Below are 524,254 nucleotides of genomic sequence, written 5' to 3' on the forward strand. Positions count from 1 at the left end.
GCAATATTCAAGACAAATCAGAGATGACGTAGGAACAGGCTCTTATGTGGAAATGAAGAGATTAGCGGATTACAGAGAAGAGTGGAGAAGACGAATTGCTGCCAACCAATCTTAGGATTGAGAATTGAGAAGAAGATTAATCTAAGCCTTCATTCGCTCTCTTTATTTACAGCTTCAGAAGTTGTAGCGATTAAACGTTTTGGACTAACGATCTTCGCAGTTCACCTTTGTAATGACACCACATCTAATAATATTCATATTGCGACACTATTTGTGTGAAGAACTTTGTTTGTTACGTTAGCATCTGATGCAGTCGAATGGAGCTGTTTATCGTAACGCTGCTAGAGTCAATGTGAGAAGCATGTTTTAAATGACGTTCTTCGATAACACTCTGTTTCCAAGAAGGGAAATGACGAATTTATCAGAAAATAGAGAGAAGAGTGGATGGTAATCAAGATTATCTGCTTGACCTTATTAAAGCTCACTCTTGAGGAAATCCTGCGGGACAAAATTTCGGCATCTCGACATCTCCGAAAACCATAAAAGTAGTTAGAGGGTTGTTAAACCAATAACAGAATTTTTGATATATATATATATATATATATATATATATAATGATATTATCATTATACAAATATATCATAGAATGATAGAAAACACAAACATAGTTTGTGTGCTCTTTGTACCCCTAACATCACATTATTATTTTCTAACCTGTTGTTATTTCTTCATAGACGCACTATTTATATTTTTGTCAATATCTTGGCAAAGGCCAGAGCGAAATGTAGCTTTAGTCTCTTTTACGACTGTGTAGAAATATAGGTGGCGCTGAGGAGCACGACTACGTTCGGGATACTAAAAGGTCAGATTATATTGTAATAGAACTTTCTGGCTCTGTGAGGATAGCAAAGGCAAACTCCCTCACTCTTCTTTTTGCCTTGAACGCCTTCATTATGGTACCATCATTGGTTTCACAATAACCGCATAACGTTTCGGGAATTCAACCATTCTCCGGGTTGAATCGTTTTAACAGGCATTTTTCTTCACTGTTATGTTTCGACGTAATGTACTGAAGAGGGGTTTGTCTGATGACAACTTAGTCTATACCTACTTCAAATAGAAGGAAATGCAAACCATTCTCCTACTTTTATTGTGTTTTAAATAACGATTACAGATCTCTTCACATGGTTGTGAGGGTATTGAGGCCTTGTAATAAGGATGTGAAGAGAGAGCGAATAAGTCTGTGGTAAGACCACAACTGGAGTATGGTTTCAGTGTATGAGACCCTCACCAGGACTACTTGAAACGAGAAGTAGAAAAGATCCAAAGGAAGAGACTTGGGAGTAAGGAGACGAGTTGATCAACTAAGCGGTATGTTTCGAGCTGTCAGTGGGGAGATGGCGTCAAATGACATTAGTAGAAGTATAAGCTTGAGCGGGACTTTTAAAAGTAGGAAAGTTCATAATAATTATGAAGATAAAGTTGGAATTCAAGAGGACAAAATGGGGCAAATAATAATTTAAATAACGAGGAGTAAGGGATTGGAATAAATTATGAGGGGAAATGTTCGGTAAATGTCCAACTTCTTTAAAATCATTTAAGAAAAAGGCCGATAAGGAATCTGCCACCTGGGCGACAGCCCTAAATGCAATTGATTGATTGATTGATTGATTGATTGATTGATTGATTGATTGATTGATTGATTGATTGATTGATTGATTCGCAAGGACATTTCTATTGAAGTTGGGAGTCCGGTGCCTTGGGGTCTGCCCGAGACTTGTTCTCGCACGAAACTTCGATGACATCTACCATACCGATGAAATGCGAGAGTAGATAAAGAAACCCACCTAAGTGGCAAATCCACCGCATTATTGCGGTCTCATTTGCATTCAAGGTGTTAATTTCAACTTTATTGCCCTTCCTTTCTCCCGTGTGTTGTTCCCACATGGTTCGAGCAGTATTCCTAGTTTTCTCTTCATGATATGCCACAGTTCAATCACCTTTTGACTGCTAACAGACTGATATGAGGTTAAGTTGGTCTGCAAACTTACTTCCTGAATGCAAAATACTCTCACTTCAAAGTATACATGGATCATATACTGAAGGAAGGGATTCCGACGTGCGGTAATTCAATAAGCAGTTTGGCCATTGCCTACGACTTGGTGTTAATTGTGTTGAAAACCTATCATCATCACTAGTCAGTCACCTCTGTAGGGCTAGTATATCGTGCGGAATCGAATCCAGATGTAGCAAAGCTTATGTCGTTTTGAACAACGGTACTGTATGAAGAAGTGAGCATCGATATGTTTCCAGACGGGCTTTGCTGTACGACAGTGAAACCTGGGTGGAATCACGATATCTTATTCATAAATTAGAAGTAACATACATAAAGGTAGCGAGCTTGATTGCTATTACGAGCTGTTGAGAACAATGACAGATAACATTTAGTCTTTACCATCTCGCCTTATAATTTTATACCTTGACAGATCTCAAAATCAATTATATAATGACTTGTTTCAAAGATTTCCACTGTAATGAATAATCCACAGGAACTGTCCACAGGCCAGTATTATTGGGCCTTTATGTTTTCTTATATATAAGCATTATATGAGTAAAGAAGTGGAAACACAGGTAAGGCTATTTTCGAATGATGATGTACTGTATAGAGTAGTAAATAAGTTACAGGATTGTGAACGACTGCAAAAAGACCTCGACAACGTTGTCAGACGGACAGTTGGAAATGGTATTATGGTACATGGGACGAAAAAGGCAGGTTGTGAATTTCACTAGGAAGAAAAGTCCTCTCAGGTTTAATTTAAGGCATGATAGTACCTCATGGAGAACACTGTAAGTAACGAGGTGTTAATATAAGAAATGACCCCCATTGGGATAATCATATTAACGAGGTTGTTAGGAAAGGTTACAGATATCTTCACTTTGTTATATTTAAGGGTTGGTGTAAGGATGTAAATAAGAGGGCGTATTAGTCTCCAGCAAGACCCCAGTTAGACTATGGTTCCGGTGGATGGGACCATCACCACGATTAGTTAATACGATAACTGGAAAGGATCCAAAGACCGGGCGAGTTGGCCGTGCGGTTAGGAGCGCGCAGCTGTGAGCTTGCATATGGGAGATAGTGGGTTCGAACCCCAATGTCGGCAGCCCTGAAGATGGTTTTCCATGGTTTCCCATTTTCACACCAGGCAAATGCTGGGGCTGTTCCTTAATTAAGGCCACGGCCGATTCCTTCCCACTCCTAGGCCTTTCCTGTCCGATCGTCGCCATAAGACCTATCTGTGTCGGTGCGACGTAAAGCAACTAGCAAAAAAAAAAAAAAAAAGATCCAAAGGACAGCAGCATAATTTGTTCTTGGCACTGATTGATTGTGAAACAACGATGATTCAGGTGAGGTATTTCAATAAGTATAACGACATGCGGCAGTAATACAGCTAGAATTAGAAAATCTTGAATTCAAAACACGATCATACTTTCTGAGTGAATTAGGTATGACACTTCAACGTTCAGCTTCAGGAAACCCAATATTTGTAATGGTTTCCAAGCTATTATCGTAACACTAATAATTGTTGTTTCGATAGCTCGGTAAATTTCTTACAGGCAATGTTTGCTTACGTGAGTAACAGAACATCCATAGCACGAGATGATTTAATCACGGATACGGCAAAAGGATTAAATACATCATTTAGCAAAGGAGAAATAGTGGTACTCACACATGACGATGTCAGAGCACGACCGGTTTTCACAGAACACAAGCTGTAAGTCACTTGCGAGCGAACCAAACACTTCAACACTCACTCCACCACAACTCGCCGCCTACTACACGCTTTCGCTAGTGGCCGCCAGGTGGCAGACTGCGTCATTGATCAATGTACAAAAGAGCAGCATACTGTACAGTGCACCCACCTTACGTAGCTCTTCAATTCGTACAGAATTGCTAATGTTCCGTACTTTTCACTAAGTTTGTTTTCTTTCCCTTACGGTAGGGCTAATATCACATCACAATTGCACTGCAAAATACAATATTAATGAAAGGGAAAATAAATAGGTATTAATAATACTGTATAAGGAAATATCTTCATTGGCGCAATCACATAAATGAGGAGTGTCTGTTTGTTTAGTAATTCGTCCACATTCATTGCGGTAGTTGATTACTCTCGAATGACTCATGAACAATGCAGACCAGAAAGAAGTAATTCTTTAAAAGCAGTACCGTACCATATTATACGCTTCCTTGCGTTCTCCCACAACTTTCTTGGGGTAGATATTGCATCTTTTGATCAGACACTCCTCAAATGGGATTGTAAATAAAAGGTACAGATATCTACACGCAGTTATGAGGGTATTTAGGGGTTGTAGTAAGGATGTAAACGAAAGGGCATGTAAGTCTCTCGTAAGACCCCAACTAGAGTATGGTTCTAGTGTATGGGACCCTCATCAGGATTACTTGATTCGAGAACTGGAAAGTAACCAAAGAAAAAAAACAACTCGATTTGTTCTGGGTGATTTCGCACAAAACAGTAGCGTTACGAAAATGTTGCAAAGTTTGGGCTGGGAAGACTAGGGAGAAAGGGGACGAACTGGTCGACTAAGTGGTATGTTTCGAGCTGTGAGTGGAGAGATGGCATGGAATGACATTAATAGACGAATAGGTTTGAGTAATGTTTTTAAAAGTAAGAAAGATCACCATGGAAATTCACAGCCTGGTTTCCAGTCATTCGACCGGGACAAGAATGGAATGAATGAAGCCTCCATCTAGCGGCGAGGATAGGAATTCTGCCGGCTGCCGAAGCCTGTCGCACTGCTCTGGGGCAATGATTAATGCATGACAGATGAAATAAAATTATATTGGAGAGTGTTGATGGAATGAAATATCACCGGGAAAACTGGAGTACCCGGAGAAAAACCAGTCCCGCCTCCGGTTTGTCCAGCACAAATCTCTCATGGAGTGACCGGGATTTGAACCACGCATCGCAGCTATGAGAGGCCGGCGCACTGCCGCCTGAGCCACGGAGGCTAAGAAAGATCACAATGTGAAGCTAAAATTGGAATTCAAGAGGACAAATTGGGGCCAAAATTCGTTTATAGGAAGGGGAGTTAGTGATTGGAATAATCTACCACGGGAGATGTGCTGTTAATTTCTAAATTCTTTGCAATTGTTTAAGAAAAGACTGCCCTAAATGCAGATCAGTGGTGATTGATTGATTGATTGATTGATTGATTGATTGATTGATTGATTGATTGATTGATTGATTGATTGATTGATTGATTGATTGATTGATTGATTGATTGATTGATTGATTGATTGATTGATTGATTGATTGATTGATTGATTGATTGATTGATTGATTGATTGATTGATTGAATAAGTTCCTTAACTAATCCTATAGATGACCATCAAAGGAAGAGAAGAATGGTGTCAAATGTCCCTTTTTGGGAAGTCAAATGTTCATAAATATGTCTTTCAATAAATTAAACTCAAACTGATAACTGCTAATTTATTTGGATCTAACGAATCGTTTCCGAGAGATATCTGTACGGAAATTGCAGTCGAGGAAGTGTAGAATTCAGTTCATCGAGAGGGGAAATCTGACTGACAGTGTATGAAACTACCACCAATTAAATAATCAGTTCTCTAGAGAACGATGAGGTGAGGCTTTTTTTCATAAAATAGCCTTCTATATGTCTCTCAGTCATGGTCATCCATCAAAACGTCACATCACAGCCTGCAACATCACATCGATCATCTGTACCGTAACGCCCCTCTTTGATAATATGTCTCTCAGTCATAGTCATCCGTCAATACTTCACATCACAGTCTCCACGGTTGCTAGGTAACATCGCGTCACGCATTTCGTATCACTAATTCCATGACGCAAATTTTCAGGTGACCTCCAGCCATAAGAAATGTTTGTCAAAATATTATACTCCACTGTAAATGAACATCACAGGAAATGAAAAAAAATCTTAACTAATTATTAACTTTATTGGCCACATTAGAAGCCTCCGTGGCTCAGGCGACAGTACGCCAGCCTCTCACCACTGGGTTCCGTGGTTCAAATCCCGGTCACTCCATGTGACATTTGTGCTGGACAAAGCGGAGGCGGCATAGATTTTTCCCCGGTTACTCCGGTTTTCCCTGTCATCTCTCATTCCAGCAACACCATCCAATATAATTTCATTTCATCTGTCATTCATTAATCATTGCCCCAGAGCAGTGCGACAGGCTTCGACAGCCGGCACAGTTCCTATCCTCGCCGCTAGATGGGGACTTCATTCATTCCATTCCTGACCCGCTCAATGACTGGAAACAGGCTGTGGATTTTCACTGACCACATTGGACCACCTGAGTCGTTCCACGTTCAATTTGTCTTTGAATGTTGTACTGTTTAGTTCTTGTGATCTGCCCAGTACTTTTTCAAGAGGCGACTAAAAGGGACCCTGGGCAACCACGGGACCCTTAGCTGAGTCCTGGCATTGTTTCCTCTTACTTGTGCCAGGCTCCACACTTTTGTCTATACTATTCGACCTCCCTTGGTCTACTCTTGTTCTTTTCTGATCCCGACGGTTTTGGCCGATACCTTCACTTTTCGGAGTGTCGGAGCTCTTCTATTTTTTCCCTCTGATTAGTGTTAATAGAGAACGGTTGCCCAGTTGTACTGCCTCTTAAAACAGAAATCACCGCTACCAGTACTTTTTCATTCGTTCCGATCGTAATTTTTCTCAGTTCGTCTGAAATCGCTGTAGCCCTTCTATGCGTCATTTCTGCTGAATGTTAATCTTAAGAAGGGTGTTGATATTTATTTTTGTTTTCTGCTAACCCGAGTGCAACTGCTTTGAGATCTTGCTGAAATTCATGGATCCATTGTCCTCCTGCCTTCTTTCCGAGATTTTTCATCGCTAGTTGTCGTAAATTCCAGTTTCTTGGCAGTCACAATATGTGATAAGAATACGAGATGTGCCGTTGATTGGGTCAGATAGTGTCTTTAGGTAGGATTCTCCAGGCTACTTCGACCTGGTATTTTTGTATTTATGCAAGTTCTGACCTTACAAGGGAAAGGCGCGTACCAGGGAATCGCCGATCTTACGTAAATTTTGCACACACGTTACATAAGCCAATAATAACATAAGGCCAGAAAACTTCGTTTGGAAATTAACTGGTAGGACCTACAGAAAGCGTTAAAGTTCGTGTGTTTGAATTAGCGCGCTCGGCTACGCAGAACTGCACCGGGTGCTGAGTTCACACGGCGAGAGGCCGCTACTCCATAACCTACCCGCAACTCGCACTGTCCAGCAGCTGAGTTGAGGTCTATCTAGTTGGCCTTCTTGAGGCCACGCTGATATTGTATGGGACTAGTGGTTGGTTGTATAATGGTAGTTGACATAGGATAGCCTCCATGGCTCAGGCGGCAGCGCGCCGGCCTCTCGCCGCTGGATTCCGTGGTTCAAATTTCAGTCACTGCATGTGAAATTTGTGCTGGGCGAAGAGGACGCGGGGCAGCTTTTTCTCCGGATACTCCGGTTTGCCCTTCCATCTTTCATTCCAGCAACACTCTCCAATATCATTGCATTTCATCTGTCAGCCATTAACCATTGCCCCAGAGGAGTGCGACAGGGTTCGGCAGCTGGCACATTCCCTATCCTGGCCGCTAGATGGGAGCTTCATTCATTCCAATCCTGACCCGGACTGAAAACAGGCTGTGGATATTCAATTAACATAGGCAAAGTTTCTTATTTTATTTTTATCTTTTTAGCGTGTGGAAGAGCGTTCTAGAACTTGATGTTGTTGAGTCTGTTTATCTGCTGCTTTGCATCTGTTTCAGAGCTTCTGTTTATTTCTTTACTTACTCATATTTACAGATGTCATCAGAAGCTGTGACAAAAATGATGACGTTTACATAGACAGCATGCCATGACTCACTTCTACCTCAAATGACATGTCACGTGATCCTGAAGCAAACGATTCCGATCACGAATATTTGGTAAAATGTTATAGCCAAGCAGGGAACGCTAAAAACGAACTTACAGGTATTGACTAAAAGGAAGGTTGCTCAGTACTGGAGAAGTGGTAAGCGGGTCCCGCTTTCGTTTTCGTCGGTGGAAAAAAGAGTTTCACCATGACAAAAGAAAGATTTATCATCATCATCATCATCATCATCATCATCATCATCTGTTTACCCTCCAGGTTCGGTTTTTCCCTCGGACTTCGCGAGGGATCCCACCTCTACCGCCTCGAGGGCAGTGTCCTGGAGCTTCAGACTCTTGGTCGGGGGATACAACTGGGGGGTATGACCAGTACCTCGCCCAGGCGAGCCTCACCTGCTATGCAGAACAGGGCCCTTGTGGAGGGATGGGGATATTGGAAGGGATAGACAAGGAAGAGGGAAGGAAGCGGCCGTGGCCTTAAGTTAGGTACCATCCCGGCATTCGCCTGGAGGAGAAGTGGGAAACCACGGAAAACCACTTCCAGTCCTCGTACCACTTTTCAACTTTCGTGGCAGAGCCGGGAATCGAACCCGGGCCTCCGGGGGTGGCAGCTAATCACGCTAACCACTACACCACAGAGGCAGCAGATAGATTTATATTTGTGGTAAAAACATGTAAAGAACAAAGGGACACACCGCGACAAATTGAGGGCAATAGCCCGTACTGTCAGAAAAAAAAAATCGATTTTGCTCATCAAAACGAAATAATTCACAATGTGACCATTCAGCAGTGGGGTATCCAAGTTGCTCATGAAGAATAATGCTGGGGGCTTTAAAGCATGCCACACGTGGGTTCGTAACCTTAAGAAGCGCAATTGTATTCTGTCGCGAAAACTAGTATCTGTAACGACGAAAAAGGAGCAACAAAATAGTAGAAACCATGGGAGCAGCAGAAATATTCATGTTCTAGAGTCCTACGGCCTCGCAGACAGTGATCAAAGTGGGTTCAGCCTTGAAAAATGGGATCTATACAAGTGAACAAATGGTTTAATGGCGTATTAAAGCAAAATTCACCGTCAGGTAAAATAACGCTCATTCTGGATTCCTTTTCTGGACATAAACCTACACAAAGTGCGGCTACGTGGCTAAATGGATAACGAGCTGGTCTTTAGTCACAGGGGTCCCGGGTTCGATTACCGGCAGGGTCGGGAATTTTAACCATCACTGGTTAATTTCGCTGGCACGGGGGCTGGGTGTATGTGTCGTCTTCATCATCATTTCGTCCTCATCATGACACGCAATTCGCGTCAAATAAAAAAATCTGCTCCTGGCAAGCCGAACATGTCCTCGGGCACTCCCGGCACTAAAAGCCATAGGCCATTTCATTTTCACCTACACAAAATAAAGATACCGTAGAGTTAATGAAAATCCCTCTTGGTGCCACAGCTTACTGTCAACCACTAAATGTATACGGGTTTAGAGCATGGAAAGGCTTTGTACGTAGATTATCTGACACTCTTCGATTATTGAATTTGGATATCGCTTCGGCGCAGAGAAACACCATCTTTAAACGTGAATCTCTGACATACCACCGACAGTCGTCTCCTCGTTTTCGTCCCATGTGGAAATCCGCCTGGTACGAAAGCCAGTACTTCTCCAAAACCCCGCGAGCCTTTGAGCATCCTGTACAATATCGCCCTTATCCTCACTTCGTTACGTGTGGTTGGTGCAGATCTGCTTTATGCTTTCAACAACATTTCTACCACGTGCATCACTGCTGTGGAAATTATAAAGAGTAACTTGCTTTAGTTTCTGGGGCCTCCGTGGCTCAGGTGGAAGCGCATCGGCCTCTCACCGCTGGGTTGCGTGGTTCAAATCCCGGTCACTCCATATGAGATTTGTGCTGGATGAAGCGAAGGTGGGACAGGTTTTTTCCGGTTACTACGGTTTTCCCTGTCATCTTTCATTCCAGCAACACTCTCCAATATCATTTCATTTCATCTCTCATTCAATCACTGCCCCAGAGGAGTGTGACAGGCTTCGGCAGCCGGCACGATTCCTATCCTCGCCGCTAGATAGGGGCTTCATTCATTGCATTCCTGACCCGGTAAAATGACTGGAAACAGGCTGTGGACTTTTTCAACTTTTTTTCTCGTTTCTATCGTCCTTTAGTATACTGATTAACCTTTATTTTCACCATAACAATCTTATTCTATTGCCTTTATTGACCCACAATCAATGCAGGAATGAAATTATTTATCTTAATGCCACAACATAATTTTCGCGATGTGCTACTCAATTATTAACGGAACAGAAAAGATCAGTGGCGCGGTCCCTCGACGAGTCAACCCAGCACGCGCCGTGGTCCTGTGAAGCTAAGCATGCGAATTCAAATTGAGAAATTAAATGCTCTCTGTAGGTTGCATGAGTTAACTTCGGAAATAAATGTTTTGGCCATTGTGTTATTCTTGGCTCATTTAACATGTATGCAAAATTTACGTAAGATCCGATATTCGCCGGTACGCGCCCTTCCCTTGTTAGTGTCTATTGATAGGCTTTTCTTATTATACGTTAATTGGGATGATCTCATTTTGTTAGTTTTATTTATCCATGTTTCTCTCTCGTTTAAGTTGTGTGATGATTTTTCCTAGATATTTAATTTGCAGAACTATGGTCATTTTTGGATCATTTATGTTTTTTTTACAATCAGCTTCATGTCGCACCGACACAGATAGGTCTTATGGCGGCGGTGGAATAGCAAAGGTTTAGGAGTGGGAAGGAAGTGGCCGTGATCTTAATTAAGATACAGCTCCACCACTTGCCTGGTGTGAAAATAGGAAACCACGGAAAGCCATCTTCAGGGCTGTCGACAGTGGAGTTCGAACCCACTCTCTCCCGGATACAAGCTCATAGCTGCGCGCCCCTAACCGCACTGCCAACTCGCCCGGTGGTCATTTATGAAGACTTCATTTACGTTCACGGGTTTCATGGGCATGATCTCAGTTTTCTATTTTTAGGGCATTTTGTTTACACTGGTGACCTTGACATGACCTTCTTCCAAGTTTAGGGCCAAGAGAGCTAAATCGTCCGCAAATACCAAGTAGTTTGTACTTATTCGAGTGTTTTGCTCCATTTTTGATGGCAGGTACCAGAATTTCATGATGTAATTGAAAGCCACATTGAAAAGCAGTGGAGATCATCCATCACCTTGTCTGAGGCCAGCTTTTATAAGTAAAAGTTTTTGACGCTTTTTCCCTTAATTAATACTATAAATAATATTTACAATCTGAAGAGAAAGTGGTCACAGGCTAATCTTAAATTTTGAATGTAGACACTTACTCTCGTAGAAACCAACAGGAGCTCATCTGGGTCTCTGCCCTCGCGATGTCCTCCATCCCGGCTATTTGCGCAAGGAGGAATTAATTTATGAATTAACTATTAGAAATGTTCAATCTGGAGGCACGGTTGCGGCCGATACCACCAAGCTTAAAGATTCTCTTGATTTGCCGATTAGTATCCCCATCTTGGGGGAGAAAGATATTGACGACGCTCTCTCCACGATCACTGATAATGCTACTGAGCTAGCATCAGTAGTTGGTTTTTTTGAAGGGGGTGATCCATCATCTAATCAACTTAAACGTGTGCAAGCTAGATTGTTCCATTTTTACAATAGGGTTACTGATCTATTGTCTCGTAAGTTAAATGACATTCAAGGGAAGGAGGCTAGTGCTGTCCTCGAAAACCTTTCTAAATTGTCCAGTAAGGTTAGCCTCTTGTTAACTGGGGCAGTACCCCCCAAAACCGACCAACCCACTCTGGTAAACGTAGTTAGCGAGGAGCATTCTCCCGCGGAGGAAGAAAGTAGGAAATCTGTAGGAGTCCAACAAACATCTGCCCCATTAGAAACTGAGTCCGGTCGTCGCACATCCATTCCACCCATTGTGTTGAATAATGCACCCTCTGAAACAGCCTCTCCGCCCCTTAGGCCTTTACCAACTATGTCACCCGGGTTCAGTAGTTTGCCTCATCCTTTAGCGATGTTGTTTAGGGGTACTTCTAAGTTTTCCGTTAATTCTACGAATGACGTCATCGCATTCTTAAGGTTTTTAGTTGAATTCCAAGATCACGCTCTTGTATTTTCTCTCTCTCCGTGTCAAATCCTACAGATTATTTACCCCTATTCCATTGGTGTTCTATCAGACAAAATAGTAAGAGCCATTGCTGAACAATCATCTATTGAAGACTTCCGTGCCCACCTGCTAGCTAACTTCATCCCGGCTAGGGCAAGGTCCTCTCTAATACAGAAATACTATTACAGAGTACAGCGATTGGATGAAAACCTGGCAGACTTCATCCAAGTTCTATACTAGGCTATTTGCTCTACATCCTCCTGAAGATCAAATTGTACAAGCTATTATGGAAGGAATTTCACCATCTTGCAGGTCATACTTGTGTTTTGCGTCGCGTCCGCAAACTTTTGCCGAATTAGAAGCTATGGCTGTCTCAGCCGAGAGAGTTAGATATGCGGACACATTACGTGTCGTGAAAGAGCCCCCTCCATTTTCTGGTAAGGTTTGACCTCCACCTCGCCGAACCCTCACACCCCGCAAACGTTATGCTTGTGGGTCGCCTGACCATTTCCGGAACAAGTTCCCTTTGATCAGATCCAACGGGACAAATAATGGAGCAGGGTCATCTCGAGGCTGTTTTAAATGCGGCGCCTTTTCCCATATTGCCAAGAATTGCCCAAATTCTAATAGCACTCCCATCTGCTCAACTTCGGGTGCAACCTCCACCAATAATCAAAAGTGACTAGTGGCATCGGCTGAGTCGGCGTGCCCACCTTCTTCAGGCTCAGCCCCGGTTAAATCCGACGAAATCTCAGGGAAAACTCAGTCTTCTAATTTATCTTTTGAAGGTCCCAAAGAATGTCTTAGGATTGCGGCGGATTCCCCCGCACCTGTACCATTTCTCAAAATTGAATTGAATAATGAACCGGTAACAGCTCTATTAGATTCTGGCAGTGTGTGTTCTATCATTTCGGCTGAATGGTATTCCAAATTAAAATCTGTTTGTAAATTTTCTGATTTTTTTTTCGTCTTCGGTTCAATGCATTTCGGCTAACACTTCTCCATTTAGGTTTTCTGTATGCCAAAATTCGAATTGCTAAATTTACCTGGAAAGTTAAACTGTTTGTGGCGAAGCATTTGTCTTGCCCCATTATATTAGGAGCGGATTTCATGTCGCACACCGGTCTAGTGCTCGACATTCAGAGCAAGTCGTGGACTTTCAAATTTACTAGTAATTTCAAAATCCCCTTACTTAAATGTAGTTCTGTGTCATGTTCATCTGTTTCGCCTACCCAGGATGAGATGTTGTTAGACCTTAGACATCTACCTGAGGAGCAGGCCGATAGTATTCATAAGTTGTGTCAGTCGTTTCCAGAAGTTTTCTCCGATACTCTTGGTGTTACTGACCTTATCGAATACAAGATTGAGATTACTGATGCGATCCCTGTTAGGTTTCCACCTTATAGGTAATCTCCACCTAAAATGAAGGCTCTGAAAGAGATCATAGATCAGATGTTGAAAGATGGTATAATTCGGCCCTCTAAGTCGGCGTATTCATCGCCTATTTTCCTAGTTCCGAAACCCCAAGGTGGCTTCAGGCCTGTGATTGATTATAGAGCTCTCAATCGGAAGGTGGTGTTACAATCTGTGCCCCTTCCCGACCTTCACTCTTGCTTTTCATGGTTTCGAAAAGCTAAGTTCTTCACCATCTTAGACCTCAATCAGGCGTATAATCAGATCCCTCTAGCTGAAGAATCCAAATATTTTACAGCGTTTGCCACGGATTGGAACGTGTACGAATACAACCGCGTGCTTTTCGGGCTCCCCACGGGAGCAGCTGTACTTACGAGACTGCTAGACAGGGTCTTCTCCGACATCAAATTTGAGTATCTATACCATTATCTTGATGATGTCGTCGTATTTTCTGAGACCTTTGAAGAACATCTAGATCATCTGAAAGAGGTCCTGAGTCGCCTTCGTAAGGCAGGGTTAACGGTGAAGTTGTCCAAGGTTGCCTTCGCTAAGCCTTCTATGTCATTTCTAGGGCATACTGTGTCGCCCGATGGTGTCGCTGTGGATCATTCTCGAACACAGGCCATCCGTGATTTCAAACCTCCTAACGACATCAAAGGAATTGCCAGATTCATTGGCATGGTGAATTTCTTCAGGAAATTTATTCCTAACTTCGCTAATAGAGCGGCGCCCTTGAACTTACTTCGTAGGAAAGGCGTCAAATTTGAGTGGGGGCCTTCTCAACAAGCCGCTTTCGAAGATCTCAAATTAGCTCTGTGTAATGCCCCTGTTTATGCCATGCCTGATTTCTCGAAGAAATTCATCGTCCAAACCGATGCGTCGTCGTTGGTGGTGGCTGCAGTCCTTCTTCAAGAGACTGAACTAGGGAGGCGACCCATCGCCTACGCCTCTAGAACTTTATCGGCTCAAGAAGCCAAGTGTTCAGTTTATGAACTTGAAGGTTTGGCAGTCTTATTTGCTCTAGAAAAGTTCCGCCTCTATCTGGAACATGTCAAGTTCGACTTGGAGACAGATAACCAAACCTCAAGTTGGGTCTTAGGTAGGCCGCGTCGCACTGATCACATAGCCCGCTGGGCCATCAGAGTTTCTGCCTTCCAATTTATTGTTAGGCATATAAGAGGAACTAAAAATGTTGTGGCTGACGGACTAAGCCGTATGTTTTCCAATGATGTAGAGCCCCTTGAACAGGAAGACAGTTCTTCACTTCACGAGTCCATATCTCCTGGGGTAAATGCCATACTAACGGATGCTCCCATGTTGTTTAGGGATCTTGAAAAATATCAGCGTGAAGATCCGACGCTGGCCCCTATTATGGAAACCCTTTCTTCTGGGGAACATGTTGTCCCTTATGTATTGAGGAACGGTGTTTTATGTTGCCCGTCGAGGCATGATCAGAAGATGAAAGTTGTGGTTCCAGCTGTTCTTGTACCTATGATCTTCAAGTACTACTATGAGACCCCATTAGGGGGGCATTTAGGCATCCTCAAAACTCGAGAAAAGATCCCAGAAATGTTCATTTGGAAAGGTATGGACGGTGAAATTCGTGAATTGGTAAAAGCTTGTAAAACTTGTTGGCTGAGTAAACCTACCATGTCCACTAAGCTAGGTTTATTTTCCTCCCATCAAGCGTCGCGCCCCATGGAACGCCTCTATATCGACTACGTAGGGCCCTTCCCCCAATCAAAGGGGAACGCCAATAAATTCATTCTTGTGTGTGTAGATGGTTTCACAAGATTTTCATGGTTTTTTTCGACTAAGCTGGCTACCGCTCAGTCCACCATTTCGTGTTTAAATTCCATATTCGCTTCTTTTGGTCCGTGTCAATATATTGTTTCTGACCATGCTAAAGCTTTCACCTCCAATCTCTTCCGTAAATTCTGTTTTGATCTGTCCATCTCTCATGTGACTACTTCTGCATACTATCCTCAACCATCTCTAGCTGAACGGGTCAATCGTAATCTTAGGTCGGCTCTAATTGCCTATCATCATGATGATCATTCCAGGTGGGACACGTCCTTGCATTGGGTAGCTTTCGCTTTGAATTCGGCGGTTCATGAATGTAATAAGTTTACTCCAGCTTCCTTGATGTTTAAGTTTGTACCCAACACGCCGCTCTCTAACCTTTGGTCTCTTAGTGATATTCTACCTGAGACAATAGATCCAGATAATATTAGAGCTCTATGGAAGAAGGCTAAGGCCAACCTTAAAATTTCTCATGAAAAGGTTAGGGAAAGATATGATCGTAGACGGAGGCCCACCAATTTAAAGGTAGGAGACCAAGCTTGCCCCCAGATTTCATGGGCCGTGCACCGTTTTGGATTGCTTAACCCCGGTGACATTATTAGTAAGCAATCCACCCACTGAGAGGATCTTTAGGGTTCGCCTGTCTCAGGTGAAACCTGTATAATGTAATTGCTAACTTGCCATCTGTGTCTTCCAACGGTGTAAAGGTTATATCTTCTATTAATGTTAGTCCTTCTGCCCTTTGTTCCCTCATCTACCTTGTATATGTATGTAAAAACTTACCCGCCGGTTATTCTGCTGTCCTTTCCCGTACGGCCATTACCAAGCTCCCCGTTTCCTTCTAAACCATACCAGTGGTTTAAAGAAAAAAATTCTAAGCCGCTGGCCCCTCAGCCTCTCCTCCAAGCACTAGTTCCAACAACAATTCTGCCGCCGAGATTTTATTGTTTCAGCGCCCCGCAGCCGTTCGGCGCCTTACCGCCACAGTGGTGGGGTAAGGGCCCACTCCACTACCGTGATGACCTTCTGTGTACGGCGCGCCGGAGTCTATCTCCCGGCACAGGCTGAAGTGCGGCGCACCACCCGCAAGCTTATCTGGGGACTGTAAACAAACTTCACATCTGCGGCGTCCTTCACCACGACTACCCCTCTCATAGTGCGGGAGAGAGGTTTCTCAGGGTACTTGAGGGGTCCGGGCGTCCTCGACTGGACTTTGGCAGCGGCGGCTGGTCTTGCCGTTAAACGTAACAACATGTACCTGGTATTCTACGACAAACAAGACACTCTAAATCTGGAGTCTAACAAGTTATCAACGAAAAGACTTCGATTTTTTTCTTTCTTCAAAATTCTTCTTCTATTCAACATTAAGTAACTATTTCATCTATTTATGTTTCTTCCATGTACTTCAACAAATCTATCACCAGGGAAGCAAAAAATTTTCTTCAAGTTGGGTTAAACAAACTTGGACCTTTGTTTTGGAAAATAATTTTATTCAACATTCTTCTGTGTCACACCTTAGAAGGACTTTTGGGGGGAGGGGAAGGTCTGTACCGGTTGGTACACCTATACGCCGCACATTTGAATTTTCCGCCTTAAAGTACTCCTCTACAGCTGAAACTCTGAACTTTAAAACTGAATTAATTCAGCCATTTATCAGAAGATGTCACTGTGTTAATTTCGAATTGTGTTTGTTTACTAATTATCAAGTAGTGTGGACATTCTCTCACAGATGTCTCTACCAAAAACTGTGATCATGCACCCTGGTGCGAAGTGATGGAACTTTTCTTGAAGATATTTTATACTCATAAGTTTTCCTATATCTAAATTTCGTTCTTTCATTTGTAGGTTGGCAATATAAATCTTTCTTTCCGCCAGTTTTGAACTTAGCCAATCCCGAATTTCTTTAATTAATTTTGGACCAATCGTGTCCTTCTTCTTCACATTTGATGTGTAAATTTTAGTCGACCAATAAACGACTGTGGGTGTGTCTTGATCATTCATGAAAAGTCTCGAATCTTCCACGAGGGTATAAAAACTGCTGATTTTCCTGGCTCTCCGCCACTCGTATAACATCTAGCTTAGTGTATAGCAGGAGGCGGGAAGCGCCTCTTTCATCCGCCAGCAGCTCTTCATCAAGGTAATAGCCGTTTAACATCTTTCTTTCTTCCTTGCTAGCTCAGTAGTTTAACCCGCAGGGCAGGTTCGAAACCTTTAATATGTAACCTATAACTTAAAATATGTAAATTTTCCATCTTTGTAAGACTTCATATATCTTTAAATTTAAATGTAAATCGGGGATAGAGAGTGCTTTACACCCTCGAGCTCCCCTTCATTTTGATTTGAGGTAACTACGTTTTCATAACCGATTTTCTTCTCTCCCCTAATGTGTTAAAATTTTTCTTATACGAGTCACCTCTATAATATGGGAATAGCCCCTGTGTATCGGCTTAACGCCACTTAGGTTTTAACAAGCTGGTATTTTGAAAGGTGCCTCTAGGAGGCTTGATATTACTAGGCGGGAGCAAGTGCTCAATGTAATTAGGGGTTTTCTGCCCTTTGGTATTTTGTGGTTGTGAGCTGAGAGCTCAGAGATTGTAAAAGGTGGAGCTTGAAGCCCAGATCATTCATTTGTCTCTAAATCCTTGCTTTTCTGGTCTTGTGCCTGATTATTGGATAGCTGTTGACTTGTTAAGCTTTCAAATTCTATGTAAAAATTTGTTGAATTTTGTTGTCTATTGAAAATATAACCTTTATTGAAATTTTAATTCATCTTTCGGCATTGTAGTTAGACCCATTCCAGCCCGCACATTCTTTCACCTCTGCTGACCCACCAAAACACGGTAACGTATTTAATCACTGATAGGTCATGTTTAAATTAATATGTATATATGGGGTTTTAATCATCCATTTCGCATCATTTCATTTCTTTGTATCGCGGCTATAACGTATTCTGAACGAATCACATATTGGGTAAAGTATTTAAACATCATTCATATTAATAGCTTGCAGTAAATTTTCCAATAGCCGTTGTGAGGTGAACGGAGTCAGCAGGCTAATTTCAGCCCATTTCCAGGAAAAGTACGTCATCAAGGTTACGAGAGACCTTACCCTCTCCACTTTCTGAAGAGACAGTTGGAACATTATGAACGCCGACTTTTCGAACTTCGCTACCTGACGCTATATTTCAGCGGGAAAGTTCAGCCTATTTGAATGGCTGTAATGAAGTAACGTGGTGGATTCACAGCAATACATAGGAGAAGGGATGAGACCTCGAATCTTACTGGACCATGTGATATGGCTGATGGAGGGAGACTTTTGACGGCTATATACCCGCCGACAAGAGCTGGAGAGGACACTCGTATTCGGACATTCTTATTCTTACTCTGAGACACAGAGACACTCTTGGAAGACATTCTTACTACGATTCTACGTCTGCACATCGGAGAAGATTTTAACTTAGTTCACTTCGCATCTGAGTATATACTACTCAAAAGTTACTCTCTCATTGGGACCTGTTTTCTCAATGACGAGAGGTAGTCAACAGGAGACCGGTTTTGACTAGTATAGGGGAGAAGAGCTTTTATTATGAATTTAATTACGCTACTGTTCCGTAATACGGAAGAATACCAGTGTATTCTCTCCATGAACATAACCCATGGTGGTTTTGCTTTTAAAATTAGGACTCATTACGACTTTATGTAAGGAGTACAGTAGGAGGTGTTAAAGGCAGGAAAGTCATATTACAGCTAGTGTATTATGCATGAAGCAGACGTAGGACTGGAATCCGACAACAGATGAGGCAGCCGGTACGAGAGATCCATCGATCATCAGCTTCAATACAACAGAGTCTACAAATGGTGAGCTTATGGCATAAGTTACTGCAAGTCTTCGCGCAACAGTTCATTTTCTTAGGGTTAATTTCATTCAATTTTTCTTTTGCTTCCGTAAGTTCAGATTTCGTTAATACGCCGTTACGTCACGTTTTTCATCCTTATAAATAGCTGTTTTAATTTGTATTTTATGAAATGATTATTGATGATCCTTAAATTCCAAGTTAGTGTACTTAATGGTTAGTGTCCCGTCACCCTACCCCTGGGAGTTTTTTGAGTCTCATGACGTATTATTATTATTATTATTATTATTATTATTATTATTATTATTATTATTATTATTATTATTATTAATTATCAACTATCGTTTTCAAGCCATAAGCTTGAAGGCTGGCGCCCATGGGATATTGTTTATTGAGAAACAATGAGATATCATTTATTTATATTACTATTAAAGTGACCCGCCACGTTATAATACTGTCGCACATCTGTGGGCTGAGTGGGTACGTCACAATGTCAGAAACTGATAATAGTAGAGTATTACACTTATTTGTCAAAATGAATATAACTAATACAAATTTTCTATGTCCTTCACCTCCGAAATAAATCTATTTCTCTAAGCCATTTTGTTCTATGTCCATCACCATCACCTCCCTGTGGCCTATTAACTTCCAATGTTTGGAATGGTATGTTCGTTAATACGTCTTATAATTACAAAGGAACCTAATAAAGCCACAAGGTCGGCCTCCGATAATAAATAAGGTATAAATTGACTGCCCTAAAATGAAATCACTTGTATTGTAAAATGACATAAATGGGACTTGGAACAACATAGTTCTAGAAATCTAGATCATCAGTTTGTATGACTGTATGCCTACTTGTTAGGAATGATTAATTTTTGCAATATAAAAGAATGAATTAATGACTGTGATTATATTAACTTGCAAAATCGGATCAGCTCAACAGAAACTTAAAAAATGTTAATTTGGATCTTTCATTATTTACCAGAAAAAGTATCCTTGATATATTTTTCAAAAAAGATGGACAAAGAATTCCTGTTGTATTTCAGGACTGATGATTGTGAAATTTGGTGAAAAGGCTAATTATATGCTCAGATTTAAAGGAAAATGCTAATAAAAAATAGTTTTCAAAATGCATTGAGACTGATGATTGAAACAGTTAAAAGATTTAAAACGTAAAACTGCTTCCTTACCTTAGTTAAATGCATTCAAAATTGTTTGTAAGTAATCCTAGAACTACATTGTCATCTGCTTATTGAGTTCAATAACTGAAGTCTACTAAGGCTAAATAATCTCTCTGTAGTTCCACACCCGGAGAAAGTCTTCCTCAACAAAATACAGTATAGTCTCCAGGAGAGGAGAGGATCTAATGAGGTGGTGGGGTTGAGGCTATGAACATGGGCATGCGGGTAGAGCATGCAGAGGCAAGGGAAGAAGGCAAGAATGTTACCAGGGTGAAAAATCAGAAAATAACAGTGGGGGGAGAAGGATCATAGGGCTTAACTACTAGTGTTTATTTCAGGCAGTTCTCGGCGGGGGAGGGCTCCCATTTAATTTCCTGTAAGTAAATTACCCCCTCTCCCAGGAAAATGTACCTTTTAAATCTGTTTTACTTGAATATTGTTGTTATAATAAGAATGATAATTATTGGAAACTTATTCCTTGTAGGCAATTACATTTTTTTTCTGTTAGTCATTACAAAGTTCAATAAAATTACTAGTAACAAGTAGGCACTGCGAACTAGGTGCAATTTCACTGAAACCCTATGCGTATTCATTGGAAAAAGTCAACGTGAATTTCGGAAGTCTAGGCACTCATCTCTGTCTCTCCCTCTCCTTTGAGCACAGCTGGTGGCAGACCTTATGAGTTGCAATGTTGAGCAATAATTTATCTACAACAGATACTGGGTCGTTGCACATTGTGACCATGGAATCCCATAGCGGCAAGGGGAGTAGAACTGTAAACAAAATGTAATTTAATAAACTAAATAAAAGATACAATTTATAAACATTGTATAGTCCATCATTTTTGTCCTATCTTTGTACCCCATCCCCAAGGTACGAAATATGCCCCCAGAAGATTTTTTCTGAAAGAAATCCTGCGAACAGTGCATTCATTTGGAAGATCATAAGTGAAGAAATAAAAAAGTGAATGAATGAAGCACGTAACTGATGCTGAGGAAATAAAATGTCCTCTGGACAATGATTAATGAATGAAAAATGAAGAGATTGTGGAAAGTGTTGTTGAGATGAGAGATGACAGGAGAAACCTGAATAAAGTTGTTCCAGCTCCGCTTTGTCCAGCACCAATCTCACATGGAGTGATAAGTGTTTCAACCACCGGAGCAATGGTGGGAGGGCAATGTTCTACCAACTGTGTCATGGAGGTACCTTGGAAAATCTTAAGTAGGCTAATTTAAAATCTTTAAAATGAAAATGCAGATCCATTTTAAATAAAAGGAAATTATTACAGGATAACAAAGATAATAAAACAAAACTCACCTCAAAGAAAAATTCTGAGGTTGTGTTTCTCCTCGCTGCTCTTCTTCAGTGAGTAGCGTTGATCTGCCAAATGATGCCCAGAGGTGACCCATTTATCAGCAATGGTAACTGCATCCTACAATCTTAAAGGATCCATTGATTCTAATAGCCATCAGAGCCTGCAAAGTGTTTACCAACAAGCGATTTCTTTCGGTTGTTTTGATGCGATGAGCAACGCTGGAACCTCGTTCACAAGCGGTGGTTGACATAGGCACTGAACGAATTTTTTTCATATTAATCCTTTCAAATGAAACAAATCATTTACTTAGGGTTTTAATAACATGATAAACTAGCAAGATACCCGTGCTTCGCTACGGTATTATGCTGAAATTTAGAGTTGAATGCTTATTGTTTTATATATAATCCGCCGAAATTCGCAATCTGACTTGTTTTCTGAGAGAATCCGCCAAAATTCATGATCTGACTCGTTTTCTAATAGATTACGGCAAGTTTCCTCCCATTTTTCAATCTTTTTTTCCAGCAATCGATTTCGTACTTCCCGGGCTAGGTCCAGGTATTCCAGCCGGTCAGTTGGGTCCCTAAATCTTTGTCATCTTTTCCTAAAAGCACTTTAATGTGGATCAAATCCTTTAGGAGATCCAGCGTGGTGTCGTCTTGGGTGCCTTGGCGATACTGAACCCGCCGCCGGGCTGCATTCTTAGTCATTACCCGTCCAGGACCCGTTTCCAGCGCGGTCCGCACATTTGACGATGGTCCAGAACATTATTATTATTATTATTATTATTATTATTATTATTATTATTATTATTATTATTATTATTATTATTATTATTATTATTATTATTGTTACCGTGTTTTGGTGGTAGGTAGAGGTGTAAGAAGGTGCGGGCGTGAATGGGTCTCAAACTACGGAATCAAAGTTAATGTAAAAGTTAACAAGGTTATATTTCCTTTTCAATATTAAGTAATAACAAAGAACAGATACTTAGTAGCCGAAACACAATTTGAAATGTACAATTACAGGGATTACAGAGTTTGGGCTTCGAGCCCTGAGTTCACAATTTTTGAGCAACTAACCCAACTTTCCGATATACAAATTTTAACAAAGGGGCAGAAGACCCCAATCAAACCCTGGAGCACTTGCTCCAAATTACACAGTAAAGCCTCCTTGAGGCATACAACACTCCGTTTCCAAAAGAGCCACACGCTCTTTAATTTAAGCCTCTCCTAGGCCACACCAAACTCCACCTTCAAGTTGTCCTCAACGGACATAAACACAGGGGTAAAATACCCAATCTACTGAGGTCTATTAAATGAAAAGCAGGTTAATTGAATGACCTCTAAAACAATTTGAGAGGAGGCGAACTTGCACTCCTAATACACTTTGATTTTAAAACCTACTTTGACACTAGGCCGTTATTACAAGGGCTAATCCCATACTACAGAGGTGACTTAATAGCAATTTACATTACATTACGGAAGAATTGGTTGAGAGAATAAGTTCACCTCAAGACGATGTGAGTGGGAGCTCGAGAGGGTTAAGCACTCTCTATCCCGATATGTCGTTTTAAAATAGAATAGATACCAGTTGTTTTTACATTTTAGGAAAAGGTTACATGGTTGAACGCTTAGAACCCGCCCCGAAAGTTAAACTGCTGAGCAAGAAAAGAAAGAATTTATTAATCGGCCATTACCTTATTGTTGACCGCCGCCGAGGAAAGAGGCGCTTCCCGCCTCCTGCTATGTACTTAATACACTGAAAGATGGAACAGAAGTGGCCCGGAGACCCTAAAATCAGCAGTTTATATACTCTCGCGGAAGTTTCTAGGCGTTAGGGGAATGAAAACACCCGCCCACAATGTTTTATTGGATAGGACCCCGCAACAGATACAAGTTGGGGGAAGATACACCAGATTGGTCAGAAATTACTAAAAGAAATTCGGGATTGGATAAATCTAAAACAAGGGGAAAAAGAGGGGTATACAGCCAACTTAAACAATAACAGAAAGAAATTTAACAAGAAACAAACTTTTGAAATAAAAATTTCTCCAACAAAATAGTTCTTTGACTCCGCACTAGGGTGCGCTATTGTTGATCTTCAGTAGTGTCCTCTAGAAGAGAAAGTTCACACTTCTTACTTCAAGCGAAACAAAAACACATCAAAAGTGACACAGTTCAAAAACTCAAAATTTTCCACGTGGTGACATCTTCTGAGAAAGTAGAGAATTAATAGAGTAGATAAAGTTCAACCTTCCTCCAGAAGAGGAGTTTCAACTGGCGCAACTTTTAAATAAACGGTGTAGAGGTGTACCGCCCGGTACAGACCTCCCCCCCAAAAGTTCCTCCAGGGGTGACACATGAAATCAGTTTGAAACAAAGTCCAAGTAATGATGTTGATACGAAGATAGATAGCAGAAGCATTTACAAGATTTCTTAATTCAGTTTCAAAATGTTGTTGTTGCAGGTGAATGAAAGTCTTTAAGTTTGTAGAATTTGAATTTCTGAAGATAAACTTTTAATACTTAGAAGTGAAGAAAATTTTTTTGCACGGTCCACCAAATATTGCTGTTGAATTCCCAAATGTAGTTATCTCTTATAGTAACTGTCCATGTAGTTGATGTTGATGAAGTTGGATGGCCGGACCGGCCGTTGCAGCTTGCGTCCAAAAGGAGGCCGCTCGGACCCCTCAAGTACCCTGAGATACCGCTCGCCCGCACTATGAGGGGAGCAGAGGTGTTGAAGCACGCCGCGCCCGCGGTGAACATATACAGGCTGCGGGCAAGTAGCAGGTCGTGCGCCGCACGTCAGCCTTGGCCGGGAGGAGAGCTCCGGCTCGCCGTGCACATGTCGTCCTCGCTGGAGAGGAGGGGGCCCATCCCCCTCCCCAGTCGCTGCACGGCGCTGCGCGGCTGCGGGGGCGCTGAAACATTAAAGCTAGGCGGCAGAATAGTGTTGGACTATCATCTTCTTTGAGGGTACAGGCTTGTGGAGAGGTTGAGGGGCCAGCGGCGTGTAGATATCCATGGCATTTACTATTATGAAGCCACAGTGTAAGGTGGAGCAGGAGACGGGAGCGTGGTAATGGCTGTGGCAAGAACAGGATGGCAGTTTAACGGGTCGGGGCAGATTTTACACAAGGCTTACATCTAAAACCAAAATATTACAGAAGGGGCAGAATGCCTTAAAAGTGAAACTCAAAAAAAAAATATAACCTTCATATCCTTTCAAATTATATGAAGCAAGTTGAAACTAAATTTACACCGGTTTCACCTGTGACAGGTGAACTCTAAATATCCTCTCGGTGGCTGGATTACTTAGCAATAAGGTAACCGGCGTAAGAAAATCGAGAATGATACAAGGCCCATGAAATCTGGGGGCAAGCTTGCCCGCGGGAACAAAATTTTTGACCATAACCTGGTCACCTACCTTCAAAGGGGTTGGTCTCCGTCCACGATCATACCTTTCCCTAACCTTTTCATGAGACACTTTAAGATTGGCTTTAGCCTTCTTCCAAAGATCTTTAATATTGTCCGGATCTATTGTCTCGGGTAGAATGTCACTCAGAGACCAGAGGTTAGAGATCGGCGTGTTGGGAACGAACTTAAACATCAAAGAAGCTGGAGTGAACTTATGAGATTCATGAATCGCCGAATTCAAAGCAAAAGCTAACCAATGCAGGGACGTGTCCCACCTGGAAGGATCTTCATGATGATAGGCGATAAGTGCGGACCTGAGATTACGATTAACCCGTTCAGCCAGAGATGGTTGAGGGTAATAAGCAGAAGTGGTTACATGAGAGATGGACAAGTCAAAACAGAATTTACGAAAAAGATTTGATGTGAACGCCTTAGCATTGTCAGATACGATATATTGGCACGGACCAAAAGAAGCAAAAATAGAATTTAGACAGGTAATGGTGGACTGAGCGGTAGCCAGCTTAGTCGGAAATAACCAAGAAAATCTGGTAAAACCATCTACACATACAAAGATGAATTTGTTGGCATTTCCCTTCGACTGGGGGAAGGGTCCTACATAATCAATATACAGGCGTTCCATGGGGCGCGACGCTTGATGAGAAGACAAAAGGCCTACTTTAGTGGACATGGTGGGTTTACTGATCAAACAAGATTTACAAGCTTTTACAAGTTCCCGAATTTCACCGTCCATACCTTTCCATATGAACATTTCACGAATCTTTTCACGAGTTTTAAAGATTCCAAGATGCCCCCCCAATGGGGTCTCATGATAGTATTTGAAGATCATAGGTACAAGAACCGCTGGAACAACAACTTTCATCAACTTATCATGCCTCGAAGGGCAACATAGAACACCATTCCTCAGAACATAAGGGACAGCATGTTCCCCAGAAGAAAGGGTTTCCATTATCGGAGCCAGCGTCGTATCTTCACGTTGGTATTTCTCAATATCCCTAAAAAGCATGGGAGCATCTGTTAAGATGGCATTAACACCAGATAGTATGGACTCGGAAGGTGATGAACTGTCGACCGGTTCGTGGGTCTCTACGTCGTTATGAAACATACGGCTGAGTCCATCAGCAACAACATTTTCGGTACCTCTGATATGTCTAACATCAAACTGGAAGGCGGAAATACGAATAGCCCAGCGGGCTATACGACCAGTACGACGCGGCCTACCTAAGACCCAGCTTAAGGCTTGATTATCTGTCTCCAGGTCGAATTTAACGTGTTCCAGATAGAGACGGAACTTTTCTAAGGCAAATAAGACTGCCAAACCTTCGAGCTCATAGATGGAATACTTGGCTTCTTGAGCCGACAATGTCCTAGACGCATAGGCGATGGGTCGCCTCCCTAGTTCAGTCTCTTGAAGAAGGACTGCAGCTACTGCTGACGACGACGCGTCGGTTTGGACGATGAATTTCTTCGAGAAATCAGGCATAGCAAGTACAGGGGCATTACAAAGAGCTAATTTAAGGTCTTCAAAAGCGGCTTGTTGAGAAGGTCCCCACTCGAATTTGATGCCTTTCCTACGAAGAAGGTTTAAGGGCGCCGCTCTATTAGCAAAGTTAGGAATGAACTTTCTGAAGAAATTCGCCATACCAATGAACCTGGCGATACCTTTAATGTCCTTGGGAGGTTTAAAATCACGGATGGCCTGTGTTCTAGAATGATCAACTGCTACACCATCGGGTGACACAATATGCCCTAGGAAAGACATAGAGGGCTTAGCGAAGGCAACCTTGGACAACTTAACAGTTAACCCAGCCTTACGAAGGCGATCGAGAACTTCTCGCAGATGATCTAGGTGTTCTTCAAAAGTCTCTGAAAATACTACGACATCATCTAAGTAGTGATATAAGTACTCGAATTTGATGTCGGAGAAGACCCTATCTAGTAGCCTAGTGAGCACAGCTGCCCCCGTGGGGAGCCCGAAAGGCACGCGGTTGTATTCGTATAAATTCCAGTCCGTGGCAAACGCTGTAAGGTGTTTAGACTCTTCGGCAAGGGGAATTTGATTATAGGCCTGATTTAAGTCCAAGATGGTGAAGAACTTGGCCTTACGAAACCATGAAAAACAAGAATGAAGGTCGGGAAGGGGCACAGATTGTAACACCACCTTCCGATTGAGAGCCCTGTAATCAATGACAGGCCTGAAACCTCCTTGGGGTTTCGGTACTAAAAAAAATAGGCGAAGAATACGCTGACTTAGAGGGCCTAATAATACCGTCCTTCAACATCTGATCGATGATTTCTTTCAGAGCCTTCATTTTAGGTGGAGATAGCCTATACGGTGGAAAACGGACAGGAATCGAATCCGTAACCTCAATTTTGTATTCAATAAGGTCAGTAACACCAAGAGTATCAGAGAACACCTCGGGAAACGACTGACACAGTTTGCGAATACTATCAGCCTGCTTCTCAGGTAGATGTCTAAGGTCTAACAACATCTCATCCTGGATAGGCGACATAGAAGAACATGACACAGAATTACACTTTAATAGTGGGATTTTACAACTAGAAGCAAATTTGAATGTGCACGACCTAGACTGCAGATCGAGCACAAGACCAGTGTGAGAAATAAAGTCAGCTCCCAATATAATGGGGCAAGACAATTGCTTGGCCACAAACAATTTAACTTTCCATGTAAACTTAAAAACACGAATTTTGACCAGTAAGGAACCTAGAATTTCTAATGGAGATGAATTAGCCGAAACGTATTGAACAGGAGAAGAGACATAGTCAGGAAGTTTACAAACCGTTTTCAATTTAGAATACCATTCAGCCGCAATAATCGAACAAACACTACCTGAATCTAAGAGAGCTGTTATAGGCTCGTTATTTACCTCAATCTTAAGAAAAGGAACAGGTGCGGGGGTATCCGCCGCAATCCTAAGACATTCTTTAGGGCATTCAAAAGATGAACTTGAAGGCTGATCGTTCTCTGCATTTACAATCTGTTTACTAGGGGCTGAGTCTCGGGAAGATGGATTAGTCGACTCAGCCGAAGCCACTAGTCACTTTTTATTATTGGCATAGGTGAAATTTGCACCAGAAGTTGAGCAGGAGGGGGTGCTATTTGAGTTTGGGCAATTTTTGGCGATATGTGAGAAGGCCCCACACTTAAAACAGCCTTGTGATGAACCAGCTCCATTATTTGCCCTACTAGACTTGATCAGAGGACACTTATTGCGCAGATGGTCAGGCGACCCGCAAGCATAACATTTACGAGGGGTAACTGATCGGCGAGGTGGAGGCCGAGTATTACTAAAAGAAGGCGGGGGTTCTTTTGCTACACGCAAAGAATCGGCGTATCTAACTCCTTCCGCTGAGACGGCCAACGCTTCAAGTTCAGAGAAAGTTTGCGGGCACGCCGCAAAACACAAGTATGACCTATAAGATGGTGAAATGCCTTCCACAATAGCTTGTACAATTTGATCCTCAGGGAAGTGAAGAGCAAACACCCTGGTATAAAACTTAATATCTTGGATGAAGTCTGCCAGGTTTTCATCCAAGCGCTGTACCCGATAATAGTATTTCTGAATAAGAGATGACCTCGCGCGGGCAGGAATAAAATTTGCAAGCAGATGTGCATGGAAATCTTCGATAGATGACTGTTCAGCTATGGCTCTTACTATTTTATCTGAGAGAACACCAATAGCATAAGGATAGATTATTTGCAAGATTTGACATGGAGACAGAGAAAAAACAAGGGCATGATCCTGAAATTCCACTAGAAATCTTAAAAATGAAATTACGTCACTGGTGGTATTAACAGAAAACTTGGATATACCTCTGAGCAACATTGCCAATGGATGAGGAAAGCTGCTAAACCCGGGTGACATAGTAGGTAAAGGTTTCAATGGCAAGGAAGTCAATTCAGAACGGATGTTACTCAATGATGCACGACGTTCAGATTCGTTGTCCAATGGGGCAGGGATAGTTTGAGCAGCAACGGTTATCCTATTAACTTCTCCCTTGGGAGGCGCTTCCTCACTACCTGGATTCACTATGGTGGGTTGATCAGATTTGGGAGGAACTTCCCCAGTTAACAATTGAGTGACCTTATTAGATAATTCGGAAATATTTTCCAGGAGCGTACTAGCTTCCTTCCTCTGAACATCATTCAGTTTTAGAGACAACAGATCGTTAACCCTATTCGAAAAATGATATAGCCTGCCTTGCACACGCTTAATTTGATTAGGAGACGGATCATTTTCATCAAAAAAACTAACTACAGAAGCTAGCCCAGTAATATTCTCCGTGATCGTGGAAAGAGAGTCGTCAATTTCTTTCTCTCCCAAATTGGGGATGGAAATGGGCAAATCAAGGGACTCTCTAAGCTTGTTAGTGTCTATTGCAACTGTGCCTCCAGATTGAACGTTTCTGATAGTTAACTCATATATCAACTCCTCTTTGCGCAAATAGTTAAGGAGGAGAACATCGCGAGGGCCAGGCATGATGACAGAACAATTTTGGAAAACTCAAAAATGCCAGCAACTGAGAAAATGGTTAGAGTTCGGATCAAAACAATGTCTCGCCGTCAAAAGGGGCTAAATTGAGACCCATTCAACCACGCTCTGCTACCACTTGTTACCGTGTTTTGGTGGTAGGTAGAGGTGTAAGAAGGTGCGGGCGTGAATGGGTCTCAAACTACGGAATCAAAGTTAATGTAAAAGTTAACAAGGTTATATTTCCTTTTCAATATTAAGTAATAACAAAGAACAGATACTTAGTAGCCGAAACACAATTTGAAATGTACAATTACAGGGATTACAGAGTTTGGGCTTCGAGCCCTGAGTTCACAATTTTTGAGCAACTAGCCCAACTTTCCGATATACAAATTTTAACAAAGGGGCAGAAGACCCCAATCAAACCCTGGAGCACTTGCTCCAAATTACACAGTAAAGCCTCCTTGAGGCATACAACACTCCGTTTCCAAAAGAGCCACACGCTCTTTAATTTAAGCCTCTCCTAGGCCACACCAAACTCCACCTTCAAGTTGTCCTCAACGGACATAAACACAGGGGTAAAATACCCAATCTACTGAGGTCTATTAAATGAAAAGCAGGTTAATTGAATGACCTCTAAAACAATTTGAGAGGAGGCGAACTTGCACTCCTAATACACTTTGATTTTAAAACCTACTTTGACACTAGGCCGTTATTACAAGGGCTAATCCCATACTACAGAGGTGACTTAATAGCAATTTACATTACATTACGGAAGAATTGGTTGAGAGAATAAGTTCACCTCAAGACGATGTGAGTGGGAGCTCGAGAGGGTTAAGCACTCTCTATCCCGATATGTCGTTTTAAAATAGAATAGATACCAGTTGTTTTTACATTTTAGGAAAAGGTTACATGGTTGAACGCTTAGAACCCGCCCCGAAAGTTAAACTGCTGAGCAAGAAAAGAAAGAATTTATTAATCGGCCATTACCTTATTGTTGACCGCCGCCGAGGAAAGAGGCGCTTCCCGCCTCCTGCTATGTACTTAATACACTGAAAGATGGAACAGAAGTGGCCCGGAGACCCTAAAATCAGCAGTTTATATACTCTCGCGGAAGTTTCTAGGCGTTAGGGGAATGAAAACACCCGCCCACAATGTTTTATTGGATAGGACCCCGCAACAGATACAAGTTGGGGGAAGATACACCAGATTGGTCAGAAATTACTAAAAGAAATTCGGGATTGGATAAATCTAAAACAAGGGGAAAAAGAGGGGTATACAGCCAACTTAAACAATAACAGAAAGAAATTTAACAAGAAACAAACTTTTGAAATAAAAATTTCTCCAACAAAATAGTTCTTTGACTCCGCACTAGGGTGCGCTATTGTTGATCTTCAGTAGTGTCCTCTAGAAGAGAAAGTTCACACTTCTTACTTCAAGCGAAACAAAAACACATCAAAAGTGACACAGTTCAAAAACTCAAAATTTTCCACGTGGTGACATCTTCTGAGAAAGTAGAGAATTAATAGAGTAGATAAAGTTCAACCTTCCTCCAGAAGAGGAGTTTCAACTGGCGCAACTTTTAAATAAACGGTGTAGAGGTGTACCGCCCGGTACAATTATTATTATTATTATAGATGTTCTGGACCCCATAGCAAGATGCAAGACCGCTACTTGGCGCTAAATTACATCTGCTGCCATTGTCATTGTTGAGAATGTAACCAGCACCATTGTCGCGCGTAGGCAAGTGTGCGGGATTTCTGGCGATACGAATGACATAATTCCGTGCATTATTGACCTTATTATAGAGGTGAAAAATTGGACGGTCAATCTCATTCCTATCGTTTATTTCAAATGTGTTTAAATTTTTATGTATATACCAGGAGAATCTACTATAATCTAAGAACATTCTCCGAAGGAAAAGATGGCTCTTGAAAACGAACCCAGGTTTATGATCAAAATAAGTACATCGAAAATCTACAGCCTGTTTCCAGTCATTCGACAGGGTCAGGAATGGAATGAATAAAGCCCCCATCTAGCGGCGACAATAGGAATTGTGCCGGCTGCCGAAACCGGTCGCACTCCTCTGGGGCAATGATTAATGAATAACAAATGAAATGAAATTATGTATATTGGACAGTGTTGCTGGAATGAATGATGACAGGGAAAACCGGAGTATACGGAGAAAAACCTGTCCCGCCACCGTTTCGTCCAGCACGAATGTCACATGGAGAGACCGGGATTTGAACCACGGAACGCAGCTGTGAGAGGCCGGCGCGCTGCCGCCTGAGCAACGGAGGCTCCTTATAAATACATTATGAACAATAAAATCAATTGGTCTCACCTCCTTTTACACCCCACCGCCGTTAAGTTAATTTACCCCCCCACCCCCCAAAAAAAGAACTAAAAGAAGGCGTGTTTCTTTATGTTTAAAGGAGATTCCAAACACCAATGTTCACGTCTATTACCTTCAGTTTTGTGATTAAAATAAATAACTTTTTTCACTTTCACACTCCTCCGTCTCCCCCCCCCAAGTGAATTTTCCGGCAAAAAATACTTGTTTCTTTAATAGTAAAGGATCTTCTAAATACCAATTATCTCGACTGTAACTTCTTCAGTTTTTTATTTATGTGTCCTCATGAAAGGAATTCAACTCCTTTTCACTCCCGCCCCCCAAAATTATTCCCCCAAAACGGGTTTTTTGTTTTTAAAGGAAATCCAAATACCAATTTTCACGTCTGTAGGCCCTAACAACTTTAGTTTTTATTAGATATAAGTATTCTCATACAATTAAGTCAATTAATTTTTCAATTCTTTCACCCCACCCATTAATTGGATTTTCCGAGAATACGTGTTCGTTTACTTTTAAAGCAGATTACAAATATCAAATTTCATGTCTGTATCATCTTCATTTTTGAGATAACAGTAACCTAATTAAAAGAATTCAACATTTTCAGTCACTTTTGCCCCCCTCCCTTCCACCCAAGTGGTATTTCCGGAAACTAAAAATACACGTTTCTTAATTTTTATTTGAGATTAAAAATACCATTTTTCACTTCTGTAACATGTTAAGTTTTTGAGATATACTGTATAAATTCTCATTTTAAAATTTCACCCCCTTTATAGTTCCCCTTAAGAGGAGTTTGCAAAAACAAACCACCTATGTTTCTTTACATTTACAGGAGATTCCAAATACCACTTTTTACGTCTGTGACATTCTACGTTTCTCAGATATTCTGTAGATACACTCTTTCAAAAAATTCAGCCCAATTTGTCACTCCTGTTTAACTGCCATTAATTGGATTTTCCAAAAACAAAAAATACGTGTTTCTTTATTTTTAAAGGAGATTCCATATACACACTTTCAGTTCTGTAATATCTTCAGTTTCCGAGATATATGTATCCTCATTAAAGGCATTCAACCCATTATTCACCCTTTTACACCCCTCCTATTGGGATTTACAGAAAAAATACGTGTTCCTTTATTTTTAAAGGATATTCTAAATATCAATTTTTACATGTGCAAAGTTTTAAAGTTTCGAGATATAGATACACTCATTTTAAAAATCTACCCCCTTTTCACCCCCCCCCCACTATTTGTATTTTCCAAAAGCAAAAAGAATGTTTCTTTATTTTTAAAGGAGATCCCAAATACCAATTTTCAGGTCTGTAATATCTTCAGTTTCTGAGATTTAAGTATCCTCATTAAAGGCACTCAACCCCTTTTTCACCCCTCCGATTGGGATTTTCCGAAAACAAAAAATACATGTGTCTTTATTTTTAAAGGAGATTCAAAATACCAATTTTTACACCTGTAAACTTTTAAAATTTTAAGATGTAGATACACTCATTTTAAAAATTCACTCCCCTTTCACCCCACATTATTTGGATTTTACAAAAACAAAAAAATACCTGTATCTTTATTTTTAAAATAGATCCCAAATACCAAATTTCAGGCCTGTAATATCTTCAGGTCCTGAAATACAAGTAGCCTCGTTAAAGGCATTCAACATATTTTCACCCTTTTCCACCCTTCCTATTGGAATTTTCTGAAAACAAAAATATACATGTTTCTTTATTTCTAAAGGAGATTCTAAATACCAATTTTTAGATCTATAAACTTTAAAAGTTTTGAGATATAGATTCACTCATTTTAAAAATTCACCCCCTTTTCACCCCCCATTGATTGGATTTTCCAAAAACAAAAAATACGTGTTTCTTTATTTTTAAAGGAGATCCAAAACACCAATTTTCAGGTCTGTAATATCTTCAGTTTCTGAGATATAAGTATCCTCATTAAATGCATTCAACCCCTTTTTCACCCCTTTTCACCCCTCCTATTGGGATTTTCCAAAAATAAAAAATACGTGTTTCTTTATTTTTAATGAAGATTCTAAATACCAATTTTTTCATCAGTAAACTTTCAAAGTTTTGAGATGTAGATACACTCATTTTAAAAATTCACCCCCCTTTTCACCCTCCTGTGCCGGGCTGAGTGGCTCAGACAGTTAAGGCGCTGGCTTTCTAACCCCAACTTGGCAGGTTCGATCCTGGCTCAGTCCGGTGGTATTTGAAGGTGCTCAAATACGACAGCCCCGTGTCGGTAGCTTTACTGGCACGTAAAAGAACTCCTGCGGGACTAAATTCCGGCACCTCGGCGTCTCCGAAGACCTTAAAAAGTAGTTAGTGGGACGTAAAGCAAATAACATTATTATTATTATTATTATTATTCACCCTCCTATTAATTGAAATTTCCAAAAAGAAAAAATACGTGTTTCTTTATTTTTAAAAGAGATCAAAAGTACCAATTTTCAGGTCTGTAATATCTTCAGTTTCTGAGATATAAGTACCGGTATGCTGATTAAAGGCATTCAACCCCTTTTTCACCCTTTTTCACCCGTCCTATTGGGATTTTCTGAAAACAAAAAAATACGTGTTTCCTTATTTTTAAAGAAGATTCTAAATACCAATTTTTACATCTGTAAACCTTTAAAGTTTTGAGATATAGATACACTCATTTTAAAATTTCACCCCCCTTTTCTCCCCCTTAGTGAAGGAATATCCAAAAATCCTCTCTTAGCGAGCACCTACATCTTAATATGAATGTATCCCCAAAATTTCATTTCTTTATGTCCAATAGTTTTGGCTTGGCGATGATGAATCAGTCAGTCAGTCAGTCAGTCAGTCAGTCAGTCAGTCAGTCCGGACATGTTATTTTATATATATAGATTTTGCACAATGTGCATTTAGTTCTTATTTAGGGTTTAAGAGCCTATCTTATGCTCCCTCCATTGTGATACCACAGTATCACCATCCAAACCAAACAACTCAGCTGCTTTATATACATCAGAATTGCCATACAAACAACTCATATCACTACTTGTTTCTTTTTCAAACACTGCAAAGCACTTCAGTACCTCACTTGAAGGAAATCTTCTTTCTACTTCACCTACTAAACCCTGAATTATTTGTCCTCTTACTCTGTCAAACTCTCTCTGTTCAGAATCGCATTTGCAATACGTTAAATCCTTTTCCTTGGAAAGAGTCAAATAAATGTTGTCTTTCACGCGTATTTATTTAAGGGTCTGCATTGTAGAATTAAGCTTGTTTTCGATTTCACCATAAGAAATCGATTCCTTTTGAACTGTTGTACTTAGGAGGGACAGTATACAAGATACATCTAACAGAAAACCCAACAATAGAATATTTTTTCTCTGCGACAAATTTCTGTACAGCCCTGCAAATTTACAATGATCTTTACTCAACACTTCACGGTTTTCAGATTCACGGATTAGGTACTCCATTAAGCAAAGAAAGTCTTTGAAATCTGCCAATAAACAGTCCTCACTTGAAATCCAACAAACTTAGAAGAGTTTTTTGACTTTCAAGAACTCTGAAACACCTGTGACGCCACAATATGTTTCAATTCAGCAGCTGCAGAAGGTCTACTGAAAGGTTTATAAAGTTTGTCTAGTACGCATTCAAAATTATGAGCAGCATTCACAACACTAAAAACTTGTTCTGAAACAAGGTCCATTCTATAATCCATACAATGCACACTGATCAAGTGCGGAGATATGTTCCTCCTTATTCTAGCAGCAACACCTTCATTTCGGCCAGTAAACCTCCGTCCGAACCAAACTCCACAACTTCATCTGTGAGCATTTCTACATCTAAATTATCTTCTGAAAAGGCTTGGACAATTTTTTCTTCCAGTGACTTAGCATCAGCATTTTGAACAGGTACTAGCTTATAGAAACAGCAGCAAACGTCATTCTGTTTGTCAACGTACGTAATGTACAAAATCAAATGATTTTCAGAAAACCTATCCATAGACTCGTCCACAGAAATTGAAAAACAGTCAGTCACTTCGATGAAATTCACTAATTTTTAATGTAATTGTTCTGCAATAAAATTGTTCATTGCTCCTGCAGTTTTGTCTGTATTAAGATGTGTCTCCATATCTAAGCCATTTGCAATCTGAAGATTTATAAGCTCCGGATGATCATGGAAAATCCACTCTCTTTTCACTGCTACATAAACTGACCTTAACACTTCATCAGTTGTATCTAACTTTTCCTTTTGACTTTTCATGAACAAATCATGAGCACTCTCTCCACACGCTTCTGGGACCTGTTTCTTACACATTTCATTCTGCTGCACACAGTGAGAATGAATTACACTATTTTAGTGTTTATAAACAGCGTCCAGATTCTTCCTTTTATTTTTCCTCATTACACCGTCTTTTGCTCAAGGCAAATCATTAGATGAAGTTCCTACAATTTTACACACATGTTGCAAATGTTTAACATACACACTACATATCATTACTAGACAGTCTTTCTCATTGGTAGTAAACAGCAACCAGGCTCAATTTTTCTGCCAAGACGTTGAAAACTTCTTGGTTGCCACCAGCATTGATGATCCTGGATTAACTTAATTGCTGCATTCCACATTGTGCTCGGTGTGTAAAGGACATTCCGCAGTCACCCTATGTAACACTTCATCATATTTAGAATTTTTATTGGATTTTTCCTGCACATCATCTTCATATGTCACTGGTTAAACTTGTGCCATGACTGGTAGTGACTATATATTGTCATTACTAGTTTTAAAGAAGTTATTAATTAAATTATTCTTACTTTTTACGGCACGTTTTATTTCTAGATTCTCAACCTCGACTGTTCGTTACCATGCACAAGCTTACAGATTGCAGACTGGTGCCAATGGTGGGCTTGGCAGCAGTAACGTCAGAGAAGTTAATCTAAAATCCAGACGGAAGGGCTGATCTACGGATTAAGAGAGAAGTTGATGCAGCAAAGGAGAAAGAAAGAAAATCGGCTGAGAGGTATATGAGAGACTGTCTCTTTCCTAAGAAAGGCCAGGCAAGGCAAGGTTTGTCCTGATTTATTGCTTTATAAGTGGAATCTTCCTCTACCAGGGTTAAATACTGCCTGAAGAAATTTGTCAGTTGTATGCTCCTTAAGTGAATATTGTCCCATTGGCTAACTATCGGAAACACACCCTCTCCAAGAAGTACAGGAGCTACTTATTTTTGGCTGAGTTTCAGATGGTCTTGCCAGATTGAAACAGAAACAATAGGCTGCAGGTGCGGATTTGCTACTGCTACATTGCTTTATTGCTCAAGGTCTGGCAGTCATTCTATTATTTGTATATTATGCGTATTATTGCCGATGTTTTTAGGAAAATATGTACAGCAAGAATATTAATTTCAGTAATATATATATATATGTGTTATACATCTTCCTCATAATTTTATAATGACACATTCTCTCCCCCCCCCTCTCCCCGCCGAGCAATTTTAGTGGGGGGGGGGGGGCCCACATCCTCCTGTGATTTCGCACCCTGAATGTTACCCATAACTAGGTTAAGACAGATGTTGAGGAAAGTAGAAGGGAAGGAGGAGGTGATAATTTTTCACACAAATTAGATACCAACAAGGTAAGCCAAGCAAGAACAGGTACTAATAGAGCTGGGTATGAATGGGATCTTATTATGGCAGCAAAGGAGAAGTTTAAAAGAAGCAGAGATTGTTATGAGTGGGATACTGACTGGAGAGTGATTGGGGATTTATAAATGAAACTGTGAAGTGGGAGAGAGATTGGTAGATCCTAGTGGGTGGGTAGGAGATAGGGCTCTATGCCCAGATGGCCTTCACTTGAATCGCAGTGCTATGCATAAGCTTGGGGGTTTGTTTAGAAGAGTTAAGTTATATGGAAATACTTTCAGTGAAATGGGCTAGGGATAAGTGTTGGGAGTATAGGGAGATGGAAGCCCAGTAAGGATGACAAAGTTGTTAGTGTTAAACTGTAGACATATTGTTAAGTTGTTTGATATATATTTACCGATATGGTAACAGGAGTTGAACCATGGCTATGAAGCACCATTATGAATGCAGAGATTTTCTCACAGAACAGAAGTGCTTATCACAGAGGCAGGATTGGTACAGCAGGAGGGGTAGTATTCGTACTGTTGAAAGAGGAATTTATAAGCTACAAAAAATTAAGGATGAAAAACGTGAAATTCCATGAGGCTCATCTCTAAAGACAAACATTAACTTGATGTTTTTGGTGTGCATAGACCTGGAAAGGATGCTGAATTATTTGATAAGATAATCAGCTGTGTGGAGAATGGCACAAAAGGAACATTATTATCATGGGTGATCTCAAATTAGCAAATGTTAACTCGGAAGGAAATGGGAATGACAGAAAGCATGACAAGCAAATGGCAAATAAGTTAATCTGGGAAAGACAGCTGAATCAGAAAGTGAAAAAACCAACTAGAGGAAAAAATATTCTACATGTGGTGCTCATAAAACCAGACAAGCTGTATAGAAAACTGAAGTGACAGATGGTGTAAGTAACCATGAAGCTGTTTTTTGTTGAGTGAAAATAAATGTGATAGAAAGGAAGGTTTTAAAAGTAGGACTATTAGACAGTACCATACGACTGATAAGAGAGCCATGGCAGAGTTTCTAAAAAGTAATTATCGTAAGTGGAAAATGATAAATAAAAATATGTAACAGCCTATGGGATGGGTTTAAAGCAATTGTTGAGGAGTGTGAAAATAGGTATGTACCATTAAAGGTGGTATAGACCCCACTATAATATAACAGTGAAATAAAGAGATTAAGAAGGAGGTGCAGGTTAGAAAGAGGAATTGTTATGGAAGGAAGAGAAACTGAAGGAACTTAATAGAAGATTGAATTTAGCAAAACATTCAGATAAGAATAAAATGATGGCAAACATAATTGACAGTCATATATGAATTTTAGGGAAAAATGGAAGTGTGTGTTTAGGCACTTTCAGGCAGAAACATGTTCCAGGAAAGACATTCTACAGATAATTAATGAACGACAGGAGTGTATATGTGAGGACATACAGAAGGCAGCATATTCAATTAGTACCTATGCAAATATTGTTGGAGTTATGGATATTGTCCAGACGGATGAAGAAGGTGACTAACATTAATGAAGTATTGAAATTTACCTATGATAAAGAAATTTACACTAGGATACAAAAATTGAAAACTAAAAAACTGCTGGAATTTATAAAATTTCTGGTTATATACTAAATGCATGGGTTGGGACATATTACCTTATCTGAAATACTTTCCTGAATTAGTTATACAAAATGAATGGGAAGTTGCTATAATAACCACAGTGTACTAGAGAAATGGTGATAAACATAAAGGAGATAATTAGAGGCCAGTCAGCTTGCCATGTGTTGCATGTAAGCTCTGGGAAAGGGATATTTCTGATTATGTTAGACATCTTTGTGAAATTATTAACTGGTTTTATAGAAGGCAGTTCTGTTTAGGAAAGATTATTCAAGTGAGGTTCAACTTGTAGGATTCCAGAAAAATATAGCATATATTTTAGATTCAGGAGGTCAAGTTGACTGCAACACTATTGACCTATCCAAGGATGATTAAGATGGTCCCTGCAAGTCTTTGTAATTGGACATATATTTTCTTATGTATGTATACGCTTTAAAAGACATGAGTGAAGAAGTGGAATCAGAGACAAGGCTTTTTTCAGATGATTTTGGGTATACTATAGAATAGTAAATATGTTACAGAGTTGTGAGATGGACAGAGGAAAATGGTATGATGGAAAATGAGTTAAAAGGTCAGGTTGCAAATTTCACTGAGAGGAAAAGTCCTCTCTGTTTTAATTATCATGTTGATGGGGTGAAGGGTGCTGAAAGTACCTAGGTGTTAATATAAGGAAATATCTTCATTCGGGTAATCACATTAACGAGGTTGTAAATAAAATTACGGATCTCTATATGGTTATGAGAGTATTTAGGTGTTGTAGTAAGGATGAAAAGGGGGCCAAATACCTTCAATGTTAGGCCCCTTAAAACAACAAGCATGAAGCAGCATTAAGGATGCAAAGGGCCTGCCTGGTGGCCATGATCATTAATACTATACGGTCTGATACTGTGGTTAACTAGTTTGAGTCCCGTTCATTGAATTGCAAAAATTGTCACCATCAGAATGTTCACCAGCTGGGTAGGAGAGGTGGTGGTATACAATTTCTAATCCCTAGACTGCATGTCAAAAGCCTGGATTCAATTCCAAACCTCTCCGCAGTGCTCATATGGAGCAAGGACACATGATATTCTTGATGGTGATTCATCCATCGGATGGAGACATTAAGCTTTGAGCAGAACCGTTGGTCCTATTTGACAGGAGTAAGCTATGAGCCAGCACTGGGAATCACGCTCTCCCTCCCTACTATCATATTCATTTCATCTCATTAACTCCTCTGCTGAAGTTGAAATCAGGAAGGGCATCCAATCGTAAACACTTGCAATGAAGATTTATCTCACTTCATACCTGACCCCGTAGAGAAACGAGATAAGCATTGGACATACCTACATACATAGTAGGGATGTAAAAGAGAGGGCATATAAATCTGTGGTAGGACTCCAATTAAAGTACTGTTCCAGTGCATGGGACCCACACAAGGACTACTTGATATGAGAACTGGAGAAGATCGAATGGAAAGCAGCATGATTTGTTCTGGGTGATTTCCAAAAAGGAGTAATGTTTCAAAAATGTTGCAAACTTTGTGCTGGTGAGACTTGGGAGAAAGGAGACGAGTTGCTCGACTGAGCAGAATGCTCTGAGCTGTCAGTGGAGAGATGGCGGTGGAATGACATTAGTAGACGAATAAAGTTGAGCAGAATTTCAAAGATAGGAAAGATTTTATGATGATAAAGATGGAATTCAAGAGGACAAATTGGGCCAAGCATTCAATTACAGCAAGAGGAATTAGGGAATGGAATCATTTATCATTTTCTTAAAACTTGAAACATCTTCAAAATCATTTAAGAAAAGGTTAGATAAGCAACTGATATGGAATCTGTCACCTGAGTGACAGTCGTAAATGCAGATCACTGAAGACATTGAATATAGTGAAGTGATCACACATCCCTGTTTATGATCCCGAAAAGCTTACAAGACCTCCCTTTTATGTCAGACATATCTGTGAAGAACATGGCCTTCTTGCGATACAGTGAAAGAAAACTAACATTCGAAGTCCCATAAGTCTGTATTATATGAAAAACAAAACAATCACCCTACTGGAGCTATGTGAGCTACTTGGCGAGTTCCTCAAGTGTAGCAGGTGACCTCATTTGCAGGACTCATCCTGCATCCTTGACATGCTGCAGTAATTTGATCAAGTCTGTAGGCCGATTGTTTCAGAGTCCAGTCAGAGTGGAATGAAAATGAGAAAATGACACTTCTGCCAGTAACCAACTGGATGTCCTGAATATGGCTCTACTGTTGGTCCTCGTCACATTCTACCTTTCTTCAGTAGTCCAATATGGTCCTTGTAGATATGAACCCTTAACTGTGGATAGGTGGCGCTCGTCAGTGGCGTGGGGTACTTTCTGACCACTATGATTGAACAAAATTACTCATTTTTATGCATCGTATATTAATGTATTAGGTTTATTAACTCAATATCATGATATTTTATGGAAAATTAATGTATGTATATAAAAGCATATAAAAATAAAAACTCGTCATGCACAGGAATAATCTTTATTAAACATATTGTGTTGCTAAATTCAGGTGACAGGCTTAGATTCTGCAAACTACATAATGCTATTTCTGCAGTATACCCCTGGATGGTGGGGAGGGGTTCTTCCAAAATAATTATGTTACTGAAAATAGTGATCCTCTTCATGATAATCCATACTGTGAAAAGTTATTTGTTTGCAAGCATAATTTTCTCTGAGTCTTTCAATTTCTAGGTTTGTACACTTTAAAATGAGTTGTCAGATATTATCACTCATGAAAAAAATGCTCAAAGATTCTTCAGGCAATGATCCACTCCTGCTAAGAGTTTCACTTCAGGTAAATGAGTGACAATGTTGTGGGTTTGAGTGTGTGAGTTTCTAGAATGAGGAATTTTTCTCCAGTCTGTAATATCATCCTTTTCTGTTATGGTCCAAAACCATTGAGAAAGAGGTAAATCATCATAATATATGTTTACTATTTCTTCATTGCCATTCTGTCCCGTATCACTGTTAGAGTCTACTACTTGTAATTCATCCTCACTCTCACTAAAACTTCTTCCTCTTCCACAGACTGTAAAGGAGATAACACCCTTGCCTTGTACTCTTCATAACTCATTCCAGCAATAAGAGATTGATTGAATGAATTCCTCACATGATTACACAAGTAACTCCAAGGGTGCACTCAACACTCCTGCTGGTGTACTTCTGACAAACAGGACTGGTGGTGGGGGGTATAACAAGACACTTCATTGCACCACTAGACAATATTCCCTCTTTCTAAGAATGAACACCCTTCACTACAATGCCACTGACCTCAGACAAAAGGCAAGAAATGTGGGGAGAGGTAAGTGGCAGCCAAAGTCTCTAAGTTTAAATGTAAGCGCAATCAAACAAAATAAATTTGCAGCAGGTCGTGAAAGACCCCGTGCCACCTTTCCTGAGTTAAGAGATTTTAGAAACTTGTAACATCACATCAAGCTCCTCGGCTTGATTATGGCATGTCCATGCTTAACATTGCTCACAGTGATTGAGGTATAGTCATGAATGGGACATGAACACAAAGCATGCAAGTCTAAACTTGCTGAGGGCCGAATATACTTTTGTTGAGGTGTACATGTTAAGGAGTAAATTTCACACATATTTTCTTATAAAGTTCTTTATTAATATAATAATTTACCATTATTTTAATGTAGGAATGGAGAGAATAACTGGGTACTTCACTTTTGAATGAGGGCTAATTTGAAATCTTCAGTCACATAACCTAACTTAACATAAAACTAAGAATGAATGTGCAGATAGAGGCAGTGAATGAAATGTGGGTGATAATGGAATAAGGTGACATCACATTGTGTGTTTGCTTCACAACATCGCAACCATCCGTCTCGCGTCTCATGTCTTTACCGTCCTTCTCCTTTGGCTTCGTCAGGGGTGCCCTAGCATTCGTTTGGTCAATGGTTAGTACAGGAACAGCAACGCAAATCAACATTGCATGAGACCGATCACCAGAGACAGAATGGAGAAAGGGAAAGCCACAATCCATGGAATGTCTTACATTATCATTACATTTTATGTACCAGTACATAAATCTTGAGGTTGAAAGGGCAGAGAAAGAAGAATATGTTATGATTCCACTTCAATCTTTCCATTTCTGACTTTCACTTGGTGTAATAATTTAAAAACTAAATTATAAGAACATAACTAAAGGCTTGAGGGCATGAAGGTTACTTGCTTGTGAACACTGTACTGATGAGAAGGGTTAGGGAAAGAGAATAACCGTTGTTGCTGCTCCTGACCTCACACTATATCTACAGACAGGCAAGCTGGGCACCCCTGGGCCAAACAACCAAAGCTCCCTGAGCCTACCGCAGTGCTAGCTCATGCACACAAATTTTCACGCTTGCTTGATGTGTGGTCTGAAGCAAGACACCAGCCATGCTGTGTAGATGAAGAATGTTACAGTAATTGCAATCACACCATACATGAAGATATTGAGCTCTGGTTGACGGAATCTGTTCTTGCGCAACCAGTCCAACACTTCCTCTTCTGCTGTCAACTCCCCTGAAAAGCAAGAAAAAATCACTGTAACACAAGAGAGTTATCCACACATCTTCATCATAACAGACCTCTGTGAATTTCCTAAGAGCTCTGGGACCTCATTTAATTCCACTCCTGACTGTCATCACCATGGTCTTCCTCTATTTCTCTTACCCTTCACCTAGTAACGTAACAAGATTCCACCTCCATAGCTAGTTTGAGCATACAGCTTCATTGATCAAGTTTATCTGCTCATTCCAAATACTCTTTTGCCAATGTTACCACCTGTTTGTCCCAATTATCATTCTCGCTACTTTAATGTCTGTTACTTCCAACTTATAAATAAGTTATCCTCAGTGCACCCAGCTTTCACTCCCATACAGAAAGTCCATCTGAAAACAAATCAGTGTAAAGAGAGCACTTCCTTCTTACAGAACACGGTTGATCACAACTGTGAGCTTCATTGATTCACTCACTTTACTATCATCCTGGAAGAATAAACCTGTTCCACCTGGCATTCAATCCTATTATGTTTTGTCCCAACTGGCATTCAGACTTTCACCAGAGTCTGCCATACAAACTGGTTACATTTCAACCCAACTGAATTCTTCCCTGCCACTTTATAGCTTTCAGCAAATGATCCATGTAAGCTATGAACAACAAAGGTGAAAGATTACAGCCTCGTCTAACTCATGTAACTGTTCTGAACAAATAACTTAATGCATCTTCAATTGTCACCGAAGCCTGCTTGTTGATTTAAATGCTCTTGATTGTCTGTAATAATAGAGTTCTGATCCCATAAGCCCTCAGTATGGCCAACATATTTTCCCTTGGTACTTTATTATATATATCGTCGCCATAAGACCTATCTGTGTCGGTGCGACGTAAAGCCCCTAGCAAAAAAAAAAAACTTTATTATATGCCTTCTCTAGATCTATAAAACATAAGCATAACTGTCTATTCCTCTTCTAACATTTTTCAATTACTTGATGCATACTATAAATCTGATCCTGGAAGCCCCACTGTAGTTTGAAACCACACTGGTTTTCATCCACCTTCCTCTCAACCATTGATCACACCCTCTCTTCCAAAATACCAGCGAACACCTTGCCTGGTACTGATCAATGAAATCCCTCTATAGTTGTTGCAATCCTTCCTGTTCTGTTGCTTATAAGTGCAATCACTGCTTTTCTCCAATCAGAAGGTACCTTACTATCATTACATGCTAATCTTATGAAACTGCCTTCCCACAGGTCTTCATCATAACTGACCTCTGTGCCTCCCTAATCCTGTGCACTGTGACCTCATTTAGTTCCACTCCTAACCGTCATCACCATGGTCTCCCTCTACTTCTCTTACCTTCCATGGCAAGTTCGTTTTTCACCTAATAATATTTTCCACCATTTGCCTAAAGAGATCCTATCACCACAGCTAGTTCATGCATACAGCTTCATCGATCAAGTTTATTCATAGCTTAGCTTTTATCTCCTCATTCCAAGTACCTGCTTGCCATTGTTACCACCTGTTTCTCCCAACGATCATTCTTGCTACTTTAATGTCTGTTACTTCTGACTAATAAACAAGTTATCCTCAGTGCACCCAGCGTTTACTCCCATACAGAAAGTACATCTGAAAACAGATCAGTGTAAAGAGACTTTAATCCAAGAACTCACTTCCTTCTTACAGAACACTGCTGCTTTATGAGAATTTATTTACCATCCCCTTCACTATTTCAATTATCAACATCCTTATTCTTCCACCCATGAACTGTATGCTTCAGGACTTCAACAGAAAGATTTCCTGTTACAATGAGAATATTTTCAAAATATTCCTTCCAATTGTCCAATGGTATACACAATGATATATAATTTATTCACTCCCATACAGAAAGTCCATCTGAAAACAAATCAATGTAAAGAGAGCACTTCCTTCTTACAGAACACGGTTGATCACAACTGTGAGCTTCATTGATTCACTCACTTTACTATCATCCTGGAAGAATAAACCTGTTCCACCTGGCATTCAATCCTATTATGTACATCAATATGAACAATAAATATTTTAACAATGAATGGAAAGGAAAATGAATTGATTAACCTAATCAAGAGATGAAAACTCGACATCCTGGGATTAAGTGAAGTGAAATGGAAAGGGAAAGGAATGAAGAAACTAAGAAAGGGGTACGCTTTGTACTGGAGTGTTTCCAGCCACACTAAAACTCTTTATTGCAGTCCAGAAAGGTTTTCCTGCTGCTCGACCAAGCCTTTCCAGGTTATCCCATTATTTCTACCTGGACTATACAATTAACTGTTTTGCTCTATGCCTTTCATCTGTGTACATTTTATGTTTACAAGTTGCCCTGAGATCATCATTCCACCAAGACATTTGCTTCTTCCCATCTTTACACAGAGTTTTTAAATTAAGTTACAACATACTTGACAACAGTAAGACTTTACAAAGTAAAAGTGTATCCTCCTAATCCTCCTAATTCAATCATGAATTAGGATGATACACTTAATTTTTCCTTTGTAAAGTGAAAACCGCCTATACAGAATGATTCTAATATCTTATAATAGTAAGACTAACAGATATGACAGTCTACACTGTAAATGAGTTGTGCTACATGTCGGTAAGTAGTTTTGTCATTATACAATAACTGTGGATATAGAACGTGTGTGCAGACAAGTGGGGATAGGAAATCTGCAAGACAAGGAAATTAGACAAAAGTATTTGGATAGTTCCAAAGAATAGTTTCAGCATATACAATGGTTATGGGTGATGTACATAGATGCTGTAATAGAAATGGCTAGGGAATAGCTAGCAAAGCTAGTGTTCATCAAGCCATTGGTTGTGGCATCACACACAACCATTAACCAGGCACAAGGGAGATAGGGTCACCTTACCTATCCTTCACTTGAGTAATTCTTGTGCAATAACAGACCAACTATATTGGTATTATAATTCTTGTCTGGTGCATCCACATTGTGGGGGTGGGTATCCTCTACATTAGTAGGCCGGTGTGAAGGAGAGCTAAGTTCAGGCAGGGAACCAGTCTCACAGGGTATAACGTGGAACCCATGCCCAGAGTTACAGGTGAAGACCTTAACAGCATCTTAGGAAGAGAAAGACCTACGGAATGGCAAAGATGGTGGATGAGGCAACCCATTCCCTCTGGGGAACATCAGAAGAGGAAACCACTGCCCTGTGGAGAAGAGGGATCTTCAAAGGCTAAGGAAGTAAACTCCAAAAGAAAATCCTCAGATGCGTTAGGCTTAGCAGGTCAGCAGATGAGTAAATTTGTACTTGCTTTCAACTGCAGTACAAGCCTCGGATGGAAGTTTAAAAATGGAAAGTCTCTGACTACAGTTGCACAGCATGATGGTAATGCTGATGTTCGTGCAAGTGTTAGATCAGAGAACAAAACCCGATTTGGAACAATAAATATTTTAACAATGAATGGAAAGGAAAATGAATTGATTGACCTAATCAAGAGATGAAAACTCGACATCCTGGGATTAAGTGAAGTGAAATGGAAAGGGAAAGGAATGAAGAAACTAAGAAAGGGGTACGCTTTGTACTGGATGGGTAACAGTAAAAAGAAAAGAAATGGAGTGGGATTTGTAGTGAATCAGAATGTTGAACCAATAGCTGAAGTTGATTATGTAAATGTAAGAATTATAATAATGCACATACATGTAAACAAGGAACTACTGAAGATAATACAGGTTATGTTCCACAGGCAGGATGTAGCGTGGAAGAAAAAGAAGAGTTCCTCAATGAACTGCAAACACATATTGTTGGAGATGGGATCATGGTAATGGGAGATCTGATTGGCCATGTGGGAACTGATAGAATGGGATATGAGAATGTTCTGGGCCCAAACGGATATGGCGATAGAAACAAAGATGGAGAGAAACTGTTGGAATTTTGTATCAGAAATAACCTGATAATAAAGAACACATGGTTTATGAAGAGGAATAGCCATAAGATCAGCCGATATAGTTGGAATGGACAATAAGGAACACTCATCGATTTTATAATAGCAGACCGAGAACGGGGTAGATATGCCATGAATACGAAGATAATCCCCAATGAAAGTATGGAAGGTTATCATAGATTATTAATTGTGGAATTAAAACAAATAAAAATCGCCAATATTGTATTGAAGAAGAAACCAAAGATCAGGATTTGGGAATTGGAGGAGAAGGATAAAAGAATGGAATTCCAAGATTGTATAAAAAAAATTTGCTTAACACAAAAATATGAAGTGGAGAAGAAGAGTAGGACAATTTAAGACAGACATTTGTGGAAGAAGCAATTGAGGTATGTAGGAAAACAAAAGCAAAGGTTAAGGGAAAGGAGACATGGTGATTGACAGACAAAATAAAAAAAGAAATAAAGGAAAGGAACTAGGTGAAGAAAGAAATGGATAAGGAAAAGCATAAAACATATCAGAGTGATGAGAATAAGATAGAAAGGTTACATGTGCAATACAAAAGATTGAAACTACAAGTAAAGAGGAGTATCGAGGAAAACAGGAGAAATGTTGGGGAGAGTTTACCAACAAAATTGAGCAAGATAGTCAAGGAAATCAGGAACTATTATACAGCGTAATAAAATTGAAAAGAATAAATCAAGAAAAATCAAGGGATTAGAGAGAGAGAAGATAGATCCATAGTACATGATGAAAAGGGTCTTTGGAATTAGGATGACTGCTCGGAGGAAGAAGGAGATAAGAAAATGGAAATAATAGATGGAGAAAAAGAAGAGAATCCAATAACATGGTTGGAACTTGAAAGGGCAGTGAAGGCAATGACCAAAGGTAAAGGAAGTGAAAAAGATGAATTCAATGCTGATATGATTAAGGCAGCAGGAAACATCAGACTACAGTGGCTATACAGAGCCCTCAATGCTATATGGAAGGATGAAGGGATACCTGAGGATTGGAAACAAGGAAGCATTGTACTGCTGTTCAAAAAAGGAAGGAAAGAAACAAGGAAATCATATTCGTATTTTTGGATTTGGAAAAAGCTTATGATATAGTTAAGAGAAAACCTGTATGGGAATGCTTACTGAAAAGGAATGTGCCAAAATCATTAATTAAGAAGATAATAATGTTGCATCATGAAAGTAAAAGCAGTGTACAAGTGGGGAGAGGTGATTCTGAAACATTTTATACAAAAAAGGTCTCAAGCAAAGAAGAGCACTGTTGCTATTACTATTATATTGATGGATGAAATCATAAAACATGTAAAACAGAGTATCGGTAGTGATGAAGTGAATGTTTTGGTAAGTCATTTGCAGATGATGTGGTGATTTAAGGAAAGGGAGAAAAGGAAGTACAAAGGAGACTGGACATTTGGTATGAAAATCTGAAGGAGTTTGGAATGATAATTAGTAAAAAGAAAACTGTAGTCATGCACTGTGGAAAAGAGAAAAAGAGAAGCCAAGTGAACATAGATGGAGAACAGTTAGAGAATGTAGAACAGTTTACATATCTGGGTAGCATTATTAATGGAAGTAATGAAATCACCGCCGTCTCGATCCTCTTTTACTGCCTGCACTATGTCCTAGTTTAACACAGGAAGGCGCAACTACCAATATTTCTCCAAGTCGCCATAAGAGTGCAGCAGTAGACACACAATCTTTGCTGTCAGTGTGGGTGTAGCACTGCGTTATTGGTGCATGAATGTGTGTGAAAACCTGAATTATTTCGTACAATGAGTAAACGTGTCTGGTCACTTCCGTTTGTACAAGAGATATTTTGTGTAGAACTGTGAAATGAATAAATCATGTTATGCTTATAGATATTTCAAAAGTGATTTTAAGATGTTGGTTCTTGTTTCTTTCCATTTGTGCAAGGTATATTTTTCGTAGAAGTGAAATTTCAGATTCTTTCCCCGAAATATTCAACTGTTATGTACCATTTTGCCAATCTCGACAAGATGGTTTGCAGCCAGAAAAGATACGACTCCACGAAATACCGTCTAGAAGGGAATTAAGAGAAAAGCGGCTGTCGGCTTTATCTAGGCAAGGACCTAATAAAGGAAGTAATTGGATATCCTCAGATTACTCTCGCATCTGTGCCTTTACATCTTATTTCAGAAGGTGATGGAGCCTCCGCGGCTCAGGCGGCAGCGCGCCGGCCTCTCACCGCTGGGTTTTGTGGTTCAAATCCCGGTCACTCCATGTGAGATTTGTGCTGGACAAAGTGGAGGCGGGACAGGTTTTTCTCTGGATACTCCGGTTTTCCCTGTCATATTTCATTCCAGCAACACTCTCAAATATCATTTCATTTCATCTGTCATTTATTAATCATTGCCCCGGAGGAGTGCAACAGGCTTTGGCAGCCGGCACAATTCCTATCCTCGCTGCTAGATTTAGGCTTCATTCATTCCATTCCTTACCTGGTCGAATGACTGGAAACAGGCTGCGGAATTTTTTCAGAAGGTAATTAAAGCCGTGGAGGATAGTTAATTCCTTGTGATAAAAATTGTAATGGACAATCACAAAATAAACATCTTCATGTTTAGACATTTTGGACAACCTCAGATATCCAGACGATAATATTCCAATCAAACTAGAAACAGGAAATCAAATCCTAATTTGCGGGTACAAGGTTCGTGTTGTTGAAGATAGGATGGAGTGTCACATTTGCGTCAGGAACATCTCACTGCCTAGAGCTTCGACACCGCTAAATGGAACTGATTATGCATCAGGACAGAGGAGGAGTTCGATACCAAAACCTTGTTTTGTTGCTCTGGTGAAGCATCTGCAGGAGTTCGTTTAAGCTGCTGTGCCCTATTGTCGAAGTCCTTCAAACGTACGAGCGTAATACGACGACTTGCAACGTCTTCCCTTTCAGAATACCGGGTGAGTTGGCTATGCGGTTAGGAGCATGCAGCTGTGAGCTTGCATCCGGGAGATAGTGGGTTTGAACCTCACTGTTGGAAGCCCTAAAGATGGTTTTCTGTGGTTTCTCATTTTTACACCAGGCTGTATCTTAATTAAGGCCACAGCCACTTCCTTCCCATTCCTATCCCACCATCACCATAAGACCTATCTGTGTCGGTGCTACATAAAACAAATAGCAAAAAGAAACCCCTTTCAGAATGGGTTTTGTTACAGTGTAAGGTCAAGGAACATAAGCAAACTGTTAGTGATATTATCCTAACCAAGTTTGTAAGACCTCTATTATTTGATATTGCGTTGGCAAAAACACAAAAAGTATGGTACCACTCCAAGCCTTCATCCAGGAAAATCTTTAAATTGTGCATGAAGAGGCCAACTGTGACTTCATACAGGTAATATTGCCGATATTTAATATTACTGATGTAATTTACGAGCTTCAGTGAACATATGACCATACTGCATAGTGTTTTGTAGGCTGTCGTCATTAGAATAAATTTAGAACATTGTGCGTCTATGTCTGCCATCTAGTGAAGAAATTTTGCCGCAGCGTAATTGCAAAAAGGCTCCAATAGAGCAGGCAGTATAGGAGGATCGAGACGGCAGTGAATGAAATCAACCCTGAAATTAATAACAGACTAAGTAAAGGTACAACATTTTATCAAGTCAGAGAGCTTTTATGGGATTGCAAAGTACCCAAGAGAATGAAATTGACATTATATGAACAATATTTTGTACCAATTGTAACATACGGACTAGAAATGCTGGTAACTAATAAGAGACAAGATAGTAAGATCCAAGCAGTAGAAATGAAATTTTTAAGAACATTGGTTAAAAAGAAAAGAAGAGGCAGAATTCAAAATATTAAAATCAGAGAAGAGCTAAATATAGAACCGTTAGTGCAGAACATACAGAAAGCAAGACTGAGTTATTTTGGACATGTAAAAAGAATGGGAAAGGAACGGATAGCGAGAAGGGAATTGGAAGAGAAGTTAAGGGAAAGAGACCAGTTGGAAGACCAAGAAGGTGGATGGATCATATTTGGAAGGACATCAGAGAAGCTGGATTGGATGTGGCAGAAGTAATGGAGCAGGAAAAGTGGAAGGACAGAAAGGAGCGGAGGAGGCTTTTTAACCACACCTGGGCAACTGGAGTGGGACATTGATGATGATGATGATGATGATGATGATGATGATGATGATGATGATGATGATGATGAGTGTTCATCAAGTTTTAAATGTAAATATCAAGCATTTTACTGATGATGGAATTTAGTTTCCAAAAACTGGTTATAACAAAATATTTTAATTTGTGTTGGTGCAGACTGTGTTTTTTTTCTTTTTTTCTTTACAATTTGTATTACGTTGCACTGACACAGATAGGCCTTATGGCAACACTGGGATAGGAAAGCCCTTGGAGTGGGAAGGAAGCGGCCATGGCCTTAATAAAAGTACAGCCCCAGCATTCGCTTGGTGTGAAAATGGGAAACCACGGAAAACCATATTCAGGCCTGCCGACACTGGGGTTCGAACCCACCATCTCCCAGATGCAAGCTCACAGCTGCGTGCCCCTAACCACATGGTCAACTCATCCAGTATTTGTTTATTGTATTAGGTCTAGTGATACTTAGTTCACTACAGATCAAATATTCATTTGTATTATTGAAAATTCCTCAAAATTTGTAATAAATTTTGTGAATTGAAAGTCAGTTATAAAATACAGTAGTCTATTATAGATTTAATGCCCCTGTCCTCCTAACAATGCATAGCCTTATGCTTGAAGAATTTATTTTCGATTCGATTACAATTTGCTTTATGTCGCACCGACACAGATACGTCTTTTAACGACTATGGGATAAGAAAGAGCTAGGAGTGGGAAGGAAGTAATGTGGCCTTAATTAAGGCCTGGAGTGAAAATAGGAAACCACAGAAAACCATCTTCAGGGCTGCCAACGGTGGGGTTCGAAGAATTTATTAGCATCTGCTAAACACTTCTTGTTACTGTAAGCTTTCATATCTTCTACCCATCATCTTCTCACATCCTTCACTTCTATTTCCAATTCTTGCATTGAAATCACCAATTACTCTATCTTGTCCTTGATCATGACTGCAATATGACTCTTATAAAACTTGTCCACTTTGTCTTCATGAGCTCCCTCAAACAGTGAATGCAGCAAGAAAAGATACATCCTAATTCCTGCAACTGCTAAATCCATGCACATCATATGCTAATGTATCTGTCTGTTACATAATATGGTGTTCCTGATGAACAATCCTACCCAACACTCTTCCCTTTCTCTTTTAGCGCCTGTTAAGGACATATTAAGAATGTTATCTCCCCTTACCCAAATATCTTTAACTACAAAAAAATTCAGTGACTCAATCTGCTAGGAAAGTGCTTGTGACAGTGTTCAGGGACATGTTTGGTGTGTTACTGGTGGACTATGCTGAACACAGGACCCCTTTCAATGCTGCAGCCTACATTAAAACTTTGGTTAAATTGCGTCGTGCCTTTCGTGACAAATGCCGCAACATTAATGCTACCGGGCGAGTTTGCCATGCACGTAGAGGCGCGCGGCCGTAAGCTTGCATCCGGGAGATAGTAGGTTCGAATCCCACTATCGGCAGCCCTGAAAATGGTTTTCCGTGCTTTCCCATTTTCACACCAGGCAAATGCTGGGGCTGTACCTTAATTAAGGCCACGGCCGCTTCCTTCCAATTCCTAGGCCTTTCCTATCCCATAGTCGCCATAAGACCTATCTGTGTCGGTGTGACGTAAAGCCCATAGCAAAAAAAAAGAACATTAATGCTGACGGTGTTAAACTTCTTCATGACAATGCCCATCCCCATGTTGATGCTCCTGTTCATGACTAACTTGCCAGATTTGAAATCAGCAGTCCACAGATGGCTATACTCCAACCAAATGGACTTCCATGAAGAGGGCATATTGAAACTGATACCATGATGGGAGAAATGTGTTGAAAACCTTGGTGACCATGTAGAAAAGTACGTCAAGATGTAAGTTCATTTGTAATTGTTTGGTTTTGGCACTTATTAAACCTTTTGGAGAAAAAAATTATTGTGCGTTACTTTCCGATCTGCCCCCATAATAACACATGCAGACACATCCTCATTGCTGACTCAGTCAGTTCAACTTTCTTTCTTCAATAGAGCTCTAATTAATATTGATCGGAACTGACTGAATTCCATTTTGTTTGCCGAGTCATTTCCAAAGAGTCCCTGGTCTGTCGAATGAATGTGGGACTCCGTCACTCCCACAGATCAGAAGCTGGCTAAGACCATACTGAGCATGCTCCATGAAAGAGGGTGGCTAGTCTTACTTGCATATAGTTCCAGTGAGAATTTCCCTTCTAAAGGTTTAGGAACCACCAGTGGATTGTATACTCTTAGCTGCCTGAGCACAAGTTGGGATAGGACTTGGAATATGTTTGAAACATGCACTCCTGTTCCATTTCAACTGGATCCTCAGGACTATGGTAACCCTCACCATGAACTACACTAAGTAATGCATTTGAAAATGCTGGAGAAACTTGCATCTCTGGTGAAACCATGCATATTTTTTAAAATCAGTGAAAATTTTTCCTCATCTAAAAACAATGTCATTATAAGTTTGGACCATCACATGACGAACAATGACACTAGTAAAGTTTAACTAAATCATTGAATGCCTTTGTCCATTATCAAAATAAATATTAAACAGTAGAGTCTTGGCACTTGCATATGGATTTAGTTTTGAACTCGTCCATCACAACTGCTTGATGGGTGCATAACTTCAAACATCATTTGTCTATACTTGCTAAACTCAAAGCACAGTTTCTCTTGTCTCACCCTCTACATTGTTTTGCCTAGTTAAGGAATTTTATTTATTAGTTATAAATTGGTATCGAGCATTAACATACTATTATAATAAAACATACAAATATTGTAGACTGTACTTTTTAATGTGTTAATGAGTATCTTGTGTGGAATATTTCTGAGTCGTCTTCAGAGACAACAAAACAGAAGTGAAAATCCAACTAGAGTCTTTAAGTGACAATATTGAGAAATACAGTGTGAAAATCAGAGTGGAGAAGAGCAAACCAATGGTGACAAGAGAAGAAAGAGAAGGAAAAGGAATCATTAGTATCAGGTGACAAAACCTTGAGGTTGTGGAATGTTTCAAAAATTTGGGAAGTGAAATAATGCAAGATGCAAAGCTGGATAGGAAGATCAGCAGAAAGATACACACGGTAATGTAAGAAACTTGGTGTGGAACAGAGAAGTTCGTATGAAATGTAAAGAGATAATGTACCTCTATATTAAAATATTCATCAGAGACCTGGACATTGACAGCAAGAGATGAGAGTAAAATTCAGGCCAGTGAGATAAAGTTCCTGAGGAATATGATAGGGAAGACAAGGAGACACAGAGTAAGAAATGTTGAGGTTAGAAAAAATAGAGGTAGAAAAACTGAGTGATAGGATGGAGAAGAATAAATTGAGGTGGTTTAGACAAGTTATAATGATAGAGGAGAGAAGGATACTAAAACAAGTGTTCAAGACTAAGACAGAAGGAAAGAGAGCAAAAGAGAGTCCCGGAGCAAGATGGATAGACAGTCAAGAACAGTATAAGATAAAGAAGACTGGAATGGAATACAATATTACTGAAGAGTGGTGGAAGGAGAGGCAATAGTGGAGGAGTATTATCAACATCCCAACCTGGCAGGAGCTGGACAAGGGGAAATGATGATGATGATGATGATGATGATGATGATAATTATGATGTTTTTGAGTCCTTTTTTAAATTTTTAATATTTCATTTTCTGTAAACAAATTGTTAAAATTTTTGTGTAGTGTGTTTTTCTAAATTTCCCTTTGTTTCCTAATTATTTTCTTTAGCTTTTATGTAGATATTTCTATTAAATTGTTATTTACAGCGAGCCTGCTGGACTTGATTCATTTGTGGAAATCCATTTGCATTAGATGACAAATGTCCATCAACAGCCTGCAAGCTGGGATTGACCATTTCATCACTCAATGGGATAAAAACAGTCTTAACAGTTCTGATGATTACCTTTGAGGTACAAAATGTTCCACTATACTCTTTCACAGATGAACTCTGAAGAGTGGAGGATGAAGTTCGCTTCTACATTAAGAGAAGCAATAATACCAAGCCCATATTACTGAAACGGGAGTTCAAGGCCGAGTTGGTTGTCTCACTAGTTCTCACTCTATCCGTCAACAATATGGTGTACATCCACACACCTTTTCTTCTTACTAGGCTGATTCGCTTCACACCATTTGGATGCCATGACTTCCCACCTATTTTAAAACTTAAATGCTTCTTTGTTAAGTGCTGCTGCCAAACTTTGTCCCCAAATAAGAGCAATCTGAATAAATATTTTTTCTTTCCCACTGTATAATTTCTATATTACAGTAAGTTTCTCATACTTCAACAGTGTAGCAGATTCTCCATGAAATGTTTACCTAGCCTGTTCTTAAATATTTTCAAAGAACTTGGAAATGTATCGAACATTTTCCTTGATAAATTATTCCTATATTTCCTTACTCCCAAGTCTTCCCAGTCAAAATTTTGCAACATTTTCATAACACTACTCCTTTATAGATGCTAAAAATTCTTGTGTGAGAGTGAAAATATCTGCTGGTCAAGTACAGCAATGCAGTTATGTAAGAAAGTACAACTATAATAAAGTAATGAATATAGTTAAAACATGTTTGTTCCCTCTAACCAAGAGGAGCTAGAGTTCTTAACAAGGAAACACAATCCAGAGCTGTTGGCCATTTTTGTCTCAACATCTCTTTGACATGTACTCATACTTAAAGTACCGCGCTGTCATAAAAGCTAACAGAGTTAGATGTGTCTGTATCAGTAGAATGATTGGGAAGCAATTTCATTACTAAGAAGGGAGTCTTCGGTAAGTTTATATCTGAAGTATTCAGAAGTGGGGGTGGGGGGGTTTTATATGACTGAAGTATGAGGATGGTAAATCATGGGTGCCTACTGATGAAAATGAGGGCCACTGGACTAGACAAAAGTGTGACTGAATGCACGGCTAAATTTGTAGGAAACAGATCTCAAAGAATTAGAATAGGTGAAGTGTTTTCTGATCCTGTAATGATTAAAATGAGGGGGTTCAGAGGACTTCTGCAAGACAATACTATTTTGTTAAGAAACCATGTATGTAATTTTTACAGGTATGCTTATAGTGTTTTAATTTGCATTTGAAATTGCTGTGTGTCTGACAGACTGGAAAGTTTTTATTACATTTACGGACAGTATTATTGGAAGTTTATGCTTTATTCCATATATATAAATGATATGAATACAGGACTGGAATCACAGATAGGGCTTTTTGTGGATGATGTTATACTGTATAGAGTAATAAATAATATACAGGGTTGTGAGCAACTTTAGGGACACCTCGATAATGTTGTGAGATGGAGAGTGGACAATACAAATTCAAATGGTGATCCTGATTCTCTGAGGGTACTGAGGCAATAAAATTGCTCTAATGTGTGAAGTAAAAAAACTTCTACTAAATGTTTCAATTATACCATACCTCTATAAATGCTAGGGAATCGTTTGCGAAAGTATACTATTGCTGGTAATTTTGTGACTCCCCATTTCCTTGCATACCGTGGATCAGCCATCTTCACAAATGTGATATCCAGGTTATCTGTTTCTCCGTCTATTTTTTCTAGCTCTTCCAGTGCCTTCTCACATTCTTCAGAATCTCTCTCATCTGAAAAAATGAATTAGTAATTCATAACATATACATAACATACAACATCACTGACACAACTGAACCAAAGGTTATATTGGAATGTTGTTGTTTGAGCCATCAATCCATAGATTGGCTTGATGCAGAAATATCCATGCCACCCTATCCTGTGCTAACCTTTCCATTTCTACGTAACTACTACATTCTACATCTGTTCTAATCTGCTTGTCATATTCACACCTTGGTCTACCTCTACTGTTGTTACCGCCTACACTTCCCTCAAAAACCAACCGCTCAAGTCCGGAGTGTCTTAAAATGTGTCCTATCATTCTATCTCTTCTTCTGGTAAGATTTCACTACATTGTTATCTTGTCACCAATTTGATTCAGACCAAGCTCGATAGCTGCAGCTGCTTAAGTGCGGCCAGTATCCAGTATTCGGGAGATACTGGGTTTGAACCCCACTGTCAGCAGCCCTGGTTTTTCGTGGTTTCCCATTTTCACACCAGGCACGTTATTAAGGCCATGGCCACTTCCTTCCCACTTCTAGCCCTTTCCTGTCCTATTGTCACCGTAGGACCTATCAGTGTCAGTGCAACATAAAACGACTTGTAAAAAAAAAAAAAAAAAAAGATTCAGTACCTCTTCATTCGTAATTCAATCTACCCACCTCACCCTGAGCATTCTCCTGTAACACCACATTTCAAAATGCCTCTATTCTTTTTCTTTCTGAGCTAGTTAACATCGATGTTTCACTTTCATACAATGCCAAACTCCAGACAGTAATTTCTAAAACCATCTTTCTAATTCATATATCAATGTTTGAAGTGAGCAAATTTCTTTTCTTAAGAAAGGCCTTTTCCACCTCTGTGGTGTAGTGGTTAGTGTGACTAGCTGCCACCCCGAGAGGTCCGGGTTTGATTCCCGGCTCTGCCATGAAATTTGAAAAGTGGTATGAGGGCTGGAACGGGGTCCACTCAGCCTCGGGAGGACAACTGAGTAGAGGTGGGTTTGATTCCCACCTCAGCCATCCTGGCAGTGTTTTTCCGTGGTTTCCCACTTCTCCTCCAGGCAAATGCCAGGTTGGTACCTAACTTAAGGCCACGGCCGCTTCCTTCCCACTTCCTTGTCTATCCCTTCCAATCTTCCCATCCCCCCTCGAGACCCCTGTTCAGCATAGCAGGTGAGGCTGCCTGAGTGAGGTTGTATCCCCCAGTTGCATCCCCCACCCAATGTCTCACGCTCCAGGGCACTGCCCTTGAGGTGGTAGAGGTAGGATCCCTCGCTGAGTCCAAGGGAGAAACCAACCCTGGAGGGTAAGTAGATTAAGAAAGAAAGAAAGAAAGAAAAAAAGAAAGAAAGAAAGAAAGAAAGAAAGAAAGGCCTTTCCTGCCTGTTGTAGACTGCATTTTATGTCTTCCTTACTTTTGCCATTGTTATTCATTCTACTATCCAAGTAAGAATATCTACCTACTTCCTTTAAAACTTAATTTTCTGATCTAATATTTCCTGGATCACCCGACTTCAAATCCCAGTCAATTCAGAGTGGAGACCTTCATCTCAAGAATCAGGTTGTGTCAGGAAGGGTATCTGGTCTTAAAACCCCGGATAAATGGTGGGTGGCTCCAGAAATTATTATAATTAATGAAATAAATAAAGAAATAATATATTTTAAGAACACCAACATACTAAAACAACAAGGAAAACATTCTTAGAAACTCAAACTATACATGTCGCTTACAATTATGTTTAAAGTTGGTACAGAAAAGCCCAACATCTGGGACATTTGCACACATTACACGTGTGGATTAGCATCCACTTAAACTTTCATTTTTCATCTATAAACTGTCTAGCTTTCTTCTTCTCCATAACTGAATGTCCTGCAAACCACTATGTGTAAGTACAGTACACTTATGAATTTAAAATTAAGAACCAGCTAAGGGAACCAATAGCTATGGGCAGAGGAGTTCACCCTTAGCAGGCTCGTTGAGGCCATTGTTAGGAAATGACACATAAATTCAACTGGAAGCTGCTGCCTTGCAGATGTGGCAGGGGACTCCTAAAGGCTAAGGGAAATAACTCTGACAGAAAATCTTCTCTAACGTTAGGCCTAGCAAGTCAGTTGGAGAGTAACTGCAATCGTTTTCAACACTTATACGAGCCTCGGATGCAAAGAAAGAACTCAGAGTAGACAACAGCACCCGCAGACCCACGCCAGGTATGATGGCTTAAGCGTGATGATAGGCCAAGCCTTGCGATTGTGCAACAACCCCGGAGAAGACAACACACTCAAATAGGAACAACCAATGTACTGAGTTTGACTGGGAAATGTGAAGAGTTAGTGAACATCATGGAGAGAAGGAAAATATCAATCCTAGGACTGAGTGAAACTAAATGGAAAGGTAAAGGGAAGAAAGAGTTGAGGAAAATCTATACCATCTACTGGAATGGTAACAACAGAGAGATGAGAAATGGAGTATGGATATTGTCTAAAGAGTTATATGGTATTACAGAGATCCAGTACATCAGTGAGAGGATTATAAAGGCAAGAGAAGCTGACACTGCTGCAAGTGTAATAGCCCTCAGACGGGTTGCAGTCAAGATAAAAAGAACAAGTTTCTCAAAGACCTAGAAGAAACCATCAGTGAAGAGAGGGCAATCGTCATTGGGGACCTCAACCCACAGCTTGGGACAGACAGGAATGGCTATGAGAAGGTGATGGGTGTTGGCTATGGGAGAAGGAATTCAGAAGGGGAACATCTCCTAGACTTCTACATAAGAAACTGTTTGGTAGTAAAAAGCAGTTGGTTCAACAAAAGACTCAGTCACAAGATTACCCGTTAACAGCTGGGATGCAAAAAGAGCAAGACGGTCATTGACTATGTCATTACAGATAAAGAAAGAAGTAGACTTGTGACTGGTGTCAAGGTGATTCCAAGTGAGAACCTCAATAGCGACCACCAGTTATTAGTAGCAGATTTGAAAGACATTAATGCACCAAAGATAACAACCAGGAAATTACCTAAGATTAAGGTGTGGGAACTATAACAAATTGAAAAAAGGACCAACTATCAGGACCGTATAAGAGGACAACTGTCTGCAGAATAAGTGTAGAAGGGTGAGGTAGAGTGGACAAGATTTAAAAACACCTTGATAAAAGAAGCAATAGAGGTTTGCAGGAAGACAAGTGTGAGAGTAAGGGAAACAGAGACACCCTGGTGGAATGAAAGAGTAAGATCCTCAATAAAGCTAAGGAACATAGCACAAAAAGAATGAGACAGAGAGGAATCCAAGCCAAAACAGGTAAGAGATGAGGGGAAGGTCAGAGACCTTGAGCAAGTTTACCAGGACAAGAAATTGAGAGTTAAAAGAGTAGTAGAAGAGGAGAAGATAAAATGTTGGGAGAAATTTACTCAAAAATTGAAGGAAGATAGCAGAGGCAGTATGAAACTATTGTTCAGAGTTATCAAAAACAAGAATAATTCAGTTGAAACCATCAAAGCAATTGAGGATCCTAATGGAAAACTGGTCAAGAAAGAAGAGGACATCAGAGAGATTCTGAGGAATCATTTTGATCACCTATTGAACAGGACAGAAGCAGATCAGAGAAGAAAAGAACCAGCTGTGGAAACCTGCACAGAGGAACCTCCCATTACATGGGCAGAAGCAGACCTTAAGAAGATGCCATAAGGGAAATCCCCAGGAATCGATGAAGTCAGCACGGACATGATTAAAGCAGCAGGATTCCAGGGTTTGCAGTGGTTATGCAGAGTGCTCAATGCAGTTTGGAAAGATGGCTGATTGGAGCAAGGGTGTCATTATCCCCCTGTTTGCCGAAAATGCTCCAACTACCAGGGAATAACACTCCTTTCTCATAGGCTTAAGATTCTTGAGAAAATCTTAGAGAGCAGATTGCAAGTCATCTTAGAGCCACAGTTTGAAGAGGAACAGTATGGCTTCAGGCCTAATAGGTCCACAACAGACCTAATCTTCAGTGGCCTTATGTTAATGGAAAAGTATTGGGAAAAAGGCAAAGATCTGTTTACGTTTTTCCTTGACATTGAAAAAGCATATGACAACATTGCAAGAGAGAAGATATAGGAATGCCTCAGAAAAAGGAATGTGCTAGAGGGACTGGTGAGGAAAGTTCAGATACTGTACGAGAACTGGTGATGGACATTCATCCTGGTTCAAGACCGAAAGTGGAGTCTAGCAAGGCAGTGCACTATTATTGTTTATCACCATCATGGATGACATAATGAAAAACATAAAGAAAACCTCTGGTGAACTAAATGCAGACCTTAAGAAGATGCCATAAGGGATGATGCTGATGATGTTATGATCTGGGGAAAAACTGGAGAAGAAGTACTGTTGAGACTCAATGAATGGAAGGTTAAGTTCCAGTAATTCACTCTCAAGATAAGTGAACTCAAAACAATAGTGATGGCAATAAACAGAGAGGGATGACCAACAAACACCATGCTAGGAGACCATCCACTCGAAAGTGTGGAAATCTTTACATACCTCGGCAGTGTAATATCTCGAGATACACTAGCCACAAAGGAGGTGGCAAACAGAGTGCAGAATAGCTCTCACTTTTACCAGCAAGTACGAACACTCCTCTGGGATCCCAAAGTACCAACAAAATCAAAGCTGGTGATGTTCAATCAATACTTCATACCAATCTTAACCTATGGTATTGAAACCTGCACCCACACTAAGAAAGACTCATCAAGGTTGCAGGCATGCGAGATGAAGTTCCTTAGGTCCACAATTCAAAAAACCAAACTGGACAAGTTAAGGAATGATGTAGTTAGGAAGGAAACTGGGATTGAGACATCATTGTTAGATTGGGTCAGCATGTCCAGACTGAGGTGGTATGGGTATGTAATGAGGATGGAGCCAACAAGGACAGCATATGTTAACTTGCAGACATATGGCAGGGAAATGGTTGGTGGGAAGACCAAAAACACACTGGATGGGGATTGTAAAGATGGACATTGCAGATTGAGGAAGGACTCTGGAGGATGTCATTAACAACAGAACATATCTCAATAAGACAGAATGGAAGAGGCTCACCAACAGTACCTGGGAAACTGGAACTGTAAAATGATGATGATGATGATGATGATGATGTCAGCTGTATACATAAGTACAGTTGGAGTAATTTACGTACTTTGTTACACAAGTCAGACCTCTTTCAAACTGCACGGGAGTAAAACGCGTCCGTGTGCATGCGTGAGTTCACCTGCTTCTGCTGACTCTTACACACACAGCAGGTCGAGCGGTGCAAAACTCTCCGTGCTTTCCAGCGAATCCTTTCCAACACTCTTTTCAGTGTAGTTAATAAATATGGACCAACGTCATCTTTGTTTATCTTCTATACTTAAGAGAATACAAAAATAGTTCAAGCATGCTTTGTCCTTCACATTTCATTAGAGAAGGAGTTGGATACAATTTTGAGGATACTCTCTCAATAATGGGTCTAAATGATATCATACTTTCCCAAAGACAATGAGACCACTGGTATTTCTGACATTATAGTTATTAAGTTCTCAATGTCTACTTTGGGTTCCATAACAACCACTGAAAATCACAGAGGAAAAGAAAATACATGAAAAACTTTTAAATTGAAAATGAGAAATAAATGTGTCGAGTGGGTGAGAGCGAGCCAATTTTTTTAATCGTCTAAATCCATTTCTACTTTCTTATAGGTACACTAATACAGGTCACAGTACTGATGTCGCGAGCATGGTCAATCCGCTGTGTATGATGACATGCATAAAAACTAATGTCCAATAACAAGTAACTGCAGGCGCAGGACCGCGACTCACCATGGACTACCCACTTAAACATTTCTCACCCGCGCGGTTACTCTCCACAGAAGCGGGTCGAAACTGCACTATCTGAAAGAGGCCTCACAAATGTAAAATTAAGTACCAACACATCAGACACAAAGAGAACAAGACAGACTTGGGACTGACGCTCTCTGCAGCTGTAGGCCGACACACAACCATGCTCTGGGGCCATGAAATCAAGTTCTCTACCAAATCCTTACCCAGGCCAGTTGTTGCTGGCCTGTCGAGCATGCAACGTGGCCAGGAATGCTAATTTAAATTTCTTATGGTGGGAGTTACGAATGTACTAAAGAGTGGCATAAATGTGGGGGATGTCTTGACCAGTTTCAACTGTACTAGAATTATTCCTAATAATGAACAAGATGTACGTACAGAAATATACAGTGAGGAACTCATTTTCATCCAGCAGCTTGTCCAGCATCTTGCGGTTCACTTCTTCAATTTCATTCTTTATTTCAAAGACATCTTGAGAAGTTAGCCATGCAAGGATCCTCTCCTCATCCTGCAGGTCTCCTAGGAAAGAAATGAACAAGATTGTAAATGCCAAGTCAAATATTTCCTTGATTTAGTTTTATGTACTGTCAGACTTACCATCATAGAGAAGAGGTGTTTGCTTTCGAAAATAGACCAAAGATGGTAAATTGATTACGTTGTATTTGGCTGCTGCATCAGGGTTGCTGATTTTAACCATGTCAATTCCTATTCAAAAATTAAATATTAAGTCATTAGAATCTTAGATGTATAGACAGGAACTAAAGAACTAACTAGAGTGGATCTTATGAAAATGGCAATAAGATGATCTGTTAAGTGAGTTATTCAAGAGGGAGCAGCTGATTATAGGAAACAGGTCTTGTTAGACAGAGATCAGAGGGAATGGACAAGAAAAATAAATAGCAACTGGAAGATTTTGATAGGAATCAGAAAAAAAGCTGACAGAAGATATGATGACACATTTAAAAGAAATAAAGAGTGTGGATACTGAAACATTGCTGATCCAAGAAGAATTCATGGAGAAACTGAATGGATGGAGATTGGGAATGTTGAAGAGGAAAGGAAAAAAATGTAAAACTTGATATAAGTATGTGGAAGAAGATCAGAATATCATGATGGACAGAGTGTTATAGTAATGAATATACTGTGGGGGAATGAAAAAGCTGAGAACTATTCTCTGAGATGATTCAGGTCCTGAGCTGGTGAGTGGTCAACATTTCCCCATCCTTACAATCAAGGATGAAAACAACAGTATTTATGATAAGGCTAAGACTTCATGGGATTATATGAGGCTCTTCTTTCATTGTAAGCTCTCATGTTTGTTGGACAGCCCTGCTGGTGATCATGATTGTTAAGGCATCAAGTCTTTATTGTGTGACTACGTGGTTAACCGATTTGAGTCCCATTGGTCAAAAAGCATTACCATTAGAATTTCTAATCACTAGGTTGAGTGCCAAAAGCCAGGATTCAATTCCAAACCTTTCACAGTGTCCATATGGAGTAACATTGTTGATGGTGATTAATCTGTCGGATGGAGAAATTAAGCCACGAGTAGACTCCTTGGTGTTACTCAACAGGAATAGGCTTTGTGCTGATACTCAGTTTCATCCTCTCCCTATCTCATTCTCATCTTCATCACCACACACCCAGACATGCAGGTCACCCATGGGCTTCAACTAGAAAGACTGCACCAGGTCTGACTGGAGACAACATGGCAGCAGTAAATCTTTGTTAATGTTATTTGGGTGCTTTTGAATTTCTATGGCTTCTCTGATTTTTCTTTGGTGGAAGAGACAGAGGCTAGAGGCTTGCTTTCATCAAACAGGACGCAGTCTAATGAATGCTTAGTTTAAAGGCTCTTGGAGGTGAGTGGGTATCCACTCTTCATGGCTGTAAACCAAGCTAGAAACTTACACGATAACTCCGGCCGTGCCACTTGGAAGGTAAAATATTATTTAATCTATGAAAAATTATTAAAGAGTTTTATCGGAAAAGTTAACACAAGTTGTGTGAAGAAGAAGGATGGAGGAATATTTTCTTAACTTGTTAGATATTAGAATAAAACAGGTGTTGGAAAGTCTAAGGACAACCTAGTGAAATGGGGATACTATTTGGATGTATCACCACTATGTGAATGTGGAGAGGTGCAGACTACCAAGCATCTGTGTCAGAGCTCATGTTGCCCTGATTCTTGCAGTGAGGAGGATTTGCTCAAGCCACAAGGGAATACAGTTGCAGTTGCTTGCTTCCGGGCAAAGACAATTTAACACCCCTTTGATATATATGTGTATAAATTCCTTCTGCTTCATTGTTACTAAACTGTATTGTAAAAACCAAAACAAAAAGGTTCTATTGTATGCTTCTGACTCAAGTAAATAAATAAATAGAATAAAACAGGAATATATCCAACTAAATTGAGAAGTTGAAGGACTTGGAAGTGGCAGTTGTAAAGTTTGGGAATATAAGAAGTTGAAAGCTTTGAGATCAAGAGTGTATGAAAAGAGGAGAAGATTCCAGAAAATCAGAGAAACAGAAATATAATATCTATTTTCAAGAGAGGAAATAAATAGCTAGTAATCACTATAGAAGAATGGCACTTACATCGTCTGTTGCCAAAATAATGGAAAGAGTAATAGGTAGAAGATTTAGAGAAGAGGTGAAGTTGTAAATTTAAGAAAACGTTTGGTTTCAGAAGTAAATTGATAGAGAAACCAACTGCAGTATGAAAAACTTTATGGAATACCACTGGGAGTAGAAGAAGGATTTGCTAATTACATTTATGATTTAGAAAAAGGCCCATGGTAATGTCTCGGAGAAAAAACAAAAGCATTGAAAAATAAGGGAAGAAAGAAAGAAAGAAAGAAAGAAAGAAAGAAAGAAAGAAAGAAAGAAAGAAATGATAGAAGCCATATATTTTTAACATGGAAGATGTGTCAGAACATATGGGGCACAAAAATGATACCAGTCTCAGACAAGACATTCTAGTGTCGATGATGGTACCGGTAATTACTTTCTGGTTTGAAGGCAGTTGAGGTTAAGGAAAGATTATTCAAGTGAATCTCAACTTGTAGAATTCCAGCAGGTATTACAGATATTTTAGATTCAGGAGTTCAGGTGGAGTGTGTCATTATTGTCCTACCCAAGGCTTCTGATACAGTAGATCATGGAAGATAACTGGCAAACTTTAGTGCAATTGGACTAGACAAAAGAGTGACTGAATAGGTGGCTAAATTTCTAGTCGATGATGGGTACTACAGGTAGTACAGTATATAAGAGCTGCTCTCTATACACTGCTGACTTAACCATGATAACACAACATTGTACTTACCAAATTGATCAGCATCGCCATCAATCTTTTCTAAGGACTCAAGAATCTCGTCACATTCTGGACAGTCATTATCATCTGCAACAAGCGATTACAAATGAGAGATATTCCCTTTTAAAAAAGAACAGAATTTGTATGATGTTACTCACAAAAGAAGACAGCTAGAAAAGGTGACTCGTGTAATAGTCGCTCTAGCATACGATCGTTGACTTCTTCAATCTCGTCTGCTAATTCGCGGTTGTCGTCATCAATGAGCCATTCTAGGACAGAGTCTTCATTCTGCATGTCTCCTGTAATGAACAAAACAAATGCTGAAGAAAAGTGAACATAAAAAGAAAGATGATAACAGACGCAGACAATAACGATGACATACCTTCAAAGAGAAGAGGATTACCATTGCGGAAGTAAACCAAGGCAGGGAATGTTTTGATCGAGTAGCGTTTGGCCAATTGCGGGTCCAGGATCTTTACCATGTGTATGCCAAATACGTCACATTCATCATCTATACGCTCGAGACCTTCTAGGATTTCATCACAGATGTGACAGTTGAGTTTATCTGGAAAAAAGTAGGCGTTATCAACAAAAGGTTAGTGCTTACGTCATCAAACATCAGGGTATTCTTGAACCACTGAAATACTCATGTTAAATATGAGGCAACATTTTTAAAAACTTACACTCTTCCATCTGTTGCTACTAAGTGAGAAATGGATGCTCCATATAATGTAGGAAACATCTTCACATTGAACATTTATCAGCCAGAAATCTTGTTTTAGTTATTTTAAATTTGAAAATGATGATGAACAGTATAACTACATTTTAAGATACTTTAACAAATATTTATATACACATACATGAATGAACTGACTCAATTCCAGTATTACAACCAAAGGCAAAAAGCAATTAAATCAGTAATCAGTTCTAATACACCAGATTGTTTTACAGTAATAATGAGATATCTTATATTGTGGATTTGAGAAAGATGTAGTTTAAGATAGTTGGACTTGATTAAGAATTCCATAAGTCAATGAAACCTGGAATGGAATATACAGTAATAGATAGGCCTGGTGGAGTCATATTTCTCTAATCCTACTGACTATGTTTCAAGTCACTAACTTAAGTGCAAACAGAGCTATAACCTATTACTTACAGAAGTAGACTGCCAAGTACTGTATATCATCGACCATGGACTCCAACATGACACGTGTGATGAGCTCAATCCGGTCCTCTGTCTTCTGTGTGATGAGCCATTGGAGTACCTCCTCCTCCACTGACAAGTCACCTGCAAGTACAATTTGTGCTGGTGATAATTTCATGAATGTTTTCCATTTCTAAATGAGATATGACAATGACAGGAATATCAGTATTGGAGAGGGAGATCAAGTGTCAAATCAAGTCATGTCTCTGTATATACAGTAAAATACCAGTATAACAAAATTTTGGGGACCTCAAAACTTTGAGTTACAGTGAAATTTTGTTATAGTGAAATAAGTCAATTCTAAAGAACTGGCCTCTTGATATATATGTGTTGCAGGATCTACATTATTTAAACTTAAAAAAAAAAAATAGTTGTTATATGATAGGAAAATTATATATATACACGTGAAGTAGATGATAGTGTTCTGGAACAAGAAGAGGCTGTTGATGCTGATGCTGATGACATAAGAGACCCAATTTTGAGGTCAGAATTCGACAGAGCTTTCAGAGACCTAAGTAGGAACAAGGCACCGGGAATTAATGACATACCCTCAGAATTACTGACTGCCTTAGGAGAAACGAGCATGGAAAGGTTGGTCCGTTTAGTGTGTAAGGTATATGATACAGAAGAAGTGCCATCTGATTTTCGGCAGAATGTTGTTAACCTATTCCTAAGAAAGCCAGTGCTGACATGTATGAAAACTACCGCACCATTAGTTTAGTATCTCATGCCTGCAAAATTTTAACACGTATTATTTACAGAAGAATGGAAAGGCAAGTTGAAACTGAGTTGGGAGAAGATCAATTTGGCTTCAGAAGAAATGTGGGAACACGTGAAGCAATCCTGACTTTACGTCTGATCTTAGAGAACCGAATTCGTAGGTCTAGAAAAGGCATTCAATAATGTTGATTCGGACCAAGCAGTTAGAGGTTCTGAAGGTGATTGGGATCAGAAACCAAGAAAGGAGAATTATCTATAATAAAAACAAATGTCAGTCTGCAGTGATAAGAATCGAGGGCTTTGAAAAAAAAGGCAGCAATCCAGAAAGGAGTGAGGCAAAGCTGCAGTTTGTGCCCTCTCCTTTTCAGTGTTTACAAAGAACAGGCATTAAAGGAAATCAAAGAGGATTTTCGATAGGGTATCAAAGTTCAAGGAGAGGAAATCAAAACCCTGAGGTTTGCTGATGATATTGTTATTTTATCTGAGTCTGCAAAGGTCTGGAGAAGTGCTGAATGATATGGACAGAGTCTTGGGGAAGGAATACAAGATGAAAATAAATAAGTCCAAAACAAAAGTAATGGAGTGTGGTCAAACAAAGTCAAGTGATGCGGGAAATATTAGATTAGGAAATGAAGTCTTACAGGAAGTAGATGACTATTGTTACTTGAGTAATGGTGGCAGAAATAAAGACATAAAGTGCAGACTAGCACATGCAAGGAAGGCCTTTCTTAAGAAAAGAAATTTGCTCACCTCGAATATTGATATAGGAATTAGATGTTTTTGAGTCAGACTCGTTGGCCGAATGGTCAGCATACTGGTCTTCGGTTCAGAGGGTCCCGGGTTTGATTCCCGGTCGGGTTAGGGATTTTAATCGCTTCTGATTAATTCTTTTGGCTCGTGAACTGGGTGTATATGTCTGTTCCAACATTCTCCTCATCATATTCAGACAACATACCACACTGCCAACCACCACAGAAACACTCAATAGTGATTACATCCATCCATACGGGGGGGGGGGGTTGGCGTCAGGAAGGGCATCCGGCCGTAAAATATGGCCAAATCCACATGTGCAACACAGTTTGCACCTGCGACCTCACAGGTGTGGGAAAAACGGTAGGAAAAGAAGAAGAAGTATGTTTTTGAAGACTTTAGTCTGAAGAGTGGCACTGTATGAAAGTGAAACATGGGTGATAACTAGCTCAGAAAGGAACAAAATAGAAGCTTTTGAAATGTGGTGTTACAGAAGAATGCTGAAGGTGAGATGGGTAGATAGAATCAGGAATGAAGAGATACTGAATCAAATTGGTGAGAGGAGATTGTTGTGGCTAAATTTGACCAGAAGAAGAGATGAATGATAGGGCACAAGGGCACTTGTTCAGTTGGTTTTTGAGTGAAGTGTAGGTGGTAAGAATGGTAGGGGTAAACCAAGGTACAAATATGACAAGCAGATTAGAGCAGATATAGGATGTAATGGTTATGTAGGAATGAAGAGGTTAGCACAGGATAGGGTGGCATGGAGAACTGTATCAAACCAGTGTATGGACTGATGACTCAAACAACAACATGTACATTAAGTTATGATATACAGAATTGCAAGAGGGTTTTCTGTAAATTTTCAGCATATCAAATTTTACATTGTTCTGATACACTATGTTCTGGACTTTATTATTTGAAAAATGCTGTGATTTTCTTCTGAATACTCTGAGACACAAGAGAATATTCAAGATAGTCATCAACAATTGTAAATGAATTAAGACAGATTCTGGTAATTCACTTCATGACAGAAAAAAATCTTGAAGGCTACATCGCCATGAAACTTATCTGTGTTGGTGCGATATAAAGCAAATTTTAAGAAAGAAAAGCTACAACTGTCACTCACTTTGAGGCATTAGACCAAACAAGAATTTGTGGTGCCATAGCTTCAGTATATCAAGGTCCTTGGATTGAGGAACTAAGTACCGGTAGTCAAGATGTTGTTTTGAGTGACATCGAATCTTATGGACCAATACAGGTATTAATTGGACCTGATGTTGCCAGGAAATTGTTTACAGGAGGCCACAAGATACTAAGTACTGGACTAATGGCCATGGAAACTCATTTGGGATGGATTTTGATTGTTAAATTTCCTTCAGGACATGTTAATGAGAAAGTTATGGCTATGGTGGTGTCAGCTATACTAACAAGAGAAGCCCATATATCAAGTTTGTGGACTCCAGGTGCCCTTGGCATAATGGACCCTGCTGAGATGAAAAGTAAACTGAAACTTCATGAGGCTGCTCATCAACAAGTATAGTGTTGTTTCCTCCATGCTCTCAGCTACAGTCGAATCTGATGTTTTTTTTTGTGTTCTGCTTTCTACCTTTAGTCAATGCGTATATTTAATTGGTTGATAATATATATCATTTTGTGAAGAAATATCAAACCAAAGACCATGTGGTAACTTTGGGAACAGAAGAATTGGTGATGGCTGAGCTTAAAGTTATAAATATGGTTCTGAAATGGGCTTTCTTTGGAGTGAATGACCTAAAGTAATCTACCTTGATCTCATTTATTGATTGATAGTAATGGAATTCTATGCCTAATGACAAAGATCTCACATAGAAAGGATCTAAATTGTTTTTGTCAACTAGCTGTTCTGCCTTGTTCTGAGCCTGTTCTGTTGTGTTTCACCTGATAATGGATTTACACAAAGAATCATGTCATGCAGGTCAACAGATGATGACGGTTCTCCATATAGAAAGAGTTTGGATCCTCCATTGAAAACTAACTGTTTGATCAGTTGTGGACAGGTGTCTTCAATGTAAGAAGCAAACAGTCAAACATTTAGAAGTTAAACCAGTACCTCTTCTGCAAAGATAGAGTGTGAAATGTTAAGATATTGGAAGTTATTGGTGTAGATTTAGCAGGTCCACTATACCTCAATATGGAGAAGTGCAGTAAGAAGGTATGGGTGTTTGTATATTTGCGGAGTGTATCAAGCAGTACCTTTGGAGCTTACATCTTCCCTCTCAACTGACATCTTCATTCAGCTGATAACCTAGATGTTACAACCCTTTTAACAATAACCATTATCATCATTCAGCTGTATACAGCAACAATAGTACCAATTTTTATGGCACTGATAACACATTTAAGAAGGTGGACTGGGATGCTATTAGCCTGTACAACAGAGGCAGAAAAGTTAAATAGAAATTTAATCCCCAAACTGCATCCCAGTGGGATGGTTGGTGGGATGATGATGGGAGTGGCTTTTCAGAATACTGAAGAGACTTTGGGTAATTATTGTGGGGGGAAGGACATGATTAACATGAACACAGGAATGTGAAATGAGTAACAACAATTAATGCAAACAGTCCTAGACAATGACAAACTCACAAACAAATAGAAAACAATAATAAAGCTTGTTTTTCAATATATATTTTTGAACGAGTCTTATGTATGGAGTTTTCAATAATATTCACAAGTAAACAGAAAAATAGAACTTGCTTCATAAATACATTTTCTTAATAAATGTCCTTTTACTGTATATTATGCATTCCATGTTACGAAATGTGAAAAGATCTACCACCAGATGTGTCGCCTGAACAGTCTCCATTGGGAAATGTAGTTTTCTGAAGGAATGCCCGTTTTCTAATCTTATTTCTTGATATAAAACCATCTACCACATTCTCCAGATTTAATTCATTAGCAGCCTCCAACAACTACCAAACTCCATGTTTTAAGGGGACTTAACATCTAGGAGGAGATTTTGGGGAAGGGGACAAAATGGTACTCTGTAGAGGAGGGAGAAAACGTTAGCACCACTGGAAGAGACTGCTGCGCCATGTCCTGGACTGAATATCAGTTCACTATGAGGACATGCAGACAATTTTGTGTTGCCGATGTCATCATCAATGCTCGTCCCCTAACTTATGTGATATGACTCCTCTAAAACCTAACATGTTTCTACAGGAAGGTAGGAGTTCACATTTTGATTTAATTGAATCCCCTGTTCTTAATGAGAGGCTTTGCTAGTAAAAGCGGCGAGAAGACCTCCGATGGAGATTTTGTTATGAATTCTTGGGACAATTGATGTTGTAGCCAATAAACATCAACATAGACTGATTTCAGTTGGTGAAACAGTGTTGGTTGGAAATGACAACACAAATTGTGTAGATGGCTTTTGGCAAGAGTTGTTGAACTCCTAAAGGGAAATGACAGTGAAACTTGTGAGACCAGTGCAGAGAATCTGCCTGTTGCAACTGGAATTTGGGCAACAGAGTGAAAGTGCAGACTTCAAGAGGAAGCTGCTGAACTACCACAAAAATCACCCTAGAGATTCCCAGTGAACTGGTGGAGAAACAGAAACAGAAACAGAGAAAACAGAACCTTCGGTTGTGTTGTGCAGGAATCGTTGGATTGACCACCGTAACCATTAACTTTAATGGGAGAAGGTGTAAAAATTAGCCTAAGATTTGAATAGTATCAATTATTGTCAACTGTGTTATGTGAGTAAAATTTCATTGCATTGAGTTCTTTTGTTGTTTTTTACAAGATGTCTTCCATGGTAGAATAAATGTATTCAACTACTGAGGAATTATATCTGTGTTTTAACATTTTCTGAAGTGCATTTGCAACAGCATACTTCTTTCCTCCTTTCTCCACTTCCAGAAGTATTTCCTGATTTCCCTTTAAAGGAATCTTCTGTTGCTACTTTTGATCCATATTGGTGATGATAGAAAGTTTATAGGGACATTATACATAAGTTGCTTTACAAATGAAAGCGCCATGAGATGTAAATTTAAAAAAAATATAGTAGTGAGTAGGGATGGGAAATTGTAACATTCGATGATGGATCATAAACTTTGAGCTCTACCCAGCTAATATTGTTACTTCTTACATTGGAACATGTGCAAGGCTTATTTGTTGCTTTTAAATATATATCATGCTTGACCAATCACATACATGTATGGGAAATATACGCGAATATTCCAATAATCTATGCAACATAATTTTTGGAGAGAATTTTTTTTTTAAATAGAAAATTTGCCATAAGTTGTGTTTTATTTACAAGAAATTAATCCTACATAATGAAGCACTTCAAAATTGAATAAAATAAAATTTGTTTTAAGAAAGTCATAATTTTCACATTCAGTCACTTTGCAGTAGAAGTTCATCCCTTATTTACTATCATCTCGAATTGTTCTAACACGAATATGTGTTTGGTCTCTTCAATTTCCTGACACCATTGTAACCATAGCAACCTGTGCTTGTCTGTGATGATGGTGGTGTTGTTGAATGATAAGAATTTCATTTGGTCTGTATTGAACTGAGATTACAATTAAATTAAAAATACACTGTGATTCCACCTATTCAGTACAAGAAAACTTATTAATGCAAGGTTACATCATAAGTCAATCACAAACGTGATGCCCTAAATGCAAACTGATTGACTAATATTTGATTGAAGTCAGAAAAATTGGGGGAGAATCTAAATGCTGTTGGGTAGGCAACCTACAGGCTGTTCAATATGAAAATAAAGTTGGAATTCAAGAGGAAAAATTGGGGCAATTATTTGTTTATAGGAAGGGGAGTTACGGATAGGAATAACTTATCAAGGGAGATGTTCAATAAATTTCCAATTTCTTTAAAATCATTCAAGAAAAGGCTAGGAAAACAACAGATAGGGAATCTGCTACCTAGGAATCTGCCCTAAATGCAGATCAGTAATGAATGACTGATCAGAACTGTCATGTGATTTGCTTACCTACCCCTGATATTTGAAATCTGTTAGTTTTGACTATTAGTTTGTGCATTTTATGTTTTGACTTGATGTGTGAGTGCTGCAGACTGGTGAAAAAAATGCAGATTAACAATTGATCAATCGCAGACAGCCATTTGCATGTGTGGAGGAAGTTATCTACCCAGTGTTGCATGGTTGTTGCCAGCTGTTGTTTTCAGTCACCAGGTGCTACTAGCTGTGTTTATTGTAGTCTGTTCTTTTGGAGGTCTTTGTGTTCTTATTTTATAGTGTTTTATTATTGTTTATGATAATGTAGTGTATGTAATGCATTATACTGTTGTGTAATATATATTAGTGATCAATTTAAATACTGTACATAATATGCAACTTTAGATTAGTATTTATTTTATTGTCTTTAGGTTACCTTTTGGAACCTTCATGTGCAATCATTTTGTCATGTTGATACCCGATACTAAGAGTGCAGTTCCCTAGGAAAAGAAGATTCTTTCAGGAGCCAATCTCGTGAAATATCAGGGAATAATTTTAGAGGGAAACAAATAATGGAACACCCTTCATACCTGTTGCTCAAGCGGTTCAGAGAACAGCTGAAGCCATCAAAGTCAACAGCAGTACAATAATTAGCATAAGGAAACAAAACTACTTTGCTGATAAACAAGCAGTGGGATCAACCAGACTTAAAACTCCTGCGAAGAATAAAAATAGGTCTAACAGTTACGGAATTGGATTCTCTTCAACAAGTCGCTATCCATAGACACATTTATTCCTATTACCGCAGAAGAAAACACCTTATATTGGAGGAATTCCTTTGCACACTTGATAAAGAGGTCTCTTTCATGGACTTCACTGATATTTTATTTGCTTGAGTGCTTATTATTTTATTCTGTATCTCACAATTTGATTTATTATTCATGTTAGAATTCACCTTTTAGTGTTGTTTTATATTGTTCATTACTATTATTCTTGTCCTATGTGCATAATTTATTTCTAAATTTAAATTTTGCTATTTGCTTTATGTCTCACCGACACAGATAGGTCTTATGGCAACAATAGGACAGTAACGGCCTAGGAATGGGAAGGAAGTGTCCGTGGCCTTAATTAAGGTACAGCCCCAGCATTTGCCTGGTGTGAAAATGGGAAACCACAGAAAACCAACTTCAGGTCTGCCAACAGTGAGATTTAATCCCATTATCTTCCAGATTCGAGCTCATAGCTGCGTGCCACAAACCGCACGGCCAGCTCGCCCGATGTGTGCATAATTATATTCAATAACTGTAAGGGTGGGATGAGCAAATACCCATGAAAACAAAAATGACATTGTACAAGTCCTATTATATACCAATTCTTACATACAGTCTCGAAACCACAACACTCACCAATAAGGATAATTCCAAACTTCAGGCAGCTGAAATGAAATTCGTACGCACTATGATCCAGAAGGCCAGGAAAGACAAGATTAGGAATGAGAAAATTAGAGAAGAAGTAGGAATAGATGATTCTCTCCTCAATAAGACTCAGATATCAAGACTGAAGTGGTTTGGTCACATGAAAAGGATGCCAGTAAACAGAACTGCAAGGAAGGAATTTGACAGAAAAGTAGAAGAAGGCCACGAAGGAAATGGATAGATTTAGTTAAGAACGATGTACTGCTGAGAGGTCATGATTGGGACAAGTTGGTGGAGGAAATATGGTAAAAGGACAGGGTGAGATGGAGGAGGCTCATATACCACACCCGGGAAACTGGAGATGGTTTAGGATGATGATGTTGATAAACTGTAAGGGTAACAGGTAGGGACCCTCTTAGAGGCAGCCCAGCCTAGGGAGTGGTGCCCCTGCCTATCTGAGTCCCAGAGCACACTGACCCAGTGTGTAACATCTGGTAAAGAGTCCCAGCTCAGGGTAACGAGTGAAGACCTCTATGGCAGCAAAAGCAGAGATTATGATCCTGTACAGTGGAACTGACAGAGGAGGCAACCCATTCCTTTTGGGGTAGTACAGATGGAACCCACTGCTGTGTGGGATGAGGAGGGATGCTCAAAGGCTAAGGGAGTAAACCCCAAAAGAAAATCCTCAACTACGTTAGGCCTAGCAAGCCAGTAAAAGAGTTTATTTGTAGTTGCTTTCAAAACACATAAGAGCGTTGGAATGCATTTATTAACTGAATTAAGACGTCAGCATGAGCAGACTCATGTCAGGGATGATGGTTTATGGACTAATGATAGACAGGGTCTTGCAAAAATACAAAAATCCTGGAGGAGACTAGCACGGATTGGGACCATCAACTTACTCAGTCTCACAGAAAAATGTGAAGAACTAGTGAACCTCATGGAAAGGAAGAAATTAATGATACTGGGGCTTAGTGAAACTGAATGGAAAGGGAAAGTAATGAAGAAATTAAGAAAACAATATACACTGCATTGGCATGGAAATGACAAGGAGATGAGGAATAGTGTTGGTTTCGTCATAAGAAAAGTCTAGAAGGAGTCGCTGACATTCAGTATGTTAGTGAGAGAATAATAGAGAATAATAAAGGTACTGTGCATTAAGGGAAAGAAAAACTAACTTTGGTACTCATACTGATTGTTGTCAAGAGGATAAGAACCAGTTTCTTGATGATTTGGAAGAATGTATTAGTAAAGAGAAAGTAATCATTATAGGAGATCTAAATGCACAGTTTGGGACAGATAGAACAGTATATGTAACATAATGGGACCTCATGGATATGGTGGAAGAAATATAGAAGGTGAACATCTCCTTGACTTCTGTATGAGGAATGGGTTGGTGGTGAAAAATAGTTTGTTCAAGAAGAGACAGAGCCATAAGATAACATGATACTGTTCGGATGGACTACAAAAGACTGTAATTGATTATGCCATTTCAGATGAAGAAAGGAGCAGAAAGGTAACAGATATCAGAGTAATACCCAGTGAGAGCCTTGATAGTGACCACTGTCTATTAGTAGTGGACCTAAGAAACTTCTATGTGCCAAAAGTACAGAACAAGAAAATACCAAAAAATCGAAGTACGAGAACTCCAGAAAACATATAAGAGAACTGAGAATCAGAAAGGGATAAAAGCCCTGTTACCAAGAGATGAAAGGAAAAATGGAAAGGCAGAATGGACCAGACTAAGGGACACATTGGTTAAGGAAGCAACTGATGTTTATGGAAAGACAAGTATGAAAACAAGGGAGAAGGAAACACCATGGTGGAATGAAGGAGTGAGAGCAGCAATCAGGGAAAGAAATCTCTTGCAGGAAGAAAGAGATTGGGAGAAAAATAAACTGGATCTTACTAGAGATGAGGAAAAGATCAGAAACCTCAAACAATTATACCAAAACAATAAACCAGACGTTAAAAGAATAGCTACAGAAGAAAATACCAAGGCATGGAATACATTCACTCAGAAAATGGAGGAAGACAGCAGAGGCAATAAGAAGCTACTGTATAGTATTATCAGAGGTAAAAGGAAACCAATGAATACCATAAAGGCACTTGAAGATGAAAATGGAAATCTGGTTAGGATAGAAAGTGATATGAGAGAAGTCCTGAAGAACCATTTCGACCCCCTGCTGAATAGACCAGTTCAAGAACAAAAGACAGAACTGGAAATCCAAGCCTACAATGAGGAACCTCCCATCAACTGGACAGAATCAGAGACAGCCTTAAAATCTATACCTAAAGGAAAATCTTCAGGTGCAGATGAAGTGAATGTGGGTATGATAAAGGCAGCAGCCAACCAGGGTATACTGGTACATTTTCTGCACAGAGTACTAAATGCCATATGGACAGACAACAGAATACCTGCAGATTGGAGCAAGGGCATTATAATTCCCCTGTTTGAGAAAGGCAGAAGACAGAAACCCACCAACCCTGCTCTCCCATGGGCTAAAAATTCTAGAGAAGATCATAGAAAGGAGATTGAGAACCATAATTGAACCACAGTTAGAGGAGATGCAATATGGATTCAAAAGTAACAGATCAACAATAGATCTAATTTTTAACACCCGCATGCTGATGGAAAAGTATTGGGAGAGCCATAAGACCTATCTGTGTCGGTGCGACATAAAGCCACTATTTAAAAAAAAGTATTGGAAGAAAGGCAAGAACCTGGTCATTGTATTTCTGGATGTAGAAAAGGCCTATGATAGTGTTATAAGAGATAAGATCTGGGAGTGCTTGAGGAAAAGAAATGTGCCTGAAGGACTGATAAGGAAAATTCAGATGTTGTACAAAGGCTGTACTAGCTGAGTACAAATTGGGGAAGGTCAATCATCATGGTTTGAGACCAAGAGTGAAGTTCAGCAAGGAAGTGCACTGTCCCCACTACCATTCATCACTGTTATGGACAATATGATGAAAAACGTCAAGGAAAAGTTAGGTGAACTGAATGCAGTGGCCTTTGTTGATGATACCATGATTTGGGGTGAAACAGAAGAGGAAGTACAGACCAGATTCAATGTATGGAAATCCCAGTGCCAGGATTATAACCTCAACATCAGCGAGACCAAGACAGTGGTGATGGCAGTCAACAGAGAAGGGTGTCCAGCAAGTGCAAAACTAGGAGACCTCCAGCTAAAGTGTCCGGCTCCATAGCTAAATGGTTAGCTTGCTGGCCTTTGGTCATAGGGATCCCGGGTTCGATTCCTGGCAGAGTTGGGATGTTAACCATAATTGGTTAATTTTGCTGACACGGGGCCTGGGTATGTTGTTTTCATCATCATTTCATCCTCATCAAGACATGCAGGTCGCCTACGGGCGTCAACTCAAAATACCTGCACCATGCGAGCCGGCAATAAAAGCCAACACCATTTCATTTCACCAGCTAGAGTGTGTGGATAGTTTTCCTCACCTCGGAAGTATAATCTTCAGTAATAATTTGGTCAGAAAGGAAATTACAAACAAAGTGCAAAAGGGATCAGAATTCTACCAACAAGTAAGAACACTTTTATGGGATGACATGATTCCAAAACTGGTCAAACTGATGATGTTTAACAGCTATTTCACACTAATATTGACCTATGGTGTTGAAGCGTGCACCCTCACAAAAAGAGATTCATCAAGGCTGCAAGCATCAGAGATTAAATTTCTTAGATCCACCATCCAGAAGACCAAGATGCACAAGTTGAGGTGAGGAAAGAAGCCGGAATAAAGACATCCCTATTACACCGAATCGGCACATCCAGACTACGGTGGTACGGGCATGTGATGAGGATGGAGCCTATAAGAACAGCCAGAATAAATTTGGAAAGACAGGTGGAGGGGAAAAGACCTGCAGGAAGACCTAAAACCCAATGGATGGACATGATCAAGGCTGATCTAGTTACCTGAGGATGGACAGTGGATGAAGTTCTCCATGATAAGTTGTACATGGAGAGGAAGAGGTGGAAGAGGCTCATTAACAGTAGGTACCCAGGAAACTGGAACTGTACAATGATGATAATGATGAACTGTATTATTCAGGTTTTTAAAATATGAATTTTATTCTCTGGGTATTTCACTTCTTTATAACTGTGTGTTTATGTTTTATCTCACATTCTCATCCAAAGTGTGTGATTATTCGTGTTAAGTATTATTTCGGATTTGATTTATTCTGAACATGAGGATGGTTTAGTGCAGTTCTGTATCAGCTGATTGTTCTCATTAACAGCTTGGTACCATCGCTCTGACTTCCGGTGACATGTCAAGTTGAATCTGATGGTCCCCCAACTGTATGTGTTATATTGTGTGTGCTTTCTGGTATTATCTGTGTAGGAATGTGTTGAACAAAATTCCTAGCATTTAAAACAGGATGAATTTTACTTTACAAAGGAAAGTGAATATGTCTTCCTATTCAATACACACACATCTCCATCACTGGATGAAGTAATAATAGTCAAACATGTTTCAACTCATTCGAACCATCTTCGGTGAAAAAAGGCATTAAAGTTTAATAGATGTTAAAAAATGTGTTAAAACATAATGAAGAAAAGAATGAAAAACAAGAGACATGACAGAATTAAAACAATTCAATATATACAGCATCTCCATCATTAGATGAAGTAATAATCAACCCGCTTGAGCCGTCTTCAATTAAAATAGGTTAAAGTTTTTTACATGACTCATGCTAAAAAATGTGTCAAAACATAATGAAAAAAATGAAAACAAATGAGACATGACAGAAACAAACAATAAGTGATTATGGCGAGGTTGTGGATCTTTTAGTCTAAAACTTGCAGTGTGTTATAATTAAAAATGAGGACGAAATCACTGTGCTAAAATTCAAAATGACAGTCTGTCTCCATTGAGTCACCATGACAAATAGTTAAAAGGGGAGCAAAAAACTTGAGAAACTAAGTTTGAGAGGGAACAAGTGCCAGGTAAAATGTATGTGACACATAGTGGAAACCTCCAATAATGTTCAAATTTATTAAATAGTTGCACTCTCGAAAGGCCTGACCTTCTCAAATTTAGTGGACCCATTCTCAATGATCATGTCCAATGTTGGCTTAGCTGTGTTTGCCTTATTTTTAAATAGTCAGAAGGGCAGCAAAAAATTGAGAAACTATGTTAGAGAAGATAATAGGTAGTTTCTCAATTTTTTGCTGCCCTTCTGACTATTTAAAAATAAGGCAAACACAGCTAAGCCAACATTGGACATGATCATTGAGAATGGGTCCACTAAATTTGAGAAGGTCAGGCCTTTCGAGAGTGCAACTATTTAATAAATTTGAACATTATTGGAGGTTTCCACTATGTGTCACATACATTTTACCTGGCACTTGTTTCCTCTCAAACTTAGTTTCACAAGTTTTTCACTCCCCTTTTAACTATTTTTGATGGTGACTCAATGGAGACAGACTGTCATTTTGAATTTTAGCACAGTGATTTCGTCCTTGTTTTTAATTATAACACACTGCAAGTTTTAGACTAAGAGGTCCACAACCTTGCCATAATCACTTATTGTTTGTTTCCGTCATGTCTCATTTGTTTTCATTCTTTTCTTCATTATGTTTTAACACATTTTTTAGCATCAGTTATGTAAAAAAAACTTTAACCTTTTTTATTGAAGACGGCTGAAACGGGTTGATTATTACTCCATCTAATGATGGAGATGCTGTATATATTGAATTGTTTTAATTCTGTCATGTCTCTTTTGTTTTTCATTCTTTTCTTCATTATGTTTTAATATATTTTTTAACATCTATTAAACTTTAACCCCTTTTTTCACTGAAGATGTCTCGAACGAGTTGAAACGTGTTTGACTATTATTACTCCATCTAATGATGGAGACGTATATGTATTGAATAGGAGGACATATTAAATTTCCAATGTAAAGTGAAAACTGTCAATACGGAATGATTCTAATATCTTGTAACAGGATGAATTTCAAATATATTTGGAAAAAATAAAATTAAATATAGAGGCAAAAGGGCTAAATTAATTTGTTATTCTAAAAGTTCACAGTTTATTAAAATAAAGTATTGTAACACACATTAAATAAGGAAAAGGGAAGGGCCTAAATATAATTTTGCAATTCTGAATATTTTGTTATATTGGCATTCATTATAACAACATTTTACTCAGTGGCGGCGCGTTCTATATGTTCAGTGGTTCAGTGAACCCCCTAGAAATAGATAAGTCTAGGTAAAATGGTTTATCAGAGCCTATACCTTAAATTTGCTCTGTATATCAGCGCGGGTAGCAGTGTTTTTGACATCAACACTTGGTTGCTCTCAGGAACCAGTGAATAGGTTCAATTTCAGGACTTAAGGCGCGGAGCCGTGAGATGTAAGGAGGGTGCGCAAGGCAAGGGGTTATGGGAAGCAGGGACAACATAGCCCAGGAATCGCTGGCAACTGGACCAGCGATAGATACGAGTTACGTCGAGCAGTTCCGAAATTAGCCGAAGCATTGTCAGAGCGCACGGTTAAAATTTGCCGTATGTGGTAGGTTTTGAAGGGATTTTAATTTGGCGATTTTGCCATTCTGGTGTAATTAACCGGATTGTATAGCATCAGTAGGCGTATGTAGCCTAAGTTTATGTAATTAAATGAAACTTTTCATTAGTAATACGTGTTTTATGAAAAGTAAACAGCAATCTACGTCAGCACATAAATAACAGTAGTCTGCCTAACACGTTCTTGAAGAAGTTATTTCTACGCAAGCAACGTCTTCAAAATGAGGGGAAATTGGATTAGCTTAAATTAATTGCACCTCATATTCTCTGTCTTTTATTCTTCATTGTTTTGGTAACTTCTTCGAGCTGTAGCTATGTCTCTGCAAAGCAAAGTCGCATTTTTAATCAAGCAATGCCACTATTTTACAGCTATGTAAACATCAAGTAACAATAATAATCTGAACACGTTATTTTCCACAGCAGTGAACCCCCAGACGTTTTATCCACGCGCCGCCACTGATTTTACTGTATATGAGTCAGAGGAATATTTGAATGATCAGTTTAACAATAATTTCCCCCAAATCTCCCAAGAGTGACATGGTCAACTTACTTATGCTGTTAGCAATTGAGCAAATAACTTCTAGGATAAGATACTCAGAATCATGGGAAGTTTACTGCTGTGTTTAGGTCAAATACACCACTTAACAATATTATTCACTGAGAAGTGCTTCTGCTCTCTCTAGTCCTATTGTCAAATAAACTGCAACTTATCCTGGAAGTCAATTGTCCTGTGTTATAATATCTGTAATATAACCTTCAAACACATTTGGTATTTCGTCTTCAAAATATACCAAGGATGGAAACTCAGACACTCCATAATGATCAGCAACCTTCATGTCCTGAAAAACAGCAAAAAGGATAGAATTAATGTTATTAATTATGTCTAGAGGAACATAAAATACAGGCCTATCAGGGAAAAAAAGAAGTCAGTTCTTTGCTATAGACATCTTCATCAGCCTAGGTGTCAAGTTACTCTCAATGGAGGTTATTTTAGAAGCAATATACAGTACATGATATTTTTAAGTTAGACTCAGATTTATACACAGTATACACTGAGTGGCCAAAAGGCACAGGAGGGGGCGTCCAATTAGAAAATGTGCCATGTATGACCCTGAGTGTTGTGGCTAGCTGTGGCATAGCTGAGCAGTCTATCACAGACACCAGCATTGTGAAGATGGCAACACATCACGAGTGAACCGACTTTGAACCTGGGATGATCATCGGAACATGACACATGGGTCATAGCATTGCACAGATTACACGTAAATTCAGGTTTCCGAGATCAACAGTGTCGAGGGTGTATCTTTAATATCGCAGAGAGAAAGTTACCACCTGTGTAAATCGCCGCACAGGAAGACTGTTAATAAACTTAACCATAATAGGTATTATGTTTGATCCTGTATTGACTTGTCTGAATCTATTACAGAACTATTTAAAGTAGTTTTACTTAAGTCTGCCTTGTCAATACACCTTATAATGATAGAAAACTATTTATTTTACCATATATATTTTGGGGAAATCATCCATTCCCTTCATCAGTGATGTCAGTTCAAAGAATAAATATACCCAGTGTAGCCTATATAAAAAATCATTTAGCTCAGAAATGAGTCAAATGGACTTTAACTGACATCACTGATGAAGTGAATGGATGATTTTTTCTGAAAGATGTATGGTATAATAAATAGTTTTCTATCATTATAAGCTGTACTGACAAGGCGGACTCAAGTAAAACTGTTTTAAATAGTTCTGTAATAGGCACAGGAAGACTGCGAGTGTTTAACAAATGGAAATCACGCCACCTCCGCAGAACCATACTGGGTGCTCGATGGGCTACTATGAATCAGAACACCGCCCAGTTGAATTATGGGAGTCAGGAACCCATTTCTACTGGAACAGTAAGGAGGCAACTGCACCGCATAGGCTTCACTGGCCGACGATCAACTCGTGTCCCTTTGCTGACACCTCGACACAGAGCTCAATGACATGCATGGGTCCGCAAACATCGACAATGGACCATGGAACGGTGGCAGCATGTGGTATGGTTCGATGAATTCTGGATCCAGTTGTATTGAGCTGATGGGCACGTGAGAGTGTGGCGTATGCCCTATGAAGCTATGGATCCTGCGTATCAACGCGGTTGTGTCCAGGTGGGAGGTGGCTCAGTTCTGGTCTGGGCGGCGTTCCCATGGTCACACTTAGGCCCCAGTGTCCAGCTGCAGGGAGCATGGACATTCTTTCAGATCATCTGCATCCTTTTCTGGCCTTAGAGTACCCTGATGGAGATGCCATGTTTCAACAGGATAATGCGCCATGTCACTGCTCTGTGGTGGCATGCAGGTGGTTAGAGGAGTACTCCAGTGAAGTTACAACCATGAGTTGGCTTCCCAGATCCCCCGATCTTAATCCAATTGAGGATTTATGGGATGATGTCGATGATGGTGTACGCTCGATGAACCCTGCACCAATCATACAAGACCAATTGTGGGTGGGAGTGCAAGATACATGGGTCCAGATCCCTCCAGAACGATTCTGAAACCTTGTAGAGTCAATGTCTCATCATATTGCTGCTGTTTTAAGGGCTTGCGGAGGACAAACTCATTATTAACATCACATTCAGTGTCTTTCCATGATTTTCAGCCACTCAGTGTATATACACCAATCATTTAGTTCAGAAATAACTCAAGTGGAATGTTTCCTTCTCTGCTAAACAGAGCCCCAAATTTTGCAGTTAGTTCAGAAATAAAATACAGTGGCTCCAAGAAGCATTTGTCTGTGAACCTACCTTAGTACTAAAACTAGGTAACTTAACAATAGCATTACTGTGGAAAACAGACTTTAAAATTTCCTTGAAACCTAATGCTCTCCTGCAGAACTGAAACAATTTCAGAAGAAATGCATTGAATTGTTGTAGAATATGCTACATTTTGTGGTATTATCAGAATGCACAAATTATTTTTTGAAATTAAAATATATTATCTATTTGTTGCATTGGTCTGAAATTTTTGAGAATTTTTAAATAAATACACAGTATCAAACATATTTTATGTTCCACAAAATTAAGAACTTACTTGACACTTGTAGAAAAATGCAATCTTTCATACTTGATTCCCTTAAGGGCATTTCATTAAATTTTACAAAATTGTTATCATAAGAAATTCATAAAAAGGTCACTTTATTTACTCACTTGGTCTCTATAACCTCAATGCTTTGGCCCTTCCTTAGGTGGAGGTTTTCACAAAACGGCTGATACTCTGGAGCTACAGCTGGAGGAGCTGACTTGAGCAGAGATATAAGCTAGGCAGATGTGAAGAAAGGTTTGATATTTGACCTTTATGGCCTGCTGATGTTTCTTGTTTTGTTTTGTTACCGTCTAGACATTATACCACTGAGAAAAATATATCTGCTCTCTTAAACTTCTCCTATGCTGCATTTACCAGATCCCATACATTCAGAACTATGTTGGTATCTATTACTGTTTGTACTGTTTGCCTTACATAATTGGTACCAACAAGATAAACTACCACCTTCACTTTACCCTCCTCATTCCCTTCTACCTTCCTCAATATCTGCCTTAACCTAATTCCTGGATAACACTCTACCCTGACTGCCATTCCACCACATGCCTAACAACAGAGTCCCCCATAACCTGTGCTCAATCCCACCCACATCATTTAATGCCATTCCCTCATAATCACCCCCTACCTTTCTGGTTGGCTGCAGAACCTATTTCCTCCTCCCTTTTCTCCCTCTCATGAACATCTTCCCCCTACCTTTTCTTATCCTCTACTTTGTATTTCCCTTTCCGACCTTTTCCTTTCCTTCTACCTATCCCCTCTTCTTCTTCTTCTTTTATGACCACATAGGATCACTTTAGTCAGTCCGTCGTTCAGGTCTCTTTGAAGGGATTGTTCGGGCTTTGCGGTTCTCCCAGTACTTCTTCAGACGCTCCGATCTTCGTGCCCTTTCCTCAGTTGAAAATGTGCGTGTTGTTGGTTTGTTTTGTGTAAGGGTAAAGCGGAGGTTTGTATTCTTGAGTTTTGTATTCAATTTTATCTTATTTTTGGTGTCTTCTGTTGTAAGGCCTATTTCCTTCAGATCCTCTCTTACTTCTCTGATCCATTTACATCCTGTTGTGGTATTTTTTGAGACGAGATTGTGTTGTACTAGTTGTTTCAGAAGTCTCGAGTCCTGCATCCTCATGATATGTCCAAAGAATCCCAGTCTCCTCTTACGCATAGTATCTGTAATGGGTTCTAGCTCTTTGTACACGACTTTGTTAGGTATTAACCGCCACTGTCCATCTTTCTGATATTTTTTGTTGATACAGGTTCTTCCAATCCTCCTTTCAATTTTCTGAAGTCTGTCAGTCTTTGATTGTTTATTCTACAACACTAATAATCATAATTTTATTTGCTTTATGTCCCACTAACTACTTTTACCATTTTTGGAGACACCGATGTGCTGGAGGTTAGTCCTGCAGGAGTTCTTTTATGTGCCAGTAAATCTACCAACATAAGGCTGACATATTTGAGCACTTTCAAATACCACCAGACTGAGCCAGGATCGAACCTGTGAAGTTGGGGTCAGAAGGCCAGCACCTTAACTGTCTGAGCCACTCAGCCTGGCTTCATCTACAACACTTCCCTGTTCCTAATCTTCCCTCTTCTGTTCTATCTGCAGTGACTTAAACCAATTTCTCAAAAATACCTGTCCCAAATTCTGCCCCTGAAATGAAATGTCGTATGGCTTTTAGTGCCGGAATATCCCAGGAAGGGTTCGGCTCGCCAGGTGCAGGTCTTTCTATTTGACGCCCGTAAGTGACCTGTGCGTCGTGATGAGGATGAAATGATGATGAAGACAACACATACACCCAGCCCCCGTGCCATTGGAATTAACCAATTAAGGTTAAAAATCACTGACCCGGCCGGGAGTCGAACCCGGGACCCTCTGAACCGAAGGCCAGTACGCTGACCGTTCAGCCAACGAGTCGGACATTCTGCCCCTAAATAAACCTCTTAGCCCTCAATTTCCATCCCATTAAAATATTAGCCCACTTGTCTTCTACAACCTTCCTCTTGTATACTTACCATATCCTGTACATTATTTGAGAGAGATCTACCTTCCTTCCTGTCCTCCACAAGAATCCTAATTATCTTCCTCAAACTCTGCAACTCTTCCCTCATACTTCTTAATGCCAGTTCATACCCATTAACCCATATATCTGTCTCCCTAAGCCATTCTTTTATCTTCTTCACGAAAGTATCTACTCTGTCTAGGCTACTGGCTTGCCTATGGTATACATGTCACTGCACTGAGTTGTGTCATGTGATCCTTGTGTAGTAACCTAGACAGTATTTCTTTACAATTATATTTTTTTATTCACAGAATAAGTTAATTTATTTTTGTGGATTTTTCCTTGAAGAAGATTAAAGAATGGCTCAGGAAATGTAGATGCAGAGACTGTGAGTGTCACAGTTGTATGTGGAACAATGACCCTAGGCATATGGTGGTCATGATGGTTAACCTCTCAAGCCAGTACCTAAATGGTGTGACTACTAGACTACAGGCAATTGCCTAGCTGAGCAGCATTTTGCACGTCATCAGAAAAGAACGTATATTCCTAAAACTACACAAATGAGTGATTTGAATTTGTCACAGTGACTCCCCATAGTGATTGATGGCCTCAGGTTGCACTTTCCACTTCACTGCTTGACAGTCAACATTAAGGCTGATGATACTTCGCCTAACAAATATAACATTAATCTTGAGCTTTGATATCTCACACATGAATTTTAAATTTCTTCCTAGACATGGTAGAAAAGAACAAGGAATTCAGAATCCCTTACAAGAAGTTTAAATTATTTCCTGCGGATGGCATTCAGAATCCAGAATCCTCAATAGATGGTACAAAACATAAGTTCACAACTACTTCGGCAAAGCACAATTCTCAGAAATCGTCATAGTTCATTGCTTCAGGTCTTGTGGCCCATGTGCTCACAGATTTAAATCACCTCAACACGAGTAAGCCACCCAGTCCGAATTACTGTGCACCTCTCTCAAATAAATGCCATAAATGGAACTGCAACCAGAATTTTCATGAACAGTTTTCAGTGAAGCATTCAAAATAATTTTACTCAACAACAATGATATTAGAACCAGAGTCCTACAGAGAGGCCCAGCCAATAAGCTGCTTCAGCAGTAGACTGCAATGGGCTTTGAAAGGCTGGAACAAATGAAGCCCGTGACGTCATCGCACGGGCTGGTCTGGGCCGGTGCTCTGTCATTTGTATGCGGTGAGCCAAGGGCAGCGCTGTGGTAGTTCTATGGGCTGACTGCTTCAATGTGTATGGTGTACTGCATTGTCAGTGGAGTTCATTGCATTACGGTCGAGTGGAGCCGTTCAAATTTGCTGTGGTTTTCAGTTTGACTTCTCCGTCTATCCTGTTAACGGAAACGAATGTGGACTGTAGTTCCAAAAGAAAAGAAACCGTGGCAAAAATTGTTAATTAAAAAAGAAGCAACAAACGAACTAAAATCTGCACTATACTTCTGAACCGGATCCTAAACTTAAAAGTCGTATTGGGTTGGTATTCAAGCCTGCATTTGGATGGTGATGGGAAAGACGTTAATTTTGTGTGCTGTACAATCTGCGGTGAACTTTATGTACACACTAGCAGTTACCCACGGCTTCTCGTGTGGATTTCGTAATTTGATAAAAGTAATCGTTCCTCAGTACTGTACTAAGACATTATCTGAAAATCCCTGAAGTATAAAACCTCACTGAAAAACTGAGTTTCATTTACCCCAGATACTCTTTGTAAACCAAGTGTGTTGTATTGCCTTTTGGGGCTGAGATGACCATGTGACATAGAACTGTACACGTGAGAACGTCTTCTCTCAAGTAAAAAAAAAAAATTCTTTATTTTTAAAGGAGATTACAAATACGTATTTCCACATCTGTAACATCTTCAGGTTTTGCGATATAAGTATCCGCATAAAAATAATTCAACCCCTTTATCACCCCTTCCTCCACCCCCACCTACGTGGATTTTCCGAAAACAAAAAAGAGAGACAAGTCTCTTTATTTTTAAAAGAGATTATAAATACCACTTCACGTCTGTAACATGTTAAGTTTTTGAGATATATTGTAGATATGCTCAGCGATTATGTGTACAAATTTTGGTTGGCAGCTATGCCCAAACGTACACGCATAATCGTGCTGCTGTAGAACTCTGGAGCTGGCGTTGCCATGGTTACGGCAGTTCATTTCCTTATCCGATTCTGAGAGCAGGGGGAGTGTGGTGCGAATATCTCCGTAACGGTTGGTTTTAGGGCCTTAAAACATGGTTTTTGGGCCCATAGGGCTTACCGATATTTTTTCTTTGGGTCAAGGGGCTTAAAACGAGCTTAGTCTCATCCTTGCACGACAAATTCGATATTTCGCCTATATTAGCCTATTATTTTTACATTTCCCCATCGCCCCCACCTTGAATTGTTTTGAAAATAAAATACAGCCCATGTCCCTCACGGATAATGTATATTTACATTAGTAAAAGGATTTTCAGAATCGGTCCGGTAGTTTCTGAGATTACGCTCCAGATGTACACAAACTAACAAAATTCGCACTCTCTCTTTATTATATTAGTGTAGATTAAAGGAGTCGGACTGATTTTGTCATTTTATGATTAGATAAAAAACTTACGATGAACGAGGTGTGCATGAATGACGAGCATTCTAATGTTTCCATGTCATCACTCTCCATGTCCGGCTCCATGGCTAAATGGTTAGCGTGCTGGCCTTTGGTCACAGGGATCCTGGGTTCGATTCCCGGCAGGGTCGGAAATTTTAACTTAATTGGTTAATTTCGCTGGCATGGGGGCTGGGTGTATGTGTCGTCTCCATCATCATTTCATCCTCATCACGACACGCAGGTCGCCTACGGGAGTCAAATCGAAAGGCCTGCATCTGGCGAGCCGAACATGTCCTCGGACACTCCCGGTTCTAACAGCCATACATCATTTCATAAGACTCCACAACTATGCCACAACCCGCCAAAGTAATGAAAGTTTCTTCGTGGACTGACGTTCATGATGCTCCTATTCCAATAGATGAGCTGGAAAGATATTTAAAGCAAAATTGTGGAATGGAAGAAGATAGATATAGTGTCCTATTGGAGAACAAATGGACAAAACTATCCAAAATTTCACCAGATCACTAAGAAAGTAATATGTATGAAGGCATCAAGTTCAGCTTCAGAGAGAAATTTCAGTTCAGCGGGCTTCAATCTCAACGCATGGCGGTCTCTTCTACAACCAGACAATGCTGATGCTCTTCTTTTTATTCACAGTAATTCCATTCCACCACATTAACAATGGCCAATAAACTACGCATACTAAGTAAAAGTTATGTTCAGGTTTGTTTTTGTTGTTGGCATATTGCACATCATTTCTGTTTATATTTTATTTTGAGGTAAACGCGAATGAAGTCCTATGAATATGCTTCGTGTTATTTAGATTCATTTTCAGTTAACTTGATGTCAATTGCAAATGAATATTAGTTTATATTAAAGTTTCTGTTTGTTGTCAATTATTATTATTATTATTATTATTATTATTAACATTACTATTACAGTGCAGAAGAAATCTCTACTCTTTAATTTCAAAATGCGATTAGCCTACTTTAAAATGTGTTATTAGCGTACGGGAATTCGTAGAGGAATGATCCGAATAGTAGTGTGACGTGAACATTTCGTTGTGCACGGCGCACATGTTATTGTGGAGAAATACTCAAGGTTATTCTACTGAGCCCGCCCAGTGCGGTGGACTGTGGTGGGCTCTATGAGCCCAGTGCTGTGGGCCAGTACGCTGCCACGTAAGAAGAGAACGGCACTGCACGGGCTGGGCTGCCGGAGCCCGTGGGTTTGAAGTGTTGTGCGGTGGGCCTGGCTGCAGGACTCTGATTAGAACAACAATTTTGTGTGGTAAATCTTGAAACATTTGGGATGATTTTGTGTGGTAAATATTAAAACATTCGGATATATCTAGAGGCATTTCACACTACACATTATCTCTCAAAAAATTGGGGTATCAATACATTTATCTTTGCTCCTATATAATTGGATGCAAGACTTACAAAACTGTGATATCAGAATGGAGAGAGCAAGGTGGACCTTAATTTCATCCTTATTAGTGTCATACCACTTGCCACCATCTTTTTCCATTGTTCCATAGCGTAAATATTTGTTTTCCGTTCAATGTAGGAAAGGACAGGTCCATAAACTCCAAGAACACAGACAACTCCGATATAGAATTATCTAAATATTTGTCTCTCAGTTCTTCTGATATTCTTGGAGAGCCTGTAAAGTGATAAATGATTGGTTGGTTATCACTATTGCTAACCCACATCCAGTCACTATGTTTTGCTTTCACAAGCGGGGCCTTACACACGATTTGACAGTCACTTGTATCAGATGAACTGTAATTTTCACTTAAGATCTCTTATTCAGTATTATCTTAATCTCCATCACTGTCCTCCAAATCATTGTCTAATACACTTTCAATTAACTCAGCAACAGCATTGCTGTCACTTGTCTATACTACGCCCGGCGCCATGGCTTGGTGAATGACCGACACCTGATGAAATGTTTGTGCTTTCAGAGGCTACAATTAAGCAATAAATAATGGTAAAAGCTATTAAACAGAGAGCTGTAAACAAGCCACATTCCTGTTCAATTCACAGAAGTTCACAAAAGGGAAGCCCTTGCAGGGGTGATCAAAATATAAGCTAGTACATAGACTTGCTGCGGCGCATGAATGTCTCATCATTTGAGCTGAAGGCCTGGCCAATGCTGCAGGCTTGAACGTTACGTCAAATGAATAAAATGGGTTAAATATGGCTTGTAGAACACACTGATTGAAGAAACCTCCATTACATCTCAATAGATGATGAATATGAACAGCATTGCACCTTGGGTACCTCTGTAAGGTGTGCCACAGTAAGGAAAGCGAGATGGTTGCATACCCATGTACAGAAGTTAAATGCAGTGAGAATGAATTAAAAGATTTTTAGTAAGTGCATTTATGAAATTATCCAACATATTTGGTGAAAAATGTTAGCAGTGGTAATGAAAACTAATATTTACACATTCCAGGAAGTGACTATAATATAATGCTGCACATTATATGCAGACCAATCACTGGACATCAATCCAATTGACCACTTGCCGGATGTCCTGAAAAAAACATAAGAAAAAGATCCATTTCCAACAAGAAGACTGGAAAAGGTTATTAACAGAAGAGGTGGTCCATGAAGGACTGAACTCCAAAACTGGTGTTGGAATAGCAAGAAGGTGGCACAGACGAATACTTCTTGGATGCCCGATTAACAACTGTTATGTTGTTTTGTCAATAAACACAGAAAAATGTGCAGTTTTTTGTTTCCATTGTAACAATTATGATTTACAGATTTGCACAATAATGCCTGAACCAATATTTTCTTCTCAATAAATAATTTTACCTTGTGTAGCTATAGTGAATTTGGAAAACAAAATATGTGCAAGCAATGTCCAGATATATGTGGGGAGAATAGAGAGGTTTAGGGATGAAACTGAACTATGACAAGGAAGTGTGCTGTCACAACTGTTATTCATACTGGTTATCGATGAAGGAGACAAAGCTAAAATATGGGGACAGGGAGCTATTTGCAGATGGTATTGTGGTGAGGTTAATGAAAGTAACACATTTATTCTAGCCTATAGTGCAACAACAACGACATGCAAATCTAAGGTAGGGGTAGCATTTTGGACTGAACAAGGGAAATTATATCAACTTTTCAACAACCTATTATGATTATTATTACTCAGCTCATAAAATATGTTCACAAATATTAAAGAAAGGACAGAAACAACTAGGAGTCCTACTTTCCTCCCATTATTTCAATGAATTACCAAACAAAAAATGTTGGTACTAGTAAAATTGAATGTGTTTGTATCCTTCCTTATTTTGATATTAAAGAATGCATTGGTGATGGAGAAGTATGGTCTGTATATAGATGCTATCATGTATTTTAAGAACTACAATGTGTCCAGAAATTAAAATACAGAAACTGTCATTTTTGTATTTGAATTAACTTCAGATGAAGTATCCACAAATACTAGAAGAAAATGGCACAGATGTAAGGGAACCCATAGATGTTTGTATATTCCAGCTAAGATTCTGCAGAGGAGGATGAATGTGGTTCACAAGGCAATCTTCTAGGGTGACAATCAGCAGATTTGTTCACAACCAAGAAGGTGATGTTTGTGATCTATAATTTAAGTGTATGATGAAATTAGATATGCCATAGAGAGGGGGAGTATGATAAAATAGACGGATAATTGCAGGAATACTCTAAAGAAAGGAAGCATGTAAGTATTTATAGGGCCGTTTGATATCAGAGGGGATCCATGAATGTACAAAGGAATGAAAGAAATGTTTCAACGATATTTAAATTTAATTAATAACAATCATGAGTGTTTTTTATAACATGGAACAATATTCTTTTCTTTTAACAGAAAATAAGGACATTAAGAACAGTTTGAACTGTTAATATACATACGACTGAAAAATTACCTCACCAGGAGATATGGTTTGTTCTGCCATACTTCATGATCAGTTAATACAAATTATGAAATACGTTCACTTTGTGGGTAACAAAAATATAAATGCACATAATAATCTGCAGAAATTTGTTCAGCTGCACGGAAAAGGGAGTCTATTTTTCATCCAAATTTATTTGGAAAGTACAATCAATGTATGGAAGGGACAGGCCATATGGATGTGAACATTGCCCTTTGTAGAACTGGCATTAGAGTCAAGAAATGATGGTACAGTAGAATTCCATTAGTCTGGCATCCAACAGTCCAGAATGCCCCACGGTCCGGCACCATTTCAGGATTTTTTTTTGTTTTTTTTTTTTTTTTGTTTTTTTTTTTACGTTTGTGACAGTTAACGCGCACGGCATGGTTCAAAACCACCTGGAAGTGTCCACTATGGCATCTGCTATTGTTAGACACAATCGGCATTGTTGGCTGTCACCACACACAGGTTCAGTTCATTGTTTTGATTGCGAGCACTTTTCACTACAGTATTTTTTCTTGCGATCTAGGATTCATATTACAGTAGTGCAGTAGTGTAGTGAACATACATATCAAAGTGCCCTGTGGAAGTTTTCTTGGTTTTTAAGCAGTGACAATGTTCTCGAAACCGAAACCTTCTTCAAGTTCCAAATCAGGAGAGAAACGTGAGCATATAACTCTGACCATCAACCAGAAACTGGAAATCATCAAATGCCTGGAGAAAGACGAAAATAGAAATATTTTGTTGAATGAATTTAACCATTTATGACTTAAAAAGAACAAAAAGATGTACTAATGAAATTTGCTTCTCAATCGGTAACAACTGAAAAATTGGCTTCCAGACAAACTTTAAAAAAACCAAAACTGGAACAATTAGATAGCTTATTGTATAAATGATTCAGTGCAGTATGCTCCAAAGGAAAGCCAGTAACGGGGCCAATGGTTGTTGAAAAGGCAAAGAAATTTGGACAAGACTTAGGTGTTGCAGAAAGTGAATGCAATTCTTCTGATGGTTGGCTCAGAAACTTTAAGTTTCGGCATGGAATTCGAAGACTTGATGTAACCGGAGGGACACTTTCAGCAAACCAAGATTCAGCAGAAAAATACAGCGACAAGTTTGAAGAAATAATTGCAGTTAATAATCTAACAGCTGATCAGATTTACAATACTGATGAAACAGGCCTACTTTGGTGGTGCTTACCAACATCTACTCTTGTTGCAGAAGGTGAAAAGGCGGCTATAGGGTTTAAAAAAATGAAGACAGATTGACAGTTTTGCTATGTGCTAATGCATCTGGAAGCCTCTGAATAACTCCTTTTGTAATTGGTAAATGTAAAAAACGTCGGGCATTTCAAAATGTTATGAAGTTGCCTGTTCATTATGACACTCAACCAAATGTGTGGATGACTGCCACCCTATTCAAAGACTAGTTCTTTCCTCGTTTTGTGCCACAAGTCAAAGAAAGCTTCAAAAACCTTGGTTTATCAGAAGACAGCAAAGCCATCCTTCTTTTGGACAACTGTAAAGCACATCCACCAGTAGCTGAGTTAGTTTCTGGATATATATTTGCTGCACTTCTGCCACCTAATGTTACATCACTGATTCAGCCAATGGATCAAGGGGTAATCCAGAACTTTAAAAGTTTTTATAGAAGTTTTTTCGTTCGCAGCCTGTTAAATGCTGAGGGTGATGCAACTGAATTTCAAAAAGAGTTTACTGTACAAGATGCCGTATAGGGCTCAAGTAAAAAAAAGTTACTTTACAACGGTGCTGGAGAAAACTTTGGCGAACTGCGGATCCAACATTTGATTCGATACCACAGACAGTTGAGGAGGAACAACATCTCAAATCAGTGTCTGAAGTTTTGGATGTTTTAAGAAGTGTAACCAAAAACAATCCTTTGGATAACGTATCAGAAGAGGAACTCGCAGAGTGGATTCAAATGGATAACAATGAACCTACCGAGCAGGAACTAACCGATGAGGATATTATCCAAAGTGTATTAAACCCTCAACCTATATACACAATCTTGAAAAGAGTGACTCAGATGAGGAAACCGAAGAAAAGGAGAGAATCAGCTGGGCAGAAGCCAGAGTGTCCCTACATAAATTCATCACTTTTGCTGAGTGTAATACTAATTATAATGCCACTGAACTTATTGATTGACATATCATCAGAAATAACTTTTATGCCAAGCGACAACGATCTCAAAAGATATTCACGATTCTTTTAAGTACAGTACAGTGCATGTATGAATGAATGAAAATTTGGTGCTGCCCTAATTTTGAGTTAAATTTATTAAACTAATGATTCTGCTGATCAACATTTTACTGCAAAATGCTGTGTTACAGCTGTTTTCTCTATACGTCTTAACCTATATCGTAGTAAGAGGTACCGCCCGATAGTCTGGCATTTTTGATAATCTGGCACCGGGCCGGTCCCGAACGTGCCGGACTGTTGAACTTCTACTGTAGTCCATTTTCACTTGACTTACTGATATGGTGCACAACACTTGGGGACTTCTTCAAAAGTCAGAAAGATTCTCCTCAATTGGAGTTCCATAGAGATGAAGTGACTTCATACCTCATGTGGTACATGAATCCTCCCCGAACGAGAGGACGCTCGCCAACTTCATGAGGCAGTGCAGTCAATGCCAGTTACATTTACTAGGACTGGAGAATTCACTCTCAGAAAACTTGAATCTATGTAACTTTATTTCCTTACAGGAGTTCTGATGGCATAAGACTGGATGAGCTTCATCACCTGATTACTCCAATAAGCCAGTGTTGATGGTGTCACAAGTAAATCTATAAAGTGCAAGGCTTGTGTACGAACTATTCACCAAACCATTACCATAATCATATCACTTATCTTTGTCATTACCTCATGTCAAAATGTTATAAATATATATTTCTTAGAATTATGATTTTGTGTTATTATTCAAACTTGTACCATGCCCAAAAGGAGTGAAATGTATTAATAATGCCATTTTACTGTATTGCCACATAAGACATGGAGTAACATATGGTACTAGGCAACTTATACAACTGATTTTTAAGAAAATGACTTTGTTTTCGTTCAATATGTCTTCAGATAGGCCTATCAATGATGTCCAAAACAAAACTGTCCTTCCCAGGATGACACTGTATGCAGAGTTCAAAAATGTGGGGTTAAAAATTAGCAGAAATAACTAAATCATGAGCAGAAACAGGTTCCAAGAAGGACATTTCAGGAATAATTAATGAACAAGGGGAGTGTGTATGTGAGGATCTTCAAAAGGCAGAAGTATTCAGTCAGCAGTATGTAAAAATTGTTGGTTACAAGGATAATGTCAAGATAGAGGAGGAGACTAAGGCCAAAGAAGTAATAAAATTTACATATGATAACAATGACATTTACAATAAATATTGAATTTTCACGATCGCATTGTAATCGAAACAGACTTTCAACGTATTCGGTCGTAACACGAAGTACTTATTTGATTATTGTTTGGTTGGAGGAGCTATACCACATGAATGGAGAGTTGCCATAGTAGCCCCTGTGTATAAACGAAAGGGTGATAGACATAAAGCTGAAAATTACAGGCCAGTAAGTTTGACATGCATTGTATGTAAGCTTTGGGAAGGCATTCTTTCTGATTATATTAGACATGTTTGTGAAATTAAAAACTGGTTCGATAGAAGGCAATTCGGTTTTAGGAAAGGTTATTCCACTGAAGCTCAACTTGTAGGATTCCAGCAAGATATAGCAGATATCTTGGATTCTGGAGGTCAAATGGACTGTATCGCGATTGACCTGTCTAAAGCATTTGATACGGTGGATCATGGGAGACTACTGGCAAAAATGAGTGCAATTGGAATAGACAAAAGAGTGACTGAATGGGTTGCTATATTTCTAGAAAATACATCTCAGATAATAAGAGTAGGTGAAGCTTTATCTGACCCTGTAATAATTAAGAGGGGAATTCCTCAAGGCAGTATTATCGGACCTTTATGTTTTCTTATATATATGAATGATATGAGTAAAGGAGTGGAATCGGAGGTAAGACTTTTTGCAGATGATGTTATTCTCCATAGAGTGACAAATAAGTTACAAGATTGTGAGCAACTGCAACGTGACCTCGAAAATGTTGTGAGATGGACAGCAGGCAATGGTATGTTGATAAACGGGGTTAAAAGTCAGGTTGTGAGTTTCACAAATAGGAAAAGTCCTCTCAGTTTTAATTACTGCGTTGATGGGGTGAAAGTTCCTTTTGGGGATCATTGTAAGTATCTAGGTGTTAATATAAGGAAAGATCTTCATTGGGGTAATCACATAAATATGATTGTAAATAAAGAGTACAGATCTCTGCACATGGTTATGAGGGTGTTTAGGGGTTGTAGTAAGGATGTAAAGGAGAGGGCATATAAGTCTCTGGTAAGACCCCAACTAGAGTATGGTTCCAGTATATGGGACCCTCACCAGGATTACCTGATTCAAGAACTGGAAAAAATCTAAAGAAAAGCAGATCGATTTGTTCTGGGTGATTTCCGAAAAAAAGAGTAGTGTTACAAAAATGTTGCAGAGTTTGGGTTGGGAAGAATTGAGAGAAAGAAGAAGAGCTGCTCTACTAAGTGGTATGTTCCGAGCTGTCAGCAGAGAGATGGCGTGGAATGACATTAGTAGACGAATAAGTTTGAATGGCGTTTATAAAAGTAGGAAAGATCACAATATGAAGATAAAGTTGGAATTCAAGAGGACAAAGTGGGGCAAATATTCATTTATAGGAAGGGGCGTTAGGGATTGGAATAACTTACCAAGGGAGACATTCAATAAATTTCCAATTTCTTTGAAATCATTTAGGAAAAGGCCAGGAAAGCAACAGATAGAGAATCTGCCACCTGGGTGACTGCCCTAAATGCAGATCAGTATTGATTGATTGATTGATTGAGCAGAAAAACTGGAACAGCCCTCCTTAAAATCAGTTGTGATGCCACAGACATCAGACATTAAACATGAACATAAACTGCCTCACAATACTACTGCTCTAGATATCACCTTCGCTGGGATGGATCTCCTCTCCAATTCTTGGATATCACTCTCTATTAAAATGTGTGGTGCTAATGCTCTTGAAACAGCCTTCCTATACAGGAAACAAAGTTCTACCAGTCATGTCTCCATAAAAGAAGGAGAGATAAAAGAAAAATGAGGAAATTTGCCAGCAGATTGGTTTGGAAAGGACCTTTCTAGTACCATTAGAATTAATATAGTCATTGTCTGCTCATACTCATATCCAAGTATCCTTAACTATCCTGTGATTTGTCCAATACAGTATTTGAATTCGTGGGTGCAGATGCCTTTGATGACTAAGGAGCCAAATCCTAGCATGAAACATATGAGCATATTGGTTGCACCTTATAGAGGGTGGAGGTTGTGGTTGAGCCTGGCATTGTTTGAGCCTCTGACATTTATCTGCTCCCTGTCTATGATGTTCATGCTCAGTAGTTGTGTGACAGTGAGTGCAAACTTCTGCAATGATATACCAAGTACTGTACTTGGATCAATGTCAGTGCTCCTGAAGGTCTTCTTAATCTGATTTTTATAGCACCTCAGAGAGGCACCATGGGGTCTCTGCCTGTACTGATTTCACTGCTCAGAATTTTCTGAGGAATTCTGTCATCTTTCATGCAGTGGACATGCCCAATCCATCTGAGTTGGTATCTAATGATGGTGGCTCTGTACTGTTCAACTTTTTGCCCTCATCAGAACTGCTTTTTCCTTTTTACACTCTGATTTATGTTGCACCAACACAGATATGATGACGATGGGCTAGGAGTGGGAAGGAAACAACCATGGCCTTAATTAAGGTACAGCCTGGTGAGAAAATTGGAAACCATGGAAAATCAACTTCAGGACTACCGACAGTGGGGTTCGAACCCACAATTTCCCAAATGGTGATGATGATGATGATGATGCTTGTTGTTTAAATGGGCCTAACATCTAGTTCATCAGACCCTAATGGTATGAAATTAGACAAAATGTAATGACAATTAAAAATTCCAAATTCTTCCACTGATCAGAATTCAAAATGTGAGAACGAAGAATGAATGGATGGATATGAATTTAAAACAATCAGTGGATCCGACCCAGAATGCCCCACATTCCCAGTAACTAAAGTTAAACAATAGTATTATTGACCAAGGGACTGCTTCTAAAGCACAATACTGAATCGATGATGCTTGTAGCCTAAAGGGGTCCAAAATCCAAGTCATCGGCCCCTCATAATGGTACTTATCACCAGGAAAGTAGAACCATGATATTTGACATGTTGCGGTACTAATCAATGTAGACTTGTGGTATTCCACACATTATGGTACTATTCACAGGTAATGTAATACGCACATGTAACACAGACCTATGGTGTTTCTCACATTGCGGCACCATTTTCAGGCAACGCGAACCTATGGCATTCATCATATGAGTGTACTATCCACAGGGACTCATACTATTTCGTGATGTTCCTCACATAGTGGGTACTAATCATAGGCAAATCAGAACTATGGTGTCGCTCATATAGTGGTACTAATCACAGATACTGTAAAAGCCGAAAGCACACAATGTCGCTAGTAACCATAAACCTATTGTGTACCTAACATAGTGGTACTACGCGCAAGTGAAGGCAACCCATGGTGTTCCCTGCATGGTGGTACTACTTACAAGTAGTCTCATGGTTCTAATTTGATCATCCCTTGGTCGCCACTTTTAGTCACCTCTTACAACAGGCAGGGGATACTGTGGGTGTATTCTTTGTCTGTGTCCCCCATCCACAAGGGGTTTTGTGTTTGGTCCGCGAGAGCTATTTTATTTCTCTCAAGTCCACCAGCAAGCCGGTTAGGACCCCCCTATCCGCCATCTGGGAGTATCACCTTTCCCCGTGCTACGCCAGTGTAGTAAGTACATGGTCCCCCAAATGGAAGCTGATACGTAGTTAGTTGAACCAAACCACATAGCCACTTGCTCATCCTAGAACTGCTGTCATCCCATTTGAGCTTCTGTTGATGGAAGCTATACACATCCAAAGAGCAGAGTGGAGATGACAACTGCATGATACACCATCAGTTTTGTATATATTCTTAATTGTTATTCAGAAAGACCCGATGTGTACGATATCCTAAAGCTATAGGGAGCATGCATGGCCGCTCTTAGCGCCTCTAGCGGAAAAAATCGGTAATGTTTTGGTGATCTTGTCTTGAGCAGTCAGTCCAGGCTGTGTAACTGTGGGTGTGAAATTGTGGTAGTAGTAGTGTATCAAAGTGCCTAAATCAAATAGAAATGGTTGTGCAGTGAACTGCCACAGCACACAAAGAAACAGGCATGGAAAAGGAATTACATTTCACACATTTCCTGGTCACCCATGGGAATCGAACTGACATAGGAAACGGATTTCGGCTGTGGGGAGAATAAAGTAAGTACAGAACCTTATTTCATTTGTGACGTAAATCACCCATTTCATTACCACACAATTCAAACATACCAGGTATGCCAAGTCATGAACACGTTCATTTAAGTACACTTTGAAATAGTACATTTCATTTCAAGTATGCATTGCAGCAGGTTCGTATGTTTACATCCATGTCCTTCCATGTGCACATGTCTTCACTACGCCGAATATTTATAATAATAATAATAATAATAATAATAATAATAATAATAATAATAATAATAATAATAATAATAATAATAATAATAATAATAATAATAATAATAAATGTTTTCCTGCATTTCAGTGCAGATGGAACTCCATGGGAACCCACCAAATGCTCCGTCATTTGCAGTGAACATGTTTTTGGAGGAAAGCCAAGTAATATTGAAAATCATCCATCATATATACCAACTGTGTTTCATGAGAGCTGTAAGAAGAAACCAAAAAGAGAATGTGATGTATCCCAGTTTGAAAGAGTGAGTAAATGAAAATGAAATGCTCAAATATGAATACGTCTTCTAATCAGGAAACTCATGAATTTATTGGGAAAGATGAATGTGTAAAATAACATAAGTCGGTGCAAGCAGCATTTGAGATTGAAGCAACGACTTTCAAATTCACTTGTGTTTTAGTGGGATTGATGTAGGCACATAGTGCAACTCAAGTACAGTACCTCCAAGTATTTCGGAGAAGGTGGATAAAAGTTGTGGTCCCAACACCCCCATGGACATATGCAGAGGATTTCATGGATACCAGAGCATAAAAAGTGAGGCACAGTTGAAGGATTTAACAAGTGTTTCATTTAAAACATTCAATTTTTTTACTTTCTTTCTTTGTTTCTAAAGTGTCTATAAATATAAGTTAATGATGTTTGTTTACTCTTTTTAATGAAAATGAAATTGGGTATAGCCTTTGCTGCCTAGACAGTCACATTTGATGTACATTGGACTACTGCTGCGCGGAGTAGTCAAGAAACACACTTCTAATTTTATTTTCTAGCCTAGCAAACTATCCGTGCAAAACACTTTGCCTCGTGCTTTTAAAACATTTTATCCTGACGCACGAGTTATAATAGATTGCACATAAATGAAATCAGAAACGCCAGTAAGAATAGTTGAGAGATGTTACATGTATTCTTTGTACAAATCATGTTATACATTTAAGTGGCCCCAAACAGAACTATTGTTTTTGTTTTCCCTTGTTATGGTGGAAGAACTAGTGATACTTTTATTGTTAACAATTCAGGCTTCCTAAATCTTTTGAGTGAAGGGGATGTTATATTAGCCGACAAAGGATTCCCAGGTATTAAAACACAGTCACCTCATTCTTTACTTGTTATGCTGCCTTTTCTTCACATTGGGAGATTTACAGAAGATGAAGTGTTACAAACTCAGAGTGTAGCAAGTGTGCAAATTCATGTTGAAAGATGCATACAGAGGGTGAACATTTTCAAAATCTTGAAAAATATTACTAAAGATCTGTTTCCGTATATCAGTGACATTGTTTACGTAGCTTGTGTGCTAGCAAATTTCTTGCCATCAATAATAAAGAACATAGAATTGTAACACATGGCCACTGTCAACTAGTTTCTGCGCTTTATTCACTGTTGACTTGCGACTATTTTGGAAGTGTATGTACTCAAACCCATATTGTTTTACAACTTCCATAGCACTACTTCATATCTTGACGACAAGATGCAACAATATTTTTTGCCGTAGCTATGACGCAAGTCTTCACTTCAGCGGAATGCACTCTCACTGTATTAATTCTAGGAACTCCGCCAGAGCGCTCTGTTACTAGTGCCGTGCATATCCACATCCTTCTCCATTGAGCAGTTGCTTCCTACATAGCGGAAATGATCCACCCTTTCTGGAGGCACACTGGAGATAGAAATATTGAAATCTGGAAAGGCAGTTCCAGGTACCGGCTGTGCGAGTATCTTTGTTTTAGAAATGTTGATGGTTAGGAAAAATCGTTTATGTGTGTTAGTGAAACAGTTAACTATCATTTGCAGCTCATTAGGTGTATAAGCTGAGAAGCGTTGTCATCCACATATTGCAGTTCAGTTACATGGGTGAGACTAGTAAGTCTTTCTGATTGGAGTCTGGCCTGATTGAATAGCCCTCCATCATGCCTATACTCATATGGTTTATCCGTATGAAAAGAATAACTCCTAATAAGAACTTCAAGACTGCAGACTCTCTCTGGCAAATGACCACCAAGAAGGCCTTGAAATATCTGGGAAAAAACAAGTCTGGAGAGATTTGGCAAAGAAAGGTGCAAAATGGCAAACAAAAACTGGAACAGTAAACTACGATTGCACAGAACAAATTGGAAGAGGATAATTTATAATTGTACCCAGCTTTCTGGAGTGGAGAAACAATGATGAGTAGAGAATTATGGAGCTAGTGGCTCAGCAGGTTGGATAGTAATTCTACTAATATGAGAGACATTTCTGTTCTTTATTAAGCAATGAACCATTTAGTGACTTCCAAGTCCTTTATTTTCAGTATTTAGAAGGGTTAATTTCTCATAATAGAGCATGTCTGATATTAGTGAACTGTGTGCTGGTTTACATGCTAATATAATGAAGAGATCATTACCGGTGTCTTAACAAACTTTATACCGTGGCGATCACAGTCATCATCGATATTCTCCAGCTCTTCCAGGATCTCCTTGCACTGGTCGCACTCGTGGGGATGATCTGAAATCATTCCTTTAACTTCAATATTGTAGTCTGTAAATACAAAGTGAGGACACACCAAGCACAACTGTCTACTGAGGTTAGCACTCCATGCCAAAGCTACTCTACTTCCCATGTTGTTATAACACACATAATAGTGGATATTAGTCAAGACATTTACTGCTGCTCTAAGCTATTCACACACACACATGCAGATGGCTCCCATGCTAGGGACATTCTAAATAAGAGATAACCTCTGTACCATCCAGATCATTATAAAAATTCAAGCATGTTTTCTGTTTTACAATACAGGCTACCACACATTTACACAACCATCCTCTGACAGAAACTACATCTACTGAATATCTTCACTAATAAACCATGTAGTCTGTTTGTGCAGGAAAAGAGTAACTACGTTTAATGTTTTCTTAAAACATGCACAGAATCACAGTTCTGGCAACAGTGACTACAAGAACAAAACATGAATGAACCAAGATCAGATCCAATGGTGAGGTCATCTCAGTCCACTAACGAAGGGTGTCAAGGCCAGATATACCGTCAGAGCTCCCCTCAGAGCCGGTATGGTTGCCTTCCTCCCCTTCTGTGCCCTTCAGGTGCTCAGCATGATGATTTCTGTCTTTCTTAACTTGAAGTTTGCGATAATGCTTTGTTTTGCAAAGCTCACACTGTGTCTGGTTCCCTACGACAATTGCACAAAAGCACTCAGTAACGGCACAGTCATTTTTGTGCCATATCCTGTTATATATACAAGAGCTTGGTGAAGTTATTAAGCATTCTTTGAAATTTTGTACTGAAAGTAATTGCACATTCAATTAGGAAGCAAATATCTATTTACAAGTTAATATTTGAAAAGAAACAGCTGAAGAGAGTTGGATGCAAGCAGTGAAACCAGAGAATAGAAAGGACTCTCTGAAAGCTTGTTGTGGCAATGTTATCAAGCATAGGGGAGGGGAAGAAAGAATTGAATTAGCAAAATCAAAAATACTCTAATTCCAATAAACTAAATGTCACAGAAGAGAGAAAAACTGTTCATGTCTTTGACTAGTCTGAAATATTATCACTTTGTATTCATATTGTCTAAAAGTACTTTTTGTATCAAGGAAATACAACCAAACCTAAATATCTGCTGTATTGCTAAACATTTAATTAGACATTGATGGAGTTAGGGGTTTATTGACTTTCAGGATGTAAAAAATAACAAAACTAGTCTGTGTCAAACGTAAGCGGTTACTGTTACACTTATAGTTATGAAACAGAAACACTGTGGCCTGGTGGAAGTAATACTGCATTTAATGCAGTGAATTATTTTGAGCAGCACAGCACATTGAGTGAGTGGGAGAGTGCAATGATGTAACAGCAACTTGGTTGGACAATTTTCAGGCCAAAATGCTTCCCTTTTGACACAGACTATAAATATATACAAGATATATAAAGAAATAATAAAGGTCAAATATTCTGTTGTCCTTCAATATACACAGTATTGCAAGCCCTATCGCTTTTACTTTTTTGAGGGACAAGGGTGAGTTGTACTTCAGTTCACTGCAGGTATATTTAGTTTCTGGAAGTTAAAATGGCTCACTCACAAGAACAATTCTGTGAGATACCAAATATTGTATCACTCTACTTTCTGATAGGCCTATATAAAGAATTTTTCAGTTGGACCATCCTTACATTTTTTTTTTTTTTGCTTGGATTTCTCTTGAATATTTTGGAGAAATGTTGGGGATAGTCTGTTTGATCTCCACAGCCTCATACTCAGCCATACATTTTACAATATCAAACATCTGCAGTGCCTTGTTTATTCATTTATTTTCAGTTTGGCCAAAGTTACAGTCATTTGGTAAGAAACTGTGTCTTCTTGTAGGATAATATTACTCTGTACAATCAAAACTTCTGAATCTCACAATCAGATGCTTGGGCAAAAGAACAGGGAAAAAGACATGATGAAAAGGAAAGGAATACCTGGCAAGGACTTGAGTGGGATCTCAGCATTCACTGTACAGGATAAAAGGATCACTTATATGTAAGTTAAATCTGTACATTCACTCGGGGATCTGCTTTTACATAGGACTACCGCATATTGCTTACAATCTCAGAGGTGATATGAATTCTTCAACAAAAATAAAATATATAATATACATATATACTGTATGATGCCACATTTTAATGATGAAACAGGGATAGGCGAGGGTCTTTGACATCAGTAACTTGGAAGGACTAGGGTAGGTAATAAAGAAATTTACAAAGGGTGAGAAACTGGAAATGTGGGTCTTCTTTTTTTTTCTGATGAGCTCATTGCAGATCCCAGGATATTGCTGCTTAAATGGAATGAATATTTTGAAAACCTCCCCAGTAGACAATAATTTCTAATAAATTGTAAAAACAATTATAATAGTAATGAAATTACGCTTGAGGTATCTTTTGACTGGATGAAAATAGTAGTTGTACCAAAGCATAAGCAAGGAAAGAATGAGAGCAATGGCTATCAAGATATTTTTAGTCCATATGCCATGCAAAGATTTACAGGCATTCTGAAAAGGAGAGTGCAGTCACCAGTGGAGGAAGGAATAGAGGGGAACCAGTGCTGTTGGCAAAGTGAAGTAATGAATAAACATGCAATCAATCAATCAATCAATCAATCAATCAATCAATCAATCAATCAATCAATCAATCAATCAATCAATCAATCAATCAATCAATCAATCAATCAATCAATCAATCAATCAATCAATCAATCAATCAATCAATCAATCAATCAATCAATCAATCAATCAATCAATCAATCAATCAATCAGAATAATTAGTTGTTAGTGAAGCATTTTCCCTGATGGCAAAATCATTAGGAATTAAAAAAGCAATAAAGGAAATGGAAAAACATATACACATTTACATAATCCACGATATAAAATTTAACATTACTCATTCTCTGGTTTCCTGCTGAGCTCTTACATTTTCTTGTCATATCCTCATTCTATCTTTGAAAGCATGAGGAGGGCCTGAAGTTGTCCTCTGATAAACAGTCCCATTTTATTTCCTCCTTCCCACAAATAAATATTTCCCTCATTGATTTATGATTTACCATGATCAAGCCTACCTCTATGAACCCCTTCAGTCTTTGCTCTTCCCAGTATCCTCCCAAGCCCCTTCCTCTGTACATGTGTCCTTTACTGACACTGGTAGTGGTTCAGTGGTCTTTTGTTACATACCTAGCTGTACTCCTTCCCGTTCTCTTATCAACAAATCTTGATATGAGTTCTGCACTCCTGATATTTACTGCAGTTCAGCTCTAACAAATGTTAAGTATGTAATTTCTTTTATTCCCCTCCTTACTCATTTAAGTTTTTCATTATTGTGTGCAGTTTCCTAATGTGACCCCTAAATATCTAAATTTATGTTCAAATTTGATCTGTTCCTAAGCCTACTGTACACATGTCTTGTTCCCCAAACCACTTGTTCAACTCTTTTCAACATTGTCATCCCATTCCGGATTTCTGTTTTAACACATATTTATACATTGTTTACTTCTATGTACTGTACAAGATTAAATCATCTATAAAAGTCTGATTTGTAAAGTCATTAAAGGGGAAAGGCAACAGTGTGCAATCACTGACAGAGTGAGTGATTGCTCTGAATACCATCTGGCATGTGTTGGATTAGGAAAGAGGAAAACTGGAGCTGTTGAGACTATTTGAATTCTAACCACATTGGAGAGCAGCTGGATACAATGATTGTGGTGCACATGTAAGTCTAGGATGCAGATGGAGAGCAGTGACTTACCATCTAGGATGGTGTAATAGAGTACAATAAAAGAAAAACATGGTTCCAAAATTTTCAGCTGCAGCCGTCACCAGTGGAGGATAGAATAATGATGCAGATGCTATGTGAGGTGAGGGAGAGTGGGCTGAGGGGAGGGGCTGGGGAGAGACAGACAAGGGAATGGGAAAAAGGAGCAGTTATCTAATCTTAAGATTGAGTGTTTCCCTGGATCTGAGCACCAATTGAATCTCTAAGAATGACAGGAGGGAGAGAGGGTGCTGGGTGTGCATGTGGGCAGGAGGATGTAAGATACTGCAGTGGCCACATATATGTTTAGCTACTGTAGAAAGCTGCACTGAAGCTGGTAGATTATGTTAAAGTACAGTCATGACGACCTTGTTTAGGGAAAAGTTTGTTGATGATGATGCTGATAAAAGTGGTACTATGTGCATGTGAATAGGAGCTTGTTCACAGGGAAAAGAGCCAGAAGGTTGGTATGGTTTATACTGAGTGAGTTTATAGAGTGTTTACAGTGAGGTTAGACGCATGCCTGATAATGACTTTGGGGCTTTCTGGAAAAAGATCTTGAAAGTAACCTAAAGCTATTCAGAAGAACGTGCTGGAAATTTTACACCTACATTGAGAATAATTACACTAAGAAGCACCTTCAAATGTTAATTATTAAATAAGTAAAATGTAAATGTAAGATTAGTAACATTATAGTTTAAATTTTTTGAGATTTATTTTTAATAATAGTAAATACTGTACATTCATTTAATAATTTTAAAATTATTTTTATGATAATTTAAATTTCAGTTAAATTACATTTTATGTTTACTTTAAATTATATTAAATTGACTTTTAATGTGAATTACTTATAAAGCTCAGTATATTATGTTTATGCAGGTGTATAATTATATGATTTGGCATAATAGTCTAGGAAGCAAGTGGAGAGCAATGACTTACCATGTAAGACCGCATAATAGAGTACACATTACCATTCATAGCCTGAGCCCTGCCATGTAAATGAATGAATGAATGTTGGGTGAGGATAAGAGGAGATCCCAATTCTTTTACATCCATTTCTTGTCCTGTGTTTCTAGTCTTTTATGATTTGTATTCGTCTTTGTCTTTTGTCTCCTTATTCTACAGTCGCCACATCAAGACTGAAGATCTGAGCACTGATGGGCACCCTTGTGGTGAAGATGGGATTCAGAAACAAGGTTATCAGGGGCTGACAAGGAAGACAGCTGTGTACAAGGATGATACTCACTCTTCCCACTCTGACCTATAACTCTGTTACAGTTTATGTACATTATTTACAAAGATACTCACAGAAATAGACTGCCAAGGAGCGAGCATTATCAATCATTTCAAAGAGTTCATCTCCCTCAACATCCTCAATGACATCTCCTGAAGGATCCTTCTGTGTCAATAACCAACTCAGAATCTGGTCCTCATTGTACAAATCTCCTGCAATCAAAGAACATAGAAAATAATTTAACTTCCTCTTCAGTATCATCAAATAGTCACCACTGATCTCCCCAAGTTGCAGATTGCCTATCTACTGTTTACCAAGTCTTAAATAATTGCAAAGAATTTGGAAATATATTGAACATCTCCATTGGTACATTATTCCAGTTCCTAACTGCTCTTCCTCTAACTGAATATTTGACCCAATTTATCCTCTTGAATCACAATTTTATCTTCATATAATGATCTTTCATACTTTTAAAAACACCATTCAATCTTATTCATCTACTAATGTCATTCCATGTCTCCACTGAAAGCTTGCAACATTTTTGTAACACTACTCTTTTCTCGAAAATAACACAGAACATACTGGGCTGCTTTTCTTTGGTTATTTTCCAGTTCTCGATCAAGTAAACCTGGTGCGGGTCCCATACACTGGAACCAGACTCTAATTGTGGTCTTACCAGAGACCGAGCAAGTACCTACACAGTTTGGGTCATGTAACTATCAGCTTAGATTCAGGAGATAGTAGGTTCAAACCCTACTGTTGGCAGCCCTGAAGATTATTTTCAGTGGTTTCCTATTTTCACACCATGCAAATGCTCGGGCTGTATCTTAATTAAGTCCACGGTCACTCCTTTCCCACTCCTGGCCATTTCCTACCCCATCACAAGCCTATCTGTGTCAGTGGGACGTAAAGTAAATTTTCATCGTCGTCGTCATCATCATCATCATCATCATCATCAACAACAATGGTTGGTAGACATTGTTCTCTGTCCGCTGCTCCTTGTTTCATTTTATAATGAGAACAATAATGAAGATTGTGTGTCAAGTCTTGGAGGAAATTTTTCCTCTGCCTTTCTTCCCCATGATTTTCCTTCCAGCTAATTGGGAAGAAAAGTATTGTGTCACAAGATGTGGCCAGTGAATTTAACTCTTCTTCTCTGTATAGTTAGCATCAGTTCTCTCTTCCCTTGAATTTCTTGCAGATGGCTTTTGTTTGTTCTCTTTTCTTTCCATTTAATCCACAGCATTCATCATCAGATGCACATCTCAAATGCTTCCAATCATTTCCAATCCTGATCTCTGATTTTTCAAGATTCACATCCATACAACAACACACTCCACACAAATGACATCACAAATTTTTTCCTAGTTCCAAAATCTAAATTTATACACTGATCAAAAGATTTCTCTTATTACTAAGCACCTGAGAAACACTGGGAAATAGGAAATGACCTGGTGTTTATGGACCTTGAAAAGGTGTATGATAATGTTCCTAAATCAACTATTTGGAAAAGTCTTAGAAAACTTGGTGTACCGAAGAACCTTATTAGGAAGATCTGAATGCTATATACTAATTGCAAAAGCTGTTTCAGTATTGGAAATGGTCACTCTGAATGGTTCAATGCAACCAAAGGAGTGTAGCAGGGAAATGCCTTATCACCTCTCCTATTCATAGCAGTTATGGATACCATTTTAAAGGAACTAAAAGGAAAGGGTAATAAAGATCTTCAGGCTCTGGTGTTTGCAGGCAATGTGGCAATATGGGATGAAATGGAGGAGGGAGTGCAAAATAATCTGAATGCATGGTGTAAGAAGTTTGATGGTTATGGAATGAAATAGAACCCATCAAAAATAGTAGCAGTGAAAATCAGCAGATATAATACCGAATGCAACATAAAACTACAGTACCACCAAGCTGAAGTAGTACACCAATTCAGATATTTAGAAAGCATAATGGCTAGTAATAATAGAGCTGAGATAGAAATAACAAACATAGTAACCAAAGGCTCTTTCGTTAGACACTTGCTATGGGATGAGGAGGTCCCACAAAAAACAAAAATGATCCTGTACAAGTCATATTTCATTCCCATCATTACATATTATCAGGAAACCTGCACACATCAAAGGATTGTAGTAGGATTCAACCCTGTGAAATGAAATTTATTAGAACTGCCCTCCAAAAAACACGAATTGATCACATGAAAAATGATGAGATCCAATCTAACCTAGGTCTAAATTAATCAATTGAGGAAAGACCATTTAGACTTAAATGGTTTCTGAACTTCTTCATTGAAGACATTGGTAGTTTTATTGGTAATACTAGCTGATGTACCCATGCTTCACTACGGAATTCCACATTGTATACAGAATTCTAGGTTAGGTAGTGTACACGTTGTGAGCAAGATTGTATGAAATTGCATAGCTCTTAACGTTACCCTAGAAAAGTGCCGGGGAAGTCACCAAACATCTTTTCTCATATGAAGACAAAGTTAAGGAATTTTCACTGTAATGGTAGACCCGCTTGCATACCATCAGTCACAATCAGATTGGGGAGCTTTCATTATAATGGTAGACATGCACTGTCCACCTGCCTTTTTACATCCACAAAAAGACTGTCTTAGTTGTTTTCCCAACTGAAATGAACATACATTACAATGATGTCAGTAGGAATGGAGTGATTAAAAGCAATGCTTTCATATGAAATATTTGATCAAATGAAAAACCACACATTTTCTCACTTTTAACAAACAGGACTAAGCTGCCAATCTAACAGTCCAAAGTTCCAAAACTGGAATGACCAGGCCGCAGGCTGCCATGAGCCGTGAACACTCTTCGTCCCTTTTCTGCATGGAGGGGGTCGAATAGTGGTGACTCCCAGGGCGAAAACTATGCCCTCTTACTAATCCGTTTCCTAGGAGTACCCCGATGAGTCTGAAAGTATCAATTCACTACACTGGCAGCGGAAGAATCTATCTAACTTAGAGGCAAATGTTTCCTCCAAGCCAGAGGAGAAATCCCCTCTTCACTGCTAATTTGGAATTAAATGAATGTAGAGTTTAATTAAAAAAGAAGAGGAAGAAGCTTTTCTTAAGAAACAGCTCTTTTCAGGGTTGAATTTTGAGTTATTTAATGAATTATGGTGCTATAATTTGGAATAGCCCTAATTGTTATTCTAGACCAGACTATACTACTACTACTCTACTAAGTGAGCCTCTGCCTTAAGTATGCCTACTGCTCATTCAAAACAGCGCGTCAGAGTAGAGATCGAATAGCTGGAATACGATGACAAATCAGTGTCTTATGGACCAGCTGTATCAGAAAATGTATGAACCAGAGGAATGGCATGCTAAAGAAGAAAGTTTTCTAACTCCCCGGCTATTTCCCTCCAATATTCAGTCAGACTGTTATACTTGGTACACAGCAGTAATCCCATCTACCGGAGTTGAGAGGCAGCATAAGAGACAAAGAACATCACAACAAACAATGTTCAATGTAATGTTATTGTTGATCAATGTTATGCGCTTTTGATATTGTAGGCCTTCACATTTAGTTTTCCTTCCACTCTGAAATACACTATTATTATAGTCAGTACATGAAAACTGAATAAAACATAAATGACCAGAAATTGTATTCTCTATAACTTTTGTTATGTAGTACTTTTAGATAGGATCAAAAACATAGGTATTTAAAAATTATATTTTAGGCGCCTTCCCCTAGCTTAGACTGTAGTTTCTTATTCCCCGACTCTATATACCAATTTTCATTAAATTCTGTTAACCCATTTTCTCGTGGCTCAGCGTTGATATGGACTTAGCAACAAAAATACAAATTCATAAATATCTGTGTTATCATAGCCAGTACGGTAAAAATGTATAAGATATAAATGGGCAGAAATTTAATTCTATATAACTTTGGTTATGTAGTATTTATCAGTACGACCACTAATAATATAAATATTCGAGAATTAAATTTTACGCCTTCCACTAAACTATCATTTTATTCAGCGTCAATTAAATGATTTGTAGCATAGATTGTAGTGGCTCATTCTCCAACTTTGCATACCAATTTTCAATGAGATAGGACCACTAATAATGTAAATATTTAAGAATTAAGTTTTAGGCCTTCCCCTAAACTACCATATCACTCAGCATGAATAAAATTATTTATAGCCTAGATTGTGGTGTTTTATTCCCCAACTTTGTATACCAATTTTTATTAAGATAGAACCACTAATAATATAAATATTTGAAAATTAAGTTTTAGGTCTTCCCCTAAACTACCATTTCACTCAGTGTGAATAAAATTATTTATGTCCTAGATTGTAGCAACTTATTCCCCAACTTTGCATACCAATTTTCATTAAGTTTTCTTTAGCCGTTTTCTAGTGATGCGTGTACAGACAGACAGACAGACAGACAGACAGACAGACAGACAGACAGACAGACAGACAGACAGACAGACAGACAGACAGACAGACAGACAGACAGACAGACAGACAGACAGACAGACAGACAGAAATTACGGAAAAGTAAAAAGTGCATTTACTTGTTACTGTGGACATGATCGATACAGAAATACCATTCTTTTCAAATTCTGAGCAATGTACAGACAAAACTCTGATTTTATATATATATATATATATATATATATATATATATATATATATATATATATATAGATTTCCTGCACAAATGTAAAGATTCATGCTCACTCTCGCATCAGCTGTGGTATTGTCAGCAAGAAACCATCAGATGAACTGGGTGAGGTACTGGTTGCCTGCGAGGCAACTGTTTGCTGTTCACTGGCCGAGAGGTGGTATTCTCAAGGTTAAGAACATTATCAGTTCCTATGAAATGGAGTGAGATAGTCGATCAGTTACCACTGATCTGAATTTAAGCTGTCACCCAGGTGGTAGATTCCATCAATTGTTTGCCCGGTCTCTTCTTAAATGATATCAAAGGTCTTGTAAATTTATTGACATCTCCCTTGGTAAATTACTCCAATCCCTAACTCTTCTTATAAACAAGTATTTGCCCTAATTTGTCCTCTTGAATTCCAGCTTCATCATCATATTGTGATGCCACCTACTTTTAAAACCAAGCTTATTCGTCTACTAATGTTACTCCATGCCATCTCTCCACTGACAGTTCAGAACATACCACTTAGTCAAGCAGCTCGCCTTCTTACTCCCAAGTCTTTCCAGCCCTAAGTTTGCAACATTCTCATAACATTTCTCTTTTGTTGGAAATCATCCAGAACAAATCGTGCTGCTTTCCTTTGAAAATTTTCCAGTTCTCGTATCAAGTAATCCTGGTGTGGATCCCATACACTGGGACTATACTCTAGTGGGGATCTTACCAGAGATTTGTATGCCTTCTCTTTTATATACTTACAAGCTCTAAATACCCTTATAACCTTATGAAGAGATAAGTAAACTTTATTTACAACCTCATTATTGGGATTACCTCACTGAAGATCATTCCTTATACTAACACCTAGATAATTAGAGTGATCTCCATTTAATTTATCTGATCTGATCCTGTATTGATTATTCGAACTCTTACAACAAAATGATTTATCACAATCCTCTTATTCAACACAATTGTATTCCTACTTTGTAAGAGTTCAACTGCCAATATAGAATGAAGTTCATAGCCTGTAATGTAATTGATGGTAATTAAAAGTGAGAGGACTTTTCCTCTTAGTAAAACTTACAACCTGACTTTTCACTCTGTTTACTATCATACCAGTACTGCTTTCTAGTGTCCAGCATACAAGATCATCAAGGTTTTAATGCAGTTGCTCACAAGCTCTAAATTATTTATTACTCTGTACATCTGCAAAAAAGGCTTATCTGTGACTGCAGTTCTTTACTCATATAATTTATTTATATATGTGTAGGAAAATATAAAGGACCAATAGTACTGCCTTGTGTACCATCCCTCTTAATCATTGCAGGATCAGGTAATCAATTACATTACAGGTTATGAACTTCATTCCATATTGATGGTTCTACTCTTACAAGATAGGAATACAATTGTATTGAATAAGAGGATTGCAATAAATTATCTTGTTGTAAGAGTTCAGATAATCAATAGGCCTACAGGATCAGGTCAAATAAATCAAATGAGAGAAAATTCTGATGTTTTCACTTTAATACTGGAAAATTTCAATATAAACTAATTACTGCTTTTTGTGTTTATTCGATTTGAACAGAATGACAGACGGACAGACAGACAGACAGAACTTTCAAAAATGATAGATATCATCTCTTCATTGTCTACAGGATTGCCCAAGCAATTATCTTCTGACTAACTGAAGGGGCATAAAGAATGTGCTTCAGTAAGCACTGAAGTAGTGATACTAAGTATTTAAATTTTAGTGAAACAATACCGGTACCCACTTCTGCTGCATGCACACTCGGTTGTAGGCAGTCTGACATGAGACAATGCACATTTTCAAATGTGGCACAGTCAAGAAGTAGTAGCCAGAGGGCAAAATGACAAGGCAACTCATACCTCATGTTGATGTAAACATACATAACTCCTCCCCATACATTCAACATTAAGAATATTAGCAACACATTTGAAAACACGCACACGTCAAGACTCCTTCTCACCAGTGCTACATGGATGACAATAATGTGACTGCCTACAACCAACAATGTATACAACAGAAACCAACTTGGTATCACTGTCTTATGACACACATTGCACATTCTTTCATGTGTTCCCTATTATTATTTACCCACTCGAAACTCCATATTAGTATGTTTAACCCTCCAAGTGATATGAGTCTTTAATAACGACTCATTTATGCCTTTGTGAAATGATAAAGTCGTTATTAACGACTCATTTCTTCAGAGCCGTGTTGCTGGGCAACCATTTAATGAATATCGTCGAACTTTGCACTAATCAATAGTTAAGTTCATTGGCTATTTCGATTCATCTAGCTGAATTATCGAATAGGTTTTTTTGTTTTATGTACTGTCTAAAACAAATCTTAGCAACGGTCGCTCGAAGCGCCACACCGCATGGCAGTGTTCTAATGTTGTTCTACTTGATTGGTTAGTGTTTCAATAAACTAAAATGTGCGATCCATGTTGTTCTGACAATATTCGGGATATGTTAGAGAAAGATTATGAAAATTATGTTTTCAGTGATGATAGTGATTTGCCAGGTGATGAAATACCAAAAGCAGTTTCTTTGAGTGGCGACTCGTCGGAAAACGAGGATGATAAAAAGAAAGCGAAGCAAATTCTGGTGCCCTAAGTGTAATTGTGGCAGTCATCCTACTTGCTACCATAAGTTGAAACACTTCTACAGGCCCATAGTAAAGGGGAGGAAAAGAAAAACTCTTGCAAGTGACTCGAAGTAAAGAATTATGCCCGAAGAGAAGATGTACATAGTTTGGGTTTTTTTGTACATAACTTTCTCTTCTTTAGTTTTACTGTAAATATGTACCCTAATTCTTTTGTTGCTAACTAAATGGTGAACATTTTATACATTTACCTTTTGTTTCGGTCTTTTATAGTTTTAAAGCTACGTACAGTGAAAATTGAAACATTGTTTTTTTCAAAAGTGAAAAATTGTAATTCACCACCCCCCAAAAAAAGGAATCAAGGTGTGTACCCAATATTATTACATAATCACATGCTCTAGTTTATACTGAACAAAAAGATATGTAATATGATATATTTTACTGTCATTTTGTATTTTTTATGAATTTTTAAAAGAAACATGTACTAAGAGGTTACAGTCGCTTATCACTTAAGAGGTTTTTACGTATCACTTGGAGGGTTATCCAGTCCAGACATATCTGTATGCTACAAATGCTCTCAAAATAGTGACAAGAAAACAAGTGCATGGGGGACAAACACTCCATTCTTATTTCAATGATTCTTAAAGGTTAGAATCATAAAGATAAGAAGCAGTATCCATCTCCTGCTAGCAATTACTAACACACAAGAGAACTAAGAAAATATTTCAATATACATAAAATATACATCAATAATATGTCTAGACCTATGTGACTATCAAACTGACCTGCATAAATAACTGGTTCCTTTGAGGTCATCTTAAAAAAGAGGACTGCAGGCAAGGCAAATACTCCAAGCTCCTTTGCAAACTGTTTGTCATCAATTTTGACAAAGTTGATGCCTGCTCCATCAGCTTCATCGTCGATGTGTTCCAGTTCGGCCAACACTCGTCCGCACTGCTTACAGTCGTTGCTATCTGGAGAAGAGTCGCAAGACTAACATCAAAGGGTACTAATTCTCTTTCATGACAACCTGGACTCTTAATCTCAGGCAAAGAACTTTTCGGAATGGGTTTCCCCTGGAAAAAGTCATGTTGACCAAACTAACAGTAACTTATTATAGGAAACCAGACAGCAGTGAGAATTGATGGAAAAGTTCTTTGTTTAATGTAAATGTGTTCCTCTTCTGCTGTTCATCATTTTCTGGAAATTTGACTGGAGAAATTTAGTTAGGTGGAAATGTAGAAAGCAGCCAGCCGATGCTGATGACTTGGTCCTAATGGCAAATTGTTGAAAACTTACTATCTAATATTTTTCAAGCTTGAAAAGAAAATAAGTAAGTACAATCCTTTTTCTGAAAATTGCAACACCATGAAGGGAAAGCAGGGTATGACAAACAAATGCAGATTGAGTAGGATTCTAAGGCCTGGCAATGCCTTCTGAACTCTCATGTTAGGTGTATAAATAAAGGGCTATAAAGTAGCCAAGCAACCACAAGCTGTAAACCTTTCTCCAAGAGTCACTATGCCTCAGAGTGTTAATGTCAATAGGGACAGATGATAAGAAGATAGATTTCCTAACCGCAGCACTGCTGCTCATACAGGAAGACCACAAAAGTGATGTGAGTGTGAAAGCAGCAGATTCACGAGAACCATAAACATAAAAAGATCTGGCAGTGAGCCATGACCTGAGATGGCAGACATCTCATCTGCATAGTAGTGGCAGGTCACACAACTTCACCACAAGCAGTCCATAGATAAATGTGCCATATAATGGATACAATCAATGTTTTTAAACTACAGTGTGCTTATTCAGGTGATGGATCATTCAATGACTTGCAAAAAAAAAAAAAGCCTCTCTTTGTTATATGATCAGATGTTAACCTTTTCACTGTAGTTGACTGCTGTAGTAGTCGTGCTGGAGCCGTGCCTCATAGCTGGTCGACTTCTGTAGAAGTCGCATGGTTTTTGGCTAATACCAATATACTGTAGTTGGTCCATTATTGTCTTTTGGCTGTTTTCCGTTTCACTGCGATAGACTGCTGGGGAAGTTTGGGCTATCTTGGGAGTCTATAGATACGGTTATGATTATTAGATGACAGGAGTAACCAGTTCAATGATAAAGCAAAGTGTCCAGTATGCTACTCATTATGCGCCTAGTTGCTCCCCTGTGCTGACGTACTTGTGCTTCTCAACTTAGCTCTCAATCACTTTAACTTGTGAAAGGCCTGATGACAGAAGAAAGATACACTGCGGTGGAACTGATTCTGGTGACAGAATGACTTCAGTAACACCTTCTACTTCAGGGATGTTTCCTACTCTAGTTACCGCTTTGTTGTCTAAAAGGTCGGCCTACTTTGATGATTTGATTGAAGATGAAGATAGTGAGGATGAAGCTCAGGTGCCTGAAACACCAAGCAGAAAACTAAATTGGAAAAAGGAGAACCTGAATCCAATTAAGTTTCTTCCCCTGAAAAAGACAGCAGGACCTTATCTTCCTGACAAGTGGAGTATGTACAAAACTTGCATTGTCTGCAAAACACAGATAAAAAGGAAGCAGATGGAAATGTGTTGTAAGGAATGCAATGTAACCTTACGTGCTCTTACCCTACTTCAAAACTTATCACATGCAGAAGAACTTCTAAAAACAATGATTAACTTTGACATGCAAATTAATATAGGTAAACAATTTGTAATCTGAAATTAATGTTTATGTAAATTTAAGATAATAATGTAATTGATGAAACTGAAAAACAGGTAACTTGAAGATAAAATTTACAATAAAAAAGACATATTTCTAACTCCCTTCTAAACAAAATTGTTAAATGATGTATGCAAGTTAATGTAGGTGAAAAATTGTAATTTAAAGTTAATATTTATGTAAAAGTATAATATGTTATTTAAAAAATTGAAATAAAGGGAATTAAAGGTAAAATTTACAATAAGAAACAAAGCAAGCTTTTGACTCTGCCAGTGCCGTGACCAAAACCATGGATCTAAAAGGAGGATGGGAAGATTTACCTCAATGAAAAGTGCTAAAAATACAGTCATAAGCATTTGACCGAATATGCATTAAAAATAAAATGGTACTTTAAAACTCTATCCGTCTTCTTCTCACGTCATGAGGCAACTGCGGATGGTAGAGCGGAGTGAGACAAGTATCCTGTACAGCGGGCTTGGTGAACCAGCCACTGCTCGTGTCCAGACGGTCACGCCATCATACTCGCTACGCCGGAGCGGAATACAATGTTCATTGACATATGAGGTGGCAGGTGCCTAAATGTTATAATACTCACAAAAGAAGACGGCAACATAATCAGATGTCTGTCTTATCTTCTGGAACATCTTCCTATTGACACGTTCTATGTGGTCAGTAAGTTCCATATTCTCTGGGCTGGTTAACCAATCCAAAATTTCTTCATCATCATCAATGTCACCTGCAGGACAAGACAAGATGAATGACATAAATGAAGGATTCATGTTATATAAAGAATTATGTAACAGTGTGTTTGATGCTCTAACAAGAAGGGGATAAAGCAGCTCATTCCAATCAGCACTACAATAGTTATTTAAGCAATCTGTGTGACAGTGACCTTTTCTGCATGAAAGCAATAAAGTTCATACTGCATGAGTTGCATAAATAATTTCATCTATTAGCATAACTATAATATCATTTCTACGAAAGAAACATATTAAAGGAAGTAAAGTTCTGTATTCATATGATAATTGTTGGGATTTCTAAGAATGTAAGCTACTCTTTGGTATTATGTACTCTCCTTTGGAACATACATGACCCTTTGAGTGGAAAGGGACCCAAAGTCAGCAAAGGAAATTTTACAGCAGAGCTGAACAAAAGTGTCTGGCATGAAAAAATTGCATTTGTATGTTTTGACTTCTTTGACTATGGCAAACTAGCAAAAATGACGAACTAGGGAACCTGTACTTCTAAAGTTTTGGTCTAGATTTTATTATTTATATAATGTCTACCCTCTGACAAATTCTCACATCTGCAGCTTGTTTTGTATGGCTAACACATTAAACTAACCATTAAATATAAAAATTGATTTGACATGAGTTGTCACAACTTCTTTCAGCTCTCCTAATATTTTGACAGTTTGCACATTCCTTAGTTTGCCAGAGTGGGGATGATGTGTCTTCTTAACAAACTACGTTTTTCTTAATAGCAAAAATCAATACCGGTACTGTAATTCATATCTTCTAAAGCATTGCACCTAGAAGCATGCACTTTTTTTAAAAATGCTCAGTATCTTACACCAATTTTAGGACCACAAAAATCTCAAAAATAAAAAAATTAACTTTAGGTCCCTTTCTCCATAACGGGTCACATATAGAGAAGGCTAAGATTTATCGTATGCGGCAAATGTACCACACTGAAATGTTATTTAAATAATGGAAAGGAATAAACAAGAGTGGTGTGGTGATGATTACTGGTTTAAGAGGAAGTACAACTAGGCAACCATCCTCTATTAACGCTAATAAGAGAAAAAAAGTGGAAGGGATCCGATACTTCAAAAAATAAAGATATCAGCAAAATAAAGACAATGGTCATGAACGGTGTGAAAATGAAAAATTCTGTAGCCCTCGAATTCTCTAATAGTGTTGGAGTCAGAAAAAGAACAAGCGCTGACCAAGGAAGGTCAGATAGGATAGATGGAAGTGAGGAGCATGACACAAGTAAGCAGAAGCAATGCCACGACTCAGCCCCATGGTTGCCAACGCACGCTCCCAAGTTCAGAGCCCGCGGGGTCCCTTTTAGTCACCTCTTAGGACAGGCAGGGTATACTGTGCATGTTATTCTACCATCCCCAAAAGAAGAGCAAGTTAAGACAGTGACAGGCCAATGTGGGAGACGAGAACATCTTCATATACTGCTGTGTTTCATCATGAGGCCAGGCTTCAACACTCACATCTTCATCTGTAGGATAACAAAGAGACAAAAAGAACAAGTTGAGAAGAAGTGAGGAGATGTGGAGATTGTCCTCATCGTGTTTACTTTGCAATTGTGGGACTTAAGAAGATATACTGCAATGTATGCCAACTCTCTGTGAACTTACTTCGCACCACTCACCGCTCACTAGTACATACAGCATGATATTTGTTTAGATTTCCAAGGACTAATTTTATAAGATCAAAATTGCCCACATAATACCAAGTCCAGCAAAGTAACACACCTGGTGCATACCGGTTTTGAAGATGGTGGCCTTTTTAATAAACTCATATGACACACTTTCTTCATGGATGCTATTTCCTCCATTCAGATTTGGAAAATATGGAATGAAGTTCTCAGCACAAAAGAGTGAAATGCTCGTGATGACACGAAACAAGAACTGAGCATATAATGGATTGACATTAGGAAGGGAGCAGTTGAAAAGAAATACCTGGGAAGTGAAACTGAAGACAATGGAGGATATAGGATGGAAATCAATGAAAGAGGAAGGTGTGCAAATGGATTCTTTAAGGGTGTGGGAGGATTGATACAGAACAGGGATGTACCACAGAGATGTAAAGGAGTGCCAATTTTGACATATGGATCAGAAACGGGGGTGATGAAGGAGAGGGATACAAGTAGAATACAAGTAGTGGAAATGAAGTTTCAAAGGTGTTGAGTAGGTTTAACCACTCAAGGTGGAGTGCGGTACACTGCACGCAGATTCCCCAACGCTTTCTGTCGCGGAGTGACGTACATTGCACGCATATACCAGCTTCTGTTTTATGCTCTACATCATATGCGGGCGCACGGTATGCTATTTCCGTTCTGATCGAGGGTAAATGAATGTGTTCCTGTTACTGTGGAGGAAATGTATATAGTTTATGCATTGTGTATGTTACTGAGCATAGTACAGAAACATGAACTGAGGTCTTATTACCAAAAAAGAAAAAAAACGATGAAACAAGCAGGTTCTAGCTACTTGGTTCAGACATATCTCTTGTTCGATTTGAAAGCATCAGAAGATTCCTCCACTTCACTTACCTTAGGTAATTCCAGTAAATTATGCTGTTTGTGTGTTTATGCACTAATAAGAAAGTTAACATTTTGGTAAAATTAATTGAACTGCTTGTCATTTATGCCCGATTAAATAAAAGCCTGCACTCGTAGTACGCTTGGAGCTATACTCCTCCCGCAGCACATGGTAGCCAGGTAGTGGAAGTCGTCCCACGCTGAGAGGTTAACAAGAATGGATAGAGTAAGAAATGAGAGAGTTCGGGAAATGGTAAATGAGGTACCCCTACAGGAAAAGATAGAAAAATCAAGGCTGAAGTTAAGAGAATGGGAAAAGAGAGGATACCAAGAAAGATGTTAGAAATGGAGTTGAAGGGAAGGAAACCTAGAGGAAGACTGAGAGAAAGATGGCTGAAAGGTGTAAAGAAGAGCATCAAGGCAAAAGGAAAGAACTGGACAACAGTGAGAGAAGAGAAGTGGTGGATGGACAGAAAACAGTGGAGAGGCTTATGTTCCAAGCAGACCCAGCCTGTGGTTGAAAACTGCTGCAGATGATCATGATGATGATGACATTTGGAAAAATACTCCTATTTAGCAACACGGTGCATACCACGCACTAAACAAGTTACACAAATGATCTTGGTGTAGGGAACTCTCAACCCTTTAACCATAAAAGGTACTCTATCATGTTGGATGCCATCAGGCCACAGAAACACCACAGCTAGTGTATGATTGTGATGGATCACATTTCAATGTTGGTTACATAATGGCCAGTAGCATCTGTCATCTTTTCTATTATAATTCATACTGTGCTGGAAGGACGACAAGAAGAGAAAATTGGCTTTCAAAATTGACAGTCAACACTAGACCCCATCTACAATATGAGACAGTTAATAATTTGGAGTAGTGAAGAGATATAGTGATGACATTCCTTGATTTAGAAAAAGTTTATGATAGTGTACCCAGAGCAAAGATATGGAAAGTAATGCAACTGAAAGGATTTGAAAAACAAATGGTAGAGTGTGTACAAGCAATGTACAAAAATTGCTGCAGCAGTGTCCAGACATATGAGGGGAGGACTGAGTGATTTGGAATGAAACTGGACTATGACAAGGAAGTGTGCTGTAACCACTGTTTTACATAACTGTTATGGATGAAGGAAACAAAGCTAAAATATGAGAACAGAGAGCTAAAGTTAATGCTGTTCACAGATGATATTTTGGTGTAGTAATCAAAGAAAGAGGAAGTACAAGGGCATTTTGACATGTTGAGTGAAATAATTAGCATGCAAAATAGTAAGACAATGATATTGACTGGAGGAGAAAGGGAAGGGCAAGGAATTATAAATTTTAAGGGACAAAACCTTGAAAATGTGGAGAGCTTCAAGTACTTGGGAAGCAAACATGCTGAACTTGGAGATGAGTAAAAGGATTCAACAGGGAAATGCATTGTGCCAGAGTGTAAGGAATCTGGTGTGGAGGAAGGAAGTATGATATATGCAGCTGAGAACTGAACACTGATAAAAATTCAGGAGATTAAAATCAAGGCCAGTGAAGTGACATTCTTAAGAATGGTGATGGGAAAGACGAGACAGGACAAAGTAGAAATGAGGACGTCATGAAGAAAATCGGAGTGGTAAAGCTTTACAATAGAATGGAGAGAGACAAACTTGGATGCTTTAGACATGTTAAGAGGATGGAAGAGGGAAGGATGCTGAAGTGGATGGAAGAAGGATGGAGGGGAAGAGGGAAACTCAGACTAAGATAGCTGAAAAAATCAAGAATAGTATAATTAGAAAAAGCTGGAGTGGAAGACAGTTAAGGAGAAACAGTCACAGTCGGATAGAGGAAGAAGAAAAGGTGTCATGAAAATCCCAACCTGACAGGAGCTGAATGATGATGTATTTAATTATACAAAAACAAAAACCTACAACCTGTTTTCCAGTCATTGACTGGGTCAAGAATGTAATGAATGAATCATATATAGGCTATTAGTACAATGGGGTCGCCACTCCCAAAGTGGTATTTAATTATAAAAGTGGCAAAATTATGTAAATAAAGAAAACATATTTAGCTATATAAAATAATATTTGCCGGGCACTTCTCCACCTTTCTCTCTCCTTCCACCATTCTGTCCCTGTCCACGTTTCTTCTTCTTCTTGTACTCCTCTTTATCCACCTTGTTCTAGTTATCCCTCTCACTCTCTTTCCCTCAGCACAAAGAAAAGTGAGACCATGGTGATATCAAGAGGAGAAAGACAGGGGGAAGGTGTTGTAAAACATTGGCTGTTAAAGTCTTCAAATTGTTGACAGGGGTGTAAATTAATTCAGAATACCACAACATTAGTGTCTTGGCAAATGCAAACTCTGTGGCAGTGCAGATAATTTTCTTGATAATTTCTAAATTATGATGTTTATTGATTTTCACTCAGGTATACTCTAGAAATCTGAGTATTTGACATTGATTGATTGATTGATTGATTCATTCATTCATTCATTCATTCATTCATTCATTCATTCATTCATTCATTCATTCATTCATTCATTGATGTATTCACCACACACCTTTGTTACATCAAGTGTTTTGACTTTCTTTTTGGGAAGTACAGTGGAACACATTTGGATTCCTATTTAACATCAGTCACATTTTGAACTATAGTATTCCTTCAACAAGTGCATGTCATATATTCTTGTATATTACATTTCAACACTAATAACCATGTCATCCTTAACTCGACTTCCAGCTCCCTATACTCTCATCACCACTTCCTAGTCCACCCCATTTCTCTGAATGTACCTCCCTATACCTCCTATAAACGAAATCCCTACATACCACTGCAGTTCATGTGAAGGTCATCTGAATGTAGATCCCTATTTCCTTCCCATCTGTTAGGATCTAAACATCTCATTCCCAATTTCCCACATACTCATATTCTCAGTTAAAACCCGAATCACTCTCCAGTAAGCATCCCTGCTACTCAGTATCCTACTGATAATAATCTCTGCAACAATCCTGTGAAATGGACAGCAGATGAAAAGTCAGGTTGTAAGTTTCATCAAGTCAAAAAGTTCTTGAGGCTCAACTTACCATGTTGATAGGGTTAAAGTACCTCATGGGTTTTGCCGTAAGTACCTAGGTGTTTATACATGGAAAGATTCCTGATAAACAGACTATCTAGCTGTAACTATTAAAGCACAAATTCAAAAACTTAACAAAATCAGCCATTAAGGCAAAATATCACCGGCTGTAAATAACGGTTACAGATCTTTCCATATGGTTATGAGAGTATAGTTCCAGTCATAAGAGGTGACTAAATGAGGCACCATGGGCTCTTAACTTGGGAGTGTGGGTTGGTGACCACAGGGCTCTTAGCTAAGTCTTGGTGCATTGCTTCCACTTACTTCTTCCAGGCTCCTCTCTTTCATTTATCTTATCCAACTTCTCTTGGTCAACTCTTGTTCTTTTCTGACCCTAATGGTATTAGGTATTGATGCCTAGGGAGTCTTTCATTTTCATTCCCTTCATGGCCCTTGTCTTTCTTTGGCTGATATCTTCATTTTTTAAGTGTTGGGCCCATTCCATTTTTCCTATACCAGGATTACTTGATACGAGAACTAGAAATTATTCACAGGTAAGCAGCACAGTTTGTTCTTAGTGATTTTTGACAAACGAGTAGGGTTACAAAAATGTTGGAAACTTCGAACTGGGAAGACTTGGGAGTAAGGAGATGAGCTGCTCAACTATGTGGGACGTTCTGAGCTGTCAGTGGAGAAATCGTGTCATTAATAGATAAATAAGCTTGAGTGGACCTTTTAAAGATAAAGTTGGAATTCAAGAGGACAAATAGGGGCAAATGTTCATGTATAGGAAAAAACCTGCCCGGTGGTTTAAAAAAAAAAAAAAAAAAAAAAAAACCTTCAGAATGTTGGCCAGTAGGGTAGGAGATAGAATAACTGAATAACTGATTATAAAAATTAACCCGATAAACAGACTATCTAGCTGTAACTATTAAAGTACAAATTCAAAAACTTAACAAAATCAGCCATTAAGGCAAAATATCACAACCAAAATAATAATTCAAGTTACTATAATCGGCATACAATGCTAAAAGCCTGGGTTCAGTCTGAAACCTCTCTGCAGTGCTCATATAGAATGAGGGCATATGATGCTGTTGATGATGATTTATCCATCAGATGGAGACGTTAAGCCTTGAGCAGACCACTTGCTATTCAACTGGAACAGGATGCATGCCATCTCCCTTCCTACTTCATATATCACAAGATTCATTTCATCTCATTAACACTTCTGTTGAGGCTGACATCAGGAAGGGCATCCGCTTGTAAAATCTTGCTATGAAGATTTACCTCACTTCATACCCAACCCCAGAGAAGTGAGGTAAGGGTTAAATTAAATTAAATTTTGTGTGGCTATTTCTAGCCGGGTGCAGCCCTTGTAAGGCAGACCCTCCGATGAGGGTGGGTGGCATCTTCCATGTGTAGGAAACTGCATGTTATTGTGGTGGAGGATAGTGTTACGTGTGGTGTGTGAGTTGCAGGGATGTTGGGGACAGGACAAACACCCAGCCCCCGAGCCACTGGAATTAACCAATGAAAGTTAAAATCCCCGACCCGGCTGGGAATCGAACCCGAGACCCTCTGAACCGAAGGCCAGTATGCTGACCATTCAACCAACAAGTCAGACGAGGTAAGGGTTGGAAATACAATACATTCATTTATAGAAAGAGGAATTAGGGAATGGAAATGTTTGAAAAATGTCCAAGTTTTTTGAAATCATTTAAGAAAGCACTAATTAAACAACTGATAGAGCATCTGGCACTGGGACATCAGTCTTAAATGACTGATCAATATCTGCTCCCTTAAACTCCTCCTGTGCTTTTATAACCAGATCCCATTCATTTCCAACTATGTTAGTATCTATTCCTGCTTGCTTTACGTTGTTGGTGCCAATGTGGAAAATTTTCACTTTCTACTTACCCTCTCCCTTCCCCTCCTCCTTCTCTTGTACTTTCCTCAACATCTGCCTTAACCTAATTTCTGGATAACACTCTACTCTGGTTCCCTTTTCTCCACAGACTTTCTCTCATGTCTAAGAACAGTGTCACCCATGACCAGAGCCTCAACCTCAACCACCTCCCCTAACTTCCCTGATGGCTGCAGAATGTACTCCCTCTCATGATCCTGTTCCACCTCCCACTTCCTGTCCTCTAGTCCACATTTCCCCTTCATACTGCTCCTTCCCTTCTTGTCTCACCCCTCCTCTCTAACTCTTAAATATCATCAGGATTAAAGGGAAAAGAGACCTGACTTTTTTAAGCAAAGTGCTAACCTTCATGAATATAACATGAGACAGTGGGAAAATACAAAATCAGATTTTCTGTCACTATCACAACACTTAAGTTATATTACAGTCACAATTAAAAGTATTTTTGTCAGGAAATTGTTTAAACAGATGAAGGGTAACTAACACACAATCTGTTTATTATTTTATGACATTTTCACTGTTTTTATATTCTGAACTGAAGGTGCTTAGTGCTTACTTAGAGAGTGAGGAGACATTAATTTATATATGTATATACTGTATATATATATATATATATATATATATATAAAATAAGAGTTTTGTCTGTACATTGCTCAGAATTTGGAAAGAATGGTATTTCTGTATCGATCATGTCTACAGTAACAAGGAAATGCATTTTTACTTTTCCGTAATTTCTGTCTGTCTGTCTGTCTGTCTGTATGTATGTACACGCATCACGAGAAAACGGCTGAAGAGAATTTAATGAAAATCGGTATGTAAAGTTGAGAGATGAGCCACTACAATCAAAGCTATAAATTATTTTATTCACACTGAGTGAAATGGTAGTGTAGGGGAAGACCTAACATTTAATTCTCAAATATTTATATTATTAGTGGCCCTATCGATAAATACTACATAACTAAAGTTATATAGAATTAAATTTCCGATCATTTGTGTCTTATACATTTTTACTGTACCGGCAATGATAACACAGATATTCATGAATTTGTATTTTTGTTGCTAAGTTCATATCAATGCCAAGCCTTGAGAAAATGGGTAAACAGAATTTGATGAAAACTGGTATATAGAGTCGGGGAATAAGAAACTATAGTCCAAGATATGAACAATTTTATTCACCCTGTAAGAAATGGTAGTTTGGGGGAAGGGATCTAAAATGTAAGTTTTTAATAGGCCTACCTAGATTATTGGTCCTATTGAAAACTACTACATAACAAAATTTATAGAAAATAAACTTTCCGATCATTTATGTTTTATTCAGTTTTATCGTACCGACTATAATGAGAGTGGTATTTCAGACTCGGAAGAAAATTAAACGTGAAGGCATATAATATCGAAAGCACATAACATTGAGCAACAATAACATATTGAGCATTGTTTGTTGTGATGTTCTTTGCCTCTTATGCTGCCACTGAACTCCGATAGATGGGATTACTGCTGTGTACCGAGTATAACAGCCTGACTGAATATTGGTGGGAAATGGCTGGGGAGCTAGAAAACTTTCCAGAGGCTCAGTTAGTAGTATTATGATCTAGTCTAGAATTACAATTTAGGCCTATTGCAAATTATAGCACCACAATTCACTTATAACTCAAAATTCGACCCTGAAAAGAGCCGTTTCTTAAGAAAAGCTTCTTCCTCTCCACTTTTATTAAATTCTATATTCGCAGTGCAGAGGGGGTTTCTGCTCTGGCTTGGAGGAATAATTTGCCTCCAAGTCAGATAGATTTTTCTGCCGTCAGTGTAGTGAATAGAGATTTTCCAACTCATCGGATACTCCTACGAAACAGGTTAGTGAAAGGGCATAGTTTTTGCCCTGGGACTCTCCACTATTTGACTCCCCTCCCTGCCGAAAAATACGAACAGTGTTCATGGATCACGGCTGTCTGCGGGTTGGTCATTCCAGCTCTGGAACTTTGGACTGTTAGATCATCAGAGTAATAGGCTACTGTTCGTTAAAAGTGAGAAAATGTGTGGTTTTTCATTTGATTGAGTATTTCATATGAAAGCATTGCTTTTAATCACGCGATTTCTACTGACGCCATTATAATAACCTATGTTCATTAGTTGGGAAAACCACTAAGACTGTCTTTCTGAGGATGTAAAAAGGCAGGTGGAAAGTGAGTGTCTGCCATTATACATTATAATGAAAACTCCCCAACCTGATTGTGACTGATGGTAGTCAATGAAAATTCCCTAATCCAGTCTTCATATGAGAAAAGAGATTTGGTAACGTTAAGAGCTATGCAGAATTCTGTATAAAATGTAGAATTCCGTAGCGAAGCATGGGTACATCAGCTAGTAAGATATATTCTCAAACTATCTTGTACCACCTTGTACCTAGATAGTTAATATGGAAGGAAAAAAGATGGAAAGTACCAGTGCTTATGAGAAACTGAACTATCATATACAGAACCATTTCTTTTACTTTTCAGCATCTAACATGATAGTGAGATGTTATAATGAGAGCAGGTTGTCACGATGGCACTAGAACAAAATAGACAGCCATTTCTTGTGATATCTAACTGAGAATAACTAATGAAGATGTATATCTCATTTGCAATTTTTTTTGGCATCATATGCTGAGCATTGACAGTATATACGTAAATAGAAAGGGGGTATGTATATCACACAAGTTTCAATATAGAAATGATCTTCACTTTAGGCACATGAATAGAGAGCAAGTTGATAATCGAGTTACTATGACCTGCAACTTTGTTAATAATTCTTCAGTTTTTAAGACCATGCACTTCTACAACCAAGACATGATGTGATCTTAGCAGTTGCTGGCTCTAAAGCAAGGTCTTTTGAGACAATTACTTCTAATCCAATCAGCTTTGCTTATGTTCATAATCAACAAGGAGATGTATCTATTATTTCAAACAAAATCAAATGGTCATAAACAAATCAAGTTTGGTGAACCTCCTCCTGCAAAATGTGGGAGTATAATGTGGATATTATTAGAATGTGAAGTGTGTTCTGAGGATTGTCCAGAAATGCTGCATAGCCAAAGCCTTTCAGGGAACGTTATGTTGTACAAGCCATGTTTGTTGTGAACAGGTGACAAGTACGGTAGATATTTCATTTGATTGTTGTAAACCAATATTTCCATCTAACAGTCCATAAAATATATAAAAGACAAAAAATTTGACAATAACCATCATAGTTGATGTACTTCCCCTTGCGGAAGTAAGTGATGCCTGGTGGATTGCGGTAACCATACTTCTTTGCCATAAATCGATCCTGACATTTAACAATCTTGATTCCATATTCTGCAGCTTCATCATCGATCAGTTCAATATGTCGAAGCACTCTTGGAGATTCAGGATTTTCATCAGAATCTGTAAATATTTCACACAGATATTCTATCAAGGACAGTTTTAAGACATTAGAAATATCATATATAATTCTGTAACTTGTTGTTTTATAGCATTAACAAGCATGATATTTATTTAATTTATCTTAAGTAAAACATTTATTAATACTTAAACTTAGGCTATGAAATGTTGCACCTCTTTGCAACAGAAGCACCATGAAACCTCTATGTCTTAAACACTTGGAGAACTAATGACAAAAGCAAGGCATGTTTATGACAACTTACAATACCATCATCCAAGGTCCTTTTAAACAAGAAGAATTATGATACAAAGAGGAAGGAGTGATCTTGTATAAGGAATATATGTTTGTGAAAAAGAAAATAGATTTGGTGCCACAAAGGACTCTCCAGTTCTGAGTGGAGAAACACATTGCAATTGGTGTAATATCACCCGTCATGATTTCAGGATCTCAAGCACAGGCATAAAGAACATTTCCATTGAAGCTCTCAAAGGATCGATCATCATCTTGTGGAATGTCCTATAAATTCTAGACTGTTCCATTCTCCATTCTTGTGAATATACCTCCATGTACATTTGTCTTACAAGACAAACTTGGAATGAAGGAATCATTGAAATAATGATAAATAAAGTAGACTGCAGTCTAAACGTGGGTAAAACATAGTCACTACATTACATTAGTTAGAGGATCACCAGTACACTGCTGACATTGTGAACATCCCATTTCGTCCATTGGTCATTCCTTGCTGTGTGAATTCCTACCTACTTATCACAATCCACTCTGACTATTACTAAGCTATAGAAAGGCTTTGAAATACTGACTTCTAGTAGAAAATCCTATACTTCAATATTCTTTGTTCAATATGTAGCCTCTCCCATTTCCAAGTTCTCACAAATATCATTGTAGGAGAAATAACACTGTCTTAAATGACATCAAAAGATTCTTCTGTAACTAAATAAGGATTCATTAGACATCATATATAAAATTAATTGTCAAAATGGTAAACAAATACATTTCTGGTCATTCAGGGGATCAGCTAGTTAATATTTCTAACTGTTTGTTAACAATTTGCTGATCAATCAAAGTACTTGCCATGGGGACAGGAGGAATGTAGGCAAGCAAATGCTGGGGTTATGGGCTGTACAGCAATCGCAAGGAGGTGCAACATTTCACATATAAACAGTATGAGTTGAAAAATATAATGAGAACACTTACAGAATACTACGGCAAGGAATTCCTTAGTTTCGATGTACTTGAAGAGCTTCTCACGGTCTATTTCTTCGATACTCACATCGTTCTTTTGGTCAATCATCCAATCGAGGACATCAGACTCGTCCAGAAGGTTGCCTAATAGTGACATGTAGTAATTCAGTTGATACTCATTGAATCAATGGAACAATCCTTGGGGTCATGAAGACTTGTGCAATTCTTCTTTTTAAATATGTTGTGGAAGTGTTAATTCAGCAAAAAATTAGATTTGTGAAGTGTAAAATGCATGTTGTGTGAGATATAACTTGATGGACAACATGTTCAGTTATCATTCTCATGCAGTACTTCAAGAAGCAAAACTGGATAAGCATTAACATTCCAGGCTTTGGAATATAAGACGATTTAACTTTCAGTTACAAGAAGAGAATGTTCACTTCGGTGATATGTGTCTTCAGCTGGTTCCTAGTGAAAAATGCACTGTAGTGTAGCACTGTATAGATTTTTATCTGAAACTACAATTAGATTCCAATTTAAGTTTGTTTCTATATGAGAATGTGGTCAAACACAGGTTTACCAATAATGTACCGTAACTATTTGTGTAGATTATAAAATGTATCCAAACTAGTCAGCACTGTAAAGCATGGTTTAAACTATGGTTTACTTTTTATACAGGGTGTATACTTGATGATGTTACAAACTTTCAGGGATGATGGAGGATGGAAAATGGATCAATTTGGGATAAGAAACCGTAGTCCAGAAACGTTTGAGTCAAAAGTTATTAATAATCCAAGCTGTTTCGTGGCCTGCTTGTTCACCTGATCTCACTCCATTTGATTTCTTTCTATGGGGCCGTATAAGCCTTGTGTATGAGACACCTGTTGAGACTGCAGAGGATCTTTTGGCAAGAATTCTCACTGCCTGGGACACCGTTCAAACGACACTGGGGATGTTCAAACGGGTTTGACAGAACTTTGTGTGAGGATGCCGTGCCTGCAGTGACACAGAGGAATGCCATGTCAAACATTTGTTATAAATGGAGCAGCTTGTGAAACATGTGCAGGTAATGGACTTAAATGAGTAGAATTTTGTTTAACTTTTGACTCAGTCGTTTCCAGAATATGGTTCCTTATCTCAAATTAATTAATTTGCCATCCTCCATCATTCCTGAAAGAGTGTAACTTCATCACAGGTACACCCTGTATATAGAGGATCAAATGACTGCCATATAAGGAATGTGCTTTCAGCAGATCCCCAAGGATAGTTCCAATTTCCTTTCAAAAAATTTCCAAAGAAAATGTATAACATTCTTATGTTCTGGAATGGCTATTTGACAGAGCTTTGTTTTTCTTCTCAGTCCGAATTTCTGCAGCGAGTAAATCATGAATCATAAACATGCTGAAGTTTTACAATGAACAGAAGACAGTCTAGTTTTTTTACAAAAGAGGGAACATTGTAATGTTTTGCTATTTGTTGAATGTTCAGCTTCTATTACAGCTTGTTCTAAGATGTTGTTTGTTTATAACCAACAGCACAATTCAGCTGAGCCCCATGTTCCAGCAGACTGGATCAAATCTGACTGGAGGGAGATATATAACAGTCATATGTTCCCTCCTGAGTTTACAATAATATTTACAGAAGTTCAATTCTAAATCTAGTGATCACACATATCTCACTGACAAGGCAGGTTTCTCATTCTACTTTCTTCTCAAAGTCAAGTTATTTCTTTGGTCAAATGTACTGCTACTTCTCCTTGGCATGGTCTGAACATCAAAACCTCTGGTACTCTATCTTATATAACCATTTACGACCATTTCCACTCTTGCTCAAAGTAAATTCTTCTCGTTGCATGACTCTAACATGTTCAATGTTCATATATAGTTCATATCTCTCTCTTTCATGTTTGTTATACCCAGTTTAGAAAATATCCATTTAGCAAAATTGGCTTGACTCTTTCTGGACTGTCTGTGTCCATTCCTTACCTTCAGGTTGCTCAGATGCAGCTATTAAAACAGAAAAATATCAATGATTTTCTAATGGTGAACTCAGTGTATTCCTCGACCAATCAAACCTGGAGCTTTTGTTTTTTATCTTAAAATTTCTGCTAACAACGCATTTCATTATATTGTAACATTCAATGTTTCTTTAAGGTACCGTATGGTTATATTTCCTGTATCTGATAAAGTTTTGAAAATCCTTTTAACTTCTACATCAAAATATCTCACTACTGTATTCTAATGGTGAATAAATTACCTTGTTGTTGTGCTTGCTTACAACTGCATGGGTACTGTACATATGTGTCTCATATTGTTCAGTATAAAACCTTTAGCTTGATATAGAGAATTTCCATGCTTCTGTTGATGTCCAAAAGTCTGCTGTTCTGTGTTATGCTTGGCACTTTGATGGTCAACTGGTCAGTGTATTCATTGGATTTGAGATAGTAAAGATACCGTATGTTGAATGTTCATATTGTTAAGTGATCTTTCTCTGTTCTAAATATCATCTTGAAGTCTGACTTCCTGAATTTTCAGCCAAGATTTTATGTGTATATATTGAAATTATATGGTCCAAGCCTTTAAAGTTGCCTGCATGTCAACTTCGAGTCCCATTTTACACTATCAGATGGCAAAGAAACCAAACCTCTCTGTTGGGCCACCTATGGATGGGTTTTAATTTACTCTGTCAGGTAAACACCAAATGTGTCACCAGGGATGTTTATATATGCTGACATTGCACAACACAGTGTGTCAAATAGACCTCTATCTGCTCTTCAAAAATTTGGTTCTGTCTGTGATCTTTGGGAGGGGGGGGGGAGGGTGACACTCTACCGCTGAACTCTGTATATAGCATGATACATGGTTCTTGAGCAAGTTGTATTTTTGTCCAAGAAGCTTTAAATTCCACATTGGAGGTACACACAACACATCAGAACAATCAAACGTAACATAGACACATGCATTGATACAAACATGGACACGCTCTTAACATTCTAGTGTACGTGTCCACATGAGGAAGTACAAGCATTCTCAATCAACACCATCACACACAATGCAAGACATGAGTTGTTCCAGTCTGTTACCAAGGACAGCCATTCCAAAATGAGGTAACTTATTCACCATTAAAATACAATGTTAAATAATAATAATAATAATAATAATAATAATAATAATAATAATAATAATAATAATAATAATAATAATAATAATAACAACAACAGCACCACCAATACATATGGCTGCTGAACAGTCTGCATCAGGATGTTATTATAAATGGTAGATTCAGTGACTCACAGCACTTTTTTTCTGATGACGCTACTTTCCAGCTCGACCTTCCTTCCAAGTTACTTCAGAAGAACATGTACAATATAGAGGAGATGGTTATCCTGTCATTATTCTATATCTCCTTAACACCTGGACAAAGATAAAGGAAGATATACAGGATGTATCAGATCTATACTGAACAAAAATCAGGGATTCTCTTCATGTTATGCCAAGATGGTTCAATTGGATTGACAGAGAAAATGTTTCTTTTCAAGAAAATAAGGTTACTTTGTTAATTCCAGGCATGCGATGCAAATTTATGAACTTGCCATATTTGCTATGCCAGAGATTGAGCCTGTTGATATGTGTCAGAGGGGGGAAGGGGAGGGAAGAGAGGGGAAGTGGGAAGTGTGAGGTAGAGGTAATGCTTGGTGCAAATGCACAAGTTTCTCGTTTGTTTTGTGTAGTCGCTTCCCAGCCCCAGTAGGCAGCATACAGTTCATTCTGCACAAATTGACTACTGTGCGAACACTGTAGAAAGAGAAGATGAACTGGTGCTTTTCAGGTCTTTTATGATGCGACACACCACATATCCTGAATAGAGTCCAAAGGTGACTACTACACTGTAGTGAACTGTGCATCGATGTAGGATGGGGGCATATTGAACATCTACTGTAATCAAACCATTGGGCATATTGTTTCCTTCGTTCAGTATTTAATTCTGTTTACAATGTTGTGAGTGAAGGAATACACAATCCTGCGGTGGCAGCGTTGCATCTTCAAGCAAGTTAAATAATAAAGAACGTTACTGCAACCAACAGACAAGAGAAGAAGCGATCTGGTGCATTCCTTGACTGATAAGTGTTTCTTACTTACAGTTTGTTCTTATACTGTGTGTGCAGTTACGGCTGTTTGATAAACGAACTGTGGATATTGCCCATAAGAGAAGATTCTGTGCGAGTCGAATGAGGAAATTAGTGCATACACATGGAGCATTACCTCTGTCTCCATCATACACCCCCTTCCCCTCCCTCCCCTTCTATTCCCTGAAGCAGGACAGCAGGTTATGCTCTGGCATAGCAAATAAGGTAAGTTAGTCAATTTGGATCATGCACCCGGAAGTAACAAAGTAACCTAATTTTCTCGGAAATAAAAAGCTTCTCCACCAATCTGAGTGTACCATCATTCTTAACATAACACGAAGAGCATCCCTGATTGTCTGTCAGTATAGTATTGATACCACCCTGTAACTATGGGAATGGGTTTCATTGACCAAGATAGAACCAGTGAATAAAGAACAAAGATCCGTACTGCTTATTATTTTCAAGAATGTCTTTATATCATGAATACATCCATACTTGTACAGTAGATGTAACCAGGAAAACATCCCATTCTTAGATTCTAATGAAGTGAAGCTCAAAATGATTGAGTGAGAACATTTTTCTGTTACCAGTCCCTTTAAGTTTGAGTACTCCTTGTGTTATATGAATGCTCACCTAGTGCACACTTTTTCTTTTTTTTTTCTTCTTTACAATTTTCTTTAAGTTGCACCAACACAGATACATCTTTCAGTAACGATGGGATAGGAAAGGCCTAGGAGTGGGAAGGAAGCAGTCATAGCCTTAATTAAGGTACAGCCTGCTGATGAAAATGGAAAACCACAGAAAACCGTCTTCAGGAATGTCAACAGTGGGGTTCGAACCCACTGTCTCCTGGATAAAAGCTCACTGGGCCCTTTTCTGTCTATCACAACTGATGGAGAACCTCACAAGATTAATGTCAGGAATGTCAACAGTGGGGTTCAAACCCTCTGTCTCCTGGATGCAAGTTCACTGGGCCCTTCTCTGTCTATCACAATGGATTGAGAACCTATAAAAATACATCACTTTTGGGTGTAAAGATCATCCTGTTCACTAAACTACAGAAGGTATATGGATTCTTGATTTTTTTCTAAATAACTACCGGTATCCAATAAAGTCATTCAGTCAGCTGATGACATAAGGGAAGAAGTAAACATAGCGATACACACTCAGAAGTAAACATAGTGGGGCAGGCCAGGAGACTGGATTCAACATCTTAAGACTTTATAACAAAAACTTAACCTCAACTTTAGTTATTCTTAAGGAGTTTCCCCCTGATCATGGTATTTTAAATTTTACATTAAAAACTTTTTAAGTCTATCCTCAAGATATTTAAAGTACACCTATTTGAAGAAAGAAGATCCCATACATACAGATGTTGTGTGTTAGATTTAGATGTATACACCTGAGATGAATATGTTCAAGGCCAAGATCCAAACAAACATACGGTACATGTATTATTCCAACTGTGCTATTTCCTATGAATTCAGTCACCTGTTCACCAGTCCTTATACTGATGGCCTTGATGTTAGTACCCTTACAACAACAATCATCATGACAAGTCCTTATTGACTTGTTGAGTGTTTTTAGCTCAACATGAAGGAACATATCATCATCATCATCATCATCATCATCATCATCATCATCATCATCATCATCATCATCATCATCATCATCATCGTCATCATCATCATCATCATTTTATTTAATTTATGCCAATTTTTGCATCCTTTTGTTTTAGCTGAAGATGTTCCACATTAGGAATGAAGCATGTACTTTTTAAAATAAGTTAACTAGAGTTTAAGCTGGAATATGTTTTATATTTACGTAGACTAGCAGTAAAAAACAAATAAATATTGGAAGGTGGGATTCTACCTTCACCCTAACCTTAGTTGAGGAAAATTGAGTCGAATATTCTCTTATAGGAACAGGAATTATGGATTGGAATAATTAATCAAACAAAATGTGTTAGATAAATTTCAAAGTTCTTTCAAATCATTTAAGAAAGAACTAGGTAAACTATTGATGTGGAATCAGCTCTAAAGCCATATCCACGATGATTGACAGATATAACATAGGTGTGGTTGTCTAAGATGGCCAAGATCTAAACAAACATACATGTATTATTCCAACTGCGCTATTTGCTATGAATTCAGTCACCTGTTCACATGGGCGCCCGCAGGATCTTTTCCAGGGGGGGGCACATTAACAATTTTCTTGAATATAAAAACCAATATAACATCAGCAACATTAAATTGTTTACAGAAACTTCCAGTTACAACATATGCTAGATGACTGTCAGTAATTTCAGTTTATGAAATAATCTGGTATGATATTAAACAATTGAACATCAACATCTTTAGAATTCCAGAGGGGGGCAAGTGCCCCCGCTTGGCCCCCCTTGCGGGCGCCCATGCCTGTTCACCAGTCCTTATACTGATGGCCTTGATGTTAGTACCCTTACAACAACAATCATCATGACAAGTCCTTATTGGTTCAAATGTGGTTCATAAGGCTGGACACTTATTGATTTGTCTGCTTTAGATAGGGACAAAATAGACATTGGTACTGGTACTTTCTTTGTGGTAGATGCCTGAGACGACTGGACCAGACAATGACTAGCTGATGACTAGATGTTAGTACCAGGGGTGTAGCCAAGTGGGGATTACTGTACTGGGGGTTAGAACCCCCCATGGAATTATTACAAAAGAAAATAAACATAATATAATGTGTTTTACGTGCCACTAACTACCTACTTTTACGGGTTTTGTTTTTGGAGATGCCGAGGTGCCATAATTTTATCCCACAGGAGTTCTTTTACGTGCTAGTAAATCTGCCAACACAGGGCTGACGTATTTGTACACCTTCAAATACCACTGGACTGAGCCAGGATTAAACCTGCCAACTTTGGCTCAGAAAGCCAGCTCCTCAACCGTCTGAGCCACTCAGCCTGGCAGAAAATAAACAGAAAATAAGAATAAACAAGTGAAAGTTGATTCAATGGGTTGGTTCTTTTGAACCAAAAACTTTTATCTGAGTAATTTACGAAGTTAAACCGTTCAGCCGTTCTCTCAAACTCAGCCTAGTGTTTTAAATACATAGATGCTTTTTATGCTTAGCAGTGCACCATTCTCTTCTTTGGTTATTTTTTATTTATTGCTTTTAGTGCTGAAAGTGTTCGAGGATATTTGCCACCTGCTCGTCTGGATGTGAGATGATGGTAATAATGAGATAGGGGGAGGCTGCAACCCGGCGTCGGCACATAGAATAACATGAAGGAGTCTGCTCAAGGCTTAAAGTTCCCATGTAAAGGACGAATCACCATCAACAGCGTCATATGCCCTCACTTCATATGAACACGGTGGACAGATTTCGAATTTAATCCAGGCTTTTGACACACAATCTACCGCTACCACCTCTCCTACCCTGCCAGCCAATATTCTGATGGTGACATTTTTTTACACCAACAGGGACTGGACATTGACACCTTATCTATCATGGATACCAGGCAGGCTTCTGCTTTTGGTAATAAAACAGGTACCACTTATAATTGATTTTACCCAGTTATTAATTTGGCTTGTAGTTGTAATGTAAGACAAAGCAGAAGCCTTTTAATTTTCAGAATCAACTTAATTATTGTGTACTTTCCTGGTCTGTCAAAACTAATGCAAGATTAATTAAATTTTAAAAATATCAGAGAAAGACAACATTTAATCTTTCAGATTATATATATATAAAAGGTATTTTCTAGTTTTCTTAATCTTGCATTATTTTTGAAAGGCTGGAAAAGTTAAAGTTCTATATTATGTAATACAAAGATGAGAGGCCATCTCTTACTATCGTGTTTGTACTTGATGTATAACTTAATAGCAGATACTAGCGACAATGTGGCATTTAGTGCTGTGTGCTTTCAGGATCAGTTACAAAGAATGAAGATGTCTGTGTTCACAGTCAGAGTTTGGACCATATAAAGAAACTTGTTTTTCCCACCAAATGCCAGAAGCAACTTCCCATTTGGTGATATTGTAAATAAATATAAGCAAGAAAATATAAAAATATGAAAATCTATTAGTGGATTTAAATTGTGGTCCACTCTCAATCATCTTAAAAGACATGATTTAGGAGGTAAATCTTTTCAAAGTATGATACTGTTGTGCCCCATGGGTCAAAATTTGACAAAGTTGTCAAAATATTATCAGCAAGGCTTGATTCTTTGTCTATTGGCATTTCTTTACCAAATAATTTTAGAGTGATGGGAATACATCACATCCTAGTCTTGGCAGGTTTGGCCTCCTGGATGAAGTATGAAAGGTAAACAATAGATAGGGAATCTGCCACCTGGGTGACTTGATTGATTGATTGATTGACTGATTGATTGATTGATTGATTGATTGATTGATTGATTGATTGATTGATTGATTGATTGATTGATTGATTGATTGATTGAAGGTATGTCAGGCCAACAAGTTGTGTTCAGTCTCAAAAGCAGACACCTACTGTACACTGATGAGTCTATTGGACTTAACTCGTGTTAAACTGATAGTTGGATGAATGCTCCTCATATCACTGGTTCTAACTCTTGTTCCATACCGAAGAAAAAGAAGAGATAGAATTAGGAAAAATACATTGTATTGAGCCTCTTGGTAGATCACAGTTTTTCTATCATTGGCAGTTAAAGATACCTGGTGCAAGATTCACAGAGATTAACAGCCAACCAACACTGAAGAGTGGAGAAATGCAATTGTGCACTGGCCACTGGATTGTTCTCCTCCTTTTCACTCACTGTATACTGAATGAATCCTGCACCAGATTAAAACAAAACATTTAACATAAATTGAAACAATATATGTAGTCAAATAAAATAACAGTACAGACTTGACAAGTACAAGACTTAGTAACTTCAAAACGGCCTAAGGCACAATGACAATGGTGTAAAGGTTGTAATCAAGACTGAAAGAATTTAAATTTACAAAGAAGAATTTTGTCATAAGAAGGCACTTATTTTAATGCAGTGGCCAAAATTATATTGTGAATACACGAGCATTAAAAAGGAGTGTGCGAGTATAAGAGTTGTTTGTTGGTCTCTGTCTCTCCAGTCACAGTGCAAAGAGATCAAGGGGGTCAGACCGCAGACCCACAGACTGATCATGTTTCACTATGATCATTTAATGATGTTAATTATTTAAGTTGCATTTAATTTACCACCACCAGACATATTTACCACTTTCGTCAAGGACCTTCTTCCCTTTCTTAGGTTTCTCTGCTGGGGACGAAGTGCTCTTGCTTGGTTTGTTGTCTTTGGGGCTTGCCTTAACGGGAGCATCACGTTTGGTGCTCGTGGGATTTGCAAATTTACTGGTCGCAGCGGATGGTTTGCTGGGTGTAGAGGACGGTTTGCTGGTCGGGTTGGTCAGTTTGTTGGCTGCCAGCTTTTTTCCAGAGGCTGAAGAAGACGATGAAGTAGAAGACTTAGCACCCTTGGAGGCCTGCTTGATGGGCTTAGTCGGGCAGCACTGATAGGGCTGGTAGGAAGGGGTAGGGAGTTCGCTTTTCCCTCCAACTCCAATGTAGAAACAGCCATCGCCTGCAGCAAATTAAGTAAACAGTGTCAGTGTCTTCAAATAGAAATGTAAATGTTTTAGGGAATGCACTGTTTTATTTGCAGTCTCAAAAAAAGAAGAAATAGTGAAAACAAATTATGGTTACAATTTTGTCTATAATATTGAAGTTTCAAAAAATCAGAACTCATTAAAAAACATCAAAGGTTAGTAAACCTCATATTTACAGATTAATTTCACACAATGCATCTTTATAAAACTAAAGAAAATATGTAAAAATGACTGCAAACTGTGAAAGAGTGTGTTTGTTTCTTTTAACCTGCTGCAGACGACAACTGTTAGAGGAATGCATGCAGGATGGGCTCTGTAAGTCTCCCCACAATTACAGCTGGTAAGAAAAAAAACATCAAGATTGTTAACATGCAAAGCACTGAGTGTTTGAAAGCTCCTTTGTACAATGAAGTGGTTTGCAGTATTTGCTTTCCTCCTTTGGTTTTGACAATCGTTATCTCAGTTTCACTTCCACATCACCTGTGTTCAAGTGCATGCAAGAGTGTGACATGCTCTGTCAAACAATAAAAAATATTTCCATAGCCTGCTGACTCTTGGATAGACAAGTTCCTCATAAGTTAAGTTACTGGAATGAGTCTGAACAAAGGATGTAACTAAATGACTAACTTCAAAGTCAAGATCAGAGGTTGTTGTCTCTCCTGACATTCTGAGATATTCTATTTCTTGAAGAAAACTGTCTAATAATTTTAGAAATCCATTTCCTTTCACAAAATAGACCCCCAGTGATTTTGAACAAATTACATATTGATGAGTTTATAAATCATCAAAGAAACTCTGAATATTTACACAAAATACAAACACAATAGACTAAATAGAACATTGGTAATATCCTACTACATAAATTCACACAATCCAAATTTTGATAATTTGATTTGTTGTGATTTGATATCATTTTTTCAGGTAAGCTGGAGTGAGTTTAAGATATTTAAAATTAATTTACTTCACTCTTATATTCATGGAAATGAAAATTAACATTGTAAAATCATAGAACTAATCTAAAGAAAATAAGTCATTTACACAGCTGTTGACTTACATATTCACCCAGTTATTGGTGAAACAACTTAAAGAATACTGCCCTTAAATAAAAACATACCATTTAAAAAAAGTTACAGTTCTGATTGATTTTATGACCAATAAGCTTCATGAGAATTTTCATGTCAATTCTTCCTTATCTAGAGGGCTCGTAAGCAATAATAATATTTAGGTTGATGTTTTCACAGCAAACTGTAAAGAATTTTGCCATGTTTTCTGACACAGCAAAAGCTAAAGAGCTTATTATCATGTCAATAATAATAATAATAATAATAATAATAATAATAATAATAATAATAATAATAATAATAATAATAATAATAATAATAATAATAATAAAATGAAATGTCGTATGGCTTTTATTGCCGGGATATCCCAGGACGGGTTCGGCTCGCCAGGTGCAGGTCTTTCTATTTGACTCCCTTAGGCGACCTGCGCATCGTGATGAGGATGAAATGATGATGAAGACAACACATACACCCAGCCCCTGTGCCATTGGAATTAACCAATTAAGGTTAAAATCCCTGACCCGGCCAAGAATCGAACCCGGGACTCTCTGAACCGAAGGCCAGTACGCTGACCGTTCAGCCAACGAGTCGGACAATAATAATAATAATAATAATAATAATAATAATAATAATAATAATAATAATAATAATAATAATAATAATAATAATCTTAGAAAGATTTGAAGAATAGCCAGCTGAAGTATTATCAGTTCAAGTTTACATGAAAGAAGGTAAATACTTTGGGTTCACTCACAAGTTCCAAACATGAATTTCATGTGAACTGATTGTCAATAGTTTACTTTTCCATGAAAAATGATTAAAGGAAATGGATTTTCAACAACAGTTCTTCTTTCAAACACACACACTGTTTAGTTAAGATCCTCTTCTTTGACAATCAGTATATCAGAGACAGAATGAAGAAACACTAGGTACTTGTCTCACTAGATGAGAAGAATAACATGAGAACTACCCTGGAACTTGTACTGTTGGCAGTGGTGTCATGATGAGAGAATGATGTTGCTTTGTTACATCATTTAACCCCAAATATTTCAAAGAAGTTCACTAATGTATTGTTTGGAAAAACTTCATTTACAAATACCTCATTCTTATAGAACTTTGTCTGAATAACTTATGTGCTGAGATATCATGACAAAACACAAAATAAAAACCAGATAGTTAAAAAGCATATATTAACAGAAGCTGGAGTGTAAACAAGAATGAAGATGTTGACGATGTTTGGACAATGCATCATACTTGACATTCACCCATAAGGAAGAAGTAAGCCTTTGACTACTCGTGAAAGCAAAATTTTGACTTTATTGTTGATACTGCTGGCAAGTTCATTTGTCATCTGTTTCTTTCCATTTTCATGTGCGTTAAGAGACAGAGAAGGACCACCTTTGTGTTTTGTCACTGATCTCTTCAACTGTTGTGGATGAGACTCACAACGCAGGCTTATAGGATTCAGCATTTCAGAGAGGTGTGGGATTTGGGACTGTTACTTGGCTTTATGTCGCCCAAACTTCTCAAGTGACTTCTTCCAATGCAATCAATACTTTTCATCACTTACTGCAATTACCTCTTTTAATATCAATACTCCTATTATCATCGTCGTCATCATCATCGTCGTCGTCATTGTCGTCATCATCGTCGTCATCATCGTCGTCATCATCATCGTCATCTGTATAAATTAGTCATAAGCAAATACATGCATTATATCAACAGACTAATAATTGAATGCTCAATCATGATAAGCATGAGGTGGGCATACGAATGGCATTTCATATGAGCTGTTCCACACCTCACATTTGTATTCTTCAAATGTTTCATTTCTGCAGAAGGAATGTAGTAAGTGTGCTTTACTGGGTCATATCCTGTTATTTCATCAAGTGTTTATGAGCGTTAATTTAGTTACAATAGTGTTACAGAATGGAGCAGTTCTTATTAGATCATAAGAGATCTCACAAAAGAAGACATGAATTGCCCATGGCAGCTCGAGTTAATGTGAATGTATTTGAACATTTTCTCTCTGCACGCAACATCTTATGCAACTAAATAGATCATCTTATCTGTTGTGTTAGACTTTAGCAACATATTATCTAGGTCAGAATAGTGAGATATAACACAAGATTTTTCTCTCTTGTAAACAAACTTTACATATATCTTATAAAGGGACGAAATGCTCTCAGCTCCTGAGTGGTTGTATCCTTCTGTCTGACTGGTGGTAGAATTGGAAAGTGAAACTAGCACCTCAAAGTAGCTTGCTCAGCCCGTTATACAGAACTCTGCTGTTTGTTACATCAGCAGCTGAGTGGCCTAAAATCAGAATGGCTACAGTTGTTTACCACTGATTTCCTTATTAAGTCAGAAAGTGCCATTGCAGTACCAGTGACCCACCCATACTGTCCATACCCTGAATACTATTACTTGACACCTCGCATACAAAACAAAAGTGAAAGCTCTGTTTTGTTCTAGTCAGTGCCAAAGTACAAGATAATATCAAGAATTAAATGTAAATTTTATCATAATAGTGAAAGTTTTACAAGTATGAACATGTTTATCAACTTTCCTAGATAGGGCAGGTTTTAAGTTTAGTGCCGCTCATAGGCAGTCTTAAAAGTCACTGCTCTCCACTTCCAGAAAGAAAAGAATAAAATTCATAAGCAGGTATATTTAGGTCCTTATAAAAATACTTCAAAATTAAATGTTATAATTTAGAAAACATTAAATTACTTGAATCACACTACATTTCCAACTTCTTAAAAATCATTTAAGAGAAGACTAGGTAAACAACTGACAGGGAATCTGCCACCTCAGCAAAGGCCTTAAATGCATATCAGTGGTGACTGATGCACATGCATTTTGTGACGTGGTGCTCAAGTTCACTACCAAAATGTAAGGAATATTATCTATGAGCTTATCAACTGTAAAGGAAATAGCTTAAAAATATATTCAAATTTATTCATTCTTGAAACAATATTCCTTTGGGTAAGGGTATGGATGAGTTTTAAGCATTTTGTTGATATAATTACTACTGTATTTCTTACTTCAGTAGAAAGTATAAAGTAAATTGTTAAATAAACTCCAAGTCTTTGGCTGGACTGATTAGCTCAGATGGTAGAGCCTTCTGAGCCCAACTTGGCAAGTTTGATCCTGGCTTAGTACAGTGGTATTTGAAAGTGCTCCAACATGTTACCCTCATGTTGGTAGATTTACTGTCATGTAAAAGAATTCGTGCGGAACAAATGCCTGGCACCTCGGCATCTCCAGAAAATGAAAATTAGTCAGTGGGATGCAAAAATAATAACATTGTTATCCAAGTCTTTGTGCAATAAACTTGTCATCTGTTGAAAAGTGGTCAAATTGTTGATGTTACATTTTCAAAATTGAACTGAGAATTTAATGTACTTTCATACTGCAATAATATAAGCTGCATGTTCTCCTTTTATTCTTGCTATGGTGATGCAACAACAAAACCACTTCCTTCACAAATTGTTCAAGAACAAACCAATTGTTCTCAAAACTAATTTCACTGTAAAGTGAAAAGTTAAAAATGAGAGGAAAAGGAGGCCCCCTTGAAACTGCTGCTCAGACACTGTTCCTATGTATGTTCCACTCTCTCACACAGCAAATGGTACTGACTTCAGCTCTAATGAATCATTCAGTATGCCACCTTCAAGTATATGTACAATAACATTTTGGCATTTATTCTATTGTATCATAACACAACATGATTTCTTCTTCAACTACAGCATGTTTAGTACAGTTTAATAGCATCATATCAAATCAGTTTAGTAAGGTAATGATTTCTTTACTGTATTCATTTCACACATATACAATGCTATAGCTAATAAATGTTCGAGAAATGTTCTTACTTTTCTGCTGTATTAGCCATTCCAGAACTCTATCTTCATTCTTAAGATTACCTAAAAAATATGAACACAAATATAAATTATTGAGAGTAAATACAATGTGTAAAATAAGTTGACAGGATCTGAAAATGGAAAGAAGAAACTGCCAAGTGCCTCATTATGGAGTAAGTAGACATCTTATCTCAGTAATGAATCAAAGATAGAACAGAACTTCAATTTTAGCCATATTTAGTAGTCTGTTGAATACATTTCTCTACTTTAAGTTGTTCTTTCATTTTATTTGCTTGAAGCTGTTGATATCTTGTGGTTCATTGTGTTCGTTACTGTAGTCATGTCCTAGTTGGTGAACCATGGACAATGGCTGAGTGGCTTAGTAAGTGGTCCTGAGTGTCGGGATACTGGTTGCTATCTCAGACATATTCTGAGTCATGGCGCTCCTTGTGATAAGGCAGCTAGGACTATGCAATCTACCAGTGGTCCTAACCTGTTAGAGGATAGATCCTCACTCAGACTATGTATAAGTAAGGTAGTGTCCTGTTTTACAGAATTTACAAAGATCAGAACACTTTAAGCAAGCTTTGGACCTATGAAAGTAACAGAGCCCTCTTCTATTTGACAGATGAGGGACTCCTTGGAAACAACTTGGCAAACAGAATGTAATTCATTGGGGAGTTATCAATCTTAATCAGGGTTATGGAAGAAAGGAAGTATTTATTTATTTATTTATTTATTTATTTATTTATTTATTTATTCAATAAATATTTACAGAGTTATCCTCCTTTTTTAAGACTCTAAACTATAAGGAAAGAACGAATTAAAACCAGGATGAGTGTCTAATGAAACAAAATAAGACTCAGGACCGTTGACTTGGTCTTTAACACAAACTAAATAGAAACTCTAGAATCATGGCAATCGGCACTGTTGGCAAATGGTAAAATTTGGTACGACACCTGTTAATTAGGTTACATAACCAAATAACTTAAAATAAGGCAATCTCATTATATTTGCAAGCTAATGCCTGGTGTTGACTCACTTTTTTCCTGCAAGAGCCAGCTGGTCTAGTATTATGATATACCACTACCCGCTGGCTCTGACAAAACATGACATTCTGCTGATTGCGCTAACCTTCTTTCTGCTGAATCTAGACTGTCCTCATTACCATTTAAATTCTGGACCGCTTGATCACTTACATAATCACTACTTCCATCTAAGCAACATTCTATTCCTCCTAGCACTTGCTCCTTACTATTTTGTTTCTTTCTTGCCTTGTATTTAACAGTGAACCCTCCCCACCCCAAGTTATCTCCGAACCCATTTGTATCCAAGTCTCCAATAGTGTTACAATATCAAAACTTTCAACCACCTTTATCACCTAAGTATTGTCCAACTCGTTGGCTGAATGGTGAAAGTAATTAAAGAAGGAGTTGAATTCTGTTTAAGAGGATATTTATATCTCAGAAGCTGAAGATGTTACAGACGTGAAAGTTGGTATTTTGAATCTCCTTTAAAAATAAAAAAAACCCCAGATATTTTTGTTTTCAGAAAGTTCACTTAAAGGGAGAGGGGTGTAAAAAGGAAAAGGAAAAAAGAATTCTTTTTATGGGGATTCTTATAGTCTATCTCAAAAACTGAAAAGTTACGACTTGGAGATAGATATTAGGAATCTCCTTTAAAAATAAACATTTATTTTTTCAATTTGAGAGAAGACTGTTTCTCATATGTACAGTTCTATGTTGCATGATCATCTTAGCCCCAAAAGGCAACAACACAAACGTGGTTTACAGAGAGTTTCCGGGGTAAATGAAACTCAATTTGTCGGTGAATATTTACACTTTAGGGATTTTCAGATAATGTCTTAGTACAGTACCGAGGAACGATCACTTTCATTATTTAACGAAATTCACACGAGCAAAGCCGCGGGTAACTGCTAGTTAACTCATAGAAATGTTTCTGTACTTATCTAAGCTGCTAATCAATCGTCCATTACCTTAAGCAACTGTTCCAGACTGCAGTTGTGGCCTTGCCCACTCTTGATAGCTAAGCAGAGGGGTGATAGGAAAGTTCTGTGGGCAATGAAGTCTGTTCTGTAGTGAGGGAAGGGGAAGTAGGAGAGTGTTGTGGACCGTGATTCTGTCCATTGAAGAGGGGAGGAGAATGTTGCTTCTCCATGTTATAATGTATTTTTGTGTATTAGGGAGTAAATGCAAATTAATGATTATGATGAAATGAACTAATTGAATTGAATTAAGGAGTATCTTAAGGGATCTGCGCTGAGATGGCCTTCACTTAAACCGCAGTGGTACGTATCAGTTAGGAAATTTGTTTAGAAGGGTTAGAGGGAGGTATATTCAGGGAAACAGGGTGGTCTAGGCAGCAGTGATAAGGGTACAGGGATCTGGAAGTCAAGTAGGGATGTCATTAAAATGTGTGTGGAGTGTGTATCATAGAGATAGGATAGGAATGGTAGAAGGGGGAATATTAATTCTGGTGAAAGAAGAATTTGTGAAAAAGTTAAAGATGACAAACATGAAATTCTAGGTGTAAGACTCATCTCTAAAGATAATAGGCAACTTGAACAGACCAGAAAAGGGTAGCGCTGACACTGATTCAGAATATATATATATAAATGAATGTGTGTATGTATGTGTGTGTAAATGACACATCTACTCTTAAACCACTGGAGTTTTTTCAATCAAATTTTGAACAATTATTATTTGCTATCTGGAGACGAGCACTGTGGGGATAAGCCATCTCTAGCCCTCTTAGGCGAGGGGGTTTTGGGGGGCAAGTATAAAAATAATAGAAAAGAGTGTTGAATTCATAGTTTTCGGGGTCACTGAGGTGAATAGTGACACTTCGAATTTTTTAAAAGTCAAATTTTGGCAGTGGGGGGCAAGGAGGCAGTGAGATTTAAAAATCATTGAAAATAGTGTCGAATCCCTAGTGTTTGGGGTAGCTGAGATGAATAGTAACACTCCAAATTTTTTAAAGTCAAAGTTCAGTGGGGGGCGATGGGGCAGTGAGATATAAAAATCTATCTATCTATATCTATTCTATGCTATTCTATATATATATATATATATATATAAACACGTATGTATGTGTGTAAATGACACATCTCCTTCTAAACCACTGGAGTAATTTCAATCAAATTTTGAACACTTATAATTTGTTACCTGGAGATGAGCACTGTGGGGATAAGCCATCTCTAGCCCCCTTAGCAGTGGGGGGTCAGGAGGGTTAGGTATAAAAGTAATCAAAAATAGTGTTGAATCCATAGTTTTCAGGATCGCTGAAGTGAATAGTGACACTCCAAAATTTTTATAAGCCCAAGTTCAGCCCCTTTGTGTGTGTGGGGGGGGGGGGGGGGCGAAGGGGAGTGAGTTATAAAAATAATCAAAAGTAGTGTCAAATAAATCTATAGTTTTTGGTGTCGCTGTGATGAATGGTAACACTCAGAACTTTTAAAAGACAAAGTTCAGCCCCCTTTGTGGTGGTGGGGGGGGGAGGGGGGCATTGGGCGAGGTGGGAGTGAGATATATAAATAGTCAAATATAGTATCAAATCCATAGTGTTCAGGATTGCTGAGGTGAATAGTAACACTCTGAATTTTTTAAAGCCAATGTTGAGCCCTCTTTGCGGTGGGGGGCAAGGTGGGAGTGAGATATAAAAATAGTCAAAAATAGTGTTGATTCCATAGTTTTAGGGTTGCCGAGATGAATAGTAACACGCCAAACTTTTTAAAGACAAAGTTCAGCCCCCTTTGTGGTGGCGGGGGGGGGGGGGGGGGGGGGAGGTGGGAATGAGATATATAAATAATCAAAAATAGTATCAAATCCATAGTGTTCGGGATTGCTGAGATGAATAGTAACACTCCGGATTTTTTAAAGTCAATGTTGAGCCCTCTTTGCGGTGGGGGGGGGGGGGGGGGGCGAGGTGGGAATGAGATATAAAAATAATCGAAAATAGTATCAAATCCATAGTTTTTGGGGTCGCAGAGATGAATAGTGACACTCTAGAATTCTGAAATGTCCAAGTTCAGCCTCCTTTTGGGAAGGGGGCGAAGGGGGAGTGAGATACAAGAAAATCAAAAATAGTGTCGAATCCATAGTTTTTGGAGTCATTTAGATGAATAGTAACACTGCAGAATTTTTTAAATTCCAAGTTCTGCCCCATTTTGGGTGGGAGGTGAGGGACGAGTGAGATAAAAAAGTAATTGAAAATAGTGTTGAATCCATAGTTTTCGTAGTCTCTGAGATGAATAGTAACACTCCAGATCTTTTATCAAGTTCAAGTTCAGCTCTCTTTTGGGTGGGGGTGAAGGAGGAGTGAGGTATAAACATAAAAAGTAGTCAAAAATAGTATGGAATCCATAGCTTTTGGGGTCGCTGACAAGAACAATACCACTCTGGATTTTTAAGTCCAAGTTTTGCCCGCTTTTTGGTGGGGAGCAAGGGGGAAGTGAGATATAAAAGTTCACACCCCTTTGGTATAGAAGGAGAGAAAGAGTGAGAAAATAAAATGACCCAAATGTTGGAGATTATGGATGTATGCGTGTATTTTCCAGCATAGCTGTCAACTAAATTTGGTACAAATATTTCTTACTATCTGTGAAAAATGTTGTTGGGGCAAGACACCCCTGGAACCTCCAAGGAAGGAGCTGAAATATAAATAGAGCTGAAAACGACCAATATTAGTGTCGAATCCATAGTTTTGAGGATACTGGACCGATTTAAACCAAGCTTGTTACAAATGACTTACTATCAGAAGATTAACCGCGTAGGGGTAAGACATCGCTGGCACCATTATTGGCTGGGAGTGAGGGGTGAGAAAAAGAGTAATCGAAAATAGTGTGGAATCCATAGTTTTTGGGCTCGCTGCGATGGTAGTGACACACCGGATGTTTTAAAGTCCAAGTTCAGCCTCTTTTGGCATCGTGGGTGAGTAAAGGTAAAAAAGAATATTTCCAAAATGGGTGAGTAAAGGTAAAAAAGAATATTTCCAAAATGACTGAGATAATGAACGTATGTTTATGTTCCAGCATAGCTCTCTATCAATATTGATACAAGTATGACTTACTATCTGGAAAAAATAATGTGGTGAAATGTAAATATAATAAAAAAACAACCAATATTTGAGTCGAATGCACAGTTTTCGGGGTTTCTGAGATGAAATGTGACACTCTGGATGCCGTTTAAGACAAAGTTCAGTCCCACTCTGCAGAGGGGGTGAGAACGAGTGAAGAAAAGAAAATGTCCACAGTGACCGAATTTACGGACACATGTGTATATGTTCTAGCATACCTCTCAACCATACCTGGTACATATATATGAATTACCTGAAGAAATTACTACAGGGGCACGATTCAGCTAGAACCGCTAGCGGCGGTGTTGAATTATAAAAAAAATAGGGAAAGAGCGGTGAAATATTAAAATAATAAACAACGACAAATATTAATGTACAGTCCATAGTTTTCAGGGTTCCTCAGGTGAATAATGACACTCCAGATGTCTTTGAAGTCCATGTTCAGTTGCCATCAGCATGTGGATGAGAAGGGGAGAGAAGGAAAATATAAAAAATTATGGAAATTATGCATGTATGTATGATTCTTCCAGCAAAGAACTCATACAGTGTTGATACACATATGACTTTCTATCAGAAAAAAATACTGTTGAAGGAAAACACCCCTAACACTCCTAGGACAGGATGTGAAATATAAAATAAATAAAAATGACTGACATCAAAGTTGAATCCATTGTTTACCAGGTTGCTGAGTTGAACTGTGACATTTTGGATGCTGGTTAAGTCATACTTCAGCCGAAATCAGAATGGAGTTTGAGAAGGGGTGAAAAATAATGTAAAAATAACCAAGATTATGGATGTATGTGGGTATGTTCCAGAAGAGCTCTCAATGAAAGTGCATACACATATGACTTACTATCTGAAAAATATACTGTTGGTGGGAAAATACTCCTAGCACTCCTAGGAATGGGGGGGTAAAATATAGGAATAAACAAAAACGACTGATATTAATGTCGAATCCATTTTTACGAGGTCGCTGAGTTGAACTGACACTCTGGATGCTGTTTAACCCTCTTGGAGCCAAGAGCCGATCTGGTCGGCCGCTCCCCATCAGCTGGAAGAGGCCAGAGCTCCGCCTCCACTCTATTACTGTAAAGTGCCAGGCCGTTTTCAGTGGAAATACATGTATTTTAAAATTCGCGTATATCTACCGCTGTATAGCAAATACCGGCATGAAATTTTGTACATATCGACTACGTAGAATAAGAAACTGGTTTGGAGTGATATAAAGAGTCAAAGACGTTTTATTGTTGATTTATAGTTGTCAAAAACGTTTATTTTTAGGAAGAGAAAAATATTTTCGCACTTTCTCTCTCAATATCTACTTTGAGAAAATAATTTACGATACAAAAGAATATACATAATTATGTATAATGTATTTCTAAATAAAATTCTATAGAATAACTAATTTAAACGAGAAAAATAAAAACGTAAAAAATAAAAAATTGAACATATGTCACTAGTAAAAACAAGACAATTTACTCACCGATAAAATTTGCATATGTGTATCGATGTTTGGCAAATACTGACAACAAATTTTCTACGTGCGGACAACACAGTATTAAAATAATTCTGAAATATTAAATAAGTAAAAAATAGTAGTTGATATTATAGTTTTTTGTTTTCAGAAAAAGAATTTCTCGTTTTTTCTGTTGCAGTATACATTAGAAAAATAATTTTACATTACAACAGAATTTACGAAATTAAGAAATGTATGGCATTAAAGCCGTGATTTGCTTTGACCTACTAAGCCACCGCTGCTCATTTCGGTACCTGCAGTTTACGAGGTGAATCATGGTCAGTGAAACGGATCCTCTCAGTAATTATTCTTGGTTTTCCAGACCAGGATTGCCCTCTCACCCTCAGATATATCCTCAATTGCAATCACTTAGGGTCACGTAGATTGAGTGGACCTCGAACCAACCCTCAGGACCAGGCGAGAATTCTTGGCCTGGGCGGGAATCGAACACATGACCTCCGGGTGAGAGGCAGGCACACTACACTTGGCCCGCGGAGACCGGCATTTACGTAATGATAGAGGACTATATGTGACTATAAGGTTTAGCATAGAGTAAGTGAAAAGTAAATTGAAGTACGATATGGACGGAGAATCAGGCGGTAGGGCATGTTTAGGTCCAAGAACTTCCTTGAAGGAGACAGGAGGTTGAGGAATGTTGTTGGGTTCATTGGGACAAATTTCCACAAAATGTTCTCCAGAGACATCATCATCATTTTCGTTATCACTAGTTTCATCTCCCACCATATTCAGAGTAGCTTTAATGCTGTTAGACACAATTAAACGTCTCTTCTTTAGCTGCGGTGATTCCGCAGACGTGTCCGGTGTAATTTCGTCGCTACTCTGTGAACTAAATTCCCTATCACTATCCGATAAATCATCCGCATTAACTTCGCACTGTTCCAAATACTGCATTAATTTATTGTCATCAATACCTGCTGAAAAAATATCACGTGAACGACATGCCATTTTCCTGTCACAAATCCACTCACTGCAAGGAGCAATCTCTTACTGACCGGTTAGCGGTATTTGTAAACACAGGAAACGACTCATGTGAAAGGTATAACACCCTCTTAGAACTGCCAAAGCAAGGCCAGGCACACAATAAAGTGTTACAGGTTGTAACAAAAGTATGCACGTCACTATAGGTTGCCTCAAAATTACGTATACCACAGAATTTTAAGCCGGCCGATGTAATCGGCTCTGGCAACTTCCGACTGGATTCTTAACGGCCGACCAGATCGGCTCTGGCAATTTAAAGGCCGGGTGCTCGCACTACGGCCTGGCACCAAGAGAGTTAAGTCCTACTTCAGCCACAATCAAGTTGTAGGTTGAGAAGGGATGAAAATGAATGTAAAAATGACCGAGATTGTGGATGTATGTGAGTATGTTCCAGAATAGCTCTCAACAAACCTTGGTATACATATGACCATCAGGAGAAAAAGAAGACCTGTGCAGATGGAATATACCAACCCCCGCTAAGGTTGGGGAATGGGAGGGGATGACATGTAAAAAATAATGGAAAAATGATTTTTCAAGGTGTCAAGACTTGCTTGGCTTTAGTCTTTACTGGTGATGAAGTGTGCCTCGATTCCATCTATTGTTATTTTGATTCAGGGGTTTCAAATGTGATCCAAATCTCATCCCCTGTCACTATCTGGCTTAGAAAATCATCCCCATCTTTGCTCTAATGTGTCAAAAAGTCAAGTGCACTGCCTCGACGCTGTTGTTTTTTGTTGCTCTGTACGATTGTCTGGCTCCCAACAAGAAAATAGTTTTCAAAATTCTACTTTTTCAGAAACAATTTCATGAAGAAGTGATCTTGAAATTTGCAGAAAGTGCATAGAACGATCAGATAGTGCAAACCTATGGTTTTCCTAATGTGTTCTTCAACTGCACAAACCTAGTCTTCATTAACCCACTTTCTTTGCCATCATGCACTTGATCACATCTTTCATTGAACTGTGGGATCTATCTCCTTAACACTGAATCACTCATCGCATTTTTCTCGTACACCTTGCAAATCTGTCGATGAATGACAAATCTAATCTCACACACAGTGGGATTTTCAATGAACTTCGCCATTCCAACCAAGCCTATAAAGTATAAACAACAGACAGCAATTTCAAAATGTCATCATCTCCTCCTTGACTAAAAGCAACTACAACAGATGTGCCAAACTGCAATGGCAGTGACGCCGGGGCAATGGATAAAAGCAGAACTTACTTTCTGGATGTGTCACTCATTATGGTATGTGTTATATCTCTGCTGAGTGTAATACATCACAGTGCCATTCATGCCAACTTTTTGTACGTCCTGTATTCATGATTTTTATGTCAAGCTCCATGAGTAAATGGTTACCGTGCTGGCCTTTGGACTAGAGGTCCCAGGTTTGATTCCCGCCCAGACTGGGGATTTTAACCTTCATTGGTTAATTCTGATGGCTCAGAGGCTGGGTGTGTGTGCCATCTTCATCATCAGAAGTCATCACAGGTAAGGCCCCATCCTCACAGACGTGCAGGTCGCCTATACAGCGTCAACTCACAAGACATGCACCAGGCCTCTTTGGAGGCAGATTATTATTATTATTATTATTATTATTATTATTATTATTATTATTATTATTATTATTATTATTATTATTATTATTATTATTATTATTATTATTATTATTATTATTATTATTATAGTACTGGAAGTACACGCACTCTGTACATTTAAATTAAGCGCCTTTTAGAAGGCCATCTGCAACTTTTACTTTAAACTATGTGGTAGAAGAAGTTTGAACGTTTTTCGACAAAGGTCTCTACTGTCAATCTAGGTGCTCCCTCTGATGAGAAGATGGACAATTAAATTTGGTAAAATTGAATTGTTTGTTAATTGCTTTTGGTGTTCTGAAGTTATCAAGAGTTCTATCTTTTCCCGCCAACTTAATATTGTAGCCAATAGGGAATTTTGTACAGTTATTTAATTCACCAATGAGAAAATTTTGATATTTATTTGATTGTCCAATGGAAATTGGGGGTGTGTCGAGGCTCCAACCCAGAGAAATCTGGAATCTTCCTCTCCACTATAAAAGCTGGGACATTTCGGGCCATGTTGTCTTTTGATTGCTCCAGTCAAGAGGTTTAGAATGTGTTTGTAGTGGAGGCAGGGGAAGGGCTGCCTCATCCATCTCCAGGAGGTCCACCAGCTCAAGGTAATGGCAGACTCCATGTAATCATGTAATAGTCTCTGAAAGATAGCTCGAGGGAAAGGTTTCAAATTCTTTTGTAATGTAACTTCTATTTCTCAATGTAAATTCTCAAACAAGTCTAAAGAACTTAATGTAACTTAAGGAATAGAGTAGGAACTCTTTTGTATTTCCCTTCAACTTGGCATTGAGGTGACTATGATTTTGTAACTTTTAAAATCTATCTTGTAACTTTAAAAAAAATTTCTTTCATCTAGTCACCTCCTTAGTATAGGCTTAGCCTCTGTAATGTTGGGCCATAAGCCCACATAGGGTTTTAAGTATTTTGCATGTGAATTTCAAGGAGTGCCTGAGTTTGCCTATTAACATTTTGATTTTTGGCCAGTAACTTTACCCTTTTCTTTTCTAACTAAGGCCAGGCAGAATGGGCACCTGTTTTTCATTCTATTTTCCTATGTAATTTTGACTGTTGAGCAAATATTGGTTTTTGTTAAATTTCGGTTGTGGCTTTAATACGTATGGAACTTGTAATGTTGGGGAATAGTCTCCTAAATTGTGTGGAGCAAAGATGTTCTTTTTCTACTATTGTAAATTCTGGAATTTAGTCTCCTAGAGAAGTTGTTGAATGGAACAGTGATTGCTCTTGTTACATTTGCAAAGTGGGAGCTTTAAGCTCAGTCCGTAAAACTGTTGTCGTATGATTATCCTAGACTTTTCTAATATTGCTGCTCAAGCTCTCAAGCTAAAATTTTGTACCTGATTTTTGGTTATGGTTTAACCATGTATAAAATTTGAAAAGGAACAAAAAATCTAAGAAAGAGATATAATCGCAAATTTCAAAGTTTTAAATTACTATTTAATTTGTGGAAGCAGCAATTGAGGTATGTGGGAAAACAAAAGCAAAGTTTAAGGAAAAGGAGACATGGTGATGGACAGACAAAATTAAAAAAAATAAAGGAAAGGAACTAGGTGAAGAAAAATGGATAAGGAAAAGCATAAAACGTATCAGAGCGATGAGAATACGATAGAAAGGTTACATGTGGAATACAAAAGATTGAAACTACAAGTAAAGAGGAGTATCAAGGAAGAAAAGGAGAAATGTTGGGGAGAGTTTACCAACAAAACTGAGTAAGATAGTCAAGGAAATCAGAAACTATTATACAGAGTAATAAAATTGAAAAGAATAAATCAAGAAAAAATCAAGGCATTAGAGAGGGAAGATGGATCCATAGTACATGACGAAAAAGATCTTCAAAAGGTGATGGCAAAGTATTTTGAAAAACTTTACAATGAGGATGACTGCTTGCAGGAAGAAAGAGATAAAAAAAGGAAATAATACATGGAGAAAAAGAACATGGCTGGAACTTGAAAGGGCAGTGAAAGCAATGACCAAAGGTCAAGCAAGTGGAAAAGACGAATTCAATGCTGATATGATTAAGGCAGCAGGAAGCATTGGACTACAGTGGCTATACAGAGTCCTCAATGCCATATGGAAGGATGAAAGGATACCTGAAGATTGGCAGCAAGGAAGCATCGTACCACTGTTCAAAAAAGGAAATAGGAAGAAATGTGAAAATTATAGAGGTAAAACTCTATTATCACACGGGCTAAAAATAATGGAGAAAGTCATAGACAAAAGACTGAGGTATATAATAGAAACACAGTTAGAAGAAGAACAATATGGCTTTAGACCGAAGAGATCAACAATAGACTTGATATTTATGGTACGAACGATAATGGAAAAACACCTGGAAAGGAACAATTAAATCATCTTTGTATTTGGATTTGGAAAAAGCTTATGATACAGTTAAGAGAAAACATGTAAGGGAATGCCTACTGAAAAGGAATGTACTTCAAAATCATTAATTAACAAGATAAAAATGTTGTATCATGAGAGTAAAAGCAGTGTACAAGTGGAAGTGGTGATTCTGAAACATTTTATACAAAAAAAGTCTCAAGCAAGGAAGTGCACTGTCACCATTATTGTTTATTATATTGATGGATGAAATCATAAAACGTGTAAAACAGAGTATCAGTAGTGATGAAGTGATTGCTTTGGTAAGATATTTGCAGATGATGAACTGTCGTCATGCACTGTGGAAAAGAGAAAAAGAGAAGCCAATTGAACATAGATGGAGAACGGTTAGAGAATGTAGAACTGTTTACATATCTGGGTAGCATTATAAATGGAAGTAATGAAATCAATCCTGAAATTAATAGCAGACTAGGTAAAGGTACAATGTTTTATCATCAAGTCAGAGAGCTTTTATGGGATGACAAAGTACCCAAGAGAATGAAATTAACATTATATAAACAGTATTTCATACCAATTGTAACATAGGACTAGAAACGCTGGTAACTAATAACAAGAGACAAGATAGTAAGATCCAAGCAGTAGAAATGAAATTTTTAAGAACATCGGTTAAAAAGACAAGAAGAGAGAGAATTCAAAACATAAAAATCAGAGGAAGAGCTAAATATAGAACCGTTAGTACAGAAGATATGGAAAGCAACACTGAGATGGTTCGGACATGTAAAAAGAATAGGAAATGAACGGGTAGCAAGAAGGGAATTGAAAAGAGAAGTTAAGGGAAAGAGACCAGTTGGAAGACCGAGAAGGAGGTGGATGGATCAGATTTGGAAGGACATTAGAAAGGCTGGATTGGATGTGGCAGAAGTAATGGAGCAGGAAAAGTGGAAGGACAGAAAGGAGTGGAGGAGGCTTGTTAACCACACCTGGGCAACTGGAGTGGGACATTGATGATGATGATGAATCTTTTATCTATCCACCGATTAATACCCACACCTTCTTACACCTCTGGCCACCACAGTATCCCTGTAACAATTATTATTATTATTATTATTATTATTATTATTATTATTATTATTATTATTATTATTATTATTATTATTATTATTCATACACTTCTCCACAGGAAATATGGGTAGTAATGGGGCACGGGATGCACCAAGTGCCTTACATAATTCAATTATTTGTACATTATAATACAAATGTTGATGTACAGGTATATACAAAACTGTAGATCACGGGATCTTCATTCTTGTGAGAGGAACGATTGCACAATGTTGCATGTTGACAGGAGGACAGAATGATGCATAATTTTGTAGTTGTTCGGTGGAAGACCCAGTTCTCGCAGACTCTTATGAAGTGTGTGTGGAATGAGGCCGTTGACTGACAGAATCACAGGAACTATTCGTACCAGTTTCATCTTCCAGATCCTCTTTATCTCTTCTGCAAGTTCTTTGTACTTGGAGATTTTTTCACTGTACTTCCTGTCAATGTTGGTGTCATTGGGGATAGCGATGTCAATAATGAAAGTCGTCCCAGTTTTCTTGTTTACCAGTATGATGTCTGGCCTGTTATGGTTGACTGTTTTGTCTGTCACTACAGCAGTGTCCCAATAAAACTTAATCGACTCGTTCTCCAGGAATGGTGTTGGATGGTACTTGTAATAAGGGATACGCTCCTGAATTAATTGGATTTCCTGAGCAAGTGCCTGGTGTATGATTCCCGAGACATGATTGTGTCGTCTCGTGTATTCTACAGGGGCAAGAACTGGGCAGCCCGCAGTGATATGGTCGATGGTCTCAAGATGAACGGAGCATCGCCTGCATTTGTCGGAGAGTACGCTGGTGTCTTTGATGATGTACTTTTTGTAATTGTTTGTAGCTATTACTTGGTCTTGTATAGCAACTGCAAATCCCCCTGTCTCCCCAAATAAGCGCCCACTTTGTAAGCACATACACGACGCATTCTTGTCTATGCTCTGTTGGTTTAAATTGCTGTAGTATTTTCCGTGGAGGGTCTTCTCTCGCCATGTCATTTCTTTCTCCTGCAGGGATACTTGGTGATTTGTATGTAGGTCAGAGGCATTGTAAGGATACAGAACAGTGTACTTGTCAGCAAGTACTACAGCTTTATGGAGAAGGCTGATTTCTTGCTTTTTATGGACATATCTCCGTAGGTTCTTTATCTGATTCAGGAGCATGACTTGAAGATCCAGTACTCCTCGGCCTCCCGATTTTCGTGGGAGAGTGACCCTTTTCATGCATGAATTGGGATGATGTAATCTATAGGTGGTGAGCAAAGTTCTCGTTTTTCTTTGTATGCTGTCTATTTCTGTAGTGGACCATTTCAGAATTCCAAATGAATAAACAAGGGTTGGAATAGCGTACGTGTTTATTGCTTTAATTTTGTTATTGGCATTTAGGTAGCTGCGCAAAATCTGATGCAACCTCGATGTATATTTATCAGTGAGTTCCTGTTTGATTTTCTTGTGCTCCAGAGTTGTATTCTGAGCAAATCCAAGGTACTTGTATGTCTCTGTTTGTGTCATTCCCTCAATTAAAGATCGTATGGAGCTCATATGGTTGGGAGTTTGTGTACCAACCACGTTCAATTGTTAGCAGCTTGCATTTCTTTACTCCCAACGTCATTCCCACATCAGATGAGTAAGAGTCTATTATATTCAGCAGGGCGTTCATTTGTGTTTCGTTGTGGGCATACACTTTCAGATCATCCATATAAAACAAATTATTCTGTGTTTCCCATTGTTATATTTAATATCAAATCCGAAACCAGTAGCTTTTAGAAGATTGGCTAGGGGATTCATTGCAAGGCAAAACCACAGAGGACTTAATGAATCTCCTTGAAATATACCACGTTCAATTTTAATTGTGTCGGACATGATGCATTTATTTTCTGTCTTAGTGCAGAGCATTGTCTTCCAATTGTTCATAGTAACTTCAAGAAAATGAATTATGGCAGGACTGATCTTGTACAAATGAAGTACTTCTTTTAACCATGAGTGGGGAACTGAGTCAAATGCTTTCTGATAATCTATATATGCTGTGTACAGGTTCCTTTGTGAGTGTATTGCCTATTGTGTTACAACGGAGTCTATGATTATCTGTTCTTTGCACCCTAGTGATGACTTTTTGCATCCTTTCTGCTCCTCAGTCAAAATGTTATGGTTGCTGATATTTTTATACATTTCTTCTGTGAGTATGGATGTAAAAAGTTTGTAGATCGTTTGTAGACAAGTTATTGGTCTGTAAGCTGATGGATCTTTAGCATTTCCACCTTCCTTAGGTAGGAGGTATGTAATTCCTGATGTAAGAAATTCAGGACACTCTTCAGGATGATGCATGAGATAAGTGAATTGTTGGGCTATTTTCTTGTGGACGCAAGTGAAATGTTTATACCAAAAATTTTGTATTTTGTCTGTACCTGGTGCTTTCCAACTTTGAGTTCGCCTGACAGCATTACTCACATGGCTTTCTTCTATGGTATCAAAACTCATTTCTGCATAACCATTGTTGTTTTTCTCTTCCTTAATCCATGTTTTGTTTGTATTGTGGACTGTGTTGGTACACCAAATACGTTTCCAAAAGTCTTCCGTGTCCTGTGTACTTGGAGGTTCTTCTGCCTTAGTTTGCCGATTTTGCTTGAGCGTTCTGTAGAATTGGCCCTCATTCTTGGAGAAAAAGTTGTTTTGAATTTTCCTAGCTCGAGACTCTTTGTACCTCCTGAGCCTTGCTGCTTTTGCACACAACTTTTGTTTTTGGGTGTCAATGTATTCTTTGACCTTTTCTCTGTGCTTGGGTTCATTTGTGTGGGTGTTGATTTTCCTGAACACATTCCTCAAGTTTCTGTTAGTTTTCGTTTTCGTTTTGTTACAGAGGTATGTGGAAAGTTGACCAATGGTTTTTCTTAGCTCTTGGATATCACTTTGTAATCGACGTTGCCATGGTGGAATGTATTCTGAATCTACATTCTTACAAGAGCTTCTGGAGATGGGTATTAGATTTTGGTTGTTCATCCTAACCACAGTTACTCCTGCGCAATAAACGAGGCTGTTTGTTTCCTCTATGCTACTGGATTCTTCTATACACTGCTGTAGGATGTTATTTACAGTACTTAAAAGGTTTTTGCTCATTGGTGTTCCTCGAATTTTGGACAGTTTTGGTCTATAGTTCACTTTGAGACCCACGAACTCTGCCATCGCCTCTTTAAACATGTCTTCAGCACGACGTGCTTCATCAGCACCTGAGAAATCACCAGTTTCTCTTATTTCCACAGATTTGTCTCCCTGTGGTTCTTTACTTCCAGAATCATCCTGACGAATTTGAGGCATTGAGATGGAGTTGCCTTTACTGCTTGGCCTCGTAGCTAGAATTTTAGCAGCTTCTTCCTTAAGGTTTTGAATTATTGTGGCAGGAAGTCTGTTGTTGGTTACTATTGCACGCCTTTGGTCTGCAACTCTTTGTTCTGTGACAAAGGAGTACTGGGGGAGTTTGTCCTGTGCATATCTTTCCTGTATGTTGTAAGGTCTTTCTCTAAGTTAGTAGTTATAAAGTAGGAGCGCATTATGAATTTATTCATATCATCTGTCCATTTCAAGCGCTGCCTCGGTTTACCTGCCTTGGTGGTCAGCTGAACTTCTGAAACATCTTCGGCAGGAGGAGTAGGTAGCTGTTGAGTTCTCCTAGCTGAATTGTCAGCTGTAGAATTTTCGGGTGACCCGACATGTTCCCGCCTGATCAGCATCATGTCACCGGTGGCTTGCCTGCTGTCACACTCAGCACCAGCTCCAAGTGTGTCCCGACGACCCTTGGGTAGCGTCCTTTTCCGAGGCTCATTTCTATTATTCATTTCCTCCATCAATGATGGGTTGCATTTTACTGTATACCTACTGCCAGGATTTTAATGAGGTCGCCCCTAACATGGGGTACAGACGCCTTTCACAGCCGCCTCTAACATGAGGTACCGACGCTGCTAGATGGTTTGTGTTCAGTAAGTTAATCCGCCCTCTCTGCCATTGGGATATATTATTATATTATTATTATTATTATTATTATTATTATTATTATTATTATTATTATTATTATTATTATTATTATTATCATTATTATTATTATTATTATTATTATTATTATTATTATTATTATTATTATTATATGACCTTTATGATGGTGGTATCTATTCATAATAAATATGTGTTGAAACAGAACTAGACAGCATCTTGATAGTAAACTATCTCTATTTCTCTATTTATGATATCATTTGCATTCTATTTTTTGACACAGATAAAACATATTTTCAACCGATATAATTGATAGGTGGAAAAAAGGGCTTGAGGCACTTGACAATTTACTACTCATCAACATTTGAAGATTCTAATGACATGCGAGAAAATTATATTTAGAGCTGGCCATCCACTAAAAATAGAGTGATATTTCTCTCTAGTTTCTCAGAAATTTAGAGTATTGAAACTTTTTTTTTTTTGAGTGTTGTGAGGTGGGTAGTCTTCCAATGAAAATGATATGCAATTTAAACTAAATCTGTTTCTGGCACAGAAAAAGCATAAACTTCAGCTGAGCAATCATCTGGAATGTACATTCATTTATAAACATGCATAACTCAGAGTTTAATCTCAGGAATTGTTTCATATATGATTTGCACCATTAAATAAATATACTTACTTATTATCAAGTTACTGAGTTACGCTTACCATTGTACATGATTGGAACACCAGTTTCATAATAAACTAAAGCTGGAAAACTGAAGATGCCAATATCAGCTGCTAATTTAGCATCCTTGGACTTAACAAACTGGATTCCTTCCTTGTCTGTGTCATCATCAATAGTCTCCAACTCTTCAAGGACGGCAGGACAAGACTCACACTTATCGTCATCTGTAAAGCAAAATATGTTTTCATTATTTTGATAATAGTCTGAGTGTTAAATATATATGTATTTACAGAGTTGCATGGCACTCATAATCAGTGGTGTCAACTTATATGTGCTCATAGGGCCTGAACACACCTAGTAATTTGCCATGTATATCTGTTTTTTAAAAGCAGCTAAGTTAATCAGCCCGTCAACACTTTTCATAGCATTTAAGGATTTACCCCCAGTGATCAGTGGTTCAAGGACAATATCAAAATATGAAGCCAATGAAATGACATGCTTGTTGCTATTCAGTTAGTTTTGAGGCCCAAAGTTGAAACTGAATAAAGGTGATGATGATGATGATTGTTGTTTAAAGGGGCCTAACATCTAGGTCATCGGCCCCAACTGAATAAAGGAAGGTTTATTTAAGATTGAAAAATATCACTGTAAAAATTCATAAGATATACTGTCTTGTGGTTTAACAAAATTGTTGCCCTGTTAGAGTTAAAACTCACCAAGCAGGAAACACTAAAACTCTGAACCAACTCAAAAATGTGACTTTTAACTCCACATGATTATGCATTAATAGGTGTGAAAAACATGAGAGAACATATATGAAAACCTTTTTCACAGGGGCTAATAAAATAACAGTGCACTGAAAGGTGTGAAAAACACCAAACAAATATGAAAACATGTGCATGGGGGCCAATAAAAATATTGAAGTATTATTGCAGATCACACTCTTTATAAAACAAATGTTAGTAGAAGCCTTTTATTTCAGAGCAGTGGGTTATTAAACATTATTTTCTGGTAACACTTTTACACAATGAATTGGAGGTTACACTCGACCGTGTGTGACCAGGAGGAATGACTTTGGCCACCATTTTGAATAAACTTTGACCAATTCGCTTGATCGAGTCAAAACTCAAAGGTGCGAGTTCAACATGCGCGACCTCTGCACGCTTTATGATGCGATCGTCAGTCAACTTCCTGACAGATTTTAATTTTGCCTTCATCAGTAAGGAATTTCACAACTTCTTTTTATATCCATAACTAGGCTATCTTAAGACAAATATGCACCATGCTAGTCAATTTCACACGATGATGTTCCTAATCCAGATATAGGTTGCCATATCACGTGACAAACATTCGCTACACTTCACTGTACCACTCAACACAAAATAAATTTCTGACATCTGAGTGGAATATGAAATACAAGGACAAATAGGCTCACTGTGTTATTCAGCAATCTCCATGCTAACCGGCAAGCAAAACTGAACATTCCTGAGGCTAATGGTTTGCTCCACAAAGGTGCAACTTATCCTGTGAAGTTGAGGAATTGAAGGCCTTTTTCCATAATTATACAACTGTGACGACGGCTCTTACTCGAGTTGGAAATTATGTTTCTTTCATCACGAGGGATGATAAATAACATTTTCAGGGCTAGGAAGAATGTGATTGTATTAAGTGGTAATAGCAAAAATTTGTGATTACAAGATATTAGAATCATTCCGTATTGACGGTTTTCACTTTACAATGGTGAAAAATGAAAGTATCCTCCTATTCAATACATCATATATTCCGTCATTAGACGGAGTAAACAAGTTCAGACATGTTTCGGCTCGTTTGAGCCATCTTCAGTGAAAAAATTAGTGGGGGTTGGAATAATTTACATAATATGAGTTGAAAAAATGCTAAAAAACATAATGAAAGCGCAAATGAAAAAACAAACAAAAGAGAGCCTAGACGGAAACAAAATAGCACAAATATACAATATTTACATCAATATGCAGAGCAAAAAACAACTCATTGTGACAAAATTCAGTGAAACAGGTGTTAATTTGAAATAATAATTGATACTAAAAACTGTGTTAACCTAAGAAACAAGGGAATGAGAAAACAAATGATGCAGATGGAAATGAATAATAGTAGCACATGGTGAGGTTGTGGACCTCATAGTTTACAAATTATTAGTTTATAGAAACGACAAAACAGTTTCAAATCACTGTCAAAATCCTAGTGGAAACCCATCACATAAAATTGGTCAGGAGGAGAGCGGGAGCAAACATTTTGAGAGAAACCAAACCTGAATTAACCTGCAGGCGAAAAGCCTGTGATAAGGAGAAAAAACACCTTAAATTTAAGGCTTCAGAAATAGCAGCATTCTTAATATCTTCTCAATCTAGCGGTCCCTTTCTTCATTATTGTTTCATAATGTTGGCTGGTGTTTTGCCTTATTATAGAGGGGTCGGAAGGGCCGCATATAAAAATATGAGAAGCTGTGTTAGGTAGAAGACAGATGCATAGTAAATTGTAGTAATCTAGTGGAAACCGTCAATGAAGTTCTAATGGTGTGCAGTAGGTGGTTGTCCTCTCTAGTGGCCTTAAATTTAAGGTGTTTTTTCTCCTTATCACAGGCTTTTCACCTGCAGGTTAACTCAGGTTTGGTTTCTCTCAAAATGTTTGCTCCCGCTCTCCTCCTGACCAATTTTATGTGATGGGTTTCCACTAGGATTTTGACAGCGATTTCAAACTGTTTTGTCGTTTTTATAAACTAATAATTTGTAAACTATGAGGTCCACAACCTCACCATGTGCTACTATTATTCATTTCCATCTGCATCATTTGTTTTCTCATTCCCTTGTTTCTTAGGTTAACGCAGTTTTTAGTATCAATTATTATTTCAAATTAACACCTGTTTCACTGAATTTTGTCACAATAAGTTGTTTTTTGCTCTGCATATTGATGTAAATATTGTATATTTGTGCTATTTTGTTTCCGTCTAGGCTCTCTTTTGTTTGTTTTTTCATTTGCGCTTTCATTATGATTTTTAGCATTTTTTCAACTCATATTATGTAAATTATTCCAACCCCCCCTAATTTTTTCACTGAAGATGGCTCAAACGAGCCGAAACATGTCTGAACTTGTTTACTCCGTCTAATGACGGAATATATGATGTATTGAATAGGAGGATACTTTCATTTTTCGCCATTGTAAAGTGAAAACTTTGTGATGCGATAAGTGAGGTATTTTTATATAGATTTAATACGACAAGAATCGGGACTTCGAATTTACGATGTGCTAAGTGGGAAAACATGTTAAGGAAGAATGTACTAACGAGATTTCTCTGTATTTTGTTAATAATTAAGCTGAATATTCTTCAAGATGATATTGAACAGTACATTATCTATAAAAATACAAGTCGGGGAGAATGAGATAAAATAGGAGCACTTTAGTAACTTACAGAAGAATACAGCCAGATGTTCCACCTCGTTGATGAGCAGCTGGAGAGTTTTGCGGTCAACACTCTCGATCACATCAGGAGTTGCTTCATGTAGGTCCAGTACCCACACCAGAATGTTTTCTTCATGCATAAGGTCACCTAAAAACATTTAGCATAAGATAAAGGACTTATTAGTTATCTTCATTTGTTATGACATCATTTCAATTCTATGTTAAGAATAATAAATATTATAATTAAAGCTGAAAAATTCCACCCTAGAAATGTAAAGGGAAAAAATTTTATATCCTGGGTACATCTGAGATCCACTGGAGATGTAATGGGAACTGAACATGATTGCAATGATTAAAAAGACAGAGCCAACTTAGAAACTGGTCAAACTAGTGAGCTCTTTTGCTCTCACTCCCAACTGGGAGTCATTTCAAGAGTCAGTTCATTCATGCACTGCCTGAGCTCCCAGAACAAACTATTTGACATGTTAGATGTCATGAGAATATCCATGCCAACAGAATTAGTCGACTCTTGGGATGGAACGAATAGCTCTTATCAAATAATACGCACTGTTGGCAAGCATTACTAATTAATTTAGACAAAGTCTGCACAGATATTCCCAAAGTAATGCACGACATCTAATATTATTGTCTTAAAATGTTGTCTTTCAAGACTAAATTTGCTGTACAAAATGTACATGTACACTGCCTGACAAAAAGATTGAAGCACCCAGAAGGTGAGGAGGAATGAAATGTGATTTCACAGGTTGAGAGGATATGTGATGTTATTTCAGTGATTAACAATCTAGTCAAATTTACAAAGAACTTGGCAGTACGAGCCCATTTATCAGTTTAATGGTACATCCCCTCTGAAAACAGATCAGATGTAAGGCTTTTCAGGTGTTTGCTCTATTAACCAGTGTTTTGTCTTAGGTCTGACACTAAATTCATCAGAGTGGGATATGTCAGACCCTACCCACTGATGCTGGGGTGTATGCAGGTGAACGTGCGTGCGAAAAGTTTTCATTCTCCACCCTGAAGGGGTGGAGCGGGCCACCTAGAGGGTTACGCCTTCTCTTTGGCCAGGAGAGCTGACGGGGATGAGAAGAAGTGTTCAGGGAAGGAGAGAGGTGAAGCTGTTTTGAAATAAGGAGAAGTGGGGGGGGGGGGAATGCGACCTCTGGGCTAATTAATATGAAATGCTTTATTAAGAATAACAAGACATAACTACAAATAGCAATGACAATAAGCGTAATGGTTTTAGCCTAAGTTAGAGGGAAAGAGGTGAAGGGCTATGGTATGGTAGAAGGAGGAGAAGTGAACCAGGGAGGTAAGAATGAGGTGAAGGATGTCAAAGGATGGTGGGGGTGTGAAGAAGCTAGGGGGAGGTGGAAAATGTGGAAATGAAAAACTAGGTGGGGAGGCAGGTGGAGCAGGCCGGGGACGACTACGATGTGGTGGGGGATGGGGAGAAGTGCGAGGAGGTGAGCGGGAGGGTTCGATTCTATGGTGTCAGCCATGGAGGTTGATTCCGTTGGCAATGAGGCGTTCTGTATCTTCCAGCGTAGGGAGATGAATCCGTATGAGATAGGTTGGACCATCCTCGTTGAATATCCGGAAGACGCGTTGCACGGAAATCCCTGTCCGGCGAAGGTCCTGGATGATGGTAGTGGTGTTAAGCTGGGGTCCACACCACAGACTACGCAGCTGTAGGTAGAAGTGCCGTTAGATGGTGGTGTGTCCAAGTTCTCAACCGGAGCTGGAGATGTACGTCCCTCGGTGGATAATGGAAGTGCAGTATTCAAAGTTGCGGTAAGATGAGTGGAGGGAAGGAAAGGAAGAGATGATGTCATGAGAGAGGAGGGATGAGACATAGTCGTAGTAACTAGGGACGGGGAGGAGGTATGGGCAAAGGTGGTGATGGCAGTGGTAGGAGTAGTAGTAGTAGTAGTAGTAGTAGTAGTAATAGTAGGTGTGCAGGACACATTTGGCAGGGGTGAAGGGTAGGAAAGTGGTGACGTCGCGGTATGGCTGGGGGTGGTGATAGGTAAAGGCGATTCGTCATCCAGAAGCTATGCACGAAGACTCTCCGAAGTGGGTTCTACGTTGTAGTCGAAATCACCGATATGGGTGCCATGTTGCAGAAGAGTAGAGACATCAAAAGATGTGCGGCAGAAAAGCAGGACATCGGCAGACGGTTGGAAGTTGGAGCTGTTGAGAAGCCGAAGAGCAGAAGAGACTCCGGATCGACTGATGGCCGTGGCGATGTTGTCGTCTGTCAGGTCAAGAGGGACAGAACGAGCGACAGAGGTAAAGAGCATGATGGGAAGGCCGACTTCCTTCATGGTGCCAGCCAATTTTGCTTTCTTGGGCTTGGCGAGGTGATAAGATAGAGATGAATAGTCACCCGACCGAAGAAAAAAGAGTGCGTCGCTTCAGGAATAGCAGTGAGCCACAGAGATCCGCTTTCCCAGGTGAACTATCTATCTATCTATCTATCAAATGCTTTCATTCCCAACCGTGAAGGGGTGGGGCGGGCCATCTAGAGGGTGTCGCCCTCTCTCTGGCCAAGAGATGCGGGCGGGTTGGGGAGATGTGAGGGAAGAAGGAGGTGGATAAGGATGTGAAGAAGTAGGAGATGGGAAAGGATTTGCGTCTTGCCTAAGTGTTGGTATATAAGACTTTATTGAGATTTTAGTGAGTTTTACATTTCAGAGTGATGGATGCGGTGATACAATTCTTAATGATGAGTATGATGTGCCTAAGTCAGTCGGAAGGAGGGTCCGGGGTAGCTATGGGAGGTTAGGAACTGGAGTGTGGTGGTGATGTTATGGAGAGATAGAATGAGGAGGCGAAGAAGGTCGTATGTTTGGAGAGGTAGGGGGATGGGTCCAGTTGGGAGAGGGAACGGAGTTTGTTGTGGATATGCGGGAACACAGGGGAGGGTTGGCTGGGGGCGGCGGTGTGAATTGTTTGATAGTTAGTGGTTGGGTGGGGATAGGGGTGGGGAGTGGGAGGGCTCTACTCGATGGCGGTGACCATAGACTTGTACGCCGGTATTGATGAGGTGCTGGGCGTCTTCTTTGCTAGGCATCTGGAGACGCATCATGAATGTAGGTCCATGGCTGTTGTGAATTCTTATGGCTCTAAGTGCATTGACTCCAGTTTTCCGTAGTTCTTGAATTATGTCTTGCTTGGTGACTTCTGGAGATATCCCACGTAGTACGCAGCTGAAGACGGCTGGTGGGGGCGTCTGTTGTTGGTTTGCTGGTGGTGAGACTGCGGTGTCCGGCGGAAATAACGGTGGTGGGGTGGCTGGGGTCTGCTGGGATGATGATATCAGGCAGGATGATGACATTACTGGGAATGGGTGGTAAGTTGTGACGGTGGTGACTCTGTCTGGGGAGGGGGTACATGTTGACAGAGTTATGGTTGAGAGGGTAGTTGTAGTTGTTGTTGTTGTTGCGAAGGTGGGTAAGGTGGGGAAGGGCGATGGGGGCACCTGGATGATGGGGATGTGATAAGGGTCGGCTTTTATTTGGTTCAGGATGCATGGGGGGATTGGTACCACTGCATAGGTTTTATTGTGGATGTTTGCTCCGGTGGTGAACAGGCGGCGTTGGGCTTCTTCTCCTTCTAGGTGGACTAAAACGTGAGTAGATGGTGCTGCAGTCTGGCCGTCCTGTAGTCTGAAGGCGCTAAGAACTGGAACATTGGCTGCCTGGAGGTCTTCATATATGTGGTCTTTGGGAATGTTGAGTTCCACGCCAGGGATGAGGCAGTAGGTCATGATGAGAGTAGGCGTCTGCCTGTTTGTGTATATATTGGGCCGACTGAGTGGGCGATTAAAGGTGGTGGCCACCCAGCTGAAAAATTTTGGCCGTGTGTTATGCATTTTCCCCTCTCCAACCAGAGCAGGTGTGGTCATCCCAGGTGAATATTTATCAGAAGCCCTATATAAGAGGCACAGTCTGATGACTGCATACGGGAGATAAAACTCCACAATGGAATTATTGCCTGCCTAGCAATTCCGAATGGAAATTCTAAGTTCCCAAGGAGGGAATTACATATTTTTCCACCAGTAGAGCATGTCAAAAAAAAGATCAGATGTAAGGCATTTCAGGCGTTTGCTCTATTAACCAGGGTTTCATCTTAGGTCTGACACTAGACTCATCAGAGTGGGATGTGTCAGACTCTATACACTGACGCTGGGGTGTATGCAGGTGAACTTATCAGAAGCCCTATATAAGAGGCACAGTCTGATAACTGCATACCTGCATACACCTCAGCATCAGTGGGTAGGGTCTGACACATCCCACTCTGATGAGTCTAGTGTCAGACCTAAGACGAAACGCTGGTTAATAGAGCAAACGCCTGAAAAGCCTTACATCTGATCTGTTTTTTGATATGCGCTATTGGTGGAAAAATATCTAATTCCCTCCTTGGGAACTTGGAATTTCCATTCGGAATTGCTAGGCAGGCAATAATTGCATTGTGGAGTTTTATCTCCCGTATGCAGTTATCAGACTTTGCCTCTTATATAGGGCTTCTGATAAGTTCACCTGCATACACCCCAGCGTCAGTGGGTAGGGTCTGACACATCCCACTCTGATGAGTCTAGTGTCAGACCTAAGCCGAAACGCTGGTTAATAGAGCAAACACTTGAAAAGCCTTACATCTGATCTGTTTTTTGACATGCTCTATTGGTGGAAAAATATCTAATTCCCTCCTTGGGAACTTAGAATTTACATCCCCTCTGATCCGGATGCATGCACTGATTCGGTTGGGAAGGATATCATAAAGTCTTAGTATCCTCTTCTAAGGCAAGCTTGACCACAGCTGTTGTAACTGGTCCTTCATATCCTGAATATTGGCACTGAGACAGAGTTGACGTTCTACATGTTCTATCGGGAACAGGTTTGAGGATCTTGCTGGCCACGGAAGTAACTCAACATCACGCAGGCAGTTCATGGATGCACGTGCCATGTGTGGACGAGCATTGTCCTGGTGAAAACTGGCACCACAATACTGTTGCATAAGAGGTCACACATGAGGACGCAGGATGTCCACGATGTACTGTAGTGCCATCAGAGTTCTCTCAATCACTACCAGCTGTGACCTGAAGTCATACCCGATTGATTTCTACACCATGATGCCAGGAGTAACATCACTGTGTCTCTCCAAAAACATTGGAAGAATGGGACCTTTCCCCAGGTCACCGACATACTCGCAGACGAAGATCATCTGGGGTAGTGCAGAACCGCGAGTCATTGCTGAACACAATGCGATGCTATTCATCAACAACCCATGCTTCCTGGTCACGGTAACACTCCAAATTCAACCGTTTGTGTCATGGTGTTAGTGCAATGAAATATCTACAGCCCAAATGAGGGAAGCAAATTATCTGTGTATATTTGACAGCATCTCTTATTGTAGAAGACAAGGCAAGGTAACAGTGGTAAATCATTAGCCATGGGATCACCATGGGATGGTGATGCTCTAGTCTGACTGCTGCTAGTCTCCATCAAATGGTGCAGGATGACACAGAATGTTGCAGGGAGTCTATTACTTGTTCTCAGATGGCAGGCGCAGATATGAAGGGGTTACATTGTGCTTGGTGATCAATAGGGTGATCCTCCCTTGTGGTAGTCAGACATGGTTGACCGGAAACTTGTTGACGAGTATGCCACCCCTCACGTTCCCATGCAGTCCAATATCTGGTCACAGACATTTCTGAATGCCCCAAAAATCTAGACATTTCATCAGGTGTTGATAATGCTGTCTCATAGGAGTATCCAACACCTCCGTGTTTTTCACAGTGATCACTCTACATCTGATGCTGTTTATACCCTATCAGGCCTAGTAACAATGTTAAACATGACCAACACTAATGCATTCTGGTGGCTGTTCTACTTGTCACAAAGAATTGCAACTCTAGTGATTTGCATACCCGCCAATGAAGTGTACATGTACGAAGTTACATTGATATCCAACCATTTATTCTGGGTGCTTCAATTATTTTTATCCATTCTTCTCCTCTTGAACATTATGATGGATGTTCAAGGTTCTATTGTTTTATAGAAAGGAACTAGGATCACATCCAAATTTATCCACTGTAACACCTTAACCACTCCTTGTTCATGGGAACTATTTTTGAGTAAATAAGTACAAATTTATGATCTCCAATGCAAATAGCAGATGCATTGTAGGTACAACAAGGGTGAGAAAGTTTTGAATAAGAGTGCTCCTGGTTGCATGTTTGATCCACACCAAGGTCTACATAGTGAAGTGAAATACCAACAGCCCAAATTAGGGAAGCAAATAATCTGTGTATATTTGACAGCACCTCTTATTGTAGAAGACAAGGGAAGGTAACTGTGGTAAATCATTAGTCAAAGTTAGAAAGTTTACTTTAAATCAAGAAATAAGGGAAGCATATTACCTGTATAAATTTGACGGAACCTGTTTCTGTAGAACACAAGGCAAGGCAATGTTGGTAAATCATACTCCTTATCAATGCCTTCATCAGATGCCTTCACAAAGGAAATATCTTTCTCTTCACATTCGTCATCAATATTCTCCAGCTCACTGATGATCTTCTGACTCTTCTTGTCTCCTTCCTTATCTGAAAAAAATAAAATGCAAAGACCATAAGTTACACTCTATTGAGCAACATTTCCTCACTAAAGAAACACCATGAAGAAATGCGTGACCTACTACTTGGTGAAATTCTCAAGTTTATCTCTTTGTGACAGATCCATTAGCACTCTAATGACCCACAAGGCCTGTCTTCCTCCAAACTTTCACTGTTTGGGTAACACTCCTAGACCTCCACAACTGAAATCACTCTTGCCATGTATTAGCTATCTATTCAGTTGTTTCAACTCTGAAAAATTTCACCAATCCCTCTGACTTTATCATTACAAGAAGATCAAACACAACTTGAAATTAATCAGTTAAAAAGCAACCCAATATCACTCAGAAAAGGCATTTCACAACTGATTATATTCAGGAAGAGCTTGCCAAGGAACCTATTACAACTGAATATGGATTTCCCTTCACATCCGATGTTATTGTTGTTGTTTCAATCATCAGTCCACAGAATGGTTTAATGCAGCCCCCAGCCTATCCTGTGGTCACCTTTTCATTTCTACATAACTAATGCATCCTACATCTGCTCTAATCTGCTTGTCACCATATACTGTTCTTACCACCTACACTTCCTTTAAAAACCAAATGAACAAGTCCTGGGAGTCTTAAGATGTGTCTTATCATTCTATCTCTTCTTCTTGTCAAATTTAGCCAAATCGATCTCCTCTCACCAATTCGATTCAGTATTCCGTCATTGGTGATTCGATCTATCAATCTCACCTTCACCATACTTCTGTAACACCACATTTCAAAAGCTTCTATTTTCTTTCTGAGCTCGTTATTGTCCATGTTTCACTTCCATACAAAGCCACGCTCCAGACAAAAGTCTTCAGAAACATCTTTCTAATTCCTATATCAATGTTCGAAGTGAGCAAATTTATTTTCTTAAGAAAGCTCTTCCTTGCTTGTGCTAGTCAGCATTTTATGTCCTCCTTACTTCTGCCTTCGTTAGTTATTTTACCACCCAAGTAACAATATTCATCTACTTTCTTTAAGACTTCATTTCCTAATCTAATATTACCTGCATCACCTGCCTTCGTTTGACTGCACTCCATTACTTTTGTTTCGGACTTATTTATTTTCATCTTATGCCTTTGCTGGCACGACCTAGTGTTTACAGTGCACTGGTATAGGCTAGAGCAAGTGACTGAGGTATGAGCGATGCTAGTAATGCCATTCCTTCTGCAGCCAGTCCCTGCTATGAATGGTGTGAAAACATTGCTCATAGGGTTGGTTGGTGCATGCATTTCAGTGGGCTTGGCAGACTGATATGTATTAGCAACTTCTGGCTCGGTGAGGAAAGCAACGGGAAACTACCTCACTCCTCATTTCCCTAGTATGCCTCTTCAGTGATGCCTAGGCCATCTATGACAGCTGATAGCAGAGCTGTTGAGGATCCAACCAGCCTTAGGGCTGAAGACTGAACATACATACATTTTCATCTTGTACTCCTTACCCAAGACTCTGTCCATACCATTCAGCAACTTCTCGATATCTTCTGCAGTCTCAGACAAAATAACAATATCATCAAGATTTTAATTTCCTCTCCTTGGATTGTGATTCCCTTTCCAAATTCCTCTTTGATTCCCTTTACTGCCTCTTCTATGTAAACATTAAAATGGAGGGGAGACAAACTGCAGCCTTGTCTCACTTCTTTCTGGATTGCTGCCTCTTTTTCAAATCCCTCGATTCTTATTACTGCAAACTGATTTTTATACAGATTGTAGATAATTCTTTGTTCTTGGTATCTGATCCCAATCACCTTTAGAATCTCAAATAGCTTGGTCCAATCAACATCATCGGATGCCTTTGCGTTCTTAATTCGATCCTCTAAGATCAGACGTAAAGTCAGGATTGCTTCACGTGTTCCTACATTTCTTCTGAAGCCAAATTGACCTTCTCCCAACTCTGCATCAACTTGTCTTTTTGTTATTCTGAAAATAATATGTGTTAAAATTTTGCAGGCATGAGATACTAAACTAATGGTGTGGTAGTCTTTACACTTGTCAGCACCGGCATTCTTTTTTTTTTTTCGGTAGTTGTTTTACGTCGCACCAACACAGATAGGTCTTACAGCAACGATGGGACAGGAAAGGGCTAGGAGTGGGAAGGAAGCGGCCGTGGCCTTAATTAAGGTACAGCCTGGTGTGAAAATGCCTGGTGTGAAAATGGGAAACCACGGAAAACCATTTTCAAGGCTGCCGACAGTGGGGTTCGAGCCTACTATCTCCCGAATACTGGATACTGGCCGCACTTAAGCGACTGCAGCTATTGAGCTCGGTACCGGCATTCTTGGAAATGGGTATAACAACATTCTGTTGAACATTGGATGGCACTTCTCCTGTCTCATACGTCTTACACACTAGATGGAATAACCTTGCCATGCTGGTTTCTCCCAAGGCAGTCACTAATTCAGAGGGAATGTCATCAATTCCAGATGCCTTGTACCTCTTTAGGACTCTCACAGCTCTGTCAAATTCTGACCTCAAAATTGGGTCTCCCATTTCATCAGCATCAACAGCCTCTTCTTGTTCCAGAACCAAATCATCTATGTCTTTACCTTATTACAACTGTTGGATATGTTCCTGCCATCTTCCTACTTTGCCTTATTTTCCTAGAAATTGTTTTCCTGAGCTCTTAATATTCATACACTTAGATTTCCTTTCCCTGAAGGTTTCCTTGATTTTCCTGTATTCAGCATCTACCTTTCCTAGGACTATACAACTTTCAACATCCTTGCACTTCTCCTTTAGCCATTCTTCCTTAGCTATCTTGCACTTTCTATCCACTTCATTCTTTATTCTCCTGTATTCTTTTCTGCCCTCTTCATTTCTTGCATTCTTGTATTTTTGTCGTTCATCAATCAGGTCTAGTATCTCCCAAGTTATACACTGATTCTTGGTTGATCTTTCCTTCCTTCCTAACATTTCTTCAGCAGCCCTACTGACCTCATTTTTCATGACTGCCCATTCTTCGTCAATTGCATTTTCTTCAGCCTTTTCATTTAGTCCTTGTGCAACTTGTTCCTTAAAAAACAATTCCTCATATTCTTTCCTTTCAACTTGTCTAGATCCCATCTACTTGCATTCCTTCCATTCTTTAATTTCTTCAGTTTCAGGTGGCATTTCATGACCAACAAGTAAAAGTCCACGTCTACTCCTGAGAAAGTTTTGTGATCCAACCAACACCTGGTTCCTGAATCTCTGCCTAATCATAATGAAGTCTATTTGATACCCTCCAGTGTCTCCAGGTTCTCTTCCACGTATACAGCCATGGTTTGTGGTGCTTGAACCAAGTATTAGCAAGGACTAAATTATGATCAGTGCATATTTCAACCAACTGACTTCTTCTTTCATTCCTTTGCCCCAATCCAAATTCTCCAACTGTATTACCTTCTTTTCCTTGGCCTACCACTTCATTCCAGTCTCCCATCACAATTAGATTCTCGTCACCTTTTTCATATTGTATTAAATGTTCTATCTCTTGATATATTCTCTTGATTTCTTCATCATCTGCTGAACTAGTGGGCATATAGACCAGCACTACTGTGGTGGGTATTGGTTTGGTGTCTATCTTGACAGCAATAATCTTTTCATTATGCCATTTGTAGTAGCTTACCCGCTATTCTATTTTCTTATTCATTATTAAACCAACTCATGCATTTCCACTGTTTGATTTTGTGTTGATAATTCTGCAGTTGTCTGACCAAATTCCTGTTCTTCCTGCCAACGTACTTCACTTATACCAACTACATCTAATTTTATTCTATCCAACTCCCTTTTCAGATTCTCTAACCTACCACATCGATTCAAACTTCTAACGTTCCACGCTCCGACTTGCAGAATGACAGTATCCATCTTCCTGATGATCGCCTCCTCTCGTGTAGTCCCCACCTGAAGATCCGAATGGGGAACTATTTTACCTCTGGAATATTTTACCCAGGAGGAAGCCATCATTAGTACATCATTCATACAGAGAGAGCTGCATGTCTTCGGGAGTTAATTATGGCTGTAGTTTCCCATGGCTTTCAGCTGTGTAGCAGTATCAACACAGCTAAGCCATGCTGAGTGTTATTACAAGGCCATATCAGTCAATCATATAGACTGCCACCCTTGCAATTTCCGGAAGGCTGGTACCCCACTTTCAATAAACCATTTGTTAGTTTGGTTTCTCAACGGATACCCGTCCGATATGGTTGCACCTCCGGCTCAGGTATCTACTTCATTGCAACCGTGGCAAGATCATATGGTTCACAGGGGAGGATATTAAGCTGATATTAAGTCGTCAATAGTCTGAGGATTTGCAGGTGATACTGCCATTATAAAGTAAAAATTAAAATTTTGCACAAATGACAGTTTGAGGACTCAGTGAGATTGGTTTGATTAATCTGTCCAAGTCAGTATGTAACCAGAATAACTCAAGTTTTACAGTCTTCAAAGAGGTCCAAGTTGTGTCTATTACAGACATCACCTATTGAATTAACATGGTAGCCTTCGGAGACCATCAAAAGGGCTTATAATTGATCCAACAATCAGGTTTGAAAGTTCTGAAACACAAGCCAATGAGAATAAGAAGTCAACCATCTCATTGTGTCAATGGGAATACCTAGCTGCCTGTGTGGATCAGCGGTAGAGTGTCAGCCTCCGGATCCCAAGATAGCAGGTTCAAACCCGGCAGAGGTAGTCGGATTTTTGAAGGGCGGAAAAAAGTCTATTCGACACTCCATGTCGTACGATGTTGGGAATACCGACTTATAAATTCCATTATTTCCCCATATTGGCATCAACACAACTAAGGTTAGGTTGAAGGAAGACTCCCACCTTCCAATACTGGTTTTTTTCTGCTACATGTTCCAGCTTAAAATCTTGTTACATTATTCATATCATCAGAACCAATATATAACCACCATTGCTGAAGTGGATCAGCTCAACTCCCAGTAAATAAACAAACTGAGATTAAATATGAAGTTCAAAAAAGAAATTTCCAGAACTATTTAAAGATCAGACAGATAATATGCACCATTTTTCTCTAAAAACCTCAAAAGTTTAAAACAAAAAATAAATGACAACGGTCTTATAATTACAAATGCCGATAAAGGTAATGTACAAGAAAGAATACCTAGAAACAAATGAAGCATTTTTTTCAAGCAACACCTTTACTAAAATAAAATAAAAAAAGACCTTACCAACTCTATCCAAAGAAAATTGAAACAGTTACTTAAGAACATTAATTTCATCCTTAATGATAATGAAATTTCTGGTTTAATTAGTATGAACCCAAGACTACCTTTAGCAAGAGATTTACCCAAAATACACAAACCTGACACACCCTTAAGGTCGATTATTAATTTCAAGAATAGTCCTACTTATAAAACCTCTAAATTTATTCACAGTTCCTTAACCCGGGAGTGGTGGCATGGGGTATTTTGTGACCTGGACAAATTTATTTTGTTAGATTGCACTTATTTTTTAACTTACAGACCTTGGCTGTCACATACCTCTTCACACATTCTTTGCCTTTTGTCTGAGATCAGTTGCATTCTAGGGAAAGCTCGTCATTGTTAGAGAGAGAGATTATTGTCACTTGGTGTAATAAAGTGACTCGTTAGACTCCGCGCCACCAGTCCCATTCTTCAGAAGTGCAACATGAACAATGTCTAGTGTACCCAGTGAGTTACTTGTGTAATCATGTTAGGAATTCATTTAGTCACTTCCTTATCACTGAAAAGTGTTATGAGGAGTATGAGGCAAGGGTGTCATCTCTTTTACTGACTGTGGACGAGGAAGAAGTTTTAGTGAGAGTGAGGATGAATTAGAAGTAGTAGACTCTAACAGTGATACGGGGCAGAGCACTAATGATGAAGTAGGAAATATTAGTGGTGATGATTTACCTTTCTCAACAGTTTTTGACCATAACAGGAAAGGATGGTGTTACAAAATTGACAAAAATTTCTCCTCCTGAAAACTCACGTACTCGAACCCACAACATTGCACTCATTTACTGTGAGTGATACTCACAGCAAGAAGTGCATTATCACCTGAAGAACCTTGAGGCATTATTTTCACGAATGATAATATGTTGCAACTCACTGTAAACTGTACGAACCTGGAAACTGAAAGAGTCAGAGGAAATTATAGCCTACTCACAAACAAATGATCACGATTTTATGGATTGTCATGAAGAGGATAATTATTTCCTGTAACATAATTATTTTGGAAGGACCTCTCCCTACCACTGCATGAATAGCATTATGTAGTTAGCAGAATCTGAGGTGGTCACCTGAATCGAGATAAGGTGTCTAATAAAGATTATTCCTGTGCATGACAAGTTTTTTACTGTTATAACATTCATATGCTGTGAAGCTAGTCAATATATGATATATGCATTTATTTTTGACAACACATCATGCTACTGAGTTCATGAGCCTAATACATCAATATCTGGTACATAAAAATACATAATTTTGTTATTAGAGAAACATAGTGGTCAGAAAGTACCCCATGCCACCTCTCACATTGCATCAACGAGCGCCACCTGTCTAGGGTTAAGAAAGCACAACACCTTGCAAAGTGGAACTACAATTAGAAATTCAATTGAATTCTGTAAAACTGCTAAGAACATAAAATTGAAACCATCTTTCACCTTGAATTCATTTGACATTACCAATATGTATTTCAGCATCCCAACAAAAGAGAGCTTTGACATAATCAAGAACAACTTAAGAGGACACACAAAAATCTTATTAACCATGAAATTGAAGAATTCATGCAACTTTTGGAATTCACCCTCAACAACAATAATTTTTCTTTCAATGATACAGTATACCAATGTACCAACAAAAATGTCTCCCTATGGGAGCCCCAGCATCAGGCATCTTAGCTGAAATTAATATGGATTAAGATACTCATATTGGAAGACATACCAAGGGAGTGGAAACAAAGCACCATCATCCTTCTGCACAAAAAAGGAGCCAAAGATGATATAAATAACAACAGACCTATCAACCTAATTGTAAATCTTTACAAACTCTTCATGAAGATCCTAACTAAGAGAATGACGAAGACACTAGACGAACAACAATCAGTGACATAAGCAGGATTTAGAACAAATTACAGTACCATACATAAGACCACCTACAGGCAGTGAATCAACTGATCGAAAAAACACAAGAATTCAATCTGGATGTCTATGAAGCATTTGTGGACTACAATAAAGCATTTGATAGAAATATCAAGATAGAAAGAGGAGTTAAGCAAGGTGACCCTCTCTCACCAAAATTATTCACATGCTTACTGGAGAATCAGTTCAGAAGACTAGATTGGCAAAAAAAAATATGGCACCAAAATAGATGGAGCAAGACTAACGCACTTACGGTTTGTAGACGACATCGTATTGGTGGCAGAGTCGGCAATGGAGCTAGAACAAATCATAATAGAATTAGACAACACCAGCAAAGAAGCGGGCCTGACAATGAACCCAAGAAAAGCAAAGTTGATGACCAATGCATTGGAAACTCCAGTTAGCATAAATGGAGAAATACTGGAATATGTAGAGGAATGTGTATACCTTGGCCAGAACATATCATTCTCAAACTGTTCAGAGAAAGAGGTCAAACGGTGAATAGGACAAGCATGGAAGAGGTTCTGGCCTCTAAAGTTCATACTGACAGACAAAACTCAGAAACTCACCCTTAAAGCAGAAGTCCTAGAAAAATGTGTGATACTGGTTGTACTATATGGATGCCAAACCTGGACACTAACACTAAAACAAAGGCAAATGATCCAGATATACCAGTGCAAAATGGAAAGAAAAATACTCCAGGTCTCCTTGAGAGACAGAATATGAAACGAAGATATACGAAGGAGAGCTGGCATGAAAGACGCTCTGACGACAGCCAATCAGCTAAAATGGAAATGGGGTGGATGAGTAGCGAGACTGGAGCAAAATCTGTGGACTTACAAAATGACAATGTGGGATCCCAGAGAAGGAAGACAGAATGTGGGCAGGTAAAAAACTAGATGGGCAGACTGGTTTGCGAGATGGGGAGGAAAACAATGGATAAGAAAAGCAAATATAAGGCATGAGTGGAAAGAGCTGGGAAAAATTGTGTGTAGAGATCACTAACCTTACGGGGTACACATTTGGTTCAAGCTCTGTGATAAGATAGGTCGATTAAGACACGTATTATATAAATTGTGCAACAGTGAAATATACAACGGTGCGCTTCCACAAAGAGGGAAACCTGAAAGTCACCTCTTTGATCACTCTGGGATAAAACAGTAAAAGTGCCAATACAAAAAGAGGTTTTTATGAAGCGGTTGATATAAATTTATAATCCTCGCGTACACTGCGGAAAGAACCTGCACAGGTGTAAAGTATGTTGAAGTACGTTCTCAGGACAGGGGCGAAGTATACAACATACAATTGTATACGCCAACGAAGAGGATATCGTGATGGTCATCTTCTGATCACTCGGGAAAGTAGCAAGACTGTTGTCAAACAGACATTAAGACATTTGCATGAAGTAGTGTTTTGCTAACTCAGCACGGAACGCATAGGAAAAGGAGGATATGCACATGTAATGTATGTCAAGAGACTTTCAACGGAGCATAAGCTCGGGAACTTACAAAAAACATGTACAACATTCGGAGAAGAAGCTATGGAAGAACGAAGAGTGCAAGGTTTCGCTTTCATGAAGAAGGAATCTAAATCCTCCCTGGGAAAAAAGTGTACAAGTGTCAATAATATAACAGTGCGTTTTTGCAAATTTTATATCTCGAAAAATACAATTGCATTCGCTCAGGGGTGAGACTACACAAATGTGCAATATGCAGTAGTATATTTTCATGAAATAAACTAGGAATTAACCAACATAATAATGCTCTTCAGGACCTGCTCACCTGATGAGTTGAACTGAGCACTGTCCCTGCATTGCAGGAGGCCATAGCCCTTAGGGGATTCACATGGCTAATTTATTTATGTATTTATTTAGAGAAACAAAAAATTCTAAACAATGAAAAAGGTATTGTTGTCTGGCTAAGGTTTGTTGATGACATTTTTTGTAATTGTAGATGAACAAATCAATAGTAGTGCCAATTTGATAGACCAAATCAATACTTTAGACCCTTTTATAAAATTTACATTAAAAACTGAGAATAACAATAAACTCAATTTTCTGGACCTCTCAAAGCATAAATACTATACGGAAAGATTCACATCACCATGAAGCATGTAAAAGAAGTTCTTTTATAAGCATGTTGAATAGAGCTTATAATGTTCCCTTGTCTAAGAATGATTTTCAGAAAGAAATTAGCCTTATTTACAAAATAGCAATAACTAATGGTTATAAAAATAAATCTACATTGATAGATTAATAAACAAAATAAAAAGTAAACCTCAAACATTGCTAAAAAGAGAACGTGAAAAGAAAAACTTTGCCAGCCTCACCTACAACAACGGAAATATTTATCAAATCACTAACATCTGCAAGAGATTTAGTTTCAATATAGCCTTTTGTATCAGTAATAATAACTAACATCTAATATTCAATCACCATAGTGTTGCGAGTAATAATAGATTTTTAAATTCGGTAAATTCGGGGATACATAAACTCAAGTGTGTAGACTGTGCTATTTCTTATGTTGGACAAAGAAGACGAAATTTCCTAGCAAGATACCAGGAACATGAAAATGCTGAAAAATACAAGACATATTCAGGCATGAGCTTACACAAGACCAAATATAATCATAATTTTACTTCAATAGAAAGAGACTTAACCATTTTCCAAAATTTAAATAAGCCTCAACTGAGGAATATTTTAGAAAACATTTATATTGAGATTGATCAGAAACAAAACCCTAGTCAGAAAGTAAATGAAATAACTGATAATATAAATATACTGATAAAAGAGGCTTCCAATCTAGATTTATGCAGGTAGGCCATCATAAAGGATCCGGATAAATATCCCATACGTCTCCCTCCCGTTGGATTCACTCCTCATGACATTTCCCTTTCTCCTCCATTTCCCCTCTTTTGCCTTGTGCTCTTCTCACAGCTCCTCTCAGTTAGCTGACGATGTAAGTGAAGAAATAAACATAGCGGGATTGGCCAGGAGGTAAGCATTTTGATTGCTCCTTTGACACTCCATCACCATATATTCACGCAAGGTTTTTTTTTTTTAAAACAATTTTCCTTTCCTTTTATTACAGACTCCCTTCAACATCTTAAAACTTTGTAACAAAAACTGAAGCTCACCTTTGGTTATTTTTAAGGAGTTTCCCCCGGTCATCATACTTCAAATTTTACATTTAAAACATTTTAAGTCTATCCTCAAGATATTTAAAGTAGGTACATATTTCTCCAGCATTTTCAAGAAAGAAGATCCCTTACATATGGATTTTATCTCAAGCTTGAACATTGACTTGTTGAGCGTTTTGGCTCAACATGAAGGAACATTTTATCTCATCATCATCATCATCATCATCATAAATGTTTTTATTTCATTTGTGCCAATTTTTGTACTCTTTTTTAAACTGAAAATGTTCTGCATTAGAAATGGAACATACTTTTCTAAATAATGTAACAAGATTTTAAGCTGGAATATGTTACATAGACTAGTAGTAAAAAAACAAATAAGTATTGGAAGGTGGGATTCTTCCTTCAACCTAACATTAGATGGGAGTACCAGTTGGATGATGTTGATGTCACTGGATTAACAGTTGACTCAAGAGGAACAATTCCTCTCCTTTTCGTCAAATGCTACAAGTTTTCTCAACCTCAATCGGACTTCAATAAGAGAAATTACAGTGACTACATTGAAGTATTTCTTTGAAAATCTGAAGAACATTTACTCTGAAACCTTTTAAACAAATCACATAATCATCATCATGTCCTCTTTTCCTCATCCAACACTGTGTTGGAGAATTAAAGCATAAGTGCTAGACTCAGCTATGGGCACCATGGTTACCCATCTACGGTCCCTATTTGAGAGCCCTTGTGGTCCCTTTTCAGTCATCTCTTAAGGCAAGCAGGGGGTATCGTGGATGTATTATACAGTGCTCTCCCAGAGGGGATATTTTATCTTATCATACATACATCTTCATTACAGTCTGTTATGCTTCTGTTTTGCCATTTGCAGAGGTTCAGGTTTGATTCACAGCCCTGTCAGAGATTTGAAGACTGGTAAGTGGGTGGTATGTGTGCATACAGCTTACCTCTGTCAGAGATGTCTCTGGAAAGGTGGTGGTGGTGGTGGTGGTGGAGGTGGTGATTATTGTTTTAAGAAGTACAACTAGTCAACTATCCTCCATTAACACTATTCAGAGGAAAAAACTGGAAGCGATCTGACACTTAAAAAAATGAAGATATCAGCTAAAGGAAGGGAAGGACCACAAAGGGTGTGAAAATAAAGGGCTTCCTAGTCCTTGGAACTTAATAGTTTTAAAGTGGGAAAAGAACAAGAGTTGAGCAAGGAAGGTCAGATAAGATAGATGAAAGTGAGAAGCCTGGCAAGTAAGTGAAAGTAATGTTAGCACTAAGATAAAAGGCCCTGTGGTCACCCACTCTCACTCCCAAGTTGACAGACTCTGGGGCCCCTTTCAGTCACCTCTTTACGACAGGTATTGGATACTGTGGGTGTTATTATATTGCCCCCACCCACAGGAGGATCTATGGTAAGAAAATAAAAGGACATTTCAGTGTTAGTCTGTAAAATATCAGTCAAAAGTTTTCTTATTTTAATGGATTTCCCACAGCATTTCAGGGTCCAAAACTTGGCACACCCATCTCCATTAGGTCCTGTGCAGGTCTGACACCAACGATCTTCATGTCTTCCTTGAGACAGTTTCCTCCTGGGTTGTACAAGACAGCTGTCTCTTCTTACAACATGTGTGTATCATATGAGGCAAGCTTCTCACATCTTGTCTGGAACTGGTGCAACTCCCATCCATTGTCTGATATGGTCCTGTCTGACCTGGCTGAGTTTTGTACGTCCAACGACCAACGGAGCATTTTCATTTACATTCCATGGAGGGCTTGCTCATGTGCTACTGAGGCTGGTCAGCATTTTGAACCATAGACAGCAGCAGGTCTTACGAAAGTTATATACTTGTCCCTTGAGAACTCTGATGAGTTGCTGCCATTTCAACCATGCTGAGTTTACTCCAGCTTGAGCATTGACCTCTCAAGCGTAACATTGTAATACCCTGGGCTGTGCCCATTGCATGCTTTATTTCTAGCCTACTGCCAATGCTGAGTGTGGTATCATATGAATAATGTCCAAAGGAGGAGGTAAAAATGATCAAAAACATGCAATCACAATAACACACTACATAATATTAAAAACCATATTATAAACATGCTAAACTCGGTATCCCTGGACAGCTGTATGTCAATACTGGGACTTGATGCTATAGTCTATCCCATGCATTTTCATTTCTTAGTCTATTATCATGAATTAAGTCATCAGCAACACTGTATTCACTGGAATTTATAGTGGACTCATTTTCTTTATCGCTGTCACAACTTGAATTATTTTCACAGCCACTATTAACGAGTACATGAACTATTTCTGTGTCAGCAATAACTTCACCAGGACCTCCCATGTTCACAAATAAACTCAAAACATGTGTGCAGTGTTCTAAAATATAAAATGACTGTAAAGGTACACAACATCTCTCAGCATTAACAGCTCTGAGTGTGGCTGAAAGCTGCCTCTTTCTGCTATCTTTTGAAAAAGGCAATTACTGTTAAAAAATCCATGTAGTGGGCATTTCAAATCCCATGGCATACACACTGTGACCGTAACAGACCAGTGGGGTTAAGAGGTGTTTCATCATTTAAGCTGACATAGGAGCCAAGGTATTTAAATGGGGTAGTTTTAATGAGATCTTTATATATATATATATATAATTGATTTAATAATTTTCAACAATACTGCATATCACTTCAAGAAAAAACAAATTGTTACGTATTTTGTTTCTTCTATTTTATGTTACAGTACATTGGCGATTCTGTAGGGAATCTCTGCTTAACGAAAACTTCTGCGCATCAACTAGTTATGCTTTCCATCCAATATTTTCATCATCAACTCAAATAATCTCCAAATGTTATACCTAATGAATAACATCTGTGTGAAAATGTCAAATTTTCCCACTCTGTTCTGCACTTACTTATACAGCGCTTCACCTACTGAGGTATATTTAAGACATGGTGACTGCCAGTTCAACTTTCTTCAAAGATGGCAGCATGATAGCCACTCCATGCATTATATTCTAGCTTGTTGGCGCAGCTCACTGGTGGTTCCCCAAAAGTGATTGATAATGAAGGCGGAGTTCCTGCTGGACAATAAACCGTAATTGTGACATCCTGGTACAGAATTTGGACCTATGGACATAGACTTCTAGGACTTCATGTGCTCGGAGTGCCCTCCAGATAAGTTCTTGCGACAACCTATCGAAAGCTTTCTTCAGGTCCAGAAATGCCAGATGTAGAGATTTGGTCTTCTCTCTATGAGTAGGTGCGCTGCATGGATCACATCCATTGTACTAAGCCCCTTGATATAGACATAATGGTTTGGAAAGGTATGAGCAAAGTTGCATAGTTGTCTGTCAATTCCCTATGGGAATCAACATCTGTATTATCCATAACTCTCTCAAAGACTTTTAACAAATTACAGAGTAGGCAGATTGAGCCATAGTTGGAGCATTCACCAATGTCACATTTACCCTTCCAGATAGGTATGGTAGTGCTTGAAAGGCAGAGATAGGGAAGTCATCTTCATCAATAACATGTAGGAGAAGGGAAGGAGACATACAGGTGGACTGAGGGACAAGTGGCTGAAAGATGTAAAGAAGAGCATCGAGGCAAGAGAAGGGAACTGGGCAAGTGACAGAAGAGAAGTGGTGGATGGAGAGCCTTATGTTCCAAGCAGACCAGTCTGTGGTTGGAAACTGCTCCAGATATTGAGGAATGCAATTAGAAAGGGGCACAAAGTCTTCAGCTCCGACTCAGCTGAGAATCTCCCAGACTTCAGATGGTATGGCATAATATGGTATGAAAAATGGCAAAGCAGCTGGACCAGAATACCAATCAGAAGTAATAATACAAAATTAGCTTTGGTGATGCAAATGCACTGGCCACTGTTAGATGAAGGGTCAGGGATAAAAAACAGGTACACAAATTTTTGTCATAATTGAGTTAATGGTTATATACTGGCCATTGGATCAAGCTTAATTCAATTTACTGCATTTTGTATTTCAATTATTCAAAGCATATGATTTTGTAACATTCCATTTTTTTCACCCAGTAGTGTTTTGGAATTAAAATTTAATTTTCTGATTTCTGAAGGAAGTTGATTTACCTGAGATTTTTCTTGCTGACTCTTATCAGAAGGTGCAAGATGTTGCTATACATTGGTCTATTGGGAATAACCAATACTGGGCGAGGGAGCTGGCACAGGGGCTAATGTGCAAGATGGCCACTATACATTAGTCTTATGGGAATAACTGATACTGGGTGAGGGAACTGGCACAGGGGCTAATGTGCAAGATGGCCACTATACATTGGTCTTATGGAAATAACTGGATGAGGGAGCTGGCATAGGGCACATGTACAAGATGGCCACTATATATTGGTCTTATGGGAATAACTGGGCGAGGGAGCTGGCATAGGGCACATGTACCAGATGGCCACTATATATTGGTCTTATGGGAATAACCGATACTGGGTAAGGGAGCTAGCACAGGGGCTAATGTGCAAGATGGCCACTATACATTGGTCTTATGGGAATAAACGATACTGGGCAAGAGAGCTGGCACAAGGGCTAATGTGCAAAATGGCTGCTATATGTTGGTATTATGGCAATAACCAACACTGGGCAAGGAAACTGGCACAGGGGCTAATGTGCGAGATGGCTCCTATACATTGGTCTTATGTGAATAGCCGATACTGGGCGAGGTAGCTCGCACAGGGACTAATGTGCAAGATGGCTGCTATACGTTGGTATTATGGGAATAACTGACACTGGGCGAGAAAGCTGGCACAGGGGCTAATGTGCAATGTGGCCACTATACATTGGTCTTATGGGAATAACCGATACTGGGTGAGAAAGGTGGCACAGGGGCTAAGGTGCAAGATGGCCGCTATACGTTCGTATTATGGGAATAACCGACACTGGGTGAGGGAGCTGGCACAGGGGCTAATATCATGATACTCACAGAAGAAGACAACAACATGACTGTTGTCCTTGAGGATCTTCTCCAACATGCGAATATTAACTTCTTCAATACGGCCAGGGATTTCCAAAGTGTCCTCATCTGTCAACCAGGAAAGGACTTCATCTTCATCATCAAGGTCACCTGCAACAATACAAATATGACACATTAGCATAGCAGCCATACTTGGCAACGTTACCAATAAACAATTAACTCAAGGATAGAGATATAAGTAAGGAAGTTTTTGAAGTTGTTAAACAAGATACTTGAAAAGAACCATTTGTCTATCAAAATTCTCCTCCCATCGCTTGGTGCACATTCTAGGGTAGAGATCACAGTTTTAACAAGAAACACAGCAATGTACAGGAAAATATACCTTACGAAGAAAAAGAACAGTCTTCCAAGTATCATGGCGTATAATGAAGTAATCGCTATTGGTTCATGTTCGTTTCCGAGAATACAATATCTCCTGCTCACAATCCATTTGTACTCAATGTTTGTGCTTGTACTTCTGATGACTGAACAAGCCAATTCTACTGTGAAACATTTGTGCACATAGATTGCACTCGATGGGTGGGGGATGACAAAGCTGCATCTGATAGAGTATGCGTATCTGTCATTTAAACTTCTCTTGCCTGCAGTGCTCTTGCTCAAGCAGTTCCCAGGTTAGAGGGTTGATATTTGAAAATTTCATGGTTCATTTAAGCTGATCACTTCAAAGGGACACCACCATGGGGTCTTGTGCCTGAGGAAAGTTCATCATACAGGAAGCCTGGTTTCGCTTGTACAGCAGACATACCCACTCCACTGAAGCTGATGGCCAAAGAGAGAGGATCCTCCACTGTTCATGCACACTTTCTGAAGAACTGCAAGACTGAAGACGTAGTCATACCATTTGATATTCAAGATGGAAGGAAGTTTTTGTTAACGAAAATGCTCACTTTTCTTAAACCGACCAGCCGACCGACCGACTGACCAAGTCTTAAGTTTGAGTATCCATTTTGACTCATGCCCTATTCATACACACAGATTTTTAACACTAGAACAGCGCAAGGTGTGAAAATGACACTCACCTTCAATTTTTCTTTAATAACATGTGCATTCTTGTATCATTTTTCTTCAAATATCTTGACTTATCATCATTTTTCATCCCATTTATGGTGATGTATTGCACCCAGCAAAATATTTACATTTTCATTGATTTCTGATATGACATATCCTGGACAGTGGGAGGGGTCATTTTGACTCTTGTACAATATTCCTTATTACAGCAGTTTGCATTGTCAGACAACAGTGTGTATACGGCCGTTATTATTAGTATTGTTGAGCTCTTACTGTCAGATGAGCTGGGCTGAGAGGCTCAGACGGTTGAGGCGCTGGTCTTCTGACTCCAACATGGCAGGTTGGATCCTGGCTCAATTTGGTGGTATTTGAAGGTGCTCAAATACGTCAGCCTTGTGTCTGTAGATTTACTGGCATGTAAAAGGACTCCTGCGGGACAAAATTCTGGCACCTCGGTGTCTCCAAAAACCGTAAAAGAGTAGTTAGTGGGACGTAAAGCAAATAATATTATTACTATCAGATGAGTGTTCCAGTTAGTGGGATTATTGTATTCATCTCATCATTTAGAAAGTGTTCTTCCTACAAGCATGTCGTGCTACGATCATCTTTCTGCTGACGAGGTGTCTCGTATGCTAGAAAATTCAGACGATGAGTCTGAAGGTCAACTTTCCAATTCAGATGGTGATTTTTTGCTTGAGACAAGAGAGACAAGTGAAGATGAAGGTCACGAGACAGAGGATGAATTATCCACAGGAGAAGTTGAAAATGCTAATCTGTCTCCGAACTCACCCCGAATGTCTCAGTCTCAGTTAGGTGTTTCATCAGTAAAGATGGTTGCCCAAGACGGAACCGAGTGGGAGGTCCTGGATTCAAACTCTTCAACTAGAAGGCGGGCTTCAGTGAACATCCTGAGGGAGCAGGGAGGTCCCACAACATATTCCTTCCACCGAGTTTACGACTCGGCCATTAGTGCCTTTCGTCTCCTCTTTGATGAATCAATGCTTCATCTAATGAAATGACACACAGAATCAAATGCTCAGAAAGAACTTCCCAGACTGGACCGTGTTGCTCGAGGAGTTGGAGGCTATGATTGCCATCATGTACACCCACGGTGTCCTGTGTTCGAAAAGTGTGTCTGTGGATGAACTATGGTTGCGTTCTTGTGGATAGCAATTCATGAAGGACACAATGTCAAGAGATAGATTTAGAGAGCTTCTCAGATTCCTCCGTTTTGATGAGAAATCAACCCAAGCTGAACACCTGCCAGTTAACAGGTTCGCTCTTGTCTCTGAAATTTGGTACAAATTTGTAGAAAATGGTATTCACTGCTACCGCCCGAGTGAAAATATTACAGGTGATGAACAATTACTTCCCAGCAAAACCAGGTGCAGGTTTACCCAATTTATGACAAACAAGCATGAGTGGTCGACCAAATGTCCCGTAATTATATCACCAAGGGAGCATGCAGGAGGTGGCCAATGCATGTCTTTTACAATATCCTGGACCTAACAGCTATCAATGCTTGGGTCAAGTACAAGCAAGTAATGGGTAGGAAGATAAAGCAGAAGAAGTTCATCCTGCAGCTGGCAAGTGAACTAACAAGACGGCACGAGCAAGGGCAACAACAACAAGAGGAGGAGGCTGGGGACCGTATCCATCTAGAAAGCGGAAGAAGTGCCAAGTTGGTCTGTGTAAAGGCAACAAGTCTAGCGATGCCTGCAGCAAGTGCCTCAAAGCAATGTGCGGAAAATGTGCATGAAAAGTAGAAGTTGTGTGTGAAAATGTGATTTTTAAGAAAATGTATAATTGTTGCAATGTGGACGATTGACTGCGAAAATGTGTTCAATTGATTAATTTTGTGAAAACTCTTTAGAAAAACAGAAACATGGTGCAGTTGTTTGTGATTATTCATGTGTCCATTAGTAACATAAAAGGTACATACACGAATGTCATGTCCTTATGTGTAATATAAAGTTGTGGAAACCCAGAAGAAGAAAATACATGTTTTATTGTGTTCTATTTTGAACGTTTCCAAGCATTTCTTATGATAGGCCAAAATGACCCCTTACTGCTGTTCTAGGAATGTCAGATTCTTTGCCGTTCTAATGTTAAATCATGAACAATATAATTGTAAAGTTGGATTACAATAAGTTTCAACTTATGTCAATTCAAGTGTGTAACAATCGATACCGATACCTACAATAAGAAATGGTAAAACATGAGCTGCTGATAGCAAGATGACAAACATAATATTTCTTTAGCCTATTCTCATAAAATGATTTTGAGAGTGTATTATAGTTATTTTTTCAAGTTTATAAGAAGTGACAATGATTCTTCAAGATTTTGGTTAAACATTTTAAGTACCGGTAAACAAAACAAAACAAAAAAAAAAAAAAAGAACAAAAAAAAAACAAAAAAAAAATTATGACTATAATAGTTTTAATTGAATGTGAATGACTGTTATACTTAGGTCACAACCATTTGACACAATATACAAGAAAATTGTATTTAACCATGTTTTCTTAAAAATTGCATAATTTTAAGCTTGCTAATGACAAACCAATATTCCTAATTAGCCTTAAGATTCTAAAAGTGACTGAAGATGCTCAGAAAATGAGCGAAACATGTACCATGTTTTAATAATTTAGCAATAAAATAAGGATAAAATTCTAATTTTGTAAGCTAGTTGAGTACGGTACGGTATTGAATAGGTGGGATAATAAATTTGGTTTTTTTACTTTCATTTGATCTTCAATATGGGTTTTAAAATGAGAATAGTCACTTGCAATAATAAACAGTACCCGGGAAACTGGAACTGTACAATGATAATGATGATGATGATGACACAGTCTAAAGTGGTTGTACAGTTATCATTTCCAAAGATACTCAGTCTACAATGTTTGTGTAGTAATTATTTGTGATTATACGTAGTGTAAGGTGGTTGTGCAATTATCACTTGTAACGATACATGATGTACTCAGTATAAAGTATGGTACAGGTACAGTATTTACTTGAAATGATTCTCCACTTACCTTTGTAAACCAAGGGCTCCTTGTTGCGGAAAAGCACTAGGGTTGGGAAGGTCCTGATGCCATGTTTCTTTGCAATGGCAGCATCCTCTGTTGTAACAAAAATTATGCCGGCCTCATCGAGCTCATCATCTATGTTCTCAAGTTCATCGAGGATGTTGTCGCATTCCTCTCCCTCCTCACATTTGCCACCTGTCAAGGACAGTAGAAGATCCAAGTATATTTCTTTAACAACATGCTATGTGTAGAGCTAAGATGACAACTACTCTAATACTTACTGAAATAAACAACCACATACTCGTGTTCTTCAATAAGATCCTCCAAGATCTCATCTGTGACCTCTTCAATAGTTGATGTTGTTTTCTGTACAATGAGCCACTGCAGGAGTTCTTCTTCGTTCATGAGGTCACCTGCAAAACCCGTATGTTACTTCCTCAGCCTGTTAATATCACTTTAAAAATTCACATCCAATGAACATTAAGTTTGTTACCTTCATACAGTGCAGGAATCTTGTCCTCAAAGTACACGAGGGTAGGTAAGTGGTCAATGCCATACTCCTTGGCTTCAGCATCGTTATCTATACGTACAATAACAATTCCCTCCTTTTCCAGTTCATCATCAATATTCTCCAGTTCATTGAGCACTCTGATGTCTTGTTTGTCATCTCTGTCATCTAAAACAATAAAACAAAGAGGTTCACAGTTCCTGCCAGAGCAACAGTCTAAATCAAGCCAACACACAGGATGATGTTACAAACTTTCAGGGATGATTGAGGATGGCAAATGGATCAATTCGAGATAAGGAACCATATTCTGGAAACAATCGAGTCAAAAGAAAAATTCTACTCATTTAAGTCCATTCATTTGCAGAAGTTTCACAAGCTGCTCCATTTATAACAAATCTTTGAAATGGTGTCCCGCTGCATCATCGCACAAAGTTCTGTTGTCCCTGTTCAACTATCCCGGTGTTGTTTGAATAGTGTCGCAGGCAATGAGAATTCTTGCCAAGAGATCCTCTTCAGTCTCAACAGGTGTCTCATACACAGGACTTTTCACATGGCCTCACAAGAAGAAATCAAATGGGGTGAGATCAGGTGAACAAGCAGGCTACGAAACAGGACCTCCTCTTCCTATCCACTTTGCAGAGAATGTTCAAGGTGTTTACAAACTCTCAGTCCAAATTGAGGTGGGGCTCCATCATGTTGGAACCACATCCGTTGACGAAGAGCAAGTGGGATGTGTTCTGGGAACATGGGTAGTACATCTCTGAGCGCCACTGTGTACACTGATGCATTTATGATGCTAGTGGCTTTACGTCGCACTGACACAGCTAGGTCCTATGGCAACAAATTGATGCATTTAAGCAAGGAGGAAGAAAAAAAGGGTTTACTACATAATCATTAATAACTTTTGACTCGAACGTTTCCAGACTACAGTTACTTATCTCATATTGATCCATCCTCCATCATCCCTGAAAGTTTGTAACATCATTGCAGATACCCCCTGGATAAGGTCTTCTTTTAATACTTATTCTGTTCTTAAGGTGAGTTTTCTTTAATATTAGCACTATTGGGAGAGGGACAGAGAATTAAAGACTTTGTGGGTAACCGCCATGTCAGAAGAGACCAACAACCCACCAAGGGATAGGAGTTCTGTGATCACCTGGTTTATAAATTATTCTCCTAGAGTTTAGCAGTCTTGTTAATATTTCTGTAGTTTCCTTAAAGATATCAGTTGGCTACCATTTTGGGTACCTGTTACTAGCCTAGTGCAGTCCATAAGGCAATGGGCAGCATCCACCATGGTTAAAAAACTGCATATTAGTGTGGTGAAGGATAGTTTTAGGTGAGGTAGGTAATTTTCAGAAATATTGGGAACAGCACAAACACTAGTTCCTAACTCAGTAGAATTAATCATTCATGATTAAATCTTTAATATTTCTCCTAAAATAGAAGCCATATTCTTTCTGGTTTCAACTTAGTTAACACATAAACTTTTTAAAGTATTTTATTCAGTCAAAAGCAATGCAAGATTAAAACAACATCGGAAATGTTTTCTTTTCCAGGTAGTTCTAGTATTTTTTAAATCTTGCATTCGTTTTGACAGACTGGGAAACATAATGGTTATATTGCACAACCTGCCCACACAGCTCACTCAGCCATGGATGTTAACCATTTTCTTGGGGTGACACATGTGTAAAAACATTCCAGGTATCTTTGTTCTCAAGATATAGACCTGAGGTCATCGTCAGGGCTTGCCTGGTTTAGTCCCAAGGATCCACATCACCTAGCACAGTTTCCAGGTCCTGCTCTCTGTCAACACTCTGAGCTATCTGTCTCTAAGTCCTCTCCTTCCAGCTCGTGCATTCTTCTTGAGTTGTCGACATATTGACCTCCTATCCTACTCCTCAAGAATTTCATTCTACTCTACTAACATCTCTTCCTTTAATTATCCAAGTCACAGATTAGTACTGGAATATAATAAGTACGATGGATGAGGTTCCTGTATGTCTTCCCCTTTCAGAGATCTTTACCACCTTCATCTGCATATTACTATACTTTCCATTAGTATTTGGGACATGGTAAAAGAGAAAGAATAAATATAATGAAAGTGAGACTCAGGCAAATATGAGTACCGTACTCAAAAGATAAGTTTCACTACCCTACATAATTGAATCTCAGTTCACAGCCATCTGGGGACATCACAGTATGTGAAGTTCAGAGCCTAATCTCAGCTTCTTCTTCTTCTTCTGCTCCTACCAGTTACTTAAGAGTCTGCGTTTCATGGAGATTTGGCCCAGTTTTACGGTCAGATGCCCTTTCCAATGTCAACCAGATATGGAGGAATGTATTCCTATCACATATTTATTGGTAATAGTGTGTGTTGTATGTAGAAGAAAGCAAATACCCAGTCCCCAAACCAAAGGAATTAGCTATGCACATTTGAAATGCCTGACTTGGCCAAGAATCTAACCCAAGGCCCTCTGAAATGAAGGTCACTATGCTGATGATTCAGCTAAGGAACTGGTAGCTACTGGAAGGAAGAATACTTACAAAAGAGACAAGCGAGGTAGGGTACGCTGTCGATGAGCTTCTCAAGCATCTCGTCGGTGACCTCAGGGATCTCACTGTGGCGCTTCTGGTGCAGCAGCCAGCCCAGTAGTTCATCTTCTTGTGTGAGGTCCCCTGGACATCAAAATACAGAAGATACTGTCAATAATGATGAGTAGCATTGTACAGAATAGAAAATATAATTAACATAGAAAAATTAAATGGTGATCTTTATGAAAATTAGCTACTATGTTCTCCATATCAAATTAATTGCAGGGACAACCAATGAGAACATGCAGAACAACCCTCTCTACCAACATGTGTAAATGGTGACAAAGAGTTGGTCGAAGAAAGCAAAGTTGCTCTGAAACATTCTAACTTTGAGGGACTGAAGGTCCAGTGTGCGGTTTAGAGGCACAAGAATGGTTGTTTCTTATAGTTTGTGTGAAGACATACTTCTTCCTTTGACCTTCACAACCTGGGCAGTATTAAATGGCTATTTATATCTGATGATATTAACAAATTGGTGACTAAATGTCTGCAGTCACAGACATAAATTATTTATGCCAAGTAAAATGTCAGCAAGTAAGAAGTCAGACTTCCTAGAATCAAAAATCAGGGCCAGTGATGGCTGTATCTTTATAGGGAAGGATGTTTAGTAACATAACACCATGAATCTTTTTCTTTCATGATCACCATCATCATCATAGAATCCCTAGGGTGGTGTTGAATGAGTCTTCGCCATCGTTGTCTGTCCAGAAATGCCTTCTCTCTCACCACTGACTCCCAATTCCCTCCTCTTCTCTCCATATACTCTCTCAGCTGGTGTAGCAATCTCTTGCTAGGTCTTCCCACTGGCCTTCTTCCTTCAACCTTTCTTTCTAGGTGTGCATGTGAAGTTCTCGTGCCAGGCCCTCCATGTCCATACCATCAGTCCTGAAGTCCTTAGCTTCTCTTCTGTCAAGTCCACTTCCAGTTCCATTCTGATGTCATCATTCCTGGCATGGTCCTTGCATGTTTTTTGGAGGGTAGTTCATAGAAACTTCATTTCACATGCTTGCAATTTACTAACTTCTCTCCCTCTTTCAGTGTACATGTTTCTAGACTGTATGTGAGAATGGGAACAAAGTGTGACTTATACAGAGTCAACTTTGGTCCTCATAGGCACTTTGTTATCCCAAAGTAGATGTCTTACAAGGTTGTAGAAGTTGGGACTGCTTGCCACTCTGTTCACTGTTTCTTTATCTGTAATACCTACACTGTAAATCATGCTGCCTAGGCATTTCAATACCTGTAGCCTACACATAGAATGTTTTCACCTTCAAGCTTTATGTGGCAACCTGTATCTTCAAAGCAACAGTTCATGTTGTGCTAATTTTCATCTGATAGGTACTGTTTGAACTTTGCTACCAACTCATCCAGCCTAATTTGTACCTCTATGTCTGTCTCTCTCCAGATGGCTTCATCATCAGTAAACAACAGTGTGTGTAGTTCTCCATTTCATTCTCCCTGTAGGTTTCTAAGAAATTTGTCCATGACACTAATGAATATCAATGGTAAGAGTGTACTCACTTGCTTGACACCATGTGTGGTATTAAACCATTCTGAATGGCCATCCCAGCATAGACACGGCTGCCACAGTTACACAAGAGCATCTAGACCTTACCTATCAGATACTCAGGCACTCCCAGTTCTCTGAGGCACTTCCATATGACTGTATTGTATGTCTTTTCTAGGTCTAAGACTACTACAAGTAAAAGTTTCAAACAAATTTATTAAAAAACCACCATTCCACTTTGGTTTTTTAATAAATTTGTTTGAAACTTTTACATTCTGTACTCCAATACAGCTATCATAATGAGACTCATAACATGTAATAAAGTAATACTACAAGTAAGTCGTTCCTTCTCTCCCAGTGCTGTTCCATTAACATCTTTAGAGGAAAGATCAGATCTGTTGTACTTCTATTGGCTCCGAATCCATGCTGTTCTTCCAGGACAGGTTTCATCACTGCCCACAGTCTGGTTTCAATAATTTTTCAATAATTTTTTCATTATTTTCAGACCATAGGAGAGAAGTGTGATACCCCTGTAGTTGGCATACTTTCATCTGCATCCTTTTTTAAATAAAGGGATAGTAATACCTTTCATCCATATTGCTCTCAAAGTTCTGTGCAGCCACTGCACTCCAGGTATGCCTGCAGCTTTGATCATGTCAGCGTAATTTAATCGATCCCAGGCGACTTCCTACTTTTCATCATTTTTAGTGCAATTTCCAACTCAGACCAAGTAATTGGAACATCATCAGCCCTTAGCCTTTCTTCCACCTCTTCAGCAGTTTCTCCCTCATTCAGGAGTGTATCAAAATAGGTCTTCATTCTGTTTCTAATCTCTTGTTTTCTCCTGTTCACTGTTTGTAGTGCTGTGATGTCCTCTGTCAACCAGGCTGTACAGTATCTTCATGTTTCCTTTACTATCTTCCTGAAGATTTTGGAATTCACCCAACATTTCTCTTCTCCCACAATCCTTTTTACTTCATAAGTCTTTTTTCTTTCACATAGAGCATTACTTTTTCACTTTTACATGGAAGAAGACTTGTAGGAATGTCAGTAATGAAGAGACATTTTGTATATCCATAAAAAAATGACTGAATTAATAAAGCAGAAATCTGAAAAAGTGATTGTAATTAAGTAAATAAAATACAAAATAAAACATGCATATTTGAAATAGATATGAAGTGGAATACAGAGAACTTGAGCCCACCACAGATACTGTATGGAAGAAGAGAAGAGGATCTCTTTCTTTGGTCACATTATGAGGACACCAGAAACCAGATTACCAAGAAAAATTATGGTATAGAGAAACTTTGGAATCTGAAGCAACAAGTAAAATGGATTAAGGATATTAGAGATGATGTGGAAGAATTAGAAATAATAATTTGCACAATAAAATAGAAAATAAGAAACTGACAAACATAAAAAGATTTAAACCAAAAATATATGAACGGTATACAATGCATAGATAAGGAACTACAGAAAAGATCAGAACAAACACTGAGTGAAATGGTAGTTTAGGGGAAGGCCTAAAAATGAATTCTCAAAATTATGTTATTAGTGGTCCTATAGATAAAATACTATGTAACTAAAGTTAAAGTTAACAGACATTCATTAATTTCGATTTTTGTTGTTAAGTGTTTATCAATGCTGGGCCATGAGCAAATGGGTGAATTTATGAAAATCAATATGCAAATTTGGTAAATGAGGCATGAGAGTCTAGGTCATAAATATAATTTTATTCATGCAGGATGAAATGGTAGTTTAGGGGAAGGCACCTAAAATTTAATTTTTAAATACCTTTGTTATTGGTCCAATGGAAAAGGACTACATAACAGAAGTTATAGAGAATAAAATTTCCAATCATTTATGTCTTATACAGTTTCAATGCACTAAATGTGATAATAGAATTGATGAAATTAGACTTTTGTTGCTTAGTCCATAGACTATCAGCACTGAGCATTGCTAACGTGGAAATATTGTTTGGTCATGTTAAGATGTTTTTGGTCATGATTATCTTAAAATGTAAGACCGCATGGTCATCAACCTATATCAACAAGGAAAATTGTGAAGATGACCATAAAAATTAGAAAAAAATTATAAAGAAACGTTTGCTTGAAAAATAAGAAAAGAGGGAGTCATGAAAGAAGGAAGGACTCCTTTTACATTAGATAACCTAACATCATGAAAGGCCTAAAATATCAAAAATTCAAAAAATTATTACATAGACCATTGTTTGTAGCGATGTACTTTCTCTCTTCTGCTGCCATTCATCTCTGATAGATGAGATTACTGCTGCATCCTGCCTAAATATTGGCAGGAAGTAGATGCGGAGGACAAAAATATAATCATGCACATGCTATGTGATTGTCCCATCAACAACGGCTACTACAGCTAGTATAAAATTAATATATGAACTTCTAAAAGCACTAGAAAGCAAATTATTTTCTATCGTAAAGATGATGATAATGCAATTGTAAAATTGCTATAAGATGGGAATTCCTTACCTTCATAAACATGTGGTATCCTTTTCTCAAAGAAAACTAGAGTAGGTAAAGTATCAATACCATACTCTTTGGCCTCCTCATCGTTGTCTATCTTCACAAATGCTATATTATTTGAGTCACATTCATCATCAATATTCTCCAACTCAGCGAGCACTTTCTGACTTTTCTTCTGATCCTTATCATCTGAAAGACATTCAGAATAATTTTCTTGGTTCAGTGCATATATAAATAACATATAGTATCAGTTTCTTTTAACATGCCTCATCTGACCTCTTGGAAGTCAAGAGAGTACAGTCCTCAACAAGGTCCAGCCCTAACACTCTGGAGAAACAGAACAGAAAGGAAGAACAGGCTCTAGTGGAAGAGAGAAAAAGGAACTTCTTCAGTCATTTAATTTAACTCAAAAGTTGGCCAAAAATATACACATAGGAAATGGTTGCAATTTTTGTAAATGTTGACACATTATGACTGCAGGGTCAGAGCAAGTTGCAACCATGAAGAACCTCAAATTCCAGAGTGAAAAGGGAAGTAAAATGAGAAGGAAAAAGGAGAAAAATATAACTTTTCACAAACTTCATTATAGTGCTAGTCTGGAAAGTTGGAAAACCTGCTTGACCTATAGATACAATTTAAATAATAGAATATTTCCTTTTATATGTGGTAGAAACACTGAAATGTTTACAGCAGAACCTTTAACATCATCCTCATTTTTGTGTTTGAACTAAACATTGTGGTATTGTAAACTATATGTTTTACTATTAATTATATTAATGATCGAAGTATTACTGTATTTCAGCTCATTAAGTGATTTTGACTATCATCTAGTATTAATGCATCAACATTCGAACAATTACTGTTTTGTCGATTACAGTTTTACTATAATAATACTATGGTTGCGGGGCAAGATATGCAAGGGTTAAGTATGGCTGCTGCGTATGCACCTATCTCAAGTCTCAAGACCTGATAATAAATATCTGTTCTGTTCTGTTCTGTTCTTGATGACTCTTGCAAACTGAGTTGCTGTTGTGAAGTGGTAGAGCAATTGTGCTTTAGTTACACATTTAAAATGAACAGATTAAATATGAACATGCATCTGTTTCAGAGAGCTCACACAGTCTTCATGAGTAATGTTTGTAGCTTAGAGTGTAGTGTCTGTTTCTCGTGCCGTGCCTACAAACTGCTGTGACTTCTCATCAAACGCAGATAGTATTCCTGAACTTAAAAAGCATATAATACAATATATCACAACATATGATTAAATCACTAGAGAAAGTAGGTGTTTGTATATAATGTAGAGGCTTGTAGTCAGCTTCCTTACAAATAGAATCCAGAGAGTTACAATTCACGATAAACTAAGGAAGCCAAAAATAAGTCTGGCCCCGTGGTGTAGGGGGCAATGCGTCCGCCTGTCACCCGGCGGCCCCAGGTTCGATTCCCGGCTGGGTCAGGGGTTTTTAATTGTAAATGATTAATATCCCTGGCCTGGGAACTGGGTGTTTGTGTCATCATAAATGCTCCTTTCCTCACATTCAACACTTTACACTTCTGCAATTACAATTACACGCAGGTTCATAACATATGGTGCAAGTAGTGACAAAATATTTTTAGAGGTTGATGCCATGAACAAATAGCATTTAAAAAAAAGCCAAAAATAGTTCAAACAGGAGTACCATTCCTTGGACCAGTAATACAGGGTCTTATTTTTGGCTCGCTCTGCAGCACCACTCAGAGCACGGCACGTGGTGCAATGACGCTCCATCGCTAGCCGGTATAATGCACGCTTTTCCTCCCAACTACTCATGGCAATTCACACTTATAGAAATCCATTTCTAGTGAAACTATTAATCTAAAACCTACCTGGCATTACATTTGATGTTCAAAATGTTGTCCCTCAGCTGTCAAACATGCCTGACACCTCGTAAATAGGTTTGCAGACACTCAGCGAATCTCAGCCTGCGTGATGTTCGAAATAACGTGTGTAATGTTCTATTATAGTTCTTCTCTTGTGTGAGGGTTGTTCACATACACTTTTCCCTTCAGCATCCACCACAGGTAATAATCACAGCAATTTAAATCAGGAGATCTAGGGGGATAATTAACCACACGATCTTCGAAAACTTCCCATATTACCTCCATAGATTGATTAGCAGTGTGTGCCATCACATTATCTTGCATAAAGTAACCATTACTCCTTTCTTCTTCTGTCAGCTCTTGAAAGAATGGTCTGAGAATGAGGTCTATATATCTATCAGCATTTATTGTTTCACGGAAAAATATAGGCCCTATAATTCTGCAAGCATTTATTGTGCACCAAACTCCTATCATTACATCATGAAGTGGACAGACATGCAGCTGGTGGGGATTTTCTGCACACCAGTAGTGATTGTTTTGACTATTTACATAGCCATTTAAGTGTAGCCATGCTTCATCACTCATCATCATCATCATCACTTCCCACCTCAGGTTTTCCGGGTGTGTTGTACAAGCTCTCGCCATTTCCTTCTGTCTTCTGTTCCAGTACATACTCCCATTTGTGTCCTCTCTCCTCCACATCTAATCTTACAGTCTATATCCAGCTTTTTCTTGGTCTTCCCTGTCATCTTCTTCCTAGGAGATTAAGATCAAAATATTTTCTGGCAGATCTTTCCCTGTTCATTCTCATTATGTGCCCATACCACTGAAGTCTGCGTTTCTTTATGACACTGGTAATAGGAACCTCGATACCAGCTACTTTTCTATTCACTTCATTTCTGATATTGTCCTTTGTGATAGTTCGGTTCATGGTTCTAATGAATCTTGTTTCAGCTGCTTGGATTCTACTGAAGTCTTTGTTTAGTAGGGTACCATACGTGAGGATTGGTACAAAGTAAGTGTGGTATATGATTGTTTTTGCTTTTTGTGATATCTTGCAGTCTCAGAGAAGATTTCTGACTTGACTGTAGAAGTTTGATGCTTTCTGTGTCCTGCTGAGTATTTCCTGCCTAACAGTGTTGTCTTTCGAGATTGTGCTTCCAAGGTACTTGAAGTGGCATGCTGATTTGATTTTTACTCCTTCCAGAAATATATTTGAGCTTGTTCCTTCTCTATTGATGGTCATTTCCACTGTCTTTGTTTTTCTCATCTTCAGTCCAAATTTTTTAAGTGTATTGTCCCATTCATTAAGTTTCTTCTGAACTTCAGCTTCTGTCTCTCCCCATAAAAGCACATCATCAGCAGATACTAGAGTGTTTGGTTCACTGTCCATTTTCTTGATAGATTTCATGACCTTGTCCATTACTATTACAAAACAGGAGTGATGATAGGGCACTTCCTTGTTGGACACTTCTCTTTATTTCAGACCATTCTGATTATCCGTTGCCTATCTGGACACAGCTGTAGCACTTCTGGTATAGCATCTTGACTTTGTCAATTAAGTACTTTGGCACCTTTAGGTCTTCCAGACATTCCCATATCTTGTTTCAAGGAACACTATCATATGCTTTTTCAATGTCTACAAATGCTTCTTCACTATAAAATAAAAGTTCTGGGTCAAAATACACAACGCGAACTGACTGAAGCAACCAGTTGCAATACCAAACCCTAGCAAAACTGGCAGGTCCTCTTAAATATTGGGCAGGGGTGGGTTTGTATGGTTTTGCATTGAACTGTTTTGTTGCTTTGTGAGGAGAAGTTAATGACACATTAGCTTGTACGGCGAGATGCGACAAGGATTTTGTTGGAGTTCTTTCCAAGAGAGCTCCTATTTCGTCAAGCTTTTCCTCTGTTAAAACAGTTCATCTCCTGCATGATTTCTTGTTAAGAATGGACCTGGTGGTGTGGAAATTCTTTACTAATTTATGTACTATACTCCTATGGAGAGTGGGGATGCCAGGAAATTTGCGAATGAATCAAAAGCAGCATTCTGTGTAAGAAGAATTACACTTGTTGTTCTACTGTATACATCACTGGTTAAACATGCAATTACTTTAGTATTCCTACAGAAACTGAAATGAAAATCCACAGCCAGTTTCTAGTCATTTGACTGGGTCAGGAATGGAATGAATGAAGCCCCACCTAGCGGCGAGGATAGGAAATGTGCCAACCGCCGAAGCCTGTCGCACTCCTCTGGGGCAATGATAAATGACTGACAAGTGAAATGAAATGTTATTGGAGAGTGTTGCTGGAATGAAAAATGACAGGGAAAACTGGAGTAACCAGAGAAAAACCTGTCCGCCTCTGCTTTGTCCAGCACTAAACTCACATGAAGTGACCGGGATTTGAACCACGGTATCCAGCGGTGAGAGGCTGATGCACTGCCATCTGAGCCACAGAGTCTTCTATTCCTACAGAAACTATGCTATTTTAAAGCGAACACTTTGAACACACTACCAATACCACAGATGTTGAACTAAACTATTGCTGTGAAGCAATGGTTATCGCTACTATACTGCATTAGATCACTTTAGCCGGTCATGAAGCAATATATCTCTTGGCAAATGAGTCACCCAGCCGCGCTATCACCTTCCATGCATGCTTCCCTGATACACAGAATGAGCTAAAAAAACATGAATGATCTGTGCAACTTAACTCTAGATGGGTTGCAGTTCCCTTTCCAAATTTCCCTTTGAATTCCTTTACTGCCTGTTCTGTACAAACACTGAAAAAGAGAGGGGATAACTACAGCCTTGCCACACTCCTTTCTGGATTGCTGCTTCTTTTTCAAAGCTCTTGATTCTTATCACTGCAGATTGATTTTTGTATAGATTGTATATAATTCTTCTCTCTAGGTATCACATCCTAATTAACTCCAGAATCTCAAATAGCTTGATCCATCAACATTATCATATGTCTTTTCTATATCTACAAATGCCATGTACATGGGATTTTCCTTCTTAATTCGATCCTCTAAGATAAGACTTAAAGTCAGAATTGCTTCGCGTGTTTGCACATTTCTTCTGAAGCCAAACTGATCTTCTCCCTACTCAGCTTCAACTTGTCTTTCCTTTCTTCTGGAAGTAACACATGTAAAATCAGATGGCATTTCTCCTGTATCATACATCTTACACACTAATTGGAATAACCTCGCCATATTGGTTTCTCCAAAGTCAATTAGTAATTCTGAGGGTAAGTCATCAATTCCAGGTACCTTGTTCCTATTTTGTTCTCTCAGAGCTCTGCCAAATTCTGACCTCAAAATACAGTCTCCCACTTCATCAGAATCAACAGCCTCTTCTTGTACAAGAACCCTATCATCTGCTCCTTTCTGTTCCTGCTATCTTTCTGCCCTGTCTTCTTTAGCTAGAAGTGGTCTTCCATCTGAGCTCTTAATATTCATACACCTAGTTTTCCTTTCTCCAAAGGTTTGGCTGGTTTTCCTATATGTATCATCTACCTTTTCTACAATCATGACACCATCAGCATCCTTGCACTCCTCTTTCAGCTATTCTTCCGTAGCTGTTCTGCTCTTTCTGTCTTCATTTTTTAGTTGCCTGTATTCTTTTATGCCCTCATCATCCTTTGCATTCTTGTACTTTTGCTGTTCATCAATCAGGTCTTGTATCTCCCAACTTATTCACTGATTCTTACTTAATCTTACCTTTCTTCCTAACTTTCTTCAACAGCCCTACTGATGTCATTCTTCGTGACTGTCCACTCTTCATCTATCATAGTCCCTTTAGCCTCTTCATTTAGCCTTTGTGCAACATGTTCCTTGAAACAATCCTTCACTCTTTTCTTTCAACTTATCCAGATCCCATTGTCTTGCAATTCAATTGTTTCAACTTCAGATGGCATTTCATGACCATCCAGTTGTGGTCAGAATCCACATCTGCTTGTGGGAAGGTCTTGCAATCCAACACCTTGATTCTGAATTTCTGCCTAATCATGTCTATAGGTACAGTATTTTATACATTCAGTGTCTCGAGGCCTTGTTCATGTATACAGCCGTCATTTGTAGTGTTTAAACCAAGTGTTAGGAAAATTATAAGTCTGGAAGATTGTGACTGCATATAACAACTTTATTTATTAGCAGTTTCAATGACAATAATCAACAAAAGATTGACAAACAACCCATCACAATGACTACATATTTTCCATAGATACCACTACTAACATGGATACCAGTAGGTCTCATCAAAGAATCAATGAGAAGGTGATCAGTCTAGCAGTCAGGTCAATCACTGAAGTCACACCAGGTTACATCACACCAAGATTATTATGATTGATGCAGAATTCAACTTGCTGACTTCCTCCCTCATTCCTTTGTACCAATCTGAATTCTCCTACTGCATTACCTTCTCTTCCTTGGCCTACCGCTGCATTCCAGTTGCCCATCAAGATTAGATACTCATCGCCTTTTACAGGTTGAATTAAATCTTCTTCATATATTCTATCAACTTCTCCATCATGCACTATTGTGGTAGGCATTGGCTTGGTGTCTATCTTGCCAACAATAATCCATTCACTATGCTGGTCATAGTAGCTTACCTGCATCACTATTTCCTTATTCATTATTAAACCAACTCCTGCATTTCCCCTGTTTGATTTTGTGTTGATAATTCTGCAGTCACCTAACAGGGGTGACGTTTCAGGTGAAGGAGGTGAAGTGCCACTTCACCATTTATTTTTACCAGAATTAATTTTTAAAAAAATTATTTTTCTTATGAAATTTGTTGGTTTTATGGAAAGAAAATGCTTTTTGTATGGCGTTTGGAGCACCAAGAGCTCGCACCACTTGATGAGAACCATGGGAACTCACGAAAGCGCCAGCTGTCGGCTCAAGTACGGCGCGCGAGATTGAGAGTGAAGATGAGAGATTCCGCAGCTGGCTCTACCTCCCAAGTGCTCCCTTGTACCGCTTGGCCTTGGCGTTTGCCATGACAACCGTGACGTCACCCACGTACTTTCCTCATAGCGGAATGTGCAAGTGAAGTTGCTGGAAGATCGGAATGTTTCGTCTTCCCTGCATCATCCTGTGTGAAGTATGAGTACTTACGCATCGTCCGGCTCCATGGCTAAATGGTTAGCGTGCTGGCCTTTGGTCACAGGGGTCCCGGGTTCGATTCCCGGCAGGGTCGGGAATTTTAACCTGAATTGGTTAATTTCGCTGGCACGGGGCTGGGTGTATGTGTCATCTTCATCATCATTTCATCCTCATCACGATGCGCAGGTCGCCTACGGGAGTCAAATCAAAAGACCTGCATCTGGCGAGCCGAACTTGTCCTCCGACACTCCCGGCACTAAAAGCCATACGCCATTTCATTTCATTACTTATGCATCATGGTTCATTTGTAGTGTTGTGTCCGGCTCCATGGCTAAATGGTTAGCGTGCTGGCCTTTGGTCACAAGGGTCCCGGGTTCGATTCCCGGCAGGGTCGGGAATTTTAACCACAATTGGTTAATTCCGCTGGCAGGGGGGCTGGGTGTATGTGTCGTCTTCATCATCATTTCATCCTCATCACGACGTGCAGGTCGCCTACGGGAGTCAACTCAAAAGACCTGCAACTGGCGAGCCAAACTTGTCCTCGGACACTCCCGGCACTAAAAGCCATACGCCATTTCATTTTTGTAGTGTTGTGCTGCTTTATTTAAACATGTATCCTGTTTATGACACAGTGTGTATTTTATTAGAAACACCATTTTCACATTGGAGAAACGAAGTTCAGAATGAAGTTCTACGTTTTGGTCGCCCTACTGAATCACTGCAAATTTGTGCTAGAAAAGAAGTGAAACATTCCGGTAAATCTCACAATCTTGGGGAATATTGCTATTCAGAAAGAACTACTTCTGCAGTTAATGAACAAACAACCATTCTATGAAGATATTACCAACATCTTTGCAGCTCTAAAGGACCGGAGGATCGACTTGATGTACAAAAAAAGGTGAGTTCAATAGGGATGTATCACGCAAAACTTGTCTGCTAGGCAGCGTAATGGTAATACCCGGTATGTGCTTTCCGCTCCTCGATTGTTTTACATGTGACTTATATGGAGTATTCCTACATTGGTGATAAACGAAACGAAACAAAACTTTTGCTTTAAATGCATTAAAATTGAGTTACCATATTCTGCTAATGTTTTTAACAAGACGGCAAATGGTATAGGTGCAATGACAATTGCGGATTTAGAAGCAGAATTGAAGAAAAGGAGCGAAAAAATACCCGTAAAAGTGCAAGAGTTGATTGAAAGGTAAGAAATAAATGCAACAACTCCTTCTTATAGCGTTTTTGTTAAGATTGAGTTCTTAAAGTATGAATAGCATTTTGAAAAACATTCCTTATACGTTTTTTTTCCTTTTCTTTGCAGGTTATAGGCGTACATAAGGCACGGTATTGGTGTGACAGCAGTGCCTCGGGCTACATCCAGTATGACTGAACTTCATTTCCCTGCAGCGCACGAGTTTCAGGATCTTATTTCGGACCATAAGACAAATATAAAGATTTCAAATTTGGAAGTAATGAATTATTTCCTGTTCAGGAAGTCTGAAATTGATGTTGCTCCAGTGTCAAATTATGGGTCACTGTGTGATTCAGGGTACCGGTACTGTACCACACACGGTGTTATGGCCGTTTTCCTACTTCTATATCTTCTTGCTCTAGGAGTTATTTCCAAGGTACCGGTGCCTCACCATGAATATATCGAAGGTACAGCGTTCTCCTTAAGTCTTCGTCTTTCGCCTAAAATTATTGAAATAGGTCAAATTAACTTTTCAGAATGTCACTACTTCATTATAAAACTATTTCTTAATTAAGTACTAATTAGCTTACTTACCAGTTTCAGTAATGATATAATCTTCAACTGTAAAATGTTTCGAGCAGACTTTGATATTAGGAGTCACATTTTTATTTTGTAGGTCCTGCCTACGAATAGCATGCAACCACTTTTTACGGAAAGGCTCCTGCTTAGGAAATTGATGGTATGAATACGGTCGACCTTGTTTTTGGTACATTGGGACATAGCAATAGTCAGGCCTCACAATTTTCTTGTTGTCTTTGTTGTAGTAACGATACATTAAATCTTTAACTTCATCATTTAACTAGGTAACTTCCATTAAAAACACATACAAACAAATTATGATCGACAAGCGCATACCGGGTACTACACGTGCGACATCTATTGGTAGTGTTTCAGTACATCCCTATTATTAGGAAAAACAATTCATCTAAATATATATTTTCTTTATTACTATAACTTTTCCAGTTTCTAGCGTCAAGTAAACAGCTGTGAGTCATAAATGAAAACACGAAAAAATGTCCAGCTCTTCCCAAGGGTGCTGCACTTCCATAATTGTTAGTTTCCCGGTCAGATCATATCTCTACTTTGCATTGTAGAGCAAAGGCAACCACATGGTTGCCGCACTGTGACGTTACACAGCACTCCAGTCTGTATACATTTTTGGTCACGCACTGGACCCTATGCCAGTCACAGGTACAAGGTACAAGTACAAAACAACCAAAAACTACACGTAGTTCCTAAATGTGTCGCTCAAAACCAAACGGATTATAGCTCTACACCATACTTTACAGCCATGAGCCGCCACTGTCACCTAACCAAATATCCTGCTCTTCCTGCCAATGTATTTTATGTATATACCAACCACATCTAACTTTAGTCTATCCATTTTGCTTTTCAGGTTCTCTAACCTACTCAACAATTCAAACTTCTAACATTCCATGCCTTGACTCTCAGAATGTCAGTATTCATATACCTGATGATTGCCCTCTCTCATGTAATCCACACCTGGAGATCCAAATGCAGAACTATTTTACCTCTGGAATATTTTACCCAGAAGAAAGTCATCATCATGAATTATTCATACAGAGAGAGGTACATGTGCTCAGAGTTAGTTACAGCTGTAGTTTTTCATTGCTTTCAGCCATGTATCAGTACCAACATGGCTAAGCCATGTTCATTATTATTACAAGACCATATCAATCAGTCATCCAGACTGCCACCCTTGCAACTTCCAAAAGCCTGTTATCCCACTTTCGACAAACTGGTCTCTCGACAGATATCCTACCGATATAGTTGTACCTACAGTTCACCTATTTCATTTGTTGGGACACACAAGCCTCCCTCAAAGTCACATGGTTCACAGGGGAAAAAGAAGGAAGCTCCATTTGCATGTTATGTTCGTAAGAGCCACCCTAAGAATAGACCAGTTGCAATCCAAGTAGTGATCCAAAGTTCCATCAAGTAGAAATATTGGAAGGAGCAAGTAAGTTGACTAGAAAGTTGTTTGTAAATTTTAAATAGGGGTGGTGCACACATATAGGTTTGGCCATAGAATTTTTGTCATAATGGTCCCTGAAAAATGTATGTGATCTTTACAATCAGAGTGAGGAATAAATAGTTTACAAGTAGTAAAATCTTTAGGCTTACTATATAGCTTGCTTAAGTGAGGTGTTGCCTCCATATTTCAAGCACTAGTTGTCAGGCCAATTGCTATAATATCCATATTTTTTTTGTAAGTATGTTTCAAAAAATATGGATCTGTAATGGAAGCAATTGTTAAAATGGTGGAAATAAATATGAGGATAATCACAAGATCTTTTTAGGGAGGTATAAAACAGTTCATTAGAAGCTAAGCTTGTAATGCAGTCAAATAAGACTAGTATTCCCCACTAAAAATGCTAGAAATAAAATCTATGGAAATCAGAAGGAAGGTGATATTATTCCGATGGTTATTGAGACAATACATGTTTGAATAATGATATAATTAGTGTAATAGCTAAGGAGTGGTTTGCTTATGCAAAGATCAGTCTATTAAGTAGGCTGTTGTAATTATCCAATCGTGTGTATTTGTTGTTTGGCTGGTTTGATCCTCCACAGTTCCGCCAACAGCTGTCATACCCTAGGCATCACTGAAGAGGCATACTAGGGAAATGAGGAGTGAGGTAGTTTTCCGTTTCTTTCCTCAGTATGTATTTGCTAATCTATACATATAAAAGAACATGTACTGACTGACTGATTCATCATCGCCAAGCCAAAACTACTGGACATAAAGAAATTAAATTTTAAGGATACATTTATATTACAATGTAGGTGCTCGCTAAGGGAGGATTTTTGGATATCCCATCACTAAGGGGGTGAAAAGGGAGGTGAATTTTCAAAACGAGTGTATCCGTATCTCAAAACTTTAAAAGTTTACAGATGTAAAAATTGGTATTTACAATCTCCTTTAAAAATAAAGAAACAAATATTTTTTTGTTTTTGGAAAATCCCAATAGGAGTGGTGAAAAAGGGTGAAAAATGGTTGAATGCCTTTAATGAGAATACTTATATCTGAAGTATACCATTCATATCACCGGAAATCCCACGCACTTGCCAATGCGTGACAATGATGCTGGTCACATTGTCAGCAATGACAATGGCAGCAGATGTAATTTACCGCCAAGTAGCGGTCTTGCACCTTCCTGCGAGGTCCAGGACATCAATAATAATAATAATAATAATAATAATAATAATAATAATAATAATAATAATAATAATAATAATAATGTTCTGGACTGTCGTCAAAATGTGTGGACCATGCTGGAAATGGGTCCTTGCTGGGTAATGACTATGAATGCAGTCCAGCCGTGGTTTCAGTATCGCCAAGGCACCCAAGACGACAACACACCGGATCTCTTCAAGGATTTGATCCATATTGAAAATGCTTATAGGAAAAGATGGCAAAGATTTAGGGACCCAACTGACCGGGCGGAATACCTGGAGCTAGCCCGGGAAGTACTAAATCGATTGCTGAAAATAAAGATTGAAAAATGGAGAGAACTTTGCCGTCAGATTGCGAATTTTGGCGGATTATATATAAAATATTAAGCATTCAATTATAAATTTTAGTATAATACCATAGCGAATCATGGGTATCTTGCTAGCGTAAATATAAATCTCATCCTCATCATCCTAAACCATCTCCAGTTTCCCGGGTGTGGTATATGAGCCTCCTCCATCTCATCCTGTCCTTGTACCATTCTTCCTCCACCAACTTGTCCCAATCATGACCTCTCAGCATTACATCGCTCTTAACTAAATCTATCCATTTCCTTCGTGGCCTTCCCACGGGTCGTCTTCCTTCTACCTTTCTGTCAAATTCCTTCCTTGCAGTTCTGTTTACTGGCATCCTCTTCATGTGACCAAACCACTTCAGTCTTGATATCTGAATCTTATTTAGGAGAGAATTGTCTATTCCTACTTCTTCTCTAATTTTCTCATTCCTAATCTTGTCTTTCCTGGTTTTCTGGATCATAGTGCGTAGGAATTTCATTTCAGCTGCCTGAAGTTTGGAATTATCTCTATTGGTCAGTGTTGTGGTTTCGAGACTGTATGTAAGAATTGGTGTATAATAGGACTTGTACAATGTCATTTTTGTTTTCATGGGTATTTGCTCATCCCACAGCAGGTGTCTTACCTGGTGGTAGAATTGTGTTGCCTTATTGATTTGATTGTTCACCTCATGTTTTGCTAGGTTGTCATTTGATATAACACTACCCAAGTATTTGAAAACTGGAACGCTGTCCAGTTGAGCTTCATTTAACATGACTATTGGTTCTGCTCCTTCCCCATACACTTTCATCACCACCGTCTTGGTCTTGCTGATGTTTAAACCATATTTCTTAAACTCCTCATTCCAGCTTTGTATTCTCTCTCCCAATTCATCTTCTGAGTCACTCCAGATCGCAACATCATCTGCAAATGTGAAGGCTTTGATATCTCCATGTTCTTTCCATTTAATAGATTTCATTACTACATCCATTACAATAATAAATAGAAGTGGTGACAATGAGCTGCCCTGCTGCACTCCTCTCTTTGTTTCAAACCAGTCCGACAAACCACATCCTACTTGAATACAAATAACCTTACTCCTTGTGGGTGGGGTTAACTTCCAATAAGTAACCAGGGGAACCTGACCCCTACAGAGCATGTCCCCAGGTGGCGGATAGGGGGCCCCTACAGTATGTAGGGCTGGTTGAAATAACCAATACAACCCGCGGACCAACAGGTAGCCCAATTCCTGGGGGTTTTAAAATACTGGGACACCCTCTCTCCAGGGGTCATAAATATGGAGGGCCCTTGCCCTGGGTTAAGGGTGAAGACCTCAACGGCATCTACGGTGGAGAAGATGGACTTCGGTACGGCGGAGATGGCGGAAGAGGCAACCCATCCTTCTGGGGTGTACAGATGGAACCTACTGCCTTGTAGGACGAGGAAGGCATCCTCAAAGGCTAAGGGAGTAAACCCTGAAAGAAAATCCTCTTATGCGTTAGGCCTAGCAAGTCAGCAGGAGAGTATTGAGTATAGTTGCTTTCAATAAGAAAAAAAGCCTCGGAAAGAATATTAATATAAATCTATACCCATAAATTACTGTTAAAAATAATCTCTGGAAAATATTGCCAACACCAATATGAAACTGTATACTCTAGAAAAAAGTTAAATTGTTTGTTGCCATTGCACTGTAAATTAATTCAAGCCCACACATAAGCATTGCTTATGTGGGATTCACTGTCATTTATTATTAAGTAAAAGAATGTACACATAGCTGTGAATAAAATACAATTTACTACTACTAAAGAACATTTGTGAGATATTTTCATTCATCAGCCCTAAATTTCTAAGATTGTTTGGTCTATGGTCATGGAAATACTAATTTTGAAATACTCATGTGTTTGTGCTTTTCTAGTTTGTAATTTACCGTAATTCCTATGACACTATAAGCTGACTGCCCCTACCAGCTTGGGACAACAGTTTGAAACACAGCCTTCACTACATGCTTCCTGAAGCTGTTCTTTACAACTTCTCTCATACTATTTATGTTGCAAATTGTCATAAACATTGTTTGGGGGATAGTGTCTCTTTAGTTTCAAAGCAGAACTCAAGTCAGTGGTTGTTTCAAGTTATTTTAAAATGGCAACTCTAACTTACAAAACAGCACAGCAACATGAGGCATCTTGGCAATGATCATGTCCAACATTTCATCAGTCACATCTTCGATCTCATCACTTTTTACTTGGTGTTCAAGCCATTTCAAGACCTTCTCTTCCTCCTCCAAGTTACCTGTGGAGACAAAGAAAATCTGAGTGCAGTTCAGACATAGTTGTTAGTCCACCACAAAATGATTTGGGTCTAACCTTGATAAACTGTTGGGATGCCTTTCTCAAAGTAAATTAGACCAGGAATCTTTTCTACACCATATTCCTTTGCTTCATCTGCGTTGTCAATCTTAACAAATACAATTCCCAGCTGGTCACACTCGTCATCGATGTTCTCCAACTCATTAAGCACACGCTGAGACTTGCGGTCATTGTTGTCATCTACAACATAACAAAAGATGACTTATTATAGGAAAGACAGTTTCAGTGAAGTGGAAATAGGAATGTACATACAGTAACTGCAATGATCATAATAGATACATTTCTAATAGATGCCACAAAGAAAATCCTCAGGATTTGATGAAGTCAACATGGACATGATTCTTTAGAACTTCTGTCATACAATTTGTGTTCCAAACTGTAATAAACGTTGTTCAGGGGATAGTGTCTCTTTAGACACAAAGCAGAGCTCAAATGAATTATGAAGTTAGTAGCCTACTAACTTGGTTCTTTCAGCAGGAGTCCAGGGTTTTAATGGCTACAGCAGGTGCTATATGCAGTGTGGAAGGATGACAAAATACCTGCTAATTGGGACAAAGATGTCATTATCCTCCTGTTTAAGATATGAAATTGCCAAAAATGATCCAGTTACTAGGAAATTATGTTCCTTTCTCAGGACTTATCATTTTCAAGAAAATCTTGGAGAGTAGATTGCAAGTGATATTAGAGCCACAGTTAGAAGCAGAACAGTATGGCTTCAGACCTAATAGGTTCACAACAGACCTAATCCGTATGTTAATAGAGAAATGTTGGGAGAAAGTCAAGGAACTGTTTGTAGTATCCCTGGATATTGAGGAGACATATAACATCATTGCAAGGGAAAGATATGGGAATGCTTGAGAAAGAGGAATGTGCCCGAAGGACTGGTAAGAACATTTTTGATGCTGTAAGAGCACTGTACCAGCCGTGTGCAGTTCAGTAATGGGTATTCATCCCAGTTCCAGACCAAAAGTTGAGTCCAGTAATACAGTGCACTTACCCATCATTTTTTTAATCACCATCACATAATAAAGAACATCAAGAAAACCTCTGGAGAACTTCATGCAATGGCTTTTACTGATGATGTCATGACCTGGAGAGAAACTGAGGAATAGGTACATTTTAGACTTAATGAGTGGAGGATTAAGTTCCAGGAATTCAATCTCAAAATAAGCAATGCCAGGACAGTGGTGATTGCAATAAACAAAGAGGGACAACCAGTGAATATCATGCTAGGAAACCATTCGCTAGGAAGTGTGGAAAACCTTGGCATCATTGTTTCTTGGAACATACTAGCCACAAAAGAGGTAGAAAATAGTGTGCAGAAGAGTTCTAACTTTTACCAGCAGCTAAGAACACTCCTTTGAGTCCCCAAAGTGCCAAGAAATAGAAAGCTGGTGATATTCAATCAATACTTCCTACCAATCTTCATCTAGGCTATTGAAACGGTCACTCTCACTAAGGACTTATGAAGTGTACAGGCATCTGAGATGAACCTAAGCTCTACAATTAAGAAAAGAAACCTGGACAAGTTAATGAATGAAATGGTGAGAAAGGAAGCTGGAATTCAAATTGTTTTTAGATCAGGTCAGCATATCCAAACTGAGGTGGTTCTGGCATGGGACAAGGATGGAATTAACAAGGACAGCTTATGTTAGCCTGGGGAGACATGTGGCAACAAATCACATGATGGGAAGACCAAGAACCCACTGGATGGTCATCTTGTTGCTTGTTGTTTAAAGGGGCCTAACATCTAAGGTCATTGGCTCCTGGATTGTCATCGTAAAGGTTGAGCTTCCAGCTAGGAGAAGGACCGTAGAGGACATCATTAACAATAGAATACCATCTCCATAAAACAGAGTGGATAAAGCTCACTAAAGGTACGTGGGAATCTGGAACTCTAAAATAATGATGATGATGATGATGATGATGAAGATGTTGAATGCATTTCTTATCCAAGAACAATGTATTTGCAAATCCTTTCACTTCCCTGGCTTGAGAGTCAAGTAAAAAAGAACTCACAGGCATCAGTGGTAGTGTCAGTATCAGATCTCAAGATCATGGGCACGGGTGGTTAGGTTTTTAAAGGGCATACAAAATTCCACTCCAAAATCTGTGTGTATGATGTCACCAAGTAATGTTATGTTATCCAAGAGAAAAGCTCATGATACTCACAGAACAGCACAGCCATAGTCTTGCCCTCCTTGATGAGACGGTCCAACATCTCATCCGTTACATCCTCGATCTCGTCCTTTTCCAGCTGGTCAATCAACCACTCAAGAATCTCGCTCTCATTTTCCATGTCTCCTGCAAGTACAGATGACATTTTTAACATTACTTCCAAACCCATAATCTAGTCATTGTGAAATTGGACTGGTACATAACACTGGTTCATCATATTACTCCAACTATTTGATTCCTGCTATGAGGTGCTGGTAGGAATGGAGAGTGTTGACACTTAATGGAAAATGAAAGAGCAGTGTTCACCCCTATCTGTGGCCGGGTCATTCTAGCTCTGGAACTTGGCATACCCATAGTCGAAATGTCAGTGTAGTACACTTTGGAAAAATGAGAAACTTTGCCATTTTTCATTTAAACAAGCTCCTTATTTGATAGAATTGCTATTGACCATGATATTCCAGTCAGTTAATATTGTATTTTGACAAGAATATATTGATATCATTGCAATGATCTATGTCAAGTTCAGTTTAATATTTGTCTGTGTCTGTCACAGAATTATGGGAAAATGGATGTGTGGGTTTTAATGAAACTTGGAATTTCAGTTTAGAATAAGGTCGAGTAGAATCTTAGCTATAAGATATCCAAAACATTTCACCAGGAGGGAGTGCTTCAGAAAGGGCCTATAGAATAAAACACGATATACCTCTCTTATATATGGTTTTACACGAAAATAGCATGTGGCAAATTATTGTTCCATATCTTTTTCTGACACAGTGAAAAATAGTGAGATATCAGTGGCAAGCATGTGAAGGTATAAGTGCAAGAGTCAGGAGCTAGCTCTACCAAGTGTATGCATAAGTCTTTTCCTGTTTCACTAAGTCCATTCAGCCTCTCTTCTTTCACTATCAAGTGCAAGTAAGTTTTTAGTAGACAAAGGCAGCTAAAACTTTGCTGTCCTCCCTGAAACAACCTGCAGTTATGAGCAAATATTTGAAGCAGCATTTGAATGTTTGGGAAGAAATGCTCTGAGCACTTCTCTAATACTTCGACTGTGTTGTTTGGCCTGTTACTCAGGTCAATGTTTTCCGCTTTTTCCTCCAACACTCGAATTCATATTTCACAACACTTTCTGAACTCGAGAAGTCACTATTATACTGTACATGCAAACAGTTGACTGTACAGCAGAGTAGTTTGCTTTGGTAATGCATTTCTGGACAAGGTGTTGCAATATTAAGACACTGTCTCTGCTGTGTGGAAAAAAAGCCCTGACAATTTGCTGTGTAGCATCTCAATGTGAGGGTTGTAAAGGGAGACATGAAGGTATTCCTCAGTTGTCAAGTGAAAAGTGTTTGCACAATGATTGTCACGTTTATTCCTAGTGTTTGGCTGTTGTTATGGTGATCTTTGGGGAAAAAAAAAAGTATGGCTGACGGACTGTAATGTGTGATAGCCTATTGTATTTTCTGTAATATAGTGCTTCTTTTTACAGCAGTTGTGAGTGTTTATTATATGATCAACTGGTTATACCTATACCAGGTAGGCATAGATCCCTGACAAATTGTGGCGACCCTGCCAGGATACGTATTAATTCATACAACTTATAGATTGTGTTGAAATGGAGAAGTTAACGAAAGCTCAGAGGCCGGTAAGAGCGACTTTTACAAAAACGTACAATTTGCTCTTGCAGAATTTAAGTCAAGAAATACAAGATGGCATTCATGAAGACACATTGCAATCCTTGATAAATAAATTGGAAAGGTTAGGAAAGGAACTGGCATCGTTGGACAAAAAGTGTTAGATTTGTTGCTGGAAAGAGAAGGAGACGATGACTATGACAGTGAGTACGAATCTATGGACACTTTTAGAGACAAATTAGATGATGCAAGACAAAAATATGCCCTGTGGTTACAAGCTACAGTAATAATGCCAATGTGTTGGAAGTAGTGTCAGGTAGATCAACTTATCAGCTGAGAATAAAAACAAAAGGCAATCGAAATTACCAAAGATAGAACTCGTGAAATTCGATGGGAAGGTTAGGAATTAATTGGAATTTTGGGGACAATTTTAGTGCATCCATGAGGACTCTGAAATTGAGGATGAAGATAAATTTCAATACCTAATCCAGTCCACAAAGGTTGATAGCTGAGCTAGAGATTTAGTTACCAGTTTCAGATAAACTGAGAACATCTCTGTATGTAGACAACTGCATCACTTCTGTGAGCACAGAAGAAGAACTTAAACAATTTGTGGATGAGTCGAAGGAGCTACTGTTGCAAGGAAAATTTGACCTAAGAGGGTCGGAGTACACCAGGTTGACTCTGGAGGATGAAGTGCCTAAAGTGACACCTGTTTTGGGTTTGTTGTGGGACCCCATAGCTGATGTTTTGTCATGTAAAATGGTGAAGTTGAATGACTCTGATATTCTCACAAGGACAGTTTTGTTAATGACTCAAAGTATTTTTGAACCAATTGGTTTTACTTGTCTGGTTTCCATTGTACCTACGGTTTTACTACAGGAAAGTTGGAGAGAGAAAGTAAGTTGGGTTAGTCTGTTAAGTGAAGACACCCAAATCAAATTCAATAAGTGGTTGAATGAGTTGTCCTCTGTTGCTGAAATTAAAGTGCCTAGAAGATTTTCTAGTTGTGAGGACAAATCATCATGGAGTATGCATGTATTTTGTGACGCCAGTTGAATGGCTTATGCAGCCATTATTTTCTTAAGATCTTACAATGGAAAAGAGTTTGAAGTGCGACTGGTCACAGCAAAATCAAGGGTAGCTCCCCTAAAGGAAATAACGATACCGAGACTGGAGTTATTGGCCTGCACTATAGGCTCACGTCTCGCTTTTTCTGTGAAAGAAAGTTTGAATCTGACGGACATCCCGGAGTACTACTTGGAGTGACTCTTCTTCTGTGCTATGTTGGATAGGAAGAGAGGAAGCTTGGGGAGTGTTCGTCACTAACAGAGTGAAAGAAATTAGATTATTATCTAATCCTAAGTGTTGGTTTTATCTAACAGGCACAGACAACCCAGCAGACCTACCTTTAAGAGGTTGCTCTACTTTGCAGCTGATTTCTTCTCGTTGGTGGGAGAGACCCGCTTGGTTAAAGTTGGAAGAGAACAGTTGGCCATCGCACATTGTAGAAATTAATGAAGAGGAGGTTGATGAAGAAAGAAGAAAAGGCTACCACTACTATGCTTGTCTTCCAGGAAAAGCAGTGGTATCTGAGATTCTTTTCTCAGTATTCAAGAATCGTCAGAATGGTGGCCTGGATGCTGCGGTTCATCAACAATGTGAGAAAGGACATAGAGCAGAATGTTGCTTCTGAATTGGATTGTTTTGAAATTTCAATGGCGGAGAGACGACTGTTGAAAATTGTTCAAGAAGAGAAATTTACTGAAAGAAACAACCAAAAAACATTTTGCCTTTTCAAAGACCAGCTGGACCTCATCAGGGTTAAGACAAAAATCACCAACAGAAAGGATGAATACGATTTCCGTACACCTGTTTTATTGCCATCAAATCACCCTCTGACTGAGGTGATAATCAGAGAACATCATTTCAGAGCTTCTCAGTGTTGTTCACTTTCTACTCGCCATACTGCGGGAGCACTAATGGATACCAAAGGGAAAAAGAACAATTTGTAAAGTCATCAGGAAATGTATACAATGTAGAAGATTTGAAATGAAAAAATCAGTTCCTGAAACGCCAGCCCTTCCAGAAGATCGTGTGATAGATGCAGGTGTATTTGAAGTGGTAGGAGTCGATCTTGCTGGACCATTATTTCTAAAATCCAAAGACAAGGCTTGGGTTGTGATTTTTACATGTGCAGTTGTTAGAGCAGACCATTTTGAACTAGTGATGACTTTGTCGACTACAGGGTTTTTACTAGCCCTTAGGCACTTCATAGCCCGACGAGGCAGGCCTCGTGTGATTTATAGTGACAATGGGACAAACTTTGCCGGGGCTAACAAATTGTTCGGCAACATTGATTGGAAAAAAAATCGGTGCAGAAACATCGGTTACTAGAATTGAGTGGAAGTTTAGTCCTCTTTCAGCTCCTTGGTGGGGTGGATTCTGAGAGTGCATTGTGCAAATGGTCAAGAAACTATTAAGGCATGTTTTAGGCAAGGCTATCTTGACATATGAGGAATTGATGATTGCTGATTGTGAATAAGTAATTAACTCCAGACCTCTTACCTACATTTCAGAAAGTCATGATGAATTGGTACCTCTAACTCCGTCAATGTTTCTTCAGGACGTTCCCGTGATTGGTACTCCAGATTTAGACAAACTAGATCAGGTCAGTCTCTCAAGAAGGTTTCAGTACCTTCAACAGCTAAGAAATGAACTGAGGAGAAGATTCTGACTGGAATATCTGGGTAGCCTTCTGTGCTGTTTGCCGGCCCCGTGGTGTAGGGGTAGCGTGCCTGCCTCTTACCCGGAGGCCCCGGGTTTGATTCCCGGCCAGGTCAGGGATTTTTACCTGGACTTGAGGGCTGGTTCGAGGTCCACTCATCCTACGTGATTAGAATTGAGGAGCTATCTGATGGTGAGATAGCGGCCCTGGTCTAGAAAGCCAAGAATAATGGCCAAGAGGATTCATCATGCTGACCACATGACTCCTCGTAATCTGCAGGCCTTCGGGCTAAGCAGCGGTCGCTTGGTAGGCCAAGGCCCTTCAAGGGCTGTAGTGCCATGGAGTTTGGAGTTCTGTGCTGTTCATCGGGCAAGGAGCCTGATCGGCAGTGGAAGGTAGGAGATGTGGTCATCATTGGTAGCGATGACAAGAGAAGAATCGACTGGGCCCTGGGGAGAGTGACAGCTATATTTCCAGGTAAAGACAAAATGATCAGGGTAGTTCGGGTGAAGACATCCTCAGGAGAACTCATCCATCTTATGAGGCACCTTTATCCATTGGAGGTTGAAGGTGAGAGTGAGGAGATGGCCTTAACCAGTGATATGGTTCCTGAGATGGTAAGTCTCGGCAGCCACAACTTCACCAGGAGTGGAAGAAGAGTTAAAATACCTTCTCGCCTCTGTCTGTAAAGATTGTGTTTTGTGTTTTGATTGATAACAAAAGGTGGGAGAATGTCACGTTCACTCTGAGTGTTTGGCTGTTGTTATGGTGATCTTTGGGGAAAAAAATAAAGTATGGCTGACGGACTGTAATGCGTGGTATTGTATTTTCCTTAATATAGTGTTTCTTTTTACAGCAGTTGTGAGTGTTTGTTATATGATCAACTGGTTATGCCTATACCGGGTAGGCATAGGTCCCTGACAACGATGTTGTCTCCCAACCAGATGCGGCAATGGGATACCGACATCAAGCTCTCCACAGAGCTTTTTACCTGTAGAAACAGCTGGTAGAGTTAATCCAGAGTTTATTGCCTACGAATGACCAAAATGCACTTTAACAATGACTGTATACTCAGGAAAACCCAACATCTGAAGTGCAAATGCAGGAAAACCCCCCAAAAAGTATGATAATCCAAAAATGTCCAGTTCAATGGTCCCAATGACCTATTGTATCTTTTTCTCAAGGATATTGCAATAATGCAATAAAGAGAAACAGTACAATATTTGTAACTAGATTATTAATTTGTAATTTGTCATAGTACTCTCTAATTTCTACATTCATAAAAATTCTTAACAGTGCTCTGGGAAAAATTTACTATTTATCTGAGCAAGTTAAGAATTTCATTGCTAGAACAATTTGATTGTGTCTAGTATAAACTCAAACATTTTGGAGAGAGAATACTTTACCTCTGGGTGCGTTAGACTGTAGCATATTACAGAAAGCGACAGTGTCTATGATACTTTAGCATATAACAGAGAGGATCGGAGTCTATTATAATATAACATATAACAGAATGTATCAATGACAGTGTAACATGTAACGTATATGTGATCACATGTGTTTGTTAAGAGAATACAGTATCTCCGTCTCTACAGTCATGCTACATTTCATATAAACCTGATACCGATCTCCCAAGTCAAGTTCTAATCTGATTTCTTTACATAGAGAATACTGTTCTTTCATTAAATTCTTGTTTATTTTTTACTACTCGCCTGGCCTTATTTTTTTCTATACATTGAATTTCCTTTCCAATTTTTCTATTATATTACACATTTGTCAAAACTTTTGCACATGTACTGTAGCTTGGCCTTCTTTACAGTAAATTCTAAAAGAGAAAATTACACTTAAAGAAAACAGATCAATTACAATCAGCCTAGCACTAATTAAAGAACTAAATAAACTTAAAATAACAGAGAGCACACATATAATATCCTTTGACGTCACTAACATGTACAACAACATATCAATAGATGAATCCATTAAAATTACCAAAAATCTTCTTAAAGGAAACAGTTCTCTATAAGAAACAAAATAAATTATTAGCCTTCTTACAACAACACTACATCAAAATTGCTTTGCTTTAATGACAAAATCTATTGCCAGAAAGAAGGGTTAGCCATGGGTTCACCATTATCAGGTTTAATAACAAACATTTTTCTGAATAAATTCGTGAACATCTTCTTAGTGGGGAGCATTCAAAAGGAATGTTACACTGGAGCAGATACGTTGATGATGTCATATGCATATATGATAATGACATCACTAATGCACACCAGTAATTAAACACACTAAATTCTTTGCAGAAGTCCATCAGTTTCCCAATGGAGCCAGAAACTAACAAGAAAATAAACTATTTAGACATCACAATCAACAGGATTGATGACAACCTATCTTACAAAGCATACAGAAACCCACTCAGACATTGCACACTACTGACAACGAGTCGAACCACCCATGCATACACAAAATAGCTGGACTGAATACAATGATACATAGAGCTATTTCCATACCAATGAGCACTATGAATTTTAATGAAGAGATAAAAATCGTTAAACAAATCATGAAAGAAAACAACCACCCTCCAGGCACAATAGATAAACTGTTAAATAAACATAAGAAAAATCGCCAGGAAACCACCACGCATGACAAAGAAAAATACATGGTTCTCAACTACGTTAACAAGAACACATACAAAGTAGCTAATATTTTCAAGAAACAGGGCTTAAAAGTAGCCTTTAGAATGAACAACACACTACAGAGACACATCAGCAAGTGGAACCTAAACAAGAAAGACCCTTTCTCAAAGTCAGAAGTACATGAACTCAAGTGCCAAGAACCTAACTGCAATGCCACATGTATAGGTCAAACAAAACGTAATTTCCACACAAGATACAAAGAACAAGAAAAAAAAAAAAAAAAAAAAAAATCATATATAATCGGCATTCAGCCTTCGTGGAGCACATATATGATTGTTCACACCATTTCATGGACATGAACACAGATCTAAAAATTTTACACATCAAAAATAAAAGTAAATCTTTGAATATAAAGGAAGCAATCGAAATTTACAATGCAAAAAATTCTAATGTAACCAATTTAAATGACCATACACACTTTAAAAATTCCACCCTTTTTGCTCTACTCACATAACATCTGGACAACACTTACTCATTAAAATATCTTTCATCATAATAATAACATTTAACAGTTAGTCTCTATTTCAATTCCTAACTTTATTCACCTAAAATCATTATCTCGATTTCATCCATATTACATAAAAGTACATTATAACATGAAGTAGGTTAATAACCTTCTCTCCTCTCTCCAGTGTTGATAGAAGGTTCCACAGCGTTCCACTCGCTCCACTCTACTTCCCCTCCCATCTCCACGGTACAGTATACTAGATTTTAACATCTGATAGGAGGGATCTACAACGCTCCACACGGCCCCTCCCCTCTCTGCGAGCAGTGTGCTTTACCCAAAACTTTCCATTTGCCTCTCCATGCCCACAGTCTCCATGTCCACAGCAGAGAAGTTTTTCACTATATTAATACTTGTAAATTAATTTTTTGTCATTGCTGGTTCATATTGTCACTAAACTCTCTATCATTGACAAGTTTATGCAACGTAAACAATACTGTACCTATATAAGCATGTTTTAAGTGATTTGATAAAATCTGAGGATGTTCTTGTAGAACGAAACATGTCATTCTTTGTATAATAGTGTGTATTTTTATAGGTATGTGTATAGTGTTATAATTTATATTGTAATTGCAGTGTGTTTGACAGACTGAAAAGTTTTTGTTACATTTAACTAAGTTGACACTGGAAAATATGGGATCATAACTAAAAAAAAAAAAAAAAGGAATTGTTCAGAATTGTTCAGTAAAGCGATCCTGAAGGATTACTTGCCATCAAAAATGTTGGGAATTCCTTTTTCAAAGTAAACGATGGTTGGCACATCATCAATTCCAAACTCCCTTGCAGCTTCAGTGTCGTCAATCTTTACAAACTGAATGCCATGTTTGTCGCAGTCGTCGTCTATCGTCTCCAGATCACCAAGCACCTGCATCGATTCCTCATCATCATTGTCATCTGCAATGAAAGTACATCATAAACAAACCACAGTTCTACTGGTACTTTGTATAGATAACTGTATGGGGAAAGCAGTTTAAAATTATACATTCCATTATGCAAGATTGTCTCCAATGTATTCTCCCAGAGTGTTGAAGAATAGATACTCACAAAAGAGGACGACCAGGTTGTCGATTGAGCCTATGAGTGTCTCTAATGTCTTAGCAGTGACGTCTTCGATGACATCTTCTTCGTCACCTGTGGACTTGTTTTGCACCAGCCACTCGAGCACGTCTTCCTCCCGCGTCAGCTCACCTGAAACACCAAATTAAAACATATTTCACAACCTATGCAAAATTATTCCAGCCTTGTGCTGGTTTAGATGAGGTGTACCTTCTAAAACAATCAGAAATAATTGTTCAGAGAGGTTTCATGGATAAAGTGGTGACCAACACCATGTAATTTCACAGTCTGTTCTAATGATGGGATTTGTAATAAGATTCCACTTTCTGTAGTAACTCAAACTGGTCTTTAGTTCTTGTTATACACATGGCTATACAGGTGGGTGGCTAAAATATTACTTATGCAACAGCTTCAGAATAAGACTGTCAAAAGTGTACAAAAATTCCCCATAACTCAGTCAAAATCATTTATGCACTTCCTGAGATCTGAATCTGAGGAACATTAGTAAATAAACCACCCAACCCATAATAGTAATAATAATAATAATAATAATAATAATAATAATAATAATAATAATAATAATAATAATAATAATAATAATAATAATAATAATAATATATTTCCAACTCCAGTTCTAAGTTTACAAGCGCACACCATCTCTTCCTGTCTGCGTACATCTTCTGTTCCAGGACATCTTCCCATCTGAAACCTTTCCCATCCTTGCTCTTTTTCCTTTGACAGTAAGGTCAAAGTATTTTCTGGAAGGTCTTAATGTGCCCATGCCACCGAAATCTGTGCTTCTTTATTACACTACTAATAGGAACCTGAATGCCAGCTACCCTCATGTTTATTTCATTCCTAATTTTGTCCTTTTGAGTCATTTCATAGGTCTAAAGAGTCTCATTTCTGTTCCCTGAATTCTGCTATAGTTGTTGTTTAGTAAAGTACATACCCCCTCTGAAACGTATGTGAGGATTGGTACGAATTAGATGTAATACAGGGTTGTTTTTGCTGTTTGTGGTATTTTGCAGTCCCAAAGTAGGTTTTTTACATGATTGTAAATGTTGGATGATTTTTGTGTCTGCAAAGTATTTTCTTCTTGTCTGTGTTGTCTTTCAGGATTGTGCTTTCGAGGTACATGAAGTGATTCTACTTCGTTTCCATTGAAAAGGAGGTTAGAGCTTGTTCCTTTCTTGTTGAACATTTTGTTCCATTCAGTCAGCCTTTTCTGTAATTCAGCTTCTGTTTCTCTCCATAACAAAACATCATCAGCAAATACCAGGGCATTTGGTCTGCTGTCCATTTTCTTGATAGATTTTATAATTTTGTCCATTACTATATTGAACAAGAGTGGTGAAAGGGCACTTAATTGTTGGACACCTCTCTTTGTCTCAAACCATTTTGATCTAAACGCAACTGTAGCAGTTCTGGTAGAGCATCTTTATTTCATCAGTCTGATACTTTGGCACCTTGAGGTCTTCCAGACATTCCCAGATCTGGTTCTGAGGGACACTATAGTAGATCTTTTCAATATCCAAAATTGTAATCACAGGATTCTTTCCATGTCCCCAGTACTTTTCTGTAAGCATTCTTATGACAAAACTGAGATCCATAGTATTTCAATCTTTCTTGAATCCACATTGTTCTTCCTAAAGCAAATGTTCCACTAACTTCCTAAGTCTCATTTCGATGGTCTTTTCCAAAAGCTGCAGGGTGTGTAACAACAGCATTAGGTCCCTACCATTTCCACATTTAGGTCTGATGTCCTGTTTAAACAGTTTTCTCTATTCTTCTAGGAATTTGTTTTCTTTCCAGATCAACAAGAGTACCGGTACTCTATATAACCAAATAAGCCATTATCATATCTGAGGTGAGATCATCGAAGCTGGAGGACATTCATTTCACATGTCGGAAGGACAGAAAATGCTGGCCTAGTTCATAACCTGGGAAGTTTCAAAGAATAAGTACCTACTCAGCATTTCCAATGGAAAGTAACGTCAATTTTATTTCATTCGATATGTTGTTATTTTTTGTTTTATTTAGTTTGAACCTAATTTTCTTATGGTGATGAAATTTAAACCTTTAAAACAAATTGCTTCCAACAATTTATTCATCTTCCTATAAATACAGTATCCTGGGGAATTATTGTGTTAAGAATTGATGAGCCTATATACATAATAAACAACACATTGGAAGGTTGCATTGGGTAGCTGCAATGTTCCAAAATTAAAATACTATTGTATGGCACCAACCTGAGTCAGTATCTACCACAAGGCTGGCCTTTTAATGTTAGTATATAACAAACCGAACTGCCACTAACTAGTTTGTAATGCAATACTGAAGGGCTGCCATTTCCAGTACCATATATTCTAATTTTTATTTATTCTCATGTTGGCTTATAAAATCCTTGTTATTTGAACATTTTGCAAGAACAGATCTAGCCGCTTCCTTCCAGGATGATCAGATGTGCTTATGTGGGTAGAAAAAATTGTCCTCATGGAATACGAACCAAACCTTCCGTCAAATATTCATTTATAAAGTCAAATATTGAATCGTGGAATACTTTGTGTCAAGGAATTTCAGAACATTTTCGACAAGAGTGAGAGTACTTTTACAAATGCTACCTATATATACTTAATTTATAATCAGTGAAGAAAATCTCACTACTACTTGCAGGTTCTGCTTAACTTTAAAATATATAGATAAACAAACAATTGAAATATAAGATATGTCTGATTGTCAGAAACACTATATAGTGAATGATGATGAGTTGAAGAAGAAAGTTACTCACTCTCATAGATGATGGGGATTTGGTGGCGATAGTAGACGAGTGCTGGCAGCGTGCCCAGGTTGTATTCCTCTGCCAAACTCTCGTCAGAGATCTTGACGAAGCCGATCCCCAGCTGGTCCGCTTCATCGTCGATGTTCTCCAGTTCCATCAGTGCTTTGACACACTTCTTGCATTCTGGTTTATCTAAAATACAGTACATGCCAATGGAGCCAGGGAAGGTTCATTGTTTGAATTAAAAGGGCTATCACGAGTATCCAAAAACTATAATCATACCTTTGTTTATAACGTCCCTGATGTGTTCCTCATCAAATTTCATCGCGTAAAGCATATTTTATATAATTAAATATAATTGGAAACTGGGAATTATATTTGAAACTCAGGAAGTTGTCACTTGAACCTCGAGCCAAAGAAAGCTAGTTCTGCTTTATTAAACAATCGTACTTCCCTAGTGTAATAAAACATCACTGACCCAGCCTAAACCATACAGACAATGAGTAATTCTATAAGATAATTATTAGACTGACATGTATATCATCGTGCTCAGCTAGTCAATACATTTTTCAGGTATCCTACTTCTGATAAGTCTACCAATGCAATCATCAGTTCATCTGTGCTCTCCCTGCTTCCAATTCCATACAGACAGATGGTTTTGCTAATGGAAGTAATTTTCCCTCATTTTCATGTTCTAGTCATGTGCCCAAACTCAGTAGAACTTCCAAATTAAACGATACTCACTGGCATACATTTTTAAATTATAGTATCAGAGGACACTACTTTGTGGTAAGTCCAATGTTTCATAAACCTAACGTCGCGGTCAGATTAAGGTATGTGACCACCATACATAACACAAAAGATACAAGAGAAAGACAAGTAAAAACTTTCCTTTTTATATGGTTGTCAACAGCAGAATGATTTTTAATACAACAGCAAGTAATCACTCAAAAACCTCTGATCTGCAATTAGGGCTATCGTCCAGGTGGCAGATTACCTATGAGTTGTTTGCACAGTCTTTTCTTATATCTTTCAAATAACTTTAAAATTTACAGAAGATTTCCCTTGTTAAATTATCCCAGTTCGTAATTCCCCTTTACTTAAACGAATATTTGCCCCAACTTGTCACACTGAATTTCATATTTACTGTATTACTATATTATGATATTTCCTAACATTTAAAAAAAACCTACTTGTCCACTTATGTCATTCCACACCATCTGTACACTGGCAGCTTGAAACATACCACTTAGTCAATCTGCTCATCACCTTGCTCCCAAGTTTTCCCAGACAAAAGTTTGCAACATTTTTGTAACACTAATCTTTTGTTGCAAATCACCCAGAATGAATCCTGGTGAGCGTGAGAGTTCCATACACTGCATCCATGTAGAAATAAGGCTATGCCATATTGCTAAACTACATTCTCTTTCTCTTCCAGATGTGTTACCTATTGTATCTCCCACTCTCTTACGTATCTTCCAAATCTGTTTACTTTGGTAATCGTGTTTATTTCCTGTTTTTAATGAGCGTTTTTTGTTGTGATGTCATAAACTACAAAAATGAAGTTCTTTTGTAGTTAAGATCAACTTTTCTGTCTATAACCTATTCAATGCCGAACATATATATATATATATATACATTTAATTAAGAATTTATTTAAGAATACCACCGTCAAGGAATGTTATTTTCAAGAGAAACACGAAACAAAATAATTTATAAGGTCTGTGCTTTGTGAACCACCTGCGACAAGACTGTTGGGCATGCCTAATTTAGAAATATGAAAACAATCCCCAAATTCTGTTGACTGTTCTCAAACTGCACGAAACTGGAATCCACGCCTGCAAGAACAGCAAACTAGCAGGCAGAATACCAAATTCTACTGCACGAACGCTTCAAATACACCAAAGTGTACGTGCTCATGAGCCTGACAATTTGGAATAGCTTAGTATTGCTGCACCTCTGTGGTTAGTGTAATTATCTGCCACCCCTGGGGGGCTGGATTTGATTCCTGGTTCTGCACTGAATTTGAAAAGTGGTACAAGGATGTGGAACTGGGTTTACTCAGCTTTGGGAGGTCAGCTGAGTAGGTGTGTGTGTGTGTGTGTTTTTTTTTTCTATTTCCACCTCAGCCATCCTCAAAGTGCTTTTCCCTCATCTTCATGTGCTAATCACAGGCCCAAACTCAGTAGTTCCAAATTAAATGATATTCACTACCATACATACAAACAAAGTTATAGTGTCACATTGTCACGCTTTGACTTTCTGTGGTAATGTTCAAAGAATGTCTGTATGGCAGATATAAGACTCCATTTCACATGTTTTCGAAAGGATCTGATGTTATTATTATGCTTCATAGATCTTTCCCGCTTCCGTATAGCCATTGTGGCATCTTGAAATACCAGTACACATTCATCTCTTGTTGATGAAGAAATTGAGTGTTTCCTCATAAATGGTGATTCTGGAGATGAAATTTTTTATGAAGAAGATGGAGAATATATAGGAGATGATAATGAACTACAAAAGGTATCAGGCAAAGTGATAGTGATGAATCTGATGAGAAATTGTCACCATCTCCTGAGATATGTCTTTTAAACCCCAAATGTCCATGGTTTTTACGATACCAGTTTTATATTATATTTCAGTAATAGTATCACCACGTGGAGTAGCAGTGTATGTTAACATGCTACAGACATGCAGCCGAGATCTGCTTTCGGGAGGCGAGTGGGTTTGAACCCCACCGTCGGCTGTCCTGAGAGTGGTTTTCTATGGTTTCCCTTTTTTAATTCCAAACAAATGCCAGGACAGCTCCTATTCTTAGGCCATTTCATGTTCATTATTTCGTCAACTGAAATTGGCAAGAGGAAGGGCATCTGGCCGTAAAACATGCCGTAATATATCATCCCCGATGCCGTATCAGGAAACGGGGCTAAGAGGTATCATAGTATCAGTAAAATAATATGTGTTAAAGTGCTTTTTACCTTAAAATAACCTGGCCCAGAGGGTTCACCTGCTTTTCAAAACATCACAGTGAAAAGGCTAGGTGATTGAATTCACAATATTATGATCGAACGTTATTTCACTTGAACTGCAGGGGTAGATACAAGTCAGGAGGATTCTTTAGAAGGGTAATAGGGAGGTTCATTCAGGGAAAGGGGTGGACTAGCAAGATATAACAGTGATAAAAATGTGGAAAAGTGTACCAAGAGACCAATGATGTGGCTAATAGACTATGGGAAAGTTGATTGAGGGTGACAATGCCAGTTAAGATCGGCATATCTGCATAACAGTGCAAAGGAGACCAACTTGGACTGCTCAACAATTAGAAGATGACTTCATGAGGGCAACCCAGGTCCGAATTTGTGCACAAACTGCACGCAATCGGCTCCATGGTGTCCAACTAATTTTATTTCGACCAATTCAACGTGTCCCACTAGAGTATTGTCATCATGTTGAGAGGAGAAGGTGGATGAATGGCATAATGTAATGTTTGCAGATGAAACACAGATATAACTTAGGCCAGATACACGGTGGCAAAGGCTGTGGAGATGTAAAGGATGCGGTGGTAAGTACCAGCCTGTTCAAGAGATGCATGCACTTGGAGGTGGTAGTGTATTATTTTACGCTGGGGTTATGCATGGACATCGTCCACCTTTAATACCAATTCGAGGGACATTAACTACCCAGTGGTGCACCGATGAAATTCTTTGACCATTTGTACAACCTTTTACGTACAAATAAGGTGTTCAATTAATTTTCGTCGACGACAATGCTTTTCCTGATCAAGGTTCATCAGTGAGGAACTCCATGAGAGTGCCAGGGCATCAACCATATGAACTGGCCACCTAATTCATCGGACATGAACTGCATCGAGCATGTGTGTGACAGGTTGGAAATGGCTGGTTTTGATTGTCCACAACCTCCACAGACACTCTCACGCTTAATTAGAGTCACCGACATGGAATGGGACCTTTTTCCTCAAGATGACGTCCATATGCTGATCGCAAGCATGCCACAGAGTGTCAGAGACCTGAACAATGCCAGAGGAGGCCATACACAGTACTAAGGCACAACCCTCACAAAAAAAGAAACAAAACAAATTGTAGCCTTTTCATTATTACTACTTATTTGCATTAGATATTGGAAGAAAAACATGTGAGTTTGTGAAAGTTTACATTTTCAAGTTGTGTCCCATGCGTCGGCCCCGCGGTCTAGGGATAACGTGTCTGCTCTCACCCGGAGGCCGCGGGTTCGATTCCCGGCCAGATCAGGGATTTTTACCTACTCAGGCTACGTGATTTCAATTGAAGAGCTATCTGACAGTGAGATGGCGTGGTGTCCTCCAGGCTAGCAATAGTCAGTGTTAAAGGAGCTAGTCAGCAATTAATACATAATAACTGCGGTCTACTATATGTGCCCACAAACATTCTGCTGATAATGGTTTGTTTGTTTGTTTGTTTGTTTGTTTGTTTGTTTGTTTGTTTGTTTGTTTGTTTGTTTGTTTGTCTCGTCTCTATAAACATTGTTTCTGTTAATCCTTGATATTCCAAGGACTGAAAATACATTACAGTGATCAAAAGTTTCTATCTGAATACGTTTCGTTCTTGGAGGGCTTTGTACCGTTATCAGCAGAATGTTTTTGGGTACATATAGTAGACCCCAGTTAATATGTATTAATTGCTGCCTAGCTTCCTTAACACTGACTATTGCTAGCCTGGAGGACACCATTCTCCGGCGAGAGCGTGTAGGTTTATTGGGGATGTGGTGTATGCATTGCAGGAATATTAGGGACAGCACACACACACCCATTGCCCCAGCCAAGGAAATTAAAAAGACTCGACCCGGCCGCGAATGGAACCCGAAAGATAAGACGCTGGCCACTCAGTAGGGAGTCCGGCAGTTTGTCTGTTATATCTCTTCCTCTGTCTACACATCAGAATAATAGAGCAGAGACTTACTTTTGAGTATGAAACGTTTTAGAAGAGTTATGGTAAAAATTAATGGAATGTAGTGGCGAACCTGGCTGTGCTATGACAGCATCAAAATAGAATAGAGCCAGTGCAGGCGGCTGGCATGCCAGCATTGTGTGCTCACAGACACATTAATAGACTTCGAGCACTCTCCTGTTGTTTGTCTGTCCGATAGCACTATACAGTACAGTATCTACATGTCCTGATAATCATCCCCCAGCAACTCTATCTATCTATCTATCTATCGGATTTAATATAACGACAACACAAACGGTGAATGCTACTTCGGCGCCTGGAGTTGTTAGAGGCCTAGTTACTTCTGGCTATTCCCCGTTCAGCTCACAAGGTAGCAGGCAAGTGTCCATGATCACTTGCTCTTTATCTTGTGGTGCTGATATCCATGATAACTGGGTGGCCCTTAAGAATATACCTTCTTATTCATATGTGCAAAAAGCCTTGCCTGACAAGTGTCATTCCTGGTCACACACTGGCACATGTTTCCGGAAAATAGCCTGGTCATGTTTATTTGAAATATTTCCTTAACTTGGAGGATGCTTGGCAGACAAAGCATATCGTCGTTGAAGAAACCAAACCTCGCATGTCACAGTGCTCTTCCTATGGATATGTAGTCCATGAGAACAATTTTCGTTGTGTTCATTTTCCTAAGCTAATGTGTAAAGGAAAATGAACCTTACCGTACCGTGCTGTAGGAATGCATGTTTTCGCCACGAATTTACTCACTCCTAGAGTATACTGTACTTAAGGTTAATTTTCCTTTACAATTTCGCATATAAAAATGAACATAACGAACATTGTTTTGATGTACTACCGTCCGTATCCATATGCGGCTGGGAGGCGTGACCAGTCTTAAGGAGAATAATGGACAGGAAGAGCGTTGGGAGATACGAAGTTTGGTTTCTTCACCGACGATATAACAGACCGATATGTTCAAGTTTTACTACTACTATTACCAAAATGTTTTCATTCCTCCCCTGAAGAAGGAGGCGGGCCTCTTAGACGGTGACGCCGGAGATGCTCGGAGAAGGTGAGGGGCAGTGGCGTATCCTGGATTTTCAACCGAGGCATGCAACTAGTAACGATACAGTAGAACAATGTAGGACCGTAAGCAAATTCCAATTCTATTCCCCCTGCTTACTTGACCCTCCGATTCTCTTTGCAGAATTCCTTGGTGACGTCACTGCAGAAGTTCTCACGTGATTTAATTTCAACAAGAAGATCATTTTCCATAGACATCATTCCAAATGCAGAGAGACGACTCTGACTTATAAAGCTCGAGAAGACCGCTGTGGAGACCACTGGTCAATACGAATTTCTGGATTTGAGCCAGTCTTATCTTTGAACTGTTCAGATGTGAACATTGCCCTCAATTTGGATTTAAGTCGTACTATATCAACATATTTCCCATAGACTTCAATCAATTTACTTAATTGCTCTTTTGGGAAAATCGCAAGAAAAGATAAAATTTCTTACACTCAAACATTTCAGTGAAGGACAAATCTCCTAATGAACAGAAGCGATATTTTAACTGCGCTAGAATTTTCATAAGTGGATTAAATGTCTCTTCTGTTCTGTCCCAGACATTAGCAAATACACTGTTTCGCATTACTGACACTTTAGTTTCTAATGAATTCACTTCGCTGGTGCAAAATGCGATATCTAGGGTCTTGGATTGAAGGATGTTAGGCCTCTGTGTGACATCATTCAATGAAAACACTTCATTAAAATATTCAGAAGAAAACTGAACTGAAATTTATTCCGTTAACTTCGCAAGAAACCCGCTTTTCTCATTGACTGTAATGTTATCCCAGTTCCCAGGTTCCTCCAAAATACATTCGTAAAGCTCTTGGAGAGGTGCACGATATTCCGCGATGGTCTGTACTAATCGGCTGGAATAGTCCCACCTTGTTGGAGCTAGCTTAGGAAATCTTTTCTTGAGGGCACTGTCCAGCAGGTTAGTTCTCTCAGAAAAATACTAAAAATGTTGCAAAACCACTCATCATTGCGAAGAACATACGACATACTTTCGTGCAAGACACAGCTTGAGAAAGAATTAAATTAAGTTTGTGCGCGTAGCAGTGGGTGAATACAGCCTCAGGAACCACTTCCTTTAATTTAGCTTGCACGCAATTCAGCTGACCTGAAAGCACCGCCACTCCATCGAAAGACTGCGCAACTAATTTTTCGCGGCAGTCAAAGTTATCCAGACACTCAATCGCAAGTCTCACCAATGCATTCACTGTCCTATCAGAACTCGTATTATAGAAATATATTTCAACAACATAAACGTATCTGAGAGCCAAGCAGTTTTACTGTAAGTTTCTGGATTGAACGTGCGAACATAGAATTCTTGTTTCCTGTTTTTTAAATTTAAATGTTAAATTTGCATCAAACGAACGGGTTGTAAAAGGCTTTTCAGAGACTCTTTCTTTCTTTATTTCTTTCTTAATCCGTTTACCCTTCAGGGATGGCTTTTCCCTCGGACTCAGCGAAGGATCCACCTCTGCCGCCTCGAGGGCAGTGCTCTGGAGTGTGAGACATTTAGTCGGAGATACAACTGGGAAGGAAGAGTAGTACCTCTCCCAGGCTGCCTCACCTGGTATGCTGAACAGGGGCCTTGAGGGGGGAAGGAAGCGCCCGTGGCCTTAAGTTAGGTTCTATCCCGGCATTTGCCTGGAGAAGAAGTGGAAAAACACGGACAACTACTTCAAGGATTGCTGAGATGAGAATAATACTCAGTTGACCTCCCTGTTCCTGTCCTCGTGCCACATTTCAAATTTCGTGGCAGAGCCGGGAATCGAACCATCCGGGCCTCCGGGGATCGCAGCTAATCACACTAACCACTACAACACAGAGGCAGGCTGTTTTAGACTCATCCATTGTTAATACATGGAACATCGAACACGAGGAATAGCACCGAAACAACACACAATTAATTCACTAATCAACAAAACACACAATGAATGAACTCCCTAGTCAGCCACTACTAAAGCACTGGAAGTAAATCACCCCAGTAACAGTGGTCACTTTCGTCATGTTGGGTTCTCGCTAGGGGATAATCAGTGGTTTCTACTCGCTCTAAGCTTGGACATGCCGACTTTCTCCAAGTCGTTAACAGATGGCAGAGGTTAGCACATGGATGGTGACCAAATTTTAATTGCAGCGACATCTTTCGGAGGGTTTCAGAACTATGTCTGCCAACGAATACAATTTAAAGATTGAATGCGTTACGTCCTTAACTTCTCCATTTGCTTTCTCTTTCTATCTACGGTGGATTAGATGGCGAGACTACATTAGCATCAAACGTAGTCAAGCAACAGAACTAATGCAGTTGCGCGGAAGTTTTAAGGCCCGCTCCCACCTAGTGGAATGGAATGGAATCGAACCGAACAGAATTTGTTTTTAACATGTGTTTAAATGGGAGATAGAGATGGCGATCGCCACGAGTCGAATCGAATCGAACCGAACGGAACAGGATTCTCTGCCAAGAATATTTTTCGACTAGCGGAGTGGAATCGAACAGAATTATCAAGATTCGTGCAACTTCGTAGATAGTCGGGTCGAGATCTTTCGGGCGACCATTTAGCGGCAAATGTGTATCAGCTTCAGCTGGAAAGACAGCTGTTTCTTTGATACGGTCGGGAACGTTCTGTTTTGTGTTAGTTTATTTAATTTATTAACACAAGATACGGAAAAACTTCCCAGTTTAATTCAAAAATATAATTTCCTCTACTACAAGACCCACGAGCATTACTACAACAACGTAAAAAATAGCCTAATGCCTGGGACGAAATAAGCAAGGCTATGAAAAACCAAACTTACTAGAATATTCAATTATCTCATAATTTTTGTTGACTTCATCACAAAAGCATGTTATGTTGGAGTCCACATACGGTAGGCCTTTATCGGTACGATACTTGACACCACATCTCATATGGGATCTATATTTAAGTGTTTACTATATTTACAGTGAACGATTTCTAAGTGGCATTCCCTGGGTTTCAAACTGTCGTATATGTGTTCCTAACAAATAGTAGGCTAATGTATACTAAATTGCTCTGTTATGGACAATAAATACACTTCACGGTCTTTAATTAATGTTACAGAGAGTTGGCCGTGCGGTTAGGATCGCGTAGATGTGAGTTTTCATTCGGGAGATAGTGGGTTCGAAACCTACTGTCGGTAGCCCTGAAGATGGTTTTCCGTGGTTTCCCCATTTTCACACCAGGCAAATGCTCGGCCTGTACTTGAATTAACGCCACGGTCCTAGCCCTTTCCTATCCCATCGTCGCCATAAGACCTATCTGTGTCGGTGCGACGTTAAGCAAATTGTAAAAAAATAATGTTGAGGCTACCTCGGTTAATAATTTCATCCTGCCACAGGACACAATCTGCTGCATTAAAGTTGTTTTAAAAATGATCACGGACTCCTATTGCATCTGAGGTAGCATTTCCTCCTGCAAATTGGATTTCTTCTGTTAAATCCTACTATCTGAAATAGTTGTTGAAATTGCAATACAGTAACTCTGAAGTAGGCCTACCGTAGAGACTTAGCTTCATCGCGCAATAAACATTCAAATAAGTTTGAATACTCTTCTTTCGGCTCTCTTGTTAATTTCATGCACCTAGAAACTTCTCCGATCTCTCGTAATTTTCTGCCTCCTCACACCTTCTATCAGACTGTCCATTGCAAGCCTGAAGTTTCCCGTAGAATCCCGTTCGATTCTGTTCCGCTAGATGTGAGCGGTCGAGTGGAAATTTCGGCTGTTCGGTTCGATTCGATTCCACTAGGTGGGAGCGAGCCTTTAAGCTTCTGAGAGATGAAATTGTCAATACTTGACTTGAAACAACCTCATCGCCCTGTCATAACGCATGCAGTGAATGCTTGCATGCAAGGAGAATACGCCTCTGGTGAGGGGGTTGGCGGCCTTGGCCTATACTAGGATTAGTGCAAGAGAATGGAAAACCACGGAAAACCATTCTCAGAACAGCCGACGGTTGGGACCAGCTGTGAGGTCCAGCCCTGTCCCGTATCCCGAATGCAGAGGCGTAGAGCCACGGTGGAGCCGTGGCCACCCCTCCTCTGCTCAGTTGGCCGGTCAGAGTGCAGAGCTGTTGGGCCACGGACCAGCCGTGGCCACTTATGGGCTAAGCTTTCATTCAGCCCCTGAGTGGGGAGGCGGGCCACCTAGTAGGGAACATCTACTCTCTGGCCAAGAGCTTAATATTAACTTAGAAATGATATACCGGTACCGATCATTTTCCATATGATGGATATTCGAATATAAAGTGAAAAATAACGGAAAAGAAAAGTGAAAGAGACAAAAGATTATATCTCAATCGTGAGAACTAGGTAAGTGATGGCTATGGCCTTGAAAGTACTGGACAGGATGCCCAGCGTTAAGCAGACAGCCAGGAAAAACCTGGAATGTTCCCATAAACACCTATGCGTATTCTGATTACTGCATTTTAGCCCAGGATTTATTTCTTTTTGTAAGCTCATAAATGCCGATGCCCAGCGTTAAGCAGATAGCCAGGAAAAACCTGGAATGTTCCCATAAACACCTATGCGTATTCTGATTACTGCATTTTAGCCCAGGATTTATTTCTTTTTGTAAGCTCATAAATGCCCCTCTTCTCCGTCGACCATTTTAAGTTGTGTCGAACCAGCTTCAAAATTCTCGGTTGGATCCATTAGACATGTTTATAAGCTATGATGTCGACCCGCGTTGTACTTCCTTCCATAGTGGTTGCTGTTACTTCCAGCGTTCTGACGAGAGAAATCTAGCACATGGTGGATGGTGTGGCTAGACACGGGGGACTTGTAGAGTTTCGATACTGCTGTCACGACGCCGATAGCGTCTACCGTGCTCGATTCTCCCCGACATAAATCGTACTGTAGCCACATTGCACGCTATTTAAAGAGTAGTTTCCTGTTCAGAGCTGGATAAGACCATCGTGGTGCCATATCCATTTATTTGCAGGATGTGGTAGCTTGAACTATATCTTGTATTTCCTGTCCCTGTACCTTACAGATGGTTCTATTTTCAGATATGCTAGACAATATTCTCTCCCTTTACGTAGATCACAAGTATTGCTGACTTTGCTAAACACCTAAGTCCACTTAGCTGTTCGTGGCCTCCCGTTCAGTTATACAATTGTACATTCGGTGAGTGTACATCATGTTCTCTCTCTCTCTCTCTCTTTTTTTTATACTGATCTGCCTGTTCTCCTCAGGGCAGCTAGAGTTTTATATTTTGCTCACGGAGGAAGGAGAACGCTAACACGTGGAAAAAAAAATGATTCTGTCAGTTCTTTTCCATATCGAGAGAAAAATATTTACAGAGGAAATCAGAAAGGAGGAAAACTTCCAATGTTATTGGTTAGTTATTAATGTACAGACTATACACCGAAGAAAGTTGTCTAAATGGCTACAGGATCAACATGCCCATTGGATCACCAGCCGGCAACCTGTGAGTTGTACTACGACTACTACTAAAATGTTTTCATTCCTCCCCTGAAGGGGGAGGCGGACCTCTTGGACGGTGACTCCGTCTCTCAGTCCGGGAGATTTGTTACGGTGAAGGAGATGCTCGGAGAAGGTGAAGAGGTTGGCGGCCGTGGCCTATACTAGGAACTGATCCGGCATTCACTATAGTGCAGGAGAATGGAAAACCACGGAAAACCATTCTCAGGACAGCCGACGGTTGAGGGTAGCCGTGACGTCCAGCCCTGTCCCTTCTCCCGAATGCAGAGGCGTAGTGGCACGGTAAAGCCGTGGTCTCCACTCTTCTGCTCGGTTGGCCGGTCAGAGCGCAGAGCTGTTGGACCACGGACCAGCTGTGGCCACTCACGGGCCGAGACCAACTCTGCATTTACCACCGTGAGTTGTAGTGGAACACTTGCTTTTATCCCTTAGCGCTTTTAAGAAGCCATTGACAGCGCGTGCCTGGACTTGTAGGAGCACGTTGTTGGCCAACGGGCCCTTGACGGCTCACTTCTGAGGATTTGTTTAAAAATATGCTCCATAATAGATTTAGCCACGTAAATACCAAACAGCACTAAAAGACGAGCGTACTGCTTTAGATACTAGATACATTGCGAAGGAATAAAGCCCACGTTCTTAAGAGGTGGAGATCCTTTGGTCGTACAGCAAGTTACTTAGATTAACTGTATACACTGAAAGTAGTCAAGAGAAAGGAACACTAAGTTCCTCCAACAAACAAACAGTAACATCCTGATTCATGTATGTATTTGAAGATAGTTCAATAATCACTAGCACCATGTTCAGCTAGGCGCCAATGAAGAGACTTACGAAGACGTATTCCTCACACTTGGAGAACGCACCCGGGGATGATGTACGACAGTCACTCACTCCTCTAAAGGGTTGAACTCAACGTGAGAAACCTGGCTTCATGGTATGGCATGCGTTTGGAGATAGTGGGTTCGAACTCCATCGTCAGTAGCTCTGTGTGATTTTCAATTTCCACGCCATGGAATTGCCTAGGCTGCGTCCCAAGTGTCCATGATGATGACATTACAATGTGCGAGTCATTTCTCCCACAGATCTTTTCCTCACTATCGTATAGGGTTGTGAGTGCGGCCGACTTTGCTAGGCTGAGTTTTACAGCCTCCTATCCTTCCTGACGGCAGCACCAGTCTAGAGGGTTGTATTGAACTGTTACGTATATCTGTTATCTGTGGTGCAGTGTGCATAAATTAAGAGATATGAGCTGGTCCCCGAGTCAACAGAGACGAAATAACTGACCAGGCTGGGGAATTGAACCTGGCACCCTCCACCCTGACATTCAGTCACGGAGCAGGGCAGTTAACATATACTGACGGATTGGGAATGTGAATATCTCACCTATAGATCCTTTCGATAATGGCAATAGTGTAACAGAAATCCTTTCCGCGTTGCGAATGTAATTAATGTAGGTGAAGAACTGGATTATTAACACTAAATGCTCAATAACTGGAAAAATATTTTCTTTTTAGTAGATTCCCGATGGATTCAGATCTTCAAACTTAATAGTAGCTTGGATCTTCTAGAGCTGAATTACGGGTTTTTTAGTGACTAATTTGGCAGTCGCATAGACAAATAGAACATATCTAATCCCCTTCAGTTTTACCATCGACTCGTTAACATAAACACTTTAAGGACATTTCAGATTATGGTATTTTGCACGTTCAATGATATAATGATTCTCCACGCTACATTAGTATACGATTTGGATCGCAGATGAACGCACGGATTGAGCGATGCTAAATAGGTTAAAAGGCTGAACAATCATTCAATCAGTCACTACTGATCTGCATTTAGGGCAGTCGACTAGGTAGCAGATTCCCTATCTATTGTTCACCTAGTCTTTTCTTAAAAAACTACAAAGAATTTGGATATTTATTGAACATCTCCCTTGGTAAATTTTTCTAATCCCTAACTACTCTTCCTATAAACAAATATTTGCCCGAATTTGTCCTCTTGAGTTCCAATTGTATCTTTATATTATTATCTTTCCTACTTTTAAAAGCACCACTCAAACTTATTCGTGTACCAATGACATCCCACGCCATCTCTCCACTGACAGCTCGGAACATATCACTTAGTCGAGCAGCTCGTCTCTTTTCTCCCAAGTCTTCTCAGCCCAAACTTTGCAACACCTCCCTAACACCACTCTTTTGTTGGAAATCACCCAGAACAAAGAGAGCTGCTTTTCTTTGGATTTTTCCCAGTTCTCGAATCAAGTAATCCTGGTGAGGGTCCCCTACAATGGAACCATACTCTAGCTGGAGGTCTTACCAGAGACGGAGTGCTACGAAAACAACTCGGTCTCAGTAAGTGTTAGAAGCGTGCTCTAAAAGCAACGATAGTCAGAAAAGCCTTTGTACAGTCATTGCTATTAGAGAAAGCCTTTGCAAAAATACCACTAAATATATCGTGGAAGCTCAATATAGTACAGCGTGCGTAGACCAGATCACTTACTCTCACTTAGTGTTACGAACTCAGGAGTTATGCATTACAGTTTCCAGACCCTTTGTGCTACTTCTTTATCAACTGGTTCTGTACATTTATATTTGAGTCGGTCACTTTAAAAACCCGAAAATCAAGACAAGTGGGGCAGACTGAATAATTAATAATATAGTGGTATGTATAAGATTTTTGTTTCTGATTGAAGAAATCAAAGATGCATGTTATGGACTTGTTATATTATATACTATACTGGTTTAAATATCCATGACTTACAAATTTAAAAAACTAGTGAAGTATGTTTGATCATCATATTTCAATAAACAATAAATTCAGGTTCCATATATAAACTAACACATTTTTATCACAATAATATGCTGAACCTTTTCATCTACTCAGAAAATGATTCATATTTCAGTTAGTATTAACTTTTACTGAGAAACGGAATGTGTTTGTGTGCAACTACGCAAAAAGTTTCTGAAAAATCATCTTTTTCAGTCCATCTCCCTGTCTATGATATGGCAATCATAGGCATATTTCCAAATTCTTTGAATTCCCTCTTTATTGGGTAGATATCCTTCAAATTATTTTAAAAAAATCACATTTGTATATACATGACTTTTTGCATAAAGCGATGAATCTACTTTGCAACTTTAGTTTTCTCATTTAAAATGGGTGACTTACGGGTTTAAAAAACAACCGATTCATTTACGGATTTGTCAGTTCCTTGAACCCATTGTGTTATCCTGAGTGGTTCTTTTCGACAAAGCATCTGTAAGTAAAAGTTCTTTCAGGTCATTTCATTATCAATTATACGACGTGGGCAGAAAGAAACGAAGTCATCTGGTCCACCAAGTTCTACAGGTATTGTCTCTGGTTAATTGTCTCGACAGTTAGGTTTCAAAAGGAGGTAACTATGTAATAAAACAGAATACATTGTCTGTTAAGTGGAAAGAAAACCATAATAATATAATAAGCTGGAAAATAAGGCCAAAGTAGCTAATCCAGAAAAATGTTGTGAATAAATACAAATAGTCTGTGAACTATTACCGAAAACACTCACAGTATTACTTTGATAGTAAGTTAGCTTAAATCCATTGTTGTGGATTCGCTACCGAAGATGCGTGATTATGATACAGGGTAGAATGAAATATATGAGAGTTAAGAGCCTGCTTGAGAAAAATATTCCCAGCATTTCATAGTAGTGAGGAAACTGGAAAACACTACGGTAATGAGAACTGATTTCTCGAACAGGCTGAATGATGAGGATCTTAAGGGGTGGAACAAATCACCTCAAATATACGGTTCGGTACCCCACACTTTCACTGCGTGAGGTGTAGAAGAGAAAAGAAAAGAACAAAACTAAAATGAAGAACAGCACTGAGCCAAGCTGAAAAGGAGAGAGTTAGTTGGAGCTGAGAACTACATTGAACACAGCCTGTACTTACTGGAACCGGACGGCGGGCAAGTCTTCTCGTCGGGACCTAACAATCAGAATAATGGTCGTGAGGCACACACACAAACACACTTCAACTTAATATAAGCACTTGGGTTAGTATCCTTGGATGTTCCTACCATCTAGATGACAGCACCATCTCTCACTTTGTTCTACGCTGAGCTCCTTAGAAATGGGTGAATAGCAACAGTAACAACAGTTCTTCAAATATCGTACAAATATAATTTCATGGTTTATTTTTATAGTGCTTCTCTGTACTCTTCATGTGAAGAAATCCATCAATGTGTCATGTTTTTAAACCTATCGTTTAGGAATGTTTTCTTGGACGAACATTGCACTTTTAGCCATGAGTGAGGGGTACAGTCTCATAATAGTTTGAGAACCCCTGATCTACAGACAAGGACATACTTACTATCTGACTTGTACAAGAAATGTGAATGTGACATCCTTCTGGTTCAGGAGACCTCTAGGGACAATGCTGAACATTGACTCAGAGTAGGCAGATAACAACTGATTCTGGAAAGACCACATGCCCAGCATGGCAGCGTAATCTTCACCAGTTCTGGTACCATCGTCACCTCTGCCTCACCGTTAGAGGGATACAACTTCGAAGTGCTCATTCTGAGGACATCACAGCACAGATCACCTCATTGTACTAGCCACCAGGTGCGGAGTTCATCTTTCAGAGCCTGACAAATTCAGCTACAAGGATGTAAACTAGATGCTGGGCGATTTTCATTGTTAGAACATTGTATGGAGCTACTAAAGAACCGATCAGGATGGAGTTGACTTGAGGCAAGGGCTGAGACAAATGATTTTCAACTGATCTGTTACCCGAAGCTGTCATCCTCTTGCAGTGGCGGCAGACGGAGGAAAAAATGTAACTCCGACAACATCTTCGTGTCGTCCAGAAATGCAACACAGTGTGAGGAGCTGATGGGCAGTCCAGTCCCCCAAGCTCAGCACCACCGTGAAGCCAGAGCAAGTAGCATTCAAGAGGGGAGTTAACTTCAGAAAGGTCAACTGGAAGAGTTTTAGAAATAATAAAGCTCCCTCCACAGCGTGAAATGTGTGACTTCTTGGTAGGACTTGTCAAGAAAGTCTCTAGGAGACTATACCGTGAATATATAGAGCTCAGGACATTTCAGGAATATCAGAGAATGATAACCCCATGTTCTTACTTGCTTTACATCGCACCGATACAGATAGGTCTCAAGGCGACGATGGAACAGGAAAGGTTTAGGAGTGCAGGGCTGCGTGGCTCAGACGATTGAGGCACTGGCCTTCTGACCCCAACTTGGCAAGTTCGATCCTGGCTCAGTCCGGTGGTATTTGAAGGTGCTCAAATACGACAGCCTCGTGTCGGTAGATTTACTGGTACGTAAAAGAACTCCTGCGGGGCTAAATTCCGGCACCTCGGCGTCTCCGAAGACCGTAAAAGTAGTTGGTGGGACGTAAAGCAAATAACATTATTATTATTAAGGTCTAGGAGTGGGAAGGAAGCGGCAATGGCTTTAATTATGGTACAGCCCTAGCATTTGCCTGGTGTGAAAATGGGAAACCACCGAAAACCATCTTCAGGGCTGCCGACAGTGGGGTTCGAAGCCACTATCTCCCGGATGCAAGCTCACAGATGCGCGACCCTAACCGCAGGGCCAACTCGTCCGGTCACCCCATGTTGAACCGCTACCAAGAACTCTTTGAAAAAGATTCATTTTTCGAGGACATTGAGCTGGAGAATATATGATGCTGGCTATCGATGAAAATAGTAAAGCAAAGAGCATAAATCTGATAAAGGACCTGCACATGAAGGTGAACAAGAGGAATGCCTGGAAACTCCTGAACGATCTCAACAGAGATGCCACAAAGGTGAAGAACAGCTTCGCTGAAGTACGCGCAAATCAGGTGGAAAGTCAACTCCTCCTCAATAGTAAAATCTGCGGCAGGAAGACACACAAATCTCTGGTCAGCAACGAACACTCTCTCAAGGAATCCTTTTCCGTGGCAGAGCTGGAAATAGCCATCTCCGAGATAACATTGAACAGCAGACCTGAAGTTGATGAACCGAGAGTGGAGCAGATTAAGAACTTCGATCAGAATACACTTCGGTGGCTTCTGAGCGTGATGAACGCATGCGTCACCAATTTTCAGATCCTAAAGATGCGAAGCAAAGAGCGCGTTGTTGCGCTGCTCAAATCAGGGAAAGAATCAAATGATACAAAGAGTTCCCGTCCGGTGTCTCTAATGTACCACGCTATATCTCCGTCTCCGAAAACCTTCAATCTGTTAGTGTGCCGTTAAACAAGTAGCACACACGTACACAGACACACAAAATTTTTAATGTGACGTTACAATTTTTGTAGCTCATCAAATGCTAATCGTCCAATTTTCATTCTATTGCCCGTAACTTCGCCAATTTAAAAGCCATTTACTTTACAATGTATATGTGGTAGGCCTATGTATATTTGTATATATATCTCTTTGCCTGATAATCCACTTATTTCGAAGTACGTTACAACCTGACGTCCAACTTAAACTTTATCAAACTTTTCCCGCTCACAATAAATGCACCAAATTTTCAAACGATCGTTCTCTCCGCCCAAGATTATTGCTGCTTTGTATTTCTAAATAAAACATTTAACTCATATGAGTATTTATGTACCGTTTTTATAGAAAGGAAAACATTGAAAAAGACAGAGTGATTATTTTCACATATTTTGACTTTTACAGCATTACGACAAAAGTTGCCTCACATTATGTATCGAGATATACCCTCTACGATGTCCTCGGGTTACAATCTGAGCTCCGAGTGGGTTGTGGAACAAGCGGCTATAGTTCCGACTAGTTCTGCAGGCTTCTCTCAAAGTCTAAATTGATCCAAATAATAAACTGCGGTCAGATAGAAAATATGAACAACTTTCTTCTACTTGAAATGTTTCAGACGTAATGCCAGGTATCAAGCATAGTATTTATACTGAAACTGACATATAACGTACAGTTATGAAAATCTGTTGACTTTGGAGATGAGTAATGATTTGGAGATAAGATTTAATCTTTCCAAATATGTTGATCACACGTAGGGCTATACAGGATACCTCACACCCAGCGACTCTTTGGACAATACTTCATCCACTAGAATTTCATTGCCCACATTGTCTGCTAACAGTGACCATAAAACTTGATTTGGTCGCGCTTCCTTCTATGATAAGATTCAGTTTCTAGTAACTATAAGAAAGTGAAGTAATAACGGCGATTAGAACGTGATATAAAAGTATATTTCCACACGAAGAGTTTATATTGCAAATATTGTCAGAGTTATATAGTTCCCAGATTAATTCAGTAGCTCAGCAATTCGTAATAACGATAGTAATAATATTGTAGACTCTCCGTGGAAGATAGGTGGCGTCTGCTGTATGAGTCACTGTGGATGGATGTGTTATGTGAGTTGCAGAAACGCGCATTCCCTGAGCCACTGGAATAAACAATTCGTGGTTGAAATTGCGAATCGAAGCCAGGCCCGCTCGGACTAACGACTAGAGCGGTACCACTCAGTCAATGAGGTGATTAACACGAAACGAGAACAAAGCGGCGTTTTGTGAAAATATAGTGTATATTTCCTCGAGAACGACGGCCCACTTTAAAATCCACACCTCGGTAACAAGAGAAAAGGAAACGCTTGGGCTAAAAGCAGTTTAATTCTGAAAATATACAAATATAATAGAAAGGATATTATATCACCACCTTTTTAAATGAGATGAACTGACTTTTAGAGTAGCCAATGTACTAATGATAGCCAGTGTCTGATTGTATTGTGTCAATGTAATAGGAGACCTTGACCATAACCCCTTGCTATGTACGCTTTTCAGAAATGTTGGTACTTCTTGTTCAAATGATACTGTAGGGTGTTTACATTCAGACCAGACATGCTGTAGACTGTTGCTATTCACCACAGCTGAAGGCACAACAATGTTTAGTACTACCAACACAATAAACGAGAGATATGCTCGATTACTTTGTATTGTTTTAGCTTCTTTGAAAGGTTTAGTTAATGTCTACCGATTTGGAGCAGTTTGGAGGTCTTCGTTAATTCCGATCAAATTTATGATTGGAACGTCAAAAGAGACGCACTGATGGACGTTGGACTGAAATTTCAAGTTAAAAGCGATAATGAAAATCCTCGCTGCTTACTTTGTCACGTGGATAATTAAGATATTAGCCTCCTTACGTCTGATATTGTGGTCATTTCTCTTCTGAAGACTCTGGTGACATCCTACAATAACGAGTATTACGTAGATGGTATGAAAAGAGCAGCATTAATGTTGCAGGTTATTGGTTACGTAAACACATTTAGTGAACGGGACATATTTACAAACATCCTAAATCTCAGGACTGACAAATTGTTATTGTGATACACTGAATAACATACATAACGTACATAACATTAAATAGACATTGTTAGTTACAGTTTCAACATTTCCATATTGATCATTCGGTTAAACATGTGACGAAATATGCAATTATGAGCATTTTTTAGAAGAATGATAGCTTAAATAAGTGGCAACGGTCGTCATAGTACACGTCTCAGTAGACTGAACATCAGTTTATGTGAGATACAAAACTTAAAGAGTATTTCCTATTTCAATAACTGAGTAAATTAGCAGCAACACGGACAAGAACGACAGGTCGGTTGTAAACGACAGCTGCATTCGAAATTATATGTGACAACGAAGATGTTTCTAACGATTTCGTTGAATTATATATATTATATTAATCGTATGGCCTCAACTACCGCCGTGTGCAGACATTTCAATTTGACGCCATCTGGCTGTCTGCTCGTCAATTTCGACGTTCCGTTTTACTCTAGGCCCACCAGATGGCAGACAGAGTAAACCGGATCTCTCTTGGGCGTCTATGGCTGAGATTTAATGAATTTTGTCGGGTAAATACCAAATGTATCACCAAAGATCTTTTACATGCCGACATCGTACGACATGGAGTGTCGAATGGACTTTTTTTCGCCCTTCAAAAATCCGACTACCTCTGCCGGGCTTGATCCCACTATCTTGGGATTCGGAGGCCGACACTCTACCACGGATCCACAGAGGCAGCTGATTTCGTTGAAAATAAATATGTAGGGTAGCCTATATAATTAAATGTAAGAATTTTGATTGTAGTTTAGCGGTATAAGAACGATAAAAAAAACCCGGGGTGAATTATGCAAAAGAAGAGTTTCCGACTGAAAACATATCACCACATATGAGGCTATTGGTATCAAAAGGAGCAATCTCCAATATTTGTCAAAATTGAGTTACTGACACCATCGTATTGTACTACTAGCTTTCTACTAAACTTTGTTCTTGTATTTTGCAAAAAGGACAAGATTCTATCGTTTCAGGGCATGAAAGTACAATGTTGCTTTCAAACGGAACAATCTCCGCTACCAGTTGGAATCAAGTGGGACAATCTCCATGATTACCAATCAGCTCTTTCAGTTCCGGTCATGTGAATGCTGCCATACTGTTTCAATGGAGTTATAAAGTGAGACTGCCCTGCTTATTTGTAGGATGTACAGTTATATTGGAGGTATATTTGGTATTTTGAAACTATCTATATGAAGGTGCACGAACATATTGTAGTATTATCAGAAGAAGCTGTAACTTTCTTCTTAGTGTTCTGTGCCGCAAAACTTTACACCTGTGTCAACCACAAAAGCAAGCAAACGGACCCGGGATCAAAGGAAATCAGTTGTTGCTAGAAAGTAGATATAATAATAACCTGTGCAGAGGAGAAGGAGGCCAAAAGACGAAAAACACACTGGAAAGCGATTTCAAACTAAATTTTATGTTCCGGACGGTAAAAGTACAAAGGTTTCTGTATGTCAGGAAGCTTTTCTGAACATCCTTCATGTCCCCAGAAAGCTTGTTGTTACTATACCTGTTGAAAATCGTGGGATTGATAAGAAGACACAAATATTCTGAATTGACGTAATAAGTCAAGGCTGAGAATGGAATGGCCTTATGAATTAACTGTTTTTTTCCGTGTAGATAATATTTTCCGTCACTTTTGTAACAGTATTAAATAAACGTACCTTGTAGTGCCATTCTTGACCTTTCAGTTTAGTGTAAAGAATATAGATAATATTTTAATGGTATTTATATTCAAATAAAGAATGTCGGTATCACAATTTTGTATGTTATCAACAGAAAGAGAGCCTCCGTGGCTCAGACGGCAGCGCGTCGGCCTCTCACCACTGGATACCATGGTTCAAATCCCGTTCACTCCATGTGAGATTTGTACTGGACAAAGCGGAGGCGGGACAGGCTTTACTCTCAGTACTCCGGTTTTCCCTGTCATCTTTCATTCCAGCATCGCTCTCCATTATCAGTTCATAGCATTTATCAGTCATTAATAAATCACCTTGGGAGCGGCGACCCCATTGTAATAATAGCCTATACATGGTTCATTCAATTCATCCCTGACCCGGTCAAAGACTGGAAAACAGGTTGTAGGTTTTCTTTTTTCATTAACAGAAAGATCAATCTCCATGCATATTGATATAAAAAAGAGCAATATCCAAGAAAATTGTCCAGTTTGTATCAAAAGGGACAATCTCCAAAATAAAATTTAAAATTTCTAACAATTAATAAGATGCTTCGTTTTCTTTGATAGTTCGCATAAAACCTGTTTTCTGTATATATAAGGCAGAAACCATTCAGGTAGAGTGAATAGAAGTGCATTCAATAAAAACTTACTCCTACTGTAAAATCCAGGAAGATGGAGATTGCTCCTTTTGTTATCAATAGCCTCATATTAAAAATCCTACTTTACTTTTTTAATATCTGAGGATGTTTTTTAGTGTGTGTATGCACGTTTCTTTAAAATGCTGTGTCTATGGCATATCCAGATGAGGATAAGATTCTAAATTATTATAATTCTTATTAATGAAGATAGGACGGTTTGATCTTGTGTTCATCTCGAGAGTTATTTAAATTATTGCGTGTATTGGAGAAGAAACAAACCGGCCAGTTGTGTAGAGGAAATGTCGAAATATTGAAGTATAGTAGAATTAAGACATCGGGAGAGGAAGTTTGCTTCTCCCATTGCGTATTAGAAAATGCTCATACTTACATTTGCCTTATGGACTTATACCAAAGGATTTTGTTCATTCTTAAACGTAATCACTGTGTGAAATGCATCCTTTTCCAATAACTTAAGTCCTAGTCTTTTTCAACTTCAAATAAGTTATTCGTAGCCCATTCAAGGTAAAGTTAGTGAATGAATTACATGCGAGTTGACACAATGTTCGTTGTTCAGGATGTCTAAGTACAGCTGCAAAATGGTTTCAACAGATTGACTGCTGGATCTTCCTATTTGCAACTCATGGAGAGAAAATACTGTAGGATTTATGAGTCAGTTGGTAATTAACAGTTATATCATTTCAGATTGTGATGGCAAGGTTAGTAAGCAGTTAGAAGGGACGTTTGAAGGATGGTTAACACAGAGGTTGTACACGAATACACTGACAATCACTGGTTGTGGTTGATAACATTCAATAAAACTGATTTAGGTACTCCATGTTATATAGGGGTAGATGCTATTTTAGTCAGATATAGATCACCACATAATGTGCCACAAAATTATTTTGAATTCTATCTGTGAAGCACTAAAAGTCACTATTCTTGTTAGGGACAGCGAGTTGCACTCAACCAATTCTACAGCTAGTTGTAAAGAACAGTGATGGTGCTTCTCATTTTTATAGCGGCGGTTACATGACCGCATTTTTGTAATCCTATCTCCATATAAAACCAATAACAAGGAAAATACCATGCTTGAAGCACCCCACTTTGGGTGCGTAACAAAAATACTGATTATTAATTATAATCGATTATTAATGGTGTTACTTACTGGTTGTGTTAGTATCGATATGTAAGTATATTTAAATTACATGCTCACTTAAGTACTATTTCGGTAGATATCAGATATTATTCAACTGGTGATTCAGCCGATATAAATCGAAACAGACTTCGGCACACAAGACATCGGTGGCCTAATATTACAACAAGAACACTTACAAAAGAGAACAGCTACGTAATCAGTGTCTTCGACGATCTTTTCAAGGATCTTGGCGTTTACTTCCTCAATCCTGTCAGGAAGATCCATAGCTTCCAGACTCGTCAAGAAGTCCAACACGTTCTCTTCGTCCATCAAGTCACCTGGGGGAAGAAAATGTTAGGTTAATACAGCATGATACCAGGGTAAAAGGCTTGTTATACCACTCTTATAGGGAATGCCCTAGCTCCTGAACTTACACGAATACATTTAGCTTCATCTGTCGTTGGATTTCAAATCAGCCGCCCTTAACACATGTAAAACGCGCTGCTCGTAGGCGCCTCTAACCTGGGGTTTAGACGCTATTTGATGGGACTCAGTGGCATTTCCACCACCATCCCAAAGGAGCTCATCAGCACGAAACTGTTGGCTTCTAGTTACTTATCGCCAGGTAATACTCGGCGTTGGTTGTACGATCTACTCCATTACCTGGCCATTCTAGTGTATAGGAGAGTGAAGTGTGAAATGGAAAATATAGGATCGTTTATCTAAAATGAACGGGCGATTAGAGGTATACTGGTCTATGGACACTTCACTGGCTGCTCTGACAATGGGGAAGAAATAACGGAGTGCCCAACAAGCTGAGAACATCCCAAATGCGCTCATATCGTAGGAGCTGTGCAATTATTCTTTCCTTCCTTCGAATGACAACATTATTAAAGAACTGACTCGAACACCTCACAGTTGAGAAGCTACTTCACCCGAGTATCACAAATTTATGTCATAATTATTGTAATATTCTTCCACATTAAAAGTGACTAAATTTGTCGTAAACTTCGTAAATGTATTTTTCCAACCATAAAAACTAAATTTCATGTGTCAATTTTGGCAGTCAGTGCTTTCGTTATGGGACTATGTTGAAAAAGTGAGAAGGAGAAAGCGCCCAGACCTCCAGCCTGCTGCATTCCTTGCTTGAGCTGGAACATTTAATTGGTAATTCATAGTTATCTCGTTTAGAGGAGGAAGCATCGGACATGAAGTACCTAACTAACGTAAGTGATGAGGACATTTCATACCATCCTTCAAGCTCAAACGTTCAGCAAATATCGAATGAAAATAGAAGTGTACGCATTTTGTTGCTAGACAAAATATATCCAGTGTGGTTGGTTGGCTTTAAGGAGGCGTGAAGTTCGGAACACACTGTTTAAAAACAAACTGAAACTATTTTATACACATCAAGGTAAGGATGGCTGGATCATTTCTTTACATCCTGGACGAGACGGGTTGTGGTATTAGCAGGCCTAATAGCGATAAACAAGAGTCTGAAATATGACTGGATTCTGCACTGGTAACTTACTTCATGGAAAATGCCACAATTCACCGTATTAAGATTTATAAAGTCTTCTTCACATCAATGACAACTGAAAAAAAGTTCGTACGAGTGGAAATAATTTTAATATTAACAGAAAGTAAACAGGCAGAAATCAGTTGGCTCCTATTTTTGTAACCGGAATGTTTAAATATGGGAATTATTAATAGCTTTGATTATATGTGGAACAAGAGTAATTTAAACTTTACTAAAAGTTATAACGGCAGGCCTTTCGTTAAATTTTGATCGCTCTCTAAAGCCTAGAATTTATGATAATTCATGTACTTACGTACTTAATAATTATTGGTTTCCATGGAAGTTTGACGGTTACAAAAAAGGAGCAAATGTTAAGAAAAGCACTCGCAGTATGTGCATTTCTGACATTGTGATATATTTCTGTACTCCAATATTGCTATCAGTGTTTGAATGCTCGGTATTGTTTTCTCTTTTTACAATTTGCTTTACGTCGCACCGACACAGATAGGTGTTATGGTGACGATGGGTAGGAAAGGTCTAGAGTGGGAAGAAAATAAGGTACAGCCACAGCATTTGTCTGGTGTGAAAATGGAAAACGACGGAAAACCACCGTCACGGCTGCTGACAGTAGGGTTTGAACCCACTATCTCCCGAATGCAAGCTGACAGCTTCATGGTCACTTCAGTTTTCCACACATCTCGTCTGGTTTTATCAGCGCCACGTCAAGTTAGTTCTGTCACTTTCTGATTCAGCTGTCCTTCCCAGATTAACATATTTACCGTTTGTTGGCCATGGTTTCTGTCGTTCGCATTACCCACCCAATTGTCATTTAATGCAGCGATATCGTACGGAGTAGAGGCGAGGAGCACGAGAAAGAGGGAGAAAAATACCTAGAAAGTTTTCAAATGTGGTGTTGGAGGAGAATAGAGGAAGGCCAACTGGATCGGGCACATACTTAGACACGAGGGGCTCATACACGATGTCATCGAAGAGAAGATCAAAGGGACAGCTGGACGAGGAAGAAGAAGATTCAACATCTGGATGACATGAAAGATGGGAGGAGATAGAGAAGACTGAAAGAAGTTGAAGCCAGAGAACATTGGCGTCAGAAATTCTCCGTACGAGGACACGGACCTGCCACTAGGTAGAATACTGTATAATATAATAATACAAATTGATATCACCCGCTACAATCACGTTCCTTTCCATATCGTTTCCCACATAGCTGATTACCTCATCAAATAATTATTCCGAACCAGCGAATTTGCCTTTTCTGGTTATAGTATAGAGATAAATTTTACGCCTAGAATTCCATGTTTCTCAACCTTAACTTTTTCGTGGCTTACAAATTCTTCTTTCACCGGGATGAATACTCCCCCTCATATCATCCCTAACCTATGTCTACAATAAGTACTCCAGTTCCGTGAGATAATTTCCACATCCATAATATCAATTCTCAGCCATGATTCAATTCCTGTTACAGTAGCTGCTAAATATACAATGAGTGGCCAAAAGTCATGGGAAGACACTGAATGTGATGTTAACGAGTTGCTCCTTCGCGAGCCTTCAAAACGGCAGCAATACGCCGGGGCATCGACTCAACAAGGTGTTGGAACGTTCTGGAGGGATCTGGACCCCCGCATCTTGCACTGCTACCCACAATTGGTCTTGTGTACTTGTTGCGGGGTTCAAGCAACGTGCACCAGCATCGATAGCATCCCATAAATGCTCGATTGGATTAAGACAGAGGGAGCTGGAAGTCCAACATTGTCGTGTGTGCTCCTCCAACCACCTGCGTGCCACCACAGAGCGGTGACATGGCGCATTGTCCTGTTGATACATGGCATCTCCATCAGGGTACTCTAGGGCCAGAAAGGGATGCAGAGGGTCTGAAAGAATGTCTACATAACGTGCACCTGTCAGCGATCCCCTGCAGCCGGAAAATGGGGCCTATTTGCGACCATGAGAATGCCGCTCAGACCAGAACTGAGCCTCCTCCCGCCTGGACACAACCTTGTTGACTGTTGCCACTGTTCCATGGTCTGTTGCCGTTGTTCGCGGGCCCATGCACATAGTTGAGCTCTGTGCCGAGGTGTCAGCAAGGGGTCACGAGTTTGTCGTCGGCTGGTGAAGCCTATGCGGTGCAGTTAGCTCCTTACAGTCCTGGTAGAAATGGGTTCCAGACTCCCAACATTGAACTGGGCGGTGATCTGACTCACAGTAGCCCGTCGAGTGCCCAGTATGTTTCTGCGGAGGCGACTTCATATCCACTCTTAAACACCTGTCGTCTTCCCGTGCGGCGGTTTGCACAGGTACTAATAACATTCTCTCTGCGATACTGAAGGTCCACCCTCGACACTGTTGACCTCGGAAACCCGAATTCACGTGTAATCTCTCCCATGCGCCGTGCACCAATGATCATCTCACGTTCAAAGTCGGTAAACTCGTGACGTGTTGCCATCTTCACGACACTGGTGTCTGTGACAGACTGCTCAGCTACGTCGCAGCTAGCCGCAACGCTCAGGGCATCACCGCTTCCTAGTCCACTCGGTTTCCTTCTTCTAAACAAACCCCCAAACTTATATTGCCTGTACAAATGCGATGCAGGTGAAAGCCATCTGAGCGTAGACCCTTATATCCTAGCTACTCATTAGCATCTCAAAATCTCACTCCCATTTTCCATCATACCCTCTTCAGTCCAGTCAGTATCCCTCCTACACTCCTTCCAAGAGATCATCCATTGATACATTTAGTAAGATAGAGTGAAACGACAAGATATTCACATAATGCGTGTTAGATTGCTACTACAGCATGGGAGAAACGGAAGCTCTTTTCTGCTCAAAGTGGTGATTTGAAAGTGATTAATTATGCCGATGATATATGAAGTATAGCACAACAGCGATTGGGATTATGTCTGTAAATGGAACGGGGAGGGGTATAGCGAACCGAAACTCACAAGGAGGGATGTAGCGATCAAAAACTTGGGTACCATTTAGGTACCTCGTCTCTGAGGTATGAAGTTGCACTATTTAGCCTGGATGCAGAAATTGAAGAGTATACAGGCGTTCTATAATGTTACAGATATAAAGGAAGAATACTATATGTGGGAATAGCACTTTGCATTGTGTTAATATCGACATTTGATGCAAGCTGGATATGAGCAGATCAGAGTGAGTGTGAGGGTGCAGTCTGTAAAGGGAGTGACACTGTAGTTGGACCGAAGTAGGATATGTGATAACTTAATTATATAAAACGCTGAAATCATCATTATTATTTAATTGATTTAAGTCACTACATTCTTGTGCGGAGAAGCTTTAAAATTACAATTGCTTTCTTCCGGACACTGATTTAATTATTCAGGATTGTTAAAGAGTCCCGATACTATACTCTGAATTTTACAAGCTGACCACATGTTGTTAAAACAAATATATAGAAAAGGTTCGTGGTTACACTGTGAGATTGTTAAGTTGGAATAAATACGCTACAAGAATATTAGTTCATTTTTGAAAGTTTGTTTCTTTCTATGATCAGATACATACTCATGTTCATAAAACCAGAACACCTTGAAAGACTAGAGATAGGAAGTTCATATTCACAGGGCATGTACATTAGTATGCTCTGAAGAAATCTTTAGCATTCGAACCAGATTCAAGGTCCACATCGATATATCGGCGTACCGCCACCGACTGATAAAATGTGCCTGCGGCTCTCGTTGTCGCTATAAACCGAAGTCAATGGATCAGTGTGACTTGAGCAGATCTGCAGGATAACTCGCATACGTATATGAGGACCGTACCGTAAAATGAGCGAGTTTGAAAGAGGGCGCATTATTGGCATGAGAGAACGTGACGCATCCATCCGGGAAATATCTGCTCGGGTGGGACAACGTGTGTCAGCAGTGCAACGGGTGTGTACATAATGGTTCACAGAAGGTCGTGGAAGAAGACGAGGTGGATCTGGTAGCATCACCCAGACCCCCTCCCTCCCCCCCCCGAGAAGATCGACACCTCATCCGAATGGTATTGCAGGACAGATCTGCGTCCTCGTCGGCTCTGGTGCAACAGTGGAACGGTGTAACACATCGTACACTATCAGGAGTGACAGTCCGTTGCCGTTTATTATGGTCTGGGTTATCGGCGCGTCGTCCATTTCTCCGCCTACCTTTGACTAATGTGCACAAACAAGCTAGACTGCAATGGTGTATGGAACGACGTCACTGGGGACAGGAATGGCAGCCGATAGTGTTTTCGGACGAATCCAGGTTCTGTTTGTTTGAAAATGATGGCCGCATTTTGGTTCGCCGCAGACAGGGGGAGAGGCATCACTTTGGCTGCATTCGCACAAGACATACAACGCCAACTCAAGGCCTTATGGTGTGGGGTGCTGTTGGGTAAAACCACAAATCACAGTTGGTACGTGTCCAGGGCACTGTGAGCAGTTTGACCTTCGTGAATTACATCCTGCGACCCGTAGCCATACCCTTTCTGCACGACACCCCAAATGCCATATTTCAGCAGAACAATGCGCGACCACATGTTTCTGCACGAACGCGTACCCTCTTGTTGTCACAGTATGGCAAACTATTGCCCTGGCCCTCCCGATCACCGGACTTGTCGCCAATCGAAAATGTGTGGGATATGGTGAAACGACAGATGCGGCGTTTTGACCCAATTCCAACCCCTAAAGATGAACTGTGGAACCAGGTGAATGGCAAGGATGGCTATACCCCAGGACGCCATTCGCGCCTTATACGCATCGATGTCATCACGCATGGAACAAGTTATCAGTGCCCATGGAGGACCCAGTGTCTACTAGGCAACAGGACACATACTGAACCTAGATGAATGAAATGTAATCGTTTCTGCAGAACACACTAATGAACATATCCTGTAAATATGAACTTCCTATCTCTAGTCTTTCAAGGTGTTCTCTTTGTTATGAACATGACTGTAACTGCTTCAAGTGTAATTTCTATCCTGATGCCATACAAAATACAATAAAAATATCTAAATATGACTAAAAGCAGTTCACTGCAATTTGAGATGTTTAGAATAGCTGCGTTGATAGCTTATTAGACAGACTTACCCTCATAGATGATCGGCTCCTTCTCCCTGAAGTACGTGAGAGCAGGGAATTTGGTAATTCCATATTGTTTGGCGAGTCGCTTGTCGTTGATCTTCACGAAGTCCACACCGAAAGAGTCCGTGTCGTCATCGATCTTCTCCAGTTCCTCCAGTACTTTGTCGCATGTTAAACAACTTCTCGCATCTGTAAACGAAATAGAAAATTTATGAGCAATTACATTCTTGAGAAAGTCATTAGGTGTGGATTCCAAACATTATTAAATAGTCCAGTCGCCAAAACGATGTTCTACCACGGTCAGCTTTCTTCAGGCTTCAACTGGACAATCACCTTCAGAAAGGTAGCCCAGGTGGCAGATTCCCTATCCCTTTTCTATGTTTCCAAAGAACTTTGACATTTATCGTAATTAACCTTGATAAATTATTCCAATACCTAATTTTTCTTCTTATAAATGAGTATTTGTTCCATTTTGTCCACTTAAATTCCAACCCTATCTCCATATTATGATCTTTCTCATGTGTAAAAGATCCACTCAAGCTTATTTTACTACTACGTTCCTCGCCATCTCTCCACCGAGAGCTCGGAACATACCGCTTAGTGGAGCAGCTCGTCTCTTTAGTCGTAAGTTTTCCCACCCAAATTTTGCGACATTTACGTAACACCACTCGTTCGTCTGAAATGACCCAGAACAAACCGTGTTGCTTTCCTTTACACGTTTTCCAGTTCGTGGATCTCACACACTGGAACCATGTGGTCTTACCAGAGACTTATACGCCCTCTCCTTTACATCCTTACTACAACCACTAAATACCTTCATCACCATGTAAATAGATCCGTAACCTTTATTTACAAACTCGTGTATGTGATTACCGCAGTGGCGCCATGTTGATGGTTCTGCTCTGTGACGCTCGGTCCATTGCAGTAAGTGCAATAGACAAATCTAAATTGGTATCGCGTACGGGAAGTGCCAGCTGAGCTCGTGTGCATCCCTTACTCCATTTCCTATCAGCTTTGAAGTTCCAGAAAATGTACAGAAAAGAATACAGGTAAACATACATCTCAATTTCTAAGACCCCTGTTTCAAGGGACTCCGCAGATATAATAATAACAACTGACTTGTAACAACAGTTAAAGAGTTACAAAAAATAAAGCCTTTCTTCCGCTTATAGAAAACATGTTGCTACTATCGACAGAGGTTCCGAGACATGCATACAAATTTGAGAGCCGAATTTCTTAGTGGGGAGCGAACATCATCTGATGATATTAACGTTCCTGTTTTCATTTTCACGATTACCTGACTTCGAATAATTCACTACCATTACGGAGAAACATCTTCATGATTACTTTTAGAATGTTCATCCAGTATTGATGTAAATTCATTTTACGTGTTATCTCATCTTGCTAGCTGTATTACGAAGAGTGAAAATTTGCCTATTAAAACCTTTGCCGAAAGGAGGTCAATTTAAACAGTGGAAATAGTTCTCCGTCACAGTGTGATCTAATAGCAGGATGCCACCCGGAGCAGTGACATTTCAATACAAATCGTTAAGCCAGATATTTCTTTTCACATCCAGCAAGACAAGGTCGTCCCAAAGAGGGTGATAGTCCAAGAGAGGAGAGCATGGGAATAACAGCCGCGCCTGGGGAGGAAACGTCAGTTCCAAAAAATTGGGACATCTCAGTGACACAGCTTTTCACAAACACGCGAATAGGCCAGCCGTGCTGCAAAGCGTGCAGATCATACAGAACCTTATTGGTAACCCTTAGCCACCTATCGGAGAGAGCTGTAGTTAAGTGTGCTCTCATGCTTTCAGCCTAATGTTCCGTCGATCACAGATCGAAGCAAGGTTGTCAGATCACCAGTGTCTGAAAGAGTATCGATCTTTGGCTCGATAACAACACACAATATGAAGGATGGGATCGCTAATCGCTGTATATTATAACTTTCATTCTGGTGGTTCTGCAGCTCTGCAGATCGTATTATGAGACGTACCTTGATTAACCCAATGAAGATCTTTCCTTACATTAACACTTAGGTATTTACAGTGATCTCCATTAACACAGCAATTACAACCGAGAGGACTTTTTCTCACAACCTGACTTTTCATCCTGTTTACTTTCATTTTCCTGTTTCAGTCTCATCTTTGATAATATAAAACTGACTGAGGTATGAGCAATGCTAGTAACAAGGAAGTTTCCTGTTATGAAGCTATGAACCGAAGACCTCGGTGCTGACCATTGAGCAGGACTTTGTATAAAACAGGTGTCTTTCGGGTCACAGGGTCCTGGGTTTAATTACCAGGCGGGTGGGGATATTAGCCGCATCTGCTTAATTCGTCTAGCTCAGGGACTAGGTATTTGTAATTGCTTTGATGCACACAACTCATCACACATCCGGCCGTAAAACTGGACCTAATCCACATGAGCTCTAGGGAAGTGATGTGAAGACAGACAGGTGGCTAAAGTTTCTGCCTCGTTTCACTCAGATATTTCTAAACCTGGCCAACCAGCGACATTAGCGAGTAAGAAGTTACGTTTTAGCTGATTAAATAGGCATTATCGCGCAATAGGCTACGCACTAAAATGCTGTTTGTCATAATTTGACATGCAACGGATTTTGAACTTTACATGTTTAGCAGGCATTTTACGGACAAGTTGGTTCTGGGAACAATTCAACATCCTTTAAGGCCTTTCACATGAATAAATCTGAGGAAGTGAAAGTTCTTATCATCCTCTCCATATCTTCACGTCCATGAGGCCAGCTCTGAAGTCTTCATTGAACTGGCATAGACACAAATGCCAACGCTTGAGTAATGTTATCATATGGCACGGGATCTTGTTGCACTTCAAACTTTAAGTCCTTACTAGGGCCCAGGTGTTTCTGGCCTAAAAATGTATTAAAATATGACAATAAATATGACTTCAAAATTTTTGGTAACTTTTTTGAAATCTTCAAGCTTTTCGCGCTGTTTAAATTAATATTATATTGAAAATATACTTTTTAAATCTAACATATTCAATAATAAGAAATAAGTAATAATATTAATTTTTATTATATTCTGAATTTATTTAATTGCGGTACTCAATACAGAGGTAACTCTCGACTCTGCACAATGAAATAAATGCCACATTTTGATGGGCGATCAGAAATAATTACAACAGCAAATTACATACATTTTAAAGTTTTCAAAGAAGAACGATATTCTATTTTCACGCAACATTAGCTTGTAACGGGGAAAAGAGCGCTCAACACCGCAGGACATATTTGAAATACGTGAGTTCAATTGAGGCTCACCTTTCTGTCTCTTTCTACGCATCTCCCTCTTTCTATACAGCTTATCCTCTTAATTAGCATAGATATATATTTCTAAGAAAGACAATTGTATCAAATTACCGACAACAACTAGGAGATATTAAAAATCCGTCTCTGAGACGACTGCAAGCAGGTATACGAAAATGGAATTAAAAAGATAAAAATATGACAAAAATACAAGAATTGACGGGGAAATACGACGATAATATAAAAAATGACCGGAAAGTGACAAAAACGTTAAAGAAGCCAAAATATTAATTTATATGACCCGTGAAAATTGTATAATTTTAGTTACCGTAGATAAAATCATGCTTAAGTTGTGTTTTCCATGGAAGTAATATAAAGAAAAAATACGACATGTCTTAAGCATGCGGGCTCTAGTCATTACAGATGTGATCAGCTTGGTATGAACATGTAATTTAGTTGCGGCACACGGCTTATGAGCATTCCACTTTCCCCTGAAAGGAAAGTATCCTTTTCAGACCCGGTTTGCAACTCGACCATAACTAACTTCAATCTTAGTCGAATGAATCAACGCGTCTGATGTTTTCATACTCCACCGCGTCCCCCGCGGCTCCGAGGCAACGCAAACGTTACAGGAAGAAATCTACGTTAGATGCAATGAATGCTGCAGGTTGACAAGGGCCCATGGCGAACTCTGTGAGAAATGGAAATAAGCAAGCAATTTGAAGGGATGGCAGTGGCCCGACATGAAAATTAGAAGTTACAAAATTAGGATAACAGTGCGAAAATTATGTTAATCATAAAATCACAGTCATAATAAAATAGTATTTACATCTTTATAACGAGTTGAAGACGAAGAATATTCACAGGGACACACAATAAAGAAACGTCCCGTATGTAAACAGAGAGGAAAAGCATAACATTTCATTCCTTGGCTGAGTGATCAGCTTTGAGGGTCTAATTCCTCTAACTCGGGGATTGGGTGTTTGTGTATCTTCCAACACTCTCATATTCATACTCACACAATTAAACACCACATAGTCATGTACCAATAGGGTAGGGCATCTGGCCGTAAAACGGGACCAAGTTCACAATTCGCACCCGCGACCTCACCTCTGCGACCGGTGTAGACATAATGCAGTAAACGTCAAGTAGGAAGTTAATATGTTAACAAGCTACCAAGTTAACGATGTGCTTGTTGGAGCACTGCCGGCGGCTGGTCCATGTCTTGTACCAGCCGCGCTCATGACGACACGGAGCATATGATTTTGTGTGGACCCTCATTACTACGAACAGCAAAACGTCCACCGCGGAACTCGCGTTTGCTTATTACTTCAGAAGCAATTCACCGGATACTCTTTCTAATAACACAATGCATCCTTCACCAAATGGAGCAGGAATAACACAACATATAAACGAGAGTATTTTGTCTGTACATTGCTCAGAATTTTAAAAAAAGAATGGTATTTCTGAATCGGTCGTGTCCTCAGCAACAAGAAAATGCACTTGTTTTATTTTCCGTCATCTTTGCCTGACTGTGCGCGCATCACGAAAAAATGGCTGAAGAGAATTTTAAGAAAATCGGTATGTACAGTCGGGGAATGAGGCATTACAATCTAGGCTATAAATAATTATATTCACGCTGAGTGAGATGGTAGTTTAGGGGATGGTCTAAAATTCAATTCACCCGGCGAGTTGGCCGTGCGGTTAGGGGCACGCGGCTGTGAGCTTGCACCGGGAGATAGTGGGTTCGAATCACACGGTCGGCAGCCCTGAAGATGGTTTTCCATGGTTTTCCATTTTAACACCAGGCAAATGCTGAGGCTGTACCTTAATTAAGGCCATGGCCTCTTCCTTCCAACTCCTAGGCCTTTCCTATCCCATCGCCGCCATAAGACCTATCTGTGTCTGTGCGACGTAAAGCCACTAGCCAAAAAATCAGTTCATAAAAATCTATGTTATTAGTGGTCCTATCGATAAATACTACATAACTTAAGTTATATAGAATTACATTTACAATCATTCATGTCTTGTAGATTTTTACCGTACCGGCTATGATAACAGAGATACTGATGAATTTCGATTTTTGTTGTTACGGCCATATCAATGTCAAGCCACGAGAAAATGGGTGAACAGAATTTCAAGAAAGTCGGTATGTGAAGTCGGGAAATAAAGCACTAAATAACTGTATTCATATTGGATGAAATGGTGGTATAGGGGAAGGTGCCTAAAATTTAATTTTGAGATAGGCTACCCATGTTATTATTCAACTTAATAACATCTTATTCACAACGTGTACATGACTTCATCTAGAATTCTGTGAATTCTACAATGTAGAACTCCGTAGCGAAGCACAGATACACCAGCTAGTTTTGTAATGCAATCTTTGTGTAGGTTTGAACAGAGGCCAACTCCTGCTTCTCTGCTTAGTGCTAAAGTGGGACTGTTCTACCGTAGTTCGAATACCGCAGGTATCCAGTGTTCCTTCACATGTCTGTCCGTACAATTATTATCGGTATACGTACACGTCTCAACAACCTCTTCAAGTACTTATGATAGAACAGTATTGCTGGGTCCATCAAGATCCTATTAATTTCCTTGTAGGGAATGAGGAAGACCATAAGAAGAACTCTTTTTATCGCAGGGAATTTACTAGAAATCACACCAAATGACTGGTGATATCTCCGTTATGTTATTAGAATTATTTTAAGCAATATATCACAAGGAAGTAGACATGGTGTATGCAACTGAAACGATGAAGTGGACATCATGACCAAACATGCTAAGTTCTCTAAATAGGATCTGAAGAAACATTCCATTAAAAGGTATGAGGAGTTAAACAGCAAAGATCTAATTATATAATCAAAGTAGCGCGAATATTACGTAATGTGTAATTAGCGTCACCTACAGATGAATGGACAGTTTTAGAAGACTGAAAACACTCTTCATTAAGACTATCGTTGTTTTAACAAAGTACAAAGCATATTTTTGGAAAACTATTTTCGCTGTTCGCGTTATTCTGAACTCTCGCGAAAGAACAAAATAATGTTCCAATACGAAAGTGAATCATCGAGATGAAGTAACAGTGAGCTTCTTGTGATCGTTGGTGGTGTGCAAAGGTTCAGCGCCCTTGGCTCAATGATCAGCGTAATGGCCGTCGATTCGGGGGGGGGGGGGGGGGAGGGGGGGGGTAGATTCCCGGCCGGAACTTCCTCTGGTGTGTTCGTGTTCGTCTCAATTGTATAAGTCCAGTTCATTAAGTCAGTTCATAATTAAAAATGAGAAAAATACAAAATTTGAAGCTGATTGTCGACAAGACCGAAAGGGAAACCTTGTAAAACCATTATTCTCATTTTTATTGTAAAACTCATATAACAAAGTGTCGCCGCAGTAACCTGCCATTGAGAACGAGCATTTCGTAAGTTGGTTGAGGAGTTTTCATCTAAGTTACTAAACGAGTAGCTGTAGATTTGAGATATTTCGTTATGAGATAATATCTTGACTTCTGGCCCGACATATATCTCACATAATAGTGGGTTTCTTTAATTTAAATAACCTCTAACCTCCAACCTCTAACTCCAACACCAATATCCCTCTGAAGATGAAAAATACATTAGTATACGTAGGAAACGACCTTGATCTGACTTCTCTTCAACTAAGCCCTATTCTTTCGAAAATAATTTGGAATACATTGTACTACCAAATAAATTAAAAGGAAGCAATCAAGTGATGATGATAATAATAATAATAATAATAATAATAATAATAATAATAATAATAATAATAATAATAATAATAATAATAATAATAACACTGTAATTAGACCTGAAGCATTATATGCAGCAGAATGTTTAACACTTTGAAAACGGGCAATTAAGGAAAGGAGGGATATCAAAAAAATTCTTGGTCCCAGTCTCAAAGATTGTGTTTACAGGCTTCGGAGCAACTTAGAAATATACACCCACACTTAAAAGATATCAAGCGTAATCCGAACAAGAATGATAACATTTTACGCCCACCTCTTGAGATTGCCAGCTGAAAGAATCTGCAAACGTTTGTTATCCTTCTTCAGAAGTTTCAAAACGATTACTCCTTGGTTGGCGGAGATGGATAAGGATGTTTTAAAGTACAGAATCACAGAAACAGACATTAAGCTCAGAGCACCACTCAAACAAAAACTTAGACAGGTTTACCAAGAAGAAGTCCCAACTCGACTGAAGCATGTCTATTCTGATTCATGTTCTGATTCATGGAAGAAAACACACTTCGAAAGGGTGAAAACGTGCTGGGCCCGCAAGAAGACAAACAGTTGAGATCTCGTGGTCCTTAGTGGCCCTAACGAATAATAATAATAATAATAATAATAATAATAATAATAATAATAATAAATTCAGCGTGGCTAATAGAACCTCCGATGGATGAGAGTGCGTGGCACCTGCCATGTACGGAAAACTGCGCGTTTTTGTGGCGGAGGATATCGTGTGTGATGTAGAGATGTTGGGAACAGCACAGACACCCAGTTACCGAGCTAACGGAATTAACCCTTGACCCGGCGGTAACTTGAACCAAGGAAGCCGAGGACCGAAGACATGGCAGTGAAATATTCCTTGCTTTGAGGCCAAATCTTTACGCACATAAATACGTGTTCAAAATTGTACATTTATCCCAAAACACTGAACCGTAATTCTAGACAATTTGTAAATTTAGACAGCTGTTGACGGTTTAAAAATGACCTGAATTAGCATTGCGTTCATTAAGAGACGAGCATACTGGCCATACAATAAATTCACAGGTTTTTTTTGCTTTATGTCGCACCGACACAGATAGGTCTGATGGCGACGATGGGACAGGAAAGAGCTAGGAGTGGGAAGGGAGCGGCCGTACAACCCTAGCATTTGCCTGGGTGAAAATGGGAAACCACGGAAAACCATTTTCAGGGCTGCCGACAGTGGGGTTCGAACCCACTATCTCCCGAATATTGGTTACTGGCCGCACTTATGACACAGGTACAGCATTTACTTAAAGGGATGATTGAGAGCAGGGGACACCTAAATGTGGTATTGCTACTACTAAACTGTTTTCATTGCGTACCCTGATGTGGTACGGCTGGTTTCCTCTCTCAGGCCAGGAGATAATAACAATAATAATAATAATAATAATAATAATAATAATAATAATAATAATAATAATAATAATAATAATAATAACAATAATAATTCAGCGTGGCTTATAGACCCTCCGATGGATGAGAATGGGTAGCACCTGGCACGAACGGAAGAAAAACCCCTGTAAAAACCATTATTCTCATTTTTTATTGTAAAACCCGTATAACATAGGGTCGCCGCAGTAACCTGCCATTGAGAACGAACATTTCGTAAGTTGGTTGAGGAGTTTACATCTACTAACCGAACAGCAGTAGATTTGAGATATTTCGTAATTCAGGTGATTTGAGGTGAGGAGACTGTTCCAACATTCGCCTTAGTGAAGAGAAAAACATTCTCAGAACAGTCGCCCGCCGCTGTAGAGCCACTATTGGCTCGGTCTACTGACTGACACACAGCTAATGCCGGAGCGTTGTCATTTAGGAAAGCACAACACAGCAGATTCCGTGACGGTCATAAGCGAGGCGCGTCATGTGCAGATGTTACCCGCTGTACGCTTCGCATCACACAGCGCAGGTGACAGATTTTACGGATGATCAATTTGTGTCCATTTGACTGTAGGGGATATTCTTTTCTGAAGAGTATGCAGAAGGTTTCGGACAGGAACGACAACATTATGTTTGAATATTTGTTTTATCCAAATAATAATAATAATAATAATAATAATAATAATAATAATAATAATAATAATAATAATAATAATAATAATAATAATGTCCGCCCCTGTGGTGTAGTGTTTAGCGTGATTAGCTGCCACCCCTGGAGGTCCGGGCTCGATTCCCGGCTCTGTCACGAAATTTGAAAAGTGGTACGAGGGCTGAAACGGGGTCCACTCAGCCTCGGGAGGTCAACTGAGTAGAGGGTGGCGGAGATCCGATTCCCATCTCAACCATCTTCGAAGCAGTTTTCCGTGGTTTTTCAGGCAAATGCCGGAATGATACTTAACTTAAGGCCACGGCCGCTTCCTTCCCTCTTCCTTGTCTGTCCCTTCCAATCTTCCCATCCTCCCATAAGGCCCCTGTTCAGCATAGCAGATGAGACCGCTGGACGAGGTACTGGTCCTCCTCCCCATCTGTATCCCTCGTATCCAAAGTCTCACGCTGCAGGACACTGCCCTTGAGGTGGTAGAGGTGGGATCCCTCGCTGAGGCCGAGGGATAAACCGACCCTGGAGGGTAAGCAGATTAATAATAATAATAATAATATTATTATTATTATTTTACGGTCATCTCTTGAGGATGACTGATGGTCGGCTAACAAAAAGAATATGGAATTTTATTCAATCTAAGGCAACAAGGCCGAGATGGTTCCAGGAATGCGAAAAAGATCTGATGCAGATTGGTATTTCAGACCAAGAAATTCATGACAGGAGCACATTCAGAAGATTGGTGAACAACTATAAAGGTTTCCAAATGGCATCATCTTCCAGAAGACGGCAAGGACCTTTGTCTGATGAGCATAAACAGGCACTCGTCGCTGGGCTCAGAAGATACTGGCAGGAAGTCAAAGCCGGAACAAGAACAAGACCTAGACACTGAAATGAAGTTGGTTGTTACCACGCAGTCCATAGAGGCTCAACTCGATGTATAAAAAATAAAAACATAAATAATAATAATAATAATAATAATAATAATAATAATAACACCGTATTCTGTAATTAATATTACAGAGGAAGGCATAAAGGATTTATCAGTTTATTTTTGATACATAGTGATACAGTAATGTTATTGTAAGCAATGATAGTTTAACTCGTCCCTGTCGAACTTGAAATATCTTGAAGGCATAGAAACGTCCTTAAGGATTTATTTTTACAATTTGTTTTTACGTCGCACTGACGCAGATAGTTCTTAGGTCTTATGGTGACGATGAGATAGTGTTAAAATGGGAAACCACGGAAAATTATTTTCAGTGTTGCCGTCATTGGGGTTCGAACCGTTCAAGAAATTGTATGACACAGTACGACCAGAAGATTGGCACAAAGGTACTCTTGGAGATTGTTAGTTCAAAACGTAAAAAAAAAAAAAGACTTATGGCCCCATTTGCTGTGGAGGACGTAGGATTCTTTATCGACCACACTGTTCACTTTTATTTTACATGTCCTTGCTGAAATTAGCATAATTTGAATACAGCACTCCTGAGAGCTTAGTTCTCCTACAGCCTGAAGCTAGTCTAAAGTCTAAACTGAGTACCTGAGAGCTCATTGGAACACTTTCTCACCTTTTCTAAGGCTAAGATCACGCAAGCATGAACCACAATTCACGGTGAACATTTAAGAGATGTATGAGAGAACGACCATCACCACCTACTAGTATTTGCACAATATTTTCACTGATGAGAATGAGAATCCACAGCCTGTTTCCGGTCATTCAACCGGGTCAGGAATCGAATGAATGAAGCTCCCTTCTAGGGGCGAGGATAGGAATTGTGCCGGTTGCCGAAGCCTGTCGCACTCTTCAGGGGCACTGACATATGAAATTAAATGCTGGAATGAAAGATGACAGGGAAAACCGGAGTACTCGGAGGAAAACCTGCCCCGCCTCCGTTTTACCCAGCACAAGTCTCACATGGAACGACCGGGGTTTGAACCGCTGAACTCAGCGGTGAGAGGCGGGCGTACTGCCACCTGAGTCACGGAGGCTTCATTTTCATTAATCTGAAATGTAAATGTATGTCAAGAATTAAGATAGAGGTCCTCGTTTTCGGTCGGCACGCACCCTACATACTTAATGAGTAAAACCGGATTAAATAGTGAATATTTCTGTAAGCACCATGTAGCTTGCGTTTGTCTGGGAGATGTTTTAGCTCCCTTTGCGGAGTGTCGGCCTGACCATGAACTGTAGGAACACAACTTAAAGCCCTCTTGGAAGGCAATTAACTGTATTTTCTACAGATAACAAGCAGGGCCCTGCTATTTACACAGTTGGGAAACAAGAACAGACGAAATACTTTGACCTCCTAGAAGAACGGCACATCCAGGATTATTCACGCACTCCTCCTCGTTGTTTTCGTACGCGATACTCGGGTCTGGTTCTTGTCACGAGCTGGAGCACTGTTATTGTATAGTCAAACACAGAAGCTGTTACTACAAGAACGATGATATGACCTTACATTGATTAGTAAGTCCCGAGGCAAGTTTCTCATTCCTGTTTTCTATTGTTGCAGGCGAAATTCACAAAGGATAGTTCTGAAGTTTCAGCCGTCATTTCTTGAAAGTCAGAAAAAGTTTCGGCACCCGTACCGGTAATTCAGTGGCACGATCTCTGACCGCGTTTTCCCTTCAATTTTCATGTATAAGAACACATAACACCTTGTTTTGTGTTTCGAGCGCGGAGAAAGCCTGCCATCTTGTAACCCCGCCCGACCAACCATTTTAGGAGATGGGTATCCTGAGACTAGTGCTGGGCTCGCGTGCTACTCGTCAAGCTGAACACATTGGCCACCTCTTGTCTGTCCAGCTCACACTGACCGCTTGGCTGATGTTTGTGGCACGTACACACTCTCCTGGGCCTCTGCCGCCACTAAAAATACTACGGCCAGTCGCCAGCCGACAGCCATGCCGAGTGGACACAGTGTTACGCTGTCTTCATGTCTTCCCCATACTAAATTTACTGCACCACTTACAATGGTGGTAGTGGTGGTGATTATTCTTTTAAGTGGAAGTGCAGCTTATTGACGTATTGTCTTTACAAACTTCTTCCTGATAGCCTCTTCGGAAGTGGGAGGAGGGGAGGGGGTGTAGTTGGCATGAGCTTTATTTGCTGTGGGAGATCATTCCACAGTCGAGCAGAGAGGAATGCACTGAGTGGGCGTACGGCGAAACAATAATTACTCCCGAGCTTCGATGGGCGGACCGAAGGGAGAGTACGTACCAGTGAAGGACTTTCTACCAGCTGTTAAGGGTGGGGGAGTCTGGCCATTTCTAGTGTGATCTGGCGCTAAGAGTAAATTTCGAGTCCGTTTGTTCAAATGTCTATGGACTTATGGGATCGTGTTGGCCCGATATGCTTATAATTATTTCATACCATCGATGTATGATTTCACTGGATTTCCTTTTATAGTTCAGTATAACATAAATACTTTTTCTTATTGTGGTAACGATGATAATCAAATGGAAGACCTAATTTTGAGATCAGAATTTGACAGAGCACTAAGGGACTTCAGAAGCAGTAATGATCCTGGAGTTGATGGTATACCCACAGAATTACTCCCTGTCTACGGAAAAACTGGCAATGCAAATCTGTTCCATTTAGTTTGTAAGATGTATGGAGCAGGAGAAGTGCCATCGGATATTAAAAGTAATCCTGGTATCCCTATGGCAAAGAAAGGAGATGCTAAAAAGTGTGAAAACTTTTTTTTTTTTTTTTTTTTTTTTTTACAATTTGCTTTACGTCGCACCGACACATATAGGTCTTATGGTGACGATGGGATAGGAAGGGGCTAAGAGTGGGAAGGAAATGGTCGTAGCCTGGTGTGGAAATGGGAAACCACAGAAAACCATCTTCAGATCTGCCGACGGTGGGGTCCGAACCCACAGTCTCGCGAATGCAAGCTGATAGCTGCACGACCCTAACCTCACGGCCAACTCACTCGGTCATATATAGGTCTTATGGAAACAAGAGCATAAGGGTGGGAGAGAAGTGGTCGTGACCTTAATTAAGGTGTGAACCCACAATCTCCCAAATGCAAGCTGATAGCTACGTGACACAAACCGCTCAGCGACTTGTTCAGTGCACCATTATTATTATTATTATTATTATTATTATTATTAATAATAATAATAATACTATTATTATTGTCCGACTCCTTAGGTGAATGGTGAGCGTTGAGGCCTTCAGTTCAGAGGGTCCCGGGTTCGATTCCCGGCCGGATCGGGGATTTTAATCCAGTCTGATTAATTATTCTAGCTCGGGAACTGGGAGTTTGTATTTGTCCCAACATATTCAGACAATACAATACACTACCAACCGCCATAGAAACACGCAACAGTGATTACATCCTTCCAAAGGGTTGGCCTCAGAAAGAGCATCCGGCCGTAAAACAGGGCCAAATGGACATGTGCGACACAGTTCGTATCCGTGACCCCACACATGTGGGAAGAAGTGGTAGAATTATTATTATTATTAGTAGTAGTAGTACTAGTAGTAGTAGTAGTAGTAGTAGTAGTAGTAGTAGACCGAGCTCGATAGCTGCAGTCGCTTAAGTGCGGACAGTATCCAGTATTCGGGAGATGGTAGGTTCGAACCCCACTGTCCGCAGTCCTGAAAATGGTTTTCCGTGGTTTCCCATTTTCCCACCAGGCAAATGCTGGGGCTGTACCTTAATTAAGGCCATGGCCACTTCCTTCCCACTCCTTCCCTTTCCTGTCCCATCGTCGCAATAACACCTATCTGTGTCGGTGCGACGTACAGCAAGTAGTTAATAGTAGTATTTACAACAAATCATACAGACTTTATGGATGGTATAGTGAAAAAGGACAAGCCCTATGTACATTAGATGCTTCACAGAGCCACTAAGGTAATATTTATACTAATCTATATATATATATATATATATAAGAACTTGTCCTGACTGACTGACTGACTGACTGACTGACTGACGGACTGACTGGCTGGCTGACTGACTGACTGACTGATTCATCATCGCCGAGCCAAAACTACTGGACAAAAAGAAATGAAATTTTGGGGATACATTCATATTAACATGTAGGTGCTCGCTAAGAGAGGATTCTTGAATATTCCGTCGCTAAGGGGGTAAAAAGGGGGGTGAAATTTTAAAATGAGTGTATCCATATCTCAAAACGGTAAAAGTTTACAGATGTAAAAATTGGTATTTAGAATCTTCTTTAAAAATAAGGTAACACATATTTTTTGTTTTCGGAAAATCCCAATAGGAGGGATGAAAAAAGGTGAAGAAGGGGTTGAATGCCTTTAATGAGGATACTTATATCTCAGAAACTGAAGATATTACAGACCTGAAAATTGGTATTTGGGATCTCCTTTGAAAATAGAGAAACACGTATTTTTTGTTTTTGGAAAATCCAATTAAGGGGGTTGAAAAGGAGATGAATTTTTAAAATGAGTGTATATATATCTCAAAACTTTTAAAGTGTACAGATGTAAAAATTGGTATTTAGAATACCATTTAAAAATTAAAAGAACATAGTTTTTGTTTTCGGAAAATCCCAATAGGAGGGGTGGAAAAGGGTGAAAAAGGGGTTGAATACGAAGATACTTATATCTCAGAGACAGAAGATATTACAGCCCTGAAAATTGGCATTTGGGATCTCCTTTGAAAATAAAGAAACAAGTATTTTTTTGTTTTTGGAAAATCCAATTAAGTTAATGAAGGTTAAACAGGAGTGACAAATTGGGGTGAATTTTTAGAAAGACTATATCTACAGTATATCTCAGAAACGTAATATGTTACAGACGTAAAAATTGGTATTTGGAATCTCCTGTAAAAGTAAAGAAACATGGGTGATTTGTTTTTGGAAACTGCACTTCAGAGGAACTAAAATGGGGGTGATATTTTAAAATGAGCACTTCTACAGTATATCTAAAAAACTGAACACGTTATCGAAGTGAAAAATAGTATTTATTATCTGTATAAAAATAAAGAAGCATGCATTTTTTGTTCTCTGAAAAACCCCTTGCGCGGGGGGGGGGGGGGAGTGACTGAAAATGGGGTTGAATTCTTTTATTTAGCTGAAGATGTTACAGACGTGAAAATTGGTATTTGGAATTTGCTTTAAAATTAAACAAACACGTATTCTCGGAAAATCCAATGAAGGGCGGGATGGGGAGGTGAATTTCGGCGGATTATATATAAAATGTTAAGCATTAAACTATAAATGTCGGTATAATACTGTGGCGAAGCACGGGTATCTCGCTAGTTATATTATATTATTCATATATTTAACTCGTACAGGAATTCATTCGCTCGATGATATTTTCACTCACGTTCATGTACACACAGGGATTTACCACACCATTTTTACATGAGTTGTAAACTGCAATTTAGGCGGTAGGTCATTTCAGAGTCGTGCGGAGCGGCCTAGTAACAGAAACCAGACTGGTAGGAGGTGGTACGAGCAAACAGAGGGACAAGATTAACGTCTCTGCGGGCAGAGCGAAAGGCGATGAAAAGCGTCAAGTTTAATGGGATTTTCGAAGGAATCTGGGATTTGTAGTTGCCTAAAATAAGTTCTCAAGTAAGAAAAGATAGATTGTAAAAAATATATTTTTAGCAGGTTCAATTTCACGTATTTTAATACGCATTTACCAATTTAAATACTATTTTGATTTTAATTGATGACAACTCTTTATGGGAAATACAAAACAAATTTCATTCTCCTCTTTGCTACAAACGTTACACGATATACTTTTACCATCCGATGTGAAATAGGTGAACTCCTGTAACCACTTTTAAATTAAAGACAACTTGGAAACCGACACTTTCAGCATAACGCACGTTCTTAATTAAGAGATAACTGAAATGATCTCAGAGAATGAAATTAATAGTTCTGTTTCCAGCCGGTTATGCACACTGTCTACCACCTCGTGACATGCAGACTACGGGCGTGTTAGTGCCGGAGCGCTTCCGGGGAGTGTGATTTACAGCTTCCCCAGTTTTAAGATGTTTTTGAAAAGTATTAAAAAATATACCGTTCAAGATAATGAAAACAAGTCGGCAAATATCTCAGTTTATGGGAGGTAAGGAATAAAGGTAAACATAGGATCTAACGTCAATTTAGGCATTTTAGGCACTATAGGACCACCGTTCCAAACCGTATTAATACTTGAAACATGTAAAAACAACTTCTTATTTCTTCAGGAACAAAATAATGGAGAGATACGTGTTGGTTTCCGAAGAAATATAGGAACATGCGAAACAAGAAGGACTCTATGTCTGATCTTAGAGGATCAAATTAAGAAAGACAAACCCACGTACGTGGCATTTGAGCTGTAGATGTAGGCTATTTGAAATTCTGAATATGACTGGGACCAAATACCGAGAAAGAAGAGGTATCTACAATCTGTATAAACATTAGCCTGCAGTCGTACGAATCGAGGACCGCGAGAAGGAAGCAGTTGTCCAGAAAGGATTGAGACAAGGCTGCAGCCCATGTCCCCTGTTTTCAATGATTCTAGCCTATACAACAAGCAGTAAAAAAAAATGAAACGGGAATTTGGAAAAGCAATTCTAGTTCAAGGAGAGGACATCAAAATTCCGAGATTTGTCTGAATCAGCGGAAAATCTAGAGAAATTGCTGAAGGTGTGGACAGTTTTGGAGCAGCAGTAGAAGATGCAAATAAATACATCCCAATTAAAAAAGTAATGAAGTGCAGTCGCAAGAGGAAATTAGATTAGAGGATGAAGTCTTAAAGGAAGAAGGTTAATATTGTTACCTGAGTAGCCGAGTAACTAACGGTGACAGGAATAAAGAGGTCATAGAATGCCGAATTGCACGAACAAAAAACCGGCCTTTCTTAAAAAGGAATGGGCTTACTTCAAACATCGATATATTGATTAGAAATAATGTGTTTGAAGATTTTTGTCTTGAACGTGGAATTGTATGGAAGTGAAATGTGGACACTAACTCAGAGTGAAAGATAACTTTTTTAAAATGCGGTGTTATAGAAGAATGCTGAAGGTGAGATGGGATTTAATATCATATAATATGTGTATATATAAATGATATGAAGAAACAACTTGAATGACAGATAAGGCTTCTTGCAGATGATGTTATATCGTATAAATAAGTTACAGGATTATAAGTGACTGCAAAAGAACCTCGCTTAAGTTGTGAGATGGACCGCAGACAGTGGTGTGATTGGTAAACGGGATGGAAATTCAGGTTGTAAGTTTCACTTAGAGGTCAAGTTCTCTCAGTTTTAATCACTGTGTTGATGGAGGGAAAAGTACTTCATAGGGACCACTGTAAGTATATAGGTGTTAATATAACGACATATCTTCGTTAGGGTAATCCTATTAAGAAGGTTGTGAGTACAGTTTACACATACTTCACATAGTAATGAGGGTATTTAGGAGTTGTAGTAAGTGTGTAAGTCTCTGGTAAGACCACAGTTCTAGTATTGTTCCAGTGTATAGGACTGGAAAAGATCCACAGGAAAGAAGCATGATTTGTTCTGGATAATTTCCACCAAAAGAGTAGGAAGGAAGACTTGGGATTAAGGGACGAGCTGCTTGAGTATGCGGTATGTTCCGAGCTATCAGTGGACTGATGGCGTGGAATCACATTATTAGATATTAGCAGGTTTCTGAGGATGTTCACTTGTCTAAATGCTCCAGCAGCCGACAAACTAAAATTATCGAGCTGTCTCATAATGCTATGTGCGCGCCAACTACTTGAGAGTACATTCAACCAGCAAGTCACAGCAGATTTTAGTTCATATGTTTCAAACTAGCAAGTCACATATCTGTGTACAGCAGCTCAATAGCGTTGTTCACCTACTGAATCACATAACGCGCTGTCTGGGGTCCTTGGATCTTATGCTGCTTCCGATCGGCGCGAAATCCACCCTTCGGGAAACATGAAGGCATTCTCGAACACTATGTACATGAGCTGCGGATAAAGCCATTGTCGAACATCGCCTCAAACTGGAGCATATCACCGAGTAAGTAGACTACTGAAAATGACTTTCCGTGGTTTCCCATTTTTACACCGGGCAACTGGTGAGACTGTACGGCCGCTTCCTTGCACGTCCTTTCCCAACGTCGCCATAAGATGTGTGCGACGTGAAACAAACAGCAACATACTACCACTGTGATGATGGTGGACGCACAACTTCCCCGTCTTAATTGTAAATGAGAGGTGGAGACGAAAGAGCTCCGACCTTTTAAGAATCAACTTATCGTCAAAAGAAAGGGGCATATGGACTGCCATTTTATGGAACAACGATCACTCTGACCATATTCTCACTACTGTCCTGTACACACCATGACGAGGTATTGACAAAGCCGGCGGGCGGATGCAGAGTGGGTCTCGGCTGGTCCGTGGTCCAACAGCTCTGCACTCTGACCGAGCAACGGAACAGAGGCTCTACCGTGGCTCTACGCCTCTGCTTTCGGGAGACGGAGAGGGCCTGGTCCGTGGTCCGCCAGCTCTGCACTCCGACCGGTCAACCGAGCAGAGGAGGGGTGGCCACGGCTGGTCCGTGGTGCGACAGCTCTGCACTCCGACCGGCCAACCGAGCAGAGGAGGGGTGGCAACGGTTGGTCCGTGGTCCCATAGCTCTGCACTCTGACCGGTGAACCGAGCAGAGGAGGGGTTGCCACGGCTGGTCCGTGGTGCGACAGGTCTGCACTCCGACCGGTCAACCGGGCAGAGGAGGGGTGGCCACGGCTGGTCCGTGGTCCGACAGCTCTACACTCCGACCGCCCAACTGAATATAGGAGGGGTGGCTACGGCTGGTCCGTGGTCCGACATCTCTGCATTCCGACCGCCCAACCGAGCAGAGGAGGGGTGGGCACGGCTGGTCCGTGGTCCGACAGCTCTGCACCCCGACTGAGCAACCGAACAGAGGCTCTACCGTGGCTCTACGCCTCTGCTTTCGGGAGACGGATAGGGGTTGGTCCCCACCGTCGGCTGTCCTGAGAATGGTTTCCCATTCTCCTTCACTAAGGCGAATGCCAGGACAGTTCGTAGTATAGGCCACGGCCGCCAACCCCCTCACATTCTCCGAACATCTCCTTCACAGTATCACATCTCCGTGGCCTTAAAGACGGTGTTATCGTCTAGGAAGCCTACCGTCCCCTTCAGGGACGGAATGAAAACGTTTAGTAGTAGTTGATAAAACCAGCAAAAGGAGACGAAATTCTTGTCAACACTGCAGAGCTATAGGTAATTGCCAAAGACATCTACAATGTCGTTCCGGGCTCTCCAAGTTTTTGGACTACTAGCAACAGTAGCTCTCAATGTAACAGTACAGCTTTTAAGTAACCTGCCCATACACAATTGTACAGCCAATAACTTGTAACGATAGAGAAGTTATTATCGAGCTCGATAGCTGCAGGCACTTAAGTGCGGCCAGTATCCAGTATTCGGGGGATAGTGGGTTCGAATCTCACTGTCGGCAGCCCTCAAGATGGTTTTCCGTATTTTCGCATTTTCACACCATACATTAATTAAGGCTACGGCCGCTCCCTTCCCACTCCTAGCCCTTTCCTTTCCCATCGTCGCCATAATACCTATCTGTATCGGTATAACGTGAAACAACTTGTACTCAAAGTTGCTCTTCGGCGACACCAAGCAGTAACACACAATATCGTTTTATTCTCTTCCAGATGAAAGGGATTTGAAATAATTAGGAGGAAATCAGTTTGAAGGGAATTTTTCATCTAATTGACCAGGACGTGTTAATCTTTCAAAATACTTGCATATCCTCATTAAAAGCAGAACAGTGAGGTACATAAGCTGTGTCCGGACGCGGCTGAAAATGTTTCTAAACGTTCAGCCTACGCACGTCCTGTAAATGAAGAGAGTCAAATAAAGATACTACTTTCAATATTAGTTTTGTTCCAGTATTACAGTATTGTTTAAAATTAAAACGTTATTCCCGAATCAGTCACTCGATCGTCTTGTTTGGGAGGAAAGTCAACGCCGGGTGATGGTACGAAACTGATATGAGGTTTTTTTTAAATGATATTTGTTCGTGTCGTCGACCTCTGCAGATCTTTTGCCACTACTTTCACCACATGAGAGGAACCTGCGTGTAAGTGTAATTGCGGAAGTGTAGAGTGTTGAATGCGAGGAAAGGGACGTTAAGGACGACACAAATACCCAGTCGTCAGGCCAGGGATATTAATCATTTACAATCAAAAACCCCCGACCCGGCCGGGAATCAAACCCGGGGTCGCCGGGTGTCAGGCGGACGCGTTGCCCCCTACACCGCAGGGCCGGACCTGATAATATGAGAATAATCCGACTGTTGGCATAGGTGCCATGTCTGCTTCCATGGCCCAGTAACATAACACTGTCCTCGTGACGTAATCAATGGATGTGCGGTGGTAACCCGCATAGCTCAGGCAGCTAAACGAAGCCATTGCTTTTCGACAGTCGGTATTTTGCCGCGATTCAACGAATGCTCGAATTTCAATGACTGCTCGCATGTAACACACAGTCAGCTTCAAGTCGTCAGAGCAGTGTGAACGTTCTTGTTGTTAGATCTCTGTCAAACATGTCCTTCATCTCTGAGAGGCGTTGATCCACTGTCCGTATTCTCCGTGTACAGTCCGTTCTGGTACTTGACACCTTTCTTCTAATCGTAGTTTGTATAAATTCACCATCTTTCCAATTTTCGCACTATTTTTTTTGTAATAATTCATCTGATACTTATTATAGCGCAACATTGCTAAGAAATGTGTTTTATATTCTTCACAAAATGACCTGGTGTTCACTGTTTTTAACCTCGGCATTGTTGGCTCTATGGACGGCCATTTTTGTCCTCTGGTACTCATTTATGGTGCAGAGCCATGCGCATTTATAGGTGTGGAAAATGGCATTTCTAAGTTTCTCTATGAACCATAGACCCTATCCCCAATCTAAACTTATTTTCAGAGCTCAAGGAAGGTTTACTGCCTGTGCTATCTGACATTTTTTCGGGTTTAGAAGCCTTCACGTATTCTTGTCTATACTAAGTTCACGATAAGCCAAGTCCTTTAGTGGAATTCGCGGCAGAATCTACCTGCCTCCTCATTGTATTCCAGGTCGCTCTTCTATCTTCTGCAGTTAAGCGTAGATGTTCTTCCTGAGCTTTAGGTGATGAAGTGCATAACGTGGTTGGTAGGGTAGTTGTCCTAGTTCTCGCATGACTATTTTAACAACGATCTCTATATCTTTGATTAGCAGAGATTTTTCCCAATCCATTCTTCCAAATAAATTTTATTCATAGAACTGATGACCCCAAGAAATGAAGATTCCCGAGTAAAACATTTGCAAACACACTTTTTCCAAATACATTAAAATGTTATATTATACCAATAGCTCTAGTACACTTTATATTGTTGGCATTTGGGAAACAATGTTTAAAATTTAGGACTCTGAACTTTCTTGACGGTGGCATCGATATTTTCTCACTGTTGGGCGAAGTTCTTGGTTGGTTTAGTGTTGTTTCAATGTTTGTGCTTTCCTTTTGTTGTTCGGTTAAGAAATAATAAGAACTTAGATGATGGCGTCCCACAATAGTTTGTAGGCGATTAGTCCTCGAAAGTCGCTGAAGTACTGAATCTACTGGATATCAAGGAGGCACTGCTTGTTGGCGGCTCCTAGTTCTTCTGCGAATGTGAGTAATTTCAAAATATTCACAGGAAGTAATTCCTATGGAAAAGTTTTGAAAGTGCTGGACAGCTTCCGATTGGGTCACAAACATCATCTTTCCATTTGTTTTCTTGATTACCAGTAGAGTTAGCCATCATTGATGGGAAGGCAGAGATTCCCACACAACACAGCTGAAATAGATATAGCCTACATTTAGAACATGTCGTGTAGATGGTGAACTGGCTCGCTGATGGACTCCCAACGCCAGTCAGAATACTATCTATCGCCCCAGTGTGTGGTCAGTTGATTAAAACTCATGAATACCGATTCGAACATCGCTCGTCTTTCATATATGGTGATCAGAGACCCCCCCCGCCCAATAGACCATGCACTATAGTATGTGATTTCAACAGAGCTGGAACGCCATGCGCCATTACATTTTTCTGACAATGTCGGCAGTTAGTATCCTTACCTCTGTCCGTAACAGAACAGGGAAACCTCGCATCTGGCATTCAACAGAGGACATAAAATAATGAGTTCGTCCAAATATTTGATCTTCGTTTAGTAAATCTATGAGAGCTTTCGATTTCAAGTGAAATACACGTTATATAATGTTGTGACAATCATTGGGGACTGACTGGTTTAAATGGCAAATAAGTAGATGCCTTATGGTGTTATTACTTAGGCCTAAAGAGGCCTAAAATGAAACCGGAAGTAGAAGATAAATACAGTAATAGTTATAGCAAATGCTACAAAACGCCTTATAATGTGAAATAAAGCGCTACACTCCGTGGTACTGTTCAAATATTAGCAGCCACGCTTAGCACTGTTCAAAGACGACTGTAATTTCCACCGGTATTCCGCAAATACACCTCATAAGTCAGTTTTATGCATCTCTCGCCTTCTACCTAATGAAAAGACACGAGTATGCAGGAATGATGGCAAAAATGGCATTACTTTCTTCCGTGCTGGCAAGCAGACTGAGACGTTGCCATGGCAACCGGAAAATTCTCTGTAGGTCTGTGAGGGTGTCCGTCACTGGCTACCGTAGAAAATAGTAATTTTCTCCCTCATTTTAAGAGGAAGCGAATTATGTAGTCTACTTAACAAAAATTAGACTATTTAAAATGAAGGGGCGTTTCAAATATAGTCTGCAGATTTTACACATAATCAATAATGTAAGATGTTACGAAGGAAGTCATACTTTCCAGTGTCGACTTAATTAAATGTAATAAAAAAATGTCCAGTCTGTCAAACACACAATTTCAATAATTTTCATAGTGCTATAGGTGTAGGGGTAGCGTGCCTGCCTCTCGCCCAGAGGCCCCGGGTTCGATTCCCGGCCAGGTCAGGGATTTTTCTTTCAACCTGAGGGCTGGTTCGAGATCCACTCAGGCTACATGATTAGAATTGAGGAGTTATCTGACGGAGAGATGGCGGCCCCGGTCTCGAAAGCCCAGAATAACGGCTGAGAGGATGCATAGTGCTGACCACACGACCCCTCGTAATCTGCAGGCCTTCGGAGAAAACACTGAGACGTATCTTGCTAATTTACCACCCCTTCTACAACATCAAGCTCTCATCTCACATATCAGGTCAACTGGTATACAAGAACGCATCAATAGCATGCTACTAGATCTTATTTTTCCACCCACAACCCTTGGGCAGGTTGTCTATAGCCATCTTTTCAGTTCTATCATTAATTAAACTCCTTTCCAACTATCTCTGTTGAAAAACAACTACATTCAATCAGAAAATTCTCTCTCCTTACATGTAGGCAATCTGCATGCTGGTTGCCTATCTTACCCCTCCAGAACAATTTATCTTCCTATTGAACTTGCCGTTTATTCTTTTTAAATACTGCATGTCCCCCCCCCCCCCTTTCTTTCCTTTCCTCAATACCTAATGAACCTTAATTTAATTTGCCTTATCCAATGAAACTAAATTTAGTTTATCTTCTTTCATTCTATCAAAGTTGTCTGCTCCAGGAGCCTCATACAGCTGAAGTACATTAAGAGACCAAGTAGGTCGGAGAATCTTGCGTTCTTACGCTATTTCCCCAGAAATAGCGGTCGCAAATCAGTGCTTGCTTGCAGGCCTTCGGGCTGAACAGCGGTCGCTGGGCAGGCCAAGGACCTTTCAAGGGCGTTAAGTGCCGTGGGGTTTGGTTTGGTTTTGGTTTTTGGATTTTAGGTGTTTGACAGGCTAGAAAATTTTATGTTACATTTCTGTTACAATAGTGTAAGAAAAACTGAAATAATTGTTCTGATTTTCTATAAATCTCCAGTCTATTAAGTGATTTTCAAATGGTATGCCCATCGAAACCTGTTCTGAATGAGTAAACTGTAAAATATGAAGTTTGGTCGAGATCTATTCAGCCGTCCACCCGTGATGGTGGAACAAACAAACAAACACACAAACAAACAAACAAACAAACAAACAAACACGAAAGCTAAAAACCACTGATACGGTCTTCCTACTATCACTCGAAATTGAGTTGTGCAGTTATCATTATAATGTCAGGCCCATTTTCCTACTGCCAGCCAGTCACACCAAGCTGGTGAGTTTCCATCAAAATAGCAGGCCACTATGCCTAATGCCAGTCAGATATTAGTTGAGGACATTTGTTTATAATGGCGGGCACCCTTACCTACTGCCAAACACAATCGGGTAGGGGAGTTTTAAACAAAACTGCATGCTCCCTTGCCTTCTGCAAGTCAAATCGAGAAGTGAACTAATTATTACAATGGTAGGCCTTCCTTACTAATGACAGTTACACAGGAGTTGGAGAAGGACCCCTTTCCTACTGCCAGTCAAAGTCGGTGTGGGGAGTACTGATTACAATAGCAGACACATCCTTTCTCGATCGCTACAAATCGACATCAGTGAATATATATAGATCGACATACGAAAGTATATACGTGTTTGCAATATTGCAGGCCTTCATTTACAGATTAACTTCTGCTAAACGTACGTCATATCGAGAAAGGATTATACCATAAGACGCCGGATTTAGTGGCCTAAATGGCTGGTCCTATGATATCGTATCTATTCTTGGGTCATATTGAGTTTGAAACGTTCAACAGGGTAAAGTTTTTGTAAGATTATCTCGCATTGCATTACTTTTCGGATACTTATGTGACAGCTACATACATAGCATTTGGCTCACATATGGCTACTGGGTGGGCCAATTTTCGTGAAGAGTTTGATGATTCTCTATCTCATATAATTGAAAGTACGAATTATGCATGTGAAAAGTCCAAATTTACTTAACATCGATTAATAGAGAAAAATCAAACGTGAAAGGGATACAGATACGGCAAAAAGTCATAAGACCAAGGTTGTAGATCATTCCAAATTGAACGGAGATTGTGCAATTCTTATGAGATAGGACTTTTCGAAGGTTTGCACCATCATTAAAATTGCCTGCATCTTTCGATATTCTTCGGGGATAAAAAGTGAAAAATTTAATGATCGTGGAAGTTTTCAGTCCGTTACAGGCTAAAACGTATAATTTTGTCAAATTTCAATTATCTTTTTTCTTCTCGCAGATTATGCCGCAATCTGGATTTTGGGCGAGGAGGGTAAAAATTAGGACTTTCAGGAAACTAAACCAAAAATTATGCAGATGGTCATTATTACCCCTTAAACGGAAAGCTGTACGAAAATTTCGCCAAAATAGTCAGTGTAGAGGCACACAGTCGTTACGATTATATTTATATAGATAAGAAATCTGCTCCACGTACAACACCATTTGGGCTATGTCCACTGGACTTAACCTGCAAAACTGACCATTCATGATATCTCACTTATTAATCCTCCTCCTGACGAAAAAATGCACATGTAGAGGTGTAATTCCATCACGTTTGGTCGATTTCCAGTCAGGTTGGTCTTGTTTTGTATATATTGTGGAAGAGTAAAATCACCATTTCGGTTCCCTATAAACCTCCAGTCCATTCCGGAACATGAAATGTTATTCACCTTTAAAACCTACCTTTGGACAGGTGGATGCTAATTATAAATTTTGGTTCGAATATCTTCAGCAGTTTTCAAGTTTTAAGACATAAACTTTAAACGCACCCGCTCGTGAGTTAAGTCCGATGGGACTTGTACCGAAAAACGGTCCGTTAATGATATCTCCCTTATTAATCCTCGTATCGAAATGATGCACATGAGAAAAAAGGTTTAGAAGTTAATTTCCATCAAGGTAGGTAGATTTCCATTAAGTTTCGTTGTGTATATTTTGTGGAAGTGCAAAATCACTGTTTCGGTTTCGTATAAACTCCCAGTCAGTTGAGGGATCTAGAAACAATATTTGCCCTAAAACCTATCAAGGACAGGTGGATTCTAAATATGAAGCTTGGTGGAAATATATCCAGTAGTTGCTAGCACTCGCGAACATACGGTGTAATTAAGGAAGAAAATAATACAGTTAAGAAAGTTGAAATTAATGAAAAATGGATTATAACTGAAGACAGCCGGATAACGACAAATATGTAAATGCCAAGTGAATGTATTGGAAAATCAAACGCCCCTCAATAAATTATGCTGGTGTGAGTTACGGATATAATAAAGCGGTAACAGAGGAGAAATTTAGGTCCAGTGATTCTTATGTAAACAAATAATAAGAAGATGACTAATGGTGTTATTACTTAATCTATTCGAGGGCGGTTATAACCTCCAACGATATTGCGCCAATATCCCGCAGATAGACCGATTGACGCCTCTCTTGCCTTCTACCCAAGGAACAACCACGAATTTAAAAGCATGATGAGGAAAATGGCAATACGTTACTTCCCTGCTGGCATACAGTCAGAGACGTTGCCATGGTAACCTGTAGGTTCGTTGTCGGTCTGTCGGTCACTCAATGCAGAGCATGATACCAGCAGAAAATTGTAAATTTCTCCGTCATGTGAAGAGTAAGGTAAATTATGAACATAACGAATGTTGTTTATAATGAAGAGGCGTTTCACGTACGGTAAACGGAGTTTACAGAAAATCAATAGTATAAGAGAAAATGGAGGAAAACCAGATGGTTTTCCTATAAACCCCCGTCTATTCAAAGATTTTAAAATGATATGCATATCGAAACCTTCCCCGGGATGAGTATATATATTCTAAATATGAAGTTTGGTTGAGATCTATCCAGCCGTTTCGACGTGATGGTGGAACAAACAGACAGACAGACAAACAGACAGACAAACAGACAAACAAACAGACACGAAAAGTAAAAACCACCGATTCGGTCTTGAGTTGACCTAAAACAGATAAATATCTGAAAAATTGGCAAAACAAAAGAAATTACAGACAGCGGACCCCCTACAATTTTATTTATATAGATAGATTAAAGGAAAATATAATATTCTGATTTGCCAAAGCGCTCGCCAGTACTTCAAGGCCGCCTGAATCGTGAGAGCGTTGGGGCATGTGGCAAAATAGAGGAGGTGGAAGAGGGTAAGTACGCATGAGCAATCAGATGTCTTCCTGGTCAGCGGTACTTCGGCTCCTTTAGCCTGTGTTGTAGCGAGTCGCTTGGTCGAGAAGAAGCTGTTCAGCGCAATTTTACTCTCTCTTCTGCAGTTCTCCCTATATTTGCTAGTTTGAAGTGATTTCGGATAGATTTAAAAGATTCCCTCTCAATGTCGTCTCACCCTATATTTGTTAGTTTGAGTGATATCAGAGAAATTTTAACTGTTTTTCATGTCGAATTTTAACACTGAGGCTGTGAGGACTTGAGCGAAGTGAGTCGATCCTCCGTGTCACATGAATGTGCTAATTTTAAATTTTGATGTGGCCGACATGGTACTCATAACAAACCAGTAACAAAAACCAAACCCCATGCGCAGAAGCCGCGAGGAGCCTTGACCTACCAAGCGACCTGCAGATTACGAGGTGTCATGTGGTCAGCACGACGATTTCCCTCGGCCGTTATTCTTAATTTTCTAGACCGGAGCCACCCTCATGTCTAGGTCAAAAACCCTGTTCTGGCCAGGAATCGAGCCTGGGGCCTCCGGGTAAGAGACAGGCACGGTAACACTACACCGCGGGGCCGACAAACCAGGAACAACTTTCAGTTATTAATGAAATCACTGACGCGCTTTAACAAAACACCACAAATATCAAGAATGCATTTTTCCCGGGGGCATCAGAAAACGATTTAGGATATAAAATACAAAAATGCTTCAATTTAGGGCTTCATGTTATACTGTATCAGTTATATACAAAGTTCCAATGGCAAATCCTCATTCATTAATGTGTGTGAATCGTCTTCTAAAATACTCGTATATTACTGGTAACAGCATTCTATTCCTTCTGGTGGGAACATTTTTTTCTAAGGGGAGATTGCATAAAGGTTTTGCCTGCTTTCCCACATGCTTATCGCCAAACAATTATTTATTTATAACTGTATGAAATACCCTCTTCTTTGATCCTTCTTAAAATATGCCGCTTACGTAAAAATATACAGGCATAATCACAAAAAAAGGGAATTCGCAGTTGTTTTGCAAGAAATCGATAATGGCGACCACCCCTCTGTAGATGGACACGGATTGAAAGTTACTGAACTACCAGCCATGATTTTAGGACAAGATGATATCGTGATTTAAGTTTATAGCAAAACATTCACTTCTGCGAAAGTTGCCATTCTTACCGTAGTTTATTTGAAAGGCATTGGGCGCATACCCATTAGTTCAAACCATACACTAGCGTCAACAAGTTAATAATGAAATGAAAGCTAGCTTCAATTTCCTACATAATTCTTGAATTCCTTGGAAATAATGGTTTGCTTAATTGCAAAAAGTATGTACGAAAATTGTTTAGATTTGTAAATAACAAATGGAGATGAAGTTAGACAGAGAGCTCTAATCCCTCGAATTGACTTAACAACTTCCGATAAAACAGTTCCATTTTCTTTCAAGAGGCATCAATTTCCAATTCGCCTGGCATTATTTGATCACGACCAATAATCCTCAAGAGACGTCAACCATTTTTCAGCCAAGACGTGTTAAATGACAAGAGAGCGATATTTTAAAGTTGTAATAGTGTAAGAGGCTGCGCGGTTTAGGTTGGTAGTTATCAGCTTGTATTCGGGGGATAGTGGGTTTGAACAGCACTGTCGGCAGGCCTGAAGATGGTTTTCCGTGGTTTCCCATCTTCACACCTTAATTGATGCCATGGAACCTTCCTCCTAATTTCTAGCCCTTTCCTATACCATCGTCGCCGTGGGACGTATCTGTGTCGGTGCGACGTGAAGAAAATTGTAAAAAAAAAAAAAGAAATACTACAATGTCGTATATAAGGAAATCCTTCAACAAAATGTTAACCCCATTGCCTGACACGTGTTGACGGGTTTCAGCTAGTTATTTATTATTTTCATCAACTCGATATCTAACCTGGAGCAGGTAACCTACCAACACGGATGTTCTTAGCTATCGGCATGAGTTCGAACTACGAATCAAGTACATCTGTGCTCAACTAACTGGAATGACGTGCTCTGAGTTGTTACGACCATATTTGAAAAATTTAGTGAAAGTACGTTCTATCAGTGTATTGAATGGATCTTCATGATCCTGGCCACAATACTTCCATTTATTACCTAGGTATAGATCAATACCATTGAGTTCGTGGAGTGACATCTAAGAAATTTTGAACGTGGATTGTAGAGATTTGATTCGGACAAGATGGTACTCCGCATGTTTGGTTCTGTATCAATAAAATGCCTCTTATTCAGTGAATTACCGTGGTCATTTTGGTGTAACAACTTTTTTAATAATTTGCTTTACGTCGCACCGACACAGATAGGTCTTAATCCGACGATGGGACAGAAAAGGGCTGGGAGGGGGAAGGAAGTGTCCGTGGTCTTAATTAAGGTACAGTCCCACATTTGTCTGGTGTGAAAATGGGAAACCACAAAAAACCATCTTCATGACTGCTGACAGTGGGGTTCGAACCATTTTCTTCTCGCAGTCGGGACAGCATGTAGTTTCAGCTCAGTTTTACGCCAGGATTCCTATGTATTCCCTCCGAAGAAACATGTATTCAAAAGAACACAAACACGCAGCCTCCAACGGGGTTAAAATCCCCGGAAACGAAACCCAAGGCCGCAACTCAGCCAAGGAGCCTGACTCAGCTAGGGGAACCGTGGTCGCTAATACACAGACTAGAGTTGAAAGCCCCTGGTCCCTCTCTTAGTCGCCTCTTACGGCAGTCCCCCACCAACAGGGTCCAGTGCAAGATTCTAGAATTTGGAGGAACAATGTAATTCATGCCTTGATACCGTTCTCTTCTTACAGCCCCACTCCATATAGAAATCCATTTACCTCTCGAAAAAATAGCCCTTATCAGAACTCTAACGACAGAAGGAGATGTGTTTCGAGCAGCTTCGCTATGGAGCGAGAAAATTATTCTCGATAGAGTGTCTTCTCTCGTACTGAGATGTTTCGTTTTACTTAACGCCAACAAACACCTACAGGATTAAAATGTCTTTATCGATATAAATGAGGAACATGATGACGGTAGTGGAGAAGAGGATAGAGATGAAGATTATTTATCTCGCTGTTTGTGAACAAGAAAGGAAAGAGATAATTTACATGAGGCCGCATGCAGAGATTAACTCGTAGAAAAGATTTACCCTGAAGTGGTTCTTACCGTTGCGTTTTAATTTTAAAAACCCGAAGGGTTAAGATATACTTTTTCTCAAGAAAACAAGTAGGTGAGTGACTTCACCGCGCGGTTATGGTCACGTAATTGTGACCTTGCGTTCGGGAGATGGTGGGTTCAAATTCCAGCGTCGGCACCTCTGAAAATGGCTTCCTGTGGTTTTCCATTTTCACACCAGGCAAGTGCTGAGGCTGTACCTTAACTAAGGCACGGCCACTATTCTCCCAATCCTAGCCCTTTCCCATCCTAGCATCGCCGAAAACCTTCCATGTGTTAAACCACAAGCAAAAACAATAAAATGTATCATTGCTGAAGTTAATCAACTACACACTGTACATTATTTTATTCCATTTATGTATAGTTATTAAATGCTAGTATTCTTTAGGAATATGAGTAGAAATAGGCGGGTTATCAGTTACTGGTTTTGTATGCTGTACCAGACCTTTCCTCTGAAGTACAGCAGTTATCAACCAAGCTGTTTCTTCAGTCTCATCATAATAGCCGTCCGACTCGTTGGCTGAACGGTCAGCGTACTGAGGGTCCCGGGTTCGATTCCTGGCCGGGTCGGGGATTTTAACCTTAATTGGTTAATTCCAATGGCACGGGGGCTGGGTGTATGTGTTGTCTTCATCATCATTTCATCCTCAGGTCGCCTACGGGAGTCAAATAGAAAGACCTGCACCTGGCGAGCCGAACCCCTCCTGGGAAATCTCGGCACTAAAAGCTATACGACATTTCATTTCATTTCATTTCATAGCAGCTAATGTTCTCTGGTCGCTCAGGAATGTTATAACGTCGTGTCGGTTTTCTTAGGGGTTATGAGAGATTGGTCACCCGTTTCTGGAGTGAGTATTTCTCATAAAAATAAATAAGCAAAACCCACGAAATCCTAACTAAAATGAGAAAATTAAATGAAAACACTTTATAAAACCAAGAAGTAAGGCGTAGTTTATATATTTGGTTAAATACTTAAATGGAACGTGGAAACGATATTTGGAAGTCCCACCTGACGTTTTCTCTATCCTGGAATAGTATTATGCTTTGTGACCCGTGACTTTAAAATCCGTTTTACATTTCACTTTGGTTTTCATATTATATATTTTATTAGTTGATTTTCAGTGCACAGCTTTTGATTAGTAATCTTGAAATCTTTTTAAAACTCAAAACGAATTATCTTTTAATTTTAGCTGAATATTCCTTTATTTCTTTCACCACGTGCATGGAAACTAGGCTGGGGAATTTCTTGATTAAAAAGTTAAATATGTGTAGTGTAGTTAAAAAATCTTCAGTTTTTCATTTTAACATTAAGCTGGGGCCTGAGTAATCTGCATTACTGCCACACGAGAGTTTGGGAGCTACGTCAGTGTAATGTTCGTGCATCTTACTGACGAAGCGCGGTACGTGTTGGAGCATATTGGTTTATCTATGGTTTTAAATTTGAAACTATTAATTTAATGAACATCTGCTTTGTCTGACTAGAGGAATCGTCTCAGGTGCAGAGAAAACGTGATCTCACTTCCTCGGACTGTCAGATCCTTGACGACATTCAACAGAAAAATGCAATGTTTGACATGACCTCGGCTACCATATGCAAGTGTTTGATTTGCCTTCATTTAGGCTATCTGCATGTTTCACTCTATCAGATGTGAGTTCTATAGAGTCTGAATTATGTGTTTCGGCTAAATACGATTTGTGTCCCTAGAGACCTTTTACATGCCAACATCTTTTCCCTTGTTTTGAATGCGAAAATCGGCATAAGCCAAAATGCTTACTGCTGCCTTGTTTAAGTCTTATAACTACTTTAAACCAGGAACTCATTCTAAAACTCGTCCAATATAATAATAATAATAATAATAATAATAATAATAATAATAATAATAATAATAATAATAATAATAATAATAATAATAATAATAATTTGAAGATAAAGCTCACAAATTGTGCGCAGAGTTGAGAACAAACTAGAATTATCACGTATACTGTCATCATTCACTTTTATAAAAGATCACAGTGGAAGATCTCCTATTTGTACAAGTTAGTACATGGTATCGGCTGCATTGCACACCACATACTTTACATACGCAGGATTCGTCTGGGTCATCGAAGTACTCAGTATTACATACCTTATGGTGGTATCCATGTACCGCCATCGAGTTGATAATAATAATAATAATAATAATAATAATAATAATAATAATAATAATAATAATAATAATAAAGAATATTAATGGATACTTCTAAGAAACAGTCTCATTTATATAAATACTAGGGAGTAGAACATACCTATACTGGGTGGAGAGAGTTCACGATAAATCTAGTGCAAATCTCACTATGCTACTCATAATATAGGTAAACTTGTGGATGGAGTGTTTTATTCAGAGTATACTACTTTGCATGGTTTGGCTCATGTATACTGTACCTACAACAACATACCGTATGTTATCCGTGAATGTTTGAAGAATTTAAACTGACTAAATACAAAAAAGGGACACTTCGTTTAACGTGAATGGCACACTTTATTATTATTATTATTATTATTATTATTATTATTATTATTATTATTATTATTATTATTATTATATCAAGTTAACTGCAAGATTAAATCCAATTGGCCTTTTTATGAGATCGAAAGCATCAAGGGTTGGATTAAAGAACCTTCAAGGACGTACAAGACGAAGGTACTGAATAGAGTTGTGGTTGAATGAATAGCAGAGAAGTCCGTCAGAACACCATGGATCACATTTAGTGTTAGTGATACTGAACTGGCTGAGTTACGTACTCGCAAGGACGTCTTGAAACGTTTGACAAGGCAGAATTGCAATTCCAAAGGGGCTAAGTACCGAGCTCGATAGCTGCAGTCGCTTAAGTGCGGCCAGTATCCAGTATTCGGGAGATAGTAGGTTCGAACCCCACTGTCGGCAGCCCTGAAGATGGTTTTCCGTGGTTTCCAATGTTCACGTCAGGCAAATGCTGGGGCTGTACCTTTATTAAGGCCACGGCCGCTTCCTTGCTACTCCTAGCCCTTCTCGGTTCCATCGTCGCCATAAGACCTATCTGTGTCGGTGCGACGTAAAGCCACTAGCAAAAAAAAAATGGGCGGGGGGGGTGGCTAAGTACCGTATTGTGTAGCTCATGGCAGGGAGTGTCTTATAAAAGAGGTGTTATATACAGTGAACTTCGCTGTTCTGTGTCTTATGATAAAATATAAGCAATGTGTCATAATAACTCTTGTTTCTCGGTTACTGTAAAATACATAACCAAAGAACATGGGCAGGTTTGCTCTGAGTTTTGATATTTGTCATCCGATTGCTTTCCGCACATTCTTTTATTTGAATCTGGTTAAATATTTTACTTAAACAGGTACACGCTGTAAGATCGGTTCCTCAAACATACCTTGTTTTAACATCGTTCGCGAACATCGAACCATACAAACATAGCACTTAACTTATGACGTTGTGGAAACCATTCTCTAGGGAGCCGTTCGTCAAACTGTGTCAAAGGCAAATGAACTGTACCGTGAGATCCATGTTTGGTCAATCAGCTAATACTGTAACGAACATATCCATGTCCAGAAAATCTAACTCACGAAATCTTTCAGTCAGGAAGTGCGACAATGAGGACCTACTCTTCCCATTGGCTAATTTCAACTGGACAATCCTGAATTTAGTTTGTTCCAATTTCCTGCCTGTTATCTTAAAAATGTCAACCGTGAAATCCTCTTTGGGTCGTTAAATATGGGTAGAGAAAATGTTTTCGGCTCCATAAAACTCGCCAATCAATCAATCAATCAATCAATCAATCAATCAATCAATCAATCAATCAATCAATCAATCAATCAATCAATCAATCAATCAATCAATCAATCAATCAATCAATCAATCAATCAATCAATCAATCAATCAATCAATCAATCAATCAATCAATCAATCAATCAATCAATCAATGCTATCAGAATATTCGACACTCTCCAGTCACATACAGCTAACATTGCGTCCTGGAGTGGGAGTGAAGTGGACTCAGGAAAGGTAAGAAACCCACAGCACAAATATGAAGGAATACTGGGCTAAGAAGAAAACTCACCAGAGCTACAAACCACGTGGTCCAAGGGGCCTCATCGAAACAAAAATAAATAAATGAATGGTTCGTACCCCATTGTCGGCAGCCCTGAAGATGGTTTTCCGTGGTTTCCCATTTTCACACCAGGCAAATGCTGGCGCTGTACCTTAATTAAGGCCACGGCCGCTTCCTCCCCATTCCTAGGCCTTTCCTGTCCCCTCGTCGCCACAATACCTATCTGTGTCGGTGCGACGTAAAGCAACTAGCAAAAATAAATAAATAAATAAATAAATAAATAAATAAATAAATAAATAAATAAATAAATAAATAAATAAAAATAAATAAATAAATAAATAAATAAATAAATAAATAAATAAATAAATAAATAAATAAATAAATAAATTACTACTCTTTTGCTGAAAATCACCCAGAACAAATCGTGCTGCTTTCTTGTGGGTCTTTTCCATTTCTGGAATCAAGTAATCTTCGTGAAACCCATACACAAGAACCATACTCCATCTAGGGTGTTACCACTCACTTAAATGCCCTCTCCTTTACATTTTTACTGTGTATGTTGGGTATTCAGCCCAAAGGCTGGTTGGATCCTCAACAGGTTCACCATTAGCTGCCATAGATGGCCTAGGTGTCACTGAAGAGGCGTACTAGGGAAATGAGAAGTGAGGTAGTTTCCCGTTGTTTTCCTGACCGAGCCAGAAGTTGCTATTGCTCATCAGTCTGCCAAACCCACTGAATTGTCTGCACCAACCGACCCTATGAGCGACATTTTCACACCATTCATAGCAGAGATTGGTTGCATAAGGAATGGCATTACTAGCGTCACTCACACCTCAGCCACTCTCATATTGTCAAAGCCAAGGAAGAGACTGAGACAGGTCAATGAAAGTAACAATTTTATTCTAGCCCATATCAGAAGATATAGTGCACTGTAAACACTACATATTGCCAGCAAAGGCATACAACTCCTAAATACCCTCATAACCATATGAGATCTGTAACCTTTATATATAATTCCGTTTTTGTCATTACCCCTACCCCAATGAAGATCTTTCTTTATATTAACACCTAGGTACCTATAGAGATCCCCTTGTGGTACTTTCACCCCATCAACACAGTAATTAGAAATGAGGGGACTTCCCCTCCTGGTGAAACTTACAACCTGACTTTTCACCCCCCGGCTGCCGTCCGTTCCACAACCTTGTCAATGTCGCTCACAATCCTTTAACTTATATATTACTCCGTATAGTATAACATCATCCACAAAAAGCTTTATCTCATATTCCATTATATGTTATATATCTTCAGATCCATATACACTGGCGGAAAGAAAATATCCAAACACCATGAAATAAGGAATGTAGAATGCGGAAATTTTGGCAATATATTTTTCGAGGTAACATATTTAATTGATTAAAGGTACACGACTACAGGCTAATATCTACGCGAGAAAAGCCATCGCAAATATACCATGCTGGTCCATTAATAACTGGTGTAATCGCTTGACCGTTGAATGCAGGTATGCAAACATGCATGCATTGTGTTGTACAGGTGCCGGAAGTCAGCTTGTGGGATGGAGTTCCATGTCGTTGCACTTGATCGGTCAATGCAAGGACGGTTAATGTTGGTTGTTGATGACGCTGGAGTTGTCGTCCAATGATGTCCCATACGTGCTCGATTGGGGACAGGTCGCGGATCGAGCAGGCCAAGACAACATGTCGACACTCTGTGGAGCGAATTTGTAAAATATTACTTAAATACCTGTTCTTTTTAATGTGCTGCCTGAACAAGTTAACCAATGTTGCAACCCTTTGAAGTTTAATAAGTTGAGTCGTGTTGAGAAATCATACTACTCCTCAAAGCAGAGGAATATCTCTGTAAAAAAAGAAGTACTGTTAACTTTGCCAAAGTAAAAAAAAATCAATATTCTCCACAGCTCGTGGGTCACTCCCCTTACAGTCACTGGTAACTGATTATCAGTGCAATACTTCAGGTTGGGAGAGAAGATTCAGCTATAGTAGTAGTTAACTCTATTCCTATTTTCTTCCCGAATGTAATATGTAATAACATAACATTAGTTTCATGAATGTTTGGTTGAACAAACTAAAATCCTCTGTTCATTACAACTGCACAAGCTGATGAGATTCATAACACTCACCAAAACCGAGCTGGATAGCTGCAGTCACCTAAGTGCGGTCAGTATCCGGTATTCGGGAGATAGTGAGTTCGAATCCCACTGTTCGGCAGCTTTGAAGATGGTTTACCATGGTTTCCCATTTTCACACCAGGCAAATGCTGGATCTGTACCTTAATTAAAGCCACGGCTGCTTCCTTCCCACTCCTAACCCTTCTCTGTCGCATCGTCGCCATAAGACCTATGTGTGTCGGTGCGACGTAAAGCAACTTGTGAAAAAACACTCACGAAATTTTATTTTGCACATAGAATGTGCAACTAAATTTTAGAAGAAAGAAATAAACTTTAAGAATCCCAGTTAATTGGGTGTGTTCGTCTTCATACATCACATTTCCCTGTTATTTTTGTTCGAAGAATATTTTTCTTATTATTTCGACAACATTGAAAATAGCGCTGAATCAATTTTACGCAAGTATGAAATACCAACTGAGATTATGTCGTATCAAAATCTTCTACCACAATTTATATATCTTCGACACTGACCGATTATCTCGTCAAATTCCACGATTTAGAATGACAGTAGCCTATATCAATACCACGGTGTCCCTTATTTCATTAGACGGTACCGTGGCGCATAGCTTACGAACAACCTATCTACTTATCCATAATATAATAATTGTACCGGGCGGTACACCTCTACACCGTTTATTTAAAAGTTGCGCCAGTTGAAACTCCTCTTCTGGAGGAAGGTTGAACTTTATCTATTCTATTAATTCTCTACTTTCTCAGAAGATGTCACCACGTGGAAAATTTTGAGTTTTTGAACTGTGTCACTTTTGATGTGTTTTTGTTTCGCTTGAAGTAAGAAGTGTGAACTTTCTCTTCTAGAGGACACTACTGAAGATCAACAATAGTGCAACCTAGTGCGGAGTCAAAGAACTATTTTGTTGAAGAAATTTTTATTTCAAATGTTTGTTCTTTGCTAAATTTCTTTCTGTTATTGTTTAAGTTGGTTGTATACCCCTCTCTTTCCCCTTGTTTTGCATGTAGCCAATCCCGAATTTCTTAAATTAATTTCTATCCAATCAGATGTATCTTCCCCCAACTTGAATCGATTGCGGGGTCCTATCCAATAAAAACATTGTGGGCGGGTGTTTTCATTCCCCTAACGCCTAGAAACTTCCGCGAGAGTATTTAAACTGCTGATTTTGGGGTCTCCGGGCCACTTCTGTTCCATCTTTCAGTGTATTAAGTCCATAGCAGGAGGCGGGAAGCGCCTCTTTCTTCTTCAGCCGTTCAACACCAGGTAATGGCCTATTAATAACTTCTTTTCTTGCTAGGTCGGCAGTTTAACACTCGCGGCGGGTTCGAAGCATTTCCATCATGTAACCTTCTCCTAAAATGTAATTACTCTTTTCATCTTTTTCTTGTAAAGCTACATATTGGGATAGAGAGTGCTAACCCTCTCGAGCTCCCACTCACATTTGTTTTGAGGTGAACTTATTTTCTCAAACTATTCTTCGTTTATGTAATGTAAAGTGTTCTTCTCTAAGTCACCTCTGTAGTATGAGATTAGCCCTTGCGTTAGTGGCCCAGAGCCAGATTAGGTTTTAAAAACAAAGTGTATTAGGAGTGCAAGTTCGCCTCCTCTCAAATTGTTATTTTAGAGGTCATGTAATCAACCTTCTTTTCATGTAATAGACCTCAGTAGGTTGGGTATTTTACCCCTGTGAAAACGTCCTTAGAGGACAGCTTGAAGGTAGAGTTTGGTGTGGCCTTGTGATAGGCTTACAATTTTGAGAGCGGATCGCTCTTTGAAATTTGTTTCTGTATGCCTCGTGCAGGCTTTATGTGTAATGTTTGGAGCCAGTGCTCCTGGGCATGAATGGGGCTTTCTGCCCCTTGGCTAAAATTTTTTTTGGAGTAAGGCGGGGCTGATTGCCCAAGAGTTATGAAGTAAGGGCACTGAGCCCGAATCCAGTAATATTGTACCTACATTTTTGCTACTCTGTACCTGTTATGATTGTTATCTCTTGTTTTTGAAAAGAAAATATAACCTAGTTAAATTTTAAATTAATTTTACATTGCACGTTAAATTCGTAGCTTGAAACCCATTCACACCCGCACCTTCTTTCACCTCTACCTACCACGGATATCTCCGTAACAAGTGGTAGCAGAGCGTGGTTGAATGGGTCTCAATTTAGCCCCTTTTGACGGCTAAACATTGCTTTAATTCGAACTCTAACAATTTTCTCAGTTGCTGGAATTTTTTGAGTTTTTTTTTAAATTGTTCTGTCATCATGTCCGGCCCTCGCGATGTTCTCCTCCTTAACTATTTGCGCAAAGAGGAGTTGATATACGAGTTAACTATCAGAAACGTTCAATCTGGAGGCACGGTTGCAATAGACACTAACAAGCTTAGAGAGTCCCTTGATTTGCCCATTTCCATCCCCAATTTGGGAGAGAAAGAAATTGACGACTCTCTTTCCACGATCACGGAGAATATTACTGGGCTAGCTTCCGTAGTTAGTTTTTTTGATGAAAATGATCCGTCTCCTAACCAAATTAAGCGTGTGCAAGGCAGATTATATCACTTTTCAAATAGAGTTAATGATCTGTTGTCTCTGAAGGTGAATGACGTTCAGAGGAAGCAAGCTAATACGCTCCTTGAAACTATTTCTGAATTGTCTAATAAGGTCACTCAATTGCTAACCGGCGAAGTTCCTCCCAAAACTGATCAACCCGCCACGGTGAATGTAGGTAACGAGGAAGAGCCTCCTCAGGGAGAAGTCAATAGGATAACCGTTGCTGCTCAAACTATCTCTGCCCCATCGAACAACGAATCTGAACGCCGTGCGTCATTGGGTAACATCCGCTCTGAATTAACTTCTTTGCCATTGAAACCTTTAACGACTATGTCACCTGGGTTCAGTAGCTTGCCTCATCCATTGGCAATGTTGCTTAGAGGTATCTCTAAGTTTTCCGTCAACACCACCAGTGATGTAATTTCATTTTTAAGATTTCTAGTGGAATTTCAGGATCATGCTCTTGTTTTTTCTCTTTCGCCATGTCAAATTTTGCAAATTATCTATCCGTATGCTATTGGTATTCTCTCTGATAAAATCGTAAGAGCCATTGCCGAGCAATCATCTATTGAGGATTTCCATGCCCATTTGCTAGCTAACTTCATCCCGGCTAGGGCCAGGTCCTCCCTGATTCAGAAGTACTATTACCGTGTACAGCGCTTGGATGAAAACTTGGCTGATTTCATTCAAGATATCAAATTCTACACTAGGGTGTTTGCTCTGCACTTTCCTGAAGATCAGATTGTGCAGGCTATTGTAGAAGGTATTTCGCCATCCTACAGGTCATATTTGTGTTTCGCGGCGTGTCCGCAAACCTTCTCTGAACTTGAAGCATTGGCCGTCTCAGCGGAAGGAGTTAGATACGCCGATTCTTTGCGTGTCGCGAAAGAACCCCCGCCTTCCTTTAGTAACACTCGGCCTCCACCTTGCCGACCAGTCAATCCCCGTAAATGTTATGCTTGCGGGTCGCCTGACCATCTGCGGAATAAGTGTCCTCTGATCAAGTCAAGTGGGACAAGGAATGGAGCAGGGTCATCACAAGGCTGTTTTAAGTGTGGGGCCTTCTCACATATCGCCAAGAATTGCCCAAACTCAAATAGCACCCCCTCCTGCTCAACTTCTGGTGCAAATTCCAGCTATGCCAATAATAAAAAGTGACTAGTGGCGTCGGCTGAGCCGACTAATCCATCTTCCCGAGACTTAGCCCCTAGTAAACAGGTTGTAAATGCAGAGAACGACCAGCCTTCAAATTCATCTTTTGAATGCCCTAAAGAGTGTCTTAGGATTGCGGCGGATACCCCCGCACCTGTTCCTTTTCTTAAGATTGAGTTAAATAACGAGCCTATAACAGCTCTCTTAGATTCAGGCAGTGTTTGTTCCTTTATATCGGCTGATTGGTATTCTAAATTGAAATCTGTTTGTAAACTCCCTGACTATGACTCATCTCCTGTTAAATATGTTTCGGCTAATTCATCTCCATTAGAAATTCTAGGTTCCTTACATGTCAAAATTCGGGTTTTAAAATTTACATGGAAGATCAAATTGTTTGTGGCCAAGCATTTGTCTTGCCCCATCATATTGGGAGCGGACTTCATTTCTCACACTGGTCTGGTGCTCGATCTCCAGAGTAGGTCGTGCACATTCAAATTTGCGTCCAATTGTAGAATTCCCTTGTTAAAGTGTAATTCTGTATCATGTTCATCTATTTCGCCTACCCAGGATGAGATGTTGTTAGACCTTAGACATCTACCTGAGGAGCAGGCTGATAGTATTCGGAAACTGTGTCAGTCGTTTCCCGAGGTGTTCTCTGATACTCTTGGTGTTACTGACCTTATTGAATACAAAATTGAGGTCACGGATTCGATTCCTGTCCGTTTTCCACCGTATAGGCTATCTCCACCTAAAATGAAGGCTCTGAAAGAAATCATCGATCAGATGTTGAAGGATGGTATTATTAGGCCCTCTAAGTCAGCGTATTCTTCGCCTATTTTTCTAGTCCCGAAACCCCAAGGAGGCTTCAGGCCTGTCATTGATTACAGGGCTCTCAATCGGAAGGTGGTGTTGCAATCTGTGCCCCTTCCCGACCTTCATTCTTGTTTTTCATGGTTTCGTAAGGCCAAGTTCTTCACGATCTTGGATTTGAATCAGGCCTACAACCAAATTCCCCTTGCCGAAGAGTCTAAACATCTTACAGCGTTTGCCACGGACTGGAATTTATATGAATACAACCGCGTGCCTTTCGGGCTCCCCACGGGGGCAGCTGTGCTCACTAGGCTACTAGATAGGGTCTTTTCCGACATCAAATTTGAGTACTTATATCACTACTTGGATGATGTCGTCGTATTTTCCGAGACTTTTGAAGAACATCTAGATCATCTGCGAGAAGTTCTGAATCGCCTTCGTAAGGCTGGGTTAACTGTCAAGTTGTCCAAGGTTGCCTTTGCTAAGCCCTCTATGTCATTCCTAGGGCATATTGTGTCACCCGATGGGGTAGCTGTCGATCATTCTAGAACACAGGCCATCCGTGATTTTAAACCTCCTAAGGACATCAAAGGTATCGCTAGATTCATTGGTATGGTGAATTTCTTCAGGAAGTTTATTCCTAACTTCGCTAATAGAGCGGCGCCCTTAAACCTTCTTCGTAGGAAAGGCATCAAATTCGAGTGGGGACCGTCTCAACAAGCCGCTTTTGAAGACCTTAAATTAGCTCTCTGTAATGCCCCTGTACTTGCTATGCCTGATTTCTCGAAGAAATTCATCGTCCAAACCGACGCGTCGTCGTCGGCGGTAGCTGCAGTCCTTCTTCAAGAGACTGAACTAGGGAGGCGCCCCATCGCCTATGCATCTAGGACTCTCTCGGCTCAAGAAGCAAAGTACTCCATATATGAGCTTGAAGGTTTGGCAGTTTTATTTGCCTTAGAAAAGTTCCGTCTCTATCTGGAACATGTTAAATTCGACCTGGAGACAGATAATCAAGCCTTAAGCTGGGTCTTAGGTAGGCCGCGTCGTACTGGTCGTATAGCCCGTTGGGCCATCCGTATTTCTGCCTTCCAATTCGATGTACGACATATCAGAGGTACTGAAAATGTTGTGGCTGATGGACTCAGCCGTATGTTTTCAAACGAGGTCGAGACCCATGAACCGGTCGACAGTTCATCACCTTCCGAGTCCATACTATCCGAGGTTAATGCCATCCTAACCGATGCTCCCATGCTCTTTAGGGATATTGAGAAATACCAACGTGAAGATCCGACGCTGGGTCCGATAATGGAAACCCTTTCTTCTGGGGAACATGTCGTCCCTTATGTTCTGAGGAATGGTGTTTTATGTTGCCCATCGAGGCATGATAAGATGATGAAAGTTGTTGTTCCAGCGGTTCTTGTACCTATGATCTTCAAATACTATCATGAGACCCCATTGGGGGGGCATCTTGGAATCTTTAAAACTCGTGAAAAGATTCGTGAAATGTTCATATGGAAAGGTATGGACGCTGAAATTCGGGAACTTGTAAAAGCTTGTAAATCTTGTTTGATCAGTAAACCCACCATGTCCACTAAAGTAGGCCTTTTGTCTTCTCATCAAGCGTCGCGCCCCATGGAACGCCTGTATATTGATTATGTGGGACCCTTCCCCCAGTCAAAGGGTAATGCCAACAAGTTCATCTTTGTGTGTGTAGATGGTTTTACAAGATTTTCCTGGTTATTTCCGACTAAGCTGGCTACCGCTCAGTCAACCATTACTTGCTTAAATTCTATTTTCGCTTCTTTTGGTCCGTGCCAATACATTGTATCTGATAATGCTAAGGCTTTTACATCTAATTTATTTCGTAAATTCTGTTTTGACTTGTCCATCTCTCATGTAACTACTTCCGCTTATTACCCTCAACCATCTCTGGCTGAACGGGTTAACCGTAATCTCAGGTCCGCACTTATTGCCTATCATCATGAAGATCATTCTAGGTGGGACACGTCCCTGCATTGGTTAGCTTTTGCTTTGAATTCGGCGGTCCATGAATCACACAAATTTACTCCAGCTTCTTTGATGTTCAAGTTTGTTCCCAACTCGCCGCTCTCTAACCTCTGGTCTTTGAATGACATTCTACCCGAGACAATAGATCCGGATAACATTAAAGATCTTTGGAAGAAGGCTAAAGCCAATCTTAAAGTGTCTCATGAAAAGGTTAGGGAAAGGTATGATCGTGGACGGAGACCCACCACTTTGAAGGTAGGTGACCAGGTTATGGTCAAAAATTTTGTTCCCGCGGGCAAGCTTGCCCCCAGATTTCATGGGCCTTGTATCATTCTCGATTTTCTTACGCCGGTTACCTTATTGCTAAGTAATCCAGCCACCGAGAGGATATTTAGAGTTCACCTGTCCCAGGTGAAACCGGTGTAATTTCTGTGTTAACTTGCTTCATATTATTTGGAAAGGATATGAAGGTTATATATTTTTTTTGAGTTTCACTTTTAAGGCATTCTGCCCCTTCTGTAATATTTTGGTTTTAGATGTAAGCCTTGTGTAAAACCTGCCCCGACCCGTTAAACTGCCATCCTGTTCTTGCCACGGCCATTACCACGCTCCCGTCTCCTGCTCCACCTTACACTGTGGCTTCATAATAGTAAATGCCATGGATATCTACACGCCGCTGGCCCCTCAACCTCTCCACTAGCCTGTACCCTTAAAGAAGATGATAGTCCAACACAATTCTGCCGCCTAGCTTTAATGTTTCAGCGCCCCCGCAGCCGCGCAGCGCCGTGCAGCGACTGGGGAGGGGGATGGGCCCCCTCCTCTCCAGCGAGGACGACATGTGCACGGCGAGCCGGAGCTCTCCTCCCGGCCAAGGCTGATGTGAGGCGCACGACCGGCTACATGCCCGCAGCCTGTATCTGTTCACCGCGGGCGCGGCGTACTTCAACACCTCTGCTCCCCTCATAGTGCGGGCGAGCGGTATCTCAGGGTACTTGAGGGGTCCGAGCGGCCTCCGTTGGACGCAAGCTGCAACGGCCGGTCTGGCCATCCGACTCAATCTACATCAACTACATGGACAGTCACCATAAGCAATAACTACACTTGGGAATTCAACAACAATATTTGGTGGACATTGCAAAATTTGTCTTCACCTTTAAGTATTAAAAGTTTATCTTCAGAAATTCAAATTCTACAAACATAAAGACTTTCATTCACCTGCAACAACAACATTTTGAAACTGAATTAAGAAATCTTGTAAATGCTTCTGCTATCTATCTTCGTATCAACATCATTACTTGGACTTTGTTTCAAACTGATTTCATGTGTCACCCCTGGAGGAACTTTTGGGGGGGGAGGTCTGTACCGGGCGGTACACCTCTACACCGTTTATTTAAAAGTTGCGCCAGTTGAAACTCCTCTTCTGGAGGAAGGTTGAACTTTATCTATTCTATTAATTCTCTACTTTCTCAGAAGATGTCACCACGTGGAAAATTTTGAGTTTTTGAACTGTGTCACTTTTGATGTGTTTTTGTTTCGCTTGAAGTAAGAAGTGTGAACTTTCTCTTCTAGAGGACACTACTGAAGATCAACAATAGTGCAACCTAGTGCGGAGTCAAAGAACTATTTTGTTGAAGAAATTTTTATTTCAAATGTTTGTTCTTTGCTAAATTTCTTTCTGTTATTGTTTAAGTTGGTTGTATACCCCTCTCTTTCCCCTTGTTTTGCATGTAGCCAATCCCGAATTTCTTAAATTAATTTCTATCCAATCAGATGTATCTTCCCCCAACTTGAATCGATTGCGGGGTCCTATCCAATAAAAACATTGTGGGCGGGTGTTTTCATTCCCCTAACGCCTAGAAACTTCCGCGAGAGTATTTAAACTGCTGATTTTGGGGTCTCCGGGCCACTTCTGTTCCATCTTTCAGTGTATTAAGTCCATAGCAGGAGGCGGGAAGCGCCTCTTTCTTCTTCAGCCGTTCAACACCAGGTAATGGCCTATTAATAACTTCTTTTCTTGCTAGGTCGGCAGTTTAACACTCGCGGCGGGTTCGAAGCATTTCCATCATGTAACCTTCTCCTAAAATGTAATTACTCTTTTCATCTTTTTCTTGTAAAGCTACATATTGGGATAGAGAGTGCTAACCCTCTCGAGCTCCCACTCACATTTGTTTTGAGGTGAACTTATTTTCTCAAACTATTCTTCGTTTATGTAATGTAAAGTGTTCTTCTCTAAGTCACCTCTGTAGTATGAGATTAGCCCTTGCGTTAGTGGCCCAGAGCCAGATTAGGTTTTAAAAACAAAGTGTATTAGGAGTGCAAGTTCGCCTCCTCTCAAATTGTTATTTTAGAGGTCATGTAATCAACCTTCTTTTCATGTAATAGACCTCAGTAGGTTGGGTATTTTACCCCTGTGAAAACGTCCTTAGAGGACAGCTTGAAGGTAGAGTTTGGTGTGGCCTTGTGATAGGCTTACAATTTTGAGAGCGGATCGCTCTTTGAAATTTGTTTCTGTATGCCTCGTGCAGGCTTTATGTGTAATGTTTGGAGCCAGTGCTCCTGGGCATGAATGGGGCTTTCTGCCCCTTGGCTAAAATTTTTTTTGGAGTAAGGCGGGGCTGATTGCCCAAGAGTTATGAAGTAAGGGCACTGAGCCCGAATCCAGTAATATTGTACCTACATTTTTGCTACTCTGTACCTGTTATGATTGTTATCTCTTGTTTTTGAAAAGAAAATATAACCTAGTTAAATTTTAAATTAATTTTACATTGCACGTTAAATTCGTAGCTTGAAACCCATTCACACCCGCACCTTCTTTCACCTCTACCTACCACGGATATCTCCGTAACAATAATAATAAAACCAATTTATCAGTAAGCTATTTTTCTAATATTTCTTCAGTGAGAGTATATGCCTAGTTTGTTAGTTTATTAAAAGGAAAATTATCAACGACCTTGCTTTTACAATCACCGTCACGAGTAAAAATTTCACAATAATGTACGAAATTTACTAATATTTATGTTGAGTAACCGTCTGAGTAATACTGAGAATGAGTATTTTTACAGTATGCTAGTTTAGCATTATCTTCTATCGTCGAGAACAGTAAAAAGGAGGGATATATAAGGCTGGGGCGGTCAACTGCCTTATCAACGTAGTGCAGGAATGAACGATAATGGCGGGCGAGCATACCTAGTCTTTAGAGAGCCCTAACATGATGTGCAACGTCATGGGGCCGCTACTAGCGCCACGCTAATGCGATTTGCAGGAAATTTGAATCACCGTCATCTTTCAGATGTATAAACACGCCACCAACGTTCGTTAATTTAGCACAACCCCTTCTTGGTGTCTGGATACTTTATTCTGCAAATGTACAAGAAAACATAGAGATCCTTGGTGATCCAACAAATCAAACCCCATGGTATTACAGCCCTGGCGGGTCTTGGCCTACCAAACGATCACTGCTCAGTCCGAAGGCTTGCAGAATGTGAGGTGAAGCATGGTCAGTGTGACGAATCCTCTTGGTTTTCAAGACCGGAGGTGTTTGGTGATACAAATAACAACACTAGTCACATTCTCTTCCAAGCAAAAAGTTAGGAGGGAATTACCAACAAGTTCGAAGAAACCGAACCAGTGGCTTGCATTGAGGAGATAGTGGGTTTGAAACCCACTGTCGGCAGCCCTGAAGATGGTTTTCCGTGGTTTCCCATTTTCGTAACAGGCAAATGCGGGGGCTATACCTTAATTAAACCTACGGTTGCTTTCTTCTTACTCTTATCCCTTTCCTATCCTTTCGTCGCCGGAATACCTATCTGTGTCGGTGCGAAGTAAAGAAAATAGTTAAAAAATCAAATATCAAAGGACCTGTCACCATTTCAGAGAAAGTTTGAAGCCAGTAGGCAGAGCTAATATTTGATAGTTTGAAGTACTAAATTATCTCTTAACATCGTGGTTTTCTCTGAAACCTTTATGACGGCGGAGTTGAGTTATAATATTAAGGGGAAGTACAATATAGGCAACCATCTCCCTTATGACAGCAGGAAATGTCTAACAAAATGTGATAGAAAAGGAACGTTCCAGATGGATGTTAAAGAAAACAGACAGATTAACACTAGATGAAGTCGTAGGACGACCAGCAGAGGTGTTGAGCAATAGGAAGACGTCTGTGATCTGTCTATGTCAGAGCCATCGTTAAAGCCGAAAGGTATGCTAGGCAACGTTGTCATTTAACTGTTATTCGTGAAAGAACAAATATGGGAGTCGTTTTGATCTGATTTTAAAATAATAGATATGAACCGAGCAGGATTAAATTAATAAAATATGTCCTTGGGACGTCTAGGCCTATGGATTTTTTTTAGAATTTGCTTTAAGTCGCACCCACAGATAGGTCTTATGGCGACGATGGGATAGGAAAGAGCTAGAAGTTGGAAGGAACCGGCCGTGGCCTTAATTAAGGTACAGTCCCAGCATTTTCCTGGTGTGAAAATGGGAAACCACGGAAAACTATTTTCAGGGCCGCCGCCAGTGGGGTTCGAACCCACTATCTTCCCGAACAGCCACTTGCTCGGTATTTACATTTCTGTGTTTATTTGTTGAATTATTACCCCAGATCTACTGCTAATTTAGTAGAAGACATGATGATTGCAAACTATTATAATAATATTAACTTAATGAGGTTTGGACGCAATCCACCATCTCAGAAAAATAGAATGCATATAACAGAAGTTGTAAAAGAGATGAAATGATCTACCACCCATGATTAATTTTTCCGATACATATAATGCTTGGGGCTTGATTGTTGTTTCATAATTCTTTAGTTTTGCTTTCTTAGATATTGATTTTTATTATATGAATTCGAGGTAACTGGGTAGGATTTTTGTAATTTAGTGATTCTCTCTTTATTTACCTCAACGATTTAACCCAGAGGATTGAACGACTACTCCTAGGTATTTAAACTTGTTTTTGTCTGTTCCCCTACAGGGCGTATTCTAGGTGGCGGTTGGGAGGCTCATCTGACTTGCCCGAAGGATTTAAGGCAAATAAAATACCGGAAAAAGTATTTTTCTTTGATATTTCTGCTAATTTAATATTTATCAAGCCACGATTCTCTCAAGATTATTGTCTTCGTAGAACATTAATAACCTGACATGGCAAGAAAGGGAAATTGCGGCATGGCAATTTTAGTAGTTCAAGATGGCGGCACCATTGCATCCCGAACTCTTGTTGTAGGTACATTTGAATACTGTCGTCTTACATGTTGTTAGGAGCATGTCGCGTTATCTGCCGTCTAACATCGAAATTGATACGCATGCCTACACATGGTAGATGGACTTATTACTTCAAACACGCAAACACCTAGTATGCTTTCGACACATTCCTTTGCTTCTCGTCCACATTTTAAAAATATAAGTCGTATTTTAAACATTCAAATTTTTAAAATATAAGTTGTATTTAATTTGCTGTTGAAATATTTGACATTTTAACCCTTTTTAAAATGGTTTAATTAATGTACTTAACGCGCCTTTCTAAGTTCAGGCTTATGAATTGTTTAGTACTTTTCTTTGATATTTCTGCTCTTTAATATTCATAAAGCCACGATACTCTGAAGATTATTATCTTCGGAGAACATTAATAACCTGATATAGCGCAATTTGTTGTTCTGGTTAATAAATACCACGTAAGGAATTCCGACCAGAAACATAATGAATTGTATCTCGCTCAAACTATCTGTATAGTGTAAATGTGTGTTTGTTGATCTAATTTTAGGCGTAAAATGTAATACTATGCAATGTTTTAGACCTCAAGGCTCATTGACAATTTGAATTAATTTTTACTGTGATTATCAATTAAGAAATTCAGGTCTGAAATTTCCGGAAGGCAAAACGAGTTCAAAAATTCTCAGTGGCATTTCATGTAAAAATAAATCCAATCACAAAGGTGGTGATTAGACCTACTCTTTTAAGAACAAGTGGGCAATCATCCTTTATTAACACTGACAGTGGTGATTTACATTGCTGTTGTACTGTAAGAGGTTAGCCGGTTCGTGTCCCGTTGGTCGACAAAAAATTCACCATCAGAATGTTGGCCGGCAGGTAGGTGAAGCGGCGGTATACAATATTCCTAATCACTAGATTGCGTGCCAAAAGCGTGGATTAAATTCCTAATCTCTCCGGGGCCGATAACTTTCGATGTTAGGCCCCTTAAAACAAGCATCATCATCATCATCACCATCACCAAATCTCTCCGCAGTGTTCATACGGAGTGAGGGAATATGACTCTGCTTATGGTGATTCGTCTGCTTTGAGCAGACCCCTTGGTGCTATTGGACAGCAGTAGGCTATGTGCCAGGACCGGGTTCCACCCTCTCCGTACCGTATTATCATCCCGCATATAGACGCGCAGGTCGCCTGTGGGCGTCGAAAAGACCTGCACCAGCCAAGCTGAACATATCCTCAGACACTCCCGGCATTAAAAGCCATACGATAGACTGATAGTGGTGTTTATTGTTTCAAGAGGAAGAACAATCATATAATCATCCTCTGTTAACACTACTCAGAACTCCGACACTTCCAAGAATGATGGTATCCGCAATACCTCTGGATCGTAAATGAGCTAGAGAGGTCAGATAGGAAAGTTGAAAGTGAGGAGTCTGTGTGTTTACGTCGCACGGACACAGAGAGTTCTTATGGTGACGGTGGGGATAGTAGGAAGCGAAGGTAGAGCCCCAGCATTTTCCTCAAGTGCTATTGGGAACCCACGGAAGTAGTTCCACTTCTCCAAGTGCCATCACGGTCTGTGTGGAGATGGACATCTAGGATCGCTCATTACCTTCCCTAATATGATAATGTCGAATATCAATATATAATAATAATAATAATAATAATAATAATAATAATAATAATAATAATAATAATAATAATAATAATAGCTCCCTCTATGGATAAGTGGTAGAGTTTCGGCCTCCGGTTCTTAAGATAGTGGGTTCAAACCTGACAGAGGCAGTTGGTTTTTTGAAGGGCGGAGAAAAGTCCATTCGACATACCATCCGTGCGATGTTGGCATGTACACACATCTCTTGTGACACATTTGGTGTTTAGCCGACAAAATTCATTAAAACTCAACCATAGATGCCCAAGGGAGATTCAGTTTATTTTGCCATCTAGTAGGCTAAGAGTAAAACGGAACGTCGAAATTGACGAGCAAGCAGTTAGATGGCGTCATTTTAAAATGTCTGCAAACGGTAATTGAATTCATACGATTAATAATAATAATAATAATAATAATAATAATAATAATAATAATAATAATAATAATAATAATAATAATAACTCCTGCGGATTAGAGGTACAGTGTCGTCCTCTGTACCTCAAGACTGCGGGTTCAAGTCCAGAGGGGCAGAAAGAAGTCGTTTGGACACTTCATGTCGTATGATATCGCCATGTTACATTTGGTGTTTATCCAACAGAATTAATTAAAACTCAGTCATTGGTCGTCCAAGAGAGTTCCGGTTTCTCTTCCATCTGGAAGAATAAAACGGAATGTCAAAATTGAAACGCAGACAGCCTGAATGTCGTCAAACTAATATGTCTGTACACAGTATCTGAATCCACATATTACAAGCTGTAATTTAGGACTCCGTGAAAGAAGAAATATATCTTTCTTTAATATTATTACGGTATTAAAATATCAGTAGGTTTGTTGATAAAATATTTACAAAGACGGGATATTAAAAAGAGTCGTAACTTCGGCAGCGGTTATATTAGTGCAGGGGCAATTGACAGGGTATTTTGAATAGCAGTTCAACTGTTCCACCTATCACGAAGGTAAATACTTCTTTAAATAAATGTAAATGTTGTTTAACCCTAGAGCAGGCGCGTGGGGGACAGGCGTCACCCAGGTCATTATTACTTTATGCCGTTGGTATTTCGTTTGTTCCAAGCCCGCGTAACTTTTAGTAGCTTCCGAGAATATTGTCGCCACAATACCTGATAATGCTTCTCTTGACTGTTTCATTTTTGTGGCAAGCAGAATCCATTTAACATCGGTGGATGACATGTGTCCCCCACGCGACCAATGGCGCAACATTTTTTGAAATTCTTCTTGGTGAGGAATAATAATAATTCAAAAACAAATCATTAAATCATGATGTTATAAGATTGTTTCTGTTTTTTATATTATTGCACAATTTTTAGGTGAGGACAACATTTTATTGCTACCATGTCCGGACCTAAAAAACAGAGGACTGCAAACTCGGTGGATCCTTCAGTTATAACTGATAGGCTAAATTAGTCATTTAACGAGGAGGAAGATATTTCACTTGAAGAAAGCGATGATGGAGGAGAGGATGCAGTTATTGTTAGTGAACATGGCGCCGAAATAGAGGAAGAAGACGTGGAAAATGAAGCGGACGTGCCAGATGAAACAGGACGGAATGCATCAGAGAGATTTTACACAGGTAAGAGCAGAGAAAAGTGGAAGGAAGAAAAACCTAACCGTAATGTGCGAACTCGTAGCCGGAATCTAATAACACATTTACCAGGCGTGAAGAATACTATTAAAGATACAGACACTGAACTTTGAACAATCTCACTTTTCCTAGACGACACAGTTATAAAAATGATCACTTTCTGCACCAATGTTTACATGGATAAATTTCAGCGTAGGGATCTGCGCTCAGATGACCTTCACTTAAACCGCAGTGGTACATGTAAGTTAGGAAATTTGTTTAGAAGGATTATAGGGAGGTACATTCAGGCAAACGGGGTGGCCTAGGGAGCGGTGATAAGGGAACAGGAAACTGGAAGTCAAATAGGGATGACATAAAAATGTTAGTGCTGAACTGTAGAAGTATTGTAAAGAAAGGAATAGAATTAAGTAATCTAATAGATATATACTTAACAGATATTGTAATAGGAGTTGAATCATGGCTGAGAAATGATATAATGGATGCAGACATTTTCTCACGAAACTGGAGTGTGTATCGTAGCTATGTGATAAGAATGGTAGGAGGGGGAATATTCATTCTGGCGAAAGAATAATTTGTAAGCTACGAAAAGGTTAAAGATGACAAACATGAAATTCTAGGTGTAAGGCTCATCTCTAAAATAGGCAACTTGATGTCTTAGGAGTGTACAGACCGGGAAAGGGTAGCGCTGACGCTGATTCAGAATTATCTTATAAGATAATCAGCTATGTGGAAAACAATAAGGAAAGGAACGTGAATGTAGCGGGTGATCTCAATTTACCAAATGTCAATTGGGAAGGTAATGCGAACGACAGGAAGCATGACCAACAAATGGCAAATAAGTTAATATGGGAAGGGCATCTGATTCAGAAAGTGATGGAACCAACTAGAGGGAAGAATGGATGTGGTGCTGGTAAAACCAGATGAGCTATATAGAGAAACCGAAGTAATTAATGGCATTAGTGATCACGAAGCTGTTTTTGTGGTAGTTGAAAATAAATGTGAAAGAAAGGAAGGTATTAAAATTAGGACTGTTAGGCAGTACAATATGGCTGATAAAAAAGGCATGAGGGAGTTTTTAAAAATTGACTATGATTGGTGGAAAGCGATACATAAAAATGTAAACAGACTCTGGGATGAGTTTAAAGCAATTGTTGAGGAATGTGAAAATAGGTTTGTACATTTAACGGTGGTAAGGAATGGTAAAGATCCACTATACTATAACAGAAAGAAAGAAATGGCGTATGGCTTTTAGTGCCGGGAGTGTCCAAGGACAAGTTCGGCTCGCCAGTTGCAGGTCTTTTGAGTTGACACCCGTAGGCGACCTGCACGTCGTGATGAGATGAAATGATGATGAAGACGACACATACACCCAGCCCCCGTGCCAGCGGAATTAACCAATTGTGGTTAAAATTTCCGACCCTGCCGGGAATCGAACCCGGGACCCCTGTGACCAAAGGCCAGCATGCTAACCATTTAGCCATAGAGCCGGACATTATAACAGAGAAGTAAATAGACTAAGGAGGTGCAGGTTGGAAAGAAATAGAGTTATAAATGGCTATGGAAGTAAGGAGAAATTGAAGGAACTAACTAGGAAAGTGAATCTAGCAAAGAAGTCAGCTAAGGATAACATGATGGCAAGCATAATTGGCGGTCATACAAATTTTAGTGAAAAATGGAAGATTATGTATAGGTACTTTGATGCAGAATCAGGTTCCAGGAAGGAGATTCCAGGAAACATTAATGAACAAGGGGAGTGTGTATGCGAAGATCTTCAAAAGGCAGAAGTATTTATTCAGCAGTATGTAAAGATTGTTGGTTACAAGGATAATGTCCCGATAGAGGAGGTGACTAATACTAAAGAAGTATTAAAATTTTCCTATGATAACAACGACATTTACAGTAAGATACAAAAGTTGAAAACTAGAAAAGCAGCTGGAATTGATAAGGTTTCGGGGGATATACTAATGACAATGGGTTGGGATATAGTACCATAGTACTTATTTGGTTATTGTTTGCATGAAGGAGCAATACCAAATGGATGGAGAGTTGCTATATTAGCCCTTGTGTGTAAAGGAAAGGGTAATGAAATGGCGTATGGCTTTTAGTGCCGGAATTGTCTGAGGACATGTTCGGCTCGCCAGATCCAGGTCTTTTGATTTGACACCCGTAGGCGGCCTGCGCGTCCTGATGAAGATGAAGTGATGATGAAGACGACACATACACCCAGCCCCCGTGCCAGCGAAACTAACCAATGATGGTTAAAATTCCCGACTCTGCCTGGAATCGAACCCGGGACCCCTGTGACCAAAGGCCAGCACGCTAACCATTTAGCCATGGAACTATACAAGGAAAGGGTGATAGACATAAAGCTGAAAATTACAGGCCAGTCAGTTTGACATGCATAGTCAGTTTGACATGCATTGCATAGAAGCTTTGGGAAAGCATTCTTTCTGATTATATTAGACATGTTTGCGAAATTAATAACTGGTTTGATAGAAGGCAGTTTGGGTTTAGAAATGGTTATTCCACTGAAGCTCAACTTGTAGGATTCCAGCAAGGTATAGCAGATATTCTGGGTAGGAGGATGGTTGCCTAGTAGTACTTCCTCTTAAAACAATAATCACCACCACCACCTCAGGAGGTCAAATGGACTGTGTCGCGATTGACCTATCTACGGCATTTGCTAGGGTAGATCATGGGAGACTACTGGCAGAAATGAGTGCAATTGGACTTGAAAAATGAGCGACTGAATTGGTGGCTCTGTTTCTAGAGAAAAACAAAAAACAAAAAACAATTCAGAGAATTAGAGAAGGCGAAGCTTTATATGTACCTGTATTAATTAAGAGGGGAATTCCTCAAGGCAGTATTGTTGGACCTTTATGTTTTCTTGTATATATCAATGATATGTGTAAAGAAGTGGAATCAGAGACAAGGCTTTTTGCAGATGATGTTATTCTGTAGTAATAAATAAGTTACAAGAATGCTAGCAACTGCAAAGTGACCTCGATATTATTGTGAGATGGACAGTAGGCAATGATATGATAGACGGGGTTAAAAGTCAGGTTATGAGTTTCAAAAATAGGAAAAGTCCTCTCAGTTTTAATTACTGCGTTGATGGGGGTGAAAGTTCCTTTTGGGGATCATTGTACGTAGGTGAAGGAAATATCTCCATTGGGGTATCATATAAATATGATTGTAAATAAAGGGTACCGATCTCTGCACATGATTATGAGGGTATTTAGCGCTTGTAGTAAGGATGTAAAGCATATAAGTCTCTGGTAAGACCCCAACTAGAGTATGGGTTCAGTGTATGGGACCTTCGCCAGAACTGGAAAAAATCCAAAGAAAAGCAGCTCGATTTGTTCTGGGTGATTTCCGACAAAAGAGTAACGTTACAAAAATGTTGCAAAGTTTGGGCTGGGAAGACTTGGGAGAAAGGAGACGAGCTGCTCGACTAAGTGGTATGTTCCGAGCTATCGGTGGAGAGATGGCGTAGAATGACATTAGTAGACGAATAAGTTTGAGTGGTGTCTTTAGGAAAGATAACGAAATAAGATAAAGTTGGAATTCAAGAGGACAGATTGGGGCAAATATTCGTTTATAGGAAGGGGAGTTAGGGATTGGAATAACTTACCAGGGGGGATGTTAAGTAAATTTCCAATTTATTTGCAATCATTTAAGAAAAGGCTCGGAAAACACTAGATAGGGAATCTGCCACCGGAGCGACTGCCCTAAATGTAGATCAGGAGTGATTGATTGATTGAAAATCGAGCAAATGACTGCACGGTATGAGGCAGCTTGCATTCAGAAGATTGTGGGTTCGAACCAGCCCTGAAGATTGTTGTCCGTATTTTCCCGTTTTCACACCAGGCAAATGCTGGAACTATACCTTAATTAAGGCCACGGCCACTTCCTTTCTCCCACTCCTAGCCCTTTCCTATCCCGTCGTCTCCATAAGACCTATCTGTGTCAGTGCGACGTAAAATAATTTGTAAGAACAGAATCCACAGATTATTATTATTATTATTATTATTATTATTATTATTATTATTATTATTATTATTATTATTATTATTCCACGAACCTACTACGCTGTCGTATCAGGTGCAGAGGTGGCACGACGTGCATGTCCCAGCTGGTGGATAGGGGTTCTTCACTGGCTTGCCGGCGGACTTGAGTGAAATAAAATAGCCCTCGTTACCCACACAACAACAACAACCTCTGTGGTTAACAACCATACTTGTAATTCGGAGCTTGCTCCAATTAAGGTTCATTATCTTCTATAGTCATATGGAATGGTCTTTGGGAAGAAAATTTCATGCCCTGTCGAATCAGGCTTCAGGAGGAGGGTACTTGGGATTCGGTGGGTAGCCAAGTGAGGCACAGCACTGAGTCGCAGCACTTGTAACCAACTACACTTAAGAGGATTGAACATCAACATATGAACTATATTTCACCGCGCAAGATTAACTCTCTACTTACAATTCAAAAACTTAGGAATTTTACGGATTATTTACACAAACGGAATTTTTTAAAAATTTTACTTTACGTCGTACCGACACAGATAAGCACGGCCAACTTGCCCGGTAATTAGATAAACAAAAAATATTAGTAGTGGGCCTTCAAGAAATGAGAAACCCGATGGAAGAACCTTTTGAATCATTTGGTCATTTATAATGGGGCACCTGCAAAAGGAATTATGAATCAATGTCCCCAATTTTGAACAAGATTTATAGTTAATTTAAAAATAACAGAATATATAATTGATTTTCAAACAATATAACAAAGGAGTAAAAGTCTGACCTTTAAAACAACAAACGAAATTTATACTGTAATAAATGCCCATGCACCTACTAATAAAATAATTCTAACACAAACAAAGAAAGAAGTGGATACATTTTGGGATCTCCTTGAACAAATAGCAAACAAAATAAATTAAAATAATATTAAAATTTTATCAGGAGACTTCATACTCGATTAGGAAGGAAAAAAATGCAGAGATATAATAGAACTTCACATAAATACACAAACAAGAATGGTCTTCTATCTAAATCAACATATTTCAAAAGGAAACCAACCAACATATTTAGAAACATCCTGATTGGAGGAAAGGGGAATTGCAGCTAGATCACATTAGTATACATACATTTTTTCATAAGAAAATTTGTGATGTAAAAATATTTAAAAGAATAGATACTGGTTCTGATCACTACGTTGTCAAAATTAAACTTTAATTCACACCACTAAAGAAGAACATAAAAACTAATAATGTAAAAAGGAATTAACGCCAGTTAATAAAAAATGACAACTATAGGGAAGTCATGTAAACAATATGTAGTTTAGATATTATCTTGAAGAATTGATCCCAATGCTAAAAGAAAGCAAGCTGAAAACTTAGCTCCTTTGAACCATCGTAAAAAAAGTGGACCCTATACCTGGTGGAGAACTGAATGTGACGAAATTCATAAGGAGGAGAGACATCAGGCATGGTTAAAGTTCCAAACCCATAAAACAGAAGCAAATGCTATCAACCTAAAAATATGAGGAAGAAATTTCCATAAAATATTAGGAGAACTTCATAAGTATATAATAAACTCTGAAATGAAAATCCACAGCCTGTTTCCAGTCATTCGACCAAGTCAGGAATGGAATGGAGCGGTGAGGGTAGGAATTGTGCCGGCTGCCGAAGCCTGTCGCACTCCTCTGCGGCAATGATTAATGAATGAAAGATTAAATGATAGTGGATAGTGTTGCTGGAATGAAATATGACAGGAAAACCGAGTACCCGGAGAAAAGCCTATCCCGCCTCCGCTTTGTCCAGCACAAAACTCACATGGGGTAACCGAGATTTGAACCAAGGAACCCAGCGGTGAGGGGCAGACGCGCTGCCGCCTGAGCCATAGAGGCTACAAGTATACAATCTTTATGAAAGTTAATTAACATAACACCAAATCTAAAGACTATTATCAACATTTTGAAATATGACTTTCCTACATCAATGTTGAAAGATGAAGATGGAAAGATTCAGTAAACTTTTGAATTGTGAAGAACCTAAGGAACTATTACAAATTCATATAAATACTCCAATAAAAACAAAATTTAATAACATAGACCCTCCAATTTCAATAATTAGGAAAAAGTACTAAAAAAACTTGAAAACTATAAAGCATGCGGAGAAGACCGTTTTTTTTTTTTTTGTAGAGATGTGGAAATATTCAAGTAACATGGCTTGGATTTCCTTACACAAGTCTTTAACAAAAATTTGGATTACTGAATAATTTTCGGAACAATGAACAACGGCCTTAATACACACTCTTCACACACAAAAATAAAGGAGAGTAACCCGTACATATATAGAGGAACATCCATCTTGGACTGCACATATAAGATTTTTCCAAGATCTTATGTGGGAGGATTAAAGATCAACTAGAAGAAGAGACATAAGAATACCAGGGCGGGCTTTAGAACCTGTAAGAGCTGTGCAGAACAAATTTTCAATCTAAAATGAATAATGGCATATCACAGGAAAGAAAACATGCCTATAGTAATAACATTTGTTGAATTTAAGAAGGCATATGATTGTATGCATAGACATTCAATTTCAAACATTTCAAGGAATTTCGGAATCCATCTAAAATTAATTAAACTGATAGAACTTACTTTAAATAATACGAAATCAAAAGTAAAGTTTAGAGTAGAAGGTTTTTTTTTTTTGCTAGTTGCTTTACGTCGCATCGACATAGATAGGTCTTATGGCAACGATAGGATAGTAACGTCCTAGGAATGGGAAGGAAGCGGCCGTGGCCTTAATTAATGTACAGCCCCCATTTGGCTGGTGTGAAAATGGGAAACCACGGAAAACCATCTTCAGAGCTGCCGACAGTGGGGTTCTAGCCCACTATCTCCCGAGTACTGGATACTGTCCGCACTTAAGCGACTGCAGCTATCGAGCTCGGTAGAGTAGAAGTTTCTGAATCATTTCTGATTAAAATAGGTTTAAGGTAAGGAGAGTGTTCAGCACGATTTCTATTTAATTGTTAATTGGAATATATAATGAGGACACCCAAAGAACATAAAAATTGGAAGTTTTAAGAAAAATTTAAGTTCGAACTGTTTAGGACTGGCTGATGATCTTGCACTATTGTCCAATAATATTCATGAAAATCGATACAAAATTCATTATCTCTAAAATAGCACGAAAAGTAGGTCTTATAATAACCTTTGAAAAATCTGAGGTCATGTTTACCGATCCATAAATAAAATAACAATTGATGGATAAAACATCAAAATTATTGATAAATTTAAGCATTTAGGAGAAATTATAACTAATCATGCTAATGAGAAACCAGCTTGGTATATTAAAAACACAAAACTTATCCATAGCAGCAAAATTAAGCATTAAAAATCAGTCACACAGCCTGAACTAACATATGCAGTGAAATCATTTTTAAGACTACTATCTCAGCTGAAATAGACAAAACACTTAAGACAGAAAGAAGATAGCATGTATAAATAAATAATATCAAGTTAATGGAAAATGGAGAATGGCATCATACAAAGCAGTTTATAAGTAAATCAAACCGATATTGAGCATGATTAGAAAAAACCGTATATCATCATTGGACATCTTATAAAAATACCTGATGCCAGAATTAGCAGAAGAATAATTGAACAATTATGGAGTAGCCAGACCAAGATTAAATGAACTACGAAAATTAAGGATGTTATTAAAGAACTCCAAATAACAATAGATGACCTTAAGAACAAAATAAACTAAATTAATCTACTTCAAGACACACACATATACCAGGTTACAGACCAAGATTAATGCAAGTCTAATGGAAGGGTGTTTTCAATTGAAGAAAGGAAAGCAGCACCTCTCAGAATAAAGAAATATTCGGCTGATAGAAAAGCACAAAATTAATCCTCTTTTTAATTGACTAGAGTGGTCTAATGTAGGCCATATTATTATTTGATATTATTATTGTTCTTGAACTCGTGTCATGATAATTCGAGGATGTACGTGTGCGCTGAAATGAGTCGTATATGCATCCATTAGAATTACGTTCAAATTTCGTAGCATTGTTTCGAAAACTGAGATGGAATAATCATACCTTGGGTTTTCTTGGGATTCACGCATTACTTATGATGATTATTGTAGTTATTAAATCGCGACAGGTCAATTTTAATCCTGTAAATGGTTGCGTATATGTTACTAGTGGACTCCGCCACCGGGAGGGACATACGCTGAAGAAACGGAAGAGGAAGAGTTGCATGCTTGTTCTAGAGCATGGAGTAGGTACGTGCGCACGTTGACTAATTTTCGTAATAGAGAGAGAGAGAGAGAGAGAGAGAGAGAGAGAGACCACTGAGGGTCGCAACAGAGTGCCACTCCAGTATTTTATTCTCACTGTCTGAGTTTTTAATAAGATAAACTCGGCAATTCCCAACGTCACCTACAGGTGACACTATTTTTATATCTTCCTCTCGCTCTGCTACTCACAACTAGTGCTGACCTCTGTGTTCAGTGGCATCAACTAACCTTCCCTCACAAATCTATTTAATATCAGCTGCCTATGTGTTCTATCTTCGAGTCTGTGAACCACAGATCAAGGTGGCACATAACAACCACCAAGAGCCTTTGTTCTATGGAAAAAGGATCTTCGTTTTCTACCCCTAGAAGGTAAGTCATCCTTATTATAACTTCGAAAACAGCATTTTCAGACGTGAAAGTTTAATAGTATCAATAGTTTGAGCAAGTAATTTTAACTGTTAGTACAAATTCTTGATAATAATTATACACTGTCACCTACAGGTGACGTTGGGTATTACAGCTCATTTTGGATATTTATTGACTGCTGCTTCTAATTGAAATATTTGTATTTTTCAGCCTCCAAGTCCATGAAATATTGAAGGAAATTCTTCGACTAGAAGATGAAGATAATGAAAAGGCCTTGGATTCAGCTCAGTTTGTCATTATACCTCCAGAAGACGGTCGAGTCCCAAACGAAGAAAGTGGAGAGGAAGGTTTGGCTGACGTAAACCATCTTCCATCACGGATGCTCAGTGCCGGTGGTGGTGTTGCCCTTGAAATGGAAAGAAGACTTACAAAAACTAGGGGACTCTATAACTTGTATTTTGATAACTTTTTAACCTCACTTCCACTACTGACCAAACTCTCTCAAAATGGAAGTTTTGGTACAGAAACTCTTAGGGAGAATCGTACTCAAGTTCAAGTTACTGATTCTGTATCTGTCATGAAGTGGCATAATAACAATCTTGTAACCATTGCATCCAACTGCCATGGAGTAAATCCAGTCTCCAAAGTTGAGAGAATAGCTACAGTAAATGGAAAGTTTATGAAAAAGCTAGTTGATTGCCCATGTGAAATTGATACATATTATACTTATATGGGTGGAGTACATAGAGTGGACGAGAATGTCGATAACTTGAGAACAGCACTGCGTGGCAAAAAATGGTGGTTCCCTCTGTCTGTATGGCTTAGATACAGCTTGCCAAAATGCATGGCAAATTTACAGGGCATCAGCACCAGGAAAGAGCTCAAACCACTGTGATTTCAGAAGGAACATAGTGCTAGTGTATTGCGGTCTTTATGGGGCAAAATCTCAACAAGGTGTCAGTCGAGGATCAGTAGCGAATCGAGTGCCACTTGAAGTTCGCCTGTCAAATGATTCAGAAGAGCATGTGCAGGAAAAATTTTCACAGGGTCGATGTGCCTTATGCCATGAAAGAACACGCCTTCTATGTAAGAAATGTAAAGTTGCTCTACATATTCATTGCTGGTACGATTTCCACTCTAGTCAATGACTGAAAATGTGCTTCTAGTTCACATGGTGCTTTTCTGATTTTTAGCGTGAACAGTTCACTGGGCAGTGTCATAGAGTTGTAGAGAAATAATGTATGTACATTGTCCAACGTCACCTGTAGGTAACACCCCCTCCATTTGTCACCATGATGACTTACAAAATGTTTTGCCTTGGAAATAAGTTTTTCTAAGTTCAAATAAAGTGTTTTATAGAAAATCACCTGATTTTAATTTTTAACTTTGGGAATTAACGGGTTAACCAATCGATTGCGTGAAAGGATTAATCCTCAAATATTAACGACCTTTATGGTGACAATTTTGAGAAAAATTCAAGATGTTATCAAGTCAAATTTCTAAATTATTGATCATTTAACTAGTAAAGTCGTATATTATGTGGGATTCTATTGCCAGAGTACCACATGGTAACTACCTGTTGTAGAGGACGTCGAGTGAAGAGGTCTAGGTACGCTAATGAACACAATTCTCAGGATTAGTCGCACATTTTTCTTGCTAAGTGTTCGTCTAGATATAACATGTCCGTCAAGATTCATCATTCCGTAAAGTGTCCGACTCTTTGGCTGAATGGTCAGTGTACTGGCCTTCGGTTCAGACGGTTCCGGGTTCGATTCCCGACCGGGTCGGGGATTTTAACCTTCATTGGTTAATTCCAATGTCCCGGGGGATGGGTGTTTGTGCTGTCCCCAACATCCCTGCAAATCACACACCACACATAACACTATCCTCCACCACAATAACACGCAGTTACCTACACATGGTAGATGCCGCCCACCCTCATCGGAGAGTCTGCCTTACAAGGGCTGCACTCGGCTAGTAATAGCCACACGAAATTATATATATATTCCGTAAAGTGTGAGTGTATACAGTGCAAATATAAGTTGTGAGACCCTTGAAGTGAAAAAAAAAATACAGTGTTTGTGATCAGAGCTCGCGAAGAAAATTTACCTTTCTTAAATTATAAATTCAGGCCCAAGCTTCCATGGAGGTTTGTATAAAAACGCAGTGAAGCGTGAGAAAGCCGCTCGGTCTTCTGATCATTCAAGTTCAAATTCACGTCGCTTTGGATATCAGTCTGTGTCCGATAGGACTTAGAAAAATTCTAAATTTCGTAAAATGTTAAGTCTCTCGACCGCGAGTGAAGTCAGGTGCAGGCTGAAGTCGGAATATTTTGCGAGTTTGTGCAGTTGGCTTAATTTTCGTGAAAGCATTAATCATTCGTCACTGAGACGCAGAATATTTCCGAACTAAGATCTAACACTTCAGAGGTAATGAGTATCGTTCTTTTCTTCTGCGAGTAGAACGAATATTCTCCAGAATCAAATGCGATACTTTGTATCAGTCGCGTAAACAAACAATTAGTTCTGTTTTCAGTAAGAACCCATTTCGAGGTAACAAGCCGACCATTGATGGAAGAGTAATTTCTGTGTAAAGTTTGGCTCCATGCGAATATGGTTAGTGTGCTGGCCTTTGGTTACAGGGAACCCGGGTTCGATTCTCGGCAGAGTCGGGAATTTTAACCATCATTGGTTGATTTCGCTGGCACGGGGGCTGGATGTACGTGTCGTCTTCATCATCATTTCATCCTTATCACGACGTGCAGGTCGCCTACGGGAGTCAAATCAAAAGACCTGCACCTGGCGAGCCAAACATATCCTCGGGCACTCCCGGCACTAAAAGCCATACGCCATTTCATTTTTGTGTAAAAATAAAACGGTAATGAACTTCATTCCAGCTGATCGTGGCCTTAATGTGTTGATTTTTGATCGAATTCTTCGAGCTGGGTGAACTAAAGACATCCACGATGAACGAGATGGTGAAATAAACGGACGCCATACCGGTCGACCAAGTAGTCCTGTTTTATCCTATGGACGGAACAGACTAGGGACTCTGGGTTCGAAAGCAAGATCAGTAACAGCAATTAAATACACCAGTCAGTTGGCCTACTGTTAAATTAACTTATATTGAGACACCCAAAATGAATTATACTGGTTTATACAATATGTACAAATATACACTCTTCTCAATGGAGAGAACTTCCTACTTCTAGTGCACATCAATGAGTTAACGAACGAGTCTTTGGTTCCCTTCTTTTAAGATTGTCTATTGTGGTAAATACTTAGCTTCAGAAAGGAAGCCTCCGTGGCTCAGGCGGCAACGTGCCGGCTTCCTACCGCTGGGTTCCGTGGTTCAAATCCCGATCACACCATGTGAGATTTATGCTGGACAAAGTGGAGGTGGGACGGGTTTTTCTCCGGGTACTCCGGTTTTCCCTGTCATTCCAGCAACACTCTCCAATACCATTTCATCTGTCATTCATTAGTCATTGCCCCAGAGGAGTGCGTCAGGCTTCGGCAGCCGGCACAATTCCTATCCTCGCTACTAGATCTTCATTCATTCCATCCCTGACCCGGTCGAATGACTGGAAACAGGCTGTAGATTTTCTTTTTCTTAGCTTCAGGAAGCGTTGTCTTCTCTCTTCTCTCTTCTTGCTTGTTTCTTGTTAAGTTGGCACTCGAGCGACCTCAGCACTTCACGTCTCACCAACCTGTCAGAGAAACGCAGTTCTACTTGAAAGTTCTCAACTGCCTCGCGAACCACCTTCATGTACGACATCGCTCTTCTCTGTAGTAGGCTGTCTTCACCTTCCTGTATTGGAAACGCTTGGGCTGGCTTCTGAATAACTTCGTTGAACTAGACGGCTTAGTAGTACTCTTATGTTCCCCCAATCGAACTTCTTTTTAAATAGGACTTCATGCTATTATATTAAAGATATACTTCCGCTAACTTCGTCCTTCGCGCCTCTATTCTAGGCTTTTCCCCGGTCGAACTGACACAGCTACTCTTCTCTATAAACTCTCTGGATTAACTCGTTAGAGCCACACTTCGCTCCCTTTCTCACTAGCCTGAATCCCAATGAAGCTAGATTTCCATCCTAGACTTCCGTTGCCAATTAATTAGACAGGTTCCTTCCGTGGTTTCCCAAAACCAACCCCCACGACTACTTCTGACAAACCCCCTTGTACCCTCTCCGGACCGTCTCCTGTGACTTCTTTAGACTAACTTCCCCGAGTTCGCCCTCTAAACCTCCTTAAATAACTTCTTATTTTCCTGAGCCAACTACTTGATAACCGACCTCGCCCTGATCGTGACTCTGAGTTGGCCCTTCCTGATTGGCTGCCCATTTCCGTTACCAGGGAAGGTTGACACCACGAGCATGTTCTAGAATTATCAAGAACAACATAACGGTGATAAGCTGGCACAAACAGCTATGATGTTTCCTAATATTTCATCACGCCTTAGCTCCACTCTAAGCCATCAGCGAACTGCATTGCCTTTTCAGGGTTTCGTATATGTATTAAATTGATCTCACTTTACTTTATCTTATTACAATGAACACTGTCACTTCACTGATCTTTCGTTTCATTATGATACCACTGTAATTCTTGTAGTTAAGCTTTTATTTCTTAAATCTACTACATGTTCTTTTGCATCTCTCTTGTACTGGGAGGTCACGGTTTGACCCTGGTTCGAACCGTTCGCTCTTTATACGCGAATGGCGGAACGCGCCATGTCGGAGACATGACAGTCCTGAACTATGAGAGATCTTCAAATAAGGTCCGTTAAACACAGTTCATCATAATTTGTACATAATAAGTTGTAACCATGGTTAAATGTTATTAAAATATATTCGAAGCCATTTTTCGTAATCAAGTAGTCACACATTTCTTTGCATGTTGGTTATTCTTGTGAAATGTCTTACTATTGCAAAGAATGAATTACATTGTTGTTTCCGTATTGATTTACATATTATACAAAAAATTGATTTTTGGTCCACCTTCTGCATAACATTTGACGAACACTTCTTCTTCTTCTCCTCCTTCTTTATCTTTTTACCTTCCAGGGTCAGTTTTTTCCTCAACTCAGCGAGGGATCCTATCTCTACCACCTCATGGGCAGTGTACTGGAGCTTCAGACTCTAGTCGCGGATACAACCGAGGAGGATGACCAGTACCTCGTCCAGGCGGACTCACCTGCTATGCTGAAGAGGGGCATTGTGGGGGGATGGGGAGATTGGAAGGGATAGACAAGGAAGAGGGAAGGAAGCGGCCGTGGCCTTAAGATAGGTACCATCTCGGCTTTTGCCTGGAAGAGAAGTGGGAAACCACGGAAAACCACTTCCAGGATGGCTGAGATGGGAATCGAACCCGCATCTACTCAGTTGACCTCCCGAGGCTGAATGGACCCCGTTCCAGCCCTCATACTACCTCTCGAATTTCATGGCAATGCCAGGAATCGAACCCGAGCCTCCGGGTCTGGCAGCTAATCATACTAACCACTACACCACAGAGACGGACGACTAACACTTAAACAATTTAAACATTAAGTTTAGTCGTTTTATATTTTAGCCAACCATTGGTGATCATCATCAGCCTTATATGATTAGTTAAACATTGGAAAACATCTTTAAAATCTTTTATGAATGGGCAGATAAATAATGAGTGAAATGAATGGGTGAACTACTATTTAAAACACTCAGTGAAGAGTCTGTCTTGAAACGTTTCTTGTCTTGTCTTCCTTAAAATTCACAATGTGTTTGTGAAGCTGTTCTTGCTGATGTATACAACTAACTTTTCGTTTTCTCTGAATTTGGCATTGAGCTCGTGTCAATACGGAAATCGTAATGTGAACTCATTCGGTTAAATGGAGAAGTGTCGAAAGAGAGAATAAAGATTGATCAATTAGAAGGACACAGAAAGACGAAAGAAAATAAATTGGGCGAAGAGAAATCTAAAATTACTTGCTCCCCTTTCTCCTTGTCCCGGCTTTTTTGCTGTCCGAATCACGTTTCATTTGCGTTGGAAACAACATAAAGGTGAACTAAAAATCCAGTTTGTTTTTTTTACAAAATATCTTACTTGGTAATTTGATTGTGGTGTCTCTAATAACAGAGTTGATCGTCATGTCTTGAGCAGTCAGGTGTATGTGCTCACACACAACATTTTAAAAATCACAATAATAGTAATAATAATAATAATAATAATAATAATAATAATAATAATAATAATAATAATAATAATCCCACTTCATAAAACAGTATAATAAAAGCTTAGTAAAATTCAGTTTAGTGAAATCTAGTGATACAGAAGTTGTTTGGCTTGAGACCATGACCGTGTAACATGGAGTTTAAAGACTCGAAGAGCGGACTGTGAACTTGCGGAACAAGGCTAAGTAGAAGAAAAAATCAGTGATATAGAAGTGCAACAGTGAAGTTGTCCTACACATTCATTTAAATTGAAGTGATCGTTCATAGAGTTACCCTGAAGTCAAGTAAGGCGATAACAGGACGTTAAAACAGCCTAGCTTTCTGCCCGTAGTGTTGGGCTGAATTAGCTTAAATTAACTTTAGGCCTAATTTTTTGCGACTATTTGTACTGCTAAAACGTTTTCAATTTTGCTTTACGTCGCACCGACACAGATAGGTCTTATGGCGACGATGGGATAGGAAAAGTCTAGGAGTGGAAAGGAAGCGACCGTAGCCTTAATTAAGGTACAGCCTACATTTGCCTAGTGTGAAAATGGGAAACCACGGAAAACCATCTTCAGAGCTGCTGGACCTACTATCTTCCGGATGCAAGCTCACAGCTGCACGCCCCTAACCGTACGGTCAACTTTCCCGGTAAAAAAAGAACGTTTCCATTCCGTCCCTGAAGCGGACGGCGGGCTTTCTAGACGGCAACGCTGCCTTTCATGCCAGGGACATGAGGTACGGTGAAGGAGATGTTCGGAGAAGGTGAGGGGCTGGGCGGCCGTGGCTTATACTACGAACTGTCTCCGCATTCGCCTTTAGTGCAGGAGAAAGGAAAACCATTCTCTGGACAGCCGACGGTGGGGACCAGTTATTCACACTGATACACTTTATGGTCGGTATTGATATGATCAAGTGCTCATGTTTAGGAGCAAGAATGACAATTTTGGACAGATTTATAGCATTTTCTGGTGACTCAAGTTTATTCCCGTTAATTTCAGAGACGGCGTCTTCTTCGCGATGATAGAGGGCGGTAAACCAATAATAGATTGATGTAGCGATTCGCGATTCACTGTAGGATAATCTCATGACCAATTTTCAGCAAAAATCTACAAAATGTAATTATTCTGGTATTATTCGCATAAGTTTAAACCTGAATATTTTAAATTCTGACCATGGAGGAGAAAATTTATTACAGTTCTGAATAACAGCTTGTTTGGAAGCATGCGGTCACTCAACAGTTTCAAAGTGCTAGAAGCATATGCTTCACCGAAAGAAGTATTTCGTTCAATTTCAACGGTTTCAGTCTAATTCACATTTAATTTGAAAAGGCTGTCGACTTTGGAAATGTGTACACCGAATTTTCCGATTCCCTGCCCAGTCAAATATTTCCCCCCCTTATTCCGTTTTTCAACATCATCCTGCACTCCCATGGACACTATGTCTTGCACAGCATTATGATAGTATTGGATGTGGCCACCGCTGGTCCGTGGTCCAACAGCTCTGCACTCCGACCGGCCATCCGTGCAGAGGAGGGGTGGCCACGACTCTCCCATGGCTCTATGTCTCTAAATTTGGGAGAAGGGACAGGGCTGGACCTCACGGCTGGCCCCAACTGTCGGCTGTCCCGAGAATGGTCTTCCGTGGTTTTCCATTCTCCTGCACTAAGGGAATGCCGTGACAGTTTATAATATTGGCCACGGCCGCCAACCCCCCTCTCCTTCACCGTAACAAATCTCCCGGCCTGAGAGACGACGTTACTGTCCAACAGGTCCGCCTCCCCCATCAGGGGAGAAATGAATACGTTTTAGTAGTAGTAGTATCGGTACTAGTAGTAATTATGGTTGAAATAAAGAAACAAATAGTTTAGGAACATATACATGTAAGTGCCTCTTACTCACATTTCGTCATAATCGGTCCCGGGGATGGGGAGGGAATGGTTGTGGCGGATTGCATGACAAAACGCCTTGCGTTTTAAATCTACAGTATATAATATGTAAAATAACATGTCCTGACTGACTGACTGACTGACTGACTGACTGACTGACTGACTGACTGACTGACTGACTGACTGACAGGCAGATAGATTCATCATCGCCGAGCCAAAACTACTGGACATAAAGGAATGAAATTTTGAGGATACGTTCATATTAGAGTGTAGATGCTCACTAAGGGAGGATTTTTGGAAATTCCATGGCTATGGGGGTGAATTATTTAAATGAGTATATCTATATCTCAAAAACGTAAAACTTTACAGGCGTAAAAATTGGTACTTGGAATCCCCTTTAAAAATAATGAAACACGTATTTTTTGTTTTCGGAAAATCCAATTTAATGGGGCGTGAACAAGAATGACAAAGGGTGTGAATTAAAAAAATACTATATCTATAGTATATCCTAGCAACGTAAAATGTTACAGATGTAAAAATTGGTATTTTTAATGTCCATGGTAAATGAAGAAACATACTTTTTTGTTTTCAGAAAACCACTTAAAGGGGGTTAAACGGACTGGAAAAGAGATTGAATTCATTTTATTAGGGTAGTGATATCTCAGAAACTGAAGATGTTACAGACGTGAAAATTGGTGTTGGGAGTCTCCTTTAAAAATACATAAATTCATACTTCTTTGTATTCAGAAAATCCACTGAAGGGGTGGGGGTTATGGAATTGAAAAATTCTTTATATGAGGATACTTATGTCTCAAACTCTAAATATGTTACAGACGTGAAAACTGGTATTTGGAATCTCCTTTGAAAATAAAGAAACATGCATTTTTGGGGGAAATCAACCTGGGTGGAAGGGGGTGAAAAAAAAGTTGAATTATTTTTATGAGGATACATATATCTCAAAACTGAAGATGTTACAGTCATGGTAGTTGGTATATGGAAGCTCCTTTACAAATAACGAACCACGTGTTTTTTTAGGAAAATTCACTTAAGGATGAAAGGAAGTGGAAAAATTGAAATCCTTTTATGGGAAGACCTATATCTGAAAAAATGAAGACGTAAAAATTGCCCCTTAAAACAACAAGCATTAAGCAAGCAGTTTTTTTTGGGGGGTGGGGATGAGATAGGAATCAACTTTTTGGGGTGAAAACGGAGTTGAATTCTTTTTATGAGGACACATATTTCTCAAGAACTGAAGATGTTACAGTCGTGGTAATTGGTATTTGGAAGCTAATTTATAAATAAAGAAACACGTATTTTTTCTTTTCAGAAACTTCACGTAAGGGCGGGGGGAGGGTGGAAGGAAGTTCAAAAAATGGAATTCCTTTTATGGGGATACTTATATCCTCAAAAACTGGAGGTTACAGACGTGAAAATGGGTATTTGTAATCTATATATATAAAATAAGAGTTTTGTTTGTACATTGCTCGGAATTTGAAAAGAATGCTATTTCTGTATCGGACATGTCCACAGTAACAAGGAAATGCACTTTTTACTTTTCCGTAATTTCTGTCTGTCTGTCTGTCTGTCTGTCTGTCTGTCTGTCTGTATGTATGTATGTATGTATGTATGTACACGCATCACTAGAAAATGGCTGAAGAGAATTTAATGAAATCGGTATGCAAAGTCGAGGAATAAGTCGCTACAATCTAAGCTATAAGTAATTTTATTCACACTGATAGAAATGGTAGTTTATGGGAAGGCCTAAAATTTAATTTTCAAATATTTATGTTATTAGTGGTCCTTAATGAAAATTGGTATGCAAAGTCGGAAAATAAGTCGCTACAATCTAGGCTATAAATAATTTTATTGACAATGAAATGGTAGTTTAGGGAAGACCTAAAATTTAATTCTTAAATATTTACGTCATTAGTGGTCCTATCTCATTAAAAACTGGTGTACACAGTTGGAGAATGAGCAACTATAATCTAGGCTATAAATCATTTTATTCAAGCTGAATGAAATGGTAGTTTAGGGGAAGGCCTAAAATTTAATTCTCAAATATTTATATTATTGGTGGTCGTATCGATACATCTACATAACCAAAGTTATATAGAAATAAATTTCCGACCATTTATGTCTTATACATTTTTACCGTACCGGCTATGATAACACAAATATTCATGAATTTGTATTTCTGTTGCTAAGTCCATCTATATAAGAAAGTAAGAGTTTTGTCCGTACATTGCTCAGAATTTGAAAAGAATGGTATTTCTGTATCGGCCATGTCCGCATTAACAAGGAAATGCACTTTTTACTTTTCCGTAATTTCTGTATGTCTGTCTATCTGTCTGTCTGTATGCATGTACACGCATCACTAGAAAACGGCTAAAGAGAATTTAATGAAAATCGGTATACAAAGTCGGGGAATAAGTCGCTACAATCTAAGCTACAAACAATTTTATTCACGCTGATAGAAATGGTAGTTTAGGGGAAGGCCTAAAATTTAATTTTCAAATATTTATGTTATTAGTGGTCCTATCTTAATGAAAATTGGTATGCAAAGTCGAAGAATAAGTCGCTACAATCTAGGCTGTAAATAGTTTTATTGACACTGAATGAAATGGTAGTTTAGGGGAAGGCCTAAAATTTAATTCTTAAATATTTACGTCATTAGTGGTCCTATCTCATTAAAAACTGGTGTACACAGTTGGAGAATGAGCCACTATAATATAGGCTATAAATCATTTTATTCACGCTGAATAAAATAGTAGTTTAGGGGAAGGCCTAAAATTTAATTCTCGAATATTTATATTATTAGTGGTCGTATCGATAAATACTACATGACCGAAGTTATATAGAATTAAATTCCAGACCATTTATGTCTTATACATTTTTACCGTACCGGCTGTAACACACATATTCATGAATTTGTATTTTTGTTGCTAAGTCCACAGCGACGCCGACCCACGAGAAAATGGGTTAACAGAAATTAATGAAAATCGTTATATAGAGTCGGGGAATAAGAAACTACACTCTAAGCTATAAACAATTGTGTTCACCCTGGATGAAATTGTAGTTTAGGGGAAGGCGCCTAAAATTTAAGTTTTAAATACCTACGTTTTTGGTCCTGTCGTAAAGTACTACATAACAAAAGTTACAGAGAATAAAATTTCCGATCATTTATGTTTTATTCAGTTCTGCCGTACCAGCTATGACGAGTGATATTTCAAAGTCGGAAGAAGACTAAAATATGAAGGCCTACAATATCGAAAGCGCATAATATTGATCAACAATAACATTACATTGACCATTGGTTGTTATGATGTTATTTGTCTCTTATGCTGCCTCTCCACTCCGATAGATGGGATTACTGCTGCGTACCGAGCATAATAGCTTGACTGAATATTGGCGGGAAATAGTCGGGGAGTTAGAAAACGTTCTTCTTTAGCATGCCATTCCTCTGGTTCATACTTTTTCTGATACAGCTGGTAGGTAACACACTGGTTCTTCATAGTATTAGAGTTATTCAATTCCTACTCTGACGCGCTGTTTTGAATGAGCAGTGTGCATACTTAACGCAGAAGCTGACTTAGTAGTATTAGTGGTAGTATGGCCTGGTCTAGAATAACAATTTAGGCCTATTCCAAATTATAGCACCCTAATTCACTAAATAACTCAAAATTTAACCCTGAAAAGAGCCGTTTCTTAAGAAAAGCTTCTTCCTCTGCACCTTTATTAAATTCTACATTCATTTTATTCCAAATTATCAGTGAAGAGGGGGTTTCTCCTCTGGCTTGGAGGAAAAATTTGCCTCCAAGTGAGATAGATTTTTCCGCCGCCAGTGTAGTGAATTGATATTTTTCGACTCATCGGGTACTCTTAGGAAAGAGATTAGTAAAAGGGCAGAGTTTTTGCCCTGGGAGTCTCCACTATTCGACCCTCTTCCCGCCGAAAAACGACGAAGAGTGTTCACGAATCACAGCTGTCTGCGGCTTGGTCATTCCAGCTGTGGAATTTTGGACTGAAATGTCGTATGGCTTTTAGTGCCAGGATATCCCAGAACGGGTTCGGCTCGCCAAGTGCAGGTCTTTCTATTTGACCCCCGTAGGCGACCTGCGCGTCATGATGAGGATGAAATGATGATGAAGACAACACATACATCCAGCCCCCGTGCCACTGGAATTAACCAATTAAGGTTAAAATCCCCGACCCGGCTGGGAATCGAACCCGGGACCCTCTGAACCGAAGGCCAGTACGCTGACCATCCAGCCAACGAGTCGGACGAATTTTGGACTGTTAGATCGCCAGTGTAATCCTGTTCGTTAAAAGTGAGAAAATGTGTGGTGTTTCATTTGATCGAGTATTTCATATAAAAGCATTGCTTTTAATCGCGCCATTCCTACTGACGTCATTGTAATTTCATTTCAATTGGGAAAACCACTAAGACAGTCTTTCTGAGGATGTAGAAAGGTAGGTGAAGAGTGAGTGTCTACCATTATAATGAAAACTCCCCAACCTGATTGTGACTGATGGTATGCAAGCGGGTCTACCATTAAAGGGAAAATTCCGTAACTCAGTCTTCATATGAGAAAATATGTTTGTTGACTTTCCCGTCGCGGTTCTAAGGTAAGGTTAAGAGCTATGCAATTTAATACAATCTTGCTCACAACGTGTACACTAGAATTCCGTATGCAATGTAGTATTCCGTAGCGAAGCACGGGTACATCAGCTAGTCTACTTTAAACATAAAGAAACATGAATATTTTTTTGGTGGGGGGGGATCAATTTAGCGGAGGGGTGGGGGCTGAAACAGGAGTTGAATTCTTTTTATGAAGATACTTATATCTCAAACACTGAAGATGTTACAGACATGAAATTTTTTGAATATTCTTTTAAATGAAAGAAACACGTATTTTTTGTTTTCAGAAAATCAACTTTGGGGGGAGGGGGTGAATGAATTGAAAAATGAGTTGAATTCTTTGTATGAGGGTACATATATCTCCAAAACTAGAGACGTTACAGGCGTGAAAATTGGTATTTGGAATCTCCATCAAAAACAAAAGAACACGTATTCTTTGGTTTTCAGAAAGTAGACTTAAGGAGTGCCGGGGTGTTTGAAAATAAGTAAAGAGGGAGTCGTATTCTGTTTATGAGGATATTTATATCTCAGAAACTGGAGATATTACAAATGTGATAGTTGGTATCTGGAATCTTTAAAAATGAAACACGTAGTTTTTGTTTTCGGAATATCCACTTAGGTGAGGGTGGGGGAAGGACAGGTAATGGCGTTGAATTCTTTTTATGGGGATACTTATATCTCGAAAACTGAAGATGTTACAGACGTAGAAATAGGTATTTGGCATATATTTTAAAAATAAAGTAACATGTTTTGTTTTTCGACTTGAGAGAAGACTTTTTCTCACATTTACAGTTCTATGTCACATGGTCATCTAAGCCCCAAAAGGCAATACTTAAAAATGTGGTTTCAAAGAGTTTCTGGGATAGATAAAAGTCAATTCTTCGGTGATTTTTATGCTTTGGGGATTTTCACATAATTTCTTAGTACAGTACCGAGTGCAGTACAGTACTTTTATCAAATTACAAAATCTATGCGAGCGAAGCCGCGGGTAATTGCCAGTACTGTATGATAGATTATTACATTCGTTCAGCAGATTGTACACATGACTGTGAGAACTTAATCAGGAATATACTTCCCTTTTGCCACCTCTTGTTGGGTTCGAACCCCACTGTCGGCAGCTCTAAAGACGGTTTTTCGTGGTTTCCCATTTTTACTCCAGGCAAATAATGGGGCTGTACCACAATTAAAGCCACGGCTGTTTCCTTCCCACTCCTAGCCCTTTCCTGTCCCATCGTCGCCATAAGACCTATCTGTATCGGTGCGACGTAAAGCAACTTGTAAACAAAAATATTAAACTCTCATTGGTCCATGTATGGATACAAATAGCAGCATGTTATTAGCTTGTGTGAGCGGTAACGTTTCAAGCATTTTGATTTGTTTAGTTGAAATTACTGTTCGACAGTCTGTTTCGACAGTAAGGTTGAATATATAATATTGAAATTCACTGACATTTTTAGCTATTAGTAGAAAATGTTGCTGACAGTTACTGACATCCACTAAAATAGCATGATATATCCAAATGTGTAGTACAGTACAACCCACATGTAATAGTAATGGTGGTAATTTAAGTTTATTAATTTATTTTTATTTTACGTACGTACTTTCACTGTGCAGTCAACTGCCAGAGATGTCCAAACATACGGTCAGTGGCACGCCGCTCTCGGGCCATCTCATGCTTATTTCGATGGAGTAAATCGAATTATACCAAATTGGTGAATTAAATATTGCCCCTTCATCTCCAATGCGAGGTTGGGACTTCCAAATTATTTTTGCATGAGAACTTTAAAGAAGTGAGTTGTTTAAATACGCTGCATAGAAGTAAAATATGACTATATCCTATTTTTTAACTTATGCAGGTGTAATATGTTACTAAATATGTTATTCAGGTATTTTCTAAATTTCTTTTATCATGACTTAGTTTCAGCAGATTGGAAAACCTCAATTGTTATTGATTAACTGTGTCGAAACTGGAAAGTGATGCCTTCCAGTAGAAGAAGCCACATGGCTACTGCATGTGTTACACGCCGTCTCTGGTCTACTCGAAACTGTGCTAACTGGTAGAGTAAATGTGACACGCAGGTATCCCAGAAAGCGACAACAACACGGTCGCTGAAGCCGTACGATTATTATTATATTAGCAAAATACCCGCTACGGTATTATACCAAAATTTATAACTGAATACTTAACGTTTTATATATAATCCGCCGACATTCGCGATCTGACTCTTTTTCTGAGAGATTACGGCAAAGTTCCTTCCATTTTTCAATCTTTTCTTTCCAGCAATAGATTTCGTACTTCCCGGGGTAGGTCCAGGTATTCCACCCGGTCAGTTGGGTCCCTAAATCTTTACCATATTTTCCTGTAAGCATTTTTAGTATAGATCAAATCCATGAGGAGATCTGGCGTGGTGTCATCTTGGGTGCCTTGGCGGTACTGAACTCGCGGCCGGACTGCATCCGTAGTCATTACCCGGCCAGGACCCATTTCCAGCACGGTCCGCACATTTTGACGACATTACAGAATATTATTATTATTATTATTATTATTATTATTATTATTATTATTGATGTTCTGGACCCCACAGCAAGATGCAAGGCCCCTACTTGGCCTTATTATAGAGGTGAACAATTGTACGGTCAATTGCATTTCTATCGTTTACTTGAAATGTGTTTAAATTTAATCTGCTGTAATCTAACTTTAAGTTCTCCAAAGGAAAATATGGCTCTTAAAAACGAACCCAGGAAGGATTAAAAATGATCGGTTTATGATCAGAATAAGTGCATTATGAACAGTAAAATCAATTGGTCTCATCTACTTTTTCACCCCACAGCCGTTAAATTGATTTACCCCCACCCCCACATCCCCACCAAGAATAAAAAGGCGAGTTTCTTTATGTTTAAAGGAGATTCAAAATACCAATGTTCACGCCTGTTACATTCAGTTTTGTGATATGAGTATCCCCATAAAAAAAATTAACATTATTCACTTCATTTCACCCCCCTCCCTCAAAGTGAATTTTCCGGCAAAAATACTTGTTTCTTTAATAGTAAAGGATCTTCTAAATACCAATTATCACGACTCTAACATCTTCAGTTTTTGAGATACGTGCCCTCATAAAAGAATTCAACTGATATTCACACCCGCCTCCCAAGATGATTTCCCACCCAAAACGCGTTTTTCTTTGTTTTTAAAGGAGATACAAATACCAATTTTCACGTCTGTAACAACTTTAGTTTTTATTACATGTACGTATCCACATACAATTAATTCAATTAATTTTTCAGTTCTTTCACTTCAGCCCTCTTCATTGGATTTTCCGAGAATACGTGTTTCTTTACTTTTAAAGCAGATTCCAAATACCAAGGTTCTCGTCTGAAAAATCTTTCAATTATTTTTTCAATTTCCCTCCCCACTTTAAGTGGATTTCGGAAAACAAAAACTACGTATTTCTTTATTATTAAAGGAGATTTCAAATTCCAAATTTCACGTCTGTAACATCTTCAGTTTTTGAGATATCAGTATCCTAATTAAAAAAATTGAATCCCTTCTCCATTCACTTTTACCCCCCCCCCAAACCAAGTGTTTTTTCCGAAAACAAAAACTACTTGTTTGTTTATTTGTAATAGGGATAAAAATACCATTTTTTACTTCTGCATAATGTTACGTTCTTTCCAAAAATAAATCACGTATGTTTCTTTACTTTTACAGATTATTCCAAATATCAGTTTTTACGTCTGTAACATTTTACGTTTCTGAGATACACTCTAGTTATAATCTTTCTAAAAATTCATCCCAATTTGTCACTCCCGTGTATTCCCCATTAATTGGATTTTCCAAAAACAAAGAAATGCGTGTTTATTTGTTTTTAAATGAGATCCCAAATACAAATTTTCAGGTCTGTAATATCTTCAGTTTCTGAGATATAGGCTAAGTAGCCTGATAAAGGCATTCAACAACTTTTTCACCCTTTCCATCCCTCCTATTGGGATTTACCGAAAACAAAAATACGTATTTTATTTTTAAAGGAGATTCTAAATACCAATTGTTACATCTGTAAACATTTAAAGTTTTGAGATATAGATACACTCATTTTAAAAATTCACTCCTCTTTTCACCCCCCCATTAATTGGATTTTCCAAAAAAAAAAAACGTTTTCCCTACGAGCACCTACATTGTAATATAAATGCATCCTCAAAATTACATTTCTTTATGTCCAGTAGTTTTGGCTCGGCGTTGATGAATCAGTCAGTAAGTCAGGACAAGTTATTTTATATATATAGATACTAGCAAGATACCCGTGCTTCGCTACGGTATTATACTGAAATTTATAATTAAATGCTTAACGTTTTATATATAATCAGCCCTAATTCGCGATCTGACTCGTTTTCTGAGAGATTACGGCAACGTTCCTCCCATTTTTCAATCTTTCTTTCCAGCAATCGATTTTGTACTTCCCGGGCTGGGTCTAGGTATTCCACCCAATCAGTTGGGTCCCTAAATATTTGCCATCTTTTCCTTAAGCATTTATAATATGAATCAAATCGTTGAGGAGATCCGGCGTGGTGTCGTCTTGGGTGCCTTGGCGGTACTGAATCCGCGGCCGGACTGCATACGTAGTCATTACCCGGCCAGGATCCGTTTCCTGCGCGGTCGGCACATTTTGACGACGGTCCAGAACATTATTATTATTATTAGGGTGGGTGACATTAGTTGAATTTAGGTTATTATTATTATTAGTATTATTATTATTATTATTATTATTGATATTCTGGACCCCGCAGCAAGATGCAAGACCGCTACTTGGCCGTAAATTACATCTGCTGCCATTGTCATTACTTACAATGTGACCAGCACCATTGCCGCGCGTAGCCAAGTGGGCGGAATTTCCGGCGATAGGAATGATATTCTTCCGTGCATTAACGACCTTATTATAGAGGTGAACAATTTCACGGTCAATATCATTCCTATCGTCTATTTCAAATGTGTTTAAATTTTCATTTTATATGCTAGGAGAACTTACTGTAATATAAATTTTATGTTTTCCAAAGGAAAAGATGGCTCTTGGAAATGAACCCAGAAAAAATTAAAAATAATCAGTTTATGATGAGAATAAGTACATTATGAACAGTAAATTCAATTGGCCCCAACTACTTTTTCACCCCACCGACGTTAATTTGATCACCCCCCCCCCCCTCCAAGAATAAAGAGGCGTGTCTCTTCATGTTTAAAGGAGATTCCACGCCTGTTACCTTCAGTTTTGAGATACGAGTATCCCCATAAAAGTAATTCACTTTTTAACTTCCTTTGACTCTCCCCACCCCCTACCCGAAGTGAATTTTCCGGCAAAAAATACTTGTTTCTTTAATAGTAAAGGATCTTATAAATACCAATTATCACGACTATACCATCTTCAGTTTTTGAGATATGTGTCCTCATAAAAGGAATTCAACTCTATTCACCCCCGCCTCCCAAGATGATTTCCCCCCAATACGCGTTTTTCTTTGTTTTTAAAGGAGATACAAATGCCAATTTTCACATCTGTAACATCTTTAGTTTTTATTAGATGTACGTATCCACATACAATTAATTCAATTAATTTTTCAATTCCTTCACATCGGATGTACGTGTACGTGTTTCTTTACTTTTAAAGCAGATTCCAAATACCAATGTTCACGTCTGCAAAATCTTTCGTTTTTGAGATAATAGTATCTTCATACAAATATTTCAACTATTGTTTCAATTACTCTCCCCCATCCCATTAAGTGGATTTCCGAAAAAAACTACGTATTTCTTTATTTTAAAGGAGATTTCAAATGCCAAATTTCACGTCTGGTAAAATGTTCAGTTTTTGAGATATCAGTAGGCCTATCTTAATTAAAACAATTCAACCCCTTTTTCATTCACACTTACCCCCCCAAGTGTTTTTTTCGAAAACAAAAAATACATGTTTCATTATTTGTAATAGAGATAAAAATACCATTTTTCATTTCTGTAACATATTACGTTTTTAAGATATACTGTAGAAATGATCATTTTAAAATTTCACCCCTTTTTTAGTTCCCCTTAAATGGAGTTTCCAAACACAAATCACCTAAGTTATTTACCTTTACAGAAGATTCCAAATAGCTATTTTTACGTCTGTAACATTTTACATTTCTGAGATACACTGTAGCTATAATCTTTCCAAAAATTCACTCCAATTTGTCGTTCCCGTTTAACCCCCATTAATTGGATTTTTCGAAAACAAAAAATACGTGTTTCTTTGTTTTTAAGTGAGATCCCAAATACCAATTTTCATTTGCGTAATATCTTCAGTTTCTGAGATATAAGTATCTTCATTAAAGGCATTTAAGCGCTTCTTCACCCTTTTCACCCCTCCTATTGGGATTTTCCGAAAACAAATAATACTTGTTTCTTTATTTTCAAAGGAGATTCTAAATACCAATTTTTAAATCTGTAAACTTTTAATGTTTTGAAATATAGATACACTCATTTTAAAATATCACCCCCATTTTCACCCTCCATTAATTGGATTTTCCAAAAACAAAAAATATTTGGTCCTTTATTTTTATAGGAGATCCGAAATACAAATTTTCAGGTCTGTAATATCTTCAGTTTCTGAGATATAGGTATCCTTATTAAAGGCATTCAACCCCTTTTTCACCTTTTTCATCCCTCCTATTTGTTTTTCCGAAAACAAAAAAAATGTGTTTATTTTTAAAGGAGATTCTAAGTACCAATTTTTTCATCTGTAAACATTTAAAGTTTAGAGATATAGATACACTCATTTTAAAAATTCACTCCCCTTTTCATCCCCCGCCATTAATTGGAATTTCCCAAAACAAAAAACACGTTTTCCCTTATTTTTAAAGGAGATCCCAAATACAAATTTTCAGGTCTGTAATGTCTTCAGTTTCTGAGATATAAGTATCCTCATTAAAGGCATTCAACCCGTTTTTCACCCCTCCTATTGGGATTTTCCGAAAACTAAAAATAAGTGTTTCTTTATTTTTAGATGAGAATCTAAATACCAATTTTTAGATCTGTAAACTTTTAAAGTTTTGAGATACAAATACACTCATTTCAAAAATTCACTCCCCTTTTCACCCCCTTAGCGACGGAACATCCAAAAATCCTCCCTTAGCGAGCACCTACATTCTAATATAAATGTATCCTCAAAATTTCATTTCTTTATGTCCAGTAGTTTTGGCTCGGCGATGATGAATCAGTCAGTAAGTCAGGACAAGTTATTTTATATATATAGATACTAGCAAGATACCCGTGCTTCGCTACGGTATTATACTGAAATTTATAACTGAATGCTTATCGTTTTATATTTAACCCGCCGGTATTCGCGATCTGACTCGTTTTCTGAGAGATTCAGCCAAAATTCGCGATCTGAGTCGTTTTCTGAGATTACGGCAACGTTCCTCCCATTTTTCAATCTTTTTCCAGCAATCGATTTCGTACTTCCCGGGCTAGGTCTAGGTATTCCACCCGATCAGTTGGGTCCCTAAATCTTTGCCATCTTTTCCTATAAGCATTTTTAATGTGGAACAACTCCTTGAGGAGATCCGGCGTGGTGTCTTCTTGGGTGCCTTGGCGGTACTGAACCCATGGCCGGACTGCAATTGTAGTCATTACCCGTCCAGGACCCGTTTCCAGCACGGTCCGCAAATTTTGACAACGGTCCAGAACATTATTATTATTATTATTATTATTATTATTATTATTATTATTATTATTATTATTATTATTATTATTATTATTATTATTACTGATGTTCTAGACCCCACAGCAAGATGCAAGACCTCTACTTGGCGGTAAATTACATCTGCTGCCATCGTCATTGATGACAGTATGACCAGCACCATTGTCGGCCGTAGGCAAGTGCGCAGGATTTCTGGCGATACGAATGACATACTTCCGTGCATTATTGACCTTCTTATAGAGGTGAACAATTGGACAGTCATTCTCATTCCTATCGTTTATTTCAGATGTGTTTACATTTTTATTTATATGCCAGGAGAATCTACTGTAATCTAAGGAGGTTCTCCAAAGGAAATGAGGCTCTTGAAAACGAACCCAGGAAAGATTAAAAATGATCGGTTTATGATAAGAAAGAATAAGTACACTGAAAATCCACAGCCTGTTTCCAGTCATACAAACGGGTGAGGAATGGAATGAATAAACCCTCAGCTAGCGGTGAGGATAGGAATTGTGCCGGTTGACGAAGCCTGTCGCACTCCTCTGGGACAATGATTAATGAATGACAAATGAAATTATATTGGAGAGTGTTGCTGGAATGAATGATGGCGGGGAAAACCGCAGTACCTGGAGAAAAACCTGTCCCGCCTCCGCTTTGTCCAGCACAAATATCACATGGAGTGACCGGGATTTGAATCACGAAACCCAGCGTTGAGGGGCCGGCGCGCAGCCGCCTGAGCCCCGGAAGCTCCTTATAAGTACATTATGAACAGTAAAATCAATTGGTCTCACCTCCTTTTTCACCCCAGCACGGTTAAGTTGATTTACCCCCCCCCCCCCCCCAAGAAAAGAAGGCGTGTTTCTTTATGCTTAAAGGAGATTCCAAATATCAATGTTCACGTGTGTTACCTTCAGTTTTGAGATATAAGTATTCCCATAAAAATAATTAACTTTTTTTCACTCTACTTTCACACTCCCCCCCCCCCTTAAGTGTATGTGTTTCTTTAATAGTAAAAGATCTTCTAAATACCGATTATCTTCAGTTTTTGACATATGTGTCCTCATGAAACGAATTCAACACCTTTTCACACCCGCCCCAAAGATGATTCCCCCCGCCAAAACGCGTCGTTTTATTTTAAAAAAAGATCTAAATACCAATTTTCACGTCTGTAAAAACTTTAGCTTTATTAGTTGTAAGTATCCTCATACAATTAATTCAATTAATTTTTCAATTTTTTCACCTCCCCCCTCCCTTCATTGGATTTTCCGAGAATACCTGTTTCCAGGAGATTCCAAATACCAGTCTTTACGTCTGTTACATTTTACGTTTCTGAGATATACTGTAAATACAGTCTTTCTAAAAATTCACCCCAATTTGTCACTCCTGTTTAACCCCCATTAATTGGATTTTCCAAAAACAAAAAAATTAATATTTCTGTATTTTTAAAGGAGATTTCATGTACTAATTGTTAGGTCTCTAATATCTTCAGTTTCTGAGATAAAAGTATCCTCATTAAAGACATTCAACACCTTATTCACACTTTTCACCCCTCCTATTGGGATTTACAGAAAACAAAAAATACGCGTTCTTTTATTTTTAAAGGAGATTCTAAATATTAATTCTTACATCTGCAAACTTTTAAAGTTTTGAGATATAGATACATTCATTTTTAAAATACACCTCCCATTTCACCCCCCACTATTTGGATTTTCTAAAAACAAAAAATACATGTTTCTTTATTTTTAAAGGAGATCCCAAATACCGATTTTCAGGTCTGTAACATCTTCAGTTTCTGAGATATAAGGATCCTTATTAAAGACATTCAACCATTTTTCACCCCTTTTCACCCCTCCTATTGGGATTTTCCGAAAATAAAGAAACGTATTTCTTTATTTTAAAAAGAGATTCTAAGTACCAAATTTTACATCTGTAAACTTTTAAAGTTTTGAGATATAGATACACTAATTTTAAAATTTCACCCCCCTTTCATCCCTCCACTATTTGGATTCCCCCCCCCCCCCCAAAAGACATGTTTCTTTATTTTTAAAGGAGATCACAAATACCTTTTTTCAGGTCTGTTCAGTTTCTGAGACATGAGTATCCTCATTAAAGGTATTCAACCCATTTTTCACTCCTTTTCACCCCTCCTATTGGGATTTTACGAAAACAAAAAATACGTGTTTCTTTACTTTGAAAGGAGATTCTAAATACCAATTTTTACGTCTGTAAACTTTTACAGTTTCGAGATGTAGATACACTCGTTTTAAAAATTCACCCCCCACTTTTCACCCCCCTCCCCATTATTTTGATTTTCCAAAAACAAAACATATATGTTTCTTTATTTTTAAAGGAGGTTCCAAATTTAAATTTTCATGACTGTAACATCTTCAGTTTTTGAGATATAAGTCTCCTCATAAAATCCCTCATGGGATTTTCCGATAACAAAAAAATACTTGTTTCTTTATTTTTAAAGGAGATTTCAAGTACCAATTTTTATTACTCCAAACCTTTAAGTTTTTGAGATATAAATATCCTCATTTTAAAAATTAACCCCCCTTTTCACCCTCTTAGCGACGGAATATCCAAAAATCCTCCCTTAGCGAGCACCTACATGTTAATATGAATGTATTCCCAACATTTCATGTCCAGTAGTTTCGGCTCGGCGATGATGAGTCAGTCAGTCATATATAGATATGCGAATAGGCCCATTAAGACTGCGCAAAGTTCTTAGAGGCGTGCATTTTCCCTTCTTTTGTTCCCATATTTCTTTCATTCTTTTACTGTGGACTTCCTTTCTGTCTTCTGACCAGATTGTTCCAGTCTTCTTTGGTCTTTCCTCTTGGTCAACTTGCCATTTGTGAATTTTGTATCTGAAGATGGCCCTGTTTCGGACATCTCCGGGCGCAATTCTTGTCTGTATCAAGTCGGTTTTGATTTCGCCAATCCATTTCATTGTTTCTATTTTGCCTTTACTCCTATTTTCCCAGATTTCGATTATTTGTTCGGTAAGTTTGTCTGGATGCATTCTTTTAATATGACCATAGAATCTTAACCAGCGTTTTCTAATATCACTGTTAATATTTTTCTATTGTTTGATTTCCTGTCTGCCTCGAAGCTAGTATTGTCCGTTGGTGAGTTTTGGGTCTAGATTTTTTCTTATAATTTTGCGTTCCTTCTTCTCAATGTTTTCAACGTCCGCTTTCCTGTTCAAAATTACCATCTCTGATCCACAAAGTCTATCTGATTTAATGAAATGTCGTATGCCTTTTAGTGCCGGGATATCCCAGGACGGGTTCGGCTCGCCAGATTCAGGTCTTTCTATTTGACTCCCGTTGGCGACCTGCGCGTCGTGATGAGGATGAAATGGTGATGAAGACAACACATACACCCAGCCCCCGTGCCATTGGAAGTAACCAATTAAGGTTAAAATCCCCGACCTGGCCGGGAATCGAATCCGGGACCCTCTGAACCGAAGGCCAGTACGCTGACCGTTCAGCCAACGAGTCGGACATCTGATTTAATGACGGTATTGTAATGTCTCAGTACACACTGCTTGGAGATACATTTTTGTTATAGATATTTTGAGATAGTCGATATGCAGTTTCCATTTTGACATTTAATTCCATTGGCTTTTGTGTCGAGTCCATTTTCCTGAATTATTATTATTATTATTATTATTATTATTATTATTATTATTATTATTATTATTATTTACCTTCATTTGTAATTTGAAGTACACATCTTGGTCAATGAGAGCTAAATCTATCTGGATATGTGAATGTCCTTGTAAAGATCTGAATCACTCAAGCAATGTCGTAATCACTGTGCTGTAATATTGGCAGAGCTCTGCTTTGTGCTCCACCCACTCCGACGGCCGTCGACGCCAGGGACGCTTTGTCACGCGTAACTTGCTTGAAGACAAGAACGGATCGTCGTGCCAGCAGGTCTACATTCTCTTGGACAGAGTTCAGATAAAATGTCAAAAATGTGCCTCAATTCTTATTCTTATATGTTACGTAACTGTCATCACCAAATGTGATATTTACACTCGTGTCGGGGAAATAGCTCAAACACATATGTATTCATTATTAGTCTTTGTTAATAAAACTAACTGCCTCCAGAAACCTCATTTTGAAACCAAAAACTAGGTAAATAATTTATAGGGAGCCTACCACCTTGGGCAGGCCTAAATGTAGATCAATGATGATTGATTGAGTGATTGATGGCCTTGCTTATCTTTTCATATCCTAAATCTTCTAACCGCACTTACCGCTGATCATGTCCACTTCCTTACGGTGAAGATATCACACAATTTTCTTCTGTAAATAGATCTCAGTGCAAGTGATATTAAATCACAGCACGTCGGACAGTTGCCTGTAACATCAAAAACTTCCCAGAAATTTCTTAGGATATTGAATATGTCCTAACAATCCTGGCACTCTCATGTGGAACAGGGAAAACCCTGTGCTGGAAGAATGAATTAGCCACTACTAATCCAGTAAGAATTTGTTTCTTTTAGGTTCGATATCTGCCCTACGTACCTCTTAGTGCTACTTCTTACCGTTGATCCTGACTAGCACATACGCTGATTCTGAATGCGCTGAGATAGTGCTAGTCCACCAAATTCATCTGCACCATTCGTTCATAAACTAAGAGGAACCGTCCTAGCCCACACTCTGCCCTTCCATTTTGAACACCTTTATACTCTCCCATCACTTCCTCGTTAAACGGCGTGTACCTGCGCGTCTCAGGTAATGGGGCCAGTTATAACACTGAAGACCTCCGAGCCAGAGGACAGGCCCGACCAGGAATCGAACCCCGACCCAGAATGTTAACCAGTTAGGCACGGAGAGGGACTAATCTATACTTATTAACATCACCTCAAATTCCACGTCCTTTGTAAGGAGTTCGTACTAACCGTATCGCGAGCGTTCAAGCTAATAGTTTATAGACGACTGCTGGGTTAGGTAGTTCTAGTCCAACTCCCATTCTACAACAGCTGATATCCAGTCACTTCCCTAGGCCACTCAGCCGTTCCCCCTAATTCACGAACCAGAACGTCATTCCAGAAACCCGCAGCACGAATCACACACGGATGGAAATGCAAACTTCTTCAGGCGTATTTGATCGGCGATTTCAAAATTTCAGTATTTGAAAGTGAACGTGACGTGCACGAATGTGTAGATGTGAAAAACGGACGCTATAAAGCAAGGTGGAATTGATCAATAAATACCCTGCCCGAGGTAAGATCGAAGTTACATGTGGGCGTGGCCTAAATTCCCACACAAGCACATGAACGCTGATTATCAATCAATCAATCAATCAATCAATCAATCAATCAATCAATCAATCAATCAATCAATCAATGATCTGCATTTAAGGACTGTCGCCCAGGTGGCAGATTCCCTATCAGTTGTTTACCTAGCCTTTTCACAAAAGTTTTCAAAGAACTTGGAAGTTTAACGAACATTTCCCTAGATAAATTAGGCTAATTAATTATGCCAATCTTTTACTCCCCATCATATAAATTAATATTTGCCCCAATTTGTCCTCTTGAATTCAAACGTTATCTTCATATTATGGTCCTCCCTACTTTTAAAAGCTACGCTGAACTGTATTCGTCTATTAATGCCATTCCACGCCATCTCTCCACGGACAGCTCAGAACATACCACTTAGTCGAACAACTCGTCCTCCTTATTCTCAACTCTTCTCTGCTCAAAATTTGCAACATTTTCGTATCACTACTATTTTGTCGAAAATCACCTAGAACCCTAATTGGGATCCGGATACGTCTTTGTGCACGCGTAATAAGCTATCCGTTTCTCAATTAGGTGTATCCGTTTGACGCAAGATACACGGATGCAAAAGGTTTCACGGGTAGTTTTACAGGTGCAGGCAAATTTGAAAAAATAAAAAGACAAAAAGAAAATGCAACAACAAGCAAACGTATATTAATGAAACGTAATATGCGTCTGCCAATTTTTGCACTTCCCTTTCTTCCCATATTCCTGTTTTGTTTTCAACTAACAACGTTTCTAAAGTGTTTAATCTGTATAGACGCTGCAAAAATTAAAACGAACTTTTTAAAAGAAAACCTTATTACACTTGGTTCCCTCGTGCTTTAAATTACAGGAATAATTACTCTAAATTAACCTAAAATGTTTAATCGTGATTGGTCTCCGGAGAAACGTGGTGCAGGTGTTTCCAATTGACGCTGTATAGTACCCTGACGGGGATCGAACACAGGAGCCCTCAGACCAAAGACCATATTGCTAATCGTTTAGGCATGGAGCCGGACTCGAATTAGGCTATTAGCGGGATAGTCACGGCAAACATTTAAAGGTTCATGTTGAGCTATGCGTCGGATTCAATGAATGTCATCATCAGACATCCGTACATTGTTCCTTCAGAGGCCGAGCTCGATATCTGCATTCGCTTAAGTGCAGCCAGTATCCAGTAATCGGGAGATTGTGGGTTCGAACCCCACTTTCGGCAGCCCTGAAGATGGATTTCCGTGGTTCCCCATTTTCACACCAGGCAAATGCTGGGCCTATACCTTAATTAAGGCCACGGCGCATTCCTTCCCATTCCTGGGCCTTTCCTATCCCATCGTCGCCATAAGACCTATCTGTGTCGGTACGACATAAAGCAAATAGCAAAAAAGAAAAGTTCCTTCAGAGTTTCTTTAATGCATAATTAATGCAGAATTTAATGCATAATTGAATTATTAAATCAATCAATCAATCAATCAATCAATCAATCAATCAATCAATCAATCAATCAATCAATCAATCAATCAATCAATCAATCAATCAATCAATCAATCAATCAATCAATCAATCAATCAATCAATCAATCAATCAATCAATCAATCAATCAATCAATCAATCAATCAATCAATCAATTCTTTTTTCTTGCTATTGGCTTTACGTCGCACCGACGCAGATAGGTCTTATGGCGACGACCAATCAATTCTAGGGAGGTGAGTAGACTTTTGCTAAACACTGCGAACAAGATTTGATCTATTGTTGGTGACTTCAGAACGAACAGCTGGTTTCACTTAAGGTGAAGGACGGTATATTTTTATTTTTTATTAACGTAGATGATGGTGGTAGATTTGACAATATCCATAAACGGATGCCTGTTTTGAGGTGTCGAGTTCTTTGAACGTGAAAGTATTTTATAAAAAATATGTCTGTGCCAACCGACTCCTTCAGTGTGACAAATGAGATAGCTGTACAATTTGAAGTCATCTTTTGATTTACAATAAATTTGTGAAAATCTCTCCACCTCCATTAGAATTTATACCCCAGTGAATGTTTTAGAAGATGAGGAAAATAAAATGTGCTTTCGAATGATACTGGAATTATTAGTTCGAGCTTATGTACAGTATTCGTTACAGCTTGTGATATGCGCTGCTACAATTTCTACATCAGTCAGTACGAAGACTAATATTATGACACTATTTTACCATTTATATCTTTGATATAATAGTTTTGGCCAGCAAAGCTTTGTGTGCCACAGCTATCGAGAGACAGAAAGTTGCTCTAGCTATGAGCATTTATTATAATATTATTGTGGCATTAGAGACTTTACATAATGGGGGTACTGTTATTTCTGAAGGCACTATCCAATTTCTGAATGTAATATTTAAATAGTGTTTAGTCTATAGTTTATGCTCACGTGGTCACGTTAACTTACTTTTAATTTTCTACCGTAGCAATTGTGTCGTTAATGTGTTTATAACTGCACAGCGTTTTGTTAGATACACTTTGTCTATTGCGTGTGATATTTATTGTATTTATGGACTTATTTATTTATTTATTTATTTATTTATTTAATTTATTTACTTACATGTTTCGTCCTGTTAGTATTGCGTTATTCATATTTTAAACTATGCTAAGGTAATGAATTAACCTAACCAATGCCTTCACTAACAATCTTGTTATCAAGCCTACAATTACGGGCCGTGAAAATTTCCAATTTCTTTGAAATCATTCAAGAAAAGGCTAGGAAAACAACAGATAGGGGATCTGCCACCTGGGTGACTGCCCTAAATGCAGATCAGTAGTGACTGATTGATTGATTGATTGATTGATTGATTGATTGATTGATTGATTGATTGATTGATTGATTGATTGATTGATTGATTGATTGATTGATTGACATAATGTTTATTGCCCATCATTTCAATAATTATTGCCTACAATGCACAGGATTTTGGCATTCATCTTGGTGTTCTTGGAGGAAAGTAAACTAATATGCGAAGGTTACGCGTCGAAACGAAGTTATTTAGATGACTGCCTTGGTCTTGGTTATTGAATCTGACCGAGATCGATTGACTTTGCTCGAACAAGACCAACTACAGACCTTAATGCAGCTATCGACATGAGCTAAAAAGGCGCCGCGTTCTGTTTGTTAGGATGTAAAGATGAGCATATACGAAGCATCAGTTGAGTTCTTTCTGTTGGTTTTTTTTTGTTTGCTAGGGGCTTTACGTCGCACCGACACAGATAGGTCTTATGGCGACGATGGGATAGGAAAGGCCTAGGAGTTGGAAGGAAGCGGCAGTGGCCTTAATTAAGGTACAGCCCCAGCATTTGCCTGGTGTGAAAATGGGAAACCACGGAAAACCATTTTCAGGGCTGCCGATTCTGTTGGTTTGGTTTGATTAGGAAACGTTAGTGTAGTGATGTTTCTATTGAAATTTGGTTTTAAAACTAATATGATATACTAGGACGCGCCAATCGGATTGTGTGCCTGGATGTAGTTCACATAAAAGCAGGTGCACTGACATTCAGATGAACTGTACGCTTCGTGATGATTTCAAAGTTACAAATAATTCATTAGGGTACATTAAAATATTCGAGGATATATTTGTCATTTCGAGGGGATGTTTTCTGTGAAGGCCTACTTGATAAGATATTTTTTCCGGATAAGGTCAAACTCTTACCTATCATAGTACATTTACCAATTACCATACCTATTGAGGCTTTTAAAAGTGAGGTTATAACAAGTGATAAAGCTATTATTTTCTGTGATTGAAGATTATATTCCCTTTGTTAAATTAGAGGACAAGGTATTACCTGATATGCTGTCACTTATAGTAAGTATTTTCGTGGCCAGCTATCGGAGTGTTAATGTGCTTTATACGAAAATGCACATGCTACCGGAGAACTTCAAATCGAATTGAGAGACAAGGATTATCTGAAGTATAATGGTTAGAGAATAACAGTTGGGGGAATCATTATTAGAATTATTGCTATGAGATAATTGAAATTCGTAACAGGGTTATGTTTCTAATAAATGTCTTGAACGAGGTAGGCTATTATGTTTACTGTAAAAGCGTTTGGTAATAAAACGGTCATTCAAACAAATGCATTTCTAAAACAAGTATGGAAATGGCGTATGGTTTTTAGTGCCGGGAGTGTCCGAGGACAAGTTCGGCTCGCCAGATGCAGAGGTCTTTTGATTTGACGCACGTAGGTAACCTACGCGTCGTGATAAGGATGAAATGATGACTTTTTTTCGTGTAGCTATTTCTAGCCGAGTGCAGCCTTTGTAGGGCAGATCCTCCGATGAGGGTGGGCGGCATCTGCCATGTGTAGGAAACTGCGTGTTATTGTGGTGGAGGACAGTGTTATGAAATTATGATGAGGACGACACATACATCCAGCCATTGTGCCAGCGGAACTAACCAATTATGGTTAAAATTCCCAACCCTACCGGGAATCGAACCCGGGACCCCTGCGACCAAAGGCCAGCACGCAAACCATTTAGCCATGGAGCCGGAAAAACGAGTATTGACTTATAGGAAGAAGAATTACGGATTAGAATAATTTACCAATGGTGTTTCCTGCTATATCTACACCAATTATATAAATTTCCAACTTATGTTTAATCACTTAAGAAAAGACTGAGTAAACAACTGATAGGTAATCGGCCACTTGACCGACAGCCCTAAGTTCAGATCATTGGTGACTGACTGATTGAATTGAAGTAGCCACTCTTTGAAACGCATCACATCTTCTCCAGGACTGTTATTTTAGAATGCAATCCTGGACCATACAAGTTCATAAGAAAAAACCTTATATTTTGAATTCTCCACATTACCCTCCAGGGTTGGATTTTCCCTCGGACTTAGCAAGGGATCCCACCTCTATCGACTCAAGGGCAGTGTCCTCGAGCGTGATACGACTGGGGAGGATGACCAGTACCTCGGCCAGGCAGCCTCACCTGCTTTGCTGAACAGGGGCCTTGGCGGGGGACGGGAAGATTTGAAGGGATAGACGAGGAAGAGGGAAGGTGGCGACCGTGATCTTAAGTTAGGTACCATCCCGGCATTTGCCTGGAGGAGAATTGGGAAACTACGGAAAACCACTTACAGGATGGCTGAGGTGGGAATCGAATCCACCTCTACTCAGTTGACCTCCCGAGGCTGAGTGGATCCCGTTCCAGCACTCGTACCACTTTTCAAATTTCGTGGCAGAGCCGGGAATCGAACCCGGGCCTCCGGGGGTGGCAGCTAATCACACTAACCATTTCACCACAGAGGCGGACCTCCACATAATGCTTATTTAATATATGTCTAGATAACATTGGTTCTATTACTCCAAGTAAAGCATTCGTGAATGAAAATAGTAAACTGCTTTAAGAATCAGGAATGTAGTGTGTGTACTGACGTACAGAGTATGAAACGTATTGCGTATGACAGTAGATGCCGGTTTTTATTTCTTCAATGCTATGTACACAAAATAAGATATATGGACCTTCCCCGCTATTTTGTTTTCAACTGACACACCATATAACCTCATAATTGACGTTTTACATGTAATGAATGAGCTTGAGGGAATCCTAGTGATATATTAGTGTCCAATATCGCTGATGTATCAATGAAATTTGTGTTTCTTGCAAATAGGCATCTGTGTTACATGTGTCTAGTGTCGGCATTTAGTTTAAACGCTCTATATCGGGTGAGTCAGCCGTGCCTGACGTTGCTGCTTTTGGGCATCCCAACGAAAGTCAGTGGGGTGATGGTCGATTTTCCTTTGCCGTACAACAAGCTACAGTCGCCTTTAAAGCACTTACTGCGTCATCACTGCACGACTTTTTGCAAAACATGTATGTGACAGGTATTTACATAGTACATCAAACTGTCATACGGTTATGTAAAATGTACGTGCCAATTATAAGCTTTCGATTGGTTATGAAATTATCGCTAACAGAGATGGCATACTGATAGAAACCGTGTGTGAGTTTGTGAAGCGGGACGTAGTTTTACATCAAGTAAGCTCTCTAAAAAACTGGAGACAACAGTCACCGTCGTGTAGTGGACTAACCACAAACGTATTGACCCTTGTTGGGTTGGTAGGTGAGTGCGAATCTTACGGGCGATAAATATTTTCACTCACATTTTAAACTTTGAGGATCAAATAAGAGGCCATTCGTGCCACATTCGACCAATAGCATGCATGTTGACTGTGTAGTGGGTGTAGCCTAGCAGTCCTAGTCATTTCTTAGCTATGTATTCAGCAGATGAGTATGTTGACATGCGCCACCTCTAAGGCGAAGCAAGACAAAACGCACAGGGAGCACAGCGCCTGCACAATAAAGATTTCCACTTGGACAATAACCGAGCACAAATACGTTTAGGAGGGTGGAGCAACATTTGCGTATAACTTCGTCACTTTCCCAAACAGATCCTGTTAGAGAGGCACCAGTTACGTCCGGTGAAACTGCTGAGATGGTTTTGGACACTTTCCGGGAGAATCCTCACACGAGTACACGGGCAGTAGCACAACATGTCAACATCAGCTAGTCGTCTGTTGTAAGGATACCGCATTCCAGTTTTTATGGTCCGTATCACCTGCAACTACATCAAGAACTCCACGGACGAGATTTCGAAACTCGTGTTGATTTCTGTGTGGATACTGACGCAAGTAACAAATGATCCAGTGTTTGTATCTCACATTTTATTTCTCGGACGAGGCACGATTACATAATAATGGCTCTGTGAATCGTCATAATATGCACTACTGGAGTGTTGAAAATCCCCACTGGGAAAGGCAGGCAGCATTTCAATCAATCAATCAATCAATCAATCAATCAATCAATCAATCAATCAATCAATCAATCAATCAATCAATCAATCAATCAATCAATCAATCAATCAATCAATCAATCAATCAATCAATCAATCAATCAATCAATCAATCAATCCTGATCTGCATTTAGGACAGTCGTCCAGGTGTCAGATTCCCTATCTGTTGTTTTCCTAACCTTTTCTTAAATGATTTCATTTTTTGCTAGTGGCTTTACGGCGCACCGTCACAGATAGGTCTTATGGCGACGATGGGATAGAAAAGGCCTAGGAGTTGGAAGGAAGCGGCCGAGGCGTTAATTAACCCTCAAACACACGCGTATGGGGTGGAATCCACCCCAGGTCATTTTATTTCTTAGTGAAGTGTACAAATACCTTTTCTGTGCTCTCCCCGCTGTTGTACATTTCTGGCTGGATCCCTGCAGAAAGAGTCATTCGTACATAATCTATCTTAAAATCTCCAATTAATACAGTAATTTGTATTTTACAATACAATGATATGTGGGGTGGAAAGCACCCCGACGCGTGTGTCTGCGTCCTAAGATTTGGCGCGTGTGCTTGAGGGTTAAGGTACAGTGGGGTGATGGTCGATTTTCCTTTGCCGTAAACCAAGCTACAGTCGTCATTTGCCTGGTGTAAAAATGGGAAACAACGGGAAACCATCTTCAGGGCTGCCGACAGTGGGATTCGAACCCACTATCTCCCGCATGCAAGCTCACTGCCGCGCGCTCCTAACCGCACGACCAACTCACCCGGTAAATTATTTCAAAGAAATTTGATATTTATTGAACATCTCCCTTGGTAAGTTATTCCAGTCCCTAACTCCCCTTCCTATAAACGAATATTTGCCCAAATTTGTCCCCTTGAATTTCAACTTTATCTTCATATTGTGATCTTTCCTACTTTTAAAGGCACCACTCAAACTTATTCGTCTACTAATGTCTTTTTACGCCATCTCTCCACTGAGAGCTCGGAACATACCACTTAGACGAGCAGCTCGTCTTCTTTCTCCCAAATCTTCCTAGCCCAAACTTTGCAACATTTTTGTAACACTACTCTTTTGTCGGAAATAACTCAGAACAAATCGAGCTGCTTTTCTCTGGATTTTTTCCTGTTCTTGAATAAAGTAATCCTCGTGAGGGTCCCAGGCATGATGGGGAGTAAATGGCTTGTGTGGTAAACTGGGTGATCACCTAATTGGATCATATTCCTTTGAGGATCACTTGACAGGAGCCCGGTACCTACAGTTTCTTCAAGAGCAACTATAGTACCATTACTGCTAGAGGATGTGCCCCTGGGTGAGCATGTAACCATGTGGTATCAGTACGACGGAGCTCCTTCACACAGGTCAGCTGATGTTCGCAGCTACCTGAATGTTACACATCCAGGTCGATGGATAGGAAAGGGAGGACCTGTCATCAGGGTGAATACAATTATTTATAGCGTAGACTGTATTTTCTTATTGCCCGACTCTATATACCGATTTTCCTTAAATTCTGTTTACCCATTTTCTCATGGCTCGGCGTTGATATGGACTTAGCAACAAAAATCAAAATTCAAGAATATATCTGTTATCATAGCCGATACGGTAAAAATGTATAAGACATAAATGATGGGAAATGTAATACTGTATAACTTTAGTTATGCAGTATTTATCGATAGAACCACTAATAGCATAAAATATTTGAGAATTAAAGTTTAGGCCTTCTCCTAAACTACCATTTCACTCAGCGCGAAGAAAATTATTTATGGCCTAGATTGTAGCAACTTATTCCCCTATTTTGCATAATTATTTTAATTAAATTTCTTCAGCCGTTTTCTCGTGATAAGCTTAAAGACAGACAGACAGACAGACAGACAGACAGACAGACAGACAGACAGACAGACAGACAGACAGACAGACAGACAGACATTACGGAATATTAAAAAGTGCATATCCTTGTTACTATGGACCGACCGATACAGAAATAACACTCTCTTTCAATTCTGAACAAAGTACAGACAAAACTCTTATTTTATATTGATAGATTCTTCAAATGAGATTTCGTTCTTTACGAAATTACTCTTAAGGAAACTGAATTTCACGGACTGAACTGTTCGTTGTGTATGGCTATTTCTCATTGAACTTACGTACTTTTACAACTTACACATCTCAGTTTTGAACCGTATTGGCATTAAGTCAACTAAGGCTAGGTTGAAGGAGGAATTCCACTTTCCAATACTTATTTGCTTTTTATGGCTAGTCTATGTAATCACAAAACATGTTTCAGATTAAAATATAGTCAAATGATTAAAAAGTAGGTGGTTCGTTCCTGATTTGGAACACTTCAGCAAAAAAAAGTGTGTAAAGATACAAAAATTGGCATGTATGAAATAAAAAACACTTATGATGTTGATGATGATGATGAGATAAAACTCAAGAAGTCAATGTTCAAATTTGAGTGTGGAGTGTTTTAGCTCAACATGAAGGAACATTTGATCTCATCGTTATCGACATCATTATAAGTGTTTTTATTTCATACATGCCAATTTTTATACCTTTACACACGTTTATTAGATGAAGATGTACCAAGGAACGAAATATGTACTTTTTAATAATTTAAGTAGATTTCAAACTGGAATATGTTTTTTGATTATATAGACTAGCCATAAAAACAAATAAGTGTTGGAAGGTGGGATTCTTCCTTCAACCTAGTTGACTTACGTACACTTGTCATGAATATCACTTTTACACGCGGGTAAGTACTTTTAATGCATATTGCTCTGTACAACATAAAATGTTCTTATTCTGACACTTCTTGCTATTATATGCGACTTAGTACATGTCATAACACACAATTACGTTTCCATATGTTTATTTTTTTACAGATTCTGATGCTGAGGTGTGAAAACTTGTGTTTCAGTTTCAAGACATAAGCTACAATATAGGTTTAATGGTACAATCCTAGGAAGAACGTTTCAGAGAGCAGAGGCTCGGCACAGGGTTACGGTCATTTGTTGGTATTTGAGGAGAATGCCGATAGGAGCGTCCTTAGGTGCTACCGACTGCTGAAGGAAATTATGTTCGTCGAGGGAGGGGGCTGACACCTATAGTATTCTGGTTTGCCCACGTCTTGGCCGTTGGTCTGGGTCTCGCGTTGCGACTGTTGCCGCTCGTTGTGGTAGACATTTGAAATTACCGACCTATTTGGTCTCACATTACACGTTAACATGCACTGTTGGTATTGTTTGGTAATTTGGAGGATGACATTGTTGTGGGAATAACCTATTATTGAGGAATGTTCAGTAGATTTTAGTTTCGAAATGGAAGTTGATTTCTAGGGAGTAAAGACCGTTCTTGTCGAGGTTCGAAAGACTGGTTTTTTGTGTTTGGAAGGTGGGTTACAGGACGTTGGAGGGAGGGGAAATGTGTGCCTTGGCCTTGGTGATGGGCATGCAGTATTTAGGGGAGGGGTGATCTTTGCTGCCAGGGACTCTGCTATTCAATCCGCCGAGAAATCCTGGCTGCTGCGCTGTTCTTGACTGTGGACAGGTTAGACTGTGTGTGTGTGGGGTGGGGGAGGGTGCGAGTACGTGATTTGGTTAGTAAGGGCCGAAAATTTGGCTAGCAATGCTAATAAGATTGATCTTTATACATTTTCAGTTGGTTGATAGGTGTTGGGGTGATAGGTGTGAACATTGGGGGATGGAGGTGATATTTTACTCGTTGTGAGTACTGCTGCTTGCACTGTGCTATTGTCGCCTTCTTTTGTAGGGATAGCCAGGGAAAGATGCAGCATGGTTCCCATGACAGTTTGGCACTTTGTCTGGTCTCGAGTCAGTGTGCAATCAGTGTGGTGGTGATTTCCACCACATCTGTTGCAACGAGTGGAAGATTTACAGTAGTCAGATTAAGACAGTTGAAACACTGAATGGTTAATGTAGTATTGAATCGTCATGGTTTAGAGCGTGTTTTAGGAGGGGGAGGGGTAACTCTATGTGCGATCTTTGCGTTTGTACGAGAGGCCTTGGGAATTTGATAGCCCAGGTTCCGTTTGGATGGAGACGTTAGTCATGAGGACATTTCCATGGATTTTATCTGATCATTTTGAGTTTGTTTGGGTTCTTTAGTTGATGGAGCTTTAGTGGGTGGTGTTTCTAAAAGAGCATTTTATGTTTGAATGTAGAAAAGGTTATTGGGGGATCTTGGGTTTGAGTACTTTTACTAATTTGCTCCGTTGCCAGGACGGTGAGCTACTGTAAAGAGAATACCTGCTTTAACGAGATCTTGCGAAGCGCGGGCTCTGTTTCTTGTCAGCCATTAGCCCATAAGTAATATACGGCAGGTTTGTTGAGGGAGGGGGCTGAAACCTACCGCACGTGAGGGGCGTTTAGCAGGAAGACTCTCGAAGGGAGTGAGACTCCATTGGGCCACAATGTTGCCGTCCGCGACGCATTTCACTTTTGCCAGGATCCATTAGCGAGGCGAAGTTGGCTATTACGACTAACTGCGTTGCATTATGGGAGTTTTATAAAATGCATCAAGTGATAGTAGGTGTTTAGCGGAGAGATTTATCTATGGTTAAGTGAGCGGGATGGTGGAGATGTGGCACACCTCTCCTCTAGAAACATTTTACGGTAACATTCATTTCGCCAAGTAAAGTGTTGGTGTCCCCTTCCTAGAAGTCTAGACTTAAATGTGAATATGAATTCTGAACTAAATTAGATATATTTCTGGTGCTGTAATTTTTTCAATGAGGTCTTGCTGCTTAATAAAAATTAATTTTCGCCTCATTGTTTTGCTCTTGTATTTACGAATCTTCCTCCAAGGCTCATTTCCTATTAGTGCACACCTGACGAGCTGGAAATAATTTTTATATTTCTGCCTATTTTTATTTTCATACAGCATCAGTATATAATATGATAATTAAATCATTATGTGATATCCTGTATTTCATATGTGGAATTCTGCGACCTGGCTTTCTATAGGCCGAATACTTCTTATAACATGAGCTTCTTTTAAATGTTTTAATTGTTCATTTTAATGCGAGGTTTCTTCGGGGTGTGAAGTGCTCTCGACAAAAGAGTACCGGTACGCCATAAGAATAGTGGGTATTAATATAATAACTACTTGAAATAAAGATATATGAACTACAGTACGTTGCAAATGAGCTACACTACTATCGCGGGGGTTGGGAGGTGGATAAATCCGAGGCGAGCACGATGGGATGTGTCACACTGCGCTATCCGCCATTTTGGTTGACACTATAAAGTTTCATCTCTGTCCTAATGTATCCTCTATGGCTCAGACCTTGCGGTAGCCTCCTTCAATACGTAAGTAGGAGAGGTAAATGTTCCTTCTCTCCTCGGCTCCTTAGCTAGCTGAATCTATTGCAGATTAAGTTCGTATCTTCTCTTAAATACTTCCTAGAACGGTATGAATGACCTAAAATACGTATTTAACTTAATATATTATCGATATTTATTAAATTCTATTGCTTCTTGGCTGAATATTGAGTCTTTGGTTCAGAAGGTTCTGAGTTCTATTCTTGGCAGGGTCGAGGAGTTTGACTGTATATAGTTAATTCTTCTGGGTCGGCGACTGCATGCTGGTGTTAGTCCTAATATAAACAAAACACTACCAACCGCCACAGAAACACATCCCTCCACATAAGGTTGGCATATGGCCGTAAAACGGGGCCAAATCCACAAGAGTCGACACCAATCAATTGGGAAATAAGTCAGGAAGAAGAAGGAGGCATTAAATCTATTGCTTACTGTTTAGTTCGTTTTCTCGCGGATGTTTACCAACCCGGCGCTGGAGCCCGCATGCTCGAAATCCCCCTGTAGTTCATAAAAGTGCAATTTTATGGGAAACCGTTAGAGCTACAAAAATGCATATGAATATTTTACAGGATAATTCTGTCGACTCCTGAGGATGGATTTCCGTGGTTTCCCATTTTCACACCAGACAAATATTGGGGCTGTATAATTTTAAGCAATTCTAAATCCTTTCTTTCGGACCGGTAATGTTCGATTTAAACGCATGAAGCATAGAAAAGCACTTTGTTTCCCTGCTATAGGTAAGGAAATGTTTGCGAAAGTTTTATAAAATTGAACTCCAAGCACTCCTGGTGGCGTATTAATTTCTAAGGGTCCCGGATGTTTGCTCTACATAACCTGTGGAAATAACTCTGTAATACTTAAATAATTACCGAAATATGTGAAATTGCCGTTTTATCATGGACGTCGTGCTGCACGTTACAAGTTTAAACTTAGCTCCGTACCTGGTCACGCTCTAACTACTGTCAGGTAATGAAGTCTTTGTTCGATTGCCACCGGCGCTTTCAGTATGAACTTCTTGCCAGGAATTCCACTTTTAACAGTTTGCAGTATAGCCATGTCACATGGACATTATCCGGACTTATTGGTGTACGGGCCTGTCTGAACTGCGAATTAGTCCAGAACACGTAGAAAATATTAAGCGGGCTACCATCTTTAGATCAATCTTCATTTCGGCACCATTGAAACCAAATATTTGCTTAGGGAATACACACTGCAAAGGTTAGGGAACTGTGTTAAAATAAATTGGTGTCAATCCTTACTTTTTCGCGCTATTCCACACACTGGTCGACTGATCCAGACACAGTAGCGGTGAGGCACTGTGGTCCTGTGTTAGTTAGTCTGGTGAGACGGACTTTGTGCAGAACATCTAAAAGCTACACTACCCTACCTAGAACCAGTGTGACCGAGCTCGATAGCTGCAGGCTCTTAATTGCGGCCAGTATCCAGTATTCGGGAGATAGTGGGTTCGAACCTCACTGTCTGCAGCCCTGAAGATGGTTTTCCGTGGTTTCCCATTTTCACACCAGGAAAATGCTGGGGCTGTACCTTAATTAAGGCCACGGCCGCTTCCTTCCCAGTCCTAGCCCTTTCCTGTCCCATCGTCGCCATAAGGCCTATCTGTGTCGGTGCGACGTAAAGCCAATAGAAATAAAAAGAACCAGTGTGGACAATGCTAATGGACAAGTGCGTGGAATCCGGTAACATACCTAATGCATGGTGGAAGGCAGTCATAAAGCTGCTATATATAGGACAAGGGGACACAAGCAAACCAGAATCTTACAGAGGTATAGCCCTGGAATCGGTGGCATTTAAAATACTCACCAAACTATTAGCACAGAAAATAAGTAACCTGATAGAACCACTGTTAACTGATGGACAATTTGGGTTTCGGAAAGCGAGATCCACCCTGATAGCGGCGAGCTGTCTGCTAAAGGACATACAAGAAAGAACGCAAGCCCACGGGAAGAAGTATGCAATCTTCATTGATTACACCAAAGCCTTTAACACTGTCAATAGAAGGAAATTAATCGAGAAACTGGAAAGCATTGCTGGACTCTCGGATATGACGAATTTAATAGCTAACATACCAGCGGCAAACCAAGTGAAAATCAGTTACGGGATATCCCAATAAGACTGGATAGATCAAACCATCGGAGTGCTACAAGGGGTCCCATTGAGCCCTTTATTGTTCAATGCGCTGACCCAGGATCTCCCTACACAAATCTAAGAGAGAGCACAAAATGTAACCATATACATATATGCGGATGATATGGCACTAGCCGCTAACCTAAAAGATTTGCAAAATGAAATGGAGCTTATCACGCAATGGGCAGATGACAACGACCTAAGGATGAATCTAAAGAAGAATTAGTGGTATTTACGAGAGGAGGACGCTTATCGAAAGGGGACTACATTGTATATGGGGGACATGCATTATCACCGAAAAACAAGCTCACATATCTAGGAATCACATTACATGTCTCCGGGACGATCTCCTCAGTGCACATAAAGAAGAGATTAGCTGCTGCACTAGGAAGCATAAGTGAAATCAAACATCTGCAAAGAATGTCACTGGAGACGGCCATGAAAGTGATCCAAGTCAAAATGCTGCCAACGCTCACATTCGGATTTGAAGTAATATGAAAGTACCTATCACGTAAACAGCTACGAGAACTGGAAATCATGAAACCGAGATACCTTAAGAGGGTCCTAAGCGTATCCAAATTCACCCGATTCCGGTACGTAGGCTATATGTTCTAGCCCGGGAAACCTTCTTGATAGAGGATTTAAGACTACAAACGCCTCTAGAGCAAACTCCGGCATACGAGGAACTGTTACGAGAACTACGAGAGAAAAGGAACTCGATCGAAGAAAGCCTTTACAGTACAGACGCGCTGATAAAAGAGGAATATGAGTTGAGACATTTGGTGACACGCTTTGCAATACACGGCTTTCACCACCGTATCTGTGTCAAGAAATCCTACCACCGAGGAGTGTGAATGTGTATTGTGCAATGAACAGTGTGATACATATCACGTAATGAAGTGCAGGAAGAGAACAGTCTCTCTGAATCAATTTTGCTCTGAACAAAGTTCTCCTTCAGTGAACTGTATTTTACTTGATGTAATATTCAAATTTTGCACATTGCACGCAATAAAATTTGTTATGAACTCTCACTCCACTTCTCACCCATGTAGTTTAGGAGATGTATTGCATTATGACAAAAATGTAGAGTGTATTCGTATCTTCCCATTCTTGTCGAGATTTTTAAAGGGTTGGTTAACCTCCTCAAGAGAACTACAGTGGATCTACAGAAGACTTTGACAGCATACTCGATGTGGAGACTACATCTATCAATTCTTAAACGTGTGTTTGTTTGTTTGTTTTCTCTTTGGATTGATAAGTAAACACTGCAATATTGAAATATAGACGTCCTACGCATGCTTTTCTCTCAATGCGAAGTTGGAAATAGCTACCCTTCATTGAGAAGACATGTCTCGCTGGAGGCAAACTTACAACTCGAACTGTTGTGTGTGATTATTTCCAGACTATTTTTCGCTGCGTGCAATCTGCACGAGCCCAATGTTGTTTTCTCTAACTGTTGCTTCCGGCTCAACCGGCAGGATCTGAATTCAATTCTCCGTTCGGGAGTTAATAATAATAATAATAATAATAATAATAATAATAATAATGTTATTTGTTTTTTACGTCCCACTAACTACTTTTACGGTCTTCGGAGACGCCGAGGTGCCGGAATTTAGTCCCGCAGGAGTTCTTTTACGTGCCAGTAAATCTATCGACACGAGGCTGTCGTATTTGAGCACCTTCAAATACCACCGGACTGAGCCAGGATCGAACCTGCCAAGTTGGGGTTAGAAGGCCAGCGCCTTAACCGTCTGAGCCACTTAGCCCGGCCGTTCGGGAGTCGAAATGTTGTTGTACCGGGAGGTACACCCCAACGCCGCGCGTTTAAATCTTGCGCCTAAAAGAACCTCTCTACATGAGAAACAGTGAACTTGAAACTAGACCTACTTAAACCTTTACTCAGAAGATGTCACTACAGTAATTTGACGTAATTTTGGTATTGTGAAGTTTCCAGTACTGTGTGAATTTCTACTTGTTTTGTTTGCCCTTCATCAAGAAGTTTGGACTTTCTTCAACAGATGTCTCTAGAAAAACTATGATCATGCACCCTGGTGCGAAGTGGATGACCTTTGATTTAAAGAAGTTTTGTATTCATAAGTTTTTTAACTAATTAATGTTCCTTATTTTTGGGTTGGCAATATTTATCTTTTCTTTCCGCCAGTTTTGAATTTAGCCAATCACAAATTTCTGTAATTAATTTTCCGCCTATCACAGGCTTCTTCCTCGATTTTGAGTGTAACTTTTAAATTCACCAATAAAGTGAGAGGTCGTGGCTGGTTTATTCATGAAAGGTCTCGAACTTTTCCCGAGGGTTTATAAACTGCAGATTTTCACGTCTCTTGGCCAATTGATCGTCATCTTAGTGTGTGTGTCAAGCAGGAGGCGGGAGGCACCTCTTTCATCAGGCAGCAGTACACCGACAAGGTAATGGCCAATTAACATCTTTATTTCTTGTTAGCTCTGCAGTTTAACCCGAGGGAGAGGTGCGAAACTTTAACTATGTAACCTACTTTTCTGGAAATGTATTCTGCCGGCTTATGTAATAACTTCATAAAATCTTTCACTGTAAATCGGGGATAGAGAGTGATGTACCCTCTCAAGCTCCCCTTCATATTGGTTTGCTATTTGCTTTACGTCGCACTGACGCAGATAGGTCTTATGGCGACGATGGGATAGGAAAGGCCTAGGAGTTGGAAGGAAGCGGTCGTCGCCTTAATTATGGTACAGCCCCGCCATTTGCCTGGTGTGAAAATGGGAAACCATGGAAAACCATCTTCAAGGTTGCCGACAGTGGGACTCGAACCCACTATCTCCCGATTACTGGATACTGGCCGCACTTAAGCGACTGCAGCTATCGAGCTCGGTGATATTGGTTTGAGGTGACTACGTTTTGTAACTGGTTCTCTTCCTTTCCGTAATGTCTTAATTTTTTTCTTATGCGAGCAACCTCCATAGTTTGGGAATAGCCCCTGTTTCATCGGCCTAGTGCCCTTTAGGTTTTAAGAATTCATATCTAGGAGTGCAAGTACACGCCTCCAATCAATTTGTGTTCGGGCCATTTATCTAATGCTATTTCTTTTTACACGAAGGCCCTATAGGTTGGATACGAGATATCCCTGTTTTACTTTGTAAGCTGGGCCACGGAAGGCCAAAAGATGTAAGATATTTTTGGTGTTGCCTTGAGTAGGCTTGAAAAACTGAGAGCCTTTGAGTTTTTTTCAAAGTAAGATTACGGAATGCCTTTTGAAGGCTGGATATTGTAAATTGGGAGCAAGCGCTCCATGTATTGAGGGATTTTTGCCCTTGTGTAAATTTGTGTCTTTTGTAAATTTGAGCTAGGAGCTCAGGAACTGTAAAGTGACGGCTTGAAGCCCAAGATCTGTTTATAGCACCAATCTTGTATTTCCTAGACTTGTTTATTGCTACTGGTACCTGTTACATTGTTATTTGTAGATTTTTTTGAAATTCTAAAGAAATATAACCTTTGTTAAAGTTTTAAATCAATTCGTGGAATTGTAGTTAGACCCATTCACCCCGGCGCCTTCTTTCACCTCTGCTGGTCCACGGGCAACCCCGTAAGAGTTATGAACGAGTTCCCATTTCTGGAGCACATGGCACTCAGCCCGCAACCAAAATGAGTATCAGGTTAATTCCTGGGGCCAATCACTGTACGAATGCACTCCTCCAGGGACCTTCGTAGCCTAAGTTACTTCTTTAAATATACCCGTACCTAAATTTAGCATTAAAGCACATCTTGTAGCCCACAAATCTCCAAGACATGCGCACTCAGAACATAACCGTTACTCTCGGCAAGGAGTGAATACTGTACTTATGAAGCACGTTAAGAATTAGCAACAGCGCATAACAAAACCCATTTGAAGCGGCCTGATTGGCTAACTTGAGCAGCTAATAAAATGCCAACGGCGCAGATATCGATTTTTTTCCAGATTAATTATCAGTATGACCAACGCTGTAACGCTCGAATACCCCGTTTACGTTGTTTCCGACCACTCTGTAGAAACCGTATTTACGCGAATATACCCACATATTTTTTTTTTAAATAATGGAGGCACGGAATTGGGGTGCGGGTTTTGTTTGCGTCAAGGCTGGCAAGTTTTCGATGTTGGATGTACAGTTACGCTTTGTGTAACCACAGATGGAAGAAAACTGCCCCCCATATGTCATATTTCAACGGAAAACAATTCAGAATTTTAATTTAAAACTGCATTTAAATTTTAAAAAAAGTATTTTACAGAGTAATTTAAATTCAAAATTTCTCCGTGTCACGATAGAATGCGTCTTCCCGAAAGTGCAGAGGTACCTTTACGCACTTTCTTTCACTTTGGTGTGTCGACAGTGTGTTTCATAGTTGCTATGTTCGAGTGAAATCGTAATTCTTTTGTATTCAGCGTTTTAAGGAACGCCTCACTATCACGTAACATCCATTGTGCGGAGAAGTAGAATCCGCGAACACTGGCGATACCGACAGTTGGTGAAAAAGCGTAGCTCATAATTATAATAATTTCGTATGCACCGAACAATACTGTCAATGCCAATGAAACTGCGTTGTTTTTTATGCCTAGCCAAAACGGACGCTTTTAAAGGAGATGGGGTCACTGTACTGTGTTGCAATGCAGACGGAAGCGAAAGATTTCCTCCCCTCGTCATAGGAAAGCTCGATAAGCCACGATGTTTTAAGGGCGTCGGGTACTTTCCGTGCAAGTATAAGGCATCTAAAAATGCAAACAGTACAGAAATAAAAAATAAAGCACTTGCGCAAGGGAGACAGAATAATTTGTCCTCGTCCTTCAATCGTATTTCCTTTTCTCTTTCTTTGCGTGAGGTTATTTTTACCACTGAGTTATCCAAGTGCATTATTTGAATACTGTAAATGCACCTTGTTGGATACATTCTGGATTTTTTTCCAAGGCATCTGAAATATTTAAACTGTGAATCAATGTTAATTGCATGCAGTAACGTGTCTTGAATATTTTGTGACGCGGCAAGGGTTGGTATTTATGAAGCACGAGTTGGCAGTTAATTCGAAATCACGTAATTCCAAGTCAGATTTTTACGTCCTAAAGACTTCGAATTAACGAGTTATCCAAGTATACTGGATTTTTTCCAAGGCATCTGAAATATGCCGGTGTGTGAAGAATTGGTAATTTAGGGGAGGATTCTAGTGATGCAAGGGACAAGGAATCTTCCGATCTATAGGGAATCGAGTATACTGCAAGTTCAGATTAATGAAATACCTAGGCCTACTTGATAATTTTCATGGCAAATAATTATATTTTATAGCAGTGATAATGTATTTTCATCGTCTCAACTATGTTCCGGCAAAGCAGCTATATCCGTAAATTTAGACGTTCATATTTGCGTAAAGACCACGTGGACCTCGCGGAGTGATATGAAATGTTTGTTTAGGTCTACTTTACACCTTCGATGCAAGGAATTTTAGTTCATTTCGTTTTTTCAAAACGATCCTTCCTAAAATTAGGGTGCGGGGATTATTCGGAGACGGGGATTATTCGCGTAAATACGGTGATATTTATTTTGTCTGTACATCGTGTAATGCTTGGATTGATGACTTCATAAACTGAAATATCATTACCAATCTTTGAGCTATATTTGACATACCACTATGAACTCACCTCACCATAAAAATCTAGCTTCAGGGTGAATGACTATACATTCCTCCATACATGGGGAGTGGACACACGTCTACTTAACAACCAGCCTACCAGTGTGACAATGAGCCATCTCCACTTTATTACTATCTACCTAATGTAACGTTTATCTGTCATCCTGGGAGGCCAGACTTCGGTTCCAGCTATTACCAGAGATTTAAGGTTGGCAGGAGGACTGGTACATACAGCTCACCTCATTACGGGTGTGCCTGAAAAGAGTTGCAGCCCCTCAAAAAATACGAAGACACGAGTTTACTTTTTGTAAGAGAAACAATCCTAGAGCTTTTTCACCTTCTTGAAAAGACGTAGATAGAGGAAGTCTTACTGCTCTAGAGCAATAATAATAATAATAATAATAATAATAATAATAATAATAATAATAATAATAATAATAATAATAATAATAATTTTGCGTCAGTTACCATGTACACATGAATTGACTTGACGCCATTTAGGCTGCCTGAGTACCAATTTCCTAGTTCCGTTTTCCACTACCAGACGGCAAAGGAACCGGAACCCTACTGGGCGACCTCTTGTTTTCTAATAAAGACCAACCACATCACCAGAGATCCTAACCATGACGACTTCGTACCACATGCGGAATGTTTTTCCGTCATCCGAGGCTAATGTCAAGGCTGTAGCCCTTCCTCATTGGACTCTCAATATGGAAGCGTGAAATGGCCGAGTGTGGCATTACTTAGAGTTATCTGTGCAAGGTGTTCTCACTGCCATTTTTCCAATCCGTCCTCCCTTGGTCAATCTTGTTCTCTTCCGGCCCCAGATGGACTTTTCTATCTTCTTTGTTCGGAGGATCGGATTTCCTCCTCTCCCTTCTAACAGGAGACGTGAACTCAATAACTACTAACATTAATTAATTATCAATGATCTGCATTTAGGTCTAGCGCCCAGATGGCAGATTTCTTATCAGTTATTTACCTAGCTTTTTCTTTAACGTTTTCAAAGAACTTGAAAGTTTATTGGACATTTTCCTTGATAATTTATTCCAATCCCTTACTCCTTGTCCTGTAAATGAATATTTGCCCCAAAGTATCCCCTTGAAATCCAATTTCACCTTATTTGATCTTTCCTACTTTTAAATGCTCCGCTCAAGCTTATTCGTCTACTGATGTCATTCTACGCCAACTTTCCACTGACAGCTCGGAATATACCACTTAGCCGAGCAGCTAGTCGCCTTACTCGCAAGTCTTCCCAGCCCAAAGTTTGCAATATTTTCTTAACACTACTCTTTTATCGGAAATCAGCCAGAACAAGTCGAGCTGCTTTCCTTTGGATCTTTTCCAGTTCTCGCGTCATTAATCCTGGTGAGGGTCTCGTGCACTGGAACCATACTCTAGTTGGGTTCTTAGCGGAGACTTATACGCCCTCTCCTTTACATCCTTACTACAATGTATAAATTCTCTCAAAAACACGTGAAGGAATGTGTAACCTTTCTTAACAATCTCGTTAATATGAGGTAAAGATCATTCCTTATATTAACACCTAAGTACTTACAGTGTTCCCCGCGGCCGATTACCTAGATGTTAGGCCCCTTTAAACAACAAGCATCAGTAAGCATCACAGTGTTCCCCATGAGGTACTGTCAGCCCATCAACACAGTGAAGTGGCGCATTGCGTTTAGTGCCGGGAGTGTCCGAGGGCAAGTTCGGCTCGCCAGATGCAAGTCTTTTTATTTCACTCCCGTAGGCAACGTGCGCATCGTGATGAGGATGAAATGATGAAAACGACACATACACCCAGCCCCCGTGCCAGCGAAATTAAACATGGTTAAAATTCCCGGCCCTGCCAGGAATCGAACCTGAGACCCCTGTGACCAAAGGCCAGCACGCTAACCATTTAGCCATGGAGCCGGACATCAACACAGTAAATAAAACTGAGAGGAGTTTTCCTCTTGGTTAAACGTACAGATTGACTTTTCAACACGTTTGCCATCATACCATTATCCGCTGTCCATCTCACAACATTTTCTAGACCTCAAGTAAATAAGTAAAAAATAGAAGATGTTACACGGAAAATCGTGGTGTAGCGTTAGATGTGGACTGCATATACAGTACTCTTTACGAGTGCCGTCATATGGGGGATACACTCGAAATCTTTAGTATCTCGTGGCCAAAAAGTATTCATTTCAGGCAAGAAATCAGTACAGCCCTCAGAACCACCCCGTACCTGCTAACACACTCTCTCTCATTGGTCACAACCATTAGATGCGTTAACACATGCACACATCTGAAAGGTGAGGGGAGGTGGACAAAACGAAGTACGAGGATATGTAGCATGAACGAAACACACGCGGAGGGGAAGGTACTTGCTTCCCCGTGTGCCCACACGTTCCACTGGCTCACAATGAAGGGAGAGGGGAATGAACAGAGGAACCATACGGCTCCTCCAAGGCAACAGACGTAATGTGTATGTCAACTCATTGAGGGTCAAATTCTCTAGTTTCTTTGTAATTCCTGTGTGCGAATCTGGCTGAAATGTTAGCGGTCTCGACTATGACTTAATTACCAAATGGCACTGCGCTCACCCACTGTAAGAAAGATTGACCATTATTTTCGTTAGTATAGGCCCTATTAAAATACTACTACTACTACTACTACTACTACTACTACTACTACTAATAATAATAATAATAATAATAATAATAATAATAATAATTATTATTATTATTATTATTATTATTATTATTATTATTATTATTATTATTATTATTATTATTTTATCCTCAAAAACCAAAGTAAAAATAACCTGGCATTAAATAATGACTATTATCAGAGACGCACGGGCGTTTGGAAAACCTTTCCTATGAAGTTATTGTCAGCGCTGATCAAACAATTAAATGCCATATATTGGGGTGGAATTACATCGTGCACACTTCACCGCAATTAAATTACAGTTAATTAATTGTTTTTCTTGATTAGGAAAACCTAGTAAAGCCGGAGTGTTTAACCATTGAAACATCTTAATGAGTTCCCGAAATAATGTAGTTGGGAGTGACCTCTGAGCGCGTAACGTTGCAAGCCACATCTCCTGGAAGACGAGCACATGCGACGTTGTCTTGGTTATTTCTTCTTCATCATCAGGATTGGCCAAAATCTTCGCCCAAACGTTACCTGTTTCCTTTTCCACCCAGAATTCTTGTGATCGCTATTGTACAAGTGGAACGTGTCCCATGTCAATGGTTTATGCCTTCTACAATACTAATTGTAGTTAGGATACATTGTAGTAAAACACAACCCCATCATAAGACTTACATTATCACAATCTGCTTACACTAGAGACTACTATCATGTACTGGACATTCTGTCTATAGGCAAGATCTATCAAACGACTTTCAGTGTCCCGTATGTATTCCATTAATTTGTAATTAGTTTTCCATCTGAAAAAATAAAATAAAATAATATCCACATTCCTACCGATATTTTAACAATCTCCCTCGTATCATCACCTCTTCTAAAAGAGTCCCAAATATGTTGGTATCCCCTTCTAGGTGACCCACTTCTCCCTATCGGAGTGGGGAACGATAATTTTCAATAGGATAGGAGATTCGTCCTATCAAGAATTAAACATGTTATAGAGGAAATAAGTTCCAATTCAGTTAATGTCTAATAGGTCTAGATGTTGTCAATGAATTTTTTTATCTTGGCTGGTTGCTGGCAGCTGCGAGCAAGTGATCAGAAGAAGAATTGCTCTTGGAAAGGTTGTTTATGGACAAGCCCCGAACGGTCTAGCGTGACGGAGCGGTCAGTAAAAACACGAAGACACGTCTTGGTTTTGTCTTAATGTTTTAAGTTTTCTTATTTGGTTGTGAATCATGGACGGTGAAGACCAAGGATAAAACGCGCATCGATGGACGTGAAATGTGGTACTGGCGGAGGATTTTACGGATGGCGGGAAGATTTAACTCCTCCATAATGGAAGAGATTGCCTTGGTATCCCGAAACAATTTTCAGCTCTTGTTAGAGAACCGTGCAATTCTTCGGACATACTGTAAACAGAGAAAATTGTCTGGTTGTCCAATGAGAATTAAATGGACCAGGCCGCGTGGAAGACCTCCCAGAAGACGGAGAGACGCAACAATCTGGAAAGCAGACGGCCGTAGACAATGCCGACTGCTGGTGAACTGTATTGAATAGTAAACGATACTCAGAGATGAGTTATACGACTGACGAAAAATGGAAAATGGGTCATTAAGGGGGTGAAAAATGCGGCAGTATCAGTTTATATCTGGATATTGATGCATCGTCTATATATTTAGAGTTGAAATTCTTCTTGACGAATTAAACATTGCCTGGGTTAAGGCCGTAGTGGTTAGTTCCTGTGAGATGAGCTCATAAGGAAGATAAAAGCCAATAAAACTTGGCTGAAACCTCGATTTTTGGTTGGACTCGTTAATAAAATGCGGCTTTAATCCAGAATTAACATATAAATATAATATATACTCATTCATTTAATAAATGACAATGAGCCACGAAAACATACGTTCATATATTCATAAGAAAGATGTTTATTTTCAACCGTGGGCACCCTTCTGTTGGTCTCTCCGAATGCAGGCAGTGACGCAGCAGTTTCATTGCACTTCGTATTTGCGTTATACTTGACTCACAGGAGACTGAATCATTGGGCCGATTGCTAAACACACCAAGCCCACTTACACTGTGTTGATAATAAAAGGAATGGCTACAATTTTTGTTTTGAAGAAGATAGAAGGAAGTCACTTGTTTCCTACCAGCTATTAAGGCGTGTACAGTGGTAAATTCTATTACTGACGGCTGGTGTGGTATGGAGATCCTGTTTTGTTGAGTCGATGTATTGTTCTCCAATCAAATGCGTATTCTGTTCCGTTTATCTTCAAGATTCACTTAGTAAACAGTTTCAAGCTACAAGAGAAATGGATTGAAGAATGATCAACCAAGGCTACGAGTCTAACAGCGGCCCCCGGGCCGTTATGTTATGTACGTTGTATGTTGGGTATTCAGCCCGAAGGCTGGTTTGATCCTCTGCAGCTCCACCAACAGCTGTTATAAATAGCCTAGGCGTCACTGAAGAGGCGTACTAGGGAAATGAGGAGTGAGGTAGTTTCCCGTTGCTTTCCTCACCGAGCCAGCCGTTGCTATTACTTATCAGTCTGCCAAGCCCACTGAAATGCGAGCACCAACTGACCCTATGAGCAATATTTTTACACCATTCATGACAGGGACTGGCTGCATAAGCAATGGTATTACTAGCATCACTCATACCTCAGTCACTTTCATATTGTCAAAGCCAAGGATGAGACTGAGACAGGTCAATGAAAGTAACAATTTTATTCTAGCCCATAACAGAAGACATAGTGCACTGTAAACACTACATCTCGCCAGCAAAGGCATACGTCAGTTATAAGACCGATTAAACCGGATACGCACTAATCAAGGACGCGCACAGGAAAATTAACTCAACGAAAATTGTTCTGATAGACTGCGTGTCAATATGTGGCTGGGAGGCGTGACCAGTCTTAAGGGAAATAATGGACAGGAAGAGCATTGACTCCGCAGCGACGAAATGGGCATGGGATCATACAGGTTTCGTACGCTATATTTCGGCATACTTGTCCATATTTGCAGCAGCTGGTCCTCTAGATTGTGTAAACTACTAGCCTGCTGATATTACTTGATGGGTGATAAACCTGGCGATGGAAGTATGGCAATGCTGTGGAGGCATTCCTATGATTCTCTTTAAGTGTGTAGCCTCTTGGAAGACCTGCCATGAAGGGCACCACGTGCATCACTACAAATGGTGAACGACCGTCGTATGCGATAGGCACACCAGGCCCAACGACCATCGTGAGTGCACAAACAGAACCTGGAATCATCACTATTTCCAGCCCATAGCAGTCCAGGTTTGTGCTTCACGACACCTCTGTAAGCAGACACGACGGTGGTCGGGAGTCAATGGTAGGACACGTAAAGGGCGCCGTGAGACAAACGCTTGAAAGTGATTCTGGCAGACACAGGGGCCTGCAACGCTAGTTGGGCAGTTGGGTCTGCTCGTGCTTGTCGGACTATCAGACGATTCTCTGTTGCTGGCCAATCGAGGGTGCCCTCTCGCATCTACTCGCCCTAACAGTCTGGTCAGAATGGCCTAGGTGACGATACGACCATCCAGTGTCGCGCATTCCAATAATGGGTCCTCCCTCAAACTCTTATAACTGGGTGAAATATCTTCGCGTGCGTTATGGAGGCAATGAGCTTCCCACAACCGGAAGCAGCTTTCTGCTATGTGCGGACATTTCCATAGGCCACGGGTGGCAGCACGATCACGACCTCTGGTGGCAAGACCGTACAACTAATCACGTCACTACGTTAATCATTTGACTATCTGCCTGAGATATACCCCAATGGCAGCAAACAGGTACATCTTGGTCCGATATTCTTTTTCTGTTGATGAGTGTATGAAAATGACATATTTGAAGCAATTGAAAAGACCAAATGTATTCCTTTAGAAGGTCTAACTTTACATACGCGGAGAATCAAAATGATCTATAATTAAATTCATTTATATTAAATAAGCATACTATGAAATAAAACATTGTATGCAGCAGGCACTAAAGTGATCAGTTTGCTTTTCCTAGCTGATGCCTAAATAACAGCGGGCTTTCTAATGACCGAAGCTGAATATGGTGTGTTAACGGTACCGAACACATGTACCCTCTGTGTGCTGCTCACAGCTTAGATCAATGTGCATATCCTCAGATTTCAAATGGAGAATTTTGCAGTCTGAGCTTAAAATAAATACTGTTGGAAGTACAACTGGGCAACCATCTTCTGTTAACACTAATCAGAGAATGAAAAAATGAAAGGGTCCGATACTTCGAAAAATGAAGCTATCGGGCAAAGGAAGACAAAGGCCACGAAGGGCGTGAAAATGAGACTCCACAGGCCTCGAATGCTCTAATACCGCCTGGGTCGAAAAGAACAAGAGTTAACCAAGGGAAATCGGATAGGATACATGAAAGTGACAAGCCTGGTACAAGTAAGTGGGAACAATGCCAAGATTCAGCAAAGGGCCCCGTGGTCACCAATCCACGCTCCCAAGTTAAGAGCCCATGCGGCCCCTTTTAGTCGCCTCTTACGACAGGCATGGGTGTCATTCTACCACCACCATCCACCCCTGTTGCCTGAAAACTAAAAAAAAAAAAAAAGCTGTCGTACTGATACGAAGGACTTTATTTATCATATTAATACGAGCTTCTAGTCCTACACGAAATTAAAAGCGATAAAGGGCGGGCTAAGGACTAACTTAAATTCCGCATGAGGAATGAAATCTTCACATGGCAATAATGGTATGTTCGTATGAAATCTTGACAAGACAATAATGGTAAATTCCTGGAACTTCATTCTAGAACAAGTAGTTTCTGTAAATATAATTACAGTCCACCTCTGTGGTGTAGTGGTTACTGTGATTAGCTGCCACCCCGGAGGCCCACGTTCCATTCCCAGCTCTGCCACGAAATTTGAAAAGTGGTACGAGGTCTGGAACGGGGTCCGCTCAGCCTCGGGAGGTCAACTGAGTAGAGGGGGGGGGGGGGGTAGGTCGATTAACTCCTCGTGAGGCCGTCTGGGCGAGGTACTGGTCCTCCTCCCCGGTTTTATCCCCACGACCTAAAGTCTCACGCTCCAGGACACTGTCCTTGAGACGGGAGAGGTGAGATCCCTTGCTGAATCCGAGGGAAAAACCACCCTCGAGGATAAACCGATTAAGACGCAAAGAAAGAAAGAAAGAACATATAATTACACAAAGTAAGTAAATATGTTTGAACTCAATCTGTAATAAATTAAACCGTAAGAATATAATCATTATAGTTATTCAGGATGTTCACAGAATATCCGGATCCTACATTTCCCTCGACATTCTTGAAGGCTCACGCTCAGCAGCTGTGTGTGAACCACACAATACGTCAGAACTATAGGAATTACTCGATCATTTTGGAGTAGAACAAGTACCTTCGACGATCAGTTGCAGTGAAGAACATTCCTGATAACTAACTTCGTAAGAAGCAATAAGGAATCTTTCCTTGAATGTTTCCCACTTGATTTCGATAGCTTAATTAGTGTTTCCAGACCAGGCAGAAGAAATTAAAGTACAGGCAGCCTTTAAAGATAGCTAAAACGATGGAGAGTTTGGCCTTATACACGATAGATATGAAATTTCAGGAGATTTCAGGAGTTACAGTCCGTGAATACTGACATAAAAGAATTTACTTCAGCCGAACGCCTGAAAATGATTCGGGCAGACACAGGGGTCCATAACACTAGTGCTAAATAAGAACATCCGAATTTTAGTGCTACTGTATGCCTTCTTCCAATATGGAGCAATTAGAACGATACATTCAATAATACTAGTGGAAATGGCAACATTCCAATCAGTGAAAGTTTATTAAACTATGACGGACGTTTATAAGGGAGTCTATTGTACGGGCTGCAGTGATACGGCAGCCGGAAATAAGTACGGTGCACGCGTCGCCTGTTGGCCAAGCACGTCACTCTGATGGGATGACATAAGGAGCGCTATTTTGGGACAACTGCTCGACTGTCTGAACCACTGAGAGCTCGTTGCACTGGCCATGTGCTGTAATCACAAGAGATAATGGGAAAGTTAAGACAGTCCTGCCCATCTCTTACAATCACATGACCAAATACACACCAATACGACTTTACGACAACTATTGTAACGACAGCACATCTTACTGTCCATTAGTAATTAGTACGTGCGAAGTTATGTCTGAATGCCTATTTTAATCCTGTGGTCTTTTAGGCGAATTGTTCATTTTGAAATAAGTGCTCTTATCTGTCCGGGACGTTCCGTATTTCTGGTGTCCCCTATAGTGTTGTCTTCTGTTCTTTCATAACAAATTCTAAGATATAAGCGATTCAGTAGAGAGAGAAGGTACATACAGCCTTCTCCCGTTCTCTGATTTCTTCGAAGACAATGTTGCAACAAAGTTACTGGTGTTGACTTTGAAGAAAAGCGTTCATTTTTCTTGTCTGGGAGGAGCAGTGGAATGTCTTCAGTTAACGGAAATGATGCATCGCGTTGCTTTCATCGCCTTTCCAAAATACATATGTTTGTATTTATTGAATTACCTTTTTTATGAATAATTCATTTGTTTCTTATTCAGCTGAGCGCTGAACTAACGATGTGTTCTCTTTCATTGCCATCCGAGCGCACCGAGGAATTCAATACCGTAAGTTAAAATCAATCATAAGAAAACCGTTGTATTTCGAAACTCGGGAAAGATATCGGTTGTAGCTGTTCGTGTCCATTTCGCGAGTTCAGTTTTATGAGTAGCGTGTGTTCCAGGAGAATTAATGCGCGAGCAGTATCTCGTATCTCACAATGCTCTTCCTACCGGTATCCATTATTTCTCTTAAGACAGGTCACGCCTCTCAGCCACATACTGATATGCAGTCCATCAGAATAATTTCCGTTGTGTTCATTTTCCTCTGCTTTCATGTAAAAGGAAATTAACCTTAATTAATATATTATACAGTAGGAGTGAGTAAATTCGCCATGGAAACATACATTCCTACAGTATTGTGCGGTAAGATATATTTTTTTTTTTACACACAAGCATACAGCATATCCTTATGTGGTTCTGAGGTATGATAAATCCTAAGGGAAATATTGGATAAGATGTGCATTATCAGATACGCAGTGACAATATGCACTCAGACAACGGGTTGCAACTTCTCATCATGTATTGCCGAGTGTGCTCCAAGGAAGTAAGAACATTTCCTATAAAATGTTTCTGTCATTTATATTGTAATGGTATTTGTAACCGTTTGTTTATTAGGTTCACTTGAGAAGAAAAAACACACAGATCAGTAAAAGACATCCACATATTTAATACAAAGTAAACAGACCCATACTACATGTTTGCTTTGAATTGCGTAACAATAATTTAACAAGGAATTATATGAGGACTTGTGCAATACAAGCAAGCATTCCTTGGAGGAAAATAGATAACGTGTACTTCGCAAAAAATATCATTCCACATTAAGGAGAAATCATTTCAGTGCAATATACAATGTTCTGTAACTTTATAAAATAACCTTTAATAAGCCTATCATTAAAATAATGTTAAATCAACTTACTTTAAAAGTATCTTGCATTTAATTTAAACAGTATTTTTATTTCTGTTGAAAACGCTATTGATGAAAGCAAAAGTGACATGACAAATTCTCATTTTGGCTATCTATTGAGCCACAGACAAGTGAGAGAGATTGGTTCTTAACGTAGCTATTGTGAAGATTTCTTTCAACGATGTAAAAACACCGCATTAAGTTTTGTTAAACGAGTTTGAGATTTTGGTTGCGAGAATAATTATGCATGCTGTAAGTAAGTAGCAAATTAGTGAGCAATTTCTGGTTTGTTTTAATATTTTAAGTTTAAAATCTAACTGTAATAATTTTTAAAATAGTTTTTGTTAATCTTGTCGCCACAGAAGAACAATGGGAACAAACTGATTATTATTTTAACAGACAGTACAGGACATATGATTAAAGCTGATCAGACACTGAAGGGCGTGTCTTACTCTCCGAATGAACTTCACAGACTGACTCGCAGACAGACAAGATAAGGTCAAATAGCCTCTAAGACACCGTCCTGAATTGCTGCTTTCAAAGAAACGTTACCAAACCACCACAACTAAGGGTTAAAGGTGGGGTTTGTGGCTAAACCTTGTCTTCTATTATTCAGAACAAGTCGGAAGTACTTAGATACTCTTTAAATTTACATTCGGCTTTACTTGGAAGCGCTGAATAACGTGCAGTTTCAAATTTGATTTTGTAATATTTGTAGGTTCTGTCACTTTTGAAGAAAAGAGGACCATTCATTAAGCATAATCAAATCTTAGCATTGTCGAAATCTGCCTGCCCATAGAATGAAACTGTTAGGAAGGTATTCCACTTCACACGTCAATGCAAGTTATGAAGGAAGTAGAAACTATACTTGATGGAGATACAATGAGAAACTCTGACAGGGGGCAAGTGCTGTTGGTGGCTGGAAATGGCGCTGCATCGCCTTTGGACTGGTCCCTTTTAAATATTGCTCGATAACTTCATGTGAAGTAGAGACGAGTTTCCCACAATTGAACAATATTCTGAGAGACAACAGTTCTCACGTGGAGGAATAGTTAGTTGTTCACTGCCACAACGAGATTCCTAAAGAAACCAGAGTGCCTTTTCAAATACATATATTTTAGTCAATTTTGCGTGCCACTTCTATTATATTTCAGTGCCGAAAACTCGGCAGCATGGTTAGTTAAGAAGATGTTCGTATTTCTATACACAAAAGTAAATAAATAAATAAGGAATGAAATAACATATCGATACGTATCGCCGCCTAACAAGCGATACCTCGTATCTCACAATGTTCTTCCTATCCATTATGTTTCTTTAGACAGGTCACGCCTCTCAGTCACTTGCGGATATGCAGTCCATCAGAACAATTTTCGTTGTGATCACTTTCCTATGTTAATGTGTAAAGAAAAATGAACCTTACCATACAGAACTGTAGGGATGTAGTTCGAATGACATATTTACGCACTCCTACAGTATACTGTATACAGGGTTAATTTTCCTTTTATATCAAAATGAACACAACGAAAATTGTTCTAATGGATTGCATATCCATATGTACCTGGGGGCGTGACCAGTCGTAAGGAAAATAATGGACAGGAAGAGCATTGGGAGATACGAGGTATCGCTTCCTAGGCTTCGATATGTAGATTAGGGACGCGCAGCTGTGAGCTTGCAACCGGTACATAGTTGGTTCGATCCCCACTGTCGGCAGCCCTGAGGATGGTAGTTCGTGGCTTCCCTTTTTCACACCAGGCAAATGCTGGGGCTGTTCCTCAATTAAGGCCACGGCCGCTTTTTTCCCACTCCGAATGATAAAAAAATCATCTTACTTTCCAAGACCGGATCTACATGCCTCCAATAACAGCCTCTGAATCAATCACTGCAATCGAAATTTATACGTAACCTGTTAAATGGCGGGGCAGCGGAAAACGTTTCTCAGCTTATCCCAGGTATTTCTGAGTTCTCTGGGATCTGGCTGGAACGCCTTCCGTAACACCGCGTGATTTCTTTGGTGAAAATTCCAACCCAGAATTAGCCTGGATCGAACCTCGGCCCTCCAGGTGGAAAACGAGCAATTGAGCTATTACGCTAATCACTTCCTCCTAGCCGAGGCCATATGCTTTCTACTATCGGCTCCTTGGCTGAAAGATCAGCGTAGAGAACTGAGTTCGATTGCCGGCCTGCTCGGGTATTTTAGCTGCGTCTAGTTAATTCCGCTGACAGGAAAGGCATTCGTACCCATAACCCCCATCAGGATGTGGCAAAAATGTTGGAAGAAGACTACTACAACTACTACTCACAATAATAATAATAATAATAATAATAATAATAATAATAATAATAATAATAATAATAATAATAATGTCGGCTCCTCGGTGTAGGGATAATGTGCCTGTCTCTTACTTGGAGGCCCCGGATCTGATTCCCGGCAAGGTCAGGGATTTTTACCTGTATCTGAGGTCTGATTCGAGATTCCACAGCCTACGTGATTACAATTGAGGAGCTATATGAAGGTAAGATAGCGGCCCCGGTCTAGAAAGCCAAGAATAACGGCCGAGAGGATTCGTCGAGCCGACCACACGGCACCTCGTAATCTGCAGGCCTTTGGGCTGAGCAGCGGTCGCTTGGTAGCCCTGGCTCTTCGGGACTGTTGCAACATGGGGTTTGGCTGTTTAAAAATAATACTCCGTGGCTATGATTTTTAACATGTTTGCGAAGAATGCTATGTTGAGTATCAAAATGCTCTACTTTGGAGTCTTCTGTTGCTGTGTTCAAACGAAGTTCTGTTTCCTCCTTAGTCCATTCCAAACTGCAAAGTTCTCGATTGTTGATAGCCCCATAGGAGATGATGGCTACCTAGGAGACTACTCAGGTCAGGTCTTCGGTTGGTGATCCATTTCCTTAACACTGAGGTTATCTGGAAAAGCAAGAGGATGACAAGTTTCAATCTAAAAAGGAGAGTGTCACGTAAAGGTGTATAGATCGAGCTCCGCGGCACACACGGGCCAGGTCTCCCCACCAAGAAGTTACTCAACACTACCAGGAGCTCTAAAAACAGCTGACCTACTTCACAGTCACGCACTATGACATCTTCTGTTTGCAGCTTCCTAACACTGTGTTTTCTTCTAACTCAAAAGTGTCGTTCAACAAGGAATGGTCTAAACGCCGGCGTAGGAAAAGAACAAGAGTTGCATGAGTTAGGTCAGATGGAAAAGGTCAAAGTGAGGAACCGGCGTGAGTGAGAGTAAGGGTTGACGTTCGTCAGGCAGAATATGGAAGTCTCATTATTGGACAGGCGAGAGATATCTGCTAAAGCAGCAGTTCTAAGAATTCTGGAGATCGCGCTAAAATGAACACTAGCGTTATCTATATAAATACAATCGTAACGACCATGTGTCTGTACATTGACTATTTCGGCGAAATTTTCATTCATTTGTCGTTTCAGGTGTAATAATGACCATCTGCATATTATTTGGCTTTGGTGTCTGTCTGTTTGTCTGAGTTCTTATAACTTGAAAACTACTGGATATAATTCTACCAAACTTCATATTTAGAATCCACCTGTACTTGGGTAGATTTTAGGGCAAATATTGTTTCTGAATCCCTGAATTGACTGGGGGTTTATACGAAATCGAGATCGTGATTTTGCACTCTCACAAAATATACGCAACTAATCTTAATAGAAATCAACCTGCCTTAAAGGAAATCAATTCCTAAAACTTTTCTCTCGTGTGCATCAATTCCATACAACAATTCATAAGGGAGATATCATTAACGGAACGTTTTTCAGTCTAAGTTCGAGTGGGCATTTTTTAAGCCTTCTTGTCGATTTGTCTGTTCGTCCGTTTGTTGAATTCTTATAATTAGGAAACTACGCTATATATTTCCACCAATCTTTATATCTGTCCATGGGTAGGCATTAGGGTGAATATTATTTCTAAATCCTGAATTTGTTTGGGAGTTTATAGGAAGTCGAAACAGTGGTTACTTTCCCAAAAACATATATGATCAACCTTAATGGAACACTACCAGCCCTAGAAAATTGTTCTTCTCATGTGCACCTTTTGATGGGAGGGTAACGAGGGACTTACCACTAATGGACTGTATTACAGGCTGTCACGTCATTTCAAGTTGGGTTAAATGGTTTAACTGAAGAGCCAGTTTACTCTTTTCTATAGAACAGATAATAAGAGAGGTTATCATCAGCGATTGGTTTCATGAGTCTTCAGCCCCAGTGCTACTCCCAGTTTCAGATGAACAACAATATGTAACCGAGAAATAGGGAGAATTCCGCACAACTTCGGACCAGGAACTGCAATGTTCAATGAACTCTGTGATCTACCCCATTCTGTCTCCATTTTGTTCAGCTTTATTGTACTTCACGTTACTGCCACGTGCTTTTAATACAGGCATGTAACTTTGCATACATTCGTGAAGGAATCGTGAAATCGATTACCAATTCCCGTGCGAAGAAGGGGTAAATATGCTAGTCTTAAATAAAATAAATACATAAATAATAAATGCATAAATACATAAATAAATGAAGAGATTTTGGGAAGACAAGAAGAAACGTTGTGCTAAATAGTTGGGTATAACGAATAAAAACAAATATCAAACACAATATCAATGAAATGTTTTACTATGTTGTAATTTCTTCAGGCTAGCGTTATATTATCTTAGTATGACCACTAAAATCTTATAAAATTTATAACATTGGTCATTGTATCGTTAATGATGTTTGTTTGAAAGAGAAATGGTAATGGAGGAAATGTGCTGAGCTGAACCACTTATGTCTCACACATAAACATAATATAATATACCGGTATCTCAATTATAAACACTAGTTCCAACATTAGTTAATATTATATATTAAACACGCACACATTAACACAGCATTAATACGTTATTTACAAAGGTAAGTTTAGCTTGTTTTGTTTTTAATTGCACCTGAGAACTTCAAAGGTCTTAGCGAGGTTAACTGTTTTCTGTCCGTTAGCTTGTTAATTCTGGGATGAACTGAAGTGATAGCCAAGCGAAGACAGTCAGAAAATTGCAGGTGGTTCCTCTCTTTCGGTCTAAGTACACTCATTGTAGAAAGAACAGTTTTAAAAGATTGGCCTACGTGGTGAAGAAACAGAGAAGAAATCTAATTTCTGTTTCATGTAAATGTGGATATTAATTTTTTATTATTATCCGGAAATTGGAGTTACTCATAGATTTACAAGTATTTTCCAGTCCTTTGTCTCATGATAGTTGAAAAGTTGAAGTTAAAGTTCAACAAACGGATTTATGAACAGCATGCTTTGCCTCATGTTCGAGATAGCACTTTTTAGACTAATCTTCAAGAGGGTTGAAATAATATCCTACCGAGCTCGATAGCTGCAGTCGCTTAAGTGCGGCCAGTATCCAGTATTCGGGAGATAGTAGGTTCGAACCCCACTGTCGGCAGCCCTGAAAATGGTTTTCCGTGGTTTCCCATTTTCACACCAGACAAATACTGGGGCTGTACCTTAAATAAGGCCACGGCCGCTTCCTTCCCACTCCTAGCCATTCCCTGTCCCATCGTCGCCATAAGACCTATCTGTGTCGGTGCGACGTAAAGCAACTATACTGCTAATAATAAGAGTTGTCGTCTGACATTTCTTAGAGGGAGGTCCGTTTACTGCCTGCCGAGGCGGGATAAAGGGAGTGGCTGTGTGGTTGCCATGGAAACGAGGGTGGGGCGACTGCGGTTGCCATGGAGATAAAACTTCAGGGCAGCTCGTCTTGCTGGGAGTTGCCAAACCTGTCACTGTCACTGATAAGAACCTGATTGTTTGTATAAGAGTGATCGAAATGGGACGGCCCCGCCTGGCCAGGTAGTCTACAACAGATCACAGCGGCCAGAATGAAGGAGGGAACAAGTGAGCCGGAAGCGAGGGGTAAGAGTATGTAGAAAGGAATGCTGGAATGTGGCAACATCGTGAAATGGCACGTGCAGTGCTCCTCCCTCCAACCTTACCTGTCAGACACCAACTCTTATTATTAGCAGTATAGTTTGTTTCCTGAGAACATATTAGTGCATGTTGTACACTTGTGTACACTCACCTCCGAGTGGATGATTTTTTTTTTTTTCGAGACCAACAATTCGCGAAAACGTATTGTTATGTTATTGACACTAGTACAGTTTTCCCCAGGAAGGGTTGAGATTCCTCCGGAGGCCCGGGTTCGATTCCCGGCTCTGACACGAAATTTGAAAAGTGGTACGAGGGCTGGAACGGGGCCCACTCAGTCTCGGGGTGTTAAATGAGTAGAGGTGGGTTCGATTCTCAATTCGGCCATCCTGGAAGTGGTTTTTCGTGGTTTCCCACTTCTCCTCCAGGCAAATGCCGGGATGGTACCTAACTTAAGGTAAAGGCTGTTTCCTTCCCTCTTCCTCGTCTATCCCTTCCATTCTTCCCATCTCCACAAAAGGCCCCTGTAAAGCATTACAGGTGAGGTCATTCTCCCCAGTTGTATCCCCGACCTAATGTCTCACGCTCCAGGCAATTGCCCTTGAGGCGGTAGAGGTGGGATCCCTCGCTGAGTCTGAGGGAAAAACCAACCCTGGAGAGCTCAGTACAAGCAAGTGGAAGCAATTCTAGCGGCGAATGAGGTAGTTTTGGAGACAGGGGGTTCTTGTCGTATGCGTGCCTTACTTAATGGTCCATCAATTTAATGCAATTGGTTTTTACGTATCAATAACTACGTAGACTATAACTTGTTTCGGAGACGTTAAGGAAGCAGAATCGAGCACCAAAGTTGGAAAAAGGCTGAACGTGCCGAAATATGAAAAATGTAGGGGGGTTTTTTGGTAATAAGGGGATATATTAGCCGTGCCGCATATGGTGGTAACTTGTGCATGTGCCTGAGATCATTAGTTTAGTTGGAAAGAAGTCCAATGATAGAGCCACAGTCCAATGTGCCCAGCTGAGTTTGGTAATAATAATAATAATATGGCCTCAGCTACCGTGTGCAGACATTTCAATTTGACGCCATGTGGCTGTCTGCGCGTCAATTTCGACGATCCGTTTTACTCTAGGCCCACTAGATGGCAGACCGAGTAAACCGAAACTCTCTTGGGCGTCTATGGCTTCACAATGGCCCTTCAAAAATCCGGCTACCTCTGCCGGGTTTGAACCCGCTATCCTGCGATCCGGAGGCCGACACTCTTACCACTGATCCACAGAGGCAGCTGCAGAGTTTGGTGCGGAAGGGTGAATGTGCCAGCGTCTCATTGTGCTCTTCATTGTGTCAGTGTGCTATCACTCATGTATTTTCTAACTTCTGAGTGACCCAATTAAAGAAATGAGATTTATAGGTTAAATATTGTTATGTAATTATATACAATATATTGGATGTAGTGTACTTGCACTTCCAAGGCCATTCCTGGTCTCCTTTGGTAGAGAATGGTGAAAGTGCCATTTTGCTCTGGAACTCTATTATTGGCGTTTACTCGAAAACATGTTTCTGGCACTTTCATCCTTTTCTATGTTTTGTCCTCAATGTTGTCCCGCACGAGATCTCTTGCATGCCAGTAAATCTGGCTGGCATATTTGAGCACCTTCAAATGCCAGTGGACTGAGCCGCGATCGAATCCGACAACCTGAGCTGAAACTCGTCTGTTGGCCTTACTCTTCGCCGTTTTGATAGCATGAGAGGAAGCACCTCCACCTTCACAACGCCACTCTTCTCCGAGAGAAGTGAAGACAGTCAGTTTGACGATCGAGGAAAGTCAAGGATTTACAGCGTAATGAAAAAAATTCGGTTAGACATAACGTAACGTAACAGGGCTAACTTGTAGAGAAAGAGTTAATTATTACGATTCACAGGTTTTTGTTTGCAATTTCTGAACTAATTCTTTTGTATTTCTGTTCTACTTAAAGAACTCTTCTTACGTGAAGCTAGTCTAGGACTGGTGTTGAAGTAAGGATATGACACATTACAGCTTCATGGCCATACGAGTTCCATAAGGTTGGAATACAAAGGTCCCTAGTATTTAGTGATGGGAATATCGAATGTTTTAAGGGGACCTTGTAGCCCAAAGGGGTCAAATTTGGGATATTTATTTTATCGTTTAGTTTAATTACGCACACTTTTCTGAATAAATATTATTTTGTTTCATGAAGATCGGACTGTTAGGTTTTGAAATATAAATTAGTTTGTGCCATAGTGCACATTGGAAGCCACGCCCCTCTTAATACATGCCGAAACTTTAAGACATAGATCTCTGTAAAGTAGTGTCACAGGAGCATACTTCTCATAAAGGTCATCATCATCATTTGTTTACCCTCCAGGTTCGGTTTTTCCCTCGGACTCGGTGAGGGATACCACCTCTACCGCCTCAAGGGCAGTGTCCTGGAGCTTCAGACTCTTGGTCGGGGGATACAACTGGGGAGAATGACCAGTACCTCGCCCAGGCGGCCTCACCTGCTATGCTGAACAGGGGCCTTGCGGGGGATGGGGAAGATTGGAAGGGATAGACTACTGTCGGATTTTTTATTATGGACACTCGAGTTTAGGCTTTAATTACAAACGAACCAATAGGCCTATTGAAATTCGAGTTATACCAATATTTTCCTTGTTTAATTCTACATTAGCGTATATAAGACGCATTATTTTAGACGTTCATTAAATATTTTTTATTTGTGGTTGTAATAAATATTGCCCGGGTTTTTGGCTTCTTCTCTACGAAGCGCTCAGTTAGGAATATATACAAGGAAAACGACTTGTCTGATTCTAATGAAATTTGTATATGTTATAACCACATGTATTTGTAGTGTAATACTCAAGTTACAATTTTTTCAACCCCCCTGAAAAAAGTTCTTATCATTTTTCTAACGCAACTCTTTCTCAGCCCAGGATAAACGTACAGCAGCAAACTTGGGCTTGTTTTCAAGCACTCAGTCATGGTTATCAGAAACTACAACAACTGTAACCGTACAGTGTGGTATCGAATTTATGAAGAGTAATATTGAAAGGAGGTTTTGTGTACGCCGGACCGTGCGATTAACAGCAGTAGTAATCACGCGTGCAACGAACACAGCTCTTCGTTTACTTTCAACCTTTAATTTTATTTCCTCTTATAAATTTCACTTCCCATCACCTTTTCTCATAAGGACTTTGGACCTTCAACGGCAGGTTTAAAAATGGTTAACTTCCTAATTTAGAAATATCACACTGTACAATTTTTACAAGAGTTATTTTTATTATTATTTACAGATATTTACGGTATTTAATTTTATCAATTTTCTTCGTCTGAAAAATCACTTTGCTCCGAAGAATCGGGTGCTGCTCTCATTCATGTTGATTATGACTGACTCGAAATACGGGACATTTGCACACAGTCCATCTTTCTCCCAGTAGTGGTCTTCACGTGTTTAATACATTGTTTCCAGAGTTCAGGAGTCACGGTACGTAAGGCTTCTCGGCATAAAGCGTAAATTGCTTCCATACCTTTACCATTTTCTAATGTGTTAGCGATATTTGTTTTTGCTTATTTTCCCTTTTACGTAAACACAAATGAGCTCGATTGGATTAAACTCGCAATGGGCCACTGGTAACCAAATAATCTGTACATCTGGTCGAAGTCGTTTAGTCAGTTGTTCCAGCTTCTTTACCGGCGTTTGAAACTAAGGCCTGGCAAGGACAATCAGCTCTGATTTAGTTAATTTGTTATAATCGTCAACTTCATGTGGTAGTGAAATATTCTTTGACGTTATCCAATGTATAATTTCACGTTTCAGCCATGACATGTTCGGGTTTTTAGATGAAGGATCGATCCTCGTATGATATGGAGCTTGATCTATAACGACGGCCGAACTTCGAGGCAATAAACTCAGGACTTTCTTGAACCATTCTTCATAATGAGTCGAGTTCATCTCATTCTGGTAATCACCACTACTTTTCTTGCCATTAAAACAAAGTTCTGCACCGTCAAGAAATCGTTCTTCACTTCCGATGCGTAAAATTATGACCTGGATGACGTATTTCCATCATTCTCCTTTGAAGCGGCTCCTACTCTCTTCACTGACGACAGCGATAATCCAAGACAATCTGCCACCTTCTGGTACACAGGGAACCTCTTGTCCCCTACTTTTCCCCCTCACATTGAAAGAAAAAATAGCACTCGAAATCATTGCAAACCGGGCGAGTTGGCCATGCGGTTACGAACGCGCAGCTGCGAGCTCGCATCCAGGAGATAGGGGGTTCGAACCTCACTGAGGGCAGCCCTGAAGATAGTTTTCCGTGGTTTCCCATTTTCACACCAGGCAAATGCTGGGGCTGTACCTTAATTAAGGCCACGGCTGCTTCCTTCCCATTCCTCGGCTTTTTCTCTCCCATCGTCGCCATAAGACCTATCTATGTCGCTGCGACGTAAAGCAAATAACAAACAAACAAAAATCATTGCAAGTTCACCCTCTGATAACAGCGGTCTCGGAGGCATCTTGAAGTGACCTGGTCAACATGCAGAACATAGGAAAACTGAAAATAGCTTCCGGACAAACCAAGGTCACGGACATTCCGTTTCACAACTGCCCGGGGCGAGTGTACTGTGTTCGTTGCGCGCGTGATTACTACTGAACGCGGCAACACTGCGCCCAATTTCACCACCCGGCCTGCTGTTAATGGCACGGTCCGGCGTACACAAAACCTCCCTTCAATACTACTCTTCATAAATTCGGTACCACTCTGTAAGGTTACAGTTGTTGTAGTTTCTGATAACCATGACTGCGTGCTTCAAAATAAGCCCAAGTTTGCTGCTGTACGTTTATCCTGGGCTGAGAAAAAGTTGCTTTAGAAAAATGATAAGAACTTTTTTCAGGGTGGTTGAAAAACATTGTAACTTGAGTATTACACTATAAATGCATGTGGTTATAACATATACAAATTTCATTAGAATCAGACAAGTCGTTTTCCTTGTATATATTCCTAAGTGAGCGCTTCGCAGAGAAGAAGCCAAAAATCCGGGCAATATTTACTACAACCACAAATAAAAAATATTTAATGAACGTCGAAAACTATGCGTCTTATATACGCTAATGTAGAATTAAACAAGGAAAATGTTGTTATAACTCGAATTTCCATAGGCCTATTGGTTCGATTGTAATTAAAGCGTAAACTCGAGTGTCCATAATAAAAAATCCGACAGTAGGAAGAGGGAAGGAAGCGGCCGTGGCCTTAAGTTAGGTACCATCCCAGCATTTGCCTGGAGGAGAAGTGGGAAACCACGGAAAACCACTTCCAGGATGGCTGAGGTGGGAATCGAACCCACCTCTACTCAGTTGACCTCCCGAGGCTGAGTGGACCCCGTTCCAGCCCTCGTATCACTTTTCAAATTTTCGTGGCAGAGCCGGGAATCGAACCCGGACCTCCGGGGGTGGCAGCTAATCACGCTAATCACTACACCACAGAGGCGGACTCTCATAAAGGTAAAATTTAAATACGTGTATTGGCAGTACCGTACGTGCAGTTCCCTTGGGAGGGGTGGGAGGTAAAGGCTACCACTATCCGTAACCTCGGCACTTGATGGGGTGGAGTGGTTAGCTCTACGCCCAATTCTGTAGTGCCTGATCAAAAATCCTCTTACCGGGCGAGTTGGCCGTGCGCATAGAGGCGCGCGGCTGTGAGCTTGCATCCGGGAGATAGTAGGTTCGAATCCCACTATCGGCAGCCCTGAAAATGGTTTTCCGTGGTTTCCCATTTTCACACCAGGCAAATGCTGGGGCTGTACCTTAAGTAAGGCCACGGCCGCTTCCTTCCAACTCCTAGGCCTTTCCTATCCCATCGTCGCCATAAGACCTATCTGTGTCGGTGCGACGTAAAGCCCCTAGCAAAAAAAAAAAAAAACTCTTCTTCCTGTCGACGTACTTCACTTATACCAACTACATCTGATTTTAGTCTACCGAGCTCGCTAGCTGCAGTCGCTTAAGTGTGGTCAGTATCTCAGTATCCAGTAATCGGGGGATAGTGGGTTCGAGCCCCACTGTCGGCAGCCCTGAAGGTGGTTTTCCGTGATTTCCCATTTTCACACCAGGCAAATGCCGGGGCTGTACCTTAATTAAGGCCACGGCCGCTTCCTTCCACTTCCTTTTGAGATTCTCTAATCCACCACAACGATTCAAACTTCTAATATTCCACGCTCCGATTCGCAGAATGTCAATATCCATCTTCCTGATGATCGCCCGCTCTCGTGTAGTCCCAACCTGGAGATCCGAATGGGGGACTAGCTTACCTTCGGATCATTTTACCTGGGAGGAAGCCATCATCAGTACATCATTCATACAGAGAGAGCTGCATGTCCACAGGAGTTAGTTACGGCTGTAGTTTCCCGTTGCATTCAGCCGTGCAGCAGTATCAACACAGCTAAGCCATGTTGAGTATTGTTACAAGGCCATATCAGTCAATCATCTAGACTACCGCCCTTGCAACTTCCGTAAGGATGCCACTCCCCTTTCGATGAACCATTCGTTGGATTGGTCTCTCAACAGATACCCATCCGATATGGTTGCACCTGCGTCTCGGCTATCTGCTTCATTGGGATGCGCAAGCCTCCCCACCGCGGCAAGGTCACATGTTTTGCAGGGGAGGTAGTGATATAAGTGGAAATATAGAGACTAGTAACAAACGTTACACAATATTCGAGTGAAATTATTGGAAACTGAAATAGGCTTACGCTGGTCTATAAAATAAGATGGAAAGTCCCGATTAAAGTAATTGTGGGCATTATGTTTCATTTTAAATAAAATGGATTTTTGTTTCTCTAACCACAAGTTAATGAATGTAAGATCGTCTGTTCATAAAATAATAAATGTTAGATAATTTCGGACGAAGGTTAGGTTTACACTTTCTTGTAATGACACACCCTATTAAAGTAAATACAGCAAACTAAACTAAATGAAAAGAAAACATTTTTTCCTAGGACCACGTAATACTGCATATATTAATTTCAAGATAATTCCATTCATTTAAGGTTAATGTTCAATCATTAGATGCTCATGGTTAGTACATGGAGGGTATTTATAATATATATATATATATATATATATATATATATTTTTTTTGGCTCTTTGCTCTTTGCTTTACCTCGCACCGACACAGATAGGTCTTATGACGACGATGGGGCAGAAAAGGCCTAGGAATGGGAAGGAAGCGGCCGTGGCCTTAATTAAGGTACAGCCCCAGCATTTGCCTGATGTGAAAATGGGAAACCACGGAAAACTATCTTCAGGGCTGCCGACAGTGGGATTCGAACCCACTATCTCCTGAATGCCAGCTCACAGCTGCGCGCTCCCAACCGCACGGCCAACTCGCCCGGTTTTTTTAAATATAAAATCTATACCTTGACTATCTATTGATAAAGTGCACAATAATAACATTTAATTTATCATTATACAACTTTTATAATAAATGAGCCAAGTTTGCTCACTTCTGCGCGTGGGAAATAAATGCGAACATATTATTCGCTTTATTAGTTTATGTTTACATCATGAATTCGCGGCAGTCAAGAGGTTCATGATAAGAGTATAGAGACTGCTACCAACTCTGATTTCAGCGCTGACAAGTGAAAACAATTGGAATTTGCGATCCGAGTGAAAAACCGAATGCAAACTGAAACAATCGGTTGCAACAGTAGTTGATGACTATTGAATAATTCGGTAGTTTTCATTCGATAGTCCCGTCACTAGTACTAGCTGTTCACTGTTACGTCAGTCGTACTCGAAGGCTTCTGAATTTTCTTCTGTGGTGAGCTCTTCTATCACGTCTGTACTTGGAGCGTTCTTGAGGATGTAAACAATCTTTGTTAGTCATCGATAAAATATGATAGTGTTGCACCAATGGAGAAACGCCCTACTTAACTGAGCCAAGAACAGCCCACGTGTTGTGCAAGTTAACCTATTCCGGGACATTGACAATAAGTATGACAGTCCGTCGTTACACGTGACGATCGCGATCCAACCATCAGCGTTATAACATATTGAGAGTTGGTTGGCTCATGCCCAATACACAGCGGGCTCATGTTACTACACCTTTGACCATTCTTGTTTAAGATGGTATTGGTAAAAAAATGTCGATTCTTAGTTTTTATGAAAAAAATGTTATTTGGAGTTTCCTCTTTAATTTGATGTGTTTAATTGATTTTGGGTGCCTGCAAGTATTTATACATTAAAAGAGAATTATGTTACTGTACACGTCATTTATCCAGATCTCGTGAGCACTTATTCAGTTAACACAAAATATATCGGGAATGATTTGCTCTAGAAGGCAGCAATTTATAGTAAACATCCCGCTGCGTAAGTTGGCTACACTGATTGCTATGTTGTCACTTCATATCTGGTGTTTATGTGATAGCATCCGCGTCCTTTAAGTGACATTACACTCTCAAGTGTGATTTCTGACAAACTGCATGTTTCCCATTTTCTCAGAAACTGCTTAAGCTAGAGTTCTGAAATGTTTGCCTTTCGTTAACAGCATTATTGTTCTTATTCGGATCTACAGTGGGAGAGATACGACACATGGATTGTTCGTAAATACTTTTAAAAAAAAAAAATTAGGAACTTGAATTTAAAAGTCCATATCTTGATTTCTAATAAAGGAAGAATGAAAGTAGATCAGTATATGTACGGGTTATGAATCTATACCCTGTCAAAATTTCGTTTTATTACCTTGAAAAGTTCCAGAGAAACCGGGATGTAAATCTGTTAAACTTAACATTCCCCTTAAGGAAAAAAAAATGTTAGTGTTCATTGAGTACTAGTATCCTCAATGAGATGAAATAAATGAAGCACGAGATCTGGAATTCACGGCGCGCGCAACTATTTAACCTGCTTCCGACGTGTTTGTTTCCATATAATATTTTCCTGTTTTAATTCCATCCCAACCTGAGGAGGGATATTTACGATATCAACTTTTATAAAATTTTATAGCTCACCCCTATTTTTGTTGTAGTTGTCGCCTAGGTTCTATCAGGAAGTGATTCGCCTCTCACCTTCCTCAAGTACCTCTCTATGTAGAGTCACTATGAAGGTGTGAAGTCCAACAACATACAATTTCCAGGACACCAGAAACACTGTCACTCGAGAAAATGTTGCCTCTGGTGTAATCATTGTTGCACATAACTTAGTCAACAGTCAATTGACGTTAAAACGGAAATTAAGCTGTTGTCATTTCCGATAGTTTCAGCGCGATAACTTCTAAAACTCGTTCAGTCCATGTAGGCCAGCGGCCTGAGGGGGGGGGGGGGGGTTAACTGACATAAGTTCATGTAGTTTTGGATTTTGGATATGTTGTTTGTGCCTAGGCCCTTGTTAAAAACCCAAGTTTTCTAATCTACCGCGCCCGTGCTCGCATCAGTACGAACACTTTTGTGTCACTTTTTTCGACCTTTGCTCGATAACCCTTTATTAGCGCATCCTACAATAAAAAATACTCTTATCATTTTTGTAGGGCTCAAAATTTGCTACAATTTACTCCCATAACATGCTTTTCTAAACCTCATAATTACCGAAATACAGAGCTTCAAAGCACAACATTTTTCCAAAAGTTAAGGAAAACTACCACAAAAATATATTGTCCATCATCCTAACGGTTTATTGGTTCAGTTTAAGGATAAAATGAGAGACACTTTGTAGCCATATGTTATATATATGCATACAAAGTTGCAAATAATACCATAATACATGGAATATATGTATACGGGAATTGGCTCAAACAATACTTTACAAATAAGGGGTAAATAAAACAAAAAACAAAAACAAAACAAATTTGTCCAATTTAAAGACAAAAATATTTTGCATCAATATTATAGACATGTGTATACAAAATAATAATAATAATAATAATAATAATAATAATAATAATAATAATAATAATAATAATAATAATAATAATAGTATAATAATAATAATAATAATAATAATAATAATAATAATAATAATAATAATAATAATAATAATAATAATAACAGTATGGCCCCAGCTAACGTGTGCAGACATTTTAATTTGACGCCATTTAGGCTGCGCACGTGTCAGTTTCGACGGTCGGTTCTACTTGACCAGATGGCTGGGAAACGGAATCTTCGTATTTCACTTTCATGTTGTCAAAATCAAGGATGAGCCTGTGGTGAAGTGTCCCTTACATATAAGTTCTCCGTAAAGTTCTCTCGTAATGTAATCATATTTCTATCCTGGTGCAGCCCTTGCGAGGCAGACCCTCCGACGAGGGTGGGTGGCATCTGCCTTATATAGGAACTGAGTTTTATTGCAATGGAAGATAGTACTGCGTGTGATGGGTGAGCTGTAGGGATGTTGGGGACACTACAAATGCCCATTCCCCGAGCTAAGGTAATTAACCATTTAAGGTTAAAATTTCCGACCAGCTGCGAATCGAACCAGGGTCCTTCTGAACGGAAGGTGACTACTGACCATTGCGCCATGTATTTCAATGACATGCACAAACCCAACCAGATACCGGTAACTCAACCGGTTGAACGCTTGTTGTTGTAGACGTACCCAATGTACCAGTTGTCGACATTCAAGTTACATGCTCATTGACAAGTGAGTGAGTTTCTTAGACGTCCGCAGGTCGCATGTGAGGAGCAGTACACGTCACTTCTTGCCTACGCAAATAGAAAGACAACTGTCCGACTCGTTGGCTGAACGCTCAGCGTACTGGCCTTCGGTTCAGAGGGTCCCGGGTTCGATTCCCGGCCGGGTCGGGGATTTTAACCTTAATTGGTTAATTCCAATGGCACGGGGGCTGGGTGTATGTGTTGTCTTCATTATCATGTCATCCTCATCACGACGCGCAGGTCGCCTACGGGAGTCAAATAGAAAGACCTGCACCTGGCGAGCCGTACCCGTCCTGGGATATCCCGGCACTAAAAGCCATACGACATTTCATTTCATAGAAAGACAACTGATTTTTTTAATAGACATTTTGTTCGTCATTAAGAAATGAGAAAGTTGTGGTTATTGTTTTAAGAGGAAGTACAACTGGAGAGCCATTTCATCGTAACGCTAATCAGACTTAAAAATCCTTCGAAGAATGAAGGAAAAGGAAGTGTCGCGAAGAGGGGTCGGATAAGAGGAGCTTAGGGGCTCTATGGTTCCCTGGGGATTTCACGTCTTACAACAGGCAGGAGTTAAACAATATCATTCCTTCTAGAGCATGTATTGTAACTCCCACATTTGTGGGTTCCCGTTAAGACAAACAATAAGAGGATCGTGAAGATTATGTCGATCTTAAATAGGTGACATCTTAATATGGTTACACATTATTACTCCATTGTCAATATTCTTTAAAGGCAGAAGAATGGTCTGGCACTACGAGCTCCTACCATTAGACCTGTAACTTGGATGTCATGTATCGTAGACTCGTGAGTACTCTGTTCTTCTTTGGTGAATCTCATTTGAAGACATAACTTTTACAATGGGATAATGAACATTATTAACATTCGGTATTCTTACATTGTTTATCTTCTTGAACAGGCATGAAGATGTGATAATAAAATACGCATTTATGATCTTGTTCTAGTCCGTGCTCAGGGATTCTTGGACAAATTGGTTGGAGTTGCGTTCTGAAATCCTTCGAATTACACTGTAGGGCGTGTTACTACGGAATGTTAAACGTATGTTCACGAGTCTTAATGTTGCGAGAGTGACATTACCTGTTACAAAGCGATGAATGTACTGAGGCTACGGACTAGAAGTTCTCATGTCACCTTTCCTCTCCTACTTCACTTAGTCAACTCTTGTCCTTTCCCGAATTAATATTACGAAGCTTTTCGTGCCGTTAGACTGTCTTTAGTTTTCGAGGGGTTCAATATCGTAGTTCTGCGCTTTATAACAACAATTTGGCACATATACAGAATGTTTTTAAAAATACATGGCAAAATTACAAGGTTGCGATCGTCATATGTAGTGCAGACAAAAAGTTTAAATGACCGTGGGTCTGGAAATTATTAAGGTTTGAGATATCGAACTGCCAAATACCGTAAACTGGGACGTTATTTGCTAGAATTTAATGGTGTGTTGGATTTCTTTGTATGAGGGCAGGCTACTTAGAAGCCACTGATGTACGCGACTGCCGAGAGGATGAAACGACACTTGGAGGCTTGTCAAATGATACGTACAATACCAGTACGTAACGCAATGCGGCCATATTTCGAATGCATATTTAAAATACTGCCTTTGCTTACCTAGTGCTTACAGTGCATTATGTCTTATGGAATGAGCTAGAGCAATTTTCTTACTTTCATTGATCTCTCTATCTTATTATTGGCTTTGGCAATAAGGAAGTGACTGAGGTATGAATGATACTAGTAACGTCATTCCTTATGCAGCCAGTCCCTGCTATGAATGGTGTAAAAATGTTGCTCATAGGGTCGGCTGGTACATGTATTTTAGTGGGCTTGCTAGACTGACATGTAATAGCAAATTCTGGCTCAGTGAGGAATGCAACGGGAAACTGCCTCACTTCTCATTCCCCTAGTACGCCTCTTCACTGATGACAGCTAATGGTGGAACTGTTGAGGATACAACCAGCCTTCGGGCTGAAGACTGAATATACTTACACTGTAAAGTAATCAACAAAATGCATCTATACAGGAATATCATTTCAGATCACGGTACATGGCTGTCTGATATCTCAGAAATTACGCATTTCCTGACCCATTTTTATATAATCTTTTTGTGCCTCTTCGTATCAGGAACCTAACCCTACAATTTTGCCTTCTTTTTGTAACATTCTGTATATAACTCTATATTTTAAATTAATTAATACAATTCTTTTTCTTTTTCTTTTCATTTCGTATTTGAACATTGGAAAAGTGGGAATGCCAGTGATTTAGGAATCAAACAAATCTTCTCCTTATCCTGACCTTCACTCCATATCCTGTACCTAGCAGCTTTCCTTCAACCGAGAGTCGAGCTCTTGTTGGAGCGGCAGCGGTGAGCCAGAATAACTCGTGGTCTAAAACGGGCCGGCCCCCGGGCGGCACCCCCGCATCGCATATCTCTTCTCTGTCAATCTAACTCTTCACACTCCTAGGAAAAATCGTGTATTTCAACAACTGTGCTGTACTTTGTTTTTCTTGTGTTTTATCGCTGTGGATGCGGTGCAAGTCCTTCTAATATTACTTCATTTGTTGCATTCATACAGCAGTTAGTCGGCCTGTGTAGCCGTAAGCTGATATTCTGGAAGGGATTCCCACTGTCCTGCTATCGTATGATATAAGGAAGTATATCAGCTAACACTTGGTCTTCCAAAACCTTTGAATAATCTAAATATACTGCAAACTTGCCATTAAGTAGAGCGTTTATCGTGCACAAGTGTGATAAACAAGTAAGAAGATTTTAAAGTAATAGAATATTTGGCTTCTAAACGTAGAGACCAATACCGTTAATATTAAATTAAAACTATCGTAAGAAGACGTAGTTTAAAAATCAGTCAAAGAATAAGTGATTGCCTCTCACGGCCTAGGAATTATAGCATTTATCCACTGTATAAGAAGATGGCGGCCTGTTTTCATAGCATTTGAAGTTCTGAACTTGTTCTCTTATGCCAAATAAATAATTACACTTCTAATTTATAAACAACATTAGCTTATTTTTTGTACAGACAATTGTAGCTCCAAAACTCATGCAGCTCTAAATAAAATGCTGATTCACGTGACATCATAAATAGATAACCTCTATACTAATCCAAGCTAATCCAGTCACTAAAGTCAGTTTTCTTATTAATGGTGTGTCCATGGTTTATGTTTTCTATCTGTCTTCATTGACTCGTTTGAAATGCCAAGATAATTCTGGCCAATTCTTCTCCCGATTAGTAAGTTAATTATTCAGTCTTCAATCATTTCCAGTTTTTTTTTTTTAAATTTCTAAGTGTTATTCCTTACTGTCCGTTATATAGTTTTCATAGCTTTTAATTTCTGCCACCTACATTCTTTTTATCGTCCCTTTGAGCAAGTCTCAGTGTTGTCTGTTCATCCAACAATGGTACACGTACACTGATAGCATTATGTAACTGATGTGGTATCACCTGCCTGTCGTAAGAGCCGACCAGTAGGAGCGTGACTTGTGCCAGCCTCCTTATCCTCTTTCCACACCCACGGCATTAGGACGGAGTCTTCGTAGTTCCTCTCTTTCTTTTGACGATACCTTCATTTTCTCAACTGTCGTAGTTCATTTTCATTTAGCAGAGGACCGAGCGAGTTGGCGCGCAGCTGTGAGCTTGCATTCGGGAGATAGTTGGTTCGAACCTCCGTTCGCAGCCCTGAAGATGGTCTTCCATAGTTTCCCATTTTCACACCTGTACCTTAATTAAGGCCACGTCCACTTCTTTTCCATTCCTAGCCCTTTCCTATCCCATCGCCACCATAAGACCTATCTGTGTCGGTACGGCGTAAATTCAAAAGTAATAATAACAGAGGATGCTTTGTGTCTTATGTCTCAGTCTCATCCTGGGTTTTGACAACACAAAACTGACTGAGGTGTGAGCGATGCTAGTAACGTCGTTCCTTATGCAGCCAGTTCCTGTGATGAATGGTGCGCAAATGTTGCTCATTGGGTCGCTTGGTGCAGCCATATCAGTGGGCTTGGCAGACATTCATTTCGGTCTCAGAGAAGAAAGCAACGGGAAACTGCCCCACTCCTCATTTTCATAGTAGACCTTATGAATGATGCTTAGGCCATCTATGACAGTTGTTGGCGGGGCCAATGAGGAAGAAACCAATCTTCAGACTGAATATCCAATATACAGAGATTAGTGGATCCTGAAATAGCACCAGCAAAGGTTATGGGGCATGCTAAGCAGGAGGAGGAGTGAGGTGAGCCAGCAACCATACCTCACTAACAGTCATGGGTGTGCAAAGACATTAGGAGGTAAAGGAGAAAGGTTTCCGTGTATCTGATATGTGAACTGGAACAGATCCCAAGAAAAACAGCACGATTTGTTCTGGGTGATTTCCGACAAAAGAGTAGTGTTACGAAAATTTTACAAACTTTGGACCGGGAAGACTTAGGGGTAAGGAGACGAGCTGCTCGACTAAGTGGTGTGTTACGAGCTGTGAGTGAAGAGAGCGTGAAATGACGTTAGGGACTTCGATGAATAAGTGTGAGTGGAGTTTTTAAAGGGTGGAAAGAAGTTGAAATAGGAATTCAAGAGGACGAACTGGAGCAAATATTCATTTATGGTAAGAGGAATTAGAGATTGCTAAAATTTATGCATGACATGTTCGATAAATTTCAAAATTTTTTGAAATCATTTAAGAAAAGACTAGGTAAAGAATTCATAGGAAATCTGCCAACTGGGCGAGAACCTAAATTCAGATCGATTGAACGGCAACAGGCAGATTTTTGTTGCTTTGATGGCTGTACAGTTTAACCGTTGTTCCGTTTCTCGACGGGGTCGGAGAGATAGGCTACGTAGCGAGATTTTACTACCGGATGCCCTTCAACTTCGTCACAGGAGTTAGTGATGTGATGTATGACAGTAGGAAGGGAGATGGTGAAACTCGGTGCCAGCACATAGCCTACTTCTGTCGAATAGCACCGATGGGTCTGCTCAAGGCTTAACGTCTCCATCCGACGGACGAATAACCATCAACAGCATCACACGCCCTCGGTCCATACGGACATTGTGGAGAGGTTTGGAACTGAATCCAGGCTTTTGACACACAATCTAGTTGTTAGAAGTTGTATACTACGACTTCTCCTACCCTAACGGCCAACGTTGTGATGGTGAGAAGTATTGCTACCAACGGGACACGAACCGGCTAACCACGGTGACAGACCATATGGACTTGAATCATTAACGATCACGGCCAGCAGGCGGGCTATTGCTGTTCTGTGATGGATTGAAATTTCAAGTCGGTTGAGAATAGTGTGCCGCTAGGTGGAATAAACTATCCATTTGCGTAAAAAGACCGCGTTTCGTTACAAATACCGTATTAAAGGTCGCTGGCACCGTCCATTATGTGAGAGGCATCAGGAATTTTGTACATTAACATAGATTGAACTTTCAGAGAGCAACAAAGTTCTTTAAATAAGTTTGCGCCGTTCGTCTTCTGTTAGATCTGGAAGCTTCTTCAGCAGCAAACAGAATTTCATTCAAACTTCACATTCCGTTTCTTCGTTTTTGAATAGCAGTTCTTATCTTTAAGGACACCCAACATTTATCGGGAATACGGAAGATGGGGATCAACGATTGGCTCCTTGGGGCCTTCGGCCTTGTACAGAATAACGAAATACTCTCCATTTAACAAATCTAACGTACTTCTAAAACACTCGCCTCTTCCTCCAATTCTCTGCTACTCTTTATTGATTTTTCGAGATACTGGTCTTATATTGCTTTTATTTTCAGCTGCTAGTGTCCCCACGTTGAACCTTTCTTGACCTATTCTGAAGGTCCTCATTTCCAGTTTATTCGGATGTTCCTTACATATATTGAAAAAGTCCACTCTTAATAAAATCCATTGCTTTTTAATACAAAACAGGCCATGCACATTCGTACGCAAGGAACTCTTTGAAGACTGGAAATCCTCGTTAAATTTCCCTTCTAATAGCGTAAACTCCCTACTGTTGAGAGATCGAAAGAATGCAAGAATGAGGAATGTGGCTTCAAGAACGAACCTCCTGTTCTGCCGAGACAGATCGACTCTTATCTGCTACACGAAAACATTGACTCACACTTGGCAGAGTTCCGAGTATTGCCTGATCAGGTATGTGATCAGGTATGGACGATGGACGAATCTGTCTGATTTTTTCATATATTGTTTCATATATTGCTCTGCAAATACCAAATCACAGCATTACTGGCAAGATCTATTGCAAGCGTTATTTCAGCATGCTGCAAAAACCCAGATTATTGCCTTGAAAAATTTCCAGCGATAGAGCTGGATATAAGGTTTCAAATTTCATATTGTATCAAACCTGATAGTGCTATTAGTTCATGGGAAAAGGGAGTGTATTTTGAGGCGGGCGCCACTGCTTCGATATATTTGGGTTTCTAGCGAAAGAATTACTCTTATTAATGATAAAGCTGTAAGGTGAAACATTATTTAGATAGACATTTCTATTTCCAGTATTTTGATTTGCGTTATTTTTTGAATTTCACCGATGTCTCATTATCCTTGGCGTAACTCTCGTCCGTTAAAAAATCAATTATTTGTATAATCTCTCTTGCGTTATATTTATCTACCATAGTAATTTTTAATAAAAGTCACTATCGTATATTAGATAGGCCTATGTTACTTTATGGAAGTACAGTAAATATACAGTGTACTTATTTTAAATATATTTCAGTCAGGTTGTTTAATGATATGAAAATTCATTATATAATTATTATACCTTTCATGATGCAATTATGTAGATACTGTAGCTATACTTATTTTGAAACTTCTCTTGAAATGTGAATAATAATAATAATAATAATAATAATAATAATAATAATAATAATAATAATAATAATAATAATAATAATAATAATAATAATAATAATAATAATAATAATGTTGAAGGTAAAAATTAGTTGTCTGGGTATATGCGGGGTTGCTGTGGCAACGATTACGTCTCTGAGTCTGTTAACGGAAACCCCTTCACCCTGTGCCTCAACAGGCACGTGCATTCTTCTGATCTCCCAACTTAAAGTCCACGAGCACATTCTTTTGGGCTTAATACACCGTGGGCGAATTGATTAACAAAGTTCATATCGAATGAAAAACCGTTAGAATATATCTTCAGTGGACGATCACATCCATATACGAGAGGTTTTTTCTGATGATGATGGTCAACTGATTTGTTACAAGGATACGCACAACAGAGAGCACGAGTGGGCCCGTCCTCTCTCGTGAATTTAGTCCAGCTAGATAACGAACCACTGTGCCCTGCTCTGTTCATTTGAGACTCTCCATGCCACTCGGAGCATGTCATGTTAGGGGCCTTCTCAACACCGTCCATTATCTTCATAACCTCGCATCTCACAACGCTCTTTCTATCCATAAATAATAATAATAATAATAATAATAATAATAATAATAATAATAATAATAATAATAATAATAATAATAATAATAATAATAATAATAATAATAATAATAATCGTATGGCCTCAGCTACCGTGTGCAGACATTTCGATTTGACGCCATCTGGCTGTCTGCTCGTCAATTTCGACGTTCCGTTTTACTCTAGGTCCGATAGATGGCAGACAGAGTAAACCGGACCTCTCTTGGGCGTCTATGGCTGAGATTTAATTAATTTTGTCGGGTAAATACCAAATGTATCACCAGAGATCTTTTACATGCCGACATCGTACGACATGGAGTGTCGAATGGACTTTTTTCCGCCCTTCAAAAATTCGACTACCTCTGCCGGGTTTGAGCCCGCTATCTTGGGATCCGGAGGCCGACACTCTACCATTATCTTCCGTAAGACTGGTCTCGCGTCCCAGTCACATGGGAGGAGTGTCTGTTAATAACACGCTATTTCCACCCTTAGAAATTTGCAGGAAAAACGCACAATAAAAGGCACATGGAACGTATGGTACAAATGTTAAGGAATTACATATTTTTTGGTCTCGATTACCCATGGCATTCGATAGTATGCAACCACTGCAATGCATATGAAAGAAATATGTACTAATTTTTAATTTGAAGTAGAAATAACACTCCTCATATGGATAAGCAGTCCATCAGAAGAATTTTCTTTGTGTTCGTTTTCCAATGGTTATGTCAAAAGGAAAATGAAACTTATCGTACCGTACTTTAGGAATGTATGTTTGCATGACATGTTAGCGCACTCCTACAGTATATACTATATATAACGTTCATTTTCCCTTATACACAAACATAAGAAAATGAACATTACGACATTTTTTATGATGGATAGCATATCCATATGGGGCTGACAGGCATGACCAGTGTTAAGAATAATAATGTCAGACAGGCGGCATTGTTTCTTTAGCGACGATTTGTATCATGTAAGTGTGAGAATACGCTACACTGATGACAAGGTCTCTCCAAGTTCACATATTTCTTAGGTTTGATTCCTCAACAAGTGGTCTGCTCGATTTTCATACACATATTGTCCTACTGAACATGTCTGCTGCGAGATGAATCGTCTCATGCAACTGTCCTACGAACTCGGGATTTTCTTACAACTGATGCGTGGGATCATACGTTGGAAGATTGAGAGACTGGTGGCTTCTATCTTCCGACAGATAGTCACTAACCAATAACACAAACATAATATTGAGTTCTTGGGGTATTAATACGAAAAACATAAGGGAGCTGGTATCTGAAACACGGTCCTTCTCCTGAGACGATTACTTGCTACCAATACGCTGTTCAAGAAGTGTTGATTACTGCTACACCGTCGTTTACTAATAGCCATAGCATGTTTTCGCTTCTTCGTGTGAACTTTATTACAGCTGTACACAGTCCAGGAAACACGATGGAGCTTTCTATGTTTGAGAGTACCTTCATCTTCCATCCAATAGCTTCTAGAGGCTGCTGGTCAACTCTTGCTCTTTTCCAACCCACAAGGCCTAGGGAGATGTTCGTTTGATGGTCTTCCTTTTATTTCTCCTTTGTTACCGTTGACATAGAAAGTCTACCAATACCCTCTAAATGTAAGAGATTACAAGTAAAGTACCGCGCAAATATTACAGTCTAAGTAGATCACCACCTGTGTCTGGTAATTTCTCGATGATGAAGTCAAGTCATCTTTCGCTTGGCCACAACGACCATCTGTTAGGATTAGGTGTCTTCAGTGTGGTACAATATGCGAGAGGAACGAATGCTTCTGTCTCTATCCACCTTTACTTACACTGTGTATTCCAAGCACAGAGTTAAGCAGAAGTATATTTGCCATTGGCAAGTGTGTAATGTGAATACTAATCGCATTTATTTGTGAAGATTCTTCGTACAGAAGTCGCATGATGAAGAACAAAAGGCTTCAGTTTTTCGGAACTTCACAAATCAGCTTCAAGATAACTGCAGTATTTATTGAAGTAGGACACCCATCTTAGGCCATCCGTTACTTTATTTGCAACACGGAAGCTGGATAATGCAAGTACCGTGAAAACTAGGTATGTATGTATGCCCAACGCGTAGCCCGTTTCTTTATGAGGTCGAGTATGAAATTAGATGAATCTTCGTAGTGAGTTTTTACGACCGGATGCCCTTATGTAACAATCAAAGAAATCAACCTCACCAGGGGAGTTAATGGGATGAAAGGAACGACGTGATATAGGATAGTAGGAAGAGAGAGGGTGAAACTCGGTGCCGGCACATAGCCTTCTCCCGTTGAATAGCACCAAGGGGTATGCGATGGACGAATCACCCATCACCAGCGTTATATGCCTTCGCTGCGGAAAGGTTTGGAATCCAGGCTTTTTTCACGCACTCTAGTGATTAGAAATTGTATACTACCATGTCCCCTACCCCGCCGGCCAAGATTCTGATGGTGAACATTTTTTCGACCAACGTGACTCGACGCCTTAAAGATTGTGGCCAGCAGGCGGGCATTGCGCAAATCAATGGGTGGTGAAAATTAATTCAATAAATTGATAAATCTCAATAATTCACCAGCGCTCGCTTACCCTCCGTTTCCACTACTCAGCTGGATTGATTGGACTAGTTCACATCAACCTGTAACGTAGGACTTGAAACTTCTTTTCAAACCTCAAACATCCAGAATGTTATCACATAAAACACTCAAAGTTACAATTATTATGTCTGAATAGGGTACTTTTAAAGATTGTTGGTATTTCAAATAGGTGTAGGCTCTGCTTATTCAGGCTGGAAAAAATGAAAAGGCGCATGGCTTTTAGTGCCGGGAGTGTCCGATGACATGTTCGGCTCGCCGGGTACAGGACTTTCGATTCGACTCCCGTAGGTGACCTGCGCTTCGCGATGAGGATGAAATTAAGCCTAGATATACTATTATTATTATTATTATTATTATTATTATTATTATTATTATTATTATTATTATTATTTCAAGTCGTTTCATACTCCTAATTGCAAGAGAATAGTAATGGAATGTTACCAAGTCACCCGTGTCGACAGACTGGGACTTTCTACGCTGGTCGCTGAATATATCCACACACATTCGTCTGATATGTTCAGGAAACTCCGGAGTAATGACGTTTCTAGAAATGACGATCGCTATATTTGTATGCCCAAACAGTACATAGCGGATATAATAATAATAATAATAATAATAATAATAATAATAATAATAATAATAATAATAATAATAATAATAATAATAATAATAATAATAATAATAATAATAATAATAATAATAATAATAATACCGTAATAAAAATCTCTCACATTTAAGCATTCAGTATAGACTGACTGGAGCGCACTGCGTATTCGCTGCTGGTTTTAGGCACAAATGTATTAAGTGACCCATAATATCGTGTTGAACGAACGGCCTGCTGTTGATACTGAATCAAGTTATGGGAAAGAAATTATAAGTACAATATGAGTGAAACTACATATTTACCGAGCGGGGGTTCACGACGCTTTGTAATGCGATCTGCTGTATGTGATGAAGATGTGTACTAAGACTAACCCAGTCTCCAAGCTAGAAGATTCACCAGACATGGTTACACGCCGGGAATCGAACCAGGAGCCTTTGAACCGGGATCACTAGGCCGACAATTCGCCAAGGAACCATGTGGCGATACACAGATACACGGCCACATGCCTCCTGCTTGTAGCAAGTTGACGAGTGTCTTACCTTTACTTCAGCTATGAAGGAGACAGGCGTGCTCTGTAACAACAAGGAATTTTATATGAGAGCATTCGGGTAGACTTTGCGCGGTTCTGGAATATTGGTAGCTTCACTCAGAACCGCCAATATAGATACGCTCGGAGAGAGTCGTTCTACTCATCAGTGCAGAAACCCCCTTTCTCATATACCCTCACTTCTTAATTTACTCGGAAGGAAAGGGAAATTGACAAACATGGTTAATAATAATAATAATAATAATAATAATAATAATAATAATAATAATGTTCGCCTCTGTAGTGTAACGGTTCGCATTATTAGCTTCCGTCCTCGGGGGCCCGGGTTCGATTCCCGATATTGCCAGAAATTTAAGAATGGTATCAGGGCTTGTATGTGATTAAAATGGCACGTGCAGCTCACCTCCATTGAGGGTGTGCTTGACAAGAGCTGCACCACCGTGGTTTAGTGGTTAGTGTGATTAGCTACCACCCCCGGAGGCCCGGATTCGATTCCCGGCTCTGCCACGAAATTTGAAAAGTGGTACGAGGATTGGAACGGGGTCCATTGAGCCTCGGGAAGTCAATTGAGTAGAGGGGCTTCGATTGCCACCTTAGCCTTCCTCGAAGTGATTTTCACGTGGTTTCCCCCCCACTTCTCCTCCAAGTAAATGCTGGGATGGTACCTAATTTAAGGCCACGACTACCTCCTTCTCTCTTCCTTGTCTATCCCTTCCGATCTTCCCATCCCCCACAAGCAGCTGTTCAGCATAGGACGTGAGGCTGCTTGAGTGACGTACTGGTCCTCCTTCCCAGTTGTAGCCCCACGACCCAAAGTCTCATGCTCCACGACACGCCCTTGAGGCGGTGGAGGTTTAATCCCTTGTAGAGTCCGGAGAAAAACCAACCCTGAAGGGTAAACGGATAATGAAATGAAATGAAATAATAAACATACTACTACTAACGGTCGAGCGTCTCACCTCACTGCAATCAATCAATCAATCAATCAATCAATCAATCAATCAATCAATCAATCAATCAATCAATCAATCAATCAATCAATCAATCAATCAATCAATCAATCAATCAATCAATCAATCAATCAATCAATCAATCAATCAATCAATCAATCAATCAATCAATCAATCAATCAATCAATCAATCAATCAATCAATCAATCAATCAATCAATCAATCAATCAATCAATCAATCAGTCAATCAATCAATCAATCAATCAATCAATCAATCAACACTGCTCTGCATTTAGGGCTATCACCAAGGTGTCAGATTCTTTATCAATGCTTACCTAAATGATTTCAAAGAACGTGGAAATGTATCGATCACTAGCTGTAGAACCGGGGTTGCCCGGATAGTTTCTGAATGTTTACCTTCATGATTTGTATTACCAATTAGTTATGTGTGAAGTGAATTTTTATAGAATTCTTTTTTGAAATGTTGATAGATATTTTACGATCTATTACGTAGTTTTAGAATTATTTTGATTCAAGTCTTTTATTTTCGAGTAGAACTTGTCCTTGTGGAAGCTCGAATTGACTGGGAAGTAAGTACATGTACTGTATTTACCCGTCGTGCTGTAGATTTCAACTGTCATTGAGACTGTCCCCACCGAGCTCGATTGCTGCAGTCATTTAAGTGCGGCCAGTATCCAGTATTCGGGAGATAGTGGGTTTGAACCCCACTGTCGGCAGCCCTGAAGATGGTTTTCCGTGGTTTCCCATTTTCACACCAGGCAAATGCTGGGGCTGTACCTTAATTAAGGCCACGGCCGCTTCCTTCCCATTCCTAGGCCTTTCCTGTCCAATCGTCGCCGTAAGACCAATCTGTGTAGGCAGGCTGTTCTACTTCGATACCTAACTCCCTTAGCTCACGCGGCACACACTATCGGACATGAGCGATATCATGAGAAAAAAAAAAAGAAAAAAAAAAGAAAAAAAAGAGACTATCCTCAATAGGCCTTGTGACCACAAAAGCAATGGATTCAACACTAATACCGATAATTTTAGACTATTTACTTTTGATCTCATGTCAGCCCCACCTACTAAGTTATATGTGTACCAAGTTTGGATGAGAGGTACGCATTAGTCCACAAACTCGATCATTTGGGACACTCTGGTTTCTTCACCCGTTATAACATCCCTGCCGATTTGAACTAGACTTTGACTTAAACGGCTTCCAGAGAGTCACAGTTCACCTCAGCTACCCAGAAAACTATGGATTCGACACAAATATCGGTCGTTTTCGATTATTTGTATATGGAACGTACACACATACTTCCATTTGCTCGGTGGTTTTGAGTACTTTCTTTTTCACCTTTTCTCGCTCCCTATGCGAAAAAGACAGAACTTGGACTTTAAAAAATGCGGAGTGTCATATTCATCTCAGCGACCTTTAAAACTATGAGATCGATACTATTTTCGACTATTTTTATACAGCATCCCCTCCCACCCCCCTAGGGGTGCTAGGGTTGACTCACCTCCACGAAAATTGTCTCCTGATAGTAAGTCATAAGTGTATCAAGTTTGGTTGAAATCGCTCCAGTAGTAACGAAAATTATGAATTCGAACTTGGACTGAACTTGGACTTTAAAAAGGTCCGGAGTGACACTATTCATCTCAGCGACCCCGAAGACTTTGGATTTGGCATTATTTTCGACAATTTTTATACCTCACTCCCCCCTTACCCCCAACAAAAAAGGGGGCTGAACCTGGACTTATAAAAAAAAACCGGAGTGTTACTATTCATCTCAGCGACTCCGAAAACTATAGATTCGGCACTACTTTCGATTATATTTTTATATTTCACTTCCCCCCCTTCGGTCCCCACCACAAAGGGGGCTGTACTTTGAATGTAAACCATCCGGAGTGTCACTATTCCTCTCAGGGACGCCGAAAACGATGGATTCGAAACTATTTTCGATGATTTTTTTATATCTCAGGCCCCCCTTACCCCGTACCAAAAAGGGGGATGAACTTGGACTTATAAAATATCCAGAGTGCTACAATTCATCTCAGTGACTCCCAAAACTATGGATTCGACACTATTTTTTATTATTTTTATGTCACTTCCCCCCCCCCCAAAGATGGCTGAACTTTGAATTTAAAGAATCCGGACCGAACTCGATAGCTGCAGTCGCTTAAGTGCGGCCAGTATCCAGTATTCGGGAGATAGTAGGTTCGAACCCCACTGTCGGCAGCCCTGAAAATGGTTTTCCGTTATTTCCCATTTTCAAACCAGGCAAATGCTGGGGCTGTACCTTAATTAAGGCCACGGCCGCTTCCCTCCTACTCCTAGCCCCTTCCTGTCCCATCGTCGCCATAAGACCTATCTGTGTCGGTGCGACGTAAAGCAACTAGAAAAAAAAAGAATTATAAAGAATCCGGAGTGTCACTGTTCATTTCAGTGACTCCGAAAATGATGGATTCGACACTATGTTGGAATAATTTTATATCTCACCACCCCTCACCTCCCCCACTACAAACGGGATGAGTATGGACTTATAAATAATCTGGAGTGTCATAATTTATTTCAGCGACCCCGAAAACTATGGATTCGACACTCTTTTCGATTATTTATATCTCACTCTCTCCTCACCCCCCATCAAACAGGGGGATGAACTTGGACTTATGAAAAATATGGAGTGTCACTATTCATCTCAGCGACCCCGAAAAGTATGGATTCGACACTATTTTCGATTATTTTTATATCTTTTTTTTGCTAGGGGCTTTACGTCGCACCGACACAGATAGGTCTTATGGCGACGATGGGATAGGAAAGGCCTAGGAGTTGGAAGGAAGCGGCCGTGGCCTTAATTAAGGTACAGCCCCAGCATTTGCCTGGTGTGAAAATGGGAAACCACGGAAAACCATTTTCAGGGCTGCCGATAGTGGGATTCGAACCTACTATCTCCCGGATGCAAGCTCACAGCCGCGCGCCTCTACGCGCACGGCCAACTCGCCCGGTATTTTTATATCTGACCCCCACCCTGCCTCCCCGCCTTAAAGGTGCTGGGGGTGTCTTACTGTCATACGGTTTCTCTCTCCTGATATAAGTCATAAGTGTACCAAGTTTTGTAGAAATCCGACTGGTAGTTCCAGAGATTAGCGCGTTTAAACAAGCTAAGATACAATGCAAAAATATTCTTCAGCTTTATTGTATTAGTATACATTTTTTGATGAATTATTTCAGTCCCTAATTCCACTTCTTATAAAAGAATATTTGATCCAATTTGTCGTCCAAATTTATCTTCATATTATGATTATTCCTACTTTTAAAAGCTCCACTCAATATTATTCGTCCACTAACGTAATTCCATGTCATCTCTCCACCGACAACACAGATCATACTGCTTAGCTCAAGTCTTCCCAGTCCAAAGTTTCAAACATTTTCGTAACATCGTCGGAAAGCATCCAGAACAAATCGTGGTGCTTTTCTCCGGATGTTTTTCAATTCTCGTATCAATTAGACCTGGTGAGGACCCTACACACTGAAATCATACTGTAATTGGTGTCTTACCAGAGACTTATACGCCCTCTCTTTTGCAACCTTACTTAAATCTAGAAATACCCACGCAACGTTATCCGGCTCCATGGATAAACGGTGATCGTGCTGGTCCGCAGTTCAAGGGGCACCGGGTGCGATTCCCGGCAGGGTCGGGAATTTTAACAATAATTGGTTAATTCCCCTGGCACGGGGAATGGGTGTATGTGTCGTCTTCATCTTCCTTTCATCCTCATCACACGCGCAGGTTGCATACGGGAGTCAAATCAAAAGACCTGCACCTGGCGAGCCGACGTCCTCCCACACATCCCGGCACTAAAAGCCATACGCCATTTATATTATTTTTTGTTGCTATTTGCTTGACGTCGCACCGACACAGATAGGTCTTATTGCGACGAGGGGATAAGAAAGGCTTAGGAATGGAAAGGAAGCGGCCGTGGCCTGAATTAAGGTACAGCCCCAGCATTTGCCTTGTGTGAAAATGGGAAACCACGGATAACTATCTTCAGGGCAGCCGACAGTGGGGTTCGAACCCACTATCTCCCGGATGCAAGCTCACAGCTGCACGCCCTAATCGCACGACCAACTCGCCCGGTATTTATATTTTAAAATGTTCACGTTCATTATGATTGTACATGTTTGTTTCTGGAATGTATCAGAGAATCATAATTTCAAACTAAGGAATCATACATTTCCAAGTCATATTTCAGGGTTTGGGCATTCGCAACATCTGTTTCTGATGCGTTGCTTTCCTCTTGTGTCCAATGTTGTTTCATTGAAGCAAACGGCCAGTCAGGTAAACAAGAAGAGTTGAATGGATTGTGGTTATTATCTCTCAATTGAAGTTATATACACAACTAGCAAGATACCCGTGCATCACTACGGCTTTAAAATGAAAGTTATTATTCAAAGTTTTACATTTTGGAGAGTCCACTGTCAGCTGAGCCTATAAAATACGTTTTCAGTTCGTACGTCAAACGGTTTTGGGGAATGATTACTTCTTTTATAATCTACCAATCACTTGAACCGCGTACGGAAGAATTTGAATGTTTTAAACCATATGTGATTGAACATATAGGACGTAGAAGTGATCAATCTGTGAAATTTTGATTTTGTACGTCGAACAGATGGAGGAATGAATACATTTGAAGGGATGAATGTTGTGAAATATTTATTAACATTTGGGATATAGAAGACCACCTTTCATAAGAAAAAATTATGTCCGGTTTCGGAATAATGTATATTGTGTTTTTGAGAGTCGATTACCATCTAACCCTCTTAGGGAGAAATGTTCTGAAGTATACGGTATTTTACACCTAGTACATAAAAGAAGACCCTTCTCGTATAGTTAGAACTTTGTACGCCACACGGTTTTGGAGGGATGAATAATTTAGTTTACGGAGCTAACCTCCACTTTAGCGGTGGAACGTTGAAAAGAATTTCCTACTTCACACCTATGATGTAAAATATATACTGCTATTTGGAATGTTGTCTTCGTACGTTCAAGTGTTTGTTTTCGGATCTTAACCCCCATTTAACTCTCTGAGGGGTTAAATTTGTTTCAAACCTTCTATTATTTAACACCTAGCTTATCATTTGACATTTTAACTTCGTAATACAAACGGTTTCATATAAACGTATATTTTTGTCACCATTTTTAAGTCCACTTCTTATTTGTATCCTCATAACAAGAATTCAGACCCTTTTTATTCCTTTTTACGCCCCCTTTAAGTGGATTTTACGAAAACAAAACATACATGTTACTTTATTTTAAAAGGAAATTCCAAATACCAATTTTCACGTCTGTAATAACTTCAGATTTTGAGATACCAGTATCCTGATAAACATAACTCAACCTCTTATTCAGTCGTCCCCCCTTCCAAGTGATTTTTCCGGAAACAAAAAAATATGTTACTTTATTTTTAAAAGAGATTAAAATTCCCATTTTTACATCTGTAACATGTTCCGTTTTTGAGATATATTAATTTTAAAAATTCACCCCATTTGTCAGTCCTGTTCACCGCCCCCAGCCCTTAAGTAGGTTTTCCAAAACAAAAAAATATACATTTCTTTATGTTTAAGGGAGATTGAAAATAAATCTATTTACGACTGTAACATCTTCAATCCCTTTCTCACCTTTTTTCACCCCCCCCCCCATTAGAGGATTTTTCCGAAAACAAAAAATACGTGTTTCTTTATTTTCAAAGGATATTTCAAATACCAATGTTCACGACTGTAACATCTCCAGTATTTAATGTATAAGTATCCCTATAAGAATAATTCAACTAAGTTCACTTCTCTTCACCTACCCCAGCACCTTAAGTGAAATTACCACGAAAAATACGTGTTTCTTTATTTTGAAAGGAGATTCCAAATACCAATTTCAATGTCTGTAACATCTTTAGTTTTTGAGATATAAGAATCCGCATAAAAATAATTCAACCCCTTTCTCAGTCCTTTTTACATCCCACCTCCCACTGAAGTGCTTTTTCCTAAAACAAACAAATACGTGTTACTTATATATTTAAAATAGTAAAAATACAAATTTTATGGTCTGTAGCATGTTAAGTTTTTTATATACTGTATATATGCTCTCATTTTAAAAATTCACCCCCTTTGTTACTCCTGTTCACCACTCTTCAAGTAGATATTCCAAAAAAAAAGTGTTTGTTTATTTTTAAAAGAGATTAAATACCAACTTTCATGACTGTAACATATTCATTTTATGAGATACAAGTATCCACATGAAAGGTATTCAACCCCTTTTTCACCTCTTTTCACCCCCTTAACAGGATTTTCCAAAAACAAAAAAAATTCGCGTTTATTTTTAAAGGAAATTTCAAATACCTATTTTCATGTCTTTAAAATGTTCATTTTTCGAGATATAGATACACTCATTTCAAAAATTCACCCCCTTTTCACTTCCTTAGCGACTGAATATCCAAACATCATCCCTTAGTGAGCACGTACATAATATGAATGTATTCCCACAATTTCATTTCTTTATGTTCAGTAGTTTTGGCTCGGCGATGATGAATCAGTCAGTCAGTACAAGTTATTTTATATATATATATTAATAAATATTTCAAAACATTCACTCCTTAAAAAGTATTCATTCAGTCATTACTGTTCGACGTACAAAATCTAAATTTCACAGATTGGTAGCTTTTACGTCCTGCATGTTAAATCAGATGTGGTTTGAAACATTCCTATTCTTCCGTACGGGTTTCAAGTGAGTGTTAGATTATAAAATAAATAATCATTCCCCAAAACCGTTTGACGTACGAACTGAGGACGTATTTTACAGGCTCAGCTGACAGTGGACTCTCCAAAATGTAAAACTTGAATAATAACTTTCATTTTAAAGCCGTAGCGAAGCGCGGGTATCTTGCTAGTAATACATATATTCCTAGTCTAGCTCTTCGTGACACCTCGCGACCTTTCTCGTGAAAATTAAGCGGACCATTCATCCAGATTTGATCCTCGGCCCTCGGATGAAAGCCAACAATTAAGTCACTGCCCTAATCGTGCCTCTTATTATTATTAAGAGGGAACAAGGAGTACAAAGATCACTAATATACATATTTATTACGATTTATTTGAACGGAGACTTATAGATAGGCTGTGTTCATATTAATGCACTACATAGAGAAAATCGTCCAGGGTCTCAATCAAATGACTTCCCTCCAAGTTTTAAAACCTCCCAATATCTCAATGAATCTTAATAAAACGACAAAAAACATCACGCTCACCACGGAGCGATCCGGTACTAGGTTCATACTTTGATATACATACTTCTAATGTAATAAATCCATAGGTGGTGGAATTAAGGAATAGGGGGTGTTAGTATAGTAGCAGGCACGAGAGAGTATTTGTCTTGAGCTGTTCTAACTGAAATCACTGGGTATTCAGTGGCAAGACCTTGTTGTGTGGCTTCAGCTCAACATAGCCTGCTGTAATAAGGTCTGACGACTACCGGAGAGATTTAGAGAAATAGGACATTTTCTACACCCCTCCCCTATTTGATATTATCCCTACCCACTCACTGTACGAGTGGAATTCAAAATATTGCAAACACAGAGACTCTTAAATATCGCGGTGAAATTTCTAGCGACTTCGTTGGAGCTGAATTATCTCGCATGTTCCCGAGCACTCAGGAAATATTTGAAACGTATAGCGGCTAAAAATAAGCATGTTCTCAGCTCTTGTGCACTAGAAAACCCGGTCATCAGACTTCGAGCACGTACTCTTATAATCTGCTAGAACAGCATGAGTATCACTACATTTTAGAAACCCTAGTTGGGTGGGAACTACGTGAAAGAGTGGTACTTTCAAACCCCACCGAGGGCCACCTTTGGAAGTATTATTCAAGCACCTTTCGCAGTGGTACACAAATACCAGTGCGAATCCTGTAAAAGCCACGGTCATTATGCCGATTGCTTATACAAGAAACTAATGGCCACCCTGTCCTTACTTCGAACATTACATAATGACAGTAGGAGTTTTTATTTACCTACTCTGCTCTAACTTTCACAGATATATTTCCTATTTTGAAGTTTACAATTAAGGGCCAAATTCAGTGCTATTCTCTACTGTATTTCAAGCTTCACATAGTAATGTGTACCTTGGTTTTATCTCTTCTTAAATCACATAAAGCGTAGGGTCGATTTTGAGCCAAGAAAAGTTCAAATAATGTGTTTGTACGTGAGAAAGGCTGTAAATAACTCGCTCAGACAGTTGTTTATTTAAGAGTATTTCGGAATGAAGAGCTCAGCAGAACTCGACCACTGTTCGGTCTGAGGGGTGTAGGGTATGGAGGAGCGCAGCTAGCATTGAGGTGTCTAATTAAATCGTACGATATATTTAACTTAGTGTTCATTAAAAACTTGGCTGTCGAAAACTATCGGAAAGATCACACCCTCGTGATGTTGGCACACCTAGAGTTTTAGATGATTTAATTTCATCTCATTTTTGTTGGAAAGTAAATCACCACCAGCCTTGTACCGAAGACCTACTGTTACTACATCTGATGAACGAACGCACGTGATGCTGCTCCCGCACAAGGCCGTGCGTTACTCGCTTTTCGATGGAAATATTGGACGTTCACATGCCTATCGTATATTTGTAATAATTTATGTTTGCTTTTTTAACATCAAAATTAGACCTGGCTCAGTAACCCGGTAGTATTCATCCTGGTGATAATATTGCCGCGTTTTGTATGATGCTGAAGAAACCCGATACTTGTCGAACTGCCTCCTCTTACTACAACACAACCGAGTGCAGTTGGGTTTGTTAGAGACACCAAATAAGGAATATATAACCACTTGTTACTGGCCTCCACGTCATGAATTAACTTATCTGATCATTTTAAGGGGGGTGTTAACGAAGACTCCTAGAGTGAGAGATCTGAGATCGAAGAAGCAGGGTTAGATAGGTGTGTGTTTGCGTCACTTCCACGTGCCCGAAGCGTAATTACAATGATCACACTAACTGGTCACCATGCACACTTACACCAAAACACTGCCACAAAATCCTTCTCTGCGAGCACTCTCTCCAGCTGCTTCGCGGTCACTTCTTCGATGATGGACTCTGTCGGTTTGGCCTGCTGTTCCTTGCCTTTGGCGGCCGTCGCTCCATGAGGCGTCGCGACTGCGGCGAACAACACCGCCACCAGCAACCAGCGTACCATGGTCGCTGCGCTCCTCACTCGACAAGCGACACGCTAAGGCCGGGGCGCCCACCGTCGAGGTGCGTCGGGACGCCCCGCGCCGCAGTCTCGCGCAGCGCCACCATCGCTCAGCCTTGACACCCTGCCCTTGGTTCACTATATTTAAATGGTACTCTCTTGTTTCATACATCTCCATGTTCCTTTCATTATCACCCCCGTTCACTTCCTGAACCAAAACTAACTTGCCAGATCGTAGTAGCTCCAACACTCGCCGTAGACGTGGTGATTATTGTTCTAACGGGAAGTGCCATCCTTCGAGCTTGAACACATTGGTAAAAGAAATAATAATAATAATAATAATAATAATAATAATAATAATAATAATAATAATTTTCCTTTCTTGTTTTTCAATTTCTATAATTTTAGAGTGACACCCAAGGGATATGGTTTCTGAGATGTATAAAGCTACCGCAAAAACAACTGCCTTGTAGTGCTCTAAATTTGCATTATGCGATATTATTATTATTATTATTATTATTATTATTATTATTATTATTATTATTATTATAGTGAATGCAAAGAAAGAATGAAATATCCACATGGTGAAATGTCAGCTGATGAGAGATATGCGCAGTAGTAGCCGCTGGACCTCCAACATCATCAGAGGCAGTCGGATTTTAGAAGGGCGGAATGTCGAACGAAGTCTCTGGTGTCTCTAAAACACGGCCATAGACTGTCCAATAGGGACCCGTTCCTCTGACATCCAGTAGACTAACGCGGAAGTTCGAAGTTATCACGCAGGTAGCCTAGATGGTGTGAAATCAAAATTCCTGCATGCGGCAGCAGAACCCACACGATTATTATTATTATTATTATTATTATTATTATTATTATTATTATTACCGGGCGAGTTGGCTGTGCGGTCAGCGGTGCGCAGCTATGAGCTCGCATCCGGGAGATAGTGGGTTCGTACCCCACTGCCGGCAGCTCTGAAGATGGTTTTCCGTGCTTTCCCCATTTTCACATCAGGCATATGCTGGGGCTGTACCTTAATTAAGGCCACGGCCGCTTCCTTCCCATTCCTAGGCCTTTCCTGTCCCATCGTCGCCATAAGACCTATCTGTGTCGGTGCGACGTAAAGTAAATAGCAAAAAAAAAAAAAAAAAAAAAGAAATGAATAATATTGCTGCGTATCGAGTCGAGCCTCCATGGAATGCATAGCAGCAACGAATTTTATTTCTGTGTCTCCCTGCACTGACATCCTCCCACTACTTTTTGAGCCCATCAGCCAGCGTCTTCTTGTGGCGTTTTGGTAGAGGTCCACTCCGTCTTTTGGTTTTTGATTCCATCTTTAAACCTTGATAGTTCTTTGCCATCTCTCTAACTTTGACCCTGACATTAATTGCAGCAGGTGATCTCAACTGACGAAAGTTTAACTGGGATGATTATCTAAATGACAGGAAGCATGACAAACAAATGATAAGTAAGTTAATCTCGGAAGGACAGCCGAATCAGAAAGTGATAGAGTCAAGTAAATGGAAGAATATTCTAGATGTGATGTTGATAAAACCTGATGAGGTCTATGGAGAAACTGAAGTGATAGATGGTTAAGTGATCACGAAGCTGTTTTCGTTGTAATTAAAGTAATGTGATAGAAAGGAAGTTTGTAAAAGTAGGAATATTAGACAGTACCAAATCTATCTATCTATCTATCTATCTATCTATCTATCTATCTATCTATCTATCTATCTATCTATAAAATAACACGTCCTGACTGACTGACTGACTGACTGACTGACTACTGGACAAAAAGAAATTAAATTTTGAGGATACATTTATATTACAATGTAGGTGCTCACTAACGGAGGATTTTTGGATATTCCATCGATAAGGGGTGAAAAGGGGGGTGAATTTTTAAAATGAGTGTATCTATATCTCGAAGACTTAACTGTTTAAAGACTTAAAAATTGGTATTTGGAATCTTCTTTAAAAATAAGGAAATACGTATTTGTTTTGTTTTCGGGAAATCCTCTTAAAGGGGATGGAGAAAGGTGGAAAATGGGTTGAATACCTTTTATGAGGATACTTATATCTCAAAAAGTGAACATGTCACGGTTATGAAAATTGGTATTTGGAATTCCTTTAAAAATAAAGAAACACGTATTTTTTGTTTTTGGAAAATCTGCCTAAGAGGGCGTAAACAGGAGTGACAAATGGTGTGAATTTTTAAAATGAGTATATCTATATATATAATAACTTGTCCTATCTGACTGATTCATCATCGCCGAGTCAAAACTACTGAACATAAAGACATGAAATTTTTATACATTCATATTAGAATGTAGTGTTCGCTGAGGAGGATGTTTGGATATTCCGTCGCTAAGGGGTGAAAAACGAGGTGAATATTTAAAATGAGTGTATCTATATCTCGAAAACTGAACAGTTTAAAGGCATGAAAACTGGTACTTGGAATTTCCTTTAAAGTTAAATAAACATGCAATTTTGTTTTTTGAAAAATCTTGTTAGGGGGGTGAAAAAGGGGTTGAATACCTTTCATGTTGATACTTATATATCAAAAACTGAATATGTTACAATCATGAAAATTGGTATTTGGAATCTCCTTTAAAGGTAAAGAAACACGTAATTTTTGTTTTTGGAAAATCTACTTAAGGGGTGGCGAACAGGAGTGACGAAAGGGGTGAATTTTAAAAATGAGTATATCTCAAAATCATAACATGTTACAGACTAGAGGACTGGTATTTGGAATCTCCTGTATTAGTAAAGGAACACGCATGTTTTCTGAAATTCCGCTTAAGGGGAAGTGTTAAAGGGGTTAAATTTTTAAAATGAGCATACATAAAAAACTTAACACGCTACTGACATGAAAATTGATATTTTTAATCTCTTTTAAAAATATAAGTAACACGTATTTGTTTGTTTTCAGAAAAATACACTTCAGTGGGGGGTGGGGTGTAAAAAGGACTGAGAAACGGGTTGAATTCTTTTTATGCCGATTCTCATATCTCAAAAAATAAAGATGTTACAGACAATGAAATTGGTATTTGGAATATCCTTTAACATTAAAGAAACACGTATTTTTTTTTTTTGGAAAGTTCACTTGAGGAGTTCGGGTGGGCGAAGAGAAATGAACGTAGTTGAATTCTTGTTATGGGGATACAGATACTGAAGATGTTACAGTCGTGAACATTGGTGTTTGGAATCCCCTTTAAAATTAAGGAAACACGTATTTTTTGTTTTCGGAAAAATCGTCTAAAGGTGGGAGGGGGGGAAGTGAGAAAGGGGTTGAATACCTTTTTGAGGATACTTATATTTCAAAAACTGAAGATGTTACAGTCATGAAAAGATTTCTTCGGAATCTCTTTTAAAAATAAAAAACAGGTTTTTTGTAGTAGGAAAACCTACTTAAGCGGGTGGGTGAATAGGACTGAAAAAGGGGTGAATTTTTAAAATGAATATATCTAAAAAACGGAACATGTTACAGATATAAAAATGGGAATTTTAATCTCTTTTAAAAATAAAGTAACACATATTTTTTCTCGGAAAAATCACATGGGGGGGGGGGGGGGGGGAGGAACTGAGAAAGAAGTTGAATTATTTTTGTCAGAATACTGGTATCTCAAAATCTGAAGATATTACAGACGTGAAATTTGGTATTTGGAATTTCCTTTAAAAATAATGAAACCTGTATTTTTTTGTTTTCGTAATTTCCACTTAAATGGGGGTGTAAAAATGACTGAAAAGGTGTTGAATTATTTTTATGAGGAGAGAAACAATAAGTGGACTTAACAATGATGACAAAGATATACGTTTATATGAAACCGTTTGTATTACGAAGTTAAAACATCAAATGATAACCTAGGTGTTAAATAACAGATGTTTGAAACAAATTTAACCCCTCAGAGAGTTAAATGGGGGTTAGGATCCGAAAACAAACACTTTATCGTACGAAGACAACATTCCAAATAGCAGTATATATTTTAAATCATAGGTGTGAAGTAGGAAATACTTTTCAACGTTCCACCGCTAAAGCGTCAAATGAGGTTAGCTCCGTAAACTAAATTATTCATCCCTCCAAAACCGTTTGGCGCACAAAATTGTAGTTTTATGAGAAGGGTCTTCTTTTATGTGCTATGTGTGAAATACCATTTACTTCAAAACATTTCTCCCTTAAGAGGGTTAGATGGTAGTTGACTCTCAAACACACAATATCCATTCTTTCGAAGCCGTACGTAACTATTTCTTATGAAGAGTGGTCTTCTATATCCTAGATGTTAATAAATATTTCAGTACATTCGCCCCTTAAAAAGTATTCATTCCTCCATTACTTTTCGACGTACAAAATCAAAATTTCACAGGCTGGTCGCTTGTACGTCCTATATGTTAAATCACATATGGTTTAAAACATTCAAATTCTTCCGTACGGGGTTCAAGTGATTGGTAGATTATAAAAGAAGTAATCATTCCCCAAAACCGTTTGACGTACGAACCGAGGACGTATTTTACAGGCTCGGCTGACAGTGGACTCTCCAAAATGTAAAACTTGAACAATAACTTTCATTGTAAAGCCGTAGCGAAGCACGGGTATCTTGCTAGTGCTTAATAAGACAAGCATGAGGGACTGCAAAAGAAAGTAATTTTGATCAATGGAAAATGGTAAATAAAATTATGAACAGCCTATGGAATGGATTTAAAGCAATTGTTGAGGAGTGTGAAAACAGGTCTGTACGTTCAAATAATGGTAAGGAATGGGAAAAGAAATCTACTAGAACAGAGAAATAAAGATATGAAGAAGGAAGTTCATGTTGGAAATGAAATAGAGTTAGGAAAGGTTACGAAAGTAAGGATAAATTGAAAGACATTATCAGGAAATTAAATTTAGCGAAGAATTCATCTAAGGATAACATCATGGCAAGCATAATTGGCACTCATATGAGTCTTCGTGTGCTGTCACGCACGTAACCATGGGCAATACAGTTTTTACTGGTATCAAATCAGTGGTAAGAAGCAATTTAATTAGTGAGGCTATTGAACAAGTGTAACTGACCTGTTTCCAGGTTACTGAAAATTAAAAGTTATAATTTCTTAACAATCATTATAAATTGTGCTGTTGGAACTGTCCCACCCGTAACCATGGATTTGCCCAGATAAGAGGCTATTCGGTCAAGCACCAGCTTTCTGCATGGTTCTGAATTAATTTACAAGTTTGGAATGACCAGAGGAGAGTACCATTGCCAAATGAACCATGCAGATATCGAGAAGTGGGTGAGACAGAGACTTTTGTCAAGCTGGTAAGGCACCGTAACACAGCAGACAAGTAGACATAGCGCAGCTACGGGACTTGATCAAGGCGAGGACACCAAGAGAAAAACTAGCTGCCTCACGGCTACCCCTATACAACTGTGACCTTGGTGACTTCGAGAGCTAACTGAAGAAGGTACCAAGACTGGCAGAAGGACAGGATTATTGAAGATGTCATCGACGAGATTATCAGCAACCCAGACAACAGCATCCTCCTCTGACGAAACGGATTCAGAATTGGCTCAATTCTTGTCAGGTAGTTTCACATATTTTATATTCGTTTTCTAAGGCGTAGTCCAATTTGTTCAATTCCGTTTCATATTTTTTATTCTGCTGCGTTAATATTATTATATTTTATTATTATTATTATTATTATTATTATTATTATTATTATTATTATTATTATTATTATATTTGCTTACGGCCATTTGAGACCACATTAGCCGGGCTGAGTGGCTCAGACGGTTAAGGCGCTGGCCTTCGAACCTGCCAAGTTGGTCGATCCTTGCTCAGGCCGGTGGTATTTGAAGGTGCTCAAATACGACAGCCTCGTGTCGGTAGATTTACTGGCACGTAAAAGAACTCCTGCTGGACTAAATTTTGGCACCTCGGCGTCTCCGAAGACCGTAAAAGTAGTTAGTGGGACGTAAAGCAAATAACATTATTATTAACCCTCGATTGGCGTTGTGAAAACTTTGGTACGTAAATGGCGTTGTGGGGTCGAAAAGGATACCATAGAATGGATGACCTCGAACACCCTTCATTTAAGTGTCAAAAATAAATACATGTCAATTACATTTCCTTATACCTTTTGCATTACCTACAATGAGAAATTAATATCTTTACTGATTATAGATTATGAGATAACGCACAATTGTTTTACCGTCACTGATTTTAAAAGAAAATCGCACTCCCATTAATTAAACTAAAATGAAAACAAATTTTAAATGTTCATTGCTCCAAAGCAAATTCAAAGGCAAATTCAAATGTTATAGTATACAAAACTCTTAAAACTTTTGAATTTCACAGCCATTTACGTCATTTTCACAACCACTTAAAGGTTGGAAGTTTGATAATAATTTTCTGACTTTGACGTCTCACTTGTCTGTTGGATTCGGTAGCTGACCACTTCTATCTGGTCCTACCAGAGAAAGTTGACGGCTGGTTATGGACGTCTAGGTTGTCCGTGAAACTTCCCTCTTCGTCTTCCTCACCTTCTTCTTGTTCCGAATCCGTGTCGTGCTCGGAACTGTAATCTGGATCACTTTCATCTGAAAGATCGCTGTCGTCACTTCCTTGGGAATCATCCTCTAAAACACTGCAATTCTAGGATCACACACTGACATGCCAGCGCGAGATGTGGAAGCCATAGTAAGGTTTACACGAAGGAAAAGTAACAAACATGCACTTCGAATGAAATATGAACACTTACAAAATTTTTAAGTCGCGACAAACTTCGTAACACAAACGCCGTTGAAGGGTCCTAAACGGCACCACACAATATTTAAATCAAGTTTCTGAGAAATCCAATATTTACTAAACGCTACAACTCTAGATAGCAGTTGACCTTGCACTAAGTAACAGCTACAGTGAACGGCGATAGCCAGAACGGAATACGGAGGGAGCGCCAGGGTTGTACAAAGTCACTGGTATCTTTAAAGACCCCACAACGCCAGTCGAGGGTTATTATTATTATTATTATTATTATTATTATTATTATTATTATTATTATTATTATTATTGAGCCCACGTTAAGCAACAATCACACATTACTGAAAGCCTTTTTTGCATTATTTCTCCAGCAGCCTGTCTTCCTTCCTCTGTCCATCCCCTGTTCATTATTATTGTAATAATTAAGAGGGAAATTCCTCAAGGCAGTATTATTGGACCTTTATGTTTTCTTATATATATCAATGATAAAAGTAAAGAAGTGAAATCAGAGATAAGACTTTTTGCGGATGATGTTATTCTATATAGAGTAATAAATAAGTTACAAGATTGTGAGCGACTGCAGAATGACCTCGATAATGTTGTGAGATGGACAGCAGGTAATGGTATGATGATAAACGTGGTTAAAAGTCAGGTTGTGAGTTTCACAAATAGGAAAAATCCTCTCTATTTTAATTACTGTGTTGATGGGGTGAAAGTTCCTTTTGGGGATCATTGTAAGTATCTAGGTGTTAATATAAGGAAAGATCTTTATTGGAGTAATCACATAAATGGGATTGTAAATAAAGGGTACATATCTCTGCACTTGGTTATGAGGGTGTTTAGGGGTTGTAGTAAGGATGTAAAGGAGAGGGCATATAAGTTTCTGGTAAGACCCCAACTAGAGTATGGTTCCAGTGTATGGGACCCTCACCAGGGTTACTTGATTCATGAACTGGAAAAAGTCCAAGGAATAGCAGCTCGATTTGTTCTGGGTGATTTCCGACAAAAGAGTAGCGTTACAAAAATGTTGCAAAGTTTTCGCTGGGAAGACTTGGTAGAAAGAAGACGAGCTGCTCGACTAAGTGGTATGTTCCGAGCTGTCAACGGAGAGATGGCGTGGAATGACATCAGTAGATGAATACTCGTTTATACAAAGGGGTGTTAGGGATTGGAATAACGTACCAAGGGAGATGTTCAATAAATTTCCAATTTCTCTAAAATCATTTAAGAAAAGGCTAGGGAACAACAGATAAGGAATCTGTCACCTGGGCGACTGCCCTAAATGCAGATCAGTATTGACTGATTGATTGTTTGTTATTATAATAACTACAATGTATTCATTAATATATTTTGGCATGATCGAACGAATAGAAATAACAGCCTTTAATGCAGAGGATTGTGTAAAAGTGACAAATAAAATATTTTGCATTTATTTAGTATCAAAAAATGATTTTCGGAATATTATTGCCAATTTATGTGAGTACAGTCCGGTAAACCAATGCACAGTTGTGGGTGTGTATTATACCGTATAAGTCTAGGTGATTCTATCCACAGAGATTTACGGAACTAACGTTCTCGGGCCCCGCCCCTGCTACGCTGTGAAGGATCTCCACTCCATAACCTGACTCTTTGCGAAAAACACTACCATCATTACCATATTTTCAGCTGCCAAAAGAAACTTAGAGTGATCACGGCTTGTATCTTATTTACACATGTTACTTAGGCGTACGCGTTGTATCTAATACCTTCTTATATAAGATCGTAAAAAGCAACAAGGATTCTTACTATTACTATATCAAAACATTTCGTAGCTGTGAAAGGCAACGACTCTTCTCTCTACCAATGGCTACTCGTCTTTTCAATTTACCTGAAGCTGAGATCGTTATGATGAGAAATAATAATAATAATAATAATAATAATAATAATAATAATAATAATAATAATAATATGTGGCCTCCGTCCGGGTCTTCGAGCCTTCGGTTTCGAGGATCACGAGTTCGATTCCCAGTAGAGTCAGGTATGATAACTTCCTCTGGGCGTTTATGTTTGTATCAGTAGTCTCCTCTTCATATAAAAACTACCAACCAGCGAGGAATACATCCCACTGCATACGACATCCGGCCGTAAAACAGAGCTAAGTCCACATGTGCTGCACAGTTCGTACCAGGGATCATTTTGCATATTTCCACTGAAGGCTGTACTTAGACAGAAAGTACATTTGTATATTTGCTACTGAAGGCTGTACTTAGACAGAAAGTACATTTGTATATTTGCTACTGAAGGCTGTACTTAGAAAGTACATTTGTATATTTGCTACTGGAGGCTGTACTTAGACGGAAAGTACATTTGTATATTTGCTACTGAAGGCTGTACTTAGACGGAATGTACATTTGTATATTTGCTACTGAAGGCTGTACTTATACAGAAAGTACATTTGGATGTTTGACAACTATTTCTTGACAAGAGAACAACAAGAATGGTGTGTGGCTTCTAGAGAGGCCTCGTACAGGTCTTTCGAGCTGATCTGCTCTCTGTGTGGATGGAGCCCTATCTATGATGAATTCTAAAGCTGAGGAACTGAAGACGGCACAAGCAACCAGATCCCGAGCCAGCGGATGAAAGTTAAAATCTCTGACCCAGATAGGAATCGAACCTGGGATCCCTTGGACCAAAGACGAGCACGCTAATCATTTAGCCAAGGAGCCAGACTTAAAACTTAATGATCAGGATTACTTTTGCCTGTAATACTCCTACAAGGAAAATTGTTTCGAACTTACCATTATGTCTGTCCAGAACACTGGTGCATGTTCTCTGGGGCTTCACAATAGTTCTAACAGAGGGTAAATATGGACCTTCAGCGAAACATACTAACAGTGAATCATTCAAGGTAGCAAATATTCCATATTTTGTGGCGTACAACAAGGAATAAATATTGAAGATTAAGTCACAGCTTTCTGACTGGATTGCCAACTCGAGTACAGGAAGTGACGTTCTGGTCTGTCATTTATCTAGCGGGTACGACATGACTTCGCCACTGACGTCTGTACTTAGACGGAAAGTACATTTGTATATTTGCCACTGAAGGCTGTACTTAGACATAAAGTACAATATTTTCTATATTTGCTACTAAAGGCTGTACTTAGACAGAAAGCACATTTGTATATTTGTTACTGAAGGCTGTACTTAGAAAGTACATTTGTATATTTGCCACTGAAGGCTGTACTTAGAAAGTACATTTGTATATTTGTTACTGAAGGCTGTATATATTATCCATTGAAGGCTGTTCTTAGACAAAAAATACATTATATATTTGCTACTGAAGGCTGTACTTAGAAAGTACATTTATATATTTGCTTCTAAAGGTTGTGCTTAGACGGTAAGTAAGTTTTTTGTATTTGCTACTGAAGGCTGTTCTTAGACAGAAAGTACATGTGTATATTTGCTACTGAAGGCTGTACTTAGACAGAAAGTACATTTGTATATTATCCACTGAAGGCTGTTCTTAGACAGAACATACATTATATATTTGCTACTGAAGGCTGTACTTAGAAAGTACATTTATATATTTGCTTCTAAAGGTTGTGCTTAGACGGTAAGTAAATTTTTTGTATTTGCTACTGAAGGCTGTTCTTAGACAGAAAGTACATGTGTATATTTGCTACTGAAGGCTGTACTTAGACAGAAAGTACATTTGTATATTTGCTACTGAAGGCTGTACTTAGACGGAAAGTACATTTGTATATTTGCTACTGAAGGCTGTACTTAGACAGAAAGCACATTTGTATATTTGCCACTGAAGGCTGTACTTAGAAAGTACATTTGTATATTTGCTACTGAAGGCTGTACTTAGACAGAAAGTACATTTGTATATTTGCTACTGCAGGCTGTACTTAGACAGCAAGTACATTTGTATATTTTCCACTGAAGGCTGTACTTAGACACAAAGTACATTTGTACATTTTCCACTGAAGGCTGTAAATAGACAGAAAGTACACTTGTATATTTTCCACTGAAGGCTGTACTTAGACATAAAGTACATTTGTATATTTGCTACTGCAGGCTGTACTTAGACAGATAGTACATTTGTATATTTTCCACTGAAGGCTGTACTTAGACAGAAAGTACATTTGTACATTTTCCACTGAAGGCTGTAATTAGACAGAAAGTACATTTGTATATTTGCTACTGAAGGCTGTACTTATACAGAAAGTACATTCGAATGTTTGACAACTATTTCTTGACAAGAGAACAACAAACATGCCGATCATTTATAATTATTTAGGGTACGAAAGAATGAATTATGATGACTCGTCGGTACTACAGTGGATAATACGTGATGATCAGGTGGTGGTGATAATTCTCTTAAGAGGAAGTGCAACTTAGCAACCATCCTCTATTAACACTAATCCGAGGGGGAAACATGCAAAGGGTCCGACACTTCGAAAAATGACGGTATCGGCCAAAGGAAGGTAAAGGCCATGAAGGTCTCGCCTGGGATGGTACAGCGAAGGGCTGCTAGATTCTGCTTAATGATTTCAATCCTACAAGTAGTGTGACAAGTATGATAAGAGAAACTCGGGTGAGAGGCGCTGGGGGGCCGGAAGGAAACGAACAGGGTTATGTGCCATGTATAATGCTCCCACGAATAAACCAGTTTGGGGAGAGGTGAACAGTCGACTAGAAAAGTCTTGTTACATAAGCAGGTCAGAAAATCCACATAAAGTCAACGGTAGATCGCTGAAAACTATGGTGAGTATTCATTTGTATATCGGGGAATTGATGCTTGGAATGCAGCTGTCTTAGAGCCTTTTTCCCAAAAATATAAGATGCTCCAAGAATAGACTTCAGCATTCAGTAAGTTGTGTATAAATTTCTATGCGATGATGACATATTTTAATATAACGCTCAATCCACTGTAAATTATAGCGTTAAGGCATCTGAATTACTTAAGTTGTGTGTGAATTTTAATATGAACGTGCTGTATTTACAATGCTAATAGTAGGTGTCCGCCTCTGTGGTGTAGTGGTTAGCGTGATTAGCTGCCACCCCCGGAGGTCCGGGTTCGATTCCCGGCTCTGCCACGAAATTTGAAAAGTGGTACGAGGGCTGGAACGGGGTCCACTCAGCCTCGTGAGGTCAACTGAGTAGAGGTGGGTTCGATTCCCACCTCAGCCATCCTGAAAGTGGTTTTCTCCTCCAGGCAAATGTCGGGATGGTACCTAACTTAAGGCCACGGCCGCTTCCTTCCCTCTTCCTTGCCTGTCCCATCCAATCTTCCCATCCCTCCACAAGGCCCCTGTTCAACATAGCAGGTGAGGCCGCCTGGGCGAGGTACTGGTCATTCTCCCCAGTTGTATCCTCCGACCCAAAGTCTGAAGCTCCAGGACACTGCCCTTGAGGCGGTAGAGGTGGGATCCCTCGCTGAGTCCGAGGGAAAAACCGACCCTGGAGGTAAATCGATTAAGGAGAAGAAGAAGAAGAAGAAGAAGAAGAAGAAGAAGAAGAAGAATATAATAGTAGGTAATTGGACCGCTCAATCTACTCTAAGTCAGAGTATAACATATTGAAATACTTAAGATGCATGTGAATTTGTATATGGCGATGTTGTAATGTTAAGCTCAACCTACAGTATTGTAAGCCGTAGTGTTAAGCACTCGAAATACGTGTTGTGTGTGAATTCGTATACGATGATGCTGGATTTAGAATGTTAACTAGTAGTATTTCTTGTAATATTTTCTTTCCATGGAACTGCTTGTTGCACTCTTGTTGTAGTTGTTGTTGTTGTAATGTAATTATGTCTTAACTTCATTATCACACTACTGTAAGTGATCATTGCCACCAGGATATTTCCCAATTGCGATGTATTATATATATATATATTTTACAATTTGCTTTACGTCGCACCGACACAGATAGGTCTTATTGCGACGATAGGACGGGAGAGGCCTGGAAGTGGGAAGGAAGCGGCCGTGACCTTAATTAAGGTACGACCGGGCGAGATGGCCGTGCGCGTAGAGGCGGCGCGGCTGTGAGCTTGCATCCGGGAGATAGTAGGTTCGAATCCCACTATCGGCAGCCCTGAAAATGGTTTTCCGTGGTTTCCCATTTTCACACCAGGCAAATGCTGGGGCTGTATCTTAATTAAGGCCACGGCCGCTTCCTTCCAACTCCTAGGCCTTTCCTATCCCATCGTCGCCATAAGACCTATCTGTGTCGGTGCGACTTAAAGCCCCTAGCAAAAAAATTAAGGTACGGCGTTAGCATTTGCCTGGTGTGAAAATGGGAAACCATGGAAAACCATCTTCAGGGCTGCCGACAGTGGGGTTCGAACCCACTATCTCCCGAATACTGGATACTGGCCGCACTTAAGCGACTGCAGCTATCGAGCTCGGTTATGAATGTGTTAATAATAGTAGTAACCTAATACCGTCAGAGTAAGAAAAGAACAGGAGTTGATGGAGGGAGATCGGATAGGAAAGATGAATATGAGGAGCCTGACACAAGTAAGTGGAAACAATGCCAGGACTCAAGTCGAGAGTGCCTGCTCCCCGTTTTAGTAGGCTCGTACGACAGGCAGGGGATACTGTGGATGTTATTCCACTTCCTCCACCCACAGGGAGATGCCAGGTCTTCCTCAGTGTTTATAGAAGCATGTTCTTTATATTTGATACTGAATCATCTGCTTTAGTTGAAAATTTAAAAGACAGGATCACTTAAAAACTAGAGCCAGTTCCATCGGATCACATAAACCACTGGCTAGAAACCTTCTGCCAGTGAAATATTGGCAGATTGGAAAACATTTGGTTCGAAGGCGCAGAGTCGTAATGTACGCGCGTCAATAGCAAGGAATTGCAATCAGTTGGTATCATTGCACAAATTCTACGACTTACATGTTAGACACCATGGTCCGGTTTACAATCAGTTCGTATCACTGCACGCACTCTACGATCCACATGTTGGACACCACGGTTCGGTTTACTAACGGTTGGTATCACTGAACACACACACACACACACACACACACACACACACACACACACACACACACACACACACACACACACACACACACACACACACTCTCTCTCTCTCTCTCTCTCTCTCTCTCTCTCTCTCTCTACGGCCTACATGTTACGGTTTGAGAGAAGCACAGCCGACACTACAACATCGCGACTTACTCGTAGGAGCCAGAGGTGGCCGCAAGATCCTGACGGGACTAGGTCTTCCGGTCTTACAAGGGGGCATTCCCTACTCGTCACCACCGATTTCGCTCACATTTATAAAACATACAGGGCTTGGCTAGAAATGAAAGTACCTGAAGTGGGAACTCTAGATGGCCAAGCGTATAGAAAATAAAAATAAAAATGTTGACGTGGCTCTCGCACCATATAAGCCACGTACGTTAATGCGCACGCCGAGCAGTTGTTGGCGTAGCGTTAAGAGCTCGAACTTGTAATGCGATTGTCGTGGGTTCGACTCCCCGTCTGGAGACTGTCTTTTTTCATCTCAAATTTTGTATTATTCATTTTCCAATTAAGCAAAGAGGCGAATAAGAAATTTTATTTATTTATACGCAAACGGCATAGAAAAGGTAAAAAATTGGGATTTCATTGTCAGACTTTTTTCTACCTGCACCAAGAATCTATTCTTTGTGTAAAGCCGCCAGGAGCAACCTTCACTTGTCAGGTGAAAACGAATCTTACAGCGAAACGACTATTCACGTTTATGGCGTATTCCCCAAGGAGGGAAGATAACCAATAAAGGAGAAAAAAGAGAAATTTCTGTTTGAACAAGTCGGAAAAGTTCGAAACTCCAAATTTTCTACAATTATGCGCTCATTAAAAAATACGTCCTATATGTCTTTTGCATATAAATAAATAAATAAATAAATTAATTAATAAATAAATAAAAATAAATGAAACTAAATTAATAATATCAAAATTAAGAAAAACAGTCTCGACACGCGGAGCCGAACCCACGACCATCGACTTACTAGTCCGAGCTCTTAGTGCTACGCCAACTACTGCTCGTCCAGCGCACTAACGTACATGGCTTATACGGTGCGAGAGCCACGTCAACATTTTTATTTTTATTTTCTATACGATTGGCCATCTGGAGTTCCCACTTCGGGTGCTTTCATTTCTAACCAAGCCCTGCATGTTCTACAAATTTGAGCGAAATCGTTGGTGACGAGTAGGGAATGCCCCCTTGTTAGTTTAGCAAAGAACTCTAACCATTCTTCACCGCCATCTCTACTTCGAGATCACACTCAGATTTGGAAATTCAAGATTATCTCGTTTAAAAACATATACTTTTGTATTCCGTTTCCTTGTAGTCACTTTTCTACAAGCAACATTAATTTCATAGTATGCTGCCCCAGGAGCTCTTAAGTTTGGTGCGTGGGTTGTTGACTATGAGGCCTTCAGCTTCCACTTACTTGTGCAGGATTCCTCACTTTCATCTATCCTATCCGACCTTCGTTGGTCATCACTTAATCTTTTCCGACCCCGACGGTATTATGTACCGAGGCCTAGGTACTCTTTCATTTTCACGCCCTTCATTGCCTTAATCTTTCTTTAGCCGATACGTTCATTTAAGTGTCAGACGCCTTTCATTATTCCCTTCTGATTAGTGCTAATAGAGGATTGTAGCCCAGTTGTACTTCCTCTTAAATCAATAATCACCACCGCCCCTACCAGACAATTTCCTTTTTGAACTTCGCTCTTGGCGTCAAGACAACTTGGCCTTCCTTCTTGAATGTGCATACAGCTCTTTGTTTCCCGATACAACTGTTTAACACGAGCTACGAAGATTATTTCAAAAATTCTACACAGCATATTATTATCGTTCCAAATGTTTTTATTTCACAAAATGACTTCACAAGCCTCCAATATAATCTCCATTCTTTTTAACAACAGCGGCCCCGAGGTTCGCCAAGTCTTGTATTCCCGTTACGGCGCCGTCTCTGTTGATCTGTCTGATTACTCGGGTCACTGCATCAGAAGCATCTTCAATGGTTTGAAAACGTTTCCCTCTGTTTGGTGTCTTCAGTTCTAGAAACAATTCAAAGTCTGATGAGCTCGTGTTAGGACTATATGTTAGGGTGGATGAGGAGGTACAGAGGAAGTGGCACTTTGTTTGAGGTTTTTAAAAAATATGCTATTTGTTCGGGGCGTCAACCTAGAAAGATCTTCTGCCCCTACTTGCACCATATGTTATGAACCTGCGTGTATTTGGGAATTGTGGAAGTATAAACTGTTAAGGACGACACAAACACCCAGTCCCCAGACCAGGGATATTAATCATTTACAATCATTTACAATTTACATTTATAATCATTTATAATTTACATTTACAATCATTTACAGGCGGACGCGTTGCCCCCTACACCGCATCAATGGCTACGAATCATCGGAATTTCGATCATCCTTGGGAGCTTTTCCGACCAAAGCTAAACAAGAAATGATTGTGTTTGATGATGCCAACTGTGAGGCTCCCGCCATTAGTACATACACACTCCTGGATTATATTATTATTACGTTCATTTCAGTATTAATTTAGTTATATATTAAAGTCTACAATATGGAAGTTCTTAGCCTACCTGGTGGCCGTGATGGCTAAGGTGACAAGACTACAGGTCTGATACCGTAGTTATCCGGTTCGAGTCCCGTTAGTAGGAAAAATTCACCATCAAAATGTTGGCTGGTGCGGTAGGAGAGGTGGTGGTATACAATCATTTTTAATCACTACATTGCGTGTAAAACGACTGGATCCAATTCCAAACCTCTTCGCAGTGTTGATATAGAGTGAGAGTATGTGACGCTGTTGTCGGCTCCGTGGTGTATGGGTAGCATGCCTGCCTCTTACCCGGAGGTCCCGGGTTCGATTCCAGGCCAGGTCAGGGATTTTCACATGAACCTGAGGGCTGGTTCGAGGTTCCCTCAGGTTACGTGATTAGAATTGAGGAGCTATCTGACGGTGAGATAGCGTCCCCGGTCTAGAAAGCCAAGAATAACGACTGAGAAGATTCGTCGTGCTGACCACATGACACCTCGTAATCTGCAGGCCTTCCGGCTGAGCATCTGTCGCTTGGTAGACCAAGCCACTTCAAGGGCTGTAGTGCCATGGGGGGGGGGGTTAGGTGACCTGATGATGGTGATTCGTTTATCAGATGAAGACGTTAAGCCTCGAGCAGATCGCGTGGTGCAATTCGACAGGAGTGGGCTATGTACTGGCACCGGCTTTCATACTCTTCTTCATTTCTGTCATTCATTTCATCTCATTAACTCCTCTGATGAGGTTGGCGTCAGCAAGAACATTCGGTCGTAAAACTCACTGCGAAGGTTCATTTACCGAGCGAGTTAGCCGTGCGGTAAGGGTCGCGCAGCTGTGAGCTTGCGTTCGGGAGATAGTGGGTTCGAACGCCACTTTCGGCAGCGCTGAAGATTGTTTTCCGTAGTTTCCTATTTTCACACCCAAATGTACCTTAATTACAGCCACGGCCGCTTCCTTCACACTTCTAGCTCTTTCCTATCATATCGTCGCCATAAGAGTTATCGGTGTCGGTGCAACGTTAACACAATTGTAATATATATATCTATATATATATATATATACGGTTCACATCACTTCATACCAGACACCGTGGAGAACTGGGACAAGGGTTGGATATACAATATGGAAGTTCTCCTTTTTAGATCTTGGAATATTGTGTACAGTATTGGAGAACATCTGAGCTATTAAGAGCAGGCAACATATAACATGGAAATTTTTATTAGTTATCGATGAATATCCAACTGATCACCGGGTCTTGGACGAGGAAAGAATGTGCAAATACCCTGTAACAAGCTTTTTTAGGAAGTACAATAATAATAATAATAATAATAATAATAATAATGTCCGCCTTTGTGGTGTAGTGGTTAGTGTGATTAGCTGCCACCCCCGGAGGCCCGGGTTCGATTCCCAGATCGGCCACGAAATTTGAGAAGTGGTACGAGGGCTGGAACGGGGTCCACTCAGCCTCGGGAGGTCAACTGAGTAGAGGTGGATTCGATTCCCACCTCAGCCATCCTGGAAGTAGTTTTCTGTGGTTTCCCACTTCTCCTCCAGGCAAATGCCGCGATGGTACCTAACTTAAGGCCACGGCCGCTTCCGTCCCACTTCCTTGTCTATCCCTTCCAAACTTCCCATTCCCCACTATGGCCCCTGTTCTGCAAAGCAGGTGAGACCGCCTGGTCGATGTACTGGTCATCCTCCTCAGTTGTATCCCCTGACTCAATGTCTCACGCTCCAGAACACTCCCCTTGAAGCGGCAGAGGTAGGATCTCTCGCTGAGTCCGAGGGAAAAACCAACCCTGGAGGATAAGCAGATTAAGGAAGAAAGAAAGAAAGAAAGAAAGAAAGAAAGAAAGAAAGAAAGAAAGAAAATAATAATAATAATAATAATAATAATAATAATAATAATAATAATAATAATAATTTAGTGTGGCTATTTCTAAGTAAGTGTAGCCCTCCTAAGACAGACCCTCCAACAAGGAGGGTGGAGTCTGTCGTGCATAGGAAACTGCGTGTTATTGTAGTGGAGGATAGTGTTGTGTGATTTTCAGGAATGGGAAGGGCAGTAAGGGCACCCGGTCCCCGAACCACGGGAGTTAACCATTTAAGGTTAAAGGCTCTGCCCCGGCCGGGAATCGAATCTGGAGCCCTCTGAGCGGAAGAGCATTACGCTGATCGTTCATCCAAAGAGTCGGACAGGAAGTTCAATCGATGGACCTGGATAGCCGTGAATTCAAAGGTTCAGAACTGATCTTGAGCTGTAAGCCTTATAAAAAGAAGAAGTTTAAAAATCGAAATAATTTTTTGACAGTATTCAGTTTTTTAATCGCATAGTGATCACACAGAACAGATAAATATACAAAACTTCACATTAACCCCTTACTGCACGACTTATTTTTCGTTTGCGTTTGGTGACGAAAATTTCAAGCTTTAAATTTCAACTAGCGTTCAGTGTCTTATAGATTTACCAACAATTCTTAACTGGGGCTAATACCTTAACAGTCGTTTGTAATGTGGTTTGCCATAATGGAATATAATTATATACGATGTTTTGCGAACATTCAAAAACCAATCATTACTTCATACTGGCCATGGGTACGTATTGCAGGGCGCAATTAAGTCGGTAAGGTCTTTGAGGTTGAGCCAGAGGTACACCTGAAGCTTGTGGTAACTGGGTGGGGAGGTTGGTACGCGTGGATGTTGACGGGATGGAAGGAGTACGTTCACGTTCATTCCTGTTTCGATCTACCCATCCCACCTGCCGAACAATGCATCACTGGCATGTGTGTTTGATTGACTGTATAGTTGACGGTGTGCCGTGAAACTACGTCTGTCCACAATCTGCATTCACTTACATACTGTAGGTGAAAAGTGATATGTTGCCTCATAGCAATACTATGCAGTAACATTCTTCAGCCAGAGTAAGAACATGAAGTGTTTGTTAGACTGTTCCTCCAGACCACAGTTCCACGCTGCAGAGCTGATTCAGCCCCACTTGTGCAGGAGCCGCGACCACAAATAAGCCTGTTGAGGTGGCATCAAAGCGTTCTTGAAAGGTTTAAACCATTTGGCTTCTTTGTACGACACAAGGAGTGAACACGTGACCTGACTGTTTTCGTAGACTACTCACTCTTCAAGTTTCGACTTAAGTCAAACCCATCCGCAATGCGTGTACCTACAGCGACACAAGCTGCTCTACTCGATCGAAGACGTCATTGGTACAGATGGCAGAATTCTTGGAGTGGAGTGGCAAGGAAGGTGACGTCCGTATCTTTTTAGCTTCCGGCAGCAGCGCTTCTTTTCTCCTAACGTGCATTGGAGGAATATGACTTAATACAGACAGCCACCTGAAGAGTTGCGTTTGAGCTCTGGTTTATACACCCTGGCCAAAAATTCACCTGCGGTCACTTTTCTCCCCTGCATTTGCTCGCCTTCCTGCTGGTAGCATGGCAATATGTCAGAGCATATCGCATACCACTTTTCCACGTCAGTGAGTGCACGTGGTACCCACCGTGAAGCAATTCTACCCAGACGAGGTGGTGGTGATTATTGTTTTAAGAGGAACCATTCTCTATGTAACACTAATCAGAGTGAAAAATAGAAGAGATCCGATATCGGTCAAAGGAAGACAAGGCCCACGAAGGGCGTGAAAATGAAAGACTCCCTAGGCCTCGATACGTAATACGGTCGGGGTCGGAAAAGAACAAGAGCTGACCAACGGAGGTCGGATAGGATAGATGAAAGTCAGGAGCCTGGCACATTTAAGTGGAATCAGTGTCAGGATTCAGCTAAGGGCCCCGTGATCGCCAATCTACGCTCCAAAGTTCAGAGCCCTTTTAGTCGCCTTTCTTGGCAGGCAGGGGATACCGTGAGTGTTATTCTACCGCTCCCACCCACAGGGGGGCGCAGATGATGATCATTCAGTAAAATTCTGTGGACGATTCGTTTTTAAAGGCCAGTTTCAGCTTGCAACTCAAGTAGTGTCCATCTTTTGCTCACTTCCATGCACTGGGCTATTATTGCAGGTGACGCGTAAGTCCGGACACTCACAGGTCTTTCGGATCGATGCACATCACTGCTTATCCCATGTCCGTGCTCACAAGCGACCCCGGCGAACGGCCGGCTAGTTTCATGTTTTTGCCTCGTCACATCCATCCTCCACAGAGCCTGTCTAACGACTGCATTCCCATCATGCTTTCCAGGACATACGCCATTTGTATTGTAACACCGTGCAAATGTCCGATAGAACTTGAATATGCGCTGCGCAAGCTTTATAACATTACATGGCAGTAGTAAAGTAAATTCGTGTGGCTATTTCTAGCCGAGTGCAGCCCTTGTAAGGCAGACCCTCCGATGAGGGTGGGCGGCATCTGCCATGTGTATGTAACTGCGTGTTATTGTGGTGGAGGATAGTGTTATGTGTGGTGTGTGAGTTGCAGGGATGTTGGGGACAGCACAAACACCCATCCCCCGGGCCATTGGAATTAACCAATGAAGGTTAAAATCCCCGACCCGGCCGGGAATCGAACCCGGGACCCTCTGAACCGAAGGCCAGTACGCTGACCATTCAGCCAACGAGTCGGACATTACATGGCAGTAGAAATGGTGGAAATCTTACTTGGAATTCCTTTTACAGGAGAGATGAGTTCATTGCGATGTGCAGAAATCCACTAGACCGCCCTTAGAAGTACTTTAATTTTATAACTTAATAAAGAGTATCACAAGCCATTCTCTATTGCTCGACTAGTTACTCGCATTGCTATTGACTAACATATCATCGAATATGACGTCATTCCCAACAATGATGAGAAATGCATTACATTCCCAACCCACGTAGAATAAAAGCACACATAGCCTAAAGAGAACCTATCTGCACGTCGAGGCCAATTTCTGTCATGAGAACAGTGACCCCTTTGGGAACACACTCCCTTCGAGAGGCTTTTAGAAAAAAGGTCATTTAGCCCTTTTGCCGCACCTCACAGTGAACACCAATCGTCTTGTACCTAGCTCCTAATAGAAAGGTTGGCAGCCTTGTGTACTGCGCAATCACGTGTTCCGCGAGAAAGAAACAGACGACCGTCATACCACGCCTATAGTTTGCCAAGGTACGGAGTTGGCGATGCAAGTGGTTACCCATCGCACTAATGTTTGCGCGGCGCAAGGTAACTTTTTTTTCCTTTTCTAAATGCGTGGCAAACGGTGGGGCGAGGGAGGGGTGTAAAATATAGTTGCTATAACGTACGCCCCAACCTTCGTAATGCAAGGATTATGGACTATCACCACTACTTCTCAACTGTGCTCTCGAGAGGGCCATACGGCATTGGAGACATGTTCTCCAACCTGAAGGAATTCCTAATGGAGTATAAATAGGACGAACTCGTAATGGTATCAATATTGACTCCCTTGCTTTTGCAAATGACCTCGCTCTCCTTACTTCCTCTCCTGAACTAGCTACTCAACAAATCAATTACATGCACGATTGCGCACTTAAGATTGGTCTCAAAATCTCCTACACCAGAACTCACTTCATTTCTAACATCATATATGCTCCACCATATCTTCTGACTATGCATGGTAGATTCTTGAAAGTGCAAAAATTCAAATACTTTGGGGAAAGGGTTGAATCTAACAATTCTGAGAAGTTCGCCGTCTTAACACGTGCCAACCAGTTTGAAACAGCCTTGCGACTCACTCGAAACGTATATAACAAAAAGTTTATCTCTCGAAGTGCAAACATTAGACATTAAGAAACTGAAATTAGACCTGAAGCATTATATGCAACAGAATGTTTAACACGTCTAACAAACAGCTTGCTTGAAAAACTGGCAATTGAGGAAAAAAGGGTTATCCGAAAAACTCTTAGTCCCAACCTCAAAGATGGTGTTTATAGACTTTGAAACAACTTAGAAATACACACCCACACCGAAAAGATATTAAACGTAATATGCTCTCCTCGTGAGATTGCTAGCTGAAAGGATCTGTAAACGTTTGTTGCCCTACTTCAGAAGTCTCTTCTCCTTGGTTAGTAGAGATGGATGAGTATGGAATCACAGAAACAAACATTCAACTCCAAGCACCATTCAAACACAAACTCAGACAGGTTCATCAAGAAGATATCTCATATCGACTGAAGCATGTTAATTCTGATGCATGGAAGAAAGCACACTCCGAAAGGATGAAAACCTGGTGGGCCCGCAAGAAGACAAACAGTTGAGATTACCAACCCGCGCAGAATAAAAGCGCACATAAGGAGAACCTATCTTTGCACGTCCAGGCCAATCTCTGTCGTGAGAACAGTGACCACTTCGGGACCACTTATGATTCGATAGATAGAACTTCCTTATTTAGCATTCTGGAGAAATTCGGAGTACATTAAAAATCAATCAATATAATCAAAGATACTCTCACGGACACAAAGCCTCACGGGAATTTGCAATTAATACTGATGTGAGACAGCTTTTTTTCTGCTAGTGGCTTTGCGTCGCACCGACTCAGATAGTCTTATGGCGACGATGGGATAGGAAAGGCCTAGGACTTGGAACGAAGCAATTTTTTTTGTTGCAATTTTGCTTTACGTCGCACCGACACAGATATGTCATATGTCTTATGGCGACGATGGGATAGGAAAGGCCTAGGAATTGGAAGGAAGCGGTCGTGGCCTTATTTAAGGTACAGCCCCGGCATTTGCCTGGTGTGAAAATGGGAAACCACGGAAAACCATCTTCAGGGCTGCCGACAGTGGGATTCGAACCCACTATCTCCCGGATGCAAGCTCACAGTCGCGCGCATCTAACCGCACGGCCAACTCGCCCGGTGATGTGAGACAGGAGAATGGATTTTCCCCGATTCTTTTTAAATGTGTCTTGGTAAACGTAATAGAATTATGCAAATAAAAGCTGAAAGATGATGATGATGATGATGCTTGTTGTTTTAAGGGGCCTAACATCGAAGGTCATCGGCCCCAAAGCTGAAAGAAAGAGGAATCCATCGTGAGATAGTGTCGACGTTAACAATGGTGGAAGCCTTTACCTTCCACCCTCCAAGGGCCTTCATGGCCTGTACGGAGATGACTTTGCTTTTGCTATGTAACATGGTTACTCTGGCACACACAATATTTTTTTTTTGATTTCATTTTAATGATCCCGTCCCGAGTTTGATCGAGATTTCTTAAATTAATGAAATTTGCAGTAGTGTGTTAGTGGGTTGGGTGATCAATTTATGCTAAATAATGACATTTGTTCATTTCGGCAAAATGAGGTAAATTGGAATAATTGTGCAGTTAAATTGAGTTTAGTGATAGTAATTATCAGATGCCGGCATATGACACATGCATATATTATCATTATAGACTGTTATGCCTTTCATCGTTCAGTCTGCAAGCCTCTGTGAATTAACTACACGTCGCCACAATCCTCTATGTGCAACTAGTGCTGTGGCCTCATTTAATTCTATACCTCTTATCTTTAAATCGTTAGAAACTGGGTCTAACCATCGTCGTCTTGGTCTACCACCACTTCTCTTACCCTCCATAACAGTCCATTATTCTCCTAGGTAAGCTATCATACTCCATTCGCCTCACATGACCCCACCACCGAAGCCGATTTATGCGTACATCTTCATCCATCGAGTTTATTCCTAAATTGGCCTTTATCTCTTCATTCCGAGTACCCTCCTGCCATTATTCCCACCTGCTTGTGCCAGCAATCATTCTTGCTACTTTCATGTCTGTTACATCTAACTTATGAATAACGTATCCTGAGTCCACCCAGCTTTCGCTCCCGTAAAGCAAAGTTGACCCTGACCACGATGTCACTCAATGCTTCATAAAGCTTGTCAACTTCATCCTTATCTGCACCCTCACATGGTGAATACTCTGAGACAATTCTCGTCCTAATTCCTCCAACTGCCAAATCTACACACATCATTCGCTCATTTACGTGCCTAACAGAAACTATTGCGTGCAATGGTATTCCTGATAAACAGCCCTATCGCATACTCTGTCCTTCCTTTTCTAACACCCGTCAAGTACACTTTATAATCTCCTATTCTTCCTTGTTATCTCCCCTTACCCGAATATCACTTGCTCCTAGCACATCCAGATGAATCCTCTTAGCTGGCTCAGCCAGTTGTACTTTCTTTCTTCCATAAGTCCCATTAATCTTGATATCTCCCCATCGAATTTCACTTCGTTCGCCAAGTTGTTTCCAAGCAGTCCTTCGCCTGTCAAATGGGAGTGGGACTCCGTTACTCCCACAGGTCCGAGGCTTACTTAACATGTTCTGAACTCGGTAAATTCATGAAGCAGGATGCTACCCTACTTACACATAGTCTAAGTGAGGATCTCTCCTCTAACGGGTTATGGATCACCGGTGGATTGTATAGTCCTAGCCACGTGGGCACAAGGAGGGCCATAACTCAGAATTTGTCCGAGATGTCCACTCCTATTCCATAGCAACTGGTATCCGGACTCTCAGGACCACTTACTAGGCCACTCAGCCTTCACGAACTAGTACGTGACCACGTAACCCACACCATGACAGTAGTATAATACAGAGATTCTGGCGCCACCACCTCCTCCGGGCTCCCAGGGCTCCCTCCACCACCCGCGGGAAATTTGAATTTTGGCGGGAAATTTCAATTTTGGCGCGAGATTTGAATTTGAAAACAAAGCCACGTGCTTTTTGACAGCTGTCATCGACAACAACGCATCGCTAACCTCACTGCTGCCATCTTGACGGGCCTAAACCTCAGTAGTGCCAACTTAACCTAACTAGCGTGAGGTAAACAAAGCCACGTGCTTTTTGACAGACAACAACGCATCGCTAACCTCAGTACTGCCATCTTGACGGGCCTAAACCTCAGTAGTACCAACTTAACCTAACTAGCGTGTGGTAAACAAAGCCACGTGCTTTTTGACAGCCACGTGCTTTTTTGACAGCTGTCATCCGCCATCTTTAAACCACAGAGCACTGTGCTGCCCTCTTTATCGTAGTAGATGTAAATTCGTCACCTGTCATCGGCAGTGCTGCCATCTTGGCGGGCCTAAACTTTAGTGCTACCAACTTAACCTCACTAGCGTGAGATAAACAAAGCCACGTGCTTTTCTGACAGCTGTCATCCGCCATCTTTAATCCATAGAGCACAGTGCTGCCCTCTTTAGCTACTTACCTTTGAAATGTGGTGGGGGATAATTTGAAAAATGCTTTTTGACAGCAGCCATCTTTAATCACCGTGCTGCCCTCTTTAGCTACTTACCTTTGAGATGTGGTGGCGGTAAATTCCACGTGCTTTACAAACCTATATGCTTTTCTGACAGCTGTCATCCTCCATCTTTAATCCAGAGAGAACAGTGCTGCAATCTTTAGTTGAAATGTGGTGGCGGCAAATTCTACGTGCTCTTCTTTGGAAACAAATCAACATGCTTTTTTGACAGCTGTCAACCGCCATCTTTAATCACCGTGCTGCCCTCTTTAGCTACTTACCTTTGAAATGTGGTGGCGGTAAGTTCCACGTGCTTTACAAACCTATATGCTTTTCTGACAGCTGTCATCCGTCATCTTTAATCCGGAGAGAACAGTGCTGCAATCTTTAGTTGAAATGTGGTGGCGGCAAATTCCACGTGCTCTTGTTTGGAAACAAATCAACATGCTTTTTTGACAGCTGTCATCCACCATCTTTAATCACCGTGCTGCCCTCTTTAGCTACTTACCTTTGAAATGTGGTGGTGGTAAATTGTACGCGCTTTTGTTTGGAAACAAACCGGCAATTTCGTTAGCTGTCATCCGCCATCTTTAATGAACAGAGCACCTTGCTGCCCTCATGCGGGGCAATTTCGTTAGCTGTCATCCGCTTGCATACCCGCAGTGATGCATGTTTAGACTTGAACACACACATACTACTGTTCAAAACTTATTACAACTTGAACTGCATACTAGTGTTCGATGTTGTTGAACACTGCATTGTATAACTAGAATCGAGCACTGTTTAGAAAGAAAAACAAAATATCTTCTCAACATACTTACTAACTGCACTTCTTCCTCTATCAAGCTACATCTCTATCGAACGTGCATTGCAAAAGCAAGAGTATTGCGAGTTTAGACTTGAACACATACTACCGTTTATAGTTCGATGTTGTTGAACACTGTATTGCAATCAAACACTGTTTAGAAAAAGAAAAAAAAATATCTTCTCAACATGAGCTAGACAATAACATACTTACGAATCTGCTCAACACCTTCTTTCTTGCTTTTCTTCTTTGAGTAATAAACAAAAACTCTTATCTTGCAAATAAGGAGCGGGAGGAAGGTAATACCTAACCTAAAATAAAAGAATATGCTAATTCTACATTATTTATTTACATCTTGTATGTACAAGTTTTATCTCGAATCATTTTACCCTAGTGATGTTTGCGTACTTCTCGATGCAATTCTTGAATGTACAAGTTTAAACTTGCCGTACCACACTCTCAGCGTACCTCTCCCTACAATATGTACAGTGAATTGTGATGTAAGACAGCGTAACGTAAAGTACACACCTCTAGCATAATGTTTACACACACATCTGCTTTATGTAAAGTAGTACCTATCAATACTACTATGCCCCCAGGCTAGAGTGTTGGTAGAATTTGGAATGACAAACAGTTTGCAATCATCGCTATTAAGGGCTACCTTACTAATTAAATGAGTGTACAACTGGTGCTTCTTGCTTCTAATGACAGACATTTGCTTATGCAAAACAGGTGGATTACTTTTAATGCAATTGTTATAGTTTTCAAAACTTAGCTGATTCTGAACGACATTCTTTTTAACCCCCTTCAATCTCTTTATTTGTAATTCATTTAAGAGTTTTATGCAATATGACTTGGATTTAGTACCTACAAATGAATCGATAATATTCCCAGCACATTCATCTTTCATTTTTGTTCACTAGCGGTAGATGATATTGATTATTTGCAGGATAGTTACTTGTATCAAACCTACCCAAGTCTGGCTTTATATCATTGTAATAGTCATCAGTTTTGATTTGATAAATACACGAATCGGTATCTGTGTAGAGCAATTGCGCATTATGCGCGTACTTCTTCATCATATAATCGTAACGGAATTCATACATGAGTGTTTTAGCCAATTCAAGTACTGCAAAGCCGACGTAGGTAGGTTTGTCATACTTAACCTTAACACGATTCATCTGTATAATAACTAAATTCTCATGTATGATGGTGCAGCTGTGGAAATTTGGTTTACTTATTAAATAGTTAGCACCATACCTTTTCTTAATATTCTCCCAGTTTGTAATCAATTTTACATCAACGCGTTTGTCAACATTTTCCATAGTCTTACCAAACACACTGTTATTCATGAGCTTGTAGAAATCTTTTTCAAACTCGTTAACCGCATTCGTTCTTAAATTATTGTTCAGATCGATATATGGCTTTAGCCACGGTGACTGATTAAATTCTAGTACGCGATGAATTTTGGATAACTTCAAACCATGCTGCAAACACTGTTTTAAATTTCGGTAATGAATGATATACTTAGATTTATCGCACAAATTAGCAATGAGCATTTTCGTCGTTGATGCGATGTACGGGGGCTTCATATTTTCAGGGCAGAACGGTAGGTCATTATGAGAAGTGTGTAACTCTTTAGGATACTGTAAGTCAACTTCGAGGAAATAGCCTTTATCAGCTTCATCGCCTAGGGCGTGCAGCTGTAAAGCATCAATTTCGCACTGCGTTAGCCAGCGGAAACCACTCACCGGTAGATGCTGACTCATCGCCCACCCATACTGATTATTAGCATCGAGATAAACGATATACTGAGATTCCTGACTAGAATCGAAACTCGGCATGTACTTATTATTTGCCTTGGAATACCGCCCGCTGCACTGACTTAGACCGCCTCGAATAGATGATTTTATAAAGTGCACCATATAAATATCAGTTAGCAGTTCCAAATTCACCTGCGTGTATTTTAACATTGCGTCCCAACTTAACCCAGGTGCAGTAAAATACTGACATGGGTCAAGGCTGTAGGTTTTCTTACAAATACAGCGAAAATTTTCAAAAACATCAGCTAACAAAAGTACATCTGTCTTTAAATATAAATCGGAGTATTCACCCAGCGTTTGAATGTGGAACTGCTCCCAGATATGTTGTGCATGTAAATAGTCATCATCACTAATATCTGCTGAATTCAGCGAGCTGTAAAAGGATTGTTTCGATGGTAAGGCACGTTCTTCGAGGCGTTCTAAGCAGTCAAGACATTCATAACAAAAAACACCCTTACGCCGAAGTAAATTAAACTGCGCTTCTTCAGGAAAAACGCGTCGAATTTCCGTAAATTGTTCAGGCTGTAAATGACTAGAAATTTTATCGAGGCTACTCGCCATAAAGCGAAACGAGTCAAGGAATCTCAGTTTTATAGAATGCTCAGCATCTACTTTTACAGACTTCGCAAACGCAATGTACCGCTCTTTATTCTGAGGGATTATATCTACTTTTTCATCTGAAGCTCCAAATTGTGAAATGATGAAATGAGAGTCGTAACCAGATAAGTTATGAAAAATTACAGGGATAAATTTAGGAACTCTATACTTAAGATTACAGCTATAATGAGCGGCACATCTGTAGAAACCATTTAAATGATCATGATCAAAAACTTTAGGGTCATTTTCGGAAAATTCCCCATCACAAATGCTACACTTTGTAGCACGTTCATGATCATTTAACTGAATTTCGGTGAGTGGCTTCATAGGAATATTACTATTTAGAATACGACCAAGACGAACTGCATCACTTTCAAGTCTTTCTAAAAATACTTTAGCAGCATCATGTCCTCGATACAGCTCTAACTTGTTAAGCGTACTATCGTAACTACACTTGATGTAATACGCGAAGCTATACGGGACATGCATGTGTGTAGTATTAGTGAAAGAGTTGTCAGGATTAGGTAAGCATGTGTTGCATGGCATGAGGATGGCTTCAAAGTCTGCATAAATCACGAACGGTACCCACATCTGCTTGTGAAAATTTGTAAATTTAAAAACATTATTACCTGTAGTAGGTATCTCTGTACGTACATGATTGCAGTCATTCTTGGAATGCTTCGTTAACTGATCTTCAGTTCTAAAATACTGCAAGCATCCATCACATAGCCACTTTTTGTTACACCTGTTTGACAACTGACTGCCAACAAGTCTACTCAGATTTTTAATCCAGCAAAAGTGGCTATTCTCACTGTTTTCAATATAGAGTAAGTTAACATGAGTACTCTTCTTATGACATGTATAATACAGAGGACCTACTACAGACTTTTTCTCTACACCATACACATTAATGCTAATGTTATTTAGTTCCTCAAAGCGCTTAATATCCTTTATCTGCACAGGAAATTCTATACTATCAAAATTTAGTTGCGTTGAATAGTGTGGATACGATGATGTTCTCTTAGCTACGTCTGATTTAGCAGGATTTAAAGCCGACATCACCGCCCATGCAAAGCATGCTTCGTCATTGTTTTGGATGTTTACAACAGCTTTTCTTTGCTGAATCCATGTCGGCAGCTCGATGTGCGAAGATCCACGCATAGGATTGTACTTATTGATGTTAACTTCTAGATACATTAATTCAACTAAAGCCCACCCTGATTCCTTTTCCTGAAATTCCTCGCTCTTAGTTGAAATAATGTTAGAGACATCCCTAAGTACATCACCAAAATTAGTCGACTGACTTATGACAAAATTCTTCGTATTAAATGATTTAATGTCCGTTATTTCGGATTCATCCGTGCTTTTAATGTACAAGGCGAAAAGTTCAAAATTAACTTTAAATAAATTATGATTGGACAAAGATTTAGCAAGAAGCTGTTGTACATCCGGTTGAACGCAATTTAAAAAGTTTGAAGTGCTCTGAAACTTTTGACTGGTGCGAATTCTGTAACTAGCAATCCTACTTTTAAATGCTGTATTAATTTCCTCGATGTTTGCGTTACTACCACTTCTACACGCATTATTTTTATGTGCATTACTCCGTAAGTGTCCCTGAAAATGCGAAGATGGTACATCAGTGTTACAGTGCTCGCAGTGAATAGTTTGAAGTTCATGATTTTTTCTAGGTTTTTTACTACTAGTACTTTCTACAGCTACATTAGTAGCTGCACGCTTTTTCCCTACTACTAACTGAGAGCAAGTAGATATTTGATGTACCTTTACTAAGTGAGCCTCGTATCGCTCTACGTTAGCGAAATACACACTACAAACTTTACATAAAGCAGATGTTATGCTAGGGTGTTTTGATTTCATATGGCGCATGAAGTTATCTCGCCTTGTAAACGTTACATTACATTCCTCACAGCAGGGGAACATCTGAAAAGAGAACAACCGACAGAGATTAGGCGAAAGTTACGATGTTCGGAAGAAACCAAGTTTCAACGTATAGAGGTCGGACATGGCTGTGAGTTTGAAATTATAAGATTGACCTCTTCTATAGCATGAGGATTGAAGAGAACGACTATTTATGAATAGATTAAAGTTACGATGTTCTAGAAGAAACCAAGTTTCAGCCTGTTGAGGTCAGACATAGCTATGTGTGTTTGAAATTATAAAATTAACCTAGTCTATAGCATGAGGATTGGAGAGAACGACTATTTATCAAGAGACTAAAGTTACGATGTTCGGAAGAAACCAAGTTTCAATGTATAGAGGTCGGACATTGCTGTGAGTTTGAAATTATAAGATTAACCTCGTCTATAGCATGAGGATTGAAGAGAACAACTATTTATGATTAGCTTAAAGTTAAGATGTTCGGAAGAAACCAAGTTTCAACGTATAGAGGTCGGACATTGCTGTGAGTTTGAAATTATAAGATTAACCTCTTCTATGACATGCAGATTAAAGAAAATAACTATTTATCAATAGACTAAAGTTACGATGTTCGGAAGAAACCAAGTTTCAGCCTGTTGAGGTCAGACGTAGCTATGTGTGTGTTTGAAATTATAAAATTAACCTCGTCTATAGCATGAGGATTGAAGAGAACGACTATTTATCAATAGACTAAAGTTACGATGTTTTAGAAGAAACCAAGTTTCAGCCTGTTGAGGTCAGACATAGCTATGTGTGTGCGTGTTTGAAATTATAAAATTAACCTCGTCTATAGCATGAGGATTGAAGAGAACGATTATTTATCAATAGACTAAAGTTACGATGTTTTAGAAGAAACCAAGTTTCAGCCTGTTGAGGTCAGACATAGCTATGTGTGTGTGTTTAAAATTATAAAATTAACCTCGTCTATAGCATGAGGATTGATGAGAACGACTATTTATCAATAGACTAAAGTTACGATGTTTTAGAAGAAACCAAGTTTCAGCCTGTTGAGGTCAGACATGACTGTGAGTTTGAAATTATAAGATTAGCCTCTTCTATGACATGCAGATTAAAGAAAATAACTATTTATCAATAGACTACAGTTACGATGTTTTAGAAGAAACCAAGTTTCAGCCTGTTGAGGTCAGACATAGCTATGTGTGTGTTTGAAATTATAAAATTAACCTCGTCAATAGCATGAGGATTGAAGAGAACGACTATTTATCAATAGACTAAAGTTATGATGTTTTAGAAGAAACCAAGTTTCAGCCTGTTGAGGACAGACATAGCTATGTTTGTGTTTGAAATTATAAAATTAACCTCGTCTATAGCATGAGGATTGAAGAGAACGACTATTTATCATTAGACTAAAGTTACGATGTTTTAGAAGAAAACAAGTTTCAGCCTGTTGAGGTCACACATACCTTAAAATCTTCGCGCTGCAAACTGTTACTCGGATGAATAAAATGCGTGCGTTCAAGCCTGAAACTCGAATGATAATATTCTTGTCGCACCTAAAAAAGAAGAAACATATATGAATGCAGTGTAGGGTACATCAGCTAGCCTAGCTATCTTTACAACTCAAAGTTCGAAAACATACCTTAAAAATGCACGTGTTGCAGACTGTTACTCGGATGACTAAAATGCATACTTTCAAGCCTGTAACTCGAATGATAATATTCTGGTCGTATCTAAAAAGAAAAGAACAAACATATATGAATGTAGTGTAGGGTACATCAGCTAACCTAGCTATCTTTACAACTCAAAGTTCGAAAACATACCTTAAAAGTGCATGTGCTGCAGACTGTTACTCGGATAAATAAAATGCGTACGTTCAAGCCTGAAACTCGAATGATAATATTCTGGTCGTACCTAAAAAGAAAAGAACAAACATATATGAATGTAGTGTAGGGTACATCAGCTAACCTAGCTATCTTTACAACTCAAAGTTCGAAAACATACCTTAAAAATGCACGTGCTGCAGACTGTTACTCGGATGAATAAAATGCGTACTTTCAAGCCTGTAACTCGAACGGTACCTAAAAAAGAAAAGAACAAACATATATGAATGTAGATGTCTATTACCTAGCGTAGAAGTTGCTTTGCAAACAGTAACTAACAGTTCTGACTTACCTTAAGATAAAGGCTGAAGAATAATATTCACAGCAGACAGAACTTAGACGGGAGATGTGTACGTAATAAACGCATACAGAGAACTATGAGCGCTTCACGCAGACTGCAGCGAGTAAATATGCTGCTTGTTATCAAGCGGATGTGAAAGTCGCTGACAACCGCAGTACAGTTGGAACTAAATGTTTATGCAACAAGAGCTCTCTTGAGGGTCTTACGCTGCGTTCTGCAGGCTGACGTATTTAAGCCGGAATCGAACCTGCTGTTGATGCCGAGGTGTCAGAATTTAAGAGTTCTGCAGCGGATCGAGCCTTGGAAAATTAGCGCGCGATCCTCGACCTCTGGACTTAAACGGGAGGGTACTAAGCTACATCCGCGGTATTCCTTACCTGTAGGCACTTAAAGGTATTGAGCTAAAACTACATTTAGCTAGGTCATGTAATTACACGTTATGACGATCGCGCAGGTCCCTCGCCTAGCATTTGCTATTTTTTACGGCTTCCAACAGTAGGAGTTCGAACCCGCTATCTTCCGAAGTAGCGAGAATGATTGAAGAGTGTTGAGAGTGATTCATTTGTCGGATGGAGGTGATAAGCCTTGTGCAGGCTTCTTCGGTAGGAGTAGGCTATGTGCCGGTACCGGGACATCTAGTTATAAAACCCGCTACAACTGATTTGTCGCGTATACTGCGATTTAAAATCCTAGTCAGGAAGGGTAACCGGTCGTAAAACTACGGTGTATGATCTAAGAGGCGTGGTGTGCAAAAAAGCCAGCATTAAGTAAGGGCTGTTGATAGGAGGCGTTAAACCTTGTGCAGACTCCTTCGAAAATGATTGTGAGTACAAGAGTGTTGATGGTGATTCATCTGTCGGATGGAGGCGATAAGCTGTGTGCAGGCTGAGGGCGTGCAAAAAGCCAGCATTAAGTAAGGGCTGTTGATAGGGGGCGTTAAACCTTGTGCAGGCTCCTTCGAAAATGATTGTGAGTACAAGACGTTGATGGTGATTCATCTGTCGGATGGAGGCAATAAGCCTTGTGCAGGCTTCTTCGGTAGGAGTAGGCTATGTGCCGGTACCGGGATATCTAGTTATAAAACCCGCTATAACAAATTTATCGCGTATACTGCGATTTAAAATCCTAGTCAGGAAGGGTAACCGGTCGTAAAACTATGGTGTATGATCTAAGAGGCGGGGTGTGCAAAAAAGCTAGCATTAAGTAAGGGCCGTTGATGGGGACGTTAAACCTTATGCAGACTCCTTCGAAAATGATTGTGAGTACAAGAGTGTTGAGGGTGATTCATTTGTCGGATGGAGGCGTTAAGCTGTGTGCAGGCTTCTTCGGTAGGAGTAGGCTATGTACCAGCACTGGGTTTTACCCTCTCCCTACGGTAGTATATTACATTTTTAGGTAGTTTCGAGGGCATGCAAAAAGCCAGCATTAAGTAAGGGCTGTTGATGGAGGGGTGTTAAACCTTGTACAGGCTCCTTCAACAGGAGTAGCCTACATGCCGGCGCCGTGCAGGCTCTTTCGATAGGAGTGGGCTATATGCTGGCACTGTGTTTTAACCTCTCCGTACAATCATGATATTTTATGTTAGGAACTTACACGGGCTAAATGCTACACACAGCTAAGAAGACGTTCCGTGAGTTACAAGTAGCTTATCAGCACACAGTGTCTTCGTTCAAGGTTACTACAGCCGGAAGATGCGTGTACAATTTCAGCCAACACATACATTCCGCACCTCGCTCTGAATGACTGCGCCGATACAACTTCAAAGACTGTAGAACAAAAACAATGTAACCCATTGCCTACAGTTTGGTTTAGTGTGCTTGCCTCTCACCCGGCAGTCTTGGGTTCGATTCTCTTGGGAATAAAAATATGTTTTACAGATTTTAAATCGCAAGAATTTGTTTTAAGACTAGTTGCCCTTCCTAACGCAAAACTGGCAGTATCTAGCCTCTTACCGGTTGCCCTTCCTGACGTCAAAGAACTGGGATTAAGAATCTGTTTTACAACTAGATGCTCTTTTTAACACGAGATTCGGGGTTTTACAGCTAGATGCACTTCTTAGATTTTAAATCGCTGTATCATGAATTATTGTTTTACAGCCGGATGCCCTTCCTGACGTAAAACTAAGATTTTAAATCAGAAGAATTTGTTTTAAGACTAGTTGCCCTTCCTGACGCAAAACTGGTAGTATCTAGCCTCTTACATCATACACTATTGTTCTCGACCGGTTGCCCTTCCTGACGTCAAAGAACTGGGATTAAGAATCTGTTTTACAACTAGATGCTCTTTTTAACACGAGAATCGGGGATTTACAGCTAGATGCTCTTCTTAGTGCAAGAACTAAGATTTTAAATCGCTGTATCACGAACTATTGTTTTACAGCCGGATGCCCTTCCTGACGCAAAACTAAGATTTTAAATCGCAAGAATTTGTTTTAAGACTAGTTGCCCTTCCTAACGTAAAACTGGCAGTATCTAGCCTCTTACATCATACACTATTGTTTTCGACCGGTTGCCCTTCCCGACGTCAAAGAACTCGGATTAAGAATCTGTTTTACAACTAGATGCTCTTTTTAACACGAGAATCGGGGATTTGCAGCTGCAGCTAGATGCTCTTCTTAGTGCAAGAACTAAGATTTTAAATCGCTGTATCACGAACTATTGTTTTACAGCCGGATGCCCTTCCTGACGTAAAACTAAGATTTTAAATCAGAAGAATTTGTTTTAAGTCTAGTTGCCCTTCCTGACGCAAAACTGGTAGTATCTAGCCTCTTACATCATACACTATTGTTTTCGACCGGTTGCCCTTACTGACGTCAAAGAACTGGGATTAAGAATCTGTTTTACAACTAGATGCTCTTTTTAACACGAGAATCGGGGATTTACAGCTAGATGCTCTTCTTAGTGCAAGAACTAAGATTTTAAATCGCTGTATCACGAACTATTGTTTTACAGCCGGATGCCCTTCCTGACGCAAAACTAAGATTTTAAATCAGAAGAATTTGTTTTAAGACTAGTTGCCCTTCCTAACGCAAAACTGGCAGTATCTAGCCTCTTACATCATACACTATTGTTTTCGACCGGTTGCCCTTCCTGACGTCAAAGAACTCGGATTAAGAATCTGTTTTACAACTAGATGCTCTTTCTAACACGAGAATCAGGGATTTACAGCTAGATGCTCTTCTTAGTGCAGGAACTAAGATTTTAAATCGCTGTATCACGAACTATTGTTTTACAGCCGGATGCCCTTCCTGACGCAAAACTAAGATTTTAAATCGCAAGAATTTGTTTCAAGACTAGTCGCCCTTCCTGACTCAAAACTGGCAGTATCTATCCTCTTACATCATACACTGTTGTTTTCGACCGGTTGCCCTTCCTGACGTCAAAGAACTGGGATTAAGAATCTGTTTTACAACTAGTTGCCCTTTCTAACACGAGAATCGGGGTTTTACAGCTATATGCTCTTCTTAGATTTTAAAAAGCAGTATCTAGCCTCTTACATCATACACTATTGTTTCACGGTATGGCCGGTTGCCCTTCCTGACGCTGAAAGACCAGGATTTAGCCAGTTACCCTTCCTGATACAACAAGACTAGGATTTTTTTTAGACTGCTCTTGGCTAGAAATAGCCACACGAAATTATTATATAGAAAGAGAATTTCTGGGCGGATGACAGCTGACGCAAGAGTGCGGCACGGTGATTAAAGATGGCGGATGACAGCTGTCAAAAAAGCATGTTGATTTGTTTCCAAACAAGAGCACGTGGAATTTGCCGCCACCACATTTCAACTAAAGATTGCAGCACTGTTCTCTCTGGATTAAAAATGGCGGATGACAGCTGTCAGAAAAGCATATAGGTTTGTAAAGCACGTGGAATTTACCACCACGACATTTCAAAGGTAAGTAGCTAAAGAGGGCAGCACGGTGATTAAAGATGGCGGTTGACAGCTGTCAAAAAAGCATGTTGATTTGTTTCCAAACAAGAGCACGTGGAATTTGCCGCCACCACATTTCAACTAAAGATTGCAGCACTGTTCTCTCTGGATTAAAGATGGCGGATGACAGCTGTCAGAAAAGCATATAGGTTTGTAAAGCACGTGGAATTTACCGCCACCACATTTCAAAGGTAAGTAGCTAAAGAGGGCAGCACGGTGCTCAAAGATGGCTGCTGTCAAAAAGCATTTTTCAAATTATCCGCCACCACAAAGAGGGCAGCACTGTGCTCTATGGATTAAAGATGGCGGATGACAGCTGCACGTGGATTTGTTTATCTCACGCTAGTGAGGTTAAGTTGGTAGCACTAAGGTTTAGGTCCGCCAAGATGGCAGCACTGCCGATGACAGGTGACGAATTTACATCTACTACGATAAAGAGGGCAGCACAGTGCTCTGTGGTTTAAAGATGGCGGATGACAGCTGTTAAAAAGCACGTGGCTTTGTTTACCACGCGCTAGTGAGGTTAAGTTGGTACTACTGAGGTTTAGGTCCGTCAAGATGGCAGTACTGAGGTTAGCGATGCGTTGTTGTCTGTCAAAAAGCACGTGGCTGTCAAAAAACACGTGGCTTTGTTTACCTCGCGCTCGTTAGGTTAAGTTGGTACTACTGAGGTTTAGGCCCGTCAAGATGGCAGTACTGAGGTTTGCGATGCGTTGTTGTCTGTTAAAAAGCACGTGGCTTTGTTTACCTCGCGCTAGTTAGGTTAAGTTGGCACTACTGAGGTTTAGGCCCGTCAAGATTGCAGCAGTGAGGTTAGCGATGCGTTGTTGTCGATGACAGCTGTCAAAAAGCACGTTGCTTTGTTTACAAATTCAAATCTCGCGCCAAAATTGAAATTTCCCGCCAAAATTCAAATTTCCCTCGGGTGGTGGAGGGAGCCCTGGGAGCCCGGAGGAGGTGGTGGCGCCAGAATCCCTGTATTATACTACTCATGACACATTTTAATGATTTTACTTGACCGAGATTTTATATACTAAATACGGGTGGTGCCATCACATCCGGGGCTACCAACTATTAGTGCTGGTGCGAGCTCGGCTAATGTGTACTCGGCCGGTTAGCGAACGAGAGAGCGCATTGAAACGTGTCTCTATCTCTCGGCGCTTCACTCGGCCGGTGTGATCAGTCAACTATCTGTGTTGTCAGGCGCTCTTCCATTCCATTTCTTCAATAAAAATGGCTAAATGGAGTTGCGAAATAACGTTGAAATTTCATTCAAGAATACTAACACAGAAATGTTTATGGGATTTCATATCTGCTGTGAACGAAAACAGAAACAAGTGCGTTGCTGCTTATTATAAGTTGGTAGAAACTATGAATTTACCTGTTGCTAGAATACATAAAGTAAGTTATAATTTCACTTTTGCTGCAACATAAGCTCGCTAAACAGTGCCTACTTTTCGAATAGCTCTTATCATTTCAAGTAAAAAATCAAACTGCTCTAACCCCAATTTACAAATTCCCTTAACAAGGTTGCAGTTCCTCTTCTATTATCTCCTCTTGATGGTCACGGTCTTGACCATAATCGTTTTCTATTATTTCTATAGGCTATGCCTTTGCTGGCGAGATTTAGTGTTTACAGTGCACTATGTCTTCTGATATGGGCTATATCAAATTTATTACTTTCATTGACCGGTCTCAGTCTCATCCTTGGCTTTGACAATATGAAAGTGACTGAGGTATGAGTGATGCTAGTAATACCATTCCTTATGCAGCCAGTCCCTGTTATGATTGGTGTGAAAATATCACTCATAGGGTTGGTTGGTGCATGCATTTCAGTGGACTTGGCAGACTGATATGTAATAGCAACGACTGGCTCGGTGAGGAAAGCAACGGGAAACTACCTCACTCCTCAGTTCCCTAGTACGCCTCTTCAGTGACGCCTAGGCTATTTATGACAGCTGTTGGCGGAGCTGCAGAGGATCAAACCAGCCTTCGGGCTGAATACCCAACATACAACATACATACATTATTTCCATTATTTCGTGTATTGTGACACGTATGATCAAGTTGCATTAGTGTTGAAAAGTTCTCTTAATTATTGTCATTTTTCTCCGTCGTGGAACCGTGTTTACCGTACCCCTTAAACTAATTTTAATGAACTAACTCGTCCAATTCTCCTCATCCGACAAACAAAACAACACTCGGTAGGTGTAATTCTGCCTTTAGCCCGGAAATGCTAGATCCTCTTTCACATGACGGCAGGTGAATGAACATTGTTTGACCAGGAAAAGTGAGAAAGGTGAAGGTAGGGGGCCAGCGATCTGCGACTCATTCGGGGCTACTTGAATTATGTCGCGCCGCATAATGTATTTATTAGTACTGTGAATAAATTAGACATTTTTATTGAATAATCCATTTCTGATGTTCCGTAATCAAAATGAACTTCATATTTAACAGTAACACGGGAGTAAGGCATGATACAAATACAAACAGGATATTTAGATCCGGATCGGTACAATAACGACAAAAACTTTACATTCCTCCCCTAAGGGAGGGGCGGGCCACCTACAGTCTGTCTCACCATGGTTCAGAGTCAGAGTATTCAATCTTTGCGTGGTTTGGTTTTAGGAACGCACTGCCTACATTAATATCTGCAGAAAAAATAAGGTTGATCATGTTTCATAGTTTGGAAGAAATCGAACAAGCCTAACAAATGATGCTTTTGCTCATTATTAGCAAAACAGTTTGAGTATTCCTTATTCTTCCCACATCCATATACAAATATGTTATATGTCCCAGACATAGGGAGGCATTGTGATTTGTTTTTAAGCCAAGAGATCCCACGGATTGTCTGGTTGCCACTGTTGTTGCTTTCTTAACACCTCCCAGGGGTCACGTATGGGGCACTTTGAGGTTAAACCTACGGACGTGAAGTAACAGCGTACCCCATACATCCACAATATATAGGGATTACTCTTGACAGAACTCTGTCCTTCAAGAAACATGTTCAGAAAACGGCTGCTAAGTTACGATCAAGGAACAACATCTTACAGAAGCTGTGTGGAACAACCTGGGGATCATTAGCATCTACCGTACGATCTTCAGCTCTTGGTCTTCCTACTATGCTGCACAATATTGCTCATCGATATGGCTGAACAGTAGTCAAACCAAATTAATTGACACTCAGCTGAATCACACTATGCGTATGAAATCAGGGACAATTAGATCTACTCCTACTTTCTGGCTACCTGTTCTATTACATATTCCACAACCTCTCCTCCGTCTGAAAAATGCTCTCCTACGAGATTATAAGAAAATAACTAACAACAGTCAGTTGCCAATGGTGACATGAATGATGCTCTTATCAACAGGCTAAAATCTAAACATCCACCTGTTAGAACAGCCAGAAAACTAGCAGACGCTAACTTTAATCTGCTTCAGGACTGGAAGCAAGTATGGATATCCAGTGCTCCATCAGAACATCACAATCTACCATGGCTGAAAAACAAATCAGTGGGTTTTTGATCTTCCACGGGAGAACTGGACAACTATCAACAGGATTAGCACTGGTCATGGCAGATGTGCCGACTCCCTCCATAAATGTGTAATACTTAATTCGGCAGCGAGCAGTTGTGGTGCTCTGAAGCAAACAGTTCGGCAAATTGTGGAGCAGTGTCCTCTCATCGCCTACCAGGGAAATCCTGCTCTCACCTTTGTGTGTTGACTATGTAAATAACTTGAACCTGTAAATACTTCAAACTGTAAATATTATGTATTACTAATGTATTTATATGTAATGTATTAGCCATACGGTAAATAAATAAATAAATAAATAAATAAATAAATAAATAAATAAATAAATAAATAAATAAATAAATAAATAAATAAATAAATAAATAAATAAATACATAGATAAATAAATAGGGAGGCAAGTCATTTGACAGAAGAGTTTGCGGGAAACGACGATCCGTTTCAAAATCATTATTCTTTAGGCCCAGCAGCTTAATGCTTGCTGACCCGAAGCACTTATTTGCTTGTTCTAAGTTTATTGTGAATGAAAATAATACACAACGTTTATCTATATATATATATATAAAATAGCTTGTCCTGACTGACTGACTGACTGACTGACTGACTGACTGCCTGATTCATCACCGCCGAGCCAAAACTACTGGACATAATGAAATGAAATTTTGGGGATACATTCATATTAAGATGTAGGTACTCGCTAAGAGAGGAGTTTTGGATATTCCGTTGCTAAGGGGGTGAAAAGGGGGGATGAAATTTTAAAATGAGTGTATCTATATCTCAAAACTTTAAAAGTCTACAAATGTAAAAATTGGTATTTAGAATCTTCTTTGAAAATAAGGAAACACGTATTTTTTTGTTTTCATAAAATCCCAATCGGACGGGTGAAAAAGGGTGAAAAAGGGGTTGAATGCCTTTAGTCAGGATACCGGTACTTATATCTCAGAAACTGTAGATATTACAGACCTGAAAATTGGTACTTTTGATCTCCTTTAAAAATATAGAAAAACGTATTTTTTGTTTTCGGAAAATCCAATTAATGGGAGGGGGAAAGGGGGGGTGAATTTTTAAAATTAGTGTATCTATATCTCAAAACTTTAAAAGTTTACACATGTAAAAATTGATATTTAGAATCACCTTTAAAAATAAAGAAACATGTATTTTTTGTTTTCTGTAAATCCGAATAGGAGGGGTGTAAAAGGGTGAATAATGGGTTGAATGCCTTTAATGAGGATACATATATCTCAGAAAGTGAAGATATTACAGAACTGAAAATTTGTATGTGGGATCTCCTTTGATAATAAAGAAACACGCATTTTTTTGTATTTGGAAATTCCAATTAATGGTGGTTAAAAAGGAGTGACATATAGGGGTGATTTTTTGAAAGACTATATCTACAGAATATCTGAGAAACGTAGAATGATACAGACGTAAAGAGTGGTATTTGGAATCTCCTGTAAATGTAAAGAAACATAGGTGATTTGGAAACTCCTCTTAAGGGGAACTAAAAAGGGGGTGAAATTTTAAAATGAGAATTTCTACTGGACATGTTACAGAAGTGAAAAATGGTATTGTTTTTATCTCTATTAAAAATAAAGAAACGTGTATTTTTAGTTTCCGGAAATACCACTTGGGTGGATTGGGGGGGGGGTAAAAGTGACTGAAAATAGTGTTGAATTCTTTTAATTAGGGTACTGTTATTTCAAAAATGAAGATGTTACAGACGTGAAATTTGATATTTGGAATCTGCTTTAAAAGTAAAGAAACACGTATTCACGGAAAATCCAATGAAGGGGGGGGGGGGGAGTGAAAGAATTGAAAAATTAATTGACTTAATTGTATGAGAATACTTACATTTATTAAAAACTAAAGTTGTTAGGACCTACGGGCGTGAAAATTGGTATTTGGATCTCCTTTAAAAACAAAGAAAAACGCGTTTTCGGGGCAAATCTTCGTGGGGGGGGGGGGCGGGAGTGAAAAGGAGTTGAATTCATTTCATGAGGACACATAAATCAAAAACTGAAGAAGTTACAGAGTTACAGTCGTGATAATTGGTATTTAGAAGATCCTTTACTATTAATGAAACAAATATTTTGCCGGAAAATTCACTTGGGGGGGGGGGGGGGTAGTGTGAAATTGAAAAAAGTGAATTATTTAATCTCAAAACTGAAGGTAATAGACGTGAACATTAGTGTTTGGAATCTCCTTTAACATAAAGAAATACGCCTTTTTCAGTTTTTTGGGGGGCGGGGGGGTTGGGTAAATAAACTTAACGGCGGTGGGGTGTAAAAGGAGGTGAGACCAATTGATTTTACTGTTCATAATGTATTTATAAGGAGCCTCCGTTGCTCAGGCGGCAGCGCGCCGGCCTCTCACAGCTGGGTTCCGTGGTTCAAATCCCGGTCTCACCATGTGACATTCGTGCTGGACAAAACGGAGGCGGGACAGGCTTTTCTCCCGATACTCCGGTTTTCCCTGTCATCATTCATTCCAGCAACATTGTCCAATATTTAATTTCATTTGTCATTCATCGCTCATTGCCCCAGAGGAGTGCTTCGGCAGCCGGCACAATTCCTATTGTCGCCGCTAGAGGGGGCTTTATTCATTCCATTCCTGACCCTGTCGAATGACTGGAAACAGGCTGTAGATTTTCGATGTACTTATTCTGATCATAAACCGATCATTTTTAATCTTTCCTTGGTTCGTTTTCAAGAGCCATCTTTTCCTTCGGAGAACGTTCTTAGATTACAGTAGATTCTCCTGGCATATAAATAAAAATTTAAACACATTTGAAAGAAACGATAGGAATGAGAGTGACCGTCCAATTTTTCACCTCCATAATATGGTCAATAATGCACGGAAGTATGTCATTCGTATGGCCAGAAATCCCGCACACTTGCCTACGCGCGACAATGGTGCTGGTCACATAGTCAGCAATGACAATGGCAGCAGATGTAATTTACCGCCAAGTAGCGGTCCGGCGTTTTGCTGTGGGGTCCTGAACATCAATAATAATAATAATAATAATAATAATAATAATAATAATAATAATAATAATAATAATAATAATAATAATAATAATAATGTTCTGGACCGTCGTCAAATGTGCGGACCGCGCTGGAAACTGGTCCTGGACGGGTAATGACTAAGAATGCAGACCGGCCGCGGGTTCAGTATCGCCAAGGCACCCAAGACGACACCACGCTGGATCTCCTCAAGGATTTGATCCATATTAAAAATGCTTATAGGAAAAGATGGCAAAGGTTTAGGGACCCAACTGACCGGGTGGAATACCTGGACCTAGCCCGGGAAGTACGAAATCGATTGCTGGAAGGAAAGATTGAAAAATAAGAGGAAACTTGCCGTAATCTATTAGAAAACGAGTCAGATCGCGAATTTTGGCGTATTCTCTCAGAAAACGAGTCAGATCGCGAATTTAGGCGGATTACATATAAAACAATAAGCATTCAATTCTAAATTTCAGTATAAGGCCGTAGCGAAGCACGGGTATCTTGCTAGTCATTTATATTTTTTAATTGGTTGGAAGAGCAAACGTCTGTGCAGTATAGAAATGTGCGTGTGACTGAAAGAGAGAGTTATAAAGTGCCGTAATTGTAAGCCATTTGTGAATCAGACCAGTCTGTGATTAAGTATAGAAAAGAAAAACCACTAACGAGTGGTTAGAAGACATGTGTGTTAAATGTGTTATCCAAATTTTATGAAGAAAATCCTGGAAGTACTCTGGATGAAGTAACACGTGCATTAGCCGATGTAACAGGTATTTCAGAGGCGAGCATTTACCTTGCTATGAAATAATTTATGGTTAGCAGGAAACAGGTTACTCCTAAGAAAACATGTAAAGTGACAAAGCTAAGTGAAAAATACATTTTTACGAAAGACGTTATCCGAAAAGAAATTCACGACTTATTTTTTAAGAAATGAAATACCAACTCTTAATAAAATGCAAGCTTCAGTTAATAGTGGCCGACCCCGTGGTGTAGGGGTAGCGTTCCTGCCTCTTACCCGGAGGCCCCGGGTTCGATTCCCGGTCAGGTCAGGGATTTTTACCTGGACCTGAGGACTAGTTCGAGGTCCACTCAGCCTACGTGATTAGAATTGATAAGCTATCTGACGGTGAGATAGCGGCCCCGGTCTAGAAAGCCAAGAATAACGATTGAGAGGATTCGTCGTGCTGACCACACGACACCTCGTAATCTGCAGGCCTTTGGGCTGAGCAACGGTCGCCTATAGTGGGAGGCTATAGTGCCATGGGGGGTGTTGGTTTTTCAGTTAATAGTGACGATACATTGCCTACATTTTCTCGTGCTACTCTTTACAAACTTTTGAAAATTATGAACTTCACTTAAGTGAGTTGAATATGCTGGTGGACGCTTAGGCTGGTTTCACACCAAGGAAGTCTTTACAAGTCAGTCCAGTCACGTCTGGGTACGTCTAGGTCCGTCAAGGCCAAGCCCGTCTAGTTAAATTCTGTGGTTTCAAACCAAGCACGTCCAGTCCAGTCACACCCCCAAAGAAAGGACAAGGTGTGGATAGAATTCAATTTTCTTTCTGCCTTGGAAATTGAAGGTGAGCTAGTTAAATTTATAGTTTTGCGCCGGATAGTTCGCCGAAGAAGAAGCAAGATTGCGATCGTAGGTTCAGCCGATTAATTTCAGAAGGGATATCTATGGTGCTTTCTCTCATTCGTTTCCCGACTTTGTGAACGATCCGTTCAAATTTTATAATTTATTCCGAATGAGATATACAAGTTTTGTGAAGCTTAATGACCTGGTTCGAAAGGAAGTTGAAAAGCAAAACACTAATTACCGAAAGGCCATACAAGCAGAGCTTCGGCTAGCAATATTTTTAAGGTAACTTAACACAAATACTACTTTTAATGCAAATTAGTATTTATTACACCACACAAAATAATTTCAAACAAATGATTTTATTATCACATAAATATTATAATTACAGTGATATTAACATAATTACAAAGCACAGACATTTAAGAAAATTGTATAAAAGAAAATACACTTTTCCAGATTCATGCACAATACGAAAGAAGGAAAAAAACGCTAAATAACTACAGTCATAGTAAAAAGTATTCTTACACTTAATACTGAAACAAAAATACTTTACTTAGTACACTTATTGTCATGTACGTTGTATACCAACAATAGGTTAGCTTTCTGTACACTATGTAAATATATGAACATCATAAAACATAAAATCTGGGGCTGTACCTTAATTAAGGCCACGGCCGCTTCCTTCCCACTCCTAGCCCTTTCCTGTCCCATCGTCGCCGTAAGACCTATCTGTGTCGGTGCGACGTAAAACAACTGGCAAAAAATAAAATCGATAAACGTCTCTGTCATTAATACATAAATAAGTAAAGATACCATGACTTCATACTCATAAAAAGTATTCGTACAGTCCGGTTTTACTTTCATTCCCCACTGATTTTTGTGCACATTTATTTTGTTGACAATCTTTTTGATTTTACAATGACCTCAAGCCGTTTAGGCATTGAATAAACTAGCTTGGAGGTGAAGGTGGGCTCAATCTTACCTCATTCTTCCAAAAGAGCCATTTTCAAAACTGGCTTTGATGAAATATTTCTTCTGCTCAGTCTCTTTTTAAGAAAACCCACACATGTTCAATCAGATTCAAATGCGGGGATTGGGGGGTGTTACCATATATTTGGGCGTGTTGTATAAAATCCACAATCGCGTATCAAGGGCCGTATGCTTTGAATTATTATCCTGCATGAATACATAATTACCCAGAAAACCCATTTTTTTCGGCACTAGATACTAGATGTTTCTTCAAAACTTCAATATAGTATTTACGGTCCATCTTTCCATCAATGAATTCCAAGGAACCTACTATTTGCACACTTTTTAGCGATAGATTTCTGTACCGGTTTGAGGAGTAAGAAGAGAGCACTTCCGGTCCCGTAAGTACTGCCAACTGAATGGAAATGAAATCTGGTATGAATCGATAATATGTTCGATCAATATGAATTTTCTAAATCTTTGTTATTTTAAGCCAATAACTGTGTCACACACACATTATATAACATTATATAACATTTCTCGATGTGAATCTTGTTCTTAGAGTGAATTCTATAGTTTGGCTTTGCTGTGTAAATAACAGCAGTACTAGTACGTGAAGTGTACGCCAAACGTCGCACAGCGATGCATAAGCAATTCATAGTTTGTGTTCCAAAGATTGCCAGTACGAATCTCGAAGATTGCCGAGGTCGACCGCTTCAGCTCTAGGGTGTAAATCTATCCCTAAAAAGTGCGCAGATAGTACTTCAGCTGAGCTCATGCACCCCCAAACCATTAAAACAACCTCCACCATGTTTCACTGAAGGAAGCAGATTTTTTCTTCGAGTTCTGTGTTCGTTTACCTCCCAACCTTTGTGCCATATTCTTGAAAAAACGGTCAATTTACTTTTATCTATATAAATAAAATTGTAGGGGGTCCGCTGTCTGTAATTTCTTTTGTTTTGCCAATTTTTCAGGTATTTATCCGTTTTAGGGCAACTCAAGACCGAATCGGTGGTTTTTACGTTTCGTGTCTGTTTGTCTGTTTGTCTGTCTGTTTGTCTGTTCCACCATCACGTCGAAACGGCTGGATAGATCTCAACCAAACTTCATATTTAGAGTATACTCATCCCGGGGAAGGTTTCGATATGCATATCATTTTAAAATCGTTGAATACACGGGGGTTTATAGGAAAACAAGAATGGTTTTTCCACCATCACGTCGAAACGGCTGGATAGATCACAACCAAACTTCATATTTAGAGTACACTCATCCCGGGGAAGGTTTCTATATGCATATCATTTTAAAATCCTTGAATAGATGGGGGTTTATAAGAAAACCTGAATGGTTTTTCCAACATCACTTCGAAACGGCTGGATATATCTCAACCAAACTTCACATTTAGAGTATACTCATCCCGAGGAAGGTTTCGATATGCATATTATTTTAAAATCTTTGAATAGACGGGGGGTTTATAGGAAAACCAGAATGGTTTTCCTCCATCTCCTCTTATACTATTGATTTTCTGTAAACTTAGTTTACCGTAGGTGAAACGTCTCTTCATTATAAACAACTTTCGTTAGGTTCATAATTTACCTTACTCTTCACATGACGGAGAAATTTACAATTTTCCGTTGGTATCATGCTCTGCATTGAGTGACCGACAGACCGACAACGAACCTACAGGTTACCATGGCAACGTCTCTGACTGCATGCCAGCAGGGAAGTAACGTATTGCCATTTTCCTCATCATGCTTTTAAATTCGTGGTTGTTCCTTGGGTAGAAGGCAAGAGAGGCGTCAATCGGCCCATCTGCGGGATATTGGCGGAATATCGTTGGAGGTTATAACCGCCCTCGAATAGATTAAGTAATAACACCATTAGTCATCTTCTTATTATTTGTTTACCTAAGAATCACTGGATGTATTTCCACCAAATCTCATATTTAGAATACACCTGTCCTTGATAGGTTTTAGGGCAAATATTGTTTCTAAATCCCTGAACTGACTGGGGGTTTATACGAAACCGAAACAGTGATTTTGCACTTCAACAAAATATACACAACCAAACTTAATGGAAATCTATCTACCTTGGTAGAAATTAATTTCTAAACCTTTTTTCTCATGTGCATAATTTCGATACGAGGATTAATAAGGGAGATATCATTAACGTACCGTTTTTCTGTACAAGTCCCATCGGACTTAACTCACGAGCGGGTGCGTGTAAAGCGTATTCCTTACAACTTGAAAACTACTGAAGACATTCGAACCAAAATTTATATTTAGCATCCACCTGTCCAAAGGTAGGTTTTAAACGTAAATAACATTTCATGTTCCGGAATGGACTGGCGGTTTATAGGGAACCGAAATGGTGATTTTTCTCTTCCACAGTATATACAGAACAAGACCAACCTGACTGGAAATCGACCAAACGTGATGGAATTCCTCCTCTAGACCGTTTTTTTTCATCTGCATTTTTTCGCCAGGAGGATTAACAAGGGAGATATCATGAATGGTCACTTTTGCAGGTTAAGTCCAGCGGACATAGCCCAAAAGGTGTTTTACATGGAGCAGATTCCTTATCTATATAAATCAAATCGTAACGACTGTCAGCCTCTACACTGACTATTTTGGCGAAATTTTCGTACAGCTTTCCGTTTAAGGGGTAATAATGACCATCTTCATAATTTTTGGTTTAGTTTCCTGAAAGTTCTAATTTTTACCCGCCTCGCCCAAAATCCAGCTTGCGGCATAATCTGCCAGAAGAAAAAGAAGATAATTGAAATTTGACAAAATTATACGTTTTAGCCTGTAACGAACGGAAAACATCCTAGATCATTAAATTTTTCACTTTTTATCCCCGAAGAATATCGAAATATGCTGGCTATTTTAATGATGGTGCAGACCTTCGGAAATTCCTATCACATACCGGATTGCACAATCTCCGTTCAATTTGGAATGATCTACAACCTTGGTCTTATGACTTTTTGCCGTATCTGTATCCCTTTTACGTTTGATTTTTCTCTATTAATCGATGTTAAGTCAATTTGGAATTTTCACATGCATAATTCATACTTTCAATTACTAATATGAAATACAGAATCATCAAACTCTTCACAAAAATTGGCCCACTCAGTAGCCATATGTGAGCCAAATGCTATGTATGTAGCTGTCACACAATTATCCGAAAAGTAATGTAATGTGAGATAATCTTACAAAACCTTTACCCTGTTCAACGTTTCTAACTCAATGTGACCCAAGAATAGATGACATATCGTAGGACCAGCCATTTAGGCCACTAAATTTGGCGTGTCTTATGGTATAATCCTTTGTCGATATGACGTACGTTTAGTAGCAGTTAATCTGTAAATGAAGGTCTTCAATATTGTAAACACGCATACACTTTCGTATGTCGATCTATATATATTCACTGATGTCGATTTTTAGCGATCGAGAAAGGGTGGGTCTGCTATTGTAATCAGTACTCCACACACCGACTTTGACTGGCAGTAGGAAAGGGTTCCTTCTCCAACTCTTGTGTAACTGTCATTAGTAAGGAAGGCCTACAATTGTAATGAATAGTTCCCTTCTCGATTCGACTTGCAGAAGGCAAGTGAGCATGCAGTTTTGTGTAAAACTCCCCTACCCGATTGTGTTTGGCAGTAGGCCAGGGTGCCCGCCATTATAAAGAAATGTCCTCATCTAAAATGTGACTGGCATTAGGCATAGTGACCTGCTATTTTGATGGAAACTCACCAACTTGGTGTGACTGGCAGTAAGCTGGCTGGCAGTAGGAAAATGGGCCTGGCATTATAATGATAACTGCACAACTCAATTTCGAGTGATAGTAGGGTACTTGCCTGCCATTATAATAAAAACTCCTCAACTGTAATCTGTCTGGAAGTAGGAAAGGGAGGTTGCCATTGTAACGAAAACTCCCCAAATCGATTGTGACCGCGCAGTAGGCAATGGGGCCTGCAATTATAATGTAAACTTCCCAACTCGATTGTGAATGGCAGTAGGCAAGTGAGCCTGCCGTTATATCACAAATCCGTAACAAACACTTTACATTGGAAACAACGTACGGGGACCTCCCCATGCTCTTTCTCGGATAACGCTAAGAGACATGCAATTTTAAAACAATCTTATTTACTGCATGTACACTATTTACTTCGATATTCGAATACAATGTAGAATACCGTAGCGAAGCACGGGTACATTCGCTAGTCCGTAAATATAACTCGATCCCAGAATGCTAGAGAAGCATGTTTATAGTCTGTAGCATATTGTAGTCTTTTCTTCCTATTTGCTGGGGTAATTCAAGGTTTTTGCGTAGCATTTCTACAATGATACCCATACATATATCAAAACTTTTGAATTGTGGAAGCACATATATTAAGTTTTAAATTACTTCCTAGTTCAGACCTCAGATTTGCAGCACTGATTCTAGGATATTTCTTAACTTTCCTGAAAATTAGTCTTTTAGTTCGATCGTCTAGATTGCATGGACGTCCACATCTATGTGCATTTTTAATAGATTTTCTCTCACCATACCTGTCAATAATTCTCTGAATTGTAGATCTTGGTTTCTTCACAAGTTTCTATATTTCCGAGAGCGATTTACAGGAATTATGAGCCCGGATTACACTTCTTCTCTCTTCTTCTGTTGTTTCTTTCATTTTGCGGCCCTTCTTACTGATTGACAGTATCACTTGTTGTTTAGAACGACTGAAGCACACCTGACTTGGTACAAGACGTGACCTTTAGCCTACTGCTTACCTGCGTTGCAAGGGATGTTATCAAGGACTTTGATGAGAGATAAACCATCTGTACGAATACTTTTCATGCATCTATATTTCGAACTTATCGGGTGACACGTTTGTTAAAACAAACATTTCTAAAGTTCTGTTGTTATTTCCTGTACGTAGTTATATTCATGTTTCGCGAAATACCGAAATATAGAAAAGTAGTGACATTTCTAGCAGCCTGCTGGCAGTGCATCAACTACAATCAACAACATTGCTTAACGTTTAAGGTGTACGTATACTTTTTCCCATGACTGTACACTGCTCAGAATGTGACTCGTGTTGTTAAAACAATGAGACTGGACTGGACTGACGCATCAAAATCAAGCCCAGTTTGGTTCCCCTTCCACTTGCGGGACTGGTTTAACCTTGACTTGACTGAGACTTGGTCTGTTTGAATGAAATATAGCTGTGGTAGCCTAAAACAAAGGGAGATTTTAGTGTTGGATTTTCCTGTTGACGGACTAGACGTGACCGGACGGGCTTGACGTGTCTGGACGTGTTTGGTGTGAAACCAGCCTTATTGTAAAGAATGAAATCGTCTTGTGGAGAAGGAACTATTTACGTCACATTACGACATTTCGTGAAGAGGGTAAATCTATTTACTTCCTTCATGAAACGTGGGGAAATGCAGGTCACACTACTAAGAACTATTGGAAAGATGAAACTATTAAATCTAGTACAGATGGATTTCTTAAGGGGTTACCGAGTGGGTTAAAATCTCCCTCCGGAAAGAGTAAACGGTTTATTGTTCTCCACACAGGAAATGAAAACGGTTTGCTGAAGTGAAACAGTCTAATGAACGAAAGAGAAATGTTTTGGAACTTGTGGAACTTCAGAATACACGTGCTTGCGATTGCTTTCTTCGACTCTCAAACATGGTGAGTGAGATTGTAGTAGGTAACGCCATTCTCTGGCCAAGATAAGTTAGTTTCAGGGGTTGAAGGCGTTTTGATCGATATGGGAGATATCGGTGCAATAGAAAATCATGGCTTACAGCTAGTGAGAATCAAAAATTGTTCTTATGATTTAATAGTTCGTTGTATTGTAGTGGCGCTTCTTCGTGTATTAATGGCATGAGTAGTCTGAAACACCTTTCAGAATTAAAATAAAATAAAATAAAATAAAATAAAATAAAATAAAATAAAATAAAATAAAATAAAATAAATAGCCTTGTGAATCCCCTAAGGGCTATGGCCTCGGGTTCAGTTTAATTCATCCGGTGAGCAGGTCCTGAAGAGCATTATTATATAGGTTATTTCCTAGTTTGTTTCGTGAGAACATATTAGTGCATGTTGTACTTGTGTAGTCTCACCTCCGAGTGGATGAAATTTTTTTTTTCGAGATCAACAATTCGCGAAAACGTATTGTTGTGTTATTGACACTAGTACAGTTTTCCCCAGGAAGGGTTGAGATTCCTTCATGGTGGTGTGGTGGTGGTGGTTTATTCCGATTTTGCTAGGAAGTTCAAAATACTCCCTCCGAGTACTGTAAGATGTAACCTCAACAACAATTGTCACAATAACTTGTACGTCCACGGGCTCTGAGACCTAGCAAATACTTTGATTTTTTACAATTTGCTTTACGTCACACCGACTAGAAGGTGTTCTAGTTCTTGGGAACGAATTGGCCGTGGCCTTAATTAAGGTACAGCCCCACCATTTGCATGGTGTAAAAATGGGAAACCACGGAAAACCGTCTTCAGGGCTGCCAACAGTATGGCTACTCACTATCTCCCGGATGTAAGCTCACGGCTGCGCGCCCCTAACCGCACAGCCAATTCACCCGGTTATTAACTACTAAACCATCAGAAGACTTCCCTGCTCCTGGTGCTCCTCACGACATATCACACATTTAATGCCAGATTCAGACATGATATCAGATTTAGAAAGTCGTAATTTAAGTAATTTAAATGTACATATTGTCAGATGAAAATATCAAAAAGTGATGTTCAAAGTGACAAGCTGCAGTCATTGTTATTATTAAGTAAGTCCAGGAGTGTCCGCCTCTGTGGTGTAATGGTTAGCGTGATTAGCTGCCACCCCCGGAGGCCCGGGTTCGATTCCCGGCTCTGCCACGAAATTTGAAAAGTGGTATGAGGGCTGGAACGGGATCCACTCAGCCTCGGGAGGTCAACTGAGTGGAGGTGGGTTCGATTCCCACCTCAGCCATCCTGGAAGTGGTTTTCCGTTGTTTCCCACTTCTCCTCCAGGCGAATGCCGGGATGGTACCTAACATAAGGCCACGGCCACTTCCTTCCCTCTTCCTTGCCTATCCCTTCCCATCTTCCCATCCCTCCACAAAGCCCCTGTTCAGCATAGCAGGTGAGCCCGCCTGGGCGAGGTACTGGTCATTCTCCCCAGTTGTATCCCAAACCAAGAGTCTGAAGCTCCAGGACACTGCCCTTGAGGCGGTAGAGGTGGGATCCCTCGCTGTGTCCGAGGGAAAAGCCGACCCTGGAGGGTAAACAGATGATGATGATGATGATGAAGTCCAGGAGTGGTTTGTGTTGAAGGTACCGCCTGCTTTAAGGAGTTATTTTTTTTATTTCGTGTGGCTATTTCTAGCCGAGTGCAGCCCTTGAAAGGCAGACCCTCCGATGAGGGTGGGCGGCATCTGCCATTTGTAGGTAACTGCGTGTTATTGTGGTGGAGGATAGTGTTATGTGTGGTGTGTGAGTTGCAGGGATGTTGGGGACAGCACAAACACCCAGCCCCCGGGCCACTGGAATTAACCAATGAAGGTTAAAATCCCCGACCAGGCCAGGAATCGAACCCGGGACCCTCTGAACCGAAGGCCAGTACGCTGACCATTCAGCCAACGAGTCGGACAAGGAGTGATGAATACACTAAACATTTATCACGTCATGGATTTCTGGGGCCACTCAGGCTCATTTTGATTTTGTTCGGGAGTTTAAGGCAGGAACCGCATTCTGGCATCAAGACATATGCATTAGGATGTAAACCACTGGAAAAAGAAAGGATTGATGAGAATAACATTAAAAAATTCAGGCACTACCTACCTAACATCAAATTATTTCTAAGATTTTTGCTTGGCTAGTCATTGAGAAAGATGAAGTAGGTAATGTTGTTTTCTGTAGGTACTTTTCTCTCATTGTTATCTGATTTGTTTATTGATAAGGTTAGAATGGTAATGACACAGTCTACATGTCACTAGTGCTCGTACACTAGTGAGGGGTGAAACTATATTTCAGGTGCGGTTGAAAAATATGTTATGATTTTAAATTCAGTTATTTAAAACATTACAATACCAAAATAAAGTAGTATCAAGTGTTATTATTTTCCCCCGCAGAACGGAATTGTTTCGTATCGTTTTGTGGAAAGCCCGTAAGTCATTCAAAAATATATTTTTGGCTAAACTAAATTACTCACAGCATAAAATTCGCAAGGACTGAGAAGCACATTACAGAAGAAATACAATTTTTCGTAGAATTATATACAACTTGAATATTAGTTTTACTGTCCTCCTGTGAAATTTAATTTTTTTGACTTATAATGTTTCTGAGAAATCTGACTCAATTGTATTGCCTTAGATGGTGTGCTAATTTGACATTGCGATATTCAAAGGGAGCTGGTGGGGCTAAGGGGAACGGCACAATGGATTCTTGATGATATTTTAAAAACGGTCAGCATTATTTCTAAATGGTCAAACTTAACTTTATAATGTTTTATGTCAAGTCAACAGTGTTGATAACCCAAGCCTGCCGGAGATACTAATTCAAATAATTGTTATCGCCAACTCTATCTAAGGTGAACTTGGCTGGCATGGACATTGCTAAGTCGTCATGGGGACTGTGCTGGTTGTAACGTGTATAACCGCTTGACCATCTGCCCCTTTAATCAGCAAGATAACGAACTTTACATCACAGCCTGCATGGTTGCTAGGTAACATTGTCTGATCCATACCTTACATCACAACTACACGGTTGCTAGATAACATTGTCTGGACATTCATCCATACCTTACATCACTCTGCACGGTTGCTAGGTAACATTGTCTGACCATCCATCCATACCTTACATCACAGCCTGCACGGTTGCTAGGTAACATTGTCTGACCATCCATCCATACCTTACATCACAGCCTGCACGGTTCCTAAGTAACATTGACTATCCATCCATTATCTTACACCATAGCCTGCCCGGTTGCTAGTTAAAATTGTCTGGCCATCCATCCATACCTTACATCACAGCCTACACGGTTGCTAGGTAACATTGTCTGGCCATCCATCCATACCTTACATCACAGTCTGCCCGGTTGCTAGGTAACGTTGTATGACGATCCATCCATATCTTACATCACAGTCTGCACTGTTGCTAGGTAACATTTTCTGACCATCCATACATCCGTGAAGAAAAGGCCACTCGAAGAGTAGGTGGGCTGGCGTAAGTCTCCCTCCGCCTCGGCCCACAGTGCCCCAAGGCCCTAAAACTGATGAAGTTCATCCTGGGATGCGCTACGAGACGGTTAACTCCGGATAGCCTCTCGAGTTCAACAAACATAGTATTCTAGACAAGTGGTGCTGTGTGTCGAGGTCTTCTTGACTGTGTCCAAGTATTTTTACTAAAATGCGACAACTCACGTAAAAATCTGCGAATATGGCGACAAAAATTATACTGCAAAACACCTTGAAATTCCTTTTCGAGAGAGGAAACAGGCCGACAGCGTGGGAAGTTCACAACTGGATACAGACTTTCTTGAAGCTGACGCAAGAACAGCTGGAGATGATCCAATTAGACAACTTCGAAACCGCAGCATATATAAAGGTAATATCATCTGTCCTTTTTGAAAGACTGATTGACAAATACCAGGGTTCTCACAGGATAACGTTGGCTGACGATCGGGTGGGAAAGGTAGACATTAGTGGAGTAGATACGATACTGAAAACAGTGCGAGTGTTAAATTTACCCCCAGAAGTGCCAACTGATTCAATCAAGACGGTCTTAAACAAATATGGGAAGGTTACTGTAGGCAAGAAGACTGGTCTGTTCAATATTCCTTTATAGTGAAAAATGGCATTCTCACACTACGTATGGAAATAAAGGAGGCGATACCTTCATTTCTTTTCAATGAAGGCTTCCGTGCTCAAATAATTTATGATGGACAAATTGAGACCTGTTTAGCATGTACTTGCTCGAACCATTTGCGTCCAGACTGTCCATTGCGCTAGCAGCGTACATTAGAATGGCGCACTATATCTGCCCCTATTACTAACAACATGGGAGTATCCGATACAAGCGAAGCGGAGAGCAACTCGACTAGTAAACAAACAGCACTCGGATCTGCTGTTGTTACTCAGTCCGAGTATGATAGGGCAGCAGGCAGTAGCAGGCAGTGTACCAGGAAGGCATAGTCCCTGGCACATATAAATTATAAATTTATATTTTTTAGCATACAATTCAGTTCCGATGCATGAACAGCTGTGTGAGAGAATGTTCTCGTACCTACTGCACTCCACGAGGGAGAACGCAAGTCAAGCAAGGTCAAGTGACGTCACCGCCGCCTGTAGCTTACTTCCCCTACAGAAGTTTCTCGGCTATTTTTATGAACTTTTTAATGCCTGGACCGATTAACACGAGACCAACGCTGAATTGTAGCTAATGTTCTGGAAACAAAATCCTGCAAATTTGAAGTCAATCCGTCCAGTGATTTCCGAAATATGATAATTTAAAGTTTGGGAGAAATACTCGCCCCTTCATCACCTGATTTCGAGCGCCGCTCGCCAGACTTGTATAAATAGGCCACTGGGCCAAGGCAATAACCAGTCCCGTGTACAGAGTCCTGTGTGCACAGTGTGTGCAGAAAGTATGCTCCGTCGCGATTCGCGAGGGCATAATCGTGGCCGTCATCGAACGGAGTTGAAATAATCCAAGAACGTCGTACCGTACGTAAAGTTCCCGCCACGCCACGATGACTGTAAGATTCTAGACGTTTCTCAAGAAGAATTATCGTAATATAATACTTGTAAATTTATTAAAAAGTGAAACTATAATTGGAAGCGAGAATTGAAGTGTCCAATATTTTTATACGACATGGTGAACTTTACTAATTTCACATATTTCTAAAACTGTGATAAAATCTTACATCATTGCGTGTGGTAAATTGAAATCATAATTTAAAAACACTTCAACCTGTCTAAGACATATTTCTTTTACGATAATATATCAGTGAACTGTGTGTAACTTTATTTACTCGACATTCGTCCCATAACTGGGCAAAACTTAATTATTTTCCTTGTGCATTTTTTCGATCTTTTGATCACCACTGTGAGAAACCCAGTGTACATTAAGGACTTTTTACAATAATAGTAAATAGTACAGACTATTGTGGTGTAAATATAACCATAAAATCGCCTTAAGTTTGTGAATAATATTTATTCTGAGACTGTGATAAAGACTGTTACATTTTCAAGTGCTTATGGACTGTGTTCACTACTTTACAATCGTATTTCAGACATAATTATGACGATTATGAACTTTATTATATCTCAGTCCCATGAACTATGTATATAAGAACTGTGTTTTCTGCAGCATGGACTGTGAATGTTAATTCAACATCATAAAATCGATGTAAGAATAGAACTGTGCATTACGACGGTGTGTAGTATTAATATCCATGATATTTGTGAATTCAATAGTTCCAATTGAACTTTTCGTGTTCCGACATTACTCCAAGAACAACGGAAATCTTGGCAAACGTACTACGAAATCCTGCTACATCAAACGTCGCTTCCAACGAGGGATTTACATGGTTTCTTCAGTTATGGTACCCATCGAGGGACGTCGACGTGGGAGATAGACGTGGTATCTTCAATGAACATCGCCGGTGCTGAGTTCGAGCCTTCGCCCGCACTCCGCGGAACGTTCCAGACACCAAGTCACCAACTCCAACACTTGTAAGCAGATCTTCTCGTATTCTGAGTAAGTAATCACAACTGACTGACTTTTACAAAGCGCTTAATTCAGTACAGTGCTCTTACAAGTGCTTTGTGTAGATATCAATTCATAATTTTGTCGTCATTTAAAAGTAGTTCATATTTTGCTATAAATTCCTTTTCGAGTTATTAATTAATTTAATTCACATTACCTAGATGAACTTTAGGATTTTCAAGTGCTCTACTAATTTCATTCTTTTTTGATTCAAACGAACTGAGAGACATTCAGCAAGAGACCAAAGATTTTATTAATTTATCAAACTTTCCATGTCAAGTGTGTGTTCATTTTTGTGGTTTGAAAATTAGAAAGACTGTAGGTCAGCACCATAAATAATGAACTGATTCCAGGTGCAAAGTGATATTTTGTGTTTACATTCATGTTCTATGGAAGAATAATTATTATTTTCATATTCTCAAGCAGACAGACGTCAAGAAGATCACAACATAAATCTTTTATTTCACATTTTTGGCAAATATTAACTACAAATTTGAATTTTCCATTCAGATTGCAGGGTGATATATCTGTGGATATTGTAAATAAACTTTACAAAAAAGAATTACAATCTATTATTCGCCCTGCGATACTATCCGTCTCTGTACCTGCTCCAAAAAACACCGAACACTACCTGAGATCCTTCCCATGCTCAAACCCCACAACCATTTCCCGGTACAGTAGCTAGTACACAACGAAACCACCCGTATAAAACGGGGACGAGTAAGCAAGGATTACCTCCCCCGTCTACGAAATGAAATGAAATGAAATGGCGTATGACTTTTAGTGCCGGAAGATCTCAGGACGAATTCGGCTCGCCAGGTGCAGGTCTTTTTGATTTGAATCCCGTAGGCGACCTGCGCGTCGCGATGAGGATGAAATGGTGACCCGTCTACGAATAAATAGCGTGACAGAATATCGATATGTGGGCTGCATTCTATTTTTTCTCTGTTGTTGTGTCATGACCCAACACCAACTAAAATGCATACTTTCTTCATATATTGTCATGCTCCACCTGTTGCCATTTTTTGACGGATGCAGTATTTTTGTATCCGTCTCTTGGCACAGACCAGAGCAAAGTGTAGCTTCACCGAAGTCCCAGTATCATTCATGGCTGTGACAGTATGGAAGCTGGTGAGGTATGGGTGGTGCTGAGTAATGCCATTTGGAGCACAACTTGTGTCTGAGTGTTATGGTACCCATCGAGGGGCGTCAACGTGGGAGATAGACGTGGTATCTTCACTTAACATCGCCGGTGCTGAGTTCGAGCCTTCGCCCGCACTCCGCGGAACGTTCCAGACATCAAGTCACCAACTCCAACATGAGAGGGAGACGAGAGATGACATGAGAAGAGTTACTGTGTAGCACGAATTTCACTAACGGAATCACTGCTATCGGTTGGCTCATTGGAAGTGTTTTCTTTTCGTATAGGATCAGTCGTGCTGCAGTGGCACCTTCTGGTCCAGTGAGGAAAGCAATGGCAAACTACCTCACTCCTCATCTTGCCTAGTACGCCTCATTTGAGCTCTGCCATTGGTTTTTGCAGTTTCCCTATAACTGCATAGCCTTTGGTGGTGCTGTTTGAGGATCCAACCAGCCTCTGGGCTGATGACCTGACAGACAGACAGATATTGTCATGCTACATTAGGTCTTCGTCAATGATTTTTCTTCAGTATTCAACTACAATGCCTATGCACACACTGGAAGATAACCTAGGTACTGCTATTCTTAGTAAGTCAAGTATTTAACTGGAGTCAATAAAGAAGCTTCCCTATGGTCGTGGAATGAGCGGCAGTTTTCAAATTATCTGTTTTACAATGTTTATGCGCCATCTGGGAGTAATAAACACCAGAAAAGAAACGAATTCTTTCAGTCGGACTTAACATATTTACTTCGCTCCTTGCCTACGCAATATGTGATGGGAGGTAACTTTAACTGTGTACTGCGTGACATAGACTGTACAGGTCCCTTTAAGCCAAGTAGGAGCGTACAAACTTTAGTTACAAACCTCCAAATGTGTGATGCTTGAGTGCTAAAACATAATACGCCAGAAGTTACCTTCTTTCCTTCAAATTCAGCGGTAAGACTGGATCGCTTTTATGTTCCACGAAATTTAGCTAATGAAATACAGTGGAACCTTGTATTGCGAGCATAATTCGTTCCGGCAACATGCTCGTAATCCAAATCGCTCATATATCAAAGCAAATTTTCCCATACGAAACTATTGAAACTCGGATGATTCGTCCACAACATAAAAACATTTATTCGCATAACATTTCTAAAACAAAATATAACGTAAAACAATTAAACTGCACTTTACCCTACAATAGAATCATTGCTGGTGTGAGGGAGACGAGAGATGACATGAGAAGAGTTACTGTGTAGCACGAATTTCACTAACGGAATCACTGCTATCGGTTGGCTCATTGGAAGTGTTTTCTTTTCGTCCAACTTTAACGAGGAACCTGTCCAATGACTGTTGCTTTTGCCTCTTTTTGAGGATTTCACGAAAATGTGACATTGCATTGTCATTGAACAGATTCACCCACTGTAATCATCTCCTTCTTCCGACCGAATTCTTTTTTAGCCTTCTTTTCGTTCACATGACCCATCGTTGCAGAACAGTTATATCACAGATGACAGAAACAAAACATGTACACTCGTACGGTGTTGACTATGCGAGCGAGGCACGCCAACTGAAGTCCAGCGCGGGAAATGATTACACACACTTTGCCAGGAAAGAGCGTGGCAGGGGGAGGGGAAAACAAAGGCACAGGGGAGATGAAAACGTGCGTAATCGTGACGCTCATATTGCGAAACCTCACTCGCTTATCAAGTCACAATTTATTTAAAATATTTGCTCGTCTTGCAAAACACTCGTAGACCAAGTTGCTCGCAATCCGAGGTTTAACTGCAAGTCGTGTTGAAGTAGTACCAGTCCCATTTTCTGATCATGCAGCTGTCATTCTCCGTATAAGATTAAATATAAATGTCATACCTAGAGGATGCTCGTACTGGAAGATGAACGTAAAATGTCTGCAGAAAAGTAGTATCCTTGAAGAACTGAAATTGCGTTGGGCAGAATGGAGTGAAAGAAAGACTGGGTAACAAGATCGTGCTGACTGGTGGGATCGGTTTGTAAAGCCACAAATTAAATATTTCTTTAATCGAAAATCTTATGAAATTTATCAAGATGAAGAACGCCTAATCAAACTTTATTTTAGGTGTATTTATGAATTAAAAGAAAACTATCAGCCATCACCATATAGAAGAAGTCAAATCGGCCACTATAAAGCAAAAATACTTGCTATATATCATCAACGAATGCAGGGACTCAAGATAGGCAGTCGGGTCAATGAACCGATCGAAAATGAACGGATCATCTTTAGCACTTAATGAATGACTTTAAGCGACGCAAATCATCTCTCACACTGAAAGTTCAATACCCAGAAGGACAAGAGTGCACAACACAGCCGAATATAAGCTAGGCTTTCGACTCCTTTTATAGACAACTGTTTGATGCCGAGCAAACCCAAGACAATGAACATGATTTTTTTGCTGACTGTAAGCCGACACCACTCAGAGAAGAGAAGAACTCAAGCCTTTTAGGACCCATAACCAAAGAAGAGGTCTTTGAAGTGATATGTCAAGGGAAGGTCTCAAAAACATCTGGGATTGATGGAATACCTCAAGAATTTTACTCTGTCTGCTTGTCGATAATTGGAGAATATCTCACCTGCGTCCTGAACACTGTTCTACCGAGGAAACAACTTCGTAAATCATATCGTCGAGGGATTGTTATACTGATAAAGGAGTTCTCTACAACTACTACTGTCAATGACTATCGCCCAATCACTCTTTTAAATTACGACTACAAAATATAAGCCAGAATTCTCGTCAACTTCTGTTGACCATTATTATCCTCCCTCATACACCCTGCCCAAAACTGCGGGGTGCCTGGTCGAACAATGTTTTATGTTACCTGTTCACTGCGTGATTACGTGGCGTCAACTGAACGCAATCCTTCACAGAGCTTACTAGTATCCTTAGACTATCAGCATGCATTTGACAGTGTAAATCATCAGTATATGATAAAATGTTTAAAATGGCATGGTATTAGTCCCACATTTATCTCTTACATTCAGTGTATCTACACAAATGCACCTGCGATTTTACAAATTATTGGCTTTCACACTAAAACCATTCCCATTGAGAGGTCAGTAAAACAAGGATGTCCGGCTTCGATGGTGCTGTTTACCTTGGCCTTAAATACTCTCATTTACAAGCTGCATAAGGACATAAGAGGAATAACACAAGGAAACACAAAGCTCGTGGTAGCTGCTTACGCGGATCACGTCAGTGTGATATTAACTTCGGATAACGATGTTATCCACGTGAGAAATGCACTCACACAGTTCAGTGCAGTATCTGGGTTGTCTATCAACTTGCCATAAATCGAAAGTGATTCCCTTAGGAGACTGGGCGTCATTACCTCAGCTCCCGCCCTTACAAACTGTTGAAACACACAAGATACCGTACTTGGAATTTATTACGCTCGAAAGACCACTCAAATTAATCAACAAAATTGCGGACCTGTTGTTAACAATATACAAGTCTACGCAAAATAACTCTACTGGCGAGATCTCTCTCTAATCCAAGGGATTTGGACTGCTCACACATACTTTCTATCACAATGCTGGTATCTTTCACAAGTACTACCATTGCCTGCAACGTTTGCTAGACAGATAATATGCGTTGTTTCATGGTACATTTGGCATGAAAATATCTTCCGAGTCCCGATAACTACCGTGTATCTTCCGTCAACTGCTGGTGGACTTGGGTTGGTAAACGTCTCCATTGAATATCAAGACCTATTCTTGAGTCTTGGAAGAAAAATAGAGATGAACCAAAGGAGCCTCCCATCTGCTTGGTTGCAACATTGATCTACTGTGACGGACTTGTGCAATCCACCTGATCTTCGGATTGTCCCGCCAGCCTTGAAGTATCTCGGCATGTATTTGCAAGAATGGTGCTATTTGACGGAAGCAAAGTTAGTACCAGAAGTACAATTAACACGTCGGATTTATGCTGATTTCCTTCGTCAAACACTTCCGCCACTCATGTGCTTGTTTCAACATGTCCTTTCAAGCACTGACTTTACACAACTTTGGGAAAACATTAGTGTTCCTCATTTACCTGCTAAAGTTCGATCTACATGGTATATGGTAGACCACGATATTGCACCAACAAAGGAACGGCTAATCGTATACGAATGACTGACTCGCATTCCTGCTCATATTGTTCTCAAGGTGACTCAATACTACGTAGATTGACCACTTGTATAAGGGTCCGATCGGTATATATGCAAGCAAAAGCTTTTCTACAACAGATGAACTTCACAATCAATAGACAGGACCAGTTCACAAGGCCTGATTTCCTCATTACTCCAAGGACAAAACATAATTCTACACTCTGGATTATTGGACACACTATCCATTTTATAATAACTACTGCTGGACAGGTGGACAAGGAGCTTTACACTGCATGCCTGAAGAGTACAAGATGGAAGTTTATTGCTCTCAGAGTCCGACTCGTTGGCTGAATGGTCAGCGTACTGGCCTTCCGTTCAGAGGGTCCCGGGTTCGATTCCCGGCCGGGTCGGAGATTTTAACCTTCATTGGTTAATTCAAATGGCCCGGGGGCTGGGTGTTTGTGCTGTCCCCAACATCCCTGCAACTCACACCCCACACATAACACTATCCTCCACCACAATAACACGCAGTTACCTACACATGGCAGATGCCGCCCACCCTCATCGGAGGATCTGCCTTACAAGGGCTGCTTTCGGCTAGAAATAGCCACACGAAATTATTATTATTATTATTATTGCTCTCAGAGTCAACGAAGTGTGTGGACGGTATCTAAGTGCTTTGTGAGAAGAAGTATTTTGTTGTTGGTGTTTTTGTTTGGTTTTGTTACAGGAGTTGAGAAAGTACAACCGAAAATTAGGAAACATTATAGACGCTAAATTATCAACTGAGATAAATTAAAACACAGTACAGTAAGATCCTTATCTAGAATACTCTGTGAAACTAGATTGTATCACTTCGTAGGTAATTTTACCATTTGAATGTAATTGATAATAAGTAAAGTAATTAGCATATCTAAGGTAATCCAGTCCGCACTGAACTTACAACATTTAATTTTTAACAGCAAAAAAGTGTAATTGGTCATATTTGATAAATAAATATGTTTTTATACATATAAAAATTAAAAAACTGATCAGCAATAACATAACTTTACTGACTCTTGAGGTGCGCTTGTTTCTGTCCACTACACGACACTTACAAAGGCTAGTTTACATGATGACACTAGCTTTCGCAACTGGCTTTCATCTGAATGCACTTGCTACACTAGCAACCTTTCGTGAATCTATCCCGATAATTTTGAGGTTATACATGTTTTGATCCATTGCTTGGGTTACAAAACGAAGTTGGGGTGTGAAGAAATAGTGAAATGTCTCGACTTGTGCGCAGTTTAGACTTGTTTATGGGATTTTAACGATGTTATTTTAAAATGACGTGGAATGCACCGCTGATTTTGAATTTATTCCGGACGGTAATAATACGTTTATGAGAGTTGATGAACTAAGAACAATCCATTAGGAATACCTATACGAATGAAATCACAATCAGGAAGATAGAGAGTAGTAGGAAACCCAGTAGTGGGATGAAATTCCCTAGTTGAACATTGTTGTTTCCCTCCTGACGAAAATATTTCCAAAATAAGTTAAGTTACTGAAATCTGTTACGCATAATTTATTAACGTTTACAGCATATCCAGAGTTAGGTATTTTCTTTTTACGTACTTAAATCTTGCATTATTATTTTTTTCAGTAAGGTTTCACGACATCGTAATATGATCTTCGATTTACCCTTATTCTTTATTCCACATTCATCTGTTCGTTTTGTCAACCTTTAGATTCGCTGGCAATATGTCTGCCATGACTGTAGTTGCTGCAAGCTTGTGAGCATCCATAACTGAAGTGAAATGTTGAACACATCATGAAACTACACACCCCCTGTGAGTAAGGTAGCCTTTCATAAGAGGCGATTAAAAGGGGCGACCATGGTGCCCTTAGCTGAGTCGTGGCATTGCTTCCCCTTACTTGCGCCAGGCTCCTCACATTCATTTAGCCTATACGATCTTCCTTGGTCAATTCTTGTTGTTTTACGATCCCAACGGTATTAGGATCGCGAGGCCTAGGGAGTTTTTCTTACGATTTGCTTTACGTCGCGCCGGCACAGATAGGTCTTATGACAACGATGGGATAGGGGAGCTAGGAGTAGAAAGGAAGCGGCCGTGACCTGGTGTGAAAATGGGAAAGCACGTAAAACCATCTTCAGGGCTGCCGACAGTGGGGTTCGAACCCACTACCTTCCTAATGCAAGCTCAGAGCTGCGCGACCCGAACCTCATGCCCAACTTGCTCGGTATTTCATTTTTACGCCCTTCCTAGCGGTTGTATATCTTTGGTGGATATCTTCATTTTTCAAAATGCTATGTCCCTTCAATTTTCCCCTCTGATTAGTGTTAATAGAGGATAGTTGCGCAGTTGTTCTTCCTCGTAAATCCATACATGCAATTACATTCATGAAATCTGTTTCATCAAATTAGTAGCGAAACCTAGTGCCGTCGTGTAAACTAGCAGCTAGTGTTGGAATGTAAACAAACAGTTGTACGAGTACAGAACCAATGAGGTCACATTTGACTTCATATATCACAAGAGTATACTGGGTGCTGTTAGTTACATATACAACTGAACACGGCGAATACACAAAGTCAGAGCTCTAAATCACACATACGTGAAGGACTGGGGCGAGTCACTCCATGTCCGAACTGGCCTACACCACATCGCCGTAACTCATGATCTCAATGATCTCATTATATACAATTGAATCTGCCAATTAAACAAGGGCACATGTACAAATTGTCCATTTTTTATTATTGCAGATTATCATTCTTCTCGTCCTGATGCACCTTTTCACAAAAGAAACGATTCTTATCCGACCAGTAACATGCTGATATTTAAAGCTGATTTGTGTGTAATTTGTACGTCATTTAAGAAAGGGCACATGTCACCATTCACCATTCCTTCCCTATCCAAGGGCACTCATTCAATGCCCATGATATAGATTTTGCTATCACTAAAAGATCTTTTAAAAACAAATTGATCGAATTTATGACGTAATGCAATCTTGCGAAATCATCTTACGGGCATCTAAATGTTATGACAAGTTCACCATCATTCTGGTAGAGACTAGTGATATTTTAAGCTTTCCTGCGTGGTGACCGAATTTTTAAGAGGGAATGACTGTCGGATAAAAGGGGAATGCCTACGAACTTAAAAATTCGTTTCCAATCAGTATCATGCACACACTTCCTTAACTCTGCCAAAGATTCGGGACCCATATGGACAAAACAATTCATCAACAGCCTTATTGAACACACCTTCCGTATGAAACTAGACAGTAACGTCCAGCTTCCTAAAGAACTATCTTATAAGAACCAATTCCTATTAACGGGAACAAGATGAATGGCCTAAAGCGTCTATAAATGTACATTCCGGGGGGAGTAAAAATACTTTTTCAACGAAATATTTGTGGTCAACTGTTCGTGTGACTGACGATGATTTTGACTGACTGTCATCATTCAAATTATTGTTATTGTAGAACAACGGCAGTGTGTCTAACTTACCTGAGTAAACAATTCGTTTTTGATGCAAAACTGATTTTCATTCAGCCGTCATTATAGAAAATGCATATATCTTATATTTTTTAATCTGCCAATTCCCACAAAGTCCTGCATCTTTACTCCATATTTTATCAAGTAAGTTAGGCACAACTATCAACACTAACAGTCAAAACACATACATTTAACGTACATAGCAAGACTGGCTTTTAAATGAGATTTTTGCTCCTCTTGAAAAGTTAAATTTCTGGACATGTCCTCTTTCTTAAATGACTGATTCAATCATAATCCTGATTTTTTTTTTTTTTTTTGCTATTTGCTTTACGTCGCACCGACACAGATATGTCTTATGGCGACGATGGGATAGGAAAGGCCTAGGAATTGGAAGGAAGCGGCCGTGGCCTTAATTACGGTACAGCCTCGGCATTTGCTGGTGTGAAAATGGTAAACCACGGAAAACCATCTTCAGGACTGCCGACAGTGGGGCTCGAACCCACTATCTCCCGATTACTGGATACTGGCCGCACTTCAGCGACTGCAGCTATCGAGCTCGATAATCCTGACTGTACCCTTTGTTTGTGTACATAAGTAGATTTTGTTCAATGCTTGTTTTTACGATATCACAGTAAAACAACTCAAAAGAATTTGTCGAAACAGCCAGCTTGTACTTTACCTTAGTGTACAGTAGCAGAGTAAAGTTAAGGGGACCAAATCACCATAGCCCCGCTAATATTAGCTTCATTGAAATGATGTACGTAATGAAAGTTGCGCAATATTCAGTGTTTCATGTGCTGTTACCGTCCAGCGAATAACAACGCAGATGTTCGTGATTATTATATTTTTCACACATTTCAGAATAAACAGGCGATAGTAATAAACAATAGCATCACCATGGCGAATAGAACGAAAATGAATCTACATCTACACTCAGTCTTGGCGAATTGTTGTGATTGGCAGTCATATGAATTTTAGGGGAAAATGGCACTTCAAGGTAGGAAGAGGTTTCAGGAAGGACATTCCAAGGGGAGTATATATGTGAAGTCTGACAGAAGTATTCAGTCAGCAATATGTAAAGGTACTTGGATATAAGGATAATAATATCCAGGTACACTGGCGAAATAAAAACATGTATCTATGATAATAGAGCCATTTATAAAAATATATAAACGTTGAAAGCTACAAAAAGCAGCTTGGATTGATAATGATAGTGGGAATATACTAAAGGCAATGGGTAGGGGTGCACAGTACATCGCACTTGGTTTCCCTGCACAGATCTTTTAGCAGTTCCTTTCTTGGTTGTGTGAAGTGACTGTCTTTATGAAAGAACTGGCAAATGTACCCGTGCTTCGCTATGGTATTCTACTTTCTATACGGATTTCTAAGTAAATTACTGTACACGCAGTGAGTAAACTTCTATTAAATTGCATGTCCCTTAGCGATATCCGAGAAACAAAACAGGGATGATACCATACGTTGTATCCGATGTAACATGAACGTTGGGGAAATTTTGATGATAATGGCAGGCCACATTTTCTACTGCCATTCATATCGAGTGCGGAAACTTCTACTATAACGGCAGGCTCACTTGTCATCTACCGTTCACAATAGAGATGGATAGTTTTTATTATAATGAGAGGCGCCTTTTGCTAATGCCAGTCACAATCGAGTCGGAGGGACTTGATTATAATTGAGAAATTCAGCGCTATCTAAAGTATAATGAATCGAGATAAGACAGCAAAGCATAGGACCAAATTTGAAGATCTCTCCAAATTGAGCAGCGATTGTGAAATATGCTTTGTGAAATGGCGTACCGTTTAGAAAGCAGTTACCACGAAACGAAGGTTTGCACCGTCTTTGAAAATGCCTCCATAATTTGATATTTTCCGGGACCTAAAAGTTGAACAGCGATGTTTCACGAATAGTCAACGGATTTTACAGAAAATCAATAGTATAAGAGAAAATGGAAGAAATCTATTGTGGTTTCCCTAAAAAAACCTCAGTTATTCAGTGATTTTTAAATGGTATGCATATCTAAACCTTCCCCTGGATGAGTATACTCTATACATGACGTTTGGTCGAGATCTATCCAGCCATTTCACCGTGATGGTGGAAAACACGGACAAACAGGCACGAAAGCTAAAAACCACTGATACGGCCTTGAGTTGACCTAAATCGGGAAAATACCTGAAAAACTTTAAAAACAAGCGAAATTACAAAGAGCGAACCCCATACAACTTTATTTATATAGACTAGCAGGCGATTTCACCGTTGCCCAGGGAACGTCGCAAGTACCTTTCTTGTTTACCTTGCATATATGCAGACGATCTAACCTTTTTTTTTGCTAGGGGCTTTACGTCGCACCGACACAGATAGGTCTTATGGCGACGACGGGATAGGAAAGGCCTAGGAGTTGGAAGGAAGCGGCCGTGGCCTTAATTAAGGTACAGCCCCAGCATTTGCCTGGTGTGAAAATGGGAAACCACGGAAAACCATTTTCAGGGCTGCCGATAGTGGGATTCGAACCTACTATCTCCCAGATGCAAGCTCACAGCCGCACGCCTCTACGCGCACGGCCAACTCGCCCGGTGATCTAACCTTTAGTGCACAAGATTCAAGCTTGGAATCCGTGGAGAGAAATCTGACAACTGCCCTTAGAAATCTGTTAAGGTACTACGCGTATAATCAGAACCAACTTAGACCCACTCCTTCTGAGACACAAGACTGCGCCTTCCATTTAAGGAATAGGTAAGTTTATCGTGAGTTTATAGTCAGGTATCCAATTGCAGCCCTGTCACATTCCAAACTACCTGGGAATGACCCTTGATAGAGCTCTTACGTTCAAAATGATGAAAGATGAAAATATCGACATGGAACAATCTTTTTTTTCGCAAATTGGCATTGTCACAGTGGGTCTCTTATCCTCAATGTGAACTTAGCAATGACACTGTTTTTCTGCTGATGAATATGCTTCCCCAGTTTGATACAGTTAATCTAATGCCAGACAGGGAGAAATGGCTGTCAATGAAACCTGCAAGTTGATTACAGATTGCTTAAAGCCTACTCCGACAGGCAAGCTCTATTACCTGGCTGGAATAGTGCCACCCTCTGTACGTAGGGAAGTAGCTGCCAACAGGGAGAGTCTTAAAGTGGAATAGAACAGAGCCCACTCGCTGCATGGACATAGTCCTCCTGAGCAACGGCTGAGATTCCGGAAGAGCTTCCTGAGGACAACTCAGGTGCTTACCGTCTCACCAGAGAAAGCAAGGCTGGATCTCTGGAAGAAGAAGACCCCTGAAGTCCTTAATGGAGCCAGCAGCTGAGCGGTTGCCAGCTGGACATAATAAAAGCTGGCTGGTGTGGAAGTCCCTGAGCAGGAGTGGGAAGACCCAGGGATAACTTGAAGAAACGGGGGTTCAGTACAAGTGACACAAGGTGTGAATGTGGACAAGAAAAAATTACGAGCCACATGCTTCAGTACCCTCTGTATCTAACGTCTTGATCTCCTACAAGCCGTTCCGAGAGCATTCGGCACTGCAAAATACTGGGCATGTGTAATATATTTCACACGTTATGTTTTGTGTACTTCAAACTGACTTCTACATTAACTTTAAATTTGTATCGTTTCGACTCGAGTATATTATTATTATTATTATTATTATTAAAAATAATAACAACAACAAATAATAACAACAGCTAGCCAAAACCCTTCAAAACATAGCGGTCAGTGGGGTAGTGAAGGATTTATGTATAAGACATTCTTTGTACAATTACCTTTTGGCAGTATTGCAACTTCAAGGATGTCAGTAGTTTGCACTCTTGACATTGCAACATAGGCCATGGCTGAAACCTGCACGTTCTAGTGTTTCGCTTGAGTTTTATTGATCGTGATATAAAATGCCAAGCGAATTGGAAACTGGTGTCACTTAAAAGAAAATGGAAGTGTTCTATCTGAAGGAGGTAAGTCATCTCGAGGGATTATAGGTCTCTGCCTATTTTGAATGCACAGCGCACTGATCGTCCACTGAGATGCAAAATGGTGGTTATTACTGTCCGCGCTACTATTAAAACACGAAGCCCTGCTTACTTTTGAAGTAAGCATATATTTTTCCACCGATAAAAGATGCATTCTTGACGTTTGTGTTGTTTTGTTGGGTCATGTCAAGGATTTCATTAATGTAAATCAAAGTTGCTCCTTGTTTTCTATGAGCACAATATCAGCCAAATCAGATTTGAAAATTGGCATATTAGAGTTTTCTCGTACAAGGTACAATCCTTCGGGTTTCCTTGAGAGTAAATTATGGCATGGAGGATCGACTCACTTTCCTATCTACCGGAGTGGAAGAAGTTCACAGACTTGGTGTTAAAATTACAACACGGAGAAAACGACTTATACATTTCTCCGACATCACTTCAAACTAGCAAGTATAGGGAGACCTACAAGGAGACAGTAACATTGCGCCGAATATCTTCTTCTCGACCAAGCGACTCCCTGAAAACTGCAACACAACGCAGACTGGAACAGCTGACCAAGAAGAGAGCGCATGCATGCCTCCCCTCTCGCATCGTACACCTCACTGCTACCACAGTCCAGGTGGCCTTGACGTACTGAACCATATCATCACATGCTTCATTGGCAAATTTTAATCGTGATAGAACACTTTGGACTTATTGCGCAACATGGCTTTGTGTGGGAGTCTGTTTGGGAGACGGTTAGATACCTGACCACGCTAGCATAAGGGGAGCGGCCCGTGGATGGCTTCAGACAACGAACTTTGTTTAAATTTGAACGTGGTTGCTGGAAACCGCCGCAGTATTCTTTGTCAAGCCAGTTTCGAAATCCGCCAATCACGAGCTAGTATGAGGTCTCTGCGAACGGCCGAACCGCAATGGCAGAATAACCAACCATCTAACTGCATCTTTGAACCAGTTTCCATGTATGATAATAATCTGTCATTGCGCCGATATTCCACAGTTTTGATGTGTCCAGATAGATAGGTGTACTTTTTCTGATGCCTGAGAACATATTTGGTGCCTACTTAAGGCATAGGTGTTATTTCGCATTTATCAACAGCTTCTCATTCAAACTAAACCGCCGCTCAACAGACTTTCTATTCTTCAGAAGGGAGTTCCGTTATTTGAAAAACTCGGAGAGTCTTTATAACTGCCAGTAACAAGGGAGCGTCGGGTCATTCTCTGCCGGAACTTCGTGCCGTAAAGTCGCTTGCACGCCGAGACTATATTTATCGGAGGACGCTCTTTTCTTATGTTTGAGAACTAAGCCAGTGATACGGGTTCGAGTAAATACAATCAATAACTGTGATCAACTGTGGCACAATGTATGTGCAGTATTTTAATTCGATCCGGGAGTGATCCGTATATAAGCAATAATAACAATTCGCGGGCGCGATCGGGAACTCTCATAATCATGTGTTGCGTTGCCGCGCCAAGGACTCTTCACGTCCGGGCCGAATTGCCCTTAAATTAATGGTGAGCTGGACGAACTAATTTCTGCTTGCAGGTCGTAGCCAATTAACGGCCAAGCATTAAGGGCGTGATCTCACACACGTGTGTGACTAGCGGCGAAGAAACGGTGCCTAATTCAACTGTTACAGGTGCAACATCAATCAGCGCTATGGAGCCCACGCCGAGCATCAATGGACTGACTTCCCACATCCGGAAGACAGGGATGACCATGGCCTAAGTTCGTGATGACGCCAGTGGCCATGTAAACATCATGGGTGATGAAGCCGGCGCAAGATAAGCACTTTGCCATTTTTTAGCATGCCTGGGTAATAGTTGCACACTAGTTTAGATCAGATGTAAATAAATAAACTTCAAGTTAATTCTTAGCCAGAGGGCACAGTGGTTATTCAATTCAGTTTACAGTATTACGTCCTGGGCTGATGCATGCTTTTATTTTCTGTTTATCCCTTTTTTTAGTTAGTTTAGATGGGGTTAAGGGTGTGCCAGTGTAGATATAGGAGTGTTTTCATGTGTTTTGTTTTCCAGTGTATTCCAATCTGTGGTCGATATGCAAGCTCTGATCGTCATTTACAGAGGCTATACGCCGGTGATGATGAATGGGAGATCAGTTTACAGCTGTAGTTTTTCTCTTTTATTTTTATTTTCATGCATGGGAATTTCAGCTGTGGTCAGGAAGCAGAATAGCGGAGATTCAACGTTGTTAGGTAGAGTCATTACTACACAAGGGAAGGGCGATTAACGGTTCTTATCGAACAACTGACCGGCCATGTAAGACGCCGGAAGTGCACGTTATAGATGAATGTTAACCTGGGGCTGGTTATGTGAGCCGAGTGGAATCACGAGTATATTGATGAGTAATTCAGGGGTTGATAGATTGAGACATGTGAAGGAGGCTGGAATTGCCGTAGTCATGACATAAGGAGGGCGAGAACCCGCGTACTGCAAAATGAAATACCCGAGTATGGTCTCAGGATTTACAGTATGTGATGTGGGTATTCATCAGTGGCGGCTCGTGACAAAATTTTTAGGAGGTTCACAACATTTCTGTTCATGTCTCAAATCAGCAAAAGAGTAACATAGGTACATAAATAATTTCACTAACAGTTCCTTGTACGGTTCCTTCTTCACAAATACTTCGGTAGAACCCCTGTAACCGAGGATAAATTTTATACGAGACTAATTTGTTAGTGTAGAACAAAAGTAAAATTCACAATAACTTTACTACACTGAGATTATTGAAGGATGCGAGCACTATTCTTGGTTTTTAAACAGCACGAATTTCACCTGGGTGTTAGTGTAGAACCAAACCAAACCTCATGGCCTACCAAGCAACTGCTGCTCAGCCCGGTGGTCTGCAGATTACGAGGTGTCGTGTGGTTAGCACGACGAATACTCTCGGCCGTTATTCTTGGCTTTTTTGACCGCCATCTCACCGTCAGATAGCTCCTCAATTGTAATCACGTAGACTGAGTGGACCTCGAACCAGCCCTCAGATCCAGGTTAAAATCCCTGACCTGGCCGGGAATCGAACCCGGGGCCTCCGGGTAAGACGCAGGCATATTACCCCTACACCGCGGGCCGGTTGTCTTAGTGTAGAACAATAGAAAAATTCATAATAGCTTTACTGCACTGCGAACACTGAAGGATGCGAGCACTATTCCTGGTTTTTAAACAGCACGAAGTTCACCTGGGTATGACGAGAAGCATAGAAGGAATATGTACCGCATTTACCGGTAATTTTTTTAAAATAATTATTTCCGAATTGACCCCAATAGTCTCCACATTATCTCGGTTAGTTAGGGTTCTACTGTATCACATGGTAATTATTCTCATTTTGCAAATTATAGCCACTACTCTAAACAATTTAGCATGCAGTACAACCAACAATACTAGATCATGCTTATTTAAATGATACGATTTAGATTAGCAACTCACGTAAATGCTGATTATTTGTACAGGAAAGCAATCCTTCTGTCTTTCAATCGCGCAAATTTCTCAATCACTTTACGATTGAAGTCACTGATGTTGACAAATCTCTTCTCAATAGCAAGCATAGCCAGCGCTGACAGTCGTTCTCCAGTCATGGTGTTCCTCAGAAACGTTTTAATTCGTATTCAAAGTAGAAAAACACCTCTCAGGCTCCGCTGTCGTAATTGGGGCTGTGACAACAATTCGGAGTAATTCGCATACTTGTGGAAATGTGTCCCTATCTAGTTCATTGTCAAGCAGAAACTGCAACATGGAAATGGCCCCATCATCTTTCTGAAAGCCATTTCTCATATACAATACTTTTAGTTCAGTCTTCAGCTGTATCTTATTTAGGCAGGGATACATATGCGCCATTGTATTCAGTTCTCTTTCTGGAAAAGAGTCTGAACAGACACCAAAATGTCTATTCAGAATTAGGGTACTAGCGAAATCTGCCGGTAATGTAATGCAATAGTAGCTCCTGGGAGGCAGTGGCTAACCATAATAGGGGAGGTGGCGGACCCTTGTGGTCAACTGTAATACTGCCACTGGTTTGAGGGTGGCTCTAGACGACAAGGCACGTACCTTACCGTGCTCCTCGCTAATGGGAATATCAGTGCAGAAAACCATGACGTCATCTGCTTTGCGCATGCGTATAGTCTTCAGCACAATAGCGCATTATCCAGTGTGCTCGCTGCACTGTCAGTCAAAACGAACAACTGTCGGTGTAACGGAGCTTCGATATAAGTCGATTGTCGAATGCTTTCGATCGATTGTCGAAATCAGGTCGAAAGAAAAGAATGAATGCGTAAATATGTAATAAAACTGGGTGTTCACGTGCTCCTGTGCTCCTGAGAGCCCACCGCCACTGGTATTCATATAAGAGAGGCTGACGCCCGTATTGAAGTGCCTTTATTTTAAAGCTGCGAATTGAGATCGCAGGTCAATATAAGGAAGAAGCAGTAATAGTGCTGCGAATGTTGTGAATTTATCCTTATCTCCGAGCGAGAGTTAGCAGGTAGAGACCAACCCTTTTCTTGAGAAGTCAAGTGTACCTCCCCAAGGCCGTGTTTCCATAGAGTGCTAGGTGGACCGTTATTCGCATTCTCTCCCGACAAGTCAGGAAGTTACAGGTAACAGCTGTTTGCGACAGTGAAAGTGGTCCTTAAGGGATTGCCCTTGTGTCTGACTTATGGACGTAACCTGCCTGCTGGAGAGGATCCCGCTGACCACATGTGGAGCATTTATGCATATTTCATGTTGTTATTTTTCAGGTTCCAAACTCCCATTTTATTTACATATGTTATCGTGCTTATCTGGTTTGATCCATGATTTCTATGAGATGGTGACGACTGGTTTGTTTTGTTTGTGTTTGTTTTGTTTCCTTTGTATTAGGTGTCGGCGTGACCAGCGTTGCATTAGATTATTTGTGTGTTTTATTAGCTCGTTTGCTAAATAATTGGTCGCTGGCATTCATGCCAATCAATTGCTATGTGGTCGGCCACATATTTAGAATCTGTGTAGTCATAAGTTGCAGCTCAGGGCTAGTGTTGCATTGAATTGATTTTGTTATTGATATGTAAATATGTATAGTTTGGATCGGTTACTAGTGTGTTTAACTATTTACCGCGGTCATGTATAGACACTTTCCGAAGCGCATCCCATAAGGGAATCATGACATTGAAGCGAATCTTGCGTCGACTTAAAGTAAAATGTATTCATCCGAAGTCAGTTCCAAGTCGTGTCTTTCTTCCAATAGGAATTCAAGAAATTGTGTGTTTTAAAATGGACATGCGCGGGGCACATATTTTACCTTGGTTTTATGAGGCCATTAGGCTTAATGTATATATATTTCATGTCGTAGTGAATGGGTTAATGTCTTTAATAAATCCATTTTACCCCCCATTTCTCTGTCTTATTCACGTAGTCTATGTACCCGACTTCCTGTCTTGTACCTTTGGTATATTGCTCGTGACGAGTTTTGAATTTAGTCTGCCCATATCATTTTTTTTTCTCTTCGAACGGTAACCACGTCTCTGCCGCGACTAGCCCGGGATATTATGAAGACGGGTACGGTACAGTACTGGCGAACGTTTTGGCGAATCTGTATACTACATTTTCTTTAATAATTTAAAAATATATGGCAAGAAATGTTTGTGCTTTTAAAGGCACACTACAAATCTACAGGCCAAGGGCTTTTGTCAGAATGCTTTACTATGTCAATCGGTTAAGCCGTTGTCTCAAAATCGATGTAACAAATATCAGCCTAGTGTTTTAAATATATACTGTAAATAATAATTTCATTCCTGTCGTATCAGCCAACTTTGGACCATGTCATTTCAACTGGCTACTTCTGGCTTCGATGTCTGTCCAATACTTCCGCATGCGTTCTCGGTGTCGTTCTTTCCTCTCCTGTGTCCATGCCTTTCCTATTTTTAAATTTTGCTTGTCTCGGAAACCCTGGAGCGCGTGAAGTTTCTTCTAAAGTGGGACACACTCCTGTATATCATTACATGTGAAACCCATTTCTTCAAGGTCTCTATTCACCTCAAGAAACCACGATCCTTTGGTCTTCTTCTGATAAAAGAAGGTAATGATGCGGATGGTCAGTCTTGTTTCGTGCATTCGTGTCCCATGCCCATAAAAGACCATTCTTCTTTTCCGGATGGTATCGGTAATCTGCTAGGGCTGATGACCTACGATGTTAGGCCCCTTAAAACAACAAGCATCATCAGCAAGGTAATCTTCTCTGCGTGGTTCTGACGTCTTCTGTACTCCCCATTGTCTTTGACGCGGCCTAAGATCTTTCTAAAACTCTTTCTTTCTTTGGCTTCCAGTTTCTTGATCAGGAATTTTTTGTTCACTGCAAGACATTCTAAAGCATGTAAGACCTATGGACGGATGACACTGCAGTAATGCTGCAGCTTTGCTTTGAAAGGTACGGACCTTTTGTTGTAGACGTCCTTGGTTAAATGGCACGACATTTCCACTTTGTTCATCCGTAATCTAAAGGCTTCTTTCTCTGACAAGTTTGGTGTCATCAGTTCTCCCAGATACTTGAACTTATCTACTCGTATCATTTTGTCTTGTCCGACTGTGAGCTCTCTGAATGTCACCTTAATATTGGTTAAATGTTATGTTTTCTCAAAAGTATCTGGATGCCTGCCTTCGCAAGTTGTGTTTTAAACTGAAAGCCTGTTCTATGGCTGTGTTTAAGGAATCGTAAAAATATGCAAGAACACCTGCATCTGCAATAAATTTCAAAATTTTGACTTTTGCATCCCAGCCTGCCTCCGATTTGAACTCCTTGATTATTCAGTTTTTTGCGCCACTTTCGGGTGACCTTTTCAATGACACAGTTGAAGAGTAGAGGTCATAGTTCATTTCCTTGCCTAACTCCTGTCTTGATTTCAAAGGCGTCTGAAATATCTCCCCTGAACTTCACATTCGAAGTGGTGTTGGCCAATGTTTGTTGGATGATTGTTCTGGTTTTGTTGTATAGGCCAAATTCCTTTGAAATTCCTATCGGAGTGGTACGATCTATCGAGTCATATGCTTCTTGAAATCTGCTAAAGTCACCACAAATTCTTTATTCCAGAGCTCAAATATGAAAATATGGATTTGAGGTTCAAGATCTGTTCAATGCAAGAAAGCCCTTTCCTGAAACCTCCCTGATATTCATCGATTTACCAGTATAATTGTTTTTCTGCCTTTGTTTGAAGGGATTTTGACAGAATCTTGTATGTTATCAGCAGAAGAGAGGTACCACGGTAATTATTTACGTCTGTTTTATCGCCTTTCTTATGAAGGGGGTGAATCAAAGCCGAAGTCCAGCCATTCGTAAGTATCTCTTTTCCCCAAGTCTCGAAGATAATTTCCGTTAGATTATGCAGATCTTTGTCATCTGCGTACTTCCAAAGTTCAGAAATTATAGAGTCCTCGCCTTGTGCCTTGTTATCCTTAAGTGACTGAATATTTGTTTGAGTTCTTCTTTCGTTGGTGGTGATGAATTGGGATAAATCTGCACAACATCTTCAAAAGAAAATGTGGAATTTCAAGCTACACAGTTCAAAAGGAATGCAAAATAATTCACCAGAATCTGGCAATTGTCCTTGTGAATGTGAGCTATTTTACCGTTGGGGCTTCTGAATTGTAGGCTTGGAGGATTGTACTGTATTTGCTGAGATTGCTCTTAAAGGTTCTATAAGAAGTTTCGTGTATTGGTCCTCTGGAAGCTTTGTTCAATTTGTGCTAGCTGCACTTTGTCTGCAATACGTTTGACCCTACGGATGGTTTTTGCAACGTGTTTTCTGGCGTTCAAGAAAGAAGTTTCTCCTGTTGGTGCTGTTCTTATCAGAACTCCATCTCTGCCAAGCAAGTTGTCTTTGTCTTACTGACGTATCACATTCAATGTTCCACCATGCATGTTTCCTAGGTTTTGACAGTAAAATAGTCTTCTTTGCTGTTCTAACCAGGGCCTCTAGTAGTCGCTCGCAGTTCTCGGGATTCGGGGATTCAAAGTTTTGTGCGAATTCAATTCTCGGGTGGACCTCAGCTTTCCTACATGAAATCTATCAATCTTTTTCATCAGTGCCTTTCCGGAGTTTCTAGGAAGAAGTTTAACTTGAATATATAATAATAATAATAATAATAATAATAATAATAATAATAATAATAATAATAATAATAATAATAATAATAATAATAATAGTAATGGGTTGGGATATAGTGCCGTATTTGAAATATTTATTTGATTACCGGTACTATTTTCATGAAGTAGCTATACCGAATGAAGGTACAGTTGCTATAGTAGACCTGGTGTACAAAAGAAACGGCGGTAAACATAAAGCGGATAACTAAAGACTAGTCAGCTTGGCATGTGCTATTTGTAAGGCGTGGGAAAGCATTCTTTTTGATTATATATTGGACATGTTCGCAATATTACTTACTGATTTGGTAGAGTGCAGTTCAGGATTACGAAAGATTTTCTCAGTGAGGCCGTAGGTTCTAGGACTCCGTCAAGATATAACAGTCATTTTAGATTCAGGAAGTCAAATGGACTGTAAAAACGATATTGATCTATCCAAGAATTTTGATAGGGTAGATCATGGGAGATTCCTGACGAAAATGGGAACTATTGGGCTGGACAAAACAGTGATTAAATGGGTTGCTACGTTTTTATCAAATATAACTCACTGAATTAGAGTAAGTGACACATTAGCTGATCCTGTAATGAGTAAGAGTGATCCCACAGGTCAGTGTTATTGAATCATTATGTTTTCTTATATATACACTGACTGACAGAGCAAATGCAACACCAAGAAGGAGTGGTCAGAACTTTATGCCAATTGCAGGGTAGACTGACGTCACTGAGGTATGCTCATGAAGTGAAATGCGCCGCTGTGCTGCGCACGTAGCGAACGATAAATGGGACACGGCGTTGGCGAATGGCCCACTTCGTACCGTGATTTCTCAGCCGACAGTCATTGTAGAACGTGTTGTCGTGTGCCACAGGACACGTGTATAGCTAAGAATGCCAGGCCGCCGTCAACGGAGGCATTTCCAGCAGACAGACGACTTTACGAGGAGTATGGTGATCGGGCTGAGAAGGGCAGGTTGGTCGCTTCGTCAAATCGCAGCCGATACCCATAGGGATGTGTCCACGGTTCAGCGCCTGTGGCGAAGATGGTTGGCGCAGGGACATGTGGCACGTGCGAGGGGTCCAGGCGCAGCCCGAGTGACGTCAGCACGCGAGGATCGGCGCATCCACCGCCAAGCGGTGGCAGCCCCGCACGCCACGTCAACCGCCATTCTTCAGCATGTGCAAGACACCCTGGCTGTTCCAATATCGACCAGAACAATTTCCCGTCGATTGGTTGAAGGAGGCCTGCACTCCCGGCGTCCGCTCAGAAGACTACCATTGACTCCACAGTATAGACGTGTGCGCCTGGCATGGTGCCGGGCTAGAGCGACTTGCATGAGGGAATGGCGGAACGTCGTGTTCTCCGATGAGTCACGCTTCTGTTCTGTCAGTGATAGTCACCGCAGACGAGTGTGGCGTCGGCGTGGAGAAAGGTCAAATCCGGCAGTAACTGTGGAGCTCCCTACCGCTAGACAACGCGGCATCATGGTTTGGGGCGCTATTGCGTATGATTCCACGTCACCTCTAGTGCGTATTCAAGGCACGTTAAATGCCCACCGCTACGTGCAGGATGTGCTGCGGCCGGTGGCACTCCCGTACCTTCAGGGGCTGCCCAATGCTCTGTTTCAGCAGGATAATGCCCGCCCACACACTGCTCGCATCTCCCAACAGGCTCTACGAGGTGTACAGATGCTTCCGTGGCCAGCGTACTCTCCGGATCTCTCACCAATCGAACACGTGTGGGATCTCATTGGACGCCGTTTGCAAACTCTGCCCCAGCCTCGTACGGACGACCAACTGTGGCAAATGGTTGACAGAGAATGGAGAACCATCCCTCAGGACACCATCCGCACTCTTATTGACTCTGTACCTCGACGTGTTTCTGCGTGCATCGCCGCTCGCGGTGGTCCTACATCCTACTGAGTCGATGCCGTGCGCATTGTGTAACCTGCATATCGGTTTGAAATAAACATCAATTATTCGTCCGTGCCGTCTCTGTTTTTTCCCCAACTTTCATCCCTTTCGAACCACTCCTCCTTGGTGTTGTGATGTTTGGGACATCACTGAATGTTTTTAATTATTGAACTATATATTTAATTGATAAGATGTATATATTTAATCACTGATAGGTCATTTAAAAATTAATATGTATATATATATATATAGGGTTTTTATCATCCATTTCAATCATCATCTCATTTCTTTGTATCGCGGCTATAACGTATTCTGAACGAACAAATTATTGGGTAAAGTATTTCAACATCACGCATATTTATAACTTGCAGTAAATTTTCCAATAGCCGTTGTGAGGTGACCAGAGTCAGCAGGCTAATTTCAGCCCAGTTCCAGGAAAAGTACATCATCGAGGTTACGAGATATATTACCCTCTGCACCTCATGAAGAGACAGTTGATACATTATTAACACCCACTTTTCAAACTCAGCTTCGAGACGCTTTATTTCAGTGGGAAAGTTCAGCCTATGTGAATGAACGTAATGAAGCAACGTGATGGATGCACAGCTATACAAGGGAGAAGGGATGAGACCTCGAATCTTACTGGACCATGTGATATGGCTGATGGAAGGAGACTTTTGAACCAATATATACCACCGACAAGGGCAGGAGAGGACATTCTCATTCAGACTCATATTCAGATTCACATTGAGATTCGGACATTCTGATTCTGATTCTCACGCTTGGAAGATACTCTTACTACGATTCTACGTCTACACATCGGAGAAGATTTTAACTTAGTTCACTTCGCATCTGAGTATATTCTACTCAAAAGTTACTCTCATTGGGACTTGTTATCTCAATGACGAGAGGTAGTCAACGGGAGACCGGTTCTGACTGGTATAGGGGAGGAGAGCTTTTATTATGAATTTAGCTACGCTACTGTTCCGTAATACGGAAGAATACGGAGGTATTCTCTCCATGAACATAACCCATGGTGGTTTTGCACTTAAAATTAGGACTCATTACGACTTTATGTAAGGAGTACAATAGGAAGTGTTAAAGACAGGAAATGTGGATGTAGGACTGGAATCCAACAACAGATGAGGCAGCCTGTACGAGAGATCCACCCATCTTCAGCTTCAAGACAACAGAGTCTACATTTGGTGAGCTTATGGCATAAGTTACTGCAAGTCTTCGCACAACAGTTCATTTTTAAAATTAATTTCATTCAATTTTCTTTTGCTTCCGTAAGTTCAGATTTCGTTAATACGCCGTTACGTCACATTTTTCATCTTAATAAATAGCTGCTTTAATTTGTATTTTACGAAATGATTATTAATGATCCTTAAATTCCAAGTTAGTGTATTTAATGATTTGTGTTCCGTTCACCCCACCCCTGGGAGTTTTTTGAGTCTCATTACGTATTTTTATTTATTATTATTATTATTATTATTATTATTAATTATCTACTTTTGTTTTCAAGCCATAAGCTTGAAGACTGGCGCCCTTGAGATACTGTTTCTGGAGAAACAATGACATATCATTTATTTATTTTAATATTAAAGTGACCCGCCACGTTATAAATTTGTCATACATCTGTGGGCAAAGTGGGTACGTCACAGTGTTGCATTGTCACTGTCAGTCAGTGTACTAGCTGGTGTACCTGTGCTTCGCGACGGAATTCTACATTGAAAACAGAATTCTAAATGATGTAATGTACACGTTGTAAATAAGATTTTATTAAATTACATAGCTCTTAGATTTACCGGAGAAACATGACGGGAAGGTCGCCATACGGTGTTTCTCCTGTGAAGACCATTTTAGGGAGTTTTCATTGTATTGGCAGGCCCTCTTGCCTACTAGCAGTGACAGTCGAATTGGCGAGTTTTCATTATGATGGCAGTGTCTACAGCCAGTCACAACTGATTTGGGCATTTTTTATTATAATTGCATAGAGATAAGAATTAGAGAGTCAGCAGAATCGAAGAAGAGAACAAATGAAGACAATACACCAAGGCTAATTCCAAGTAAAATAAAACAATGACGTCAGTATTCTTGTTAGAATGGAATATAAACCGACTGAAATGTCGTGGTTAAAAGCGATGCTCGATATCAAATTAAAAACGGCACAGTTTCTCACTTTTCACGAACAGTGCTGTACTATGCTTCTGTTCAAAACGTGCCAAGTTCCAGATCTGGAACAACCCAGCCACAAATACCGCTGAATACTGCTCTGCCACTGTCCGTTAAGTGAGCATCCTCCCCATTCCTATAACAATAACATAGCAGGGACATAATAGCTGGAATGGTGTGATGAATCAGTGTGTCGCATAACAGTATTTATCAGGCACTGTATGAACCAGAAATTGTATGTTAAAACAATAAAGTCCAGTATCCGGGAGATAGTGAGTTCGAACCCCACTGTCGGGAGCCCTGAATATGGTTTTCCGTGGTTTCCCATCTTCACACCAGGCAGATGCTGGAGCTGTGCTTAATTAAGACCACGGCCGCTTCCTTCCCACTCCTAGTCCTTTCCTATCCCATCGTCGCCGTAAGACCAATCTGTGTCGGTGCGACGTAACCCCCGCTAATAGGCAGGCTGTTCTACTTCGATACCTAACTCCCTTAGCTCACGCGGCACACAGCAATTATATCACTATCGGACATGAGCGACATCAGATGAGATAAAGCACGGCCGACTTGATGCGCCGCTCTAGCTAGTTCAGCGCAGCGAGGTATCCAGTCGGCCGTGGACAAAGCACATCACAACACACAATGGTCAATCTAATGTTATTGTTGATCAATTTTATGGGCTTTCAATACTGTAGGCCTTCACATTCAGTTTTCTTCCGACTTTCTGATATCAGGCCATCCTATATACAGGGAGTCCTTCTTCATCCTTTCATAGCTTCCACTTGTCTTATTCTTCAAGCGATCATTCCTTCACGACTTTTTTTATCTCATTTTGATAGTCATTTTCACAATTGTTCTTGTCGATATGGCTCATGACCACGAGATTTTTCACGTTAAGACAATCACGACAGAAACCATGTTGAAACAGGCTTTGCTGGATGCGCTTGTGAACGGTTGGCTGTTGAGAGAGCTCTTGCATTATTGTAGTGATAAAGTGGTTAAAACCTACTGAAATTGTTTAAATTTTGTGTGTATGCGTTCCATTTAGTGCTATTTATATGTTGATGTTTAGTGCTTGTTGGTAGAAATTGGTTGTAGTGATATTTATTTGAATTGTATAACAAGTAATTTAGTTGGTGTTCAGTAGATTCTAGGTTAAATAGGCTAGCTAGGTGTACCTTGTTTCGAATTTAGGTTTAGGAAATACTTTAGGTAATAATATTAACTTTTAAAACAATATTTTTAAATATCTCTAGGTTCGTTGGTGTATTATTTACAAAGGCAGGTTATCATAAGGATTTGTAACTCATTGTAACTTCCGCCGCAACTTTTCCGATATTTTGTATAGATATCCATTCAAACTATCACGAAGGCAATAATTTATTAAATTACATAACACGATACGCCTGTAAACTTCGATTTAAAAAGAAGTTAAAGAGAATGCATGGTAATTTCACTGGATAATTACGGTACTTAACACTTTTTGGATTGTTGACGTTTGTTGCTACATATACATGGTAGTGGTGTAAGAAAATACAAAATGAGCTGATTACTTTATTCCGATAATTTTCAGTCTTAGTTCCCTGCTCACTTTGTATTTTCCACCTTCGTTTATTCACCGAGTAAAAGTTAATAATCAAATAATCAGATTCCTGTATCCCAATAACTATTGCGGTTCAAAACCCCGACATAGTTTTGACAGAAATTATTGTAGACAACCTATTATTTTTCAGCATTTAAGGACACTTTTATTCTCCGCCCCGCATAGTACGGAAAATAATAGTAATCTACCAGAGGTAAAAATTCACATAACCACATTTCAGCTGAGAATTACTGTAGTGTAGATACAGTATATTTAGATAGTACAGTAGTATCTTGCCTACTATCTTCGTGTGTATGTATTAGAGCATAGCACTAATAATAATCTGTCTAAGCATTTAGCTTTGTTGTTAATCTTTGAGTACAGTAGTTCTTGAAAATTTCAAACTTGCAATTTTCATTTCTGTTTGTGCTTAGTAGTGACATACGGTACCGGTATTGTAATTAGGATACGTCTGAACGTAGTTTAAAATTATTGTAGTATACTGTACAGTAGTATACGAGTAATATCTTATTAGAATTTAGCATGCTTATTTTATTATTGCAAAATTTTGTGCAGTACCGTTATAGTAGAGGTATCCGTAGAAACTATCCTACTAAAATTCTGTTGTAATTAGGATAGGCTTAATTGCAGTTTAGAATTGTGTAACTCTTGTGTATTCTTTCAGTATTCAGTAATTAACAGCAGTTTTATCCTGTTAGGGTGTTGTAGGATAAAAATAGAGTACGACTAAGCAGTATTGTAGTGTATTCATATATTCATTACCTTATTGTCGTGTGATCTTTGAGTACTATCCCGGACAATATATCCCTCCATTCATTTTTTGCACATACGTTATTTTATTTTCATTTTCTTCTCATTTTTTCCGTAAAGAATGACTAAGGAGTGCAAGTGTAGGAACTGTGGGTGTGGCGAGGCATTGAGGGGTATGAGGAAGGAGTTGGAGAGTTTGAGGGAGATAATTAGGATTCTCACAGAAGACAGGAAGGAAGATAAGCCTCCCTCAAACAATGTACAGGTTACAGTAGGTGTATAAGACGGAGGGGAAGCAAACGGGGGAGTTGAAGAAGACAGGTGGTCTAATGTTCTAAGGGGAAGGAGACTGCAGGCTAAGGACTCTATTCAGGATCAGAATTCAGGACAGGTGTCTGTGCGAAATCGGTACGAGTCATTCAAGGTAGAACAACAGAGGGAAGATGAGGAACAGGGAACTGTTGTTCAGATGTGTGGAGTAGGAGGAAGGGAAAAGGTAGGAAAGGGAAATGTAGAGTAGAGGTTAGGAAAAGACAGGTGAAACACGGTCATGGGAAGGAGAAAAGGGAGGAGGAAGTAGCTTCTGCAGCTATCAGGAAAGATAGCGCTGACCAGGAGGGGAGGGGATCAAATGAGGTGGGTATGGTTTTGGATCTGGTCATGGGGGATTCCATCGTTTGACATGTGGGGAAGTTTGTGGAGGAAAGGGAACCGTGGTAGAGTGTTATCCAGAAATTAGGTTGAGTCAGATGTTGAGGAAACTAGAAGAGAAAGATGAGGGAAAGGAGAAGGTGGTAGTGTTTCACGTTGGTACCAACAAGGTAAGGCAAGCTGATATACACTGACTTAGCAAATGTCATGGGATAGTCACCTAATAGCGTGTGGGGCCTCCTCTGGCCCTGAGAACTCCAATGAGACGCTGTGGAAGTGAGTCGACAAGTCCCTGGTAGGCCTCTGGACGCAGCGGACACCAAATCGTTTGCAGAGCGGCCGCCAATGCTGGTCTGTTCGTGGGTGCAGAATCCATGACACGGAGCCTGCGTTCCAGGACATCCCAGATGTGCTCGATATGGTTCATATTGGGGCTCCTGGGTGGCCATGGCAGTCGTTGGACCTCGTCTGTATGTTCCTGGAACCATTCCCGTGGGAGCGATGTGGCTGTGCTTTATCATCTTGAAACACCGCAGAACCGTCTGGGAGCTGGAAGGCCAAAAAATGGGTGGCAGCGTTCTATTATTATTATTATTATTATTATTATTATTATTATTATTATTATTATTATTATTATTACTGCGCAGCTTGGAAGTAGCCACCAGGGATTTGTTGATAGGTATGAAATATTATTCCCGCGACGTCTTTGTAGGAAAACGTGTAATAATATTGTGCGAAATAATGACAATATTACTGCCAGAGAATTCATTGCAAAGATACATGTGTAGGGCGTTCAGAAACATACGTGTGCTGTAGTATCACTTATTGTTATTGTCCAACTCGTTGGCTGAATGCTTGATGAAGACGACAATATACCCAGTCCCCGTGCCAGGGAAATTAACCAATGATGGTTAAAATTCCCGACCCTGCCGGGAATCGAACCCGGGACCCCTGTGATCATATCAAACACTCTAACAATTTAGCCATGGAGCCGGACACCGTGACAGTGATTTTAAATAATAACAATGTTATGAGTTGGATCCCTTCCTTTGTTCTCTCTGATTAGTGTTATATAGAGGATGGTTGCCTAGTTGTACTTCCTCTTTAAACAATAATCACCACCACCACCACCACCACTTTTACGTCCAACTACGTACATTTTTATGGTTTTCGGAGATGCCGAGGTGCCGGAATTTAGTAGCCCAGGAGTTCTTTCATGTGCCAGCAATTCTACTAACACGAGGCTGACGTATCTGAGCACCTTCAAATACCACCGGACTAAACCAGTATCGAACTTGCCAAGTTGGGCTGAAGGCCAAAGAGAGAGAGACGCCGTGAACGGATATTTTCATACTTTATTATGCGTATATAGTTGTAGTATTATCTTTCGCAAGTCATCATCAAATTCAGATTATTTATTTTGCTCACTCGTTAAGAATATTTATATCGTACCGGTCCATCGCAATCCCATAAAACCTCGGCGACCACTTGTACATATGCTCCATCCATCCAAGAGCGGGCGAGAGAGCGAACGTGTGACGTCATGCTGTCATCGAGTCTTCGCAAGCGAAACGAGCCCGAGCCTGGACTCGAAAGAGTCGAGTACAGCGATTCCAGGCATCACTCGCGCACATCACTAGTACCAACATAATTGGAGATGTGTGAGATCTGGTAAATGCAGCACGGTTATGTTTAAGGAAGCGGAGATTGTTATCAGTGGAATACTGTGTAGGAGGGATACTGACTGGAGGGTGATTGGGGATTTAAATGAGACTATGGAGTGGGTATGTGGGAAACTGAGAGTGAAATTTCTAGATCCTAATGGTTGGGTAGGAGATAGGGATCTGCACTCAGATGGCCTTCACTTAAAACGCAGTGGTACGTATACGTTAGGAAATTTGTTTGGAAGGATAATAGGGAGGTACATTCAGAGAAACGGGGTGGCCTAGGGAGAGGTGATAAGCGAACAGAGAGCTGGAAATCAAGTAGGGATGACATAAAAACGTTGGTGTTGGACTGTAGAAGTATTGTAAACAAAGAAATAGAATTAAGTAATTTAATAGATGTACGGTATATTTACCAGATATTGTATTAGGAGTTGAATCATGGCTGAGAAATGATATAATGGATGCAGAAATTTTCTCACGGAACTGGAGTGTGTATCGTAGAGATAGGATAGGAATGGTGGGAGGGGAAGTATTCATTCTGGCGAAAGAAGAATTTGTAAGCTATGAAAAAGTTAAAGATGCTAGTTGCTTTACGTCGCACCGACACAGATAGGTCTTATGGCGACGATGGGACAGGAAAGGGCTAGGAGTGGGAAGGAAGCGGCCGTGGCCTTAATTAAGGTACAGCCCCAGCATTTGCCTGGTGTGAAAATGGGAAACCACGGAAAACCATTTTCAGGGCTGCCGACAGTGGGATTCGAACCTACTATCTCCCGAATACTGGATACTGGCCGCATTTAAGCGACTGCAGCTATCGAGCTCGGTAAGTTAAAGATGAAAAACATGAAATTCTAAGCGTGAGGCTCATTTCTAAAGATAATAGGCAACTTGATATCTTTGGAGTGTACAGATCGGGAAAGGGTAGCTCTGACACAGATTCAGAATTATGTGATAAGATAATCAGCTATGTGGGAAACGACATGGAAAGGAATGTGATTGTAGCGGGAGATCCGAATTTACCAGATGTCAATTGGGAAGGAAATGCTAACAACAGTAAGCAACAAATGTCAAATAAGTTAATATGGGAAGGACAGCTGATTCAGAAAGTGATGGAACCAACTAGAGGGAAAAATATCCTGGATGTGGTGGCTGGTAAAACCAGATGAGCACTGTAGAGAAATCGAAGTAATAGATGGTATTAGTGATCACGAAGCTGTTTTTGTCGCAGTTAAAAATAAATGTGATAGAAGGGAAGATCTTAAAAGTAGGACTATTAGGCAGTACCATATGGCTGATAAAAAAGACGTGAGGCAGTTTCTAAAAAGTAACTATGACCGGTGGAAAACGGTAAATAAAAATGTAAACAGACTCTGGGATTGGTTTAAAGCAGTTGTTGAGAATGTGAAAACAAGTTTATACCTTTAAAGGTGGTAAGGAATGGTAAAGATCCACCTTATTATAATAGACAAATAAAGAGACTAAGAAGAAGGTGCAGATTGGAAGGAAATAGAGTTAGAAATGGCTGTGGAAGTAAGAAGAAATTGAAGAAACTTACTAGGGAATTGAATCTAGCAAAGAAGGCAGCTAAGGATAACATGATGGCAAGCATAATTGGCAGTCATACACATTTTAGTGAAAACTGGAAGGGTATGTATAGGTATTTTAAGGCAGAAACAGGTTCCAAGAAGGACATTCCAGGAATAATTCATGAACGAAGGGAGTGTGTATGTGAGGATCTTCAAAAGGCAGAAGTATTCAGTCAGCAGTATGTAAAGATTGTTGGTTACAAGAATAATGTCCAGATAGAGGAGACTAATGCTAAAGAAGTATTAAAATTTACATATGATAACAATGATATTTACAATAAGATACAAACGTTGAAAACTAGAAAAGCGGCTGGAAATGATAAGATTTCTGAGAATATACTAAAGACAATGGGTTGGGATATAGTACCATATCTGAAGTACTTATTTGATTATTGTTTGGTTGAAGGAGCTATACCAAATGAATGGAGAGTTGCTATAGTAGCCCCTGTGTATAAAGGCAAGGGTGATAGACATAAAGCTGAAAATTACAGGCCAGTAAGTTTGGCATGCGATGCATGTAAGCTTCGGGAAGGCATTCTTTCTGATTATAGGCCTATTAGACATGTTTGCAAAATTAAGAACTGGTTCGATAGAAGGCAGTTCGGTTTTTAGGAACAGTTATTCCACTGAAGCTCAACTTGTAGGATTCCAGCAAGATATAGCAGATATCTTGGATTCGGGAGGTCAAATGGATTGTATCGCGATTGACCTGTCGAAGGCATTTCATAGGGTAGATCATGGGGGAATACTGGCAGAAATTAGTGCAGTTGGACTAGACAAAATAGTGACTGAATGGGTTGCTATATTTCTAGAAAATAGATCTCAGAGAATTAGAGTAGGCGAAGCTTTATCTGACCCTCGACTAAGTGGTATGTTACGAGCTGTCAGCGGAGAGATGGCGTGGAATGACGTTAGTAGGCGAATAAGTTTGAGTGGCGTCTTTAAAAGTAGGAAAGATCACACTATGGAGATAAAGTTGGAATTCAAGGGGACAAATTGGGGCAAATATTCATTTATAGGACCTTTTGTTATCTTATATATATAAATGATATGAGTGAACAAGTGGAATCAGAGGTAAGTCTTTCTGCGGATGATGTTATTCTCTATAGAGTATAAAATAAGTTACAAGATTGTGAGCAACTCCAACGTGACCTAAATAATGTTGTGAGACGGATAGCAGGCAATGGTATGTTGATAAACGGGGTTAAAATTCAGGTTGTGAGTTTCACAAATAGGAAAAGTCCTCTCAGTTATAATTACTGCGTTGATGGGGTGAAAGTTCCTTTTGGGGATCATTGTAAGTATCTAGGTGTTAATATAAGAAAAGATCACTGGGGTAATCACATAAATGGGACTGTAAATAAAGGGTACAGATCTCTGCACATGGTTATGACGGTGTTTAGGGATTGTAGTAAGGATGTAAAGGAGAGGGCATATAAGTCTCTGGTAGGACCCCAACTAGAAAATGGTTCTATTGTATGGGACCCTCACTAGGATTACCTGATTCAAGAACTGGAAAAAATCCAAAGAAAAGCAGCTCGATTTGTTCTGGATGATTTCCGACAACAGAGTAGCGTTACAAAAATGTTGCAAAGTTTGGGCTGAGAAGACTTGAGAGAGAAAAGACGAGCTGCTCGACTAAGTGGTATGTTACGAGCTGTCAGCGGTGAAATGGCGTAGAATGACATTAGTAGACGAATAAGTTTGAGTGGCGTCTTTAAAAGTAGGAAAGATCACAATATGAAGATAAAGTTGGAATTCAAGAGGACAAATTAGGGCAAATATTCATTTATAGGGAGGGGAGTTAGGGATTGAATAACTTACCAAGGAAGATGTTCAATAAATTTCCAATTTCTTTGAAATAATTTAAGAAAAGGCTAGGAAAATAACAGATAGGGTATCTGCCACCTGGGCGACTGCCGTAAATGCAAATCAGTATTCATTGAATGAACCACCACCATCGCCAGTTAACACGATTGAACATCATTTTCATGATAATTTTGTCTGGTGTTGATGTGGACTAAGTAATAAAAAATCTAAGTTCATCTGAAATATTATAATGTTAGGACTTCCCCTAAACTACCATTTCACCCATTTATAACCTAGACTGTAGTGCCTATTTCCGACTTTATACACCAATTTTTACTAAATTCTGTAGAGCTATTTTTTCGTAGCGCGTCATAAATCAAGTAAATCTTTAATATCCCGCTTAGCATGACCGGCACGGCAAAACTCTGTGAGTCATAAATTATCTAAAATTTTTTTTCTATAACTTTGGTTATGTAATATATATCGATAGAACCATTAATAACATAGATATTTGAGAACTAGCAGTTACCCGCGGCTTCGCTCGCGTCGATTACTGTACTAAGACATTATCTGAAAATCCCTAAAGTATAAAACTTACCGAATTATAGAGTTTCATTTACTCCAGAAACTCTTTGTAAATAATGTTTGAGGCCTTTTGGGGCTAAGAGACCATGCGACACAGAACTGTACATGTAAGGAACAGTCTTCTCTCAAGTCGAAAAAATACACGTTTCTTTATTTTTAAAGGAGATTCCAAATACCAATTTCCATGTCTGTAATATTTTCATTTGTTGAGATATAAGTATCCTCATAAAAATAATTCAACTCACTTTTCAACTTCCTTTCAGCCCCGTTAAGTGCTTTTTCCGAAAACAAAAACGTACCTGTTCCTGTACTTTTAAAGGATTTTCCAAATACCAAGTTTCTTGTCTCACATGTTAAGTTCTTGAAATACTGTATACTGTAGATATACCGGTATTTATTTTAAAAATTCATCCGTTTTTAAATTCATTTCAGCCCCTTAAATGGATTTTCCGAAAGCAAAAATATACGCGTTTCATTATTATTAAAGGAGATTCCAAATACCAGTTTTCACGTCTGTACGTATGTAACACCTTCAGCTTTAAGATATAAGTATTCTATGAGAAAATTCAAATTCTTCTTCACTTCTTTGCAACCCTCTCCCACTTAAGCGAACTTCCCGACAACAAAAAGTATGTGTTTGTTTGTTTTTAAAGGAAATTCAAAATATCAACTATCACGTCTGTGACAGCTTCAGTTTTTAAGATGTAAGTATCGTAAAAAAACCCTTGGCACTACAGCCCGTGAAGGGCCTTGGTCTACCAAGCGACCACTGCTCAACCCGAAGGCCTGCAGATTACGAGGTGTCGTGTGGTCTGCACGACGAATCCTCTCAGCCGTTATTCATGGCTTTCGAGACCGGGGTCGCTATCTCACCGTCAGATAGTTCCTCAATTCTAATCACGTAGGCTGAGTGGACCTCGAACCAGTCCTCAGGTCTAGATAAAAATCCCTGACCTGGCCTGGAATCGAACCCGGGGCCTCCAGGTAAGAGGCAGGCACGCTACTCCTACACCACGGGGCCGGCGCATATAAGTATCGTAATACATGGAAGACAACTCCTTCTTTACTTATTTTCAAATCTCCTTAAGTCGATTACCAAAAAGGAAAACAAAACGTGTTTCTTTATTTTTAAAGGAGATTCCAAATACTCATTTTCACGTCTGTAACATAGTTAGTTTTTGAGATATAAGTATCTTCATACAATGAAATCATCTTGTTTTTCAATTCATTCACGCCCTCTCACCGTAAGTGGATTTTCCGAAGTCAAAAGAATAGGTATTTCTTCACTTCGAAGGAAGATTCCAAATACAAATTTTTATGACTGTAATATCTTCAGTTTTTAAGATGTAAGTATCCTCATAAAAAGAATTCAACTCCTTTTTCAGCCGCCCCCACCCTCGCCCGTTAATTTGATCACCACCCCCACCCCCACTCAAAAACGGGTGTTTTATTTATTTTTAAAGGATATTCCAAATACCACTTTTCACGTCTGTAACCTTCAGTTTTTGACACATAAGTTTCTCCATAATAAATAATTCAATTTTTTCACTTCCTTTCACTCTCTCACTTAAGAGAATTTTCCGAAAACAAAAAATACGTGTTTATAAAGGAGTTTCCAAATACCAATTATCACTACTGTAACATCTTCATATTTCTAGATATTTGTATTCTCATAAAAAGAACTGAACTGCTTTTTCACCCCCCAAGTTGATTTTCGCCCCCTATCAAAATGCGTGTTTCTTAATTATTAAAGGAGATTTCAAATACTAATTTTCACATCTGTAACATCTTTACTTTATGAGATTATAAATATCTTCATAAAAATAATACAATTAATTTTCACCCCCCCCCTCCCGTCCGTTAACTTAATTCCTCTTCAAATACGTGTTCCTTTATTTATAAAGGAGATTCCAAATACTAATTTTCACGTTTGTGACCTTCAGTTTTTGAGATATAAGTTTCTCCATAAAAGAATTCAACATTTTTCACTTCCTTTCACATTCCCCCTTAAGTGAATTTTCCGAAAACAAAAATACGCGTTTCTTTATTTATAAAGGATCATCCAAACACCATTTATCACAACTGTAAGATCTTCAGTTTTTGAGATATATTTATCCTCATAAAAGGAATTCAACTCCTCCCCCACTCCTAAGTTGATTTTCCACCAAAAATGCGCGATTCTTTATTTTTAAAAGATATTCCACTTACCTGTTTTAACATCAGTAATACCTTTAGAGTTTTCAGATATAAGTACCCTCATAAAAATAATTCACTTAATTATTCAATTCTTTCACCCCATTAAGTGGATTTTCCAAAAAATTAATCCCTGTTTGTTTATTTTTAAAGGATATTCCAAATACCAATTTTCACTTCTGCAACGTCTTTAGTTTTTGAGATATAAGCATCCTCATACAAAGAATTCAACTCATTTTTCAATTCCTTCGCCCCCTTTAAGTGGATTTTCCGAGGAAAAGAAATACCAATTTTCATATCTGGAACATCTTCAGTTCTGAGATATCACTATCCAAATAAAAAATCAACCCCCTTTTCAGTCATTTTTACACCCCCTTATGTGGTTTATTCCGAAAACAAAAAATACATGTTGCTTTATTTTTTAAAAGATTACAATACCAATTTTGACATCTGTAACATGTTAAGTTTTTGAGATGTTCTGTAGATATGCCCATTTTAAAAATTCACTCCCCTTTTCAGTTTCTGGATTTTCCGAAAACAAATTTATCTATGTTTCTTTACTTTCAGAGGAGATTCCAAGTACCAGTTGTCAAGTTTGTAACATGTTAAGTGTCTGAGATATATTGTAGGCCTAGATATAATTTTTTTTAAATTCCACCCCGTTTGTCATTCCCGTTCACCCTCTATTCATTGGAGTTTAAAAAACAAAAAAGCACGGATTTCTTTATTTTTAAAGGAGATTCCAAATAGAAATTTTCATGTCTGTAACATCTTTAGTTTTTGAGATATAAGTATCCTCATAAAAGGTATTCAACTAATTTCCCCCCCTTTTTTACCGCCCTTAATAGGATTTTGCGAAAACAAAACACACGCCTTTCTTTATTTTAAAAGGGGATTCCAAATACCAAATTTTACGCCTGTAAACTTTGAAGTTTTTGATATATATATATATATATATATTGAACCCTTTAGGTCCATATTGAGGGATACCTACCTTCCTTACCTATCAGCAAAGTTCATGAGATCTGTCTCTTGGGTCGTTTCGGGTTCTTCGTCACTTGCTGAGGTAAAGGTAGGGTTCATTAATTCTAATCTATCTACTGGAATGAAAGGTCTATTTAAAGGATTCCTATTTATTCAGGAAAATTCTGAAGTAATTTACTATGTCAACGGTGTCATAGTCAATTGTGCCCACTGGACACCACAATCATTTTTACATAAATGTCAGAACACTGGTGTAAGACTTTAACATAACTGCCTGATGGGCATTCTTACTAGAAACCATTGTCTCAATTATTAATCATTTAAGAAAGGAAAGTCTGGAAATCCTTAAATTCGGCTTCCATGTGAGATCACATGTACCATCATAGTGATTCGTTATGGTCCAGCCCCCGTAACACGAACTCTGGACTCTGAGTATAATTAAGGCCGTCCAATCGGTGTGTGCCACACAGTGGTTCTACGGCATGGACCCTTAATTGAATCGATGTGACCTGCATCTATGTCATGGACCGACCTCTAATCTTCTAAGTTACTTTAAAGTCATTGTGGATGATGACCGCAAGGAAATGATGCTACAATGGCATATGGCCCTACTCTAAGTCACTGAGGTTGATGACCCCCTGACCATCCAAGTTTCTAGGCTGAAGGCTAAACACAATTAAGTTACATCGGTTGATGACCAAAGTTTCCACTTTACTATCCCCAGCACATTCACTGCTCAATCAATCAAAGTTCAATAATTACAACAATAGCAATGCTCACAAACTTTGTGGCAGTAAAATCCATTTCCTTCGGATATGTCCCTTTAATCTTTACTTTATTTTTAATATTCCCCAGACAACAAACTAAAATTTCCAGAATGCATCTCCAAGTTATTCGCTTGATTAAAGTTATTTCAAAATGCGGTTTCACTGAATTTAATAATTTAATAAATTTAAATGATTTATCGAAGTTAAAGAACAGTAAATTTTATCTCCGCGGACTCTGGTTTCTTCACAACTTTCTATGCAGCTGTGATGTGAATTCAATATTGCGATGTTTATCTGGCTGGAAAAGAATTTGTTACATCATTCATGTCCAGCTATATATCTCGTATCGTGATATCACACTTTAAAATCTAATCTAATCCTAACCGTTATTAACACTTGGATATCCTAATAATCTACGTACAAACCAAACAATTCGCCATATAATTACGATGTCATATCTCGTCATTACCATTATGAAATTTTGCACACCCCTCACAGACAAATCGATCATCACGACCATCGCTCTATATTTTGGACAACCCTGAAATTGGGTTACTCTGTTCCTTATACTCAAAGTTCATGGTTTCAAATGTTCATTACATCCCCAATTACAGTATTTCACAATACTTAGATCATTACCGGCTATGAAATTTCAACTAAATCCAGCATTTTAACGTTTCCCTGGCCGAGAATACAGTCTCAATACCAAGCCTGTCCCGTTAGATAGCTGAGGTGTCTCACCCCCTCGCTCGCTTGGCAGTTACAGGAACCACCTGGTTTATTCACAGTTGACTGACTTCTCAAATGTTCCCTTTAAACTCTGCCGACATAATTAAACAAATACGATATTCTAACCAACAAAATGCACAGATTGTGCTTCAAGATGCCCACACTAATTATACGCGTCGCCAATTATACCGCTATGGATTTCTATGAATTTCTTTCCATTCTCAACATTATAAATATTCCTCGGGCTATCATATCCCGGCCTCAATGACAGGACTCTAACCTGATTCGCACATCTCATCTCAACTCATATAAAACACTCCTCGGGCTTCAGTGTCCCGGCTTCAATGACAGGTCCAACCTGATTCACAAAACTAACCTCTGCTTCCCAGCTCCACAATTATCATCGACAAAGAACTGGAATAAAATCCTCACTAGAAATACCGACGTCTAATATCGCACAATGCATTAATCATGAATAACTTCGCATAAATTATATCGTATTTAATAACTTGATTTTTACGAGAAATGACTGAAACATTCTACTAGATCTTTTATTTGTCAGTCAGACACAGTTTAAAATGGGCATAGAAAAACGTTTCTCTCCGTGACCAAATTCATCTCCCTATGTCCTCACCCGACAGCGCGCTTCCTCTCGATTGAAAATGAGTAACCATGGATTATTATTATTAACGTCAAATTGCAGTCAGAAGAATTTTACGTCGAATGAACATCTTACTTTGACATCACAAAATACAGGCAGTACACTCACACGGATGACGATCTACATTGGACGTGATATCACTTCGGAACCCTATTCAATAACTTTTTACAACATTATACGGCCCTCGCAAGACTTCAAAAATTTATCCAAGTGGAAAATAAAACAAATGACTCTTTTGGTCGTACTCTCACATTTACAAAACTTAGTAGGGCGACCACTGCGTCGTATATCCCCATGCAAATACACTTTTAGAAATCACGAGATGAGATATAAGAGGTAGTAAGATGGAAAGTCACATTACCTTATGTAGTCACACCATTGTTCGTCATAGGGCTCACCTGCGACCCTGGCATTTTATTTAGCCATTTTTACATTCATGGCTGTACATATCATTGTGTTTCTTCAGGTTTCCTGGAATAAAGCATAAAAAAAAGAAAATACCCTTCACTTGTTTGCTGGGCGCACACGATGGACTATAATTATTTCGGCACACGAATTACTTAATCACATTAGAATATTTCAGTACTTTGACCGTCCTATCTGATACACTTATTTCTCTCAAGAAAACTATCTCCCCATGGAGTCAAGACTTAGCCGCAATGGCTAAAATCTGCAGTCGAACTCAGTCTACTTTCGTTGGTTTGATTTAGCAGAGCAGCTCAACAATTTTTCGTCCGCTTTGTATCACAAATGCCGGAGAAGGAAGCTTCGTCATGGCGTCCCTTCATATTTATAGCAGTTACCCCCTCTCTTCGGATCTCTCCCTTTGCCGCCAAGAAAATTTCTCTAAATTTTCTGACTTACCTAAACTGTAATTTCAAGAGTTTTGAAAGTGACTACATGCTTGCTACATTTCTGGCGGTAGTGTTCATGGACATTTAAAAATTTTACGGGTTCGATTTGTGAGATGATTGACCTCCTTTGATAGGCACTATATTTTTTTGACTTGGCGTGGTCACGCCGTGTACACGCGCTTTGAAATAGTTCATAAAAATGACTAGAGATTCTTCCGCCGTCGACACGTGTGGTTGACGTCACGTACCCCATAGCGTGGGACCGAAGGTAATCACCCCCTCGTCACGTGTCAAATCCATGCTATCAAGAATCCAACTTTTAATTATTTTGTTACATTATGCATAATGTTCTTAGGGCACAAAGGTCATGGGTTCAATATATATATCCTCATTTAAAAATTTCACTCCCCTTTTCACCCCCTTAGAGACGGAATACCCGAAAAATCCACCCTAATATAAACGTGTTCTCAAAATTTCATTTCTTTATGTCCAGTAGTTTTGGCTCGGCGACGATGAGTCAGTCAGTCAGTCAGTCAGGACTACATGTTATGTTTCCTCTAAACTAACATTTCACCCGGAATGATCAAAATTATTTGTAGCCTAGATTGTAGTACGTTATTCTCCGAATTTACATACCGATTTCACAGAAGTAATTATCCAATCTGTGGATTCCTCTATCTCCAAACTAACAACAGACTCTCTGAAAAAAAAATGGTACCCTGATGGAATAAATCTAGCAAAGAGACTATAAAAATTAAGAACCATGCTTTTTATATTTAGAAGAGAAAATAAAACTTGGGCTGGAAAATATTTTCAACAGGACTGACACGGGATTGACGCTTGTTATTGAACATCATAGAAGATGCTGGAAATGGCCTTATCGTATGAAATGAAAAACTGAGGCTCCAAAAGTCCTGTATCCACTTCATCCAGAAACCATGGGCAGAACTCAACACGCGCAGGTTCGTCTGGACATTTTAACGCATGCACAACAGTAATTAAATGGAAATGGCGTATGGCTTTAAGTGCCGGGAGATCCCAGGACGGGTTCGGCTCGCCAAGGTGAAGGTCTTTTGATTTGACTCCCGTAGGCGAATATAAAATAAACTATCAGAAATATCGAGCAATAGCTCGCAAAGAAATTAAGCAAAATAAAATAAAAATCTCTTGGCTGATATTTCTTTCCACATTACCTGCCAAAACTCCACAAAAGGTCATGTGGGATAAAATCAAAAGAATAAACGGCAGATAATATCAGTTCCAAGTTACATCTCCCAGAAACCCAGTTTATGGATCCTTTATAAATGATCCTCAGCTCGTAGCTGATAAATTGGCGAATACTTTTTCTGACTTTTCCAGTGACACCAATTAAGAATTTGAATTTTTTAACACCAAGGCAACTTGTGAAGTGAAGTGATACATTTAGAAGAAGCTTCCATTGACTCCCGTCAGGTTATTAATGGTACCTTACATTTGGAAGAACTAATGACTGAACTTTACAAATGTGGAAGACCAGTCCTTGTCCTAATGCTATTCTTTAGAGGTTTTTAAAACAGCTTTCACTCAACGCAATAAATTACCTGCTTGCAATATTCAACCATATATGGAATAAAAAGGTATTTCCTGACCAGTGACGTTGTACTATTGTAGTTCCAATACTTAACCAGGAAAATTCAACACAATGCCTGAAAGCTACCGACCCATTGCATTAACGAATACAGTTTGAAATAATAGTGAATAAAATGTTACCTTGGCATCTCGAACACATTAAACTTTTCACCCCTGTACACAGATGATTTCGAAAAGGTCATTGTACTATATAGTATTTAATAAACCCAGAATCCGAAATCTGGGACGCGTTCCTCAACAAACAACACCGAATTGCGGTCACTTTAGACATTGAAACAGCGTATAACATGGTGTGGAAAGTTTACATTGTGAGAATATTGATGAGAAATAAGATTTCAGGAAACATAATTAATGAACATGTTTTCTTTACGACTGATGAGTCCGAGACAGAGCAAATGGAATTTTATCAAAGGAAGTTGTCATCGGTAATGGAGTCCCACAAGGATCAGTCATCAGCGTCACATTATTCTTAGTAGCAATAAACAGTGTTGTTTACAACGTCAGTTCACCTGTCTTTTTGCAGACGATCTAATAATATTTTGTGCAGGAAAGAACGTTCTTACACCTCGAGAATTACTACAAGTAAGCATTGGAAACACTCAAAAGTGGGCTAAAGGCACAGGTTTCAAGTTTTCAAAAACCAAAATCAAATGTGTGTTTCTCTCTAAAAGCAAACCTGCAGTTATGAATCCAACCTTGTTCATGGACAGTCACAAAATTGACGTCGTTGAAAAATCAAAATTCTAGGAGTTACGTTTGATAACAGGTTAACTTGAATTACTCATATTAAAAATCTCAAAGATGACTGTATGATAAGAGTAAATATAATGAAAACCTCAGCAGACAAGAGCTGGGGAGCAGACTATCAAGTACCGATTACCAGAGCCAAGTTAGTCTATGGTGCTACAGTGTATAATTCTGCAAGAATGTCTACACTCAAGATGCATGACCTAGTACATCCGACCACTCTACGATTAGCCTTGTGAACTTACCCCACTAGTCCAGTAACCAGTATGCAGATCGAAACAAACGAACTACCACTTGCTGTCAGAAGATAACAACTAAGCATATCATACGCTTTCAAGATAGCAGCCGATAATGTTTCCCGCGTCTTTTCTAATAGACATAAAAATAAATTCACTGTCTCACACGCACAGTTATTGCCTTTCAGCATCAGGGTATCTAAATACCTTAAAGAGCTGAACCTTAATGTTTCCCAACTTTTTCTTGTACCTCCTCGTTGAACAATTACTCCGCCTACAATCAACCTAGAACTAATCAACAACGGTAAAGATCAGACTAATGAAGCTGTTTATCAACAATTATTCAATGATATATGCGACAGATACCGCAAAAACAGCATAAGATGGATCAAAGTGCGAAAGAAATGGTTAGGCCATAATACACCCTGATAACAGCATGCTCTTTAGGCTGTCTGGCTCTACTTTTGAATTTAAACAGGCTATGTTACCGATTCTATAAACAAACTATTTCATTTCATTTATAATTTATTCTAACTCCAAAAGTTCTTTCGCAACCGGGAGATAGTGGGTTCGAACCCCACTGTCGGCAGCCCTGAAGTTGGTTTTCCGTGGTTTCCCATTTTCACACCAGGCAAATGCTGGGGCTGTAACTAAATTAAGGCCATGGCCACTTGTTTTTCATTCTTAGGCCTTTCCTATCCCATCGTCGCCATAAGACATATCTGTGTCGGCGCGACGTAAAGCAAATGTCAAAAAAAGTTCTTTCTACAATTAGAAACTCATCGGCCCACATTTTTGCAAAGGAAATACAGTTCCTGTGTAAATAATCAAGAACGTAGGAACATTTACCATAATGCGGATCATTGGCGAGATATGGATACATTCACACAAAGGTAATGAATCCGCTGATCGGCCAGTTACGAAGATTCACTGTACGATTAAGACAGAAGGTGGCCTCTTCTGAAAATATTGTGTGTTCTACAAAATCTGGAATTTGGTTTGACAACTCCTTTATAGTCTCACATCCCCCTGTGGGTGGGGGTGGTAGAATCACACCCACGGTATCCTCTGCCTGTCGTAAGGGGCGACTGAAAGGGGCTCCAGTGGCTCTGAACTTTGGAGCGTGGGTTGGCGACCACGGGGCCCCTTGGTGAGCCCTGGCATTGCTTCCACCTACTTCTGTCAGGCTCCTCTCTTTCATCTGTCCTATCCGACCTCCCTTGGTCAACTCTTGTTCTCTTCGACCCCGACGGTATTAGGTTTGCGAATCCTAAGGAGTCATTCATTTTCACGCCCTTCGTGGCCCTTGTCTTCCTTTGGCCGCTACCTTCATTTTTCGAAGTGTCGGATTCCTTCCAATTTTTCCCTCTGATTACTCTTATATAGAGGATGGTTACCTAGTTGTACTTCCTCTTTAAACAATAATCACCACCACTACCATTACAGTCTCACAAAATTCACTTCTTCGGACAAAACCTTCTTCAGTTAACTCTTGTAGAAATTGTGTCTTATAGGGTGCCAACTCACTGATTTCAATAAATTACAATCAGATACTTGACTTACGGTGTAATCCCTTGGTACTGGCGACAAAATCACGCAAAATGTTATGCCAACAATGGAAGATGGCTGGCTAGGCACTTCAAAAACCAAATTTCCTGAAATAACATCCTGTTACATAACGCAATACCCAGCAGTTAAGAACCTTCGCAGGCAAGATCAGGTTTTAATATCACTACTGAGGATAGGACACTTAAAGCTAGTCCACAGTTGTCTTCTAAGAAAAGAGCAACACACCATCTGCAATGTATGGAACTCTCCATAATCACTGAATGTCAACTGTATAACTAACGGCGAAAGTAGCACAGTACTCCTAATGAGCTTGAAAAGGCACTAAACTCTCCTTCACTATGCCTCCAAATTATTAAATTCTTTAAAAAATTGTTTATAATAATAATCATCATCATCTGTTTACACTCCAGGTTCGGTTTTTCCCTCGGACTCAGCAAGGGATCCCACCTCTACCGCCTCAAGGGCAGTGTCCTGGAGCTTCAGACTCTTGGTCGGGGTATACAACTGAGGAGAATGACCAGTACCTCGCACAGGCGGCCTCACCTGCTATGCTGAACAGGGGCCTTGTATAGGGATGGGAGGATTGGATGGGACAGGCAAGGAAGAGGGAAGGAAGCGGCCGTGGCCTTAAAGTAGGTACCATCCCGGCATTTGCCTGGAGCAGAAGTGGGAAACCACGGAAAACCACTTCCAGGATGGCTGAGGTGGGAATCGATCCCACCTCTACTCAGTTGACCTCCCGAGGCTGAATGGACCCCGTTCCAGCCCTCGTACCACTTTTCAAATTTCGTGGCAGAGCCGGGAATCGAACCCGGACCTCCGGGGGTGTCAGCTAATCACGCTAACCACTACACCACAGAGGCGGACATTGTTTATAATACCAAATATAAATATTATTTTTCTGAGGTTGACGTTCAGTGTAAGTCTTCTGTTTATTTAAAAATGTATTTTTTTTTAAATTTACACATTTAATGTAGGTCGCGATATGACCATCGAGTTCAAGCAACCATAAATATTAAAAAAGAAAGGTACTCAGTTTAATCGTACAGCCTTGGTAGTTAATACATTATAGGAGCATAAGCTGATAAAGAAAATCAAATCAACTAATCGCAAAGCTTGTTAACAACATATTATCACATGTTACGACATGGAAACGAAATTCGTGAAAGCCAGTAATGAAGCAGCAGATTCTTCAAGCGTTGTGGATTATATTGCAAGGTACCAAAATAATTTAAGTTTGAATGGAAAACCACGATTATCCTGTCCCCACTACGGCAAACACTACATAAAACTCAGTACGCATGTAAGTCGATCTCATCCTGATGTTCATCGCAGTACAGAGACAGCCTACCATAAACCACTCTGTCACTTCACAAGGTGATGAAGCACACAATACCGAAGAATTTTGCTCTCAAAACGAGAATAAAAAACCAGTGGGACCAATAGACGATTATAAAAAGAGCTTGAACCAGTGGAATTGTAAGTTTTCTTGTGAAATGAGCACAGATCAGTTCGACAAGCCTGTCGACGAATTCGCTGTTTTCTTAGCCGAAGCCATAGATCTCCTACCAGGTTCTAAACACCCGGCAAGAAATACTTTGAGGCAAGAAAAATGAAGAGAGATGCAAAGCTACAGAGAACTTACAAGCAACACTCAAATCCGCAGAGGGTAACAAATAGAGATAAAGAAAAGAGACGTAATAAGTACCGATACCAAGAAATGCAGTATTTCTATTACAACTAGCAAAAAAAAAAAAAGCCACCAGAAACGCTCTGAACGACCAAAGGGCTCACTGTACGGCTGATATCGAGGATATTGAGAATCATTTTTCATCTATTTTTGCCACGCTTAACAACTGTGAACGCGAACATTACGACGACCTGCTGACTGAAAGGGAACGCGCTGTACAAGACGAAACCTTCGATGTAACGGTGCACAAGGACGAGGTAGTCCTGGTTATGAAATGAATGGCTGTGGACACGTCATCCGGACCCGACAGGGTTCTAGTCAGAGCTATCAAAGATGATATGGCATCAACTATCATAGCTAAAATTGCTACGATAATGTTACAGACAGGGCATGTTCCATTACTGTTCACAAAGGCGCGCACCATTTTGTTACCTAAAACTGGAGATTCAACAGAACTGTCAGACTGGAGGCCAATCACTATATGTTCAGTCCTTCGTCGTATCATCGAGAAGGTCTTTGACGCAAGATTAAAGAGTTACACCCAATTTAGCGGACATCAAAGAGGATTCATCAAATCACCTGGCACCATCATAAACACCGCTTTACTCAGATCTGTGTTAAACTCAGTAAAACACAACAAACAAGATGTTACTCTAGTGTTCCTAGATATAAGCAAGGTTTTCGACAACGTGGGCCATTTACTCTTAAGGAAAATGTTAGCTACGTCAACTGCGCCAAGCAAGCTGAGCAATATACACTGAAAAAAAAAAAAAAAAAAACAATGGAAATTGCAACACCCAGAAAGAGTGGTACTACATTGCTGAAATTAAACACGCAGGACGACGGTTCGGTTGTGCTTCGATGATACACTTTCAGGTCCCTCTGACCGCAAGTTTGGACAACAATCAGTACAGGATGTGCCCACCACGAGCTGCAATACATTGATGGATTCATCGAGGCATGGAGTCAATAAGGCCCTGGATCACTTCCTGAGGAATTGTGGCCCATGCTTGCTGCACTGCACGGGTCAGTTATTCCAGCGTTGTGGGTGGCTGAAGACGGTTGGCCAGTTGTCGACCCATCATGTCCCACACATGCTCAATAGGACTGAGGTCCGGGGATCTGGCGGGCCATTCTAAGGTTGTGATGTCGTGGAGAGCTTCTCTGGAGATGCGTGCAGTGTGAACCCGGGCATTGTCCTGCTGAAACATCCCATTAGCAATGTTCGCCATCATAGGGACAACCACTGGATTAAGTACCCTATCAACGTACTGTCGAGCAGTCATTGTGCCCTCAACAAGTACTAATTGTGATTTCACATTAAAGCCAATAGCTCCCCAGACCACAATGCTTGGTGTTGATTCTATGTGCCTCTGGACAATAAGACCTTGGCGGCCCCTCTCCTCGGTACGTCGGAGCACACGATTCCGGCGATCACTGCGGGCAAGACAGAAGCGCGATTCATCACTAAAGACGACCCTATGCCATTCGTCGACCCACGTCGACCTTTCTCGACACCAGGCCAGCCTTACACGTCGCTGTTATGGGGTCAATGGAACACCTCCTGCAGGGACACGGGCTCGTAAGCCAGCTGCACGCAGGCGATTACCAACTGTTTGTTGTGTAACGTGGGGTGCCACAGCTGCTCGAATTTGCGCTGCTGTTGCATGGGGTTCCATCCGAGCCATCCGAATGATGCGGCGATCGACTTTCACAGTTGTCTGTCGCACTGGGCCTGTGCCAGGTCTACGAGTGTGGGTACCTTCATTTGACCACTGCTGCCATACACGTTGTACCGTAGATGCCTGTCGGCCAACACGTGCAGCGACAGTCCTTAGCGATATTCCAGCCTCACACAGCCCAATTATCCGAGCCCTCCCAAATGGCGACAGTAAGTTGATAGCGTGCTCTTCTCTGTCGTCGAGGCATGTTTGACGGGGAACACTTCACTGCACAGACTGCAAGTCAACTACGCTACACCAGAGTCCGTATACTGGAGTTGATTCCTCCGCGACCAATCACGTGGGGAGACCTGTAGCCACAATCCAATGGGTCTGAAACTTTGATCGTTTACATAACTACATGGCATCGTTCCATATCCTGAAAATCAACACAAACGACCAATGGCTTCATGGTGTTGCAATTTCCATTTTCTTAAGTGTAATTTGCAAGCTTCAGGAGAATAATACATCAATACAATTTCAAGAAAACGAATCCCATAAAATTACGCCGTGGCGTAATGCTAGGATCCCCATTGTCTCCAGTTTTAAACAATCTCACAACAGATCACATTTTTCGAGAAATTGGTGAAAAAGAACTATGTGACATGCATGGTTATCCTCTTGCCAACGGACTGCAACCTTTAACAATACTAGGCTTCGTAGATGATACGGTTATTGTAGGAAAAACCGAGACTCTGCAATAGACCTGGTGAAACTAGCTTTACAAAGGTTTCATGAACTTGGTCTAACAATAAACCCTGAAATTTCTAAAGTTATTAATATCAGTAGAGGAGAAATAAACGAAGGGCTCATTACACTCCAAAAAGGAATGGAGATTAAATGTATTTCGAGGAACGAATGTGGCAAATACTTAGGGGTGAATTATGCAGATACTATGTTATTTGATTCCAAGAAATCAATGACACTCCTTCAGCAGAAACTCACCTCATTATCATCCTGTCCCTGACTTCATCCGGATCAGAAATTTTCAATTCTAAATTCTTCAGTCTGCCCTACGTTGACTTAACAGTTCCTCTGCGTTACTGCTGGTAAAATACCAAGGCGATTTTTGGAAGATGCTGATAAACTTGTTAAGAGTACACTAAAGGGGATCTCATCTCTTCCTACTGACACTCCTGATTCTATGATTTACTCAGATAAACGGTGCAAATGGTTAGGTGCTTTTAGAGCAAGCTGGAAAGCCTCGATTCAGAATATAAACAGCTGCAACATACTAAAACGGGAGGAGAACCAATATATTGAAGCCACTAGAAACCTAGATGAAGAAATTAACAGATGTTAACTGAGTTAAACGTAAATGGTAAAAGTGAGGATGTGAAGAACAGGCACTGTGAGTGTGACACCTAGAAACTCAGAAATAAATTACGAGAATCTGAATTTGAAAAATGGTACCAGTTGAGAAGTAAAGGTCAGGGAGTGTGTCTGTACAAGCAGTTCCATCCCGCAAACCGCTGGGTTAGAAACCACGATGGCCTTTGTAGCACGGAGTGGAGAGATGCGCTGAAAATGGCATGTAACGTTGCACCTGTAAGAGCTGTACCAGGAAGGTCCCTTGATGGTAACCGCTGCAGAAGATGTAGTGAGACTGAAACATTATCTCACGTCTTGGGTTCCTGTGCCTTCGGTGAAGCTCTTCGAAACACTAGACATCACAACATCAGGTCATCCATAGCACAGACGCTCCGTGAGAAAGGATTTCTAGTGCATGAGGAAGTCCATGGCATTGGAGTAAATGGCAGCACGAGAAGGACAGATATGATCGCCATTAAAGGGAAGAAAGGATATGTATTAGACCCTACAGTAAGATCCGAACAACCAAACGAAGTGGACCGAGAAAAGAAGTCTATCTACCTGCCTACAGTGCCGTATTATAAGAATAAATACGAACTGGACGACATAGAAGTCGGGAGTCTCATGATCGGTGCGAGAGGGACAGTCCCTAAGAAGACGATAGAACTGATGAGGACCTTTAACATCAACCAACGAGTTCATCGACTGCGGGCTGATAGGGCTCAGGGGTTCTCTTTCGATACTCAGACACTACTTATACTCACCAGCTGAGACTCGCCAGACTGAGATATAATTTACTTATTTTTATTTTTGAATGATATTTTTTGTGTATTCTTTGTCTTCGGCAGCCTCCAAGTGAAGGAAGATTTTGAAAATAAAAAAAATATTGGTTTAGGAATTAAATAGTGTATTCATGGAGAATCTTAAGAGGACATGAATTCTGTTGCCTACTATGATGTGTTTATTGTATTTACAAACAAATTAGGCCCTATTCTTTATTGATATTTTACTCATCATGGCCAATCTCAATGAAAGAGAAATAATAGGCCTACAAATCTTAATGATGGTTAGTTATGGCGATGGAAGGACAAAGGAAGAGGTGCGTGATTTATTTAATGAGATAAATCCAAGCAAACGTATAACTCAATTCAACGTCAAAAATCAAAAAGAAGTACAACGACACGGGAAGTGTGAAGAAGGCCAAGTGAAGAAACTGTCTTTAATATGGTATTTATTATCTGTCCTCGAAGATCCACACGCATTAACACGACAAGTGCCAAGTGATTACAACGTAAATCAAGCGTCTGTTTGTAATGTATTGAAATCAGTGAGATGGCACTCATATAAGACACAATTTCTACAAGAGTTAACAGAAATGGTTTTGTCCGAAGAAGTGAATGTTGTGAGACTGTAATGGAGATGTCAAACCAAATTCTAAATTTTGTAGAACACACAATCATTTCAGATGTGGTCACTTTATGTCTTAATGGTACAGTGAATCGTCGTAACTGCCGTTGTTGGTCTCCGCAAAACCAGCATTGGAAGGTTTAAACATATAGCCTATATATAAAAGCGATACGAGAAAATAGCTGGAATCACAGATAAGGCTTTTTGCAGATTATGTTGGCCTCGCCAGGTTCAGGTCTTTTGATTTGACTCCAGTAGGCGATCTGCGCGTCATGATGATGAAATGATGATGGAGACAACACATACAGCTAGCCTCGTTCCCCACCACCCTCCTATGGCACTACAGTCCTTGAAGGATTTTGGCCTACCAAGCGACCGCTGCTCAGCCCGAAGGCCTGCAGTTTACGAGGTATCGTGTGGTCAGCACGACGAATCCTCTCGGCCGTTATTCTTGGCATTCTGGACCGGGGCCGCTATCTCACCGTTGGATAGCTCCTCGATTCTAATCACGTAGGCTGAGTGGACATCGAGCCAGCCCTCAGGTCCAGGTAAAAATCCCTGACCTGGCCGGGAATCAAACCCGTGACCTCCGGGTAAGAGGCAGGCACGCTACCCCTACACCAGGGGGCCGGCAGCCAGCCCCGTTGCCAGCGAAATTAGCCAATGATGGTTAAAAGTCGCGACCCTGCCGGGAATCGAACTCGGGACCCCAGTGACCAAAGCCCAGCACACTAACCACTTAGCCATGGAGCCAGAATGTACTGTACAGAGTAATAAATAAGTTAAAGGTTTGTAATTGACTGCCAAAAGACCTCCTAAAGTTTGTGTGTTGGACAGCAGGCGATGATATGACGGTAAGTGGGATGACAAGTCAGGTTGTGAGTTTTACCAAGAGGAGAAATCTTTTCACTCTTACTTACTGTATTGATGGGGTGAAGGTACTTAACAGGGATCACTGTCAGTTCTTTAGTGTTAATAAAAGTAAAGATCTTCATTGTAATAATGGCATAAATGGGATTGTAAATAGGGGTTACAGATCCCTTCGTATGGTTATGAGTGTAATATGGTGTTATAGCAAGGATGTAAAGGTGAGGGCGCATAAGTCACTGGTTAGACCACAATTAGAGTATGGTTCCAATATCTGGAACCCTTCACTAGGATTACTTGATTCGAGAACTGGAGGAAATCCGAAGAAAATCAGCATGATTTGTGTTTAGTGATTTTAGACAAAGAAGTAGTGTTACGAAAACGTTGCGAACTTTGGGCTGGGAAGACTTACGAGTAAGGCGACGAGTTGCTCGACTAATCGGTATGTTGCGAGCTGTCATAGGAGAGATGGCGTGGAATGACATTAACATACTAATATGTACGGTCAGGTTTTACAGTACATGTGTTGAGAATTGAAATTGTTTTGAATTTTGTAGTACTTTTACTCTTTGTTTTTTTGTTTGAGTATTATGGCTATTCTTGGATAAGTGAATTGTTGTCGACCAAGTTTGTAATCTATCACGATTATGTGTTGTTATTGAGTTTACACAGTAAGTATACTGTATTGATTGTATGGAGCGAGATCGAGTGTATTACATTTTGTTGACCCCCGACGTGATAGATGCTGTGCAACAGTGCATCTCTGATACGACACTTATTTGCCGTTATGCTGGGGTATTGTAACTTGAGTGACGCGGTAGATAAAACCACGACGCCCTCGCAGAAGACTATATTTACGAAGAGAGACTAAACAACCCTCAAATAAATTTGGAATTTAGCTCACATATATACGTCCGGTGCCTCGCAGAGTTATAACAGGTTGTGTGCCACATTGTAGGGCTAAACCTTGAACAGTACGGTTTGCCACCTGCACCAGTCATACCTCCAGCTATTAACCAAGATTATTTGAGGGAAACATCCTACGAAACCTCTGCACTCAGAACGGCAGGAAGCCGTTTATCAGAGAGTTGTCTTCTTTCTGGACGCTCCGTGGGGCAGAGGCAAAACTTTCCTCATCCATTTAATTTTTACTTGAGTGAGAAGTGAGGGGAACAGTTCGTTGGCAGCAGCATATTCCGCGATCGCCACGTCGCTCTTACCTGGAGGAAGGACATATCATTCAATGTTCAAAATACCTGTAGATTCTGACCGGTTGGAATCGCCCGTATGTTCTATTTCAAGAAACAGCGGAACGGCTCAGGTTATAAGAGAATGCCGCTTGATTGTTTGGGATGAGTGTACCATGGCAAACAAAATGGTGATTGAAGTATTAGATCGGACGCTAAAAGACGTAGGAAGACGGATATGATTATGGAGGCCATAGCGATGTTATTCGCGGGAGATTTCCGTCAGGCTCTGCCAGTTGTAGCAGGTGGGATACGAAGTGCAAGCTTCACCGAAAAAATCTTACTCATGGCCCTTGATTGAGAAATTTTGTCTCACAACCAACATGCGTGTGCAACTTGGCGGTCAAGGAGAAAAGGAATTCAGTGAGATACTACTGAAAGTTGGAAATGGAACATTACGGGGCTCTAGTGATAATATTAGGCCCTACTATTCCTGCGTCATTGGCTAAAATCGTTCAATCTCAGGATGCCATAATTGACAGTTTTTCCAGGACATTCACAATATCAATGGTGCTCAAAATACGTGGCTTTGTGAGCGAGCTATTTTGGCTTAAAAAAGGTACAGGTCACAGAAATAAATAGGAAAATCATGGCTCAAACTCCGGGCGAAGAAGAAAACACATGTCAGTTAATTCGGTCATGAAAGACGACGATGCTGTTCATTATCCACTTAAGATCCTCAGTTCTATTTCTGTACACATGAGATTACTTAAAAAAAAAGGAGTGCCGATAATGCTACTGAGGAACCTAAACGCACCGATGTTCTGCAACGGTACCCGCCTGAGTAAGGACTTTACACAGGAATATCATTGAGGTCGATATTTTAACATCTAGCGGAAGGGGTGAAATTGTATATATACTACGTATTCCTAATTCTTACCAATTATTCCTTCCAACTTAGCCGACTTCAATTCTCCATATGCGTCAGCTTTGGCATGACCATAAATAAGTCGCAACACTACCGCTGGGGTAGAACTTGGAAACTCAGGTTGTTTCTCGCATGGACAATGGTACGTTGCTTGCTCTCGGGTCAGCTCTTCTATTTCTCTTTTTATACATGCGCCAGGCGGTGAGACCCAGAATATTGTTATACCGAAGCTCTCCAATAGAATGGTATCCCTTCCACTGACAGAACGGATATCTTAAAGGTAGTCAATACCGCCTATAACGTATTCCATACTATCTACACTACTCTCATTTTTAGATGGATACGTTACTTACCTGGAAGACTGGACTTTACTAACAGACTGCCATATTCATAATTTCCCTCTTGCTGCGAATCACGTTATTTTCTCCATTTACCTCATCCACCAGCATGGCCAACCTGTCGTTTGTACTTACGCAGATAAGGATTGAAAGACCGCTTTCTCGCACCAATCTTTCTGTCACGTTGATGTTTTTGCCCATCGGCAGATAGTTTAAATCTTTTGGAAAAACACAGAGATATAAAAAGGCAGGTAGGTAGTGGGTGTCTGTTCTTATAATGAAAACTGCCCAACTCCAATCTGACTAGCAATAGGCAAGGGTCTTGTCATTATAATGAAAACTGTCCAAATCCATTGTGACTAGTAGGCAAGAGAGCCTGGCATTACAATGAATATTCCATAATCCAGTATTTAAATGAGAAACGACATATGGCGACCTTTCCGTCCTGTTTCTTCGGTAACGCTAGGAGCTTTGCAATTTAATACAATTTTACTCACAACGTGTACACTACTTCACCTAGAATTCTGTATACAGTGTGGAATCCCGTAGCGAAGTACGGGTACAGAAGCTAGTTGTATCAGAAAAAGAAACTTCCGAGAATTATAACGACCAATTTGAGGTTCTACGGATACAGGAGAATAATGACTTGACGCCCCGTAGATCAGACAATTCTTTAAGTGACGCACATGAAGAGACCTGATGTCATAGTCTGGATAGGAGGAGAACTTATAAACTCCCTAAGATTGAAAATAAGGAACTAACAGTGATTTACGGGAGTGGTGGTTGCAATTTCGGAAGATTCACGAAGATAATAGTTCGCATGGTAATGACAAATTTCAGTATTTATTGCAAATTATGGAAATAGGAAGTGAACCTCAAGATATTGTGCTTAGTTATCCACAGAGGTCAGAAAATTACCCGAAAGTCATTCCAACTCTATAAGAACGGTTTGGAAGAGCGGATCTTCTGTTACAGTGTATGTAAGAGAATTACTGAAGTTAGTGATTTCAGATGCGCCACAAGAACACAAGCTTCCATTACCCACCTCGTTAATCAAGCTAGAGTCTCAGCTTCGATCTCTTAGTAGTTCGAATCTAGCATCTGCAGACCCAAGTAAATCTCTTTCCATTTGTTGAATCTAGCCTCCCAGAAGAGACAATTCGATCCTGGCAAAGAAGTCGGTTCTCTGAGAAATGGAGAAATGGAATTTCTACGTACTGAAGTCTAAAAGAGCAGTGGATTCTTTTCGTTGAAGCAGGATTTAGTAATTTGGCTGTGAAAAGTAAGAATGAGAAGAGGTTAGGTTCTAACAAGACGGAGGAGAAACAATAAAGGACATGTAGATAGACCCGTTCCTACTGTTGCTGCACTTTACAACAGTCCTTCAGTGTCATGCATTTTATATAGGAAATCTCATGAAAATGATAAAATGTTCTTTTACTAGGAAAATGAGTATAGAAGACCGGAGATAAAAAATGAAAGAAAAAGGTCGTTGCTATTTGTGTACAAAACCTAATCACTTAGATAAGAATTGCAAGTCTT

At 39.7% G+C, this 524,254-nt stretch overlaps 2 protein-coding genes across 6 annotated transcripts in view; both read right to left on the minus strand.

Annotated features, from left to right (window-relative positions):
* The window catches only part of Gdap2 (ganglioside induced differentiation associated protein 2), a 1,140,014-nt gene extending 1,136,187 nt beyond the window's left edge, over positions 1 to 3,827 (minus strand). For both annotated transcript variants that reach the window (XM_068225213.1, XM_068225211.1), the window contains exon 1: positions 3,729 to 3,827. The gene's annotated coding sequence lies outside the window, so the exon portion shown is untranslated. The remainder of the gene's footprint in view (positions 1 to 3,728) is intronic.
* A 38,933-nt stretch (positions 3,828 to 42,760) lies between these two features.
* hlk (hulk) lies at positions 42,761 to 411,837 on the minus strand. Of its 4 annotated transcripts, XM_067136215.2 has the most exons (35): positions 411,582 to 411,836; positions 257,700 to 257,882; positions 251,293 to 251,433; positions 243,213 to 243,248; positions 227,821 to 228,003; positions 225,018 to 225,161; positions 224,685 to 224,867; positions 216,405 to 216,536; positions 214,230 to 214,412; positions 214,024 to 214,155; positions 200,126 to 200,308; positions 196,070 to 196,201; positions 193,508 to 193,690; positions 193,296 to 193,427; positions 193,021 to 193,209; positions 188,930 to 189,070; positions 173,506 to 173,688; positions 167,077 to 167,214; positions 163,673 to 163,855; positions 131,694 to 131,825; positions 130,301 to 130,483; positions 119,419 to 119,559; positions 116,912 to 117,100; positions 108,942 to 109,079; positions 104,386 to 104,529; positions 103,750 to 103,850; positions 82,825 to 82,909; positions 67,625 to 67,756; positions 66,851 to 67,033; positions 66,627 to 66,767; positions 66,481 to 66,555; positions 63,753 to 63,860; positions 63,534 to 63,674; positions 57,143 to 57,325; positions 42,761 to 43,678 (listed from the first exon to the last, which is right to left on the minus strand). In XM_067136215.2, the coding sequence occupies exons 1-35, from the start codon at positions 411,757 to 411,759 to the stop codon at positions 43,512 to 43,514; spliced, it is 5,202 nt and encodes a 1,733-aa protein (XP_066992316.1). In that variant the 5' UTR covers positions 411,760 to 411,836; the 3' UTR covers positions 42,761 to 43,511. The 4 variants fall into 4 exon arrangements, with proteins under 4 accessions (XP_066992316.1, XP_066992317.1, XP_066992318.1 ...); XM_067136216.2 differs by lacking the exon at positions 243,213 to 243,248 and having other exon boundaries at positions 411,582 to 411,837; XM_067136217.2 differs by lacking the exon at positions 104,386 to 104,529 and having other exon boundaries at positions 411,582 to 411,835.
* Between the last annotated feature and the right edge of the window lie 112,417 nt (positions 411,838 to 524,254).

Source organism: Anabrus simplex, chromosome 1 (genome assembly GCF_040414725.1).
Source record: "Anabrus simplex isolate iqAnaSimp1 chromosome 1, ASM4041472v1, whole genome shotgun sequence".
NCBI classification, from domain to species: Eukaryota; Metazoa; Arthropoda; class Insecta; order Orthoptera; family Tettigoniidae; genus Anabrus; species Anabrus simplex.

What these genes read in the sequence shown, in the direction of transcription:
- hlk (XM_067136215.2), bottom strand. Translation starts at nt 411,759, where the DNA reads ATGGTACGCTGGTTGCTGGTGGCGGTGTTGTTCGCCGCAGTCGCGACG. An exon ending in TTTTGTGGCAGTGTTTTGGT is followed by an intron (nt 257,883 to 411,581) that starts GTAAGTGTGCAT and finishes TTTCGTTTACAG; the next exon opens with ATGCGAGAAGTTGTTTAACA. An exon ending in GACTATGGCTGTGCTGTTCT is followed by an intron (nt 214,413 to 216,404) that starts GTGAGTATCATG and finishes GTTATGTTGTAG; the next exon opens with ATGACAACAATGACCGCAAG.